Source organism: Sphaerodactylus townsendi, linkage group LG11 (assembly GCF_021028975.2).
Source record: "Sphaerodactylus townsendi isolate TG3544 linkage group LG11, MPM_Stown_v2.3, whole genome shotgun sequence".
Taxonomy (NCBI): domain Eukaryota; kingdom Metazoa; phylum Chordata; class Lepidosauria; order Squamata; family Sphaerodactylidae; genus Sphaerodactylus; species Sphaerodactylus townsendi.
The window spans coordinates 17,520,916-18,097,631 of NC_059435.1; the positions used below are offsets into that span (position 1 = coordinate 17,520,916).

The 576,716-nt window shown below is 47.1% G+C and overlaps 5 protein-coding genes, 1 long non-coding RNA gene and 1 pseudogene across 7 annotated transcripts; 2 read left to right on the forward strand and 5 right to left on the reverse strand.

Annotated features, from left to right (window-relative positions):
- Nucleotides 1-6,216: 6,216 nt before the first annotated feature.
- On the reverse strand, nucleotides 6,217-307,605 carry HECW1 (HECT, C2 and WW domain containing E3 ubiquitin protein ligase 1). The gene is given in 29 exon segments (XM_048510455.1): nucleotides 6,217-7,928; nucleotides 14,209-14,407; nucleotides 16,417-16,531; nucleotides 18,608-18,757; nucleotides 22,998-23,127; nucleotides 28,535-28,633; nucleotides 45,203-45,355; nucleotides 46,065-46,178; nucleotides 52,935-53,055; nucleotides 55,465-55,574; nucleotides 55,840-55,923; nucleotides 58,116-58,212; nucleotides 58,567-58,672; nucleotides 63,011-63,145; nucleotides 63,422-63,607; nucleotides 67,823-67,944; nucleotides 69,594-69,724; nucleotides 80,564-80,714; nucleotides 89,538-89,627; nucleotides 93,030-93,224; nucleotides 93,227-94,429; nucleotides 97,070-97,170; nucleotides 98,625-98,767; nucleotides 125,978-126,147; nucleotides 133,348-133,423; nucleotides 179,304-179,446; nucleotides 189,204-189,528; nucleotides 218,143-218,200; nucleotides 307,378-307,605. Coding segments are annotated over 28 exon segments (4,788 nt in total). The 5' UTR covers nucleotides 218,170-218,200; nucleotides 307,378-307,605; the 3' UTR covers nucleotides 6,217-7,816.
- A 75,064-nt stretch (nucleotides 307,606-382,669) lies between these two features.
- On the reverse strand, nucleotides 382,670-385,902 carry LOC125440805. Its single transcript, XR_007245751.1, has 2 exons — nucleotides 383,728-385,902; nucleotides 382,670-383,156 (listed from the first exon to the last, which is right to left on the reverse strand). It is a non-coding gene; the product is annotated as an uncharacterized LOC125440805 (long non-coding RNA).
- A 351-nt stretch (nucleotides 385,903-386,253) lies between these two features.
- Nucleotides 386,254-391,483, reverse strand: MRPL32 (mitochondrial ribosomal protein L32). The gene is made up of 3 exons (XM_048510814.1): nucleotides 391,304-391,483; nucleotides 389,967-390,148; nucleotides 386,254-386,945 (listed from the first exon to the last, which is right to left on the reverse strand). Exons 1-3 carry the CDS (start codon nucleotides 391,398-391,400, stop codon nucleotides 386,691-386,693), a joined length of 534 nt encoding a protein of 177 aa, XP_048366771.1. The 5' UTR covers nucleotides 391,401-391,483; the 3' UTR covers nucleotides 386,254-386,690.
- Nucleotides 391,484-392,095: 612 nt separating this feature from the next.
- On the forward strand, nucleotides 392,096-408,738 carry PSMA2 (proteasome 20S subunit alpha 2). The gene is made up of 8 exons (XM_048510813.1): nucleotides 392,096-392,212; nucleotides 395,502-395,578; nucleotides 396,830-396,962; nucleotides 397,595-397,717; nucleotides 399,355-399,436; nucleotides 406,889-406,962; nucleotides 408,227-408,284; nucleotides 408,369-408,738. Exons 1-8 carry the CDS (start codon nucleotides 392,172-392,174, stop codon nucleotides 408,483-408,485), a joined length of 705 nt encoding a protein of 234 aa, XP_048366770.1. The 5' UTR covers nucleotides 392,096-392,171; the 3' UTR covers nucleotides 408,486-408,738.
- Nucleotides 408,739-413,234: 4,496 nt separating this feature from the next.
- LG11H7orf25 (linkage group 11 C7orf25 homolog) lies at nucleotides 413,235-417,586 on the forward strand. 2 transcript variants are annotated; one of them, XM_048510811.1, is made up of 2 exons: nucleotides 413,235-413,324; nucleotides 415,290-417,586. In XM_048510811.1, the coding sequence occupies exons 1-2, from the start codon at nucleotides 413,254-413,256 to the stop codon at nucleotides 416,551-416,553; spliced, it is 1,335 nt and encodes a 444-aa protein (XP_048366768.1). In that variant the 5' UTR covers nucleotides 413,235-413,253; the 3' UTR covers nucleotides 416,554-417,586. The 2 variants fall into 2 exon arrangements, with proteins under 2 accessions (XP_048366768.1, XP_048366769.1); XM_048510812.1 differs by lacking the exon at nucleotides 413,235-413,324 and adding an exon at nucleotides 414,432-414,538.
- A 4,039-nt stretch (nucleotides 417,587-421,625) lies between these two features.
- Nucleotides 421,626-427,640, reverse strand: LOC125441269 (diacylglycerol kinase kappa-like). The gene is made up of 3 exons (XM_048511744.1): nucleotides 426,708-427,640; nucleotides 423,356-423,850; nucleotides 421,626-421,966 (listed from the first exon to the last, which is right to left on the reverse strand). The coding sequence occupies exons 1-3, from the start codon at nucleotides 426,760-426,762 to the stop codon at nucleotides 421,902-421,904; spliced, it is 615 nt and encodes a 204-aa protein (XP_048367701.1). The 5' UTR covers nucleotides 426,763-427,640; the 3' UTR covers nucleotides 421,626-421,901.
- Nucleotides 427,641-439,908: 12,268 nt separating this feature from the next.
- Nucleotides 439,909-442,162, reverse strand: LOC125440590 (annotated as a pseudogene).
- Between the last annotated feature and the right edge of the window lie 134,554 nt (nucleotides 442,163-576,716).

Consider the following 576,716-nt stretch of genomic DNA (forward strand, 5'->3'; position numbering starts at 1 on the left):
TCCCTAAATATATGTAGCCCCAAAGGCTTATTTTACTCAGCCGTGGTGTAAGAGGTTAAGAGCTCGTGTATCTAATCTGGAGGAACCGGGTTTGATTCCCAGCTCTGCCGCCTGAGCTGTGGAGGCTTATCTGGGGAATTCAGATTAGCCTGTACACTCCCACACACGCCAGCTGGGTGACCTTGGGCTAGTCACAGCTTCTCGGAGCTCTCTCAGCCCCACCTACCTCACAGGGTGTTTGTTGTGAGGGGGGAAGGGCAAGGAGATTGTAAGCCCCTTTGAGTCTCCTGCAGGAGAGAAAGGGGGGATAAAAATCCAAACTCCTCCTCCTCCTCCTCCTCCTTCTTCATTTGCTACTTAGGCTAATCACTTCTACACAAAAGTATTATTCTCCTCACTTGTCAACTTACCAGACTAATAATTTCCACACCAGGAACACAAATTTCTCTTACTCTCCATAGCACCTCACTCACTCTTTTCACCCACTCAACTTCCTCCGCCTTACTCACGCACAAACCCTCTGAAAAAAACAGTTAATTCCATCCCCTAGGGCAGTGATGACGAACTTTTGGACTTGACATGTCAAAAAATTCAGAAAATGCCTAACTTGACTCTGCTGGCATCTCTCTCTCTCTCCCCCTCTCTCTTCCTCTCTCACATACACACACACACCACCTTGAACAAAAAAGAGACAATTCTTGACATATTCATTTATTTTTTAAAAAATACAGTCTAATCACGTATGGGGCTGAGAATTATATAAAGAAGCATCGAATAATTACAAAAATGACTCAAACTCAAACAGAAAGAAGAGTTGTTGTTGGGTGCTGGTGAATGCTGGCATATCGCCCAAAATGTTGTAGCATGTGACCTTTGACACGCATGTCATAGACTCACCATCACTGCCCTAGGGTACAGCTACCATCCAATCATAACCACTCAGACATCCAGCCCACCTCTTTTTAAACTTAGAGACTTGCATTTTAAACCACAGCAACATCCCTAAAAAACCCACATTACATCACAGAGGTAAAACACGTACAAAAATATTCACACAACAAAACACCACAGTGAGGCTCCAGGAACTCTCCCATGTCTCTATGGCCTTTACCAGAGATTAGGGGAAATTCCTAGAGTCATGTGGATGTGCCATTACATCCTTTCTAAACACCACCCTCCTGAGGCACTGCTCTCATAATCTCCCAGTAATTGATAAGACAGTACTGGGACCCTAAGATGCCATCATACTCACCATTCATGGATGCCTGTCCCACTCTTCCACATCCTATTGTAAAAAGAATTCATCATAATATTAGGTACAAACTTTGTACACTAAACACAAAAAGTAAGATCAATGCGATTGGAAGATATAGAACAGGTCTGCTCACAAAGCAGAGTAACTGGGGAAAGAAGATACTAATAAGCACATTACAAGATGCCATAACAAAGTGATTTTATTGACATTCCTTTACAGTGATATGATTGAATAGAAAGCACAGCCTGAGTATCATGTGACATTTTCCTGTTAATATATGCAAAATCAGCCTAGTAATGAGGACCTTTCCTGCCACTGACTTGTATGAAGTCTTGAATGAAACCATTAACAGACACTTGGTTTTCGGTAAATTGGAAGCTGCAGGGAATTCAGCTAATGTTTTAATATTTACTATACCTAGTATCTACCTACCATCTACAGGCATCTGTCATCTAGATTGGGAGAACTATGATTTACTAGGGAGAAAGTAACAATACAACCTTTTGGACTTTGTGGTCATTTGGAGAAGTGATCCCAGATTTGTGGCATCTTGTTCTTAATGTTGAATTCTGAGGAACAGCAAGAAGAATATCTGTGAAAAGCACCGTCTTTAAAGTAGAAAGGTCTGTGATTGAAAGCATTGGTTCTTTGCTGGGAATCTCTTCCTGAGAGGGTCGTATTCCATTTCTGCTGAAGTTAATCAAAGTAGCCCATTTGGCTTCAATAGACCTAGAATTCTATTCAGGACAAATATATTTCATTTAAGAAAACTTAAGTCACAAAATTCTAAAGCCACGGTTGTCATCTTGAAACTGCATTACCTGAAACAGGATTAACTTTGACAATCCGATGAACATGAATCGTGTGCCCTGTGATCTCAAGTTAGGACTGTGATCCTAACAGGTTTGTTTGGAAGAGGGGTTTATTCAAACGAATAAATGGAGTTACAAATTAATGTGTTTAGGATCAAGTAGCTCCTAGTCATACCCAGGAGCAAAGGCAAACTTTTGATGTAATGAGACCACTACCCATAAGAAAGCAATTGCCCTAATTGTGAACTCAAAATCTGATCTCCTCTTCGTAAAAGTTCACTGACACCTGAATTAAGCGGAGATGGTGATTTCTTTTTTCGAGATGAGATCATGTAATATCTACAACAGTAGTATTAAAACTGGATGAGGCAATTTTGGCCTCCTGGAACATTAAAACAAAACCCTAAAAAGCAAAAAACAGAAGGAAAAAAAATCATTGAAATATGATATTATGGTCAAAATGGACAATCATATGGGGGTAGTAAAGCTACTGCTTACAACAGGTACAATCCCTTTTTGACTCTACTAAGGACGAAAGGGTTTGAGGAAGTGCAGAACCTGGTTTATTGTAAGGAGGTTGATTTGATTTAAACTCAGGTCTATATGGAGACGTGAAAAGGCACAGGACAAAGAGCATATTGAAAGCTTTCCTGTCAGGGCATGCATTTCCTCTGTCTCACGTACCCTCAGCAGCATGCAAGTCATTTTTCCATTATCATCCACTGGGGAGGAAAGGCAACCATTGGCTGGGAAAGACATCAAGACACATGAGATATATTAATTTTCCTCCTCACGTTTAACTTTGAGGCATTCCCTGCTTTATTCTCTCGTCAGAATCTGTCCAGTACTACCTTTAGCTTAACAGAAGGCTCCAATCCAAAAATACATTGATGCTAATGAAACTGGATGAATATATAATTTAAAACCCTCTGATGAACCCTGCTGATATCAGTGGGGCAGATGGGAAGATTCCCCCCCCCCCCCCCCCCCAATTTCAGGGCCATCAAAAATAAGTGGTATGAAAAAACAATTTCCAGTCTAGGTTATTTGCAGCATGGCTTTTGCATGAGATTTAAAAAAACAGTAACTTGGGTGTTCCTAAAAAGGAACAGGCAACATTCCAAGGGCCAAATTGAAAGCTGCCCGTATCCATTACCCAGTGCATGGGTGGCCTCAGAACACAATTGTAAAATTTAGGAGAGTGTCTCTCTTTCTTCGGATGCCTTCTCTACAAATACAAATCCTTCACCTCAATACAAAAAATAGTTTTAATTTTTAATAAAATATAGCTTTTAAAGACTTTAAAAATCTTAACTATACAGCGTTATAAAGAATGGGTTGTATTTAGCAGCGAGACGGCTCTTAAACGTACTGTTGTGTTTGGCCTTCCTGGAACCAGCCAGCTTCATAACCGTGCCTTGACTGGTTTGCTTTTGTTCCATTTTTTAAAGATGACACCTATCTTTTTAATAGGACGCCCATGACTTGGCAACGGTATCAGAGCTGCTACCGTTTTTAGGACAACGCAAAATAGAATACTGTAACGAGTCAAGGTTTTGCGGCCAGTCTTTTGAAAGTTCCCACAGAGAACCCATCATGTGATCCAGCAAGTATTGGTACTGTCCATCCTCCATTGAAGCTTGCAAATAAATCCTCTTGAAATCAGAAGAGGCTGTAGGCCAGCACTAGTAGACATCTGCCATAAACCTGGTAATTGTATCTATCTATAGTAACCCTGATGTTGGCTGTATGCAATGTGTTTTAAACATACCAATGCCTTCCACCTTGACAATACATTTTTGGTACAGATTCTCCAGGGCAAAATTTTTAGTTGTGATATAAACACCCAAAGCCTAATCCTGCTCCTTCAGTTCCCAAATCACCAGTTTTAATTGAAATAAACAATCCAATCTAAAACGCCAGAGCACCTAATTTAATGTAATTTGGAATTTCACCCAGGGCCAGGGGGAGTCCAATTGCAATTCAACCTGTCTGGCTTAAAAAACGTGTCTCTTTAATTATATTATATCTGCCTTTTGTTTCTGTGGAACGTGATAACGCAGGGTGGTACTGCTGACTGGGCTTTAAGAAACTGGGTGAGCTTTTGAAACATCCTCCTGGCAAATACAGACATGGTAAGGCTGGTTTATATCATCTGGAAAACATAGTATCAATCTCGCCTACCTACCCTTTAATTTAGTTCACAAACCAGGTTAAAGCATCAGGATTTCATATTCCTACTTGTTAAGCTACGGTTCAAATTTGCCTTGCAAATGACCTTTGCTTTTTCCTCTGAATAGCATTTTATACTTGGAAGATCACAGAGGTTGCTCAACAGAATGTTTGTTAAATAAAAATATGTGAAAAGCTTCCATGGGTTAATGTTAGCACTTTTCAGGCTGTAATCCTAAGAACACTTCCCCTGGAGTAAATCCACCGACTAATTAGGGATAACTTTGAAATATACTTCGTTAGATTTGCTCCCTAAGTGTCCTTTCTTTTAATGGGAAAGGGTTAAACATGGTTTTAACATTCTCCCGTTGGCTTGAATCACACAGATCTGTTTTGCTAGTGGGGGCACTTTCCTCCAATAGAAAGAGCCCTTCCTAAATTTGAGTTCTAAGTCAGGGAAACACTTCTTCCATCAGAGGAAAGAGCATCCATAAGTGGAATATCTCAGTTGCGTTCAACTCACTGAAATCAATGCAATTTAAAAGTGTGTAGATATTGCTGGGCTGTGTCCTTCAGTTTTCCACTCAGAGCTGTACATTAAATGAAAACTGACTCATAAGCAGAGGTGCACAGGGTCCAAACAGTGCCTGAAGACAAAATCTCCTCCAAGCACAATCCCCACTGCAAGGAGCACCACCCCCACACATCCCTGCTGGGAGCCTGGCTGCAGAAAGCCCAGGAGGGCGGAACACCTCCTCCTTCCCCACCTGTGGAGCGCGGGGAGTTGGGTCTCCCTCAGCCCTGCCCCCTGGTCTACATGGAGATCAGAGACATGGCCCCGTCCTCCTGCTTTTAGCAGGCCCAGTCCTGCCTTGTATTTTTTTAAGTTATGGTGAGCATTTCAACAACATACAAACTCGCGGCCCATCAGATGTTCATGAACTACAATTCCCATCAGTCCCTCCCAACATGAGCATTGGCTATACTGGCAAGGGCTGATGGGAACTGTAGTTCATAATTGGTAATTTGCATATTTAGCAAAGGGTCATGGGTATGTTGTTGAAATGATCTCCATAACTTGAAAACATAGTCCAAGGCACTGACCCACCCCCCATTTGAAAAGGCAGCCTGCCCTGGCTAGGCTGTTTTGGCTCCGTGCATTGTCAGAGTTGACTCCCTCAGGGAGGCTGACTCTATGGTCACATGGGGGGCTGATTTTGCACCCCCCCCCCATGTTACCAGATCGTGTGCACCTGGAGACATGGTTACCCCATGTCCCCAGGCAGATACGCCACTGCTCATAAGTCATGTCTATCTTAAAAGTCACTCATTGTTTTCTAAGCTGGCTGAGAGACCTACTACAAATGATTCCTGCCTGAACATAAATTTACCTCTTTAAAGAGATAGCAGATTTCAATGGACATCCAAGAAGGTATGTTTCAGGAGACACTTCCGGAGCCCAAGAATTATACAGGAAGATGGGCTGAACTGACCTTGAACATGTGAATATGCTGTTTCTTGCTGGGAAGATACTTTGATCCCAAAAGAAATTAAGTACTTGTGCCAGGTTGAAGTAAAAAGTCAAAATGAACATTTAGTCCAATTTAGGACAGCCAGCGTGTGTAGTGGTTAACAGCAAGATGGACTTTAATCTGGAGAACTAAGTTTGATTCTCCATTCTTCCGCATGAGAAGCAGACTCTAATCTGGTAGACTGGTTTTATTTTCCTGCTCCTCCACATGAAGCCTGGATGACCTTGGATTAGTTACAGTTGTCTCAGAACTCTCTCAGCCCTACCTACCTCACAAAGCGTCTGTTGTGGGGAGGGGAAGGAAAGGAGTTTGAAAGCTGCTTTGAGACTCCTTACAGGAGATAATGGTGGGGCATAAATCCAAACTCTTTCCCCTATACTTGCTCACCCAGATAAAAGTGTGCCTAGGACTGCAGCCTGGAAAAATTAGGGCAATGAAAATGAAGGAAAGAAGAAAGTTGACTTTATTGAAAAAAATATGTTTCAGCAGTGCCTGTGAAAAGACATAAATTCCAGTGGGCCTCGTTCTGATCCAAGGCAAAGGTTGTAACACAACCAGTGCAATCCAATGCAGAAGAACTGCTCTTGTTTTAAACCCATGGGTTTCAGTGGCCTTAGACAGGAGTGACTCTACAAAGGATAGCACTGTACGCGTTCCATTATTTCAAAGAGTTACGGAGGAGCTTAATCTCTCCAATACACTAAAAATGGGATCAGTGGGGCTTTAGGAACATGTTCAAATGCTGACCTGGTTGCAATACAGATAATAGCAGGGGTGTCAAACTCGCGGCCCTCCAGATATTCATGAACTACAATTCCCATCAGTCCCTCCCAACATGAGCATTGGCTATACTGGCAAGGGCTGATGAGAACTGTAGTTCATAAACATCTGGAGGGCCGTGAGCTTGACACCTGTGGATAACAGGGTCGTTCATCCTGCCTCAGTGTCATCCTCTGCAGCTTCGCATGAACTAAATTTTGGTCAAATCATTCTGTGTCGAGCCAGTGCTGTGATTATGAAGGATTAACAGCAATGAAAAACAAAACCAAACCACCACTCGAGGTCTATTGATACCATGAGCAATTAATGGCTTCCAACATACAGTGCAGGATTGTCGAGTTTTCTTTTCTGCAAGGGCGTGTTTCAACATCAGAAAACAAAGAATCAATAAACAGAACGAAAAGATATCAAGAAGGGAGTGATCAGTCTGCCAATTTCATTTTACAATGTACAATAATTGGTCAGGCGGGCCTTGTGAATTACGCTACACCATAAGACATCCTTCTTGGGTGCACAGACTTGTGTTTCTCTTGTGGCAAGTCATCACAATAAACATTACAATCCTCTCCGCGCCTCAATGGCTTTGAAGCGCAACGTCATTCCACGCTGAACTTTTTTTTTGAACCACCACTAATTTATTCTGCATTGCATCACATGTTTGCTTTGTTTCAAATGTCTGATCTGCACCGTGCATCTGGCCCAGGTCCAGCTGATGCAGTTGATTTGGGTTATGAGTTCATGTATAAAAAAATCCAGTTTTGCTCATAGGTGTCTCTTGTAGGTACAAGAAAATCAAGAGTGGATGAAAAGAATTCTTGGCCGGCTCCCGTGAGTGGACACAGCTGCTAAGACACAAGATGACCGGTGGGTAATCAAGGAGAGGTGGGCATATGAAAGCTTGGAATGCTTGAATGTTGTTTTTTAATCGGTGTAGATAGAAGTAAACATTAACATTTGGTCAAGTGTAGCATAACTTGCATTCATATTTTCGTTGTTGTTAATGGAGGTATGTGGAGATACACAGAGACCTTGAGACAGTTGGTTTTTGTTTTTTTGTTTTATATTGCATACAGGCTAGTTGTCCATTGGAAACCGAAGATGATAGCATGAAGGTTAGTTCTTAAAGGAAGGCTGTTTCTTCATGCACAGCTTTTTAAAAAATCAGTCCTGATTTCCCACCCCACAAATCAAAACACACACAAAAAAATCATATGGCAGCAGAAAAGGAAGTTGATGTCACCGACCAGGAATACACCTGACTTCCCTCATTCGAGTCCAAAGGTGCTAGTTTCCTCCACAGCCGTCAACAGCTTCTCGTATAGCATTGAATACGATGGATAGGGTGGAAGATCCAGGCGGTTGAAACAGGTATGTGCCCTGCAAAGTACAAAGACAACACGTCCATTTTAGTGAGAGTTCTCGATCTGCTCAGAAATTTTGAAGCACCTGCATAATTTGTACAGTAGTGGGTTCTAATTCGGATGAAGCTGGAATAACAAGTCTGGTCTCAACCCTGGTTCAGCTGGTATTGTGCAAAGCAGTGGAATAAGGAGGGGAATATATGCAAAAGAGAATGCGTGGTTAGTAGGGAAAAAACCTTTTCTGCTGTCACCATTTTCCATCTGCAACCTCTCCTCTTAGGCACTCTTCCCACTAAACGCTTGTTTACAGTTAAAGCAACCTAAATGATGGGAAAGGGACAGGCAGAAGCACTAGAGTTGGCAACTCTGGGAAATCCCAGGACTTGCACAGGAGGAAAGCACTGGAGTGGCAAAATACACTGAGTTACAACCATCCCTGTCCCTACTTGACCAGCAAATACATTTCCTAATCCTGAATGAGGGGGGAAAATGCCATTTCTGCCTTGCAACCTATTGAATTTACAATTTTACAATTTCTGCCTTGCAACCTATTGAAAGCTCCTTTGAGTCTAAGGGAGATGTGGAAATGCAGTGTAGAAATGCAACTGGATCATCTTCACGGTTTTGGTATTAACCTTTAAGACTGTGAGCAGTCTTGGATCTTCAGATCTGTGGGACCGCATCTCCCTATACTGCCCCTAGAGGACACTTTGTTCCTCCAGGGCCAACCTTCTGGGACTCCCTGGCCCCAAAGATATCCAGCTAGCCTCAGCCAGAGCCAGTGTGGAACTCTCTATCAGTTGACACCAGGGCCCTATGGAATCTTAATCAGTCCTGCAGGGTCTGCAAAACAGAGATGTCCCACCAGGCCTTTGATTGAGGGAGCTACGGCTCTTGTTCCATCGAGCTAACCTCCCGATCTAGTCCTCTTCCCCCCTGCCCCCCATCTGTTTAATTTGTTTCTAGTGGGTGGGAGAGGAAATTTAGGCTGTTTGTGACTTGAAAAGGGTTCCCTTTTTGTTGCCACCTTTAGAAACTGTAAGGGTGTGGAGCTTGTAATTTTATTGTTTTTACTTGCCTGCTATATTTTATATGACTTTAATACTGTATTTTCCACCTGCAATCCTGGTCTTGAAGAAACCGTCCATCATGTTCTATTACATTGCCCTTTATATGCTGTAGAGCGGGAAAGACTACTTAACCCTCTCTTAGCTGATCTAGGCAACACTACAGATGCTGTCAAAACTTTGTTCTGGTTAGACCAGGGGTCGGGAACCTTTTCCCCTCAAAGAGCCATTTGGCTCCCCCTCCCCTGCTCCCCCCCACCCCCACTCGCTCGCTCGCCCCCCCTCCGCTCCCCCGCCCCCCTCCTCGCTCGCGGCCCCCCCGCCCGCTCACACACACCACGCCTGCAGGGCAGGCATAGAGAATGAGCCCGGCAGCTTGGTCTACCTGCTCGCGCCCAGGGCGGGTGGAGAGGCCCGGCCGACTTCGGCCCCTTGCCGACACGCTGGGCGATTGATGCGCCCGCCCTGCTCAGCTGCAGGGCGGGTGGAAGAGGGCGGCATGGACTCGGCCTTGCGCGGCCCGGCTGGCGATATTGATGTCGCCTTCGCCCTGCTCTCTCCTCGCCAGGGTGGGTGAAGAGGGAGGCCCGCGGCTCGGCTCCTGGAGCCGCAGAACAGCGGCGGAAGAGCCGCATGCGGCTCGCGAGCCGCGGGTTCCCGACCCCTGGGTTAGACAGCAACACAACTGTTACCATCGAACAAACTGCTAGATTCTTGTGTGTTGTCATCACTGAACGTTCCCAAATGATTAGCAGACTCAATCCCAATTCAGTGGCTTAATATTCCAGCTCTCATGATGCTTGTTTTTTTTTTTTACTTTTTTACCAGCCATTAAAGGTTTCATCATCATCAACTACTGTATTGTCATCATGTGTGTGAGCTTTCCTGAGCCTGGCTGAGGCTGGGAAAGGGTGGGATAGCAAGTCCGTAAAATGAAATACAATCAAATTAATAAAATAGAAGGGATGACAAATCTTGGTTTGCAACTTTCTCTGTAATTTCAGACTACTTCATCAGATGTATATTTCTTACGGTTGCCAACCCTGGGTTGGGAAATTCTTGGAGATCTGGAAGTGGATCTTGGAAAGGCAGCGTATGATGCTATGGAGTCTATCCTCCAAAGCAGATGGTTTCTCCTGGGGAACTGATCTCGTTCCTTGGGAGATCAGTGGAATTCTGGGAGGTCTCCAGGCTCCACCTGGAGGTTGGAAACGTTAATAATTCTGCTTGGGAAACCAGAAAGCAAACAGTTGCTTGGGAAGCTAAACCACTGCTCCAAATGCGGGAAAGTCCCAATTATGTACGTTTTTTGGGAGATGAGCCTCTTTGGGAGAAGAGTAATTAGCAGATGAATATAAATTACATACATTCATATCTTCAGACTAGCTGAACAAATCTTATCTGGGAGACCGATAAAAGTCAGGCAAGCAGAAAGCGGCCAATTAACTTTTAAGCACTCAATATAGGCCTCAAAGCCTGGAGGATAAACTCTAAAATCTCCTCATTTTTACTACTTAGAAAGTTAATTTCAGCAGATTTCTACAGGAGTTACACGCAATTCGTAATGAGCACATTTTGTGAAAAATAAGTCCACTTCTCAAAAGATCCGGAAAGAATAGGTACTAGAAGGTACTTAAAGAGTGTACTAGAAGGACCTCCAGTTTTGCCTGTGGCAGATTTAAAGATTTTCCTTTCAGAAAGGTTGAACCAGTCCAGCAACTGGATTTGGGTAGATTCCAGATATACCAGGGCCCACTCCCTCCTGAAGGAAGACAAAGGAAAGCAATAAACTGCACCCAATCATAAATAATGGAATGTTTAAATTATGTTGTGACCCGCCCTGAGCCCTTCGGGGGGGGGGGGATGGGGCGGGACATAAATCCCAAACATTTCATAAATGCAGCTAGTCCCAACTTTAGGATTTAGGGGACACTCAGGCTTGGTCCAAACGATTCACTCATCATATTTGGGTTGGTGGGGAAGTGTGAATATTTGCCCATGTGTTAATTGTTGGAGGTGAAAAAGGACTGAAAAAAAAATGTTCCCACTATGATGCGTTCTCTCCTCTCTGAGTTTGAGAGGAATCGTTACCCTTGAATCATTGCTAACTTTGTACCAGGAGTTGTAGAAACCATTATTTTGAAGGAAAACAATAGATGCACAGAAGGCTTGACAGCATTCTTTCTTATGGGCAATTTGTAATCACAACACAATGTTCGGGTAAGTCCACGATATTGCTAAAAGTCTAGTGCAATGCTAATGCTCAAAATGCCACAGGCCAAAAAGATCATGCCAAATCAGCTTGTGGGCTCTTGAATTCCTAACATGGAAAGCTAACAACACAGCAGAAACCCTTCTAGCACAGGGAGCACTTTGCACAAATGCTACACCATGCTGCCCTGTGGAGTTTGCACAATGGTGAAAATAAAGTGGATCTCCCTTCCAAATGACTCTTTAATTACAGTGAATGCTGATTCACGTTAAAGTATTCCTGGCATGTAGCACCACTGGTCCATTCCCTCAACTGCTGGATTAAAAGCACAAGTTGTGACTGTGATGATAATAGTCAGAAGTCATATTATGGAGTTGCCTCAAGTTGTGTGCAAATTGTGCCAGAAATGAGCAAATGCAGAGGCAGCGCTGACATTAAGCAGGATCAAGCAACCCGCCTCAGAGAGCGGACTCTACAGTAGAATTAAAGGGCAACAAATGGTTAATTATTTAATTTTTTATAATATTTTTACCAACATTGGAGGGGAGGAGGTGCAATTTGTAATTTTTGCCATTGACACCCAAAAATATTAATGCTGTGCATGCCCAGATGGCCTGAACGCACTCCCGAGGAATCAACAGAGTTAGGAACTAAGAAGGCAAAAAAATACATTATATAATCATCGGGTGGTTTAAGGGCTGTAGGGCCTTCAGAATCCTCTGAAGATGCCAGCCACAGATACAGGCAAAACATTAGGAGGAAATGCTACTAGAACATGGCCATACAGCCCGGAAACCACACAGCACCCCAGTGATTCCGGCCATGAAAGCCTTTGACAATATATTATTATTATTGATACAAAACAGTTATACACAGCAAACAAGATCAATATACTGGATTTTGTATTACATCACACGTCGGACACTTCCCAAGCAGGGAGAAAGGTATTATTATTATTATTGTTGTTGTTGTTGTTGTTGTTGTTTTGTTATTATTAATGGCACAGTGCACACAATCTATAGTCATTAGTAACTGAATGAAAAAACAATCATATAGATCACATAAATGGTTACACATGGTGCATAACACAAGGACCTAATACATTTCGAGCAGAATCAATTTTCCTCAAGGCCAAACTATTGCACACACACACACACACACAATCCTAAGAGCCTTGTCAGAAAATTCTTACTCCAGCCAGGAAGGCTGTATATGAATCCTGTGAATGGTAAGAATGAAAGTATAAAAAATTAAGGTCCATGGACCAATCCACAATAGAACGTGTATTTGAGAATGTAAATGGGGATGAGTGGTTATTTACTAATATATATTGACGCTCCCAATAAATTTCTTAAATAGGTCAAGGGCCCACATCCATTCAAGGTTGGTACCACCAAACCACTGTTCTGTAAACTAAAATGAAAAATATATAAATTATGTAATAACGTGTCATCAATACCTAATTAAAAATATTTATAATCAGTGACTCAAAATATAAATAAGGATAAGTGATAACTTACTGAAATAAAGCGAAACTCCCAATATAGGTTTTAAATAGTTCCATGTATAATAAAGAGCCTATTACTGTTCCAGATGGTAATCAAAGACCATCATTCTGTAGGCAAAACTAAAAATAATAAAAATGCCACCTTGAACTATAGGGGGCTCCTTACATTATATAGAACTATGTAAGGTCTAAATTAATTCCAGAAAGTTATTACTTATCCTTATTTATATTTTGAGTCATTGATTATAAATATTTGGTTTACAGAACAATACCGGTAGTTGGATCTGGTATCTACAGAAGGGCAGAGGAGGCAGAAGGCAAGTCTCAGGGGGAAAGGTATTTCGTAATTGATATGCTGCAACCATCTCTGGCCCCCATCCTCCTCACCTCTGAAGGTGGGGGCACAGAGAGAAGGGTTTGTGACCGATATTTTATCTGGCAATCTGGGCATTATGGGAAGAAGCCAGTCAGACCAATCTGAGGGGGGGATCTGCCTCGAGGGGGAATCCGCCTCTGGAGGCGGAACAGGGCTGCATTGGCGGATTCACCCTCCCCAGGGCATTTACCCCAGGGGAGGGGCAAATCTGCCGAAGAGTGGCCACTGCAGTCCTCCATGGTGAACACTCCGGTGCCCCTGCCGCCAGCATAGTGGGAGCATTCTGGAGGCATGGCCTTTGCCTTCTGGAATGCCAGCGCCAGGGATTTGGGCTTACGCCACCCTTTTGGTATACTCAAACAAAAAAAAATGACAAAATATGTGAGTGCTTGAGTGCCATCAAGTCAGCTGACATATGGTGACCCCGTAGGATTTCCAAGGTAAGAGACATTCAGAGTTGGTTGTCATTGCCTGCCTCTGTATGGGCTGAGAGAGTTCTGAGGGAACTGTGATTGGTCCAAGATCACCCAGCAGGCTTCATGTGGATGCGCGGGGGAAGAAATCCATTTCACCAGATTAGAGTTCGCCGCTCAAGTGGAAGAGTGGGGAATCACACCTGGTTCTGCAGATTAGAGTCCACCTTGCTGTTAACCACTACACTACTATATTTATTTATTTCATTTCTATCTCACCTTTCTCCCCCTGGAGAGCCAAAGTGACATATATCATTCTCCTCCATTTTATCTTCCCAACAACCTTGCAATGCTGATTAAGCCAAGAGTACATGATAACTGAAGATAACTGAATAAACTATCACCCAAGTTAACTGAATAAACTTCCATGGCAAAGGGGGGATCTAAATCTTTGGTCTCCCAAATCCTAGTCATATACTCTAATCACCTACATACTAACCACACCGGAAGAGACAACCATTAATGCAACCCCATCAGTGTAGGGTGATATTATTGTACATTATTATTTTACATAACATGTATGCAAATTTAAGATGGCCAGCTCTTTTTCTTGGCAACAAATGTCCTTTCAGGTAAACAGGGTACCCTCCCATTCAACCTAATGAATTCATCCCAGTCTCTGCATTCATGGGTCATTAGACTGTTCAATAAAGTTGCAAACCTGGGAAGGGATGTTATTTTGCCCCATTTCTCTATGCAGAAGCGCCGTAGTCCATTGCTTCCCCGAAGGGCTGCAAAACCTTCATATGGCACGCTAGAGGTCCCTGTGACAAACTGCAGCAGCCGTAGCCGTTGTTCATTGTTGAATCTTTCTACGGCAGCCCAGAACCATCGTATTACGATATGACCGTCATGGTAACCTAAAACAGAAAGTGTGGAAAACGAGAAATGTATTAGAAACATCCCAAAATGAGCCACAGTCGGCTATGAGGATGAACTAATGCAATATGATTGGTTGCCTTCTCTTGACATGTCTTCATTTGTTTTTGTGCCGGTTCTAGCCGTTAGCGCTATTCAGTTTTACTACCTATGGAGAATACTGTCCACATTAACTGCTGAGGAACCTCTGGGGATCTTCCATGGAATTCCTGAAAATCGCAAGGTCCCCAGTTAGACTTTTATTCTTCAAGAATTGAGATTTGACTCTGTAGTGTTCGCAACACACATTTTAATCAATCAATCAATCAATCAATCAATCAATCAAGCAAGCAAGCAAGCAAGCAAGCAAGCAAGCAAGCAAGCAAGCAAGCAAGCAAGCAAGCAATTAATTAATTAATTAATTAATTAATTAATTAATTATATTTTTAGACCGCCCTCCCCAGTAGGCTCAGGGCGGTGTACATCATAATTAAAACATACAAAGGCAAGATCAGTAAAGGTGAGCAACTCACCAGAGGTGTGTGTGGGGGGGAATGGCTTCCAGGGCAACACCTCTGGGTGCCCCTACCATGCCCCTCGGGCCTGCCAGGCTGCTTCTCCGCCGGCTGAACTTCCGTCGGCCGAAGGAGCAGCCTGGCTGGGCTGAGCTGAGGTGGAGGTGTGGGCAGAGGTGGGATCCAGCAGGTTCTCACAGGTTCCCGAGAGTAGGTTACTAATTATTTGTGTATGCCGAGGTTACTAATTACCACGTGATTTTTGCCTTAGTTATGCCCCTCCTCTCAGCAGTAGTGCGCAGAACTTGAAGCAGTCTAGCAGGAGGTGCACCGGCGTGCGTGGCAGCCTGCGCCTGTGTGCATTCGTTTCCCGCCCAAGGACTGGCGCAGCAGCTGCATCCTTGCCACAGCCCCACCCAGGAATGCCCCGCCCCCAGAATGCCAGGCCACGCCCCCGTCGTGCCCCGCCCAGCCCCATTGGCGCTACGCCACAGTTTGAATCCCACCACCATGGAAACCTGTTACTAAAATTTTTGGATCCCACCACTGGGTGTGGGCGATTCTCTGCCTCCCATGTGACCAGCTGGTGTGCACTGGGGACATGTGACCGCTCTGCAACTCACTATTGGGGAAATTGTCTGCCAATATTGAAAGAGAGAGGGGTGGGGAGAGACAGAGACGGTGTGACAAGAAGCTCTGTCAGAACCTATTCCCAGTGTTCTACTTCTGCCTCTAAAAAGACTGAATTAAAAAATAATAACATCTGGAGCTTTAAAATGTTTGCGTGCAAGTTCTCACGCATGCAAGCCATTTGCTCTCAGCCACATTTCCAAGATTGTCTCTTGCAATTAAAAGGAGAAACAAATATATCTTTTTCTTAATACAATCTGAAATTTATATGCAGGACTAGAAAAACTGTCAACAGTTATCAACTCTGTTTCACTGGCTGTCCTACAGCTATCTCAAACGCGGGACCCTGAAACTCTAGGAATTCCCACGATTGCTATGGTCTTCAACAAAAAGATCGGAGGAATTCCCAGAGTACCAGAGATCATCGTGGTGCTGTCACTTCCTGGTGGTCACCTGGAAGTGATGTCACAGTGTCCACAATGCTTCTGCTTCTCAAGCTCCACCCCCAAAAGAGATTAGCAACTGTAGCCCTAGCTATCCTAAGTGTATATAATGTGAATAGGGAATATACATGGTGCACAGGATTGTGACTGCATAGATTCTTGCAGTTATTGCAGGTTCACAGATGGTTACTGGTGACCACGGAATGGAAATCATTACAGTTCTGTGCCCTGGAATAAACAGCATGCTATTTCCATAGTCCCCGGAGTGATCCTCAGCAGTTCTCACCAGTGGACTAGCGTTCTACAGGCCAAATCAGTCTCAGTCATAGCCCTGGTAAAGAACTCAGCAAGAACGGCCATCAAGAAGGTAACACAGATGTAACGAAATGGAAGATGGGAAGGAAAAGCAACTAGATAGTTTACCACCCCGATATTCTGTGTTGTTGCGCCAGTCATTGAGGTCTATTTCCGCAGTGCCAGCTATAACCAATTCTAGCTCCCTGGCATCGAAAACAGAGACGAGCCTTGAGTCTACAACCTGAAAGACAAACCATACTTTTAGTGCTTTCGGCAGCTGGCACTAAAACACCTGGACTGTGACAGAGAAGTCCGGCCTCCCTTCAAATAGCTCTTCCATTTCTGTATTATTTATTTGATATGCGTTTGCATTCATTCTAAATGTTGTCATTCTAGGTCTATGGCATTGCTTACTAGACAGCTCATGCTATTTAACTGCATTTTTTATACTATGTAATCCACCTTGAGCCTGAGTGAGAAAGGCAGACTGTAAGTACAGGAAACAGATGAACAACTATCTCCCAGCTGGCTTCTGAGCATGATAGATTTAACAAAATCTTGCGCATGTAAATCTAGGCTATGTTTTCAGCCACACAGATTATGTGTTTATTTTGACAGCTTGCATATTTCCTGACCATCAAAAATTGTTCCAATCAAAACATTAGTTTACCTATTCAGTATCTCTTGGCACAGATCGGGGGTCCCCAACGTGGTGCCCTTGGGTGCCAGGGCACCCACTGACACCTTCCGTGGCTGCCACCAAGTGTTTCTAGGAAGTGGATGGGACAGCAAGGCTTCTGATTGGCCACTGGAGATTTGATTGGCGGCACAGATTTTTTAAAAGGTTGCTTTGGAAGCAGCTGCCATCATAGCACAAGAATCTACTGCATTACTGAAACGTCAGCTGTGGCAATCATTTTGTGGATGGTGTCAGGATCATGCTGACTGTGCTTGATGTTTTCTATGAGTGAAATGCAAATGTTATTGCTATTGCAATGTCCCTCTCTTCCTTCCCCTCAGCAACCTCTGGGCGCCGGTCTACCTTTTCAAAAGAGGTGCAAAAGGTTCCCAGGTCCTTTGATGTTTTGTAGCATAGTCGCAGTGACCATTTGGTGTGGCGTGCAACGGGGGGAGGGGGGGCTAGTGAAATAAAGTAGCGAGATCTGAGCCTCCCGCTCAGATCCAACTTTAGTATGTTACTCTTCGTATCTAGAATAAACGCTGTAGAACCTTTCCACGGTCTCCGTTATTTCTATGCTCGAGAGTCTGACAGATGGCTCCCCCACCCGGGGCAGCCATTTTGTTGCTGTGCCCACAATGCCATGTCAGAATTCCAAATATGCCCAATGGCTCAAAAAGGCTGGGGACCCCTGCCAGAGATTAGCAAATGCCTCTTGCTGATTATTCCAGAGGTATCAAGTATCAACGGTTGCGCTTTTTATGACTTATCAATATTTTAAAGGACGGCTTCTGTTTTTGTTGACGTATTTTTCTGTGTGTGTGTTGCAGTGAGAGGGGAGAAAGGAATTCTGTGAAAGTTCAGTTTCCTTTTTGAACCGAGTCCCTAGCTGGCATCCATTAAGCAAAAAACCCATTTGCTCATGCAACACTAGTTACCAGCAGCTTGTGAATAAAACTGTCTCACTATTAAAAGGTGTGGTTTCTTGGGCTGTATGGTCATGGTCCTTATAACATTTGTTCTGATGAAGCCAGCCTCTTCGCAACTGTGTCTCACAATTACTGCACATGCTCAAGCTGCCTCTAAATTAAGAAGAAGAAGAAGAAGAAGAAGAGTTTGGATTTATATCCCCCCTTTCTCTCCTGCAGGAGACTCAAAGGGGCTTTCATAATCTCTAGTTCTTTCCTCACAACAAACACCCTGTGAGGTGGGTGGGCTTATAGAGCTCCAGCTAAAAGCTGTGACTACCCTAAGGTCACCCAGCTGGCATGTGGGAGGCACAGTTAACTCGACTTCCCAGATACTTCCACAGCTCAGGCGGCAGAGCTGGGAATCAAACCCGGTTCCTCCAGATTAGATATATGAGCTCTTAACCTCCTACGCCACTTCTGCTCCTAACAATATCTTTGGCCCCTTCCGCACAGTACAATGCACTTTCACAATTGTTTGCAAGTAAATTTTTCTCTTTTGCACAGTAAAATCCAGCTGAAAAGGGTATTGAAAGTGGATTGAGACTGCAATATTCTGCATGTGTGGAAGGGGCCTCTCTCTGTACAGCCTGTTACTGTCAGTGGGATGCTCTCGCTGACCCTGCCAAATGCAGATGCTCTCGCTGACTCGCCAAAAGTTGATGCTTACTTCGTAGAAGCCAATGATCTAGAGCCCTGGTTTGCCTGGAACGACACCCCTTTCCACGCGCCACTTCACCATCCTTTCAATATACTCCTTCTTGTTCTTTTCGGTCACCTGCGTATTTGCGCCTCCTGACTTCAACTCTCTTTCTGTTACCTGGCAAACAAATAGACAAATGAAGAGTACATATTGGATAGTAACTGGACGGGTTTCAACGTTCAAACACTGACCAAAGAACAAGAGGGTTTTTAAAAGCTATTAGCGCAATCCAGTTGAGGGGGAGGAGGGTTGTGGTGGCCAGAGGCGACATGGTGAAGGCAGCATTGCACCACCTCCAAAGGGGCGTTGGCCTCACAAGAAGGAGGGAAAACAAAAAATCCTCCCACTACCTGAATTGCCCCATGGGTCAAAAAGTGTGAAGTAAGTCTACAGGTCCAGGGGGACAACGTTCCTGGGCTGGAACACTAGTGGAAGCCGACTAACAGCGGCTCCACCCCTGGGAGCCCCGCCATGCCACCATCCAAGTAGATGCCAATACTAATCTGCAGCAGCCCTGATTTTTGGGTTTCATCACCATGGAGGGAAGGAATTGCTGGCTTTCTATCGTTTTTGTTCTTCCCTCCACCAGGGGAGGGGCAAACATGTCAGCGCAGCTCTCTGCTGCTCCCTATGAAAATTTCCCCCTCCCCCATCTGGATTGGGCTGTAATACTTGCATAATTGTATATGACAAGCTTTGTAGAACTTTTTCTCATCTGATACGATAATGGTTTTCCAAAGGGGATTTTTCAGTTGCCAGAGTGGTGAAATGGTCTGAAAATCAAATTTAGGCCAGGGAGGTTTAAATTAATACCTGTTCTCAGTCTCGAAGCTCACTAGCAATGCAACCCTATGCAGAATTAGTCTAAGACCATCAATTTCAGTGAGTTTAGCCTGGAATGACTTGGCATAGAATTACACTGAAATGACCTGGAGTCCGTTCCTACCACACCTCCCAGGGTTGCTGTGTGAATAAATGGGATAATCCTGCTATGCCTCATGCTGTGTGTACTGGAGGAAGAGATGGTTGCTAACGTGATAACTAAATACCGTTTGTAATCCTTGTTGTACAAATGCAAGATATAGCATTAACAACACAAGCACTGGTGTGCCAAATACATAAAACTGTATCTTTCATAAAGCTGTGGTCCTCGCACTTGTTAAACTGATAGCTGCATTATAAAAAACTTTTACTGAAAATAATGCAGCTTGATATTCATGTTTATGCATAGGCTTGGTCAATACCCCAAAAATTCGGTAAAATTTGGATTTGGATTTATTTGGGCATAAAACTATCTGTATGCCCAAATAAGACAAATAACATATTTGAGCAGCAAATTCGAAAAATTCGGCTCATCTGATTTTTTTTAAAGTATTTTTGGTCTTTTTCCTCTACGCGCTTCGACCTTCCGTAAAGTATTTCTAAAGCTAGAAGCAGTTATATTCTCACAGGAGTATCATCCATAGACTTCTCTGGAAAGATACTGGCCAAGTTTAAGCCAAGTTTGGTTTAGGGTCCAAAATGGGTAGCCTCCATCCCACATTGTTTCCAATGGGAGCCCCAACAGGAGATGGGGGGTCCTTTGAGGGTCCATAATTTTGTGACAGACCCTGAACCAAACCACCAAACTCAGGTGGTATCATTGGGACAGACTCTGTGCTGGAGACTCCTGAAATTGTGAGATTGCCACTAGCTTTGGTAATGCACCTCGACAGGGTACCCCAAGAAACTCTGCCCAAGATTCTCTGCCTGTGCAGAAGTGCCTTCGCACCATTACTGCAGCCAATGGGGAATTTCCTGTGCAGGCTGCACATTTTTTGGAAGCGATAGAGGCACGCAGACTTTCAAGGTGGCTCCAGGATGCCCTCCTGGTAATAGCATGCAGGCTTGGTGAGCTTTGCTTCTGGGGTTCAATTTTATGGGCTCCCAAAAGGCTTATTTTGTTTCCCCGCTCCTATACATAAAGCCTGCTGGCTGAGTTTTCTCAGAACTCCCAAAGAAAAAACAAAGTTCAAGCCTGGGTGCTATTACCAGGAGGGCCTCTTGGAGCCACCTTGAAAGTCTGGTGCCTCGATCTGGTGCAAGGGTACTTTTGCTCATGGAGGGGAACGGCGTGTCAGCCCAATGACCGGGCATCAATGCTGGCATAACACCGGCACTCCTCCAGCAGCAAAGCCAGTTCTCATTGGCTTCCTGAGCTTTTTTGGCCTGGAAATGTCCCCTTTTGCTGATGCAGCTTATGGAACTACATAGGGGGTTTCAGGGCGATCGAGGGAACGTTAGCATTTTGTTCGCTAGCCGTGGCACCACAATCATCTTAGGAGGTGATGCAGCTGCACCATGGCTGCACAGTCACTCCAGATCGCACCGCTAAGTTGGATTTGCACTGACAAGTAGGGCTGGTTGTCCACCCAGGTCACCCAAGCAACTGCCAGGATCGACAAGCAGAGGAGAAGGCTGTGGCTCTGCAAGAGGTCAGTCCACTCACAGTCATCAGCAGAATGAGAGGCGACGGGCATCATTGCATGGACACGTGAAGCTGCTTCATACTGAATCAGGCCAATGGTCCATCAAGATCAAGACGGTCTACTCAGACTAGCAGCAGTTGTCCAGGTTCTTAGACTTTTACACCATCTACCACCTGATCCTTTCAACTGGAGATGCTGGGAATTGAACCAGGGACCTTCTGTGTGTCAAGAAGATGCTCTGTACCATTGAGCCATGGCCCCTCCTGGGTATACCTTGCTGTGGTGATAAGACACCTTGAACTGTCCTTCCTGAGAAGATTTACCGTATAAACTCCGTATGCTTATAATTCCGACTAGTGTATGCTTCTAGGCACCCTAATTTTACTACCAAACCACCTGTGTGGGAAACGTATTTACTCAAGTGTATAAGCCGAAGATGGGAAGCCCGGGGAGGCAGAGGGAGCTTCCTTATTTGGGCAGTGACTCCCCCTGATGTCATTGCTCAGAATCAAGGCGAGCTCCCTCCACCTCCTAGCTGGGTTCGAGGAGCTCCAGGGAGAGCCCTCAGGGGTGGGAGGGAGTTTCTGCCTGTTGGGCAAATGACATCAGGGGAGGTCACTGCCTCAAAATAAGGAGCTCCCTCCCACCTCTTCCTGGCCCAGGCTGGGCTTCCTCAAGAACAAGCCTGTTTGCAGTGGAGGAGAAACTCTCTATTTGGGCAATGACATCAGGGGAGTCACTGCCCAGAATGGCAGTGAGCTCCTCTCCACCCTGGTTTCAGTAGGGCTGGGCTTCCTCAAACCCAGCTCTGGAGGTGGAGGAGGGGCTCCTTTTTTGAACCTTGGGCAATGACATCAGGGGGAGTCACTGCCCAAATAAGGAGCTCCCTCTGCCTCCCGGGGTTTGAGGAAGCCCAGCCAGCCAGGGTTCCCCTTCACCCTCCGAGGAGGGCAGCAACAAGTGGCTTGTGCAGTCGCAGGGAGGTCATCCTGACCACGCCCCCAGCCTCGGCAGAGGCCTGAAGAGCCAGCTGGTAAGCAGTGACTCATGTATAAGCTGAGGGGGCATTTTTCAGCCTTAAAACAGGGCTGAAAAACTCAGCTTATACGAGAGTATATATGGTACATTCTTTCTTGCTCATTTCTGAAGCTCAATGAATGACTGTGGGCTCTCCCTCAACCAACATACTTCATAAGGTTGTTGTGAATACACAGAGGGGCCTAATGCCCATGAACCCTCACCTGGATGACCCAGGCTAGCCCCATCTCATCAGACCTTGGAAATTAAACCAGGGCAGGTCCCAGCTGGGTAACCACCAAGGTTGTCCAGGGTTGCTATGCAGAGGCAAGCAATGGCAAACCACCTCTGTTGGCCTCTTGCTTTGAAAACCCTAAGGGGTCGGCATAAGTCAGATGCAAGTGGATGGCCCTTTCCACCCCCAACTCTGGTGCTCAGAGTTCACAGGAGAGGGCAAGATGCAAATCATCTGTCTCTTCTTGAACTAGGAAGGAATATGCTGCCTGTGAAGCAACACGCATAAGACTGAACTGTAATCATGTCTTTATAGTCAATCCACTATTACCTTATCTTTTTTATTTCCTTGAGTTTCCACAACTAGAATCTTTTTAATGGTATACAGTCAACTTTTCGGGTCTTCTACGCATCCCATCCTTTGCCTCTGCTAATTTTAATTTTTTTTCTCCGCTCAGCTCAGCCAATCTGCTTTGCTTCCTGTCTTTTTCCCTGCTTCTCACCATCTGTCATCCTCTTGCCCTCTCTCACATTCCATCGACACCTTGAGCTTATAAGAAGATTACCGGCTTTTTCTTGTTTATCTGTTTCTGCTTTGTTTTCGAACTCTCCCCGTAGCTGACCACATCTACATTTACCTGTCCGAACACTTCCTCGTTAACTGTGAACGTGAGGTCCAGGATATCGGTGATGTTGTTGTCTTTCATCCACTGTAAACTCTGATGGAACTCTTCATCCAGGTACTCCAAATCACTTAGGTCACATGGTCTGATTGCATAAAGAACACAGAATAATTTACCACCACAAGACTTGTCATTCACAGATGATGCCATTCAAAAACTAACAAGTTGATAGATGCCCTATGGCTGCTTGGAAGATTTAGGAGCCATGACATTGGAAAAGATCCTACATGTTCAGGGGACATTTACCTCAAAATGCCTGATATTGGGGATACTTTCAGCTGATAATCCTCTGTGCAGTAGTGATCACCCTTTGGAGCGCCTTCCTATCCGCCACTGTGCAACTGGAGAACCATACACAGATGCAGTAGGTTAAGACACTCTCTATAGCACAGCGGTAAAAGGACACCAGGAGTTTTCCATTCAGTTGTTGTTTCCTTAAAAGTCTCAGATAGTACAGTCTTTGCTGGGCCTTCTTAACCACCAACTTCCCAAAGGCACCTGAGTGGTCACTGTTTCAAACCAGATGCCGGACCTTTTGGTCTGAGCCCCCAAAGCACTTACAATTTAATCACAGCAACAGATGGAGCCCTGCGAATGCACACAGAATATTTCATGTCATTTTCTGACAACAGGGAAGCTCTGCTTAAGCTCATGGATCTAATCCTAGCTAACACTGTCTCCTTTTGACAGAGCAGATCTTCTTTGGTTCATTTACTTACGTGAAGAAATGGATTCCCCGCCCCCTTGAGGTATGACAGGAACATTTAAGCATTTTTGCCGCACTGGGCAAGAGGTTTCCAGCCAGAGGTGGGATCCAGCAGGTTCTCACCAGTTCCCGAGAGTGGGTTACTAATTATTTGTGTGTGCCGAGAGGGGGTTACTAATTGGGTCGGCTTTTCTGTTAGAAATTCTCTTAGGTTCAAAAATCATAATGTCCTGTTGTTTCCTATGTGGCTGGTTAGCGAAGGTAGAAAACGGGATAATTCTCCCTGTTGGGCTGTTTTAAAAACATGTTTTAGAAATATGGTAAAGTTCCTTGTTTAAGGAAAGTATCCTTCTTTGGATTTCTAGAAACAAAGTTAAGAAATCATTTGAGAAAGTATTAAGGCATTTGACATATAAGCAATTCACCGAGGAGAGAGTTATTGTTTCTGTTGGCAGTAGACGATAGGACTTGCTAGAATGAGTTTAAATTATGGACAGAAAGATACCAGCTGGAAATTAGGAACTTTTTTTTAACAGTAAGAGTTTTTTACAGTAACAGAGAAATTATTAATGCCCCTTCCCCGGAATGCCCGGCCACGCCCCCGTCGTGCCCCGCCCAGTCCCATTAGCACTACGCCACTGTTTGAATCCCACCACCATGGGAACCTGTTACTAAAATTTTTGGATCCCACCACTGCTTCCAGCCTCATTCAGCCACCTTTTTAGAAATGCTAATACAGGTAATGAGAGACAATGGGATGGAGTCCCCCCTTCTTCTCCAAGCAGGTATCAAAGATTTGGAGATCTTGAAAGGATAGAAGGGTGTCAAGAAGAGGATTCCTGGAGCTAGCAGGAAAAGATTCCTTGACGCAGACTGACCAGGTCAAGGGGGTAGGGACTGGGAACTGATAAAACTCTTGGGAGCAAGGGGGAAGTTCTCTTCTGGCTGGGACCATTGAAGGGAACAGAGTTCTTGCCAGTAGTGTGGCGGAGGCAGCCATTTTGGTTATGTGCTCACCTAAAAAGGTGAAGGATATCTTCCAAGTAATGGAGAATCTGTAGACAGCTGCAACATCCGGACCTGAAGCACTTTCCCCGTTTGAACAACTGATATGATATGCAAAATTGCATTTATCCCTCATTTCATCTGAATTCCTCTGCTCAGTCTAATGCTGTGCTAAAAGTCTGCTTGTAAACATTTTCTTCTTAATAAATACTTTTTAATGTTGGAGGCTTATAGCAGTTCTCTGTATCACACAGAATTCCACTGCCTTGGACACCCTATTTTACGATGGGGATGCCAAGAGGGGGAAGGCTGGCAGTTGGCAAACCGGGATTCTACCAAGGGTGCACCAGGCTAAAAATCATCTCTGTGGTACTTAGCAGAGGGGAAGTGGGAAACACAGAGGAAAGGCCTCAGAGTTGGAAAGGAAGCTGGGGGTCCCGATCCTCCCCAGTGGGAAATTTCTACAAAAGTTACGTGGTGGCAGCACTTACCCTAGAGAGAGAGAGAGACTAGCCCCTCCAGGAGGAGTCAGTAACCCCCTGGAGGGCTGGATAGAACCTGGAACATTAGGGTGTGAACCTTTTGCACTCAGATATTTATGGACTACACTTCCCATCAGCCCTCCCCGCCAATTGGTCATGCACAGCAGGGGCTGATGGAAATGTAGTCCATAACAGTCTGGAGGGCAAAAAGGCTCTAAGCCAATTTCACTGGAATAGGAGCCCCTGCAAGGTTAAAGCAAGCCTCCGTTCCCACCTCTACCACAATCCTCTATATACCCCTCTGCTTCCCCTGAGAAATAAAGACGAGTATTAGAGGGTTTCTTTTGCTTGAAGTGCTAAATATAAAGCATCCCCCGAAAGTAAGACGTAGCAAAGTTTTTGTTTGGAAGAGTGCCCGTCGAACAGAACACCAGAGCATGCAGCTGTGGAGCGGAAAAATAAGACATCCCCTGAAAATAAGACATAGCGCATCTTGGGGAGCAAAAATTAATATAAGACACTGTCTTATTTTCGGGGAAACATGGTAAAAATCGATAATTGATTCTAATATATTTATTCCCTGCTTCCACCCCCACAGTGCAGTACCAGACAAACTTTATTAAAAAGGGGCAAACTGAAAGTGTTTTGATGAAGCACGCACAATGCTTATACCAGAGTTCCAGCATTTAGTCAAAGATGTATGTTTTCAAAAGCTACTCTGCTACAGAGGCTACTTCAGATAGATCCTGATAAACAGTCAGTTGGATCCGACCACGTTTTCTGCAGGTGAACAAAGGAGAGCAGGTCCTCTTTGGTGGAACGGCTCTTTAGAATCAATGCAAGCACATGCTAGTGCATATGATCACCCTGCCAGGGTGGGGGGCGGGCAGGCACCATGGATCTCTGCAGCGCCTGACCCAAAAGGGCAGTTGGCATTCCAACCTACGTTGGCACCTGACTGAATGCGAGCACGGGGGGCGGGCAGGTCAGGGCATTCTCAGGGAGAAGCCGATGATAGTCAGCTCCCACCCAGGCTTTTGGGCCGTGAGCATCGCAGCCAGTGCCCTGGATTTACACCACCCGAAAGGTACGGTAAGTCCATTCAGCCATTAATCCCTACACCGGCTGAAAGCCCTCTTGGGGCAGTGCGGTGGTGCAGTAGTGGCATCGAATTCTGCTGCTTCAAACTCTGAATGGGGCTGAAAAAATGGCTACATTTTTTTACAAAAGCCACGTGAGACACAGGCTGTGGGATGAACAGGAAATGCATGAGACCGAGTGAATAAGCTATCAAAATTATAGAGGGTCACAGCAATTAAAAAAAACATTAAACCAAACAAACTGTAACAGTAATGGCTAAGATATCAAGTGTTTATACATTTGTTTATAACATTTATAAAGATAACCTCTATTGCAGACAACCCAACCGGAATAAAAAGTCAAGCGAGCAGCTTTACACAAAATGAGCTTGTAAAACAACTTCCACCCGAAGGTGTATAGAGCATACGAGTTAAAACTTGTTACCAACAAAAGCTTAGTGTTTGCTAACAGTAAGGTTTAGACAGAAGCTCAGTACAAAGGTTTTAAAAGTTTTGGCAGGAGCTCAATGCTAGTGAACTATGGAGGTTTTCTTAAACCCAAAAGTTTGTAATGCAGACACTTGAAACTTATCAACAAAAACATTGTGAAAATAACTGGCTGGATCTCTTCAGCACTTACGTTTGGCACCACCTCATTAGGTCTAATTTAATTTGTTTCACTGCAAGTTAGGGCCAAGTGAGACAAGCTGTGATCAGTGGTTTTTAAAAAACAAACAGCAGTCCTGCGTGGCTTCAAGTTTGGACTGGGGGGAGGGGAGGGGCTGCCGTGCTGAGGCTACGGATCTTGTCCCTTCCACCTCTGCACAGTTACACTAGTTTAGACCAACGCTCTGCAGAGAGGAGCACCACCTCCTCCACTTACATCAGTATTAGCCGAGTTGAACTGTCAGGGGCCCGGCTCAGCCCTAGCATGGAAAAAGTCAATGGGCAGACCTTGCTTGAGCTGACAAAACACTTTGAATTGGTTCTGGGCGTCAGATGTTGTTCCTTGTAAAAGGATCACAGTCTCGCGCCTGATATATAGGATACTTCTTACTATTTGCCTGGTGTGATGTTTGGCAACGGTATTTGCCACGATTGTGTGGTGTGCAGAGGCATATGGCCCTTCGGGGGTAGGGCAGTTTATCAAATCGAATTATTATTATTATTATTATTATTATTATTAATAATAATAATAATAATAATAATAATAATAATAATAATAATAATAAAAGGACATGGGGTCATCCATGTCCCCGGGCGCACGCCACCAAGCCCCACCCCCCGGCTTCCATGCAGGCCAGCTTTGGGGCAAAAGCTAGCCTGCACGGAGGCCAGGGGTGGGGCTCAGGGCATGGCCCTGCCCCTGCACCCCACCCTTGGCCTCCATGCAGCCTGGGGGCAGGGCTCAGGGGTGGGGCACACCCCGAGCCCCAGCCTACTGAAGGAGTTGTGGCCAGGCACCATTTCCCCCCGATATGCCTCTGGTGGTGTGCGGGATTTTTAAAAAAAGTTCATTGCAATGTTTTACTGCCCCCTCCCCGGCCTCTAGCTGTCTGATACCCCATGAGTCTAGAGGCCTTTGTAGAAGCTATTATTTTGAAGAATAACTTCCCACAGACACACACACACACACACACACACACACAGATGGCCAAAGAATCTCCGTTACTGAAGATGGTTTAGAATCTGAACTATATGGTTAACACAGAAAAGCTTCATTGCCAGGAGAATAACGCAACTACTATAATTGCTGTCAGCCAAAAACGCTTATGTGAGATAGTCACAGAAAATCTTTAGGTGGATTTAGGGTTGCCAACTCCAGGGTGGGAAATACCAGGAGTGGAGTCAGGCAGAGGCAGAGTATAGTGCCAAAAAGCCCACTGACCTCTCTAGCCTGAAGATTCGCTGTACTTCCTGAAGATCTCTAGACCCAACCTGGAGGTTGGCAACCATAGCTGAACAAATATGGCACTTGAAAACAGAAATTGCCCTGTGGTGAGTACCATATAGATCAGGCATATATCTTATGTATGTCCCAAAGTGTTCCTACTGGGTAAGCTATGCATGAGATTGCAACCATGGCTTTTACAGAATGAAGACAGCATAGCTGGAAATATTTTAAGAGGTTTTTAAAAACAATCCCTTCCCCTCCAAAGGAGAAACATTCTGTATCAAACATACAAAACCCCCTCTGTTTCATGAAATGCAAATACTCACAGCCTTAACAGTGCTTTGTAGAATGGCCTGGTAAAGAAAGCGTCAAGGAGGTACTGATGAATAAGGGCCAAGCCAAGGATGCGGCCGCTAAACCGGAACCTGGAACAGAAAGAACAGGTAAGTAGAGATGTGCAGCTCTCTCAGCAAGGACATCCCGTGCCCTTTATGATATAGTTTAGGTAAGGTTTCCCCCTTTTCTTTCTGAGCAACCTGTCAATGTTTACCAAGGGAGCAAACACTTCCTGACAAGATGCATATTAAAATGTCTTGCCTATTAAAATGGTTATGGTCTTCCTGCACTCAAATAACCTCTCCATATCGGCAGCTGCTCATCACAGATGCATTTCCGCTTAAAGAAAATTAATAGTTTCTGTTAACTTAATAATTAGATTTTGCTCTTTAAAGCACATTTTTAAAATGTGCTTTAAATGTGCTTTAAAGCACATTTTTGCTCTTTTGCACATTGGCAAGTACAGTTGAGAAAAATAAGACCTTAATTTGTTGCAAGGGCACACAATGTGTTACGAATTCCTCCGTAGATGGGTTGGAATGAGATCAACTTGTATACTTTGAAGGATTCTGGTGAGATGTTTTTGTAATGAGATAATGCAAAACAGATTACACAAATCTGCCTTTCTGAGCATAGCCTTTATTTTTAACATTGAGTTATTTTGGGAAGCCATGAGGTGGGGGAAACCCTTGGCATAACAGAATAATGGGTATAAGTATGGTTACCAGTGTTTTCTCTAAAAGGCAGGCAGAGCCTCATACATACCTGAAGGTAGAGGTGCACTGGGGTAACAGCAGGAGACAGCCTGCAGGGAGGCAGGGGGATGGGGCTCAGCGACGTGCGGCTGGAGTGCATGCTGTTTCGTCATGGGGGGGCTCCCAGTGTGCCCCCCATGTGACTGAAAGGCATGCACGTGAAAGGCATGTGACCCATGTCCCTATGGTCTGTACGCCTCTGCCTAAAGGTACAAGAGGGCTACTGTGAATTGACTGCTTCCACACTACTTACAGGTATTCAAAGGGTGCTTCATCGTGGGACTAGCAGAAAGACTGCTTCTGACTATCATTATTGGTTTAGAAACGTTGGTAGGCAAAGTAACCACATCAGCTCTGCCGATATGATTGACAGTAAGATCCTAAGCAGAGTTGTGTATGTTAAGTGCCATTAAGTTGCTTCTAACTGATGGTGACCAAGTGAATCAATGTCCTCCCAAATGTCCTCTTGTTAACAGCATTGATCAGGTCTTGCAAACTGAGAGCCAAGGTGTCCTTTCAGATCTGATCTAGAACCCACTTCAGTGGACTTAGAAATGAGAAGTTCTGCACAGGATTGTCCTGTGGGTTCTTCTAAACATCACCACTGGTGGTGGTGGGGGCTGTGTCTTTAAGGGCATGCATGCGTTGGAGTGCATGGGATGATTGCTGCATTTTCACACTGGGAAAGATGTTTCTTACAGATTTGTGTCTGCTGCTGTAAAAGGCAATGTAGCCTTGCTCAGAAAAAAAGTAGCTACGTTATTTGAGGCTCCATCTTAAAACTAGAGCCCTTGTCCTAATCCTTTCTGGAGGTTTCACTTGCTGGTTTTTATTTTTTAATCTTTTAAATAAAAAAGCTTGTCAAAGTTTTACAATAATTGTTGAAAAAGAATGTCACTGCATTCAAAATAAACGAATGTCCCAAAAGCTAGAAGGGATGTTTCCGTGAAGGACTGCTGTTATGATATTGTTTAGTAAGATGCAGCTTTCAGGAGAGCTAAAATGTATATATGAGAATAAACATCATTAAATTAAATCCTACCTTGAGGGCAAATACCTCAGTTGAATGGGACTCGTGTTTATTTTTAAAAGTAAGTGGAATGTTGGGAGGGATTCTTGGGGAGGGAAGGAAAAATTTGGGAGAGTCGCAGGGTTAAGGCTACTGTCAACGATACTGAGGGAAGGAACGGCTTGTAGAAATTAACGTAACTTATATGTGACAGTCCTGCACATGGGTGTACACAAGCTCCCAAGCGACCCGAGAAAGGAACAGAAATAAGCAAGGAAGGGAAGGCATAGCTAGTGAACACAAATGTTACCTAGGCTTCTTTTAGGCCTTTCTAACTGTTCCATTTGGATCCTGTGGATCTATTCCACTAACACAAGAAGTTCCATCCATCCATCCATCCATCCATCCATCCATCCATCCATCCATCCATCCATCCATCCATCCATCCATCCATCCATCCATCCATCCATCCATCCATCCATCCATCCATCCATCCATCCATCCATCCATCCATCCATCCATCCATCCATCCATCCATCCATCCATGTATGTATGTATGTATGTATGTATGTATGTATGTATGTATGTATTGGATTTATAACCCACTCTCTCCGCTTTAGCAGGCTCAGAGCAGCAGACAACGTAATCATATAAATACAATACAACTTAAAACACAGTAAACAGAATAAAACAGTAGAACAATCCACAATAAAACCCACAATAAAACCAGCATGGCACATAAACAACAACCAGGGTAGAACAAATGAAATAATAGGCGGGAAGGGAAGCAGGAGGGCAGGGGAAAGGAAAGTTCCTTCTGCCAGAAGAAAATACCTTCCCTAGTGGAGTGGATCTGTAGGACTCAGCCCAATATCCTAATTAATGCTTGTATACATGGAAACAACCCAACAGTGTTCAATGGGGCTTACACCCCATTTTGCTTACTCTCAGGTCCATTTGACTCCCTCACCCCTCACTGAAGCAGGGTTTCAGGTTGCTCACAGTCGTCGCTTTCCCTCACAGAGGGCTTGGCTAGTGGTTGTGCTCACTGGAGGACCGGCTCAGGCAGCTGTCTCCCAAGCGGATGCGGCAAAGATCCGAGCTCTGGCACTTCACAGCATTTCCTTGCTGTCGTGATGGAGACTCTTAATTGATCTCCCCAACCTCCAGGGCAAAGGTTCCTTTGGGTAGGGCAAAAAGCCTGGCAATCCAGAAGCCAGTGTGGTATAATGGTCAGAGCGTAGGACTAGGAGTCTGCCATGGAAGTCCCTGGGTGACCTTGGGCCAGTCACCCATTCAAAGCCTAACTGACCTCACCAGATTGACGTGAAAGCATAACATGGAGAAGTGGAGAATGATGTCAGTCAGGGGTGTCAAACTCTAGCCCTCCAGATGATCATGGACTACAATTCATAGTCCAGGACCGATGGGAATCGCAGTCCATGAACATCTGGACTGCTGGCATTTGAGTATGAGCCCTCCTCCAAGAGCTGATGGGAATCATAGTCTATGGCTGATGGGAATCGTAGTCATGGACATCTGCAAGGCCAGAGTTTGACATCCCTGATGTCAGCCATTTTGGGTTCCCATTGGTGAGAAAGGCAGGGTAGTATCGAAACAAACAAACAAAGCAAACCCAAGAGGAAGAAATAGACACAAATGAGTGCTATTTGCATATTTCTCTGGATTGCTGTGCCAGTATCCATCTTATGTTCAGGCAAAGAGCTAGGTCAGTCCTACCAACTCTGTCCATCCCCCGAACAGATGGTTGGCAGTACTGCAGACTGCTTGCAAACACCTTGACAGGGCTTTCATGACGGAAATGGGCACACAGCACTCATTTGCACGTATCCTTCCTCCGGTTGTAGTGAAGGCAAAGCCTCAGTTCAAATCTCACGTACAAATGTGATTTGTTTTAATCACGGCTATTGTGAAACTACCACACGGACAATTACTCATATCTGATCTCCTTCTGAAAAGGCTCGTCGTGCGTCCTAGGACAGTGTTGACGCAGAACAAGCCACAATCAAACAAGGATTAAGTCAAGATGTCTGTTCCTTCACATGATTCAAAACAATCATTAGATTTAATTGGGGCTAATAAACCCATTTCCAATTCTGGCGTGATGAACCCTGACTAATTAGAATTACTGGAGTGGCCCCCGTTCAGGCAAATCGCTCTCGTCAGAGTTAATTTAGTTAAAACGAATGCTTTGTGTAATATTCGAACTGAACCACAGTGTTTTTATATCAGGAAACAAATGAGCTGAAATTGTGCAAGTCAAACTGTTCATGTACATTAACAAATCGCCTGCAATTTAAATATGTGCTGTTGTTATTTCAAGGACAAAAGAGAGATACTCAAACATCAGGTTTGGACAACAGCTCTAGGCAGTCGCTATAATAAACTGTATTTAACTGGGGAAATTAAGCTTTCAGTTTTTCTCTTATCGCTTTGTTCTAACTTAAATGAGAAATTTCAACTACGAATTCGAGAAGGGGAAAAATCCACCAAGTCTCCCTTGTGTCTGAGTATTTAGCTTCTCATACACAAACATGCCCATAATACACGATTAAGGAGATAAATATGAAACACCTCACTAAGGGCCTATGTATTTTGTTCCAGCAACAAGAAAGGAACAAGAACATATTTCTTGAGACCCTGATTCTTAATGTTCCTGTAACTGAGAAACTTTTATTTTATTGCACTTTATTGAAAACATGTGGCATTTACTGAAAAGGCAACAGATTTTCTACAGTCCCTTGAAGTTAAATGTGCTTAAATGAAGCAAAAAGGGTATGGTAATACTGTTAGAGCGCACAGCTGTAAGCCACAGATACCACAGTGATGAATGGGCCAATAGAGGTGAAATAGGGGTAATAATTCTATCAAATAAAACAATGACTTTTTTTTTTGCTGCGAGGAAGATTGTTCTGGTTTTCCACACTGTTGGCATCAAATAAATGTCAAGTGTTAGCAATAAGAGCAGTAGTAAAAATATCTCAGTTGAAACCAGGTTTCAGCAGGCCAAAATGTTAGCACACTTATAATTCACAGAAATGTCTTGACTACCGCTGCATTTTTTCTGAAAAAATCTTCTCATTTAAGCAATTCCAAAGTTGGGCAGAGCTGAGATTATAGTTCCAGTGACAATCTTGATCCTCCTTGATCTGAGATTGCAAAGGCCTTAGCAGACCAGGTGCTCGGGAGCAGTAGCAGCAGAAGGAGGCCATTGCTTTCACATCCTGCATGTGAGCTCCCAAAGGCACCTGGTGGGCCACTGAGAGTAGCAGAGTGCTGGACTAGATGGACTCTGGTCTGATCCAGCAAGCTAGTTCTTATGGTGAGGGAGGGCGGCCGCCCATACGGGAGGGGGGGGGGGGATCCAGATTTTGCACCAGGCTACATTTTGCCTAGATACGCCTCTGCTGGAACTGATGAGATCCCCATCCAGAAACATCTCAACCCGTTCTCTGCATTCCCCCTAAACCTCCTATTCCTCAGCACCACAATGTTCCAGCACCTACAGAACTGCAAGAGGCTGCAGAGCTCTAATTCCATCAAGTTAATCTGCAGCTATCAGCACTGCGAGAAAATACACGTTCAAAGGATAAGACTAATGTGAGTTCAGGCAAGCGTTGAGAAATTAGGTGAAATCTTGATTCAAGCTGTTCTGTATCGGTATATTTATTTTAGAGCCGGGGTGTCCAACTCTGGTGCCCCAGATGTTCACGGACTACGATTCCCATCAGCCCCTGCCAGCATGGTCAATTGTCAGGGACTGACGGAAATTGTAGTCCATGAACATCTGGGGTGCCAGAGCTGGACACCCCTGTTTTAGAGTATTGGAACTGAAGGCCTTGAAAAGGTTTTAGCACATAAAATGAATTCTGCTGGAGCAAACCAGCAGCTGATCTAGTCGAGCAGCAGTGGCGTAGTGGCTAAGAGCAGTGGCTAAGAGCAGGTGCACTCTGATCTGGAGGAACCGGGTTTGATTCCCAGCTCTGCCGCTTGAGCTGTGGAGGCTTATCTGGGGAATTCAGATTAGCCTGTGCACTCCCACACACACCAGCTGGGTGACCTTGGGCTAGTCACAGCTTCTCGGAGCTCTCGCAGCCCCACCTACCTCACAGGGTGTTTGTTGTGAGGGGGGAAGGGCAAGGAGATTGTAAGTCCCTTTGAGTCTCCTATAGGAGAGAAAGGGGGGATATAAATCCAAACTCTTCTTCTTCATCCTGTTTCACAAAGTGGCCAACCAGTTGCCATGGAGGGCCAGCGAACAAGACATGGAGGCCAAAGCCTTTCCTGATGTTGCCTCCCAACACTCGTGGTATTCAGAGGTTTACTGCCTCTGGACGTGGACCTTCCCTTTGTCAACATGTTTTTCAAAATTATAATTATTTAATTCTGTTTAATATCACAGCTGCCAGTTCTTTAGCTAGTTGCTGTTGGCCTTTCATTACAACTCGAGCCTCACCCAGAGGCCTAGGATGTTGTAATGTATTGGCATAGTATCTGTGCGGATCCCAGCACGAATACTATAATTATTACCATCGTCATCATTATTATCATGATCATTATTATTTTATTTCATTCATAGGTCGCCCTTCCCTTCATGGGCTCAGGGTGGCTTTCAACACAGAGATAATACAATAAAAAGTAATATAATAGGATGGTAAAAGAATGCAACAAAATTAAAATATATAATGGACCAGAGGGCACTAAAACTGTTATTGTCATCTAAGTATCTCCAAAATACTGTCATTAAAACTTCAAAACACCAAAATAGCTTACATCATTCTTGTCTCCTCCACTGTATCCTCACAATAACTCAATGAGGCAGGTTAAGATGAAAGTGTGAGACTGGACCAAGGTACCAGCAAGCTTCCATGGAAGAATCTCCTAGGTTCTAGTCCAGGGGTGTGCAACCTATGGCTCTCCAGGTGTTCATGGACTACAATTCCCATCAGCCCCTGCCAGCATGCTGGCAGGGGCTGATGGGAACTGTAGTCCATGAACATCTGGAGAGCCACAGGTTGCAGACCCCTGTTTGTCAGAACATGTGTAAATGTTTAGATGAGCAAAATCTAAATGACAGCTGGACCCTCCTTCTAACAGGTGCCATGTGCAGATTAGTACCGAGTGCACAGCTTGTACCGTGTGCAAACCTGATAAGGTGAGAGCACCTGATTGGTACCACTTTTGTATATAGTTAGCACAGACAGCAGTGTGATGTGTGCCTACAAACACCTGTGGTCTGGCGAAGCACTTTGTTAGTAGATCGCAATAAACAGAACTGCACTGGTGACTGTGTGTCTATCAGTTCTTGTCTACATTGCGTCCTACAAGGTGGTCTACTCCGAGTAAATCCGCTGCTTCAACGTAGTCTAGTCTGACACGCTGTGCACTACATCCCACTAGTTGTCATGTTCCATGGACCTCCCCAATAAACAGATGCAGTGAATACCAAATCCATTGATTGACTGGAGTTCAAACTGGATACACTTCAAGTATTTTTTAGTGAGTCAGCGTGGTGTAGTAGTTAAGAGCAGGTGGTCTCTAATCTGGAGAACTGGGCTTGATTCCCCACTCCTCTGCATGAGTGGCAGGCTCTTATCTGGTGAATGAGATTTGTTTCCTCACTTCTATATTCCTGCTTGGTGACCCTGGGCTAGTCACAGTTCTTCAGAACTCTCTGAGCCCCACATACCCCACAAGATGCCTGTTGTGGGGAGAGGAAGGGAAAGAAGTGTGTAAGCCCCTTTGTGCCTCCTTACAGGAGAAAGGGGGAATAAATCCAAACTCTTCTTCTTTGCCAGAACTAAAGCTTTCGTACCCAGACTCCTCATAGCACCCCCTACTTTTGCCTCGTTGCCAGGCAATACCTCCTTTTCGCCTTCTAGTACAAGCTTGCACTTTCCCAAGGCTGTGCTTCCCAAGATAAAAGTCCAGGCGAACCTCCGCCCTGGGAAAAGCATTTCATATAGGCCCGTTTATTCCTACATAGCAAAGCGCTAACATGAACTACAAGCCCTCCGGGGGTTGGGCGGTATAAAAATCCCATAAATAAATAAATAAATAAATAAATAAATAAATAAATAAATAAATAAATAAATAAGCAAGCAAGCAAGCAAGCAAGCAAGCAGTAACTTTCAGGATGCCACAACCTCCTGCCCTCCCTCATGATCTCATCCAGAGGTGGGATCCAGCAGGTTCTCACCAGTTCCCGAGAGTGGGTTACTAATTATTTGTGTGTGCCGAGAGGGGGTTACTAATTGGGTCCGCTTTTCCGTTAGAAATTCCATTAGGTCCAAAAATCATAAAGTCCTGTTGTTTCCTATGTGGCTGGTTAGCGAAGGTAGAAAACGGGATAATTCTCCCTGTTGGGCTGTTTTAAAAACATGTTTTAGAAATATGGTAAAGTTCCTTGTTTTAAGGAAAGGTATCCTTCTTTTGATTTCTTGAATCAAAATTAAGTATTTGAAATTATTTAGTATTTGACAGGCAGACAATTAGAGGCGAAGTGGTTGTTGTTTCTGTTGGCAGCAGGCTGATAGGACTTGCTATAATGAGGTTTTAAATTATGGACAGAAAGAGCCCAGTTGGAACTTAGGACCTTTTTTTTTTTACAGTAAGAGTTTTTTACAGTAACAGAGAAATTATTAATGCCCCTGCCTTCGGAATGCGCTTGGCCCTCAGCCCATGTCGTGCCGCCCTCACCCCACATTGGTGCTCATGCCCACTGTTTGAATCCCACCACCATGGGAACCTGTTACTAAAATGTTTGGATCCCCCCACTGATCTCATCAGACCATGGAAGCTAAACAGGGTGACCCTAGTCCCGTGGTGGCGAACCTTTGGCACTCCAGATGTTATGGACTACAATTCCCATCAGCCCCTGCCAGCATGGCCAATTGGCCAGCATGGCCAATACACACATAAAACCTTTATTAGGCATAATACCAATATAACAACCAGCATTATCCAGGCAAATGTTCCATACATAAAACCATCACAGGTATTATTCCAAAGTTCCTAAAAGGAACCTAGCTACAGAATTTAAAATCACAGAAGAAGAGTTGTTTAGTAGGATTGCAACCTTCCCAGCAACAGAGTATTCCTTAAACTTAGCAGGAAGAAGAGTCAAAAGCCTGGTCCTAGCTTCTTCGTATTTGGGGCAATTAAGCATTATATGTTCCATAGATTGCACCACTATAGAACAGTGGGGGCATTTCCGCTCTTGCGGATCAATTTTAAGAAACCTCCCTTGGAGTACAGAACAAGGGAAGGAATTACAACGAGCCCTTGTGTATATCCACTGCCCTAGTCGATGGGAGACAACCCAGAAATACTGGGGCTGCTTCCCACAAGGCAGACAATAGCAGACCACTTCCAAATGTCTCTTGCCTTAGAAGAAACCTTACAGGCCCACCATAAGTTGGCAGAAACTTGGTGGCAAACAAAAATAAAAATAAACACATCACTTAAAAGTAATAACAGTTGATTAAAATCTTCAACTGTCCTAGAAACCTGATCGATTGGAGGCTGACATAACGATCTGCTTTTGATTCAGAATTCACCTCGCAAATGTTCTGTGCAACCTACGACATTATTAATAAATAATGAGCCGGCTTAGTTTGTTCACCATTGCAGAGTAATGCATCACCCTTAAATAGGAAGTGACAGCTTTTATGAGTACTCATCAAGTCATATGAGAAAGCCCATAACTGTCACACAGTAAAACATTGCCTGTGACACACTGTGGCATAACTTTGAGCAAGAAGTCATTTCATTAATAGTTTATTGTTTCATTATGAGAGATATAAGTTTGGAAGATACTTTGTGCAAATGTAGGTTATTTATAGCAAGGCATTGTCAATGTCAATAAATAACATACACCAGGTAATAAAAATGCATTTTATTATGATACTTTACACCCGGGAATTGCATTACTAGAAACGCCTGTGAAAGCCCAGTTCCAGATGGAAAACAAGACATGGAGGTTTATCACTTCCCACTGCAAGTTAGAAGTCCTGACTACCAGGAAACTCACTAGGTGATACTGAGAGGGGAAGGACTGTATTTGAACTCTTTGGAAGGAAGGGATGAATATAATAACATTAAATTCAAGCGGAGTTACAAAAGCGGCCTCCAGTGGACTCAGTGGGGGCGGGGGAGGGCTAATCGCCATCTGTATTCGGTTAAAAATTATATGTGATTTTATTGGATCTGTATCTGTTTTAATTAATAGTGAGGGTTTTAAGTTTTGTATATCATTCCTTGTTGTACGTCGCCCTGAGCCCTTCGAGGGAGGGCGTCTCATAAATCGAAAGAATAAAATCCATCCATCCATCCATCCATCCATCCATCCATCCACCCATCCATCCATCCATCCATCCATCCATCCATCCATCCATCCATCCATCCATCCATCCATCCATCCATCCATCCATCCATCCATCCATCCATCCATCCATCCATCCACCCACCCACCCACCCCTCCCTCCCTCCCTCCCTCCCTCCCTCCCAGGTTGGAATGAGCTGGATCTTAGGCAGGGGCCCTTCTCATCACCTGACCTTTAATAGGTGATACCAAGGATTGAACCTGGGAAGTTCTGCATGCAAAGCAGACCCTCTACTATTGAGTCACAGCCCCATCTCCTAGCAGGCAGAGAAAACTTTGTTTGTATCTAAAAGGATGTTGAAGACAGGCTTCTTGGCTAGGAGCAGAATCCTATGCAGAGTTACAGCGGGCTCGGAATGGAGTAACTCTTCCTAGGATTGTCCTGTTAGACTGCAGTTTTGTCCAAAGACCACAGTGTCTCCCTTGACAGAGTCGACATGATGATGCCACTTCCAGAAACTGTCCAACTGGACAGTGCAGGGGTGGGGACCCAAACCAGGTAATTCCCCCAGAGGGGGTCTGGCAACCCTACCTGGCTGCCCAATCTTGGCTGCCCCAGGTTAGCCTGATCCCATCAGATCTCAGAAGCTAAGTAGGGTCAGCCCTCTTAAGCATTTGGAGGGGAGGTCCCGGATCACTATGCAAAAGGCAGGCAAGGGCAGATCAGCTTTCTTAGACCCTTGCCTTGAAAACCCCATGAGGCGTCCCCATAAGTGAAGAAGAGGAGTTTGGATTTATACCACCCCCCTTTCTCTCCTGTAAGGAGACTCAAGATAGCTTTTAAGCTCCTTTCCCTTCCCACACAGACACCTTGTGAGATAGGTGGGGCTGAGAGTGTTCCAAAGAACTGTGACTAGCCAAAGGTCACCCAGCAGGATTGTAGGAGTGTGGAAACACATCCGGTTTACCAGATAAGCCTCTGCCACACAGGTGGAGGAGTGGGGTTCTCAAACCTGGTTCTCCAGATTAGAATGGGCTGTGACTTGACAGCACATTATACACACGCACAGAAAGAACACTAGGGGCACAACAATATCAACACTTCTGAATCTATCCAACAGGAAATTGTGAGAATGGAAGCTGGCTATGCTAGTGCAGGATGCAGAGATGTGGGGTACAGATACAATTCCCATACGTTTCCTTGCTACTATTGTTTATGAAGTGAGGGCGCTTTTTCCTGACCCCAGGTGATAGGAAAAACACCTGACCCCAGTCAGTAATGTCTAACACATGAGAGATTGCCTCACCTACGAAAAAGAATGCATTTCTTCTAGGAGGGAATTAGATTATTCTGCAATGGATACCCTTTGGGTTTAAGAGGTACCGCTTTCACATACACATGTGCATATATTACATATATCATACATATGTCATACGTATACAGGTGTGTACATTTTATCTTTCACAGCTGAACGCAATATTGTACAAGAAGGACTGAAACCTGTTTGATCCGCCCACTGGTTTCTTGTGGGAAAGGTGTTAAATCTCAGCCTCCATAAAAGTGGGATATTTTCCAGTCACCATGTCTCTGCTTTCAGTCAGCTTGAACAGACTTTTCTGTCCTTTGATCTGACCATTTTGCAACTGGAGTGAATTTTTTTTAAAACAAAGAACAAGGCATAAAGCAAGCTATTCCTGAGGTCCAGGGAGAAATCATGTGCATTTTCCAATCCCTTTGCTGAAGGCAAAGTTAATGTTTACTCAGAATTTTGTTCCAGTCTTATCAACTGTGCAAGTGTTTTCTTTGTATTACACTGATATGTTTGTCGATTGCGGCCTTTTTTGTTGAATTACCCGCTCTTGGGAGTTTTCTCTGCAACGGAGTCCTTGTAAAGCCAGATCTTCCACCTTTCTTAAGGATGTAGGTAGAAACTATATTCAGACAGGACTATAGTGATTAGGATCCCTGGAACAAAAAGCGAGCTTAGCAGCACCTGAAAGACCACCCCAACTTTTGTGAGTCAAAGCTCACTATGTCTACCACCTTTACAAGGTATACCTCTCTTGAGGCTAAGCTCTCCTTATCAGATATCGGTTAAAGTGAATTTTGACTCACTAAAGCTCATGCCTTGATAAAGTTTGAGGTTTTTTGCGGTGCTGCTGGACTCAATTTTTTGTTTTTCTATGTCAAGGCTCCCAAACTCTTTGAGCTTGCAGAAACTTTTGGAATTCTGACACAGGTCAGCAGGCACAATCACAAAATGGCTATTGCAGGAGGAGAAGAGGAAGAAGAGGAAGAAGAGGAGTAGTAGTAGTTTGGATTTATATCTCCCCTTTCTCTCCTGTAAGGAGGCTCAAAGGGGCTTACAAACTCCTTCCCCTTCCCCCCGGCCTCACAACAAACACCCTGTGAAGTGGGTGGGGCTGTGCCTAGCCCAAAGAGCTGTGCCTAGCCCAAGGTTAGCCAGATGGCATGTGTCGGAGTGCACAGGCTAATCTAGTTCCCCAGATAAGCCTCCACAGCTCAAGTGGCAGAGCAGGGAATCAAACCTGGTTCTCCAGATTAGAGTGCATCTGCTGTTAACCAATACTCAGTCACTGCACTGACAGGTGGAGTCTATCACAAAATGTCAAGGAGAAAGGTTATATATAACTGTAATAGTAAGTCTTCAACATTTCATGCAGAAACTGTGCTTATAAAAACAGCTCTCGGAGGGCAGCAGGGACTGCTATCTGGGAGCCGGGAGGGAGGCGAGACTGGGAGGGGGGCGAGCCGGGAGTGGGGTCCTCAGGCTTTCTTGGCCCCACCCATGTCAAAGACGACACGGGCGGGGTCGAGGGCACCCAAAGACGATGACAAAGCAGCAGGACTTCCTGCTGCCTTGCCGTCTTCCTGGTCACGTGAGGGGCTGATTTTGCGCCCCCCACGTGACCAGATTACTGGTGCCCGGGGACAAAGAGTACCCTCATCCCTAGGCAAATACGCCACTGGTTGGAGACCCCTGCACTAACTACAAACTACTTTGGTTACCACTTGAAAGCCAGGATCTATGGAGGAGGGTTATCTGGTTGATTTTTGGAGGCTGCTGGAAATTATTGCTGCATCCTGGCTTCATTATCTGTGCTTCAGCTCTGAATTATTATTTTAATTGGTTCACTGTTACTTTATTGTTATGACTGTATTGTTACTGTGAATCAGGCTGGCATGCGCGAGCCAAAAGGCCGGAGAGAAAATGAAAATAACAACTCTTCCCTCAGGAAAATAAGTGGCAAACACCAAGAGGTTACCCGTTCTCCCACTAGCAGTGAACACTGTGCAGATTTATGAAGCCTTTGCTTCTAATTTTTATTTTGCTCTCTTTTTTTGCTGTGTGTTCCCTTGTTTAGCATGGCAGCAGGTACCTACATATCCTTTTTGGGAAAGAAATACCACTTCTACAGCGATCCCCTGAAAGAAAACCATTCCCCCCAGCCTTGTTTCAGGAATATGGGATATCGTATTAGCAGTAGCAGCACAGAAAGGGTTTCCTTAACCTATTGGAGAAGATCTGAATCATTACCCAAACAATTCCTCTTTCCAGCATTAAGTTCTTCAATTTTATTTTGACTCTTTGGTTCCTCTCCAATAAGGTGAGGGGATAGATGAAAGTTTTGTTTAGTCATAACTTGAAAACCCTGATTTATTCCAGCAATAGTTAGCATGCAAATTGCTCAGCTTATGATTGAACTCTTGCTTCCAGACCATGAGTGCTGATTTTAACAGGATTTAACTAATGTAACTGGAACAAAGATTAGAGTTAAATGACGCACACATTTGATTTTGCTCACAAAAAGGACCCTTTGTGGAAAGACTGCTTCTGTGGAAGGTGGAGATATGGAGAGATACAAAAACAATATGCCACAATGTAGTGTTTTGATAATAACCAGGAATTCCAATGGATGCTTCGGTTCAAAAGGATCAAACAAAATCTTGAAAGAGGAACTGACTAAGCCACATCTCAAAAAGATCTCAAAAGGAAAACAGCTCCCAAGAGCCAGAAAGATAAAGACACAGAAAAGAAAAAGAAGAGACCACAAGCCAGAGCCAGAGCCACAGATGCAGGTAAAACGTTAGGAACAAGATCCACCAGACCACGGCCACACAGCCCGAAAAACCCACCACAACCGGCTGAATCCGGCTGTGAAAGCCTTCGACAATACACTTACAACTGAAATGCGCTCAATCTCATTAGCAGTGGCTACCTCTAGACTTTTTTCTACAATCCGGCACACTAATATGTCGGAAAGAGGATGTTTTCACAAACGGCCTGATAATAATGCTTCTGCAAAGGCCTCTTGGTGTGCTTGGCACAGGGGCTCTTCTTTTTCTCCTTCCTGCCTGTCAGACAGGAGGATCCAGAGAAGAACTGAAGAGGCTTTTGGTCTGTGGCCAGCCACTCGAGACCACCATGTCACGACTGAGGGTCTTTCCCCACTTACCTTAAGCCCCACGCTACTCTCTTCAAGTAGCGCGGGGTCCTTGGGCACCTTCACAGGACAATAAGGCAGACATCCTGACCAAGCCATTAACCTCTATAAAACATGAAAGAGGCGCAGAGTTGTTGGGTATAACTGATGCATCTCTGAAGTAAGTCAGCCATGTTATGGAATGTAAGGCATACACTGAATTGATATATGTGTAAATGTAACTGTTAATGTGATAAACAAAAATGTGATGTAGGTTTGCCAAGCATCTGGGAAGGGGTGTCAGGAGCTGAAGGTATAACAGCTGCATGGCAAAACCCTTGATTGCCTTAATGGACTGCTGAAGGACTAACTACAGTCACCTGTTAGCAGTCAGCCAAAGGAATGACTAAAAGCATGATTGCATCAGCTATATATATGAGTCATGTGACCTTTGACTGTACTAGCCATAGGGCTAATGTAATGTATCATAGTGTATATAAGTAAAAGCTAACTCAGTTAAGCATGTTCGCTTGCTGGGGACAGGACCCTAAGCGAGAAGGCTCTGTCCGTTTAAACTGTATATATTGTGCATCGTACCCTACCAATACATCCTTTCTTTTGAGTAGAACTCCCTGGCTCCAAAGTGGTTATTGCCGCACTCTGTGTATGCTCAGTTGCGCCTACGCTGTCAACTCGTGTCACCCACGGTGAAGTGACCCACGAAGCCCCTATGCGTGGTACAGCCTCAGTGTCGCGGCATCCCTGGCTGGGCGGCACCTGTTGATGACCCCGGCGCGGGCGTGACGGGTCCGTGAAAGGCTGCTGTTTGCGAGGCGCAGGATGCGGCTGAGAGCAGCCCAGCGGCTCATGGGGGGAGATAATGAAATGCTACCTCAGTGGGAAAGGCCTGACCTGTTCTGCTCCCCAGAAAGCTTCAGCGGTAGCCTGCGGCGCTCCCAGGCCAGTTCACTGGTTCACACTGATGCCTAAGCCAGAAAGCCATAAGTTCTGTTTCTGGGTCTTTCTGGACAGCTGCGGGATAGAGCCTTATCTGTGGGTGGAACTGATGTTATGGTGGTTATTTTGAGGGACACTTTTTCTTTCCTAAATGTGACTAGTTGGAGTTGGTCTTTTGAGGAAACAAACAGTGCATGGGGGTGGAGGACTTTTAAATCCTTTGCACCCATGCTGTTTTGCTGTGAGTCACTTTTACCACTGCTGGTGGGAAGAGTTACAAATAGTTACCCCAGCCACGATTAGAGCCTCCTCTGTGCCCCCCCCACCCCCCGCTCAGGCAGCAGCCACTTGGCCAGACGCTGGGCACCAGGCCTGCCAGCGAGTCCTCCTGCTCACAGCGGTTTCGGCACATTATTGCTCAGTGGCCCAAGCCAGCGGCTAGATGTGTGCGTGAGGGGAAGTCGGGTTTCCACCACGACAAACTCTGTGTCGTGTGCCCACAGAGGGCTCCAGTGCCACCTCTGGCACCGGTACCGCGGTTGTATGCGCCGCCACCTTAGTCTCCAGAAGATGCCATTGGCAAAGAAAGGAGTCTTTTTTTAAAGACAACGAGCTTAGGGCTGCCACTGCTCCCCAGGGAGGCACTTCCCCGGCGTGCGTTGCCAGCCCAAGGGCTTAGAGTGAACAAACCCCGTTCCTGGCCTTGAGCATGCACGGGACGCGACCATGACATCATCAGTGAGGGCCTGGTCCAGGCTTGCAAGATAGAAGCCTCAAGCCCAGGCCCTCACTTACCGGAGACTTAAGCCCACGTCGGCTTAATGAAGAATGCCTTCTCAGCCCCTTGCAAATCTTCGCTCTCATTCTGAGTTTCTCTCTCTCCCCTCCAGCTCTGCTTTCCTCTCTCACTACACCAATCAAAATCTTTCTTCACGTTGCTGTCCTATTCTGCTGCATGTGCCCCCAACGTCTTTCGGGCCACCTGCTGTCTGATGCTATCACAGAATCTCACACGCTCTCAGCTTTAACACCAAATGCAATTTATGGCTCATCTTATTTTTAAAAGCTGGCCTGAGCGATAGAAACCTCTGAAAGGATTTTTGTGAATGGTTGTTGTTATCCAATGTATCTGATTGGGGGATCTTACCATTCCAGGTGGTTTTCTACGAACGCTGACATGGGGCTGATCTGTACAGTGTAAGTGTCATTTGCTGAATATTCAAACAGGCCATAGTAGGGGTTGAAGAGCTCCTGAGACAGAAGGAAGAAAAACTCTCGGGATGGGCCGCTGTAGTCCAGGCTGAAAGAAAACACAGGAAACGCACCATTACTATTCATAGAGATTTCACAACACAGGGAATTACTATTTTAATATGCTTGGTAAAAAGATTTTGACTCTTTTCTGAGTTGAAACTAGCTTCAAATTCCCTGGATTCAAGAATTATACCTGAGTTTTAATTTCTTCTTGTAAACTACTGCAAATGGTAAATGTAGAATTAAGTGCTTCATTAAAAAAAAACCCTTGTAATTTGTTAAGAAAATCAGGAACAATGTAGAGTGAGGCTGTGTTGGGAAGGACTCTGTCTGAGGCCCTGGAGAGCTGCTGCCAATCAGAGAACACAATACTGAGCCTGATGGACCAATGACTTGTTGGTCTACACTTTCATCTGCCACCTGCCCTGACTCCAGACTGTCTTGACTACATCTCGCTTGCTGCCCACCTGGACTCTGGTCTGTCTGGCCACGCCTGAGCTATCACCTGCCAGCAGCACATGATCTGTAGTCCCAGGATCTCTCAGGGGACCCTGCAGAATCTGCCAGCCAGTTTTCCTCTGTAGCAAGCAACCCTCTGAAATTCACTGTATAAAAGCTCAGATTCAGCATCAGCTGATTGTTTTCTGCACTATATTCTATTAGAAGTTCAACTGCTTAAAACAAAGTGGTTCTGACTGTGGAGCACGGAAAGTCGGGGATGTCAGAATTCACAGTACAGTCTTATGACTACTTACCCTTCTTCTCCAACAAACGTGACGTAGAGTTTGTTCCTTTGGAGCTCCTTCCGTGAATAAGCCATCACCTGATTAAAAGTGCCTTCCAGCAGATGATCACGCCGTATTATTAACCTACACGGGGCAGAGAATCACAAGCGTGTGTCAGAAAGAAAAAACTTGGGACAATTAGCAAGTTTTAATCATTATTATTATTTCTTAGGAACTGACTGCACATCATAATTATCCCAGCTTATCATTCTCTGAAGAACGAATAAGAGAAAATCAACTTCTTACCCAAAACAAGGTTCATTTCATTTCACTGCATTACCTTTTTTTGGCATAAAATAAACAGATAAAAACATACATTCCTAAAATTCTAAAACGTTAAAATTCGGTTCCAATAGTTAAGTTTGTTAGAAATGTACATATATATATATAACAGCATGGTCAGTTCATTCTTGACTGAATAGTCAGAAATCATTAAGCAGTCTCATTTTAAGAAATAAAGCCAAGTAAGTGGAAATGGTGGATGAGATTTCGGTATTCCTGTCTTCCAGCAAGAGAATTGAAGAAGAGTTGGATTTATATCCCCCCCTTTCTCTCCTGTAAGTAGACTCAAAGGGGCTTACAAACTCCTTTCCCTCCCCCCCACAACAAACACCCTGTGAGGTGGGTGGGGCCGAGAGAGCTCCGAAGAACTGTGACTATTTTAAGGTCACCCAGCTGGCATGTGTTGGAGTGCACAAGCTAATCTGGTTCACCAGATAAGACTCCACAGCTCAAGTGGCAGAGCGGGGAATCAAACCTGGTTCTCTAGATTAGAGTGCACCTGCTCTTAACCAATACACCACGCTGGCTCTTAAGGGATGAAGGACCTTGATGTATAGTTGACAGTCAAAAAGAATGTGTGGGACTGTATCAGGACTGTCACTCCAGCAGATGCAGACTCTCTTAAGAAAAGGGACCCATCGGTATCGTTCTTCAGTAACCAAGGAAGGGAAAATGTTAAGACGTGCTAGCATGAAGACTCTACTTTTGTAAGGGTGGCATATTGGTGAGCTAGCTGGCCCCTGACCCATCGGGAACCTGGAGCTCTAAGGGTCTTGGAGAGCATACGCTCACTTTATTGACTAACAGATTGCACCAAGCCACAGTTTGTAAGCCACACTGATTATTGATTGCACCAAGCCACAGTTTACCCAGAAGTGTGGTTCTGCATCTGAGCGATATTTTCAGTTTCCACACATATATACAGCTTAGAGCTGATTTTCTGTTTTGCTTTGATTGTTTCATCTTTTTTAAGTTCTGAGAAAACTTTGGACAAACTCCCCTGTTGTACTAAAATGATGCCTAAGTATTTATTTAAAATGTTTCTATCCTGCTTTCCCCCAAAGCCCAAGGCAGCTTACAAAATGTAATCATGCACGGCAGTTATAAAGCATGGTTTAACACATACATTAAAATACATCAATATATGAATATATATTGAATTTATATATTCTTCACCTCATTATTCCAACCTCCCCTTCCTTGATGGCATTTTTTATTACTTTATTTTTTATTTTTAGTTTATTTTCATTACTTTATTACTTTATTTATTACTTTTATTACAGTGCTTGGGGCACTGGCTTGATAACGTTCCACCCTCACTGGAATGATATTTTGCAAATAAATAAGTTCATTCCCATCTTGACGGTACGGTGGCTCCGGCAGAGTTATGGCTATTACTATAGCTTATCAATTCAAACATCATTCCAAACCATGCTTAACACAAACCACAGTTTGAAATGATGTGTGAACTGAGCCTAAATGTCTCTAAGCCAGTTTGTTAGATTTATATTCTACTCCACAGCTTAGTTTTTGTTTAAGCCTCTTGACATGGCTTTCCAACAATTGGAAACAGTGTAGAAAATTCAAAAAGCCTTTTAGATTGCGTGCAGTTATGTGCAAAGAAACCAGCATGGTAGATCCTTCTGTTTTTGTCTATGATTGAGTCAATATGAAGCTCATTTAATTTCCTATTGTGGGACAATAATATGCCATTGGCTGAGAATAATATGCCATTGGCTGAGAAACAGGTGAAAACATTCCCTTGATGCAAAACAGCAGGAAATCTTATTCACATTCTGATTGGGCCATGTAGCTGGTCATGTAGCCAGTAACAGCAACAACAAAAAGCCATCTCTGCCAACAGAAGAAAATCAATGTAAAACAATGACAATGTAAACATTCTTTTGCAGATTGCTTTTGAATTTCTTGAAATTCCTTTTTTTACATCTATAGTTTGCCCGTAAAGTGTTGCCTTGGTCCTGATCTTCTCCCTCCATCTTCAAGTGTGTAATTCTGCTTAGGAGTCCACAGTTGCTCAGTTAGTTCATTTCTCTCATCCATGGTCTAGGCCAGTGGTGGCGAACCTTTGGCACTCCAGATGTTATGGACTACAATTCCCATCAGCCCCTGCCAGCATGGCCAATGGGCCATGCTGGCAGGGGCTGATGGAATAGAATTCACTGCCTCGTCTAAACCTGAAGCTTTACAGAAAGATTGCCCAAACTCATATGGGACTGAAAGTTTTTTTTGAGAGCCAGTGTGGTGTAGTTGTTAAGAGCAGGTGGATTCTAATCTGGAGAACTGGGTTTGATTCCCCACTCCTCCACTTGAGTGGCAGAGGCTTATCTGGTGAGCCAGATGTGGTTCCACACTCCTACATTCCTGCTGGGTGACCTTGGGCTAGTCACAGTTCTTTGGAACTCTCTCAGCCCCACCTACCTCAAAAGGTGTCTGTTGTGGGAAGGGAAAGGAGTTTGTAAGCCACATTGAGTCTCCTTACAGGAGAGAAAGAAGCAGCAGTGGCGTAGGAGGTTAAGAGCTCATGTATCTAATCTGGAGGAACTGGGTTTGATTCCCAGCTCTGCTGCCTGAGCTGTGGAGGCTTATCTGGGGAATTCAGATTAGCCTGTACACTCCCACACACGCCAGCTGGGTGACCTTGGGCTAGTCACAGCTTCTCAGAGCTCTCTCAGCCCCACCCACCTCACAGGGTGTTTGTTGTGAGGGGGGAAGGGCAAGGAGATTGTAAGCCCCTTTGAGTCTCCTGCAGGAGAGAAAGGGGGGATATAAATCCAAACTCCTCCTCCTCCTCCTCCGCCTCCTCCTCCTCCTCCTCCTTCTTCTTCCTCATTGTAATGCCAGAACAGGCCCAGCAAATACATGCCCTGTAGTATGCCTCAAAGTTTAAATATTCATTCAAAATTACACAAATATTAATAAAGGTCAACGAAGGTTTACAAGACTGCAAGGAAAACAGCTTATTTATGTTTCAAGCAAAACTGAAATGCGATAGATACGTAGGCCCCCCCCTCCCCCTTTCAAGTTCTTTGCTTGTAGCAGCACCGAAAGATCTGCATCGCTTCAATCCACACAGCACTTTTTTGGACTGGGCCATTAGGCTTTTTTGGAGGAGCCCCAGTGCATCTTCTTAGCAAGGTTAGACGGAGTGAGTGAGTAATCAGGAGTCAGAGCTTCTCCGGGCCCACAGCAGCATATTCTGCCGGTGACGCTCGTCTGGACTGAATTGCTTGGATTTCAGATCCATTTCCACAACAAAAGTGATTTTGGGCGGAAGCCAAACTGAACTTTGAAGTCAGCCAGACGCCCAGAAAATGCTTCAGAAGAACAGGCTGGAGCACAATGTGCTTCTTAGCCGACCCTTGGGAAAGGGTGCAGAGAGGCAAGCCGGCTGCCCAACCAGGAATGTGAACTGCGCAACCCAGAAGCAGAAAATTACAGAGTTCAGATCTCGAAATATTCAGAAAACATGAAAAGACATAGTGAGGATTTTCCCCCCCAAAAAAGCTAGACAGAGTCCCTGTTTTTCATTACTGAGTCAAGAGTATACTGCTGATTTAATTCCAGGGAGAAAGTGGCAGTTTGCAAAGGGGAAGCCATGTTCATCTGCCCTAGTAGAATAATATACAGAGGCACCTTAAAGGCAAACCACATTTATTTCAATATGAGCTTTTGAAAGTCACAGTCTTTGAAAGTCACAACTTTTGAAAGTCAAAGTCTTCTGATACTGAAACAAGTGTTGCTATCCTTTAATGCTGCTAGTGCCACCGGAATTTTAAGGGCCCAACTACATGTTACACATTAATGGTTGCATTGCAACCTGTTTTGGCTTCTCCTAGGACAAAAACCTTTGGGAAGATGCAGTTTTTGGCACAGAAACAGGAAAACATGGTGAAGAGGAGGTGCTTTATGATTTCCCCGCCCAACACTCATTTGCTGAACACCCCCAGCCCTCTAGTCATTCCCCATTCATACAAGATTCATTGAGTAAAACGTGCCTGGGATTCTGATGCATGTATGTGGAGCAGAGTAGCAGAAGATGCAACAAGAAAAAGATGGGTAGTTCGGCCCCATCTCCTCCACCCACAACCGTTTCACCATCAACAAATCAACCACTCCCTAATACATATTTCCTCAAGAGAAGTGACTATTGAGTTTTAAATATACTCGGTTCTCTCTTCTTGTGTATGATCCATTGTTTGACCTTATCAATAAAAAAATCTATAAACCGTATATATACACTTTAATCTCTCTGGCCAGTCCCACAACAGCCCCACAAAATAATATTTATTTATAATTTGATTTATAGTCTGTGCTTTCCTATAATAGGCTCAGGCAGCTTTCTACAATAGCTTAATAATTAAAATTAGCAATCAATACCTCAGTATATTGTCGAAGGCTTTCACGGCCGGAATCACTGGGGTGCTGGGTGGTTTCCGGGCTGTATGGCCGTGTTCTAGCAGCATTCTCTCCTGATGTTTCGCCTGCATCTGTGGCTGGCATCTTCAGAGGATCTGACTGATAGTAGGAATGGAAAGCAAGTGGACCTCACAGTATATATACTCCATTTGCTTTCCATTCCTACTATCAGATCCTCTGAAGATGCCAGCCACACACGCAGGCGAAACGTCAGGAGAGAATGCTGCTAGAACACGGCCATATAGCCCGGAAACCACCCAGCACCCCAATACCTCAGTAGACTGTACAATGTTGGCACCCAAAAAACCAGTCCCTAAGGGGAATGAATTAAAGGGAACAACAGGGAAAGGGCAAAGGGAAAAAGGAAGGCCAGCTATATTGGATGTTGCTGTGGCCCTTAACTACAGGCCTGGCAGAATAGTTTTGTCTTGAAGGCCCTGGAGAACTGTGATGCGTCTTGTAGTTTCTAGGCATCATTTAACAGAGCATTCCAGCAGGCCGGGGACAAAGCCAAAAAACCTCTCGCCTTGATTGAGGACAGCCAGATATTTTGGGGGCCAGGGACCACCAACGTGTTGTTATCCATAGAGCGAAGCGCTCTCTTCGGAGTGTATGAAACAAAGCACAACCGAGCAGTTCATTCACACTAACCAGTATTAAGTCAAGCTCCAAATTAGCTTCAATAGAACTGCCTTAATCGCAAGAAGGCTAGAAAAGATGCTGCAACATGAACTGTGTAGAGAAAGGAATTCCAGAATCCTGGCACCACCAATGAGAAGCTCCTGCCCTGTATAGCCTCTCTCTGAACCTCTGAAAACAGCACAGCACAAAGTAGGGTTTTTCCAGCTGAATGGATTGTAAAGAGGGGCTTATGTAATTAGAGAAGACAGCCGCAGAGTCTGTCGTAGACACTGTGAGCGGGATCTAACAAAGATGTACTACAATGAACTTAAGGTTATCAAACAACAAGGGCCAGCACTCCAGGTTTCCGAGAATGTTCCCAAGGAACTCCTACATAGAGAGTGTTATAAAAGTCCAGCCTGGAAGAAGAGGAGTTCAGATTTATAGCCCACCTTTCTCTCCTGTAAGGAGACTCAAGGCAGTTTACAAGCTCCTTTCCCTTCCTCTACTTAGAACAGACACCTTGTGAGGGACATGGGGCTGAGAGATTTCCAAAGAAATGTGACTAACCCAACGTCACCCAGCAGGAATGTGGCACTGGGGAAACAAATCCAGTTCACCAGATAAGAGTTCACCACTCATGTGGAAGAATGGAGAATCAAACCTGGTTCTCCATATTAGAGCCCACCCGCTCTTAACTACTACACCATGCTGGTTCCTGGAAGGCACCAAAGTCACCACTGTATAACTATAGTAATGTCAGACTTCTCTACGGTTAGCCTAAGCTGATAAAAGACACCTTTGGCTATAGCTTCTGTCATTCAGTACCACGGCCAGCACTAGAACTGTCCAAGCTGCACATCTGAGTCACCAGTGGGAAGGCAAACCCATCCAACACAAGGTTGTATACAACTTTTACGAATCACTACATCCCCAACCAACTATCTTATCTAAATTAAGTTTTAGTACGTTACCTTCATCCAGTCAAAATTTCATTTGTGTATTTATTGTGAGAGCAGAAGGCGTAGGAGGTTAAGAGCTCATGTATCTAATCTGGAGGAACCGGGTTTAATTCCCAGCTCTGCCGCCTGAGCTGTGGAGGCTTATCTGGGGAATTCAGATTAGCCTGTACACTCCCACACACGCCAGCTGGGTGACCCTGGGCTAGTCACAGCTTCTCGGAGCTCTCTCAGCCCCACCTACCTCACAGGATGTTTGTTGTGAGGGGGGAAGGGAAAGGAGATTGTAAGCCCCTTTGAGTCTCCTACAGGAGAGAAAGGGGGGATAGAAATCCAAACTCTTCTTCTTCTCTTCTTCTCATTTGTGTATTTATTTCCCTATTGCCCTCCCACCTTTATCTCCCTGTGCCCTTTACACAGCAAACCTTCCCAACACACATATCTGGTTTTTTTTCATGTCTACAATGCAGTTACTTGACTTAAGCATTCAGAATAAGGAAAAACGATAGACAGTAGATTGGGACGAACCATCAATACTCACTTAATTTTACCCGGACCCTGGCCAAACCCTTTGGCTTCTAGTTTTCGGTAAAAATTGCGAAGCTTAGCTTCAAAATCTCTCCTGTACGGAGAAGGTGCTCTGGCGCTGGCTCGTTGCAAGCCTGAAGAAGAGAAACAGAAGATAATATTTGAAGAAGTTTTGCTCCTTAGGCAGTGTTTTGATCCACCATTTGTTAAGAAACTTTATCTTCAGTTTTAAGACAGACCTTCACCATAGTAATTTTCAGAAGGCAATGCAGGCGTTCCCCACTTATACAGGCCTGGTTCAAATGTTCTGCAGTTCCTCTGACTTTGCTGGTAGGAGCACAGAGAACTGGGCATGATTTGACTGGGATATTGTGAAACTGCCAGTTAAACCAACTAGGGCGTCTGGGGGCTATACACATGGCTACTGTGGTTTAAACAACTGTGTTGAAGCAAAGAGCAGGATTCATGGTGACCTTCAGAGGGCTTGTGGAAGGTGTTCCCTTCCCACCATGAGTGGCATCCTGATTTCTTTCTGCCATTTGGCCAAGCTTTTCATGTTCATCTAAGGTCCTCTTGTGCCACATGCCAAAGCCTTCAGCAGCTCATTCCTCCCACAGGCCCTCAGGATGTAGATCAGCCTCAAGCAGAAGCAGTTGTGGGCTTCCCCAAGAAAAGTCTGGGAAAGGACAGGGATTGGACACTCCACGGTCAGTCAGGAAGCCCAAAAATGGCCTCCCCATATCACTTTATCCCCTCTTTCCCAATGATGTTGAGTTTCTCCTACCCAGGATGTGACACTCATACCTTGTTTCTCCAAAAATAAGACCTTCCCCCAAAATAAGCCCTAGCATGATTTTTCAGTATTTTTGGAGGACGCTTGAAATATAAGCCCTACTCCAAAAATAAGCCCCAGTGATTCCCTGGCACAGCCCCCGCCACGCTCCCGGAACGCCCCTGCCTGACCCCAGAACGCCCCCGCCTCCTGGGCACTACGTTCCCGGGGGAGGGGCAAAAAAAAGACATCCCCTGAAAATAAGCCGTAATGCATCAGATTTTGCATCAAAAATTAATGTAAGATTTTGCATCAAAAATTAATGTACGACCCTGTCTTATTTTTGGGGAAACATGGTATATAATTACTTCACAATTTTATTGGGGGAGGAAGGGCAAGAAAATACTAGGCCGTTTCCAGATGCGACCTTCAAGGGTATCCTTGAACTGCACTGCCTGCATTGAGGGGAGTGAAAGGAGTCCCCTACGGTTTCTGGTGAGGCCAGGCCAAGGTGGGAAGAAAGTGTGAGAGGGGTTACCCACCAAGTTTTCCAGCACCCCACTGTATTTCTTTGTTCAACAGGTTTCACTGCTAGTTCAGTATAAATGTCTATTTGCACATTTCTATCATTGGGAGAGAAAAAATATAGCCAGTTGAGAGAGAAGACTATGGCCATTTCCACATGGGTTATCTACATCAGGTTCAATGTCATTGGGAAGTGGGTTTTTTTCCTGCTTCCTCACAGCATTGTGGTACATTTGTACACCTCCCAGGCTTTCTGCCGGTATTTCTTAAACCTTCTTAGCTGAACATTTTTGGGAAAGACTGCAGCAGAGCCATAGCCACTACGCTTTATCAGCAGCCATTCCAACAAAGGCTTCCCAACTGCCCACTAATGGCAATCACCCACCCATTAGTTCTGCTGCCCACAACATTCAGCTGGTCAACAGGCAGAAACAAGGTGGGAAAAGAGAGAGGGAGTGATTGGCATCTCCTGAATGATGACATCACTTCTGGTTTATGTGGAAGCATTGCACTGGGGAGGGGGGAGGTCTAGGATTCTCAAAAAAAACACCCCATCCTCTATGGAAACTACAGAATATTTTTGGCAAACTGCTAGATGGCTAGAATTGCCACCCCCCCCTTCCATGGGTCCCCAATACCATCGGGGCCCATCCTTGGGATCCATGGGTCTTTAATATCATCAAGACCCCCTTCCTTCTAGGAGGACTGAGTTTAAGTGAGATGCCGATCTTGGGAAATAACTGTTGCTTTTATTATATTTATAGAAGTTGTATTATGATGATTTTATATATAAAAAATCATCATAATACAACTTCTATAAATATTATATATATATATATATAAAATCATCATAATACAACTTCTATAAATATAAATATAAGGGGATATATCCCCTTCGGGGGGTGGGGCGATATATGTCCCCTTCGATTATATATATATATATCCCCTTCGGGGGGTGGGGTGGTATATTAAATAAATAAATAAATAAATAAATAAATAAATAAATAAATAGATTGTCCCCCAGTGCAATGCTGGTGCTTCCATGTAAGATGGAAGTGATGTCACTGTGTAGAAGACACTGATCACGGCCCCCGAACCTGCCTCCCTCAACCTCCCATCAGTTTCCAGGTCAGACCTGGCAAACCTAGAAATCACACAACCCTATGAGAAAGCACCTGTGAGACAGCATTTCTCTCCCCTATTGGGTACCTTTCGCTTGGCATGGAGTGGTTGGGTCTTTTCTTACCTGGAGAATTCTGAGGTGATGAGCACGGGGAACAGCGAGGGGAGAAGCTGTAGCCAGGGTGGAAGGCTGCTTGGAGAGGGATGTAGGACATAACGTCTTCTTCAAAAAGGCTGGCGAGAGAGAGAGAGAAAGGGGGAAATATTTGGTTCAAGTATTTTTACAAGAATGCAATTCAAGGGAATTGTGAGCTACCAGTTCTCTCATTAGGTCTTTGACGGGACGCGCAGATATGATTTTTAATCCATTACAGGGTCATACACATATTTCTCTGTGTTAGGGTTGTGTTTGTTAAGTGGCACAGGACAACGTTTTTGAAAGAGACAGCTCAGAAACTGAGCAAAAAAGAGGGAGGCAAATCGCCACCAAAATTATTACCTCAATAATATTACTAAATCTGCATCACAGGATAACTTTTCAAGCCCGTGTGTACCCTCTGTCCGAATGTAGTGGATCTTCTCCCTGGACAGCAAACAGCACAAAACAAAAGAGTTTGTTGTACTAGAAAGCTAAAACAAATATCTACCTTCTGATAAGTACTTCCATTTCTCTTACAAAAGAGAATGACAAAAATCTGCCGCATAAACCACTCTCTACAAATTACATTTATCTTTTGTTCTGAGTCGTTTGTGCCGGATTGTCTTTGTGACAACGACGCCCCTGACACCAATCGGCTGAGCCAGTTTACAAACATTCATACTTCTCAAGGAAACAAAACTGTCAGAAAGCTCGCAATTCAGATTCTGAGGCAGAAGGAAAAACTATCAGTCTGCTGAGAATCAAAGCATCTCTCTAGGCTTTAGGATAGTCAGGTGACCATCTGTGAAGAAGGAAGAAGTCTACAGCAAGGCCCCGGAAAGTGATGGAGTTGATGGAATTTATTTTTTAATCTAATGGTGCTAATAATGGTGCTAATGAAATGGTGCTAATAATGGTAATGGTGCTAATGGTAATGGTGCTAATATTATTATTATTATTATTATTATTATTATTATTATTATTATTATTATTATTATTATTATTTATTATTATTTATTTGATTTAATATACTGCCCTATCCCCAAAGGGCTCAGGGCGGTGGACAATATAAAATATCAAATATAAAAACATACATACAATTTAAAACAGTTACATTCTAAAACAATGTCTTAGCCACAGAAATATACATTGTAATATGACAGCTATTTTACCCCATTCTATGTTTGTTAGTTTTGTTTTTGTTTTGTTAGCTGATTGCCATCCCAGCTGAAGCAAAAACGAATCCTCTATAGCTCAGAATTATTTTGTTGGGTCCTTAGAGCAAGATAAGATCAGTCAAGGAAGCCAACAAACCATTTTGTGGGGAGGAAAAACAGGAGGACCGTGCAGTCTCGCTAGGACCATCTGGATATTCTTTGCTAACATAATCTGCCAGGAAGGAGAATACGTTGATTGCCCAGGCCATACAAGAAAAGCTGGTAATTAATGTGCTTCAGTGTCCTGACTTCAGCCTTCTGGCTGAGAATCCAACACAGACCAGTATACCATTTGGGACATGCTGGGCCTCACACTGACCACCAGCCATGTATGGTAGCCTGGGAGGCATTTGGATGGCGAGGTCCCAAGCTGTGACTCCGGAATGGTAGACAAATCATATTTGTTTGCCAAACACAAGAAATCTTGGGCATATTAATAACTTATATTTCTTATACTGTTATAAACATCTTTCCCACTTTGCTTGTAAATGCACAAAATCTTGCTGCTATATGAAGTGACTCAAATGTTTGGATTAGTAACACTGCTGTCTGTATAGCTGATTTCCATTTATACTTAGGACAGGTTTCTTGGTCATCCTAAAACCAAGCTTATTTTTTTAACTAATGTTAAAAAATAACACTAGCTTATAGCCAATGGGACCTAAATGGAATACTGATTTTCCTTGCATGCTGCAATGAGGTGGAGGTAGGGAGTAAATTTGCCCCTCCTCTCTGCAACTGTTCATCTGCATGAGACCTGTAACACCAAAAATAAACTTTTCAGGGATGGGGGGCGAGGAAATGTGGGGAAAATCAGTGTTCCACAGAAGAAGAAGAAGAAGAAGAAGAAGAAGAAGAAGAAGAAGAAGAAGAAGAAGAAGAGGAGGAGGAGGAGGAGGAGGAGGAGGAGGAGTAGTAGTTTGGATTTATATTTCTCCTGTAAGGAGACTCAAAGGGGCTTACAATCTCCCCCCCCCCCCCGCCGCCCAAAGCAAGCACTCTGTGAGGTGGGTGGGGCTGAGAGAGCTCCAAAGAACTGTGACTAGTCCAAGGTCACCCTACTGGCATGTGTTGGGAGTGCACAAGTTAATCTGGCTCACCAGATAAGCCTTCAAAGCTCAAGTGGCAGAGCAGGGAATCAAGATTAGAGTACACCTGCTCTTTACCACTATACCACGCTGGCTCCATGAGGGATACATGCTAATACATCTATGGATAAGTTTCCCATTGTGAGGCAAACACCACCTCATGTAGACTACTTGAGATCAGGATACAGCACAGGAGAAGTCCCTCTTTCACCTGCACCTCTCTAGATCTTGCCCACCCATAGATACTTTCAGCATCTAAAAAACTTGGAGTTTCTGATTCCGGATCTCCCATCTCTCATGCAGTCCAATTGCTGGCTACAGGTCAAAGTACCTGAGTGCATGGTTTCTGGCCAAGCTTGGCTGACGCTCCTGCAGCATTTCAAAAATGTTGGGCTGGCGTAGGAATGCAACTATCTTGTCATTGTATGCTGGAACAGAGCAGAAGAAAAGCCCACAATGCAATCATAAAAGTCTCAGTTTTAATTTACCAAGAAATAATACTTAGATTCTGAGAAATAAGTTGCTAACCAAGATTCATCCAACATGATACAGCAAATAGCATCTAGTGCTTCCAGGGTATACATTTCAGCAGAATAATCCAGAGGTTGAATGACTATAATTCACCTTCAGTCCAGTCACTGATCTAGAGCTGTGCTTTTCTCTGGCTACACATGGGCATCCATTTATAAAGACCACAGAATTACAAAATGTTTTTCATCCTGTGATGAGAAATTTCTGTAACATGTTATCATATCAACTCATGGAGAGGCAATGAAACTCACCTAGAGGTAACGTCTCATGATGATGCTGACTTCGAATTGCTGCTACCAGGCTGTGGCCTGGTCGGGACAACAGAGAAACCCCTCTATTGCGAGAAACCTCTGATGCCTAGAATGAAAAAGAGGAATCGTTGCTTTAAAAACCAGTGATGTCAAGAGGCAGAAGGAAGTGAACGGGTTTTGATACTCATGAGCAGACTGAAATTAGGTCTTCAAATGTGCATCAACAAAGGGTGGGAGAGCCCCCCACCACACCACAAAGAGAAGGTCGGGGAGAGAATTGTTCTGTACATTCCATTGAATGATTCCCAACAACTTAAAAGCTTAGGCTATGGTCTCTTTCTCTGCCAATCGTTCTATAAGCTCTGTAAGACTCAGAATTCTGCACACCTAATTTAAAAACTCACGAGAAGTTAGAAAGAGCTGTTACCTGCTTTGTCAAAACAATTAATGTGTACTGAAAATGTTGATAATAAAGCTGGTTTCCTAAGTTTAAAAATACAAACACAACCCCCCCTCCCAGTGAAGTCAAATTTTGAAATATATGTTAATGTGTAATTAGAGTAGAAAAACGGTTTGATGGTTATCAATCTCATTTTTGACGCAGGATTTGAAAACTCTGACAATCACTCTTATGTCATCAGTTGAAAAATAATCATGGTCAGGGATCCTAGTCTGGGCTGCAATTATTGACATTATTGGTTACACGTGAATCCCAGCTGACTCAATCTAGTGAGGGGATAATACGTGTACATTTTTAACCAAAAGTGGAAATATGTTTGCAACAGGGTGCCCAACACGCAATTCCAGTTTCCAGGCCAGTTATGCTGGGACACAGCTTGCTTCAAAATAAGTATTCTCCTTGTATTGTCGAAGGCTTTCGTGGCCAGAATCACTAGGGTGTTGTGGGTTTTCTGGGTTGTATGGCCCTGTTCCAGTAGCATTTTCTCCTGACGTTTCACCTAAATCTGTGGCTGGCACCTTCACAGGATCCTCTGAAGATTGCCAGCCATAGATGCAGGCCAAACGTCAGGAGAAAATGCTACTGGAACATGGCCATACAACCCAAAAATCCCACAACACCCTAGTATTCTTCTTGATCAGTTGTTTGCTGAAAGCGGATGTATGGAGCTGTCAAACACTTGATCTGCAAGATTACTGCTATTCTGTCTTTGTAAGTAGCAGGCAAAGACCTCTGTTTCTGTACATAGGATCTCAGTCTTAATGACCAGTATTGTTTTTAAACATCAGTAATAGCAACATGTAATGAGTTAAAAAAAAAAGGATCCAACCTAGGAGTCAGAACAGAATCAAACTTTTTACTTGTGTGCCAGTTCAACCTGAATACCATGGCGGAGTGCCAGCTGTTTAAACTGACTTTAAATTTGAAAGCAAAGCAACTGTTAAATGTAACCTACACGTCACTTGTGAAAAGGAGAATGTATGAAGTAGCATAGAGGGACTCGCCAACATAGTCATACCTGTGATAAACAAGTCGAGCTTTGACTCTGGCAAAAGGCATTAATTAAATAGTAAGTGGAAACACAAACTAGTTATGTGTTTTTGTGCCTGCTTTTGTTAACTAGCATTTAAAAATATTGTAGGTACAATTATATCCGTCCCAGAGGAGTTATTCCTTTAAGAATTGGGAGAAATGGATTGAAAAATCTGGCTAGATCCAACCCAAAGACTGCCTCCATCACCATGCATATAGGTGGGGGTATGACTTGTGCCCAGAGGCGGAACGGGGGGTAACTCGGCCGGGGGCTCTTGCCCACCCTGTGCCCCTGCTGCAGCGGCGCTCACCCTTCCCGGCCCCGAAACACCCCATCCCTGCCCCCTCCGTGGCCTGGCCATGCCTTGGCCACGGCTCCGCCCAGGGGATTGTGCCCCACCCCGCCCCATTGGCGCTACACCTCCGCTTGTGACTTCCTGCCTCCTAAACTTAGCTTGTTCCTCCTTCACATTGCAGCAGGAGGCCATCTGCTCATGGGAGAAGTATGAATCGTTCTCCAGCGTGGAGCTTTCAAGTGTTTCACCCAAGGTCAAAACACATGGAAAAGTCTTTGCGCCTGGAGCCTATGAAAACTGGTTGGCTCCCCACTCAAAAATTAGTTCTCCTCTACATCCGCAGGTTGGGAATCTAAACAACAACTCTGCAGTCTACACAATGGCAGTGCTGATCCCGCAGGCAGCCAGTAAGACCTAAAACCCATTCACCATCTGCTGTTGACAACCTGCAGATAAATTGCCCACGAACAAACAGATATGAATCTGCATTAATCCCTTTACGAGATGAAAAAGCTACAAGATAAATCTATTTAAAAGGTATTTAAAGCTGAGCTAAAGGCTAGCATCTGCTGCCACCACTACCCCTTGTATCTTAATTTATTTTTAATGTCACACAGGCAATTTATACACGGGAAAACACCATCTTTCTTTGCCACTACGCAATGATCCCTGTAAGCCAAGTGGCCGTCTGGCAGAGGGAACGCTCTCAGGCATCTAAGTTCCATGCAGCATTTGGGAAGTTCTGTACAGCTCTGAGGGACGATCGGAAGGACCATTGCTATTACTGTATTTCTTTTCCCTTATGTCCTCGCCAAACTAGACAGTGAAAGAGCAATGTTTGGTTCTTCCTGGGATTCTGTTTTTTTTCCATAGTGGTTGCAGGGAACACAAATTTTGTCAGGTAAGTGTTGCTGTGGAAGGGGCCTTTCCCCTGCCATCATTTTGCCATTCAATTCCCCCAACCCTCTGAAAGCACTATTTGCAACATAGAAGAAAATATGTAGGTACAACATTGGGAGCCTTGACCTGTACGGCCCAGCTTGGCCAGTCTTGTCAGATCTCAGAAGTTAAGCAGGATCAGCACTGGTTGATACTTGAACCAAGGAGTTCCAATTGGCCATGCTGGCAGGGGCTGATGGGAATTGTAGTCCATAACATCTGGAGTGCCAAAGGTTCGCCACCACTGCCCTACGGGGTCGCCATAAATCAGCTGCAGCTTGACGGCACAGTCCACCACCACTATAACATCGGGATGGGGAACAAACATCCCAGATGTCTGACCTTCGCAGATATTCTGCCAAAGGACGGCTTAATTATACCTATTTTTTTAAATCACACATAAAATTACATGAAGTTTACTGCTGATCCCAAGCAGTGTAGTAGAGACACAGGAGGAGGATGGCAAGTCTGTGTTCCCCCCATACCTGTGCTTTGAGCCATATGTGATTCTTCTTTCCCCATCTTCCAGATCCACAGCCATTTCATTGGCTCTGTATATTGTCCGTTGTTAACATATATTAACATATATTGTCCACTGTTAACATATACAGGTTACCACATATGTAACAGCGACGAACATTAATGCGGGACAGCGATTCCCAAGCAGGGTTCCGTGGTACCCTGGGGTGCCGTGAGCATGTCCCAGGGGTACCACGGCAATGCTACCGCCCCCCCTCACTTTTGCAGTGTCTCCCACCGGCACCAGCAAGCATATGGAGCTGGCCCAGGGGGCAGGGCCTGCCGCAAGGTCAGCAGTCACTTCCCAACCGTCCCCAACCTCCCCCCCCCCCGTGCTTCCCTTCACCCTGGGAAGGGAAGGTGGGGGGAGGAGGGCAGGGGTACCATGAGATATGAAGAGTGAGGTCAAGGGTACTGTGACGTCGAAAAGGTTGGAAAACACTGGTGTGGGAACTACTATTCAGTATTCCTGTTGCTGGGCTGATGTTGGATTTAGCTTCAGTCTCTGCTGTTTCCTCCCCACAATGTATCCTCTCAAAAGCTCTCAATTTTCATCCTCCCAAACCAACATTCCAGTTCTTCTAACTTACCACTTGAACCTAAGAATTCCTAAGTTTGCTCTAGTGCGATGAGAGAGATCCAGTTGTTTGTGCTCCAAAGAAACCATGACAGGATAAGTCTAAATGGGACCAATGGCGTGTCGCTTACAGCTGTCCTTGCTTGTCATCGGTTTGACCACAAGTGACACAGAAACTCATGTGCAACTCCAATTTAAATAGGAGTTGAGGTAGCTAATTTATGGGAAAAGATCCCCTTATCTAAACCCTATGTTCCTCAAAACCCTGTGTCCCTCAAAACCCTGTGTCCCTCATCCCTCTTCCACCAAAACATAAGGATTGTAATATATAGCTACAAGAATATTTATTGGACATAAAGGAAATAACTGTGTTGTTAATGGGTATTTATTTGTTTAATATGTTTACACCCTGTAAATCAGGGGTGTCCAACTCTGGCCCTCCAGACCCTCCCTGGGGGCTGATGGGAATTGTAGTCCATGAACATCTGGAGGGCCAGAGTTGGACACCCCTGCTATAAATGCTTCACCTGAAAAGGTTCCCAAGGTGGATTACTAAAAACAATACATGTATTGACACACCATATATCCAGAAGCAGTAGGCCGTCATGCTGAGAAAATTACCTCGCCAGCACTGTAACTACGGAGTCGCTGGAGATGCTGCCTGTGGGTCAAATGATTAGGGAGGCGGCCATTTTGAAGGGGGATTCTAGGATCGATGAAAGTGGTGGCACGGCTGTTGTGGTCAACAAAGAAGGACTGTAACGGAAACAACAAGCCAACATTTTACCCCCCAAAAAACATCACACCGTTTGGGCAAACAGATATAATCCTGCTTACTTAACTGTACTTATGACTAATCATATGCGGCATTACATTCAATTATAACTCCCAAGGGCATACAGGTACGCGTCTGAATATAAGTGAACATTACGATTTTAATCCTCCAAATGGCTTTCTGGGTTATCTTCATGATATAAATCGAGTAAACTGATAAATGTTGTGGCACAGTTTTTCTTCCAGTTCTCTTCGTACCTTGCCTTGCTGGTCAGTCTTGATTTCCCAGCCTCGCGGAAGTTCCAGCCGTGTGTCAGCGAACATGTTGATGAAATTGACCAAGTCCCTGTTGTGCTGATACCGCTCGAAATTTCGAGCATCCCTGCGGATTTTCAGAATCATGTGTTTTAAGCAGGTGCTGTTGGTGAAGACTCGATAGGCACTCTGAAGGAAGAAAAGCAGGAGGAAAAACTGAAATCGACATGATTAAAAAATGCAAATCAAATCTAGGATCTGTTGCAAAACAAGGATACGCTTTATCTTTGTAAAAAGCATTTGTCTGAAAGAATGAAAAGTACGCTTGCAAAGCCCTTTACAGAAGGAATGATCTCTCATTTGGATAAGGCTTTCGGGCACGCATATAATTTGGGTCTTGCGGTAGACCTTGAACCTTTGGGGATGTTGGCTGAGATTCTGCAGGCACACCAGTACCCATCTCTGGCCAAAGGAGGGAACCATAAGACAAAGCATAATTTCATCCCTTCAGAGGCGTACCCGCCTATGGCGACATGGGGCCACCCATGACGCTGGGCACACGCCTGTGGGGCGCTCAGCAGGCTCCTGCCCACCCACCGCTGCCTTCACCTGCTGGCCGTCCATCCGTCCGTCTGTCCAGCTGTCGTCCCCCTCACTCACAATGGCTCTGAGGCTCGGCTTCAGGGAAGCTGCTGCTCGGGCAGCCTGTCTCTACGATTTCTTAAAAGGGCAATGCTCCAAAGATTGCTTAAAAGGAATGTGTGAGTGAGGGGGATGAGGCGCTGTGTGTGGGGGGCTCCCGGAGGGTTTTTGGTCTTTGGACGCCATTTAGACCCGGTATGCCACTGCATCCCTTTGATCCCTTTGATATGATCAGTATATGTAATGCAAGTGAGGCCTCGAAGAAAGAAGATCAATGGACGCCCTTTGAGAAAAAATGTTCAGGATAAATTTAGTATAACTCGCTAAAAATAACTGAAATAAGATCTACATTTTGACCTATTATGTATTTAAAGTTATTGTAAATAGATTAAGCTTATAGTAATATGTTAAGTCAAGAAATTTTGTTTTGGACTGTGATAGAGAAGTTCTTCAACGTAAATTGTAAACTATATTAAGATATTACTGTATATGACTGGTAGCTCCAAGGAGAAGAGCTCCTGTTGTAAAGTCATCAATAACTGTCTGCTTTTAATTGTCATAATTGCATCTGTATTAGATGTTTTACTTTGTTTATGTAATATAACTATTGTTAATAAAATTCATATTTAAAAAAAGAAAAAAACTTTTGCTGTATGAGGTCAACAGGCATTTTTGGACACTACAGATATGTTTGATTCTAAAAGGAATATCTGAAAGATCAGCCACTAATCATCTTCACACTACACATCCTTTTTGGGACAAACACTAATCCATAGATTGGTTTTTAGACCTGTATAACATCCTCGCAAGGCAGACTCGCATGACACTTTTGGCAAAACACTTTAATGTTGAATATTTGCTGGTTGTTGATTGCTTTTATTTGGAATAAAAGCCCTTCGGGGATAGGGCGGTATACTAAATTTAATAATAATAATAATAATAATAATAATAATAATAATAATAATAATAATAATAATATTTGATGGGCACCCTTTTTCTGAATGCATTTAAGGTCCATGCCGCATCAGGGTGAACCTCATTCAATGTGTTTGCTTCTCTTGGGCCAAAGGGAGCAGGTCACAATCCGTCTCCTGCAATGACTATCGCTACTTAAACACACTCCTAATAGTGACTGATACTTGAATCCACATTTTTCTGGGACCCACATTTTTCTGTATAGCACAGTCAAGAGGACGAACCATGGCTCAATAGTAGAGCATCCACTTAGCATGCAGAAGTTTCCAGGTCCTGTGTATGTAGTCATTTGCTATTTGTGGACGGCAGAAACGCAGCCTTTTGGCTCTGCACGTTAACGGTACAAATTCAGCTGCTCCGGCACCAACTAACTAACCCTTTTAGTAGCCCTCTGTAACCTTAAAAAGAAATCAAGAATTTCACATATGTTTTAAAGCCTTCAAGGAAATAAGAGACTTGTTCTCCATTTCAGCACCAGCTGCTAGTTAATATTTTCCAACTCAAATTTCACGGCCATAATTAATGCTTCTAGGTTTTAATTGGAGTTTGTGGTTCAGATATTATAACCACATTAAGCCTGAATTTATGTGGCTTATTATTTTAACACAAGTGGAATTTGTATGACTGCCCTAACAGATGTTTCAGCGGGTCAATCTGGCTTCTGTGGCAGGATCCAGATTTAGCTTTGTAAAAGAAAAGGTGTTCATGTTCATTTGATACTCTCTTTGATATAAGATCCGTTGACACAAGTTAAAAGCAACCCGGGGCTCAAAAGGTATATTCAGATGAAGCACGGATGTCTTCTGAATGGTGCTTGATTCCCCTAAATAAACAGAGGAGGTTCTCAAGGAAACAAGGTATGTCTCTATGAATCTGAGGAATCACAGAATCATAGAGTTGGAAGAGACCACAAAGACCATCAAGTCCAACCCCCTGCCATGCAGGAACACACAATCAAAGCACTCCCAACATATGTTCATCCAGCCTCTGCTCAAAAAACCTCCAAAGAAGGAGACTCCAAAGAAAAAGTTTAACATGAATTTCTCACTGTATTTCATTTCTGCCCATCCAACTAAAGGAAAAAGTACATGTCTGTCAAAACAGCGGGAGAAGAGTTAGTTACATCCCATTAATCTCTGAGTGAGTATCCCTTAGACTTTCTGCCACCCAGGAAACCCTTTCACATCAATTATTTAGACAGGAATTCCTCAGCATTTGCTAAAGAATCCCATTGTACTTCAGTTTATTCTTCAGATAGCTTATGAGCTCACACTGAGCTTATGGAAGGTACTAGCTAGGTGCTGGGCCTCATCTTAGACCAGGGGTGGTCAACCTATGGTGCTCCAGATGTTCATGGACTAAGCTAAGTGGGGTTAGCCCTGATTAGTACTTGGATGGGAGACCACCAAGGAAGTCCAGGGTTGCTACACAGAGACAGGCAATGGTGAGCCACCTCCAAAAGTCTCTATCACAGAGATGGTTGGGAGAAAGACTCCCAATAAGTATTGTCACTCCTCTCTCCCCCTCCCCCCACAAGCCTTTGCCCGTGACTGATGAAGGACCAAGAAACCTGAGGAGATCAGTTCTTTCAGGGGGACTATCTTGCCATTCCATCTCAGTCACACATGCCAGATCTACTCCGTGTGCTGCAAAATCATTTTGCAGCATTGCTATCTTAATGTTGATGCATCTGGCATTGCACAACATCAGGGCAGGAGAAGACCAGGACCATTGTAGCCCAGGTCTCCTAGCCCAGGACCATTGTATCATGGGATGGGTCAAAGGCTGGAAGGAGACCAAGCATATCCATATCTCCATCTCCTTCCCTTAAAACACCAGTTCCCACCACCATACCTCCAAAATCCCCTGATCACTGGGATTCCTGACCCAGCACTCGACTCCCCAGTGCAAACTGAGCTCAAACCCATCCTTCCCTAAATCAATACCCCACATCCAGTGGTGGGATTCAGCCGGTTCGTACCACTTCGGCAGAACCGGTTGTCAAAATGGTGCTTGTGAACAACCAGTTGTTAAATTATTTGAATCCCACCCCCAGAACCGGTTGTTAAATTATTTGAATCCCACCACTGCTCACATCCACATAACATACATTCCCAAGACATCAAAGCTTTACCCCACCTAACAGCTAACAACGACAATACACTAAGTCAATAATTATAACATCTCCCCTTTCCCTCCCATAATCATGATTAATTAGTGCTGGCCCAGAAGCAAGAGTAAGCTACTTTGGTGGTGACATGGACTAATCCAGCCAGACTTCAACAGCCCACCCCTGTGCAGCAGTCTTGGAGGTATTTTAAATGGGCTGCTTGGGACAGCAGATGTTTCACTTCACACAGGAGGTCAGTCTTGGTTCTAGTCAGCCTTGATGTAGAGATCATCAGGCTTCCAGAGACCTCTGGAGAAACCCCCAAGGTCTCCTGAGGCATTTCTGGCTTAGCTCTACGACACACAGCCCAGATGTTAAATTCATTACGAAGTGCCTACATGACTCAGCTCATCATAATAAGCCTTCCAATGGCATCTAATGAGGGCAGCCACAAAGTGGCCGACAGAGTCCAAGAGCGTTAAACAAAACCAACAGCTGAAATGCCTACGGGGTCACCGTAAGTCACAAGCAACTTGACAACAGGCGACACCGACAGTCAGCAGCCTTAGGAAGATGGCTATGCTGAATCTCCTGAGACCAAGACATGATATTGTCTCTGGGCATTTCCACCAGAGTACATCACCAACCTGCAAAACAGTGGAGGGTCAGGAACTTACATAGTTCGCATGCAGCACCGTGAAGAACTCGGGATTAGTGATGAACTTGACAGCCGGAGACTGCAGCAGCAACGTGATTTTTTGAGAGTTCACAGGCGAAAGAGACACTTCTCTTCTCACTTCTGCAAGTCAAACAGCTTACGTGCAAACACAGCAAAAAGAGCCCGTCCCACAAATGGTGCCAATACAGCCTTTGCCTCTCCTGATATCCCCCCCACCTTCTACTGCCTAGTTCCCCCCCCCCCCAATCTTCTGGGTACTGCAAAAATGATTTTTAACCCTTGCAGAATGTTTTACAACAAATCTGGCTTTTTTAAAAAAATACAAGATGTGGGAATTTGCAAGTGCATTAATGGATTAGAAAATGAAAGTTGGGTTGTTCTTTTGAAAAACATGGCTGATAGCAAAACCAGAAAATGATTAAAAAACCATATTTGATAGTTAATTAACAGTAACATGTTTCAATTCAATAATCACCTATAATGAACAAACCTATATGTTTAAGGGCTTGTGAAAGAGCATTCCTAATATTTCTTTGTTATCTTCTAGTAACTTAAAGAATGCGCCACTCACATTTTTGTTCTTGCACAATTTATCCTCAAATCCCTTTCCACACTCAATAACGCACCATCCTACGCTCAGGTATGGCAACATAGCCTTTTTAAAACAAAAAGGAAATAGCCCTGGCTACATGCGCAGCCACACTCTGGAGAAGGGATACGCCCAGGTGTCAAAGAATCACATATCTAAAGTCATATCCGAAGTCAGAGCTTAGATCCACAAAATAAATCTATTTGATGGGGCAACTTACAGAAAGAGGAGATGTTTCAACAAAATCCAAAATGAAGCAAAAATTGGATGGGAGATAAAAATCTCCAAAATGGAGAAGCAATGTCTGTCTAAGTCAGTGGTGGCGAACCTTTGGCACTCCAGATGTTATGGACTACAATTCCCATCACCCCCTGCCTCCTTCCTCTACAAGGAGGAGCAGAAGGAGAGCACTGGGTATGTTCTAAGGCAGAGGTGTCCAACTCTGGTGCTTCAGATGTTCATGGACTACAATTCCCATCAGCCCTTGCCAATTGGCCATGCTGGCAGGGGCTGATGGGAATTGTAGTCCATAACATCTGGAGTGCCAAAGGTTCGCCACCACGGGTCTAAGTGCTCATCAGGGAATAGAATGTGGCAACTCAAGGTAGAAACTGTTGTGAAATCTTAGCTGCAAGCTGGTTGGGGATGGAACAGAAAGATTGCTGGATGTGCTTTTTACTCAGAGGCCAGTGAAGGGCCTTGGAGCAAAAAGTATGTCCATATCCGTTCTCTGCACTGAGAACAACCAGGCAGAAAGGGCAACGGGACTAGTTTGTACACGTGGTTTGCCGCTGACTTTCCCATGCATGAGCAAGTATCTTTGAGCTTAATCCTGTCCACATTGATGTGGAGGAAGAGAAGTGTGAATCACAAATACATGGCTTCAGATTATTGCAGCAACAATTACACCTTTTTCTATGGAGCCACCCTGACTGTCAGAACTGCGTGTACTTAAACGACACCGTATTCATCCCAGGTCAAGTTAATGCTCATTCCACAAAACTGTGGACAAACAGAAAATCATTCTTATTTAGAAAACTCGGGTGCATGTGACAACAGTGTGCAATTCCCTGTGGATAAACTTTTAGACACTAAGCTAATTCTGCCAAAATGTTAATCTGTTGCGCTACGAGCAGAACGTCATTCGAGGATAGCTACAAGCCATGTAAAAATGGCTTACCTGAATTGGGCTGGGAAGAGTCTGCCTCAGAATCGCTGCCCCCTGTGGGAGGGAGTCTTTCCACCCTGTTACTGACCACAGTGTCTTCCTCCGTCCTCTCTGTTGCGATAGTTCGCTGAATATTTTGATACCTTGGTTTTGGAAAAGGAGAGGAAGAAACATACACAAGTGAGTGGCATATGAGTAGCTCCGAAGCATTTCTGCTGCTCTGCATTTCAAACTCAGCACGACATACAGTTTCATTTACTTACTTAACCATACAATATGCAACAGCTAAAGCATTTGCACATTAACTTAAAATTACAGTTTTATTTTCCCCATTTTTTGTGTTTAAGAGTAAAAATTTGCTTTCAGTGGGAGTGAATCCCCTTTGGGATTCTAGGGTGGTCCGTTTTGTTTTCCCTCTTTGCTTGGCCACAATTTTACCTTCTTCTCAAGAAATCCTGGACAATCGGGAAATTAATTTCATCATGACAATTCGTAGCCCATCAGATTTGGTCACTTACTGAACAAGCTCCTGTATAATAAGATTTGTGCTTCCTGGGTCACTCACATGGCTGACTGGATCACATATTTTCCTCACACTAACCCTTGCATGCCCTATCTTGGTTTCAAAACAATCAAGAAGAATTCTATAGAAAGAGAGGAATTTACAAATATTCTGAAAAGCAACCAAATTTTTCCTTAGTGTCAATGAAAACATCCCACTCTGAGCTCTACATCATCTCGTCTTATGTAAGAAAGGACCCCAGAAGGAAACCCTCTGTAGCTGATCTCAAATAACAGTAAGGTTCTGACTGGAAAAGTAGGGGTGTGCAATATGAAACTCCAAACCAAAGAAATACACAGAAATTACTGGTTTGTGTTGTTACCGTGATTTTTCAGGACGATAACACAAATCTGGGATTATTAAGAATCACAAAAAACCCATTCCCAACAATCTGAATTTTTAATCTTTGGGTGCTGCTACAACACACGAACTTGTTTTTTCTTTAATTCTACTGATTTCCCAGGCAGAGGTATTTCCCTCTTCCAATCAGATCCTTGCTTGGGAAGAAGTTCTTGCACGGGAAGAAGTTCTCCAGAGTTCATTGGCTGGAAGTGCTCTGTGTTCTTCCAAAGAATACAGAGCACTCCCAGCCAATGAACTCTGGAGACAAGCCACAGAGCTACAGTTCTCTTGTTTGTAAGACGGAGCCCTTTTGTTCTTTGCAAGTAGAATAGCTGGGGAAATAGAGAACTGGAGCAGCTTGTTCTGGGCCTGTAGAATTCAACCCCTTAGTCCAATTTTCTTGAAACATGTGGCTTCTTTAATGGACAGACAATACTCACTCTTCCGCAATAGTGTCATTTAGTAAAAAAACAGCTACTCCAGTCTCTCCCCCAAAGTCCACCAGGAGGAATAATGGCGGACAGGGTGAAGCTTTTGTAAAGGAAACTACTTTTACTTGGTGAAAGAAAACAGACCACAACAACGAAGGATGGCAAATGCAGAGCTTTCAGTGGAAAGGTACAATGTTTTCTTGGCACACATCCCTATGCTAGAGATGACTCCCAAACAAGACTGAGATGTAAAATATAAATGAAATAAATGATATAGGAATTCTTGTTCATTTTTTCATTGTGGCTGATAAAAACTTTCCTTTTTTACTTTTTAAGAATGGCAAGGTTTCCTTTAAAAACAGACATTAAAAAATAAAGATAAGTTTTGAAAGATTTATAATTGATTAAAAAAAAACATTTTCCATCAGTGTTATTCATTTCACCCTTAAAGTTGCTTTTTAATACAATTTGCTTAACAAGGAGGTGACTGACATAATAAAATTAAGCTTTAAAAAACACCCACAAGAAGTGGGGGATTTGTTATTTTGTCTTCAAATAGGAGCCCTTACAAACAAATTATTATATTAGACTTCATGATTATATTAAAATAGCTCTACTTTCCTCACTCTCTTTTTTATAGGAACCTATAAACATTTTTATTCACTTCACAGCAGGCTGACTGAACAAACTTTCCATTCCCCGCATGGCAAAAGTTTTATGACCCTCTGATGCAAAAGCAGAGCAGAAAAAGTAGTTTGTATATTCATAAGGATATATACATGAGTTTTCTACTTAATTAGATGGTAGGAAAATCCCCTGCTGGCAAATGATTCCTTAGAACTGAAGTGATAGGCCAAGAATTGCGACTTTGTAGTCTCAATTATGTAGAATAATCTTCAGTAAATTCCTAAAAATGTCAACGCAATTGAAAAAAATGTTTGAAAACACTTATAGAGATATGTTTGAAAAGAACAAGCGGGTCGTTTTCCAAAGAATAATTGCAATGAAGGCTCTAGTTACTGTATGCAGTAGAAGGTAGTAATATTTCAAACTTTCTACCCTCAGGAAAACCTTTCCGCGTCAACTGCTTTGTGAAGAAACCCCTGTGTGCCTGTCACAGAAATGTCTGCGTGTTGTAGAAGATTTTGTGATGTTTCCTGGGGCATACACTCAATTTGCCAGAGCCTGTTGGGCCTTAGTATCAAGATGAATACACCTTAGAACATGTTACGCTAGCTCAACAATAAAAGTGTTTTTAAAAGGGTAGGGCAACAAACAGGGGTGTCCAACTCTGGCGCTTTTGATGTTCATGGACTACAATTCCCATCAGACCCTGCTGGCATGGCCAATTGGCAAGGGCTGATGGGAACTGTAGTCCATGAACATCTGAAGCGCCAGAGTTGGACACCTCTGCCTTAGAACATACCCAGTGCTCTCCTTCTGCTCCTCCTTGTAGAGCAGTGGTGGCGAACCTTGCCAATTGGCCATGCTGGCAGGGGCTGGTGGGAATTGTAGTCCATAACATCTGGAGTGCCAAAGGTTCGCCACCATGGTTGTAGAGGAAGGTAAATGGAAGTCATAACTAAACTCTCATGGAAGCCGGCCTACCATTACTGAGTTTCTCATTGAAAAACCTCCAGGTTTCTTGACATTCATTTTTAAAAAAGCAATCAATCATGATAATACCCTGGTTTCCATCCATCCTTAGTTCCATCCATTACAGTTATATTCTGGTTTCAAAATATCCAAATTTATTATTGTGTCTGCAAGGAAAAGCTTCTAGCGACACAAATGCTGGAACGTTTCTACCCAAGCTTTTGGCTCAATATGGTAGCAATGTGTCCCATACGGTTCATCATAGTTAAGGGACCAACAACACCCTAAGGCCATGCTGGCAGGGGCTGATGGGAATTGTAGTCCATAACATCTGGAGTGCCAAAGGTTCGCCACCACTGCCCTAAGGTCTTTCACTTCCCCTTTCTCTTTTCGGGGAATTATGAATGTGGAATAATGAATGTACACCAAAGTTAATACTGGAGTGTTGTGGGTTTTTCGGGCTGTATGGCCGTGAAAGCCTTTGACAATACAAAGTTAATACTAATTCTGAACAACTTCAAACCAGACTCTGAAAGAATACAAACCTGGAATAAAGGAAAAGAACGGCTAGTGTTAATCTCAACAGAAACATAACACTGCACCCAGGTTTCATCTAAAAAAGGGAAGGAAGGGGAAATTTGCACTAGAAAGAGTGGAGGAACCCTGCATGCAAGCCCAGAAGGCATTCCCAATCTTCCAATCATGGTTAAAAAATTAGGAAATTACTACAACTTACAATTAAGTGGGAGGGTCAATACCAATGTTTAAAACAGCAAAACCAAGCCACTGTTTACAAGAGGGGTTGCTACATGCTTGGGACACAAAGAACACCACTTTGTAGACTAATCAGAAGTACACACATACCCTGAAAAAAATCCAGTCTGATGAGAACCAAATATTCTCCAGTAGGCAGGGAATGTTTAGTACAGTTGTGAGTAGGTTAGAAGAAGAGAAACATAGAAAGATGCAATAATTGGGGGCGGGGGGGGGGGGGGGATTTAGACAGAGAGGATATTTCCAGACTCGTTCAGGTTCTGTGATACTGATTCATAAGTTACCAAGAAGTACAGGTGTTGTTTCCTGGGCCAGCTCCCCTGTTGTTTTGGCAACATCCATTAAAAAAATAATTATCTGGGTTTCTTCTCAGGTTAGCACTAGGGGAAGGCAAGCTGCAATATGAAAAGGCACAACTTCACTCATTTAAAGCTCACAGTTCCTCTTTACAGATATTATTAGCAATTTTCAACACTTGACACCATGTGACTTTCTTTACCATGTTGGTATGCTTTCATTAGAGGATATTATGCCATAAAAGAGAAATCTGGATTTATATCCCGCCTTTCTCTCCTGTAAGGAGACTTAGAGGGGCTTACAAACTCCTTCCCCTTCCTCTCCCCACAACTGACACCTTGTGAGGTAGGTGGGGCTGAGAGAGTTCTGAGAGAACTGTGACTGGCCCAAGGTCACCCAGCAGGACTGTAGGAGGGGGAAACAAATCTGATTCACCAAATAAGACTCCGCTGTTCACATGGAAGAGTGGAGAATCAAACCCAGCTCTCCAGCTTAAAGTCTACCTATTTTTAACAACTACACCAATTAATTCTCCCATAAAAGATTGTGTGAGGAAATAGTTACTTTGAATAGTTTTTTAAAATAAGTTTCTTGCACCAGTTCTGAGGAAAAAAGTGAACCAGGAGTATTATAATTACATTAAAACCAGAAAAACAACAACTAAGAACAGCTTTAATAATATTATTGTTTGTACATACTGATTGTAGCTTGTTTCCTAATAAAGAACTTCGACATAGAGATTCACTGTATATTCTTTGAATACTGAGTATTTTAAACAGGTGGAACTTCAAGCATAGAAAGAATACAACAGTCAGAGTTTCTGTGTAGAAAATTCACATAAGTCTTAAATTTTGCTGGCCCAGAGAATAATGTTTATGGTATCAAGGTATTCCATTTCCTACTGTAGATGAAAAAAGCATTAACTGGCAAAGTAAAACATTGACTCTGGAGAAAAGTACTGAAAGATTATATTTCTTTATGTTCTGTTAGGAATACGTCCAGACATTATAAAGAAGTGATTGGTGCAGACGTTATGAAGAAGTGATTTATCTGAAAACAAGAAACAATTTGGAATGCTGAGTTGCCCCCAAATTTTGCCTAAAGCAGTATCTTGAGGCTAATTCAGTCACTTCTGTTTGAAGAAAACATCTCAGGAATTTCAAAGGAAAACTAAAAAGAGTTCCAGCAAAGCCAGCAACCTTGCTCTGGGGTCCCTACAAATCCCACAAAAATTCAGAAATACACGCTGGAGGGTAAAGGAGAATGATCAACTAAGTTAAGTTGAACTGAAGAAGGCTACAACCTATGTATTAGTTTTAGTCACTCCATGTGTACATCACAAAAGAACCTAGGAAGTTTTGGATCAGTATACTTCAGTAGCAAAGATCCAATGTAGGTTACAGATGGTGAAGACTAGAACTGACTACAACATTCTCTGAAGGCCACAACTGACTTGGCTGGACCAAGTGATTCATTCTTGGTAGTGAATCATGTACTACTGATATCACAAAATTGCTTTTTCTTGGAGGTTGGATCGCACATTACTGATAATATTTGGTTGAATGAATCATATAGGATGGAAAGACAATTTACATGTATCACCATGATAACCATGATTAAAAATGTGAAGGGATGTCATGTCGAGGAGGGAGCAAGCTTGTTTTCTGCTGCCTCAGAGACTAGGACACGAAGTAATGGATTCAAGGTGAAGGAAAAGAGATTCCACGTAACCATCAGGAAGAACTTCCAGACCGTCAGGGCTGTTTGACAGTGGAATTCACTGCCTCGGAGAGTGGTGGAGTCTCCTTCTTCGGAGGTTTTTAAACAAAGGCTGGATCAGCATATGTTGGGAGTGCTTTGATTGTGTGTTCCTGGCCGTTGTGGTCTCTTCCAACTCTATGATTCTATGTATACTGTTCACAGGATGTCGCATGGCTTGGCCAGAGGCATTTTGAGAAGGGAAAGAGGTTGGAAACTTCTTTTGTGCTATGAAGATCAAGTCATGATGCAGAAACATTCTATTATATATGATTTCTCTGTTTCTTTTTATATTTATCTGCTAAACTGCTTTGAGTCCACAGATGGGGAGAAAAGCAGGGTACAAATGTTCATATCAGTCAATCAGTATAATCATTTGGAAAAACTCTGCCGTAGTCCTGTTGGCCCTCAGAAGGCAGACATCTGGTTGCGTCAAACAGGGTGCTAGATTAGAATGACCGCTGGATTGATGCAACAGAGCTTTTCTAATGTTCTTAAGATTGCTTCCCCTGTGAATGTTTCAGATCACCTCTTTTGTAAATGTTGTATGCAATGTTTGAACAAGAGATCCACTGACTTAGAAAATCCACTCAAGACCTAATGCTACGGCTGGCATTTTTAGCTATTAACTTTTTAAAACTCTCTAGATTCCAAAGAATGTTAAAATGAATCCTGTAAGAAAATATCCCTTCACTATGTTTAGCAAAGAAGACAACATCACAGATTACTAGCTTGTAAATCATGCTGCAAAATTAATTAATTTAATTGGGAAAATTAATTAATTTAAAACAAGGATGATTTTCCTGAACCCACAAACGCTATCATGGATGAAGTAGGGAGACCAAGTTTTCTTTGCAAGTGATCCGGCAGGAGGGAAAAGCTTCTAAAAATAGCACTGCGGTGGCAGGATGAAGGAATGTCATGCATCTTTGAACAGGCTGAAACAACTCTACAGTTTCAATTATTCTGATGTTACTGATACAGCTACAGAATTTTGAGATGCTGTTCTAATTCCTCCCTTAGCTTTCTGTCCTATGACCTAGAGCTCTATTTCTAGTTTCTTATACAAATCATCTGCTATATCTCCCTCTGTTGGACAGAAAGGTGATTGATCAGAACATTCCTTTCATCTTAGCTTGAAGACTCCAAAATTCCATCTGTATTATGGGCCACATGAAAGTGATATCCATACGGGACTTCTGCCCGTATGGATATCACTATTCGTCCTGCCTGGGTAATGATCAAGGAAGAATAAATGATTCCCTGTCATGCAGCAGAGCACTCCACAAGCTGCTTTCACATATAGGTGTTGTGACGCAGACCAGTGGAGTTTAATTTAATTTTATTATAGTTATACCCCACCCTTCCTGATCAGAGTTGAGTTCAGGACTGCTTACAAAATTTAAAACATTAATATTCCAACATTATATAACTTATGCCTTTAAAAAAGTATCCAAAGTAGGAGTCCTAGAACCTCACGTTCATTTCCTCCACCCAGTCAGTGCTGTGTACCACACAGGGTTAAATCAGGCACGTAACCTCTGGCAACACAGGGTTAAATCAGGCATGTAACCTCTGGCAACACAGGGTTAAATCAGGCATGCAGCTAGTGACAAATTAACACACTGAGTGTGTGTGTGTTTTTAAATGTTAGCGTCTGCTCTTCCTGCATGCATTTCTTAGTGATGGTAGTGGCTGTTGATCCATTTGGGGGGATTCACATGTGTGCAATTTTGCCAAGGATCATGGGAATTTGTCCCCATTTTGTTTTTTTGCATCTAATTTTAAAGTAAAAATGTGCAGCGCAATAATAATCCCAATTTTTTTGGTTTAAAAGCAAGTGTACTTCGATTGTGCTGGATAAAAAAAAATCTGCCATGAGATTTCTGTCATAAAGGACAGATTGCTTTGGAGAATGCCTTCTTTTTTACTTGCAAGTTTCTACTGGGCAACCATTTGTGTCATGAGCAAGGGCTTCTCTGATTGGCTGCCTTCATGGGCTCAATCATCTGAATGCTAACCAGCACGGCTTCAAAACCAGTTTACAAGGTGTTTGCTGCCGAACTGAACAAATCTGCAGTTCAGCTCACCTTGATCGCAGCCATGGATCCAGGTACCTGTAATCTTCAAAGTAAAATTCATGACATTCCCAGTCATGACTGTACTCTGGCATTAAGATACTTCATGTTGCCCAAGGGGAAGCTGAATTACTTTTAGCTGGAGCCTCGTGTTTCTTGAAAAATTTAGTTCTGCCTTTGTACATGCGGATGGATCTACTGGGGATACATTCACAGGCAACCTTTCATGCGTAAGGTTTTTATTTTTTAATTCAGCCATTGCTAGGCACTGCTGAAAATACACGTTGGAGCTCTTCATCCCTGCGAACTGAGGCATTGAGACATCTTTCAAATTCATCTGAAATGCAGTCTTTTTCTTCCCAACTGAAAAAAAAATGTTAATCTCCGTGTTGTTGCTGAAATTAGTTTGTCTTTTTTGGTCCGTTGCGCCCAAATGTATTTGAGCTCACTGCCAATCAAGCCGAGCTGAAAGAAGCAACAGCTAAATATGTGTCCTTCTTTCTGTTTTTTTGGTCATATAATTTACATTTCACTTGACAATTTACCACAGCAAAAGCATTTTTACCACAATGTTTGTGTTTTTCTCTTCTCCCTGCTAACTATAATGATACCATTTCCCACTGAAACAACTAGGTCTGGAGCGTCTGTCCTCTAATTATATGGCTTAAAAGAGTGAGCAGACCAGGTGGGGTTTTTTTTCTCATTCGCTAAAAATGACAAATGGTTATCTTTGGTGTGCCAAGCAGGCAGAAGACAGAGGAGCTAGTGCAAAGCTTTTGCCTCCCAAGACAGCTAAACAGGATGGGAGTTCCAGATGTGGAGGCGGACACTCCAAATCTGTCAGCTCTCAGAAGATAGCCAGTAGGAATTGAAGTTTTTCCCTCAGGGCAATAACTCCCCTTCTGAAAACGCCTGTTGTACCTGAGGGATAATGCCATCGAGGCCTCTATAGAATTGTCCCAAGTGTACTAGACACAGACCTAGTTCCCAAAAGTACGGATGAAGTACTAAATCTGTGTGTGTGTGTGTGTGCATGTGTGTGTGTGTGTGTGAAATCATAAGTGGGGCCTGTTGCAAAGAAACAATTCCGGTGGGGGAGCTATGTTGGACTGCGGAAGCAAAATTAAACAGGAGTCCAGTGGCACTTTAAAGAGTAACACAATTTACAAGCTGTTGTGAGTTAGAGATCCCATCAGATGTGGCGAACTCTGATTCATGAATCAGAGTATTCTGGTATATTTTTTAAAAAAGTTTTTATGGTGCCAGCAAACTCATGTTTAGTTTTTCCACAGAAAACTAGTTTGTCAGATAGAAGGCTAAGCTGGCATCCTCTTCCCTGATATGGTAAGTTTTCAATGAAAAAGATTCATTTATTTATTTGTATGGAAGAGTATTCAGTCAGCCCACCCCCATCCCCTACAGTCCGAAACAATACAGTTCAGGTATGGGTTTACTGTAACCTATGTGGTTTGTGAAAATTAGGAGGCAGAGTCAGTATTAGGAGGGGGGAACTATACGTGGGGTTCTCCGATGTTCTTAATTGTGTCCCATGTTTCATGGCAGAGGCAATAAAACACACAATATGATGTTATTAGTCTTACATGATTGTCCCTACATGTAATGTGGAAGAAGGAGAGTTACCATAGACCACATCAAATAATTTGTAGCCCCTATGTTTCTTGCAACGTGTTTTTTTGTCCTTCGTGGGGAGAGGGGTCTTATTCATTTTTACTGAAGTCTGTAAATTACAGGCCTAATGTAAACACTGACTACCATTCTTTGCCATTTTCAGCTGCAGCCCAGTATAGTTATCTGTCTGCTAGCTAGAACAAATATTTTGGTCTATTTTGTAGTAATAGTCTACTTTTAACATGATCTAGTTAAAACTTTTTCATTTTTGTAGTCCGCTTCTAGCCTGAGAACTGTTTCATGAGACTTGTTTTAAGATGCTCAATATTTTATGCTGTTTTTATGGTCCGACTGGGTATTTACAGCTGGATCTTTAATCCAAAATTTTAATTCTGAATTTCTGTAGTGTTTGTTTTTACGTTTCACATTGCGCATGGCTCTGAGAAGGTTCTCTGGAGAGGTGGTATGGAGATTTAAATAAAACTGTGGAAGTACCGTATGAACACACTCTTTATTATGTACTTTTGCAACATGGTCACGCTTTAGTGTTGCCAACTACAGGTTGGAAAATTCCTAGACATTTGGGAGTGGAGCCTGGGGAGGGCACGGTTTGGGGAGTGGAGAGACCCTGCAGGGTATAACAGCATAGAGATCCGGGCTGTGTGGCTGTGGTCTGGTAGATCTTGTTCCTAACGTTTTGCCTGCATCTGTGGCTGGCATCTTCAGAGGTGTATCCCAGAGAGAAGTGTGTTACACACAGACTGAAACAGTGTTACACAGTCTGTGTGTAACACTGTGTGTAACACACTTCTCTCTGTGATACACCTCTGAAGATGCCAGCCACAGATGCAGGCAAAACATTAGGAACAAGATCCACCAGACCACAGCCACACAGCCTGGAAAACTCACCAGAACCAGTTGAATCCGGCTGTGAAAGCCTTCAACAATACATCATAGAGATTGCTCTCTGAAAATTCCATTTTCTCCAGGGGAAATATGGAGATCAATTGTGATTCTAAAACAGTGGTTCTCAACCTGTGGGTCGGGACCCCTTTGGGGGTCGAACGACCCTTTCACATGGGTCACCTAAGACTCTCTGCATCAGTGTTCTCCATCTGTAAAATGGATAAATGTTAGGGTTGAGGGTCACCACAACATGAGGAACTGTATTAAAGGGTTGCGGCATTAGGAAGGCTGAGAACCACTGTTCTAGAAGATCCCTGATGTACCTGGGGGTTGGCAATCCCATCAGACAGACAGACAGACAGACAGACAGACAGACAGACAGACAGACAGACAGACAGACAGACAGACAGACAGACAGACACACACACACACACACACACACACACACACACACAGAGTGCTTATCCTTTTTCCTGCCCCAAACAATAGAGCTAGTAGCTTGGTAACATCTTATTATATTGCAGTAAACATCTAAATTTAGGAATGGTATTGGAAGAGCAAACCATAAAGACTCTATCTGCTGCAAACAGGTTGAGTGTGATCACTTACCGTCGATTCAGTTGCTCCATTTGTTGGATTGAACCTGATCTGCGTATTCCATCAGGAGTCGCGGCCGCAGTTGGACGCTGCCAAGTGGTGGTTCGATTCACGTGATCCACGTAGAATACCCGTCCATGGCTGTCTATGCGAGCTTCCCAATCTTGTGTAAAACATTGTTGTTTTTTTAAATCAGAAAACAGAAAGTGAGGTCATTTGTCTCAGGATATCCAGATGCCCAGACTACTCAGGGAAATATGCTGGCACCACGAATGTCAAAACGCATAGCTAATTAACAAACGTATTTTAAAAAAACCCAAACAACTTTTGTATTGCTTGGTGACTCAACACAGATCCTACCTAAGGGCATCCTTAAGTGAAAGGCAGACTGAAAAATGGGCAGATAATTTCATATTTGGACGTGTTAGCATTAGGACCACAGCACACTTGCTGTTCAGTACTTTAGCATTAATCCAAAATTCATGGGGAACCCCCCTCCAAATGACAAAGTGGTGCCATAATCACATTTGTATCGAGTGTACAGCGGAACCTCGGTTTTTGCCAGTAATCTGTCTGGCGACACTCGGCGAAAACTGAAACTGGCAAAAACCGAAGCTACGCCGTTTGTGCATGCATTACGCAAACGGCGTAGCAAATTTATGCAAAAATTATGCCGAAAATGGAGGTGCCCAATGAAAACTGAGGCAAAAAAATGGCCGGGGGCGACCGGTGAAAACCGAAACCGGCGAAAACCAAAGGCAACGATTACCGAGGTTCCACTGTACTTTGTTTTGTACTGCATTGTGTGGTCCTGTCACCACAGTCACCAACAGAACTGATATATAGATGTCAATCACAGACTAAAATCCCAGTATGATGAGATGTCCCAGGTGATGGTGGGTGGATGCCAGTTGAGCTCTGAAAAAGAAAGTCTCCTCTGCAGGAACCGCCTAATGTCACTGCTGTGATTTTAATTCTCAAGCTGCCTAATCAGTTCCAACTCATAAAGAGATTAGCAATTTTGGGGTTGAGCTGCCCCCTCCATGGAAATTCCAGGTGAGAATTCCTGCAAGCTCACGTGGGCTGACGGGGATCTTATTGCAAACGTTGCCTTATTTATAATACACTTTAAAACTGTTACAGATATATTGTTCAGATGACTGAGAACATGCATAGCAATGGTAGTGGAAAATGCTATCAAGTCACATCCAATCTATGGTGATCCTAATGGTTTTTCAAGGCAAGAAACAAACAGAGATGGTTTGCCATTGCCTGCCTCTGGATATCGACCCTGGACTTCCTTGGTGGTCTCCCAACAAGGAACTAAACAGGGCCGACCCTGCTTCCAAGAGCTGATGAAACAGGGATAGCCTGGGCTATCCAGGTCCGGGCAAGTATAGCAATAGCTGGGGAAAAAAAGAGAGAAGATATATGTTTTGCAAGACAAATGAAGAAAGGGGCCATAGGGTGGAATGTTTACTGCCTCGAAAACCTTAAGTTGCTTTTTTAAAAAAACAGATAGAACATGCAAATTTTTAAAGACTGATTCCTATCATCATCTACTGAGGCTATAAAGCGAGGAATTTCAAATTGTTACAACTAGACAGCCTGTAACAATCATATAATTATCCAATGAGTCACGCAGAAAGCCTTTGTTGACCACGGTACGAAGGTGAATGCCAACTGGAGAGCTCAGAGCTAGAAATGGCTCAATTTCCTTCGAAAGCACCTTACTGGCATGACAAGCAGTGGGGCTGGGTTGTAAATACTCTCAAAACTTTATGGTGCATGTACCCAAGTTTGTAAGACACACTCAATATACATCAAGGATGTGTATAATACCACAGATGGAGAATGCATCACAGTAGATCTATGGACATATTTGCAACAAAAAAGTATTGGGGTGAATTTCACGTATGGCTTTTTTTCTTTACGCAAAGCTTAAGTCAGTGAAAAACTGGAAACAGGAAATACTAACTGCCAGGTAAATCCACGTATACTATGTGGAACACAATGTTCAAATGGTGGAACAACAGGGCAGAAAGTGGTTACCAGCTTGGTCCTCCACGTGTTTACTTAAAGTAACATCCCATTGATTTGCATGGATCTTACTTCCTATAGTTGTTCTTAGCCATGGGACATTGTTTTGGATCCTGACTAAATTTTCCATCAGGATCTTTCCTGACTCTCTTCTCTCTCTGCAGCAGAGGCGTGTGTGTGGGGGGGGGGAATGGCGCCCAGGGCAACAACTGCTCTGGCCACTCCCCCCTACCTTTGCCTGGCTGAGCTACCGCCGGGTGCCCCTCGGCCCTGCCCCACCAGGCTGCTCCTTCGGCCAGTGGAGGCTCTGTAGTCATCCCCGCAGGGTCGTCGCTAAGGAATAGGCGAGACGCGGAGGAGGTTTCATCTGGTGGAGAGCGTCAGCAACAGGAAGCGCGGGATTTCGTGATCCTGCGGCAGCTTCTGCCTAATGCTTTGGTCTCTGGCACCTTTTATTAAGGTTTCATTGTGGGCGTGTAAAGGAGGTGGGTAGGGAGATGAGCGGGAGACCGGGAGACCTGGAGATCATCATGTGATGCATGGTCTCACCTGGCTGCTACGTGCGGAGAGGAGCGTAAGCGTCTGAGCCTAATCCTCACCTGGGGGCAAGACCATTGTCCCTGCGCCCGGTGACTGAGCCAGACAGTTCATGACCCGTGACTCATAGGGGGATGAGGAGTGGGGGTGCGGTGCGACCAGAAGGCCGTAGGAGCGTAGGTGTTCCAGCGCTCGACCACGGTGCTGCTGGGTCAGCGGTGCATTACTACAGGCTCCACCGGCTGAAGGAGCAGCCTAGTGGGGTGGGGCCAAGGGGAGAAGTGTGGGGGGCCGTGACCAGCTGGTGTGCCCCTGGGGACATGTGACCCCACTTGTCCCCGTGAGCGCTTTGCCTCTGCTCTGCAGCCCACTAATCTCCATGAAACGCTGCTCTTCAGGAGTGGGGGACTCAGAGGAATTATATGAAGGCACTGACTCCATGGGGCGAATTGAGTCAAAACTATTTTACATGTTTTATCATATTGTTCATTTTATGTAGACATTCAGGTTATGTATTTAACTTCTATTTTGACAAACAAGCTAAATACTTCTGACACTCTCCAAGCTCCTTTCTTATTGAGTAATTGTACACCTGGCATAATTGAGGAATGTGGCAAAATGTCTGAATTCTACCATAAAATTACATCATGCAAAGTCCTAAGAGGAAATTTTATATCTCACTATTGTTATATGCCATTTTGTACTTTTTTCCTACTTTTAAATCTCCCTTTTAAAATTGGGTCAAAAAGTACAAAGTACGCACTGGCGTAGGAGGTTAAGAACTCGTGTATCTAATCTGGAAGAACCAGGTTTGATTCCCAGCTCTGCCACCTGAGCTGTGGAGGCTTATCTGGGGAGTTCAGATTAGCCTGTGCAATCCCACACACGCCAGCTGGGTGACCTTGGGCTAGTCACAGCTTATTGGAGCTCTCTCAGCCCCACCTACCTCACAGGGTGTTTGTTGTGAGGGGGGAAGGGCAAGGAGATTGTAAGCCCCTTTGTGTCTCCTGCAGGAGAGAAAGGGGGGCTATAAATCCAAACTCCTCTTCTTCTTCTTCTCTGTTTATTTAACACAGTAAAGAAGTGAGTGAGACAGAGATGTGAAGGGGGCGGGGAACTGCAGTAGGAATGGTAAATCAGTGGAAATTTCTGTCAGTGAAAAATGTAGCTTCGACTCAGCTTCATAATTAGTTGTGATGAACTTGCCCATTTGATTCAGCAGGACTTAAATCACAGCTAATCTTACCTGGATTGAATCTAGTCATGTGTTGAATAGCTCTGGCATAGTGGTTAAGAGCAGGTGTACTCTAATCTGGAGGAACTGGGTTTGACTCCCCGCTCTGCCACTTGAACTGTGGAGGCTTATCTGGGGAATTCAGATTAGCCTGTGCACTCCCAACACATGCCAGTTGGGTGACCTTGGGCGAGTCCCAGTTCTTCAGAGCTCTCTCAGCCCCACCTGCCTCACAGGGTGTTTGTTGGGAGTGAAATTTTATTGCTAAATCTGGGGAAAAAATCTTTCTGGTGGATTGATGCTTATACTGCTGAAAATTATTGTTCCTATGTAGCATGTAGACAGAGAATTAAATCATTCAATTGCTGCAGCAAATATTCAGTTGGAGTTGCATGTGAAAGGCAAACATAGTCAGGGATGCAGAATACATAGTTACTGGAAGAACAACAACACTGTGAACGTGAGTTGCATTCTCCCATTCTTAAACACCAGTACTTGAGGGATTGTATCAATTAACACCTTGTAATAAACACTTTCACCAGTTGGTGATATACTTTGATGAAAAAGAGGAAAACTAGACCTAAGTGCCCTGAGGATAAAACATTGCCACAGAATCCCTAGAAATCATCCCAGATTTAATTATCAAGGCCAAATACATTCTAGATTTGTCTAAATAACTGAACTGTGGCATACCAGCCTCTAATGTACAGTTTAATTTGCTTCCATTTGCAAAGTGGCTAGAAAAGATAGTGTGAGAGGGAACTCTTTGTCCATTTTGCAAATTACTCCTATTTCTTCATTCCCTTTTAATCTACAGCAGGCTTCTAATAAGACTTCTGGCTCTAGGCAACTGATTCCTCCCTTTGGTCTTTACTGCACCCACAAGGCGACAATCAACTCCACTGATGAGGTTAGGGACCATTGGCAGCTCTGTGGATTGATGAATTATTTATTAAGGTCACTGGAAATCAAGTATGCGCCCTCCTCCCACCCTCCTTAAAGCAAACGTTGGACATTGTTTTCAAAACTTCCCTAGTTTTTAAGACATCGGATGCTGAAATTCAACAACAATAACTAAGTGTTGATTGTTGGATCTACAACATATGTTCTTGGCATTACGATACCCACCGGATGGGTAAGGGGGAAAAATCAGCAAAAGGAGAACAATGCCAAGAAATAACCTGCTGCACAAGAGGCCCAAACGAAACAACAACAGAACACCATTGGTGATCACATAGAACTCCCAGCTCAAACCGGTTCAACACATCATTAACAACCTGCAATCTATGCTAGACAACGATACTCCCTTCTCACAGGCATTGGGAGGCAAATCTTTTCTTGCCCACAGACAGCCTCCTCACCTTAAACAGTTTCTTACCCACAATGATATCCTTCCAAACATGAACACAGGTACCAGAACTCACAACGAACCAAGATTTGTTTATTTATTGAATTTCTATCCTGTCTCTCTTGCAGCACAGGTGGCTAACAACGAAGTAGAACAACATGACTTAAAAGTTAAATACCACAGAGCAATTAATAGCAATATAGAATAACACCATGACAACTTTGTCCCCATATCCAGCACAATAACTGGGCCTTCACTTGAGTTCCTTCACTTGTTCAGCTTCTGACATTCTATGCCATCAAATGTCAACAGTGCCCAACTGCCCTCTACATCAAATAAACAGGTGGACTACAATTCCCATAAGCCCATGCCAGCATGGCCAACTGGCCATGCTGGCAGGGGATGATGGGAATTGTAGTCCATAACATCTGGAGTGCCAAAGGTTCGCCACCACGGGGTTAGTCCCTACGCCAGCCATTCTCAACCAGGGTTCCCTAGTACCCTGGGGTGCCGTGAGCATGTCCCAGGGGTACCGCGGCAACACTACCGCCCCCCCCCCTCATTTTTGTGGTGTCTCCCACCGGCGCCAGCAAGGACCTGGAGCTGGCTCATGGGGCAGGGCCAGCCACAAGGTCAGCAGCCACCACCACCCCCAGTGCTACCCTTCACCCTGGGAGGGGAAGGTGGGGTGTGTGGCAAGCAGGGGCAATGGGAGGGGAAGGTGGAGGGTGGCGGCAGGGGTACCGTGAGATATGAAGAGTGAGGTCAAGGGAACCCTAACCTAGAAAAGGTTGGGAAACACTGCCCTACGCAAAATAATAGATGGACATTAATTAGTCTTAAAAACACCAATGCTCAAAGAGTGAGAGAGAGCATTTTAATCTTTCACACAATTCTCTTGCTGACCTAAGAGTCGCAGTCCTCAAACAAAGAAATTTCCAAGGGAAATTACTGCTGGAGGTTGCCGAATGTACATGTTTGGGACAATGCCCCCCACGACTGAATAGTAACTCAGGAGTGTTTATTAACATCTACAGATGTTAAATTAACATCTACAGATGTTAATTTTCTGCCCCCAAGTATTCCCCCTCTGCTCTAATCAAGCTGATCACAATATACATTGTACCTCTGCATCCTTTATAACACCCCTCCCGCCTTCTGAGCAGGATACGGGAACACAAGTCTGCACTTCTATTCTACTGTGTCTGATGAAGGAAGCTTTGACTCTCAACAGGTTACCCCTTGAAACTCTTATTCGTCTCTTAGGTGCTACTGGGCTTAAGTGAAACTGTTCTACCGCAAACCCACCCTATGAAAGACAGTCTTGGAAAGTGATGCGAGTTAACACGTTAAAGGTCAGATTCCACCCTCTACTGGAAAACTGTTGTTACTGCAAGCAATTATGTGCCTCTCTAGGGACGAAGCCATGTATTCTCCTGAAAAAAAATCATACATACGAAACACAAAATATTCAGTTCTCGCTCCGGGGCCCTTGCCTTCGTGTCGATCTGCGCCTACATGCCATGTGCTGTCTCAAGATCACTCCTTAACTGGGCAAGAAACAGGATTTTTCTTTGGCAGACACTCCCTGGGGCAGAATTCTTTCTCTCTCGATATTAGCCTGTTCTTCCCTCTGCACTTTTAAAAACAACAACTGAAGGGTCATTAATTCACCAAGAAAGCAATCCACTGAAGCACTCCCAAATGATTAATTCAGTGGTGCATATGAAAGAAACTTTTCTGTGGGTTGTGCGCCCAAGAACGCTTCCAGTGAATACACCAGTGGTATATTAGCCAAACCTTGAACAGCTTTAGGGCTATCGGATGTGAGTTTTATAATTTGTATTTTTATGATTTTATATAGTGTTTTACCTATGTTGTTAGCTGCTCTGAGCCCACTCTTGCAGGAAAAGCGGGATATTAAATCTACTACTCCTACTCCTATTCCCCAGCACAAATACTACACTGATACATTACAACAGTGGTGGCGAACCTATGGCATGGGTGCCAGAGGTGGCACTTAGAGCCCTCTCTGTGGGCACGCATAAACAGAGTCCCCCCGCCACACACACACACCTAGGCTGGCCAGGGCTGCTGGGCTCGATTATTAGCGTTAAATCTAAGACCTGGTTTTGGGGAAGCAGTATAGGTAACCCTGTTAAGCGCTGTTAAACCCCACTGATTTTCATGCGAAGAACTAAAGCGCGATCCTTTACCTGGGAGTAAGCTCGGTTGCTGGCAATGGGGCTTGCTTCTGAGTCAGATTCACCCATTGGAAGTTAGTTTTCGTACGTGGTTGCTTCAAAGCAAAGCTAATCAATTTATCACTGCTTTTACTCCCGAGTAACTATCAACTCCCTTTTTGGAGCAAACCGTTTTTTCTAAACTAAAACCTCAGTATTCAGGTTAAATTGCCGTGTCTGCACTTTGCGATAAATAAGTGGGTTTGGGGTTGCAATTTGGCACTCGGCCTCGAAAAGGTTTGCCATCACTGCATTACAACAGTCTAGGCCACTGGGTGAGGTTCAAATTGAAATGAAAGGCCAACAACCAGCTAAAGAATTGACAGCTGTGATATTAAATGTAATAATAATAGAGACATTTAAGAGATGTTACAACGGTTATTTCACTACCAGCTTCACAGTTGGCATCAGCAGGTGCGGGACCATTCCTGCATTTCCCATTGCTCTTGCCTCTCTACCCAGGGTTCAAGCAACTGCCGTCATTTAAAGATTACTTTTAAGGTGCCCCATGCTCATTTATTTACTCCAAGGTGGCCCATTTACATTTATTTCACTTGTCACTCTTCCGGAACATTTTTAACCTCTGCTCATTCCTCCAACACAGCTATTACACACTTCTGTGAATGATGCCTGCTTTTATTTATTTGTTTGTTTGTTTGTTTGTTTTTTATACCGCTCTACCCCCAAAGGGCTCTGAGCGGTGTCAGAGCAAGCAACTTCATAAGAACATGAGAATAACTTCTGCTTCTTATAGGACACAACTTAGCGACAGAAAAAAGTGTTAACAAAATAATTTTAACTTAACCGGAGAATCTCTGGAAAGTTCGGAATCCAAGACCCCTTACTGGTGGGTAAGCACCGGTTGAGGGTCTGGACATCACTGAAGAAGGCTGAAGAGCAGCACTGCAGCTATCTAAGGCACATCTTGAATCACTGTTGTTGGTAGTGGGGCCCAGATACCTTATGCATTGCATGGCGATGGTAGTCTGCAGGTAGAGGCAACCGCTGGTCATGATTTCTGCTGCATGAATGCCACTACGTCAGGTGGATGGATGATTCTACAAGCTACCAGCCCGGCAGAAATCAGGTTACACGAGGGACCAATGGAGTCCCTTTCAGCTCTGTAAATCTGCTGTTTTAGAGCTGGCTTGTCAGTCTGAGCAACTTCCCACTCAGGTGCACCCTGAGGTGGTTGTGGATTGTCTATCCCTGCTAAAGCAACTACTTGCCTGTAGTCCACAAGTCCTGCAAAGCTATTAGCTCAGGGATCAAATGATAACAAGAGACCAATATACTTCAATCCAGGCCTATAAAGTGTGTCATCTTGGTTCTCCAAGTAAGAAACTTCTTTTGCCCAGGGTGAAATTCAAAACAAATCTGGAGGTTTATCCTCAAGGCACAACCTCAGAGGAATCTTAAGAAAAATCAAAAAGAGTTTCAGAAAGCCCAGGAAAAACATCTCAGGCAGTGTTTCCCACATCCCCCCACTGATTACTGAGGAATACCAGTGTGCACCCTTCTGATAAACAAGAATTGTTGAGGTAAAAATGTAATGATATACATATTTTAAATACTAACGCTTACTTGGAGGAAGAAATGAACAATGGTGAAAGTGATGGCGATCAGGTCTCAAGGAAGGCCATTGATCATTGAGAATTGGCGGAGCATAAGTAACTCACCTACGGATAAGACAGTTAAGATGTTCATATTCATTTATGGATGTTGTACAGCGGTTACAAATGCACTACTGTAAACACAAATGGCTGGGAAGATTGTATAGCTAAAGGTCAACAAGAATCCGGTCTGCCACTGTTTTGGTGAAGTTTCATGGTCTGAGCACTGTTTTAAAATAATGTATGTAGCAAAGAGAGATTGAAAGTCAAAAGGAAGACCTCAAAGTTCAACACACAATAAGGAATGATGGGTTTCTCTCTAACCCCCCAACTAAAGGGTTAGATGATGGGCTGGATTCGGTCGCTACCTTCTCTAGGTACACAGTGGTGTTATGGAACAGAAGAAAGGAAAGAGTGGGATAGACGAGGGTACAAGAAGGAGTGAGAAAGACAGTGAAAGAGGAAGATGGGAGCTGAGATAAAGAAGTAATCTGAGGTACAGAAGAGGTGAGTCAACAGTGCGTGGTAGGATTTCTGGAAAGCTTGCATTTGTGGCAGGTATTTTTGGCATTGGCGATCTAAGCAAATTTTACTTGCCGCTCCTGGTATCAGCAGAATCTCCTTGAGGAACTCCAACCATCTTGAGGTTGTACGTGATGCCAGAAAACTGCGAGAACTTCCAAACTACAACTTCTAGATGCGAGAACTCAATGAACATTTTCCCAAATACAATTGAGGATCCACCAATTTTACCCACTGCTTGTCATTTCTTGCCTAGGCATATAGTGTATTACAAAAAATAGATGCAAACAAAAACAGTTTTAAGAGGGGAAAATTGCTTTATGTAGTTGTGACATCACCATGAAAATGTCATTATTACCATGTTTAATCTCAGGGAAAAAAACCTTGTGGGTTTCTAACTTATTACATTCTTTGAGGAGGAACCTTTTATTTAGTCTACTGCACTGAATCTGCAGTACCGAGATCAGTAATCAAACTACTAATTGATTTCAACCAAATTACTCACACGTTGGTGAACAGAGCAAACTATTTTACACCGATTTAAAGTATCGGTCCGAATAGCAGCAAGGTCTTAGGCAGACAAAAGGTCTTTTTCAACACCTCCCTCAGATTCTAGAGATGCTCAGAACTGAACCAGAGACCTTCTTCATTTGAAACAATGCTCTGATCTTTCCTTTTGAAAAGGTTTTTAAATACAAAAAAATATCCAAAGAACTGTGATTCACTCTCTAACACAAATCAAACATTAGCTTTTAATCACCGATAAAAGTAATTTTAAATGCATTGCCAAAATATTGACCTGAATTTTTTTTTCTAATTGTATCTATGGTTCTACCATTTTTGACAATATCACAACCACAAAAAGGAATGTCTCAAGCAAATGCCATTGATGACAATATGGATATGCCACATTTTTTTACATGCTGAAAAAAGTTTAAAGTTTATTCTAAAGCGGTTTAAAGCTGAGTTCACATTCTGTCCCAAATAATACCCATTTCTTAAATTTACTAATTACACCACTAATAATCTTCTTCCCTGTTATTTATTTACCTACAATGCAATCCTATACAGAATTATGCCACTCTAAGTCAACAAAACTCAGACGGGAATAGCTCTGCCTAACACTGCACTGTTAAGTTACTTTCCCTTGTGTAAGTGAATTGGATTGGGCTCTTGTCTTACCTGGGTGGTGTAGGAGCTAGAGCATAGCTCCTTCCTGTTCCTCTAGTGTAATGTTAGACCACCCTGTCCCACATGAGAGGATCCCACGCTGTGGTCCCTCCAAATGCCAGTGTTAATTTTCAGAAAGTTGGATTAATGCTGGCATGGGGAAGGAGCCACAGATGGGTTCAGGAAGGATTTGGAAAGACATCTTCATACATGGAACGGTCTCAAATTTTCCTGGGCACATTGTAACATTAGCAAGTATTACCAGTAAACAAACTGACCACAGGCTTAGCTAGCCGCTGTTTCTGAGCTCACGAAGCATGTAAGGACACAGGAATTCCTCTGCTGGAGTAGATCAATATCTACCTAGTCTAGAAGTCCGTTTCCAACAGTAGGCAGCATTTGGGATTATCCAGTTGCTCTTCAGTTTCCTGCTGCCGCCATGAGGATGTTGCTCACATTTGTGATTGACCGTTTCATACATAACCAGTGTCCAGCCGGCACATATCCAGGAAGTTTGGGACAACATGCATGAACAATATCTGATGAGAATCAACACTTACACATTTATGGATGAAAACCTGTGGAGATAATGTTACGCTGTCTCTCTTGACTAACAAAAATGGAAACCAGTTTTTTTTGAAATCACTATTTACTCTTTCTATTTTTACCTCATATTCCAAAAAGCAGACTCAAAATCAACCAAAGAACACCTTCCCCTACAGGAAAATTAAGATAAAAAGGAGTTCCAGAAAGTTCCTTCAAGTCTCTATGCTGAGGTAATTTAGCTACTGGTGAAATTAGACTGATGGAGGAGAGGGAGAGGAGGAAGGGAAGGCCAGGAATAAGAACAGCATTCTTCTCCCTAATTAGCAGATAGTATCATTCTCCACAATGATACAGGTTAGGCTTAATGTGCCAAATGAAGCCATTAAATTGCTCAATAAATATGTCGCCACCTATTGATACACAGGCAGAGTCATGCTATCGATATTATTTTCAATAGCTAAAAAGATGAGACTTCCCATTACAAAGAAAGGAGAGTCACGATGGCACACACAAAGTCTTACTGAGAGACAACCTCACAGTGCACCAGGCGAGAAGGTAGCCCTTTACACGACCCCCTCCTGCTATCCCTCAAACACAAACACACACATTCAAGATGAAATGGAATGTGGCCGTATATGCAATCAGGAAGAAAGGCCCAGAGAAACAACAGGGGCAGTCTGGTGGATTCTCATTTTGACCTGTCAGCGAGTACATACTTTTGAATCTCCCGATCCTCTGAGGTAAGGGAGCTAAGGGCATCCACTGCTTCCACCCCTCTCTGCCTGTATTCATTTAGTGATGAACAAATTCCAGGTGCAACACATAAGTGATGAAAGGATGTGGACAACCGATATCGGGAGGGATGGGGAGGAGCTACTTTGTCTCCTACAACTTTTGGTGGCTTAAATAAAGAATAACAAGTGTCTGGTTTGGAAAGTGACAACCTACATCTGTGTCTCTGCTGATGCTTAATACCCAGTGATGTGTGGGGGAGCTCATTCTCTCCTTTTTGTATTACGCAAAAGCAGCACCAAAGTATCTTTCAGACATCACACCTCAACTCTTATACTGACCATAAATCCTTCCTAAAATAGCTTAGTGTTTAGCTGTTTTTCTTCCCTAGGGTTTTAGGTCCCCAAATGAAAGTGAACGCTCCTCCAAGAAAAAGGCTTTGATCATCTGTAATGCCTATGAGAGATAGTTAAGGTATTGCTTCTCCAAATCTAACCTTCTCTTCTGTTGCTGGGACCTGCTACGGGAGACTCTACGCTTTCTGCCGTTCTCTGCAGATTCATTCCACGAGCTACCAGTTCCTCAGGCCAGTGGGCGGAGCCGTCCACTTGTTCCCTGTCAAACTCAGGGCTTTGGACCGAGTCTGGGACTGACTCAAAAGCGCTGTTCTCCTCCTCTTCATCGTCCCAGAAGAAAAGCATTCCAAGCTTTCAGGAAATCCCTCAGACTCTGCTCCATGAGAGGAGAACCGGGTATGGCTTGAGAACCGGTTGGTACTCTCCGGACCGGAAGTGCTGTAACAGGAAGTGCTGTAGCACGAGGTGCTGTAACAGGAAGTGCTGTAGCAGGACGGGCTGTAGCAGGACGCAGTCATTGGCACATTTCAGATTTCCGCCAAGCCTGGTCAGCTCTGCCCGCTTTCACTTTCGGTCCTGGGGCCTTCTCGCCGGCCCAGAAGAGGTTCGGCCGGTGCCGTAGGGTGTTCAATGGAAGTGCTCCGAGGCACAGTCCCCCGAACAAAGTTCTCTTCAGCGTCGTCTTCCACGGGCGGTTCTGCCAGCATGGTTTCCGTTTCACTAACCACATCCTTTTCTGACACCTCCCTGACTGTCAATTCTTCATCGTTCTCGACGCTGCCCTGATCCTCCTCCCCTTCTCCATCACTGCTCATCTGGGCAGAAGGCAAACTATGCAGGAGATTGTGGATCCGGATATAGTGGGTTCGAGGAGTCTCGGGCTCTCCACAAGCGGAGGCTATCACCGTCTCAAGCTCAGACACTGGCAAGGAACATGGCCGGTTTTTCCTTTTCACCGCTGTTCTTAGCTGCAGCTTGTTCTGCTCTCCTTCTTCCTCCTCCTGCTCCTCTTGGGCTGAGGCCCCATCATCTTGGCTCTTCTCCTGATCCTTAATGGCTTGCATGTCTCCAGTCACCTCATCAATAGATAGAGTTTCTATGCAGGTTAACAAGTCACTGTCTCCCTGTGTCACGGAATTGACTTTATTGTTTTCCCTAACTTCAGATTCAGGGGGCGTGCACGCCAGCAGAGACAGTTGCTCGGTAAGTTCCACAGCACTTAGGGAAGGCATCATTTCTCCGGGGACAGATTCCTCGGGATCAACCGCGCCTCCTGGCACTGCCTCAATCTCCCCGTTTCCTGCTAGCTCTTCTTTTAAAAGGCTGTTCTGAGTGAGATCCCCAACACCAGAGCCATCAACATTGATGCAGATCACTGGGCATCCATTTAGCTTCTCTGGAGCTGAGCTTTCTGAGCTCACTGTGCTGGCTACGGGAGGCTCTTCACCAAGGGATTCCTCACCCCAGTTATGCATGGGGCTTTCCTGGAATTCAATGGACTCCGGATCGGCAGTGATCGAGACCTCTTCGTCATCTGCTGGAAGCAAGAAGGCAAGAGGTTACAGAGGTAGACACATCTGTTTGCTGAAACCTGGGTTTAGGTAACATGATAACGTGTTATCAAGAAAGATCTATAGAGATATATAAGAGCAAAATGAAAAAAGCTTCCTGATTTAGCTACGCTCCAAACTAAGGACCAGGTCATGCAGCCTCCTGAAAGAGGGCTGATAAAAAGCAATTATTTCAAAAGCCCCCAGCCCAACTTTTTAAAACATCAAATTTCATAATTTAAACCCCAAACTTCATTTGAATCAGGTCGTTTTGAAGCTTCAAAATGTCACTTCTATTAAGACTCAGTTGATAGCCTAGTTTACAATACTGCCTGATTTAATACAAAGTTCTTAAAGCCAAGCTTAAATGTATAAGTTTTTTTAAAGTGAATCTATGGCCCCCAGGGATGAAATATGTTGAGAAGGTCTGCTTGCTCTGCAAAGAACAAATGATGGGTAAAGCAGCCATTTTGGTACCAGGAGCATGGAACAGGAGATCTTGCATATATTCTATGCATATATTATGAACATACATCTTGTGATAACAGTTACATGCCTATATTGATGCTGGGTTGTAATATTGTATTTTTCAACAGTCATATCCTGCACTCTTAGAGTAGAATCTCGTTGACTGGTGTTTTGGTAATTTATGCAGGGGCATCTTGTTTTGAAATGGATGGAACTGTTCGACCTGCAGATTTTCCTCCCCTCCCTCAACAAAAATTAACTGTTCTTAGTCGTTCTCTTTTTAGTTTTCTCTCTCTCCCTTCTGTGCTATATTTCTATAGATTCGGTCTTCCAACCATAGGTTCTTTTAGAGCATCGGATTATCAGCTGATCCTTCTTCCAAAGATCTCAGGGGTGTTCTGTGTTGTGAGAATACCCTTAAGAACGTAAGAACATGAGAAAGAGCTCAGTTGACTGTGGACTAGAGTCCATCTAGGCCTCAGTACCCTGCTGTTGGCAGTGGCTCCTCAAGCTAGGCGCCCTTGGGAGCCTGGCTACGGTGGATCTCGGAAGCAGCTCCATCTTCTGCTGCGGCTGCTGCTGTTCCTGAGCACCTGGTCTGCTAAGGCATTTGCAATCTCAGATTAAAGAGGACCAAGATTGGTAGCCACAGATCGACTTCTCCTCCATAAATCTGTCCAAGCCCCTTTAAAGCTACCCTTAGAGGTAGACTGGGTGGATGAGTGTTATTTACTTTCTCAGGGCCACCAAAGGAGCTCATTACTAACCCAAGATTCAAGCAGAAATCTCCCTGGACCGACCTATACACTGTACTCAATAGGCTGTAGCTCTAAATATATTTTCCTTGGATTAACCCCCACTGAGAAACATGCAGACTTATTTCCAAGTTCACCCACTTACGATGGCTCTCTAAACAACACCCTCAGTGCTATCCTATACAGAGTTACTTCACTGATTTTCAACGACATAAGAAAGAAGAAGAAGAAGAAGAAGAAGAAGAAGAAGAAGAAGAAGAAGAAGAAGAAGAAGAAGAAGAAGAAGAATTGGATTTATATCCTCCCCTTCTCTCTTATAGGAGACTCAAACTCCTTTCCCTTCCCCTCTCACAACAAACACCCTGTGAAGTAGGTGGGGCTGAGAGAACTCAGAAGAACTGTGACTAGCCCAAGGTCACCCAGCTGGCATGTGTTGGAGTGCACAGGCTAATCTGAATTCCCCAGATAAGCCTCCACAGCTCAAGTGGAAGAAGGGAATCAAACCCAGTTCCTCCGGATTAGAATGCACCTGCTCCTAACCACTATGCCACTGCTGCTCTATATAGGTTTGCTCTGTAATTCTCAAAGGTCCGAGACCTGCTGGCATTATGAACAGAGAACCTGCTGGCATCATGAACAGAAGCTGAGTATGACTTTTAATTCACCAAGCCAAAATATTTAGTACAGTGGAACCTTGGTTTTTCGCTTAAACCATGGTAATGGGCAGCGTAAACTAAAAATAATGTAATTCGAGGTACTGCCGTTTGTACATGCTAATTTAAACGTAATAATTCGAGATATTCAAAAGTCGCCTTGGAAGCTGAGGCGAGCGCCAATCTCCGAGGCTACCAAACGGTTGGGGGCGACCAGCAAAGACTGAAACTGTCGATCTCCGAAGGCAACGAAGACCGAGGTTTGACTGTACACGAACAGTGCTTTGGAAGATAAGAAGAATTTGGATTCATACTCTGCAATCATAAGGTTGAGAAAGCAGCTTACAAACCTCCTTCTCTTCCTCTCCCCACAACCTTGTGAGGTAGGTGGGGTTGAGAGAGTTCTGAGAGAACTGTGACTAGTCCAAGATGACCCGGCAGGCTTCATGTGGAAGAGCATGGAAACAAATCCAGTTCACCAGATAAGAATCCGCTGCTCATGTGGAGGAATGGGGAATCAAACCCAGTTCCCCAGATTAGACTCTACCGTTCTCAGTCACTGCACCATGTTGGCTCTTTTAATTAAAGAAGGATGCCATTCCATGTAGCAAACAGAGAACTTGGAAACTATTCTCATTTGTAAAACACTACCAGTGAGACAAGACACTTCTTCACACAGGGGCAACTGCAAATGGAAAAGTACCCCAGGGAAGTCCATCACTTCAAGCATTCTGTGGCACAAAGTCCATACCTGGATGAATGGAAGACGTGATCTCAAATCGAAACTGCAGCTGCCCACTGACGTGATCTGTTGGCAACCTGCGCCCCAAAGTGTAGCTGACAACCCTGTCCCTGTAAAACATCAATTGGTATATTTATAATCATTTGATTTATTACAGCAGCAAATTAATTAATCATCCTATTTATCAGAATGATTCATTCTAGTAGTGTAATAGTGTTCAGCGTACTGTGATTCCCTTGGCTTTTCAGAGGTACCTCAACATGAAGATAGTAATTGTGGACGCACTTCCCTGGGGATGTCTTGGTGTATTGTAGACTGCGCATTAAGTTCACACAGGTTAACAATGAGGTGCAAGAGAATGAGCCAGTGATCTATATATATGAAATGTATACTGATGTACCAGAATTCCCTACAATGTAGTAGGCTTTCCATGGTAGATATTCAGGAATTATTTAATCAGTATGAAAAGGATTCTGTAAAAAAACCCACAGGTCTGCAGAGTTGTCTGAAAAACCATGATGCAATTCTACAGTTGACGCCAAGCAGAGGTGTTGACGCCAAGTTGACGCCAAGCAGTTGGGGGGGGGGGAGGGATGGTGCCTGGAGCCACGCCTGCCCTGGGCGCCCCCCCCGCCCGGTATCCTCTCAGGTATCATTCAAACCGTAGGCTCCATCTTAGAGATGATATCCCAGTGGTTGCTTATACTGTATTTGTGTATGTTCATGTTTGCCAACATCTAGGGCAACAAGGATGATTGAGGGACTGGAGCACCTTCCTTATGAGGAGAGGGTGCAGCGTTTGGGACTCTTTAGTTTGGAGCGGAGACGTCTGAGGGGGGATATGATTGAAGTCTATAAAATTATGCATGGGGTAGAAAATGTTGACAGAGAGACATTTTTCTCTCTTTCTCACAATACTAGAACCAGGGGGCATTCATTGAAAATGCTGGGGGGAAGAATTAGGACTAATAAAAGGAAACACTTCTTCCACGCCAACGCAGATTGAGTGTTTGGGAATATGCTGCCACAGGAGGTGGTGATGGCCACTAACCTGGATAGCTTTAAAAGGGGCTTGGACAGATTTATGGAGGAGAAGTCGATTTATGGCTACCAATCTTGATCCTCTTTGATCTGAGATTGCAAATTCCTTAACAGTCCAGGTGCTCGGGAGCAACAGCCGCAGAAGGCCATTGCTTTCACATCCTGCATGTGAGCTCCCAAAGGCACCTGGTGGGCCACTGCGAGTAGCAGAGAGCTGGACTAGATGGACTCCGGTCAGATCCAGCTGGCTTGTTCTTATGTTCTTATCTGTTCCTATCTAAATGTTTAATTTGTATTAAAATCTGTGTAACTGTGGATCGGTAGGTTCAGCACAATACGATCAAGGCAATAAAATCAACTTCAATGTAACATTCTCCCGACATTCTCCCTTGCCCATTCTCCCTCCCCACTAAAAAAACCCCTCTCCACAACAACACTGTGTCAGTTCAGTAGTGAGTGTCACTCTCCTTTTGTCATGGAAGTGACACTTAAAGAACACAAGGCCACGCCCCTACAGATTTACCCAATGGCAATTCTCTCCAGCAGCCGCTGGACCGGCATAGAAAGCTTCCCCAAGAAACGCTTAATGATTGGCCGACTCTTTGCAAACTTGTCTTTAACCTCTATTTCCAGGACGTCGGTGGGCAGGGAAACAAAGCTGAAGAGCTGTCAGAGAAAGAACACAGGAAGGAAAACTGGTTATAGCTCTGTTGGGTCAGCTTTAAGCCTACCACGGAGGGCATATGACCCAGTACCTCCACACAGCCCCTTCATATAGCCCCATGTAAATAAAAACAATAAGCCACGTAGTCTGGAGGTCAACAACCTTTTATAATGAAAGAGCCAAGCTATGTCAAATTTCCAGCAAGAGATCAACAACGGGCTGATATAAGAGACCCTATTTGCCTAGCTGAAAATGTACACGGTAACATTACTGCTAATTGACATATGGGTCAATAATCCAGTTTCTGCAGCCCAAATACTGGTGGTTGACTGCACTAACATACATGTGTACACAATTTGCACTTGGGTTAATGGCTATATCATTTCTCTTTCTGTATGGCATCGTAAGATTTTTCTTCTGCCATTCCTTTCATACATAGGCTATTTTAACTAACCCCTCCAATATACATGTAAAGATTCCGCTGTTGTTTTTTTTAAAGAGCCAGACATTGTTCCAGGTTGAGCAACATTTGGCTTTGGAGTTACAGGTTGCAATTCCCTAACTGAGGCCCCTTCCACACGTGCAGAATAGTGCACTTTCAATCCACTTTCAGTGCACTTTGCAGATGGATTTTGCTGTGCGGAATAGCATAATCCACTTGCAAACAATAGTGAAAGTGGATTGAAAGTGCACTATTCTGCATGCGTGGAAGGGACCATAGTCAGAGGTGGGATGCAGCCTATTTGCACCTATTCGGTAGAACCGGTTATTAAAATTTTCTCAGTTCGGAGAACCGGTTGTTAATGATTAACTGCACTAAAGACAAGGGGGTAATCTCTGACCCTGGGTACAACAAATCTTGTCAAGTGGGAAATGCAAAATCGCCCCCAGGGCCCCCTGCGGCCCCCCTTCCCCCCATGGCACCCCACTCCACCCCTACCCCCCACCCCTCGGCACCCACCCCCACACATTTACCTTCATTTCAGAGCGAGATGGGAATTGGCAGACAATCCCAAACTTGTCTCTTTTCTGCAGCCGATAGCTTTTGCCCTTAACAAAAATCGCTACAGTAATAGCCAAGTAAAAGGGAACAGCCCCGCCCAGGAGTGCCCCTCCCTCAGAATTGCCCGGCTACACCCCCATCGTGCCCCGCCCAATCCCATTGGCGCTACGCCACTGTTTGAATCCCACCACCATTGGAACCTGTTATGAAAATTTTTGGATCCCACCACTGGCCATAGTCCAACCAAATGCTTCAAAAAGAGAACTGATTCTAAAATCAAAGATAACCAATTTTAGCCCAACCCTTCAAGAAAAAACAGTGAGAATTGTTCAGGTTCAGATCTTTGGTATATGGAAACAATTTCAGCTGCACAAACTCAAAGTGAAGGCATTTACAGAACATCTATAGAAATGCATGAACTTGGTGCCACAGGCTTTGTTTTTTAATCAAGCTCAAAACTAAGGACCAGATTGCACAGTCTCTTGAAAGAGGGCAGACACAAACCTTTTAATTAAGGTTTTGGGGAGCGTGCGCAGAAGGAAGAGGGCTACTGCTGTGTCGATAGCCAGAAAACGATCACCTGATGGCACCACTCTTGGTATCTTGTACCTCCATGTGAATGGAAACTGCTCATATTATGGGGATAATCTCTCTGTTCATGGTAGTTACAAAAGCTGAGGTGATAATGGTCAAAAACAGGGGGGACGCAAGATTTCATTTTGTTGCATTTTATTTTAAACTCCAGGCTCTGTCTTAGAGCTCACACACAGATGGCCCCTAAAGACTGCTGCCATGGTCCATCCATCCTAAATTGTTGTAACTTCTCTCTTTAAAATGCAAAGCCCAATCCTATACATATTTATTCAGACGTAAGTCCCCATGGGACTTACTACAAGGTGAGAATATGATGATGTAGGATACTCAGTCCAAGACATAGCTAGAATTAAGGTGTAAGGTAAGGGGTTATATTCTGCTCTATAGGAAGGATTCCTGTCAGGTGTTTTAGGAACCTTCTTAATAATTAGCTTGATTTTCTTCGCTGGCACCAAAATATATTTTACTATAGCCCACACAAACTGATGAAGTGGTCACCACTCTTAAAAGGGAACACAGACACAGACAAAAATAGAGACTGGAACGGATTTAACTGAACAAAAACTTAAAACATTTATTTCTGGCTTAAAAAAGAGTTTCCTCAGGTAACTTGAGAGGATTTACGCTTTGTTGGTTTCTAGAATTTAATTTGTTTTGTGAGCTTGAAATGCCTGCAGAGATGTTAATGGCACTTCACTTAAGTTTTTTGAAAACGCACTAGACACTCAGAGGTGTCTCTTTAGTAAGACTTTTCTTCAGTGAAAGATGTTCTAGAAAAGATACTTTTGTAGAGGTTTTACACTCTCTGTTGACAGACTCTAGTCCATTAAAATTTAACCACTAAAACAAAACACTCCGTGCCCACGCTCTCTCGTGGGTTCTGGCATAACAGCCTCCCTCTCTAATAATCCCAAATTTGACCTCTCTGCTACAGGACTGGGCCTCCTCCCCTAAGACTGGGTGTTAATCTGTGGAGGGTGATAGACTTTTAGACTTGTCAGAGGTTTTCTTCTCAAAACACCTGAGTGATGGTCACTCTCCTCCAGACTCAGGGTTTCAGATGTCTTAATAGCTTCCTCAGCTATTAACAAACAACAGCAGTGAGAGATCTTGGCGGAATCTCCTCACTCTGCCACAAAACGTACCTGAAGGCACAAAAGCTCACAGACAGAGCCAAAAAGCCAAAAAGACCAAAAAGAACCCCTCAGCACTCTCGCTGACTCTATTTATAGTACCTGCATTTGTTCTCTCTGGCCAATCAGGGCTGGCCAGGGCTTAACTCTTTCAGGGCAGACTCCACCCTGTAAACTGAATGCAGGATAAGTGCATTCGTCACATAAGGCTCCCTTTCCTTTCCCTTTAATCAGTTCACTGATTAAAAATCTTGAGCAGCAGAAAATTCTTATTAATCTTTTTTTAATGTAAGGGATTAAAAGACTGAAGCAAATTTTGCTACCACCGAAGGAATCTTAGGATCGTTATCTCTAAGCAAATAAAACAAAGTTTACAAGTTATAATTGGCTTGGTATAATATTCCTTAATGTTCTTGTTTTTTTTAAAAAAAAACAGAATCCAAGCAGAACAAGGAAAGATGTATTGATCTTAAGGCACAGCAACAAATTCTATCAGTAAAAGGCCTTTCCAAAAATCTTCCTTAAAACCATGAAGAATATAATATTCAGACTCACAAATTGAAAAGCTCTGCAGTAATGGGGGATACTTAAATGATATACACAAGAGGGTAAAGATTTTGGAAGAATTAAGGCTTCATTTCCTATATGAAATTATAGTTAACCATAACATAATTATATAAAATTATATTTCAGTAGTGACAGAGATAATACAATAACAGTGAGTTGAAATCGCGGAATGTCTCCCTATGTTGAATCCTGATCCCTAATAGCTCATTTTCCATGTCTGCAGGGAATGCTGTGACACCAAACATGTGCTCCTTCCAGATCTCGTGCCATGCTCAATCACACAACAGCAGTGCCATCTCTTCTACTGAGATCTGCAGCAACACAGTGTCAGACAATACTATACACATTTTCAGAAGGATGCAGCTGCCTAGTTCAAATCTGCTCAGGCCCTCTGTGATGTCAAAGCAGCTAAGCCAATGGTGTCCTTGCACTATCAAGTTAATAACATGAGTTAGCAATCACAACTGACCCCACCCACCAGAGGCATAGCAGGGCAAAATTCCTCCCCGCCCCCCCACCCCCTGTGGTAGCTATGCACCTTTCCCCTCCTCCCCACCCCCCTTGGTAGTAACACCCCCCATCCCCACCCCCCATATCCCATGGTAGCTACGCCCCCGCACCCACTTACCAGAAGTGTGGGGGGCAATTTTCCACCCCCCCACATGACTCACCAGGGGTGCCCAGGGTGTTTGTCCCCAGATGTCCCCATTATATCTACGCAACTGCCACCCACAGTATTATGCTATGCTCAGCAGACAGATTAGGTAAAGGTCAACGAACCTTCCTAATCAAACTGGAAGTCAAAAGGCATGAATCGCTCTCCCTCTGATTGGTCCCACATTCTACGTCAGAACCCAGGGCCTTTCCCCACTCCCTTCCATCCCCCTATGCTGCTCTCCCTAGCTGCTGCATCCCAGGCTACCAGGCGCTCCGCATAACCCTGCTTCTGTGCAGGCATCGCTAAAAGGCTTGTTCAGGAAGAGCGCCTGGGATGCCGCGCGCTAAGGGGATGCGACAGCGGCAGCGTCGGGGCTGTACAAGCTGTGGCCGCCCCTGCCGTGGGGAAGGAGGAGGAACCCCGCGCTACTCTCCTCAAGTAGCGTGGGGCTTATGGTAAGTGGGGAAAGGCCCTGTCAAGGAAGACTCCACAGTCCCTTCTATAATTTGAATTGCTTATTGATTCAATACACTATAGAAACTTCTTCTTTTGTAGTTTATTACATATAACAGGCAACTTACAAGTTGTCCTCTAATCGAATTAACAGTAAGAAAAAAAAAAACCCCAGGAAAACGAACTGGGCTTCCCTTCAGTTAAAACCTCACTCCTAACTGCCCTCTTCCCTGTGTTCTGAGCCACATCCCTCCAACTGGATAATTTCTCTAGAATGTTCCTGAACTCTCTACATGCCCTTTCAGCTTCGAAATTTAGGGGCTAAAATGTCCTAAAAGCCCCCTGCTAGATCCAATCATATCACAGGCAATTATATATAATTAACCAGTACCCTGACTTAATTTTAGTGCATCAGTACACATTGTCCTTTACCCTTTACATGCCTAATCTCAAATTCATAATCTTGTAGGGCCAAGGACCATCCCAAAAATACGAGCATTGCTGCTTTCATCTTGCCCAAAAAGGTACAAAGGATTATGTATTGGGATCTTACAATAAAACTTAGACCCCATTAGGTATACGCAATTTTTTTTATCTGGCTCACAAAAAATGGCGAGGCATTCCTTCCTCGAATGCTGAGTATGCACATCTCAGGTACAGCTTCTACCAAGGAAACCATTGGATGCACTCAATTGGTCTTCTGGAACCACTGTAGCACCTAAACCTCGTCTGGCTAATCAGTATACACTTCCAAATGGTTTGTTAAAATCAGGAGCAACTAATACTGAGCATTTTATAACAGCCCTTTTTACCCCTGGCCAAAAGTAGTTTGACATCTATCGCCCAAACAACTTTAAATGGAGCCTTTACATAAGCAGCCCGATAATGGTGCAGCTTAGTTCACTTAGTTGAGGTATGAACTTTCTAAAACCAACTAATCCTAAAAGCACCGAAGATCCTTTTTTGTGGCTGGAATAGGCCAATTTTAATACTGGCAAACCTTTAGCTTCCAAGAGGCTTAATTTGGACTGCTATTTGCTACAGTGACTCAAGGTATACTACCTCCTTCCATCCAAAGTCTGACACCTCATTTAAGTCCTAAAAGTTAAACTCCCAGCCTCCCTTTTAAACCCTTCAAAACCATTCAGATATGTTTCAAAATGGGTCTCCCTCTAGGAATCAGACATGATGGCTATATCATCCTTGATAAACTAAAAAGGTACACTTAAACTTGTGTAACCTTTTAATAATCAACCTCTGGAAGGTTTTTTGGAAGTCTATGAACTCCAAAAGGCATTCTCTTAAATTGAAAGTTTTCCCAAGCCCATACAGCTGTTTTCTCTCAGAGGCTTCTTTAGAAGGTGGAATTTGCCAATACCCTTTGAACAGTCCAAGGTGCTTATAAACTTAGTACTAGCTAATCTTTCCACCAATTCCTCCAAACTGGGTGTGGGATAAGGACTGGAAGAGTTGTCATTAGATTAACCTTTCTAAAGTCTAAGCACACAGTCTGGAATTCAGGAGGGTCACCTGTATTAATTTGCTTTTCTACTAGTACTATGGGTGCTCCCTATGCACTGTTACTAGGCTCAATAATATCCCACTTCCTAAAGATTTGTTTAACTCCTCCTTTTCTCCACAAGCTTCTTTCATCACTGCATTGTTAATAGGGTATGGTGTGGTTTTTATTAGGTCGCGACACTTCCATTGTACAATGTGGTGGGAAATCAGTGTAGTCAAACTGGGCTGTCTAGTAAACAACAATTCAAAGTCCTTTAACAAATGTCTAACTTGCTTACATTGTCCTTCCTGATAAAACCATCTTGGAAATCTAACTTTACCTTACATCACACTCCTCATAAATTCCATTCCATAAACTCATCTAAGTTAGTGTACAACTTGTAATTGGAAAAGCCACAATTACAAGATCTCTCACAACATCGGTTTCAAACTCTATCTGCATGCACAGCTCCCTCTGCCCATCATCTTCTTGAATTATATAATTGCCAGCTTGGGTAAAACCTGTATTATCACATAAAGGTCCCTTCCTACTACATCCAACTTTAATAGGCTTGTATCCACTGGGATAGTACAAAGCTTTGGCTACCCACTTGCAAGCCAAGTGAGTCTAGCCTTTTAACATCAAAGTAAGGTCTTTTGGTTTTTATGGAGTCTTTTGCTTCAAATTCTCTCTTTTCTGCAGCTGTCCTTAGCTTCCTGCAAGAGTTCTTTTGCAGCCTGTATAGAAATATGCATTTACATCCTTGGGACAAGAGTTGTTGCCACAAGTAAAGCCTTCCTAATTTGCTCTTTCCCCTAGCTAAGCCTAAAGGGACTCCTCTTGATATCTCTACTACCAAACAATAACTGATTTGGACTAAATCCCTAGAGCTTTCTTGGACTGAATCACTTGAGAGCAAAGCGCCAAATATGGTAACTTTTGATCCTGCATGAATTTGAATGCTTTAGTAAATAAGACTTCAAATAATTAAACTGTCCGGAGGTTCTTGAATGGCCCTCTCCACTAAACCATTTGAGCTGAGGGTTGAAAGCACTCACTACAGGGCATGCTGAACTCCTCAGCTAACTCACATACAGAAAATTTTCTAATACCTGTGCTTTGACTTCAAATTAGGGGCTTGATCAGTCATTAGTAATTACCCAGCTCATGTTGGACAATAATTCCATTAAGGACCTTGTGCCACTTGTACACAGATGTAATGCTCTCTCTACACAAAAAGGCACAAAGGAAATCTGCTTTGCATAATCAACTATAACTACAATATACTGTTTTCCACGAAGACCACTTTTAGGTAAGGACCTAAAGATGTCCAAACTGACTCCTTTTGCAAAGGGTTCTTACAATTACTGGGTAGGGATCAGAAATTAAGCACCTAGATTCTATCAGTAAGCGTGCCCAACTCCAAGATATACATCATATGTCTTGCAAAAATCCCTTTAACTGCTTTTAGCCAACCCTGGGCCAAAACTGCCTTTGAATTCTTTCCGCGGTAGTCCTTCTTATTCCTAGGCATTGTCCAGCCAATAGATTTTAAGAGCCAGTTCTAAAATCTTCTTCCCTGTACTTTCTTGGGAATTATTTTAACTGTGCTAAGGGTTACTTTTCCCCTTCTCCTGTGAAAAGCCCTGCCTCCATTTTTTAGCAGTACAATGTTTCAGATTGCCATAAATCTCTCAGGATTTTCTTTAGATACTGCTTCTCCAGAAGCAAACTCTGCCTTTCACATAACTCTTTTAAAGTAGTACATGATCTTTTGTCTAGTTTTGAACTGCCTAGACCTTTCCTAAGTGACATACATTTTCTTTATCCTCAAAATGGAAAGTTCTTAAACTCTATAGCTGGGACTAGGAGTTAGCTTTAATGACTCCATCTTTCTTTTCCCTCCAATTGTGACTTAGTTAACTCCAGCTGTCAACTCCACCTCCACCCTAATTTTTTTCTTTTCATACCTATATTTGAGCTTAAGTTTTTTCTTCAGCTTTACGGAATCTTAGTTGGAAACTTCTTTCATGTACATCTTCTAATCTCCCTTTGAGCCTCTCTGTTTCCTCTCTTTTCTCGAGTGCTTGTTTTGAGCCTTTGACCTACAAAGAAGTAACTACTCATGCTCATTTGTCTAGGATTGAGTACGACACATCTGGGTTCCAAATTATAAAAGTATATCAGAAACATCACAGTGTACAATGGCATATATGTCCTTTTCTTTCTAATTTTGGGAGTCCTGATATGAATCAGTTACTAAAATCTAAGTTACATAGGGGTCCTTCTATATGGGGTAAACCTAGCATCCTTCCACAAATTTAACTGATGACTATTTTGCTTTAACAACTTTCTGTTGATAGAACCTGTATATCTGCCCTGCCCACAGAACTCTTCCACCCACAACTTCCCCTAAGCAATTCTGCTTATAGCCCTGAGATCTCCAACCCACTGTCTCTTGGTTCCTCAGATATCACACTATTTACACTGTAACCAGCTGTAACTCTCCCATTCTCACTCTTGGTTCTTGTTCACAGTGGATTTAATAAGTTCCCTATCACCAGCATATCTCTTAGCTATCGATAACATGCAGAGTTTCCTCTAGGACTTAGTAGAGTTCTTCTTCATCACCACGGTGACTGCCTCTTCTCCTTCACTGGAACAAAGCAGAACTACCTGGTGAATCATTACTCCTCCTCCCAATCTCTATATTTTGCACCAAAACCCGACTATTTCCAACATGTTGCACTCTTGTTTCTCTTATTTCTTTACGGTAGCCATTGTGATTTAGAAGTGACCCCTCTCCACATAAAAAAGTAGATTATATTCCCTTGTTGGTGTATAGGATCCCAAACAGTTTTACTGGAGCCTTGCAAAGAAAGTCTTTCTCTGAAGCAAACTTTTTTCTCCAGCATTACCCAAATTTAAACTCAATATTCTGTGGGTTGGTTTTTAAACGAATTCTCTCTCTCCTGATACAAAACGTGTTGGTTTTCTTTCCTTGCTTTTTATGAGATCGGCCATCTCAATTCTCGCTGTTGCTTCTCGAGATAAATGGGTAGAAGTTCTCTTGAGCTTGAAACAAGAGCTGAGATTCTCTTTTCGGAGTGGTAAAGAAAGCAAAATTGCTCTCTTGCTATCAATGCTGCAAAAGTCCTTCTATGGACTGAACCTTTGCAGCTCTATAACACAGCTATTGAACTATAGGAGTTTCCTAACCTGTTTTAGCCATAAAAGCAACAGAGCTCTCCTCCTTCCTCCTTAAGGGAAAGCTCCCTCAGTTCTTCTCTCCTTCAATTGGATCTCGTGATTTTCCAAATCCTAGCTTGGTGCCTCAGTTTTAAATTCTTTAGGTAGCCTCTTCCCCAAGTGTAGAAGTTCACCTAATAACTGAGCTTAATCTCCCAGCAACGCAATAAGCAATTTCACTTCTGCCCTCACTTGCTCTCTTCTGGGAACTCTATCTCTCAAGGCAGCTTCTGCATCAAAGGCTAAAAATTTCCACTGACTCCACCCTCTGCTGATATACCGCAGGGGACCATTCTTCTGCCACAAGCTGCAGCTGAAGCTCACTCTGTCTATCCTGTACTCAGTAAGTTCATGGAGGGTTTCTTGAAGTGCAACAGCCAGGAGTCCTCATCTCATCCCTCTCAGTGCTTCTGGTTTAGTACTGAGATGCGTCAAAGCCTGTATCTGCACATCCTAGTCTGGTTGTGCATGCACTCTATAGGTAGTCTCTCAGGGGTGTAGTTTCCAGATCCTTTCTTAGTTGGCATTCTCATCAGCCATGCCCTCAACTCCTTGCTATTCAACAGCTGTCCCTGCAGCTCCTAAATTTTGGAGCTGCCTGCCTCCCATGCTTGATTCTGGCTCTCAGCTGGAAAAAAAATGGTGCAGCAGAGCCCTGGGAGTATTCTTCCAGTGCACCTGCAGTAATTTCATTCATACTTTTAAGTATCGAGGGTTTCACCACCTGGTTCGTCCACCTGCACATTCAACTGGAAATCTGCAGTTTGTAATAAGAACAGAATTGTATACTCTTGTTTGCCCCTTATACAAAACATGCTCCACTGAGTGTATTTCAAATCCCTCTCCGTTTTTGCTACTCAAAATAAGGGAAGAGGCTCCGATAGTCCCTTCTACTTGAATTGCTTATTGCTTACACTATACTCATAGAAAAACTTCTTTTTTGGTTTATTAGCATATAACGGAGCAAACTTACAGAGTTGCTCTAACAATTAGCAACAAAAGAAACCTCAAGGAAATGAAAAAACAGGGCTGGGCTTCCCTTCTAGTTAAACCCTCCACTCCTGTCTGTCTTCCTCCTAAAAGTTCACAGGAGTCACATCCTCCCAGCAATTTAGACTTTCAGGAGATGTAACTGAAACCTTACAGGCCTCTGGCTTACTATCCAGTGCCTCAAGAGCAGCGTGGCTACTGAAACCTCCTCCTAAGAAGCCCTCACGTCTCATTTCTTTTGTCTTATTTTTTGAACCCTGTGACAGAAAGCCACAAACCACAAAGCCACAAGTTGGAACCCCAAACTTGAGCAGTCGCAGTAACGAAGGCGATGCAAAACCACTTGGAAAGAATCCTAAAACATATGCTTTCTACTATTGCCACTGTACGAGTCACATTGTCACTCGCGACCTATTTATAAGAAGAGATTTGACTGACATTAAAGCTGGGAGTAAGTCACTACTTGCATGTGTATACTTCCCAATGATTTACACCGAACAGCTAGATATCAATTCCAATTTTTTCTTCTTTCTTCAGAAAGATATATGCAGAAGCAAAGAAATTAAATTCAAACAAACGCCAACAATTTATACAATCCTCAGTTTCTTCATGTTGCTGGCAGCACGGGGATCGACTGAACTGGCTTGCCAAAGCAGACAGCATAAAGAATTCTGAGGGTTTTAAATCATTTATTCCCATTCACAGGATTAGTATAGATGAAAAAGGCTTACTATTTCTTAAGGACAACTACTACGGCGCCGGTTAACAAATGATTCATATTTCAGTTGACTGTCAAAACTTCATTAGTGTGAAAAATAAAAAATGCAAAAGTTGGAAAAGCCACCCGCAGACAGAATCCGACATACAAATAAATACCACGGAATTAGATACTTGGCTATATGATAGTCATAGAAGAGTGAAAGATGCTGTCAAAAGCTCTGCTCACGACTGAGTTCAATCCTGACGGGTTTCAGGTAGCCGGCTCAAGGTTGACTCTACCTCCCATCCTTCCGAGAATGGTAAAATGAGTACCCATCTTGCTAAGGGCAAAAGACAGACGACTGGAGAAGGCATTGGCAAACCACCCTGAAAACAAAGGCTTATTATACCCTGGTGTTCTGCCTCGCAGTGAGTGTATGGTTCCTGGAGGGCACAGATTCTTCTTCTGACCCCATTAGAGTTGCATAGCCAGAGATCATAAGAACACAAGGAAGAGCCTGCTGGATCAGACCAGAGTCCATCTAGTCCAGCACTCTGCTACTCGCAGTGGTCCACCAGATGCCTTTGGGAGCTCACATGCAGGATGTGGAAGCAATGGCCTGCTACTGCTGCTCCCGAGCACCTGGTCTACTAAGGCATTTGCAATCTCAGATCAAGGAGGATCAAGATAGATCGACTTCTCCACCTAAATCTGTCCAAGCCCCTTTTAAAGCTAACCAGATCCTGGGGGCCCCACAGTTTGCGAGAGCAGGGAAAAAAGCAAGGTTTCCCTCTCGCTGTGGGGTTTCTCTCCTTTTGGGTTGCTGCAGTCAAAAGGCAAGATGAAGGTTGCCTGTTTTGTTTCTTTCAAGCCCTCTAAAGGTAATATCAATATTGCTTACATTGATATTGTTGAAGCTGCTTTTTGTTGCTTTTGCGTTTTTAGGGAAAAACTGGTTGTGTATCCCTGAGAGGAGGGGAGGGGAGGGGGGAGGGATCCATGACTGGTTTTCCCCTAAAAATGCAAAAGCAATGAAAAGCAACCTCAACGATATGAAGCGATATCTTGCCTTTTGAGTGGGGTTATGCTGCCAAGGGTGGAACTATACATTGTACCGCTATAACAATGTAGGTAAAGGGTGCAGTTGCTATTTAATATGAATGCACTGGCTAGGAGCGGGGGCAATCTTTCCCACGCCTGCCTATTCTCTCCTGCAAAAGGCCCTCCATCCCTCAGGCTGCTTCTTTTCCCATAGAGGCAGTATTGTACAATGGTTAGAATATTGGTTAGAACCAGGTTTGAATCCCCGTTCTACCATAAAAGCTTTCTGAATGATCTTGTGCCCATCACAACGTCTCAGCCTAACTTACCTCACAGGATTGTGGTGAGGATAAAGTGGAGGAGAAGGATGTAAACTGCCTTCAGTCCCTACTGGGGAGAAAGGCAGGGTGTAAATGAAGTAAATAAAACCTTCCCAGCCTCAGAGCTGTAGTGAGGGGAAACAGTGCCCTGGCCACGCCCCCGGAACGCCCCTGTACCAGCGAGCGCCCGGTGCAAGATGCCCCACCCCGCCCCCTTGGCGCTACGCCGCTGCCCAGGCTAATTCTGTTAGACCTAAAATCCATTCCTTTCATTCTTCCCAAAGCAGCAGATGTGCCCCCAAACTCTCATTCTACTTGCTCTGAATGGCTAGTTAACTCAACACCCTGAAATAAATTACAGTTCTTTTCTGTTTGCCTATTGTTTGACAATTCCAATCAGATATGTCCAGTCTTTCTTTCCCTCTGCTACAGCTAAGACAGGCTGCCTATCTGCGAATTAAAAAAAAAAGAATGCAATTAAGAATTATATGGTACCCTTGAGTGCACGCAGAGTTATTGTAGTGAATAATTCATATCAAGAGCTCTGTGTATGTATGTCGTGTGCTTGATTATGACATAGTCTTTCTTTTTAAAAAAATAAAATAAATAGCCCTGACTTCATGAAAGAAACATCAGAATTCTTCTGTTTCATTGCCTGTGAGTCACAGATTGGTCCAGCTGCAACATCCTTTTATTTCCGTTCTCACCCGCTGTTTAAACTATATTTTAAGCAGTAGATTTTTTAACACTTTGCACGCATGAATGTTACGATATGAGCTCACGCACATTTATGCTCAGGATAAAGCTATGGAATGAGTCAGGAATGGCCAATTGTTGCATTCTCAGAGGTCAGAGTAGAAGCTGGGGTGGTGGTTAGAAAGCATTAGAGCAGTGGTGGTGAACCTTTGGCACTCCAATTGGCCATGCTGGAAGGGGCTGATGGGAATTGAAGTCCATAACATCTGGAGCGCCAAAGGTTCGCCACCACGGCATTAGAGTAAGGTAAGGATGGCCAACCTATGGTGCTTCAGATGTTCATGGACTACAATTCCCATCAGGCCATGCTGGCAGGGGCTGATGGGATTTTTAGTCCATGAACATCTGGCGCACCATAGGTTGGCCACCCCTGGACTAGGGAAAGCAGAGTTGAAATCCACACTTTGCAATGATGCTCCCTGGATGACAATGGGTCCATTGCTTTTTCTTTCTTTCTCTCAACCTAGCCTACCTCACAGGGTTCTTGTGAAGATGAAAGTGGGGATGGTGAACCCTGTGTGTCACCCTGAGCGACACGGAGGAGGAGGCGAGATAAAAAATACATTAGGCAGTCCATTTCCCAGCTTGGAGGATGACATTATCCTCACTACATAAAATCACCAGTTCTGATACCTAGAATAACCCCCCTAGGACCTGGCATATTTGAAGGTCCTTCAGAAATGAATAGAACAGAAGAAGCTGCAGCACAATAGAATCCATTTTGGATTTTGTCTGCCATTAAGTAACTATGTGTCATGAGTCAGACCCTGGGTACTTACTAGGACACAGAGATCTCTGATGCAGGATCTGACAACATGGTGTAGTCAGAGTTGGTTGCTTCTGAGGAAGACCAGGCAGCAGAGCCAGCTCCCAGCCCTTCCCTGCCTGATGACAAGCAGGTGGAGGAGCCTGCAGATCCTCCTAGGGAACCCAGTAATGAGTCAGCTGTGCACAGGAGGCAGAAGCAAAGGAGGAGTGCTCATATTGCAGCAAGATATGGGAAGATAGAAGTATCTGTGTCTGATGAGGATTAACTCCTTGCAGAATCCCAACCCCTTGGACAAGGCTCTCTATATAAGCCTTGCTGTGAGCTTGCTTCTGCCAGGGTGCAACAAGTGTGTTACCTGTCACTGCAGCATGCCTGGTTCATCACTGATCCCCAGTCTGCTTGTTGGTTCTCCTGTACCATGACCTGCAGACTGTTATCTGACTATGCCTTGCCTGCCGCCTGCCTTGACCCACTGGATTGTTATCTGACTGCGCTTTGCCTGCTGACCGTTTGGCCCCGCAAGGCCGGACCTGACCACGCCCTGCCTGCCAACAGCACACTGTGAGAGCAGTCGGCACACATTGACCTGCCCAAGCAGGACTGTCTGAAAAGCGTTAGTAATGTCCCTTCGTGTAATTAAAGGGATCCTCTGCAATATCTTTAACACAAGCCATTACCTCAACCCTTTTGGCTCCCTTTTCTTGGTTACCTCTCAGTGTAGGCATGCTTATTTGTCCAACAGTGGTGACTAGAAATTGCTTCTCCGTTCTCCTCTCCTCCAGGTATCTTTGGCAGCCCCAGGCAGAACTCAGATTTCAATACATGTTAGAATGCAGAAGAAGAAGAAGAAGAGTTTGGATTTATATCCCCTCTTTCTCTCCTGCAGGAGACTCAGAGGGGCTTACAATCTCCTTGCCCTTCCCCCCTCACAACAAACACCCTGTGAGGTAGGTGGGGCTGAGAGAGCTCCGAGAAGCTGTGACTAGCCCAAGGTCACCCAGCTGGTATGTGTGGGAGTGTACAGGCTAATCTGAATTCCCCAGATAAGCCTCCACAGCTCAGGCGGCAGAGCTGGGAATCAAACCCGGTTCCTCCAGATTAGATACGTGAGCTCTTAACCTCCTACGCCACTGCTGCTCATGACTGACAGTATTCATTTTATAGTTTAAAAAAACAACCTGGAAGCATATCCTATAAACTGGCCTATTAGCTTACTCTTAAATCATTTCCTCACTGAGGAACACAGAATCCCTTGGGGTGGGGTGGAATCAGAGGTGGGATGCAGCCTATTTGCACCTATTCGGTAGAACCCGTTATTAAAATTTTCCTCAGTTCGGAGAACCGATTGTTAATGATTAACTCCACTAGGGACAAGGGGGTAATCTCTGTCCCTGGGTACAACAAATCTCGCCAAGCGGGAAATGCAAAATTGCCCCCCAGGCCCCCCTGAGACCCCCTCCCCCATGGCACTCCACCCTACCCCTACCTCCCACCCCACAGTGCCCACCCCCACACACTTACCTTCATTTCAGAGCGAGATGGGAATTGGCAGACAATCCCAAACTTGTCTCTTCTCTGCAGCCGATAGCTTTTGCCCTTAACAAAAATGGCTACAGTAATAGCCAAGTAAAAGGGAACAGCCCCACCCAGGAATGCCCCTCCCCCAGAATGCCCGGCTACGCCCCCTTCGTGCCCTGCCCAGCCCCATTGGCGCTACGCCACTGTTTGAATCCCACCACCATGGGAACCTGTTATTAAAATTTTTCGGTGGAATCTTACTATTGGAATGAATGGCAACTCCTTTTATCACACAGGAGAAGTGAAATAAACAGGGAACAAGGTTCGCCCAGCTATAACCGTGAAGCCTCCCTCGTCCGCTATCCTTAAGGAACCTACTTGATCTGGTCCACTTTTGACATGACAGAAACAACAGTTCAGTCACGTTCTGCTTCAAAACGATGCCCAAAGCCTCAACACTCAGAGGGAAACTGACCGGAGGGAAGAGAGAAATCCTGGGACCACATCCAAAATGCCTGCATTAGGAACTAAATCCAGCTTGAGCAGTCTATTTATAGAGACAGTGCTTGCTAACAAAAGGAAGAGCTGACTCTTACACTCCGGCTGGATCTTGTTGTGATGGATGGAAATTGACCAGGGAGGGCTGTTGTGGAACGTACAGAAGTAAACACTGAAGTTCAAGGCAATTAGAAGCTGCGGGGATCCATTTTCCCCCCTTCTGCTGACTCCTCACGAATTGGAACCCAAGGCGACGATTCATTATTTTTTTTCAACCACCAAACTCTAGGTCCTTGCTGAAGAATCACTTTTGTACAATAAACTACTTCATCTTCCAACTTTCAGGGAATAGAGGTTATACTTTTCAAACTTTATGCAGAACTTCCTTAAAGTTCTGAAAATCCAGGGAGATACAAATCTGTTTGGGCTTTGCTCCAGAGCTCACTACCTGGGGCTGGACTTTCTCCCAGACTTACCAATGATGCAGCAGGTGACCATGACCTATGTAGGGGTGAGCCAGCGAACCCAGCAGAGCCTCAGAAAGAGCACAGGAATGCCTGCGCCATCTGTTGCCCTCTGGGCAAGTGAGCTCACCTGTCACAAGACCCCCATGACTCACGGTCACAAGATGCCCTGGACAAAGGGACAAAAGGTACATACCCCCAGGTATGGATTAGGCCCAGACAGGAACGTTTCCTCCCTCACGAACGCAGCCCCTATGAGTCATGTACTGTACAATATTCTCCCACTCTCCCGCCTTCCTGAAAACCCTAATAAAAGGTGCCAGGGACCAGAGCTCGGCAGATGAGCCGCTGGCTTCTCTCCACCGGATGATATCGCCGCGTCCGCCTATTCCTTGCGCCGAACGTAAAGACTTCAACCTAGGCCTCAGCTTTTGTTGGAGTTTACCGCACAGAGAAGCGGCGAACACACTGAATAAAAGGGTAAAATAAATGTTTATTGGGAATTACATTCAGGATAGGAAAGAGGGAAAGATGGCACGCTGCTGTCCCGCTAGCTAGGAAATGTCTCTGCAACTAACTTCTCAGAAGAAGATATTAGAACTGAGAGTATCAGTCTACGGACAGACAAGAGGTGACACAAAAGGACAGAGTGGTCCCTAACTTTACAGTCCTCTCTAGAAGAAGAAGAAGAGTTGGATTTAGATCCCCCTTTTCTCTTCTGTAAGGAGACAAACACTTTTCCCTTCCCCACTCACAACAAATACCCTGTGAGGTGGGTGGGGCTGAGAGAGCTCCAAACAACTGTGACTAGCCCAAGGTCACCCAGCTGGCAAGTGTTGGAGTGCACAAGCTAATCTGGTTCCCCAGATAAGCCTCCACAGCTCAAGTGGCAAAGCGGGGAATCAAACCCAGTTCTCCAGATTAGAGTGCACCTGCTCTTAACCACTACACTACGCTGGCTCTCTAGCTGATCACTTGCCTGCCCCCTGCTCGGGCTTCTTCTCAGTTCCTTTGCACACTGTACATTGCTACATCCAACAATTTCGAGGCTATCGACAGCCACCCTGAAGACTAGAGGGATGACATTGCAAGGCCAGGCAAAGCACAGCCCCACATAGCACCAAGTGGTCCCTTCAAGGAGCTTAAAACAAACACCAGGATGCTATACTTAGGTTGCAACAATATGCACCCTAGATATAGTGTCCTGGTGTTTATTGTAAGTTACTATCTCACCACTATACTCTTTTGTTTCGTTTTGCCCTTCAAGGAGTGGCCAGAGCTGCCACCAGCATTTAGGCCCAGCTGGCTGGGCTATCAGGCCAACAGGGAACAGGTATGGCAGGGAAGACGGTTAACTACGCTTATGATTAAGCCAGGTCCATATATAGGCCTTTTCTGCATATGTCACTTAAGACGCTTTCAGGCTGGAAATAAAATATTTTCCCCTGTGGAGTTGCAAATTGTTTCCCCCTACCTTTGGTTTTGGAAATGTTTCCAAAACACGTCTTGTTTTGTTGCTGATATGTTTCTGAACAGGTTCTCCTCATTTGCAATCTAGGATCTATCCACTGGTTTCTATACAAGTGCTCAGAACTGTGTCATTTCTACTCACAAAGTCTGAAGTCAGTATGATTTCAGTGAACTGGTGTGTTTGCCTCTCAGATTTCTTCTCACCTGCTACTGAATTACTAAATCAGATTCTGCAGGTATGTGTTACACCAAGTGCCTGAGGCCAATCATCTGATGCTGCACGATAGGCTGGAAACACATTAAGAAAGAGGGCGGAAGCATCAACACAACTATTTTCCTCTTTCCATTTGCATCAGGCAACCTAGGAGAGTGCAGTCCTAAACAGGGTTATATCTATGTCCATTGACTATAGTGGATTTTGAAGGGTCCTTCTGCTTACATTGGTAAGTTAAACTGATTAGCGCAGAGCAAAGAAACTTTCTGGGTCATTTACGGGGATGCGGCACAGAAATTGTGTGCATACACAGCCACCTGCACAATGGTTGAAATTCCTGGGTGCTGAAATAAGCAGAGTGATATGAATGATTAAACCTCTACAGTTGAATCACATGCAAAGACTCGTGTATGAAGCATGATCCAGTCCTCCACTGTGGCTCATGGAAAAGACTGTCATCAATCTTGAATGTGCCCTCATTTACTCCTCCATGGGCATGCAGGGATCACAATGCTGTGGCTACTGTGTGGAAGAGGCAGCTGATGTCTACATTTTCTGTAATGATCCAACCTCATCCCCTCTTGCTCAGATCCCTGGTCCTCAAGTCACTCCCGTCTGGAACAGTAAGCCCCCCTTTCCATATGTACTTCTCCCCAAGCGTTGAGTGCATGGCTGTAAACAATGAAGGGAACTCACTTGGCCTTCCTCTCCCCACAACAGACACCTTGCGAGGGAGGTGGGGCTGAGAGAGTTCTGAAACTGTGACTAGCCCAAGGTCACCCAGCAGGAATGTAGGAGTGCGGAAACACATCTGGTTCACCAGACAAGTCTCTGTCACTCAGGTGAAGGAGTGGGGAATCAAACCTGGTTCCCCAGGTTAGAATCCACCTGCTGTTGACCACTACACCGTGCTGGCACTCCTTCCATGAGCAGTGTAGTATCTAAGAGCATACCCATAATTTTATCGGCTCATATCCACAATTTTAAACTCATACAACCCATAATGCCAATTATTTTAACAAAAACATTATCCCACTATAATCCAGAAATAAGGAGTATTAGTAGCTACTAACACACAATGAAACACTTATCCTATTATATAAAAGGTTAGCCATGGTGGAGATGACTTACTTCCAACCAATCGCCACACACAGCTTGAGGGTGGGGCTTACACAGAACAACACGAACAGAACAGTAAAATGTGGGGGTTACTCACTCTCTTGCACACTCGCCCTTTTCCCTCATTGCTGAATAATTATAGTCACTGTACTGTCTACCTTCTGAAAAGGTGAATGCGTTATAGCAGAAGACTCGTAATTCCAATGTGACCAGCATAGTAGGAATATGGAATTCTAGGCTTCTGTTGCCCTTTTAAATTTTATCTCACCCAGCACACGTTTCATTTGTATATGCTCAACAGCTGCACTTGCATCTAACCTCTGAAGGGTGAAAAAATAATTTACCCTTCTGCATCAGAGGGATAATAAAATGGCTGTTAACAGAATGGGAAATGAAGACACGGGTGGGCAAACACTCCTCTACCAATTATAAGATAGTAGATACAGGCATAGTAATTTAGTGAGTACAAACAGCTTAGGGTTCAAGAAACCATAAATCGCCAAGGCCCATGTCATGCATCTCATTTGAAAGACAGCACTTTAGATTCTCTTAAGCACAATGAAAGCACCAGCCAATTTTTAATGCTCCCATGGAACCTATTCCCCCAGGGGTAGAGAATGCACTGATAAGGAAATAAATTGAACGAGCAAAAAAAGTCAACTCAGAGAATCTGATGCCGCTGCAAAGGGAAATATGACAGGCTGAAGAAGAAGCTACTCTGTCATCCAAAATGTTATTTTTGCTGTCTCACGTTTTGTTTCCTTTGCAACAGATAGTGTTCCGTTTTCTTTTTTGGTTTTTTTTTTAATGTAGGAGTCTCTGATTCATGATTGTGGATAATGGTTCTTTTGCCATCAGATAATTTAGTGTCTGACTATAAATTTAGCATTCGTATAATCTCTCAGGCCCCTTCCGCACATGTACTTTCAATCCGCTTTCAATGCACTTTTCAGCTGGATTTTACTGTGGGAAATAGCAAAAGCCACTTCCAAACAATTGTGAAAGTAGATTGAAAATGTATTATTCTGCATGTGCAGGAGGGGCCTCAGTTTTCCTTTTCAAAAACTGCAAGAGCTTCTAGTCTTTTTCAGTGGGAGGAAAGAGGCAGAAGTCAAACAGGCACTGAGAACCATTTAACTTGTCCAAGGCTGACTTTGTCAATTGTTGTCCATTCTCACAGCTTTCTTGAACAGCCCAGCAAACCCACCCCCTTCACAGTTTCCCCTACATCATTCCAATATCTTAAGAGAAACTAGATGTTGATAAGGAAGAGACCACACCAAATGAAAGAAATCTGAAAATCTATTTAATTCACTCTGTGTGCAAAAACCAAGGTCCAATTTAGAGGTAATAGTACAATCAAAAAGTTCTCACCCACACAGGATTGTTGAACAGTGTGGACCTTGTGTGACAGCCCACACAAAGTCGGATCATATAGCAACCCACTGCCCATGCAGACACAACCCTAATGTGAGGGAATTAAACTATAGGCATGAGGAGCAGGAGGGAAATGAACCTATAAACATTACCTCAAGACTATAGGTTCAACAGCTTTCTGGCAGCAGCACAAAAGGTCATAGCCTTAAATTGAAACTGGCCCTTCATTTTATTAACTGGGGTTCCAAATATTGGAAAAAAACCTGAATTAAGTACATACCACCCTGAGCACATGCTTGGTAAATACTCAGTAACATGCAGAAATATCCTTGGGGTTTTTTAAGCGGTATTTGTTGAGTAATATAGCTAATGCTATTAATAAGCCTCTATACCAGTGTTTCCCAACCTTTTCGACATCGTGGTACCCTTGACCTCGCTCTTCATATCTCAGGGTACCCCTGAGGTTCATTTGATTTTTTTTTTGCATTTTTTAGTTTTTTCCCCGTTTTTGGCCTGTAGGTGGGGGGAGTGGCAAGCAGGGGGAGGGGAGGGAAAGCAGCATTGACAGCGGCATTGTTTGTTTGCCTAAATTTGACATGGATTGGGGGGATTTAAAAGGAGAGCTCCGTTTAAATCTACCCAATCCACATCGAAATTTAGGCAAATAAAACAATGCTGTTTTTCAGTGTTGTTTAAAGGGAGCCCATGAAGCTTCCAACCCCCCCTTCAAAATCCATTTGATTCGGGTGGGGGGGGGGAGGCGGTAGCATTTTCATGGTACCCCTGGCACGTGCTCATGGTACCCCAGGGTACCACGGAACCCTGGTTGAGAATCACTGCTCTATACTAATAAGGTCTCCCCCCAATGGCTCAGTTGGATACCCCTGGATTACACACTGGAATGAGGCCATTCCAGTCAGAATTTAACAGCGGAATCCCTCCCTTTTGGAAGGTATTCTCCTTATGCTGTTGTACCACCATTGTAGCAGCCACATTTCTGTCCTCTGGGTTGACTGTTTGGACTTGACTTCACACAACCAGTTTGACTGGAGGCAGCGCAGGTATAAAAGTTATCCAGCCCAAATGATATTTGATGAAGAAAGTTGACCTATAAATCCATTTCACCCAATATGTATGATATTTAGACATGCCTGCTTCACATCAGCCAATGATGAAAATTTCACAGCAGGTTCCAAATCTACTTTCTCGTTACCCTGCTCTTACTTACCACATTACAGTATACTTCTGGCTTAGACAACAAGCTCTGGGGAAATAGCCGCCTGTCAGTTAACTGGTCTTTCAGTTTAAAAAGAAATTGGGCCATGGCCGCCTTGTAATGCTGACCTGATTTTCTTGTTTCCTACAGCCATTGCAAAGCACGGTGGGAAATGAGAATGAATTCTCAGCAGTGCGCAGAATAAGGTTGCTCACGGATGCCAGGGCCTTAAGCCATTTGCAAGTTGCCTCAAAAATGCAAGACTGTAACCTACTGAACAGCTGAACAAAACGGGAGCTGAAAACTTAAACAGGAGGTTCATGAAAAAAAAACTTCACACCCTTTGAAAAGTGTGGCCCCTCCACCACTCCATTTTGTTAGCTGTGTACAAGGTTCCAACATGGGGCAAAAATGCTCACCCATTATGAATTAAGGGTTTCATCGCTCAGGCCCCTTCCACACAGCAAAAGTACCGCGGGCTGCAGTTGGCATAAAGCAACCTGCTGCCCTGTCGACATATTTGCATGTCTCCATGCAGGCAGCGAACGGAGCCCACCAGAAGCAATGTGGGTTGCCGTTGCGCCTTCGCACGAAGGTGCGGGGTTCCCCCCCCCGCTGCATAGCTATGCAGGCATGGACTCCCACAGCCATGCTAACGCCCATTGTCCCTGCGGGCTACGCAGCTGCCAGGCAGGACCTGGGAAAATACAGAGAAGTGCAGCTGCAGAAAGTGCTTCCCAGTCGCCATTCGCTTGAGTGGGGATGCAAGGTGCATTAAAACAAAAAAATTGCAGATCATACCATTCTTGAAAAATGCGGGGGCGGGTGGGGCGGGGCGGGGGCGGGAACACGGGGTAGACTTGCATTAGGAGTGGGATCCATGCAAAGTTCCCTCCCCAAACGGGTTTTATACTGTCGTTAGCCCACGTTTATTGGCCCGTACGGAAGGAGCCTTAGATTTGACTTTCTGACCAAACTGTTTAGCCAACACTGATAGGGTCTTTGTTCAATGCTATCTAGCCACATCTAGCGTGTGGTCAGTGTTTCCTGCTCACATTCAGATTAAGTTTCAATGAGATTATCGAATCACTATATCTGATTAGACTTTCAAAGACAAGATATCATCCCATTGCCCACCAACTAGCAGAAACTCTCCCAGGTAGAACCTTTTGTTTTTTAAAGACACCAGACGTGCAACTTTAAGAAAGAAGCAACTGCAAACAGGATTTCAAGACACCCCGGTTTGTTCTTACGTTTGTTTTTTTGTTTATGAAAATCTGGCATAACCCTTAGTGTGATGGACAGTGTTGTCAAGTCAAGAATTTTAACTGTTCATAATACTCATATTTATTACAGTTCATGTTCCCTTATCCTGATACACTAACCTCCCTTATAAATATTGTGTGTGTGTGTGTGTGTGTGTGTGTGTGTGGTAAGTACCGATAAGGAGCAGCAGTGGCGTAGGAGGTTAAGAGCTCGTGTATCTAATCTGGAGGAACTGGGTTTGATTCCCCGCTCTGCCGCTTGAGCTGGGGAGGCTTATCTGGGGAATTCAGATTGGCCTGGGCACTCCCACACACGCCAGCTGGGTGACCTTGGGCTAGTCACAGCTTCTCGGAGCTCTCTCAGCCCCACCTACCTCACAGGGTGTTTGTTGTGAGGGGGGAAGGGCAAGGAGATTGTAAGCCCCTTTGAGTCTCCTGCAGGAGAGAAAGGGGGGATATAAATCCAAACTCTTCTTCTTCTTCTAAATTGCTTCCGACCTGTGGCAATCCTATGAATTAATGACCTCCACAACATCCTACTGTCAATAGCCTTGTTCAGGCCTTGCAAACTGAGAGTCTTGGCTCTCTTTATTAAATCACTCCATCTCATGTTGGGTCTGAGTCTTTTCTAGCTGCCTTCAATGTTTCCTAGCATTATTGTCTTTATTGTCTTTTCCAGCAATTTCGTGCCTTTGCAATCTTGCAGCCATTTGTGCTGGACCAGAACTTGATTATTATGAAACTTTACTTGGTCTCAATGAGAAACTGCTCTGTGCTGGATTTTTAAAATGGCATTTCAATTTGCAGAATAACGGCCTGTCTGCAATTCATCATCATCATGGAAGCTCAGGAATGCCATGTCTATCTCATATACATGGATATGTCATATCAGTGTAACTTTTACAAAAGCAAACAAATGAAGCTTGGATGGGGGCAGGGGGCTTTTTAATTATTATCTGGGGAAAATAAACTGTCTTTGACGGTAATAAATTGAATAAATTGAAACACAGAACAAAGAACAGGCATGTTCTAGCAGCCATCCGGGCGGCAGAACCATGATATGCAATATACACAGAGGGGAAAGGAACCACTGAGCTACCTAGACAGTGCGCTACTGTCTGCGCAGTCCCACAAAACAGTTCTGAACTAGCATTGTAAGAATGTCCCCAAAACAGCCAGTTTCAAAATCTCATAAAAAGCAATTAAAAAAAGGATATTGCACATAAAACTCACAATTAGTAGTGCAATGTGAGCAGAGAAGGAACTGCACACTGCACACTCTGATCTGTGCAAAGCAGCAAACAAAATATGTTGAATGGATTGTCGAAGGCTTTCACGGCCAGGTTGTGGTGGGCTTTCCGGGCTGTGTGGCCGTGGTCTGGTGGATCTTGTTCCTAACGTTCCACCTGCATCTGTGGCTGGCATCTTCAGAGGTGTATCACAGAGGGAAGTCTGTTACACACTGTGTCCAGTGAGAAGGGAATGTTTTAGTGGGGTATAAACTGTCATGTCCCCGGGTGGGGAACTAATCAGTAAGTGTTTGGTTGGAACTTGCTATGCAAAGGTGTGGTTGAGAAAATACGTTGAGAAAAATAAGGTAGAATTAGTACATGAAAAAGCTACAAGGTTTTAACAGAAAGGCCCCAAACAACAACAAGAAGAAGAGTCTGGATTTATACCCCCACCCCCTTTTCGGTCCTGTAGGAGACTCAAAGGGGCTTACAATCTTCTTTTCCTCCCCCCCCCCCAACAAACACCCTGTGAGGTGAGTGGGGCCGAGAGAGCTCCATAGACCTGTAACTAGCCCAAGGTCACCCAGCTGGCATGTGTTGGACTGCATAGGCTAATCTAGTTCCCCAGATAAACCTTCACAGCTCAAGCGGCACAGCGGGGAATCAAACCCGGTTCTCTAGATTAGAGTGCACCTGCTCTTAATCACTATGTCACTGCTGTTCCAAGAATCTCTGAACCTTCCATTAGGCTTTCCCGTGCATTGCAAGTTTGCTTTCTTCGGCAATATACAACCTATGGAGCATAAGCAAATATAAAGCAACAGGGGACTGATTACCGTTCCAATACAAACAGCATGCAAAGTCCAATGAGGCAACTTTTCCCAATATGAAAATCTGACAGGAGGGATAGGTAGATACAAAGTCTAGGTCACCTGATGCCTGGGGAAAGCAACCCACGTGACTGCAACAGTCCTCTTTACAGAGGGAACCACAATGATGAGACTACAGAGAGTGATTACATTTGTATTCGAAAGACATTTCCTGAAATTGTAGTGAATTGCACACCCAGTAACTGAGAGAAGAACCTAGGGGTGAACCTGAAAAGCTTGAAATCAGCAATGCTCTTGTTTTCCCCCACTGTAAGTTTAGGTCTGCCCATAACTTTTAATTTGAATTAAACATAATAATCTGGGGTGCGATATACAGTGGAACCTCGGTTTTCGCCAGTAATCCGTCTGGTGACACATGGCAAAAACTGAAACCGGCGAAAACCAAAGCTACGCCATTTGCGTATGCGCTATGCAAACAGAGTAGCAAATTTATGCAAAAAGCGTAAATTTACACAAATGGCGTAGCAAATTTATGCAAAAAGCGTAAATTTACACAAACAGCATAGCCGAAAACAGAGGCCCCCGGCAAAAACCGAGGCAAAAAAAACGGCCGGGGCGACCGGTGAAAACTGAAACGGACAAAAACTGAAGGCTATGATTACCAAGGTTCCACTGTAGTGCTGAATCCCACAGTAGATTTCTGCTAACAGAATTGGGGCTTGTCAGCTCTGTTGCATACCCCACAACCCCCCCTCCCCTCCTGGTGTTCCTGCCCCCCAGGAAGCATTTCAGGGTAGAGCAGGACAAGAGAGGCAAGAAATTCCCATTCTGCTGGATCAAACAGAACACCCCCAGCAGCCTGATCAATCAAGATCCGGTCATAAGGTTGCATTCTTCCTCACCTGTTGCCTTCCTGAAAACCATCTTGCCTGGCTGTACCCGTTTGCTAAGCATTTCCCCTTCCTGTTGTGGATATTGTAAGACTAGGGCGGAGGACACAGGCATGAGCTCTTCAGCAAGTGCTTGCAGTCAAGCTTTTAGGTGAGCCGGTTTTGAAGTCTGAACCAGCTCCAGAAACAGCATGCTATTTTTCTTTCTTTCTTTGTTGGTTGGTTTCATTTATCTTGCATTTTTTGTGTATTTATTTGCTGCTGCTGTGAGTTACTTCATGTCCTCTTGGTGAGAAAAGTGGGATACAAATATATAAATAACAATTAACCTTGGGGATCTGGACATCATCTGAGCCTGGGCTTCTTCGCCTTTTAGGGATCAGCTATGGAAAGTATGAAGAGTGGCTGTAAGCATGTACAGAACGCCCCTCACCACTGAGTAAGCCCGAATGGAAGGAATTCTATGGCCCTTTCCACACAAATCACTGAAACCCCCTGGTTTTGTCTGCACTCTCCCCTTTGAAACACTTCCTGGCCACCATTTTATGGTCATCCTGGGTTAATTTTACAGATCAGTAGACCAGATGCTACGAAGCTTCAAAGACTCATGTTGAGGTTCTTCGTGGGTTGTGTTTTTGCAGCATTGAAGATATCACACACACATACCCCGCACATAAAAAAACCAGATGAAAACACCCAAAATGATGGCGCACGCTCAGAAAATGGCACCGAGGAAGAAGTCCACGGACTGTACAGAGTGGCAGGAAACGTTTTAAAGACCTTTGCCCAGCAAGTGAAAATGTTTTGAAAATGTTTCAGAAAAAAAAGATGGCTAAAAACAGGATCTTAATAAAGCATTTTCAGGCAGGAAATAAAACTTTTTGGGCTAAAAACCATGCAGAATTCCATGGAGGAAACATTTTATTTCCTGCCTGAATGCCTCTTATCTGTGCTGTGCAGAAACAGTCAATGAGGAAGGGCGTCCAAATTGGAGGCTTGAGCCCTTGTGCCCCTCATTAAAACATTGCTGGAAGATGTATACCTGGAGGCTGGAAGAGGGAGAGATCAGTATGCGCCAGCAACCATAAGATTTCTCCTCTTTCCAGGACCCCCTCTCTTTCCTTCTATTGAAAATAAATGTTTTCAAAAACATTTCCAACCCTGGCAATAAGTGTATGTTTCTATCCCAGGTGTCTGCAAACAATGGGTCTCCAGATGTCCATGGACTACAATTCCCACCAGCCCCTGCCAGCATGGCCAAGTGGCAGGGATGATGGGAATTGTAGTCCATGAACATCTGGAAAGTCATAGTTTGCAGACCCCTATCCTAATGCAACTCAGAAACAAGTAGGATATAGCAACATTTTCTTAAACCAGTGGCTCACCTCTCGTTGCCAGATGGGATTGACAGTATTATACATGATCTTGGACCTCTTCTCTTGTCCATGGTGAGGAAGAGCTGGGAAGATGCTATGTTTTCCAGGCTGGATTGAGATCTTCAAATAAGGATCTGGATTGAAGAACATGCCTTTCTTCAGGCCAAAAGCTTGGAAATCTGCAGAAGATTGAGCATCCTCATTAGTATTCACTGGACTGGCAGTAATAAATTACACATATTTCTAAACCATATGAGTCACAACATCTCCCACAATGGGATTCCCTAGTATAAGAACATATGAGAAACCCTACTGGAATCACAAGTCCTTCCAGGCTATCGTTTTATTTCCAGTGTTGGCCAAATTGATGCTCCCAAAACTAGGGTCCAGGGATTTCTGGGTGTACATGCCCACATTCCAAGGAGTCATGTACCATTTTTTAGGACAGAGAGAAGGCCCCTTTCACAATGTGAACAACAGAGTTCTCCTGTTAGCTCTCTAGGAATGCAAGCAAGGGAAGGGAGTGGAGCCGTCGTGTTCTCTTCTGAAGGTCTTGAATTGCCATCATAGTCTGTGATCCCCTAGCTTCCAGATCACCTCAAAACTGCTGAGTGTGTAAAGTGCCATTAAGACACAGTTGACTAATGGTGGCCCCAGCAAGCGGCTTTCAAGGCGAAACATTAAGCAGAGGTGGTTTGCTATGATTTCCTCTGCAGAGCCTTCCTTGGTGGTCTCCCTTCCAACTACTGTCCCTGCTTAGCTTCCGCAATCTGAGGAGATCAGACTATCCCATGCTTTCTTCCCTCCCTCAACCTAGCACCTACAATCAAAAAGCTCAGCCTGAGGAACTATCATTGGCTGAGTGGCATGGAGGAGGTATAAAGGAACAGCTCAAAAAGTCCTTTCCTATAGAGGAATAGTATTGTAGTTTACTGAAGTGCTTATTGTTCATAGCATGTCCCTTGTTGACAGAATGTCTTGGACCTTGGAACCCTCTTCATCACTGTGTTAGGACATGGCTCGGACAGTTTTCTGTTTGTATTGTTTTTCCCACTTGGCAATCTAGCCCTCCTGCACTGTTTATTGAAAGTCTCAGTTTTCTGACTGAACTTTTTTCAGTATTTTGTAATCTGCCTCAATGCGAAAGGTAGGCTGTAGATGAATTTAACAAGGAGGAGGAGGAGGAGAAGGTCAGGCATAAAATTTCTGGTAAGACTCTAATTTCCAAAAGATACCAGCACACAAAGGTTGAAGGTGGGGAGATACCACTGTTCCCATAAATAGACATGCCATTTTCAACAATATACTGGAAGTTCAGGGGTGTGTCACACGGGTCTCTTTATATTTCTATAAGCACATTTCCAGGCTCCTTCCTACTTGTGTTAAAATAAACACTTGGCTAGATTGTGATTAAATTCTGTAGGTCTGCCATTGGCTCAAGAAATATTTTCTCTTTTTCGTCTGAATTTAACTGCCAATCAACTTCAATGGGTGACCACTAAGTTCTTGTGGGAAGGGGAGATCAGTCCTATTCACAAGTCCTAGTAATTTAATGAGATTTAACTGTATGTGAGGAGTAAAAAGGAGAACTGCTAAAATATATGATGGGTGATGGGAAAAGGGCCTACTATGGGAACACACCATGAACTGGAGGATCCAAAGATGGTCAGAATGTCCTGCTTATAACTAGAAACTCCTGACTTCAACATTCTGTGAGAGTTGCCTGTGCAGAGGTAGTCTGCCATTGGTTGCCTCTGCACAGTAACCCTGGACTTTCTTGGCGGTCTCCCATACAAGCACCAACCAGGGCAAGACCTCCTTAAGCTTTGGAGAACTGACAAAACTGGGTTAGCTGAAGCCATCGAGGTCAAGGCTAAGGGAAGTGTTCAAAGTTATGCTCCATCCTTGGGGAACTAAAGGCAGAGGTGGCATAGCAAATCACTGCCTAGACCCGTGGTGGCGAACCTTTGGCACTCCAGATGTTATGGACTACAATTCCCATCAGCCCCTACCAGCATGGCCAATTGGCCATGCTGGCAGGGGCTGATGGGAATTGTAGTCCATAACATCTGGAGTCCCAAAGGTTCGCCACCACTGGCCTAGACCTAGATTATGGGGGATCTGAGTGTTCCTCCCCTAGAATGTAGGAAAGAAAGCAACATTTCCAGACCAGTTTCTTCTGCTCCCTTTGTATGCAACAGCCAGTTTATGTGATTTCCACGAAAATTACAGTGGGCAGGATTTGGTGCTCTGCTAAAGTCAGCGTCCACCTCAATGGGAGATGCTCTTCTACTAGCAGAGGAATCTCTTCAATCAGGGGAAGGTTTCTTAGCCAGAGGGAAGTTCTACTGTTGACGGAAAAGATCAATCGGATCAAGCGCAGATGCTAATTTCACTCCAACTGCATATTGTTGGAGTGCTGTTTCAAGAGGGAAGCCTTATCATCGGACAAAACGTTATAGGGTCCAACAGACTGGAAAGCAGATGTTGGTGGGAATGAAAATGATGAGCTGACATCTGGTGTGTAACAACCACCCCCCCCAAAAAAACATCTTAGCTTCTGAGTGTTGATTGTGTTTCCTTTTAGGGGGGAAAAGGAGAACTGTACATCTCAGCACCCTGATTTAATTGAATCCCATGATGAATTTTAACTGTATAATGATCTAGGAGTTGATTTGGCAGAAAAGCAAGGTACAAATACATAAAGTACAGATGTAAGCAAGTAAATAAAATATGATTTCCCTTAATATCAATAGGTCTGAAAACAGGTTCCCCAGGGGTACAGAATTCTAGTAGACCTGGAAGTTTTCATCAATAATAAAAATTATGAACAAATTCAGTGCACTTTCCCAAGGCAGTTCTTGGGGAACGTGAACTGAAGGGATTCAAGAGTGCAACTATCATTCTGTGTGTATATTTTACAATCCAAACCTATTGATGAATGACATTAATATACCATATATCATTTATGCTTGGTCGTAAATCATAGCACTCTTCACAACGAGTGGCGCATATCAACCAGTGTGAAAATGTCAGGTAATTTTTCAGAAACAGATCGCTGGAGCAGGAAGAAACAGAAGGCAGAGTAAGCACATTCCTAAATATTATCTCAATCGCTCAAAAAGTGTACGAAGCACATAACAAGACGAGAGAGAAAGGTCGTTCTTGGAGGCAATTGTATTCATTCCAGTAGAATTTGGAGACAAACGTATTTGCTTGACAGATAATAAAGACTGTACCAAATTAGGCAATGGCAGCTATGGGATAATTGCAGTAAATCTCAGCTTCGGTTTGAAGGTATCCAGTATGCACAATGGTCCAATCAGGAACACAGAAGCTTACTTAGCCACTCTATACCCCATCTCACTTAAAGAACAAAATCAGCTAAGTATATAGTAGGGTACATCCTATCTCTGTCCAATTGGAGCCAGCGTGGCGTAGTGGTTAAGAGCAGGTGGATTCTAATCTGGAGAACCAGGTTTGGTTCCCCACTCCCCCACCCGAGTGGCAGAGGCTTATCTGGTGAACCAGATGTGTTTCCGCACTCCTACACTTCTGCTGGGTGACCTTGGGCTAGCCACAGATCTTTGGAACTGTCTCAGCCCCACCCACCTCACAAGGTGTCTGTTGTGGGGAGAGGAAAAGAAAGGAGTTTGTAAGCCACCTTGAGTATCCTTACAGGAGAGAAAGGTGGGATATAAAACCGAATTCCTCCTCTTCCTTCTTCCTCTTGAAGTAGAAAGTGCCCTCAATTCACAGCTGACTTAGGGTTTTCAAGGCAAGAGACAAGCAGAGGTAGTTTGCCACTGCCTGCCTCTGCACAGCAACCCTGGACTTCCTCGGTGGTCTCCCACCCAAGCACTAACCAGGGCAAGGCCTGTTTAAGCTTCTGAGAACTGACAAGATTGTGCTAGCTGGGGCTATCCAAGTCAGGGCACTCTTTCCCTCTCATTCCACTAAGTAAAATGTGAAGCCTTCCTCCGGTGTACGGAGCCTTACTCCCATTAAAGTGTCTCCTCCATTGTTTCATGTCCCCTGTGGTATAATTCTTGGAACTAGAGAGGCCGGGGATTGAACCTGGGACTTTATGTATGCCAGTGATGGTGAACCTTTTTGAGACCAAGTGCCCAAATTGCAACCCAAAACCCACTTATTTATCTCAAAGTGCCAACCGGCAATTCAACCTGAATGCTGAGGTTTTAGTTTAGAAAAAAACGGTTGGCTCCCTCTTCCTCCGCCCCACCTGCTTGAGTAGGGGCCAGCCTGCTCTAGCCTCCAGCAAGTCCCGCGCACACCGCTCTGTGCCTCTCTAGCATCTCTGCCTCCTCTGCGCCCCCCCCTCGGACAGCAGCCACCCAGAGCACAGGCACCAGGCCCATCGTGCTCAGTGTCCCAGGCCAGCCTAGATGTGTGTGTGGGGGTGTGTGTGATTTTCTGCCCCCCACATGACAAACTCTGTGTGCGCGTGCCCACAGAGAGGGCTCCAAGTGCCACCTCTGGCACCCGTGCCATAGGTTCGCCATCACTGATGTATGCCAAACAAATGAGCTACCACTGAGCCACAGCCATACTCCACGATGCAGGTTCCAGTTATCTCTGACAGGCCATCCCCCTCCTTACATTAGAAGGCACAGGAAGAAAGGGTATAATAAAAAATTGGGGGGGGGGCATAGGAAAGAAAACATGCGACTGGATCCAAAGTACAAAGCTGCTCCGCCTTTCCCTTCTGCTGAAGCCCTCTGAGCCCATCATCATCATCATCATCATCATCATCATCATCATCATCATCATCATCATCATCATCATCATCATCATCATCATCATCATCATCATCATCATCATCATCATCATCATCATCATCATCATCATCATCATCATCATCAACATCATCATCAACAACAACAACAACAACAACAACAACCTTTATTGACATTGCACATAAAAAGTTACAGAAAATTGCACCCTGAGCCACATATCCTCATAGCTATTGAAAGAAATTTGGGTACCTCCACCGTTGTGAGAGTGCTGGTCACCTCAAAGGCAGTGAACTGTTTCCTTATTGATAAACAAGGTGTCCCCTTTTAACAGTGGTCTGATAAATGTTCCTCGCTGGGGTACATAGAACTCACCATGGAGCATCATGTGCGCCACGGTTTCAGGTTGTCTCTGAGAACAGGGGCAAAGTCTTTCACTATAATGTACGCTCAAATACCTACCCTGAACGGTGGCTGTGGGGAGAATAATGTGAGCCGACATAAACGAAAGACTGCCAGAGCTGAGAGGATAAGCTGGGAGAGTTTTGTGGGCACCCCGATTCAGTTCCTGAAGGTCAACAGACCCCCACCCCCCAATAATAGAATGAGGGGGAAATGTGAGTGTACTGTGTATGTGGGAGGAAAGACAGCATGAGACAACCAATCTTATCAGATCGCAGAAGCTAACCAGGGTTGGTACGTGGTGGGAGACTAGCAAGAAAGACTAGTAGAAGACAATGGCAAACCACTCCAGCTTCTCACTGGCCTTCCAAACCCCTTGCTGGGGTTGCCATAAGTCAGTTGTGACAGACAGTTTGAGTGTGTGTGTGTGTGTGGGGGGGGGGAATCAATAGATCGTGGTCTGCCCTCCTCTTCTAATCAAAGTGATATTACTGAAATTGGATTTGACCCTTTGGATCCAACGTATGGTTGGGTATAACAAGACCAAGTGGGCACAATAACTAACAATATGTCTGAAAAGTGTAGCAAGTATGGAAGGAGAATATTGCAACACATAAATGGGGGGCGTAGCAAAATTTGGCTACCGGTTGTAGTAACATACCGCACAGATGTTGCAAAATAACTTGCAGGTAGACAGGAATATGCAGCATGATGATACCTGGTTTCACTCGAAGTGAATGCCAAATAAAACCTCTCAGACAAAGGAGAAAGAAAAACGCAATCTATTTAAAGTACAAAGGCTTTAAATTATGCTCAAAGGAAAAGAACAAGTTCACGAGGAAAAGCCAGAGGGAATCTGCAGGGAAAACTGTTAGGGCTGAGGGCATGATAAATTAACAGTGAGTGGGCGGGTGAAAAATGTGGAGGTCATAAACAGACAAGGAAAAAAATTAATTATTCACACACTGTGAACAGAGATGACTATATAATTGTCTTCAAAGGGCAGGAAATAGAAGAGAAGATTAGAAAATCAAAGTGGTCTTTATGTGCCAGAAGTCATGACAGACAATGCAGTATTTTGGAGAGAACGCTGGACAGGTTCAAATATTCACTCAACTGTGAAGCTCATTGGATTACCTCAGGCTGCTCATTCTCTCCCAAACAGTCTTCCAGAAACACTGGGGGCGACAAGTGTGAGGACCTCAATAAGAAGGCCTCTTGGGCACACACTGCCATTTATTTATTTACTTCAATTATACCCCGCTTTTCTCCCTAACAGAGGTCTAAAGAGGCTCCCCTCCATTTTAACCTCACAACATCCCCATGAGGTAACTTAGGTAGAGAGTATGTGACTGGGCCCATGTTTATTCAGCAAGTCCCTTGGCAGAGTGAGATTCAAACCTGTGTCTCCCAGATCCTAACTGGACACAAAAACTGCCATACTACAAAGGATATCAAAGAGATAGAAAAAGTGCAGAGAAGGGCAACGAGGATGATTGAGGGACTGGAGCACCTTCCTTATGAGGAGAGGCTGCAGCGTTTGGGACTCTTTAGTTTGGAGAGGAGACGTCTGAGGGGGGATATGATTGAAGTCTATAAAATTATGCATGGGGTAGAAAATGTTGACAGAGAGACATTTTTCTCTCTTTCTCACAATACTAGAACCAGGGGGCATTCATTGAAAATGCTGGGGGGAAGAATTAGGACTAATAAAAGGAAACACTTCTTCACACAACGTGTAATTGGTGTTTGGAATATGCTGCCACAGGAGGTGGTGATGGCCACTAACCTGGATAGCTTTAAAAAGGGCTTGGACAGATTTATGGAGGAGAAGTCGATCTATGGCTACCAATCTTGATCCTCCTTGATCTCAGATTGCAAATGCCTTAGCAGACCAGGTGCTCAGGAGCAGCAGCAGCAGAAGGCCATTGCTTTCACATCCTGCACGTGAGCTCCCAAAGGCACCTGGTGGGCCACTGCGAGTAGCAGAGAGCTGGACTAGATGGACTCTGGTCTGATCCAGCAGGCTAGTTCTTATGTTCTTAAAACCTACAGAATGAGCTTGGGCTGGTCATGTTTCCTCAATCTAACCCACCTCACAGGGTTGCTATGAGGGTAAAATAGAGTAGGAAGAGGAAGGTAAGTTGACTTGGAGGAAGAACTGCATAAAACTGTCCCAAATACATCAATCATGGCATTAAAAAGTGTTAGAATAAAACATACCTGATAATGAGAAACTGATCAACCTTCGGTTTCCTTGCCCCTGGACTGAATCTTCGTTGGTGATGCTTTTAAAAATCTGCCGGGAGAGGGGGAAGAAAGGGACAGAAAGCGGCCATTACTTCTTTCATTCTGAGAAAAAGACAATCAAATATGAATCAATAACAAGCAATCATTAAACAGCCAGTGATCAAAACACGGTTGCCCATAAAGGAGAAACAGAGGCCACAAGAGAGCTTCTTTGCAGAGAAAGATACGACAAAAGCAAGAAACTACAACAACGTTATCAGTGTGTTTTATTTGTGCTGATAAAACAGCATTCCCTTATCTTACTGTTTGCAAACAAAATGTATTCATCACCACAAAATAAATGCCCCCAACAGAATAGGTAATATCACCGTTTGTTATTCAGCTTACTAGTAACCATTTCCCACTAGCAAACTGATATATAGGTTCCTGTATTACTGTCAAATAAATATTTTATTTTTTCTGTGCTTCACTCCCACAGATAGAACAATCAGGTGTGCATACGTAAGCCTTTTTAAAGAGCTGGAGCCAGAAGTTTGGCTTGTGTGTGTGTGTACGCATGCATGTGCAGGTAAATTAATACAGCCTCTATTAACTCCCCCAACAGCTCTTTAAAAAGTCAGCTCTAGGCACTGATTGGAAAGGGGAATGATAGGCACAGAGGACCGCTGGCCAGTCAGATTCTGTTGGAGGGCATGAGTGCCTGGGAGACGCTCGAGTACGGTGGGCACACCCCCGGAAAAGGGTATTCCACTCTCCCCCGACTGACCTCTCCTTCCCAAGTGTGGATTCCGAGAAACCGCTGAGGTTACAAGACCTCCTGGCTCCAATGTGTACGTGCAATTGCCAAATCCCCTGCCCAAATCCCCCTGCGCCCTTTGCCCTGTTCATTGTCTTGTATCCAGGTGCTGCAAACCCCTGCCTGCCTTGTTTGTTTCTCCTCTTGTAAACTGTCAATAAAAGGGCTTGGGGAGAAACGGGACGGCAGAGTTGCTCCCTGCATCTCTCACTTGCCGAAACGACACTCTGTCTCCACTGGTGTAAGACTACAAGATTCAGAGACCTTTATTAGGCATATACAACACAGGGAGAGTAAGGAGTGAATCCAGAAGGGGCCAGTAAAAGTAATATGGTCAGCAGCCAAGGGAACCTAGTTCAAAACGCGCAACAAAAATTTGGTTACGACTTCTGTTATTTCAGCCTCTGGACTGTTGAGCAGGAAAATCATCTTTGCATTGATAGGAAGATCTGAGAATCCAACAGAGAATCCAATCGAGGTTAAGGCAGAGGAGTCCGGCCTAAAGCTGTTATACTTCGGGCAGGAGAGCAAGATGTGTTCAAGGGAGTCAGCGTAAGTAGGGCAGAAAGAACAGTGTCGATCATGAACCCTTGAAGTAAAGTTGATGGAAAGGAATTGCATCTTGCTCTTGAGAATGCCAGTCAAGCAATCTGACATCCAGATCATCATCATCATCATCATCATCATCATCATCATCATCATCATCATCTCCTCAAATTTATAAACCACACTCCCCCGGAGGGCTCAGGGCGGTGAACCACAAATGAAAATATAAGCCTCAAAACATAAAGTTAAAACACAATATAAATACCCCACATATAATCTATAAGAACAGGAACCATAAAACAACTGATGGCGTCAAGCACCCTCCCACCTTCAAGCCCATGGGAGGCCAGATGGAGAAGGCACGACATACTCAGCCAGGCTGGCCAAATGCCTGGCGGAACAGGTCCGTCTTACAGGCCCTGTGAAAACTCTGTAGGTCCCGCAGAGCCCTGATCTCCCTCGGGAGCCTGTTCCACCAGGTAGGGGCCAGGGCTGTAAAAGCCCTGGCCCTTGTTGAGGCCAGCCTGATAATGATGAAGGTGATGTCAAATCACAGCCAACTTATGGCAGCCCTTCATGGGATTTCCAAGGCAAGAGATGTTCAGTCATTGCCTGCCTCCGTGTAGCAACTCTGGTATTTGAAGAAGACTTCGTTTTTATATCCTGCCGATCTGATATTCTCTACCGAAAGGAGTCTCAAAGTGGCTTACAATCACATTCCCTCCCCTCTCACCACAGACACTTTGTGAGGTGGTTGGGCTGAAAGAGTTCTTGAGAGAACTGTGACTAGGCCAAAGTCACCCCGCAGGCTGCATGTGGAGTGGGGAGTCTAATCTGGTCTCCCATCCAAGTATTAACCAGGGCCAACCCTGCTTAACCTTCTGATATCTGAGGAGACAGGGCTAGCCTGAGTCCACCATGAAGCTGATTAACTTCTCAGTACCCACCACTGTGGTTGTGGGAGCCCCTGCCCTCTGAGATGTGATACCAGCAATCCAGAAATGGATTGGAAGAATTTAAAGCCATTCATTGCTCAACTGTGTGCTGTAAGGGAAGCTCCAGTGAACCTTGGAAACCACAGCGGTCAAGTTGAATGCATCCATCGCTCTGTCACTGCCAGAAGGTTCCACCTGCACCTCCTGCCAATATAGGGTGAGCACCTGCATGAACTTGAGGGAGAGAATCAGGTTACTCTGAGATTCCCCAATTAAAGGTGTGGGGAATTCCAGAAGCATTACCTTTTCCCCCAAAGTAAGTCCCGTATACTTAATTGAGCAGGTCAACAGCAAGAAATAATATTAATTGGGTTACCCCACAGGTCCAAAGGCGCCACCTGCCCTTTGCTTCAGGATGGAGAAATTTTTTTAAAAGGAGGAGCTTGGATTTAAACTCCCCTTTCTTTCTTTCAAGGAGACTCAAAGGGGCTTACAAACTCCTTTCTCTTCCTCTCTCCACAACCGACACCTTGTGAGGTAGGTGGGGCCGTGAGAGTTCAGAGAGAACTGTGACTAGGCCAAGGTCACCCAGCAGGCTTCATACATAGGAGCAGGGAAACAAATCCAGTTCACCAGATAAGAGTCTGCTGCTCAGGTGGAGGAGTGGGCAGTCCAACTCGGTTCTCCGGATCAGAGTCCACTTGCTCTTAATCACTACCTCATGCTGGCTTAGACTGGAGTAACTGTACACAGGAAAATACTTGTGTAGGTGTGCCACAGATGTATCATAGTGCATGCAAAAATGAAATGTAGCACCTGTGTTAATTCAGGGGTGGGGGAAACTTATGTGCTACTGGTGATTGAAAGTTTGGAAAAACATTGTTTTAAAGCCCTTTGGGTTAGATTATACATTGCTACGAATTTTTTAAAAAAGAGTTACTTCATGAGTGGGCCAAATTCCTTATGAAATGCAGCTTACCGTGTTTCCCCGAATATAAGACAGTGTCTTATATTAATTTTTGCTCCCAAAGATGTGCTATGTCTTATTTTCAGGGGATGTCTTATTTTTCCTGTGTTCTGTTTGTCGGGCATGCTGCCAAACAAAAACTTTGCTATGTCTTACTTTCGGGGGATGCCTTATATTTCGCACTTCAGCAAAACCTCTACTTTGTCTTATTTTTTGGGGATGTCATATATTAGGGGAAACAGGGTAGTAACTGTATTAAGAGTGCATCCGCTGGGTGATGCAGCATGGCATATGTTTACTCCAGCACAGGATTCTGCATGCTAGATTTGCCTGTCCCACCTTTACTTCAGCCTCGACTCACATAGTGGCCATTTCCCACCACCAACAGAGAACCTACTGCAATATGACAATTACTGATTTCAAACTACAGTAATAGGTCAATTACAAGCAGCAGCTTAAAATGGGTAATTGAACTACTGCTATAGTTCATGCTAATTCCTGGGTTTTTTTTAAAAAAGCCCTCCAATAATGCAAGGGAAAGGAAAGATGGGGGACCGAGGCAAGGAAAATGGTGCCAGTGTGGGTGGAACCCACAAAAATGCACACCTTCCCATCCACAAAGCATGCAAAGGTGCTTTTCACTGTACTGTGCAAAAGATCATACTGGCTACTGGAAAAGTTGTTGCAAAGTGGGATAAAAGAAGAGAAGAAGAAGAAGAGTTTGGATTTATATCCCTCCTTTCTCTCCTGTAGGAGACTCAAAGGGGCTTACAATCTCCTTGCCCTTCCCCCCTCACAACAAACACCCTGTGAGGTGGGTGGGGCTGAGAGAGCTCCGAGAAGCTGTGACTAGCCCAAGGTCACCCAGCTGGCATGTGTGGGAGTGCACAGGCTAATCTGAATTCCCCAGATAAGCCTCCACAGCTTAGGCAGCAGAGCTGGGAATTAAACCTGGTTCCTCCAGATTAGATACACGAGCTCTTAACCTCCTACGCCACTGCTGCTCCTACGCCACTGCTCCTCCTACGCCACTGCTGCTCAAAACGCAGAAAGGGAATGATACCATGTTGATGCTCCAAAAATACCTGACCTAGTGGTGTTTCCAGGCTGTATGGCTGTGTTCCAGTAGCATTTTCCCCTGATGTTTTACCTGTATCTGCAGCTGGCATCTTCAGAGGATCCTCAGCCACAGATGCAAGCGAAACATCAGGAGAAAATGCTACTGGAACACGGCCATACAGTCCGGAAACCCCACAACACTCCATTGATTCCAGCCGTGAAAGCCTTTGACAATACCTGTTCCAGTTTTGATGCAAAACCATGCTTTACGCTGTTAGTCCACTGGATGCAAAACGATGCTATGCACTGTTACTCCATAGCAAAACAATGTTATCTACTGTTACTTCATTGTCAGCCCACTGGATTTGAATGGACTTAGATTGAAGTAACAGTACATAGGATTGCGCTGTAAATGAAGAAAGGCTCACTTCACAAAAATGCAGTAGACTTACTGGATTATTTGAAAAAAAAAAGAAAAGAAACAGTGTGTCGGGAGGAGATCAAGAAATGATGAACTCCAGAAGACGTTCTCTTGGAATATCAACAGGCATATCTAACAACAGCAGCAAGAACAGTGATACACAGATATTGGAAAACAAAAGAATTGCCATCATATGATGAACAGCCATTAAAAATACAGGACTACAAAACAGCGGACCAATTGACAACTCTTATTCACAAAAATTGCCTCGACCCTTTTTATAAAGTATGGGATTCTTTACTGCAATATCTATACAATTCTGACCCTCAAAACAGAACCTTATTACTATCCGCATAACTTATGATTATTATTAATCTATTCACTAGTTAGTTATTAATCTATTTATTATGGCTACTAACCTGGATAGCTTTAAAAAGGGCTCGGACAGATTTATGGAGGAGAAGTCGATCTATGGCTACCAATCTTGATCCGCCTTGATCTCAGATTGCAAATGCCTTAGCAGACCAGGTGCTCAGGAGCAGCAGCAGCAGCAGGCCATTGCTTTTACCTCCTGCATGTGAGCTCCCAAAGGCACCTGGTGGGCCACTACGAGTAGCAGAGTGCTGGACTAGATGGACTCTGGTCTGATCCAGCAGGCTAGTTCTTATGTTCTTATTGTTATTTACCTATATATTTATTTATAATTATTATTGCACATTTATATCTGTATTTTCATAATGTATTTGTGTACCAAAATCTTAAAATATTGTTCCTTGTATAACTATTACTTACATATGTAGACTACCTAGGTCTTAATAGATGTGGTAGATCTTACTCTGTCATTACTAGAACCATTCTAAGTCAGAATGACTGTTAGTTTATATGTATTCCACATAATAAAATAAAAATGAATTAAAAACAAAGAAATGATGAACTCACACACGGGTACTCTCTACATCAAGAGTTGCCAAGCGCGTGATAATGTGATTCTCATATGTATTATTAAGTAAAGTGTGCCCCACAACTACAAAAGTGGTTTTCATTGTGAGTGTCAGTTTCAATATAAATCAACGAAGAGAGAGGTCCGCAACCATCCAACTAACCCTCCTGAAACCGATTTAATGGAAAGGTGCAAGGGAAAGGCGCCTTGGAGAATACATCGAGCACTTCTCATCACAATCGTCATCCTCTCAGCCTGGAGTAGACAAACAAAAAGAGACTCCTCCTGGCCTCATCAAAACTGTTCCTTAAGCAACAGGAGATGGCGCTCTCAGCCACCTGAGTTTCTCCCAGTCACATGACATTGAGATCTCTTCTGGGCAAAGCAATTCATTTAAACAGCATCCAGATTTAGCTGAACCAGCCCAGAGCCCAAAAGCCTCAGCAATTATATAGGGCATGTGTTAGAGCAGGAGTGTTCAACTCTGGTGATTCAGAGGTTCATGGACTACAATTCCCATCAGCCACAACTGGCCATACCAGCAGGGGCTGATGGGATTTATAGTCCATGAACATCTGAAATGCCAGAGTTGGACACCCCTGTGTAACAGGAAGAATGACCTTAAAAACCAAAACCAGTGAGGCGTTGTTTTAGACCATTGGACTAGGTCAGTGGTGGCGAACCTTTGGCACTCCAGATGTTATGGACTACAATTCCCATCAGCTCCTGCCAGCATGGCCAAGTGCCAAAGGTTCGCCACCACGGGACTAGGTTCATCCCTTGCTCTGCCGCTGAAACTTGCTGGGTGCCCTTGGGCCAGTCACAACTTTCAGCCTAATTCACTAGCATGCTCAGAGCTGGTGTGATGCAGTGGTTAAGAGCAGCGGACACAGTGGTTAAGAGCAGCGGCCATTGCCTACCTTGGTGTAGCAACCTGCGACTTTCTTGGTGGTCTCCCATCTAAATGCTAACCAGAACCGACCCTGTTTAGCTTCTACAATTTGACGAGATTGGGCTATACTGGGCCATCCCAGTTCAGGGGAATCAAAGTATACACTTGAAAAAAATTACAAGTGGCGGTGGGGGTGAATGAAACACCAAAGGACAATTGACCTCATCTTCAAAGTCAAGGAACACTGGAGTTGCAGAAGACAGAAAACAAAGCTTAATCAACTTTCTATACTACTCGGGGTTAGTTTGACCTCCTTTTCAGACACAGTCAAAACATTTTGCCAATGAAAAATCCTCCCCCCTTTTCAAATCTTTATCACTAAATCTGATTTTTCTTTTACACTACTAGACACAGTGTGCAACAGACTTCTCCCTGTGATACATCTCTAAAGATGCCAGCCACAGGTGCAGGCGAAACATTAGGAACAAGATCTACCACACCACGGCCACACAGCCCGGAAAACCCAAGATCTACCACACCACGGCCACACAGCCCGGAAAACCCAACCAGCCGATTTGGGGGGGGGGGGGGTTGGAGTCCCTTTACAGTGAAAGCAGAGCCATACTGAGAAGGCTGGCAAACAATGACTGGAATTATAAAAACAAGGACATTTGATGCCTGATGTACGTAATGAGACCATGAGGAGCCACTGAAGCATGGAAGGGTTACAAATGTACTTTGCAGTAGTGCATCTTTGTACAATTTGTCTGATTACGGTGTTATTATGTACAGGCGATTATTGCTTCTATTATATGGTCATAATAGGAGGCATGATTGGCACGGAGCAGGAGCCGAGGGATACAGTGTGCATCAAAACCATTAGCAAACAAATGGCCTCAGTAATGATCTTCTCTGTGCTATCAGAGTACACCCCCCTTCCCCCACGCAACACACAACAAATCAAGCCAGTTGCTTTCGAGCGTGATTTGCTGGACACTGCCATGCACGAAAACCACCCTGGAATACAAAGCTCTCTCTGCGAGCTGGCACAGATCGGCGCTAACTCCTCTTGGCTGACCCTAGCAAAATGTGGGCAGTTATTATTTCAAATGGCGATTGAGAAAATACAAGGGTTTTCACTGAGATATCCAGGGCTTATTTCACAGAAAGGATCCAAACGGCATCCTCTGCAACTGGACAAAGCAATGGAGAACTACGGCCTCTTCTGCACATGCAGAATAATGCACTTTCAATCCACTTTCACAATTGTTTGCAAGTGGATTTTGCTATTCCACACAGGAAAATCCAGTGGCAAAGTGCATTGAAAGTGGATTGAAAGTGCATTATTCTGCATGTGCGGAAGGGGCCTCCCTGGATCCCTGTAGCCAGTTTCTCCTCCTCTGTCTGCTCCTTAGAAACCTGAAGATTCTAGATCCTAGGGCCATGGTGGTGAACCTTTGGCACTCCAGATGTTATGGACTACAATTCCCATCAGCCCCTGCCAGCATGGCCAATTGGGGCTGATGGGAATTGTAGTCAATAACATCTGGAGTGCCAAAGGTTCACCACCACTGTCCTAGGGAGAGAGGGCACTGGGAATATCATGACTGGAATTCCCAGTTTTGCTTTGTTTGTTTTTTAAATAAAATACAATTATTTGAAGGGCAGGGGCCCTGATTCAGATTGGAACCATCGTAACAAAAGGGGAGGTGGTTTTTAAGGCTCCCCTTGCAACTTTGCCTAGCGTGAAATTGTCCTGTGGGATTGTCTCATCATGGAAAGGTTATCCATATCTGTAAGTTTCCCAAAAGGGCAAACATCTAGAACAGTGTTTCCCAACCTTTTCGAGGTCAGGGTACCCTTGACCTCACTCTTCATATCTCACGGTAACCCCTGCCGCCACCCTCCACCATCCCCTCCCATTGCCCCTACTTGCCACACACCCCACCTTCCCCTCCCAGAGTGAAGGGTAGCACTGGGGGTGGTGGTGGCTGCTGACCTTGTGGCAGGCCTGCCCCATGGGCCAGCTCCATGTCCTTGCTGGCGCCGGTGGGAGACACCACAAAAATGAGGGGGGGCGGTAGTGTTGCCGCGGTACCCCTGGGACATGCTCACGGCACCCCAGGGTACCAGGGAACCCTGGTTGAGAATAGCTGATCTAGAATAAACAGTTATTTCCATATGTGACATTCTCCCCAGTAGTGCCCACTTTCAGGTCCACTGGCCTGATTCATGCACCCAAAAGAAGGTGGCGCTGCTACAGTATGTCTGAACAGCTTCTAGTGTGAACGCTTCTCAAGAGCACTGGATATCAGAGAGACCCCGTTTAAATGCTGCATCCTTTCTGAGAAGGCACAGGCAGGTCACCCAAATGGCCTCTTTCTTTGAAGAAGAAGAATTTGGATTTATGTTCCTCTTTTCTTAGTCGTAACGAGACTCAAAGTGGCTTACAAGCTCCTTTCCCTTCCTATCCCCACAACTGACACCTTGTGAAGTAGGTGGGACTGACTGAGAGAGTTATGAAGAACTGTGACTAGCCCAAGGTCACCCAGCCGGAACGTAGGAGTGGGGAAACAAATCCAGTTTCCCCAGATAAGAGTCTACCGCTCATTCGGAGGAGTGTGGAATCAAACCCGGTTCTCCAGATTAGAGTCCACCACACTTAGCCACTGCACCATGCTGGCTTTGTGATTAGGCATTCCCGCAGAAGGCTCAATTCACATTGAAGGCTCTTTCAAGGTGGTGGGTGAGAGGTTGGCCTCCGTGATACTATTTCGGATGCACGCCTGGCTGAAATCATGAATCTGTAGAAGGCCCCAGGGAAAGAGGCAGAGGCAGAATGATTCATTGGTTAAGTGTTCTTCTGGCTCCTACATTGCAACACAACAGATTGCAAAGCAAATATTTACAGGAGCACAAAGAGCCCTAAGCAAATGATCACTTTCCTGCTGTCAAGAGGAAGCGAGCGATTCAATGAATGGCAATATTTTCCACAATGGCCTAACGATATGGGACAAGAATCATAGAGTCGGAAGAGACCACAACGGCCATCCAGTCCAACCTCATAACATGCAGGAACAATCAAAGAACTCCTGACAGATGGCCGTCCAGCCTCTGATAAAAACCTCCAAAGAAGGAGACTCCATCCTCCTCCTAGGCCAGTGATGGCGAACCTTTTTGAGTCTGAGTGCCCAAATTGCAACCCAAACCCACTTATTTATTGCAAAGTGCCAACCCGGCAATTTAACCTGAATGCTGAGGTTTTAGTGTAGAAAAAACCAGTTGGCTCCTTCTTCCTCCGCCCCACCCGCTCGAGCAGGGGCCAGCCTGCTGTAGCCTCCAGCAAGTCCTGCACGCACTGCTCTGTGCCTCTCTAGCATCTCTGCCTCCTCTGCGCCACCCCCCCCCTTGGGGGGGGGGGGGGGGGTTGTTGGGGGGGGGGGGCGGGGGGGGGGGGGGGGAGGGGGGGGGGGGGGTGTTTTGGGGGGGGGTCGTGGGGGGGGGGGGGGTGGGGGGGGGGGGGGGTGGGGGGGGGGGGGGGGGGGGGGGGGGGTGTGGGGGGGGGGGGGGGTTGGGGGGGGGGGGGGTGGGGGGGGGGGGGGGTTTTGGGGGGGGGGGGGGGGGGGGGGCAGGGGGGGTGGGGGGGGGGGGGGGTGGGGGGGGGGGGGGGTGGGGGGGGGGGGAGGGGGGGGGAGGGGGGGGTGGGGGGGGGGGGGGGTGGGGGGGGGGGGGGGGGGGGGGGGGGGGGGGGGGGGGGGGGGGGGGGTGGGGGGGGGGGGGGGTGGGGGGGGGGGGGGGTGGGGGGGGGGGGGGGTGGGGGGGGGGGGGGGTGGGGGGGGGGGGGGGTGGGGGGGGGGGGGGGTGGGGGGGGGGGGGGGTGGGGGGGGGGGGGGGTGGGGGGGGGGGGGGGTGGGGGGGGGGGGGGGTGGGGGGGGGGGGGGGTGGGGGGGGGGGGGGGTGGGGGGGGGGGGGGGTGGGGGGGGGGGGGGGTGGGGGGGGGGGGGGGTGGGGGGGGGGGGGGGTGGGGGGGGGGGGGGGTGGGGGGGGGGGGGGGTGGGGGGGGGGGGGGGTGGGGGGGGGGGGGGGTGGGGGGGGGGGGGGGTGGGGGGGGGGGGGGGTGGGGGGGGGGGGGGGTGGGGGGGGGGGGGGGTGGGGGGGGGGGGGGGTGGGGGGGGGGGGGGGTGGGGGGGGGGGGGGGTGGGGGGGGGGGGGGGTGGGGGGGGGGGGGGGTGGGGGGGGGGGGGGGTGGGGGGGGGGGGGGGTGGGGGGGGGGGGGGGTGGGGGGGGGGGGGGGTGGGGGGGGGGGGGGGTGGGGGGGGGGGGGGGTGGGGGGGGGGGGGGGTGGGGGGGGGGGGGGGTGGGGGGGGGGGGGGGTGGGGGGGGGGGGGGGTGGGGGGGGGGGGGGGTGGGGGGGGGGGGGGGTGGGGGGGGGGGGGGGTGGGGGGGGGGGGGGGTGGGGGGGGGGGGGGGTGGGGGGGGGGGGGGGTGGGGGGGGGGGGGGGTGGGGGGGGGGGGGGGTGGGGGGGGGGGGGGGTGGGGGGGGGGGGGGGTGGGGGGGGGGGGGGGTGGGGGGGGGGGGGGGTGGGGGGGGGGGGGGGTGGGGGGGGGGGGGGGTGGGGGGGGGGGGGGGTGGGGGGGGGGGGGGGTGGGGGGGGGGGGGGGTGGGGGGGGGGGGGGGTGGGGGGGGGGGGGGGTGGGGGGGGGGGGGGGTGGGGGGGGGGGGGGGTGGGGGGGGGGGGGGGTGGGGGGGGGGGGGGGTGGGGGGGGGGGGGGGTGGGGGGGGGGGGGGGTGGGGGGGGGGGGGGGTGGGGGGGGGGGGGGGTGGGGGGGGGGGGGGGTGGGGGGGGGGGGGGGTGGGGGGGGGGGGGGGTGGGGGGGGGGGGGGGTGGGGGGGGGGGGGGGTGGGGGGGGGGGGGGGTGGGGGGGGGGGGGGGTGGGGGGGGGGGGGGGTGGGGGGGGGGGGGGGTGGGGGGGGGGGGGGGTGGGGGGGGGGGGGGGTGGGGGGGGGGGGGGGTGGGGGGGGGGGGGGGTGGGGGGGGGGGGGGGTGGGGGGGGGGGGGGGTGGGGGGGGGGGGGGGTGGGGGGGGGGGGGGGTGGGGGGGGGGGGGGGTGGGGGGGGGGGGGGGTGGGGGGGGGGGGGGGTGGGGGGGGGGGGGGGTGGGGGGGGGGGGGGGTGGGGGGGGGGGGGGGTGGGGGGGGGGGGGGGTGGGGGGGGGGGGGGGTGGGGGGGGGGGGGGGTGGGGGGGGGGGGGGGTGGGGGGGGGGGGGGGTGGGGGGGGGGGGGGGTGGGGGGGGGGGGGGGTGGGGGGGGGGGGGGGTGGGGGGGGGGGGGGGTGGGGGGGGGGGGGGGTGGGGGGGGGGGGGGGTGGGGGGGGGGGGGGGTGGGGGGGGGGGGGGGTGGGGGGGGGGGGGGGTGGGGGGGGGGGGGGGTGGGGGGGGGGGGGGGTGGGGGGGGGGGGGGGTGGGGGGGGGGGGGGGTGGGGGGGGGGGGGGGTGGGGGGGGGGGGGGGTGGGGGGGGGGGGGGGTGGGGGGGGGGGGGGGTGGGGGGGGGGGGGGGTGGGGGGGGGGGGGGGTGGGGGGGGGGGGGGGTGGGGGGGGGGGGGGGTGGGGGGGGGGGGGGGTGGGGGGGGGGGGGGGTGGGGGGGGGGGGGGGTGGGGGGGGGGGGGGGTGGGGGGGGGGGGGGGTGGGGGGGGGGGGGGGTGGGGGGGGGGGGGGGTGGGGGGGGGGGGGGGTGGGGGGGGGGGGGGGTGGGGGGGGGGGGGGGTGGGGGGGGGGGGGGGTGGGGGGGGGGGGGGGTGGGGGGGGGGGGGGGTGGGGGGGGGGGGGGGTGGGGGGGGGGGGGGGTGGGGGGGGGGGGGGGTGGGGGGGGGGGGGGGTGGGGGGGGGGGGGGGTGGGGGGGGGGGGGGGTGGGGGGGGGGGGGGGTGGGGGGGGGGGGGGGTGGGGGGGGGGGGGGGTGGGGGGGGGGGGGGGTGGGGGGGGGGGGGGGTGGGGGGGGGGGGGGGTGGGGGGGGGGGGGGGTGGGGGGGGGGGGGGGTGGGGGGGGGGGGGGGTGGGGGGGGGGGGGGGTGGGGGGGGGGGGGGGTGGGGGGGGGGGGGGGTGGGGGGGGGGGGGGGTGGGGGGGGGGGGGGGTGGGGGGGGGGGGGGGTGGGGGGGGGGGGGGGTGGGGGGGGGGGGGGGTGGGGGGGGGGGGGGGTGGGGGGGGGGGGGGGTGGGGGGGGGGGGGGGTGGGGGGGGGGGGGGGTGGGGGGGGGGGGGGGTGGGGGGGGGGGGGGGTGGGGGGGGGGGGGGGTGGGGGGGGGGGGGGGTGGGGGGGGGGGGGGGTGGGGGGGGGGGGGGGTGGGGGGGGGGGGGGGTGGGGGGGGGGGGGGGTGGGGGGGGGGGGGGGTGGGGGGGGGGGGGGGTGGGGGGGGGGGGGGGTGGGGGGGGGGGGGGGTGGGGGGGGGGGGGGGTGGGGGGGGGGGGGGGTGGGGGGGGGGGGGGGTGGGGGGGGGGGGGGGTGGGGGGGGGGGGGGGTGGGGGGGGGGGGGGGTGGGGGGGGGGGGGGGTGGGGGGGGGGGGGGGTGGGGGGGGGGGGGGGTGGGGGGGGGGGGGGGTGGGGGGGGGGGGGGGTGGGGGGGGGGGGGGGTGGGGGGGGGGGGGGGTGGGGGGGGGGGGGGGTGGGGGGGGGGGGGGGTGGGGGGGGGGGGGGGTGGGGGGGGGGGGGGGTGGGGGGGGGGGGGGGTGGGGGGGGGGGGGGGTGGGGGGGGGGGGGGGTGGGGGGGGGGGGGGGTGGGGGGGGGGGGGGGTGGGGGGGGGGGGGGGTGGGGGGGGGGGGGGGTGGGGGGGGGGGGGGGTGGGGGGGGGGGGGGGTGGGGGGGGGGGGGGGTGGGGGGGGGGGGGGGTGGGGGGGGGGGGGGGTGGGGGGGGGGGGGGGTGGGGGGGGGGGGGGGTGGGGGGGGGGGGGGGTGGGGGGGGGGGGGGGTGGGGGGGGGGGGGGGTGGGGGGGGGGGGGGGTGGGGGGGGGGGGGGGTGGGGGGGGGGGGGGGTGGGGGGGGGGGGGGGTGGGGGGGGGGGGGGGTGGGGGGGGGGGGGGGTGGGGGGGGGGGGGGGTGGGGGGGGGGGGGGGTGGGGGGGGGGGGGGGTGGGGGGGGGGGGGGGTGGGGGGGGGGGGGGGTGGGGGGGGGGGGGGGTGGGGGGGGGGGGGGGTGGGGGGGGGGGGGGGTGGGGGGGGGGGGGGGTGGGGGGGGGGGGGGGTGGGGGGGGGGGGGGGTGGGGGGGGGGGGGGGTGGGGGGGGGGGGGGGTGGGGGGGGGGGGGGGTGGGGGGGGGGGGGGGTGGGGGGGGGGGGGGGTGGGGGGGGGGGGGGGTGGGGGGGGGGGGGGGTGGGGGGGGGGGGGGGTGGGGGGGGGGGGGGGTGGGGGGGGGGGGGGGTGGGGGGGGGGGGGGGTGGGGGGGGGGGGGGGTGGGGGGGGGGGGGGGTGGGGGGGGGGGGGGGTGGGGGGGGGGGGGGGTGGGGGGGGGGGGGGGTGGGGGGGGGGGGGGGTGGGGGGGGGGGGGGGTGGGGGGGGGGGGGGGTGGGGGGGGGGGGGGGTGGGGGGGGGGGGGGGTGGGGGGGGGGGGGGGTGGGGGGGGGGGGGGGTGGGGGGGGGGGGGGGTGGGGGGGGGGGGGGGTGGGGGGGGGGGGGGGTGGGGGGGGGGGGGGGTGGGGGGGGGGGGGGGTGGGGGGGGGGGGGGGTGGGGGGGGGGGGGGGTGGGGGGGGGGGGGGGTGGGGGGGGGGGGGGGTGGGGGGGGGGGGGGGTGGGGGGGGGGGGGGGTGGGGGGGGGGGGGGGTGGGGGGGGGGGGGGGTGGGGGGGGGGGGGGGTGGGGGGGGGGGGGGGTGGGGGGGGGGGGGGGTGGGGGGGGGGGGGGGTGGGGGGGGGGGGGGGTGGGGGGGGGGGGGGGTGGGGGGGGGGGGGGGTGGGGGGGGGGGGGGGTGGGGGGGGGGGGGGGTGGGGGGGGGGGGGGGTGGGGGGGGGGGGGGGTGGGGGGGGGGGGGGGTGGGGGGGGGGGGGGGTGGGGGGGGGGGGGGGTGGGGGGGGGGGGGGGTGGGGGGGGGGGGGGGTGGGGGGGGGGGGGGGTGGGGGGGGGGGGGGGTGGGGGGGGGGGGGGGTGGGGGGGGGGGGGGGTGGGGGGGGGGGGGGGTGGGGGGGGGGGGGGGTGGGGGGGGGGGGGGGTGGGGGGGGGGGGGGGTGGGGGGGGGGGGGGGTGGGGGGGGGGGGGGGTGGGGGGGGGGGGGGGTGGGGGGGGGGGGGGGTGGGGGGGGGGGGGGGTGGGGGGGGGGGGGGGTGGGGGGGGGGGGGGGTGGGGGGGGGGGGGGGTGGGGGGGGGGGGGGGTGGGGGGGGGGGGGGGTGGGGGGGGGGGGGGGTGGGGGGGGGGGGGGGTGGGGGGGGGGGGGGGTGGGGGGGGGGGGGGGTGGGGGGGGGGGGGGGTGGGGGGGGGGGGGGGTGGGGGGGGGGGGGGGTGGGGGGGGGGGGGGGTGGGGGGGGGGGGGGGTGGGGGGGGGGGGGGGTGGGGGGGGGGGGGGGTGGGGGGGGGGGGGGGTGGGGGGGGGGGGGGGTGGGGGGGGGGGGGGGTGGGGGGGGGGGGGGGTGGGGGGGGGGGGGGGTGGGGGGGGGGGGGGGTGGGGGGGGGGGGGGGTGGGGGGGGGGGGGGGTGGGGGGGGGGGGGGGTGGGGGGGGGGGGGGGTGGGGGGGGGGGGGGGTGGGGGGGGGGGGGGGTGGGGGGGGGGGGGGGTGGGGGGGGGGGGGGGTGGGGGGGGGGGGGGGTGGGGGGGGGGGGGGGTGGGGGGGGGGGGGGGTGGGGGGGGGGGGGGGTGGGGGGGGGGGGGGGTGGGGGGGGGGGGGGGTGGGGGGGGGGGGGGGTGGGGGGGGGGGGGGGTGGGGGGGGGGGGGGGTGGGGGGGGGGGGGGGTGGGGGGGGGGGGGGGTGGGGGGGGGGGGGGGTGGGGGGGGGGGGGGGTGGGGGGGGGGGGGGGTGGGGGGGGGGGGGGGTGGGGGGGGGGGGGGGTGGGGGGGGGGGGGGGTGGGGGGGGGGGGGGGTGGGGGGGGGGGGGGGTGGGGGGGGGGGGGGGTGGGGGGGGGGGGGGGTGGGGGGGGGGGGGGGTGGGGGGGGGGGGGGGTGGGGGGGGGGGGGGGTGGGGGGGGGGGGGGGTGGGGGGGGGGGGGGGTGGGGGGGGGGGGGGGTGGGGGGGGGGGGGGGTGGGGGGGGGGGGGGGTGGGGGGGGGGGGGGGTGGGGGGGGGGGGGGGTGGGGGGGGGGGGGGGTGGGGGGGGGGGGGGGTGGGGGGGGGGGGGGGTGGGGGGGGGGGGGGGTGGGGGGGGGGGGGGGTGGGGGGGGGGGGGGGTGGGGGGGGGGGGGGGTGGGGGGGGGGGGGGGTGGGGGGGGGGGGGGGTGGGGGGGGGGGGGGGTGGGGGGGGGGGGGGGTGGGGGGGGGGGGGGGTGGGGGGGGGGGGGGGTGGGGGGGGGGGGGGGTGGGGGGGGGGGGGGGTGGGGGGGGGGGGGGGTGGGGGGGGGGGGGGGTGGGGGGGGGGGGGGGTGGGGGGGGGGGGGGGTGGGGGGGGGGGGGGGTGGGGGGGGGGGGGGGTGGGGGGGGGGGGGGGTGGGGGGGGGGGGGGGTGGGGGGGGGGGGGGGTGGGGGGGGGGGGGGGTGGGGGGGGGGGGGGGTGGGGGGGGGGGGGGGTGGGGGGGGGGGGGGGTGGGGGGGGGGGGGGGTGGGGGGGGGGGGGGGTGGGGGGGGGGGGGGGTGGGGGGGGGGGGGGGTGGGGGGGGGGGGGGGTGGGGGGGGGGGGGGGTGGGGGGGGGGGGGGGTGGGGGGGGGGGGGGGTGGGGGGGGGGGGGGGTGGGGGGGGGGGGGGGTGGGGGGGGGGGGGGGTGGGGGGGGGGGGGGGTGGGGGGGGGGGGGGGTGGGGGGGGGGGGGGGTGGGGGGGGGGGGGGGTGGGGGGGGGGGGGGGTGGGGGGGGGGGGGGGTGGGGGGGGGGGGGGGTGGGGGGGGGGGGGGGTGGGGGGGGGGGGGGGTGGGGGGGGGGGGGGGTGGGGGGGGGGGGGGGTGGGGGGGGGGGGGGGTGGGGGGGGGGGGGGGTGGGGGGGGGGGGGGGTGGGGGGGGGGGGGGGTGGGGGGGGGGGGGGGTGGGGGGGGGGGGGGGTGGGGGGGGGGGGGGGTGGGGGGGGGGGGGGGTGGGGGGGGGGGGGGGTGGGGGGGGGGGGGGGTGGGGGGGGGGGGGGGTGGGGGGGGGGGGGGGTGGGGGGGGGGGGGGGTGGGGGGGGGGGGGGGTGGGGGGGGGGGGGGGTGGGGGGGGGGGGGGGTGGGGGGGGGGGGGGGTGGGGGGGGGGGGGGGTGGGGGGGGGGGGGGGTGGGGGGGGGGGGGGGTGGGGGGGGGGGGGGGTGGGGGGGGGGGGGGGTGGGGGGGGGGGGGGGTGGGGGGGGGGGGGGGTGGGGGGGGGGGGGGGTGGGGGGGGGGGGGGGTGGGGGGGGGGGGGGGTGGGGGGGGGGGGGGGTGGGGGGGGGGGGGGGTGGGGGGGGGGGGGGGTGGGGGGGGGGGGGGGTGGGGGGGGGGGGGGGTGGGGGGGGGGGGGGGTGGGGGGGGGGGGGGGTGGGGGGGGGGGGGGGTGGGGGGGGGGGGGGGTGGGGGGGGGGGGGGGTGGGGGGGGGGGGGGGTGGGGGGGGGGGGGGGTGGGGGGGGGGGGGGGTGGGGGGGGGGGGGGGTGGGGGGGGGGGGGGGTGGGGGGGGGGGGGGGTGGGGGGGGGGGGGGGTGGGGGGGGGGGGGGGTGGGGGGGGGGGGGGGTGGGGGGGGGGGGGGGTGGGGGGGGGGGGGGGTGGGGGGGGGGGGGGGTGGGGGGGGGGGGGGGTGGGGGGGGGGGGGGGTGGGGGGGGGGGGGGGTGGGGGGGGGGGGGGGTGGGGGGGGGGGGGGGTGGGGGGGGGGGGGGGTGGGGGGGGGGGGGGGTGGGGGGGGGGGGGGGTGGGGGGGGGGGGGGGTGGGGGGGGGGGGGGGTGGGGGGGGGGGGGGGTGGGGGGGGGGGGGGGTGGGGGGGGGGGGGGGTGGGGGGGGGGGGGGGTGGGGGGGGGGGGGGGTGGGGGGGGGGGGGGGTGGGGGGGGGGGGGGGTGGGGGGGGGGGGGGGTGGGGGGGGGGGGGGGTGGGGGGGGGGGGGGGTGGGGGGGGGGGGGGGTGGGGGGGGGGGGGGGTGGGGGGGGGGGGGGGTGGGGGGGGGGGGGGGTGGGGGGGGGGGGGGGTGGGGGGGGGGGGGGGTGGGGGGGGGGGGGGGTGGGGGGGGGGGGGGGTGGGGGGGGGGGGGGGTGGGGGGGGGGGGGGGTGGGGGGGGGGGGGGGTGGGGGGGGGGGGGGGTGGGGGGGGGGGGGGGTGGGGGGGGGGGGGGGTGGGGGGGGGGGGGGGTGGGGGGGGGGGGGGGTGGGGGGGGGGGGGGGTGGGGGGGGGGGGGGGTGGGGGGGGGGGGGGGTGGGGGGGGGGGGGGGTGGGGGGGGGGGGGGGTGGGGGGGGGGGGGGGTGGGGGGGGGGGGGGGTGGGGGGGGGGGGGGGTGGGGGGGGGGGGGGGTGGGGGGGGGGGGGGGTGGGGGGGGGGGGGGGTGGGGGGGGGGGGGGGTGGGGGGGGGGGGGGGTGGGGGGGGGGGGGGGTGGGGGGGGGGGGGGGTGGGGGGGGGGGGGGGTGGGGGGGGGGGGGGGTGGGGGGGGGGGGGGGTGGGGGGGGGGGGGGGTGGGGGGGGGGGGGGGTGGGGGGGGGGGGGGGTGGGGGGGGGGGGGGGTGGGGGGGGGGGGGGGTGGGGGGGGGGGGGGGTGGGGGGGGGGGGGGGTGGGGGGGGGGGGGGGTGGGGGGGGGGGGGGGTGGGGGGGGGGGGGGGTGGGGGGGGGGGGGGGTGGGGGGGGGGGGGGGTGGGGGGGGGGGGGGGTGGGGGGGGGGGGGGGTGGGGGGGGGGGGGGGTGGGGGGGGGGGGGGGTGGGGGGGGGGGGGGGTGGGGGGGGGGGGGGGTGGGGGGGGGGGGGGGTGGGGGGGGGGGGGGGTGGGGGGGGGGGGGGGTGGGGGGGGGGGGGGGTGGGGGGGGGGGGGGGTGGGGGGGGGGGGGGGTGGGGGGGGGGGGGGGTGGGGGGGGGGGGGGGTGGGGGGGGGGGGGGGTGGGGGGGGGGGGGGGTGGGGGGGGGGGGGGGTGGGGGGGGGGGGGGGTGGGGGGGGGGGGGGGTGGGGGGGGGGGGGGGTGGGGGGGGGGGGGGGTGGGGGGGGGGGGGGGTGGGGGGGGGGGGGGGTGGGGGGGGGGGGGGGTGGGGGGGGGGGGGGGTGGGGGGGGGGGGGGGTGGGGGGGGGGGGGGGTGGGGGGGGGGGGGGGTGGGGGGGGGGGGGGGTGGGGGGGGGGGGGGGTGGGGGGGGGGGGGGGTGGGGGGGGGGGGGGGTGGGGGGGGGGGGGGGTGGGGGGGGGGGGGGGTGGGGGGGGGGGGGGGTGGGGGGGGGGGGGGGTGGGGGGGGGGGGGGGTGGGGGGGGGGGGGGGTGGGGGGGGGGGGGGGTGGGGGGGGGGGGGGGTGGGGGGGGGGGGGGGTGGGGGGGGGGGGGGGTGGGGGGGGGGGGGGGTGGGGGGGGGGGGGGGTGGGGGGGGGGGGGGGTGGGGGGGGGGGGGGGTGGGGGGGGGGGGGGGTGGGGGGGGGGGGGGGTGGGGGGGGGGGGGGGTGGGGGGGGGGGGGGGTGGGGGGGGGGGGGGGTGGGGGGGGGGGGGGGTGGGGGGGGGGGGGGGTGGGGGGGGGGGGGGGTGGGGGGGGGGGGGGGTGGGGGGGGGGGGGGGTGGGGGGGGGGGGGGGTGGGGGGGGGGGGGGGTGGGGGGGGGGGGGGGTGGGGGGGGGGGGGGGTGGGGGGGGGGGGGGGTGGGGGGGGGGGGGGGTGGGGGGGGGGGGGGGTGGGGGGGGGGGGGGGTGGGGGGGGGGGGGGGTGGGGGGGGGGGGGGGTGGGGGGGGGGGGGGGTGGGGGGGGGGGGGGGTGGGGGGGGGGGGGGGTGGGGGGGGGGGGGGGTGGGGGGGGGGGGGGGTGGGGGGGGGGGGGGGTGGGGGGGGGGGGGGGTGGGGGGGGGGGGGGGTGGGGGGGGGGGGGGGTGGGGGGGGGGGGGGGTGGGGGGGGGGGGGGGTGGGGGGGGGGGGGGGTGGGGGGGGGGGGGGGTGGGGGGGGGGGGGGGTGGGGGGGGGGGGGGGTGGGGGGGGGGGGGGGTGGGGGGGGGGGGGGGTGGGGGGGGGGGGGGGTGGGGGGGGGGGGGGGTGGGGGGGGGGGGGGGTGGGGGGGGGGGGGGGTGGGGGGGGGGGGGGGTGGGGGGGGGGGGGGGTGGGGGGGGGGGGGGGTGGGGGGGGGGGGGGGTGGGGGGGGGGGGGGGTGGGGGGGGGGGGGGGTGGGGGGGGGGGGGGGTGGGGGGGGGGGGGGGTGGGGGGGGGGGGGGGTGGGGGGGGGGGGGGGTGGGGGGGGGGGGGGGTGGGGGGGGGGGGGGGTGGGGGGGGGGGGGGGTGGGGGGGGGGGGGGGTGGGGGGGGGGGGGGGTGGGGGGGGGGGGGGGTGGGGGGGGGGGGGGGTGGGGGGGGGGGGGGGTGGGGGGGGGGGGGGGTGGGGGGGGGGGGGGGTGGGGGGGGGGGGGGGTGGGGGGGGGGGGGGGTGGGGGGGGGGGGGGGTGGGGGGGGGGGGGGGTGGGGGGGGGGGGGGGTGGGGGGGGGGGGGGGTGGGGGGGGGGGGGGGTGGGGGGGGGGGGGGGTGGGGGGGGGGGGGGGTGGGGGGGGGGGGGGGTGGGGGGGGGGGGGGGTGGGGGGGGGGGGGGGTGGGGGGGGGGGGGGGTGGGGGGGGGGGGGGGTGGGGGGGGGGGGGGGTGGGGGGGGGGGGGGGTGGGGGGGGGGGGGGGTGGGGGGGGGGGGGGGTGGGGGGGGGGGGGGGTGGGGGGGGGGGGGGGTGGGGGGGGGGGGGGGTGGGGGGGGGGGGGGGTGGGGGGGGGGGGGGGTGGGGGGGGGGGGGGGTGGGGGGGGGGGGGGGTGGGGGGGGGGGGGGGTGGGGGGGGGGGGGGGTGGGGGGGGGGGGGGGTGGGGGGGGGGGGGGGTGGGGGGGGGGGGGGGTGGGGGGGGGGGGGGGTGGGGGGGGGGGGGGGTGGGGGGGGGGGGGGGTGGGGGGGGGGGGGGGTGGGGGGGGGGGGGGGTGGGGGGGGGGGGGGGTGGGGGGGGGGGGGGGTGGGGGGGGGGGGGGGTGGGGGGGGGGGGGGGTGGGGGGGGGGGGGGGTGGGGGGGGGGGGGGGTGGGGGGGGGGGGGGGTGGGGGGGGGGGGGGGTGGGGGGGGGGGGGGGTGGGGGGGGGGGGGGGTGGGGGGGGGGGGGGGTGGGGGGGGGGGGGGGTGGGGGGGGGGGGGGGTGGGGGGGGGGGGGGGTGGGGGGGGGGGGGGGTGGGGGGGGGGGGGGGTGGGGGGGGGGGGGGGTGGGGGGGGGGGGGGGTGGGGGGGGGGGGGGGTGGGGGGGGGGGGGGGTGGGGGGGGGGGGGGGTGGGGGGGGGGGGGGGTGGGGGGGGGGGGGGGTGGGGGGGGGGGGGGGTGGGGGGGGGGGGGGGTGGGGGGGGGGGGGGGTGGGGGGGGGGGGGGGTGGGGGGGGGGGGGGGTGGGGGGGGGGGGGGGTGGGGGGGGGGGGGGGTGGGGGGGGGGGGGGGTGGGGGGGGGGGGGGGTGGGGGGGGGGGGGGGTGGGGGGGGGGGGGGGTGGGGGGGGGGGGGGGTGGGGGGGGGGGGGGGTGGGGGGGGGGGGGGGTGGGGGGGGGGGGGGGTGGGGGGGGGGGGGGGTGGGGGGGGGGGGGGGTGGGGGGGGGGGGGGGTGGGGGGGGGGGGGGGTGGGGGGGGGGGGGGGTGGGGGGGGGGGGGGGTGGGGGGGGGGGGGGGTGGGGGGGGGGGGGGGTGGGGGGGGGGGGGGGTGGGGGGGGGGGGGGGTGGGGGGGGGGGGGGGTGGGGGGGGGGGGGGGTGGGGGGGGGGGGGGGTGGGGGGGGGGGGGGGTGGGGGGGGGGGGGGGTGGGGGGGGGGGGGGGTGGGGGGGGGGGGGGGTGGGGGGGGGGGGGGGTGGGGGGGGGGGGGGGTGGGGGGGGGGGGGGGTGGGGGGGGGGGGGGGTGGGGGGGGGGGGGGGTGGGGGGGGGGGGGGGTGGGGGGGGGGGGGGGTGGGGGGGGGGGGGGGTGGGGGGGGGGGGGGGTGGGGGGGGGGGGGGGTGGGGGGGGGGGGGGGTGGGGGGGGGGGGGGGTGGGGGGGGGGGGGGGTGGGGGGGGGGGGGGGTGGGGGGGGGGGGGGGTGGGGGGGGGGGGGGGTGGGGGGGGGGGGGGGTGGGGGGGGGGGGGGGTGGGGGGGGGGGGGGGTGGGGGGGGGGGGGGGTGGGGGGGGGGGGGGGTGGGGGGGGGGGGGGGTGGGGGGGGGGGGGGGTGGGGGGGGGGGGGGGTGGGGGGGGGGGGGGGTGGGGGGGGGGGGGGGTGGGGGGGGGGGGGGGTGGGGGGGGGGGGGGGTGGGGGGGGGGGGGGGTGGGGGGGGGGGGGGGTGGGGGGGGGGGGGGGTGGGGGGGGGGGGGGGTGGGGGGGGGGGGGGGTGGGGGGGGGGGGGGGTGGGGGGGGGGGGGGGTGGGGGGGGGGGGGGGTGGGGGGGGGGGGGGGTGGGGGGGGGGGGGGGTGGGGGGGGGGGGGGGTGGGGGGGGGGGGGGGTGGGGGGGGGGGGGGGTGGGGGGGGGGGGGGGTGGGGGGGGGGGGGGGTGGGGGGGGGGGGGGGTGGGGGGGGGGGGGGGTGGGGGGGGGGGGGGGTGGGGGGGGGGGGGGGTGGGGGGGGGGGGGGGTGGGGGGGGGGGGGGGTGGGGGGGGGGGGGGGTGGGGGGGGGGGGGGGTGGGGGGGGGGGGGGGTGGGGGGGGGGGGGGGTGGGGGGGGGGGGGGGTGGGGGGGGGGGGGGGTGGGGGGGGGGGGGGGTGGGGGGGGGGGGGGGTGGGGGGGGGGGGGGGTGGGGGGGGGGGGGGGTGGGGGGGGGGGGGGGTGGGGGGGGGGGGGGGTGGGGGGGGGGGGGGGTGGGGGGGGGGGGGGGTGGGGGGGGGGGGGGGTGGGGGGGGGGGGGGGTGGGGGGGGGGGGGGGTGGGGGGGGGGGGGGGTGGGGGGGGGGGGGGGTGGGGGGGGGGGGGGGTGGGGGGGGGGGGGGGTGGGGGGGGGGGGGGGTGGGGGGGGGGGGGGGTGGGGGGGGGGGGGGGTGGGGGGGGGGGGGGGTGGGGGGGGGGGGGGGTGGGGGGGGGGGGGGGTGGGGGGGGGGGGGGGTGGGGGGGGGGGGGGGTGGGGGGGGGGGGGGGTGGGGGGGGGGGGGGGTGGGGGGGGGGGGGGGTGGGGGGGGGGGGGGGTGGGGGGGGGGGGGGGTGGGGGGGGGGGGGGGTGGGGGGGGGGGGGGGTGGGGGGGGGGGGGGGTGGGGGGGGGGGGGGGTGGGGGGGGGGGGGGGTGGGGGGGGGGGGGGGTGGGGGGGGGGGGGGGTGGGGGGGGGGGGGGGTGGGGGGGGGGGGGGGTGGGGGGGGGGGGGGGTGGGGGGGGGGGGGGGTGGGGGGGGGGGGGGGTGGGGGGGGGGGGGGGTGGGGGGGGGGGGGGGTGGGGGGGGGGGGGGGTGGGGGGGGGGGGGGGTGGGGGGGGGGGGGGGTGGGGGGGGGGGGGGGTGGGGGGGGGGGGGGGTGGGGGGGGGGGGGGGTGGGGGGGGGGGGGGGTGGGGGGGGGGGGGGGTGGGGGGGGGGGGGGGTGGGGGGGGGGGGGGGTGGGGGGGGGGGGGGGTGGGGGGGGGGGGGGGTGGGGGGGGGGGGGGGTGGGGGGGGGGGGGGGTGGGGGGGGGGGGGGGTGGGGGGGGGGGGGGGTGGGGGGGGGGGGGGGTGGGGGGGGGGGGGGGTGGGGGGGGGGGGGGGTGGGGGGGGGGGGGGGTGGGGGGGGGGGGGGGTGGGGGGGGGGGGGGGTGGGGGGGGGGGGGGGTGGGGGGGGGGGGGGGTGGGGGGGGGGGGGGGTGGGGGGGGGGGGGGGTGGGGGGGGGGGGGGGTGGGGGGGGGGGGGGGTGGGGGGGGGGGGGGGTGGGGGGGGGGGGGGGTGGGGGGGGGGGGGGGTGGGGGGGGGGGGGGGTGGGGGGGGGGGGGGGTGGGGGGGGGGGGGGGTGGGGGGGGGGGGGGGTGGGGGGGGGGGGGGGTGGGGGGGGGGGGGGGTGGGGGGGGGGGGGGGTGGGGGGGGGGGGGGGTGGGGGGGGGGGGGGGTGGGGGGGGGGGGGGGTGGGGGGGGGGGGGGGTGGGGGGGGGGGGGGGTGGGGGGGGGGGGGGGTGGGGGGGGGGGGGGGTGGGGGGGGGGGGGGGTGGGGGGGGGGGGGGGTGGGGGGGGGGGGGGGTGGGGGGGGGGGGGGGTGGGGGGGGGGGGGGGTGGGGGGGGGGGGGGGTGGGGGGGGGGGGGGGTGGGGGGGGGGGGGGGTGGGGGGGGGGGGGGGTGGGGGGGGGGGGGGGTGGGGGGGGGGGGGGGTGGGGGGGGGGGGGGGTGGGGGGGGGGGGGGGTGGGGGGGGGGGGGGGTGGGGGGGGGGGGGGGTGGGGGGGGGGGGGGGTGGGGGGGGGGGGGGGTGGGGGGGGGGGGGGGTGGGGGGGGGGGGGGGTGGGGGGGGGGGGGGGTGGGGGGGGGGGGGGGTGGGGGGGGGGGGGGGTGGGGGGGGGGGGGGGTGGGGGGGGGGGGGGGTGGGGGGGGGGGGGGGTGGGGGGGGGGGGGGGTGGGGGGGGGGGGGGGTGGGGGGGGGGGGGGGTGGGGGGGGGGGGGGGTGGGGGGGGGGGGGGGTGGGGGGGGGGGGGGGTGGGGGGGGGGGGGGGTGGGGGGGGGGGGGGGTGGGGGGGGGGGGGGGTGGGGGGGGGGGGGGGTGGGGGGGGGGGGGGGTGGGGGGGGGGGGGGGTGGGGGGGGGGGGGGGTGGGGGGGGGGGGGGGTGGGGGGGGGGGGGGGTGGGGGGGGGGGGGGGTGGGGGGGGGGGGGGGTGGGGGGGGGGGGGGGTGGGGGGGGGGGGGGGTGGGGGGGGGGGGGGGTGGGGGGGGGGGGGGGTGGGGGGGGGGGGGGGTGGGGGGGGGGGGGGGTGGGGGGGGGGGGGGGTGGGGGGGGGGGGGGGTGGGGGGGGGGGGGGGTGGGGGGGGGGGGGGGTGGGGGGGGGGGGGGGTGGGGGGGGGGGGGGGTGGGGGGGGGGGGGGGTGGGGGGGGGGGGGGGTGGGGGGGGGGGGGGGTGGGGGGGGGGGGGGGTGGGGGGGGGGGGGGGTGGGGGGGGGGGGGGGTGGGGGGGGGGGGGGGTGGGGGGGGGGGGGGGTGGGGGGGGGGGGGGGTGGGGGGGGGGGGGGGTGGGGGGGGGGGGGGGTGGGGGGGGGGGGGGGTGGGGGGGGGGGGGGGTGGGGGGGGGGGGGGGTGGGGGGGGGGGGGGGTGGGGGGGGGGGGGGGTGGGGGGGGGGGGGGGTGGGGGGGGGGGGGGGTGGGGGGGGGGGGGGGTGGGGGGGGGGGGGGGTGGGGGGGGGGGGGGGTGGGGGGGGGGGGGGGTGGGGGGGGGGGGGGGTGGGGGGGGGGGGGGGTGGGGGGGGGGGGGGGTGGGGGGGGGGGGGGGTGGGGGGGGGGGGGGGTGGGGGGGGGGGGGGGTGGGGGGGGGGGGGGGTGGGGGGGGGGGGGGGTGGGGGGGGGGGGGGGTGGGGGGGGGGGGGGGTGGGGGGGGGGGGGGGTGGGGGGGGGGGGGGGTGGGGGGGGGGGGGGGTGGGGGGGGGGGGGGGTGGGGGGGGGGGGGGGTGGGGGGGGGGGGGGGTGGGGGGGGGGGGGGGTGGGGGGGGGGGGGGGTGGGGGGGGGGGGGGGTGGGGGGGGGGGGGGGTGGGGGGGGGGGGGGGTGGGGGGGGGGGGGGGTGGGGGGGGGGGGGGGTGGGGGGGGGGGGGGGTGGGGGGGGGGGGGGGTGGGGGGGGGGGGGGGTGGGGGGGGGGGGGGGTGGGGGGGGGGGGGGGTGGGGGGGGGGGGGGGTGGGGGGGGGGGGGGGTGGGGGGGGGGGGGGGTGGGGGGGGGGGGGGGTGGGGGGGGGGGGGGGTGGGGGGGGGGGGGGGTGGGGGGGGGGGGGGGTGGGGGGGGGGGGGGGTGGGGGGGGGGGGGGGTGGGGGGGGGGGGGGGTGGGGGGGGGGGGGGGTGGGGGGGGGGGGGGGTGGGGGGGGGGGGGGGTGGGGGGGGGGGGGGGTGGGGGGGGGGGGGGGTGGGGGGGGGGGGGGGTGGGGGGGGGGGGGGGTGGGGGGGGGGGGGGGTGGGGGGGGGGGGGGGTGGGGGGGGGGGGGGGTGGGGGGGGGGGGGGGTGGGGGGGGGGGGGGGTGGGGGGGGGGGGGGGTGGGGGGGGGGGGGGGTGGGGGGGGGGGGGGGTGGGGGGGGGGGGGGGTGGGGGGGGGGGGGGGTGGGGGGGGGGGGGGGTGGGGGGGGGGGGGGGTGGGGGGGGGGGGGGGTGGGGGGGGGGGGGGGTGGGGGGGGGGGGGGGTGGGGGGGGGGGGGGGTGGGGGGGGGGGGGGGTGGGGGGGGGGGGGGGTGGGGGGGGGGGGGGGTGGGGGGGGGGGGGGGTGGGGGGGGGGGGGGGTGGGGGGGGGGGGGGGTGGGGGGGGGGGGGGGTGGGGGGGGGGGGGGGTGGGGGGGGGGGGGGGTGGGGGGGGGGGGGGGTGGGGGGGGGGGGGGGTGGGGGGGGGGGGGGGTGGGGGGGGGGGGGGGTGGGGGGGGGGGGGGGTGGGGGGGGGGGGGGGTGGGGGGGGGGGGGGGTGGGGGGGGGGGGGGGTGGGGGGGGGGGGGGGTGGGGGGGGGGGGGGGTGGGGGGGGGGGGGGGTGGGGGGGGGGGGGGGTGGGGGGGGGGGGGGGTGGGGGGGGGGGGGGGTGGGGGGGGGGGGGGGTGGGGGGGGGGGGGGGTGGGGGGGGGGGGGGGTGGGGGGGGGGGGGGGTGGGGGGGGGGGGGGGTGGGGGGGGGGGGGGGTGGGGGGGGGGGGGGGTGGGGGGGGGGGGGGGTGGGGGGGGGGGGGGGTGGGGGGGGGGGGGGGTGGGGGGGGGGGGGGGTGGGGGGGGGGGGGGGTGGGGGGGGGGGGGGGTGGGGGGGGGGGGGGGTGGGGGGGGGGGGGGGTGGGGGGGGGGGGGGGTGGGGGGGGGGGGGGGTGGGGGGGGGGGGGGGTGGGGGGGGGGGGGGGTGGGGGGGGGGGGGGGTGGGGGGGGGGGGGGGTGGGGGGGGGGGGGGGTGGGGGGGGGGGGGGGTGGGGGGGGGGGGGGGTGGGGGGGGGGGGGGGTGGGGGGGGGGGGGGGTGGGGGGGGGGGGGGGTGGGGGGGGGGGGGGGTGGGGGGGGGGGGGGGTGGGGGGGGGGGGGGGTGGGGGGGGGGGGGGGTGGGGGGGGGGGGGGGTGGGGGGGGGGGGGGGTGGGGGGGGGGGGGGGTGGGGGGGGGGGGGGGTGGGGGGGGGGGGGGGTGGGGGGGGGGGGGGGTGGGGGGGGGGGGGGGTGGGGGGGGGGGGGGGTGGGGGGGGGGGGGGGTGGGGGGGGGGGGGGGTGGGGGGGGGGGGGGGTGGGGGGGGGGGGGGGTGGGGGGGGGGGGGGGTGGGGGGGGGGGGGGGTGGGGGGGGGGGGGGGTGGGGGGGGGGGGGGGTGGGGGGGGGGGGGGGTGGGGGGGGGGGGGGGTGGGGGGGGGGGGGGGTGGGGGGGGGGGGGGGTGGGGGGGGGGGGGGGTGGGGGGGGGGGGGGGTGGGGGGGGGGGGGGGTGGGGGGGGGGGGGGGTGGGGGGGGGGGGGGGTGGGGGGGGGGGGGGGTGGGGGGGGGGGGGGGTGGGGGGGGGGGGGGGTGGGGGGGGGGGGGGGTGGGGGGGGGGGGGGGTGGGGGGGGGGGGGGGTGGGGGGGGGGGGGGGTGGGGGGGGGGGGGGGTGGGGGGGGGGGGGGGTGGGGGGGGGGGGGGGTGGGGGGGGGGGGGGGTGGGGGGGGGGGGGGGTGGGGGGGGGGGGGGGTGGGGGGGGGGGGGGGTGGGGGGGGGGGGGGGTGGGGGGGGGGGGGGGTGGGGGGGGGGGGGGGTGGGGGGGGGGGGGGGTGGGGGGGGGGGGGGGTGGGGGGGGGGGGGGGTGGGGGGGGGGGGGGGTGGGGGGGGGGGGGGGTGGGGGGGGGGGGGGGTGGGGGGGGGGGGGGGTGGGGGGGGGGGGGGGTGGGGGGGGGGGGGGGTGGGGGGGGGGGGGGGTGGGGGGGGGGGGGGGTGGGGGGGGGGGGGGGTGGGGGGGGGGGGGGGTGGGGGGGGGGGGGGGTGGGGGGGGGGGGGGGTGGGGGGGGGGGGGGGTGGGGGGGGGGGGGGGTGGGGGGGGGGGGGGGTGGGGGGGGGGGGGGGTGGGGGGGGGGGGGGGTGGGGGGGGGGGGGGGTGGGGGGGGGGGGGGGTGGGGGGGGGGGGGGGTGGGGGGGGGGGGGGGTGGGGGGGGGGGGGGGTGGGGGGGGGGGGGGGTGGGGGGGGGGGGGGGTGGGGGGGGGGGGGGGTGGGGGGGGGGGGGGGTGGGGGGGGGGGGGGGTGGGGGGGGGGGGGGGTGGGGGGGGGGGGGGGTGGGGGGGGGGGGGGGTGGGGGGGGGGGGGGGTGGGGGGGGGGGGGGGTGGGGGGGGGGGGGGGTGGGGGGGGGGGGGGGTGGGGGGGGGGGGGGGTGGGGGGGGGGGGGGGTGGGGGGGGGGGGGGGTGGGGGGGGGGGGGGGTGGGGGGGGGGGGGGGTGGGGGGGGGGGGGGGTGGGGGGGGGGGGGGGTGGGGGGGGGGGGGGGTGGGGGGGGGGGGGGGTGGGGGGGGGGGGGGGTGGGGGGGGGGGGGGGTGGGGGGGGGGGGGGGTGGGGGGGGGGGGGGGTGGGGGGGGGGGGGGGTGGGGGGGGGGGGGGGTGGGGGGGGGGGGGGGTGGGGGGGGGGGGGGGTGGGGGGGGGGGGGGGTGGGGGGGGGGGGGGGTGGGGGGGGGGGGGGGTGGGGGGGGGGGGGGGTGGGGGGGGGGGGGGGTGGGGGGGGGGGGGGGTGGGGGGGGGGGGGGGTGGGGGGGGGGGGGGGTGGGGGGGGGGGGGGGTGGGGGGGGGGGGGGGTGGGGGGGGGGGGGGGTGGGGGGGGGGGGGGGTGGGGGGGGGGGGGGGTGGGGGGGGGGGGGGGTGGGGGGGGGGGGGGGTGGGGGGGGGGGGGGGTGGGGGGGGGGGGGGGTGGGGGGGGGGGGGGGTGGGGGGGGGGGGGGGTGGGGGGGGGGGGGGGTGGGGGGGGGGGGGGGTGGGGGGGGGGGGGGGTGGGGGGGGGGGGGGGTGGGGGGGGGGGGGGGTGGGGGGGGGGGGGGGTGGGGGGGGGGGGGGGTGGGGGGGGGGGGGGGTGGGGGGGGGGGGGGGTGGGGGGGGGGGGGGGTGGGGGGGGGGGGGGGTGGGGGGGGGGGGGGGTGGGGGGGGGGGGGGGTGGGGGGGGGGGGGGGTGGGGGGGGGGGGGGGTGGGGGGGGGGGGGGGTGGGGGGGGGGGGGGGTGGGGGGGGGGGGGGGTGGGGGGGGGGGGGGGTGGGGGGGGGGGGGGGTGGGGGGGGGGGGGGGTGGGGGGGGGGGGGGGTGGGGGGGGGGGGGGGTGGGGGGGGGGGGGGGTGGGGGGGGGGGGGGGTGGGGGGGGGGGGGGGTGGGGGGGGGGGGGGGTGGGGGGGGGGGGGGGTGGGGGGGGGGGGGGGTGGGGGGGGGGGGGGGTGGGGGGGGGGGGGGGTGGGGGGGGGGGGGGGTGGGGGGGGGGGGGGGTGGGGGGGGGGGGGGGTGGGGGGGGGGGGGGGTGGGGGGGGGGGGGGGTGGGGGGGGGGGGGGGTGGGGGGGGGGGGGGGTGGGGGGGGGGGGGGGTGGGGGGGGGGGGGGGTGGGGGGGGGGGGGGGTGGGGGGGGGGGGGGGTGGGGGGGGGGGGGGGTGGGGGGGGGGGGGGGTGGGGGGGGGGGGGGGTGGGGGGGGGGGGGGGTGGGGGGGGGGGGGGGTGGGGGGGGGGGGGGGTGGGGGGGGGGGGGGGTGGGGGGGGGGGGGGGTGGGGGGGGGGGGGGGTGGGGGGGGGGGGGGGTGGGGGGGGGGGGGGGTGGGGGGGGGGGGGGGTGGGGGGGGGGGGGGGTGGGGGGGGGGGGGGGTGGGGGGGGGGGGGGGTGGGGGGGGGGGGGGGTGGGGGGGGGGGGGGGTGGGGGGGGGGGGGGGTGGGGGGGGGGGGGGGTGGGGGGGGGGGGGGGTGGGGGGGGGGGGGGGTGGGGGGGGGGGGGGGTGGGGGGGGGGGGGGGTGGGGGGGGGGGGGGGTGGGGGGGGGGGGGGGTGGGGGGGGGGGGGGGTGGGGGGGGGGGGGGGTGGGGGGGGGGGGGGGTGGGGGGGGGGGGGGGTGGGGGGGGGGGGGGGTGGGGGGGGGGGGGGGTGGGGGGGGGGGGGGGTGGGGGGGGGGGGGGGTGGGGGGGGGGGGGGGTGGGGGGGGGGGGGGGTGGGGGGGGGGGGGGGTGGGGGGGGGGGGGGGTGGGGGGGGGGGGGGGTGGGGGGGGGGGGGGGTGGGGGGGGGGGGGGGTGGGGGGGGGGGGGGGTGGGGGGGGGGGGGGGTGGGGGGGGGGGGGGGTGGGGGGGGGGGGGGGTGGGGGGGGGGGGGGGTGGGGGGGGGGGGGGGTGGGGGGGGGGGGGGGTGGGGGGGGGGGGGGGTGGGGGGGGGGGGGGGTGGGGGGGGGGGGGGGTGGGGGGGGGGGGGGGTGGGGGGGGGGGGGGGTGGGGGGGGGGGGGGGTGGGGGGGGGGGGGGGTGGGGGGGGGGGGGGGTGGGGGGGGGGGGGGGTGGGGGGGGGGGGGGGTGGGGGGGGGGGGGGGTGGGGGGGGGGGGGGGTGGGGGGGGGGGGGGGTGGGGGGGGGGGGGGGTGGGGGGGGGGGGGGGTGGGGGGGGGGGGGGGTGGGGGGGGGGGGGGGTGGGGGGGGGGGGGGGTGGGGGGGGGGGGGGGTGGGGGGGGGGGGGGGTGGGGGGGGGGGGGGGTGGGGGGGGGGGGGGGTGGGGGGGGGGGGGGGTGGGGGGGGGGGGGGGTGGGGGGGGGGGGGGGTGGGGGGGGGGGGGGGTGGGGGGGGGGGGGGGTGGGGGGGGGGGGGGGTGGGGGGGGGGGGGGGTGGGGGGGGGGGGGGGTGGGGGGGGGGGGGGGTGGGGGGGGGGGGGGGTGGGGGGGGGGGGGGGTGGGGGGGGGGGGGGGTGGGGGGGGGGGGGGGTGGGGGGGGGGGGGGGTGGGGGGGGGGGGGGGTGGGGGGGGGGGGGGGTGGGGGGGGGGGGGGGTGGGGGGGGGGGGGGGTGGGGGGGGGGGGGGGTGGGGGGGGGGGGGGGTGGGGGGGGGGGGGGGTGGGGGGGGGGGGGGGTGGGGGGGGGGGGGGGTGGGGGGGGGGGGGGGTGGGGGGGGGGGGGGGTGGGGGGGGGGGGGGGTGGGGGGGGGGGGGGGTGGGGGGGGGGGGGGGTGGGGGGGGGGGGGGGTGGGGGGGGGGGGGGGTGGGGGGGGGGGGGGGTGGGGGGGGGGGGGGGTGGGGGGGGGGGGGGGTGGGGGGGGGGGGGGGTGGGGGGGGGGGGGGGTGGGGGGGGGGGGGGGTGGGGGGGGGGGGGGGTGGGGGGGGGGGGGGGTGGGGGGGGGGGGGGGTGGGGGGGGGGGGGGGTGGGGGGGGGGGGGGGTGGGGGGGGGGGGGGGTGGGGGGGGGGGGGGGTGGGGGGGGGGGGGGGTGGGGGGGGGGGGGGGTGGGGGGGGGGGGGGGTGGGGGGGGGGGGGGGTGGGGGGGGGGGGGGGTGGGGGGGGGGGGGGGTGGGGGGGGGGGGGGGTGGGGGGGGGGGGGGGTGGGGGGGGGGGGGGGTGGGGGGGGGGGGGGGTGGGGGGGGGGGGGGGTGGGGGGGGGGGGGGGTGGGGGGGGGGGGGGGTGGGGGGGGGGGGGGGTGGGGGGGGGGGGGGGTGGGGGGGGGGGGGGGTGGGGGGGGGGGGGGGTGGGGGGGGGGGGGGGTGGGGGGGGGGGGGGGTGGGGGGGGGGGGGGGTGGGGGGGGGGGGGGGTGGGGGGGGGGGGGGGTGGGGGGGGGGGGGGGTGGGGGGGGGGGGGGGTGGGGGGGGGGGGGGGTGGGGGGGGGGGGGGGTGGGGGGGGGGGGGGGTGGGGGGGGGGGGGGGTGGGGGGGGGGGGGGGTGGGGGGGGGGGGGGGTGGGGGGGGGGGGGGGTGGGGGGGGGGGGGGGTGGGGGGGGGGGGGGGTGGGGGGGGGGGGGGGTGGGGGGGGGGGGGGGTGGGGGGGGGGGGGGGTGGGGGGGGGGGGGGGTGGGGGGGGGGGGGGGTGGGGGGGGGGGGGGGTGGGGGGGGGGGGGGGTGGGGGGGGGGGGGGGTGGGGGGGGGGGGGGGTGGGGGGGGGGGGGGGTGGGGGGGGGGGGGGGTGGGGGGGGGGGGGGGTGGGGGGGGGGGGGGGTGGGGGGGGGGGGGGGTGGGGGGGGGGGGGGGTGGGGGGGGGGGGGGGTGGGGGGGGGGGGGGGTGGGGGGGGGGGGGGGTGGGGGGGGGGGGGGGTGGGGGGGGGGGGGGGTGGGGGGGGGGGGGGGTGGGGGGGGGGGGGGGTGGGGGGGGGGGGGGGTGGGGGGGGGGGGGGGTGGGGGGGGGGGGGGGTGGGGGGGGGGGGGGGTGGGGGGGGGGGGGGGTGGGGGGGGGGGGGGGTGGGGGGGGGGGGGGGTGGGGGGGGGGGGGGGTGGGGGGGGGGGGGGGTGGGGGGGGGGGGGGGTGGGGGGGGGGGGGGGTGGGGGGGGGGGGGGGTGGGGGGGGGGGGGGGTGGGGGGGGGGGGGGGTGGGGGGGGGGGGGGGTGGGGGGGGGGGGGGGTGGGGGGGGGGGGGGGTGGGGGGGGGGGGGGGTGGGGGGGGGGGGGGGTGGGGGGGGGGGGGGGTGGGGGGGGGGGGGGGTGGGGGGGGGGGGGGGTGGGGGGGGGGGGGGGTGGGGGGGGGGGGGGGTGGGGGGGGGGGGGGGTGGGGGGGGGGGGGGGTGGGGGGGGGGGGGGGTGGGGGGGGGGGGGGGTGGGGGGGGGGGGGGGTGGGGGGGGGGGGGGGTGGGGGGGGGGGGGGGTGGGGGGGGGGGGGGGTGGGGGGGGGGGGGGGTGGGGGGGGGGGGGGGTGGGGGGGGGGGGGGGTGGGGGGGGGGGGGGGTGGGGGGGGGGGGGGGTGGGGGGGGGGGGGGGTGGGGGGGGGGGGGGGTGGGGGGGGGGGGGGGTGGGGGGGGGGGGGGGTGGGGGGGGGGGGGGGTGGGGGGGGGGGGGGGTGGGGGGGGGGGGGGGTGGGGGGGGGGGGGGGTGGGGGGGGGGGGGGGTGGGGGGGGGGGGGGGTGGGGGGGGGGGGGGGTGGGGGGGGGGGGGGGTGGGGGGGGGGGGGGGTGGGGGGGGGGGGGGGTGGGGGGGGGGGGGGGTGGGGGGGGGGGGGGGTGGGGGGGGGGGGGGGTGGGGGGGGGGGGGGGTGGGGGGGGGGGGGGGTGGGGGGGGGGGGGGGTGGGGGGGGGGGGGGGTGGGGGGGGGGGGGGGTGGGGGGGGGGGGGGGTGGGGGGGGGGGGGGGTGGGGGGGGGGGGGGGTGGGGGGGGGGGGGGGTGGGGGGGGGGGGGGGTGGGGGGGGGGGGGGGTGGGGGGGGGGGGGGGTGGGGGGGGGGGGGGGTGGGGGGGGGGGGGGGTGGGGGGGGGGGGGGGTGGGGGGGGGGGGGGGTGGGGGGGGGGGGGGGTGGGGGGGGGGGGGGGTGGGGGGGGGGGGGGGTGGGGGGGGGGGGGGGTGGGGGGGGGGGGGGGTGGGGGGGGGGGGGGGTGGGGGGGGGGGGGGGTGGGGGGGGGGGGGGGTGGGGGGGGGGGGGGGTGGGGGGGGGGGGGGGTGGGGGGGGGGGGGGGTGGGGGGGGGGGGGGGTGGGGGGGGGGGGGGGTGGGGGGGGGGGGGGGTGGGGGGGGGGGGGGGTGGGGGGGGGGGGGGGTGGGGGGGGGGGGGGGTGGGGGGGGGGGGGGGTGGGGGGGGGGGGGGGTGGGGGGGGGGGGGGGTGGGGGGGGGGGGGGGTGGGGGGGGGGGGGGGTGGGGGGGGGGGGGGGTGGGGGGGGGGGGGGGTGGGGGGGGGGGGGGGTGGGGGGGGGGGGGGGTGGGGGGGGGGGGGGGTGGGGGGGGGGGGGGGTGGGGGGGGGGGGGGGTGGGGGGGGGGGGGGGTGGGGGGGGGGGGGGGTGGGGGGGGGGGGGGGTGGGGGGGGGGGGGGGTGGGGGGGGGGGGGGGTGGGGGGGGGGGGGGGTGGGGGGGGGGGGGGGTGGGGGGGGGGGGGGGTGGGGGGGGGGGGGGGTGGGGGGGGGGGGGGGTGGGGGGGGGGGGGGGTGGGGGGGGGGGGGGGTGGGGGGGGGGGGGGGTGGGGGGGGGGGGGGGTGGGGGGGGGGGGGGGTGGGGGGGGGGGGGGGTGGGGGGGGGGGGGGGTGGGGGGGGGGGGGGGTGGGGGGGGGGGGGGGTGGGGGGGGGGGGGGGTGGGGGGGGGGGGGGGTGGGGGGGGGGGGGGGTGGGGGGGGGGGGGGGTGGGGGGGGGGGGGGGTGGGGGGGGGGGGGGGTGGGGGGGGGGGGGGGTGGGGGGGGGGGGGGGTGGGGGGGGGGGGGGGTGGGGGGGGGGGGGGGTGGGGGGGGGGGGGGGTGGGGGGGGGGGGGGGTGGGGGGGGGGGGGGGTGGGGGGGGGGGGGGGTGGGGGGGGGGGGGGGTGGGGGGGGGGGGGGGTGGGGGGGGGGGGGGGTGGGGGGGGGGGGGGGTGGGGGGGGGGGGGGGTGGGGGGGGGGGGGGGTGGGGGGGGGGGGGGGTGGGGGGGGGGGGGGGTGGGGGGGGGGGGGGGTGGGGGGGGGGGGGGGTGGGGGGGGGGGGGGGTGGGGGGGGGGGGGGGTGGGGGGGGGGGGGGGTGGGGGGGGGGGGGGGTGGGGGGGGGGGGGGGTGGGGGGGGGGGGGGGTGGGGGGGGGGGGGGGTGGGGGGGGGGGGGGGTGGGGGGGGGGGGGGGTGGGGGGGGGGGGGGGTGGGGGGGGGGGGGGGTGGGGGGGGGGGGGGGTGGGGGGGGGGGGGGGTGGGGGGGGGGGGGGGTGGGGGGGGGGGGGGGTGGGGGGGGGGGGGGGTGGGGGGGGGGGGGGGTGGGGGGGGGGGGGGGTGGGGGGGGGGGGGGGTGGGGGGGGGGGGGGGTGGGGGGGGGGGGGGGTGGGGGGGGGGGGGGGTGGGGGGGGGGGGGGGTGGGGGGGGGGGGGGGTGGGGGGGGGGGGGGGTGGGGGGGGGGGGGGGTGGGGGGGGGGGGGGGTGGGGGGGGGGGGGGGTGGGGGGGGGGGGGGGTGGGGGGGGGGGGGGGTGGGGGGGGGGGGGGGTGGGGGGGGGGGGGGGTGGGGGGGGGGGGGGGTGGGGGGGGGGGGGGGTGGGGGGGGGGGGGGGTGGGGGGGGGGGGGGGTGGGGGGGGGGGGGGGTGGGGGGGGGGGGGGGTGGGGGGGGGGGGGGGTGGGGGGGGGGGGGGGTGGGGGGGGGGGGGGGTGGGGGGGGGGGGGGGTGGGGGGGGGGGGGGGTGGGGGGGGGGGGGGGTGGGGGGGGGGGGGGGTGGGGGGGGGGGGGGGTGGGGGGGGGGGGGGGTGGGGGGGGGGGGGGGTGGGGGGGGGGGGGGGTGGGGGGGGGGGGGGGTGGGGGGGGGGGGGGGTGGGGGGGGGGGGGGGTGGGGGGGGGGGGGGGTGGGGGGGGGGGGGGGTGGGGGGGGGGGGGGGTGGGGGGGGGGGGGGGTGGGGGGGGGGGGGGGTGGGGGGGGGGGGGGGTGGGGGGGGGGGGGGGTGGGGGGGGGGGGGGGTGGGGGGGGGGGGGGGTGGGGGGGGGGGGGGGTGGGGGGGGGGGGGGGTGGGGGGGGGGGGGGGTGGGGGGGGGGGGGGGTGGGGGGGGGGGGGGGTGGGGGGGGGGGGGGGTGGGGGGGGGGGGGGGTGGGGGGGGGGGGGGGTGGGGGGGGGGGGGGGTGGGGGGGGGGGGGGGTGGGGGGGGGGGGGGGTGGGGGGGGGGGGGGGTGGGGGGGGGGGGGGGTGGGGGGGGGGGGGGGTGGGGGGGGGGGGGGGTGGGGGGGGGGGGGGGTGGGGGGGGGGGGGGGTGGGGGGGGGGGGGGGTGGGGGGGGGGGGGGGTGGGGGGGGGGGGGGGTGGGGGGGGGGGGGGGTGGGGGGGGGGGGGGGTGGGGGGGGGGGGGGGTGGGGGGGGGGGGGGGTGGGGGGGGGGGGGGGTGGGGGGGGGGGGGGGTGGGGGGGGGGGGGGGTGGGGGGGGGGGGGGGTGGGGGGGGGGGGGGGTGGGGGGGGGGGGGGGTGGGGGGGGGGGGGGGTGGGGGGGGGGGGGGGTGGGGGGGGGGGGGGGTGGGGGGGGGGGGGGGTGGGGGGGGGGGGGGGTGGGGGGGGGGGGGGGTGGGGGGGGGGGGGGGTGGGGGGGGGGGGGGGTGGGGGGGGGGGGGGGTGGGGGGGGGGGGGGGTGGGGGGGGGGGGGGGTGGGGGGGGGGGGGGGTGGGGGGGGGGGGGGGTGGGGGGGGGGGGGGGTGGGGGGGGGGGGGGGTGGGGGGGGGGGGGGGTGGGGGGGGGGGGGGGTGGGGGGGGGGGGGGGTGGGGGGGGGGGGGGGTGGGGGGGGGGGGGGGTGGGGGGGGGGGGGGGTGGGGGGGGGGGGGGGTGGGGGGGGGGGGGGGTGGGGGGGGGGGGGGGTGGGGGGGGGGGGGGGTGGGGGGGGGGGGGGGTGGGGGGGGGGGGGGGTGGGGGGGGGGGGGGGTGGGGGGGGGGGGGGGTGGGGGGGGGGGGGGGTGGGGGGGGGGGGGGGTGGGGGGGGGGGGGGGTGGGGGGGGGGGGGGGTGGGGGGGGGGGGGGGTGGGGGGGGGGGGGGGTGGGGGGGGGGGGGGGTGGGGGGGGGGGGGGGTGGGGGGGGGGGGGGGTGGGGGGGGGGGGGGGTGGGGGGGGGGGGGGGTGGGGGGGGGGGGGGGTGGGGGGGGGGGGGGGTGGGGGGGGGGGGGGGTGGGGGGGGGGGGGGGTGGGGGGGGGGGGGGGTGGGGGGGGGGGGGGGTGGGGGGGGGGGGGGGTGGGGGGGGGGGGGGGTGGGGGGGGGGGGGGGTGGGGGGGGGGGGGGGTGGGGGGGGGGGGGGGTGGGGGGGGGGGGGGGTGGGGGGGGGGGGGGGTGGGGGGGGGGGGGGGTGGGGGGGGGGGGGGGTGGGGGGGGGGGGGGGTGGGGGGGGGGGGGGGTGGGGGGGGGGGGGGGTGGGGGGGGGGGGGGGTGGGGGGGGGGGGGGGTGGGGGGGGGGGGGGGTGGGGGGGGGGGGGGGTGGGGGGGGGGGGGGGTGGGGGGGGGGGGGGGTGGGGGGGGGGGGGGGTGGGGGGGGGGGGGGGTGGGGGGGGGGGGGGGTGGGGGGGGGGGGGGGTGGGGGGGGGGGGGGGTGGGGGGGGGGGGGGGTGGGGGGGGGGGGGGGTGGGGGGGGGGGGGGGTGGGGGGGGGGGGGGGTGGGGGGGGGGGGGGGTGGGGGGGGGGGGGGGTGGGGGGGGGGGGGGGTGGGGGGGGGGGGGGGTGGGGGGGGGGGGGGGTGGGGGGGGGGGGGGGTGGGGGGGGGGGGGGGTGGGGGGGGGGGGGGGTGGGGGGGGGGGGGGGTGGGGGGGGGGGGGGGTGGGGGGGGGGGGGGGTGGGGGGGGGGGGGGGTGGGGGGGGGGGGGGGTGGGGGGGGGGGGGGGTGGGGGGGGGGGGGGGTGGGGGGGGGGGGGGGTGGGGGGGGGGGGGGGTGGGGGGGGGGGGGGGTGGGGGGGGGGGGGGGTGGGGGGGGGGGGGGGTGGGGGGGGGGGGGGGTGGGGGGGGGGGGGGGTGGGGGGGGGGGGGGGTGGGGGGGGGGGGGGGTGGGGGGGGGGGGGGGTGGGGGGGGGGGGGGGTGGGGGGGGGGGGGGGTGGGGGGGGGGGGGGGTGGGGGGGGGGGGGGGTGGGGGGGGGGGGGGGTGGGGGGGGGGGGGGGTGGGGGGGGGGGGGGGTGGGGGGGGGGGGGGGTGGGGGGGGGGGGGGGTGGGGGGGGGGGGGGGTGGGGGGGGGGGGGGGTGGGGGGGGGGGGGGGTGGGGGGGGGGGGGGGTGGGGGGGGGGGGGGGTGGGGGGGGGGGGGGGTGGGGGGGGGGGGGGGTGGGGGGGGGGGGGGGTGGGGGGGGGGGGGGGTGGGGGGGGGGGGGGGTGGGGGGGGGGGGGGGTGGGGGGGGGGGGGGGTGGGGGGGGGGGGGGGTGGGGGGGGGGGGGGGTGGGGGGGGGGGGGGGTGGGGGGGGGGGGGGGTGGGGGGGGGGGGGGGTGGGGGGGGGGGGGGGTGGGGGGGGGGGGGGGTGGGGGGGGGGGGGGGTGGGGGGGGGGGGGGGTGGGGGGGGGGGGGGGTGGGGGGGGGGGGGGGTGGGGGGGGGGGGGGGTGGGGGGGGGGGGGGGTGGGGGGGGGGGGGGGTGGGGGGGGGGGGGGGTGGGGGGGGGGGGGGGTGGGGGGGGGGGGGGGTGGGGGGGGGGGGGGGTGGGGGGGGGGGGGGGTGGGGGGGGGGGGGGGTGGGGGGGGGGGGGGGTGGGGGGGGGGGGGGGTGGGGGGGGGGGGGGGTGGGGGGGGGGGGGGGTGGGGGGGGGGGGGGGTGGGGGGGGGGGGGGGTGGGGGGGGGGGGGGGTGGGGGGGGGGGGGGGTGGGGGGGGGGGGGGGTGGGGGGGGGGGGGGGTGGGGGGGGGGGGGGGTGGGGGGGGGGGGGGGTGGGGGGGGGGGGGGGTGGGGGGGGGGGGGGGTGGGGGGGGGGGGGGGTGGGGGGGGGGGGGGGTGGGGGGGGGGGGGGGTGGGGGGGGGGGGGGGTGGGGGGGGGGGGGGGTGGGGGGGGGGGGGGGTGGGGGGGGGGGGGGGTGGGGGGGGGGGGGGGTGGGGGGGGGGGGGGGTGGGGGGGGGGGGGGGTGGGGGGGGGGGGGGGTGGGGGGGGGGGGGGGTGGGGGGGGGGGGGGGTGGGGGGGGGGGGGGGTGGGGGGGGGGGGGGGTGGGGGGGGGGGGGGGTGGGGGGGGGGGGGGGTGGGGGGGGGGGGGGGTGGGGGGGGGGGGGGGTGGGGGGGGGGGGGGGTGGGGGGGGGGGGGGGTGGGGGGGGGGGGGGGTGGGGGGGGGGGGGGGTGGGGGGGGGGGGGGGTGGGGGGGGGGGGGGGTGGGGGGGGGGGGGGGTGGGGGGGGGGGGGGGTGGGGGGGGGGGGGGGTGGGGGGGGGGGGGGGTGGGGGGGGGGGGGGGTGGGGGGGGGGGGGGGTGGGGGGGGGGGGGGGTGGGGGGGGGGGGGGGTGGGGGGGGGGGGGGGTGGGGGGGGGGGGGGGTGGGGGGGGGGGGGGGTGGGGGGGGGGGGGGGTGGGGGGGGGGGGGGGTGGGGGGGGGGGGGGGTGGGGGGGGGGGGGGGTGGGGGGGGGGGGGGGTGGGGGGGGGGGGGGGTGGGGGGGGGGGGGGGTGGGGGGGGGGGGGGGTGGGGGGGGGGGGGGGTGGGGGGGGGGGGGGGTGGGGGGGGGGGGGGGTGGGGGGGGGGGGGGGTGGGGGGGGGGGGGGGTGGGGGGGGGGGGGGGTGGGGGGGGGGGGGGGTGGGGGGGGGGGGGGGTGGGGGGGGGGGGGGGTGGGGGGGGGGGGGGGTGGGGGGGGGGGGGGGTGGGGGGGGGGGGGGGTGGGGGGGGGGGGGGGTGGGGGGGGGGGGGGGTGGGGGGGGGGGGGGGTGGGGGGGGGGGGGGGTGGGGGGGGGGGGGGGTGGGGGGGGGGGGGGGTGGGGGGGGGGGGGGGTGGGGGGGGGGGGGGGTGGGGGGGGGGGGGGGTGGGGGGGGGGGGGGGTGGGGGGGGGGGGGGGTGGGGGGGGGGGGGGGTGGGGGGGGGGGGGGGTGGGGGGGGGGGGGGGTGGGGGGGGGGGGGGGTGGGGGGGGGGGGGGGTGGGGGGGGGGGGGGGTGGGGGGGGGGGGGGGTGGGGGGGGGGGGGGGTGGGGGGGGGGGGGGGTGGGGGGGGGGGGGGGTGGGGGGGGGGGGGGGTGGGGGGGGGGGGGGGTGGGGGGGGGGGGGGGTGGGGGGGGGGGGGGGTGGGGGGGGGGGGGGGTGGGGGGGGGGGGGGGTGGGGGGGGGGGGGGGTGGGGGGGGGGGGGGGTGGGGGGGGGGGGGGGTGGGGGGGGGGGGGGGTGGGGGGGGGGGGGGGTGGGGGGGGGGGGGGGTGGGGGGGGGGGGGGGTGGGGGGGGGGGGGGGTGGGGGGGGGGGGGGGTGGGGGGGGGGGGGGGTGGGGGGGGGGGGGGGTGGGGGGGGGGGGGGGTGGGGGGGGGGGGGGGTGGGGGGGGGGGGGGGTGGGGGGGGGGGGGGGTGGGGGGGGGGGGGGGTGGGGGGGGGGGGGGGTGGGGGGGGGGGGGGGTGGGGGGGGGGGGGGGTGGGGGGGGGGGGGGGTGGGGGGGGGGGGGGGTGGGGGGGGGGGGGGGTGGGGGGGGGGGGGGGTGGGGGGGGGGGGGGGTGGGGGGGGGGGGGGGTGGGGGGGGGGGGGGGTGGGGGGGGGGGGGGGTGGGGGGGGGGGGGGGTGGGGGGGGGGGGGGGTGGGGGGGGGGGGGGGTGGGGGGGGGGGGGGGTGGGGGGGGGGGGGGGTGGGGGGGGGGGGGGGTGGGGGGGGGGGGGGGTGGGGGGGGGGGGGGGTGGGGGGGGGGGGGGGTGGGGGGGGGGGGGGGTGGGGGGGGGGGGGGGTGGGGGGGGGGGGGGGTGGGGGGGGGGGGGGGTGGGGGGGGGGGGGGGTGGGGGGGGGGGGGGGTGGGGGGGGGGGGGGGTGGGGGGGGGGGGGGGTGGGGGGGGGGGGGGGTGGGGGGGGGGGGGGGTGGGGGGGGGGGGGGGTGGGGGGGGGGGGGGGTGGGGGGGGGGGGGGGTGGGGGGGGGGGGGGGTGGGGGGGGGGGGGGGTGGGGGGGGGGGGGGGTGGGGGGGGGGGGGGGTGGGGGGGGGGGGGGGTGGGGGGGGGGGGGGGTGGGGGGGGGGGGGGGTGGGGGGGGGGGGGGGTGGGGGGGGGGGGGGGTGGGGGGGGGGGGGGGTGGGGGGGGGGGGGGGTGGGGGGGGGGGGGGGTGGGGGGGGGGGGGGGTGGGGGGGGGGGGGGGTGGGGGGGGGGGGGGGTGGGGGGGGGGGGGGGTGGGGGGGGGGGGGGGTGGGGGGGGGGGGGGGTGGGGGGGGGGGGGGGTGGGGGGGGGGGGGGGTGGGGGGGGGGGGGGGTGGGGGGGGGGGGGGGTGGGGGGGGGGGGGGGTGGGGGGGGGGGGGGGTGGGGGGGGGGGGGGGTGGGGGGGGGGGGGGGTGGGGGGGGGGGGGGGTGGGGGGGGGGGGGGGTGGGGGGGGGGGGGGGTGGGGGGGGGGGGGGGTGGGGGGGGGGGGGGGTGGGGGGGGGGGGGGGTGGGGGGGGGGGGGGGTGGGGGGGGGGGGGGGTGGGGGGGGGGGGGGGTGGGGGGGGGGGGGGGTGGGGGGGGGGGGGGGTGGGGGGGGGGGGGGGTGGGGGGGGGGGGGGGTGGGGGGGGGGGGGGGTGGGGGGGGGGGGGGGTGGGGGGGGGGGGGGGTGGGGGGGGGGGGGGGTGGGGGGGGGGGGGGGTGGGGGGGGGGGGGGGTGGGGGGGGGGGGGGGTGGGGGGGGGGGGGGGTGGGGGGGGGGGGGGGTGGGGGGGGGGGGGGGTGGGGGGGGGGGGGGGTGGGGGGGGGGGGGGGTGGGGGGGGGGGGGGGTGGGGGGGGGGGGGGGTGGGGGGGGGGGGGGGTGGGGGGGGGGGGGGGTGGGGGGGGGGGGGGGTGGGGGGGGGGGGGGGTGGGGGGGGGGGGGGGTGGGGGGGGGGGGGGGTGGGGGGGGGGGGGGGTGGGGGGGGGGGGGGGTGGGGGGGGGGGGGGGTGGGGGGGGGGGGGGGTGGGGGGGGGGGGGGGTGGGGGGGGGGGGGGGTGGGGGGGGGGGGGGGTGGGGGGGGGGGGGGGTGGGGGGGGGGGGGGGTGGGGGGGGGGGGGGGTGGGGGGGGGGGGGGGTGGGGGGGGGGGGGGGTGGGGGGGGGGGGGGGTGGGGGGGGGGGGGGGTGGGGGGGGGGGGGGGTGGGGGGGGGGGGGGGTGGGGGGGGGGGGGGGTGGGGGGGGGGGGGGGTGGGGGGGGGGGGGGGTGGGGGGGGGGGGGGGTGGGGGGGGGGGGGGGTGGGGGGGGGGGGGGGTGGGGGGGGGGGGGGGTGGGGGGGGGGGGGGGTGGGGGGGGGGGGGGGTGGGGGGGGGGGGGGGTGGGGGGGGGGGGGGGTGGGGGGGGGGGGGGGTGGGGGGGGGGGGGGGTGGGGGGGGGGGGGGGTGGGGGGGGGGGGGGGTGGGGGGGGGGGGGGGTGGGGGGGGGGGGGGGTGGGGGGGGGGGGGGGTGGGGGGGGGGGGGGGTGGGGGGGGGGGGGGGTGGGGGGGGGGGGGGGTGGGGGGGGGGGGGGGTGGGGGGGGGGGGGGGTGGGGGGGGGGGGGGGTGGGGGGGGGGGGGGGTGGGGGGGGGGGGGGGTGGGGGGGGGGGGGGGTGGGGGGGGGGGGGGGTGGGGGGGGGGGGGGGTGGGGGGGGGGGGGGGTGGGGGGGGGGGGGGGTGGGGGGGGGGGGGGGTGGGGGGGGGGGGGGGTGGGGGGGGGGGGGGGTGGGGGGGGGGGGGGGTGGGGGGGGGGGGGGGTGGGGGGGGGGGGGGGTGGGGGGGGGGGGGGGTGGGGGGGGGGGGGGGTGGGGGGGGGGGGGGGTGGGGGGGGGGGGGGGTGGGGGGGGGGGGGGGTGGGGGGGGGGGGGGGTGGGGGGGGGGGGGGGTGGGGGGGGGGGGGGGTGGGGGGGGGGGGGGGTGGGGGGGGGGGGGGGTGGGGGGGGGGGGGGGTGGGGGGGGGGGGGGGTGGGGGGGGGGGGGGGTGGGGGGGGGGGGGGGTGGGGGGGGGGGGGGGTGGGGGGGGGGGGGGGTGGGGGGGGGGGGGGGTGGGGGGGGGGGGGGGTGGGGGGGGGGGGGGGTGGGGGGGGGGGGGGGTGGGGGGGGGGGGGGGTGGGGGGGGGGGGGGGTGGGGGGGGGGGGGGGTGGGGGGGGGGGGGGGTGGGGGGGGGGGGGGGTGGGGGGGGGGGGGGGTGGGGGGGGGGGGGGGTGGGGGGGGGGGGGGGTGGGGGGGGGGGGGGGTGGGGGGGGGGGGGGGTGGGGGGGGGGGGGGGTGGGGGGGGGGGGGGGTGGGGGGGGGGGGGGGTGGGGGGGGGGGGGGGTGGGGGGGGGGGGGGGTGGGGGGGGGGGGGGGTGGGGGGGGGGGGGGGTGGGGGGGGGGGGGGGTGGGGGGGGGGGGGGGTGGGGGGGGGGGGGGGTGGGGGGGGGGGGGGGTGGGGGGGGGGGGGGGTGGGGGGGGGGGGGGGTGGGGGGGGGGGGGGGTGGGGGGGGGGGGGGGTGGGGGGGGGGGGGGGTGGGGGGGGGGGGGGGTGGGGGGGGGGGGGGGTGGGGGGGGGGGGGGGTGGGGGGGGGGGGGGGTGGGGGGGGGGGGGGGTGGGGGGGGGGGGGGGTGGGGGGGGGGGGGGGTGGGGGGGGGGGGGGGTGGGGGGGGGGGGGGGTGGGGGGGGGGGGGGGTGGGGGGGGGGGGGGGTGGGGGGGGGGGGGGGTGGGGGGGGGGGGGGGTGGGGGGGGGGGGGGGTGGGGGGGGGGGGGGGTGGGGGGGGGGGGGGGTGGGGGGGGGGGGGGGTGGGGGGGGGGGGGGGTGGGGGGGGGGGGGGGTGGGGGGGGGGGGGGGTGGGGGGGGGGGGGGGTGGGGGGGGGGGGGGGTGGGGGGGGGGGGGGGTGGGGGGGGGGGGGGGTGGGGGGGGGGGGGGGTGGGGGGGGGGGGGGGTGGGGGGGGGGGGGGGTGGGGGGGGGGGGGGGTGGGGGGGGGGGGGGGTGGGGGGGGGGGGGGGTGGGGGGGGGGGGGGGTGGGGGGGGGGGGGGGTGGGGGGGGGGGGGGGTGGGGGGGGGGGGGGGTGGGGGGGGGGGGGGGTGGGGGGGGGGGGGGGTGGGGGGGGGGGGGGGTGGGGGGGGGGGGGGGTGGGGGGGGGGGGGGGTGGGGGGGGGGGGGGGTGGGGGGGGGGGGGGGTGGGGGGGGGGGGGGGTGGGGGGGGGGGGGGGTGGGGGGGGGGGGGGGTGGGGGGGGGGGGGGGTGGGGGGGGGGGGGGGTGGGGGGGGGGGGGGGTGGGGGGGGGGGGGGGTGGGGGGGGGGGGGGGTGGGGGGGGGGGGGGGTGGGGGGGGGGGGGGGTGGGGGGGGGGGGGGGTGGGGGGGGGGGGGGGTGGGGGGGGGGGGGGGTGGGGGGGGGGGGGGGTGGGGGGGGGGGGGGGTGGGGGGGGGGGGGGGTGGGGGGGGGGGGGGGTGGGGGGGGGGGGGGGTGGGGGGGGGGGGGGGTGGGGGGGGGGGGGGGTGGGGGGGGGGGGGGGTGGGGGGGGGGGGGGGTGGGGGGGGGGGGGGGTGGGGGGGGGGGGGGGTGGGGGGGGGGGGGGGTGGGGGGGGGGGGGGGTGGGGGGGGGGGGGGGTGGGGGGGGGGGGGGGTGGGGGGGGGGGGGGGTGGGGGGGGGGGGGGGTGGGGGGGGGGGGGGGTGGGGGGGGGGGGGGGTGGGGGGGGGGGGGGGTGGGGGGGGGGGGGGGTGGGGGGGGGGGGGGGTGGGGGGGGGGGGGGGTGGGGGGGGGGGGGGGTGGGGGGGGGGGGGGGTGGGGGGGGGGGGGGGTGGGGGGGGGGGGGGGTGGGGGGGGGGGGGGGTGGGGGGGGGGGGGGGTGGGGGGGGGGGGGGGTGGGGGGGGGGGGGGGTGGGGGGGGGGGGGGGTGGGGGGGGGGGGGGGTGGGGGGGGGGGGGGGTGGGGGGGGGGGGGGGTGGGGGGGGGGGGGGGTGGGGGGGGGGGGGGGTGGGGGGGGGGGGGGGTGGGGGGGGGGGGGGGTGGGGGGGGGGGGGGGTGGGGGGGGGGGGGGGTGGGGGGGGGGGGGGGTGGGGGGGGGGGGGGGTGGGGGGGGGGGGGGGTGGGGGGGGGGGGGGGTGGGGGGGGGGGGGGGTGGGGGGGGGGGGGGGTGGGGGGGGGGGGGGGTGGGGGGGGGGGGGGGTGGGGGGGGGGGGGGGTGGGGGGGGGGGGGGGTGGGGGGGGGGGGGGGTGGGGGGGGGGGGGGGTGGGGGGGGGGGGGGGTGGGGGGGGGGGGGGGTGGGGGGGGGGGGGGGTGGGGGGGGGGGGGGGTGGGGGGGGGGGGGGGTGGGGGGGGGGGGGGGTGGGGGGGGGGGGGGGTGGGGGGGGGGGGGGGTGGGGGGGGGGGGGGGTGGGGGGGGGGGGGGGTGGGGGGGGGGGGGGGTGGGGGGGGGGGGGGGTGGGGGGGGGGGGGGGTGGGGGGGGGGGGGGGTGGGGGGGGGGGGGGGTGGGGGGGGGGGGGGGTGGGGGGGGGGGGGGGTGGGGGGGGGGGGGGGTGGGGGGGGGGGGGGGTGGGGGGAAGATGTTATGGACTACAATTCCCATCAGCCCCAGCCAGCATGGCCAATTGGCCATGCTGGTTGGGGCTGATGGGAAATGTAGTCCATAACATCTGGAGTGCCAAAGGTTCGCCACCACGGGGCTATACCCTCAAGCCCTGCCCCCATGCTTTTAAAAGAAAAGGAGTCAAGGACTGAGCCTTTCAGTTCCTTGTGCTCTCCCCAGAGGGGAGGGCAGAAGGGACTGCCAGCTGCCAGTGGGAGCCAGGAGGGCGCAAGGCCTGGGTGTGGGGCTCAGGGGGTGGGGCCCTACTCCCCTGAACCCCACCCCCTGGCATAGAGGGGGCGCGCCCGGAGAACAGCTGTCTCCGGGCCCCATTTCCCCACCACACGCCTCTGGAACTGAAGAGGTGAAAAAGAGTCTGGATTTATACCCTGCTTTTCTCAACCATAAGGAGTCTGAAAACAGCTTATAAACTCCTTCTTCTCCCCACAATAAACACCTTGTGAGGTAGGTGGGGCTAAGAAAGTTCAGAGGAAATTGTGACTTCATGTGTACGAGTGGGGAATCAAACCCAGTTCTCCAGATTCGAGTCTGCCTCTCTGAACCACTACACCACGCTGGCTGCACACACCTGCTCAGGCAGAAGGTAATCCTTACCACTGAGGAGCAGGATGATATCTAGTCAATTTCATTATCACAATGTCAAATAAAGATAAATGAAAATGAGACTCAGGCGTCTCCGAACACAGAAGCATTCAGCACCTGTTGTGAAATCGTCTCTGTGCAGCCTTGTGAGGAGTTCATGCTTAATTACATCCACACAAAAACAATTATGAGTACAATTCCACCCACCACATTCGTGCATTAATATCTGCCATGGTTTGTGAAGCACAGTTTCATCTGAAGCATGCAATTGGTTTTTTGTTGCCTGCGTGAAACTCCCCCTAATAACTTGCAGAATAATAGTTTACCTCACTGAATCACGGTGTATGACTGCTATGAAATACTTACACTCTACAAAGTAAGAGCTGGCATCAATCTTCCAGATAATCTGTCCCCGATGAGAGCCGTTCACCCCACGGTTCTTGTAGTCCAGGAAGTTTTCAGACAGGACTTCATCTGCAAAATGTAATAAAGGAGCTCCGATGATCCGAGAGTAAAGGGCTGAAAAGCTGGCCTTTGTATAATTCACCTCTGTATGTGACAGTGACTATGGAAAAACATCAGTTCCTCTCCTTATACATTGTATTGAATTGTGTAACTTTTATATAAGGCTCAGTCTTTAACAAAGGCAAGATAAGATCTTCAAAATACCAAAAATATTTTGTAAAGTATGTTCTGTAACTCAAAGTTCAATAGCAGATGCTGTGCTGTTCCTTAGAGATAACGACTATGCGAGATTGCCACTTTCACAGAATGATCCGAGAAACAGAACGGAATAAAGTTTGCCTTAACCCAAAACTGGGCCTAACTTTGTATAATTCATTTTACCCAGTGGTGGGATCCAAAAATGTTAGTAACAGGTTCCCATGGTGGTGGGATTCAAACTGTGGCATAGCGCCAATGGGGCTGGGCAGGGCACGACAGGGGCGTGGCCAGGCATTCCGAGGGCGGGGCATTCCTGGGCGGGGCTGTGGCAAGGACGCAGCCGCTGCGCCGGTCTGTGGGTGGGAAACGAATGCACGCAGGCGCAGGCTGCCACGCACGCCGGTACACCTCCTGCTAGACTGCTTCAAGTTCTGCGCGCTACTGCTGAGAGGAGGGGCGTAACTAAGGCAAAAATCATGTGGCAAAATCACCAATTAGTAACCCACTCTCGGCACACACAAATAATTAGTAATGTACTCTCGGGAACCTGTGAGAACCTGCTGGATCCCACCTCTGATTTTACCTCCTTTGTATCTCCCATCCAATTTCTCTTTGAAGAAGAAGAGTTGGTTTTATACCTCTCTTTTCTCTACCATAAGGAGTCTCAAAGCGGCTTAGAAACTCCTTCCCTTCTCCCCACAATTATGAGGTAGGTGGGGCTGAGAGAGTTCAAAAAGAACAGTGATTGAGCCGAGGTCACCCAGCAGGCTTCATGTGAAGGAGTGGGGAAAAAACCTGGTTTTCCAAATTAGAGTTTGCCACTCATGTTGGAGCAGTGTGGAATCAAACTCAGTTCTCCAGATTAGAGTCCACAATTCTTAACCACTACCCCATGCTGGTCTGAACAAATAATTTTAGTTCCAGTGCAAAATAAGTGCCTGGGTACAGATGAGCATTTAGGCATAAGTTGATTATAGCTTTAGACACATCTTCAAGATAGCTTTTAAGTCAAGAGTAATGGTTAGGGTAGTTTGGACACTCATGGTGCCTCCGGACACGCATGGGGGCGTCCGATAATGCAGGGGGCGTCCTGACACGCATGGGACGCGTCCGGCCATGCAGAGGGGCCGTCCGGCCACGCAGGAGGGTGTCCGGACAGGCAAGGGGGCCGTCCAGACATGCAGGGGGGTGTCCGGAACCGCAGGGGGGCAGTTTGGACACTCATGGTGCGTCTGGACACGCATGGGGGCATCCGATAATGCAGGGGGCGTCCTGACACGCATGGCACGCGTCCGGACACGCGGGGGGGGGGCATCCGGACACGCAGGGGGGCTGTCCTGACATGCAGAGGACTGTCCGGACATGCAGGGGGGCGTCCGGACACGCATGGGGGCGTCCGGACACGCAGAGGGGCAGTCCAGACACTCTGTGGACGTCCAGACACGCAGGGGGGCCATCCTGACATGCATGGGGGGCGTCTGGACACGCATGGGGGCATCCGGACACGCAGAGGGGCAGTCCGGATACGCAGGGGGGCCATCCGGACACGCAAGGGGTCGTATAATAATCGGTTTCATTAACCGACTATAATCGGTTTCTGTAATCGGGAATAATCGGGAATAATCGGTTTCAGTAATTGGGAATAATCAGTTTCAGTAATTGGTAATAATCGGTTTCAGTAATCGGTTATAATCAGTAATAATCGGTTTCAGTAATCGGTAATAATCGGTTTCAGTAGTTGGTAAAAATCTGTAATAATAACCAGTTTCAGTAATTGGTAACAATCCTATTACACAGGGAATCTGTAAATTTAAAAGTCTCACCTACTATCTGTATCCAAGAAGATACAACAGAGTCAAGCTCAGTCTATTTTAAAAGATCAGGAAGAAATGTCCTGGTCTAGTAGGAACAAAATCTGAATTTTATTACAGCTTTCCATGCCAACAAGAAGATGGAACCAAGACCAGTTTCTAAATATGCTGGAATCTGAAATATTGTTAGGTGCTTGAAAGATGACACAGTGGGAATTCGGCCTCTGTTACCACTATATCTCACAGATTAAATCTGCTGATAGCTGTTAATAAATTCCATTCAATTATTTCCAGTGAGACGACCATGCCTAAACATTGCTGGATTCTGTCTTTTGTACTTCCTAGCCTTCAGCAACAATGGCAGATTTCCCACTGCAAGTGAATGGACTCTCCCCTCTACTGCTTTCAGGGTAGCCAAACTGAACCCAAGAGAAATTTCAGAGTAGATCATTTTGCTGAGAATTAACGAGGGTTACGCCCCCAGCTTTCCACCAGTATATTAAATCTAGAAGGCTGAAGCTGTCCAATTTCTTAACAGTTCCATTCTGTCCAGAAGACTCACAACTCTTGTTCTAAAAATAATGGAAGCCCAAAAGAACTTTCAAACAGCATATCAGAATGCAGGCTTTATCACACACAACGATCTGACACGATCCTCCTCTTCCATACATCAGGATGACTCTGTGTAGTTTTTCTTCCTCTCCAACACTTCACAGAAGGAAAAGGCTTCCATCAGCAGGGGTCCATAAACAAAGTACATTGTTTATTTACAGCAGTCCAAAAACAACAAAGGAAGTAAATATTAGTGATACACGTGTGGTCCTGTCCTAGCTGGCATTTCTAAATCACACCTGGATCAATGTGTCAACTTCCTCCAGCTGGGCACTCAGTCCAAAGTCAGCAAATGGAGACTGGTGGAAGTTTGTCTGTAATCCTTAGATAGCTCTATGCCAGGGTCAAAGATAGATAGCCACTCAGTGCCAAAGACAGGCACCCCTGGGTTCACTCTAGGGGCATGCTGCCATTTTGAAAAGAGTGAGTTCCCGATCAGGAACTTCTCTGCTGACAGAAGACAATGATAGAAGAGAAGAGAAGAGGGAGGGAGTTCCACAAATTCCTGGGGAGTTCCTGGGGAGTTCGTTCCACAAATTTAGGTGCCACACCTGAGAAAGCCCTTTCTCAGGTTGCTACCCATTTAGCCTCAGAAGGAGAGGGGACTTGAAGCAGAACTTCAGAAGACTACAGAGGTCAGGTAGAGTCACAGGGGAGCGAGCAGTCCTTAAAGCACAGGTGTCAAACTCGTGGCCCTCCAGATGTTATGGACTACAGATGTTATGGACTACAGCATAATGCTGGTAGGGGATTATGGGAACTGTAGTCCATAACATCTGGAGGGCCGCGAGTTTGACACCTATGCCTTAAAGTATGTTGGTCCCATTAGGACACTAGATAGTGGACAGTATTTGATCTTCTAGGTCAGGGGTCTTCAAACTATGGACCTCCAGATGTTCATGGACTACAATTCCCATCAGCCCCTGCCAGCATGGCCAAGTGGTAGGGCTCATGGGAATTGTAGTCTATGAACATCTGGAGGGCCATAGTTTGAAGACCCCTGTTCTAGGTGAACAGGGCACTGTCAGGAACACATCCCCCCTGGACACATACCGACCCAGGAATTGATTCCTTATCTGCGGATGACCAGGACGAACCAGGGACCATCCCGGGGAATGATTAGGAAGCTCTGAGGACACCAAGCATCATCAAAACCCTTCTAAACCCAAAGCTCCCAGATTCTGAGGCCTCAGTTGACGGACCTGCCCTTGAAGGCTCAACTCTAGATCAGGTTGCCAGTTTGCCAGACTCCAGGCAACCAGCCCCCTAATTTATAGGGCCAGATCTCAGACCCTCATCCAAACCCAGCAAGAGCAGCAGAGATGGCAAGGCCTTCTCTGTCTTTAGACTATTCAAGCCCCAGGCTAAGAGGAACCTAGTTTACGTGGTGTGAAAGTCAGGGTCATAGGAGGTTAAGAGCTCGTGTATCTAATCTGGAGGAACTGGGTTTGATTCCCAGCTCTGCCACCTGAGCTGTGGAGGCTTATCTGGGGAATTCAGATTAGCCTGTGCACTCCCACACACGCCAGCTGGGTGACCTTGGGCTAGCACAGCTTCTCGGCGCTCTCTCAGCCCCACCTACCTCACAGGGTGTTTGTTGTGAGGGGGGAAGGGCAAGGAGATTGTAAGCCCCTTTGAGTCTCCTGCAGGAGAGAAAGGGGGGATATAAATCCAAACTCTTCTTCTTCTTAAAAATGATATTCAAACAAAAGCAATGTAAAGTTCAACCAGTGTGGTCAATATTCCAGCCTTCCACCTGACAGGTTTAACCCAAGTGACTTCTGAATAAAATAAGTTCAGCACCCACGAGGGAAATAGAAGAAGACTAGTCATTTCTGTTTACTCACAGGGATAAGGGAACAGGATGGTTCAGAAAAGAGGATATAAACTATTTACAGTACAATACAGTCTTGCTGGGCCCATTCTTTTGAGGGTTACCGCTGATTACTTGTTCTACTGATTTCAGAAAGGCGGAGGCGAGGGGAGAAGAAGGCCCACTCTCAAGGGAAGTTGGGAGACCTTCAAAACAAAAGACACCCATCATTTTTCCCATATAGCAAGTATCTGTGCTCTAGTGAACTTTAAACTTGCAGAGTTTTATTGAAACTGGTATTGATTCTCACCTACATGGGAGAATTTCTGAGAAGCAAATCTCTCTGTGGGAAACAGAAAATACCTCCCAGCAGAGATAAAGGATAGTTATTGACATCGCTTATGGACACAGAATGCTAGGAAAATGCCTGGAGACACAGTCTCGAGACACCAAGGTGATTACGCATAGACTAAAAATCATAGAGGAAAATAACGCTTTTGAAATGTGTGTAACCTTTACAAATATGATGCTGAATATATACAGCCACATTTTCTTTCCACCTCAGAGAAATGCTGTAGGTCATTCAAGGGGAAACCAACCACAGACTCTGCAGAGAGAAACTGCCTCCTCCCAGACATACCAGCCTGTTCAGTGAGGTCATTTGGGGCAACAAGGGTTGCCAAACTCTAGACGGGGCCAGAGTTCTCCCCATTTTAGGTTTTAGGATTACAGAGATTTTGGAAGGCCCATCCAAACTCATTCATATCTTTGAGAATTTAATGCTACTGGTTTTCAGTTTATTTGTTTCAATGATTTCACAAATGTAATTATAGAAAGCCACCAAAGAGCAGCTCTTGAACTGGAAAGGTGGCATATAAATAACCTAAATACAACTACATAAACACATATTTTTACTAGGGTCATAATTGGAAACGAGTGAGGTCGGAACAGACAGCCACACTGGCTTATCCCACTGAATCATCCCTGTGCAAATCAAGGCAACCAAAGGGGGCTTTAAATCCCCTCTTCCCTCCCGTGAACAGCAAGAGAAGCTTTGGAACCATTTTTCCTTGTTGTGCACTTCTATCACTTACAGATGAAAGGTTTGCATTATTCACTACAGGCAGTGTACTATATCCATGGTGGCGAACCTATGGCACTCCAGATGTTCATGGACTACAATTCCCATCAGCCCCTGCCAGCATGGCCAATTGGTCTTGCCTCGGGCACCATTTTCTGCTAGGACACCTCTGCCCATCCCTCACTAGTAGCCAAAGGGGACCTGCCAACCCTAGATAGAAAGTTCATACGGGAATATGCATTCCTTCATACTAAAGGCATTACTGCAGAAAAAAGCATGAGGCAGAGTCCTTCCTGTTGAAATGACAGTTAAGTCCCTCACAGTTTCTAGGAATAATACAAATTTTCCAGGACAGTTTCCGAGCTAGGGCTCAGCAGCAATACAGATCGCACACTATATGTTAAGACCTCGCTTCTAAAAAAAAGCTAATGATATAGGACAGAGCTGAAACAAACAATGTAAACCTTTTTGAAATCCATCTAAGTTTTCATTTCATTCAGGAAAAGCTTCACAATTTAATCTTGCAATGAGAACACTTCAGATAGGGTATGAGGGCAGAATCGAAAGAGGTATATAAATCAAAAATACACCACCTGATGCTGAACATGGGAACTGCCTCCACTGAAAAATACTGCCGGATCTGAAGTTCTATAAAGTTCTTTCAGGTTAAGTTATGTACTCTAATTTTCATCTGAAAAATGGGTCTCCAAAAGGGTATTCTTAGGCACCATGGTGCCCCTTGGCACCTTTCTTGGCACCACTGAATGTTTTTAGAAAGCTGGCACGGCGCATGAGACACTTGCCTGGCAGGGTTTCTGGCTGGCCACTGGAGACCTGATGGGCTGTGAGGATTTTTCTTACAAAAATTGTTTGCCTGCAGTTGCCACAATAGCACAAGGATCTTTAATGGATGACTGAAGATAAGTAGTATGCAAGCAAGAACATGTTTTTAAACAATAGTCCTTTCCGCACAGCTCAAAAAAAGGTGCCTGTTGCCACACTGAACACCCAAAATAAGACGTCCAAGGAATGTCTTAAAAAGAGCTGGCTTCTGGTGTACTTTCCCGACAGCAAAGGCATCAGAGAAGAAGAAGAAGAAGAAGAAGAGTTTGGATTTATATCCCCCTTTCTCTCCTGCAGGAGACTCAAAGGGGCTTACAATCTCCTTGCCCTTCCCCCCTCACAACAAACACCCTGTGAGGTAGGTGGGGCTGAGAGAGCTCAGAAGAGCTGTGACTAGCCCAAGGTCACCCAGCTGGCGTATGTGGGAGTGTACAGGCTAATCTGAATTCCCCAGATAAGCCTCCACAGCTCAGGCGGCAGAGCTGGGAATCAAACCCGGTTCCTCCAGATTAGATACATGAGCTCTTAACCTCCTACGCCACTGCGTAGGGAAAGAGGCTGTTTCCTGCCCAACCATTTTGCTGTCTGGTCAGTTTCACCCTCAGCTTGTGTAGCCCCCATGCTCAGAATGGGTTGAACAGTAAGGGGTGGAGACTCAAAGCAGCAAGAGGCTGCAGCAGACCTCATGTAGTTTGGAGGAGACCAGGCTACCAGACTCGGACCTTGGATGTATAAGCCCTTAACACCTTGTTAAGGTAACTGCAATGTTGTTGGGAACTACTGGGAAGGTAGTTGTGTGTTTTTGCTATGTTGTAAATGTTGGAGTTTATTGTTTCAGAGTTTTTTATGTTTGTAATGAGTGAGAGTTCTCCTGGAAACCTTCACCATGTTGAATCCTGTTCACCAAGCCCTTTGAGTCTTCAGGAGCTAACCCACTTGCAAAGAAGAATTGGACTTGGCAGTATCAGTAGACTGTAACTAGAAGGACTTGAAAATGCAACCTGAACAGGATCTTGAAGTGTGATGTTAAATGTTGATGTTTGATGTTATATGTTAAGAAAGTAAACCATTTTGTTTTTAAAATGTGTTGTTGCAAACTCATTCCAAGTTCTGCCCCACAGAACCCACAGTTAGAGGTTACACTTGCACCCAACATTTTGTGTGCAACTGAAAGGATTCTCCCTGCCTCCATTTGGTGAAGGTTGCCCCAGGACGTTTGTTCTGCAGGCTCCGATCCTGGGTCCCTTTTCAGCCCCAAAAGTACGCAGTTGTACACAGCTGGTCCTGCCAATTCCAGGATTATAGCCAGTTTTCCTTTAAAAAATTTTTGGGAGGAGGTTTTTTTTGAAGATATGCAAACACGCATAAGAGAATCTTAGCCAGTCAGAGGACTCCCCTTGAAAAGCATTGGAGCCATGATTGGACAGGTCTACGGCCTATTGCAGGCTTCCAAATGGGCGGTAGACCTGTCCTCCGTGGTTCCAATGCCAATGGTCAGAGACAAAAAAAAATAAAGCTTGTGTTTTGTTCATTTGCTTTCACTCTGAATTTAAGCAGACTTGGATTCACAATTATTATTCAAGGATTAGTCAAAAACATATAGAGGAAAAACCACACACATTTTGGGAATCCCATTTCACTGAAGACAAACTTTCTTTTTAGTGGGAGATCAAACTGAAGGCAAAAAAAAACAGAAAAAGGATAGAGGCATGTGATTTTTAAAGCAAAGTTTCGGCAGCTAATTAGGTCAGAAATATTTTTGATATAGACTTGAAAGAAATGACTGAATAAAAAGAAAAGACAAATACGGCCTAGAAAATTAGGCCCTGGAGGCTTTGTGCATAATCAACTTTTATCAGTTATCTTTTTAAAATATTTTGGATTAATAAAAGGATTTTGGAGGAACTATTTCTATATGTCACTAAGCTCTGTACTGAATGACTCTTGCGTGAGATAGTGAACACATTAAAAAGTAGGCTCTGTCCTGGGCATATTATGGAATCTTTTGTTCCATAACAGCAATGTGACCAACACTAAGTGTTTATGTGTACTTCCAAATGCTCATTTTGCTTTTCCTTTGCTTTGAAACCAGCACATCCAGAGATCATTTTGTAATTGTCCACTTTCCGGATTTTCCCAAGCTTTGCTCTGATCTTTCCCAAACTTTGTTCACACGATCTGTGGGAAAAATCATAGTCCATCTGCATTTGAACTCTGCACTGCTGGGAAGGAGAGGGAGGTCCAGAGGTGGGATCCAGCAGGTTCTCACAGGTTCCCGAGAGTAGGTTACTAATTATTTGTGTATGCCGAGAGGGGGTTACTAATGGGTGATTTTGCCACGTGATTTTTGCCTTAGTTACGCCCCTCCTCTCAGCAGTAGCGTGCAGAACTTGAAGCAGTCTAGCAGGAGGTGCACCAGCGTGCGTGGCAGCCTGCGCCTGCGTGCATTCGTTTCCCGCCCAAGGACTGGCGCAGCGGCTGCGTCCTTGCCACAGCCCCGCCCCCGGAATGCCTGGCCACGCCCCCGTCGTGCCCCGCCCAGCCCCATTGGCGCTACGCCACAGTTTGAATCCCACCACCATGGGAACCTGTTACTAAAAATGTTGGATCCCACCACTGGGGAGGTCACCATTGCTGGGAAGGAGAGGGAAGGAGAGGGAGGTACAACCCAATCTTGTCAGATCTCAGAAGGTGTGTACAGTCAGTACTTGAAACAGGGACCACCAAGGAAGACTCTGCAGAGAAAAGGAACAGCAAACCATCTCTGCTTCTCATTTGCCCTTAAGGCCCTAGTTGTGGTGGCCATAGAAAGTGTGTGTTTCAGAAGATTCTGTCCACACCAGTGCCTTATTTCTTCTCTCAGCCTCTTGAGGTCACCCAGGGGCATACCACCCAGGGAGACATATGGGGTCACATGTACCCGGGCTGTGGCCATTTAGCCACACGGGGGGGGGAATTACCCCCCACACCCCTCCTCCTTCCTCCCGGGCCCATACACTGACTTCAAGACCTGGTGCAAAAACGTTGTTTGATCGTGGTGGGGGAGAGCGGCCCGCCCAGACGGGGTGGGGGGGGGGGCACTCAGATTTTGCACTGGGCTACATTTTCTCTAGATACGATTCTGCTGATGAGTACCACTGTACTCAATGACACCTAATTCCAAGTAACCATGCTGAACACTTAGCTATGCGTTTGAGAAAGGCAATCATTCACCATGCCACACGCTGCACAATAGCCATCAGGGGGTACAGCAGACTTTATTTATTTTTTTTGGAATTGCAAAGGCACTTGGGTGGTTGCACATGACTTGTGCAAAACTTGGAGATGACAAGTTGTGCGGAACTACTTATAATACTTTTTTTCTATTTGCAAAATGAATAAAATACCCCCAGGGCACAGATGACTTACCAATAAGATACATGCCAATCCAGTCCCCTGCATCCACTTCTTCTTTTATATCCCAGTAAATCACTAGGTCCTGCGAATGTCCTATGGAGTAATAGGAGCTGCTGACCATGAGTGTAGACCGGCTGTCCGAGGTGACCAAGTCTGTGTCACTGGTAGAGCGCGGAATCGTTACTGTCTCGTGGGGACCATTCCCAATGTCCATATTGTGGAACTGGTCTGGGTTGTAGCTGTACCTCAGGGGTTCTTTGCACCGGCGCCGGTTTTGAGAGTTCCTAGACGGAGACGCCATGCCCGCCAGGCCTAGGAACCTGTTCTGGTACAGATTCTGTAAAAGTCAAAGAGGAGGGAAATCACTGACACTCAAAATCTGTCTTTTGTGGAAACCAATATAGCTTCATTTTTTTAAAAAAGAAAATAAAAAGTAAATTAATACAATCTTTTTCATGCATGACAACAATATTGTAAGAAGCCCCTATCTATCAAATGTACATGATATACTCTTGATGCATTCTACAGCCAGCTGTTAACAATGAGATATAAAAAGGTAAGTATTTGTCATTATTAACTCTGCCACTGGGACCAACATACCTGAAGATTCTGCGACTGGGACTAACATACCCGAAGATTCAAGAATCGTGTAAGGAGTCGAATAAACTCAATTACAGCCAGATGGAAAACTAGAAGGGGGGAGGTCTGATGGTACTATGGGTGCCTCAAACACCCACCTGGTGGAACAGCTCTGACTTACAGGCCCTGCGGAACAGCATGAAGTCCTACACAGCCTGGCACTCGCTAGACCCGTGATGGCGAACCTTTTTGAGACTGAGTGCCCAAATTGCAATCCAAACACCACTTATTTATCTCAAAGTGCCAGCCCGGCAATTTAACCTGAATGCTGAGGTTTTCGTTCAGAAAAAAAGGTTGGCTCCCTCTTCCTCCGCCCCACCCGCTCGAGCAGGGGCCAGCCTGCTCTAGCCTGCAGCAAGTCCCACGCGCACTGCTCTGTGTCTCTCTAGCATCTCTGCCTCCTCTGCGCCACCCCCCCTCGGGCAGCAGCCACCCAGAGCACAGCCACCAGGCCTGCCCCCCAAGTCTTCCCTGCTCTGCAGTGCGCACACATTGTGCTCAGTGGCTCAGGCCAGCCTAGATGTGTGGCTGGGGGGGGGGGTCATTTTCCGCCCCCCCCACATGACGAACTCTGTGTGCGCGTGCTCCGAGTGCCACCTCTGGCACCCATGCCATAGGTTCGCCATCACTGTGCTAGACAGAGTGTTCCACCAGACGGGGACTGGGGCCCAAAAAGCCTGACCCTGGTTGAGGCTTACTGAACTCCTCCCATCTGCACCTATCCACAAACACCAGTCCTCTTCTGAGGCCCAGCTTTGGTGGCCTGTGCCACGTGAAGCTAGATTAGTGGTCACCTGAGAAAGGGTCTTCTTAGTCATGGTGCCAAAACTCTAGAACTTCTTCCCCAGGGAATTTCATCTACCGCCCTCTAACAGCGGCTACTGCTATCAGGCGAAGACTCTTTTTTTTGCTACTGGCCCTTCTTCTGGTGTTTATGTGTTTTCAATTGCGGCATAATTTTAACTGTACTTTAATTGTTTAAATATTGTAGGGATCCTGATTGGGTGAAAAGGAAGCATTAAAATGTTTATTATAATACTTATATCAGTGATTCCCAACCAGGGTTAAGTCCCAGGGGTACCATGACAATGCTACCGCCTGCCCCCCCCCACCGGAATCAAATGGATTTTGAAGGGGGGGGGGGTTGGAAGCTTCATGGGCTCCCTTTAAACAACACTGAAAAACAGCATTGTTTTATTTGCCTAAATTCGGTGTGGAGGGGGGGGGGGGTAGATTTAAATGGAGCTCTCCCTTTAAATCCCACCAATCCATGTCGAATTTAGGCAAACAAACAACGCGGCTGTCAATGCTGCTTTCCCTCCCCTGCCCCTGCTTGCCACTCCCCCCACCTACAGGCCGAAAACGGAAAAAACCCTAAAAAATGCAAAAAAAATCAAATGGACCTCAGGGGTACCCTGAGATATGAAGAGCGAGGTCAAGGGTACCACGATGTCGAAAAGGTTGGGAAACACTGACTTATATTGTTCATCTCTGTAAGGGACATAATTGGGTTTTGACCAACATGTCTCGCAGAAGTGGAATTCATTCTGCTAAAAAATGCAAGATTGCTCTAGGAGGCACAAAACTTTCATCAGCATAACGGAATCCCATTTAACTCTTCTCTTTGGCTCTTAAACAGCCTTTGGCAGCTAAGCTGCGATCTTAGTCTGTGTTCTATTGCAGTCATCTTTCTTTTAATTGTCTGGAACCACTGCACCATCTGTTCCAGAGAAAAGCAAAAGATGCAGAGTCACCTTCAGAAAAAAGGACTGATGTTTGCCAGCTGAGCTTTTTCACTGAGCTTGGTACTCCTGGGCTGCAGCTGCTGATGGTGAAGTTGCAGCTCATAATTATGCTGTGCCAGACGTCAGCATCACAGCTACCTGGATATAACTGGCTCTGCAACATCTGCTTCTGTACAGAAATTGTCTCTGAGTCACTTGTCACAGATGGGAAGCAAAAAGAGTGGTCATCATGGAAAAGGTGCTTAGGCCTTCTGCGCGTGTTTGGTCTCTTCGGATCAAGTGTACGTTACCTTTGGGTTAGATTCTCTATTGTACACGTTTCCCCCCCCCCCCCTTCTGAACTCACGGTGCTGCAGATCAGAGAAGCCCCACTTTTACAGAAGTGGGGAAAGCACAATTCCCCTCTTGCCTGTGTAGGGAAAGCAGAGCAAATGCATTTTGCTCCCTTCAGCTTTTCTGCTCCTCCTCACATTCCCACACCCACGCAGAAGAATTTTCACCAGCATTTCCAGAGGATCAAAACTGTATCTTTAAAAAAAAAATGAAGCACTTTTGATCTATCCAAGGACCGACAGATTGAAGGAACAGACTTTTGGTTTGTTTTTAAAAGATCATTTTGGGACTCTTTGGGACTCTTTAGTTTGGAGAGGAGACGTCTGAGGGGGGTTGGGTTAGAAGTCTATAAGACTTTGGCATGGGGTAGAAAGTGTTTGGGCAGAGGGACAAGTGCTGCTCTGCCTATAAATACTTCCAGGCCAGGGGGCATTCAGTTGAAAATGCTAGGGAAAGATTAAGAACTAATGAGAGGAAACACTTGTTCACACAACTGGTAGTTAGGTGTTTGGAATGTATGCCACAGGAGGTGGTGATGGCCACTGCAGACAAGCTTTAAAAGGGGCAGGACGGGTTTCATGGAGGAGAAGTAGAATAATAGAAACTACCAATCTTGATCCTCTTTGGTCAGGGATTGCAAATGCATAGCTAATTCCAGGTGCTATAGAGCAACAGCAAGCATGAGGTGTTACGCTTTCACATCCTGCATGTGAGCTCCCAATGGCACCTGGTGGGCCACTGCGAGTAGCAGAGAGCTGGACTAGATGGACTCTGGCCTGATCCAGCTGGCTTGTTCTTATGTTCTTATCATAACCAGGTGGCGCCCAACCACCAGAACCCAGAAGGATACTCCTCAGGGAGCAGGGAAAAGGCAGCTAGGCTTGGGGGAAGCAGAAGGGCACATCTTTGCGTGTAAACAAGGAACCGGGGGACACACAATTGCAAAGCACACGCACCCAAAGCAGTAGAGGCCGAACCGGGCACCAGAACTGGGGCATTCTTTGTGGTGGAGGCTACTTGGGAATGAACATTTCATTTGTGGCTCCATGGCAGGACAAACGGTTGACAGGTAACAGCTCTCTATTAAAAAGCCAGAAACTTACCCACATGTGCTGTTGCCTCAGAAGTTATTGACAGCATAGCAGCTGTGTGATTTGCTTATATGATAGAATTCGTCAAGTATTATGAACTACTGTGAATATATTATGTAAATTGGTATGTGTAGTTAGAATCTAGAATTAAGCTTGTAAGCTAAGCATACAAATGTTAAACAAGAGCCTGCAACTGCAGCCGTGAAGGAATTTGAGCAGATGTGTTGACAGTGACCAAGATTAATATATACCATGCAGTGGTGGAGAACCTTTGGCACTCCAGATGTTATGGACTACAATTCCCATCAGCCCCTGCCAGAATGGCCAATTGGCCGTGCTGGCAGGGGCTGATATGTATCCTGGGATGTAAGTCTCCCTGATGCCATGTCCACACTACCATGCTATGGATGTGGCCAATTGAACAATGAAGAAAAGTGACCGGAAGAAAGTTGCTGCATTTGAAATATGGTATTGGAGAAGACTTTTATGGATACCATGGTCTGCCAAAACAACAAAGATCAAATCAAGCCCTAATTCTCCCTAGAAGCTAAAATGACTTGAAATAGGGCTATCATATTTGGGTCACCTTATGAGAAGACAAGACTCACTGGGAAAGACAATAATGCTAGGAAAAGTTAAAGGCAGCAGGAAAAGAGGAAGAGATCCAAGCAGCAGGATGGGGAGACTTTCCAAGTAAGTACAGATGCTAATTTGGATTCTCAAGCCAAGTTGTTAAGGATAGATTTAGAAATCGAAGTGTTTAATACTGCCTGTTCAGTATAGCAGAGAGACCGTACTGATGATGTTACAATATATATGTATTACAAATGCTAAAAATATAAATACTACATATCTTATATACTCGCGTATAAGTCTACTTTTTCGACACATTTTTGTGCTGAAAACCCCCCCCCGACTTATACGCGAGTGAGGGTCCCACTTAATTCTTGTGTGACATTCCCCCTCTCCCGTCTTCGCTCTCCTCTGCCTTCTTCTCTGCCTCCCCCCTTTCAGCGGCTTTCTCAGCCTCCTCCTCTGCTTCGCTCCTCTGCCTTCTTCTATGCCTTCCCCCTTTCAGCCACTTTCTCTGCCTCTGCTTCGCTCTCCTCTGCCTTCTCCTCTGCCTTCCCCCTTTCAACCGCTTTCTCTGCCTCTGCTTCACTCTCCTCTGCCTTCTTCTCTGCCTCCCCCCTTTCAGCCGCTTTCTCAGCCTCCTTTTCTGCTTCGTTCTCTTCTGCCTTCTTCTCTGCCTTCCCCCTTTCAGCCACTTTCTCTGCCTCTGCCTTCTTATTGGTGGCGGCTGGTCCCTGGCTCGCAGCGGGTGACAGTCAGTTGACCTGGGTGAGCTGGACAAGCTGTGGGATATATATGGAGAGAGGTCGGTGGCAGAGCCCTTGGGATTGGTGAGATGGGGGGGGGGGGTCAGTGGCAGAGACCCCCAAACCCAACCACATCTATTTTTATTTTTGAAATTTACCAGTAGCTGCTGCATTTCCCACCCTAGACTTATACTCAAGTCAATAAGTTTTCCCAGTTTTTTGTGGTAAAATTAGGTGCCTCGACTTATATTCGGGTCGACTTATACACGAGTATATACGGTATACACACACTCTCTCTCTCAAAATGAGCTCCCTACAGTTTTCTTCTTTTTAAGACACAAAAGCATCTAAAAATCAAATCCAGTCTACGCCTAAATCCATTTGTGGTCATGATGATGCCACCCAAAAGGAAACTTTGCATGGCTATCTTCAGTGGAGCACAAAGATACATATAAGAATATTTTTTTCTGATATATTTTTTCAGGTCCTTCTCCCTTGTAATACATTTTAAGAAAATGATTAGATTCAGCGGGAAGGGAAATCAACATTGAAAAGATCAACATCTCAGGCTACAAGTTATGTTTCAAGTTCTACTCCAGTTTAATCAAAGGGACGACTTTTGTCTGCATTATTTAAGGAACTTAATTAAATGCCAAACCGGAGAGGGTATATTTCTAGCAAATTTGCTATTATTTATTACTTGGTTGCTATGCAGTATCATGGCAATGGCAAGCCATCTCTGATAATCTCATGCCTTGAAAACCCCACGAGCTGGTGGTGACTTGACTACATTTAATTACCGAAGGACTCAAATGTTTAGATTACATAAAAAGAAGCCTGCACAGAATGGCTAAATCAGTCCAATCAGATGGTTTAATATTTTCAGCATTACTTTTTATTGTCTTCTCATAAGAACACTTTTGACCTTAGGTTGCCTCAGTTAACCTTTAGAGGTCTCATATTATCGCATCTTTCAATTAGTGTAAGTGATCTGGATCAAGAGAGAGATGCATAAAGAAAATGAATTACTGACACTTGAAGTATCTCTGGAGGGAATACACAGCGCATCTGAATGTAATGCTGCTGCAAGACAGCATCGGAAGGAAGTTGCTCTAGATGTAAATCAAAGAATATGGTCACTTATGAAAATCGTTCCCAGTTCCTGCACTCCTCATATAGCTCTACTCATCCCATGTTCCACGACCATCCTGGGTTTTTCCAGAATTTGCACAAGAAGAAGAAGATTTGGATTTATATCCCCCCTTTCTCTCCTGCAGGAGACTCAAAGGGGCTTACAATCTCCTTGCCCTTCCCCCCTCAAAACAAACACCCCATGAGGCGGGTGGGGCTGAGAGAGCTCTGAGAAGCTGTGACTAGCCCAAGGTCATCCAGCTGGCGTGTGTGGGAGTGCACAGGCTAATCTGAATTCCCCAGATAAGCCTCCACAGCTCAGGCGGCAGAGCTGGGAATCAAACCCGGTTCCTCCAGATTAGATACACGAGCTCTTAACCTCCTACGCCACAAGCTTCCTGCGACAACTTAAACTGCGACATTCTCAACATTCAGTAGCCACTGTGAAATACTTTACCTATAATAGAATTTTTGTGGCAGACACTTTCGGCTCTCACCTGCCTTTCAAATTAAAACAATAGAATCTACAAAATTTTGATTTAGATAGCTGAGGTAAAAAAAATCCAAACAAAGGAAAAGCTTTAGAATATAATGAAACCTATACTTTACCTGCCATATGTACTGAATGCCCCTGAACTGCTGAAATCTTTTTAATATTATTAATTTACTTCATTTACACCAAAGTGGCTTACATCATTCTTCAAGTGGCCTACTTTGTTCTCCCAACAACCCTGTGAAGTAGGTCAAGCTGAAAGAGAGTGACTGGCCCACAGTCACACAGCAATCTTCCATGGTAGAGCAGGGATTTGCACCTGAGTCGCTGGTGTTCTAGCCTAATATTCTAACCATTCCACCATATTATACTCTGTCTCAGAAAAAGATGCTAGTGCAGTCGGTTGAGGTGCAGGGGTCGAGAAAATTGTATGCTTCCACATTAGAATACAGTCCCTAACACATATGCAAATTATCATTCATTTTTACATGCTGCCTTTGTCAAATCCATTACTTTCTGCATCATGCTGTATAATTAAACTGAATGCCAAAATGTATTTTTACTTTCAAATGCCGTGTGTGTGTGTGTGAGGGCTAGGTAGGCACTAAGATCCAGGTGGAGCACTGTACAACAAAAGAGGTCTGGCATGTTGAGTTCTGTGGCGGAGGAATATACAACCCTACTAATATCTTTTTCTGAGACAGATTATAGCTCTCATATTACTTATTATACAGAACATTTGAAGAAACTTGAGGAAAGTTCCCATAGAAAACAAAACAGGGCAATAGGCGGACAAGTTATTTTGACAGTGTATAACAAGTTACATTTACAGCATAAGATATTCCCACTCCACTGCGTATTACCTTACATAGGAAACTTCTGAGTGCTTTGAGGTGGTTTTTAGCTCCATCTCTGTAACTGGAGATCAAACAGAACTACAGTGGTATGCTACAGCATAGTCTTGATTCTATGCCATGGGCTATCGCATAGGTTCTCCTGCCAGGTCTTCCCCATACTTGTGTTTTAGAGGTCTTCTTCATTTAGTCCAAGATCAGACCTGGATATTCTACATCCCACCAAACTGAAAGAAGCCCAACAGATGTGTACTGTGGCTTGTCTGGTGCCTGACACCCCTCCCTTGTCCTTTTGATTGATTGATTGATTGATTGATTGATTGATTGCAATCACAGGAAAGACCCAAAGAACAATCATTGGACCCTTGGTAGGTCAACCCACACAGCTGGTGGAGTTGGTATGTGATATGTTGCGTAGGTCAGACGATTTAGGAAACTAACGGGAAGATATACTTGCCCTGGGTTACCCTCCAAACTCTTGGTCCCCGAGCTGGTAAGAGCCACAGTTTAGACACCTAGGAAACAGAGCAGTAGTTTCCAAATCATGTTCTTGGACACTTATTAAGGATCCTCAATGAGAAGATCAATAATGATGGACAAGTATTCCACCACCATCAATCTCCTCTGTACCAGTTTTGACCTACGATGTGCCACCATAGAAGAGTACTGGTTGTTCTTGACCATGCTCTGGGTCACAGCAGAACCTCAGGCCTGGCCACTTCCAATGAAGTATGTATTTGCACCCCAGAACCTGTCTCAGAATCCTTTGTCACACAATAAGGATCTGTGGCAGATGTGCAAGGGTTTCCCAGAAGTTGAGTCTACATAAAAAGTATTCCCTGGTATGGAAAGTTTGAAGCTACCCAAACAGGGAATACTGAAGATGAAGCGGAATCCCATTGGTTCATAGTTTTAAAGTGCTATCAGTGACAATCTTCCTTATTTTCATAAACTACGGGAGGGAAAGCTCATTGTGGGAGGGGGAGGGGGTGCCAGAGCAACCATGTCTTAATTGTAATTTCTCCCTGACACTTCAAAGTTCCCTAAAAAATCCTCTGAAAACTAAATTCTCTTCATGGCCACTTCCTTCATAAAGAACAAAGCTCCAATGACGGGTGTTGTACATTCCAACGCGCAAGCCCTGCAGTGAGAATAGAGATGTTAGAAGCATGCAAGATGCGCGTAGGCATCGTTTATTATTTATAATGCTCCAAATCTAAAGGGAGAAAGTCGGCCCAGATATCAAACGCTACATTTATAATTTTAATCAAAACCCTGCAGACGAAGAGCGTATCCCAGCAAACCTAGGAATTGCGTGGGTGTACATGAGAGTAAGACCTGATCTATTTGCCTCACAGTCTTCTGCGTGGCATTACTGCTTCCCACGCTCTCCCCTCTTTCACTCCCACACATTTATGCCAAGTGTAAAAGAAAAAGAAAGAAAAATGCAGGTCCACCTACAGTTGTGGCTCATTATCCAACCCAGGTGCTCAGAGTTAAAGATGTGTTTACAGGTGTCTATGTGTAAAGATCAAAGTGGAAAAACTAAACATTTTCATTAATAAAACAGTAATTACAGAAACTGAAAGGTGAGGGGGTATGAATGAGCGAGCGATGCTGTATTACCAGCAAAGAATTACAATTCAGGATTTCTAAAACTTGGTTGCTTAGACCTTTGGTAGCCAGCTTAATCAGAGGGTCCACAGAGCAGAATAAGGGCAGGTTGTGGAGCTCATTTTCTTGGCATCTCTATGGCCTCGCCCATTTTCAAAAGAGTGCCCCACATCCATGTTCAAAATGAGAAACAGATGAACTGAATAACAAAAAGCTCCTAATTTTAATCAAAACCCTGCAGATGAAGTGTGTATTAGGAGCAGCAGTAGCGTAGGAGGTTAAGAGCTCGTGTATCTAATCTGGAGGAACCGGGTTTGATTCCCCGCTCTGCCGCCTGAGCTGTGGAGGCTTATCTGGGGAATTCAGATTAGCCTGTACACTCCCACACATGCCAGCTGGGTGACCTTGGGCTAGTCACAGCTTCTCGGAGCTCTCTCAGCCCCACCTACCTCACAGGGTGTTTGTTGTGAGGGGGGAAGGGCAAGGAGATTGTAAGCCCCTTTGAGTCTCCTACAGGAGAGAAAGGGGGGATATAAATCCAAACTTTTCTTCTTCTTCTATGAGCCCAAAGAGACCGTTGAGCACTACATTTCTTTGCCTCTTCAATTAGGTTATGCATAGAGGTGAAGAGCTGGGGCCACAGCTCAGTGGCAGAGCATCCACTTGGCATGCTGAAGGTCCCAAGTTCAATCTACATCAAACCCAGGTAAAAGAATCAGGTGGTAGGAAGATGTGAAAGATCTGTACCTGAGAATCGGGAGAACTGCTACCAGTCTGAGTAGATGTTAGCCTTGATGGACCCATGGTCAGGTCCAGTAGAAGGCAGTTTCATGTGGTTATCTTGTATCAGATGTGTTTCTATCATTTGATCACTCCCAAGGCTGCATAGATGCTTGTTGTGTTCCTGCATCTCCACTCCTCCGATCATGTAGAAATATGAAGTTGGGTCCTACCATTTTCCCCACCTAATCTTGCCGCATCCTCTCCTAACTGCAGTTCCCATCCAATGTGGCTTGTTGCCAGTGGGGGTTCCATGATCACGAACAAAGCCGCTTGGAGTACTAAAGGAGACGTCTCTCCTTCCTTTTTCCATCAGCAGAAAAGCTGGTAGGATCCACCCCATCACGTTATTTCTCAAGCTTTCACACTATAAAAATAAACCTTTTGGAGCATAAGAGTGCTGCACATTTCCAATTTTAATTGAGAAAAAAATACCTTGGCTAAACAGAAGTTTGGCAAACGCAGGTTTACAGAACTGTCCTAAACTGTGTTACACTGTTCTAAGTAAGTCAGTGGGCTCAGAAAGCTGTACATGTACTCAGGACTGCATGTTACTGAGCTAACTTCCTGACAGAGTTTTGTGACTCTTTAATATTGCAAGAAGAAAGAAATTCTTTTATCTTTCTATAACAAATCCAACTCCTGTCACTAAATAAAGTAGCTTTTTACTCCTAAACTGAGCCCCCAGAAAGATTCCTCTGCTCCACTTCTGACTGCTCCATATTCATATAATCTTTTAAAAAACAACAACCCAAATTGCTACTCACAATGACAGGAAGACAAGTACATTTAACGAACTGTCTGGAGACCATGGAACAAAACAACATGTGACACTGGTACTTCAGGTTAAGGCAACACATTTATCCTTTTGTTAATGCTTTTTTGTTAACAATCCACTCATTCGTTGTTCTGGTACTTCATAATCATGTTACATTCATTTGATAATACCCATCAGATTATTTAATGCTATTTTTTTTAAATTAACGTCAAATCAGTGAATTGCTTTTGAGGACACATTCTGCAAATTACTGTTCCCCCAGAGGTGGGGGGCGGGGGCGGAATAGCGCCGGGGGAAAACCTGCTCCAGCCACTCCCCATCCCATCCCACCCCACCCTTTTATCTTAGCTGGCAGGAGTCTGCCGTGGGCTGCCCCATGGCCCAGCCCCACCAGGCTGCGGGAAGGGGTGTGGGGGTGATTCTCTGCCCCCAACATGTGACCCCATATGTCCCCGTGAGCACTCCACCTCTGCTGTACCCTTGCTGAATTCACCAAGGGCTGCTTTGGGTTTTGCAGTTGGACTGCTGATTGTTATTACTGAAAAATACAGGATACCTTGATCAATATACAACAGATAGTGGCTCAGATAGGCCATCCTTTTTCCTGGGAATGAAGCAATAAAGTCCTTGGATTTCAGCCTGAGAGGAGACAGTTTCCCTTTATGGAGACAAATCAGCAGGAGATGACCATTTGCCCACCTGCCGGGAAGAAGCAAGAACAGATGTTTCGAGCATCTTGAGTTAAGGCAATGAAAGTTGGGGATGTACACCACGGTAGAATTGGGGAAAGATGCACAATTGATTGCATGGCGATTGCAACCCGATTCCAGGACAGGTCGGGGAGAAACTTTCCCAGTTGGCAGGGTAAGAATTAAAGGTTTAGCACATGTTGTAGAAAATGTGCAAGCCAAGGACCAGGGAATAGGAAGAAATGGAGGGATATCTGCCTGGACCAGCCTCCATTTCAAAGTCCCATCTATCCTTAAAACAATCCACTGATTTGTTGTTACTTAAAAGAATTAGCATTAAGTCATCTGATAGTGTTGGTTATCAAATGAATGGTTATCAATATGACAATTGAACAGAGCCAAGGTAACTAATGGTGGGATTCAAATAATTTAACAACCGATTGTTTACAAGTACCATTTTAACAACCGGTTCTGCCAAAGTGCAGAATCCCGCCACTGAAGGTATTATAGCAGTGGTGGCCAGCCCTGGATGTGTAAGAAACTATAATCAGGATTTATATATATTTTTCTTTATTTAGATACCGGTGGTTTTCTGAAAATAAGACACAGTGTCTGGTAATTAATTTTTGCTCCCAAAGATGCGCTATGTCTTATTTTCAGGGGATGTCTTATTTTTCTGTGTTCTGTTTGTCGGGCATGCTTCCAAACAAAAACTTTGCTATGTCTTACTTTTGGGGGATGTCTTATATTTCGCACTTCAGGAAAACCTCTACTATGTCTTATTTTTAGGGGATGCCTTATATTCGGGGAAACAGGGTAGTAGATATTAATAAAGAAAGTGGTCCTTTATAGCACAGCTAAGCCAAAGAGAAAAACTAGTTCTTTCCTGTTTTCTCCTCTATGGATACCTACAGGGCATCCAGCCTACGGGTGCTTGCCTTTGACTATACCCACATTAAAAATATTGAAGTATGAATGATCCTTTCTGGCCTAAGTAATAATTCAGTAGGGAGCTTCACGTCTCCGGCACACCAAGGGTACTTGAAAAGCATAAAATATTCAGAAAGGCCATGAATTTGATTCTTCCTTCTCCAGGATAAGAGATAAAGTCATTAGACAAAACACCAGTTCATTGCAGGGGAAGAGTTTCATGTGCAACTTTGCTGGAATGTTGCCCTGGGTCTCATTAGCATGGCAAAATCTCCACCCCCTAAGACCCTCTCAGTCACCATATTCTGGTCATGGGATGTATGAAATCAGCTGAAAGAGGCTTCACCTGTTATCCTATGTAGAAAGTTGGCTATGATCAATTAATTATTTTTTTTGGTTGATATCTGTATGCATTTCTAACCGCTGAACTTTGGCTGTTACTCTGCTTCTGCTTTTGGTCAGTTGCCTATTTGTCTGCATCTTAAAATAAACATTTTCAACCTCTCACTCATGGCATCGGATGAATTGGGCTTTGCGCAGCACCAGTTCCCCAAGCCTGGACCACTGGTACGTGGTAGAATAGTGGCTTACCTGTGACTTACACCACCTTGTTTGACTGTGGTGGGTTTATTATAAATGAGGACTAACACAACAGAGCTTGGGAGGTTTTTTTTGGGGGGGGGGGGGAGAAGGTTGTCAGTGGATAGACAATGGACAGGCCCCCAACCTTTTTCTAGCCAGTAACTATTTCCTCTCGTAAATCTTCCCCTTAAGAACACACACCCTACCAAGCTCCATACATTCATTTCAGAACTTGGGAGACAAGATAAGAAAAAAGCAGATGGAAAGGGGGAAAGAGAAAGAGCAGTAGATAGGCTAAGACAGGGGTCTGCAACCTGCAGCTCTCCAGATGTTCATGGACTACAATTCCCATCAGCCCTTGCCAGCATTGCCAATTGGCAGGGGCTGATGGGATTTGTAGTCCATGAACATCTGGAGAGCTGCAGGTTGCAGACCCCTGGGCTAAGGATTTGGCACACACCCCTTCCACTTGCTGCTTCTCTGTAGAGAGGGACTTGGGCTCAGTGGTATATCATTTGCTTGACATGTAGAAAGTTCAAGGCATCTCCAATTCACAGGGTCAAGGAATAGGCAGAGTGGAAATTCTCCAGCAGGGACTATGGATGGGCTATGGGTTGGAGGTAGAGCACCTCTTTGGCATGCAGAAAGTTCCAGGTTCAATCCCCACCTTGAGTCATCTTTAAAACTTTTTTTAAAAAGGATTGAAGTGTAGGTGGTATTAAAATCCTCCATCCTTTGAGAACCACTACCTTGGAGTCCTTGGAGAACAACTACCAGTCTAAATAGACCAGGGCTGTCCAACTCTGTTCCCCCAGATGTGCATGGACTACAATTCAACTCTGTCCAACTCTGTCCCTCCAGATGTTCACGGACTACAATTCCTCCAGATGTTCATGGACTACAGCTGGCAGGGGTTGACGGGAATTGTAGTCCATGAACTCTTGGAGGTCCAGAGTTGATCACCCCTGAAGTAGACAGTGTTGATCTTGATCAACCAATGATCTTATTCAACATGAGACAGCTTCCTCTGATCCTAGAGAGCTGCTTGCAGGCAGAACAGACAATACTCAGCTTGACAGACCAATGGTCTGACTCATGGTACAGCAGCTTCATGAGAAAACACGCTGCTTTTCTGCTGTCTGTCCAGAGGCAATCAGAGCTCGAAGTTGCAAATTGGCTCCTATCACATGGAGTCCTGTCCCCAATTATCCCTCTTTTGAATCCTCTAAAGTTGGTAGATATTTGTAAAGTAGCCAGATTGCTGAGTCATACAAACCCTTTTTCCCCCCTGTCATCACATCTAATCTAGGCAATCCCATGGGGTTTTTAAGATAAGAGAGATTCAGAAGACAGAAGCAACTCTAGACTTCCTTGGTGGTCTCCCATTCAAATACTAACCCAAGCCCACCCTGCTTAGCTTCTGAGATGTCATGAGACTGAATAGTGTGGGGATTTCAGCATGGTGTTGTGGTTAAGAGCAGTGGACTCTAATCTAGAGAACAGGTTTTGTTTGCTACTCCTCCACATGAGCTGCGGAGCCTTATTTGGTGAACCAGATATGATTCCCCACTTTTACATTCCTGCTAGGTGATCCTGGGTTAGTCACAGTTCTGGGTTAGTCACAGAGAGGAACTCTCTCAGCCCCACCAACCTCACAAGGTGTCTGTTGTGGGAAGTGGAACGGAAAGGAGTCTAAGTCACCTTGAGTTTCCTTACAAACTCTTCTCTTCTTCTTCTATCCAAGTCTGGGCCTTAAGAATTCTCTTTATACATAAAAAGGGCCCTGAAGGAAGGGTTGTTTACTCCCCCAGTATAGGAATTCTCAGAACATTCTCAGAATATCAGAATTCTGTTTCTCTATCTAGGCCAGTGATGGCGAACCTTTTCGAGACATAGTGCCCAAACTGCAACTTAAAACCCACTTTTTTATCGCAACGTGCCAACGCGGCAATTTAACCTGAAGACTGAGGTTTTCGTTTAGACAAAACGGTTGGCTCCAAGGCGTGCATTACTCAGGAGTAAGCTTGGTGGTGGTTGGTGGCTTTGCTTTGAAGCAACCGTGCAACTTTTCGAATGGGTGAATCACGACCCTAGGAAGGTTTACTCAGAAGCAAGCCACATTGCCAGCAAACCAAGCTTACTCCCAGGTAAAGGATCACGCTTTAGTTCTTTGCATGAAAATCAGTGGGGTTTAACAGTGCTTACAGGGTTACCTACACTGCTTCCCCAAAACTAGGTCTTAGGTTTAATGTTAATAATCGAGCCCAGCGGCCCAGGCCAGCTCTAGATGTGTGAGGGGACTGACTCTCTGTTTCTTGCAGCGTGCCCACAGAGAGGGCTTTCCTGGAGATTGCCACCTCTCTGGCACCCATTGATACCCTATAGGTTCGCCATCACTGACCTAGGCCAATATCATCTTTGCCCACAGCATCTTACGCTTTTCCACTTTCTCCAGTGAAAAAGGACAACGAAGAAAGCAAAACAGGAGGGGGAATGTGAAATAAATCCATCTCTTCCCAAATGCATCAGCTGCACCTGACTGCTCATGCGCAACAGAAGTATCAAGTTAGCTCCAGTGTAGCATAACAACCCCACGACACATTTCTTGATGGCTGTACTGCTAACCCTAATGCTTTCTGAACTGCTATGGATTATCTTGATGGGTGGCAACCAAATTTACATCCAAATGGTTCAACACTAAAGAACACCCTTTTGACAGCTCTGCTCTGTTGTGATAAAGGAGATGTTTCCCTTTATGCTCAATAAATAGCAACGCTTTTGCATTTTGTGCCGGCAGAAGATGATTTATGATGCCCTTAGCAATTCATTCCCTTGCTTCACAGAGTTGGGTTGGGGAGTTCCTGAATTGTGTGCTAAGGAGCTACATTTTCACTTTTAACTGGTTTTCTAAATAGGAGGGTTTATTGTCTTGCCTGTAAGATACTGATAGGGCCATGCATCAAAAGCCCTGCATCCAAAGCAAGAACTGTATATTCACTCGAGTGTCGTGCCTGACCTTGAGCTGGAGACCACAATTACATTGTTGGGTCTCTTGGTTAATTTGCCAGCATTTCATTTTTGTAAGTGGGGAACAGAGATCAAATTATTCAAGCACCGTATACTGAAGCCGATTTGAAACCACTGTTTAAAAACATTGTTCTAGCTTTCCCCAAAAACTCACGGGGATGGCTGTTTTGTGAAAACGCTCAGAATTTGTCAGCCCCAGCATCATGCTTATGCTATGTACATTTAAAGTAGGTTTCAATCTAGTTTAACAATCACGGCTAATACCTGCCTTCTGCATGCAGAGAATTCATCATTGCCTAACCCAAACACTTTCATGGAAGGACAATTCTCAGGGCTCTTTGACTGAGAGCTAAACTGGTTTGAGTAATTAAAGAAACCTACATCAAGTTCAAGGGAGGAACCGGATTACCAATGTTGGTTCTGCTTTACAGGAAACATCTTGGAATTGAGATAATGAGCTAGTAGAGGAGTCTCTCTGAGTGGCTTGAATGTAAAAGAGTAGAATAACAAATGTAGAATATTTGAAAAAGAAATGTTGATTTCAGGAGATGAACTAAACATGGAGTGTTTACATGGAGTGTAAGAGTGAGGCAAATGAGCATTAATGAAAAAATGGGAAGAGATACATATCTGGAACTCAGGTCCACAGTGGATTCTGAAGCTGGGAGATTCAGGATTTAGCCTGTATCAGCTCTGGCCAAAAGAGTGGACAGATAGATGCTCAAGGAAAATTCTTAACAGGCCAAAGCAGATTACATGGCTCTCCCTGGGCCTTTCCCCACTTACCTTAAGCCCCGAGCTACTCTTCTCAAGTAGCACGGGGTCCCCAGGCACTCCCCACGACAGGGGCGGCGACAGCGCAGCCGCCCCGACACTGCCGCTGTCGTGCCCCCTCAGTGAGCGGCATCCCTGGCGCTCTTGTAAATGGTGCCTTTTGATGACCCCGCCCAGAGCGCGGGGTTGTGGGGACGCCCGGGCGCGCACCAGAGATGCCGCGCGCTGAGAGCAGCACGCGGCATAGGGGGGATCGTGGAGAGTGAGGAAATGCCCCCTGTTACCCTAAAAGGCTCTGAGCTAGGGCCACCTTAGTGGTCTGAGCTATAATCAGGGGCGTACCACCCAGGGGGATATATGGGATCAAATGTCCTTGGGCTGCGGCAATTTAGTCACCGGGGCGGAAAATCGCCCCCACACCCCTCCTCCTTCCCCCCAGGTCCATGCACCCTCCTTCCCCACAGGTCCATGCACTGACTTCAAGACCTGGTGCAAAAAAGTTGTTTGGTCATGGTGGGAGAGGGTGGTCACCCATGGGGGGGTGCCGAAAACTCAGATTTTGCACCAGGCTACATTTTCCTTAGATACGCCTCTGGATATAATGCCACTCTGCTGCTGTGTCTCTTCGGACACCCTGACACTGCTTTCTCCCAAATTAATATCACATCTCAGCAAACACACACTGGGTGACTAAATAGGAGGCCAGGGGAGGCAAACAGCATGAGGGCTAAAGACAGCCAGCAGACAGAACTCACCAGAGAATGGACCTATTTCCTATCAGAGGTTTCAATGAAAAATGAAAGACATGTATGTTGACTTGTTATAGTATATTGTGGTCATGCTGAGGTGCTGGGCAAGACATAAGATTCTCCCTTTCCTCCACACAGAACCCAGCGAGGTACTTTTACTCTTCTGTTCCCTCTCATCAAGCTCATACGCATGCCCATTAAGCTATTTTGGAAGGCAATCAATATAAAAGAAATACATTTTAATTTAAATTTTGTCACGGGGAAGCTAGTGTGGTTTTTTCACATGTCTCATTTCGGTTGTTTGTGCGCCCGCATTGCGCTGGGTTTCTTTTGCCTTTTCCGCACGTGTTTTGTTCCCTCTCGTGATTCCATCGACATTTCATCATTATATCTCTGGTTTATTTGCCTACACTTTTAAAATGCTCAGTAATAAGCCAGTGATATAGAGATGAAATATTGAAGCATCCACTAAAGGAACACTCTTAACATCAATTACGAGAAGACTAAAGTGATGGTCTTCAGGAAAAGGGCAAAAATATCATCTCGGACTATACTTGGAAACCCAGTTAAGCAATGCAGCTCTTTTAAATTTCTTGGAGTTACATTTCAGGAGGGCTTACACAGGAACGAGCATTTGGCAACAGTTAGGTCTTCTGCATTAAGGATAGTGAGATCTATTCTGCATTTTTCTATATAATTGGAAGATTCCTTACAGACCTCGTCTTAAAATTGTATAAAAGTTACGTCGTCCCTCACTTCCTATATGGAGTGAAGTGTGGGGATAGAAAGAGAACTCTTTAGCTATTTTAGAAATTATTCAAAACCCATTTGCCCTGATGAGAGCAGAAACTGACCTCCCTCCCCTTAGGGCATGTGAACATTTACCTGTTCTAAAATTATTGCGGAAAACCCCCCAAACATGCAGATTAAAATCATCTAGCAGCCAATCATTTAATCACATGCTATCTAAAGATCCAACACACCTTCATTTCCTTAAAAGTATACTATCCCAATACTCAATCCCAGATGACCTTCTAGGATTATCAGTGGACAATTCCCAATGTACAGATTGGGTGTATATATATTGACACCTTGATCACTAATCCTGAAATCGGTGACCACGCCATGGTTTAAATTATTCAGAAATGGTCATCTTAGAGCTTCCAACTTAGTCAATGTCTCAGATCAAAATCTTGGAGCAGCCTTCATATCTGTACACTTTCAAACAATGCCAACAGCTGTATCGGCTGGATGCTATTGTTAAATGCCACAAGATCTATGACTTTGTACCTGTGAATCTCTAACATTGAAGGACTTGCCCCATTATATTTTTGACTGTCCATTGTATGGGGAACCCAGAGCTAAATTCCTGAACAGGATGGTTTCTGGTTTAAATGTCTGTTCTAATGCTGAGAAACTAATATTTTTACTATCAGACTCTGTTGAGTACCTTTCTCATATGCCCCTGGCAGTGAAATAAATACGGTCCAATGTTGTTGCTAAGGGTGAAGTCTTGGGTATATTTTACCTAATATTGCTGTACATTTTCGCCAGTGCTGTATATTTTCATTTAATTTATCATGTATGCTCAGTGTTTTGACAGAATTGTTGATATGTTTGTAATGGCCCATGACTACATACAAATAAATTCATTAAATCACGAAACAAAGCACATGTGGAAAAGAAAAAAATGTGCAGAAAAATCCCTAATCATATGACTCACAAACAAATTGCACTGAGTTCAATGCGGTCAATTCTCCTAATTCACTGAAGTATTATTATTAGGATGCAGTCTTGAAATTACAAGACATCCAAATTACTTCCGCAGTTTAAAAACCCAAACAAACATTTTTAATTTGGATGGCTTTAGTTCTTAAGTAGTTTTTGCTTCTTTAAGATCCTAAGAACTTATTTTGTGATTTTCTTTGGGCCTTTAAAATGAAATTAAATGTTGTGTTTCAGATATTAATAACAACATTTGGTAACTATTTTAACTTTCTTGGGCTTTAGCCCTCTTCACCTTTTGGAAGCTCCGATGTTATCTGTCTAAAAACTGTTGTTCTCTATAGATACTCCTAAACAGCAGATAATTAATCATGACTTTTGAGCTAATGAAATAAAACTTTTGAACTGAACTTGACTAATTATATAAGACATTTCTATCATTAATTTATTAATTTATACTTATTAATTTATCATAAAGCTTTTATAACTATCTTTCTCAAAAAAGAGACTTGAAGTGGAAAGGGAGTATCTGGGAAAGAGAAACAGAAATAAAAATCAGAAGAATCTGTGCTAGAAGGATGTGTAGGAGGTATAAGAGGGAAAATATTACTTTCAGGAGATATGGGGTTGTTACAGAATGGGCAAAACATTTTGAGAAGGAAATTGCACAGAATTTATTTTTTATTGTTCAGGGGGGAAAAATGCCACCTCTCCAGCGAACCTGTCCAAAGAAGCTTATGAAATTAAACATAATAAAAACATAAGACCTTAAATGTATTGTCAAAGGCTTTCATGGCCGGAATCACTAGGGTGTTGTGGGTTTTCCGGGTTGTATGGCAGTGTTCCAATAGCATTTTCTCCTGATGTTCCTGTGAAGATGCCAGCCACAGATGCAGGCAAAACGTCAGGAGAAATGCTACTGGAACAGCACCATACAACCTGGAAAACCCACAACACCCTGTAAGACATTAAAGTTGTTCAATAAAATCTCGCAATAAAAACCCAGCCAGAAGATAAAAGATTACTGGGTAGCTTAACGGGAGAAACAGTTTTCAGACTAAAACACACTATTAAAAGAGCAACCCTGGGCAAACAGAAATGTTTGGGCCTGGTACCTAAAAGAGAACGATGAGGGTTCAGAAGCAAGACATTCTATAGGCAAGGTGCCACTACTGAAAAGGCCCTCTTTGGTTCATCAACCTCTCCTCTGAAGGTGGAGCCACAGAGAGCAGGTCTTGTGAGGAAGGCTGGACAATATGGGAAACTTCAGGTGATCAAGAGCAGGGGGTAGGGTTGCCAACCTCCAGGTTGTGGCTGGAGATCTCCTGCCATTATATCTAATCTCCAGGTGACAGAGACCAGTTCACATGGAGAAAATGGAAGCTTTGCAAACTGGACTCTGTGGCAGTATACCCCAACGAAGTCCCTCCGCTCCCCAAACACTGCCCTCCGCAGGCTACACTCCCAAAATCTCCAGGTATTTCCCAGCCCAAAGCTGACAATCCTAATAGATTTATCAGCAGTACTGGAGAAACTGAGTGTTAGTAGAAAGAACATAAGGAATGTTAAAAAGAGCTTCTGGAAGGCAGGTGAGGACACTAGTTATGGCTAAGAAGGGAAAGAGCTAAGGGTACCACTAAGGTATTTTCCACTTATGTAGTTCCTCATTGCTCCCACAGCTCCTAATCTAGTGCAGTGGAACAGGACTTCTACACAGCAAGTTTCACTGACAGTTGTTTTCTTAATTTGCAACTAAAGGAGTTAGAATTTTTTTTAAAAAAATGAAAGCTGAGCCAGCATGGTGTAGTAGTGGTTAAGGGCAGGTAGACTCTAATCTGGAGAACTGGTCTCATGTCCCACTACTCCACGTGAGCAGCTGAGTCTTATCTGGTGAACCAGATTAGTTTCTCCCCCTCCGGCATTCCTGCTGGGTGACCTTGGGCTAGTCACAGTTCTCTCTGAACTCTCTCAGTTCCGCCTACTTCACAAAGTGTCTGTTGTGGAGAGAAGAAGGCAAAGGAGTTTGTAAGCTGCTTTGAGTCTCCTTACCTATGAGAAGGGGGGGGGTATAAATCCAAACTCTTCTTCTTTTGGGAACCTGACAGGAATGTCAGTATGATGGAACACTGACGCAACACTACTCAATTGCCGATTTAAAGAAAAAAGGGGAAAAGCCCTGGTGTCAGGGAGAGGAAATGGTTGTTGTGGGGAAAATCGCTGCTGTGTGGGTGGAACGGGGAAAATCCAAACTTTCCCACCCGCACAGCAGCCAACCAGGTTTTACTGACATCTTTCCCAAATCCTTGCAGCCAAGCAAGTTTGGTAAAGATCAGAGAAAAACTAGGAAAAAACTCAGCAGATGCACAAATGCACCACGAAGCTGCAGGGAAAGCAAGAAGAAAAAACACTTCCCAACGAGCATTGAACATGAAGAAACTAAACCCATAAGGAAACACCCTGAAACAGGAGTCCTGAGAGCTCATTGGAATTTTGACACAATGTGATGGGGGAAGACACAAAATGGCGGCCAAAGGCAGCAGATCAACCACAACATGTTTGCCGCAGCTCACCTTCCTTCACACGGTGAAGATCCTTATGCTGGGCTGATAGCGACTGCCAAAGCAATGTTTTTAAACATCTGCACAGCCAATCAGCTCTCCAACAAGCAATCAAAAGGCAAATCAGCTCTCCAATAGGCAAAAGCCCCAACTAGCCCTACCCACGTTCTTAGAACACTTGGCACCAGAAAAGGTCTCAGCAGATTCCATGGTGACCATGGACACCATGCAGGGGACCTCTGCCCTAAGGGAACAGAACAGGAGACAGTCCCAGTATTGTGAACCGCAGATGATAGTGGAGGCACAAGGAATGCTATGCTAGCACTGCAGACACGGAGTCGCTGGCAGGGCAGCAGCAACCAATGTGCACGCCGGCTGTGACTTCAGCGGGCTGAACAGACATGCACATGTACATGGAACGGAAGCTGTGGGCCCCACGTTTCTGCCACTGCTTTGGAACCCTGCTAGTACAGCACGAACTCTGTCTTAACCTTGGAAGCAATCTCTGACTACAAAGGTTGCCAACCTCCAGGTGGGCCCATCATTGTGAACGTTACACTATGAAATGCTGTAATTGTTTTCGGTTTGATTATTATGTGTGAAGCTTCTACAGACAAAAGAAGCTGTAAAATATTTATGCTGAAGAACCCATGAAACTAAAATGGAGGATCTTTAATCGAAATAGAGAATCTACCAAATATGTTTCTTGTAAACTGATTATATATTGTTTGTAAGGAATTATTGTAGTGGGGTACTTGTGGAGTTTATTTATTTATTTGTTTGTTTGTGTATTTATTTATTTATTATTTCTGCCCTCTATGCTCCTTAAAGGCAGATACCAACATATAGATAAACAAAAGAGGCTATGCCCATGCAACTCAGGCCAAGTTGAGACACTGGAGCACACTCTGTTTCATTGTGCAAGATTTGCCAAGATCAGAATGACCCAACCCATCATTGCTTCACTCCTATACAATCATTTAACTGATGCTCTTAGGATTCCTTTAATCTTAGATAACCTTGATCCTTACTTCTGTGAAAGCGTAGCAAAATATCTTTTAAAGATTATAGACGCAATTCTAGATGGATACTAAGCATTAGATTGCTATCATCATAACAACAATGTTGGTTACATCAACTATTTGCTACTGGTAAACAGTGCCTACCTCTGCCAGTAACCTGTGGGTTCATGGTCATCCAAAGTCAAATAACCTATGGGTGATTTATAGAGAGATGTCGTAGTTTTGTTATCGATTGCCAGATGGTTTGACAATTGAAGGCTGTGGCAACCTATTGGAGTCAGATCAATTGTTCACCCATTTCCTTGTCCCCTATCCTTTGTTCTGTGTTTGGCGCCACCCCAACAAACTCTGTGTTTTATAGTGGAGTGTTGATACCGTATGTTGTTGTGATGCCTGGGTTCTGTTGGTGGGTCTTCAGTCTGGTCTGTGGAGAGGTGTATGGGAATGGCACTTTTGATGAGTTCATTTGGACTACACTATTGATAAGACTCTGAATGTTTGTTGTATTTATCTGTCTTTTATGGACAGTTGTTTTATTGTAATTTGGTATGCCAATAAAGGCTTGTCTATGTCTATTTATTATTTCGATTTAATATACCGCCCCATCCCCTAAGGGCTCTGGGCGGTGCACAATTTAATACCAAAAACCAAATCAAACAATCAACAAAAACAAATAAAAACATAAATTACATATTAGTTAAAACCGTTTAAACATCCAATAACTCCACAGCTTGAGAATCCAAATATCAATATCAGTGTCAGTATCAGTAGCCTGAGGAGTCATGTGGCTTGCACTGCCTCTCACACGGTCAGGAGTTCGAGCCCTCTGTGGGTCAGCTATCCTGGCAGCTGGCTCATGGTCAACTCAGCCATCCATCCATTTCTTGGTCGGTAAATGAGTACCTAGCTCACAGCTAGGGGGTAAAGAATAGCCGGGGAAAGCAATGGCAAACTACCCCACAAAAGAGGCTTGCCTATGAAATCACTGCTTGCAGTGGTACCCCAGGGTCGGACATGACTGAAGGGGAAACTTTACCTTTATCAGCAGCCCAGCTCAGCGGCGGTCGATCTCGAAGGTAATTCCAAGGATGGAATGGGATACAAGGGATAGCACCTCAACAGCGAACCTCCCCAAAAGCCCGGCTAACATAGTTCACCCGCTATGTTAGCCACAAGATACAGAGTGGCTTTTGGGATTCAACCTCCAGGTGGGGCCGGGAGATCTCCTGGGATTATAACTTATCTACAGAATACAGTGATCCATTCCTCTGGAGAAAATGGCTGGAATCTATAGCATTATAACCCACTGAGGTCTCTCCTCTCCTCATAACCCCCTTCTCTGGGCTCCAACCCAAATCTCCAAGAATTTCGCAATCCCAAATTGGCAACTCTAAGAGGAGAAGAGCAGCTGCAAAGCAGCAAGGTACAAAAGGGAACATGCCTAAATTTGCCGGGATTTCTATTTCATCCACGCAGATTATTAATTTCTTTTCAAAAACTAAACAGATTAACAATTATGAATATTGTGCCAAAGAGAGATAAAATAGAAAGGCAATTGATGCAATTAATGTAAACTGATTGCATGTATTCCTCCAGCAATTACACCACTGTTTTGTACACAAATACACAGACAACAAGCTGCAAATATCTCCCCAAGAAGAAAGGACTTAAAGAAGAAAGAAATTAAACTGGGCGGGGGAGGGGGGGGAGAGGGTGAAGACAGCATATACAGCAGAAGACAGTTCACAGTGAAATTAGAAAACACAATTATCTGTTCATATGTATTAAACAGAAAAAAACACAAGGCACTTCTTGGAAATCGGTATTTTCCTGGAAATGAAGCTGTTCTGTGGATTCAGCAACTAGGAGAATGCAATAAGTAACAAATCACGAGAATACTGTATTTCCAAGACAGAAATAGCACCGGGAAAACACAGCCACATGTTCTCAGTTTGTACAATCACATCATGATTTAGAAGTACCGTGTCTGCAAAAAGTACAAAATAACAAGAATCTCCTGCATGCCAGATTCTCATATTACACCATTCATGCCAATTGCTTAAGAAACACCACAGAGTTCATTCATTGTGCAATTTGTGACGACTGATTTATGCACTGTGATGGCTGTGAAATCAGTCTAGGTTAACAAATGTGTGAATTTTAACAAATGCCACATGGGTAAGAGTGGCAGGTGCATTCTCGGTGTTTGGCTAAGTATCAACACGAGAACTACGATATCCAACCTGCCCAGTGCTTTTTAAACAGTAAGTGTCACAGCTAGATTTAAAAACAATATGTGTGCAGGCAGACACTGAAAAAAAATTACATTGACACACATTGATCTTCAAAATGGACTTTTAGCAACGCAATTTCAAAACGAACTCTTTCTTAAACTTTCTTATAAAATGAAAGGAGGGGGAATTATTTGATTTCAGGGCAGTCTGGGAAACCACTTTTAAACTTGAATAAACTATTTTTCCCACTGCACCAATTGTGTTCTGCTTTTTCTGTGGACAAAGGACTCATTGATACAGGACTTTCTAAATTGGAAATAGTAGTTGGCATAATGCAGGAGGGGGGAAAACTAATCTGGTTCACCAGATAAGACTCAGCTGCTCACGTGGAGTAGTGGGACATGAGACCAGTAGTTGGCATAACATATTAGTCTGGGTTTTCACATTTTCTCCCAAGGAAGGATCCTTATGCAAAACATGTAGTTCAAAGGGGATCTGGCTATGGTACTTCCAGAACTTTAAAAAGTAGGCCTATATTACTTGGGGAAGAATTCATCAGTTGCTGAAGTTCATTCAGGTTAGTTGGGATTCTTCTCTGGCAAGAGGATGAAACCACTCAAAAACTGCATCCATACATCACTGGATATGGTGCTAGCGAGGCACTATAGCAATAATTCGCAACTAGATTTTCCCCTGTGGACAAGACAATCTAAGAGGAGAACAAGCACTATAACAAGACAACAGAGCAATACCCATCAATATGTGGATGCAGACTGGAAGTGATGTCTTTTACTACTAAGCAAAAGGGGCCTCAATTCAGATTGGAGCTGGAGCACAGAGAGGGGGTTAAACCTTTTTCCATGGGCCAGTTTCCCAGCCTCACTTGACTCAGTCACCTCAGCTGAGGAGTCATCTGAAGTCAGGAAAACAGTACAGGGGAGTTTTACTTATGCCTCCACATCATAGCCCTGTCCAAATTAGGGACCCTGTTGAGTGACACTCAGCAATAAAAATGTACTGGAAATTCATTCACAAATCCTCCAGTGTCTCCCTTAGATTGATTCTTGGAATGAATTGCATGTATGACAAAGTACCTTCACAATATATGGTATGCTATTACAAAGTTTTACAAACTTACTAGAGTTCTTTGAGGGTGTAAACAGACATGTGGATAAGGGGGAACCAGTGGACACTGTCTACTTGGATTTCCAAAAGGCTTTTGACAAAGTTCCTCATCAGAGACTGCTGAGAAAACTCAGCAATGAAGGAATAAGAGGGGAAGTCCTCCTATGGATTAAAAACTGGTTGAGGAACAGGAAACAAAGGGTGGGTATAAATGGGAAGTTCTCACAATGGAGAGATGTAGGGAGTGGTGTCCCCCAAGGATCCGTATTGGGACCAGTGCTCTTTAACTTATTCATAAATGACCTGGAAGTAGGGGTGGGTAGTGTGGTGGCCAAGTTTGCAGATGATACCAAATTATGTAGGGTGGTGAGAACCACAAAGGATTGCGAAGAGCTCCAAGCGGACCTTGATAAATTAGGTGAGTGGGCTAAGAAATGGCAAATGCAGTTCATTGTAGCAAAATGTAAAGTGATGCACATAGGGGCAAAAAATCCAAACTTCACATACACGCTACAGGGGTCAGTGCTATCAGTCACAGACCAGGAAAGGGATTTGGGCGTCTTAGGGACCTTCCGCACTTACTGTGTTGTACCGGTTTCTACTCAGGTTCAACTCAGTGTATCCGCACTACAACCGAGCTCGACGTTGTCTTGTCGCTGTTCCCCCCGCTCGGAACCGTGACATCCCTGTCGCAGTTATGAACTGCGACTTCGCTGAATGGAACAAAGGTCGATATCGCCCGAAGCTTGAAATGCGGGCCTTCGAAGCGACACCGCATCCATTCAACCAATCAGGAGCAGCCGTTCGCATGCGCGGAACGGAAGAGTCGTGACGGGTAGAGAGTCGCGGCTTTTAATACAGTTTCCCTCACGTTTGAGCTACGATATCGAGAAAGTTTGAAAGTGACGAGGAGAAATCACTGACTGGAAAAATTTTGGCGCCAAAGCTTCGTAGCTCCGACTACGCCGGAAGTAGTTCAGCGTGTCAATGCTACGTAGCTGCGACGTACGGAAACTGTAAAAAAAAAACAAAGAACGTTCCCGTTTCCCTCCGTAACACAAGCGCCAATCACGATTGAGGAGCGAAACAGGTACCCGCCCACTTAGCTCGGTTCCAGGGGGCCAAGGAAGTTGCTGTGCGGACAGCCAGGAATCGCCCCCCATTGAAGGGAACCAAGTCGACCTTCACTCCCTTTTGTAGTGCGGAAACACCCTTAGTTGATAGTTCCATGGGAATGTCAACTCAATGCATGGCAGCTGTGAAAAAGGCAAACTCTATGCTGGGGATAATTAGGAAAGGAGTTGATAATAAAACTGCAAGGATTGTCATGCCCTTATATAAAGCAGTGGTGCGACCGCACTTGGAGTACTGTGTTCAGTTCTGGTCGCCACATCTCAAAAAGGATATCGAAGAGATAGAAAAAGTGCAGAGAAGGGCAACGAGGATGATTGAAGGATTGGAGCACCTTCCTTATGAGGAGAGGCTGCAGCGTTTGGGACTCTTTAGTTTGGAGAGGAGACGTCTGAGGGGGGATATGATTGAAGTCTATAAAATTATGCATGGGGTAGAAAATGTTGACAGAGAGAAATTTTTCTCTCTTTCTCACAATACTAGGAACCAGGGGGCATTCATTGAAAATGCTGGGTGGAAGAATTAGGACTAATAAAAGGAAACACTTCTTCACGCAACGTGTGATTAGTGTTTGGAATATGCTGCCACAGGAGGTGGTGATGGCCACTAACCTGGATAGCTTTAAAAGGGTTTGAACAGATTTATGGAGGAGAAGTCGATCTATGGCTACCAATCTGGATCCTCCTTGATCTCAGATTGCAAATGCCTTAGCAGACCAGGTGCTCAGGAGCAGCAGCAGCAGCAGAAGGCCATTGCTTTCACATCCTGCATGTGAGCTCCCAAAGGCACCTGGTGGGCCACTGCGAGTAGCAGAATGCTGGACTAGATGGACTCTGGTCTGATCCAGCAGGCTAGTTCTTATGTTCTTATGTTCTAAAGAGAAACGCTAAACCTTGTCTAACAGAAAGGTAGGACCTCAAGGTTGAATTAATCCGCAGCCACCTTCTTCATATTGAAAGGGGGTGGTAGCCAGCTTAGGGGACCAGGAAAAAAAATGATAAAATTGGAAGGTTTGAGTTTTGAAAAACTGATGGATGGAGAAGAATCCCTAGCTGACCCCCAAGCACAATGCAGTTAAAGCACTTTGATAGCTCAAGGGATTCCAGAGGATACAGGCATTTTTACCTGCAGTGGCCATTTTGGAAAAATTGGGGGTTCAAATTTCAAAGAACCGATTAATTGGGAGAGAATCCTCAGAGGTCACTGAGCACAATGTAGCTAAAACTGCTGTGATAGCCCAAGGGATTCCCGAGGTACAGGTGGTTTTATCTGTGCCGGCCATTTTAACATCTGGACTTTTTTTTCTACAGCGGAAGTTCACTGCTTTAACTTCCTCCAAACACCACAGAATTTTTATCTTGTGGTAGGACAGAGTATAATGCTCATGAGACCCACCCAACATTTTCCCTTCTGCCTCTAAAATCAGACACAATCAGAATCCCCCTTACAGCTGGGGATGCTGTAGACACCTTGTTTCTCCAGTCTGGATGCTTGCATCAGTTGTTTGAACAGGGTGTGATTGGCGAACCTGCAACCAGATCTGGGCTATGGCACGTTCCGCTATGAACGAATGTGGATTTATAACAGAATGACATGAATGGTTTTTATAATCAGAAAAACACACTGACCTTAACACTACACAGGTGGAGCAGCATAATGACTCGTCAATTGTAAGTGCATCAATTCCTGGGGAAAAGTTCAATGAGGTTAAACTCAGTATGTATCCCAAAGCAACACAGCAACACAGAAACAATATATGTGAAAAAAAACAGAAAACATTGCTCTTCGCCCCCAATATACCTTGGCTATTGAATAAGGTGAGTTTATTCCCTTTATATTTTATACCTTGGCTTTGTAATAAGGTGAATTTATTCCCTAAATATTTCATAGGGAATATACAGGGAATTAATCTCCTAATGCTTTATTAATGCAGACTTGAATGCTGAACCAATAAACCATGCATTGAAAAGAACAAAATAAAAGCTTCGTAATTGCCTGGAAGAATATAAAAATTCTTCATTTGGCTAGGAAAGATTTATAATTAACGTACTGTTATTTGCGAGTGTTATTATACTTGCATTTATTTTGTATTGACCAAGAATACGTTGACAACACCAGAACTTGCGTCTAAATCTAAATTCCTAAAGCTTTATCAAATCATCTACAAGTAGTGGGATTCAGACGGTTCGTTAAAGTGGTGCTTGTAAACAACCAGTTTTTAAATTATTTGAATCTCACCACTGGAACCGGTTGTTAAATTATTTGAATCCCACCACTGTCTACAACCCTCTCCTCCTTCTAGATTTTATGCATCTGAGTAGGGACATAATCCAGGCACAATTAGATATTCCAAAGCCTTCCTGAACTGAACGAGACATGCCCACCTAATATTGTTAGTGAACCCTATAGTGCTAAAATATAAAACAGAAGTCTAGTAGCACCTAAAATGTTTATTTCAGCCTTCCCTTTTGTGAATCAGTGCTCATTTCTTCTTGGGGTAAAGGACTCACAAAAGATCGGGCTGGAATAAGTATTGTTAGTCTTTAAGGCCACTGGACTTCTGTTTTATTTTGCTACTTTTCTGGAATCAATAAAACACAGCCGCATTCCTAGAGTTGTGAAAGCCAAAGAGGGGGAAGATTAAAAAAATTGTAAAGAACTTTTCTCCCACCCAAGAACTCCCTTCTCCAAGTTTTCCTATGGAGAACTTGCATCCAACATGGTGTAGCAGTTAGGAACAGTGAACTCTAGTATGGAGAACCGGGTTTGATTCCCCACTCCTTCATATGAGGAGTGGACTCTAATTCGGTGGACCAGTTTGTTTCCCCACTCCTACACATGAAGCCTGCTGGGTGACCTTGGGCTAATCACAGTTTTCTTCAAACTCAGTTCCACGGTGGCGTACCTATACAAAAGGGAAACTGGGAAAAGTCCCGGATGCTGCCCCCCTCCCCGGTGCCAGGCCCTGGCTGAACTTCCGCAACCAGGTCCCCCAGACTCCCCCCACTGCACCCCCTGAAAAAAATATTTTACAAACACCAGCCGCCATGCCTCCCCCAAACTTCTGCATCCTGCCAGTATCCGCCTCTTGGGCTGCTGCCTCCAAGCCCAAGGGGGGGGGGGCTGGCCGGTGGCCCAAGAGCAGCCCGAGAGGTGGAGGCTGGCAGAGCCAGCTGTCTAGAGGAGCCACAGAGGCCACTGGTGTTGGCAGCACGGCTGAGCCGTGAACCAGTTTCTCAGAAGCCTCTTAGAATCCAGCTCTGCTGGGGAGGGTGCAGCCTGGCACCCCGATGGGGGGGGGGGGAGCACCAGTGAGGCAGGCAAACAAGCAGGCAAGGAGGGAGAAGCTGCGCGAGGCTGCCTGGAAGAGGAGGAGCTCTGGACGCCACTTCTCCTCCTCCTCCACCTCATCCAGGTGTCCTTGCACAGTGCTTTAGATCTGGATGCCGCTTTTCACGTGCCACCCAGTGGGAGGGTGACGGGGAAGGGAAGATGTGGGGGAGGGGTGCAAAATGTGACCCAGGCGAGTGGTGCCTTGGTCAAATGAGCCCCCCACCCCCCCCCAAAGATATTCCAGTGGTTTCATCTATCTCACAAGGTATCTGTAGGCAGGGAGGGCAAGAGAAGGTGATTTTAAGCCACTTTGAGGCTCCTGAAAAGGTTGAGAAAAGAACGGTATAAAAAACAACTTAAACTTTAGCCCAAATTTGACCCCTTGAGCTGCACAGCATGTTTGGGTGTTCTTTTTCCCCCTCCCTTTTCTTTTTGCCAAATATATCCACATGCGGAACAAAAAATCAAGTACCGCACACAAGCAAAAGAACCAAATACACAAGATATTACCATCAGGTTACGATAAAGAAAAAAACCCCAAACACACAACACAATAAACGGAAAATGAAAGAACAAAAAGAGAGCTGTGTGTGCTCGTGCTTCCCTCTAAGATGGCTGAGACTTTACATATTCATAAAAAAGAAAGAAAGAAAGAAAGAAAGAAAGAAAGAAAGAAAGAAAGAAAGAAAGAAAGAAAGAAAGAAAGAAAGAAATGTGTCAAACTTGCGGCCCTCCAGATGTTATGGATTACAGTTCCCATCATCCCCTGCCAGCATCATGTTGGCAGGGGATGATGGGAACTGTAGCCCATAACATCTGGAGGGCTGCAAGTTTGACACCTGTGGCATTTTCATGTAAGGCCCTCAAACCATTAAAGAAAATTCTTTAACAAACTACGCTCTTGCAATTCTGTTAAATAAATGATAAAACTATCCAAATTATCCTAAACGTATCTTTCCTTTTCCTACCCTGAATTAATCTAATACTCATTTGTTAAACTTTCAAGGGCCACTTTATTCCTATATTTATCATGCCACCTATCTAGGAAAATCCCTTTGGCATTCTTCCAACATTGGGCAATAAGCATTCTAACTGCAACTAATAAAAAGTTAATCAGGGTTTTTTGTATACAATGGGTGTCTTCATTGATAAATTGAGTAAAGCTAGTTCAATAGTAGGATTTATTGATCCCCATTTTATTTTAGCAATCTCTGCAAATATTGATCTTCCAAAGTTTGCTATAACTATGTCTTTCATGGGAAGAAGATGACAGGAGATGTGGGAATCAATACACCACAATGTCCTGAACCTCTTTTGTGGAGGAAGGCTCCGTCGGGGTCCTAATGCTTGCCCTCCCCATCTTTCTGAGGCTCCCCATCTTTCTGAATATGCAGAATAATGCATATTCAATCCACTTTCACAGTTGTTTGAAAGTGGATTTTGCTATTCCACACAGTAAAATCCAGTTTCAAAATGCATTGGAAGTGGATTGAAAGTGCATTATTTTGCATGTGAAGAAGGAGAAGGAGAAGGAGGAGAAGAAGAAGAAGAAGAAGAAGAGGAGGAGGAGGAGGAGGAGGAGGAGGAGGAGTTTGGATTTATATCCCCCTTTCTCTCCTGCAGGAGACTCAAAGGGGCTTACAATCTCCTTGCCCTTCCCCCCTCACAACAAACACCCTGTGAGGTAGGTGGGGCTAAGAGAGCTCCGAGAAGCTGTGACTAGCCCAAAATCACCCAGCTGGCGTGTGTGGGAGTGTACAGGCTAATCTGAATTCCCCAGATAAGCCTCCACAGCTCAGGCGGCAGAATCAAACCCGGTTCCTCCAGATTAGATACACGAGCTCTTAACCTCCTATGCCACTGCTGCTCCATAAGGGGCCTTAAGGACAATTCTCGCACCCTAAAAGAGAATCGGGTCCTCTCTGAAATGAAGAAGCTTGCACACCTGGCTTCTGCTGGAGGACACACAACCGCAATGTCTCCTTTTCCCCAAAAAAGGTATAGATACGACTGGATGTTCTGACTCCTGGTTGTGCCTGTAATAATTCTAAACGCGACGCAGAAAACAAGTCTTTCTGGAATACAGTTGGGATGGAAATTATATAATGACGGAATGACTTGGGAGATGGAAAGACAGAAATGCATTCATAAGAAAAAGGAGGAGGTAGGAAGATGGAGGATGACACAAGAGCAAAAGGGAAGCAAAGAGAAGCAGCAAAATAAATGGTTCGTGAAACTAAGGGGAAGAGAAGGAAGTAGAAAAATGAAATCTGGTCTAATTTCAAAGGCATAACAGTACACTGTAATATCTATGGTGGTCGACGGTGCCTTCAAGTCACAGCCAATGTGGCAATCTCTGGGGTAGGGATGCCAACCTCCAGATAGTAGCTGGAGATTCTAGGACAGGGGTCTACAACCTGTGACTCTCCAGATTCACAGACTACAATTCCCATCAGCCCCTGCCAGCAATTGGCCATGCTGGCAGGGGCTGATGGGAATTGTAGTCCATTAACATCTGGAGATCCACAGGTTCCAGACCCCTGTTCTAGGATTAGAACTGCAGCAATAATCAATCCCCCTGGAATAAACGGCCACTTTGGAAAGTGGACCGTATGAATTTTGCCCGTTCACACACTTCCCTCCCCAAACTCTGCCTTCTTCAGGCTCCATCCCCCAAATCTCCAGGTAATTCACAGGGTCTTCAAGGCAATCACAGGGTCTTCAAGACAAGACATGAAATGAGATGGTTTTTACCATGACATGCCTCCATCCTTGGTAACCTCCAATTCAAGTACTAATCTGGACTGACCCTGGTTTTCTGCAAAGATCTATTATCAGGCTAGCTGGGGCCATCCAAGTTAGAGCATAACACCAATCCAATTCAACAGTCCAAAGACTTTCCTGCATGACCAGGCCTGTTGGACTTCTGCACAGCACAGTACCTCGTCTATATACACATTATATAAACCTAACGGTATATAAACCTAACCAATAAATAAATAAATAAACATAGATCAGTGGTTCTCAACCTTCCTAATGCCGTGACCCTTCAATACAGTTCCTCATGTTGTGGTGACCCCCAACCCTAACATTTATCCATTTTACAGATGGAGAACACTGATGCAGAGAGTCTTAGGCGACCCCGGTGAAAGGGTCATTCGACCTCCAAAGGGGTCCCGACCCCCAGGTTGAGAACCACTGTTATAGATGCTAGTCTTCCAAAGCGCTAAGAAGCCACTGCTTTAACTATGCAAGTTATTTGAACAAATAAGATCGGAGACAAATATCGTTGCCTGTGCTCTCAGTTAAAAGAAAGCAAGTGAGCGAGTGATGTGCCTGGAGGAGGCGGGGCTTGGCCTTATATGGGCAGGCCTCTTCTCACCCGAGCTTCTCCTGCCCTCCCTTCCTCGTGGGTCTGAGTTTTTTGTTGTTGGCATTCTGGTTACGGTGATTATTGTTGTTATTTGCATTTCATCTGTTACAGCCTGGCGGATTGTGCAAGGGGACTGATCCATTCAGGGGAGGAGAAGGGAGGCCTATGTGCTGGGCCTCCCCATTTGGCCAGGGCCTCCATAAGAGCCCTGGAGGATGGAGTGAGCCTGTGAACCACATGCCCAGGAAGGGGCTGCTGGTGGCTTGCGCCCCCTGGCAGCAAGGGGAGTTCAGGCAGAGGCCAGCGCCTAGATGGCTCCCATTATCTTGTTGCTTCGGGCGTTGGTGTTTTTCCACCATTCATCGGGCTGGGGGAAAGTTATTACTGGGGGACAGATGTGCTGTCCAGTCCCGGATCCGTCCCTTATGCTGCATCTCTGCTTCCTTTTGCCAGCACACCAATAAAACAGTTGTGGTCAAATTTTACCCACACAATGGGGTTTTCTGTGTCTCCTGTACCCTCAGACTGCTTCCTTTCCTCCCTTTCCCTATACACATCTTAGCTACCATACAAGAACCATCTGCTTTGGACCATCTAGAAATCCTTCTTCCCCAAGCATCTTCTTCAGTGATCCTGCTCTCTTCTTTGTAAGCCCCTAGACCAGAGGTGGGATTTAGCAGGTTCTCACCAGTTTCCGAGAGTGGGTTACTAATTATTTGTGTGTGCTGAGAGGGGGTTACTAATTGGGTCCACTTTTCCACCTCCATGCCCTCGCCTCCCCGAGAGGCATACTGCCTTTGAACGTGAAGGTTCCATATAGCAATTGCAACTAATAATGTAACTCCCTGAACTGGGTTAATCCCTTTCAGGTACTGCAATTCATTGATTCTCAACCTTTTGTACCTTTTATCTCACCAGTCTCTATCAAAGAACCTGCGTGTTTCACCATTGCTGTGTTCAGATTTGTGAGTTGGGGCATTTTCTATAATGTGATGATGATTTAGAAATGACCTGGTGCAAAAAAATTTTTTGGGGTCGTGGTGGGGTGGCTGCCCATGGGGGGGCATCCAACTCAGGTTTTGCCCAGGGCTCAGGTTTGCCTAGGTACACCTCTGCCCCCTTTGCTGAGGGGGGGATGGCGAGGGAACCTGTTACTAAAATTTTTGGATCCCAACACCGCCCTAGACCCATTGTAGTTACAGAAGTGCCGGCAGCCAATCCCAGATTACTGGGGGGCTGGGGAGGAGGTATCAGACTCTTGTTCCTTTCCAACACCGTGTTTTTAATCAACTGATTAAGATGCTCTAAAATCTGGGACAGAGCCTTGAGGAAATTTTTTTTATGCCCCATGAGTACTGGAACACATACAGAAATCAATCATTGTTTTAAAAAAATACACAGACAACTCATTAATAAATACAATGGAAAGTATACAAAATTATATGATAATGTAAGCAGCTCATTACAAGCCATAAGCAAAACAATAACAGATTAGTTTAAAAAAACACAACCCACAGTATAAATAAACCTTTGTCAAAACAAGACGTGATTTTGAAGACTGGCAGTTTGGAAAAACCATCACTGTTGGGAAGGCTGCACCTTTGATCTACAAAGTGACTTGCCAAATGAAGGTAACACAGTGAAAATGAATCACCGCATTTAAAACTGAAAAAGATCTCCTGAGCTGGTCTAGAGTGCTGCAAAAGTACTGAAAAAGGCAGTATCAGATAGTCACTGCTATTTAACGTTGCAACAATTCAAAGGTCGGTACCAAAGTTACACATTATATATGGCATTTGAAATTACTAGTACCAAGCAAGATAACTACCACACTTCTATTTCGTGAACTTTTAAGTAGTTTTCAAAAATCATTCTTAACAACGGCCAATCTGTGAAACTTTACAAAAGAGCCCAATTCACTCTCCCCAGGAGCAAGAGGGCAAACCCTAACACTGCCAAAAAAAACCTCCTTTGTTTGGGAGTGAGGGAAGAACTCTACTTGCCTGCACTACAAGGCATATGATCCAGTAGCCTAATTCATCCTTCCCATAAGAAAACTCACCTGTATGAGCAAGCAAATATCTGTACCCTCCCCTCTGCTGCTAGGGAAGCACACGTATCTCGTGTGCTTGTTTCAGGGACTTCTCTTGGACACACACCTTAATATGGTGAGGAGGTTTGTGTGTGTCAGCAAAGCTGCAAGCAATACTATAAGGCAGTGGTGGCGAACCTATGGCATGGGTGCCAGAGGTGGCACTCAGAGCCCTCTCTGTGGGCACGCGCAAACAGAGTGTCCCCCACACACATCTAGGCTGGCCTAGGTCGCTGGGCTCAATTATTAGCATTAAACCTAAGACCTAGTTTTGGGGAAGCAGTGTAGGTAACCCTGTTAAGCACTGTTAAACCCCACTGATTTTCATGCAAAGGACTAAAGCGTGATCCTTTACCTGGGAGTAAGCTCGGTTGCTGGCAATGGGGCTTGCTTCTGAGTAAACCCTCCTAGGGTCGTGATTCACCAGTTGGAAGAGTTGCACGGTTGCTTCAAAGCCAAGCCACCGACCAACACCAAGCTTACTCCCAAGTAATGCACACGTCGGAGCCAACCGTTTTTTCTAAACTAAAACCTCAGCATTCAGGTTAAATTGCCATGTTGGCACTTTGCGATAAATAAGCGGGTTTGGGGTTGCAATGTGGGCACTCGGTCTCAAAAAGGTTCGCCATCACTGCTATAAGGGGTCTATACACTGTTAAGAGGCTAAACTCCTAGCAGAGTCGTTCAAGGCAAAATGGTCACTGCTGAGACATCACACTACGATACGTCCACCCACTTCAGCAAACAATAGCCACATCAGCAGAAGGGGAAAACCCACCAATCGGTAACTGTTTGTTCATCAAGTGGTTCTCTGTGCAGGCAAGCATGGGACTATGCAGGCCCCAACCCTAATCACGGGTCTCTGAGTGGGAAAAACCATGGCTCAAGTATGTGACTTGGGGAGGGAGGATTCACTAGTCACCTAATGCTCTATAAAAAAGCTGAAGAAAAATCTCCGCGGTTGAAACTGCACAGAGATCTTGAAGATGAACAAACACTTCCAATGGGGATGGGATGGAGGAATCCTTGAAGACTGGGCAGCAGTGGTAGTGGAAAGGTGATACAAATGGAGGATCTATCGTAGACAATGGCAAGTGACACTTCAGCTAGCCCTGGTTATACTACACTGAACAAAGCAACGGAAAACCATTTCTGATCATCTCATACCTTGACAATTGTATGATGATGAGTGACTCAATAAAAGCAAGCCATGGCCTTCATTTTGCAAGACTTGACCAAAGATGTACTTTTTTTTTTGGTGTGAATTCACACCTGACCTACAGTGACCCCTAGTGGGATTTTCAAGGCAAGAGATGTTCAGAGGTGGTTTGCCATTGACTGCCTATGTGTCGTGACCCTGGTACTTCTTGGAGGTCTCCCATCCAAATACTCGCCATGATACCCTTATCATGCTAACATTTCATTCTTGTTCTTTAAATTAATGGGAGTATCAGCTTGTCTTAAAACTGGGACATAATTTACCTTGACTGATTTCATTTCAAATCTAGATTTTTTTTTGGCAAACTTACTACAAATAGAATACAGTCAGAGAAGTTTTACTTATTATTGATTTTGATGTCTATCTGTCAAATACATCCCTTCTCTTTAGATAATGTTGTGTAACTTTCAAACAAAGAAAAGAGGAGGAGCAACATTCTGCTTACCTCTCAAATGTGCTCTTTAAAAGTAGTGCACACACAAGCAAGCCTACCCTTAATTCTACAGGAATGATTCACCATTTTAAGCAGTTATTTTTTTAGAAGAAGGAGGAGGAGGAGGAGGGGTTTGGATTTATATCCCCCCTTTCTTTCCTGTAGGAGACTCAAAGGGACTTACGATCTCCTTGCCTTTCCCCCCTCACAACAAACACCCTGTGAGGTAGGTGGGGCTGAGAGAGCTCTGAAAAGCTGTGACTAGCCCAAGGTCACCCAGCTGGCGTGTGTGGGAGTGCACAGGCTAATCTGAATTCCCCAGATAAGCCTCCACAGCTCAGGCAGCAGAGCAGGGAATCAAACCCGGTTCCTCCAGATTAGAGTACATCTGCTCTTAACCTACTATGCCACTGCTGCTACCCACCACCCGCCACCCGCCCCCGCCTTGTGGTGGTGGTAGAAGGTCAAGTCACAGTTGACTTTTAGTGACCACATTAAGTTTTCAAGGCAAGGAACATTCTGAGGTGGTTTGCCATGGCCTGCTTCTGGGTGGACTGAGAAGAGTTCTGAGAGAACTGCGACTGGCCCAGGATCACTGAGCAGGTTTCATGTGGAAGAGTGGGGTATCAAACCAGGTTCTCCAGGTTCCACCACTTTTAATCACTTTTCATTTTAAAACACAGACAGCTTGACTATCCTTCAAAGCATAGTTACCACCACGCTAGACACACCATGTGGTCAGGATATCATATTACCAGTGCAGGATATGGGCTACGATGAATGTAGCACTGCCATTGTGTTTCATTCCAAGACTATTTCAAAAAGACTTTCTTCCCTTGCATTTCCTCTCTTTTTCACAGAGAAAACAGAATGAGGGGATCTCTCCTTGACTGTTCGCTGCTGTAAAAGCATCCCTGTCTGTCACTTTTATGGACATTTGATCCCAACTGGGGATGGACGCTGCTCAGGGCCGATATCTTCCATACAGATAAGACAGCAGGAAAGGAACGGTTAAAATAGCCCGTCTCCCCATCACTCCCTTTCATGGCTCCACTCAGAAGAAAGCAGCCTCATCCCCCCATTTGAATTTTTTAAAAGCTCTTTTAATACGATCACAAAAAGAAAATGTTAACAGATAGTCTGCGTCTCGATTTATGATCACCCAAGCCCCTTTCAGACTTCACTTATTTATTATTACCCAAGTCCCTTTCAGACTTGACTTTTCACATGCATGTAGCAGGAACCTTCCTCTATGCATATCAGGAGCATGCATTACCTATACCAGTGGTGGTGAACCTATGGCATGGGTGCCAGAGGTGGCATTTAGAGCCCTCTCTGTGGGCACGTGCAAACAGAGCCCCCCCCCCCCCCCCGCATCTAGGCTGGCCTGGGCCGTGGGCTCGATTACTAGCATTAAACCTAAGACCTAGTTTTGGGGAAGCAGTGCAGGTAACCCTGTTAAGCGCTGTTAAACCCCACTGATTTTCATGCGAAGAACTAAAGCGCGATCCTTTACCTGGGAGTAAGCTCGGTTGCTGGCCATGGGGCTTGCTTCTGAGTTGTGATTCACCCATTGGAAGAGTTGCATGGTTGCTTCAAAGCAAAGCCACTGACTACCACCAAGCTTACTCCCGAGTAACACACGCCTCGGAGCCAACTGTTTTTCTAAACTAAAATCTCAGTATTCAGGTTAAATTGCCATGTTGGCACTTTGCGATAAATAAGTGGGTTTGGGGTTGCAGTTTGGGCACTCGGTCTCGAAAAGGTTCGCTTTCACTGACCTATACTGTGTGACCAGGGGCAATGCATGCATTTACCATGCCCGCACAGCCTTAGTATGTGTGCATACTGAAAAATCCAGCCCAGGGGCCAGTTCAAACATACCAGAGCCGTACACATATAGTATGTATGTATGTATGTATGTATGTATGTATGTATGTATGTATGTATGTATGTATGTATGTATGTATGTATGTGTGTGTGTATGTGTGTATGTGTGTATGTATGTATGTATTTAGGCAGGCTTTTATACCACCCCATCCCCGAAGGGCTCTGGGCGGTGTACAGCATATAAAATAACAATGTAAAGCAGTTAAACACAGTAAATGTGTGTGTGGCCTCTGTTCGCACAACTCCAGAAATATATTAACAAACATCTTTAAATCCTTGTTGCAATTCAAGGATTCAAGTGAAGGGGGGAAACGCACAGCTTTCACCTCTAATATAATGAATAACTTGTTTGTCAGCTTTTTCTGTCTGCTCCATTAACGTCGCCCCTGGACTTGCGTGCAACTGCCAGACTGAAAAACTGTATTTCCAACTGAAGAATTACAAGCAGTATCAGCTTAGCAGCCTTGTTTTCATCTAGAGATCCTCGGATCAGGCAAGACATCGACTTCCAACTGCATACGGAGACCTGACATGTCTGATCGCTTACAGCATCGAACCATTTATTCAGCTACGACCAGGCTGTTTAGTGGTTATGCATCAGGGCAATTTAGAAAGAAAACAGCAGTAATCAAACAAGGCTGGTTTCTTAAGGATTCTGAGTTGATCCTGCAGTCAAAGCTTCTGTCAGCAGGCGACAAAGAGAGTTTGGCAGTGGTGGACCTATAAGCAGGGAGGGTACACCGTGCACCGGGCATGCGCTGGTGCGGGTGCCCCTTCCCCCCACCCCCATCCCACTCACCTTAGTTCAGTGATGGCGAACCTTTTTGAGACCGAGTGCCCAAATTGCAACCCAAACCCCACTTATTTATCGCAAAGTGCCAGCCCAGCAATTTAACCTGAATGCTGAGGTTTTAGTTTAGAAAAAAAGGTTGGCTCCCTCTTCCTCCGCCCCACCCGCTCGAGCAGGGGCCAGCCTGCTCTAGCCTCCAGCAAGTCCTGCACGCACTGCTCTGTACCTCTCTAGCATCTCTGCCTCCTCTGCGCCCCCCCCCCCCTTGGGCAGCAGCCACCTGGAGTACAGGCACCAGGCCTGCCAGCCAAATCTTCCCTGCTCTCCACAGTGCGCGCACGTTGTGCTCAGTGGCCCAGGCCAGCCTAGATGTGTGTCTGGGGGGGTCATTTTCCACCCCCCACATGACGAACTCTGTGTGTGCATGCCCACAGAGAGGGCTCCGAGTGCTACCTCTGGCACCTGTGCCATAGGTTCACCATCACTGCCTTAGTTCCTCCCTCCTGCCCCTTTGTTCTTCTCTCTTCCCCCTCAGTTCCTCTCTCCAGCATCCTGGTGGGAACTACATTTCCCAGAAGACCTTGCTCCTGGGAAGTGTAGTTCCCACCAGGCTGCAGGACAGAGGGACTAACGGGCAGGAGGGAGGAACTGAGGTAAGCAGGGGGGCTGCGGCGGTGGGGCACCACGAGGGGGGGGCAGGGCCCATTTTGCCTTGGGTGCCATTTTGTCCCCCTACGCCTCTGGAGTTTTGGCTCTCAAAAGCTTATTCCCTGCTAAATCCTGCTAGTTTTTAAGGCGCTGCTAGACTCGAACCTTGCTCTTCTTCTGCTAACCAACCCAGCTACCCTCCTGAAAATATCCTGATAATGAAATTAACAACACAACTTCGCCTGACAGCGAAACCGACAACACAACTCTGACAGGTTTTACAGAACTGGATTCCACTCATTAGGGGAGAGAGATCATATGGAAGAGAAGACTACGGGCAGCCAAATGTGGTGCTGGCTACAATCCCCGTCATATGCCACAAGCCAGCTTGCAGCCAAATTAATTTGAAAGCTGCACACCACATGCTGAACATGTTGCTTTTTGTCAGATCTGCAACAAAAGCTGAGCAAAACATATCCATCAGATCAGCCTATTCAAAAATTAGGAGTCGACTCCACTTATAATTGCAACTATATTTTTGCAAACTACGTAGGAGGGCATTTTTCATAAAGAAGGCAATGCATTTTCCTGGACCAATGTGGTCCTGTGCTTTCTCTGATGTAAGAGCATGTTCTGCATTGTGGACTACATCACAATTAATACAGATGCTTCATGCAGAGGACAGCTCTGTTTTAAATTTCTGTAGTTCCTGGTCCTATTATATTGCTTGCTCGATGAAGCCTCCTATTGATAGCATTGATTTACATTGTGTAATCCACCTTGAGCCACAGTGAGAAGGGTGAACTATAAATAACACAAATAGAACAAATATGTTTGTATGGACCCTCTCTATGCTACTCAGTACAGTTCAGCCAACAGAAGTCCTTAAACAAAAAATCACTGGCACTCATCCACCAAACATTTAATGACACTTTTGAATACCAAGGAAAGTTACAAACATTACAAGACCATTCGCCTTCAGCTGTACCACATCCTTTTATGATGTAGCAACCGGACTGGTGTACGATACTGCAAATGGGGTTGCATATCTAATTGGATGTGCATTCCTCAATGTCAAAAGTGGCGAGTGGTCTTAAGAAGAATACATGTCCAATGCCTCTGGGCCCATAACTGACAAACAGTACTAAATGCCGCAGGAATAGAAGAAGAAGAAGAAGAAGAAGAAGAAGAAGAAGAAGAAGAAGAAGAAGAAGAAGAAGAAGAAGAAGAAGAAGAAGAAGAAGAAGAAGAAGAAGAAGAAGAAGAAGAAGAACAAGAACAAGAACAAGAACAAGAAGAAGAAGAAGAAGAAGAAGAAGAAGAAGAAGAACAAGAACAAGAACAAGAACAAGAACAACAAGAACAACAAGGAGGAGGAGGTGGAGGAGGAGGAGGAGGAGGAGGAGTTTGGATTTATAGCCCACCTTTCTCTCCTGTAAGGTGGCTTGCAAGCTCCTCTCCCTTCCTCTCCCCACAACAGTCACCTTGTGAGGCAGATGGGGGCTGAGAAAGTATAGAGAGAGCTGTGAGTACCCCAAGGTCACGCAGCAGGAACGTAGGAGTGCAGAAACACATCTGGCTCACCAGATAAGCCTCTGCTACTCAAGTGGAGGAGTAAGGAATCGAATCTGGTTCTCCAGATTAGAATCCACCTGCTCTTAACCACTACAGCATGCTGGCTCTCATTAAGAATAATTAGGAATGGTTTCTCACAGTACTGGCTAGCCCGTAGTGTAGAATCTTCTGCGTGTACATTGGAAAGTTTATACCCTGATGTCAGTTTCCACAGACTGCTCTTCCGATGTGACAGAACCATTTTCCAGCCAGCACTGTCTTGATGGGGCCGCTGAGTTTGTAAGTCTTTGACCTGACAGCTGAGTCTATCAAAAAAGCCTGCCAACTGGCACTAATTCTTCCTTCTCTGTTCAGCGCAGAGCCATCCCCTGAAATCTAGGACACAGCAATAAGCAAATGAAAATAATTTCCAATGTGCACGGTTGTACCTTTCTCGCAATAAAAGACCAACTAATTTGGCAAGGAGGATTCAAAGAGTAGATGTGACAAAGCAGAACTAGGTCTCTGATTTACTCCACTCGCTGCAATCCCAGACCGCCAACATTTAAGGTTATCCTATTTTTTCAAAACCACCTAATATTGACAATACTGAAAAAGTTACATAATGCAGAGAAGGGACCATTTGTTCTGATCCTGTAAAAGAAGAGGCTGCCGCTGAATCAGGGACGACAACTGGGCTGGCACAATGCCAATAATTGCGGGGACTGTGCCAGCTCCTGGACTCAACCCCAGAACCAGCACTGGCTCAGCAGCAGATGACAACTCTTTGCTGGGCCAGCAAGGAACCCAGCGGCGTAGACACCATGGGGACATGTGGGGACAAATGCCCCGGGCACCCACCATTTGATCATGTGGGGGCGCAGAAAAATTTGGGTTCATTTGTATTTTTAAAAAATATTTTTAGTGTTTTTGCTTTGTCAGTTAGCAGGGGGTGCAGTTTTTAGGCTAGTGGCACCAAAATTTCAGGCTATCATCAGGTGACACTCCTGATGATACCAGCCAGGTTTGGTGAAGTTTGGTTTAGGGGGTCCAAAGTTATGGACCCCCAAAGGGAGTGCCCCATTCCCATTGTTTCCAAAGGGGGCTAATAGTAGATGGGGCTACCCTTTTGAGGGTTCATAACTTTAGACCCCCTGAAACAACTTCACCAAACCTGGGTGGTATAAGAAGGAGAGTCTCCTGAAGACAGCCTGAAATGTTGGTACTGCTACTTTAAACATTGCTCCCCTGATAGGCACCCTCAAATTTTCCCCAGTTTCTCCCTTTAAATCCACCCCCTTCAGAGTGGATTTAAAGGGAGAATCCGGGTTCCCTAGATTAAATAACATTGAAAGTATTAACAAAGACTTTCACAGCCGGATTCAACTGGTTGTTGTGGGTTTTCCGAGCTGTGTGGTCGTGGTCTGGTAGATCTTGTTCCTAATGTTTCGCCTGCATCTGTGGCTGGCATCTTCAGAGGTGTATCACAGAGAGAAGTCTGTTATAAGAGAAGTCTGGACACATTATATAACAGACTTCTCTCTGTGATACGTTAGGAACAAGATCTACCAGACCACAGCCATGCAGCCCAGAAAGCCCACAACAATCAACATTGAAAGTGATGCTGTTTGGGGGGTGGGAGGGGAATCTACCCTGAAACAGCATCATTTTCAATGTTTAAACTAGGGACCCCAGATTTTCCCTTTCAGGTGAATTTAAAAGGAGAATCTGGGCTTTCTTGTCTAAACAATATTGTAAGTTATGCTGTTTGGGGGATGGGGTGGGGGGAATCCACCCTGAAACAGCATCAGTTTTAATGTTGTTTAAACTAGAAGGCCCAGATTCTCCCTTTAAGGTGGATTTAAAAGGAGAATCTGGGTTCTCTAGGAAAATCTGGGCTCTCTAATGCCTGCGATCCGAAGTTATTTGAAATAAATGTACGTTTTCCATTTTTGCATATATTTGTCTGGAATAACTTCTTTTACTGCACTCACACACAGGGCTGGACTGATCCATATTCAACTAACTCCAACACCAAGTCCTAACTAGGTCCAACCATACTTAGCTTCTGAGGTTTGGTGAAATCAGAACAGCTGGGGTCATCCAGGTCAGGGAACTAGACAATATAGAACGGCTCGAACTAAAGGGTCTGAAACCTGCTTACTACCTTTAGTTTACTTTGATTCAACTTTTATCCTGCCACACTCCAGCCAGAGACTGAGCTCAGGGCGGTTCACAACATACATATCAACACACAAATACATAATAATACAAATCAATTAAAAACAGCAATAATACACAGCCTATTGGCAACTGTCATAACACAAAATTACAATTATTTGGTGCCATATTATTTGATTTCTTATGTTTCCCAACGGGTCTAATCTGGTATAACCAACCACATATCTGGCTCTCATCCTTCAGCATACCCAATAAAGAAGGGATGGGGACGGATAAGATGGGAATAAGGGAAAAGGAGAAAGAAATGGAAGGAAAAGAAAAGAGAAAGGGGAAGGGGGAAAGGGGAAAGGGAAGGGAGGAAGAGGGAAAGGGGAAAGGGAGGGGAGAAGAGGGGAGGAAGGGGGAAGAGGAAAAGGGTAGGGAAGGGGAGGGGAGGGGAGGAAGAGGGAAAGGGGAAAGGGGAAAGGGGAAAGGGGAAAGGGAGGGATGGGGAGGGGAGGGGAGGAAGAGGAAAGGGGAAGGGGGAAGGGGAAGGGAGGAAAAGGGAAAGTGGGGAGGGCAGGAAGTGTGTAAGACTGTACTGCCTCAGCCATAGGCCTGGTGGAACATCTCAGACTTGAAGGACCTGTGGAATCTTGTCATATCCCGCAGGTCCCTGATTGCAGATGGCAGAAAGTCCCACTAGGCAGGGGCCAGGGAGATAACTGGAGTCCTTCCTAAAGCTATCTGAATGTCCTAAGGAAGAGTTTAATGAGCAGTTCAGTTTGAAAAGCAGTATAAAAATACTGTAAATCAAGAAAAATAAAACCACCACCACTGACTAATCAGGGTAATGAGAAAACAGGCTTTGCCCCTAAAGAGCCATTACATCAGGTACAGGAAATCTACTCTAAATTGGCTTTGGAGGAACAAGGTTGGGAGCTTAAGCAATCTCTCCCAATGAACTCACTTCTGAAGATTTTCAATTAAAGCTAATGTGCTGTATCTCGAGAGCAGAACATGCGCCAAATTGACTGCTTTCTACCTATCTGTTTTTATTGTCGAGGCACAGTTGAACTGTGACTAGGTATACATGAGACTTGGGAACAGAATTCAAATCAATACAGACTAGGAAGGAGAAGAGTTTGGATTTATACCCCGCATTTCTCTTTTGCAAGGAGAGTCTCAAAGTAGCATACAAACTTCTGCTCTTTCTTTCCCCACAACAGTCACCTTGTGAAGCAGATGGGGGCTGAAAAAGTATAAAGAAAGCTGTGACTAGGCCAAGGTCACCCAGCAGGAATTTAGGAGTGGGGAAACAAATCCAGTTTATCAGATAAGAGTCTGCCGCTCATGTGGAGGAGTGGGGAATCAAACTTGGTTCCCCAAAATTAGAGTCTGCTGACCTTAACCACTACATTACGCTGGAAAAGGTGGCTGCAAAAGAAGGTGAGAGAACCAAATCTGCAGCTAAGCATGCTTTGGTGTGCACAATTTCCACACGACTGTGCAGTGAGTACATGTTTTCAATACAAAAATAAAGTCATGGATGAAACGGCAAGATTTATTTATTTACTTCATTCACACCCCACATTCCTCCCCAGTACAAGGAGACCCAAAATTGTTTACTGCTCTCCTTTCCTCCATTCTAACTTCACAACAACTCTGTTGAAGGTCACCCAGCAAGATCACTCAGCAAGTTTCCAGGGCAGAAGGGGGATTTGAACCTTGGTCTCCTTGATCCCAGTCTGACACAGAAACCAACAATCGGCACATAAAATAGGTCCAGTTGAAATTACAGCTAGGGAGTCAACAAAACTTCTGTGCCTATATTTGCAGCGGAATGGGTGCATAAACAGATCCCACGTGTGTAGTTTTTTTCTAGTCCAACAGCCAAGGTTATATACTAGGAAACCTTTCAAAACTACTTGAATCTCATCAATCAGCTATCTGAGAGGATGAATTTAGATTCCCACGTTCCCCCTTTTCTGGTAACCCTTGCTCAGCAGGATTTCAGTTATTTTTATTGGAAAAGAAAAGCAATACTGCTTAGCAGAGGAAAGGAGATATAGACCATTTTCTGACATTCTGCCACACTGTGGGGCTACCAAGAAAAGGATGAAAAGAGTGGGCTCTGCAGACAGAGTTGCAGTACATGGGGTCATCAAGGGATGGGGAAAAAGTTTAGATCTTCATCCCAGTGGCATTCAATAGCAGTGGTTCATGGGGGTTTCATAATAATCATAACATATAATTCGCTAAGGAATGGAACAAATCGACGACTCACTTTCCACCAATTGGCTCGCAGGACTCAATTCTAGCTGTGGAAGAAGAAGAAGAAGAAGAAGAAGAAGAAGAAGAAGAAGAAGAAGAAGAAGAAGAAGAAGAAGAAGAAGAAGAAGAAGAAGAAGAAGAAGAAGAAGAAGAAGAAGAAGGAGAAGAAGAAGAAGAGGAAGAGGAAGAGGAAGAGGAAGAAGAAGAGGAAGAGGAAGAGCAGCAGGAGGAGGAGGAGGAGGAGGAGGAGGAGGAGGAGGAGGAGGAGTTTGGATTTATATCCCTCCTTTCTCTTCTATAGGAGACTCAAAGGGGCTTACAATCTCCTTGCCCTTTCCCCCTCACAACAAACACAACAAACACCCTGCACACTGATTGGTTGGAAGCCAGGCCAGCGGGGCAGTGGTGGCTTGCCGCCTGCTGCCCTGCCAGCCCTGGCACCACCCTCCCCATTCCGCCGCCTGCCTTCACTCACCCTCTCAAAAAACGAGCCAGGTCTGGCAGGGCATGGGTAACAAACTGCCCAGCCACCTGGCTTGGCAACAGCTTCCCCAGTCCTCACCTGCCCCCACCACCTTCCAAAGACCAAGTTGGGCCTGGCGGGGCAGCAACAACAAAGCAGCCTACCCAGTCCCCCTTTCCCCCATCAACAAACCTTGCTCCGGAGGAGTCTCTGCAAGCACAGAGCCAACTGAGGCCACCAGTGACTGTGGGAGAACACAACCCCCATCTCCCTTCCCCAAGCGCTGGAAAGGTTTGTTTATTTTTACTTGGGAGGGAGGGTGGGGTAGAGGTGGCACACAGCAAGCAAAAGGGTTGGTGGGCAAGTAAGCGGCCTGGTGGGGGAGGGGGGTGGGTGAAGCAGCAGTAAACTCACTGTGGGGGAAAACGCTTGCTCACCCCCTTTTCTAGAGCGTACTGCATTTCTCCCCACAATGGGCTTTATTGCTAGTTACTAATAATTTTGCTCACCTTCAATTCCCGTGTCCACTTGCAATGAAAAAGATAACAACAGACTGCCTATAAACATAAAAATGTTCTTCTGGGGGAAAGGAAGCATTCTGTTGCTACTATGGTGGATTCCAGATTTTTTGATAAGAGTGTTTGGTGAGACACATTACACTTCTACATGACCCTTCTTGCTGTATAAATGAATAGCAGCCGCTAATTCCTGGGGGGAATCAAAATGCTCCGCCTGGGAGCCCTGTTGTTCTGAGGGCAACATGGACCCATTCATACATGAAGGGCGAATATAGAAGACCCACTTTCTAGAGAAGGTAGTCCTCAGTGACAGGGTCCATCTTTGAGCTTTGCCATGCATAACCCCCACCCCTCCTTGCACAGCCACACACATTCACCGCATGTTATGTCAAAGGGCATACAACTAACATATAGTTAAGATAGAAAAGAGTTCTCCTCATCTGATACACATTAATATTGCCATAACATCAAATGACTGAAGAAATAAGGAACTGGAAGATGGACATTCTACTTCCTTCATAGCATGTTCAACACTTCTGCAATTTACGCAGTTCCCATTTCTTTACCAAATTAATAGTGTGATCCGTAGAAAGTCTACACAGAATTCTTCTCAGCTCTGTTCATTGGGGCTTACAATTACACCCAGGAAAGGGTGCTTAGAAGAAGAAGAGTTTGGATTTATACCCCACCTTTCTCTCCTGTAAAGAGACTCAAGGTGGCTTACAAGCTCTTTTCCCTTCCTCTTTCCACAACAGACACCTTGTGAGGTAGGTGGGGCTAAGAGAGTTCTGAGAGAATTGTAACTAGCCCAAGGTCACCCAGCAGGAATGTAGGAGTGTGGAAACACATCTGGTTCACCAGGTGGAGGAGTGCGGAACCAAACCCAGTTCTCCAGATTAGAATCCACCTGCTTTTTACCACCATACCATGCTGGCAGAGTTAGATACTGCTTTCTCCATAACTCCAGGTTATGGTTGGCAATGGATACATTTTTAATAGTAGGAATAACATTGCAATTTTGGATAAAGTAGCCATTAATTTTACCTATAATATATGAGGGGGGAGACAGAGAAATTATACAAAGCAAAAACAGAGCTTAAGACATTCCGGTTCAATTCCTGTTTCTGCCCATATTCCATTTTCACATCATTATTTTAGATAATTAATTCACCACTATAGAAGTTTTAGTTACCACAATTGGGAAGGGCAAGCTGATGATGGCAATTAATTGCCGTTAACATCTTGTTAAAAACCACACAAGAGTGCAAGTCAAATAATTTGTTGGTAAAATGAACACCAACAAAGGAAGCAGCCATGGAGCTTTCACCACCAGTCGAGCTGAAATGAGCAGTATTCATGACTTTTCCCACACGCTGGAGTTATTCCTGATTTTCTGGGGAATTGATCTACAAGCATTCAAATTGGGCAGGATTCTTCCACCCATCTGCCCTGTGAATTTTTACAGTTGTGTAAACATTTTACAGTTTACTTTTTTTCGCACAAGGGAGGTGGTTGTCATCATCAGTGTAATTGTGTATTTTTTAAAGTAGGTCTGTAGTGCCTTACTTCATAGAGATGGGCCTTTTCCCTTACATTTCCATGACGGAAAGGGATGGGAACAAAATGAAAGCTAGGAACCCTGATAGAAACATTACACACTTGGAAAAAGCCATTTCAAAATCATCTTCCAGAAAAAGACTGCAGTAAAAGTAGTATCAAAATGACTGGGAAAGTCTTAGGAGAAATAAAAACCAAAGTGAAAACTAAAGGCACAAAAGCATGTGCAGAAACCAGTGGATAAACTGAAGCAGTACAGAACCCACAAAAAAAACCCTATGTGGAAAAGCCTCTTATGAACATGCCTTAAACTGAAATACCACATCGGGCTGTTGTGGGTTTTCCATTCTGTGTGGCCATGGTCTGGTAGTTGTGGCTGGCAGTCCCAACCATAGATGCGGGTAAAACATTAGGAGCAAAAACTACAAGGCCACGGCCACAGAGTCCAGAAAACCCCCATCAACCAGTTGATTCAAAATGTGAAAGCCTTCAACAATACATTCAAAAGGTACACCCTGTATTGATTGAGTACTGTTTTCTGCAACGATGGATGGATGGATGGATGGATGGATGGATGGATGGATGGATGGATGGATGGATGGATGGATGGATGGATGGATGGATGGATGGATGGATGGATGGATGGATGGATGGATGGATGGATGGATGGATGGATGGATGGATGGGTGGGTGGGTGGATGGGTGGGTGGGTGGGTGGGTGGGGGGAGGGAGGGAGGGAGGGAGGGAGGGAGGGATAAATGATAGGAAAAGTTCTCTGACAATTGATAATTTAGGTGGAACCTTGTTGAGTAGAGGACTACTTTCTCTTTTTGAACGGGAAGATAAAGTTTGTTTGATTTTTTAAGCAGGAAGTGGGAAGTCACAGCTTTGGCCCTTGAAGTTTGCTGGTTGGCACCATTCCCTGAAGACTGGTACAGCCTACAATGAAAAGCTTAGCTCTCTGCACATGCGCAGGGTACACTGGTGAGCCTTCTCAAAGAACCACATTACTCTAAAACAGCCTCCCTAGGCTTTTAACTGACAGCCCATTCTACCTTCTATTATTGCTGTAGTAATGCTGTTTGGGTTTTACATGTTACTGGACTGAAGTTTTACATGTTTCCTGGAAGCCACCTCAGAAACATTTGATTGAAAGGCAAAGTAGGAATAGTTGAATCAGCCTGTTAATTAAATACATGCCTCTTGAAGCTGCTCTGTGGAAGAATGGGATACAACTGTAACAAATAAATGTTTGGAAGTTATCGAAGGAAACAGCAAAAAAGAGAGACAGAACCCACTCAAGAATGACAGTGAATATTATGACAATGACAATACCTGCATCATTGAATCGTTCTTAAAGTACAGAGCTTCCTAATGGGTGTGTGTGTGTGTGTCTGTGTGTGTGTATACAAAGTGTTATTAAGGTGTGTATATATATATGCAAAGTGTTATTAAGGTGTATATATATATATGCAAAGTGTTATTAAGTTGTAGCCAACTTATGGCAATTTATAGCTCTGTTTATATTTCCACCAATGAGAATCTCCCTGACAGATGCCCAGCACCCTCAGAGGTAAAAGGTCAGTACTGGATATTCAGACTGACAGTAGATCTCTAGAGCGTCAAGTAGACGTCTTTCACTCCACCTATTGTCCAGAGATGCCGGGAATTGAACCTGGGACCTTTTGAATGTAAAGCAAAGGTTCCTCCACTGAGTCACAGCCCCTCCCTGATTTGATAACAAAGAGAGGGTAAGAACAAGAAGCAGCCCCTACCAATAAACAGAATTGTCAACAACTGCAGAAAAAACGCTTCATTCCTGTAGCAGAAGCTTCAAGTGTAGAAATAGGTAGTCGAAGCTTTTGATGACATGGAAATAAATCAGATCATCTGGTAAATAATGTTCTTTCCCGCACAATTTTTCCAGCCTGCTAATGCCTTGATTTTTCTGTGGAATTTCACACTTTCCCCCTCTCGCTTGGTTCTGGAAATGTTTCCAACAAGCTTTTGCTTAATTTTTTTCTGAAAACACTTTTACCACAGTGTTTTTCCCTGAAATGTTTTCAAGCTAGCTTCCCTCACAGTGCGATCATAGTGAAGCAATTTTTCCCCCCGGCCAAAACACCTGGCAGTTATCCACACCAACTGTGCAGGCCCCCAATCTCCCCTTCGGTGCTTGGTCTGCCATTGTTTCTGTACCTCACCTCACTGCTTCACTCCTCTCCTCTTATTTTTACCACTTCTTGCATTCTCCTTTTTTTACCTCAGTTTTTTTTAATCACTGAGTCAATGACGCCATGAATAATCTCTACAGGGCATGTATGGGGGCAAAAATTTCAGTGGTCCAGAAATAAACTTTTAAGGAGGGGAGCGCAAACTTTGCAGAAACAATGGGATCAAAAACACCTTATAAAGCACAGGTGTCAAACTTGCGACCCTCCAGATGTTCATGAACTACAATTCCCATCAACCCTTGTCAGTATAGCCAATGCTCATGTTGTGAGGGACTGATGGGAACTGTAGTTCATGAACATCTGGAGGGCCATGAGTTTGACACCCCTGTTCTAAAGAGCCAGCGTGGTTAAGAGCAGGTGCACTCTAAGAGCAGCCAGTGTGGTTAAGAGCAGGTGCACTCTAATCTGGAGAACCAGGTTTGATTTCCCGCTCTGCCACTTGAGCTGTGTAGGCTTATCTGGGGAATTCAGATTAGCTTGTGCACTCCAACACATGCCAGGTGGGTGACCTTGGGCTAGTCACAGTTCTTTGGAGCTCTCTCAGCCCCACCTACCTCACATGGTGTTTGCTGTGAGGGGAGAAGGGAAAGGAGTTTGTAAGCCCTTTTGAGTCTCCTTACAGGGGAGAAAGGTGGGATATAAATCCAACTCTTCTTAAATGGGGTACTTGCAGTATGGAGAAAAGGCCAACATCCAATTAAGATGCCACTAAAGGGACAGGATTTTTTTCCCCCTTCAGGTTATTCACAGCCCTACCAATAACCAGATAGGGAGTCAACAACACTATCAAAGCCGAAAGTGATATGTAGATCTATTTCCATGCACAGATTGTACTTGCTGAGTTAGCATGTAAATCTGAGGGATAATTTTCCATTTTAACGAAACTGTGCTGGCTGCTACAGATTTTGCAGTCTTCTCTTCAATTCCCATGGCTAAAAATTACATAAACTCTCTTCTGTGTCAAATATTTGTTATGAGCAAAGGCCACGCAAGTTCAGCTTCCTTTTCATGCTCAGCTATCTAAAAAGATCATCAATATGCTTCCACTACATTAAAAAAAAGACGAGGCAAATAGCTTAAAATTATACCACAATGATCCAAGTCTGTCAGAGTGGAAATGGAGATGAAATAAATCAAAGTACAAGATATTTGTTCTACAGACAGCCTTTCACTCTTATCCTTCACTAAGAAAGCCTTTCAAAAAGAGGAAGAAAAAGCTTTCAGTGGTAAAAAAAAGAACCAAGCCAGATAACAGGATCTGGCCTATAGAGCACATTGAAGATTGCAATCCTAAGAACATCTGTCCTGGGAGAAAGCCCTACTGAACAAAATGACCAGCTTAAAATTGTTCCCTAACACAGTTTTATCAGAGAAGAAAGGGGTTTTTTTGTCTGTGCCATTTTTGTTTTTCCCCACTAGTTTCAATTCAATCAGTTTCACACACCCTATGCAATCAGCAACCATTCTTCTGGGTAAGAAGCAATGGAGTATTGACATGAATGGATACAAATGAAAAAAAATGTTTAAAACAGTCATGTTTAATCTGCTTTTCTGTGATCACAATCCTGGTGGCTACTGCTTTTGTAATAAACGACAGGAGTCTGGTTTGCACCCAGGGGCATAGCTACAAAAAATGGCTCCCAGGGTAAGCTCTCAAACTGTGCCCCCGACACTTACATAAGAACATAAGAACAAGCCAGCTGGATCAGACCAGAGTCCATCTAGTCCAGCTCTCTGCTACTCGCAGTGGCCCACCAGGTGCCTTTGGGAGCTCATGTGCAGGATGTGAAAGCAATGGCCTTCTGTTGCTGCTGCTCCTGAGCACCTGGTCTGCTAAGGCATTTGCAATCTGAGATCAAGGAGGATCAAGATTGGTAGCCATAGATCGACTTCTCCTCCATAAATCTGTCCAAGCCCTTTTTAAAGCTATCCAGGTTAGTGGCCATCACCACCTCCTGTGGCAGCATATTCCAAACACCAATCCCACGTTGTGTGAAGAAGTGTTTCCTTTTATTAGTCCTAATTCTCCCCCCCAGCATTTTCAATGAATGCCCCCTGGTTCTAGTGACAGGGATGTTATGCCCCTATTGATACACCCCAAGACTGCATTAACCTTTTTTGCCACTGCATCACACCGACTGCTCATATTTAACTTACTGTCCATTTGTACCCCAAGATCTTGTTCTCACATGCTACTACTTAATAGTGTATCCTGCATCCAGAGAGAAAGGGGGGGGAGAGAGAAAGGGGGGGAAGAGAAAGGAAGAGGGAAAGAGAAAGGAAGAGCGGGTGAGAGAAAGAAGAGGAGAAAGGAAGAGAAAAGAGGGGGAGAAAAGGAGGGAGAAAATGAGTGAAAGGGAAGAAGGGAAAGAGGATGAAGAGAGAGAAAGGAGGGGAAGGGAGAAAAAGGGGGAAGAGAGAGAAAGGAAGGAAGGAAAAGGAGAGAAAGGGGGAAAGGAGAGAAAGTGGGGAAGAGAGAGAGAAAAGTACCAATTAATGCTTGGAGATGTGAATACCAATAGAGAACAATCCTTAATTATAGAGACCAATCCTTAATATGTGCTCTTGCCCACATAACTCCTTCTTCTAGGGTTGCCTGGTCCCCTTTGACTGGAGATTTGAGGATGGAGCCCGGGGGGCGGGGGCGGGGGCGGGGGGGGGGGGGACAGGGACCTCAGGGCAGTATAATGTCATAAAGTCTGCCCTCCAAAGTATATGTTTTCTCCAAGGGAACTGATCTCTGTAGTTTGAAGATGAGCTGTAATTACGGGAGATCCCCAGGTCCCACTTGGAGGTTGGCATCCCGACTTTCCTCATATATCTTTGATGCCATATAATGCCTCAGGGTCCGAATAGGATTCTTATTTCACGACAGTGGCTAATTTTCTGCCACTATTCATTTCCCCGCATTTTAGCCAAACTGGTAACTTTTTGCTTTGTGCCTTTGCATCCTGGCTCCTTCCTTTGCCACACCCCTTCCCCCTTCTGTCTGGGATATGAGGACTCAGAGATCGCCTGCTTGTATCTGACAAAGAAAGCGTTGACGCTCAGGAGCAGCAGTGGTGTAGTGGTTAAGAGCAGGTGTACTCTAATCTGGAAGAATCGAATTTGATTCCCCACTCTGCTGCCTAAGCTGTGGAGGCTTATCGGGAGAATCCAGCTTAGCCTGTACACCCCAACACACGCCAGATGGGTGACCTTGGGCTAGTCACAGGCCTTCTGAGCTCTCTCAGCCCCACCTACCTCACAGAATGTTTGTTGTGAGGGGGGAAGGGAAAAGAGTTTGTAAGCCCCTTTAAGTCTCCTTGCAGGAGAGAAAGGGGGGATATAAATCCAAACTCTTCTTCTTCTTGACTCCTGGCCTGATTGACATCTCTCTGGACTCTCCCATGGACTTGGTATCTTGGACTTAATTCTTTGTTAAGAGCTTGTGTATCTAATCTGGAGGAACCGGGTTCGATTCCCAGCTCTGCCACCTGAGCTGTGGAGGCTTATCTGGGGAATTCAGATTAGCCTGTACACTCCCACACACGCCAGCTGGGTGACCTTGGGCGAGTCACAGCTTCTCGGAGCTCTCTCAGCCCCACCTACCTCACAGGGTGTTTATTGTGAGGGGGGAAAGGCAAGGAGATTGTAAGCCCCTTTGAGTCTCCTAGAGGAGAGAAAGGGAGGATAAAAATCCAAAATAATAATAATAATAATAATAATAATAATAATAATAATAATAATAATAATAATAATAATAATACTTCTTCATCTTCTTGTTGAACTGCTAGCAACCCAGCCCTGCACCTCCTCAGTACTGCGTGTGATGTGGCAGCACATCAGTCCCAGCCCCCCAGCCTGCACACCAGAGTTGCTTTGGGCGAGCTCAGAACCCATCTTCCCACAGGCCAGACTGAGTGAGCCCCCACCCAATAGGCCTGATTGAGGAGGCCTGAGCAGCTGCTGACACCCCGTCTGTCTGGAGCCACTGCTTCTAAGCAAGTGGTGTCAGAGGGAGCTGCAAAAAGCAAGTGTGTCCTCTGGGCATGCATGCACAGAGAATACTTTCTTTAGCTTTGGTAGAATTTAAACCTCCATTTGTTTGTTTTTATTTTTGAGATTTTTCTGCAGACCCAGGAGATCCCCCAAGCCTGCAGAAAAACTTGTTGGGGGGTCAGTGTGCCCTCTATTTGTGGATTTAGGAATCTGTAGGTAGGGGGTAGACTTGGGAATTAGATATAGAGAGAGTTGGTTTTCCAGCCAGGGTTCAAGGAACCCCAGGGTTTTTTGCCAGTTCGCATGGGATTCCTCAATGAGAAGATCAGCAATGGAAAACAAGTCTTCATGAAAGACCGCTTTCCCATCAGTATCCATCTTTGTCTACAAAGTGCAGCTACAGGAATTGACCTCAGTTGATGTGAGATAATACTGAGGCTCAACAAACCTTCTCAATGAATCCTGTGTCCAGATCACATACCCTAGAGTAGACTAGTGGTCTTCAACTCATGGGTTGGGACCATTGGTTGGGTCAGAGAGTTCTATCGAATGACGAGTCCCTATCAAGCATCTTTGTTGTGTATGCAGTGATGTGTGTGCATCTTTGTTGTGAATACAAAGAACAATGATGCCACATCTCCTGCCTCTCTTTGCATGCAGGGTGGGATGCAAGATCATTCAGTGTCGGTACAGAATATTACAGGGCTCTGATATTTGGGTTATTCATCACTACAGTACAGCTTCTGTTGCCCAGTTTATTTCCCTTGTTCCCACTTCCCTTGGTCTGCTGTTCACGGTCACTGCCTTGATCCTGGTGAGGCCACAGTTCTGTGCCTCCTTTTCCTGTCACTTGGTTCTGTTGTCATATGACTCCTCCTATGACTCCAAAATCCAAAAAGGTTGAAAAATGCCCAGAATCATGTACAACAAACTGGGTTTGATGTATCCCTAATCATGAGAAATTTGAAAACCACTCCAAGATGCAGGGCAATTCTTGGTCAAGATGGAGAATTGTGTACATATTGTACCTTTCCCCCGGACTTGTACTTAAAGAGCATGTAATAGAGTTGGAACAGGCATATTTCTTTTCCTCTCCCTTAGAAAGCATGAATTCATTTCACCGAATGACAGGGCTGAGACCTATTCTGATGGCAGCTTTAATTTATGCAGAAACCTTTCACTGTTGTTCACATTTCCATTCCAACAGCATCTGTTCCTTTCGAAAGTCCCGCCGTCCTTTGCTGACAGCACTTCTCATAATGAATAGCTGCAAAACTGGTGTTACGCTGGTCTTGTACTATATATGTTGCGGTGGTGATAACCTTGCATATTGATTGTCACCTTCTGAGGGTTATAGTTCTCTTTTTGTAGGGAACCAGCAACGAATCAATAGCCAAACACTAACTAGTATGCATCATTTTATCTTCCGATGTCCTGTTGGGCCCACGTACCAACAATATGCGTATTCTTCCCTGACCTCTAAGATATGGAGTTATTAGTCAGTTCAGTGTAGAATCCTTCATGAAGGGAAGATTAATACAGACACAGATGAGTTTTTCTGCGGGAACACCCACTTTATAAAAATGCACATCCCATGAATATCTGCCAAGAAATATCTTACTCTCCATCTGCTCACAGATGATACGCTTTCCTCACCAAGCTTTCTCCCTCCCCTCAACACACGCTCCACCATTTGGCACATTTTAATTGCTGCTGCTCCCTTAATTATTATTTTTTCTTTGTTTGCTGTACTTTTATATACTTCTGTGTGAATCTTCTTGAGTACTGGTTTTTTTCCATGAAAAAGAGACCAACAAAATGAAAAAGTAGTAACGTTGTATGTTTCAGGCTAACAAATTCCAGTGTTAGGTGAAAGGAAGTTTGCTCCTTGAACACCCAACACCAAAACAAGTTTCCCTGTAAGTATGTATGAGTAGGATTACAATCTTGAACTACAGAAATTTGCAGTAAATTTACAGTGTAATCCTCTGTGGTCGCCTTTGTAAGCCTGGTGATTCAAATATACACCGAAAGGTGAATGTCTCTGTTATTTTGTCACGTTTACAACAGTTCAGAAGTGTTCTGGACTGACAGTGACGATTAAAGAAATAAAAATCAAAGAGATCCTGACTGACATGACATTCTTGTATTTGTGCCTCTATCACAGTGGTTCTCAACCTGGGGGTCAGGATCCCTTTGGGGGTCGAATGACCCTTTCACAGGGGTCGCCTAAGACTCTCTGCATCAGTGTTCTCCATCTGTAAAATGGATAAATGTTAGGGTTGGGGGTCACCACAACATGAGGAACTGTATTAAAGGGTTGCGGCATTAGGAAGGTTGAGAACCACTGCTCTATCACAACATTGCATCTATATGCGACAGCGAGAGCTCAAGACTCGCTTAAAATTATGTCACTGTCTTAAATGCTTTAGAAACTTTGGAGAAACCTAGTGCCGCCCAGTCTTCATTCCCCGTCTATAAAGCCTCTGCCCATTATTTTTTCTTTGTTCTCTGTACTTTTATACAGCTGCAGCTACTAGGCTAAATCCAAACCAAGAGGTTGGTTCCAAACCCGCCTTTCCACTCACAATTTATTATTTGATTCCATGATGGGAGATGCAGCCATACAATGGCCCCAAGTTGTACATTCTTTTTGAAACAAAGAATCCAGGACAAGAAGGCACCTTAGTTGCGCTTTTTGTTTGGCCAAAGGCATAGAGAAGTAGTTTAACAACTTAGTGCTCTCAGGACATTAGTGCACAATGTCCTTGAAGTACGGCCATGTACAGTTTCTATAAACAAAAGATCACCTGGGGAATCAAGGAGGCCCACAAATGTTATGCCACAGAGGTGCCTTTTTTTTTGTCCAAGCCAACATAACAAATTAAGGAGGGGATCAGTTTCCCTGGATCATTTCCCTGATTTTCCTCCTCAAAAACTCAAGGAGACAAGTTCCTTGAGCTTCTGAGAAGGAAAACTAACCCAAGAAGCACTAGAATTGAAGCATTACAACCTCTGTACAGAACTGCATAGCAACTGACCATTCATTTATCCCGTTACATTATTTATAGTCTACTTCCGTGGTGGCGAACCTTTGGCACTCCAGATGTTATGGACTACAATTCCCATCAGCCCTGCCAGCATGGCCAATTGGCACCTTAATTGCACTTTTTGTTTGGCCAAAGGCATAGAGAAGTAGTTTAACAACTTAGTGCTCTCAGGACATTAGTGCACAATGTCCTCAGCAGGGGCTGATGGGAATTGTAGTCCATAACATCTAGAGTGCCAAAGGTTCGCCACCACTGACCTGTAAGCTCCAAGCACGGAGTGGTAAGCTGCAGTACTGCAGTCAAAAGGTCCACTCACTACCTGAGTTCAATAAAAAAGGAACTCCGTTATAGGTAGTCGGCTCAAGGTTGACCCCGCCTTCCATCTTTCCAAGGTTGGTAAAATGAGTACCTAGTTTGCTGGGGATTAAGTGCAGATGGCTGGGGAAGGGAATGGCAAACTACCCCACGTACATAGTATGCCTAGTAAACATCAGGATGTCATGTCACCCCATGGTCAGTAACAGTGCTTGCACACCTGTACCTTTTTCTCAGCAACTCAAGCTAGATTATACATAGTGAGTCAGTCAGTGGTGGGATCCAAACATTTTAGTAACAAGTTCCCATGGTGGTGGGATTCAAACTGTGGCGTAGCGCCAATGGGGCTGGGTGGGGCACGACGGGGGCATGGCTGGGCATTCTGGGGGCGGGGCATTGCTGGGCGGGGCTGTGGCCAGGACGCAGCCGCTGCGCCGGTCCTTGGGTGGGAAACGAATGCACGCAGGCGCAGGCTGCCACGCACGCCAGTGCACCTCCTGCTAGACTGCTTCAAGTTCTGCGCGCTACTGCTGAGAGGAGGGGCGTAACTAAGGCAAAAATCACGTGGCAAAATCACCCATTAGTAACCCCCTCTCGGCACACACAAATAATTAGTAACCTACTCTACTAAGATCGGTTTTCTGAGCTTTGCGGCTGTGGTCTGGTAGTTTCAGCTCCTCACATTTCACCCCCCTCTATGGCTGGCATCTTAAAGGGCATGTCACAATAAGATGAGTTTATCTCATCTGTCTAGATAGTCAGAATCCAGTGGCACCTTCAAGACTAACAGAATTCATTTAACAGAACTTATTCATTTAGTCTGTAGCAGCCAAGACAGGAAACCAGTAGCCCCACAGAGACTATCATGAATTCCTATCTATACTAAGACAGGCATTTATTTTCACATTTTATTGGGCCCTTTCCAAAATCCTGTGTTTGAAACATAAGGTTTTTTCGTTTCAAGTTTAAAATTAAAGCAATCGCTTTTAACAGGAGCTTAACTGGAGTGAGTTACTCATACACAAAAAGGTGAATGTGTTCCCACCTACACACAAAATCTACTCAAAAGAAGTCTACTCAATTGAAAGGTTATTTAATATCTAGATGTTTGAAACAGGCTCTATATGTTGTGGCGCATTCTGACTTTGGCAATCACAAAAATTCTATTTTTGGGGTGATACGCTGCATCCCTAAGATACATTACAATTTGGCCCAGGGTAGTGAATATGTCTCAGCTATAACTTATACTACATATTATCACTCTTGTCTCAAAAAATTTTGATAAAACACTGCAGTCACGACTTAAGACAGCCGTATTTGCAAACAGATCCCATTTTTGCAGAGGGCAAAACATAAAACATGTATCCAAGTGCAAAAGGTTCCCAGTTTTTCAAAACCAGTTGCAGTTTTAATTACTCAAGACTTCATTATGAATCACCCACAAGCAAAAGGCTTCCAAAAAGTTCATCTGGCGCACAGACATCAAAAGGAGAGCTCCTGGCAAAATAAGAAACGCGCAGAGCTTGTTTATTAGGCTACTTCTATTCTCTTCACTACTCGCTTCCCTTCCTACGCTCATTATTATCAATATCAGTAGATGTGTAAGAAGCATTTTTCAAGCACAATCCAGAATTATGGTAAACAAGACTTCTATTGAGAACCCTTGCGATTCCGAACATCTGAAAGATGCTTCAAGAGTAACTAATTCCAAGAAGAGGCTGCAGGAAATATTTCTACCCAGCGTTTCCAGTCTACAGCCATGTAGTTCAAAAGCTTCTTTCTATATGAACTGCCCCAACTGCATAAGGGCCAAATACCGCACATTCATAGCGACAACATGGAGGCTGTTGAAAGAATCCAACAGTACTATGGCCTCTACATTGCTCTACCAATTTCTTCAAATCAAGAATAACTGAGGGCAACCGCGTGTCATGGGTCTAATTACATGAGCATTTCTCCATGGCCATTTCTGCACAGTTTGAGGGGAGAGCCTTTGCACAGGCGGAGGCACCAAATTAATGCAGCATTGCTCCCCCCCCCCCAAAATGTGTTTTTAAACCTCGCTCCCTGAGTGAGGTTTTGGAAAATGCCGGCTTCCATCCAGTGCAGAGCAAATAGTACTGGGTGGAAGCTGGCGTATTTCCCTGGATGCCTCCTACCATCACTCTGTTGAGGCCAGGGGACACGCCTCCCGGCCTCCAACCCCAGAGGTGTCACTCTGGCCACGAGGGCGTGTCCCCTGGCCTCCACAGAGTGACAGAAGGTTGCAGGAGGTAGGAGGCGTTCAGGAGCGGTGTACCCCATGTGAAGGCTGCGCCTCTGGCTGCGGAGCCAGCAGGGCATGTTCATGCTCAGCTGCCAGAGCGGAAACGGCCTGTGGAGGTTTCACAGTATTTCTAGAGCAGTGGTTCAAAACCTTTTTTCACTCACATACCGCCTTGGCAACCCATTTCCCTAAATTTGTACCCCCATATTACCCTGTTTCCCCTAATATAAGACATCCCCGAAAAATAAGACATAGTAGAGGTTTTGCTGAAGTGCGAAATATAAGGCATCCCCCGAAAGTAAGACATAGCAAAGTTTTTGTTTGGAAGCACGCCTGACGAACAGAACACAGAAAAATAAGACATCTCCTGAAAATAAGACATAGCGCATCTTTGGGAGCAAAAATTAATATAAGACACTGTCTTATATTCGGGGAAACACGGTAGCAAGCCCACTATGTCATTTTTTTCATGTACCCTCAAGCTTTCTGGAATGTACCATTGAGGGTATGTGTACCCTAAGTTGGGAACCACAGTTCTAGAGGATCTCAAAGCAGGTACAGCAGCTTAGCTCACGATTTGATCCAAAAACACACAGGGTCTCCAGTTCAACTACATGCATTTCTGGCAATAACTGAGATTCTTCGCACAAGCAGAGGAACCTACATGGTGAGTGTTGGTGGTCACATTATGGCCCTTCGCAAAGCTGCTGTCACAAGAAGCATTTCCAGTCGTTTTCATGATTAAGTTATAATGCATTAAAAAAGCTCTTGGGATCCTCACATCTGTTCAGCGCACCTGGTAGGGAATCTTAAATCCCTTACATGGCTATTTTGTACTGATATTGGATTTTAATGCACAGCTGGAATTTAAGGAGCAAATTTTTGCCTGAAAAGATGGACAGAAATATAAAGAGATAAGCTACCCACTAACAGCCCCATCCATGAGCCAGGCGCCCAACCAATCCCTGAGCCAGGCCACCCCCAATCCATGAGCCGGGCACCTGACCATACATGATCCGGGCCACCGCCAAAGAGGCTTCTCTGAGGCGTGGGGAGGTCAAAAAGCCTCCCCACAACTGAGAAACCCCAATGGGACGCACTGCACTTACACCAAAGGCTGGCTTAAATGTGGACTGGTGCTTGCTGGCACTACGTCAGCAAAGGCTCAGCCAATTAACGTCAGTTCCTTCCCCGGGCCCACTCCTGATATACCAGCGGTGGCACAGGGGAGCTGCTGCAGTGTCCTTCACCATGTCTCACCACCAGGGTGTTTCGCCCCTCCACCAGAGTAAGTAACTGGAGAGGGCAAATCCACTGGCACAGTCACCCCGCCGCTCCCACGGGCAAATCGTCCCCCCTATTTTGGATGGGGCTGTAAGGCTGTAAACTACACAGGAGTTTTAGCCTATTTATCAATTTTCATTTTAAACTGATTAACTATGAACTAACAAGTTAAAATGGTACTAGACCTCACCCTTGTCTTGGTGACATCCAGATCAAATAAATGCAACTAATATACCATTGAGAGATGGGGAACATTTTAAAAACTAAATACATTATTATTATTATTATTATTATTATTATTCATTCATTCATTCATTCATTCATTCATTCATTCATTCATTCATTCATTCATTCATTCATTCATTCATTCATTCATTTATTAGATTTATAGGCTATCTCACCCCCAAAGGTGAAGTATGGGGCTGCTTTTAGAAACAAAACTGGACATTTCAATTGATCTCAAGTGGGGCTATTAAAATTCTACCTTAAATCTGCCACGCAGACTATATTGTTGTTCTATTCTGTCAATCACGCTGGGCTGCAAATTTGGTTCCAAACCCATTCAGAGTGCTTGTCCTGACTTCAAAATTCTAGGCAGCTCAAGATCAGGTTACCTGATGGACCATTCCAAGCAAACGAACGATCCAAAATTAGCTATTTGTGCTGTTCTTTGCACACCTGCATTAGAAAAGTTAAGGCTTGTGGGTAGTCAAGGAGAGGGCTGTTTCCAAGGGCAGTGGGATTCCTTTTTCCTTTTGCTCCCCCTGGAAATTTTAAGACAAAATCCATTCCACAGGAGTTGAGGTGATTTAATCCTTGAAGCTGTTTAATTCAGTGTTTTGCAGGGGCATAATGCCCATTGGGCAAGGCGGGCAGCTGCCCAGGGCACCACTTTGTGGGGGGCATCAAAATGAAGGGTTCGTTTTTGGGTATTTTTTTCCATTTTTGGCCTGCAGGGGGCGCAGTTTTTAGCAAAGAATGGGGGATGCGGCACCCCCTTTGAGGGTCCAAAGTAGACCAAACTGCACCAAACTTGGGAGGTCCCATCAGGACAGTTTCCAGATGATACCCTGAAATTTTGGTGTCGATACATCCAAAAATGCACCCCTGCAGGAACATCCCAGAAATTTGCCCAAGAATCTCTGTTCTGCATTGAGTTTTCTGCATTGCTGTCAATGGGGGTTGCAGGCTGGGGGGGGGGGCATTTCTGAAAGCACAGTCTCAAAACTTTCAGTGTCTCATCAGGAGACTGCCCTGATGATACCCCCCAGGTTTGGTGCAGTTTGGTTCAGGGGGGCCAAAGTTATGGACCCTCAAAACTGTAGCCCCCATCTCCTATTAGCTCCCATTGGAAAATGGGGGGTAGCATAAGGACAGTCTTCTGATGATACGCCGAAATTTTGGTGCTGATATGTCTAACATGCACCCCCTGCAGGCACCAATGTCCTGGTGCAAAAATTTTTTGGGTTGTGGTGGAGTGGCCGCCCATTGTGGGGGGGCGGGGGCATCCAACTCAGGTTTTGGCCATGGCTCCAGTTTGCCTTGTTACGCCTCTGGTGTTTTGCTGGTGATTGGTTTTTATGATGATCTGCTGCTTTTAAAAAAACACTGCTGGTTTTTAGAGGAGTTTTATGGTTTCACTTTTTATTAGGATTTTTATTCTGCCATTGACTGTTGTTTTAGAATCGTTTAAATGATAAAAGAGATCTTTTTTTAAAAAGCTATGTTTAAACTGGGATCATTCCAAGGAGCCTTCTTATGTGCTTTTTGTATAATGGAAAAAGTGAATGTAAATCTTCTAAAAAATAAACAGTCAGTTAAATCCCTGGCTTGAGATTCCTGCAAATGGCAGGACCTGAAATATGTAAGCCAGCTCCTACACATTTGTTTGTTTGTTTACTTTATTTAAAACATTTATTAGCCACCTTGTGGAACTCCAGGCAGCTTACAATACAATTATAAAATGCACATTAAAAATAACATATATAAAACAATTTTTAAAAAACACACAAAAGATGGCGCTTTAGATTTAAAAATTCCAATTAGAACTGCCAATTAATAGAAACTAAATCAGTCAAATACAGTTCTCAATAAAACCTTCATTTGTCTCCTCAAATGCAACAGACAGGGGGGGCCAAGAACAGCTCCCTGGAGAGGTTGTTCTATTGACACAGAGCAGTGATAGGTCATGAAATCAAGAGATTTACATAAACAAACTGTAAGGGTCTGTTATTCCAGTCAGCAAACAACACTCAGGAAAGTTTCAAGAGCTTTATTGGAACTGCTGTCAGCCCAAGATTTAGGAAGCCAAAGCTGGTACTTTGTCCCCTGAACCCCAGTATATACTTGAACATGGCCCCATGGCACATCCTGTATTCCCCCCACCCTCACATTCCCAAAACATCAGCATAAGAAAAGATGGTGAGAAAGAAGCCTTGTTTTGTGAAAGCTGCAGATGCTTCCCTCTTCCAGGAAGTTGGAGATAAGGAAGCGGCCCGCCCCTTCAGCTAAGTTTGTTTGTTTGTTTGTTTATACCGCCCTATCCCCAAGGGGCTCAGGGCGGTTTACAACATAAAATCTAATACACTACTAACGAGGAGCAAACAATAAAAACAATTTACATAGGCTCCAATAATTTAAATTACTAAGATAAGTGATAAAATCCCATTTAAAACAGCGGTAATATAGTAAAAGTAGAAGGCGCCCAATAAACCTAATATCAAACCCTCCCCTCAGAACAGAAAAAGGGGGAGGACGGCGGGTCCCAATGATGTAGGGTACCCTGATGTAAAAACAGAGCAGAGGTTATAAACAAGTTATAAGCAAGCAATGAAAAACCTTCCCAGCCTGGGACAATGATAATGCAAACCCAGCTGTGGCCTTGATGTGGATGTATGAGACACAAACACACAACACTTCCATCCATACTGAACACCTCTATAAAAAGGCTGCTCCAAGACTGTAAGACTACACAGGAGTCCCACGGCACACAGTGGTAAGCTGCACCACTGCAGTCAAAGCTCTGCTTCCAACCTGAGTTCGATGCCAACGGAAGTCAGTTTCATGTAACCAGATCCAGGTTGAATCAGCCTTCCATTCTTCCAAGACAGGTAAAATGAGCACCCAGCTTGCTGCAGGCAAAGACCAGACAACTGGGGGAGACAATGGCAAACCACCCAGTAAATATAGGCCCTTTCCGCACAAACCTTTCAAGGTAGGAAATAAAACGTTTCCTCCTTGGAGTTCCGCATTGTTTCTGAAAACATTTCTATTTCCAGCCTCAAAACGTTTTCAGTGAATCCCCTTTAAAAAAGACTTTTTAGACTGAAACATTTCCAAAACGGGCTTCACTGCTGCGTGATCTCTCTAAATATGTTTCTCATAGCTCTGTCCTCGGTGCCATTTTCTGAGCTCACTCGCCCGTTGCCACTCGCCTGTTTATTTGATCATGTCTGTCAGGTTTTTTTTAAGGGGGGGGGGTAATCTTTGAGCTTGTTTGGAGGTTCTAGCAGGGGAGCGCAGCTATTGTATACCCTTGACCGAAGAACGGTACACTCCTTCTATCTGGGATGGTCGTCCTCTTCCACCGAGTGCCCAGCTTCGGGAGGGACGCACATGGAGCGGTGAGGGAAGTAGGGGACACCCGCCTAGCCAGCCAGATCAGCCAAATCAACCCTGGTGATCAATGGGGTGACAGATGTCACAGCCAGATCGCCCTCACATCCAGGGTAATCTTTGAGACTTAGGGGCTTTCCCCACTTACCATTTGCTGCGCACTACTGCGGGAAAGTAGCGCGGGGTCCAGCGGCGCTCCCCACTTGCAAGGGCGGCAACCACGCAGCCGCCCCGAGGCTGCCACTCTCCCGCCCCTTCAGCACGCGTCATTTTGGGCGCTGAAGGAACGGCACCTTCTGACAGGCAGTGGGAAACGCAACCCCGCGGCAGAAACCACTCGTGCCGGGAGCGCGCTGGGAGTAGTGCACCGCAAATGGTAAGTGGGGAAAGCCCCATAGATTATATGAGGTATGGAGAATCACAGCACAGAGTAGTGCAGAATTGAAGCATCGATTCATCCATTAACTAAAAGGGGGGGGGGGCATGTAATGCGGAGGCCATGAATCATTTCGAGGCTGTGAGTGTGGACATATATCATGGTATGAGGAAAGGGCCCTAGTTGCCTAGTGGACATCATTATGTAATGTCATTCCATGGATCAGTAATGACCTGGTCTTTGCACAGGGGAATTTACTGTGTGATTAATAGAGCAATCCTAAGCATGTCTATTTAGAATCCAACTTAGATCTATTAAGTGGGCTTACTGCCTGGAGAATGCTTAGGATTCAACTGGAATCCTGTGCATTTTTACTTAAGACCAAGTTTTATTGTCAACTAACTACTTGGCTACTGCTCAACTCTTCAGCTATCAAGACAGCACACCTTGAACATTTTGGAGGTACTGTACAATTTTGTAAAACTACATCCTTTATAGATTTTGTGCTACTTTTATTTCATTTCTGGATGAATCTCTTGCTGGCTCTTATGTTTCCTTCTCAGATGCCAAGTTCTTATGTATCTCAAGCACTATTTTTTTCTTTTTTAGAAAACAGCTCCAGGACAGCAGATGTCCTTAAATTGTCCTTCAGCATGACTCTGCCTCTTACTGGCAAGCAACCCAAATTTTCTGAAGAAGCTGTTTATGCCAAAAAATAATTTTCCAATTCAAATGGTCCTTCTGTAGACAACACCACATAAATGACCCAGGTCCAAAGTATTCCAGGGAAACCTCATCTTTCCTAGGAGAACTCCATCAAATGGGACTGTGAGTGCCAACATTATCTGTGGACCACCATATACGCACAATGCTATCTACAAGCCATCAGATAAGACTTTGAGAACAGAGGCGTTCCTCCCATTGGGCTAAGTGGACAGCTGCCCAGGGCGCCACCTTGTGGTGGGTGACAAAATTGCAGGTTCGTTTGTGGGGGATTTTGTATTTTCAGTGTTTTTTCCGTTTTTGGCCTGCAGGGGGTACAGATTTTAGGCTAGCAGCACCAAAATTTCAGGGATTTTTCCAGAGACTCTCCTGATGATATGACCCGGGTTTGGTGAGGTTTGGTTTAGGGAGTCCAAAGGGGGTGTCCCCATCCCGCATTGTTTCCAATGGGAGCTAATAGGAGATGGGGGCTACACCTTTGAGGGTCCATAACTTTGGACCCCCTGAACCAAACTTCACCAAACCTGGGCGGTATCATCAGTAGGGTCTCACGAAGATACTCTGAAATTTTGGTACTTCTATCTTAATAATTGCACCCCTGACAACAGGCACCCCCTAAATTTCCCCAGATTCTCTTTTTAAACCCACTCCTTCCCCGCCAATGCTTGTTTTCTTTCTTTCTTTTATTCTCTCAATGCCTAATAAAGGTTGCTGTTGTTGTTGTTGTTGTTGTTGTTGTTGTTGTTGTTGTTGTTGTTGTTGTTGTTAAATCCACCCATGGATTTAAAGGAAGAATCTGGCATGGATTTAAAGGGAGAATCTGAGGTCCCCAGTTTTAACATTGAAAGGGATGCTGTTTCAGGGTGGGGAAGAATCCACCCCAAAATAGCATCACTTTCAATATTGTTTAAACTGGGGACCCCAGATTCTATTTTATTTATTTATTTATTTATTTATTAAACTTATAGGCCGCCTCATCCCCGAAGGGCTCGCTTTAAGGTGGATTTAAAAGCAGAATCTGGGCTCCCTAGTTTAAACACCACTGAAAATGATGCTGTTTGGTGGTGGATTCCAGCATCATTTGTTTAAACTAGGGAGCCCAGATTCTTCCTTTAAATCCACCTTAAAGGGAGAATCTGGGGTCCCCAGTTTAAATAACATTGAAAGTGATGCTGTTTCCCCCAATTGGGGGGGACTGGTTACAACACCATAAAATGTTTTCATAGCAGTAATAAAACATTTTGAAAGCATTTTGAAAATGTTTTCCAAAAATTATTTGTGCTGTGTGGCATGGCCCATTGCTGTGTTCAGATTTGTGAGTTGGGAGATGTTCTATAACGTGATGGTGACTTTGAAATGACCTGGTGGAAAAAATCATTGTTTGGTCACGGTGGGGGAGGGTGGCCGCCCATGGGGGGGGCATCAAACTCAGGTTTTGCCCAGGGCTCCAGTTTGCCTAGATACGCCTCTGCCCTCCTGGCACCAGGTACTCACGGATACAGATAATGTAGCAGAGCAGGAAGGGCTATGGGAAATCAACAGCTAGGAAAGTTCTGGCTGAAGCTCCCTTTAAAATATTTGCAAAGCAAAATCAGAGTAAAAGAGTAAAAGAAACAAAATTAAGAACTGTTCAGCCAGCATCCAAGTTGCAAAAAACTACAGATGCTTATGTACACACTTGGTAAACATGAATGATGTTCCTATACACACAATAAATGGTGATCAAGCATATCAAAAAGACAATGGATAGTGAACACTCGCATTATATATAATTGACAACAGGCTCCCAGTATGTGCAAATGCAACCTCTGAAAAGGACTATTTCAGTCTATTAAATGGCAAATCCAGTTCTATCTATCTATCTATCTATCTATCTATCTATCTATCTATCTATCTATCTATCTATCTATCTATCTATCTATCTATCTATCTATCTATCTATCTATCTATCTATCTATCTATCTATCTACCTACCTACCTACCTACCTACCTACCTACCTACCTACCTACCTACCTACCTACCTACCTACCTACCTACCTACCTACCTACCTACCTACCTACCTACCTACCTACCTACCTACCTACCTACCTACCTCTTGCATTTATACTGTGCCAATTCTCCCGAAGGACTCAGGTCGTCTTACAAATAACAGCAAAGGGCCAAATTATTTTTTCTTAATAGTGCGGCCTGGAGCATCAATAATCTCATCGCCAACAATATTTGCAGACTTAGTAGACAGAGCAAAGCTTACAGTTCAGAACGTCTGTTTCCCAAAGGTATTTAGAAAAAACAAGAACACGTGATAAGACAGGAGATGATGCTGAAGACATTCTGTCTGCCATTCATTCTGATAAATGCATCTGAAATCCAAGTGAGCCATCAAACACAAATCTGGAAAGCGTAATTTCACTCTGCATTTTAAACCATCTACAACTCTTGCAGTCTTTCTGAAGACAACAACCAGTTTTCAGCTCCTAGGATCATTATGAGCTCTCTGAGGATTTGTTCTTTTCATTTTCAAAAGTACATTTTTCTCTCAAGAAAACACTGGGAACAGTTTGTGCAGGGATTTGTGCACTATAAAGTACTGCATAGTCATCCCACCTTGCTAAAATCAAATTAGCAACCTATTTGGCCAGATTATATGGCCTAAATCAGTTTCCCCTCAATTTATGGAGACTGAAACATACTCCCCATTCCCAACTTCACTCTTATATGATTATGCATGAGTAGCCATTCTGGGTGGAAGGAAACAAACCCAGACCAGCAGAAAAAAGTGTCCAATGGCCACTTCAAGACCAACAAAGTTTCATACTTGGTATAAGCATGTCTCAAAACTTGTTGTTGCTTCAGAACAACGCAGTTACCCACCTGAAGTCCAGAGCAGTAATGTATATCAAGATATTCTCTACGGGTGGGCGCTTTGGACTACATCATTCATTGCTGGATTTCTTGCTGTACCCACTGGTATTTAAATATTAAAATATTTTTTTATGTATTTTTATGTATTTTATGTATTTAAATATTATGTAATTTTTATGTATTTAAATATTAAAATATTTATACCCTGCCTTTCTTCTTGGCTCAAGTTGGCTTACGAGCTAACAATTAAAACATCAAAAATTAAAACAAACAAACAAAACAGAAACCAAATGCCTTCCCTCACCAACTTCTCAAAAGAGATCCCTGCTATTCATAGACTGCTATTCATAGCCCATCAAAAGCCCTGGCAAACATAACGGCCTTGAAGTACCTCCTAAAGTTCTCCAGGGGGCTTCCTTCACTTCTTCAGAGAGCCCATTCCATAAGATGGGGGCCACAACAGAAAAGGTCCAGTTTCTGACCCTCTAAGTGAGGAAAGGTCAGCAGGTGACAGGCCATGACTGACAACCAGGAACATAAAAGAGATGGTCTTTCAAACTTGTGGGCCCCAGGCATAACATGCGGACGGACTGTGACAGATTCCAAAACTTTGCTGAGTGTCGCCAGAGCAAAGGTTCCACCAAATAATGTGTTAATCTCAGCAGTTTCTGACTGGCTGCCAGCTGGAGAGCCATATTTTCAGGTCTGAGGGTCAGTGTGAGGAAGAAAAAGCGGAGAGATCGTAATGGAGTGAAATTCTCTGTTCTCTGGGTAAAAGCTTTCTCTTTGTGAGGGACAAATCAGGCAACACGGTGGTCTGTTCCAAGTTCCCAGTATAACACTGTATAACACGGTATAACACGGAAAAACACATTGGTTACTGTTTTATTTCTACAGAAATAAACGGAAGGAAAATAAGTAAGGAGGCTTACTGGTTAGAGGTATAAGTGTGTGAAGGGACATATCTGAGGGCAGATTGCCCTAAATCGGTGTAATCTGCTAAACTATGTTTTGCCTGAGGGTAAATAGAGAACTTGCTTCAGAGAGAAAAAGAAAAAAGTGTTCTGTGAAACAACAACTGAAATTCTGTAAAACCTGACTGATATTTTAAAGGATTAAGAAAGTAAAACATCTATTGGAATCAACCGAAAGTAACAAGAAACTTGAAATCTCTTCTAAAAAGCCTGCACAACTGAACTAATTTAAAGCAGTGTGAAAGATACCAACACCTCAATTGTCTTATAAACTTACCTGATTTAGTTATGGTATTTACTTCATCAAACATTTTTATTATTTTTAAATAAATTTCCTCTAGTTCATCTTTTATCTTTTAAAAAGCCTCGTGTGCTTAATTTATTTCTGACCAGGAAAAGGGGTTTAACCAAGTGACATTCTCCTGCTTTTTATATACCCTGTTTCCCAGAATATAAGACAGTGTCTTATATTAATTTTTGCACCCAAAGATGCACTATGTCTTATTTTCAGGGGATGTCTTATTTTCTGTGTTCTGTTCGTCGGGCAAGCTTCCAAACAAAAACTTTGATATGTCTTACTTTCGGGGGATGCCTTATATTTCACACTTCAGCAAAACCTCTACTATGTCTTATTTTTAGGGGATGTCTTATATTCGGGGAAACAGGGTATATATGTTTTTAGTTAAGAAGGTGGGAAAGCCAAATTATAATAATCATGAATTGTTCATACACTATGCTTTATTAAAGTAACAGCTTTCCACTCGCTGCCACCGCCATTTTGAGTGGAGGGTGGTGCGGCGCGGCCTCATCCATCCGCGGCCATCCGACTGCAGCTTTGCTCCCTTTGCTTGGGGACTGAGCCGGGAGGGATTAGCCCGAGATGAGAGCCAAGTGGCGAAAGAAGTGTATGCGCAGGCTGAAGCGCAAAAGGAGAAAGATGAGGCAGCGGTCCAAGTAGACATCGCCGGCAGTGCTACTGAAGCTGCAGAACAGAGCATGGAATGGTGGAGCTTGGGAAGGCGACTTCCAGAGCCAGGCCTGCTATTTGCATCGCCACTGTCATCCAGAAAGACTCCTTGCCTGTCTTCAGGAGTTTCCATCTTGAAGCCTAGGAGCTGGGATCTGTAAAGGGTGTTGCCCTTGAGCTTAACTATTCTGGACTGGTTCTCTTCTTTGCAGCTTGATGTAGTATTAAAGTAACATACATATAAGGCTGCTCAGAGCCTGGCGGGACAGGCAGTTATAATTTCGGAGGGAAAAATCTCCTCAGGGAGCTTGAAGGAAGAGAGTACATTGCACAGACCATTTTTAAGACTGTCTGCAATGGGTTGGATGGATCTCATACATCCATTCTGCTAATGGGGGTACTAATGGAGGTGCTTTCCTCTGACAGAAGACTGCATCCAAGCTACTGTGCCACTAAAAAAAGTAAAAGTGTACACAAGCCTAAAGCAGAACATACCAAATCTTCAGTGTCACCTACAGACTGAAGTCAATCCAGACATGTCACTAGGCATACCAGGCTGATTTTTGGCAATGACATCAAAATATTAAAATTTATAGTTTAGGGCTCTTTAATGGAAAGACGCAAGCCCAGACCAGTGAACCTGAAATGATGTAATGCAAAGGTTTCGTGCAGGGTTACCATGGGCAGCCTCTCTCCCACACAAGAATTCTGCCATCTCTCCAGCAAGAATGAGTGACTAGTCCAATCACATACAGAGACATAGTTATCTTTACTGGAAGCGGGTAAAGGACACTGACAAGATAAGAACAGAACGTAAACTCATAATGAGATGCAATAGGCAGCCTCATCTATGGGTGTATTTAGCTGATTGTATTTCTTGGACTTTGAACAAGAAAGAAAGAAAGAAAGAAAGAAAGAAAGAAAGAAAGAAAGAAAGAAAGAAAGAAAGAAAGAAAGAAAGAAAGAAAGAAAGAAAGAAAGAAAGAAAGAAAGAAAGAAAGACATGCAAGAAAGAAAGACATGCAAGAAAGAAAGACATGCAAGAAAGAAAGAAAGACATGCAAGAAAGACATGCAAGAAAGACAGACAGACAGACAGACAGACAGACAGACAGACAGACAGACAGACAGACAGACAGACAGACAGAAAGAAAGAAAGAAAGAAAGAAAGAAAGAAAGAAAGAAGTAATTGCTATTCCAACAACCCTCACGGAAGCAGCAAAAACAAATCTCCCAATAATACAGAACCATTGTAACTTCTCTCACACCTGTTTCCAATAGCGCATTCAATTGCTTTGCCTGTCTTTTCAACATTTGCTGTGGTTCACAGTGCTTTAAAATATTGTTGCCATCTTATATTGATGTGCCTGTTAGCGTGGCTGGCGAGGCGTACAACTATGAACCTCTGATTGCACAAACACAAATGAATAAGATAATTAAAATCTGGCTCTGGGGAAGGTAAATGACAGTATTTGCAGTCCCCAGTTCAATTTGGTTCCCAAGGCAGTTGGTGTCATATTGGGAGAAAGGAAAGGAAAGCAGCAGCAATAAGCTGTGCAGATGACTCTTTCCTTTTAATTATTCCTTTTATGTCATTTCTCATCTTGTAAAATCCCTCATTTCCTTGAATCTTAATTTCTGCATTTAGAGAGAAAAGAGTAGCAAAATTAGACCAGTCACGGATTTTAACAATATTATTGTGACTTCCTCTCAGACAGCAGTCGAAGCAAATGAGCTTATTAAGCAGAGTTTTCTTTGTTTTCTCAGTCCGGGAACCATTATTGGATCCACTTCAGCACACTAGAGAGCTTCTCAATTTGTCTAGCAAGCACAACTGTTTATCAACAACCTTCACATCAGGTTGCTCTGCCTGTTAAGGACTCGTCTTCTTGACCTGAATTCAAAAAGGAGCACTGTACATTGATTGTATTAAATCTACACCTCTGAGGGCTACAACTAGAAGCAGCGTCTGACTGCAGATGGAAAAGGGAATCATTTAAGAGTCTAATTCCAAGGCCACTTATCAATCCCTTTAGTTCCTTTTTAAGACCTATTAGTTCTACTAGATCCATGGTGGCGAACCTTTGGCACTCCAGATGTTATGGACTACAATTCCCATCAGCCCTTGCCAGCCTGGCCAATTGGCCAGGCTGGCAGGGGCTGATGGGAATTGTAGTCCATAACATCTGGAGTGCCAAAGGTTCGCCACCACTGTACTAGGTCATGTTTAAGATCATATTTACTGTGCTTTTGCCTTACCCATTTTCTGTGCTTTTGCCTTACCCATTTTCTGCAGGCCTTACATTGAGTCAAACCAATGGTTTTTAAGGGGGTTCTGATCTTTACTTGTTTTAATCAACTTAAATTTATTTTTTTTAAAGCCTCTCTAACATATTCAAATGCCTACCAACAAGGGGCTACCCAATTGGAGAGGGGCTCACCAACAACAGGGGAGTCCAGTTTCAAATTCCATACTGTCAAAGAAGCCAACAGAAAGTTGTTAACATGCGTCTCGACACCAGGACATCTACAGTGCAAATTATTTGGTTCTCGCAATGATCAGTTTGCACTTGATGTACACAGACATTCCTGATCTGTATACCACAGTAATTTGGGGCCCAACAATAAACAGGAGATTTAGGTGAACATAATACAGTCTCTACAGGCAGCAACATCCATTCTCAGCTCTTTCCTAAAAAGTACATGACATTCACTTCCACCTATTCACCTAATGCTCTCCTAAATGGGTGAAAATCACGCCTGTATGCCCACCAATTTCTGAAGTCTCTCTCCATCTGTCCCCTCCCCATGCCACAGCTGATTGGGCAAGGGCTTGAGTAGCTCAGTTGCTCCCATTGTATGATCATTCCCATTCTACCTAACATTGCCACAAGATAGAAGGCAGCAATGTTGTTGGCTGACAAGGAGAAATGGGAAGTTATTTAACAAGAGAAGTGGAAATGTACCCTTTTCCTTGGGCCTTACTCCCAGGGAAGTGGTTTAGGATTCCACTTTTCCACAGCAGTACGAATATGTATATTTTCAAACCAATCAATTTCTTTTTCACAGATTACAAAAGACTGAGGAATCTGATGCAGACCAGAAGATAGGAGAGTTGTATATCTCCACAACACAGAGGAACTAGAGTTATGTAGCAATGTAGGTCTTCTGACACAGTTATTAGAAAGCATTCCAAGGGGGCAAAAAGCAGTTTGAACAACTCGTTGAAACGTTGCCTTAAAACTGTTTCATTCTTTCATCTTTCTAAGAAAGAAAATGTTTCATGAAACGGCTTTTTCAGTTCCCCTCACCCCAAATCTCCTATTTCCTCATCAGAACCTCCCTCCCAGAAAAAAAGGACCTCAGGCAGGTGAGGGCTCCTGCATTTTCTAACCCTTCACATTACTGATTCAGATGGTTATTACATTCCTATGTGCTTAACTGTGATACAAAAAGGATGCTCAGACCTACCACTGAAATTCTGCCTAAGGTGAAGTTCACAGAACGCTCCGAGTCAAGTGAAACACATCAAGAATTCCGAGTGAAGCCAAAATAATTTTGTCAACTCAACAAAACTTCAGAAAAAAAGTTTCCCAAAGGAAACATATCCCTAAGGACAGGCAAACATCAAAGAAAATGTCACAAGTTAGAAAAGATCACACAGGAGGTGTGAGTAGTCGTACTGGAGGCATGTCTGAAATGTGTACAGCATATCAAATTCTACTTCCTATCTCCAACAAAATTCCCTGTGGACAATGTTTCAGGACACTGGCCTGGACTACTTCCCTGTTAACATAATATCAGGAAAATATCAGGATTCGACAAAGTTGCCAACTCCAACTGGGGCCAGAGATCTCTTGGAATTACAACTGATCCCCAGACTACATAGATCAGTTCCTGTGGTGGAAATGGCAACTCCAGAGGGTGGATTCTATAGCAATACACCCTGCTGAGGTCCCTCCCGTCCCCAAACCCAGGTGCCACTCCCAGATCTCCAAGACCTTCCCAACCCATAGATGGAAACCCTAAGACTAGCCCAGGCTTAGAGGCTTCATGGTTGTTTTCTACTTGCACTGATGCAGGACATTCTATATTCCAACACTTCCAAGAGTTTACTAGCATGCCTGACAAGGAGTACCTAAGAGACAGCATCTATAGCTTTAATTGCCTTCTTACACCAGTAGCCTAACGTTTGTTCTTAACCAGCAAAGCTGCGATATGAAGAGATCTTCAGATTCTTTCTTCACAATTATCTTGGCTCCTGGGCTGCGATGGGCCACCAGGTGGATAAGATACGAGAGCTGGTGTCCATGATATTGAATAGGTATGAGGTGAGCCCACCTGAATTTTAAAAAAAGTTTCACAAGTTGCAATGTTTAATTTCAGGTTCCTCATAGGAGGCGTAGGAGGTTAAGAGCTCATGTATCTAATCTGGAGGAACCGGGTTTGACTCCCCGCTCTGCCGCCTGAGCTGTGGAGGCTTATCTGGGGAATTCAGATTAGCCTGTACACTCCCACACACGCCAGCTGGGTGACCTTGAGCTAGTCACAGCTTCTCGGAGCTCTCTCAGCCCCACCTACCTCACAGGGTGTTTGCTGTGAGGAGGGAAGGGCAAGGAGATTGTAAGCCCCTTTGAATCTCCTGCAGGAGAGAAAGGGGGGATATAAATCCAAACTCCTCTTCCTCTTCTTCCTCTTCTTCCTCTTCTTCTTCCTCTTCTTCCTCTTCTTCTTCTTCTTCTTCATCATCGTTGCATTTTTATCTGGTCCTTCCTACAAAGAGCTCCAAACGGCAAACATGGTTCCCACCCTCCTGTGCAGGCATTTCCACACATTTTCCATTCACTTTCAATGCACTTTTAGCATATTACTGTGAGAAATGGCAAAACCCACTGGCAGACCACCTCTAAAGTGCATTGAAGGTGGATTGCAAGTGCATTATCCAAAGTGTGAAAGTGCCTGTACAATTGGTCTAAAAGCACTCAGTGAAATTCATGGTGGAATCTGAATCCAAGTCTCCCACGTCCCAGCACAGTGGCAGATACACCAAACTGGCTTTCTAACCAGCGGCCGCTTTCAAAATGGAAGTCACCAACAACATTCTCCTGACAACCTCTTCCATTTTTATGGAATCAGGGTCCATTACCATCTGTTGGACCCACCCTTTCTTTTCTCCTCCCGGGAGGGTTTAAGAGGGATATTGCGGGCATTGTTATGTTATGTATTAATTGCTGCATTTTAATTTATATTATTTAGAGATTAACTTACATTTGATTTTATGTTTATCTGTATTTGAATGTTATGTTGTTCACCGCCCAGAGCCCTTCGGGGGTTGGGCTGTATATAAGTTGAATGAATGAATGAATGAATGAATGAATGAATGAATGAATGAATGAATGAATGAATCTTGTGGATCCATTCTGCTAGCAGAGGTGCTTTCCTCCAGCATCCTACAATAAAACAAGCCTCTGAGCCAGGCAATGGAGTTGGGTCTTCTTATACCCCTGCCTACACGTTCCACTGGAGGAAAATGCCCCCAACGATCGAATGGATTCATCCCCTCAATTAAAATCACCTGCCATTTTTGTTTATAGCAGAGGGGAAGTATTTGTTGCCATCACAGTGGAAATTAGATTCACACAGCAAGGCAATGGGAAGTCAGTATTTCAACTTACGTACAACTTACTTACAGCAAGGAACAAATGCAGTGCCCTTAATTAGTCGATATAAAAGAGGGGGCAGAACTGAGGGAAAAAGAGAACTTCCTGCTTAAAGTTTTCCTGAATAATAGGAAGCAACACGGCTCCTTTTCCACACAGCCCCTGAAATGAAAAAGCTACACTGCAGCACGACAGATTTCTAGGGGCGGCAGATAATTAAAGCAGCAGTTCTGTGGCCGCCTGCCAATTACAAGCCAGCGGCTGCATCACTTTCTCTCCATTTTTAAAAATCTTCCAGACAACTAATTTGGAGACACCTGAAGTGCTGCTTATTTTTGAATTTATTTACTTATTTTTACATTAATAACCTGTCACGGGGCCTTACAACAGCCCACAAGATATTTATTTAATCAACAGCAAACGTTAAGGAAACCAGAAAAGATGCAGTATCTTTTCTAACCTGTCATCAAGTTCCAAGCCTGCACATTAAAGCTGGCCTGCTGTTTGCATCCAAGTCCACCAATCAGAGTTATGTACTATTTGGCTCACCATAACATTCAGGAATCAAATAATACTAAGCAAGACCACAGCTTTACATTTCATGCATTTAAACAATACACTTGTTCGGGTGGTCATCTTGAGGTTGTTCAGGTGGTCATCATTTATACCTGAATTTTCTACCAAACCAAGATTCAAAACAAGGCTGTTCATTTTATCCTCACAGCCCTGTAAGGTAGATTAGACTGAGAGAAGGTAGCAGCCCGCGGTCACCCAAAGACCTTCCCTAGCAGAGTGGGGATTCAACTCTGGCTCTCCCAGATCGTATTCCAACACTCTAACCCAGCGGTGGCCAACCTATGGTGCTCCAGATGTTCATGGACTACAATCCCCACCAGCCCCTGCCAGCATGGCCATTGGTACAAATACCTTTATTAGGCATATTTATGCTACATAAAATTACAACAAGAAAAGGTATAACGTTTACTATTAATTCCCTCTTAGCGACATGACCTGCAACAAGTAGTGAGCTGTTTTCCCTAAAATCAGAGGATCATTACTATTAAATAGTTTTACCATGCAAACTTTCGGAGACACTTTACCCATGATTGATGATAATAGAGCTTCCCTCTGGGAATTATATTTTGGACAGTAACATACAATATGCTCCAGTGGTTTCCACTGCAGTAGGACAATGTGGGCATACTCTGTCCGATAGGGGGAGCTTCTCAATCCGAATGTGTAAAAGGGCAGGGGAGAAGACATTGCATCTGGCTCTAGTCAGAACCCAGAGTTGTTTGGGATGTGAAATTTATGATAGATAATTGATGGCCATTGGTTTTAGGCAATAGCTATGGGTCAACTACAGAAGCCATGAGCAAAAGACACACATGCACCATAGTAAATATAGTTAATTCTTCCCAGTCTTCGAGCCAGTACCTGTCAAGTCTAGAAGTGGAGAAACAGACATGTAGTCCCCTTAGTTCTGCTTGCAAGCAATCCTATGGGGGAATGCATGTGAGACACTATTCTTGCTGGGATGACATCCAAGAAAATATAATTTGGAGGACAATGGATAGTAGCAGCTTAGGGGAATGGGGATGGTCACCAGGGAGCAACCAAAGTAGGTAGCGGGCAACTTTTCCCCCAAATAAGTTATTACTGGGCGAGACAATCCTCTTTGATTTCAAACACACATTGCGTTACCTGAGATCGACTGTGATAAGTATGTCAAACCATGGCTCAGTGTTAGAGCAGTAGTTTGGCAAACAGAAGGTCCCTGATTCAACTCTCAGCATCTCCAGTTGAAGGGATCAGGTTATAAGTTATGGGAAAGACCCCTACTTGAGACTGGCCAATACAGACCTTGGTGGGCCAGTGTTGTGGTTCAGTATAAGGAAACTTCATGTCTATCAGCAGTCTCCCTTCTGTACAGTATTTAAAACAGTCAAGCTCTAAGTTCACACAACGCCTTCAGAATTTCAAGAAGCTCATATATAAATTCATGAACCAATTAACCCATTAAAAGAGGCAGATGAGTAACCAATTGAGCATTATTTAATAGGTTGGCTACCCTGCTGCTAACATGAACTGAAGCTGGTCAGGGCCTTCGGGTGCTCTTCCAAGATGTTTCCCACTTCTTCCCTTCTCCTCCTGCTCAAGTTCAGTCCTTCTCAAAACATGATGCAGGTCACCTGAGGGGGTGCCATCCATTCGTGCCTAGGGAGGTCCTGGGATCTCTGCATCAGGGCTGTCACAAAGAGTCAAGAATCAGAGTGCTGACCCTTGGATGAAAGCCAGGAGTCAACTGCAGAGACTTCAGCTTTTTGTCAAGGTCTTTTGCTCTTTTCATGGAGGAACTGTGACTCGCTGGTTGAGAATCTGCTTTGCAGGCAGAAGGTCCCAACTCCAAAGCCCCAGCAAGTCCGGTTAAAAGGACCAGGTAGCTGGTGAGGAAAGACAGGCACTGCTAGTCAGACTAGACAGCACAGACCAATGGACTGGTTCATTATAGGCAACTATGTGTAATTGTTCAATAGTGATTCCTGTAACTCTATTCTAGTTTTTTTTTTTAATTTACGTTATTGGTCTGCCTTTTGCATAACAACCCAACATGGGTTATACATATTGAGGAAGAAAAGGAGGAGGAGGAAAAGGAGGAGGAGGAGGAGGAGAAGGAGAAGGAGAAGGAGGAGTTTGAATTTATTCTCTCCTGTAAGGAGACTCAAGGTGGCTTACAAGCTCCTTTTCCTTCCTCTCCCCACAACAGACACTTTGGGCGATTCCGCACATGAGTACAAAAGGTTCGACCCAGTTCCCTAAGAAGGGTACTGACCTAGGTAGAAGCCATTGTTGTTCCCCACTGCAACCAGCTTGATCCCAGCTCGGAGGGTGGAATCATCCTGTGCCTCTTTGCCGCTCCGTTCCGATTGGCTACTGTTCTATGGCCATGTTCCGTCTATCCCCACACATGTTATTAAAAAAACTGCCACAGGAATGGAGGGACGAAGGTGGCGTTTTTTGATTGGCCAGCTGTACGCATGCCTGAAACACTCAGCTGTGATTGGCTGAATGGGGGATTCCTGGCACCAGAGATTCCGCACTTTACTGGAATCGAGCGGAGTTCGAGCGTGGTTCCCTGAAAAAGTAGTAGTTCCCAACTGGAGTCGGAAATTTGACCGTTACACGGGGCGAAGCTGGTACAAAACCACCTCGATCCCAGTGGTTGTGCGGAGCACTTAGGTCGAATGCAGCTCAAACTTAGGTCGATAACGCAAGTGCGGAATCGACCCTTGTGAGGTAGATGGGGCTGAGAGAGTTCCGAAGAACTGTGACTAGCCCAAGGTCACCCAGCAGGAATGTAGGAGTGCAGAAACACATCTGGTTCACCAGGTAAGCATCAGCCATTCAGGTGGAGGGGTGGGGAATCAAACCCGGTTCTCCAGATTAGAATCTACCTGCTCTTAACCACTACACCACGCTGGCTCTGAATAAGTACAATCAACAAAATGGGACATTCAGTAACCAGTGCATTAAGATTTCAGAAGTCTGAAACCAGCAGACTTAAATCAGTTCTTTTGTTTTAAAACTGGCTTGCCTGTATGAGTCAAAAAGGGAGCCCTGCCCAATGGGCCATCCACCTGGTATACAGAAAGGTTTGTATCTCTCTTGTCCTGTTCTAATGAGACCTTGTAAATAAAGATGGAGAATTGCTGCTCTAGTTTTGCCTCTTGTACTGCTGATACACAGCTTATTGCTCTCCAGGGAATGTTATCATCTTATAAACTGGCAGCCTCCCAGAAACTACACCAATGATTTCTCTCTCTCACACACACACACTCTCTCTGAAGTACTATTCGCCTGTGGGGGAGGCAGCAATTCCACATAGCCAAAGAACTGTTTTGACAATGTCATCAAAATGTTAAAAACTAGAAAAGTTTCTCTGGTTGCTGAATGGCAGAACACCATGGATACGCTGGTTAAAGGATAATGGTCTGGGGTCTGAAGTAGGGTTGCCAACTCTTGGCTGCGAAAGTCCTGGAGATCTTTGGGGTGGAGGCTGGAGAGGGCAGGGTTTGGGGAGGGGAGGGTATATTGTCAGAGTCCAATCTTCAAAACAGCCATTCCCTCCAGGAGAACTGAGCTCTGTTATCTGGGGATCTGTTGTAACTCTGGGGGTCTGAAGGCCCAACCTGGGGATTGGCAACCATATTCTACCCTTCACTGCAGTGCTACACTGCATCAACACTGCGTTAGCCAGGATTAATTCCGGGGGGGGGGGATTCCACCTTGAGAAAAAGGTATTCCCTTAAACAGAGTATGAATCTACCACTTTACCAAAATCCAGAACAATACTGTGTGGCACAAGCACAAAAAATCCTGCACAGCCTCTAAATTTAATTAAGTATTTAACCTAAAACAAGTAAAAAAAAATTTAAGTTCCAAAAATGTGCACAAAAATAATACTTTTGATTAAAACTGCAAAAAAACCCCACAATTTAATTTTCAAGTATTTAACCTAACACAAGTAAAAAGTTACGTTCTGAGAAACTAACAGGAACAAGACTAAATGCAATCCCAATGTAAGTCTGGGCTAACACAGGCCTAACCTGAATTCCACCTTTGGTTGACACTCATCAGTATTCCTCTCCTTATCAGGATGCAAAACTAAGATTTGAAGTTAGTTAGATAACCCTGGTTAATTTATCATGGTTAACGGAAATGTTAATATCATTTTTAACAACCAAAACTGGTGGAGTGGGAGAAATTGTGCTTGTTAGGGAACAGAAGGTGTCCAGAGTTGTTGGGGTTTTTTTGAGGGGAGGGGGCGCCTTTCATCTCATCCTGCTTGTTAGGGGGAAGGGAGGTTGGCCACTGCTTGAAACAGATGGGTGGATTAGATGAGCCGTGGGCTTGATCCAGAACAGGCAGAACTACCCAGCTGATATTGTCTCTCATATCAAGATACTTCTTCCATTTATTTGAAATGACAAAGGTCGTATCCATGATTGTATTCTGTAACACTGAGTGGCTTCTTATGGAGAAAAGAAATTAAAATTTGAAATGCAAGATCCACATTAGAGATGTCCACTGTGGTCTATTACAGCTACTTAAAATACTGACAGTAGCTATCCATGGAGTCTAGATTAAGAAAGTGCATGAAAGCTCTAAGAAGCGTCTGCTTCTATTATTGAATTTTTTTTTTTTTTGGAACAGGTTATGTTAAATTATAAATGATAGCGGCACAGCTGAGCTCAATACGAAAGCATCTTCTTGCAGAAATCCTGACAGTTCCTTGCCAAGAACTGAATAGCTCCTTAGCTTTAGTGTATGGATTCAAACTGACTACGCCACACTCACCAGATTAGTCAGGAATTTCACTTGTAGAACAGGAAAACAGAGCAGCAGTGGCGTAAGAGCAGGTGCATTCTAATCTGGAGGAACCGGGTTTTATTCCCCGCTCTGCCGCCTGAGCTGTGGAGGCTTATCTGGGGAATTGTCAGTCTCTCCCACACACGCCAGCTGGGTGACCTTGGGCTAGTCCAGGGGTCTGAACCTGCGGCTCTCCAAATGTTCCTGGACTACAAATCCCATCAGCCCCTGCCAGCATGGCCATGATGGGATTTGTAGTCCATGAACATCTGGAGAGCCGCAGGTTGCAGACCCCTGGGCTAGCCACAGCTTTTCGGAGCTCTCTCAGCCCCACCTACCTCACAGGGTGTTTGTTGTATGGGGGGAAGGACAAGGAGATTGTAAGCCCCTTTGAGTCTCCAACAGGAGAGAAAGGGGGGAATTAAATCCAAACTCTTCTTCTTCTTCTTCCCATCTGAATAATCTTGCCGTTAAAAACTAGGTTCCCGTTAACGCTGCACAAACATGGGAATGGCAGATTCGCAAACGCAGAAGGAACACCGGGGACTAGATTGGCCTTCAAAGGGTTCAATGCGGCTGCAAAATTCTTGGCCTCCTGAACCTCCGGCATCAAGAGAAATGCTGAATAACCCAGTTCATCCCAATTATCTCCCAAATAGCTCAGAGAGGCTTACTGCTGCCCTCCTTTCAAAACGCTAAGAGGTAGGCTAGCTGATCCAGTGTGACTGGACCAAAGTCACTCACTAAGCTACACGTCTGAACAGGGGAGGAGTCCACTTAAGCCTGGGATGACACAGTCAAGGCAAAGATCACATAATTCCTTCCATCCATAAATGCCGCTTTAGGGAAAAGAAGCAGCTTCCGTTTAGTTTTTTAAAACCTGCTGCTACTAGCATTTTAAAGGAGAAAATAAATATTTTTTAAAAAGCACATAATCTTATCCTTTCAAATACTAATAGCAAAGCAAGGAAACCCATTTGGAATAGTGAAATTGAGTCAGGGCTGAAGAATTAAACCTCTTATTTCTTCCTCACACAGCTCTAAAGCAAACTGCACACAGCTGAAAGTCACATTTTTCAGACCAAATGTGTGTTTGAGCCCTTCAACGTATATACTATTAAGAAGGATAAATATGCTTTTAGAATTACGCAGGCTTAGGTGGGAGGATAAGATGCCCCAAACTACATTCCAGGATGAAGGTGGAGACTTTATGGCAGGGGTGTCCAACTCTGGCACTTCAGATGTTCATAGACTACAATTCCCATCAGCCCCTGCTGGCATGGCCAGTTGGGAATTGTAGTCCATGAACATCTGAAGCGCCAGAGTTGGACACTTTATGATGATGGATGAGCTGGGAAGCAGCACAGTTATCAGACCAGATTTTGCCATTTGGACCAGGTCATCAATTGCCCTCATCAAAATTACTGGCTTCTCACCCCTCGGCAAGCAGTTTATTGCGGGTGGCATACAAAACTCAATCTATTATTTTTGAACTGATTAGACAAGAGATGTCATGGAGGCAAAACAGACTCTGCACATCAAGTTCTGACTGGCTCGGAAAGAGAACTCCCAAACTTGGAGGAAAGTTAATAAATTGGACACTGGAGAGAGAGAAGAAAGCTTGGTATCAAGATTCTGGCCTAGGGAGACAGACTCCAGCAACTCCACGGCAGGAGACAGAAGGCAAAGTGTCAGATGTATGGTTTCTTGAACCAGTTCCTAAGGAAAGGGATGTGTAATCGTTTGTAAGATTTGTCAACAACTAGCTTTCTGTTCTCATTAGTTTTCTGCCTTGATTGTACCTGCTAATAGACTGTTTCAAAATACCTGTGTTTTCTTCAATATATGTACAGATACCAAACCTGTTTTAAATCTGTGCTCTCTAGGTTTATTGGACTTGCGTGCTTGGACACGACTTGCCAGAAAGAGTCAGTGCTGAAAGGACAGCTCCGAGAGAGGTGGGAGGACACTAAAGGATCCTTTTCAGCACTACACACAGATCTCTGGTTGATCAGAAATGGTCATAAGGAAAAAGCGGAACAGTTCAGAATAAGGGCCAGCCAATCAGCACTATATAGGAACTTTTAAACTGGGGTGAAGGCCATAGATCCATAGAAGAGTACATGCTTTGCATATGGAAGGTCTCACATTCATTTCCTTGTCATTTCCACCTTAAGGACCTCAAGCAGCAAGTGTTTGGAAAGAGTAGCTGCCCCTGAAAGCAGACAGTAGATAATACTAAGCTAGATGGAACAATGGTCTATTTTGGCATAAAGCAGCTTCATGTGTCGGTTTTCTCCAGCAAAGGAGGTTGGGTTGAAACCCAATGAGTCAACATTAAAATTATGTTCCCCTGGAACATGCTTGGGGTGACCCACTTTTAGAGTGCAATAATGCTGCTTCTTTTTGCAAGAGCTCTGAAGTATTTCGGCAGGTACAATGTTCTCTATTGCTTCAATGTGTGCGCAGTCAAGTCACAGCTGACTTATGGTGACCTCATAGGGTTTTCAAGGAAAGAGACGTTGTTCCAGTGGTGGCGAACCTTTGGCACTCCAGATGTTATGGACTACAATGCCCATCAGCCCCTGCCGTAGGGGCTGAAGCCGGGAAGTGCTTAGTCCAGATCCTGCGCTCGGAGTCTCAAATCCTCCCTGCAGAACCTCAGTCTGTCTCAGAAAAAGATGTTAGTAGAGCTGTATATTCCTATGTCACAGAACTTAACTAGCAGCCTGCCTACCCCTGCTCCCCCCTGTCTGGCCTGTTGCCCAGGGGCCCCATGATCTCTAAAATGTTGGAGTTTACTGCACATAAAAGCAGCTAACACACTGATTAAAAGGGTAAAAGGTAAATGTTCATTAGGAACTACATTCAGGATAGGAAAGAGGGAAAGATAGCACACTGCTACTAGCTAGGAAGAGTCTCTGCAACTAACTCCCAAGAAGCAGGATATTAGACCTGAGAGTATCAGTCGAAGGACAGACAAGAGGTGACACAAAAGGACAGAGGGGTCACTAACTTGCAGCCCTCTCTAGCTGACCACTTGCCCATCCCCTGCTGGGTGTTCATCTCATTTCCTTTGCACATTAGGCATTGCTACATCCAACACCCTGCTTTGGTGGGGAGGAGAGTCTGCGGAGCATTTAAAAGCCATCCATTCTCTCTTCTCCTCTCCATTTGGTTTCGTATTATTGAACTTCCTGTGTTGAGTCACTTTGGGGCCCCATCTGGAAAGAAAGCCAGGATATAAATGAATAAGTTGAATGACATTTTAAAACTGAAATATAGTCAGCGGCTGCTCTGGATGTCCAGGTAGGGCTGATCTCCAGACAACAGAGATCATTTTCCCTGGCGTATTGGGGGGAAATGGCGCCCGGGGACAACCCAATCTCTGGGTGCTTCCCCCCCTGCTTGGGGCAAGGCTCAGGGGTGGCACACATCTGAGCCCCCCCCAATCCACCCCCCCCAGCCTTTCTGAAGGCCCCCTCCTGCCCTCCCCAGGCCTTGGGGAGGGCAGAAGCCAGCCTGCAGGGAGGCGGAAGGGAAAGGTGCTGCGGCAGGCGGGCCAGGAGCCGGCCTGCCGCAGCAGACCTCATTTGAGCCACCCCTGTCCCCAAGGGCCTGGGAAGGAAAGGAGGCAGCTCAGACAGGTGCTGTCCGACAAGGGAAGGGAGTTGGCTCTGTCTTTAGGTGCCTCCCCTGCGCTGACCCAGAGGAGGAGGGAGTGATTTTGCGCCCCCCCTTCCTCCTCACCCCCCGCCATTGTGCCTGGGATCATTTGACCCCCCCCCCCATTCCTCTGGGCAGCATGCCCCGGCCTGGGGAAGGGGAAATAATAGCTGTCCAATGGAGATTACATGGCATCAAAAATAGTCTGCTGAGAGCCTTCTTTTCCTCAAACTCTGCCCCCAAACGTCTAGGAATTTAAGCCAGGCAACCCAGGCACAGAAGCAGGGAGAAAATGTGACGAGCACCACAGCAACTAGAAGTGAATTAATGAACTGCTAAAAGTCTCGATGAGCAATCTTGCTTCACTCTGTCCTTGAAGATTTTGCTGTCTCACAACACATGGAAACACTGAATCACAGCTTTCATTCCGACAGATCTATTGACAACTTCTTGGTCTGTAACACTCAACCCACATACAACTTCAACACAAAGAAAAGCAGCATTTTTTTTAAAAAAAAGAGACAATACTTGAAATGGGGAGTTCATCATTTCCCTTCTAGCCCACAATAAATCTAACAGCGTGACACACAGCATGAATATTCATGCAACATAATCCATATAAAATATTTTTGTATGTTATTTGCAAGTATGGATTACTTTGAATTTCTCACCTCAGACGTCTTGACCGATTTTTTAAAAATTTCGCATCACCCTTGTAAAAACCGACTCAGTGATTCTTTATTTTCTACCACCTTTCTATTTCCTCAAATCAAATCTTTCTCGTAAAAATACATGTTTTTCAAGACTATTTGTGCATCAATAAATACGCATGATGTACGTGTCTACACTGCATATATAAATGTTTTATAATGTACATATAAATGTCATATAATGTGCCCACACTGCGCATCTGCACAAAACCAGAACAGCAAAGAGCACAGAACCCAAGTCGTTTGCTCAAAATATTCATGACTACAAAAAGGAATGACATCCACTCATTCCGACTTGCAAGCCAAAACTAGGCACAGACTGGCTGGGTTACGAACCTGCAAAGCGCCTTTAACATCAACAGCTATCTTGCACTGAATAATGTTGCCCACGCATCTAATCTGTACTGTCTGCTGTTACAGACAACTGATGCCACCTGACATGGAACTTGGTCAACAACAACAAAGAACCTTTACTGGCATAGCAATATTATATACACAAGTCCACTTAACCAAGTAAAGGGAAACAAAAATAAATATACAGGAAAAGAAGCCTGATGTTCAGGATTTGCTCCTAGAGCGCTGTTTCTGTCACTACTGGGGCTGTCCAACAGAAAGGTAATCTTTTGCAAGTCAAATGCATACTCTTTTTTTGAGTAGCAAGGATGACAAGTATTTGTGGAACTTGGTCACAGTTGGCTAGAGGGACTGATTGCACAACCAACGCACCTGAAGATGAGAGGCATAAAAAGACCAGTAGGTAGATGGGGAGGCGAGTAGGAAGATGCAGAAGACTTGAGTTCAAATCCCTCCTTAGCTAGGAAGCAAACTGGTAAGCCACTATTGTTCAGGGTAACCTATCCAGCTGGTCTAAAGAAAGGGTAACATGGGTTAGCAATCCCCCCCCTTCCTATCTACCCCTGCTGCTTCAGTTTCGTTTGCTGTTAACAGATGCTCTCCTCCTCTCGTTGTCATGCTTTCCACCATATGGCTGCTTGCGTTTGCATCAGCCCAGTCCACATTCTCTTCCAAGCCATTGATCCTCCTTCCTCATAAACCACTTCTTTCACCAAGGCTTTCCCTAAGCCTGCCACTGCCTTATCCCTCCTTTACTGCACTGCCTGATACCAGTTAACCGTTCCCACAATATTCTATTATCAGTCTAGATTGAATGCCCTGACTGCTGCAGCACCGAGCCACTTCTGTGCTCCCTACTATACAGTCAGAGAAAAATAAACAAGCTGAGCAGGTGGGAGGTTGTATGCCTCGGATTCATAGATGCACAAGAAAAATATACAACAGGTAGAAAATTGCTGAGAACCCCACAGAGGTGTAGGTAGGGAAAATGGAGCCCGGTGCAAAATATGAGTTTTGCTGCCCTCCCCCACCCCCCCATGTTTGTTTGTGTTTTTTGTATTTTTTAGTGTTTTTCATTTTTTGGTATGCAGGGGGCGCAGTTTTTAGGCTAGCAGCATCAAAGTTTCAGGGTGTCTTTAGGAGACTCTCATGATGATACCAGCCAGGTTTGGTGAAGTTTGGTTCAGGGGGTCCAAAGTTATGGATTCTCAAAGGTGTAGCCCCCATCTCCTATTAGCTCCCATTGGAAACAATGGGGGATGGCGGCACCCCCTTTGGGAGTCCATAACTTTGGACCCCCTGAACCAAACCTCACCTAACTTGGGTGGTATCATCAGGAGAGTCCCCTGAAAGCTCCCCGAAAATTTGGTGCCGCTAGCCTAAAAACTGCTCCCCTGCAGGCCAAAAACTGAAAAACAAAAATACAAAAACAAACCTGAGATTTTTGCTGCCCCCAGGTGCGTGCCTGGTACAACGCGCACCCCCTACCCTCTTGTAGCTTTGCCTCTAGAACCCCAGCTTTGTTCTTTTCCTTTTTAAAAAATGTTTCTAGTCCTGAAGTCAGCAAATCAAGAGCCAAAGTTGGTCAAAATTCAAAGCAGAAGATCAATGGATAGCCAGTATATGTATGAGAAAGGTCATCCGTATAACTAAAACTGTAGGTTTTACCAATAATTGACATGATTAAAAAATATACAGAAGTTTAATAGAATTAACACCGGTTGTTGCCAGTCCTTTATTAGGGAGTGGCACACGTGATATCTCTTAAGGGTAAAGGTAAAGTTTCCCCTTCAGTCGTATCCAACCCTGGGGTACCACTGCGAGCAGTGGTTTTATAGGCAAGCCGCTAGTGGGGTAGTTTGCCATTGCTTTCCCCCCTAGCTAGGTGCTACCCTGTTTCCCCTAAAATAGGACATCCCCTGAAAATAAGACATAGTAGAGTGCTAAATATAAAGCATCCCCTGAAAATAAGACGTAGCAAAGTTTTTGTTTGGAAGTATATCTGTTGGACAGAACACCAGAGGATGCAGCTGTGGAGCGGAAAAATAAGACATCCCCTGAAAATAAGACATAGTGCATCTTTGGGAGCAAAAATTAATATAAGACACTGTCTTATTTTCGGGGAAACACGGTATGTACTCATTTACCAACCAAGAAATGGATGGATGGCTGAGTTGACCCTGACCCAGCTGCCAGGATATCTGACCCACAGGGGGACCGAACTCCTGGCCATGTGAGTGGCAGTGCAAGCACTTAACCACTATGCCACGTGGCTCCTGATATCTCTTGGGGAGAGAGAAAGATACAGAGGAGCACCCTGTACAATTGTTTTGGTTCACCCCTGATTCACCTCCATTATTCTCCTCTCTGCTGAGCATCTCTAAGAAGCCGTTCAGTTCCACGACAATCTTCCTGTCACTGCCTTCACATACCAGTTATTCTAGCACTTCACCTGCCTCTCCAATATCTCTTAAAGGTATTATTTTCTTTTTCTAAGGAGCTATATTTCCCTTCAGAAACACAGATTGCAGACCCTTGCCATAGACCTCATTTCTAAAACAACATGAGCCAACATCTCAGAAGCAAAGGTCTGGCTGGATAAGACTTCCAGTTCCAGTACTACTGAGCCTTAGACTGTTCCTTGTCCTTCCTCATTATTAAATTATGCAGAATAAATTATACAAAGTAAAAAAACTGTACATTTGTTCCATGTGTGATGTACATAGGTCACAGAATTCAGCCTTTCTTAGCACAGAACTGTAATTTTTCTTTTCAATCACAAAGTACTGACAGCATGGAACAGAGCTTCTAATGGAAATTTCAACTGGTTTAATTCCTAACAGGAATTATTTTTCCAGCAGAACTTCCGCACATACCTCCACAAATCCTACTTATGTTTTCACGAAAGCACAGAAGTGTGCCTTGATTAAACATCCTTTAAGCTGTTCGAAAACATCCACAAGAGACAAAGCGCGACAGCTCTCTAGCAAAGCAGCTTCGTAACAATGGCTTTCAAAAAGGGATTTGAACGTCAACACAATCTTTTAAAAGGGGAATTAAACAGGGAAAGCAAATTCCTTAATTAATCTTTTCCCATCAGCTCGGCGACTGCACGTGGCTGAGACTTTGCTCCCTCAACCCATTGTTTGACGAGGTAGCGTAAAGTTGTAATCTCTTGGTTGTGAAAAAAAAATCTTATGTTGCCATAACGACTGACAGGGGTTGCCATGGAAATTACTATGACCAATCCAGCGCTGCATCTTCACCACACGCTCAAGCCAGCAAGTTAACAGCTCCTTGGAGAAACATAAACATTTGCAGTGACAGATTCACAAATTGGCCGTGGTTTGTCTCACATGTTACCTACATGGGTGCAAGGAAAATACAGGTGTTGGTGCGCACTGTCCTATAGTACAGCAGATAATCCAAAGACATACAGTACAGCAACATTCTTGGAGTTAAACAAGTCCAAACCACGTCTATATGGGAGACTGCTTGGGACCCTGTGTATGCCACTAAGAAAGAAAAGGAAAGAAAACTGTGACTTAATAAATGTATGAATATACGGCATTCATTTATTCAAGAAAGACAGACTCAATCCCACTGTTCTTTCAAGAACTTTAGTGTGCCCCCCCCCCCCCCGGACCCTTTTACCATCACAATAAACCCACAAAGTACAGTTAGGCTGTTCAGCCTTGAAAAAGGCGAGTAAGGGGGCCCATGATAAAAGTCTATAACATTATGCGTGGCGTGGATAGAACCGTTTCCCTCACTCCCATAATACTACAACCACTGGAATTGAAGGGTGGGAGTCAAAAGGAAATTTTTCACATCACACATAGATTCAGATTTATTTGCGGTTCCTGACTAATAAAATTCCAGATTTAAAATTGCACAGATACAGATACAATACAGATAGAATATACAACAAATTCAGTATAAATAATACTAAGTAAGCGAAATAATGTCCACCATCGCACACAGTGAAACTGTGAAACTTGATGCCACAGGATGTGGTGATGGCTGCCAACTGGAAAGGCTTTAAAAGAGGAATTGACAAATTTATGGAGGGCAGAGCTATCAATGGCTGATCGCTATAATGGATATCTACTCCCTCCAGTACCAGAGGCATTATGTCTCTGCATATGTTGCTAGAGAGCACAGGAAGGAGGCTACTATCGCAATCATCCAGCCTGCAGTCATCCATTGCGACCATAAAGATGGACTTGATGGGTGGCAGTTGCCTGTACTAATTTTCAGAGCCATCAGCCTTGCATGATCTGCAAACCAGTAACAGAAAATATGCAAACAATTCAATTATTCCAATTACATGAAAAGCGTGTGAGTACACATGCACACAAAACCCATAGGCATCAAGCAATAAGAACCTCCTGATTCTTGTATCTAATTTTAAACCAGGATTTAAAACTGTTGAATCTACATTCTGGGACCAAGTAGAGAATAGGGGGATATTATACAAACCTGGGTCAGACCCCAAATTTGAACAAAAATCCAAAAAAGAAAAGATTAAATTGAGGGCAGAGAAAAGATCTCACCTGCCAAAGGAGAAGAAGCTGCCAGCTGAACCATGTACTGTATATACTCATGTATAAGCCGAATTTTTCAGCACATTTTTAATGCTGAAAAAGCTCCCCTCGACTTATATGCGGGTCATTAAAATTTTTGTGTGTTTTTACTTTGCCGGCCAGCAGGGGGTACCCTCAGGGTACCCTCAGAAGACACTCCTGATGATACCAGCCAAGTTTGGTAAAGTTTGGTTCAGGGGGTCCAAAGTTACGGACCCCCAAAGGAGGTGCCCCCATTCCCCATTGTTTTCAATGGGAGCTATTAGTAGATGGGGCTACCCCTTTGAGAGTCCATAACTTTGGACCCTCTGAACCAAACTTCACCAAACCTGGCTGGTCTCATCAGGAGAGACTCTTTATGATACCAGCCAGGTTTGGTGAAGTTTGGGTCAGAGGATACAAAGTTATTGACCCCCAAAGGGGATGCCCCATCCCCCATTGTTTACAATGGAAGCTAATTGTAGATTTTCCATTTCTGATAATATCCCTCTTACAATCTAAGTTGGGTTACATTTGGACATACAGATGATGATGAGGAACCCAGTTTTGGAGGATTTAAACTCTTGTGTTTTAGCTTGGTTGCTGGTTGAGCTAAGGTTTTTGTACTTTTAAAGTTATTGTTGATACCATATTGTTCTTGTTGACCCTCTTTTCCACTTACAGAGCCAGTTTACTGTTTTTCTTTGAAATAAATATTCAAAAACATTTAACCGATTGATGCCTCAATTGATGTAATTTTATTGGTATCTATTTTTATTTTTGAAATTTACCAGCAGCTGCTGCATTTCCCACCCTCGACTTATACGCGAGTCAATAAGTTTTCCCAGTTTTTTGTGGTAAAATTAGGTGCCTCGACTTATATGCGGGTCGACTTATACGCGAGTATATAAGGTATGTAGCACCAATATTGATGGTGGATATGAGAGATATGTCACTGCATAAGCTGTTCAGGTAGAGAAGGTACTATTGCAGGTAGAGGAAACTAGATAGGCAGCAGTGTTGTGCGTGAGTTGGCAAATGGGTGGCCAAGAGATTTGGGGGAGGATGGGATTCCCCGCCCCAAAAGTTCATTCTTTTCATCTCCAAGGACTCAAGCACCTGCCAGAAGAACAATTGAACAATTACAAAGAGGTAACAGTTAGGTTTCCTCCTTCCTAGTTGGTTGCGTGGGTGGTGAATGAGAAAACCAGCTTATATTTTATTGTTGTGGTTTTAATGTATATTAATTTCTGATTGTTTCAATACTTGTTATTAGCTGCCCTGAGCCCAACCTTAGTTGGGGGGTGGGGTTAGGGATGTATTGGCCATGCTGGCAGGGGCTGATGGGAACTGTAGGCCATGAACAACTGGAGCACCAGAGGTTGGCCACTCCTGGCTTAAGGGTTGCCATACAATGCCCAGAGCCCTTCGGGGGGTGGGCGGTTCCTAAATCTAATAAATCTAATAAATCTCTGGGCTATATGGCTGTGTTCTAGTAGCATTCTCTCCTGACGTTTCACCTGCATCTGATGGTGACGTTTCGCCTGCATCTGCATCAAGCATTGCTTGATGGTGGATTAATATGAGGGACTCAGTCTGTGAAGGACTTGGAAAGTAAGACTCAGCTGTCTCAACTGGCAAAGCAAAGCAGATGTGTCTAGGCATAATCATTCTGATTACTGTATTCATTCGAGAAATGTTTTAGAACGGATAACTGGACAGAACAACAGTAGTTACTATTTTCCCATTTCAATATCTAATTGTGGTAGTAGTTGTTATTGCATGTCTAATTCTCTGGGCAAAACTGGCTGCCCTCAACATTGATGCCAGACTCCTGTTCTTAATTAGGCAACTGCACACAAATACCAATTGCCGGATCAAGTGTTCCCATGAAGGCCTTTTGACAGTATTTCAATTTCCAAAGGGGTCAAACAGGGCTGCGTCCTGGCCCCCTCACTCTTTTCAATCTTTTCTTCAGTGACCTCCCCTCTGCTCTCTCAGCAGTGAACAGCCATACCCCAAAACTGGGTACATCCCATGTATCAATTCTGCTCTATGCAGATGATGCTGTCCTTCTTTCTCGATCCAGAGTTGGCCTCAGACGCTTAATGAAGCGCTGTGTGGATTACCGTGAATCCAACAGACTGACAATTAATTATGAAAAAAAACAAGGTATTGGTCTTCTCTAGGCGCTTTAAGAAGCTCACATGGGCAATGAAAAGTACCCAAATTGAACAGGTTAAGTGCTATAAGTACCTTGGCCTCTCATTCTCCTTTAACCTTTCATGGGCAACCCAGAGGAAGGCCGCTCTCCTAGCTACATCTAACAGCATGTTAGCATTACTATGTTTCTTTTACAGTAGTGGCCACTCCTTTATCCCTCCTGCCCTCAAATTTTTCAATGCCAAAGTTGCCTCGAGATTGCTTTACGGAGTCCCAATCTGGATTCAAGCTATTAACCACTCCTTGAATTCTCTTCAATCCAATTTTTTTCATAAGATAACTGGACTCCCAAATTGCGTGCCCTATGCAGCCCTTTGTCTGGAGTTAGGTCAAAACTCCTTGGAATCAGCCGCTTGGCTGAGGGCTTTTAGATTCTGGTTGCGAATTCATTTTCTCTTGGACTGTAATTTCCTGGTCCACCGTCTGTTCCCTGACACCCATTCCAACCCCTGGTTTTCCATAATCGAACAAAAAATGGCCTCTATTGGACTGTCAGTGGATTCACTTTGCCCTTTGTCCTATTCAGAAGCTTATAGAAAATTAAAAGGTCAACTATTGGATAGAGAGTTCTCTACCCTAATCACCGCAGCCAAGAAAACGTGCTCCCCCCTGTATTTTTCTCTCCCATTTGAACGGGGCCACTTGGCACACTACCTGTATTGCTTAATAAACCCTGCTCAAAGGAAAGCCAAAATGCTCGCCTGATTTAATGTTATGCCTTCTGCCTTGTTACATGGCAGATTTAATAAGCAAGAAAAGGCTAAAAGATTGTGCCCGTGTAACGATGGCTCAGTTGAATCTCTGGCCCACCAGTTACTACACTGTCTCAGATTCAAGGAAATCAGATCCAAGTATGTGAATCTTACTCCTTTACATTTACCCGATCTCCCCGATTCAATTAGATTATACTACTTGTTTGACTAACCTGATCCTTCTCTCTGTATGACAGTGACAGACTTTCTCCTGGAAATTACTAAATGCCAGGAGATTTCCTTCGACTTAACATTTATTTCCTGTATTGTATGTGCTTTTTAATCCGTTTTTTATTATTGTTGTACTGTTGTCTATGCTAATAAAGGCTTGCTGCTGCTGATGTCTAATTCATAAAGAATTGATACTTCTCTGAGAACAATTATGAGGGCGGTGCCCAGACTAGAGTTGATTGATCTATAGGGCTGAGAGGTCTCCGGCTAGGGTGAGAGGAATCCTATCAGCAGCTTGTTGCCACCCATCACTGCTCCGAGCCAAAAAGCAAGATGGCATCAGGCGCCATTACATTACTTCCAGGGAAATCCTGGAAGTAATGTAGGGTAGCTCTAAGAATTGCCAGAAACTTTGCACAATGCTGCTCCCCCACCCCATGTCCTCATCCCCAAAGCTTCCATTTAGCATGAACACCCCAGACTGAATATTTTATCAGGTGGCCTTCAACAACTCATCAGGTGGGATAGGAGTCCCTACAGAGCTATTTTGTGGGCTGCTTTTTGTAAAGACCTGCCTCTAGCCTGTCTACACAGACCATAATTGTTTTCTTCCCTTCCAATTTACTCTTTTCTTCTGCTTGCTCCAAGGCTCTGACCCTTGACTTGTCCCACATAGCAGCATATTTGTTTGCTAGTAGCTTCTGTATCCTGTCCACAGCTCTCTTGAGATTAACCCCGCCCGTCCCTGCCCATTGTATGAATGAAGTTACATCTCACATATCCATATGACTCTGATATCATGTGCTTGCACCTCAGTGAGTCCCATCCTGTCATCTGAGCAGGTCCCAGGTTGAACATCGTTGCTCTACGATCTCATCAGATCTTGGAAGCTAACCAGGGTTGGCCTTGGTTAGTATTTGAATGGGAGACCACTAAGGAAGTCCTCAGTCCCTAGGCAATGACAAACCACCTTCGTTCACCTCTTGCCTTGAAAACCCCAGTGAGCTGTCATAAGTCAGCTGCAATTTGATAGCAATGTACTGTCGAAGGCTTTCACGGCCAGAATCACTGGGGTGCTGTGTGGTTTCCGGGCTGTATGGCCGTGTTCTAGCAGCATTCTCTCCTGACGTTTCACCTGCATCTGTGGCTGGCATCTTCAGAGGATCTGATAGTAGGAATGGAAAGCAAGTGGAGTATATATACTGTGAGGTCAAAAGGTGAGGCCCTCTGAATAGAGTAGCCTGGTATGTGAGTCACAAAGAAGTCTGTAGCCTGGGAGTAACAATGAAGATAGCACTTTACACATGTTAAGAGGATTATGTGACATTTACTAGCAACAGTACCACACATGAAAGCTAATAATTGTCAGAAATTCCTGGAAAAACAGGAAATATAAAAATAGTCACAGTTCCACGGGGCCTACAAGAAAGAACTACCGGTACTCCCTAAGGCCTATCTATGGTTGAGGGTAGCAATGGTAATTTCAATTGTCCCTTTCCTCCTTCCTCCCCCCTTAATCAGACTGTATTTTAATTTTACGTACCAACCTAACATACTAAAACAACCAATTTCTGGTGTATCTCTGTATGCCGCCCTGAGTCTCTAAGGGGAGTCTATAAATTGAAAAATAAATCTAAAAAAAAATTAATATTAAGCATTGGTTGGATCAGATTTAACATATCGTTGCTTCCATTGGTTAACGTGAAGAAAGGAGACCGATCAGTGAATTAAACTGATGATTGAAGCAAAGAGGGACGCGTTGCTCAAGAAAAGGAAGGTCACCAGTGAAAATTTCACACAAGAGAAATAAATTTCTTTTTAAAAAATGGGGCACCTAGATGAATGTGAAGACTTAAAACTATCCTGAACACAAAAGCTAAACAGAAAAGAAGAGGAGTGGCAGAGGGTAATCAAGAGTGCTTTTATCTGTTGAACGCTCATGTGGAATAACAGCAGTCCTGCGCCTCTTTGTCTTTGCTTATCCCCTTGAACGGTCTCCAGATCCAGTATTATCAGGACAAAGGCAGCACTTCGATGTATCAATTCAACTGAATTTGAACTTCAGGCTTTGAAGCAAAATCCCGCACCTTCCCAACCAAGCAAGCCTTCCAGATGAAACAGAATGAAGAGACAAAAATCTAATTATGGAAAGACTTTTTTAGAAATCACATTGTAGAAAAACACTAATGTTTGTTAAGAAATAAGCAGGAGGAAAACCAGGTTTGGGGAGCCATTTTCCAGGTTATCTAATTATGCAAGGCACTTATTTTTTTCTCGTTAAAAATGGGTATATACAAGGTAAGAGGAGAAAGAAGTTCTTTCGGTGGCTTTTCTACAGTGAAGAGCTTCATTCCGCCTCTCAGTATAATGAAATGTGGCTTGTACATCTCAGGGAAATGAGAACCCCAAATAGAACATTTCTTATTTGATTAAGTTCACTTCTGAGCACTCCCTTATATACAGCTTCCTGTTCTGCGCTACATCAGCACAGCCAGGGGTTTTTTAATGCACAGAAAAAGTGTGCATATGAAAACCATTTGAAGCAAAACAAAACACAGTGTGGCACACACCAAACTGATAGCTAAGACAGCAAGCATATAATAGCACATCATGTCGTAGTCTTCCCGCCACACACAGAGGCTCATTCTGCACATGCAGAATAATGCACTTTCAAACTGCTTTCAGTGCTCTTTGAAGCTGTGCGGAATAGCAAAATCTACTTGCAAACAGTTGTGAAAGTGGTTTGAAAACGCATTATTTTGCATGTGCGGAAGGGGCCAGAGAGACACAAAAGTATATCCATGGATCAGAATTCTAACTAAGAAATTAGTTCTTGATATCAAATGAAGTTTCAGTAGTTGTGAAATATTTGACACCAAAGTGTTGATTTTAAAAAAAAATAGTAATACAAGGGGGGGAAGAGTGTTGACTTTTCAAACATATTTTCTAAGTTTTGTTCTTATTGCAACCATGAAACAGTTCTAGCAATTTCTGGGGACAAAGGATCACATTGCCTTCCATTTTCCAGCCCACCTCCCCCATTGGCTGAAACAATTCACTATAACTTTGTTTCTTCCTACCCCATAACTGCCAAATCGCATTTCCCCGCTTCTCTCCATCAGCTGCTGGACAGGAAATAGTTCTCATCTTCAAAACAGATGTCTATTCAAAATTTCTACTCGTGTACCCAGTTTTCTCCCCCATTCTAACGTTCAGCATTTATCTAATGAAAACAAGTAATACTTCTCTTCCATTATTCACAGAGTAGATCTTCTTTCACAATATCAGATAAAATACTGCCCAAATCCTGTTCCCAGTGGAGACCGGTCTTGCATCCTAAGTGGTCATTGGTTAGTTTTGAAAAGTGAAGGGAGGGGTCTTACAGGAGAGATTTTAGGCACAGGATAGGATATTATCAAGAATCCTAAAAGATCCAGAAGAACTGACCTATTTTATGTCTAACGGGCCTAGCAAAAGCAATTCCCATTTCTTTCCTGGTGTAGGTCATCAACCACGGCTACAAAATCTGTTTTAAAACCAAGCCTGGAAACCAAATGAAAGGGATCTAGATAAACATTTCAAATTAAATGAATGGTGGACTGAGCACATCAAAGCTAGGTTATGTTTACAATAGAACTGTTCAATGGTTGCTTTACCTCAGGCACAACATAAAATACAATGCACATCTGCCATATATTGCAAACCTGCTCAAACTTCCCAAGATGCTATGTCAATCTAATTTTAACTTTAAAAGCCAGAATTCGCTTGTCATAAAGATTTCACATTTCCCCTTAAGTGAAATTTTATTGGGGGGATGGGATGGAGAAAAGTAATAGCTCTCAAAATGAAACTCTCAAATTAAGTTAGTGCAGTTGCCTGAAAGCAAACTTTTTACAGCAAACGGTCCGGATTTGGGCTTTGCAAGAACGCATTCACTCAAAGGTAAGATCAGACAGCTTCAAATCAAAGGCCAAATTCTCTCAAGTCAGAGGCAACAAACGTTTCAACACGGATAATAAACAGAAAAAGCTTTCATTAGATGAAGTCAACAAATCTCTTTTTTTAAAGTCCACACTAATCTGTCTCACCAGATTTCAAAGGAACTGAGGCTTTTAGCCACAATATTTCATAGATGTTAATAAATGATTAAGTACACTTCTCAGTGCATTACACAAAGTACTCCTGGTTATTTAAAACATTATGTTTCACAGCATCATTAAATTCCTTATCTCTAAATCAAGACAGTTCATACAAAAACATCTGACAGATATCTGACCAACTCAGTCATTCTTAACCTGTGTACTAGATAGGAAGGCAGGAAATTTCACCACAAACATATTTGACTGTCAATCTTGTGATGTTGAACTATGACGCACGGACGTGAGCTGATCACTTGGTCTGCTGGGTTTATACCAAGCGACTCGAATGCCTGACAAACCAGTTGCCATCAGGGGTTTCAAAACGTTGCTGAGTCAATCAAGTCAGCAGCCAGTAATGTTACCACGGGCTACTTAGATGAACACCGAATCGCAGGAGCTTTTAAAAAGCAGCTTTTTATTTATGACTGACGTATATGATTTGTGACTGATTTAATTGCCTGTTTAAACAACTGTCCACCCAGTGGAGCAGGAGGACAGCAAGGAATGGGAAAGCAGAACTCTATCGGGCTATGTGAGAACAAACATGCAAAAAGACAGTTGCATTGCACTGAACTGCATTGCATTGCAAGAAAGAAATATGGTGAAGCTGGCTGGTGAACAGCAATGAGTTAATGACAAATGAACAGTCTGTTGAAAAATTGGCTTCCTGGTCGTGACTGGTGAACAGGGTATGAGATGAGCCAGCAGGTGTCTGAGTATCCCCAGGAACACAGAACCTCAGTGTCCCCTTAATAAGATCTTCAGTAATGGTGGACAAACCTTCCTGATAAACAACCTGCCAACATCACTTCTGATCACCCCAAGCAACTGACTGCTCTGGTATTAGTGCTGGATGCATTCTGGGGCTCAATCCACAGGGCAACATCTATGTCTAACAGGCCTAGCCAAAAAAAACCCCTAAATATACAGCAAATCTAGCCTCTGCAACATACAAATAGTCTCAGGGAGATGCACAGAGTTTCTCAGCAGGACAATCAACCTGGCAAGAGCTCCCAAGGAGCAGGAAGTTTGACATCTCTGGACAGGAACCAGGGAACCTGGGTATCTGAAAGTCTGTGTAGTTCCTCATGTTTTTCTGATGGTAGCTAGTTTCAATATGTGTGCTGCCAGCAAGCAGGAGCATGGCCGGGTCTGACCCCACAGGGCCAAGCGGGCGGCAAACACAAGCATGGTCAGGTTACAGTCCAATGGATCAAGGCAGGCAATAGGCACGACGTAGTCAGGTCACAGTCCAATAGGTCAAGGCAGGTGGCAGACAAGGCATAGTCAGGTAACAGTCCAATAGCTCAAGGCACGAGGAGCAGGCTGGGAATCAACAAAGAACCAGGCAAATGACGGTGACAGGTAACACACTTGTTGCACCCATGCAGAAGCAATGTCACATCAAGGCTTATATGTTCAAGGGGCTGGGATTCTGCAAGGAGTTAATCCTCATCAGATGCAGAGACTTCTAAACTCCCATTTCTTACTGCCCAACGAACACTCCTTCTTTGCTTCTGCAGTAGAAGCCTCTGTTTCTGCCTCCTATACACAGCTGGCTCATCACTGGGTTCCCTAGATCTGCAGAATCCTCTACCTGTACGTCACTATAGGCAGGGAAGGGCTGGGTGTTGGCTTTGCTGCCTGGTCTTCCCCAGGAGCAGCCAACTCTGGCTTTACCGTGTCCTCAGGTTCTGCCTCAGAGTCCTCTGTGTCCTGGTAAGTACCCAGGGGCTGGCTCATGACAATAAGCTTATGGGATGCCACCAGTTTCAAAAGTTGTCAGGCGATGAGGGACAGTGCTGCCATTGTTAGATATCCTTTACAAGTTCTGTTGCATGAGAAGGAGCGCTCCACAAAAGGAAATGGATTTTATATCTAACCATGGAATCTACAGCCACCCATACAATCTGTCCTTTTGCTCTGCTGAACATATCTGCAGCTAAGCTGCCTCTTGATATCTTGCTTTTAAAATTTCTAGGCTATTATTAAGGAGCTTCAGAAAGAAAAAGAAGAAGAGATCATTCAACAAAAAGAGAGTGATCTGAACCTCTTATTGTGATACTATTAACCCACCCCGGAACTTTGCAATAGAATTTATTTCAGAGTTTTTTTCCGCATGAAAGGATACCAACCCTTGTAAGCCCATTATGAACGCGAGATGAGGGCAAGCAGAGGCTTCCTGGAAATTTGGTTCACCCAGGTGACTGATAAGCTCTATAGAACAGCATAAAGTCTATCACAGTACCTATAGTTAAGAAAGTCTCTTGTTTCTGTCATGTATGTTTCTGGTTCTGTAAAGAGCCAAGGCATAGAGAAGAAATTATTCCAGACCAACCAAGGGATGAGGAAGAAATGATTCCTTGGGAAAAAACACTGACATACTAAAGTCAAGTCAATTCCCATCCTGGCTGCTTTTCTACAAGGGAGGGAGGAAAATTAGTTGGCTAGCTGAAAGGGAGGCAAACACAGTGGCATAGCACCAATGGGGCCGTGTGGGGCGCAACGCCCCAGGTGAAGCAGTGGAGGGTGTGTGGCTGGGCTGCAGAGGGGACAGGGGAGGGTGTTCCAGGGGCGGGGTGGACGGCGCCAAAGCAGGGGCACAGGGCATGTGCACGCCTCGGGTGCAGTTCCCCCTCGCTCCGCCTCTGGGCAAACAGGAATGGAATGGAAAGGAGAAAAACTACTCTCTGGTGTACCTGGGCAGTGAGTTCCCATACTTTACAGCTGCTTACATCAATACAGTGGCTCTGACTAGTAACAGATTTGGGGATACCAGGCATTCTTTGGAGGCAGAGCCGATGGCCACTGCTGGAGGCAAAGCCACACACACACACACACAAACACACACACAGAGGAAACCCAAGTGTAGGGAGCTTTATTGCAAAGAAGCCCCATCCACCCCCCACTTTTAAAAAACACTCAGGAAAGGTGTCAGCAGGGTCGTCTGGGGATTCCCACAGCATAACCGCTATGGTATCAAGCAGCTATCCCCTCGTTCCAACTTCTGGAACTGGCTAGTAAGATAGGAAAGGAATGAAAGCCGCCCGATAACTCTAGCAACCATTCCCAACAACTGCTCAAAAAGAATAGAATATGATCAAGAGATCCAACATGACAACATCTCTTAAGAACATAAGAACAAGCCAGCTGGATCAGACCAGAGTCCATCTAGTCCAGCTCTCTGCTACTCGCAGTGGCCCACCAGGTGCCTTTGGGAGCTCACATGCAGGATGTGAAAGCAATGGCCTTCTGCGGCTGTTGCTCCCAAGCACCTGGACTGTTAAGGCATTTGCAATCTCAAATCAAAGAGGATCAAGATTGGTAGCCATAGATCGACTTCTCCTCCATAAATCTGTCCAAGCCCCTTTTAAAGCTATCCAGGTTAGTGGCCATCACCACCTCCTGTGGCAGAATATTCCAAACACCAATCACACGTTGCATGAAGAAGTGTTTCCTTTTATTAGTCCTAATTCTTCCCCCCAGCATTTTCAATGAATGCCCCCTGGTTCTAGTATTGTGAGAAAGACAGAAAAATTTCTCTCTGTCAACATTTTTTACCCCATGCATAATTTTATAGACTTCAATCATATCCCCCCTCAGCCGCCTCCTCTCCAAACTAAAGAGTCCCAAACGCTGCAGCCTCTCCTCATAGGGAAGGTGCTCCAGTAGAATAAATGAAGAAACTTACCGGTATATATTTTTTCTTAATAGGAACTCTCTCTAAGATCTGAACTGCTAGAGTTTCTTTTCTCATACACGTAGAGGGCGTAAACAAAGAAGTGCCCGCAAAAAAATAGGAGAAAAAAGAAGCAGCTCTTTAAAAATAGCAACTTTTAACTCAGCAAACCTGTTCCCTTGTGATATATTTAGAATCTGCATGCTGGGTTTGGCTACAAAAGATTTTTTTCCCCCCAACCTTTTATTATTGTTAGCCCCATAAGAACAGACAGAATCTTTTTTTCCTAATTCACTCATTATCTGCCTGTCCAGAGTGAGGTAAGTACTGTTTCCACTGAAAATCCTAACCATTTTGAAGTTATTCCAGCTGTTTTTAGCCTCTGCCACCGAAGAGAAAGTACTTTAAAAATAAAAAGAATATTTAGAATTAAAACTGGGTCATTTTTTTCTTTCAGAACCTCCCTATCCTTTGGAGGTAAAGATCTATACCCCCTGGCGTACAACAGCCTCTAGCTTCTCCTCTGTGTGTTTTTCAACTAGATTTCCTCTTATTTCCTTACAGTCAATAGAACTCATATTAACCCCAACAGCACACGTACCAAGTCACCTGTAGCAGGTCAATATTCACACACACTGCAAAGGCATCTCTGCCTTGTTACCTGGAAAAACATTTGTATTCATCACAGGCGATCAGGCAAGCCAGAGGCAAAACAATAGCCCAAATTTTGGAGTATCACCACCCAGCTCTATCAGATCTGTTGTCACCGCTTCTTCTGCTATATCCACCCACAAATTTACACACAGAGAGCTGAATTCAAAGCAAATGTTTGCACTCACAAAACATGAACCTTTAACTCTGAACCACCTGGGAAATGATTTAAAGCATAGAAACCACAGGTAGAACTGGAAAGGTTAACCACACAGAGACTGCTGCCTCTTAGCTCTATATTCCTCTTTTTCCAAATGTTTTTTCATGCATTTTTTAAAAAAAACACATCAACGTTTGTTTACATACACTAGTAATGCCCTTATTTATTTATTTATTTATTTATTATATTTGTATACCGCCCTCCCCGAAGGCTCCCCGAAGCCCTTGAACTCCAAGGGCTCATTCACATAAGCATGCACACCTTTATACAATGTATAACTCCAAGATTTGCAGCTGAGAGCATCATCTCTATGCTTCCATTGAAAAATATGGTGTCTGCGGTGATGTGGCATAACCACAGCGATTCTAGTTCAGTGATTTTTTTCAAGCCTGAGGGACTGCCTCTCCCCGTATTGCCCCGTTAGGCCCCTCCGCTTCTCGTGGTGCACTCTAATCTGGGGAACCGGGTTTCATTCCCCGCTCTGCCACTTGAGCTGTGGAGGCTTATCTGGGGAACTAAGATTAGCTTGTCCACTCCAAGACATCTCAGCTGGGTGACCTTGGGCTAGTCACAGCTTTTCAGAGGTCTCTCAGCCCCACCCACCTCACAGGGTGGGAGGGGGGAAGGGCAAGGAGATTGTAAGCCCCTTTGAGTCTCCTTACAGGAGAGAAAGGGGGGATATAAATTCAAACTCTTCTTCTACTTTTTTCCACAATTATACACACAGGCCAGCCAGAAGTGTTTTAGCATTCAGTTAACTCTGCTGAAGCAGGATCTTTTTTGGACCAAAAAAAGGCCCAGAACTGTCCTGGGTATAGTATGTCCAACTATGAGCATCATGTTTTTTGTCTACATCATATTACTTGGCAGGAAAAGTGTACATTTATTCTAAAGAAAACTATATCAATCTACATTCTAATTGTGTGGGACACAAAGACGAATTCGCGACCCAGAAATTACCACATTTATCAAGAACAGTGCTGCAGATAACTGTGACGTTCAACAATTACCCACTTATTTTTCCCCTTTAGCAAAGTTATTAGCGGAGTAGAGGCCGATATGCAAGCTTGGGGAGAATCTCAAAGGTGCGAAAGGAGACATGCTGCCATGGAAACGGAAATCAGAAAATCAAAGAATACTGAAAATGTCGAAATAGTGACGGCAATACTCAGGATCTCAACAAAGGAAATTGGCTGGCAAAGGAAGCAGACAATATAGATGGATTTGGCGCTGGAATCCAGCGGTAGGGACATGGTTGGGGCGAGAAACATGAAGATTCAAAGACTAACCTGACTAGATGGCGCAAAATGGTAGCAGATATCTTAATATCGAGATTAGCAATTCGACAGCTCAAGATCTAGAAATCCATCCTTGCTGATCCTGCTTCCTGCAGCTAGCTTATACTAGCTGGCTGAAGCAGAAAGTTCTAGGTTAGCAATGCTAGTACAGGGAAGGAAACCATGACCAGAGGGACACTGGTAGTGATTGAAAATTAAGCAGTCATGCTCAAGCTATGTACCCCATGCTACCCCATGACAGGGGTCAGAGGAGACCAAGCAACCAATGAATCAACTGGTCTTTGAGGGCAGGGAGAATTCATTTCATTTGAACCACACGAGGTACAGTTTTGGACAAGAAACCCAAAGACTCAATCACAATTTAAGGAATGATCGTGCGTCAGTCGCCTTCCAAGAACGCATGCGGCACGCAGGAAGTACTAGGCTGAATTACGGCAATCATGGAAACCAGATCGGGTGATGATGATGCTGATATAGAGCCTGAAGACCCCATGGATCTAGAACTGACTCCTTGTGATGAGATGCAGGCAACAGAGCCAGCTCCAAGCCCTTCCCTCCCAGCCGAGGCAGAGTCTGATGCCATGCAGCTGGGAGAGCGTCAGGAATCTCTGCCAGCAGCACACCCCACAATCTTCAGTTAAAATACCAAGTAGCGAATGATGGGAAGGTACCTCACGCAAAGGCACGTGAAATGGGTTTGGCTAGCTTTAAAACAGGGGTGAAGAGAACATAAGGAACCAGATGTTCAGGAACTACAATTCCCATCAGCCCCTACCAGCATGGCCAATTGGCCATACTGACAGAGGCTGATGGGAATTGTAGTTCCTGAACATCTGGAGAGCCGCAGGTTCCCTACCCCTGGGCTAGCTAGATGGACCAATTGTCTGACTCCACAAACTAACTTCACAGGATTCTCTCTCAGTCTAACCTTCTTGCAGAGCCCTTTTGAGGATCAAAAAAAGATACCCTGGATTGTGTCATGCTGAGAGACACAAGTAAGATAAATACTGTTTCCTTACCTAGTAAACTATCTTTTCACATGCTTTTGAATCTGAGGTTCTAAACATTGAAAACACCCTGTTGCTCCGAAAGAATGCTGCTCTACTGCCGATCCTGTTTTGTTCAAAGTATTTCCGGTTGGTAAGCTTTGCTGCGCTTTCTTTTGTTCTCCCGCTTAGAAGAAACACCCAAACACATCTTAGAAATACACCTCCCTTGCACTAATGTGCTTCTGCGGAATAGTACAGGGGTCTGCAGCACAAACTTCGCCAGTGTTGTTGTTCCATGAGGACTGCAATTTCCAGCCCCTTTCCAACGGCGATACGGCCATGCTGGAAAGGACCGAGCAGGTTTGTAATCACTGACCATCTGGAGAGCTTGAGGTTCTAGACCCCTGGGGTAATCAACAGAAATAAAAACTTCGAAAGGGGACATAGCTTGACAACAAAGGGTAGGATCCACGAGCATTATACCCCCTTTCCAGGACAATGTTTTCAAGAGGGTGTTGTGGGTTTTACGGGTTGTATGGCCATGTTCCAGTAGCATCCTCTCCTGACGTTTCACCTGCATCTATGGCTGGCATCTTCAGAGGATCCTCTGAAGATGTCAGTCACAGATTCAGGCAAAATGTCAGGAGAGAATGCTACTGGAACACGGCCATACAACCTGGAAAACCCACAACACTCTAGTGATTCCAGCCGTGAAAGCCTTCGACAATACAATGTTTTCAAGCTTGACAATACTCTCCTGGAATAAAGCCCCTACTGAATAAAACAGGACTTGCTTCCGGGAAGATCTGCTTAGTTCTGCATCCGATGTCACATATATACAGGCCTGATAAAATTCTATAAAAACACTAACTGTAAGCTTAAAATGAATGCCCACAGTTTGACGTTTAGGGCGTAATTAGGCAAGTGAATGGGCAGATGAGGAGTTGTAGAGTGCAGCTGCAGCTGGGCCATATATAGCATCAAGCACCAGAGTAGTTCTTTTAAAAGCTGGCAAGAAGCGCGCAGCTCCATTTGCAACACACTTGAAACATTACAGAAGCTGAGGACAAAGCTAATGAAACAGAAAGAAAACTGGAGGAAGCAAGAGATCAGGATGCCGCTGGCACGCAAACAGCAGGCCGTGGCAATTACACCCTGCATCGTGCAATTTCATTATGCTCCACTTGCAAGCTTTTCCAAACAGGTGGCTGTAGGTTCACCAACCTTCAGGTGAGACTTGGCGTTCTCCTTTTCAGCTCATCTGCAGAGATTAGTTCCCCTGAAGAAAATGGCAGCCTCAGAGCTGCGCAGCTATGACATTCCATAGAGCAGGGGTCTGCAACCTGCGGCTCTCCAGATGTTCATGGACTACAAATCCTATCAGTCCCTGCCAGCTGGCAGGGGCTGATGGGAATTGTACTCCATGAACATCTGGAGAGCCGCAGGTTGCAGACCCCTGCCATAGAGTCTAGGATAAATGGAAGTCCTAGAGAAGTGGTGGCGAGCCTATGGCACTCCAGATGTTCATGGACTACAATTCCCATCAGCCAATTGGCCATGCTGGCAGGGGCTGATGGGAATTGTAGTCCGTGAACATCTGGAGTGTCATAGGTTCGCCACCACGGTCCTAGAGTGATGATGAACCCTGCTAAGCCCTCTTCTTTCCACAAACATCCCAGGTACAGCCCTCAACTCTCCAGTAATTTCCCAAGCTGGAATTGGCAACCGGGGCGTACCGCACAGAGAGACATATGGGGTCAAATGTCCCTGGAGTAAAGCCATTTAGTCACGTGGGAAGGCGGACAATTGCCCCCTCCATACCCCTCCTCCTTCCCCCCAGTTCCATACACTGATTTCAAGACCTAGTGCAAAAAAAGTTGTTTGGTAATAGTTGGGGGAAGGCAGCCGCTCATCCGGGTGGGGGGGGGGGTGGACAGGTGTGTGTGGAAAATGCAGATTTTGCACCGGGCAACATTTTCCCTAGATGCGCCTCTGTTGGTAACCCTATGTGGCTGGCTATTGTTGAAGAATGTTGAATATGGAGGCTTGGTATAATCTACCAAGCAGTGCTTCGGTTTTTAAGGGTCAGTGAGGGCAGATCATTAGACCTGTCATGCTAGTAAAAGTCTATAATTTGTTCTCCATGTACTAGGGTGGACCCAACCATTCTCCAATTACCCCCCGCCCCAGCATAAGCAGCCATCCTCCAATTTGAGTGGCTCTTCTTCCCATCAATGGGCCACTTAATTTGGAGGAAGACTTCAAATTTGAGCCAAAAGGGAAGGTGGGGTATAATTTTTTTAATTAGTAAGTACACTTTGTTTAGTGGAACAGTCAGGCAGAGATAGGATCCACCCGGCTGAGTGCAAAATAGCCACGGGGATACCCTCCTTGCTACCTGCATAATAAATAACACCACCATCCTCGAGAAGAGATTTGTTCCCTTTCCAACCAGAGGATTTGATTAAAGGACTTATTTGCTATCTTGGCTTCAGGTCATCATCATGACTTAGTATACCAGTGCATTCTTGCTGAGTCATGGTTCTGACCCTACACTGTAGGAGGAACATTCCACTTGCCTGATTAAATTTTCAGAAAGATCTAACCACAAACAATATGACATCTGTAGTCCCCAAACCCAGGCAGCCCATGCTCTAACCAATGTCAAAGCTATTGACTCTGACAAGACTTCAGCAGACCAATGAAGCAGATATAGGCTTGCTCCTGTAACCCTCTGGCAGCTGTTTTACCTTCAAGCAAGGTTCCTACCGTATTTCCCAGGCACCCCACTGAAATGTCACATCCCTGTAAACGCTTCTGCTGAAAACTACCGTTTCAGACTCGAGTCCCTGGGAAGGCACCTCGCCAGCTGCAACTGTAGGTTGGTGACACGTTCCTTCTGCTCAGCTTCAAGTGCTGCATTCCTCTCCCTAGATTAAAAAGGGCAATTCTGCACAAATTTGTCTGATCTGCCCTCATCTGCTTCTGCAATGGCCATGCCCCGAAGAGCAGTGATGGCGAACCTTTTTGAGGCCGAGTGCCCAAATTGCAACCCAAAACCCACTTATTTATCGCAAAGTGCAAAAGTGGCAATTTAACCTGAATACTGAGGTTTTAGTTTAGAAAAAACGGTTGGCTCCGAGGCACGCGTTACTCGGAAGTAAGCTTGGTGGTAGTCTGTGGCTTTGCTTTGAAGCAACTGTTCAACTATTCCAACGGGTTTACTCAGAAGCAAGCCCCATTGCCAGCAACTGAGCTTACTCCCAGGTAAAGGATCGCGCTTTAGTTCTTCACATGAAAATCAGTGGGGTTTAACAGCGCTTAACAGGGTTACCTACACTGCTTCCCCAAAACTAGGTCTTAGGTTTAATGCTAATAATCAATTAGCTAATGCTAATAATAATGCTAATAATCAAGCTCAGTTGCCCAAGCCAGCCTAGATGTGTGTGTGTGGGGGGGGGCACTCTGTTTGCGTGTGCCCACAGAGAGAGCTCTGAGTGCCACCTCTGGCACCCATGCCATAGGTTTGCCACCACTGCCGTAGAGGCTTCAGCTGGTACAAAATGCAGCAGCTAGACTTCTACCTGGAGCTCACTGCTTTAGACATACAAGTCCAGTGCTTCAACGTTTGTACTGGTTACCTATTAGTTTCCAGCCCCAGTTCAAAGTGCTGCTTACACCAGCATGGCGTAGTGGTTAAGAGTAGTGAGCTCTAATCTGGAGAACTGGGTTTGAGTTCCCACTCTTCTACATGGAGCCTCCTGGGTGACCTTGAATTAGTCACAGTTCTCTCAAAACTCTGTCAGCCCCCTCCTACCTCACAAGGCGCCTGTTGTGCGTGTGGGGGAGGAGGGAGTGATTGTAAGCCGCTTTGAGACTTAAAACCATAAAAACCAACTGTTTCTCTTACTACCTTTAAAGCCCTTTTTCATCCTGACACCTTTATACCTATTGCACTACATTTCCTGATTTGCTCCCATGCATTAATTATCTTCCTCAGATGATCTCCTCACTGTATTTCCTTTTATTTTGTACTTCCTCAAGTTCCATAAGCTCTCCATGTGCCTCCCTTCTCAGCATGATAGCCCTGACCAGTTTTCAAAACTGAGACAATCTGGTAGAGCCAGGCCTACTTTGCCAGAGAAGACGATGGAAGCAAAAGGAAACCGAACTCTCGGCTCACGGCAGTATCTCTTGCCAGCTGCTGATTTGCCTTTATAACAGATTGGCAAAACTGGACACCTCTCTTGGGAACAGATCCGTTTGTCCAAGTGCATCATGTCCTAACCACAGGAAGGCTGAAAAACTCTACAAATGACTCACAAAACCATTACTTAGGCACTTGGATACCATTTGTTCAATGCAAGGGAGAGGTTCTCTAGGCTCATAAGAAGAAAAGCGGCCAAGGTTCCATTTTAATTTATACAGAACTCCCTTCTTGGTGTGCTTCGATGGGAAATCTGATTGCACAGTACTTCGAGAACTCTTTTCTTCTCCACTGACTGATAAACCAAGAGTTTGTATTTTGCTACTGAATTCCATCAGTTTAGGATTCATCCGTAAACCAAACAGATAATCCAAAACACGCATATTTCAAAGACTCACTAATCCCATGTTTTCATGTTATAGGAGGGGCCAGCAAGTACATTCAACAAAGAGAAGTTTCCACTCACTGTTAGAAAGAGAGACTAATTTCAAATTCTTTCTCTCTCGAGCTGTACTGTAGCAACAAATCAGACTCAAAATGGGCTCCAAAAATGAATGACTATGCCCTTTAAGCTATAGCCATGCTGATTAAAACTTCCAGCTGATTAATCAGCCAAATCTTTGATCCAATTAAAGCTCACCGCCCTAAGAACTAAATCCTAATAATCTGAAATCATAGTAAAATGCGAAGAATCAACCTTATTTCTATAACAGCAGTGGCATTGCAGTAGCTTCTCCAAAATAATGCTAGCGTCCAGTACACAGGTGAGACTAACGAAGGCTTTAAAATGTTCTACGCTAGGTGTACGTATACTTATTTTGTGGCACATTGTGGTCAATTAGTGTCTGCACTCATGTTATGCAAAGCAGCTGTTTCCAAAATATGTGCTGTGAAAAATCCAATAACGAACATCCTAGGATCTCAGAATACTCACCCTAACACATAGGTGTTAAAATTCACAGCCCTCTAGATGTAATAATCTGAACTACTGGAGTTTCCCTTATCATCTTACCACCGGCATGATGCTGGCAAGGGATCATGCGCAACTGTAATCTATAACATGTGTGCCCTAACAGAAGGAATTTCCGAGTCCATGTGTAGTCCATAACCTGTGCCCTCACAGAAGGAATTTCCGAGTCCATGTGTAGTCCATAACCTGTGCCCTAACAGAAGGAATTTCCGAGCATCCTAACTGAAGGAATTTCTAAGCAGGAGACATACCAAATATAGTTATACTAAAAGAAAATCTTTTCAGTGTCCCTCAGTTACCTCAAATTTGGGTAACACTCTGCTAAGGAATCAAGCAATAGTGCCCTCTCTGAAGATGCTCACTTGTTATCTGGAAAATCAGCTCGGGGAATGCAACATTCTTGATAGTATTTATTTCTTTCATATAGTTTTCTGAAGATGATTCGTCTCTCCCTGCAAGTGTAGCAGACAGACACTGGCTCACATGGGGATGTCAAAAGCATTATTATAAAAAAGATACTGCTTAAAGTGCACTCCCCAGTAGCAGAATATTTTATGTTAATGCTGAAGAAAAAAAATATTGTAACTAGCTATTTGAAAGATTTCTGTGTTCCCTCACTGCTTTGACAAACTATGCAAAGCACAGAGAGGGGAATGGAAATATTAATGGTTGCAGAGGCTGATCTTGAAAAGGCCACGAGAAATGTATGTTGTAAGAAAACAAATCGGTAGCAAGAGAATATTTGCAGTGTCAGATTAAAAACCTGTTAAGATTAATCAGACATGCTGTGAAATCCGTACACTTGTGCCAGGAAGGGAGATCTTTGTTGTGCTGTGGGGAAAATCTGTCATATGGGCTAAAAGCTTGAGTTTTAGGTGTTGCTTCCCTTGTTTAAAAAGTGGGGGTGTTGTTAGCTTAGACAAAAGCATGGAATCTTGCTGGCTCACAGACTCAGCCATTATTCTGAGCCCAAAAGTCATACATGTTTACTCAAAAGGCAGTAGGTTTAGGATTGCCCCTGCAGTGCTATTTGCAATAGACACAGACTGGGATTCTGGACACCCCAGGCATCCCCCAAGGGTTCCCGTGGAATTGCCCAGCTCCACAATCCGTCCTTACCATGGGACTGCTCTATCGGTCATTATCGCAAACATCCTTCTCTTTCATCTCTTCCCCCGCACTGTGAACCCCAACAGAGTTCTTTTGAACATAAGAACATAAGAACAAGCCAGCTGGATCAGACCAGAGTCCATCTAGTCCAGCTCTCTGCTACTCGCAGTGGCCCACCAGGTGCCTTTGGGAGCTCACATGCAGGAGGTGAAAGCAATGGCCTTCTGCAGCTGTTGCTCCTGATCACCTGGACTGTTAAGGCATTTGCAATCTCAGATCAAAGAGGATCAAGATTGGTAGCCATAAATCGACTTCATAAATCTGTCCAAGCCCCTTTTGAAGCTATCCAGGTTAGTGGCCATCACCACCTCCTGTGGCAGCGTATTCCAAACACCAATCACACGTTGCGTGAAGCAGTGTTTCCTTTTATTAGTCCTAATTCTTCCCCCCAGCATTTTCAATGAGTGCCCCCTGGTTCTAGTATTGTGAGAATTTTGAAAGAATTTTGAAAGAATTATCCCATTATGCATCTCAGATGCTGCGTGATCACACATTCTCAGTATAACCTACCTGACAGGGTTGTTGTGAGGATGAAACAGGAGACAGCAATAAGATGTAAGCCCCTCTGGGTCCCCATCGGGGAGAAAGGTAGTGAATGAAATAAGTAATTTTTTTTTTTAAAAAAAAAATGATGATTCCTTTAACGGGTGTGAGCAGCAAATGCAAGCAAATGGACGTGAGCAGACTTCTAATAAAAATATCCACAGCTATTGACCACAGACACACAGAAGAGGAGTACAGGGCCATTTTTGTGCCTTGGCAGAAGTAACAAATGCTGCCAATTTTGGTAGGAGCCACGTGGCATTGTGGTTAAGTGCTCTCACATGGTCAGGAGTTCGAACCCCCTGTGGGTCAGATATCCTGGCAGCTGGCTCATGGTCAACGCAGCAATCCATCCATTCCTTGGTCGGCAAATGAGTACCTAGCACATAGCTAGGGGGTAAAGAATAGCCGGGGAAAGAAATGGCAAACTACCCCACAAAAACGGCTTGCCTATGAAATCACTGCTTGCAGTGGTATGCCAGGGTCGAACATGACTGAAGGGGAAACTTTACCTTTTTACATTCAAATTATAGCTCCCATTTAAAAATAGGTTGCCAGCAAGCAATGTAGGAACCACCCTGTTTCCCCTAATATAAGACATCCCCGAAAAATAAGACATAGTAGAGGTTTTGCTGATGGAAATATAAGAATATACGAAAGTAGGCGTAGTTTTGTTGGAAGCATGCCTGGCGAACAGAACACAGAAATATAGACATCCTGAAAGCCAGACATAAGCGCATCTTCGGGGCAAAATTAATGAACACTGTCTTATATTCGGAACGCTGGAATTAGGGTGGCATCAAGTATCCTCCTCTAAAACGCCTTTGGGAAAGTGCTTTGCCTTAAAGTTAGTTGATAGTAGCTATCAAGCTTTGAATGCAATGAAAAGGTATGGTCCGGAGGCACATTATACAGCAACCTTGCGGAGCAAAGCAGGTTTGAGTCTGGTCAGTACCTGGGCTGCCCAGGAACCCCATGAGCGCTACCTTGAGTTCCACAGGTAGACAATGAAAGAAATAGATAAAGGACACGAAAAGAGAAAAAGACACATAAGGTGGTTGCACAGATAATGATCCCCAACATGATGCCCATGGGGAAAAACCAGAGCTTCATGTCACTCCGTACCTGGTGGCTGATTTGCAAGCACCGAGCTCATTTCAGACACAGCCAAGGACCTTTGTCCTGGCTACAGACATTCTTGCACTTCTGGGCTTGACAAAATCTCCATGCAACTGAGCAATACACAAAGAAGAAGAAGAGTTTGGATTTATACCCTTCCTTCTCCCTTTTTCAACTATGAGGAGTCTCAAAGAGGCTTGCAGATTCCTTCCCTTCCTCTCCCCACAGAAGACACCTTGTAAGGTAGGTGGGGCTGAGAAAACTGGGACTAGCCCAAGGTCACTCAGCAGGCTTCATAAGTAGGAGGGGTGAAACAAACCTTGTTCACCAGATTACAGTCAACCGCTTATGTGGCAGAGTGGGGAATCAAACCTGGTTCTCCAGATTAGAGCCCACCACTCTTAACCACTACACCGCACTGGCTCTGGTGATATAGCACTCCCCTCCTCTGTCTTTGGAAGGTGAAGCCGAACAGCAACTTTCCCACAACAAAGCAGCCATTCCCAGCTTTCCTCCCCTTCCCTACACCAGGAAATGCTCCAAAACAGGCCAGAAGGCATAACTGTGGTTTCTGCAGGGAATGCCCATTTGGAAGCAGCTGCCTTTGTTGTAGAAGGATGTCTGGCTTGGAACCTTCCAGCACTTTGCCAGAAGCACGCCTCTCCCCGTGAAAGCCATTTTTTTGGTGTGTGTGATGCTAGCCACCCCTTCTCAAAATTCCAGAATTGACCACTGGGTGAATAATACTTGGGACCCCTGACTTTTTAATTTAAAACAGAAGTTTCCAAACTCTCTATTCTCAGGAATTTGCCTTTCATGTCAACTTGTCATCTCTTGGGACCTAAATGAAATGGTCCCCTGGGCTTAGCCTAACTACCTTTAGCACAAAAAGACTGATCATGAGAAGACTAGATTACTACCCATCTTCTTACCAAGGACCATCCCCACAAACTCCAAAGGCATTCCAGAGCTCCCTGTAATCATCTGAAAACCAGATCTGAAACTTATATATATATATATATATAAGTATATATATATATATATATAAGTATCTCTCTCTCTCTCTCTCTCTCTCTCTCTCTCTCTCTCTCTCTCTCAGTACACTCTGGCAAGATTTTAAATAGCCATGAATATAATACACAGAAGAGTTGACAAAAAGAGATCTACCAGCTGTTGGGAAGCCCAAAGGAACACAGGTTGGACTGTGTAAGCTAAAGGAACATCTAATCTGGTACCTTGCATGAACAGCTGCAATATTCGAACGTGACGTTACACATGTGCAATGAAAACCCATGACAGGCAGCACTTAGAAGAATTAAATATAAGCATTCACTGGAGAAGAAAACATGGTCTTTTGCAATGCATGTGTGAAGATTGCTAGTGAGAGACTGGCAAACCAAGGCAGGTACATATACATAAAGGATGAACAAGTCCAGCCTTCATTCGCCAAAGTTTCCAAATCTTAATTAGCACCAGTCATCATACAAATAGCTTCCGAATCAAACAGGCATTCGTAATGAAATATTCATTTTCCAAAGCAAAACAAAAACAGAACGTATAGTAACTAATGGCTCTCTTTGGGAATTAAAATGAAGCATACCCATATTTTTTTCATGTCTTCTCAAACCACCCATTGGATTTTTACTAAAACGCGCCACTCACTGGGTACGACCGCACTCAGAACAGGAATAAAAATAACAGTGCGCTTTTCAAAAATAACTGAACAAGCGTTTCAGAGTCAACGGCAAAGGCAAGTATAGACAGCAGCCAAGACACACACTGTACTGTACATTTCTTTACAAAATACACAGAGAGAGGGGGGAAATGATAATCCCTTCTTAGTGGAAAATCCAAATTTTCAAATGAATCCCCAAGCTGAAATGAATTACTGTAATAACCAGAATCCTTGTATGTGCACCACTCAACAAAGGCATCGCTGACCACCTGCTACGCTACATCTTCCAGGCAGAAGTAATTTTTACCCCTTTTCTTTAACTGCTGTTCTCTTTCGACCGGGGATGCGCCCTGCTGAATCAGATGGCAGATTATTAAAAACACAGGCAAAAGGGAGACGGGGCAGGATTCTCCTTCGAGCCCTGCGTACGCACTTCCGCGCTTCTGCTGAGTGCAGCATAAACAGGGGGTCCTTCTGCAGTTCTCCAAAGGAAGAATGTAAACAGCCAGGCCGGGGCCAAATAAATAATGGTTTTCGTTTGAAGAAATGCCATACACGGTCAAAACAGACTGAGTGAAAAGGAACACGCTGCTAATGTGCGTTTGTGTGTGGGAGCTATGCAGCTAGGAAGGGATTTTTTAAACAGCTGCATTATTCATGGCTCTTTTAAGTTGCAGCCCATCCACTGCCGACCCAAAGAAGAGGCGTTTGTCCTTTATGAGAGGGGTACGCTGGTCATTGAAACAATGTCACAGGGGAGGGCAGGGAAGCAAATTAAAAAACCCTTCGCTATTAAGAATTTGCTGCATTGACCCAAAGTCGGAGACGATTTAAAGAAACCCCCAGCATCCAAAGTCCAATAGCAAATCCTTCACAGCACAGCCTATATAATACTGCCAAACTAGCGTCAGCTACAGATAGCCCGGGGCTCCCTAGCACCGATGCTTTTATTTCGCTGGCTCTGGCAGCCCAAGAGCCACAAGCACCAAATCCAACCCAGATGCTGAATATGAAGAAAGCCCACCTTCCACTTGCCCCCCCCCCTCCCCGCCATCCTCCCATCAACAGAAAATGCCTGCTGAGTGCAACAAAACTGGGGGGGGGGGGGGGTGTTTGCCGGGTATCCAAAGATGCTCTGGAAAAAAACAACCCGGTAGCATTCTCAAAACAAGCCCACCCCTGCTTCTCATCCGTCCCCAGTGTCAGGGGAGGAGTGGGGAACTGCACCTTCGCTGCCAAGGTATTTCTCCCCTCTCCATCCTACAAATAAACAACCAACAGTCCCCATGAAGTAGAGGGGAAAGGGAAGGAGGAAACTGACATCCCGGGTGATGTTATGACATGACAAAGCCTGGCGCCCTTCCACATCCCCCCTGAACAGAAACTCACTCAAGGGAAGGCCCATTTTTGGGAACGGGCGAGCCAAGCCTTTCCCTCCAGCTTGCAAAAACAGCACAGGCTCTCGACTACCCACCCCCCCGCCCCCACCTCCAAGGTAGGTGGGCAGGTAGATAGATAGATAGACCTGCACTGGGCTCCTCGGATGTTAAAAACCAGGGAAGGTTTCATAACACCCAGAGCCCAGAAAGGGAGGGGGGGTTGCTGCAGAGGAGCAGCGATCAGCCCCAACCACTTGGACCAAGTGCCCATTGCAGCTCCCTGCTGGGGCGGGGGAAGCACGGCAGCCCCCACCCTTTTGGTTTTCTCCGGAGAGGACAGCAGAGATTAGGAGGAGGGGGGGGGGGTGTTGTTGTTGCTGGCCGGCGTGCGCGCGCCTTACCTGGGAAAAGCCGGGCTGCGAACAGAGCATGCTCCTCCGCCACCAGCAGCAGCAGCAGCAGCAGCAGCAGCAAAGGCAGGCTTTAGATCCCACACGTGCGGCTCATGGCTGCAGTCCCGGCCTTTGGCGGGCTCGCGCAGGCCCACCCCGAGCGCCTCCGGCCCAACAAGGCGCCCGCCAGGCTCCTCCTCAGCAGCAGCGCCCGGGAAGGATGAGCAGCGCCGCCGCGGCTCCTCCGCTGCTGCTACCGCCGCCGCCGCCGCGGCTCCTCCGCTCCGCCCCTCGCTGGGTACCAACCACAAGGCGCTGCCTTCGCCGCTCCGCCTTCGCCACCGCCGGGCCCGGCAGCCCCGCGGTCCTTTGCCAGGCTCGGCTCGTGCAAATGCCACATCGCTGTGGAACATCATCATCATCATCATCATCATCATCATCATCATCATCATCATCATCATCATCATCATAATTCCTATAATAACAATAATATAATAGAATTTATTAATAATAATAATAATAATAAATTATATTATATTATTATTATAGGAATTATTATTATTATTATTATTATTATTATTATTATTATTATTATTATTATTATTATTATTATTATTGGTAATAAAACGCTGCTCGGACTTTTCTGCGCGCTTCGTGAGGGCAACAGTGCTGTGTTATAAAGTAGTCCTCTGTATTCCAGACACGGGATAATAAGCAGAGGCCTCAGCAATAATACAACAAATCACAGTCATTAACACGGTAATCTTCCACAGCACGGATACGTGCCGAAGGTGCTGCCAATGGGACTCGGAACCTGGCGGTTAGGAAGGGTGGACTAGTTTGTTTCCCCGCTCTTGCACGTGAAGCCTGCTGGGTGACCTTGGGCCCGTCACAGTTCTCTCAGAACTCTCTCAGCCTCACCCACATCAGAAGGTGCTGTTGTGGGGAGAGGAGCGGGGGAGTTTGTAAGCCGCCTTCAGTGGAAGGTGGGTATAAATCCAAACTACTCCTCCTCCTCCTCTTCATCACCTCCTCTTCTTCATATAAATCCAAACTACTATTCCTCCTCCTCTTCTTCATTGAAACCCTAGCAAGTCTGTTAATGGGAGGACTTGATAGAGGTCATTCATTCATAGGGTCCCCATAAGTCAGAAGACAAAGAAGAGCAGAAGACAGGGACAGCGGAGCTTAGAAACTCCTTCCCTTCCTCTCCCCACAATAGACACCTTGTGAGGTAGGTGGGGCTGGGGAGAGTGGTGAGAGCACTGACTAACCCAAGATCACCCTGCAGGCATCATGTGTAAGAGAAGGGAAACAAATCCAGCTCACCGGATAAGAGTCCACCACTCAGTTGGAGCAGTGGGGACAGTGGCCTACCATAATAAAACCACCACCACACCACCCCTGCCAAAAAAAATCAACAAACTTTTCCTCCATTCTTCTGAGCGGCGCTGGAGCTGGCAACACACTGAGAGCACTTTCCCTTGCCTTCTCTCCCCCCCCCCCCCATGTTTACCGGCTGGCAACAGCTGTGATGCAGTTCAGATGGATGGAGGAAAGGTGTGTTGATTTTTTGGGCAGGTTAAGGGTGTGGCTCCACTCCAAGCAATGCCGTGGCTGGCAACATGGGGGGGGAACAAGTCAAGGGAAGGGAAGGAATGTGGCTTTGTCCCCACCTCCATGTTTGCCAGTTGCCAGCCACGGCATCACACAAAGGGATGGAGGAATTGGTTATTGTGGGCTTTCCGGACTGCGTGGCCGTGGTCTGGTAAACCTTGTTCCTAATGTTTTGCCTGCATCTGTGGCTGGCATCTTCAGAGGTGGAGGAATGTTCGGCGCGTTTCCTAACTGTCTTCCATCCCTCTGAGCAGCACCATAGCTGGCGAGACACTGGAATCTGAGACTTGGTGCCACTCAGGGGATGGTGTTCCTCTGTCCCTCCAAGTGGTGCCACAACGCAGCCTCCAGTGTCTTGCCAGTGGTGGCTGGCAGCTGGCCGTGGGGGGGTGGGAAGGGACAGGTGACCAAAATATATGGACCTTCAAGAGTCAGCATGGTTTAGTGGTTAAAAGCGGTGAACTCTAATCTGGAGAACCAGGTTTGATTCCCCACTCAATGGCGTATCAAGGGGGGCAGAGAGGACTAAACCCCCCATGACCCAGGTGAATGGCTCCTGGGTTGTATGTCCTCTCTGCCCCCCTAGATACGCCATTGAGTGGGGAATCAAACCTGGTAAGTAAAGTTAAATTAGAGCGCTGTGTTTTAAATGCTAAAATGTATTGAACTTATTGAACTTATTTATTTATTTATTTATTTAACTGTTTTGTGTATTTGTGTTACGTGAACACGCCCTGGAGCTTCCTTTGGGGAGAGGCGGTATACAAGCTAACCAGTAGCAATAGTAATAAATAGTAAATAAAATAAAATAAAATAAATATAAATAAATAATAATAACCGGCGAAATAATAATAATAATAATAATAATAATAATAATAATAATAATAATAATAATAATAATAATAATAATAATACAACCACGCTGACTCTTGAAGGTCCAGATAAATCAATCAATCTTTATTCATTCATAGACCAGCACAAGGTAAATAAGATACAATTAAATGGATAAAATATATTAAAACTGTGAATATATATCTCAAAGAATCTAGTAGCAGAAGAAAACTGGGAACATAAAAAGGTATGCGAACATAAAGGGGGTTGGATAAGAGCATAAATATTAAAAGGAACAAGGCATAAGGGAACAGTAAAATTGGCAGATAAAAGAAGGCACATAAAACACACACCTACACAATCTTGTGATTCTTGACAAGGCACTGTACAGAGCTTGGTGAGCATTCAGAAATTTGGGAGGCACACCAAGGAGCTATTTCAGCCAGCTCCTTCTCCATATATATTTACTTCATTTATATTCCACCTCCTCCCACACCCATGAGGTCCAATAGAAGCTTATATCATTCTCTTCTCCTCCGTTTTATTTTCACAGGCCCTCTGTGAGGTAGGTGAGACTGAGATCCCTTCTGCACATGCGGAATAATGCACTTTCAATCCACTTTCAATGCAGCTGTGCGGAATAGCAAAAACCACTTGCAAACAATTGTGAAAGTGGATTAAAAGTGCATTATTCTGCATGTGTGAAAGTGTTCCATTGACCCAAAACTACCCAGCAAGCTTCCACGGCTGAGTGAGTATTCAAACCTAATCTGCCCAGACCCTACTCTAAAATGTTAACCACTATGGCATGCTGCCTCTCTGCTTGCCAGCTTCTGAAAGCAACAGAAGGAGTGTAGTGTAAGAATGAGATTGTCAGACTAGCTTTGGGGGCCCCTGGTTAAAAAATCCTACTCTGTCATGAAGTTCTCCGCACCAATTACTCTACCTCAGCCCTGTCTCCTCACAAGATTGTTGTGAGGTTGAAAACGGGGAAGGTATTACCAGTGGTAATGGCCCACCTTTTTACCTCTGCCAGAGATTCCAGTTTGCAATCCCCCCTTCTATTTGGACCTCAGAGCCTGGTGAGGCTGACAGTTAACGTTAACCATTATGGTAAGCAAACCAGACTTCCACATAAGATCCCACTTCCTGTGAAAAATCTAGTCTCTATCAAAACAGGGCTTTCTCCATGACAGCCTCAGAGCCGAGAAACTCACTCCTTCAAAAGCGCCAAATCATTTGTTATTTTTAAGACAACTTAAAATGCGTTTTCTTGCTGTTTTTAATTGATCTGCTAGTGCTGCGTGCATCGAAATGTTTAAATTGCTGTTTTTATAGCTTTTACTGCTGTCGGTTTTTAGATACGTAGGTTTCAGCATTTAAGCTTTACATTGTTTTCAAAATTGGACGTAATGTCTTTTGTGAGCATTTCAGTCAATCAGTCAATAATTTATTACAGTCATGGATAAGTAGAGTAAAATATACACTAACAGAGTGGTTATAAGACTGTATATATACATACTTACACAGTCTTCCGTAAATATATATATCCCAGGTTTCAGATCCAAGGTCTTCCAGAAGAAAGGAGGTATATCATTCCTCCAATCTTTCCATTATTTTTTGGAGGATGGGTGTAATAAATACATATCTAAGGTCAGTTTCCTTAGTAGTGCAAGGGCATAAAAGCTTACTAAAACAAGTGGTCAGCTTGCTCCTGCATATATTTATTAGTTATTGTGACACGTCACATGTGCCCCTTTCTAATAAAGGACTCACAACACCCAATATTTGGACTATGGAAAATGGATCGATTATTACTCATGTCAGATTTCAGTAACGTTGAATTGTACATTTTCTGTAATGTATATAGGCCTTCTTATCCTGGCTCTTTTGTTGATCTCTAGCTCTGAATTTTGATGTAGTTTTTCTGTTTAACGGTCAAAGGTTACAGACCCCTAACATATAGAATCTCCATCTGTTTCAGTTTCCATAACAATGGAAGTCAGCACACATAAAAAATCCAACAAACGCCCCAGAAATTCTTTTTATATTCCATAATTTGTGTTGACTCTGAGCTGTTCAATGGGTGGTGATCTAAACAAGGAATATAATTACAGGAATCACTCGTCTTTTCTTTGTGTATAAATTAAATGGCTGGTACATGTTACAGATGTAATTAAACAAGATGCCCTTGATTCCAGTTCCCTAGAAATGCCCTAGAACCATATGCAATGTTCAGATTGCCGGGAGGGAGTCTCCCCCCCCCCCCAGCCTTTTATCCCCATGGCCTTATCATTAATTTTCTTCTCCCACACAAAGACACTTCTCTGAAACGCGAGTCCCAAAAGGTCCCGCCACAATGTTTGCAGCTGTACTTTGTTCTCTGGGGAGAATGCAGACCATTCAGCCTCCTTCCTACCTAATTGGGAACGTCATTCCTCTTTACGCCTACCCTTGCTTTGCCGGCAAAGAGGCAGTTTTCAGATATTGCACTACAAAGAAAAAGGAGTGGATAATCTCATGCTGGAAAGCACAGGGGGGGGGGGGTTTGCTGCTTGTTGCAAACTGCGGCTAATAACTGGCAGAAAGGTTACTGTGCTGTAGATTTAACATTTAGATTTCCTAGATTTTCCCCCTCTTTTCATTCAGTCCCTAATGCAAACGACGCGGTTGTACCCAAAATAGTTTGAAGAGGTGCATTAACCAGCAACCCACGCCCTGCCATAGTTTTTATTGGTTCTCTCTCTCTCCAATCTCCCTGCTGTTACCCAAAATGGTGGGACACAACGACCCTCTTTGGTTGGAGAAATTAGCTGTAGAGCACAAGGTCGTTTAGCGTCGCTTAAGGAGCGTTGGGTAATTTGATCGATATATTCAGCTCATCACAAGAAACCAGCAGAGAAAATAATTTTCTTTTTAAAAGGATTTTATTAGGAAAATAAGAAAGGAAATAAAAATAAATTCCCACTCACAATTACTCATTTACTGGGGTAAAAACACACACACACACACACATACAAGGTTTCCTAGGATGTAATTTATAGGTGAAAGACAGTTTTTGGGTATATGTAGAGAGAAGGGATGTGGCATCAAAGATTATATTTACCAGTCTTGTAGTGGATGTCCAGGAAACAGAGACCTAACGGCTAGGCTCTGAATGATCAGTGCTGTTGGAACAATATTATTGAGCCCCATGGTGGTGTGATAATATCCTCCCACAATACTGCCCCCAGCATTGTTGTACTATTGTGAGTCACCACTGAGTTCCAGTAAGGCCATCAGACCAGCACATCAGATAGAAGTCATCATCCAGGCCTACCTTGACCACAATATTTTATTTAATTTTAAGCTGGCACCGCATTAGCCCACAAAACCGGCATCTTGTATTCCTGAGCAACCTATAGCTATTCCCAGAGCAACTGTACAGAATTCAGCGCACTTCCTTGCCTTCAAGGTGTGTTAATCTCTCATGTCTGTGTGGGAGAAATTTGTTTCTTCCCAACAGCTCCAGTTATGGACTGCAAACCAAAGTCACTCAGAGAGAAGAGCTCTTGGCATGGATTTGCTCTTTCTTCTTTTGTGCCCTTCACTGTCCAGGATATTGCCTGCATTCATCCAAAATCCCCACGGGTAGACAACTTAGGACCACTGAACTTTGCATTTTGAACTCTGACCGGTCTCCTGCACCCCAACCATATTCATCGGGTTCAGTGGACCCTTTACTTTGTTTCAGCCACCAAGCTCTACCTGTTGAATTAGGAACTGTCTTGTTTGGGTTTCTGTACCCATCCTCACTCTCGAGACCTATAGCTATCCTTGAGCACCACATGTTGAATAATACTATTATGGACTCCTTATTCTCCTTATTACAGATTAAAACATTAAAAGATTAAAATCCTCCAGTATACCATAAATACAAAGATGGTGATGTAACCAGACCATACCAACAAGAATCCCACTCTCACCACATATCTGGCACTTTGGGGTGAGAGAGGTTTAAATTCAAGGGCCAAGATGTCAAAATGTAGGACTCTCTCTCTCTCTCTCTCTCTCTCTCTTTATCTATCTATCTATCTATCTATCTATCTATCTATCTATCTATCTATCTATCTATCTATCTATCTATCTATCTATCTATCTATCTATAGAGATAGAGAGAGAGAGAGAGAGAGAGACAGAGATAGAGACAGAGAGAGAGCAGGGGTCCCTGGGGAAGTGGTGGAGCGAGGTCTTTGTGAATGTACTGCATATGCAGAGGGTTGGACTAGATGGTCCTTGAGGTCCCTTGCAGCTCCACGTTTCCTTTTAAGGAAACCTAGACTCATGAACCATAATGGCTAGCATCATTGGACTTTATGGCATCAGGTATAAAGTTTTGCACATCATCTTCTTTATAGCTGGGTGTTTTTTTTTTTGAGAACTAATGCATTTCATTAGGGAGTGAAATGGGGTGTGTGTGTGAATGTATATAGGGCAGACTTCCTTTGTCCCTCCCTCCACCACAGGGAGCAAAAAAGGACAAGAAAAATCATCCTGTTGCCTTCCTCACAACAGCCCCGGGCCTAATCCTTTATGCAGAATTGTTTCCACTTCTGGTCTGGGAAATTCCTGGAGGTCTGTGGCCAGTGAATGTGAAGAGCGAGAAGAATTTGAGGAAGTATTTCTCCTAGAACATATGGTATACCATAGAGTTTGCCCTCCAAAGCTGTGGTTTTCTCCAGGAGAACTGAGTAGTCTGGAGAGTAGCTGTAATTCTGAGAACTCCATAGAGTTTGCCCTCCAAAGCTGTGGTTTTCTCCAGGAGAACTGAGTAGTCTGGAGAGTAGCTGTAATTCTGAGAACTCCAAAGACCACCTGGAGAATGACAACTTTCACGTAGGTCCTGCAACTGGGCAAATGAAGCAGGAATCAGAGGGAGCTTCCTGAACTGAAAAAAATACAGAAAAACCAGTGGTGTACCCAGTGCCCACAACCTCCCCCCGCAACAAACCTTTTCCAAGCTGTGCCAGCTGGCAACACTTCTTCCCTGGTCTTAAACCCCACCCCCCCTCCAGTGTGTTGCTAACTAGTGCCACTTGAAGGAGGAAAAAGTTTGTTGGGTTTTTTTGTGGGGGCAGCAGTGCGGTGGTAGTAGTGCATAGGTGTCAAACTCATGGCTCTCCAGATGTAATGGACTACAGTTCCCATTATCCCCTGCCAGCAATCATGCTGGCAGGGGATGATGGGAACTGTAGGCCATAACATCTGGAGGGCCACGAGTTTCACACCTGTGTAGTAGTGGGTTTCAGTGGCAGGAGGAATTTGGTGGTGGTGAGGGGGAGTTCACAGGGGGTGGGGGCCCAAAATGCACCCCCCCCCCGTGAACCAGGCAAACGGTACCTTGCTAGATACCCCAGTGGGGAAAACTACATGTTCCATGCGCAGATGGCTGAATACAGGTCAGTGTCTGATCTCAGAAAGGTGAAAATATGATCCCAATTTAAGGGGGAATCTCATATGGCTGAGCAACATAATTAATGTAGTACATACGATGTGAACTTCATGAACTGCTATGCAGCCCTTTTCAACTCCACTATTTTATGCCTAAAAGCATATTTCAGTAGTCCTCATTTTGTAGGGAGTACAAATTGAGAAAGACAAGAGACCTCTTTCTGTAGGCGAAAAGATTAAGCCTCTCCACCAAATAGCTGCTGCTAGAAGTGATGTTGTCACTGTTGGTCATCTGGGCAGCGGCATGAAACATATGCACTGATAAGATTACTATTTAGAGATGAATGAAACATCACCAGTGGTCACCTGATCTAAAAAAGCTCTTAAATGGCTCTGGAAACAGCAAAGCTAGACAGGGAGAGAAACAAGACCCTAAAGTTCTTTTGACAGCAGGGAAAGAATCGCTGTATGAGTAGTGGGTATGTATGAAATGCTAATCTTCTGCAGGCTATTTTGTTTATACCCCACCCACTCCTAGCTGAAACTGGGCTCGTGGTTGCTAACATACAGAATCAAAACCACTATTTCAATAATCTAAATTAGCTCCAAAACCTAAAACCTAACATCTGTGATGACAGAGTATTTGAGAAAAATTCCAGCCTAAAATTTATTTCACCCCTGCCCCCATCCCTACATCATTTCTTCTCTATTTATTGAAGGAGGACGACGACAACAAGTTGGAAATGCACAAGGTGGAATTTAACAAGATTGCAAATACACTGCAATGAATTAAAAAATGGGAGGCTGGCTTTTCAGATGGAACAAATCGGACTCAGGGATGGCCTCAACCAAAGGCCCAGCGGAGCATCTCTGTCTTGCAGGCCCTACAGAACTGGTTAAGGATCCTGTGCTGGCCAGGCAGGGTCAGTGTGTTGCCACAGCAACACACAACACTGAGGAGGCTCTAGCTGAGACTGTGCTGACAATAGTTTAGCAGGGAATAATTCAACAGATACCAAGTCCATGGGAGAGTCCAGAACAATGTCCATCAAACCAGGAGTCACAAGGTGCACAGCAACAAGGAGAAGCTAAGAATCAGGATCAAGAAGCCAGTCTGTAGTCAGTCAAGGTCTGGAAACAACAGTGGCATGCAGGCACAGACAGGAAGAATACCCTTTGCAACCACAACTGCAGTTACTGCCAAAGGGCTTTTATTCCTCAGAGCTACTTGCCTGGAATTGCTCCTACAAAGACTCTGGATAATGCCCTAGCCTGTAAGCTTGCTGAGCGGCACCTCTCCTTTAAGGCCCGTCTCAACCTCCGTCTGCAATGCTGGCTTACAACTGGAGATCCAGAACTACTGGCATCTTCCTTAGTCCTGTTAATTAGCCCTGAACTGGCTCAGGCTCTATTGATTCAGCTGGCATTTCTCTGTGATGCTCAGTTATCTCTTCCTCGGATGAGCTGTCAGCTGCAGAGGAGGGGCCATGACAGTTCCATAGGTATCAGCTGATAGAGTTCCACCAGGTTGGAGCCAGGGCCAAAAAGGTCTTGGCTCTGGTCGTGATCAACCGGAGGTTCTTGGGACCAGGGACCACCAGAAAGCTATTACTAGAGGACCAAAGCATCCAACATGGGCAATATGGGGAGATGCAGTTTTGAAGTTACAAGGGCCCCAGACCACTCAAGGCCTTAGAAGTCAGAACCAAAACCTCGAACATTATCCAGAATACTACTGGCAACCAGTGCAGCTGGTGTAATATAAATGTAATATGCTCTCTCACTGTTGTTCCAGTGAGCAGTCTCACCACCACGTTCTGGACCAATTTTAATTTCCAGATCAATCTCAGGGCAGGCCTGGGTAGAGTGACAGTAATCCAACCTGAAGGTAACTGTAGCATGGATGACCTTTTAAAACTTATGGCGACCCAATGAGGTGTTCCAGGCAAGATACATTCAGAGATGGTTTGCCGTTGCCTGCCTCGGAGTGATGACACCGAACTTCCTTGGTGGTCTTTCATTCTAGTACTACCCCAGGCTTATCCTACTTAGCTTCTGAGATCTGACAAGATTGTGCTAGCCTGAGTTATCCAGACCAGGTCTTGCACTCTTAGGTCGATTCCCCACTTGTGGAATCGACCTAGGTTCAACCTGGTCCATGAAAGTACTGACCTAGGTTGATTCCACAGTCACTCCCCACAGCAGCCAAGGTCGTTGTGCTGGAGCCGTGCTCAGAGGCCGGGATCATCTCGGCACCTCTTCTCTTTGTTCCCGATTGACTGTTGTCTGCTCTACTCAGCTATCACATCAAAATGGCATCTATCCCTCGGAATGACAAACGTTTTTAACATGCCACCAGAAAGGAGGGAGGGAGGGTAATTGATTGGCTGTTACATTGCTAGGCGGGAAAAATGTTGCAACTTTGTTGCTATCTGTAGTGTGTAAACATGCGCCGTTCATATGTATGGCCATTGCTTCATATACAAGAAGGATTTTTTTAAAAAAAGACGTGCTTTTCCCCGCCGTGAGTCTCCCATTCTGCGCATGCCCAAAACACTTATCTGTGATTGGCTGAATGAGAGAATCACAGCAAGGAAGATTCCCCACTTTACCAGCTTCAACCTGAGTTTGACCTAGGTTGGCAAAAAAAACTGTACCTCCCTGGTGGCGTCAGAAATTTAATGGTAAGAAGAGCTGGAACAGACCTGGGTTGAACTCAGCGCATGTGGGGAGTTCCTAGGTCAAACTTAGGTTGATCCTAGGACAATTCCGCAAGTGGGGAATCGACCATAGACTTCCCAGTACTGTGGACTATAATACTTCATTTTCCTCTCACTTACATTTAGAGATAACTGACTACAATTGCACTGTTATGAAGCCCTGATTATTTTCAAGTAGGAAGGCAGACTCCTTTGTTAAAGGAAAAATACACAGAATTTGAAGTGCGTAAGGAAGAAAAGTTTTACATGTATTTATATATGATAAAGGTGTGGGTGGATTAAATGAAGTGCTCTGAGAAGCTGGAACAAATTTGTCTCCTGTGTAGGCAACTGAACGTGAATAAATTTGAGAGCCTCAAACCCAAATTAGAATCTGTGCTTCTCATCTGTCTGTGGTAGCCAATCAAAGCTGAGTTTCATGTGAAGCACTGTAAGACATGGTCACAATGGTCTCCATAGATTACAATTTAGGACAGAGGTCCCCAACCTTTTCAAGCCTGTGGGGACCTTTTGACTTCTGACTAGTATGGTGGGCACAGCCTCAAAATGGCTGCCACAATTGGTTACCACAGGAGGCAGAGTCACCCACAAAATGGCTGCTGTACCTTAGTTTCAGTCATACAGTCCTTGTGCTTTGGTGGCAACTGCTGCCAAAGCAACATTTTTAAAAATCTGCTGGGCCAATCAAATCTCTAATGCCCAATCAAAAGACTTGCTGGGCAAAAGCTCCACTTTCTAAAAACATTTGGTCGGTGCGAAGAAAGGTGTTGATGGGTAGCATGATACCCCCAGATCCCTGGTTTAGGATAATAAACCCATTTATTGTCCCAGAATCTAACAACACAAGCCTTTATTGGCATATAAAACAGGACAAAATTTTAAAACAAAACAAGGTTAAGAACTACAGTTAAAATTATAAAATTACTAATTTCCAGTATAAAATTTGCAACAGTTTCACAAAAGAGCACATCAGAACTGTTCAGGAGATTGGGTATCTTATAACACTCATGCCACTGAGAACATTGCAAGAAAATGGAATTCATGTATTTCATGCGTATCTTATTGTATTTAGGGCATAGAAACAAAGAATGGTCAAGTGTTTCGACCGTAGTCATATCACATGAACAAACTCTTTTAGAACGTTCCATATTCTTAAATCTTCCCTCCAGCAGAGCTGATGGCAGCACATTACATCTTGCGTCCCAGAATCTATGATTCTTTACTAACCCTCCCCCCCGCACACCTCTAATTTTGTAACAAAAATAAAGGGTACAAAGCAAAAAGAATGTTATTAATTTGACACTGTTTGAATACTCTGATGTAAACGTTTGGCTTTGTTTTGCTGAATTTTGATTTTTTAAAATATCAAGGCTGAAATAGTGCGAATTGCAAAAATATGATCCATTATGAGAACACGGTTTGTCCCTATCAGAACTTTTATTCCTTAGCTAATCACTATGGGCACTGAGTATTTTGATGCCACGGCATTAAATCTACTGAGTCCACAGATATTTATGAAAGCTATCTTGGCGGCAGCAGTAAGCTCTATTTCCCACACTCAATAAAACACTGCTTCCCACATTTCTCATGATGCCACATCGCATCAAAAATTTATGGCAACGGGAGGCTAAAATTTTTGGTTCCCCTTGGGGACGACAGTAAATTTCTTACTGCCGAGGAACAAATGAGTGCTTGCGCGTTGCATTTATCAAGTTACAACATAAAAATAATTGCAGCTTATTTACAGTTTGGGAAAACTAAAACACTATTGGATTCTGGATACCGTCTATCAGTATATTCTACTGGCCTGGTGTAAAATGGCATGCCCGAGGCAAACTGGAATCCACAACAAAAGCAACAGTCCTAATGAATGTGGATAGTACCTCAGTGACTCTTAATTGTTAGGAAATGGCTTGGGCTAAGTACCCATCAGGGCCTGGTAGAGGCGAGCCCCTTCCAGGCTGGAGTGGTGAGGGGGGGGAGAGGGCTGAAGACCCCTTAGTGTTTGAAGGGGTAACTGTGATTGTCATCGCAAAATAAAGTAGAAATCTTAGTGGCCCCTTAACGACTGATGATGCCTATTTCCATGTGAGCTTTCGAAAGTCGCAGTCAGATAAACGTATCAGATAAACAGATAAACCAGAGGTGGGATCCAGCAGGTTCTCACAAGTTCCTGAGAGTAGGTTACTAATTATCTGTGTGTGCCGAGAGAGGGTTACTAATTGGTGATTTTGCCACGTGATTTTTGCCTTAGTTACGCCCCTCCTCTCAGCAGTAGCGCGCAGAACTTGAAGCAGTCTAGCAGGAGGTGCACTGGCGTGCGTGGCAACCTGCGCCTGCGTGCATTTGTTTCCCGCCCAAGGACCTGCGCAGCGGCTGCGTCCTTGCCACAGCCCCGCCCAGGAATGCTCCACCCCCGAAATGTCCAGCCACGCCCCCGTCGTGCCCCCGCCCAGCCCCATTGGCACTACGCCACAGTTTGAATCCCACCAGCATGGGAACCTGTTACTAAAATTTTTGGATCCCACCACTGAGATAAACATATGATGGAAGCTCACATTGAAATGCATATTCTTAGCCTTTATGGTGCCACTAGAGTCTTGTGTTGGGAGAAACTGGAAGTTTCTGGAAGAGTCAAAGAGACAAGCTGACTGACTGCTGTGAAATGACCGAAGTCTTGACACCCTGGAATTTCTCACTGTTCAGAGAACTAAGGGACTATACTCTGTTCCACATAAAGATGATAGTAGATTGTATATTCCTCCACGACCAAACAAAGCATGCTGGACCTTCTTTGTTGTAGAATGCCCTGCCTGGGTCCTAATGCTTACCTAGCCTGGCTCCCTGCATCCATTTGGAAGTAAAAATACATTTTGGCATAAATGTTCTTGAATCAAAGCACCATGTTCACTAATGCACAAAATAATGGTTTTGACCAAGGCTGAAAGTAAAAATGTATTATTATTCTCATATTCGTTTGGGACTATATTCTCATGTGGAAGCATACAACTTTTTAAACTGCTGCACCTCAACTCACCGAACTCATGTGAAACGCAGTATAGCAATAATATATACAGTTGGGACCACTGATTGTCCCCAGAAGAGCTCATAGCTGTGATCTTCCCTGCATTTCCATTCCTTCAGCAATCTCTTCTTACCCCAGGAAAGTTGATTCCCCAGGAATGCAGAACCTACGTGGACTAATAGCCACATGGTTCAGTGGGCTGTCGTGAGGAATGGGAAGCAGTCAGGATTCCCTTTCCTGCCTCTGCGTTTGAAAAGGCTCTCTTTTGTCAATGGAGCTTCTCTTAAGGGAGGGAGCGATTTTGCCCCCTCCTCATTGCAGTCCACTAGGGTTGCCAACAGGGTCATATTATCTGTAAGGTTGACTAGATTGAAGCCTAGGGGTCCCACAGGAACTAGGGATCTTCCTCTTCCTCCCTCCCTCCCTCCCTCCCTCCCTCCCTCCCTCCCTTTCTTTCTTTCTTTCTTTCTTTCTTTCTTTCTTTCTTTCTTTCTTTCTTTCTTTCTTTCTTTCTTTCTTTCTTTCTTTCTTTCTTTCTTTCTTTCTTTCTTTCTTTCCCTTTCTCCCTTTCTTTCCTTTCTTTTCTTCCTCTTTCCTTCCTTCCTTCCTTCCTTCCTTCCTTCCTTCCTTTCTCCCTTCCTTCCTTCCTTCCTTCCTTCCTTCCTTCCTTCCTTCCTTCCTTCCTTCCTTCCTTCCCTTCCTTCCTTCCTTCCTTCCTTCCTTCCTTCCTTCCTTCCTTCCTTCCTTCCTTCCTTCCTTCCTTCCTGCCTGCCTGCCTGCCTGCCTGCCTGCCTGCCTGCCTGCCTGCCTGCCTGCCTGCCTGCCTGCCTCCCTCCCTCCCTCCCTCCCTTAAGAACATAAGAACATAAGAACAAGCCAGCTGGATCAGACCAGAGTCCATCTAGTCCTGCACTCTGCTACTCGCAGTGGCCCCCCAGGTGCCTTTGGGAGCTCACGTGCAGGATGTGAAAGCAATGGCCTTCTGTGGCTGTTGCTCCCGAGCACCTGGACTGTTAAGGCATTTGCAATCTCAGATCAAAGAGGATCAAGATTGGTAGCCATACATCGACTTCTCCTCCATAAATCTGTCCAAGCCCCTTTTAAAGCCTTCTTGCTGAGGCACTGTTACCAGGGCCTTAGGACTTAAATGCCCTAAGCACTTTGCACTCTGTGCTGCAACAATACATGTACAATAGTGGGCCAGTAGGGCACTAGAGTCAGGGTTGTGATGTCATGTCATTATTACACCTCCATGAGCAATACAGATCGCGTGTGACCTTGACCTAGTTGTGACCTTGATCAAATGTTCTCATGAGCTGTTGGGACCGGCCAAAACAGTTATTACTCATAATTTTTTTTTAAAAAAAGAATAAGTGGCAGCCAACATGTACAAGTACAAGTCAGGATTTCCAAAGAGAAAAGAAAAGGAAGAACTATTGCGCCATAAGAAAAAAAAGTCATCAAACTTTATTTCAACTGGGTATCAGTGTCTGTGTGGTTACTGAAAGTGTAAATGGTGGCATAGGTGCCTGAAAGCCTAGGGACCCAGCCATGGATCAATACGGCCCTGGTTACCAATCATTCAGGTGGGGCCTGCAGATCATCTAGAACAGGGGTCAGCAACCTTTAGCACCCAAAGAGCCATTTGGCCCTGCCTCCCCAAGCCCCGCCCCAGCCCCCGGCTTTCCCAAGTCCTGCCTTCCGCCAAGCGGGTGGGATAGACAGCAGCGGCGATGCCAACAACGGCAAGTTGCACTTGGGACACGGCGAGCGCGCCTCCTTCCCCATCCCCTCCTTCCTTCCTCCCTCTGGCATCCTTTCCTCTCCTTCCCAGGTGCCAGACGAGGGGAGGAGGGGAAAGGATGCCAGAGGGAAGAAGGAAAGAAGGAAGGAAGGAGGGGGCGGGGAAGGAGGTGTGCTCATCACGTCCCAAGTGCAACTTGCCCTCGTTGGTGTCGCCGCTGCGGAGCTGCAATACAAGGACAAAAGAGCCACATGCGGCTCCAGAGCTGCAGGTTGCTGACCCCTGATCTAGAATTACAACTGATCTCCAGGTTGCAGAGAGCAGTTTGCCTGGAGAAAATCGCTGCTTCCAAAAGTGGACGCTAAGGCATTATACATTTCTGAGGGCCTTCCCATCCCAAAACGCCACCCTCCCTAAGCTCCACTACAAATATCCAGGAATTTCCTCCTGACCAGGAAGTGGCAAACCTACCACTGACCCACGTAGCTATTACACCGTGTGGGTCCCACTCCCACAGACCTGGGGACATTGGCTTTAAAGGGATTGCTAAAAGAAAGGGAAAACAAGATCTGCCACCTTTGCACAAATCTCTTTCAAGCAAATGGTTGAATCGTATTCTCAATACTTTCTGGGAAACATTTAATATTTTTTTCTTTCCTTCTCCATAGTGACTACACAAGCGTGCTACCAAAATGCCAAATTATTAGAGCCTTTACCCTCATCTTGATCAAAACGATTCCAGGGCTGCAATGATTAGCTCATCCGAGTTTATGCACTGTTTCCGACTGCTTTCAATGTGGAAGTGCACTCATTTCCCATTTCTCTCTCTCCTCCTCCAAGTTCCCTTTGTTCTCCAGCTGCCACCTATGTGCTGAAGAACAGACAGAGGTTAGCAATTATTATACTTGGCAGCAAACACATTCCATTTGCATAAAATACTAGTTCACATGGGTAAACATATCACCAGATTTCTGAAAAGTGCTATAAATAGCACAACTGGTTTTTTCTAAACAAGGTTCAGTGTACAGGAGGAGGCGGGGAATCCCAGCAGATCTATAAACATCATAATTTGCACCTCTACCCAATGCTTGGCCCATATGCATTTCAATCTACACACAGTGTTCCCAAAAGAACAGGCTTTTCTACATATACTTCAAAAGCTGATGCAATTCTTGATGTCTTTTAGGCACATAAATTGCTACTTCCGTGGAAGTGTAAAGGACTAAATACATGTTATGAACAAATGTGGATCACTTAACTCTGATGTCATTTTTTAAAAATGAAAAATACGAGAAGAGAATTTTAATCAGAGAAGTGAAGGGAATATGTGCCTACAGCTTTCCCTTAGCAAGACCTTAAACACCTAGGCACCTCTGCTCTTTTCCACTATACATTCCACTCTCCACAAACTGTGACCCCTTCCGCACACGCAGAATAATGCATTTTCAAACCACTTTCACAACTGTTTGCAAGCGGATTTTGCTATTCCGCACAGCTTCAAAGAGCATTGAAAGCAGCTTGAAAGTGCATTATTCTGCATGTGTGGAAGGAGCCTCTGTTTCATTTTTAGAAATGGTGTTGGGGTTCAGTTATTAATATTTCTATGTGATACATAGCTAGCCATTAATTCAAAAGTGCCACCCCATTAGTCCAATCAATTTGTGTCTAATAGCTCTAATAAATTGCTTCATACTAATGCAGACCATTCGTCTATATGATCAATATTATCTTTTCTGACTAGTGGAATCCAGAATAGTCTTTAGAAGAAGAAGAGTTGGTTTTTGTACCCCTCTTTTCTCTACCTTTAAGGAGTCTCAAAGCAGCTTACAACCACCTTCCCTTCCCCTCCCCACAACAGACGCCTTGTGAGGTAGGTGTGGCTGAAAGAGTTCTGGCAGAACTATGACTAGCTCAAGGTCACCCAGCAGGCTTCTTGTGGTGGAGCGGGGAAAACAAATCTGGTACACCAGATTAGAGTCTGTCACTCTTAACACTAGGCCAGCCAGGCTAGAAGGGGAAGGAGAAATGGGGGCCCTCCCAGAAGGTGCTGAGAAGCAGCAACATCACTGAACAGAGCCGTGGATACTGAGAAGGCATCAGGAAGTAGCAGTGCCACTCAAAGGAAAATGGAGGTGGTTCCTGACCAAAAAGACCTCATTTTTTCCTTTTCCTTTTAGTGGTGCTCACTGCAATCCTACTACCAACTTGTCTTTTAAGCAAACACTGTTTATGACAGTGTGTAAACACAACACTACAAATGTAAACCCCCACGAAAATAATTTTTCCCGGACAGAATTCTACTCATTCCAAAATGTGAGGTGTTGCATAGGTTAATTGGAATGGATTAGCTGTAAAAGCTATCCTTTACACATATCGCTAGTGCAGGGTTGTAGCATCATCACCCTTACACACACACACACACACACACACACACACACACACACACACACACACACACACACACACACACACACACACACACACACACACACACACACACACACACACACACACACCCATATAAAATGTTAGCACTTCCATTACTTCCATGCAGAGTCACTTCCTTCTAAGCCCACTGATTTCAACAGATTTTGCTTAGGTGTGGGTTTGCACAGCGGAAACAGAGAGCTGAAATGGCCTCCAGGTGCTATCCTGGCACTTTACCTTACATCTTAAACCAGGGGTCTTCAAACTATGGCCCTCCAGATGTTCAGGAACTATAATTCCCATTCAGCCCTGCTACTTGGCCATGCTGGCAGAGGCTGATGTGAATTGTAGTTCCTGAACATCTGGAGGGCCATAGTTTGAAGACCTCTGTCTTAAACCAACAATCTTAAAAAAAAAACAATTACACAGTGATATCTTGATTACATCTCATAAATCATAAGGAGATGATGTGAAAGGCACCGGTGTAAGTGAATCCAAAAGAGGCAGGTATTTTTCAGTTTAAAGGACAGTGGTTGTGCTGTTTTTCAATATCATACATCACCTGGTCCTAGAGCTACAAAGTTTTGTACTGTTCAAAAAGCCTTGTCTTCTCGAGTATAAAAAGAGCAATAACTGGATTTTTAAACGTTGCTAGTCATCCTCTCTGCCCGGTGCCTCTGATATTTTAGGCAACTTTATGAATAATAAATGAATACGATTACAAAAAGCTGAACAATGGGGAGTCATGGGGCACGAAGATGAAAAAAAAAGACAATTAATGAAAAGTTATTTTCAGATTTGCAAACCTTTTCTCCTTCAGGGCTGATTCATACATTGGCCTGCTAATTTAGAAATAGGGGTAATCAAGCATTCACTTGTACTGACCCCTGGAAGTATGAGCAGTGACCAGTACAGGTGGCACCGAGAAGAGGCAGAAATCTGCCTGCTCAGACTGACGAAACTGCACAAGGGACACAGCCACTGCAGCAAAATACTGTGACAAATAGAGGTCAAAGGTGATGATGGGGGAGGAGGTCTAGCAAGCGTGGTCTCTTTGTCAGAATCATGAGAGAAGATTAGAGGGAGTTCCAGTCACTGCTCGTACCGGCCATCAATGGGAAAGAACCCCATCCCTTCCTTTGGAGATCATTACAGGATCTCAGCATCTGTGGCTTTGCTCTTGCTATAAGAGATAAATGTGTGGATCAGCCCTTCATCAAACTCAAGCAAGTTTTTCAGCCTAAAGAACTGTGGAAGTACAAAAAAGTATCTACTTGACAGGGTGGTGGAGAGATTAATGAAGAATGGGTTGCAGACCTCTTCAGATACTGTGAGTTGCATCCATCTGGAACAGAAGAAGGAGGGACGGTGTTGCAGATGAAACCTATAGGAAATAGGTAAAAGTGATGTAGCACGCTTTATTCTCGCAAGGGCCCTGTAACACTGAATTAGCATGATGCTGTTTTTGATCTGAAAGAACCAGAATCAATGCAATTCATCTGGCCCTTGCTAGTGTGATTCAATGTCCGCCTGAAAATCTCAGTTTTAAAAATTCAACTCAGACACCTCCTTAGTCATTGTCACACACACACACACACACACACACACACACACACACACACACACACACACACACACACACACACACACACACACACACACACACACACACACACACACACACACACACACACACACACACACACCCGCCCTTTTGCTTCTGCAAATCGAGAACTGGTCATGAATCATATCTTTTAGCAGTGGTATGATGGGGCAACTGTCCATTGTGCTGAAACAAAAAACCGATAGTTGAAAAGAGCCTTGGTATATTGCTTGCTAGAGGGCAGAATAAGTAGCTAAAATGTTGAGGAGTAACAATGCCCAATGAGCAAGAGTCTACAATATCTACAAGTACATGATGTTTACAAAAGAGAAGGACCCTTAAGAGAGCTTCTTCCATTGGAAAAAGAGCTCACTGAACTGGAGGAAGCTATTATGCTTTGCTTAGCGAATTGCTAAAATATGGGCCATTGTCACTAACTTTGCAATCCAAAGAGGGAAGGCAAAGCCACACTGAAAGCATGTAATCCCTGCACCACCAACACCAAACCAAGTGGCCCAAATACTGGCATAGAAGCATGGTGTGGCTCTGCTCAATTCGATGGTGCCCGAATCCAGACGTTTTCCTCCACACTGTTACTTCTGTGCAGCTGGGGTTTGCATTGGTGTTCCAAGGGCATTCCTGGGGCAGAGCTGGCTTCAATCAGCTTCCAGTGTAGTTTCAGCCCAGTGGAGTTTGTGGTTTAGGCTTACATCCCTCAAAAGGGTGACATAAGTCATTTCTGAAAATGGACTTTCCTGAAAGGAAAAAGGATTTTCTCCTTCTCTGCCAGTGTCCGTGCTGCCAATTGCCTCTTTGAAGGGGGCACTGCGTGCCATCCCTGGCTATGACTTTACCACCACCGCCCATTTGGATTGGGCTGCCTTCCTATGTTTTTGAATGACACAGGTGTATACGAAAGGACACACATTTCCTAGCAAAGCAATTCCGGTAAGACCCAACATATTACCCTGTGTTTAGAATGTACTGGTTTGTCAATATTTGCTGGTATACTGGAGAGCAGAGAATGTCTGATATCTCTCAAGGAACTTATACCTGGGATAGGTACAAAATTCCATTGAGCCTTTCAGCCACCTGCTTATGATGCCTTTTGCAGAGAAGTAAAAGAGGGTGAAGAATAAGCCATTAATGCCAAGAAAAATGGATTGCGCCTGCTGTTTAGATGTGATTTTTTTTAAGCTGGTTGCTTACTGAAAGTGGATACGTTACCTCTGAATAGCTCTATATGTCAATGCAATCTGTGCAGTTCAGAAAGGAAGATCATTACACCTTTGGGGTTTCAGTGATCCTTAGAGTAAGACTGCAAATTGTGTACATGATACCCATAAGCTGCATTGATTTCTAGCTGCCTTTTGTGCTCTTTTTCCATCTCCTCCAGAAAACTGTTGTCCTACCATATTTTCTGTGGGTCACAAACACAGTAATAAAATAATAAAATTGCACTATTACTAGTGTAGCAGTAGCAATTATAAAACTTTTAATGGTGAAGCAGATATTCGAACTTTGGAAAACAGAACTCTGTCCTCAGTTCTAGTGACACAATTTAGAATTTGGAGAGACTTCCTTAAATTTCATCAATTTGTGTCCTCTAATAGCTCTAATTTCCCAAAGTTTTAGTCAGAGATCTTTCCAATTCCAGCGCTTCCTGTTTAATAGGAGATGCTAAGATTCAAACCTGATACTTTCTGTGCACAAAGCATGTACATGACTGCTAGATTGTAACCATTGTTCAGGTGTAGAGCTACAATGGTGTATCTAGGGGGTACAGAGGGAGCATATGTCTGAGGCACCACTTTCATGTATCATGTAGGGGAGGGGGCACATTCAGCTGGTCTCCCTCCCTCTCCCTGCAGCAACTAGGGCTCACTACTCGCCTGCCCACTGCTCGCCCAGTTGCTGTTTGCCACCTATCCATTCCTCTACTGGCCACCCCAGGCAGCTGGAACATAAAGGCAACCTGGCCAGGGCAGGTGGTCTGACGAGACACCTCTGGCCAGGCTCAACACTGGCTTGCAGTGCCCAGGTGTGGAGGGGCCTCCACCTAGCAAAGCTGAAAAGGTCAGGACTAGTGGGGAAAGTGCTGCATGTGTGATCCTGGGGTCAGCCAAGGCTCAGGGTGGCAGCTGCCATGGTTGCAGGACACCCCTGTGCTTGTGAAGACTGGAGCACTGTTTTGAGGCAGATTCATTGACTCAGATTGTGGTTTTAATCAAAGGAAATGACCTGTATTGACAATTCAATGCTTTAACTATTATTCCCCATCTTTACATTTATGAAATTACATTTTATGAGGGTCTAACTTCTCTTCAGTCTAGCGGGGTTATAACTTCAGTCATTTTTATCACATGTATGCATGAACTATCAAGAGGTTATTCTTTTCTTCTACTTTATGATTATATGGAGATGATTCTTATTCTTTATTCAGTCTGAAGATATCAGAAGGATATCAAAATGGGGTTGTACCCTGTAGGTTTCATTGTACATGTCTATATGAATTGTGGATATGTGTTATTCTATTGCAAACAGATTTGGAAAATTACACCTTAGTTTGGGTTCATCATTCCAGATATTTTTTGCTTAATAATTCCTGCTTTTTGGATGTTCCGGCTTTGCCCTAGACTTTTTGGTTTTCTGGAGGACTTTTCTTTTATTGGTAACTAGAGTCATGCTGAGTCTCATTACTTTGTTTACTGCAGAGGCTACTTCTTCTGAATAATAACAGAAATTTCATGGGCTGATTTCACAGATCTGTTTCTTTAGTACACACATTTTCTTCCAGTAGAAAGAGCTTTCCCATGATGCCAGATTCTCAGAAGGATATATTTCATTGGGAAAGAATCCTCATGCTAGAGTGAAATCCCTTTACCTAATGGAAAAAACTAATGGGGTCCAATCCCATTAGTAAGAGCAGTCCTTCAAAGAACATGTGCTTGCTGTTGGGTAGACCTCTTTCTTCTGATAGTGTTCAATTACCTTCTGTTGGATCTTCATGGAGGACAGTTTCTGAGATCTTCAAAAAGGGCCATGTTCTTTTGCAGGTTTGGGTCTCGGAGTCTATGACGACTGAGGCTGAGATTAAGCTTGGGAGAGCCACTCTTATCCCACCTCCGTCTCGGGTCCTTTTCCCTCCTATTGACTCCAAACCAGCTGATTGTTCAAGGATTTATTGTAAAAGTTCAAAACAAAGAAATAAAACATAAATGCAGTAAGAGATTGCTCAACTGGTTACATTCCTTTTGGTTCTTTGTCCCCATTCCAGGAACCCATGGCCCAGAGATGCTTCCCTGACCACGTCTCAAGATGGAATTCCAAAACCTTTGTTTTCCCCTTCTCAGGAAAACTCTGTTCAGGCCATGAGGTAACTTAGGCCTTTGAAGTTTCATCCTAGCACCTCTGCATACTTTCCTGTCCTCCCTCCAGGAGATCAAAAGGCAAAGATGCATTTCACAGTCATATGTGACTTCCCTTTACTGTAGCGATAGCATCATTCCATGACATGCCCCTTTTTGAGATGAAGTCTGTAAACTCCATGTTCACATACTTCAGCTTCCTAATAATACTGGTTGCATAATATCAAATGTTTCTACCTAATACAGGGGTAAGAAAAAAAAACATAAGAACAAGCCAGCTGGATCAGACCAGAGTCCATCTAGTCCAGCTCTCTGCTACTCACAGTGGCCCACCAGGTGCCTTTGGGAACTCACAGGCAGGAGGTGAAAGCAATGGCCTTCTGCTGCTGCTGCTGCTCCCGAGCACCTGGTCTGCTAAGGCATTTGCAATCTCAGATCAAAGAGGATCAAGATTGGTAGCCATAGATCGACTTCTCCTCCATAAATCTGTCCAAGCCCCTTTCAAAGCTATCCAGGTTAGTGGTAGGGAACCTTTAACACTCAAAGAGCCATTTGGACCCGTTTTCCATGGGAAAAGAAAACACTTGGAGCTGCAAATAATTTTTGACATTTAAAATAAAGATAACACTATATATATTGGGTTTTTTTTACCTTTTACTCTGCTCATTCTGAGAAGCGCATGGATGCGCCCACCCTGCTGCCTGCAGGGCGGGCAAGGATGGGGCTGGTGGCTCGGCTCATGGAGCCACAGTGCAAGGGCAGAAGAGCCGCATGCGGCTCTCGAGCCGCAGGTTCCCTACCCCTGACCTAATACATCGGTCAGCTAACTATTTTCCATCACAGAGTCTGACAGAAGATTTCACATAGGCACTTAGACAACTTGATTTTGGAGCAGCAATTCCAACCGTGCTTCATGCAAGGAAAAAAAATTATTCTGACATCTGCTGAGGTGAAGAGTGGTTTTTTAAAGGTAGTAGGCATTTGGAAATTCTATTGTGGAGAGAAATTGGCCTTTTCACAGGAAGGAAAGGACAGCTTTTGGTATTTATTGGTTTCTGCAGGGTGGCAATGAATTTTATCCCCAAGGTAAGTAGTGGGCTACACTGGGTGGAGAGTAACCTTTTTTAAGCTACCAAGGGAACTTCAAAGATGAAAAGGAACATAAATCTTATTTTCTCATATCCAAATCTAATACACCTTGGTAAATTAGTGGTCATCCCTAAATAAGAAAACTATCAGAGTGGAAACTTTCTGAAAACATGCCTGCTCTTGGGTGAGATTTAAGAAGGCAATTTCTTCCTCCCTTAACAGTAAGCAGATCTCAGAGTGAGAAAATGCCAAAATGATATTGAGAAGTACCACTCAAATGCACTCTTTCAGGTTTTAGTACAGGGTGACAAAATTCACAGCAAATTCACAGGATTCCAATTCTTGTTCTTGGAGACTTCTACAATGAAACTGCAGCAAATTTTAACAGTATGTGTTGGGTATGTATGTTTTGAATATACATAACTTTTAATAAACCGGGGAAGAACCATGTGGCAAAGAGAATGAGCCCCCTCTCCATTCCTCACTCCAGCCCCCCACCAAGATACAACAAAAGATAACCCTACATATATTATATATATTAGACACATAAATTTATATTAGACACATTGCTGAGAAAACCTGTTATTTTAATCAGGGTCTTGCCAAATGGTGCTTCCTTTCTGTGGGCCATATCCAGGATTGATAATTATAGAATGTTTCCCCACTTACCTTTGGCCCTTTCCCCACTTACCTTAAGCCCTGCGCTACTGTCCTCAAGTAGCACGGGGGTCCCCCGGCACTCCCCACTACAGGGGCGGCGACAACGCAGCTGCCCCGACTCTGACGTTCTCACGCCCTCTCAGCGCGCGGCATCGTGGCGCTCCTCAAAACGGCGCCTTTTGATGACCCCACGCGGGGTCGTGGGGACGCCCGGGCGTGCGCCAGAGATGCCGCGCGCTGAGAGTAGCGCGCAGCAAAGGGCAGCAAAGGTAAGTGGGGAAACACTGTGCGCGGAGTCATCAAAAGGCGCCATTTCGCGAGAGCAGCAGTGTTGGGGCGGCTGTGTTGTCGCCGCCCCTGTAGTGGGGAGTGCCTGGGGGACCCCGCGCTACTTGAGGAGAGTAGCGCAGGGCTTAAGGTAAGTGGGGAAAGGGCCATAGGTAAGGACACACAGAATATGAAGGATCTTTGCTTTTAAGCTTTAGGAACAATCGGCCCTAGCACCGGCTGAACTCGCTTTTCATGGTGAAGTGCTTCAACTCTTATTTCTCGCACCCTTCCAAATTTTCTGGATGCATTGAATCGCTTTTTTTTTTCATTTATGGCTTGCTCCTGTGGCCAATAATTCATCCCCATCCCCCACTCTCCTGAGGTAAAAACCTTCCTCAGCCGGAGCACTGGTGACCATTTAATTTTCTGTGCCCCCTCCCCCACCTTCTCCAGGGTCATGATTTAAGATCCCTTTGATGGGACTTCAACAATATGCTTTGAATGGGTTTTTTTTTTCTGTGTAATATCCTGTCAGCGCTGCTGCCCAAGGTGAACTTAATGATACAAGGGTGCTGTTCCTTTTGAAACTGCGGGGGACTCTAATCTCCTCAGCCCCGTCTTCATGTATTATGAAAATTGTGGCCATTTCCCCTTTTTTTGTCATTAGATAAGCAAGTGCATTTGTGTACTACACGGTACAGTGTTGTAGCCATTGCAACAGACTGGTACATGTGATAAAAAGGGCCTAAGAAAATTGTCCTGTTTCATCTTTCTATATGTGTTTCCTTCCATCTGTGTATCTTCTGAAAAAAAGACAGGAATTCTTAATCCTTGCCTGAGGGGAAACCGATGTGTTGCGCATAATTACCAGCCTGCAGTCGGGGATAGATGGAGCTCATGCTGTTCAAAAACTCAGTTTGCAACAATCAGATGGAAATCTGCCGGTTCACACCTTTGCACAGATTTTGGGGGCCAGCTCTCAATATGGTTGCTTTGACCAGTACCGAACCTTAGCTATGGTGCCATCAAAGGAGGTGGGCAGGTCAAAGGCAACAGAATGGGAGGAATGGATCATGTGTCCATGATCTTTACCAAATTCCTAAAAATGTTTCCTATCACTCGTCACGCTACTGCAGTGCTTCCCAACCTTTTTGAGGTCAGGGTACCCTTTTTGAGGTCAGGGTACCCTCCCATTGCCCCTGCTTGCCACACTCCCCACCTTCCCCTCCCAGGGTGAAGGGAAGCACTGGGGGTGGCGGCGGCTGCTGACCTTGCGCTGTGTCTCTTGACTTGTAGACTTTGCAATCTGAAATAGACTTCATTAAAATCAGTATTGGAAATATCCCAAGTAAAGAACTAGGGCAGTGGTGGCGAACCTTTGGCACTCCAGATGTTATGGACTACAATTCCCATTGGCCATGCTGGCAGGGGCTGATGGGAATTGTAGTCCATAACATCTGGAGTGCCAAAGGTTCGCCACCACGGAACTAGGGAATATACCAGCCATAATGGCTGAATTATTAAAGCTGTTTAAAAAGTTGTACAGCTGGAAGAAGATTTAAAAACAACAAAGAAAGAGGTTAAAGATTTGAAAAAAAACCTACAAACTGCACAAATGGAACGGCAGCTTCATGACCAAGCCATACTTCACCTCAAATATCAGATAAAAGACAAAGTTTTAAGGCTAAGGTGAGTACCAGAAGAATAGGATCCTTCAAAATAGAATCTTAAAAAGAAAATTGCCTCAGCTTTGGCCAATTTTTTAAAGATAGAAGATGAAAAATGTGACGGGGAAAATTGAGAAAGTCTACAAAGTTAACTCAAAGAATCCAAAATCCTGGGGACTTCACAGAGTTATTATTATCTTTTCCACAAAAGAAATGCTGATCAAATCCTAGTGATTAATTGAAAATCACCCAGCAGGATGGAAGAAAAGGATATTGTTGTAATGAAGGAGATATTGTTGAGAGTCTTGCAAAAGAGAAAGGGCTATGCTTTTTTAGCTAACATTCTTAAGGAAAAAAGATGAAGAAAAAGAAGAAGAGTTTGGATTTATATCCCCCCTTTCTCTCCTGCAGGAGACTCAAAGGGACGGGCTTACAATCTAGCACCCTTTCCCCCCTCACAACAACACCCTGTGAGGTAGATGGGACTGAGAGAACTCCGAGAAGCTGTGACTAGCCCAAGGCCAACCATCTGGTGTGTGTGGGAGTGTACAGGTTAATCTGAATTCCCCAGATAAGCCTCCACAGCTCAGGCGGCAGAGCTGGGAATCAAACCCGGTTCCTCCAGATTAGATACACGAGCTCTTAACCTCCTACGCCACTACTAAGATCTATTTGGTTTAAATGGGAGGGACTGCTTTTTTCATACAATGGTCAGTGACAGAGAATCACCTCTGCACCAATGGCTGATGAATTTTTTAAAGAAGAACAATAAGGACCTTACTGAAAAATGTCTAGCCATCGTAATACTAACGTTTTTGTTGAAAGTTGATAAAGTAGATTAAAAAGTTAGAAGTTAATGTAACAGAAACATTAGAGGTCAGGTTTAATTATGTAAAATGGTAGGAGACAGGTTTAAAGAGGAATGAAGATTTTTTTTATACATCAGATTTCAATTCTGGAAATAAATTAGGGAGACAAGATATAAGTAGATTTGCTTACATCTGTTTAGGTTCTTTTTTCTTTTAGAAATGGAATTTCATAAAGATTTTAAAGCTTTCCGGTTTTTGATATTAATGAAATGTTACTATAATGTGGATAACTTCTGCAGTGGGGGATGAGTGGGAAGTTTCTGTATGTAGTATGTAGTGTGTGGGGTGACTGGATCACTTTGTTGGCAGATTTTTGTTTGTAAGGCCCCTTCCGCACATGCAAAATAATGCGTTTTCAAGCCACTTTCACAACTGTTTGCAAGTGGATTTTGCCATTCCGCACAGCTTCAAAGAGCACTGAAAGCAGTTTGAAAGTGCATTATTCTGCATGTGCGGAATGAGCCTTAGTTTTGTGGTCGTTATGATAAACTTAATAAAAATTCATTTTCAAAAAATCGTATCTATTTCCGTGTTCCCATCTGTAAACCTCCGGCCAGTTTTAGTACTGGGCTGGCAACCACAGTGACCTACAAGTTTCTAAGATCAACAAACAAAACATCTAATGTATAAATTAATTTGTGTAAATTAATTTGAATATAGGTAATTGCTGCATGTGCAGAATCATCCCATTCTTCAGAAATAAAGGGATACTTCTAAGGAATAATTAAATGGCATCAGAAATATTACGAGGGGGCCAAAATGGCCTTCCAGCTTGGCAAATGGTCATGAAAATGTGCCCTCAGCATCATTATATATTCACAAAGATTTGGTCCCATTGCCCCCTTTGCCACCTAATGGCAGACAAAGAAAATTGTCTGCATTTTTGAGGAGCCCCTGTATGTTGGCAGTATAACCACACCTTTTCATGAGCAGAATTATTTTGGAAATTTTCATGGGCCAGCTTACAAGGACCCTCTTCTGTTTCTTCAGTTCTACATCTTCTTCAGCTAAATCCTATGCTAAGAGTGCTTTTTAGAAGCATGCTGTGTAGTTGGGGAGTTGTCTGTACTGAGCAAACGTGCATATATCTATATATCTATATCTATCGATCTATCGGTAGAGAGAGAGATAGATAGATAGACAGACAGACAGACAGACAGACAGACAGACAGACAGACAGACAGAGAGAGGGGGGGATGGATGGATGGATGGATGGATGGATGGATGGATGGATGGATGGATGGATGGATGGATGGATGGATGGATGGATGGATGGATGGTTGGATGGATTGAAGGGTCAGTGCTTTCCAGGCTTTAGAAACAGTCATTTCCATAAGATCAATATGTTTAAAAGGTTGATGTCAAATGACCCAGGCTAGCCCAATCTCATCAGTTCTCAGAAGCTAAGCAAGGTCAACCCTGGTTAACATTTGTATGGGAGACCACCAAGGAAATGGGGGGTTGCAACTCAGAGGCAGGCAATGGCACACCACCTCTGTTCACCTCCTGCCTCAAAAACCCTAAGGGGACAATTTTAGTCAGCTGTGACTGGACTGCATTTTCCAATACCATCTATGCACAAGAAGGAAGCCCCATGTGAACATTGCACCTCGCAGGCCTTTCTGAGTCATGAAGAGAGTCTCCACTAACCTTCTTCTTGGGAAGCCCCAGATAAGCTTTGAAGAAAATCTAATGTTCCCTGGAACACATTTTGTAACCCCCATTATGGGCAGAGGGGGCACTTTCACACAGGCAGAATAATGCACTTTCAATCCACTTTCACAATTGTTTGCAAGTGGATTTTGCTATTTTGCACAGTAAAACCCAGCTGCAAAGTGCATTGAAAGTGCACTATTCTGCACGTGCAAAAGTGCCCTATGTCCTGTCATCGCACAGGTAGGAGTTCCTCTTACAGGCTGTAAAAATTAAATTTTCACATTCTCGAAGTAAATCTTTTCCACTTGAAGATTAAAGTATGGTTGTATATTCATCTGCCACATGCTGGACCTTCTTTGTCATAGAATGCTATGCTTGGGTCCTAGTCAGAGGTGGGATCCAACCAGTTCTCACCACTTCTCTAGAAGTGGTTACTGATTTTTTCTGAGTGCCGAGAAGGGGTTACTAAAGCAACCTCCCTGCCCAATAGGGACTGGAGCTGCGTGTGTGCGGCTGCGCCACTGTTTGAATCCCACCACCATTGGAAACTGTTATTAAAATTTTTGGATCCCACCACTGGTCCTAGTGCCTCGTTCTGCTGCCCTCCCCCCATTCACCTTTTGCCATCCCTCCTTCCCCTTTAAGAGGCTCAATGTGGGCATTGCCCAGCTCTGCCACAGCCTGGGACTGGCTGGGGGCAAAGGCTGGGGGCAAATTGGACTCTCTTGTCCTCCTGCCCCCCCCCCCCACCAGCCAAGCCACACTGCCACAGCCACCTCTCACCTCATCAGTGAGGTGACCTGGAGATTCCTCCCCCCCCCCCGGTGGGTTTCTGCTCCCGCCCCCTCTCACAAAGCCTCCCTGCTGCCACTACCTCCCACCTCATCAGAAAGGTGGCCTGAAGATTCCCCCCCCCCCAACAAGTTTCTGTCCCCCCCCCCCCACCAAGCCACGTTTAAATATGCACAGAATAATGATTTTGACAAAGGCAGCACTTAAAAATAAATGATAATTCTCATATTCATTCAGGGCTATTTTCTAAAGTGGAAGCATACTATTTCCTCTTGTGCTGAACCACAACTGATTGCACTTTAATCTTTAAGTGGAAAAGAGTATGGTCGTAGGGAGCGTGCCTTCCATTTTATCTCAGAAAGAAAGTGCGTCTCAGTGTTTTCCCTCCAAGATTTCCAGCACCCTTCTGAGCCGAGTTTCACCCCTTCTAAATCTATCAAATGGCCTTAAAAAATGTGACTCTGCTTAGGATGGCACAGTGAGGCTTTAGTGCTATTATCTATGGAGCAATTGGATATCACGCATGTGCTCATTTTCCAGATTAAATGAGAACCCAGAAATACACTAGGTTCTCTCTGGCCCTTTCCACACAATTTTTTAAAAACATTGTAAGGCAGGAAAAAAAGGTTTCCATGGAGTTCTGCATTGTTTTTCCCCTCTGTAGTTCCAAAAAATGTTTCATTTCCAGCCTCAAAATGTTTTAAATGAATCCCCTTTTAATACTATTCTTTAGCCTGAAACTTTTCAAAACATTTTCATTTGCTGTGCGATCTATTTACAACGTTTTCCATGCCTCTACCCCATCTACTAAACTTTCTCCCTCGGTGCCATTTTGTATCATGTTGCTGAGTTCAACCCCTCACCTTGCTTCTATTTTTTATTTTTTTATCGTTACTGCAATTCGTTTTAATTGTTTTTTTTTTAAAATCACCCAGAAACATTGATTATATTATAGACGGTGGTAGGATCCAAAATTTTAAGTAACAGAGTTCCCATGGTGGTGGGATTCAAACTGTAATGGCGTTAAGCATGCCAATGGGGCTGGAGTGGGGGCGACGGGGGGTGAGGCGGGCATCTCCATGCATGGGCATTGCTGGGCGGGGCTGTGGCAAGGACGCAGCCGCTGCATGCCGGTCATGGTAAGCGCGAGAGCGAGATGCACACAGGCGCCAGGCTGCCCACTGCCCAGCGACCTCCTGCTAGACTGCTTCAGGATTCTGGGGCTACTGCTGAGAGGAGGGCGTAACTTCAAAGCAAAAAATCATTATGCAAAGAATCACCAGTGGCTAGTAACCCTCCCGGCACACACAGATAATTAGTAACCTGTTCTCGGGAACCTGTGAGAACCTGCTGGATCCCACCTCTGGCTATAGAGAATCACAGCAAAAAGCACTGAAGCATGGATTCAATGAATAGCTAAAAATGTAGGTGAGCCTCTCACAGCAGCCATCAAGGGTATGAATGAAGAGAAACATCATGGCAAAGTGGAGGGGGAGGGCCTTTGAAAACATTTTATAAATGTTTCAGGTGATTTGTGCAGAAAAGGCCTCTGTAATATTCTCTTAAATATCTCTCTTGGTTCTTTCCAAAGTTTTCTCACAGTCTATGAATTGTGCACATATTAAGCTCCATCAGCAAAAACAGGACATTCCTTGGCCGCAGTCTTGGGATCAAACTTTGCTCATAGGTGCCATGTGGATTTTTTTTTTTGGCTTCATTCCACTCTTTGCCCCAAACAACCCTAGAAGTACATCTGGCAGTGCTTGAAGGAGGAGGAGGGGGCAGAGAAAGAGAGAGAGAGAGGCTGGCTATAAAAATAGCATTTAAATCTCTATGCAATTTGGTGTTAAGCAGATTTGAATTCTATTTTAAAGGCTGGTTGAGTGCATCTCTTACATGTATGTCACTGATTTCACAGGCAGCTGCTTTTCTTTTGGCTGAGCTTTAAAATAAAGGACTCATTATCGACTGTTTCGGGCAATCAGCTATCCCCATTGTATTTCTGCAAATAAAATGTGAGTTCTGTTTGCCTAAATGACCAGCTATGAAGCAAAATGGGTTAGAGGAATAGTGTAGCCAAGGCCGTTGGTGAGAACCTTTTGGCACTTCCAGATGTTATGGTTCTACAATTCCCATCCAGCCCCTGCCAGCACGACCAAATTGGCCACACTGCTGGCAGCCAGGGCTGATAGGGAGTAATAGTCCATAACATACAGTAGTGCCAAAGGTTATACACCACAGAAATAACAAGCAATGACAAGCCTGAGACAGGACTGAAGGAATGGCACCTGCAAGAACTCCCACCTATTCCAAATTAAAAGCCTATCACTGCAAGTTTACCTATTAGAATAATTTTATAACAACCCATATATATGAAAAGTATTCCAACTGCTGCTGATATTATTGCATCATTGTATGAAGTGAGCTAATTTCTTCTCCACCCCACACACCTTTGTATTATGTTTCTCAATGAAACTGCAAGATCAGGATTATTTGATTCTTCCATTCAACCTGTGACTGTTATAAGAGAAAATTGCTTGCAATTTCTCAGTTTTGAACTGGCCAATTTATTATTAAGGAGAACGCACCGTTGATTTTCAAGGAAGTTGAGGTTGTCAGCTCTCACCCCCAGCTCCCGTTGCCCATCACCACTCAGGTAGGCAGTGGCAGTAAATGTATGAATGAAATGGATGTGTGCGTGTGGCTAGCATCCCTGACATTATGACATCGCTTTTGGTGCAAATTGAATGTGACATCATGCCAGGTGACATTCTGGAGCAATGATGGTAAACGTATGACATGCGGGTCAAAAAATGACACACCACGATGTTTTGGGTGACATGCCAACATTAAGCAGTATTTGACAACGACGATTCTCCCTGTTTGAATCTGAGTCATTGTTGTCCTTATTTGACATTTCTTTATATAACACATAGCACCACACAACTGGACTGTATTTTTTAAAAATAAATGAAGATGCAAAGAATGGTTTCACTTTTGTTTGTGGGGAGGGGCAACACACCAGCGGAGTCAAGTTAGGCATTTTCCAAATTGTTGACATGCTGAGTCCAAAAGGTTTGCCATCATCACTGCTTTAGAGGTATGCTAGAACATCCCCAAGTGTGATGATTTCACTGGAAGTGATGTCATCATACCAGAGACGCCAATCACACACCCTCACTGGAAGTTCCCACCTCCCCTGTGGAACTAAGGAGGAAGATTTTGTTTTGATGTTGTGAGGGTTGAACTATATATCACAGAAGGCACAGAACTTCTACCCATGCCGGCATCATAAGAACATAAGAACAAGTCAGCTGGATCAGACCAGAGTCCATCTAGTCCAGCTTTCTGCTACTCGCAGTGGCCCACCAGGTGCCTTTGGGAGCTCACATGCAGGATGTGAAAGCAATGGCCTTCTGCGGCTGTTGCTCCCGATCACCTGGTCTGTTAAAGCATTTGCAATCTCAGATCAAAGAGGATCAAGATTGGTAGCCATACATTGACTTCTCCTCCATAAATCTGTCCAATGCCTTTTTAAAGCTATCCAGGTTAGTGGCCATCACCACCTCCTGTGGCAGCATATTCCAAACACCAATCACACGTGTGAAGAAGTGTTTCCTTTTATTAGTCCTAATTCTTCCCCAGCATTTTCAATGTATGCCCCCTGGTTCTAGTATTGTGAGAAAGAGAAAATTTTTTCTCTCTGTCAACATTTTCTATCCCATGCATAATTTTATAGACTTCAATCATATCCCCCCTCAGACACCTCCTCTCCAAACTAAAGAGTCCCAAACGCTGCAGCCTCTCCTCATAAGGAAGGTGCTCCAGTCCCTCAATCACCCTTGTTGTCCTTCTCTGCACTTTTTCTATCTCTTCAATATCCTTTTTTGAGATGCGGCGACCAGAACTGGACACAGTACTCCAAGTGTAATAGATGCGCTGCAATGTGCTATATAAGGGCATGACAATCCTTGCAGTTTTATTATCAATTCCTTTTCTAATGATCCCCAGCATAGAGTTTGCCTATGTTATGTTCTCTTCCCTATGTTATGTTCTCTTCCGCTATGTCTTATTTTATTTTTATTTATAGTATTTATCTAATAATTTATACTTTTCCATTCCTCCTGACTCAAGGTAACCTACAAATTAAAACACTACAATTTATTACAAACAAATAATACCGCTGATAACTCCCCTTCCCCCAAAAGATGCACACCTTGGCAAATAAAATGGCTTTTTACTTCCTCCTGAAAGTTTCTAAAATTTTTAAACTTTGCACTTCCCTCACCTTAGCATACGGTGACTTTTTCATAGCAGTACTGCCAGAATTAGGCCTCCCATTTACTCCCTCCCAGTTTTTAATTTCCCATCCCAAAGAAATTGAGGAGTGTAAGAAAAAAGGGCCTTTACCTAGTGATGGGGTAGGACTTTCCCCTAATCTCTAGGATAAATATCATAATGGGGAGAGGAAACAGTGTACAGCATAGGTGTCAAACTCGCGGCCCTCCAGATGTTATGGACTACAGTTCCCATCATCCCCTGCCATGCTGGCAGGGGATGATGGGAACTGTAGTCCATAACATCTGGAGGGCCGCAAGTTTGACGCCTGTGGTGTACAGCATCAACTGGTAGTGACATCACATCCTCCCCAAACTATGCCCTTCCCAGCAGCGAAATAAAAGCAATGGATCCAGGGATCACAGTTCAAACGCTAGAGAGTGTTCTCATCTCAGATTCAACACTTTTTATTCAGCGAGAATTGTTTACATATTTCGCTGAGAGGCTCATCAAGAGACAAGACAAGAAGTCATCAGCTGGGATGCTACTGAATAGTGCACATGCAAGCATGAATTTCGTCGAATAAAATCCCTCCACAGAATTATACTTCTGTTAAGAGTGGATTCACAGCATCTGTTCATTCATAATCGTTCCATTCAAAGGGAATCATTTTCTGCATTGAGCTTGCAGCATACTGTATTTGTAACTTCATTTCAGATTAATATCCTTTTTGCTCAAAGTATAGTGCATTTTACCTACTAAATAGAGCAGAAAACTGAATCTGCTGCCACTAAAGACATTGGGGGAAAGAAAATAGAACTCCAGGTTTGTTTGAATGATAGCTATCGGCCAGAAATGGTGTGGCTACTCGATCTTTTCCACTCAAGCAGTACATTAAGCCATCAACAATGCATAGTATGTTATATATTTAGATATTTATACACCAATTTTCTCCTTGTTGGGGACTCAACATGGCTTCCAACATCACTCTCCTTTCACAACATTTTGTCCGTGTAACAACATCCTTGTAGGTAGACTAGGCTGAAAGGAAGTGACTAACTCAGGGTCACAAAGTGAACTTCTATGACAGAGTGGAGCTTTAAACATGGGTTGCCCAGCCGATCCTAATCTAGTCCTCTAACCATTATATAACAGTGTATCTCTGATATGAAGATAACAAAGCTGTTATTAATTTCCTACTTCAATGGTCATATTAATTTCTCCCCAATACTTTGTGGAACATTCTAAGGGATTCTGAACATTTTCAGTCTTATTTTGAAAGGCTAATAGAGGACACAGTGGTACATTTTCTCCCTTGGTGGGGACTTCTTCCCCTTTTAGCACGATTATCACTTCCCTATTTCTCAATGCAGTGTGCAGGCAGAAGCCCATAGCTGAATAAAGGCAGCAGTGGGGTAGTGGCTAATAGCAGGTGCACTCTAACCTGGAGAACCAGATTTCATTCCCTGCTCTGCCACTTGAGCTGTAGGGGCTTATCTGGAGAACTAGATTAGCCTGTGCACTCCAACACATGCCAGCTGATTGACTTTGGGCAAGTCACAACTCTTCGGAGCTCTCTCATCCTCACCCACCTCACAGGGTGTTTGTTGGGAGGGCGGGGGAAGGGAAAGGAGTTTGTAAGCCCCTTTGAATCTCCTTACAGGAGAGAAAGAAGGGTATAAATCCAAACTCCTCCTCCTCCTCCTCCTCCTCCTCCTCCTCCTCCTCCTCCTCTTCTTCTTCTTCTTCTTCTTCTTCTTCTTCTTCTTCTTCTTCTTCTTCTTCTTCTTCTTCTTCTTCTTCTTCTTCTTCTTCTTCTTCTTCTTCTTCTTCTAAATCTCTTCAGGATGGGACCCAAGAGGAAGACTGGGAATTGGCCTCATGCCCTTAGGGTTCTATCCTCCAAGCCTAGTTCTCTTACACTAGGAACTGTTAATCTATGACATTTGATTGGAAGATGGGTGAAGGAAATTTTGGACTCACAGAGGTTGAACCAACATGGTCATACTGAGTCCTCTTTCCATCTGGCTCTGTGGAATCATTAGAAACCATGCCATCGGGTTAGCTGGGCTGCTGTTTATTTGATTGGTTGCAGTGAGTTTTCTGGGCTGTGTGGCCGTGGTCTGGTGGATCTTGTTCCTAACGTTTCGCCTGCATCTGTGGCTGGCATCTTCAGAGGTGTATCACAAAGGAAAGTCTGTTTCTTTGATTGTTTGCAAAGACACGCCCAGGTTGTTAAAAAAATATCAAAATGGGCAATTGACAATGGGTGTGATTCCATTCAAACATACAACCGGACATTACTGTCCATGCCATTTGGTGGCTATACTAGGGTGCCAGAAATAGTTATTGTAAAGGAGCTAAGTTGCATGTTTGCCCTGACCTGGATTGGCCAGACTATCTGGAGCTCATCAGATCTTGCAAAGTAAGCAGGGGTAGCCCTTGTTAGTACCTGGATGGGATATTGCCAAGGAAATCCAGGGTTGCTGTGCAAAGGCAGACAGCGGCAAACCACCTCTGTTTGTCTCTTGCCTTGAGAACCCTGCAGGGTCACCATGGATTAGCTGTAACTTGGGGCCTTTCCCCACTTACCTTAAGCCCCGCGCTACTCAAGTAGCGTGGGGTCCCCCGGCACTCCCCACGACAGGGGCAGCGACAGCGCAGCCGCTCCGACGCTGCCCCTGTCGCGCCCCCTCAGCACATGGCATCCCTGGCGCTCTTGTAAACTGCACCTTTTGATGACCCCGCGCAGAGCTCGGGGTTGTGGGGACACCCGGGCACGCCAGGGATGAGAGCAGCGCACAGCATAGGGGGGATCCTGGTGTGTGGGGAAACGCCCTTGATGTCCCTTTCATCCCCAAGACGTATGCTTGAAACTGCCAGGTATCCTGGGATTCCACCATATTCGAAATGTTATTTATATTACATTATAAAGATTTGAAAACGTGGGAAGAGTTCAGGATGATAGCAAAGGTGTCCAGACCAACCTGTCTCTTTCATGCAACAAACAGAAATATTTATGGATCAAGGAAACATGAGTTTACATTAGGATAAGGTAATGTCTGGTTAGGCCTGAGATGGCAACTTTTCCTAAGTAGAGTTATTTGTAGGTAACTCATTAGTGGGTAATTTTCTCAGAAAATTCAGGATTGCAGGCTTATTTTGTAATTATTTTAAATTAGTACTTGCCGCTAAAGCGACAACCCTTAAATTAATGCATCTAGACATTCATGGAATAACCATGGGCTTTGAGAAAAACACCATGAATGATTCATTGCTTTAGTTAAAAACTATTTAGAGTTAGCAAGGAGGAAAACAGAGGCAACAGTTACTTCCATGAGGAACATAAAAGGAAACGTAGAAGGAAAAGCCGCATTTGGTCTCTAGGGTTGTGGTGAATATCTTCACTCCACTGTTTCACTCCTTTAAAATTCTAATGCTTAATTTAGCATTCCCTTTAAAAGCCATGCTTTGATTTTACTGAAATGAAGAGGATTTATTTTTAAGCAGCATAGGGTTAAAATCAGGGGATCCAAACAAAAAGGCCTTTATGGAATTCCCAGTCACTCCGTCCACACCTGGGACTGAATTGTCTCCGAGAAATCTGAATAATTGCCCTGTCAAAGAAAATATCGACTTGAATGTTAGGGTGGATTGAGACTGAAAAAGCAGCTCAGGAGAAAGAATTAATGCCGATCCCCCCTCCCATATCATGAAACCATTCCAAACCAAAACCTGTTTTCTTTGTTTGAACAGGCATGACACCACCACCAACACGACCATGAGCACGAGACAGCAGATAGGTACCAAGATGTAACCAAACATACAGTAATGTAGATGTGTCACAGGAAAGGAAGGATTTCTTATTTTATCTCCGTGTAACCCTCCCTTTATAGTTTGTAAACTCATATATAAAAAGCAACTGAGAATCTGTGTCTTCTACTCTGCTAATATATATATATATATATATACCCAACAAGAAAGCACTGACAAAACTAAAGGAACACACTAATGGTTCCAAATTTGATGTCTAACTGGGGTGAAAGTGGTAGTTTGAGTTACATTTTTCAGCACAAAAATATCAGTTGCAATTGGGAAATACAGACTGTTGGAACCTGACACAGTTAACAAAGCTGCAAGGAGAAAAGTTGTCATGGGGCGATTCCGCACATGAGTAAAATAGGTTCGACCCAGTTCTCTGAGAAGGGTACTGACGTAGGTCGAAGCCACTGTTGTTCCCCACTGCAACCAGCTTGATCCCAGCTTGGAGGGCGGAATCATCCTGTGCCTCTTCACCACTCTGTTCCGATTGGCTACTGTTCTACGGCCATGTTCTGTCTATCTCCACACACATTATAAAAAAAAAACTGCTACAGGAATGGAGGGACGAAGGTGGTGTTTTTTGATTGGCCAGCTGTACGCATGCCCGAAACACTCAGCTGTGATTGGCTGAATGGGGGACTCCTGGCACCAGAGATTCCGCACTTTACTGGAATCGAGCTGAGTTCGAGCGTGGTTCCCTGAAAAAGTAGTAGTTCCCAACTGGAGTCGGAAATTTGACCGTTACACGGGGCGAAGCTGGTACAAAACCACCTCGATCCCAGTGGTTGTGCGGAGCACTTAGGTCGAACGCAGCTTGAACTTATGTCGATAACTCAAGTGCGGAATCGACCATGGTGAAGCAGCCAGGCGGCCGGACACAGTGCTGGAGCTGCACCAGCCCACCATTTCCAAGGAGGTTTTCTAGCAGCATGGAGAGGTTAAAAACGCAAAAAAAAAAGCCTTCCCACTGCCAGAAAGCCCCTGTTGGGCTTAATGAACTGCCCCAAGCCTCAGCTGCCAGCTACAACAAGGGCAGTGGTCAGGTGGAAGCTGACTAGCATGAGATTCTCCCCTGATCACACCCCCAGACCACCTCTGTAACAGGGGCAGTGGCAGGGGCACAAGGATGCCGATGCAGCTTTCAGGATCACATCCCACCACCATGGAGGGCTATAGTGGACTGCCCTCAGGCAGATCCCACCTCTCCTTTGGTTAAAAATACGGCCCTCCCTTGCCAGGCCAAGTTTAACCGTCACTTATCTGCAGTGGGGGCATATAGATAGCTGGGTAAAGTCAGCTTGATTCTTTGTGAGGACACACTGGAAAGAAGTGTCAGCCCAAATTATACAACCTGTTAAGCACTTGCCTATCTAATTACCTTTTGAAAAAGCAGCTTACAGGTATGGGATATCCTAGGTCTGGTCACACATGTATGTTTATTAGCTGATGCTGTAGCAATCAAGTGATGACTTATGTGTGTAAGCCAGTCCATAGCTTTAGGCCCAGAGGCTGGGCTATATATTTCAATGGTTCCTCTCTGATGGGGTTTTGTTGTGTGCTGGAAAAAAAAAGTGACAATGGAGATCCATGATCTTACCTGCTACTTTTTTAAAAAATTGAAACTGTGTGATTGAAAAAGCTGTTCTTGGTAAGACAATATTAGCCCTTTCCCTCCATGATGTTTCCTCAGTCCGGTTCCTCTGCTTGTTACTGAAAAATAAAAGAGACAAAAGAAGGGAAGAGAGAAGAATGAAAAAGAAAGAAAGACAAACGAGGAGAGAACCAAAAAAGGGAGGGAAGGCTATTTCCAAGAGTTCAATGGATCACTCGCACTGCTGATTCTGGATTTTTTCAAAACTGGTGGGCCTAAAATCCAGACCCTTCCGGTCCACCTGTCAGACTTAAGGCCCTCAATATCTGTGGAGGTGAGAGCTAAGAAAAACTTGCTGGCAAGATAGCCTCTATCGGCAACATGTAGTCTGGGAGGACTCAGAGGCTCAACCCAAGTGAAACATTATTCCATCGGAAGTCATCTCAGTCCAGTTGCAATTACTTCCAAACAGGAAACAATCACATAAACAAACAAGATAATCATACAAACAAACAAGATAATTATTGTTTGCTGGCATTTTCCCACCCATGCAGCTTTTGGACAGAGCTTCTGGTTAAAAATGGTGGAACTTGCTACCACAGGTTGAGGTGATAGCAGCCATCTTGGTTTTAAATGGGGAATGGGCAGATTCATGGAGGACAGGGTTATCAATGGCTATTAGTCACAGTGGCTACTACCCATGATGCATATGTACTCCCCCTAGTTCCAGAGGCAGTCTACCTCTATATATCAGTTGCTGATGAGCATGGGTAGGAGGACTCTCTGGCAGTCATCCTACTTGTGGGCTTCCTAGAGGCAGCTGGTTGGCCAATGTGTGAACAGAAAGCTGGCCTGTGGTCTGAATCAGCGTGGCTCTTACACAGTTTTCCCTGTATGATTTGTTTTACATTACAAAAAGATGGCAAGAGATCGAACACAAGTCTCCCGTGTTTCATTTGTCTGGCTATGCTGCAACCACAGGTAAGTTCAAATGCTAACACACCTTCACGTTTTTTTTTAAAAAAAACCTTACAGTTTGTACTTTATTGCTTTATCAAAGTGTCAAACTTGCTAAAAGGTACTACCATTTGCAGACAACCAGTGACTGTCCCCGCTAGATATAATCTTTATCATCTCAGACTGTCAGACAGCATCAGTTCATGTGTCCTTCCCTGCAAATGCTACAAAAGTCAACCTTGTTGACTTCTTAAAACACACAAGAAATGTTCCGTTATATAAACAGGAGTGTAATGACCCTGCTTTCGTGTCTCTTTCCCACATAACTGAAAGGAAAAAACAAATTGCCTCAACGTATATCCGTCTGATTTTGAAGACAGAACAGTCTACGAATCCAAACATCTTTGACAATTTGATCCATTTTGGTTAGTTATAAATTGTCACGGAGGATTGGTGACCTAGATCCAGAGGATAATTAATGCCTCACTGCAGGGGAGTATCATGTTCAATAAAAGGCGCCCATGGGGGTTAGGAGGTGGCCAGGAACCCTTGAGGTATTTTCACTGCTGTCTTTCAGCAGATGGTGTTGGGCTATGATTGTTCGGCTCCCACGAAGGATCTCTTCCATTTCCTTTTCTATTTAACATCTATATCAATCTGCTGGGAGATTGCATCTGACAACTGATGTGTTATTAATATGCTGATGGTGCTTATGATGGTGTGATTCTCTTTTACATCAGATTCATGGACAGCAGTTAGCATGGGCATACACTTCAGCAAACCAAAAGCTGCATCCTGAAGAACAATATATTTCACAAAGAGCAGTACAGAGTACGGGATGTGTCTCTAGCTGGGGAGTACTACGAGAAACAAGACAGCTGTTACAAATGTATTGAATTAAACCACCAGGTAAAAGTGAGGAAACTTTCAAGATAGATATTCCTCTTCACTCCCACTCTTCTTGGATTGTAAAACAACATAAACATTTGCAGACTCTGACCGAATCATGAACTTCATTCTTTGATATGGCACTTTCAAACTGCTTTTAGTGCTCTTTGAACCTGTGAGGAATGGCAAAATCCACTTGCAAACAGTTGTGAAAGTGGTTTGAAAACGCATTATTTTGCGTGTGCGGAAGGGGCCATAGAGTCTCTTGTCTTCTTCTCTATTAAAAAAAATCTGCTGTTGACAGTGTGTTACGTTGCCTTTTGTGGCAAGCAGAGATTCCAGAATAGATAGTGAAGGCTATATGTACCTTCAATAGAATACATAATTTAGAATGGCACATATGGAATGCTACTGCAGCCGTGGATTTCTCTCCTCAACGAGAGTTGCCCATCAGTAATAGTTAGCTTTTACCATTTGAAAGCTGACTTTGCTGTCAAAATATTGCATACACAATCAGAAATGGGATGTGCCAAGCCAAGGTGGAAATGTCTTCTGCTACAGCATTGGGAAGAAAAAAAAATGTTTTTGGCTTTAACAAAATAACACTAACTATTTTTACTTCATTGATATTTCATTAAGTTTATCACTAGGTAGGCAATTTTGAGGCGCTGCAAACTATACTGCTGTTTTGGCAACCACCCAGCTAAGTAGATGACCTTGCTCAATGTCAAACCATCCTGGGGAAAACGATTTTACTGGACGCCAGGCAACTGTAGGGCTTGTCGTCATGCTATAGAAGACAGCTAATGAAACAGAGCCTGCACTGAAAGTGAATATTGACGCTTAATTTGATGCTTATTACCCTGTATTTCAGCATGCACTTGCTGAGACATAATGAGCAGCATATGGGGTCTAGCCATAACAGTTTTATAATATATCACCTATACTCTGTCTCAGAAAAAGATATTAGTGTGGTCAGTTGAGGTACGATGGTCAAAACCATTATTTTGTGCATTACTGAACATTGTACTTTGACACAAGGGCGTTCTTAGTTCATTGAACGACTATCATCAATACTTGCCTTTTGCAAAGTGCGGCATACTTTTTTTTTGCATTAGGTAGGCACTAGGACCCAGGAGGAGCATTCTACAACAAAGAAGGTCCAATATGTTGAGTTCTGCGGTGGAGAAAGTTACAACCCAATTAACATCTTTTTCTGAGACAGACCATAGACATAAAATAGCTAGTTTCTGGCATTCTAAGAAACAGAAGGGCTAATCTTTTCATTTTGGGAAGGAAGGGTGATACATGGGCCCATACTAGGAGCAAATTAGACTACCATCTTAAATAACACTATTACTAAATACCACTGTCCCTTTAAATCCCCAACCATGCACATTATACAGTGCACAACATACAATGCATAATATAGTGCAGTCTCCACAGATTAGTGCAGCCCCTTGTAGCAGTTCCTAAGAAATATATGCCAATGGCATTGCATGCTTCACAGCTAGACAACAGACTGCTGTCCCATTGGGAAGAGCTGATTCACGGAGCAGATTAGAGTAGAGCTGGGAATACTAGAAATCCTTGAATGCTTAAGGACCTCCCTGAAGCAAAGTTGTCATAAGAGATAAAGAACAAGCCATCAATGGTTCTATGGAAGTGCCGGTGGTAAGATGCGCAAAAGAGGCACTTACATCTGGATAATTCATACACAGAAGACACTGGACACATTAAGAATATATTTATTATACATTGTATGCTGTACATTGTATAGTGTGCATTGTTAGAGATTTAAAGGGACAGTGGTATTTAGTATAATATTAAAGCACTTTTTGTAATAGTGATAAGATAGCAGCCTGATTATAGCATTTACAGTATTTGCCCCCCCTGATTTCATCAGTACCATCTTTGGCCTTCTTCCAGGTCCCCTCCCGAATGTGGGGCCAGGCGCCGCAAACTAATTCTGTGTTTTACTGCTACTGTGTTTTAAATAATTTTTATGTTTATATGTTTATATTTTATTATTGTATTTTGTATGATGCCTTTTTGGCCTATTGTTCAGCACTCAGAGCCCTTCGGGGGTTGGGCGGTATAGGAAAATTTAATAATAATAAAACAGCAACAACAACAATCATCATCATCATCATCATCATCTTGCGATCTGTAATCCCCTTTTCTTTGGTGTCACCAAATCAACAGCTGACACTGACTGATGGAGGCCTGATGCTGAGAAAATAATGGCTTGACTAAGACCGAAAACAACGGGGAAAAAAGGAAGGGGGGTGTAGTGAAGCAAACGAATAAAACCAAAGAATACCGACTGCACCCAAGCCACTGGCTTATGGAAAAACCAACTATAGCAAGATGCAAAGTGCTCAATTTAATAACAAAGGTGTAACAGTCAGATAACACAAGAACATCACTTGAACAAGAAGTCAGACAATTATAGATACATGCAAATATATTTGCTAACCAACTCGTAAGCAATATGAAAGCCCCTTTATTATTACACTGAGCACTTCGCATCTTACAATGGTTTTTCCATAGCTTGGGTATAGTAAATGTTCTTTAGTTTGATTGACTGAGGGCACTTTTGCACATGCATAATAATGCTCTTTCAATCCACTTTCACAATTGTTTGCAAGTGGATTTTGCTATTTTGCATAGTAAAATCCAGCTGCAAAGTGGATTGAAAGTGGATTGAAAATGCATTATTCTGCATGTGTGAAAGTGCCCTGAGATGCAAGCATACTGCCTGGTGGAACGCTCTTCCTCCAGCTTTCTGGGCCCTGCGGGAACTTGGTGAGTTCCGCAGGGCCTGTAAGACGGAGCTGTTCCACCGGGCCTTTGGCGAGACTGGCCGCGGATTTACTGCCCCCCAATGAGGCTGCCATTTCCATTCTGGCAGGGCCATGATTCTGTTTTGGGTCCTGCCTTTCCCCTCCCGGCCTTTTTTTGATCAGGCGCTGTTTTTTTGTTTGATGTTCTGCTGTTTTATTTCTGTTTTATTAATTTTAATGTATTTGCTGATGCATCCTTGTTTTAATGGGATTATTCTATGTTTATATGCTGCGGCACTGGTTATTGCCGAACCTGTGAACTGCCTCTCGAGGAGCCCGCCGGGGCTGGTGATTCTGACCTGACAAGCAAACAAACAAACAAATAGTGGCCGCTTCTGTCTGCCGGCACAGTCTGGTGTGGTGGACTCTGCTGTGTGATCATACTCGTGCATATAGAATTTTAGATGTACATTGTCATTTACACCAGTAGTAATGATCCAGGATCCAGCCAGCTTTTCTGCTGATGAAAAGAGGAGGAGAGGTCTCCTTTGACCATACAAAAGGTTAAGCTGAGTATCATTGGACCTGCAAGGAAAAGACATGTCGAAATTGCGGTGTAGTGACTATTTATTTGCATTACTTATTGTCTGACTTTCTCACAAGGCAAATTATGCATAGTGAGCCAGTACAATCACAACAATGGGACATGCAATAACCAATGCATTCGGATTTTAGAAGTCTGGAACCACCAGAAGGAACTGAAGCATAGCAAAAATAATATTCACACATTGAGCAGTGCAGAACCCTACTTACAATCAGCTAAACACAGAAGTATAGAGCACAGTACTTAATAATTAATCCCAGAAAATTTGTAAAACCATGCTGTGCAGTGCAATCCTATTACCTGGACTGAAAAGCCCTCTTGAATATTCAGTTTTGCCTAGTTTGTAGAAAGCCAGGTGAGTGGGAGTTTTATTTATTTATTTTTATGTATTTATTTATTTTGGATTTATTTCCCGCCCTATCCCCAAAGGGTTTTCCTGACCTTCTTGTATATTGGGTTGTGGGTTTTATGTATTGTTGAAGGTTTTCATGGCCGGATTCAACTGGTTCTGGTGGGTTTTCTGGGCTGTGTCGCCATGGTCTGGTGGATCTTGTTCCTAAAGTTTCACCTGCATCTGTGGCTGGCATCTTCAGAGGTGTATCACAGAGGGAAGTCTGTGTGTGTGACAGTGTGTAACAGTGTGTAACAGACTTCCCTCTGTGATACACTTCTGAAGATGCCAGCCACTGATGCAGGCGAGATCTTAGGAACAAGATCCACCAGACCCCGCCCACTGCCCGGAAAACCCACCGGAACCTGTGGGTTTTATGTTTGAATGTTTTGGCTGTTAGTTTTAAATGTACAAAAATAAACATTATTTTTTTAAAAGAAACTAGTTCTACAGTGTTCAATGGGATTTACTCTCAGGAACAGGTGTAAAGGGTTCCAACCTTAGCCACCCCCATGTACCCTGGTCACATAGTCAAGACAACTCACCACAACAGTTGACCTTCTTGTGTGAAATACCTCCCATGTCACTCAAATATTATACAAAGGGCAGTGGATTCACCCAGCGGTGTGCATCGTTTGATGACAGTGATTGATAATTTGCATGTGTGAGAGATACAACAGCAACACAGAACTTTCTTAACTCCTTACTTCTAAACAGTTTGTTATACTCACATGATATGATGGAAATGAGATCTAGAGTATCAGGAGCTATATCTATGGAGAGTACAGTCAATGAGTTTGAGCCCCTTACCCAAACAACTGGGAACTTACTCCAAGAGGGAACACAGAAATAATTCAAGTGTCCACTAGATTCGTCTGACCTTGGGTTTTGTGGAAACTGCAGAACTATAAAATGATCTCTTCGTGAGATATATTATAAATATAGAGATTCCAATTGGGACAGCCTTCCCCCAATATACTTTTTATTGAAAGAGCAATTGTCCCACCAGCTCCAAATCAATAGAATGGAATCCGTTATTCACGGCTGGAACTCACTTATACAAGCAACCAGCAATAACAATCACAGGAAATTTTGGAAAATCATTTTGGGAGATCTGAGACCTAACAAGGCAAATCCTGCTTGCATTTTGAGGTCTTCCTGGTGCAATTATTTCTCTGCAATCTTCAACTCCTTACTTTGCTTTTAATAACAATATTTTTCTCAGTGGTGGCCACTCAAACATATGTATTCTATCAATAACCGCTCAGTAAAGATGCACTGAGAAATCAAGTGAAGTCCACACATGTGAATTAGGTTCAAGGTATCTTCATCCCATGTGACAAGACTAGTGATTAATTTCTACAGAGAGAAGCGCTGAGGCTCAAGTTTGCCTTGGATTAATACCAGAGGCCTTCTCTGAAAGGCCACGCTATGAGTTGCCCTGGAGAAAAAGCAACCAGTGGGAGAAGAGCTCTGAATCTAAACAGGGTTGTACTGGGTGAGTTAGGAGCTGACAGGGAGAAGTTAAGTAGAGAAGATGGAATTAGCTTTTGAGGGTCAGTTAACAGAAGTGTTAACACATATTTCAAGCAAATGTTTATCTCAAATAAACATTGTGCTTGTTCATTTTTTAAAAGAATCCATCTTTTGCTTGGGATTTTTACCTCAGTGATCGTTCTAAGCTTGTGTGCATTTACACTCAGGCCCAATTCTATCCCCTCAAAACCAGTTTATATTCTTCTATTTATAAACCCAACAGTACATGGAACCCAACCAGCTCATTCAGCAGGTTCAAATGAACCTCATCAAACAGTTCCCCACTCGAAGCAGATTATAAAAGTAATGTTAACCCCTTAATTAAGATCCTGAGTAAGAAGAATTTACAGTCTATAATATATTTGTGTATTTAAAAGTGAGCCTTCACTTATATAAAACCATGCATCCGCCCCAAATTACTACCAATGATATTCCACTGCAGTGTGGTAATTATTTGATACTCCAGAAACCACATCCTCGCACAGAGCCATCTGGGTACTTCCCTTGATGTCCATGTTACACATAAATTAAACTGCCTGTTGATCTGGCGCATAACAGCTGGTTTCTAACACCAGATGTTTATGTTGCCCACTAGAAAGTGCTTGATTTGGCAAAAGTGGAGTCAGTGAGAAGATCTGGGCCACTGTTTTTCAGATGGACATGTGCCAGTTGGGCGTGCGAAAAACAGATGTGCTTGATAATAGCAACAATTGTTCCAGTTTTCCAAAAGCAAACAAAGCCTGAGGTGAAAAGAGTCTGAAATCTGAGTTCATGATTGATTGGAGCATTTTGGTACACAGCTGATGAACAAAATTGGTACACTGTCACACACAGCAGTTCACAGTTCTCACTTAAAGTAAATTATCTGTCAATTTTAGATTCCAATTTAAGGGGAAAGCCAAGTGTATATTTCAAATCTGGCTGGGGCGGGGGGGGGGGGGGAGAAAAATAATAATCCAGTAGCATAATAAAGACTATCAACATTTATTTCCATGTGAGCTTTTGTGAATTCCAACTCACTTCTTTAGACGTGTGGAATTCTAACCGGGAATCTTACTTAAGAGGGGAATTATTTTTTTTCAGGGGGGGGGGGGGAATTAGAGCAGAAAGTGAATGCTGTTGTGATACTTACAAGCATAAATCTAGGGGGGAGGGTTAGAAAGGTTGGTTGTGAATCCAATCATAAAACTTCAAAGTGTGAACTCTCTATGTGAAACAGAATATCAGATACAAATAATGGTTGATGAGAGAGGTCAGAAGTTTGAACAAATAAGCAATTAAGTCAGAATTTACAGATAAGTGATAAAAAATTATCATCTGGGAAGACATGTTAAAAATCGTCCATTAAAATGTCTAGAAGAAAAGTTCAGATTTGTACCATCTCACTTTCTTTCCTGTAAGGAGACTCAGAGGGGCTTAAAAACTCATTCTTTTCCACTCCCCACAAGAGATACCTTGTGAGGTACGTGGAGCTGAGAGAGATCTGAATGAACTGTCCAAGGTCACCCAGCAGGAATGTAGGAGTGAGGAAGCAAATCTAGTTTACCAAATTAGAGTCTACCACTCATGTGGAGGAGTGAGGAATCAAACCTGGTACTCCAGATTAGAGTCTACCACAACCACTACAACACACTGGTGTACTGGTTAAGGGTGGGTCCTGTGGAGTTATTTCAGATGGTGGTTTATAAGGAAATCCAAGTCACTTTTAAAGCCAGGATTAAATGTAGTATTTAATTTCTTGATTTCTGACATTTTCTCATTTTATATTCCCTTTGAAGTTTGTGTGTGGGTGTGTGTAGAACAGTGACTTTCAGATTTCTAATAGCATGTCTGGGGAAATTAAAATATTCTCTCTCTGCTTTATGGATGTAGTGCAATAGTTCCCAACCGTTTTTCACTCGTCTACTCCCCAGCAACCCATTTTCCTGAAATTGTACCCCAATATTAGCAAAATGTTTGTAATTAATAGTTGCTGTTATTTCAACTTGATATGTTGTAACTGCAAATAAATGGCTCAATAATGGGATTAAAAGCAATGGAATAATAAGATAAACAAACAGTGCATATTTATTCACGCTCAAAACTCAAAAGATAAAATGAACTCAAGTTAATATTCAGTTAACATAAACATTAGATTGCACACACACACACACACAGACACACACACACACACATATAAAAGATATAATTTATTAACACTTGAAATCCATAATATGTTATGGTATTTATAAAAAATCAGTAAATGTTCAATGCCGCCTTGAAACTTGTTTTAAGGCACTTCGTTTTTTGAAATCAGGTTCAATTGAAGCAAGATGCAATATAAAATCTGGAACTCAGGGCAATGATTCTCCCTCCATTTTGTCCACACACCACCACCACAAAGTAGGTTACCAGGTTATAAGCTACAAGGTACACAGTGGAGACTGGACTCCTAACTTAACAACTACCTCTCAAAATTGCCTCCCGCAGCCACTTTAAGACATAATTAGTATCATTATATCATGATCTCCAAGCCAAGATTCAAATCATGACATATAAATTATGTTGTTTTTATTTCCTACCTAGTACTACAAAAGCACATTGGTGATCCTTTACTTAGAATCATCTGCATGACATGAATGGCTGGTTGTTGCCACCACCAGCGGCTTTTTTAATGCAGCAGCATGCCCACCTCTATTTACGAGAGGTTGCATTAAAGACAGCCATTCATTTTTGAATGTTCAGAAAAGGTTCGTCACCACAGGGCAAAGGCAAAGGAGTCTTCTACCAGTGGCCACAAGCACCCAGAGTCTACCAGTGCCTTCAGGAATCCGGCCAACTCGGCTTCGCAAACCGGATGGGAGGGGGAACACTTGTGGGTACTGGGAGAAGCTCCCAGTGCCCACAAGAACCCCCCTGGCTCCTGTTTGGTTTGCAAAGGTGACTCAGGAATGTTTCCCGGTGTCCACAAGCATCCCCCTCCCCCATCTGATTTGCAAAGGCAAGTCGCCCTGGAATACGCAAACTTGCTCCCATCCAGTTTGCAAAGCCCCTCCTCCACACAGAGGAACTGAGTCCACAATGTGTTCTTTCGGTGGACTGATCTCATACCTTCTCACATCTTTGTTTCTTCCACTCAGGGCTGCTTTAGCAACAAGCCCTGCCCAAGGGGTTGCCTTTTGCAGGGCACACAGGCCTTTTCCCACCATTACCATTTTCCCCCACATACCCCCTAATGCTGTGCCGTGTATCCCTGGGGGTACATGTACCCTAGGTTGGGAACCAATGATGCAGTGGTTTCTTATGTCCAGTTTGTGTCCAATGATTCTATCACGCAGAGACTGACATGTTAATCCAATGAAAACAGTAGACAGAAGGTCATCGTTGACGTGTGATGGCATTTATTAAACTGGATGGTGTATAAGCAAAACTCTTAGGCCCGAGACTCTTTGTTAGCTGTTAGTCCCTCCTCCATTTCACTGATTCCAGTAATTTGGAGAGGTTTATAACCTGGAAGTAAAGTTTAGTCAATTAGCCCTAGTGATTGCTTGACTGACGCTTGCAGCTTCATCACCTACATATACATGATTTCCAAAACTCTGGAATCCCTGTATCCCTCTGCACATTATTGTAATGATTCAAATAATTTCTCTTGTCATTTGAGTGATATCTCAATGAAGCCTTTTTGCATAGAGCCATACAAAAATATTAATTCAAAAAGAAATGCCATAGGGAATCTCTCTGTTAGCGCTTATTTTTAGCTCACATGCAAATGAGTCACAGTTGTGAGCAACATGAATGTTAACAAGCTCCCTCATTATTTGTGGAATCTTAATAGTATCTCCTGAGGGTACACAGGATCCCTTCAGGGCGCCCTAGCTGCTGCCTGGCTGCGGATCCCCTCAGAACCAGTCTGAATGGTTGGCTGGCTTTCTTGGGACTTGAAAGCAGCAGATTTTTTATCCGACTCCACACATACCAGAGCAAGTTTCTGAGTTCAATTTCGGGTGCTAGTTTACTTCAAAGTCCTTAAAGGCCTTGGACACAGCTATCAAGGATTTCCTCTTCCTATTGGCCAGTGAAGTTCCTCTGGTTGTACTTTCTAGCTGTTTCCCTGCTTAAGATGGCCCACTTGACATCTCTATCAGGCCATTCCTAACCTTCAGTGAGTCACACCTTCTGGAACAGACTCCCTGAGAAACTGAGCAGGAGATTGTGAGAAGATTTTAGGAGATACTTGAAGTTTATTTTGAGAGGGCTTTTACTCGAATTTAAACAGTACATGTTTCCTTTAAGGAGGATGGGATTTTACTATATTTTGCATGTTTTCAGTTTTTGGAATTGTACGCTGTCTTGAATCACAAGGGAAAGGTGACATTTTAATTAAAAAGTAAACAAGTGAAAGAAGGCAAAGGAGGGGTTTATATGATAGAAGGCGCTGCTTGTCCTAGAGAATATAAACAAATTAATAACACTTAGGCATTTCAGTTTTCAACTAATGTTCCACAGATTGTGTCAACAATCCTTGCAACAACCCTGTAAGGTAGACCAATATTGTTAGATCTCTATTACTGGTGATACTGAAGGTAAGCAACAGGGGGATTCTGTATGGTCACATAACTGGGTTCACAGCTGATTTGATCCAATGATTTCAGACTACACCAGCATAGTGTAAGAACATAAGAACATAAGAACAAGCCAGCTGGATCAGACCAAAGTCCATCTAGTCCAGCTCTCTGCTACTCGCAGTGGCCCACCAGGTGCCTTGGGGAGCTCACATGTAGGATGTGAACGCAATGGCCTTCTGCGGCTGTTGCTCCCGATTACCTGGTCTGTTGAGGCATTTGCAATCTCAGATCAAGGAGGATCAAGATTGGTAGCCATAAATCGACTTCTCTTCCATAAATCTGTCCAAGCCCCTTTTAAAGCTATCCAGGTTAGTGGCCATCACCACCTCCTGGCATGTAGTGGTTAAGAGTGGTAGATTCTAATCTTGAAAAACTGGATTTGATTCCTCACTCTTTCACATGGGCAGTGGACTCTTATCTAGTGAACTGGATTTGTTTTCCCATTCCTACACATGAAGCCTGCTAGGTGACCTTGGGCAAGTCACAGTTCTTCAGGACTCTCTCAGCTACACCCACCTCACAAGGTGTCTGTTGTGGGGGGAGGAAGGGAAAGGAACTTGTAAGCTGCCTTGAGTCTCCTTACAAGAGAGAAAGGCAGGTACAAATCCCAACCCTTACTATGCAAACACTTATTGCACAGAAAAAACTTAGTTGGCTTACAAAGGGCAGGTTAGCCCAAAACTTTTCAATTGGTGCCAGACCCCCCCCCCTCCTCCTCCTCCTCCTCCTTCTTCTTGTTCTTCTTCTTGTTCTTCTTCTTGTTCTTCTTTGTCTTCTTGTTCTTGTTCTTGTTCTTGTTCTTGTTCTTGTTCTTGTTCTTCTTGTTCTTCTTCTTCTTCTTCTTCTTCTATTGAATGGTAGCAGTCCATGGCTCCAATCTCCAGTTTTAAATATCCACATATTTGGCCACATTGAGAATTAGTATAAATTTAAAAAAAACTTTTTTTATTTATTTCCAACAAAGTAATAATAACAAGAATCACAACAGTCAAATTATTACACAACTGTAATTATTTAACAATTTGTCAACCTACCACCTATTGACCAATATATTACAAAGTTCAAACACTGAAAATTTTTGTTTATCAAACAAATACCTTCAAAGAGTATTCAGCTTATAATTGCCATTACTACTACTTCTCTATGTCAGTTTGGAAAATATCTGTAATTAATATTAAGGCAACTTCTGTTAAATCCAAATTTCAATATACCATGTCACATTAGTTTCCTTAACATACATAAACCAAGGTTCCCATTTATCTTTGTAAGTTTCATAAGATATCTTCCTAATCACATGTACCATCCGATCCATATTGCAGAAATAATGAACCTTTTCCTTTCAGTCTTCCAATGTAGGTATCTTAGCTGTTTTCCATACTCTTGCTAACACAATTCTTGCTGCTGCTGCTGCTGCTAGGTGAAAGAATAAATGGCAAAAAGAAAGAATAAATGGCACATTCTACATGTGTCTGTATAGCTACAAAAATAGCTCCTCAAAAAAATAAAAAATAAAATGGCAGGACCAGCTGAATACAACTATGTACTTTTTGGACTGAAAAGATGCCCACGATAAGAGCCTGCAGAGCAAACATCTTGTAGCTACCGTCAGCAAAAAGCAGCAAGGAGAATCCCTTCAGCAGCACACAAAATGTTGAGCACAAGTTGAGGGTGAAACTGACCAGAGAGCAAAACAGTCGGGTGGGAAACAGCCTCTTTTCCTCTCTGACGTGTTTGCTGTCTGGAAAACACCCGGAAGTCGCCTTTTTCTAAGACGCTCCCCAGACATCTTATTTTGGGTATGCAGTCGCCTCTTTTTAAGACATCCTGCAGATGTCCTTTCTGTTCTGTGCGGAATGGACCCTTATTTCCCATCTGCTGCCTTGACGAAATCTTGCAGCTATTGCCAATAGCTGGAGCTATTTCACACTTTGTAATTTTTCTAGATCAGAGGTAGGTTCCCTACCCCTGTTCTAGATGCTTCGACAGATGTTTCAAAAACTGAAAAGATATCTCTGTAGGAAGATCATGAAATATGAAATAGCCCTTCTGCACCAGAATTGTTTAAAAATTTTAAGTGAGTCGGACCGGGCCTAGCTATGTACTGTCTACTAGGATTGGTAGCAGCTTCTGAAACCAACTTGACATGATAGTGGCAATTCTATGGAACTATCCCTTCACATATGGGGACAGTGTTTAGGGAAGTCAAACTTGAAAAGGAAAAAAGCACTTGACGACACCCATGGAAACTTCCCCACATGCCACTTACCTGCCCATCTCTCAAGATGTCTTACCCAACCTAAAATCACCATTCTAAGCCCTGTCACCGCACCGTGGTGTAATGGTTAGAATGTCTAACTGGGAACTGGAAGGCCCTGGTTTGAAGTCCTAATCCGCCATGAAAGTTTGCTGAGTGACCGTGAGCTTGTCAATCAACCTAACTTGCCTCACAAAGTTGTTGTGAAGATAAAATGAAGAGAATAATGTTGTAATCTGTTTTGGGTCCACACTGAGGAGAAAAGCAGTGTATAAATAGCCAAATATCTTGAATTATTAACTGAACCCCAACAGAGATGGATTATCACAAGGGCCAGATCCAATACCTTCCCATCGGCCATTACAAAGGGTCACTACTTATCCATACCTCTCCAGGATCGGGTTTGTCCACACTGTAAAAATCAAGTGGAGACTCTTGCTCACATTATTCTTGACTGTCCGAGATATGTGGGCATTAGGAATTTATCTCCTAGGCTGGCCCTAGACAAATCTGAACGTGACTCTGACTGTTCTGTTGTGGAGCTTCTGTTAAACAACACAGATGTCATGCTCTTGGAAAAAGTAGCAAAATTTCTTTTACAAGTGACAGAACTTTCTAAGTAATGTATACTGCTATATAGTCTTCCTGTCTGCGCTTTGAATGTACTCTTGATTTGTATTTCAAAAATGTCTGGCAATGCTCTAGAACCTATTTTTAAATGACAAATAAAGGTGGTGGTGGTGGTTTGTTTGTTTGTTTGTTTGAATACATTTATTTCCTGCCCATCACCAGAGTTCCTGGGCAGGGTACAACCATAAAAACACAATTCAAAAATACAACTATATAAAACCAACCTTAAACGGCCCTGGCCCCAGCCTGGTGGAACACTCTTCCTCCAGCAGAGAGGCAAAGCGAATCAGGAACCCTGCTGTCGAATTTAAGTGACAAAAGGGGGCTAGGTAGAATGAAGGGGGGGGGGGGGGGCACCTTCCAGAACTGTTTCATAATGCTACCTGTTGGCATTTACAATAACCAAGCATCTTATCTAAGATCAGTGAAGTTAATCCTTGGTTTAGGTGCCTGGTTGGAGGAGAACAAATATAATTTAAATGGCTCGAAGTCATACTTGCTGCTAACAGTAGGTGGGTGGTGTATGAAAGAATGGATTTTCTCTTATCTGTTGAGTTAGTGCCTGCAAGCCAATGGGCGTTAACTCAGTATTACTTCTCCCTTTAACAATTACAGCTGTGAATGTTAATTAGCTGCTAACACTGGTTGGTGTGGTCCTTGCTGGGCAGTACACTGGGCTTTGTAAAACAGCAGGAGGAAGGGAGGTTGTGTTACTCTGAAGTTGGGTTTTTCCCAGCTCCTTTCACTTCTCTTTTCCCAAAACCTTGCTGGATTTTGTAATTAGTTTTGTTTGATTTGTTTTTAATTGTTGTCTCTATCAAATGAAGAAGTTTGTCAGATTTCCTCAAATAAATGTTGACTGCTCTATGGAAGCGGCGTTTGGACTCAGCGCTTGTGAGGGCAACATTCCAGAAATGGTCCCAAGTGGGAGACCCTCACGTGGCAAGGTGAGCTCATGCCCTCCTAGCTAGCTGAGCTGCCCTCCATCTGCTTTGAGGCCCTTGGAGGCTCAGTATCAATAGGGAAGACTAAAGTGAGGAGCAGCTAGTTCACACAGGTGGTTATGAAGGTTAAGAAAAAGGAAGGAAGTGTGGGAGGGTCCCTGGCTCAGTGGTAGAGCATCTGCTGAGCATGCAAGAGGTTCAAGGTCAGTCTGTAGCATCTCTGGTTGAAGGGATTGGGTTGTAGGCAATGTGAAAGACCTGGACTTAAAAGCCACTACCAGTCTAAGGAGGCAAAACTGACTTTGAGGGACCAAGTATCTGTTCCATATAAAACAATTTCATATGTTCCAATACGCTGTTGCACAGATTCCTCTCTGGAGGTGGATCCCACCTTCCCATATATTTGCCTACTGATGTAAACAGTAGGTTACAATATGCTTTTCTTGGGCTGTGTCCTTCTAACCTGTGATGCCTTGAAAATTTTCCTGGCACCTGCCTAAGAACACAATTACAATTCTGCCTCACAACATTAAGTCTAGGTGAGTGGCATTGCAGGAATGCAGTACATATGATGGAATACAGCCGTGTCTCATGTACAGAGAAGAAGATGATCCTGCTGGGGACAGCAAGCACAAGCCAGACAAGGACTTTAGGGGTAGTACCTTCTTTCCTGGTGTGTGTGCTGCATGCTATTATAGGTTTTTCTTCTATAATAGTCCAGAACTCTCATTCAGCCACTGAGGCACCAAGATTTTTCTCTTTACTATCCCATTTGTAAATCTCTACATAAAACATTCTTTACCCTTAATCAGTTCAATAGACACTCTGCCAAAAACTTGACATTTTCTTCACCTTCCAGTTCTTCCTCTGTAATTCCTTCCCTACATGCTTCTTGCCCCCTCACAGTTTTAAAGGATTTACACCTCCTGATCGTTTATTGTCTTCTCTGTTACACAGTGGACCCCAGGAAAGTTCACAGTGACAACATAGTCAAGTATTGTCAGAAAACTGAAGATCGGTTATTCAGCAGGAGTCACCACACAAAATGAACGTTTATTGAAAAAAAAGTCTGCTTTATGTGTTCTTGCATTCCAATTATTCAACACCAGGTGGCACCACAGGCTGGTTATGAGCTAAGAGCCACACTGCTCCTTTGCAAACCAGAGTGAACTTACAGGAGTCCCCCTCTTTCTCAGCTACAGACCAAAATCAAGGATTATGCCTGAATTTTCTTTTTTTCACCTTCTATGCACTGAAAAATGAATTTATGTTGTTCTGCTGATATAATCCACTTTGGGGCCCACTGGCAAGAAAGCCTGGGTATAAATGAAATGTTCATAGAATTCAGGGATAGTACCCTGTTGAACATCATTATTAGAATATAATCATTAGGTTAATTTAATGCCCTGACCTGGATAGCCCAGACTAGGCTGAGTTGTTTCTGCACAGCATAACAATAACAGGTTATATCTTTTAATCTGGGTCTATTTTATTCAATTTTTGTTTTTCGCATGGGTGCCCGTTTTCTGTGAAGAAAATAATTCTTTTTTTCCTGCCCCTTCACATGAACTTTTTTTTACAATGCAAATGCGCAGGCGCAAACATCCCATTTTCCTGCGTTATGATTGGCTGTTCCACCACCACAGTCCTTCTGCCCACTCCCGCCCAAAGGTGTTGTAACGAACATGCCTACTGTATGCTGGAATAAAGTCCTGGCTGGGAAGCTCAATATTTTCCTTGTGACATCGGAAATTATGGAGATCAGACAACTAATTATGACCACTGACTCCCTTTCTGTTCATGTAGCTATATTTGAGAATTTACTAAGAGCAATGGTCGGCTTTATGGCGGGGGCCAAAGGGATGCAATGCTCTCCACCACAAGGGCCCGGAGATGGCAATCTTTGATGAGGTATGTCAAAGAATAAAGGAACAAATGAGGTCCATATATGCTGAGTACATTCCAACTGACCAGCTTAAACTTCCCCAGGACTATTACAGCTTAAAATCTGCCTTAGCACAACATTTCCACCTAAATCGCTCAAAGAAGGTGCAGTCGGATTGGGACGCCTTAATATGTGCTGTGAGGGAAAAGAATGGCAAGAAATTCTGGCAAATTGTATCCAGTAGAACATGCACCCACCCTCCATCTTGCAATAGAGTTGAACCCCAAATATGGATTGATTATTTTAGTCAGTATCTAAACAATCCATCTGCTATCAGCCTGCCCCCTGATACCAGTTGTCTTGTAAGTGATCCCCCCTGGCCACCATGTATTGAGGCCAACATCAAAATCTTGATTGACCATCTGAAGCCATATAAGGCCTCTGGTCCAGACCAGGTTCCCCCTGAAATGTTCAAGGAGTTTGCAGATTGGTGGGCCCCCTTATTAGCTAAAGTTTTACCCAGATTAATAGTTTGGGAATAATACCAAGGTCATGGACCAATGCCATTATTGTCCTCATCTATAAAAAGGGCAACCCTGAGCAACCATCCAATTACAGACCAATAAGCTTGTCAGTAGCAGGTAAGCTATGTGCAAAATCCTTGCTCATCCGGTTGCAGAACTGGATTGACCAGAACAAAATCCTGGGGAACGAACATATTGGTTTTAGAAAGGTCCACTCTACGCTACATCACTGTTTAATTCTCGAGCTAATATTCCATAAGTACATCAGGAAAGGACGTTCTATACTCTATAGTGCCTTCCTTGACCTGAAGGGGGCATTTGATACAGTTGATAGGAATTGCCTCTGGCAAAAACTTGAAAGACTGAGCATGGAACGTAGACTTCTTACGCTGATAAGGGTTCTGCATTACAATACATCCTGCCAAGTGAGGTGTAGCCAGACCCGGGGGAGGGGGGGGGGCTCACTACAAAAATTACACTTACATCTGGGGTGAAACAAGGTAATATATTGGCCCCAACTCTTTTCAATCTGTTCCTAAATGATTTGGCCCCCACGCTAAAAGCAATTAATTCACACTGCCCTGCAGTAGGAAACAATCTAATCCCTATTTTACTTTACGCCAATGATGCGATCCTGCTCTCTAGAACTAGAGCAGGGCTCAATCGTCTCATAGCGCCGTGTGCCAACTACTGTGCAAAAAATCTAATGACAATAAATACCTCAAAAACTAAAATTATGGTTTTTTCCAATAAGTTTAATCTACATAGATGGACCCTTCAAGGAGTCAGTATCGATCAAGTAAAATTCTTCAAATATCTGGGGATTCATGTTCAATCCAATACCAACTGGGTGCATCATAGAAACGCTGCTATAAAGGGCAGCTCAATTGCTTTATCTGTGGTCACCAATTTCTTCTATGCATATTCCATCAGCTTTAAGAGTATACCGAGCCAAAGTACTGCAACCTCTTCTGTACTGGAGTACCAATATGGATTGGTGCCTGGTGTAAAACAGTAGAAAGGGTCCAGTCAGTGTTCCTGTATAGAATCATGGGTGTTCCTCATTGCGTGCCATACGCGGTACTATGTTTGGAGACGGGTTTACATTTGTTAACAAGGACATGGCTCTCACTTTCAAATCTTGGTTAAGAGAATGCTTCCACAACGACTCCCAACAGTTTGTTGTTTAGGGCTCTCCCGGATGTATGCGGTTCCGAATGGTGGAACATAATTATAGGAAAAATTGCTTCATTGGGTTTGGCCCCAGAGCCGTGGTGGCGAACCTTTGGCACTCCAGATGTTATGGAGCATTTTATAACATCTGGAGTGCCAAAGGTTCACCACCACTGCCCTAGAGGGAACCAAAAGAAATATTTTGGACAGTTGTTTACTACTACAGGGGTTTCCTCAGAAAACAAGGTACGAATGGTATTTGCAACACTATCCAAGTTGAAAGGAACTGTATTCTCAACTGGGTAAGAGATACTATTCTCAAGTAGCGTCAAGTTGTCTATCCCGGTTATTGTGACCAGAACCATAGCTCAAGGACGTCAGAAGAGATTAACCACTGCCAGGGCACGCCAGGATAGGTCTTCCTCAATAGAGAAGCCCATGGATAATGCAGCCAGGTCTGGAATTTGTTCTCCAGGTATCGACCAGCTTCCCTGATGGAAAATGACTGACTCAGGAGATCGTCATACATGAAATTCACTTCAGCTGGTCTCTGGCTCTGATTCCTCTTCTGTCGTTTTGGGTCATGGCTTAGTGGGGAGGCAGGACTTATAGGAGTGTGTATTGTGTGTCATTGTAGAAGTTGGGAGGGCGAGTATCTGACTGGGGGATATTTGTTCCTTTGTGTGCGCTTGGTGCTACTGGACTGACACAAAATAAAATAAATGGAGATTTAGCCAGGGAGTTAAAGGGGTTTTGCTTCCCACAGGCTTTTTCCAACAGCCCCCCCCCCCCCCCAAGCGGCAACAACCTTTGGGGCTGGAAAAGCCCAAACTCTGCACATTCCACTAGTGGGAGGCGGGAAAAACATTTTGAATGTTCACTGCTAGCCCCTGCTAACAAAACAGCTCTCTAGCCAAAGTGTCTGATTCCAAGACGCTGCCCAAGCCACAAACAGCTCCACATTCAAACACAGGGAACCTTCAATTGGCATAGCCCAAATCAGTTCAGTTCCAAAGGAAAGCGGGGGCTCTCTGCTGGGGGTGGGAGCGACCGGTTAGCTGGCTATTAGCCAGTAGGAACTACCAGAGTGCCCAAGCAGAGGAAAGCTTTATATTATTTTATTTTGTGCCAATCCAGTAGCACCAAACGAATGCACAGAAAGGAATATCCCCTGATCAGACACTCGCCCTCCCAACTTCTACAAGGACTCCAAATACTCCTATGACTGCTGCCTCCCCACTAAGCCACACCCCCAAAACTGTACAACTTGACCTGCTGGCTCTTCGATGGTCAGATGTAAGGATGTAGGTAAGGGGGGGGGGTTTCCCCGGGTTCAACTCCTCCATTACATGTCCGAAGCTCCGCCCCCATTTGTGGGTTTTTTGTAATTTTTAGTGTTTTTTCAGTTTGTGGCCTGCAGGGGGTGCAGAGTTTAGGCTAGCAGCACCAGAATTTCAGGAATTTTTTGGGAAACCCTTCTGATGATACCACCCAGGTTTTGTGAGGTTTGGTTCAGGGGGTCCAAAGTTATGGACTCCCAAAGGGGGTGCCCCTATTGTTTCCAATGGGAGCTCATAGAAGATGGGGCTACACTTTTGAGGGTCCATAACTTTGGACTCCCTGAACCAAACTTCACCAAACCTGGGTGGTATCATCAGGAGAGTCTCCTAAAGATACCCTGAAAGTTTGGTGCTGCCAGCTTAACAATTACACCCCAAACCCACTTCATAAAAATATATATACGTACATCACTGGTCAGATGGGAGGAAATTTCGTTGGCAGGTCTTGCTTAACCACGTACCTGCAAGCATAAGAGAAAAGACGTAAGCTGCTTAAAATAAAAATTTAAGCTCAAGGTTGTCACTAAAAAAAGCGGTTATGATGTGCTTTGAACCCATATCACTGTAGATCACTGTCCACTCAAAACTGTGAGAGTGCCCCTGTTACCAGGCTGCCTGGGTAACTTTTATTTCCCCAGATCCGCAGCGCAGAGGAACAGAAACAGGACCCAACACCGTGAGAATATTGAAAATAACAATGAGTTTATTGAGATGCTGACCTACGTGTCAGCACCTCCACACCACGGCAACTGCGCTGCCTAGCAGCTTTACAGCAACTTTTATACACAGTCTCCCGCTCGGGAAATCCGGGAGGGTACAGGACAACCTACAATCATTCATTCACAAATACATGGCAACCAATCATTCATCTACAAATACATAGGAACCAATTAGAGTCCAGAGGGCAGTCCCTTCTCGAATTTCGCGGCAGAAGCCAGGCGAGGCGATGACGTAGGCACAGGCGGGAAAAACACAAAAGAGTCCTTTGGGTGCTTGGGACCAGGAAACGAAACCTAACGACGACAGCACCCTTATCTGCCTGCTGGTGGGATTAAGGTAGCTGGAGGCGCTTCTTCCTGAATCCCTTTTGTCAATGTCCATCCAGGGTTTTTACAAATGAAAGGGACATGCCCAGGTGGAGCAGGGGTGGATTCCTGCCTTGAGCAAAGGAGGTTCCATGCAGACACAAATACAAAACATAACAGTAATTCCTACATTCTACCTAATACAACTTATTCCTATCTAAGGGTATAAAGAAATCAAACATAATTTCACCTTTATTTAAAAACAAGATCAGAAATGGAATAAATCATTTCTGACTCTGCTATCACCCCTCCATGTCCTCACCCCCATCTCCTGCTGGGTGCCAGCTGCCATTCAGCTACCCTAAGGTGATACCCCCAGTTCTCCAAGAAATATGGCTGATCTCCAGTCTACGGGAATCTGGAGGAACCATAGAGTCTATGAGAAATACAAGTCCTAGAGTGGCAACAGAAGGAGGAGGATGTGGGACTTCTGCTTGTCCTCTATACCCTGAACGCTCTTATAGTATACTACAGATACTAGGAAAAACTGATATAATTTCTGTAAAGTCATTAAATGCCAGAGGCTAGCTGGGAATTGAGACAAGGACACGACTGGTGTTGGTTGGCATCGTCCTTTGGGTTTTCAGAGTAGATTTTTCTCCTTAACACTGAAAATGAGCACAGATACTAGATATTTAGGATCATGTATACAAATGTGTATAATTGAGGTAAGGTGTGAGAAAAAAGAAGTGATATCAGGTGACCTAGAAGGAAGGGAAGGAATTGGAAAAGCTGACCTGTAACCTGGGTGATACATAACACTCCTTTGAGCTCCTTTCCCACACTCCGTACTCTGCAGACTCCGCCCCCAAATCCCCAGGAATTTTTCTTAGTCCCACATTTCCTTCTGAAACTCATCATTATTATATGGCTGGGTATTTGTACGTATATGAGAGAGAAGGGCTGGATTAATACATGGTAAGGCCCCAAACTATGTCAAATTTAAGAGGCCTCATAGCATTATTTTAAAAATGTGTATCATTCTAGCATTATTTACTTATTTATTTACATTTGTAGCCTGCCCTCCCCCGCAGGACTCAGGGCAGCAAACAACCAAACAATAATAAACAGTCATACATAATGTAAAATATACTCAGAGAACTATAATAAAAAACAGATGGCGACGAAACTACCCACCTCCACCGTACCCACGAGAGGCCAAGATAGTAATATGGGAATGGTGCGATCAACCCGGCTGACCAGATGGAAATGCCTGGTGGAATACTATGGTTTTGCATGCGCCTCACACTTATCCACGCAGTCCTGAAGCTGTGGGTGGCAATGCTGGAAAGACATTGGAATTCGCTGGTTGGGAGGCTGACCAATGAATATTGCCGGTGAATCCAGGGCTGTTGTTACAGCCGAGCGAAGACGTTAAAGGGAGACGTGGAACTGGTTAAATGAGCACAAGGTTGAAATAATGACTTCCCAGATGGCTGACCAGATGGAAATGCCTGGTGGAATACTACGGTTTTGCACGCCCTGAAGAAACCTTGTAAGTCCCGCAGGGCCCTAGGGAGCCTATTTCACCAGGTAGGAGCCAAGACTGTAAAGGCCTTGGCCCGCATGGAGTCCAGCCAGATGTCTTTAGGGCCAGGGACCTCTAAAAGGTTATCCTCCAAAGAATGGAGGGACCTTTCTTTCTTTCTTTCTTTCTTTCTTTCTTTCTTTCTTTCTTTCTTTCTTTCTTTCTTTCTTTCTTTCTTTCTTTCTTTCTTTCTTTCTTTCTTTCTTTCTTTCTTTCTTTCTTTCTTTCTTTCTTTCTTTCTTTCTTTCTTTCTTTCTTTCTTTCTTTCTTTCTTTCTTTCTTTCTTTCTTTCTTTCTTTCTTTCTTTCTTTCTTTCTTTCTCCTTATAATCTGAGACTCCAATTTGTGCATAAATTTGGAGAGATATTTTCACTGGAGGTATCCAGTCGGTTAGCCATATCTGTCCATAAAACAGAAATGTTGTGGCTCCAATTTGCTGAAAGTCGTGCCTATAATCTGCAAAAATCTATGCAGTGCGGTAGTTGTGCCTAACATCCTATTGACACCAACAGGATGTAATTCTCTCCAGAGCATGACCTCTGTGTTTTAGAACCGTGCATGATTTTTTTCAAAAAAGATGCACAAATTGATAAAGGAAAGTATAAAGGAAATCTTTAAAACAGGTTCGTATACCAAAGAATCTCAAAAGCTTCATGGTGGGATTTGACTCTTGGTTTTTCTCCACGCTCAAGCCCCAAAATGCCATGCTTATTATGTAATTGTTCTTTAATGACCATAATAACCATAATTAAGATTTTCCTCTGAATGTATCTCAGCAAATTAAGCAAGGCGCCTCACACTTATCCATGCCGTCCTGGAGTTATAGATGGCAATGCTTCTGTGTTGTTAGCTGATTCGGTGGGCGACCATTGAATCCTGTCTCCAGGGATGTGGTTACAGCTGAGGGAAGAAGTTAAAGGGAGAATCAGAGCTGATTAAATGGGCACAAGGTTGAAATAATGACTTTCCAATAGCAGGGATGCCAGTCTCCAGGTGGGGCCTGGGGATCCGCTGGAATTACAGCTCATCCACACCTTACAGAGATCACTTTCCTTGGACAAAATGGGTGCTTTGGACAGTGGGCCAGGTGACCCTGTACCCCACTGAGATCCCTGCCCTCCCCAGGATCCATACACAGATCTCCGTGAGTTTCCCAACCTGGATCTGGTAACCCTATCGCCCACCCCCTACTAGTTGCCAGGGAGAATCCGGCCACCCTAAATAAGAGCCCTGGAGAGCTGTTAGAAGGGAATCCAGGCGTGGAAGGAAAGTCTGAGAACCACTTGCTTTTGCATCTGGAAGTCAAAACTCAGAACAAGAAGTGCCTCTTGTCATGCCCCCACAGAGCCTTTGTTTATTTCCCCTTTAAGATTTAGTTTCCCCACAGTTAGAATGGGTTTAGCTATGTTTTGTATAGTATTCAATGGGAGGGAACCTAATTTAGTTCTGTCCCTTTAAGAAGCCCTAGGGCTGGTGTCCTACGGCAGTTATTACCCAGCAACCTGTCTGGTTTTGGCAGTTAGGTGCCAACGGAAGCTGGGTGACAGCAACAAGTTAGTCAAAGATGTTATAGGCTCACAGCATTTACAGTCAAAGATGTTATAGGCTCACAGCATTTAAGTTAGACAGTCAAAGATGTTATAGGCTCACAGTATTTAAGTTAGACAGTCAAAGATGTTATAGACTCACAATATTTAAGTTAGACAGTCAAAGATGTTATAGGCTCACAGTATTTAAGTTAGACAGTCAAAGATGTTATAGACTCACAGTATTTAAGTTAGACAGTCAAAGATGTTATAGACTCACAGTATTTAAGTTAGACAGTCAAAGATGTTATAGACTCACAGTATTTAAGTTAGACAGTCAAAGATGTTATAGGCTCACAGTATTTAAGTTAGACAGTCAAAGATGTTATAGGCTCACAGTATTTAAGTTAGACAGTCAAAGATGTTATAGGCTCACAGTATTTAAGTTAGACAGTCAAAGATGTTATAGGCTCACAGTATTTAAGTTAGACAGTCAAAGATGTTATAGACTCACAGTATTTAAGTTAGACAGTCAAAGATGTTATAGACTCACAGTATTTAAGTCTTACAGTGTACAGCTCTGTTACAGTGTCTTCTATACACCTACACCGCTAAGTCGGTCTTTCTGCTGCGTAGGTCTGGTGGGGATGACGGTCTCCACGCTCTTTAAATTTGACCTTTGTTGTTCAGGTGAAAGTTGAATGGTGGGACGCCTAGCACTGAGTTGCTCCGCTGTTTCTTGAAAAGGCACGGTTATTTTGAATTATTTCCAATATCAGGTATTACGATCTCTGGCTGTTTTCCAATCCTATCAACAAGTCAATCAAAGCAGAGATCTTTAAGACAAAATCAACTTTTATAGTAATATATCCAGCGATATTGGAAATTAAGGCACGCAGCACGTTCTCTTGGATGAGGGTCCTGTGCAGAAGTGCTTTGTATTGCTGCTGGAGTCCTGAGCTACCCCAGCAGCAAGCTGATCCCTGAAGGAGGGGGCTAATATTTAGAGGAGGCCACAGCCCCATTGTTTGGAGCCTGAGTTCTGTGGAACATTTCCCCCGGTTGAAAGGGAAAGGGCCTTCTTGCCAGTCGTCTTTCCCTCTGTGGATCCCCGAATCCCCCCTCATTCTGTTCTGCCCCTTAGGAAGAACATTTCAGTAATCATTTTGGGCTGCAGCTGGAGGAAATGAGCAAATCCTGTTCTGCTGATGTAAGTCCCAGGGAAGCTGGCCAGGTGGTTCCGAAGACAGGGACACCTTGGGCTACATCAGGGTCTCAGTTGTGGGAAAAAGCGGGGTATCAGTATCTAACAGAAGCACCAACATGATGTAGAGGTTAAGGTGACACACTAGGCTCTGGGAAACCCAGGTTCGAATCCTCACTTTGCCATAGAAACTTGCTGAGTGACCTTGGGCCAGTTGCACTATTTCAGATCTGACGCTGGCTAGTATTTGAATGAGAGAACACCTAGGACCGTGGTGGCGAACCTTTGGCACTCCAGATGTTATGAACTACAATTCCCATCAGCCTCTGCCAACATGGCCAATTGGCAATGCTGGCAGGGGCTGATGGGAATTGTAGTCCATAACATCTGGAGTGCCAAAGGTTCGCCACCACTGACCTAGGAAGTCCAGGGCAATGGCAGACCACCTCCCTATGCCCTGTGCCTTGAAAACCCTCCTGTGACTTGACGGCAAAAATAAAATAAAATAAAAAAGGTATCTAATGATAACAGTCAGTGAAATGTGTTCTACAAGAGCACGTGCCAGACAGCGGGGATTGGCAGCTGCTCCCAGCCAAGTTTGTACTCAGTAGGAAATGTACACAGGCATTGTGTGTGGTGTCTTATCCAAAAAGCAAAGGAATGTGCAATCCATGGTCAGAAGTGAACTGATGACACTCAATACACAAAAACACACGTCTGGTGTCCCTTTGGGAGTTGGTAGATGCGCACAGAGGCAGCTTCATGGGTTCACGTGTTCAGCATGGCGAGAAGTTGTTACGAAAGCATGAGGACAGAGGACTCGTAAACTGGAGAACCAGGTTTGATTCTCCTCTGCTGCACACAAGTGGCAGACTCTTAACTGGTGAACTAAGCTTGTTTCCTCACTCCTACACATGAAGCCTGCTGGGTGACCTTGGGCCAATCACAGTTCTCTCAGAACTCTCTCAGCCCCACCTACCTCACAAGGCATTGCTTGCGGGGAGAGGAAGGGAAGGCGTTTGTGATCCACATTGAAATGCCTTCTGGTTGAGAAAAGTGGGGTATAAATCCCAGCTCTTCTTCTGTTCCCCCGACTCAGTCTCTTTTGGGCAGAAAGCGTATGTATGCTCTGTCGTTCTGACCTTTTCCACAGCTCTGCAGCACAACTCACCATCCTGCACAAAAAGGTCTCTGATCTGATCTCTGGCTGAATCAGTTTCAGCTGGAACTGACAGAGCTGCCAACTCCAGGCTGGGAGATTCCTGGAGATGTGGGGGAGGGAGGCTGTGGAGGGCAGGGTTCAGGGAAGGACAGTTTGAGAAAGCTCTGAAGAACTGTGACTGGCCCCAGGTCACCCAGCTGGCATGAAGGTCTTTTCTCACCCATTTCTCTGTTTACAGCCGCCAGGAAGGGGAGGCAGAGCTGTTCTTGAGGTCTAAAAGGAATTCAACAAGAATAAGAGTTTACAAAAGAGCCTCAAGGAAAGTAGAAGTTAACTTACTGAACAGAAACGCTCCATGGCATAGAATAAAAAGTGCCAGAGAGAGAGCTGATAGAATCCACAGGGCAACCTTGTTTAACCCTAAATTAAAATGAACAGGAACAAAGGATGCATACCTCATTAGAACATGTAGAAATTAGTGGAACCATTAATAATAATAATAATAATAATAATAATAATAATAATAATAATAATAATAATAATAATAATAATAATAATAATAATAATAATAATAATAATATACACCTACCCCGCTTAGTTTCTCTTTACGCTCTGTCGGTTCGGAGGGGACGCCGGAAACAATGGTTATCAATAGGGGGACTTTCTCTGCACTCTTCAAATTGGTGGGATGGCTGGTGAGTTTCTCCGCAGTTTCCTAAAAAGGCATGGTGATTTTGAATTATTTCCAATATCAGGTATTACAATCTCTGGCTGTTTTCCAATCCTGTCAACAAGTCAATCAAAGCAGAGACCATTCAAAGTTCAAAGTCAAAAAATTTGAACGTGATTCTAAGGATTACACGAAGGGATTGTCTCAGTTGTGGGGAAAAGCGGGGTATCAGTATCTAACAGAAGCACCAACATGATGTAGTGGTTAAGGTGACACACTAGGCTTTGGGAAACCCAGATTCGAATCCTCACTTTGCCATAGAAACTTGCTGAGTGACTTTGGGCCAGTTGCACTATTTCAGATCTGATCCTGGCTAGTATTTGAATAAGAGAACACCAAGGAAGTCCAGGGCAATGGCAGACCACCTCCCTATGCCCTGTGCCTTGAAAACCCTACTGTGACTTGACAGCAAAAAGAATCTAGTTTCTTGACAAGCTCCACTAAAAAAGCCTGTTGTGTGAACTTCAAATGGAAAACAGAGCCTTGTTTTTTTCTGCTTAACAAAATATAGCAATAAGTTAGACTCACAAATTAACTGGCCTGCGAAGTGCTTCGAAGGAATACTTTGTTTGTCATCTGTCCTGAAGGCCTCCAACACCCTAGAATAGCAATCATAATGGTTTGGTTGGATGTGAGACAATTGCCATTGTTGCTAATGTTGTTAACCCGTTCCACAATACTCTTCAGTCCACAAAAGTACTTTGCAATTCACAGATCATTGAGTGCAGTCCTAGGTAATGTTGCTACAGGGTAATGACTTAAATAATACAAAGCTTAAAGAAGCTCAAGTCGAAATAAAATAAAGTTCTGAAAAACTTTATTAGCCAACTCTGGGCAGAGACAGGATCAGGGGAGCACTCAAAATGGCAGTGTGTTCTCACTTTTATAGTATTAATGACAGGTTACATCAAAATGGCAGCAAAGAATACACCCCAAAATGCCCACATCATCAATCAATCATACAAAAGGTGAAGATTTGCCCTGTTCCCACAGTATTTTGGGGTTGTCCAAAATCCCCATTGGAAGATGTCAGATTTCACCCTTTGACGTAAAGTGAACTAGAAACCCTTGTTTTCTCTTATCATTAATGTTTCTTGTTGTCCTGTTCCTTAAACAAGGAGTTTGAACATTCCCATAGGCCTTTTCTATTGTTTTAGGAAGAAGGCAACTTTAAAGTATCTGCTGGGTACAACAGGATCTCAAAAACAGTTTAGTTTGCACATTTTGTATAACAGTGAACAAAGGGGCATCTTTGGAGCTTATTTAGCTGAGTTAGCATTATTAGTGAAATAATAGGTTTGAGGCCTGCATGATTTCTGGTTTGCAGCTTTTTATGGTTGCCATCTCTCCATTATAAGGAGAAATAATGGAGGGAAAGAAAAGTTTATCTTTCCTTTATGAATCCAAAATCCTTTTCTCTTTCTCTCATATATTTTCTCTCTTGCTTATGTAACCCCCATGCTCAGAATGGGTTGACCCAGTAAGGGGTGGAGACTCAAAGCAGCAAGAGGCTGCAGACCTCATGTAGTTTGGAGGAGACAAGGCTGCCAGACTCGGACCTTGGTTGCTTATAAGCAAGCCCTTAACACCTTGTTTTCTTTTTGTGGTTGTAATGGGTGAGACTTCTCCTGGAAACCTTCATCATTTTGAAGCCTGTTCATCAAGCCCTTGGAGTCTTCAGGAGCCAACCCACTTGCAAAGAAGAATTGGACTTGGCAGTATCAGTAGACTATAAATATAAGGACTTGAAAATGCAACCTGAACAGGACCTTTAAATGTGATGTTAAATGTTGATGTTTAATGTTATGTGTTAAGAAAATAAACCAATTGTTTTTAAAAATTTGTTGTTGCAAACTCATTCCAAGTTCTGCCCCACAGAACCCACAAGCTGAGGTTACACTTACACTTTCTTTCACTTGCTGTTTCTTTCTTCTTCTGCGCTTACAGAATGGTTGCCAACTCCAGGTTGGGAAATTCCTCTATGGAGGGGCGGAGAGGGGTGGGGAAGGCCTGCAGCCCAGCTGGGCCATCCGTGGTACACCTCCCCCGACCAGCGGGGGAGGGATGAAGGTGGTTAGCCCAGCTGGGTTGCCGCAAGGCCATGCGCCCCACATGGAGGTTGGCAACCTAGTCCTAGGCGGAAACCCAGGTGGCTTTTTGAACCTCTGGTAGATTGCTGGACACAGTGTTGGGAACTGAAAGAATGAAGTAAATGAAGGTAAGCTGAAAGAATGAAGAAAAGAAACAGGATAATTTGAAGAGCAAAGTGAAGAAACAAGGTAACTGAAAGAAGGGGACAAGGCTGTCAGGTAAGGAAACAGTCTCAGGGCTGCTTAGTGATCATGGGACTTGAGCAGTGAACACTCAATTGAACCACCCACCCGTTTCTCCACCCACTTCCTCAGGGTGTTTCCTGGATGGACACCCAGGAAAGCAGAATCACTGTGATAGTTTTTGCCAACAGACAGGAAAGGGCAACTGAGAAGACCATGGCAAAAAAGGTTTGTTGGGGGAGACATGACAGCAAATGGGAATGGCCAATGAATAGGAGGAGGCAGATCAGGAGGGCATAGGTATGGTTCCTGTTGTTGCCTTTGACAATGGGTGTGTGTGTGAAGAGATTGCATGCTGGGAGAAATTTTCAGGAGGGAACATTTGATCTGCATCAGTTTGGCATTTGGGGAGAAATTTTCAAGAGTGAACGTTCCATCAGCGGCAGTTGGGGCAGTTAAGCTGAGGCTTCACACTGAGGGGATGGGAAAAAGCTCTCTCCACATACGTGCGTGTAGTTATGTCTCTAGACATTGGTTCTGGTGTGTTTTCTGGGCTGTGTGGCCGTGGTCTGGTGGATTAGGAACAAAATCTACCAGACCATGGCCACACAGCCCGGAAAACACACCAGAACCAGTTGAATCCGGCCGTGAAAGCCTTCGACAATACTCTGTAGACATTGTTTACCGTTCTGCTTGAACTTGAAATCTGAAACAAATGAACTGTCACTACATACAAAAAGAGTTACTTAGTTCAGTGTGTATGGTCACAAATTCAAGCTTCAGATACATTATTTTGCTTTTGCTTGTTTCTTAAGGAATACGCTAACCATTTGTGGGCCGTTAATTTATAGCCAGCTGTGTGACCTTAGATAGAATTGATTTTATATCAGCAGGCTATATGTTATATTTATAAATGCTGTTTAAATCGTTGAGAAATATTTACCTCTCAATAAATGAAAGATTTTTTTAAAGTTGGCTCTGAGCGCTTTGTGTCAACCAAATCAGAATCCACACAGTAGCAGAGAGTTCCTCCTGCTCTACAGGGTCTTTCGGCTCGTCATAAAAATCCCCACCACCAAAAGTGTGATAAAAGACAAGCAAAGGACAGAAGTCACTCAAGCGATCCCCAGTGGCTCTTCATAAGACATGAAAGCGACATCTTTGGGAATACACTGATCTCATCCCATGTTTGGATAGTGATCTTCTCTGCAAGGGATACATTCATCCAAGTCTGTGCTGGAGGGTGGGGAGAGAAGGAGGGACAATGTCAGTGTTCTCCATATCCCATAAGTGTCCCCATATCTTATACTTCAAGAGGAACTTTTGTTGGGATTGTTAGCACAGACCCTGATTCCACACAGTCTCAATGGAAGACAATGAAATCTTCCCTTTTATTCAAACTTGCTTTCAGATCCCAATCAGTCTTAACGAGAGACAGGACCTAGGTTCCAATTAGCCTCTATGGAAGACAGGAATTTGGTAAATCCAAGATATCAAGTTGTAGACAATAAGCAAAAATCAAAACCAATTAAAATTAAAGAATTACTTTTATTCAGATCCAAAGGGTCTGATCAGCACCACGAGAAAATCACACTGAATAACTAGTATCAGAGCTCCTTAAAGCATTTTTCAGGATGCGAGCCAAAAATAAAATGCGTACTAAGCAAGAACATTTATGGATCCTTTCAACATGTCAGGATCTTCATTATTCTCACACTGTTGGTATAGTGAACAAAGAGAACACACTTCTGACAGGCTCCTATCTTGCAAACTAATGTTGCCAAAGAAGCTGGTTAGAGAAAGACCTTTGTTATGTGACTTAATACAATGGAGTTCTCTTTTCTGTTCTGCTGAGTGTTAGTTACATGCTGACAACTTACAGCTTTATGGCAGACATGAGTTATTTTCAGGAAATGGTCCTGTCACCTGCTCTGTGACCAAAATACCAGGATAGGGGCTGGTGGTTACAGGATCACAGCAACAACCAGTCTCTACCTACTTCAGTTTGTGGATGCTAGACTGGACCATTCTGTAAGCAGCCAAGGCCTAATTTCACTATCTGTAGTCTATTTTTGCACATGTGTGTAATTTGCTGCATCCACATTCATGAGCATGCACATGCTGTGTAGACGACAGGCAGCTCAATAATAGTTGCTGCTATCAAAGGCAGGCTTCTTTTGCAGTATAAATGAACAACGAGCCTTTTAGAAAGTGGAGTGAAGAACAATTGATCTATTCCCAATCTGTTTCCCCTGCATCGTTTTATACACAGGCCTAGTCTGATCTCTGAATAGAGCCCGTAGAGTAAGCTACATGCAAGCACATCATCATCCTGGAAGGCAGCGAGGGAGGCCCGAGTTGTCATTTCCTAATGAAAAGCAGTGATTTAATTAGCTCCTGATGGCGCCGTCCCTGCTGTGTGTGGCCATGTAACTGAGTGCGATGCCCCCAGACAATAGGCCCATACAGATGATTCACAATCGTTCTGTGCTTGAGTTGGTGATCTGTCTCCTCAGCACCTGCTGCAGCTGATGGACCCATCTGTGCTCCTTCGAGAGTGTGCGACGTGGCAGCCCTGCACACGTCTGGTGCCATTTCACTTTCTGAACTCTTGTGTTGTTGCTGTTGTTTAGCTATATCAATGAGAGCTCTGAGATGGAGTCGCAAGGGAGGGGACAGGGAGGCCAGACGCACACATGCACAAAAACACAATGAATCCTAACTGGAAAGCAGAAGAGAGTTTCTCTAAGCAACCGTTATACGTGACACAGGTGGATTCAGAGAGGCCCAAATCCATTTAGGATAGAAGATATTCTCTCTCATGCATCGTACTACAATATGGGGCAAAAGCCGCATCTGAACACTGTTGAGAAAGCTTAATTTTCACAATCTTAAATGCCTGTTCTGGAACGTCTACCTTGACCCTAAGTCAGTGTCAGCTGGATCCTATAATTTGGGTGAGGCAGGGTTGTCCTAATAAAAGAGTCCTGCTGGATCAAATCAACATGGCTAAAGGGTCATGGAAGCCACAGATATGTTTCCCAGTGTCCACTGGCTTCTTCACCTCTGCAAACAACACTCAAAGGATTTTCATTAATGAAAATGAAGGGGAAAAACAGAACAGGAAAATAACAAGTCCGGAAATGGTTATTATTCCATTAACTGAACTGGGCAAATTGTGTACTCTACAACATAGGCCTTTCAGGTCACCTGTAGTTAACCAATCATATTCTAGCCCACCAAAAATGTATGAAGAAGTTTGTCACAAAAGTGCCTTTCCCAGTGCTAATATATGTAATGCGAAAACTCCAGTAGGGACCCTTAAGCTATCTGTTCTTGGAACTGTACACATTTTTGGTTTAAGGGGTCTCTGGTTTGGGTGTTTTTGTTTCCAGGCTCAGCATGTAGGGACTCTAAAAGAAATTTTCTGGACCAGGTCACGTCCCAACTGACAAGCAAAGTGCTGAGCTTATCCTGACCTAGTGAGTCACAATTGTGCAGTTGCATTTATTTATTCATTTATATACTGTTTTTTCTCCTCACAGTTGGTACTCAGAGCGACTTTAGAATATTGTTCTTCCCTTTTCTGCTCTCATAACAACCCTGGGAGCCAGGCAAAGGATGTGAGACTGGTCCAAGGTCACCCAGGGAACTTCCATGGTAGAAGCAGGGATGCAAACCCCGATCACTAAGGGTGCTAGTTTGCCATTCTACTCAGCACAATTCTATTTATCACATTCTATTCCATTCTATTTACCACAATAATTCTGTGAAGCCTCTGTTTGACCAAAGACTTAGCCTTACATACATCTCAGGGCTTGGCAGTTTCTCCCTGTGGCTGATGCAAAATGCAATTCCTCCCCTTGCATTGGAAACTGTAACCAAACAGCATCTCTTCCACAGAATGCAGAGAGCTGATTTCTCCTGGTCATTTATGAAGGAAGTTCTTTGGAAAAGTCAAGGACCTTTGTGTTTGCTGAAAATGCCCCTCTGAGGATTTCATCCTAGGAGGGCCCTTGTTTTGAACCTCCCGCCATTTTGAACTTCCCAATACTGTCAGCCATGTCAGTTATTCTAGGGTTGCCAGCTGTGGTGGGATTCAAATAATTTTACAACCGGTTCCGGTGGTGGGATTCAAATAATTTAACAACTGGTTATTTATAAGCACCATTTTAACAACTGATTCTGCCGAAGTGGTGCGAACCTACTGAATCCCACCACTGGTTGCCAGTTTCAGCTTGAGATATTTCTGGACATCTGAGGGCACCGGGTAGAGTTTGGGGAGGGACAGGAACTCAGCAGAGATGTGATGCCATAGATGTGATGCCATCTAAAGGTGCTGTTTCCTTCTAGGGGCCCTATCTAGTGAGCACACTCCTAGCCAGGAGTCTCTTCTTAGCTCAACAGAGCTCAAGGGTCGTTCACGTGCTCAACCTCTCCTCCTGGCAAAAATGTATTCAGGCTGAAACTGCTGACCGTCAAGACTTTCTGGCTCCTGCAGGTATGTGCTTTTGCTGACCACGGTGAAGCAACCCTTGCCTGAAGATCCTGCCCTTCCACTGTCTTACTTCCCTGCAAATCCCTTGAATCCCTCAGGAGCTCCGACACACAGAGGCTCACAGAGCCATTCTGCAGAGCTCTCCCCCACCAAACGGCATCTTCGTCTCTGTTCATCTCGCAAAAGGGGTGGAGCCAACATTAGTTGGCTTCCACTTGGCCCTTGTCTGCTGGAATGCCAGTCCTGGGGGTTTGGGCTTATGCCACCCATAGAACCCAAAGGAAGGCTTTTGGGCAGCAGGGAGGCTTTTCTTTTTGTTTTCATCCTCCCCAACCTGCTGAGAGGCAGAGGGGCATCATATTGGGATCCCCGTCTTAAATATATATATATATTTTCAATTCCAAATGCTCCTGAGCGTACTTATCTCTATTCAAGTGCTTTGAAAAGCTGGGTGGTCCTTGTTTCTCTGTGATTAGTTTGGCTTTTCTCTTAGTAAAGTTGCCAACCCCTGGCAATGGGCAACCCTGGAGGATGAACTCTATGGCATCCAATCCCTGCTGAGTTCCCTTTGCTCCTCAAACTCCTCAAACTCTGCCCTTCCCAGGTTCCACACTTAAATCTCCAGGCATTTCCCAATCTAACACCACAAGTGGAAGACTGCTGGAGCAAAGCCTTTGGGAGAGGATAATTAGAAAGCTGGTAAGGCCTTGTCATTATAATCAAATCCATTAAGGCATCAATAAAGTGGGCTGAATTAAATTACTGGCAGAAGAGGCCAGTCTACTCAAATCAGTTGCCAACTGACTCCAACAAGTAGTGAGACAGCAAATTTGACAAGTGCGAGGACCCTAGCATTTGTCAAATCAACAGAGAAAGCTGTGAACTATTTTCAGGCTTCCATAGAACCTCTGGTAGTGGAAAAGGAGTTTGGATTTACCCCTCCCCCTTCTGTTAGGAGACTCAAAGGGGCTTACAATCTCCTTTCCCTTCCCCCCCTCACAACACATACCCTGTGAGGTAGGTGGGGCTGAGAGAGCTCGGAAGAACTGTGACTCGCCCAAGGTCACCCAGCTGATGTGTGTTGGAGTGCACAGGCTAATCTAGTTCCCCAGATAAGCCTCCACGGCTCAAGTGGCGGAGTGGGGAATCAAACCTGATTCTCCAGATTAGAGTGTACCTGCTCTTAACTACTATGCCACTGCTGCTCCTAGTAGACCGAAGGGCTTTCAACCCCAAACCAAAGGATCTAGCATCTATCTATGTACAGGTGCTATCTCAGGGACTGTACTTCAGGAGGAATTGGGAAAGGGACTGAAATAGAGGGATGATTTGATCTTTATTGAACATGTATAAGCAGGAAAAAAGGCAAGAGAGCAGAAAGTCAATGCAAAATCAATGTCATAAAATTCACTAAATCTGGAGATTAAGTAGATTTATCAGTGATGACGATGATGTTATCCATTCAGTCGTTCTCAACCCTTGGCGACCCGATATGCAAGCTCTTTCCACATTTTTCGATTAAGTACTGCTTCCTTCAGCTGGTTGATGTTCATGCTTGTATCAGCTTTTATGGTATTTAGCCATCATATTCTTTGACGTCCAGATCTTCTCCCGCCACTGAGAAGTCCGAGCATCATAGATTTTTCTAGCGAATTTGATCGCATCACATGACCAAACATTCTGATAATCCTCCTGAGAATCCTTTTTTGGAACTTATTATAACATGGTACTTCACAGCTGATATTGTTTTGTTATGGCAAGGCAGTCAGGACCAAATGCTGCCATTCTTCAGCCGGTTTGACACCTAGGATGAGAATATCAGGTTTGAATTGCATTCAAATGATAGACAGATTGATTTCTTGGATGTTATGGTTGTCCAGAGGGCTATAAAGATTGACAGGTTTATACAAAAAGACCCACTGATAAAAATTCATTTCTCAGGTATAATAGCCATCATATACATTATTTGAAGAACCATTTACCATAATAGCTAATTCTTAAGAATCAGGAGGAATTGTTCGAATACAGTGGATTTCTACAGTGAGGCTACTATTTTAGAGCAGAATTTAGTAACTTGGAGATGTTGGGTTTTACAATTTGTTTATTCTAAGGCCCCTGTTTGTAATAAGAAGGATTTGTTATAAAGTAAGACAAACAAACCTGACCTTGGGAGATTCATCAGCCTAATCCTCAGTCATATAAGTGCTGGATTTAGAAGAGCATAAATGGAAATTGGGACATATTGTATGACAATCTTATTTGTGACAAGAAACTGATCATCTTGTTTAAAAAAACACTAGTTTGAAAGACGCATGGTGCACAGTAGTACTTGCAAACTGTTAACTCAAAACAAATCCTGCTGGGATGTACTTTACCTTAGAACACTGTCCTTGTGGAAACTATTCATTCTGCAAGTTTACAAGCTGCATGAAAAAAAAATTATTAATCCGAATAATTAGAAACAATGCACTGTCCGTAATTTTGAACAAACCAATCAATGTATGATCAGGTAAGAAGTTCGGTGTTGGTAATATTTAGAGAAAACTGAAAATGCACATAGCACAATACAAAATTAATATCCATCTTTAAAAAACAGGTGCCCCTTTGCATACCCGTGGTCCAACAGACTTGACATTTTGGGCTATTATTAGATCTGAACACCTTAGTGATAAAATGTTATTGAAAAAAAGGCAGAATGGACTAGCGGCTCTAGCCCTTTGGGGATTATATGAAAGCATCGAATTGCTGCCTCTTACATGAGGTACAAACTGAATCAGACTATCACACTTCTTTCTGCAACTCCGTTCTCTGTCGTCTACACCATTTTATGGGTTAGCTGTATGTACTTTTTTCACTCGTGAAAGTTTTAAAGTGACATATTTTAAGATTTACATTGTTATCCATGTGTAGTTTATGTAATGCTCCTTCATTGCACCTGTATTATATCTGAAACTTGCTTGTGGATTTGTGGTTCTGCATACCAATCTTTGCTACCAAGCATATGATCACACAACATTTTAAAACAAATGTGTAAGCTTGGGACTCCCTTTTAAGATATTGAGTGTCTTGCGGCTTTAGAAGATTCAAGTCCAGTAGAACCTAAAGACCCACAAAATTTTCAGGGTATAAGTTTTCGAGAGTTAAAACTCCTTCATCAGATTCAAGGGAGCTTTGACCCTTGCAAGTTTATACCCTGAATTTTTTTTTTGGACTCTTAAGGCTACTAGACTCAAATCTTGCTCTTCTACTGCAGACCAACACTACTATCTACCTTGCTTTGAAAAACAAATATTTGCTAGTAAAGCTGAAGACAAATTTGCTGCTGAATCTTAATTTAACTTTATGGTTATCAGGAGTAAGGGGACAGTGCCTCTGAGCTCAGATCTGCTGTGAGGCCTTCAGTGAGCCAACCCGATTCTACTCATCCTAATATATCTCAGTCTTAAAGGAGCTAGGAGTGGGTATGTACAACTGAAGTTGTCATATGCCAACATTTCTTGGCATGGTCTTCCAACTGCGCAATCCAGAAGAGCTCGGTGGGTGAGGGCGGCACCCTCCGGCCTCTCCAAAGGGCTTTTCCGCAGTGCAGGAAGCCCAAGAAAGTTTAAAAGACCCCCAAAGCCCTGAGAATTCTCCATAGGGGAAAATAGGAGTAAGCCACAAGTAACGTGACGTATCTCCACCAGTGCACAGGGTTCAGCCAGGTGGTAGAGATCGACTAAGGTCAGCCCTGTCCCCAGTGCAGCGCTTTGCAACTGCGGGCCTGGGTGATGGCTTCAGGGTTGGGTGGTGACCAGCCACCTGGGTAAGTTGCCCCTCTGCCAGCGCTTGTGCCCCTTGCACTGGCAGAATGGGCACCCAGGCCAGCACAGGGCTCCAGATGGGGATTCAGGGCCACCCTCTGGATTGGGCTGCCCATCTGTTAATGAATTAAATACAATCAATAACCATTCCTCCCCCTTCTTCATTATTCATTTGGTTGGATCCTGCCAGCGTGTTTTCTTTTCTGATAAAAAGGCTATGCTGGAGATCATGGGACCTTCGTGGACAAGAGATGTAAAACAGGGGACTGCAGCGAGGCAGGAAATGGAAAAGGTGGTGGGATTCAATCTGTTGTAGTTTAGTTACATACGTCTCTGTGGCAGTGCTAACCTATTCTGGAGCTCCAGTTTAGAAAACCAGAGACCCACTGCCACCTACTGGCCTGAAAGATGCATTTCATTTTAGCTATACTTTTGGAAACCCATTTGTATAAATAAACTGAGGAACCCTGAAGTATTTTCTTTCATAAAGAGGGGGCGTGTGCCTCTCTCTGAAACACCCAATTATTTTGGCCATGCTTAACCCATTGTTTGAATGTATTCTCATGAGTCAGTTCCCTAATGTCATATTCCTAACAATGTTTTCTTAAAAACCTCACATAACGTTGCTGGACCTGGGATAGTCTGTCTCAGAAAAAGATGTTGGTAGGGCTGTATATTGCTCTGCCACAGAACTCAACATGCCAGACCTTCTTTGTAGTAGAATGCTCTGCTGGGTCCTAGTGCCTACCTAGCCCTGCTCTCCCCCAAATGATTTGAAAGTAAAAATACAATTAACTATAAATGCTCTTCTGTCAAAGCACCATGTTCACTAATGCACAAAATAATGGTTTTGACAAAGGCAGCTCATAAAAATGAATAATTCTCATATTCGTTTGGAACTATATTCTAGTGCGGAAGCATACAATTTTCTTGACGTCAGTCCAGTTCTCTCACCTATATGACTCTGCCTCAGTGACAGGACCATGTCAGCTCAGTCTATTTGCCCTGAAACGCTACATATTCACTTAAATCATTGACTTCAGTAGTTATCATAGTTCCTGACTGAATAAAACATCAAACCTAAAACAACTCACAATCCTCATTACAAAGCTGAAATGCTTTATTGTACTTTCAAATGCTTTTTACTTATGCACCCCTGCGAGGGGCTATTTAGAATGTACAGTGAAGCAGGAAAGCAAAATGCAAGAATCTAACTTTGCAAAACAATGACTTGCATTACCCAGTTTAGAACTGTGACACGTCATCAGAATAGCTATTTTGGCACACTTACATTTCTCCAACTATCATACCATGAATGTTAAAAATAAGATTGTAATGGGAGAAACAAAACGAAAGCACTATTGTACTGCAATACCAGATTTCTTTCAAAAAAACCCTTTAAAGATAGTCCTTATTTCAGAATCAGTACATTTTAAGGATATGTTCCTTTCAATTCTTTTCATCCTGAAGGACCAAGTAATTTGTTACCCGGGAATCCAATCCAATTTGTTACCCGGGAATCCAGTGCTAAATCGTCAGTCCAGAGTGAACCAAGACGGGCGTTTCCGGTTTCGTTCGATGATCCGCTTCCCTTCGTCTTGCTCTGTGGGTTTCTCTCCTTCGTACAGAACAACAGACTCAGTGTAAGGAGCCCTGTGAGGTCCTCCTTCCTGGGCCCGCATTTCGAACCTTATGGCATGCGTCTCCAGTTTCACCTTCTCGTAGCAACGGCTACAAAGAACGTGCTTCTGTTTTACACTGCCGCACTGGGGACAGAGATCGATGTTTCTCTAAAGACAGGAACAAACACAGGCTTAAAATGCATGACTGGAAGGAAAAAGAAAAAGTTTCACAAATGCTAAGGAATTGGGAGGCGGGTGGAACAGGGGCCATTAGTACCTTCTTTCTATTTTCAGGAAACACACTGGTTGCACAAAGCAGCTTTATTGAACTATAGGTAAGTAAGACTGTAGCTCTGGCTCTTAGCCCAATCTCCTCCCATCTTGGAAAGCAAGCAGGGTCAGTCTTGATGGGAGGCCACCAAGGAAGTCTAAAATTGTGGTCCGGAGGCAGACAATAGCAGACCGCCTCTGAATGTCTCATGCCTCAAAAATCCTATGGGATCAGATGTGACTTGTATTTTCCAACACTGAATGAGAATATACACACAAAAGACTTTGAAAGCTATAACTCTGCTGAAGGTGGAACTGTCAGTGCTTATGAATGGAAAGCAATGGGCATTTTGACAGCATTCCCGCAGCCCTGCCTGGTATAAAGTTTGCAGTTATTACGTGCTGTCTAGCAGGTCGTGTCGGAGAGGAATTATACAAAAAACTATTAAGCTGAAAACAGCTGGCAGCGCAAACAGCTGCGTATCTCGAAACACTTGATAAGAATACAACTTCTTAAAGAACTGGACAAAGTCAGTGTAGCAACACAGACCCATGGTGGCGAACCTTTGGCACTCCAGATGTTATGGACTACAATTCCCATCAGCCTCTGCCAGCATGGCCAATTGTAGTCCATAACATCTGGAGTGCCAAAGGTTCGCCACCACTGACATAGACAATCCAATCTTGCATTATTTTCAAATAATTATGGAAACCAAACAATTATGGAAATCATAGGTAAATCATTTAATATACAGTGAATGCATTCATTAATCCTTCATATATGGTCTTACAGGCATGCATTCACTGTGGTGTATCCCTATATTCATTCATTCATTGTACCTTTATTGGCATATTTTTAAAAAATGACGGAAGAGTGTAAGCATATGAAAAGCAATAAAAGAAAAGGTAAAAGGTCCAAATACAGAGTTTACAAGTTTAAATTTTTTTCTAGGTAGAAGGCTACCGCTGAGGCAATATGTGAATTACAATCACTTAGTAAAAAGCGAATAATCTAGAAATTTAATTGGGTGGTCCTTGCTATTGGCAAAGGTTGAATCGAGGACACACATAGGTCATAATATAGTATGTGAGATATAGTATCTGGAGATTTGCAGCCACAGCGGCATAGTCTTTGTTGTTTGGGTATATGGAGATATCTTCCAGCGGTGATGGCTGATGGAACTATATACTTATATAGTTCCGGATTGTCTATGTTACAACACTGACTTTGTTCTTTAAGATGTTCTTTAAGATGTTGTATTCTTATCAAGTGTTTCCAGATACGCAGCTGTTTGCTTCCAGCTGTTTTCAGCATAATCGTTTTCTGTATAATTCCTCTCCGACACTACCTGCTAGACAGCACGTAAATGTTTCCATCATTACTTGAAAATAATACAAGACCAGAGAGTTTTGTATAGTTCTTGGTACAGTGACCCCTCAATTGATTGCTGATACACTGCTGCAGAGGAGGCAAGGTGGGGAAAAACTCAATATAATTTAAAATATGCAGGAGAAAATCAGAATGGATTTGTCAGCCTACATATTCACCCCTACATTCTGTGATGCAAAATTTTAAGATTTATGAGGGGACATTTTTAAACATGCTGCATCATCCAATTTCTTAAAATAATTTGTTGTGACTGTTGCTTTTTCGATAATACTGGACTGTGCATTAAACTGTGGTATGAAATCACTCCATGAGTCTTTTACTAAACTAGTACTTTATTGGCCTTTGACAACTCAACGCCTTACTAAGTTGCAGTTATTGTTATAATACTGTGCTATCAGTGTGCGTGCTGCACAATAGAAGAACAAGACAGACCCCTCCCTATCTTGGGATATATACCATCTAAATGTGACACGCTGGAGGGTGGGGGAGACAAAAATGAAAACATGGAGATAGCATTTGTATTCAATACATCAACAACACAAGCCTTTATTGGCATATAAAACAGGACAAAGTTTTAAAACAAAACAAGGTTAAGAAATACAGTTAAAATTGCTAAAATTACTAATTTCCAGTATAAAATTTGCAACAGTTTCACAAAAGAGCACATCAGAGCTGTTCAGGAGATTGGGTATCTTATAACACTCATGCCACTGAGAACATTTCAAGAAAATGGAATTCATGTATTTCATGCGAATCTTATTGTATTTAGGGCATAGAAACAAAGAATGGTCAAGTGTTTCAACCGTAGTCCTATCACATGAACAAACTCTTTTAGAACGTTCCATATTCTTAAATCTTCCCTCCAGCAGAGCTGAAGGCAGCACATTACATCTTGCAGTAGCCAAGGCTCTCCTCTGGGTGGGATTTATCAGCAGACGAAGATATGCTGCCATAATTCCACGAATTGAACTAAAGTAATTGGGGCAGAATTCAGATGTTTTACTTGACTGTGATCAAGATTTCAAAAATCTATGTTTTTCTGATTTTTTTCTACCCCAAACTTGTTTAAATAGCTTGCTACAGAATACTGCTAGTTCAGAACACATATCTTTTCTCATATACAAAGCATTAAAAGCATCACATCCAGCATTTGCTCTGAGCAATCCTAATAGCGCTTCCGCTATACTTGAAGGCTGTTGTGACTCATTTACACAAGTCACCTAAATGACTTATTCCAGAAGTGAAAGCTTTTAGAGCCAGGCTGCAAAAACAGGAACAACTTATGAAGAGTTCTGTGCAGTCTTACAGTCTAGCCTCACAGTGCCAAAGGTAGTCCCTTAAAATATTTTTTGTAAATGCATTCATGAACAAGCCTTTTTACAACTACTGCTTCTAAATACATCTTCATGCTTATTTATTGCAGTGAGCCAACAATCATGTCAGTACCCATTGCATGCTTGTATTTTCTGTAAACTACAACTGACAAAGAAACTTAGAAACTGAAATAAAACAAAACCCTAATGGTTTACCTTAATTTTTATAAGGTTTCTAGGATTCCTTCTCCTGCAGCGATTCACCTCGATGGTCCGCCTTGACTTTGGAACTGCCATCCAAAATACATTGTCTAAAAAGCTTGGCGTCTCATTGCTTTCAGATTTCTCTCCCATAGGATCAAGCAAGGAAGCTGGACCCTGTACAGCCAATGCAGGAGCTTAGAAACAACAGAGCAATGCATTAAAATTGGCTTGCTTTGCTCTTCAACTCGAGATCAATGTCGTTCTTTTATGTTTTACTTACAGAGCTGCCACAGACATACCTTTCACACAATATTTATAGAATAAAATCATAACATGAATTAAAATTAACCTTGCCATCTTAAATCTAAAAAGATATGGGGGATGGCAAAATGATCAAATAATCTTACAGATCGTGAACCATACATCAACACCCTATAAAAGGTCTTCCTGACCTCTGCACAGTCCCTTTGTTTGGGACTGTCTGAGTATGGGGGAGAAGGTTAAGAGGAGGGAATAACACAAGATGTAATATGTGTGTTGGCGGTAAGTGGTTGGGGAGGCCAGCAGTAAGAAGTGGACAAATTATGGCCTCAACCAAAAGTCCACAGGAACACCGGTCTTACAGACCCTGAAGAACTATGTAAGATCCTGCAGGGCCATGGTGTCAGCTGATAGAGTTCCATTAGGCTGTAATCAGGGCAGAAAAAGCCTGGGCTGGTTAAGGCCAATGTAATGTCCTTGGGGCCACAGACCACCAGAAGATTTCTATCCGAGGACCGGAGTGTCTTCCATGGGCGATATGGAGCGATGTCGTTCTGCAGACCTCGGACTGCTCAGGACTTTAGCGGTTAGCATCAAACACTTTGAATCTATATCACTATGATATCAGATTTTCCATAGCCACCTAAACTTTTATTTTATTTGGCGACCCGGCTTTAGAGGAATTTCGAGCTCTGTTGGATGCTTTTCTGTGCAGAAAACAAACCTATATTTTCCTACTGAGGTTTGAGTTTTTATTCCCACCTGGACAAAGGGACCTAAAGACCTCCTAAGCCCTCAGATTCTGTGATGGAGAGAGGATCTGAACACGGGTTTTGCACAGTCTGGTCCAGCACTCTAGACACTACACACCACTGTCTCCAAAGACTCCTGATTCTCTGTTCCAAAGTCAGCCTGCAAACTCTTTACCATGAGACCCACCAGCCAGAGGAGGCCTCTGACAGTGTTCCTCCTACCACCTCATTTACAACACCCCTTGCTGGAGGGTAGGGCTCTGACCAGGACCCTAGATCTTCCATGGTCCAGAGACAATTGCACCGAGGAGCTGTGAAAGAGAATAGCACACCTACCCCAAGCAGGGCTCTGACTCCCGAGAAACCCCAACCAGCTCCGAAGGAAGCCACGGATCTTAACCAGCGGTGAAGAGACCACCAGCACCGCCGCCATCTTGTCTTTCCTCGCCCCTATTCAGGCCTCTTCAAGAAACCAACGTGGAAACACCGGCGGCCGTTTCTGCCGCGTAGGATGCTGGGAACCAGAGTTCTCGTGGAATCCTGGCACGCCTCTGTTGCAAAGCGACCTGGAGTTGAAGGACTACAATTTCCAGTAGCCTCGCTGATGCACAGCCGGTATGGAATGTAATTCCCGGCAGGCGTAGCGGCACTCCATCAATCTGTCCAGCTAGACTGGGGTGTGGGGGCATTCAGGGCGTAGAGGTAGAAAATGACGCAGTAAAACACTCCCGGTATAAAATTGAACTTTGTGTTTAGTTCAGCTTTCAATTGAAAATCAGATTTTTTTTAAAAAAAAATGTGCAACATAGATGCATATTGAAGTCCCATCACTCCTTGCATCTGACAAAATGGGCTGTAGGGTACAAAAAAGCGTCTGCTGAATAAAATCGTGTTAATCTTTAAGCCGCCACACAAGACTCCTGTTTGATTTTGATGTAAGAGACGGACACAGTTTCCTCCTCCCCGCCCCCCGGAATATTTTAACTTCTGGAACATTTTCCCTATTTTATTACACCTGTCAAAGGGAGGGATTTCAAAGACACCTGAGCACACACAAGAGTCGTCAAGTGTTACCCGAATCTTTAAGATGTTCCGACTTTTACCTTTCCTCTAGGGAAGGAGCGTTGCTCAGCGGCCGGCTCTGCGCAGGCGCAGAAGCCAGAGCCGGCTGAGAGGGGCGGAGTTTGGGCTCGTGCGGACCAAGATGGCGGAGCGCGGCTACAGCTTCTCCCTCACCACCTTCAGGTAAAACGGCGCTCGCGTCGAGTGTGGGGGGAGCGCTCGGGTGGCGCTCATAAGCGGCTGGGGCCGAGGCGGGCCGGAGCTGCGGCCGGGGGTCTGAGTGGCGGCCCCGGAAGCCGGCCGACCTGCTTGCCGAAGGCCAGCCGTGATTTTGTGGAGTCACCCCCCGCGGCCCTGCCTCGGCCCTTCGCCGGGGAGGCTCGAAGGGGGTTGGGGGTGTGTGTGTGTGTGACATAAGCTGGAGTCAGACTGCCCCTCATTGCCCTGGCTGAGCTCACATACATACACATTCATACATACATATGTGTGTGCCGTACACACACATGCATTCATATACAGAAACAGAACTGCAAAAGTAGACTACTTCAGTTAGTGTGGGACTTGCATATCACTCCTTCAATACATGCAAACAGTTAATATTTTTGAATCAAGCCTTTTGTTGGCATAATTAATTAAAAATACAACAAAAATAGATACACAAAGCAGAGAATAAAATGTTAAGCAAAAAATTGCTGCTGGCTTGTGATCATTTCCAAGAGGAAATCTGCCCCCATCACAATTAATTGGCTAAATTAATTGGTGTATTTATTGTTGAGGGTACCCCATTAGTGGCCTGTTTCCGTTTCCTTGTTTAACTATTATTAGTGAGACATCTCCTATATTGTTAATGGTTAAATATGAAAGTTGGAAATAGATTACTAATGGGGCACTCCAGCAATAAGTATTTAATTTGACCAAGGTGACGAGCAAGGGGTTGTGACATTTGCTTGAAAGATGGGGAGAAGCCACTTCATAATCTCTTTAGATATGTTGCAAGAAAGAAGATGATCTTTCAGTTGAACAAGTGAAAGGTGTGCTGACTCAGGGCTGGCTGGTCAATGGATTCCTAATCAAGAGAAAAATCCTATCAGTGCACTTAAGAGAACTTGGAACTTTTGGCTCCTATATTTAGGTTCATTATTTGAGGGAATAAGAAATGTTATAAGTTTTTACACTGGTTTGGGAAACAACACATTCTTTAGGGTTTTTCTGAGTTCTAGTGTGAATATTCTAGTGCTCTGAGACTTCAGATCTGTTGGCCAATTTCAGATTTATTCACAGTTCTTTAGGCTGACTACCATCTACATGAATAAAAAGGTAGTTAAGCTATTATACACCATGATTAGGCAAAACAGAAACTGAAAGTGTTTATTTATTTATTTATTTATTTTTCAGTTTTATAGACAGCCCCATCCCCTGAGGGCTCTGGGCGGTGTACAACATAATAGCCATCATATACAAATAAAAACAGATAAAACCTTTAAAAGCAGCGGTAAAATGAGAGACTAAATATAATAGTTAAAATTAATTTGTAAAATGGCATCCGACAATTTCGTTTTTAAATCCTCTTTCAAGGAGGGAAGGACAGTTTAGATCTTCACTTAGTGGCTCAAAAACAGTATGGTGACATTTGTATAACACAGGACACTGCCAGTCACACCCTCACCCCCATTATTACTTTTGGTTGTTTCTGTTAACTGCGCTGTACTTTGGACTATAACAATTGTTTATAATGTTAGTTGGGTTGTCGCAGTAGCCTTTTGTGATAATGCAGCTTACAAAAAAAATGTGTTTTAAATACACTTCTCTTGGAAGTCTGCTCTTTTCCAATTTTATAAAGTGGCTAACTGTTACGAAGAGAGCTAGGTTAGAATCCAGTAGCATCTTAGAGAGCAACAAGATTTTTACAGTATAAGTTTTCAAGAGTCATAACTCCATTCATCAGACAAAGCCATGTAGGCCTTCATAGATGTTTTGTGATGCAATGGAAATTTAGTGCAGTCATCCCTCCCATATAGTGAGGGTTAGGGGTGTGGCGTCTTCCACGATATGGAAAACTGTGTAAGTTTTTTTGCTCTCCCAAATCCTTCCCACCAAGCCTCCAACCCAGGCCCCACCCCTGGAGCCAGACTCTTCCTCACTCTGACCCTTTGAGGCCATTCTCCTGCCCCAGCCGTCTGGCGGCCATAACTGCACCAGGCTCTCAGCCCACACTGTTGCTCTTGCCTGCTTCCCCGGCTCCCACTGGTCGCTTGAGGCTGGCTTTCTACTTGCTGCCAGCTCAGCTGCCTCCTCAACCTCTCCCCTGCTCTCCAGGTAAACCTGGGCTAAGAGCCTGGGACGTGGTGCAGCAGCCATGAAGCCACAGCCGCTGGGAGAGGGAGAGGAATCACAGTTGGGCAAACTGCAGGGTTATGTTGGGAGGCAACATTTCACCCACGAACTGTCAAAACCACCATGTGGAAAGTCGCAGTGTGAGAAGGATGACTGTATTTTAGCAAGAGCCTATGGGTGCTGCTTTGATGGCAAGTCTCTTTATGTTCATTTGGGTTTACTTCAGAGTAGGTGTAAAACTGCAGGCATACAGACTATAAAGTTTTACTTCGTAACACATTCTACTGAGTTCAGTGGACTTTCTTGCTTGGTAGATGTTGTTTGTGTCCTTAGTTGTCAAAAATGTTCCTCCAGAAATCTGGAATGTGAATTCAAAAAGTAAAAGTTTATTTGATATCTTTACTTTGGGATTAACTGGGCTCATGGTCACATGAAATGTGAAGCAGAATCTTAGACTTATACCAAAATAAATCTCAGTTACATTAACTCCCAAAAAACTGTGTCTAGAGCTGTAGCCATAGTTAATATTTTGTTAAGAGTCAGCTTTTACTCTGTTCTTCTTGTTGTGTATGTGTCACTGTATTATCTAAGGCAGTGATTCCCAAAGTGGGCAGTACTCCCCGCCTTGGGAGGGGGGAAGATTACCTAGGAGGGACATTAAGAGGCAAGAGAGGCAGCAGGGGATTTCTGGAGGTGGGTCCCTTAAATTATGTCCTTCACTTATTTACAGTAGGTTATGCTGTGGAACCATGCTGACTAATCTGATGGAAAATATCAGATTTTATTTTTCTGACTTTGAAAAGATGGTATCAAGTTTATCCATTTTGTTGAATAATTTAAACTGAAAAGTTTTAATTGGATTTTGAGTAGATGTGCAATTAATTACTACTGTTTTTAATTAAACTGTTATTATCTTCCTTAGGGAATCATTCAGACCACTATTTTGAATAAGGTTTTTTCAGGGATGAGTTTATTGGGGTGGTGGTGGTGGCCCAAAAAAGTTTGCAGAACTAAGGTGTATCCCAAATCCTCTCCTTGAAAAGCAGCCAAGCAAGTCTCTTGCTGTGACCTGTTCAGTTTGAGAATGTTTCCATGCCAAACTGTTTCATGAATGAATGAACCGTGTCTTCTCTTTCAGCCCTTCTGGAAAGCTCGTTCAGATTGAATATGCTTTGGCGGCTGTTGCAGCAGGAGCCCCATCCGTCGGCATTAAAGGTAGAAGGCATATGTCCATGGCCTGTATTCTGTTGGCTGTGTAGCACTTGGTAGAGAAGCTGTAAAAACACCTACACACCTCTGTTAGCAACTTAGCACCTAGAAAGGAAAACAGCAGTCAGCTTTTGTGGAACTGTCATGTTCTGTTGATGGAGGCAGTTCTTTGTTTCCATGGAAGACTACTTATATAAGGCTAGCATGATGCATTGCCAGAAAATGATCTGGAACTGCTGTTTCTCGAGCCCAAAAGTAGGCATAACGTGACTCAATCTGGGCCATGCTGAATCTCTTACCAGACAGGGAGTTTTTAAAGTGCCCCATTGAATGAGCATGGTCGATGGGACTCCGAATCCTTCCATCACTCATGCTTTTCCCCTCTAGACCAGTTTTTAAAAGGTGGTCTCCCACCCCCACCGCCCAGTCAAGGGTTTTTGTGTAGTTATGGAGGACGCAGGGAGAAAAATAGCTAAAAGTTTCAGGGAGAAAAGCATGAAAAGTCAGGAAGAGATCTGCTTCCTCCTCCCCCCATCCATGCCATGCTGTAAATTCTCTGCCAATTTATAGGCACTTTGCAGCAGCCGAGTCCTAATACATGTATTTGTCACTTGGTATCTCTCTTGGTCCTGAAGCTGAGTATGTCTAAGCGGAAGGGTGCTTGTGTAAAAACAAATGCTGAATGGTACATGTGAGGTTCAGAGTGGGAATAGGACACCTCTCAAAGTAGCAGAGACTGAATATACTTCTGTAAAAATAAATAGTGTTAAAACATACTCCCTTGTTATTTTTTTTCCAGTATACGTTATGAGATGTAAACGTTAACACAATTTTCCTTACAAGTTCCCCCATGCATCTCTTGTATTCCGTCATAGCAGAGTTTTGTGTGTGCACAGAATGTGGACCCTTCCATGCATGTGGCTCTGTGAAATGGGAAAATGGAAATAGCTCTTCGTTTAGGGCTTCAACTCACGGTGGGTCTAAGAAGTTAGAAGTCCATAAATCTATTCCTTCTCTTAGTAATAGTAAAACACAGTATTACTCCTATTCTAAAGTCTGCAGTAGGCCCTGAATAAATTTCAGGTGGTACTTGGGATTAAGATGGATGGTCAGTACAGAATAACAGTGAACTATTGTTACCATCTGCTGGGGATGATGCTGGACTGTGAGCTGTGTACGCTTGAGAGAAGAGTGCAAAGGGTAGAGGAGGAACGCCTTTTGGTGGATGTACCTGAGACACTTGCTTTCTTCTTGCAGCTGCAAACGGTGTGGTGCTGGCGACAGAGAAAAAGCAGAAGTCCATTCTGTACGACGAACGAAGTGTACACAAAGTAGAGCCCATCACCAAACACATTGGTTTGGTATACAGTGGCATGGGCCCTGATTACAGGTATTTTTTAAAAAAACTCTGCTAGATAAATTGTTACTGTTTCTATTTGTTTGAGGTCCATAGTAAGGAAATGGGATTGGGGGACCGGGGGACCCCTCCCCCACCCCCCCACCCCCCATATACCCAGTTCCAGCAGAGTAAGCCCCAGAGCCAAGCTTATTTTGCTCGTGCTGGGACAAGTGAACAGAAGGGCTGGAGAAAATCTTTCTCCACACATTGTTCACTTACTGGATCCTATCTTTTCCTTATTTAAATTAATAGCTGCCATTTCTTAGTTGTGGCTGTGTCCCTCTGGAGTGATCTCGTGGAAGAGATGAGGCAGACACCTATGTTGTGACTGAAAAGGACAATAAAATGCTTATCACAATCACAATAACCTTTATTGGCATTAGGTATTAGACAGTGGTTATACACTATTATTAAATTATTAAATTTGCTAATGGGGGAGAGAGAGGGGGAATGATCACACTTGTTGGTTGTTGGGTTGAGGTTGGTTTTTCTTTTCACTAGTTCAGCGGGTGATGTCAGTTTACACATTTTATGAAGAATCTTTCAGTTTATTCATTGTTTCGTTCTTAAATGTAATGCATACTGTGACTTTTTGCTCACAACTGTTTTGTTTGTCTATCAAGGGTACTTGTCCACCGAGCACGCAAATTGGCCCAACAGTACTACCTGGTTTATAATGAGCCAATTCCAACAGCTCAACTCGTTCAGAGGATTGCTTCTGTGATGCAAGAATACACACAGTCTGGGTATGCTATTCCCCCACACCCTCATCCTAACTTGTTTCAAATGTCTCTTTGCCTGATCTGTTCTTTCTGCCTTAGGTGGTGGCAGCCAACCTTCTGGATGAGTGTGCCACACATTAAGCACAGAGCACCATATAGTGCTGCTCTTTGCTGCTGTTTTCCATTCTCCTTTGTCTCCTAGAACAGTTGTTGCCCTGCTAATTGTCTGCAAGTCCAGCAAATGGTGTAGTGGTTAAGTGCAGGTGGACTCCAATCTGGAGAACTGGGTTTGATTCCCATTCCTCCACATGAGCGGCAGACTCTTACCTAGTGATCCAGATTTGTTTCCCCACTCCTGCATCCCTGCTGGGTGACCTTGCACTAGTTCTTCAGAACTGTCTCAGCACCACCTACCTCACAAGGTGTCTGTGGGGAGAGGAAGGGGAGGAGTTTGTAAGCCGCTTTGAGTCTCCTTACAGGAGAGAAAGGGGGGGGGGTATAAATCCAAATTATTATTCTTCTTCACTAGACAATGTCTGTTAACTCTGAGCTGTGGCCAGGAACCAAAATGCTTTTGTTCTTTCTACACTAATTTTTAAAAAATAATTTGTGTAATGTATTGAACAGTGTAGTGCTTGTATCTTCTGCGTGGGGTAGGTGAGAAACTTGGACTGGCTGTTCTGTTTATAGGACATGAACCTTAAGCTGGTCACTCACACTGTAGGGCAACATCTGCACATATGATAATGAAAAGTAGGAAGGTTTGTGTGTGTCGTACTTTAGAACAGAGGTGCCCAACTCTGGCATTTCAAATGTTCATGGACTACAATTCTCAGCAGGGGCTGATGGGAATTGTAGTCCATGAACATCTGAAGCGCCAGAGTTGGACATCCCTGCTTTGGAAGGTGAATTTTTGTAGTTCCTGCATTTGCTGTGATGTTAATGTTGGAGCCCCGTGGCACAGGTTGGTGAGCTGCAGTATTTCAGTCAAAGCTCTGCTCACAATCTGAGTTTGATTCTGGTGGAAGTTGGTTGCAGCTAGATGACTCATGGTTAACTCAGCCTTCCATCCTTCCGAGGTCAGTAAAATGAGTACCCAGCTTGCTGGGGATAAAGTGTAGATGACTGGAGAAGGCAGTGGCAAACCACCCCATGAACATAGTCTGCCTAGTAAAAGGTCATAATGTGACATCATCCCATAGATCAGTAATGACATGGGGCTTGCACAGGGAACTACCGTTACCATTTTAGTGATGGAGAGGGATTTCTTTCTATCCTGTCATTCTTCACAGTATTTTTTGCCAGTCCTTTGAATGGCAAAACTTTTGCCAACTTTTTTTGTGGCTCTGCTAATGTGCCATTTTACTTGCTGAAATTAAAACAAATCTCTTCCCATGAAGTATGCTTTGCAGCAAACTCACCTATTTAATTGCAGCGTCAGGCAGATGTCAGAGGCATGGGAACTGAGCCAGCGTTCAGTTGAAAGCCTTGATCTGGAAAGAGAGCTGCATTGCCTGCAGAGTCACTGTTGCAGGTTACAAAGAGAAGACGCATTGTACCTTAAGTAGATGAGTCAGCAGCATTTTAATGCTATGCTTAGGGGCTTTTCAGAGTAATTCCTGGTATCACTACTAACCCCTTTAAAATGTTTTGCCTGACAGGGGCGTACGACCGTTTGGAGTATCTTTGCTAATATGTGGATGGAATGAGGGCAGGCCATATTTATTCCAGTCTGATCCTTCTGTAAGTATTAACAGGATATCTTGGTAGCAGCAGATGAAAAACTGGGCCAGACGTCTGGTGAATTCTTGTGTACATGCATGTGCCTGTGCATGCGTGCATCTTTTTCTCTCTAACAACTGGTTTTCAACAGGTGAAACTCTACAAACGAGGTTGCTGAAGTATAACTTTTTGGACAGCAGAAGCCATGGAATGCCTTTGTTTAAGAACAAAGTTACACAAAAGAATGTGCAATCTTCCAGATTCTCCAGGCTAGATGCATAAGAAAGGGAAGGGGGTACACATTTTTTCTCTCCCCTTAAACATCCAGCTTAATGAAGTGCTCTAGAAAAGTTGGAAGTTTGCATACTTTTATATGGGAGGGGGGCAGTTCTTAATAGAAGGTATTACGCACTGGGTTTTACTTTGGATCAGCATGGGTGCCTGTTTTCTCCAGCTAGTTACAATGTTTCAGTAAGTTTTGATAGTGTTTATTAAGCACTTATTGAGCCCAAGGATTTTTCAGCCACTACAGGTGTTACATTAGCTTAGCAAAACTAGGAAGACTTTATTATTGCCAATTATTTAGCTGTTGTGAATGGTTGCCCTGATAATCCTGTGAACATTTAAGCTTTACACAGAACTCCATAAGATTCAACATCTTACTGTATTGTAGTAATAGATTCCTTCTGTTTTCTTTCCCTATCTGTGTTTCTGTGTTGTCTAAATATGTATTCCTTCCATCTAATGATGTGTGTTTTACTCCATGCTTACTACTGCCTCAATAAATCCATCCATTATTTAGAATGCCCAAAATGTAAGGAATTCCATAGACGCAGAAATAAAAGGCTTTGGTAGTAAAAGTCCATTTATTAAGACATCTTAGAAAGCTCAAGTACACGCAGTGGCAGGAATGACACTTCCCGCCAGAAGCACAGGTTATAGTACCAGTCACCCCATCCCCCCTTCCTGCTTCCCATGGGAACAGAGGCTTCATCTCCCGCGCAGAGATAAAGTCTCCGCCGATGCATCTGGCCCATCGCCCGGGCTGTGGAATGCACTCAAGGTTACTTCACCATCAACACTATTGAATCCTTTACACTCTGCCTCCCCTAAAGAAGACCCCTTCCCCCCAGGTTTGTGCGGAAAGGCGCGGTGGAAAGCCGCAATAAGGGTGGGGGCTTCAATGTTTTCGGAATAGACCCATTGATTATACCCAGAGGAATATCCCACCCAAGACACTAAATATTGCAAGCGTTTGCGATTAAAGCGAGAGTCCAGGATAGCGTCAATTTCGTAGTGCTTGTGGCCATCAATAATAGTCGGTGGGGGCCTCTCCGGCGGGTCGTGCCAGGCATCGGAAGCGGGAGCCTCCTTGAGCAAGCTGGAATGGAAGACAGGATGGATGTTACTAAGAGAGTTAGGCAAATCTAAGCGGGCAGTGACATCATTAATCACTTTAGTAATTTGAAAGGGTCCCACAAATCTCTTGCCAAGTTTGGAAAATTTATGCACGTCCCTGAGATTTTTTGTAGATAAATACACCCAGGAGCCCACACGCAGAGGGAAATCCGAGCGGTGGTTATCCGCTTCGAGTTGTTGGGGGTCCTTTGCTTGTTGTGGGCGGTCTGGACCGACTTCCATCCCTCGACTAGAGATGAAATCCATTGTTGAAATTCTGGGGTCCAAGGCATCTGCGGGTAGTTGTGGCAACGGCGGGAAGGAGCGACCAGACACAATTTCAAAGGGGGTTTTCTTTGTACTACTATGAACGGAACTGTTGTAGGCGCACTCAGAGAACGGAATAAGCTCGCACCAATTGTCTTGGTGGTAGTTGGTGTAACAACGTAAATACTGCTCTAGGGTTCTGTTAGTTCTCTCCGTCTCGCCGTCACTTTGAACGTGGTAGGGGGCGGCGACGGCCGGGGCGGCCCCCAACAACCCCAAAACGCTTTCCAGAACTTTGAGATGAATTGGGGGCCGCGGTCTGAGACCACCTTAACGGGGGCGGAATGGAGACGGTAAACATGTTGAATAAACAGCCGGGCCAACTTAGGAGCGGAGGGGGGGGAAGCACATGGAATAAAATGGGCTTGCTTAGAGAATAAGTCTACCACCACCCATAAAACCGTGTTGCCATGACTTTCGGGCAAATCTGTAATGCAAACCATGGAGATGACTTCCCAAGGCCGAAGCTACCGGGAGAGGTTGCAATAGTCCATGGGGCTTTCCGGGATGGTTTTGGCTTCTGCACAAACCGAGCAGCCTTTAATGTATGCCTCAATGTCTTTGCATTGCGCGCCACCAGAACTGCCGGCGGGCCAAGTGTAGAGTTTTCAAAAGCCAAAATGCCCAGCCGAACGGGCATCGTGGCAAGTTTCAAGAACCTGCTTGCGGAGGGGGGGAGGCACGTACCAACATTCCCCTCCGCCAAACTCCATTCTCCAAACGCAATTGGGAGTCCCTTCCCGGCCGCTGGAGGCTCGTGCAGCCCGCCTCCTCCAATTCCGCGCAGGAAAGGAGAGACGAGACTGGGAACGGGCGGAGGAGAAGTGGAAGTTTGAGATCGAAAGTGACAGCCAACCCCAACTGGGAGGGGGAAAGAACAGTCGCGTGGAATGTCTCGTAAGGCAGCTCCACCCTCCTCGGTAGGCTGAGCCGCCAGCCAGTTTGTTGGTTTTCCCAGGGAAAAAATGGACTGTAAAAGAGAAACGAGAAAAGAAGTCGGCCCAACGAAGTTGTTTTGCGGACATCTTGAGGGGGGTGGAAAGAGCTGCCAGGTTTTTATGATCCGACCAAACTTGAAAGGGATGTTTAGCCCCCTCCAGCCAGTGGCCAAGTGGAGAGTGCTGCTTTGATGGCCGCAGTCTCTTTGTCACCTACAGTCCAGTTGAGCTCGGCACCAGAGAATTTTTTTGACAAATAAGCACACGGAACCAGTCTACCATCTTTATTTTTCTGCAACAGGGCTGCCCCAAGTGCTTTGTCCGAGGCGTCCACGTGAACCACAAACGGGAGATCCGGGTCAGGGTGCTTTAGGATAGGTTCGGTGGTAAACGCAGATTTTAATAGTTCAAAGGCTGTTTGACATTTTTCAGACCAGAAAAGGGGGGCCCCGGGCTTGGCGGACAGTGGATCCTTACCCTTAGTGTGTAAGAGGTCTGTGAGAGGGAGAGTCAGTTCAGCAAATTGGGGTATAAAATCACGATAGAAATTAGCAAAACCAAGAAACGACTGGAGTTCTTTGCGGTTGGTGGGGGCAGGCCATTGGAGGACTGCGTCAATTTTAGCAGGATCCATTTTCAAGCCCTCAGGCGAGATCCGGTAACCCAAATAGTTAATGGAGGTCTGATGAAAACAGCATTTGGAGAGTTTGGCAAAGAGAGAGTTGTCAAGCAAGCGTTTTAGCACCTCTCGAACCAATATTTCATGCTCTTCTATCGCTTATGCAAGTAAATTAAAACGTCATCTAAGTATACAACAACTCCCTTGTACAGTAAATCATGGAGAACTTCATTGATAAGGGCCATGAAAGCCCCGGGGGCCCCACTTAACCCGAATGGCATTATTAAGTATTCAAACTGTCCAAACTTTGTGTTAAACGCAGTCAGGTGTTCATATCCTTCAGCAATTCTTGACTCTGTAGTAAGCTTCTCTCAAGTCCACCTTAGTAACAATGCGTCCTTTGCCGAAAGTGCATCTAAAAGGTCCTTGATCAAAGGCAAAGGATATTTATTGGACAGGGAGACCGCGATTGAGACCTCGATAATCTGTGCAAAGCCTTAAAGATCCATCTTTCTTTTTGACAAACAAAACGGGAGCAGCGTGTGTGTGTTTGGTAGCCCGCCGTATGAAACCGCGAGCAAGGTTCTTGTCTAAGAAGGCACGAAGTTCCTTCTCCTCATTGGGACTCATGCGGTAGATTCTACCCTTGGGTAGTTGCTCCCCTGGTTGTATGACAATTTTACAGTCAGTGTCTCTGTGGGGTGGCAACTGATTACATTCCTGCTCCTGAAAAACTCTGGCTAGATCTTGATATGCAGGTGGGATGCCAATAGAATCGGGAGCAATCACTGAGGAAGCCAGAGAGGGGTGTGTGTCAGGAGACGTTGGGTTTTCTTCCCAATTCATGTGTTCACCGCAGGGAGGGTCAGTGAATTCTAGGATCCTTTCTTTCCAAATGAATTTTGGTTCATGTAACAACAACTTCAAGGCATGCCCCCAAAACTATGGAGTGTTCCTGGCCACTGGCGCCAAAATGAAACTAATTTTCTCCCAATGGTCGGGCAAGAACGGAGGAGAACCGGCTGTGTTTTGAACTGGGCCGGTCCTTCGCTTCCGAGGGGCTGCCAGCCCATTTGGGTGAATGGTATGGGCTTAGCCAGTGGAATTCGGTCCAGACCCAGCTCCTCTGCCACCTGGGGCCGCATTAAGCAGTGGGAGCAGCCGGAATCCACAAGGGCCGAGGCTATACGCGAAAGTGTGTTTAGCGGGGTTGGCCAGAAATGCTTGAACAGTAATGGGAGCGCTGCCTTCACTCACCGCGTCAGGAGTCGGGCCCATGTCCATGGGGGCTGAAGAAAGGCAAACAGCTGCTTCCCCCTCCTCTGGGTGGCCGTGGGTGACCGCGTTGGACGGGCCAGTGGGAGGCGGCCCTGACCTGCGTGGTGGTTTGGCAGACGGAGTGCGCGGAGCTGGGGTCGTTGGTTTTGCTTCTTGGGACAGTTGGCGGCTAGATGACCTGGCCCTCCGCAGTAAAGACACAACCCAAGTCGGCGACGGCGGTCGGAGGTGGTTTCGGTAGGAGCGGCTGGGCTTGACTTGGTGGACACAGTAGTGGTTTTAGGGCGTGGGCGGCCTCCTTGACGAAGCCGTGATTCCAAACGAGACGCCACTTGAGACCCCAACTGGATCCAATCCGCAATGGTACGAGGGAACCCGAATTAAAAACACCGCTTTCACGTAGCTTGCTGTCCACAGCAACCGAGAAGTATTCGCATTTGATGCGTTCGGGCCACTGAGGAGGAAGTCGGCAGCCGCCGCATCTAAATTCACGGACAAATTCTGCCAAAACAGGCGGTTGCCTTGCTGGATGGTTTTGATGGTGCGTGATAGCTTCATTCTCGGCGCCTGGATCTTGAAAGCGGCTCTTAAAGCTTGGAGGAATGCGGGCACTGTGCGAGAGTCCTCATCCTGTAAATCCAAAACAGTCACGAACCAGTCGGCTGCTGCCCCATCCAGGACTGAGCCGATGTCCCGTATTTTTTCGCGTTCAGACCGGTATAGATCATCATAGTCTTCCAAGTGGGCATTGAGTTGCAAGATGAAGTAGGGAAGTTTGGAAGCCGTCCCATCAAAACGGGCTGGTATCGGGGCGATAGTAGCCCCGTCTCGACGGCTCTTGGTGCCTGCTGGGGAGGTGGTTGCGCTGGTTGAGCGGGTTGGGCAGGCAGCTGTTGTACGGGGAGCCGGAATCGGGCGCTGGCGGTGCAGCTGGCGCTTGGGTGGCAGGACTCCAGGTACGTGGCCCCCCTGGCGCCGGCATGATCAGTAACAGCATAGACTCCAACTTGGGGCTTCCCGGTCTGCTGCCTCCTTAGTTCCCCTCTCCAACGCAGCCAGATCCCTCTCCTTGCGCAGCCAATGCATCCTGGTGCGCATGCAAAGCAGCCTTTTCACGCTCCAATTTAGCCAGTTCGTCCAGTGTAAGGGCTTCGGTGAGCACACTTTGCGGGCGCAGAGCCTGAACGCTTTGGCGTTGCCGTTGTAAAGCCAGTCTGGAGTGTTCCGGGACTTTATCTTGGACTGATCGATTCTGGGCATATTGTCGTTGGAGCTGCCTTTGGCACGGGTCCAACTCGAGCTGGACTTCTTTGCGTTGCTGTTCCCGGTCCCTCTGCAGGTTTTCGCGCTCTTGCTGCAACTGTGCCCGCTCCTCCTCCCATAGCTGGCGTTCACGGTTCCATGCCGCTTGGGCTTCTCGCAGTCGCCCACTTTCCACATCCCAGTCCTCCCTCGATGGGAGAGGAAACCGGTCTGGCTGGGAACGCAGGCTTTCTTCGGACTCTTCGCCGCCTGGAAGCGGCAGGCATCGGAGACACCGTGAAGCCGCTGCGCAGCCACCGGTGGCTCTCCGAGGCACCTCAGGTGCGGTCGCTGGCCCGGGATTAGGGGTCCGATTGGGAAGCGATACGGATACCCTCCCAATTCCCGGTTTAGTCCCGGTGTCCTTTGGACCGGGCCCCAGTGCTGTGCCACGGTGGTTCTTTGGGAGCATCACCAAAATACGAGTCTAGGAATCGTTCAATGGACTCCTGGGTTGCCGCATGAAAGGTGGTCAAGCCCGTCTCCTCCATGACAGGTTGCATCTGAGGTTTGTAATCCACATGAAAACGGGTAGAGATCCGGATCCACAGGCGCTCGATCCATAGACAGGCCCCAAACGACTCATGGTCGTTGCCACGTCCCTCGTTCCAACGGAGTAAAGGAAGACTCGTGCTGATACGAGGACGGGAAAGAGCCACCAGCGAGGCCCGTTCTCCTGCTGGTTCCTCCAGATCCAGAAGGGAAAGGTCGGAGCCCTCTTTGGGGGCGACCGCACCTTCCGCAGTAAAATTCAACCTCTCCATCGCAAGACAAGAGGTCCACTGCACAGGAATATAGATGAATTAGGATTCCTGCCACAATGTAAGGAATTCCATAGACGCAGAAATAAAAGGCTTTGGTAGTAAAAGTCCATTTATTAAGACATCTTAGAAAGCTCAAGTACACGCAGTGGCAGGAATGACACTTCCCGCCAGAAGCACAGGTTATAGTACCAGTCACCCCATCCCCCCTTCCTGCTTCCCATGGGAACAGAGGCTTCATCTCCCGCGCAGAGATAAAGTCTCCGCCGATGCATCTGGCCCATCGCCCGGGCTGTGGAATGCACTCAAGGTTACTTCACCATCAACACTATTGAATCCTTTACACAAAGACTGTTCTTTTGGGTGCAGCAGGCTTAAACAGCTCCCCTTCTGGGATTTAAATAAATTGGCAGTGATACATGTGCGTTAAAATATTTCCTGTTTGATTTCAAAATGTCTTCCAACTTGTGTGGGCCGTGACTCAGTGGTAGAAAATCTGTTCGGTACATAGAAGGTACCAGATTCAATTCTAGCATCTTCATATAAAAGGTTCATGCAGTATGAAAGACCTCTTCTTAAGACCCAAGAGAACCACTTTAGTCAAAGTTGACTACTGGTATATTGGCCCTGATGAACCAAGGAATCTCAGTATAAGGCAGGTTCATGTGTGTTCAAGGATACCTTGGTGTTTAGGTGGGCCATAGTTGTCATTGCTCCACTTCTCTCCCAGTTTGGTGTTAAGAATGAATATATTTCAAAGAAAATACACTCTTACATTTCACTGTATCAGTATCCAGAAGGTGGTTTTGAAGCAGTTATATTTAGTTTAATGTATTTCTCACTTCTGCAGGGAGCTTACTTTGCATGGAAAGCAACTGCGATGGGAAAGAATTATGTGAATGGGAAAACGTTTCTGGAAAAGAGGTAGTGTTATCTGTAACATTCTTCAATATTTTATATATGCTGCAATTTGAGATTTGTGAAAATTACCATGTGTGTAGTGAAGGTGGCCTCATTAGTAATTTTCCATTTCTCACTTGAACCTTTCCAAGTTCAGGGTGTGTGTTTAGAAATGACTAGCAAAGAAGTTAGAAAGCAAGCAGAATGAGCAAAAATGTGATGTAACATGTGAAGACGAGATCCTGTCTTCTGCCAGATATGCCTTTAATTAATGGAGACTTATTCTGTGTCCAAGCCAAGGGTTGGGTGGGTGTGTTTGGTGTAGTGCAAAGTCTTAGCTGTCATGATCCCGTAGGATAAGAAACATAAAAGCGAATATAGTTATAATCTTTATTGGACTAGCTGTTGTTCACTGCGAATTCAAGTTACATAGGTTTTTTCTTAAAGTGTGTTATGTTCAAAACAAAAATAACAGTTCATGAACAGACTGGTAGCAGTTTGGTGAGTTTGTGCAGTTAAGAAGTTAGCATTATTGAAAAATCAGTGTACAAGATCACAAAAAATTTTCATGGGGAAATACAAAGAGATGAGGTAGAATACATTTTTCCATCTTTGATGCTATTTTAGGACCTCTCTAGGTAGATAATATTTAACAGTCCTCTGCAGCTGTTACGTTGGTATTGGCATCAGTTGCTCATTTCCTGAGTAGGACTTGCATAATCGCCATATCATGTGGATGGGGGAATACATGGATTTTCCATGTGGGTACAGCTTTTATTCATGCGTGATTGGCAAGCTGTCACTGTGCATGAACAAAATGCCAGTGGATAGGGCCAATGTGAATTTCATCTAATCAAACATTCCAGGTCCAATTTGATGGTGTTATCTGGCACCTACATGACTACACAACTGATTTGTCTGTAGTCTTAAAACAAAGCTCTTTCAAGCTCATGTCTGATACAGAACTCTGTTTCAGAATTGGAAGTATGTACAACAATCAGGTTTGTAGAAGGTCCATGTTCTTTAATCAACTGGCACAACTTCAAGTGTAAATTGCATTCTTGTCCTTAAATATTGGCTGAACACAAAGAAATATTGTGTTCTCAGTGGTTTTTACAGACCTCTCTGTTTCAAGGGGATTGTCCTACAGCCGAGGGGGCAGTTTGTGAAGCCCAATTCTTGGGTGTGTGGAACTGGTTGTGGTGATTGTGTTTTGACTACTGTAGTTACAAAGGTTTTTGAAGCAATCTTTATAGTTTTTGAAAACGGAATTGTATTCCTTTTGCAGGTATAACGAAGATTTGGAGCTGGAAGATGCCATCCATACAGCTATCTTGACATTAAAGGTTAGAAACTTTCTAAATCATTTTTTGAATTGTTCTGTGGAAATCCTATTTTGTTTGCTGAAAGAAACTTTTTTTTCCTCCTAGGAAAGTTTTGAAGGACAAATGACAGAAGATAACATAGAGGTCGGCATCTGTAACGAGGCAGGATTTAGAAGACTCACTCCCACTGAGGTTAAGGATTACCTGGCTGCGATTGCCTAGTGAGGGTCGAGAAAAACTGAACGGATCCTTTTTTTAAAAATGAAATTCAGCCACTTAATTACTTGGCTTCTGCACTCTTATTTCTACTCGGTTTATCTGATAGATTTTTTTAAAAGAAATATTATGGATCGAACGCTACTGTCCTAATGTGGAATTCTTGTTCTTGAAATAGTAACCATTGTACGAAAGTATGGTGGGAGTTTACATGATCTGCAAAAAATAAAATCATAACAAAGGGTGGTATAAGTTTAAATCTTTATGACCCATCTTCTTACCTAAAGCCAAGTTTTCTGCTGGTATGAACAACTAGGATGGGGGAATAAGGCACAGCAGAGGACTTGCTGTGGAGCTAAATGTGGAGCTAGCAGACCAATTTAAAGTACGGCAGAGCCATTTCTGTATTAGTGTTACCCAGAATAGACTGTTCACCATCCAGCTGATTAGTGTGTACTCTACTAACACAAAGTTCTTGGCATTGCACTATATTTATGCTGCAAGACCATAGATAAATGAGAACTACCTGTATCCTACCACTCCCAGTAAGCAATGATTGGAGCCTTCTCCAACTTCAGTGCCGACTTCAGTGGCTCTTCTTCCAGTGGAAGGTGTCCTTCCACTAATGGGAGAGTTACTTAAAGTGAAAAAGGGCCTCTTTGGATGAAGGAAGTTCCTCCAGCTTGAGGTAGGGTACTCACCAGTTCTTTAGACTTTGTGGAATTGCCAAGATATTTTCTGTGGATAGAATCTTGGCTCCACATGAAAGTACTTTATCTCTGTGTATCTGTGTATCTTTCAATTTTAAATCGCCTGTATGCTTCAAAATCAAGTTAAACTGAGGACGAAGAAAATCTAGAACACTTAATTAGCTTATTGTTTTATGCCGGTACTCAAAAAACGATGATAGAACTGCCTTTGCTGTTGGTGAAGTTTGATGGAACCATTTGCTTGATGAGGTAATATTGCAAACAACAGTTACAGCCTTGTTCGCTCGTAAAGCTGTGTCTTGATTGTATTGGTGAAATCATGTTCATGGATTCTTTCACATATAGCATTTTTGAAAAACCAACTCCGGCAGCATTTTAATCATCATCAGCTCGCAAGCCAGGCCACCTCCGCTGTGTCTTATGGGCAGGTAAAATGAGAAGGGTCCCAGCTTCAAAACCACTAAGTGCAACACCCAGAGCCTAAAGAAGAAGAAGAAGAAGAGTTTGGATTTATATCCCCCCTTTCTCTCCTGCAGGAGACTCAAAGGGGCTTACAATCTCCTTGTCCTTCCCCCCTCACAACAAACACCCTGTGAGGTAGGTGGGGCTGAGAGAGCTCCGAGAAGCTGTGACTAGCCCAAGGTCACCCAGCTGGCGTGTGTGGGAGTGTACAGGCTAATCTGAATTCCCCAGATAAGCCTCCACAGCTCAGGCGACAGAGCTGGGAATCAAACCTGGTTCCTCCAGATTAGATACACGAGCTCTTAACCTCCTACGCCACTGCTGCTTTTGTTCATGGATTCTTTCACATATAGCATTTTTTAAAACCAAGAGCCCCAATTGTGGAAGCATTTTAGTCATCTTAGATTTGCAAACCAGGCCACCTCCCCAGTGTCTTATGGGGGTGGGGTAAAGTGATAAGAGACCCAACTTCAAAACTGTCCCAAGTTCAATACACGTTTGCTTAACTTAAAAGTGATCAGATTCAACCACTTAAAAAAAAATCTGTGACTAACAGTTATATGTTCCACCTGTCTTTAATTCGTTTTTAGTATTTTAGGCTGTGCAAAATGAATTTGCTGGCTGTCTCTACAGAATGGCCTCAGCACTGGGGAGGTTATTCCAGAGCTTTGTCACAATTACTCTCTGGCCCCTTCCGCACACGCAAAATAATGCGTTTTCAAACCACTTTCACAACTGTTTGCAAGTGGATTTTGCTATTCCGCACAGCTTCAAAGAGCACTGAAAGCAGTTTGAAAGTGCATTATTCTGCATGTGCTGAATGAGCCTCTGCAATTGTGGTACCAACTGGAAGCTTCCCCTCCTGTGGGAAGTTATGGAACAGTTTTTGATCTGAGGATAGCAATCAGCAGGCCAGTTTGAGGCTATGAACACCATTAGTGGGGGAACCAGGCTTTTCTATACGTATGAAATGCGTCACGCGTTTACTTTGCTCAAGGGCAAGTTTGTGGCACCTTATTAAAGATGCAGTCTGGATTTGCATGTTTCTGCATCTTGGTTTCCATATGCTACATTACATCATTAATCTCTTATTGAGTGCTTCTATAGAAGAAATCCCCCAAATTTTCTGACTGGGTTAATTTGTTGATGTTCATGATGAGTTGGATTCTACTGCTGCGTCTTTTGAGCTACAGTACCTTGTGACTGCTGTTCATCTCTTCATCAGTTGCTGTTAAAATCTTGGGTAGGCCCACCTATGTACAGGTAAGGTGGGTAAGAGGTTGTGGGATGAGGCTATCAAACCCTGCCTTCTCCCCCAGACCCCACACTAACACATTCTGACAAAGAGAACAGAGTTTACGTCCTATAGACTCAAATTGGCAGGTGATGGTTATTTGAAGAGGAGGCTGGTGCTTGCTCAGTTTTGCTTCTGTCCAGGTAGAACCACCTGTGATTGGTCTGCTGGGTGCAGAACAGGGACGAGTAAATGAGGAATCTTTAACCATGCGTAAGCCACATTTTCGTCTATGACACAGGGTTTTATGATGCTGTACATAATAACTGAGGAAACACTGGAGAGCATCCCTTCTTTATTCATTTGAACGTTAATATCCTGCTTGTCTCCCCAGTAGGGACCTAAAGCTTCTTGCATCCTTGTTATTCCCTCTTCCATTTTATCCTCCTAATAACCAGACTGTGAGATAGGTTAGGCTGAGGTCACACAGTGAGCTTCCATGGCAGAGTGGGGTTTTGAACCTAATGCAGCGCTCAACCACTGCCCCATGCAGTCATCACTGAACCAGAATCTTATTCTCAAGACTGATACATTGAAAGTAATAAAAGGCTTTGCTACCAAAGTGTAATTACCCCCAACATAGAATCATAGAGTTGGAAGAGTCCAACCCCCTGCCATGCAGGAACACACAATCAAAGCACTCCTGACATTTGTTCATCCAGCCTCTGTTTAAAAACCTCCAAGGAAAGAGACTCCACCACTCTCCGAGGCAGTGAATTCCACTGTCAAGCAGCCCTGTCAAACTCCTGTGTAACCTGTAGAGACTGCTTAGCAGAGTACTAAATAGTTGATTGTGTGCTGTTTACTTAGGAACACGCGGCTTAATTTGTTTAGCAGAATTGCATGTGATATTGCAGCCATATGATCTCATGTGTGTTTGGGATACGGTCCCCTTGAGTTAAATAAGGTTTTTTAATACGTGCCTATATGACTGCGGATGAATTGTGGGGAGAACAGGTGTTGTGCCTGAGGCCAGTTGGCTTTTGTACATTAAATGCATAGCAAGGTTACAGCATAACCTTGTGGCCATTCCGGACAAACACTGTCTTGACGGGAACAAGCATGAAGGGCCTTGGGCCGACCTCTCTTTCACCTGCTGTTGTGAAAATATAACTGAATAACCTCTGGGGAAAGGGTGGGCTATACATGAAGCTATTTCCACACAGTTTGCTGTTAACGGAGAAGCACCATGGGTTTTCTCCTATGTTTGAATGAACCCCTGAGAGCTGTTACCTCCTTTTTGGCCACTGTCAACTAGGACAGAAATGGCCTTACCACACAGATTCAGGTGACAGTCTTTGAAGCAGTGCATAAGGCCCTGCCTGAACGTACATCCTGCTCTAGCAGAAAATGCTGTTACTATGTTTTTAAAAACTGGGGAATGTGAATTGGGGGAGGATTGGCTGTGAAGACAATTTTAGAAAGAACTTTCTTTGCCTTGTGGTCCTGAGAGGTGAGCAGGTGGCTGCGTGGGGACGCTGTGGCGAGTCAGACAGAAGTCCCCTTTATACTGTTTTAAATCACTTTATTCTCTGTTCTCCAAAAACACAAGTGCTCACATGGGAAACGAGGCAGTTGGGTCCCCCAAGCTTTAACAGGGTGGTAGGTAGACATTCAAGAAGCACACACCCACTGTGGAGACAGCGGGGTAAGAATCTTGACCAGTTCCCCAGTCTTTGGAAGGCACAAGGCACTGTGGTTGGATGTTTTGGACCCAATAATACCCGTGAGTTGTGTTGTGTGTCCTTAATTTCACAGGGAGTTGCAGTTGAATGGGAGTGGAGACAGTATGCTTTTGCCTCACAAAGGGCTTGCTTTCCATTTTGCCATTGGGGTTATAAATAACACCAGTTCTGGGTTAAGAAATTTCTGAAGATTTGCGGGTATAGGGAGGGCTTTGGAAAGGGAAGGCATTTGAGCAACCTATAATGCCCTAAAGCAGGGGTGTCCAACTCTGGCTGCCCAGCTATTCATGGACTACAGTTTCCATCAGCCCCTGCAGCATGGCCACTGTTCATAGACTACAATTCCCATCACCATGGCCAATGGGTATCTGTGTCCAGGTGTTCATGGACTACAATTCCCAGCAGCCCCTGCCAGCATGTCCATGACCACCTGGACGGCCAGAGTTGGACACCCCTGCCCTGGAATCAATCCTCCAAAGCAGTCACGTCTCCTTCTTACCATCAATTACTTTAATTCTGATCAAGCTCATCCAGAATTCACTCTTGCCCCGCACTTGAAGGAACCGGAAGTATGGGCTAAGTAACACCCCCAGATTTTTTTAAAACATATCTCTTTTCCGCTGATGCAATTCAGGAAGTTAGTGAAATTACCTGTCATGGCATGTCATGGGAGAAATAAAGAGCCGGTGCCATCGTAAGTATCGTTGAGTTTCAGGGGAGGGAGAGCTCAACGGTCCAGGTGCGGCATTTTCAAAGGGAGGGAGGAGGTTGCTGTTGCCCATAAATGTCAGTGGAAAGAAAGACTTCTTGTCAGTGGAAAGTAGGGTAAAAGAAGCCGGGGTTGGGTCTACAGATCCTGGTGATCTGTAGAAGTAGTCCAACAAAGCCGTGTTTTTATTTGCACTTGAAGCCGGGCAGCACAGTGTCGCCAACGTCCTTGCAGCGGGCGCACAAGCAGCAGTTTTTGTGCTGCGCCCGGGAAAATGCTCAGCATCGCAGAACCTGAAATGACCAGCAAAATGGATCTTCCCGGGCCAGCTTCAAAACGTATATGTGGTCCTGTCCCCCCCCCCCCCCGCCCCCCGGCTTAACAGTGGCTGGGATCCAGCTGGGCTTTATGCAATTCGCAAGGCATTGCTAGGCGTTTACTCAGGTGTAAACCCCGCTGTGGGGCTTAAATTTGAAGCCTGGGTTTGGTTGGAAGCAAAGATGATTCAGGCTGAAATCCTAAATGCATTTACTAGAGAGTAAGCCTCATTACGCTCAATAAAACTTACTTCGAAGCAAATGCCCTGTTGGAACGCGGCATCGGAATAGAGGTTGCTGCCATCACTTAACATGGCGGACTGAGCCTCAGTTTGGTCAGTGCCGGCTTCCATCTTCCTGCCTTTACCACAAGGCCTATATTATAAGCGCCCACCAAAATCAACTGTTGTGGGGAAGAGACAGAACTCTTTCTAAAACAGGAAGAAAAGTGAGCTACGTTTTCCTGCATTTTTAGCCTCTTGGTCTGATTAATTTTCATCCTCCTGACCTCCAGTAATAATTATTTCAGCAGTCCTGGGCAAAATTTACTGTCATGGGGTTGAAGTAGTATAGCAGCTATAGGAAGGACCTGGGCAGACCTTAGAGGCGTTGGTCAGCCCTTAAACTCTCCTCTGGCAAAGTGTGTCTTTATTTACACTTTGCTTTCCTCCCTAATGGGGATCCAAAGCAACTAACAACAGCTCACTCTGTTTCCCCACAACAACCTTGTGAGGGAGGTTAGTCCTGAGAGAGAGCAGGTAACCAAAGGGCAGAGTGGGGGTTTGTGGTCTCTTTGCATGCAGCTTATTTGCCCCTTCTAAGCCAATACAGTGCCCATAAGAATCATGGACCCCGCCAACACCTTGCCTGGTGCCCACCAAGGTGAGTCTTTTGACTGACAAGGCTTCTGATTGGCCACTAAAGATTTGGTTTGCTGTGCAGATTTTTTTAAAATGTTGCTTGGGCAACAGCTGCAACTACAGCACAGGGATCTTCATTATGTGACTGAAGCTAAACCAAGACAGTTTACTGTATAAGAAAGTATCTGAGAGTAACCTCCTCGTGAGAGTTTATTTGTCTCTAAAAAAAAAACCCCTCCAATATTCAATGAGGAAACTTTTGTTTTTGGTATTGTTTACATTAAAAGCAGAGGCTAAAACCACAGAAATAAGAAGAAGCTGGGCTTTAAGTATGTTTTTTTTCCTAGAAACACCCTGCTGAATTCAGTGTCGACGGGCTGAGACTTGTGGCGTGAACGTCTTACTTTCTGGAATCATGTTTGCGGGTTGAGATTTGGCTGAAGTTATGTCTGTTATTAAAATGTTCTTGCATTTCTTAGCTTTCTTGGTTGGGGTCCTCTCCATCCAGACAGGTGAACTTAGCAAAGAGAATTCTGCGAAGTAATCCACCTCATGGGATTTTCCAGCACATTGTTCTACAGAATTTGTAGAACAAAGTTCTACATTGTTCTACAAATCCTATTTGACTGCCCCCCCCCCCCCCCCTCAAAGCAGTCTGTGCTAAGCATACCTATGAGCTGTGGCATTTTTAGTGACTTCTATAGTATGTATCAGGATGTAGAGAGGTCTTTGCACCTAAAACAGTAATCGTACTTCCCCCCTTCCTTTTTCAGGAATAATGCATCCGACATGTCTACGCATTCCCTGTTGTGTGAGAGAATTGCCATTGCTAAGGAGCTAATTAAAAGAGCAGAAGTTCTCTCCAGGTCCCAGAAAAGTGGCATCGAAGGCGGAGCGAAGCTGTGCAGCAAATTAAAAGCAGAATTAAAATTCTTGCTCAGGGTGGAGGCCGGGAAGGTGTCTGTTAAAGAGTCTCACCTATTGAGTACAAATCTCACTCACCTGCAAGCCGTCCTTGAATCAGCGGAGAACCTGGAGGCCGTTGTGGGCATCCTCCATGTCTTTGCCTACGAGGACAGCTTTGGTGAAAAACAAAGCTTGGTGGTGGATGTAGTGGCAAACAACGGCCACACGTGGGTGAAGGCGGTGGGCCGAAAAGCTGAAGCCTTGCACAACATCTGGTTGGGTAGAGGCCAGTATGGAGACAAGAGTATAATTGAGCAAGCAGAAGACTTTCTGCAAGCGAGTCGCCAGCAACCTGTACAGTACAGCAACCCGCACATTATCTTTGCTTTCTACAATGGGGTATCCTACCCCCTGGCAGAGAGGCTTAAAGAGATGGGTGTGTCCGTGCGAGGGGATATAGTTGCTATGAACGTATTAATGGAGCCTGCTGACAGAGACCTCCAGTTAAGCTCGGGCGAGTCTGATGAAGAAAACGGCAAACACTTGCACGTGGCTAAAGTGAATCGGGGCCATCTGATTGCTAGTGTGGCTTTCCCTACCGAAATCAGGGTAGACTTGTGCAGGAGGGTTAACTTGGACATTACTACTTTGATTACGTATGTCTCTGCCCTTAGCTATGGAGGCTGTTACTTCACCTTCAAGGAGAAAGTCTTAACGGAGCAGGCCCTGCAAGAGCGACAGGAGAGCGTCCTCCCATCCCTGGAAGAATTCATGAAGGGCAAGGAGCTGTTTGCTTGTGAATCTGCAGTCAAAGACTTCCAAGTCATTTTGGAAACTTTAGGAGGGCCTGGAGAGAAAAACAGGGCCGCAGCACTCCTGGAAAGAGTCACCGTAATACCGGATCAACCATCCGAGCATGCCTTACGGCTAGTCCTCAGTTCCAAAATCAATACCCGCTCACTGACCATTTTCGGGACAGGTGACACTTTGAAGGCTGTCACCATGACTGCAAACAGTGGCTTTGTTCGGGCAGCTGCGAACCAAGGAGTCAAATTCAGCGTGTTCATTCATCAGCCGAGGGCCCTGACGGAAAGCAAAGAGTCTTCTGCCACGCCTGTGCTCAAACCCTGACTGAATCCTAGTCGTGAAGTCTGATGATCTGTGGCCTTTAAAACTATGGAATCCAGCGGAATAGGTCTTCCAGAACAATACCTCATTCATGCCACATCCCCAAGAAACTATTTTAGAAATAAAAATTAACAAAAATGGTACGCCTACAGCGCAGGCAAAAGATGGGACAACATGATGTAAGGTATGCAGGGCCTCTGCCACAAGATGGGAAGGCTGTGTTGAGTTCCCCACCCTCCCACTTCCTGACATGTGCAGCTCACCCTGTGGCCATCGCCAAGGAATGGCAGGAAGCACTGATGTCTAGTACAGTTTGCACCACATCCTGGATACAAGATGACTCCTTGTAGTGTCAGCCTCCCATCCCTCAAAAACTCTTTTCCATCCAAAGATAAGCACAAATGAAGCCCCCCCCCCCCAATTCAGTTCAGTAGAGCAAAGGGCTTAAGGTTGAAATGCTTAAGTTGGATTCTGCCTCAGTGCACGGAATGCAGCCCAGACCGGTGACTTCCTGGATCTCCATTGAGCTGAAAGCTACAGGTAAAGATGAGGCTCTATGCCTGAGTCCAAACAGTGGCAGAGAGCTCTGTAGGCAAGATCAAGCCAGAGTTAAGCACTTTAAAATTCGGTTGATTTTTAAAATGGGAGAAGCTTTCAGTACAATCCCGAATGTAACAGCTTTCTAAGGCTATTGGCCTTCGAATGGAGGAACTCTAAGAGTGACACTTTAAGGCACAGGTGTCAAACTCACGGCCCTTCAGATGTTATGGACTACAGTTCCCATCATCCCCTGCCAGCATCATGCTGGCAGGGGATGATGGGAACTGTAGTCCATAACATCTGGAGGGACGTGAGTTTGACACCTATGCTTTAAGGCACTTGCTTAGATCTATGAAAATTGCTGGGTTGGTCAGATTGTACTGTTTGTGTGATCTTTTCAGTTTGGTGACTGTACTGTAATTTGATTTATTTGTGGGGTAATTTTGTTGTCAACAGTACAGCATATAATTAAAATGTCTCCGTTCCTAAAAAAAAAGAAGAGCCCGTCTTTTGTCCTGCTGTTTGTCATTAAACCTTTTGAAGAGAGCTGCTGAAATCTCTGTGTGGATTGGCACTGGAGCGGGAGGAGAGAATTTGCTCACTAGTTAGTGCAGGAATTGATAAGATGGCAACAGAAAGTTGCCAAGAAGCAAATGGCAATGTTGATCTCATGTTTTTAAAAAAGGATATACAACACAGCTTGTCGGAGTTGTTAAAATCTGATCTCTTCATGCATTCAAATGGGCATCTTTTTGTATTCCTATGAAAGTGGAACAGAACTGTCTGTTTAAAGCCCTACCAGCACCTCAGCATTTTCATAATATGTAGTGGCGGGTTCATACTGCTAAGTTAAAGAATTTCAAATGTTATGATGCAAATGCTTTCTTCTGTTTTCCATCAAAAATAGTTGTAATATCTATCATGCTAACCAGGGCTAGATTTACCCAGTAGGCATTAGTTCTGCATCTGCAAAACAAGAGATGTTGCAAGAAAAAAAAAGGAGAAGGGAAAATGCAGAATTCAGAAAGTGATTTGCATACAGTATGTTTTCAGATAATTTTATTGGCTTTGTTTACACGACTGTTGCATTATCATGTTACAAATATGAACTGTAGAGCTGGAGGAGAGGGATCAAGGTTCCAAATTTCCTAATGAGTTCATAGTGGTTTGACTTTCTCTTGGAGAACACCCACTCTTGACTATGATAGAATAGGATATTTTATGGAAATTGAGATACTTTGCCTACTTGTTTGAAATATCATCTCTGGGACATCTTACAATGAGGCGACTGCTCTTTTCACTCTGCCTGCCCAAAATAAGATGTCTGGGGAACATCTAAAAAATAGGCAGCTTCTGGTGTAGTCCGTATGTAGCAATTTATATTTGTAATCTTTGTAACTGGATTGTTTTTAAATTGTTTTTAGGCATTAATTTTAAAAATTAAGTGGCCATAACACTAATACCAAACATCATTTCAACCCCAAGTGACTCCAGCCACTTATATATGTTCTGGATATTTATGGTGACAATGGTGACCATAACAGTATTTAGTTTTCACCAATTGTGGGGGTATTTACCAAACTGGCAGGCCTGCTGGTTTGAAGGAGAGCCATACACATTTTGTCAATAAATGAAACTGTTTTGATCCCAGGTCTAATTCTGTGCAGGATTGCAGTGCGACTTGGTGATTTAATTGGATTTAAATTCTAAATTTTGTAAGAATCTGCCCTGTAGCATAGAAAGACCGAATTCCCAGTTTCTTTCTGCAGGCACTCGGAGTTGGGTATCTGATTTTTTCTGAGCACTCTTGCCCCTGACAAAGTGTGAGGGCTGGTCTCCACTCCAGTCAAAAGCCCTTTAACCAGACATCTCCCAAGTTTCTCCTGTAGAAAATTGACTTTGCATTCACTTGGTAGCATACTCTCACTCTTTGTTATTGTTCATCCCATAGTCTGAAGTGGTGGGTTAGTGAAGAAGGGGGAGACAGTTTGGTAACCCTCACTTCAAGAATTGACTTGCTGGCTACATCTAAAGATAGCACAATAACTATTAGCTAGGTGTGACGGTGAAAGCCGATCTGAATTCTTAAGGTTGTTTGTGTCATTCTCCCCGCCCCCCCCCCCCAATATCTTACCTTGTTAATCAAAATTATGCATTTGAAAGTATACCTTTAAAATTTGGCTCTGCAGACATGATTAAATGATCTTTGGTTTTCCTGGCCATGATATAACTGTTTTTTCTACATTCAGGAGCCTGTCCTGGAATTTTTCCCTCCTTTTTTTTGAGGCAGAGCTTCCATTTCTTGAAAAACTCTCAAGAACCTGAACAGGTGCAGCTTTTCACTTGATAATGGCAGAAAAATGGGGGTGAGAGGGAGCTTCACGTGATAAATAATCACCCTGCTTCAGAATGTATAAAGAAAGAAAAGCCCTATTTTGAGTGGAATTGGGCAGCCGTAACTAATCCGGAGAGTACTGAAGCAATTGTTTTTGTGAGGGGGAATGTGTTATTTATTTATTTAAAGCATTTGTTAGCCACCTTTCTTCCTTATGGAGCTCGAGGTGGCTTACCACACAGATAAAATACATAGTTGAAAATAGATTAAACATAAAAACTAAAAATTCCAAATCACTGCTCAGCATTGCTTAGTGAACTTAACCAAATGCCGTCTTAAATGAAACTGTCTTCAACTGCCTTCTACAGATGGAAAGAAAGGGCGGGGGGGGGGGGGGGCAGACAAGTGGTTCTGTAATCATGGGGCTGAGGGAAGCATATAAATGGGCATGCAAGTGACACACATCGGGAGAATTGAATCTGGCAAATAATACATCAGTTCGCTACATTTCTGTTGCTTTGTGAGATTGTAATTGTTCTCTGATCCTAGAAGTACGTCCCTTCTCAATGGAAATCCCACAGCACCACTGTGTCTCTCTGCCGGAAGGCTGACTCCTTTTAAGAGGTGAAATTCATACTGCAAGTTTTTAACTGTTAGACGCAAAGAAATGGCATTTTGAGCATTTTAAACATATTTTTTCCCACTAATTATCGTCTTGAATGTTCTTCATTGTATTATTATGTTAGCCAAATTTCAGGTTGCCGTGTGGCCTGAAAGTACCTGAAAACTGAGAAAATGTACAGGTGACCCCTTTTCATGTTTTTCTAGTAATTGGGCTGGCATCTGTATCCAGTTTCAGGGCTTTAGTGCTTCATGAAGTCCTCTTAACAGATTTGCCACCTCTGTGAATGACTCTGTCTGCGTGTGTTTCGACTGCAAAATGTACCTTTAAAGCTGTAACCTGAAGCATAGTTTGTGCAAGAATTAGTTGGTTTGAGGGAAGAGACATAAAGGGTTGGATCAGACAGCTTTTTCACTAATTTTAATCCAGCACTTTCCCTTAAGAGCCAGTGTGGAATAGTAGTTACTTGTCGGAATAAGGGCTGAGAGACTCAGGTTTGAATTCCCATGGAAGTTTGCTGGGGATCCCTCGGCCAGTCACTCCCTTTCAGCCTCACCTCCCTCACAGGGTTCTTGAGGGGGGGGAATGAAACAGACGAGAATGTTGTGAGCCATTCACCCAATGGGGAGAAGAGCAGAGTATAAATGAAATTAATAAAGCCCTTGTTCCACATGGCTTTTGCCAGCATAGTGTAGTAGTTAGGGAACGGTGGACTCTAGTTTTGGAGAACTGGGTTTGATTCCCCATTCCTCCACATGAGCAGTGGACTCTTATCTGGTGAACCAGATTTGTTTCCCCACCTGCTGGGTGACCTTGGGCTAGTCCAGGGGTAGGGAACCTGCGGCTCTCCAGATGTTCAGGAACTACAATTCCCATCAGCCTCTGTCAGCATGGCCAATTGGCCATGCTGGTAGGGGCTGATGGGAATTGTAGTTCCTGAACATCTGGAGAGCCGCAGGTTCCCTACCCCTGGGCTAGTCAGTTCTTCAGAACTCTCTCAGCCCTACCTATCTCACAAGGTGTCTGTTGTGAGGCGAGGAAGGGAAAGGAACTTGTAAACTGCCTTGAATCTATTGTCGAAGGCTTTGCCACCTCTATGGCAAAGCCTTTTATTTTATTTTACTTCTATTCAGATGCATTCACCTATTGACCTTGCTATCTTCATTGTCACTCCCAGGCTACAGACTTCTTTGTGACTCACATACCAGGCTACTCTATTCAGAGGGCCTCACCTTTTGACCTCACAGTATATATACTCCACTTGCTTTCCATTCCTACTATCAGATCCTCTGAAGATGCCAGCCACAGATGCAGGCGAAACGTCAGGAGAGAATGCTGCTAGAACACGCCCATGCAGCCCGGAAACCACACAGCACCCCTGCCTTGAATCTCCTTACAGGAGAGAAAGATGAGGTGTAAATCCAAGTTCTTCTTCATACAGTCCCCACAATTCTGAACATAGCTTTTGGGGGTTATCCAAGGATATTCCTCCTCCCTTTTTCACCTGTGGAAAAGCTAGTTGGATCCAACCCATTGCCTGGAATCAGTAACAAAAAAAACTCCAACAAAATCAGCAAAAATTGATAATGTTCTTCCTTTTTATTTTAAGCTCAGAAAGAAATAAACATTGTATTTACATTTACACTCTGCACTCGGAGATCCTTGCTGACACAAAGTGGGAATGAGAAGCGACAGTAGAATTAACACAGCATCATGCTTCAAAGGCCCGACGTGTTGCAGTTTATTATGAAGTTAAAAAAGAAGCCCCAGGAATCAACTGAGCTTTAAGAGAAGCCCAACAAATTAGTGTTAAGGCTCTTGGCGTTAAAGCTGCACATGATTCTGACATTTTATCTATAGGAGATCGCCCAGGTCCAGGAAGCCAAGGTTCAGGATATCCAGGAGTCTGCTTTTTGCTTCTAAAAACAAAACATGAGACAGAAGTTAGAGGTCATTTTGCGCAGGTTCTTGCTACAGTGGAAATGAAACTTTGCATATATTTCACATGCGGTTAATCATGTATATTTGTACATTCCTCTCACAAAATGTGGTTGAACAGTCAGTATCCCACCAGGTCCTCTACTAATCCTCTCAGCACACTTGTTTAAGCCAGGAGAAGGGGGGATTTTGTGTCAGCTTATGTCATGGGAAGAATATGTTCCACTGGAAAACAACATTTGACCGTAGACCATGTAAGTAGCAGTGATGTGCTTCCCGGTGACATTGACTAATGGGCACTTCTGTTCTATTGGACCAGGTGTCAAAGGCATTGTTTTCTGTGATAGACATGCTAAAGTAAGTGACATCCCATGATTCTGTAGAATCTGCACAAACTATCTTGCAAGTCAGGGAAGCTTGTGTGCAGAGGAGCAAACTGGGTGTTAGAGTGTCCTCAGGTCCACCCCATGGACCTGATGCCATTTTACAGAAGAACTCAGCCTTTTTGAAATGCTGCAAAAGCGTAACCCTGATCAGGCCTGCACTGTGGAGAGACCATGTGTGTGTCCTGGGCATATTTTCAAGTGCTGAAACAGCCTGAGGGAGCAAGTTTGCCTGGTCCTGCTTTGGACTCAGAGCATTTTTAATGGCTGAAATCTTCTCTAAAATGAGTTGGACCAATGGATACTGTAACATCTAGCCTGGTCCTCAGTTTCCCTACCCTGTTGCCAAATGCCACTAGTGTGGCCCATGGGTAGCACAGCTCACTGTGTGATAGCCCACAAGTCATACAGTTAGTTGTACTAAATGATATACTAGATGGTGGGAAAAACTTTCCATAGGAATATTAATCTCCATCTGACATGTGAAGTATAGACCAGTGATGCCTGCCCAGTGGTTCTGGAGCCACATTTGAGCATCATTCCCCACTTTGGCACCTGTGACATTTCAGAAGAGTGGGAAAGGCCCTTGCCAGGTGGGTCATTTGGGTGGCAGTTTGTTCCCACCTTGAAATAGCTGCAACAAAAGAATGGCTAAGCTGCATTTTACTTGCTGCATTTTAACTATGTTATTAGTGATGAATTGATATTCGATTTTATGTTTATTTGTATCTGAATTTTATGTTGTCCACCGCCCAGAGCCCTTTGGAGATTGGGCGGTATATAAGTTTGAAAAATAAATAAATTAAATACATAAATAAGCTGCGAGCTCCCTCAGGTGCTGGCCTTATGCCAAGGATGGAAGTAAACATGGCATTTTAAGTTGATAGTAATTGTGAATGCGGCTTCCTTTGAGCTATTCAGTGAACGCCACTGGTATAGACCATCTTAGAGAAAGCAATGGAGGCAGGGGAATCAGAATGAACTTACTGGAAGGCTCAGTTGGAGTTTCACTCGATGCTGGTTCTAGGACTGGCTCCCCGCTTGCACCTTCATGTGCTTCTCCGCTTGGCAGTATACATGGAATGTCAGCAGATTCTTTGTTGGGATCTCCACTGGGCTGTGGGCTTGGTTCCACGGTTTTGGCTCCTTCACTTACTTCCTCGTTTGGCTCATCTGTTGCCTGTACAGTTTGTTTTTCACTTGAGTCAGAGCTTGGTTCCAGAGTTGGTTCTCCTTTCCCACTGAATTCTTCAGCCAGATGAACACTGGGCTCCCCACTGGGCTCTAGACTTGGTTCAGTATGTGCTTCTCCACTGAATTCCCCGCTTGTCACTTCAGTGGGGCGAACAGTGGGCTCCTCGCTTGACTGTAAGCTTGGTACAGTAGTTGTTTCTTCTCTGCCTTGCTCCCCACTTGACTCTTCATTGAGCAGGCCACATGACAGCTTGCTGGGCTCCTGGATAACTGGAGTAACAGATGCCTCTGGAAAATTAAGAAAAATACGAGCATTAATAACCAGCTGGGATTTGTCAGTCAGCATTAAGTACCTGCCAAGAGAATAGAAATTTAAGCAATTTCTTGCTTGAACCACTGAGGTTTAAAAAGATGGAAGTCTCTTTTAACTCTTTTTTGAAATTCAGAAAACTGTTGGTGAGTTCAAAGACTACTGAGGGAAATAGGAGGAGGAAGCCAGGTGCAGGTATATCGGCTTCAAGAATGTAGAAACGGCCAGGATATATTCCTCATCATGAACACCTTAGATCAGTGATGGCGAACCTTTTTGAGATCGAGTGCCCAAACTGCAACCCAAAACCCACTTATTTATCGCAAAGTGCCAACAAGGCAATTTAACCTGAATACTGAGGTTTTAGTTAAGAAAAAATGGTTGGCTCTGAGGTGTGTGTTACTCGGGAGTAAGCTTGGTGGTAGTTATTGGCTTTGCTTTGAAGCAACCATGCAACTCTTCGAACTGGTGAATCACAACCCTAGGAGGGTTTACTCACAATGGAGAGATGTCGGGAGTGGTGTCCCCCAAGGATCCGTTTTGGGACCAGTGCTCTTTAACCTATTCATAAATGACCTGGGAGTAGGGGTGGGTAGCGTGGTGGCCAAGTTTGCAGATGATACCAAATTATGTAGGGTGGTGAGAACCACAAAGGATTGCGAAGAGCTCCAAGCGGACCTTGATAAATTAAGTGAGTGGGCTCAGAAATGGCAAATGCAGTTCAATGTAGCAAAATGCAAAGTGATGCACATAGGGGCAAAAAATTTAAACTTCACATACACGCTACAGGGGTCAGTGCTATCAGTCACAGACCAGGAAAGGGATTTAGGCGTCTTAGTTGATAGTTCCATGGGAATGTCAACTCAATGCATGGCAGCTGTGAAAAAGGCAAACTCTATGCTGGGGATAATTAGGAAAGGAATTGAGAATAAAACTGCAAAGATTGTCATGCCCTTATATAAAGCAGTGGTGCGACCGCACTTGGAGTAATTGTGTCCAGTTCTGGTCACCGCATCTCAAAAAAGATATTGAGGAGATAGAAAAAGTGCAGAGAAGGGCAACAAGGATGATTGAGGGACTGGAGCACCTTCCCTATGAGGAGAGGCTGCAGCGTTTGGGACTCTTTAGTTTGGAGAGGAGGCGGCTGAGGGGGGATATGATTGAAGTCTACAAAATTATGCACGGGGTAGAAAATGTTGACAGAGAGAAATTTTTCTCTCTTTCTCACAATACTAGAACCAGGGGGCATTCATTGAAATGCTGGGGGGAAGAATTAGGACTAATAAAAGGAAACACTTCTTCACGCAACGTGTGATTGGTGTTTGGAATATGCTGCCACAGGAGGTGGTGATGGCCACTAACCTGGATAGCTTTAAAAGGGGCTTGGACAGATTTATGGAGGAGAAGTCGATTTATGGTTACCAATCTTGATCCTCCTTGATCTGAGATTGCAAATGCCTTAACAGACCAGGTGATTGGGAGCAACAGCCGCAGAAGGCCATTGCGTTCACATCCTACATGTGAGCTCCCAAAGGCACCTGGTGGGCCACTGCGAGTAGCAGAGAGCTGGACTAGATGGACTTCAGTCTGATCCAGCTGGCTTGTTCTTATGTTCCCCAAAACTAGGTCTTAGGTTTAATGCTAATAATCGAGCCCAGCGGCCCAGGCCAGCCTAGATGTGTGGAGGGGGCACTCTGTTTGCGCGTACCCAGAGACGGGATGCAGCCTATTCGCACCTATTCGGTAGAACCGGTTGCTAAAATTTTCTCAATTTGGAGAACCGGTTATTAATGATTAACTCAACTAGGGACAAGGGGATAATCTCTGTCCCTGGGTACAACAAATCTCATCAAGTGGGGGATGCAAAATCGCCCCCAGGCCGCCCCGTGGGCCCCCTGCCCTCCATAGCACCCCCACGTGTATATGAACTGTATGAAATACAATATATAGTAATTCTATTTTTTTTGTTCATTGGTGTAAAGGTTGGGAAAGTATTATAGGTAAAGATTTTTCATGTTCTTTTTTCCCCTTGAAATGTATATTGGAAAGAGAGGAGTTTAAACTACTCTTTTAGATTAAGGATTTCAGATCTCTCCCTCTGTTAATTTTCTTTCAAGTGGAATAGATAAAGTAGTTACAGGAATCTGAAGGGGAAGTAGAAAGTAGGGAGGGAGGGAAATATGGGAAGGAGGGAGGAAATATAAGATGTTTTAGTTGGGGGGGTTGAGAGAAATAGACAATTAGATATGTTTGTAATATGTTAACAATTGTAAACAGTTTTTGGTTTCTCTCATGTTATTATTTAAAATCAATCAATATAATTATATAAAAAAGAAATAATACGCTACCTTTCGTTATATTGCTTTTTTAATACTTTAAACAGTCACTATTTGAATTTAGAGGCGGGGTGAAGGGGAACTGCGTCCTTGCCACAGCCCCGCCCAGGAATGCCCCGCCCCTGGAATGCCTGGCAATGCCCCCGTCATGCCCCGCCCAGCCCCATTGGCGCTACACCACTGTTTGAATCCCACCACCATCGGAACCTGTTACTAAAATTTTTGAATCCCACCACTGCGCGTACCTACAGAGAGGGCTCTGCCACCTCTGGCACCCGTGCCATAGGTTCGCCACCACTGCCTTAGATCAAAGAAAACCGTCTCAAGAAAGGAGAGAAAACATCACGGGACATAAACCGCCCTGAATTCATTGTTTTCAGATAAACAAGCTTTGCATGTTTTTTTTCCTCGATAGCACTGGCAAACTGGAAAACTCACATAATGATCGCGACACTCACGTGCTCCTGTAAATTGTGTTTTGAAAAAATAATTGGCTCACCTTGTATAATCAGAATCAGCACTAAAGCCGAAAGGGCCGAGACAGATTTCAACATGGTTGAGTTGTTATCTCTTGTGGAGCAATAGAGAAGCGATGTCCGCAATCCCGAGGAAAGGGAGTTTGGGCAGTATATATAAAAGCAACCCCCTGACCTCTACCCACTCGAAAACCTAGCTCCGCCCTCAAAGGAAGTCGCAAGGTAAATGTTAAATGTCAGAGTAGGACATGGAAGCACCATTCCCATTGGTAGAATTCTATTTCATTAACTCAAAAGAAGAAAACCTTTTCACATTGAGTTTGAAGGAAAATTACAGGTGTCAGTTTGAGGGGCAGTGATGGAAAAGATGACAATAGAGCCGAGCCAATGACAGATTGCTTTCGGCAACGCTGGTTTCTCAACGCAGATGCCCTTCACCTGCCAGGATCAGAGAATTTGAAACTGCTGCTCTAGCTCTTGATGAACGGAAAGTGCCTCTAGGTACTTGGTAACAGGGAAAGGGTCAGCTCAGACCACTGTAGATGTTTATGCCACTCTAATAGAAGGTTGGCTAGTGATAGAATTTGAAAGCAGGGTGGGCACTTTGAAAAGTTCTTTTGGGGTCCTTTTCAATGACGCATCTTCATGTAAATTTGTGGGTGGGCTTTGTTGGATACCCAACGGATGTGAGCCTGCAATCCTATGTGTGCTTACAGGAAGTAGGACTCAACAGACAGAACAAAATTCACTTCTGAATAAACAAGTATAGGATTGCATAGTAGGGCATTACAGACCATTTCCCACATTTTCAAGTCAAAAGGTCCTATGTTGGTAGGAGAGGAAATTTCTCCTGAAAAACATTTAGGCTGTAAATAGTTTAAAATCCCCCTTTTAGGATCCTGTTCGCTGCCATTGTTTCTATAGCTGCTGCCGCTGTCTTCTTGCCGCTTCTTCCTTCTTCCTAGATTTCTTTTACCAGTGATCTCTAGAACATAAGAACAAGCCAGCTGGATCAGACCAGAGCCCATCTAGTCCAGCTCTCTGCTACTTGCAGTGGCCCACCAGGTACCTTTGGGAGCTCATATGCAGGATGTGAAAGCAATGGCCTTCTGCGGCTGTTGCTCCCAAGCACCTGGACTGTTAAGGCATTTGCAATCTCAGATCAAAGAGGATCAAGATTGGTAGCCATACATCGACTTCTCCTCCATAAATCTGTCCAAGCCCCTTTTAAAGCTATCCAGGTTAGTGGCTATCACCACCTCCTGTGGCAGCATATTCCAAACACCAATCACATGTTGCGTGAAGAAGTGTTTCCTTTTATTAGTCCTAATTCTTCCCCCCAGCATTTTCAATGTATGCCCCCTGGTTCTAGTATTGTGAGAAAGAGAGAAAAATTTCTCTCTGTCAACATTTTCTACCCCATGCATAATTTTATAGTTTTCTCATAATTTTCTCTGTTGTGAACTGGATGATGCCACATGGCAGGCTGCATCGTGTTTTGCTGCATGAGGGCCATGTGAGTTAATAAAGTGAGCAATTTTTATTTCACACTATCACAGATTAGTAATAAATGTGTGCTGTCCTTTACGGCCCTGGCCCCTGCCTGGTGGAACACTCTTCCTCCAACTGTCCAGGCCCTGCGGGATCTTGGTGAGTTCTGCAGGGCCTGTAAGACTGCGTTGTCCCACCGGGCTTTTGGGGAGGCTGGCCACTGATGTGCGTCCCCTCCCTTTGTTCTCCTCCTTCAATCTGGGATCCCTTTGACATCAGTGGGACCCACCGTTCCCCCCTCCCCTCCCCTTTTTGGGAAGGTTTTTAATGGTTTAAAGCTACACACTGATAGTTATTGTATATTGGGATGCTGCATTTTAATGGGTTTTTAGTAAATTGGGGTTAATGGAGCTTCCATTATATTTATATTTTATATTTTGTTCAGGTGTTTTAAGAGTTATATTTTGTTGAAATTATGCTGTACACCGCCCAGAGCCCTCTGGGGGAGGGTGGTATATAAACCTAATAAATAATAAAAATAATAATAATAACCAACTCATGGAGATTCCAAGACCATGATTTTTCAAGACAAGAGGCAAGAAGAGGTGGTTTACCATTGCCTTCCTCTGTATTGCATCCTTGGGCTTCCTTGGTGGTCTCCCAGAACAAATACTAATCACAGCCAACCCTGCATAGCTTCCAAGTTCTTACAAGCACAGGCTAGTCACAGCTACTCCTTGTTAGGTTGATTCTGGGTGTTCAGTGCTGGGGTCTGGTTACCTGCAAGGGGCCTCTGTGCTCTATGCTATTTTCCTTTCTCTCCTGTCTGCTTGGTACTTAGATAACAGAGGCATCTCTGGTCTCGGCCAGATGGCTTGCTATCACCTGTCCGGGCTTCGGGATTACTTTCACTTTCCCACGCTTTTCCTGTTTTCGTATGACAAGGGAAGGGTAAGGTTGGGGGTTGGGTTCTGAGGGGTTTTTGAATGTTGGATCAGAACTGGCTTTTTCAAAGCCAGGCACTTGTCAGCCAATTCAATAGAGAAGAAGAAGAAGAGTTTGGATTTCTATCCCCCCTTTCTCTCTTGCAGGAGACTCAAAGGGGCTTACAATCTCCTTGCCCTTCCCCCCTCACAACAAACACCCTGTGAGGTAGGTGGGGCTGAGAGAGCTCCGAGAAGCTGTGACTAGCCCAAGGTCACCCAGCTGGCGTGTGTGGGAGTGCACAGGCTAATCTGAATTCCCCAGATAAGCCTCCACAGCTCAGGTGGCAGAGCTGGGAATCAAACCCGGTTCCTCCAGATTAGATACACATGCTCTTAACCTCCTACGCCACTGCTGCTCCTACGCCACTGTAGAGGATTCTGATTCCAGAAATCCAGGGCTGGTCATTGAGTGGATTCATAGGTCTGACACTCCTACTGTGTGATGAGTAATAATAATCTTATAACAGTGTGATCCACGTATAATAGTTTTTATCCCATCCTCCAATTCCAGCCAGTTCTTATGTACTCAGCATGGCCTTTTTTTTAGTTCAAAGAAGACTTCTGCTTCCTTTTGCAACAGAAGAAGCTCTGGTTGGATTCAGCCTTAAGGCTGCCACTTTGTATATAGTTATGAATGCATATGTGGCTATTCAAACAGCCTATGCCAGGGGTCTGCAACCTGCGGCTTTGGAGCCGCATGTGGCTCTTTCAGCCTTATACTGTGGCTCCGCGTGGCCTGGAGGTCAGAGGGTAGCATGGGCGTGTCCCTCTAGAGCAGGGGTAGGGAACCTGCGGCTCTCCAGATGTTCAGGAACTACAATTCCCATCAGCCTCTGTCAGCATGGTCAATTGGCCATGCTGGTAGGGGCTGATGGGAATTGTAGTTCCTGAACATCTGGAGAGCCGCAGGTTCCCTACCCCTGCTCTAGAGCAGCGCTGGAAGGAAAGGTGAGTGGACGGGGCGAACCAGAGGCGGCTCTGTGCCTGAGGGCACTGCTTTTTGCGTCGCCTCCACTCACCTCTTTTTCCATCACTGCTCTGGAGGGCTGGAGAGACATGCCCACGCTGCCCTCGTACCCCTGGAGGTCAGAGGGTAGCGTAGGCGTGTCCCTCCAGAACAGCTGCCATCCCTCCTCTGCCATCCCTGCAGCCTCCATCCCCCCCTCTGCCCTACGGAGATGCCTGCTCCGTTGGGCAGCGGGGGTTTCCCTGTTGGATGGCTCCGCCTCCCAGAGCTGGAAGGAAAGATGAGTGGAGGAGCCGAACTGGAGGCTCTCCAGCTCGGTAGATCTTCGGGGCCGTGGAAAACGGGTCCAAATGGCTCTTTGGGTTGTAAAGGTTGCCAACCCCTGGCCTACGCAAATAAATGAGTCTAACCTTTGCATGACTGTACTCTCAGTGCATCAATGGACCATTTGTATGGGGTCACTCTGCTTATGAAGCCTGTTAGTTTGCCGAATGTGATTAAGTCAAGCCACAGCAATTTCAACAGAATTGCTAAAAGCTCATCAACATGGCACTGTTAGTAATATTCCACATCTGCAGGTTCTGTGGCACCTTCAGCTACATGGGTTAAGCTACACAAGACCTGTGAATTTCAGTGCAATTTGTGCGTGTTAAATGCTGCCAAGTTGCTTCCATTTCATGGGCACGCTATGAATCAAGGTCCTCCAAAATGTGAACAGGCTTCCCAGACTGAGGCTGTGACGTTCTTCATTGAGTCAACCCATCTCATGTTGGGTCGTCTTGTTCTGCTGCCTGATAACTTTTCCAAGCATTTCTGTCTTTTCCAGTGAGTCTTCTTGTCTCATAATGTGACCAAAATACAATAGCCTCCATTTGTCATGTTTGCTGCTAGGGACAGTTCAGGCTTAATTTGATGTTGAACCCAATGATGTTGAACCCATCTCAGACTGCAAATGTCTTAGCAGACTAGGTGCGCGGCGGTGGCGGCGGCGGCGGCGGCAGCAGCAGCAGCAGGCCATTGCTTTCACATCCTGCACGTGAGCTCCCAAAGGCACCTGGTGGGCCACTGCGTGTAGCAGAGTGCTGGACTAGATGGACTCTGGTCTGATCCAGCAGGCTAGTTTTTATGTTCTTATGTTCATTTAATGTGTCTTTCTGGCAGTTCACAATATCCACAAAACTCTCCTCCAGCGCCCCATTTCAAAAGGAACCTATTTTCTTCCTGTCAGCCTTCTTTGTTGCCCGACTTTCACTTCATACATGGGAATTCTACGGTATGATCTTGGTCGCCGGTGACCCATCTTTACACTTATGAATCTTTTCTAGCTCTTTCATGACTGTCCTTCCCAATCTCAATCTTCTTCTGACTTCTTGCTGACAAGTCCAGTGTAAGAAAGGTGTAAATAACAAAAGCTGGTCTACAGGCTGCGGAAATATATACAAAAGACACCTGTGATTTCGAAGAATGAGTGCAAGGCTTAATTTGATAGTGAAGCTCACCAGGACTGTTTTTCGGTCCCAGCTGACTTATGGAACCGTAGGGTTTTCAAGGGAAGAGACGTTCGGAGGTGGTTTGTCATCGCCTGCCTCCACATCAAGATCCTGACATTCCTCAGAGGTCTCCCATCCAAACAGCAGCCAAGGTTCGGGGCTGAGAGTGTGTGACTGGCTGTTCTGAACTGGGGGTAATGACCATCTCACTGGAGGGGAAGGTGACTCTCCTTTTCAATGGACCTGTTTGCCCTCAAGGATGGCTGACCTTCCCTAGCCCACCCTTGATACCTTCAATACAAATGGCTGCCACCACCCTGTTTTTGTTTCCCCAGAAGGGGGCCTGCACTCTTCTGAATAAAAAAGAGGGAGCGGAAAACTCCGCTCTCCTTTTTATATCTGCACGGTCAGCGCTCCCTCTAAGTCAGGGGTGTCCAACTCTGGCGTCCCAGATGTTCATGGACTATGATTCCCATCAGCCCAATTGGCCATGCTGGCAGGGGCTTATGGGACTCGTAGTCCATGAACATCTGGGGCGCCAGAGTTGGACACCCCTACTCTAAAGTATTCCCTGAAGCTACGCAGCAGCCCGAAAATGCTGTGCAGAACTGAGAAGCTCAGGAGAGCTCCCCCTGCCGGGCGCCCCTTATTTGACCAGCACCCATACAGTGGCCGCGTCGCCGTGACGTGCACAGCTCACAGGTAACATTGCGCATGGTCAAGATTGTGGATGGCTTGAGAAAGTTAAGGGACTACTTTTCTCACAAAGTTAACTTTTTTTTACAGGTAACCAAAACAGGTTGGTTTTATTGAGACAGATAGTTCAATTTAGAAGTTTTGTAACATATTCCTCCCTCAGGCAGAATCTATATAAATTTAACCAAAATACAAGAGAAACAACCAGACCAGCGTGTTCTTCGCTAACCCTACTACCCTAAAATCCCTGATCCGTTCCGCCAGATTTTCCTCAGCCACAGCAACTGCCAGCAACTGTTAATGGTCTGAACTAACTGATGCCAGCCTCCCCCTGACGGTGAAAAGCTGTCAGTGGAAGAATGCCAAGTGGATACTATCACACTCTCTTGCCCAAGACCACTTCCACTAGAACAGTGCACTTCTATGCAGAATTATATTCTTTGAAGTCCACTGTAGTCAACAGGCTAAGAATGGTACAACTATTTTAGGATTGCATTGGAAGCAGAAGTTTGGATTCATACCCTACTTTTCTCAACTATAAGGAGCCTCAAAGTGACTTACAAGTTCCTTCCTTTCCTCCCCCACAAAAGACACCTTATGAGTAGGTGGGGCTGAGTTTGAAGAGAACTGTGACTAACCCAAGGTCACCCAGCAGGCTTCATGTGTAGGAGTGGGGAAACAAACCCGGTGTTCCAGATCAGAATCTGTCGTTCTTAACCACTGCACCACTAATCTTAAGATAAAGGCAAGAAAAATGCATGCATAAATACAAGAGAATATAATGTGACAGCATTTTTCATTACGAAATATCAACTTCAATCATACTTTGGTCTACACCAGTGTTTCCCAACCTTTTCGAGGTCAGGGTACCCTTGACCTCACTCTTCATATCTAACGGTACCCCATGCCGCCACCCTCCAACTTCCCCTCCCATTGCCCCTGCTTGCCACACCCCCACCTTCCCCTCCCAGGGAGAAGGGAAGCACTGGGGGTGGTGGTGGCTGCTGACCTTGTGGCAGGCCCTGCCCCATGGGCCAGCTCCATGTCCTTGCTGGCGCCGGTGGGAGACACCACAAAAATGAAGGGGGAGGGGCGGTAGTGTTGCCGCGGTACCCCTGGGACATGCTCACGGCACCCCAGGGTACCCTGGTAGAGAATGGCTGGTCTACACAATAATAAAAAGCAACAGTTGACCATATCTGCACTCTAATGAACAGCAAATCACCAACTTAGAGAATCACCAACTTAGAGAAAGCCCCCCTCCCTTGCATGCCACCCTCCCTCCCCTCCCCTTGCATGCCACCCCTCCCTCCCCCTCTGTTAGGGTGGGTGGGCCATGTCCAGATGCCGGGCCCCCTCCCTTGTTTGCCATCCCTCACTCCAGCCATCCAGAGCTGTGCAGGGAGAAGTAGGTGAACAGGACGACCCGCGGGCGGCTCCATGCAGAGCTGCTTCTGCAGGTCACAGCAGCCTCGGTGCTGCCCATATGAGACCGTGCGAACGGTCTCGTGCGTCCACTGGCACGAATTATGCTGGTGGAGAGCCATTTCCTGCCTCTGTGCAGAAATGGCCATAGTTAAGCTAAAAGACTGGGAAACAGTTTGGAAGGAGGGACTAAAATTTACTAGCAGTATAAATCTGAGGGATAATTATTATAAGATGCTATAAAGGTGGCTTTCAGGTAGCCCAGTCAGATTTCCAGGGCAGAAATTGGTGGTCGCTCATTGAAAGAATGTTTTATGGTTGCTTGGAGTACACAACAAAGCAGGACGTGATAGGTTACGAGGTGCAGCAGCCCCAGCCAGCTTTTCTGGAAAGGTGAGAGAATAATGACAGCCTCACATTCCTCTCTTATCCGATAAGGACATCTGTCCTTCCCAAACAACCGCTGCAGGGGTAAGTTGTTCAGTCAGAAGGAATTAGGTTACCTTTCTCAAACAGGTCGTAAACTAGTTTTAGATTTCAGTTAGCTAGAGAGGGGGCGCGGGGGGGGGGGGGGCCCTGTACTAAAATCCAAATCCTGCACATTTATCCCTATGCTAAATCCTCTTGATTACCACAAGACCAGTGCAAGCGAGGACCTTTTAAAATTGCAAAATTGCATGTTAACATTACATTTTTATTGCAATTTGTAACAGCTGGAAAATCTCATGTGCTATGGATAGACTGAGATACCAAGAGCAGTGGTGTAGCAGTGTAGAGCAGTGGTGGCGAACCTATGGCACAGGTGCCAGAGGTGGCACTCAGAGCCCTCTCTGTGGGCACGCACAAACAGAGCCCCCCCCCACATCTAGGCTGGCCTGCGCCGCTGGGCTTGATTATTAGCATTAAACCTAAGACCTAGTTTTGGGGAAGCAGTGTAGGTAACCCTGTTAAGCGCTGTTAAACCCCACTGATTTTCATGTGAAGAACTAAAGCATGATCCTTTATCTGGGAGTAAGCTCGGTTCCTGGCAATGGGACTTGCTTCTGAGTAAACCCTTCTAGGGTCGTGATTCACCCGTTGGAAGAGTTGCATGGTTGCTTCAAAGCAAAGCTACCGACGACCACCAAGCTTACTCCCGAGTAACGCACGCCTTGGTGCCAACTGTTTTTTCTAAACTACAACCTCAATATTCAGGTTAAATTGCCTTGTTGGCACTTTGTGATAAATAAGTCGGTTTTGGGTTGCAATTTGGGTACTCGGTCTTGAGAAGGTTTGCTATCACTGCTGTAGAGAGACCTATATTTATATACACCGCCCATGAACATTTAAATTCTGGGCCAAAGGGATGCTAATTGCCTGTCAAAAGAAAAGCTATGGTTTTCCGTTTTTTATTTCGAAGCTTGGCAAATAATATACTTATTCATTGTAAAAAAAAAAATCCATCACATCTATCTCTGGTGCGGTTAAACTGGATTAATCATTCTGTACTTAAGGCTATCTATTCTGCACCTAAGGTCCATTGTGATTATTGAGGCAAAAGAAACTCCTGTGAGGAGGCACAAGGAAATGAATATGCCATTTCATTTAGAGGAGCTGTGCTTGAAAAAGGAGGAGCAGAGATTTTATTTCCTTGTCCCCCAGCCCCTCCTCCCGTCTTGGGTGGCTATTGGTTAAGAGCAGCAGTGGCGTAGTGGTTAACGGCAGGTGCACTCTAATCTGGAGGAACCGGGTTTCATTCCTTGCTCTGCTGCCTGAGCTGTGGAGGCTTATCTGGGGGATTCAGATTAGCCTCTACACTCCCACACACGCCAGCTGGGTGACCTTGGGCTAGTCACAGCTTCTCGGAGCTCTCTCAGCCCCACCTACCTCCCAGGGTGTTTGTTGTGAGGGGGGAAAGGGTAAGGAGATTGTAAGCCCCTTTGAGTCTCCTGCAGGAGAGAAAGGGGGGATATAAATCCAACTCTTCTTCTTCTATTACTCTGTGAAGATTCTCTCACAATGGCCATGATCTTTCCAGGGACCAGATGGTGTACGGAGAACAATGGAAGAAGCCCCAATATTCCCTGGACCACACAAATGGTCAGGCTAAGTTTGCTAGCTATGGTTTGGGAAATATCTGGAGATTTTGCAAGTAGAACTTGAGGAGGCCAGGGTTTGGGGAAGGAAGCTGACCTCGGCTGGCTATAATGCCCATCTACCTTCCAAAGCGGCCATTTTCTTCAGGTGAAATGATCTTTGCACTCTGGAGGTCAGTTGTAGCAGAAGATCTCAAATCCTCTGTTAAAAGCACATGAACAGCAGGTGACAAAGACAGAAAGTACATATCTATGCAATCCCAGGCAGAATTACACACTTCTAAGCCCATTAATTTTGAGGGTATTTTAAGAGTGTAACTCTGCTTAGGTTTGCTCTATAACAGTGATGGCGAACCTTTTTGAGACCGAGTGCCCAAATTGCAACCCAAACCCCACTTATTTATCGCAAAAACCCGGCAATTAAACCTGAATGCTGAGGTTTTAGTTTAGAAAAAAATGTTTGCCTCCCTCTTCCTCTGCCCCACCCGCTCGAGCAGGGGCCAGCCTGCTGTAGCCTCCAGCAAGTCCTGTGCGCATCGCTCTGTGCCTCTCTAGCATCTCTGCCTCCTCTGCACACCCCCCCCCCCCCAGGCAGCAGCAACCCGGAGCACAGGCACCAGGCCCGCCAGCCGAGTCCTCCCTGCTCACCCTGGTGCGCGCACATCATGTTCAGTGGCCCAGGCCAGCCTAGATGTGTTGGGGGGGGGATTTTCCACCCCCCACATGACCAACTCTGTGTGCGCGTGCCCACAGAGAGGGCTCCGAGTGCCACCTCTGGCACCCGTGCCATAGGTTCGCCATCACTGCTCTATAACAATGTAAGTTTGAGGAGGTTGATTGGGTGAGGAAAGGCAGCTGAAGGAAAATGTGCGTACTGCAGCCAAAGTTAAGTTCTGAAGTCCATCTGACTTCAAATAAAGCATGTGCTTAATTTTCTGGCACTGAAATGAGAAGATTGTTTTTCACCTTTCTCTGCATTGCTCATTTCACCTTTCTTTGCATTGCTCATTCCTTAGGGCATAACAACATATAGCGTTTATATCACACTTTAGATTGTTCACAGCCTTTTGGCTCTCTTGGCTACCTTGGGGAGTTCCGCAGGGCCTGTAAAACTGAGCTGTTCCACCGGGCTTTTGGGGGGACTGGCCGCTGATTCCACCCCTCTCATTGCCCTGTTCACTGGTTGTGCACCTGACCATTTGCCAGCCCCCTCCCAAAATTTGACCACTCCCAGGTTTTGACCACTGGGGTGTGATGCCAGATGCCCCTATTATTAATTATTAACTATTTATTGTAGGATGCTGCTGCTATAGTTTTTGTATTTTTGTATAAGGTTTTGTATTTTTAACTGGGATTATTCGATTTGTTTTATTATGGTTGTTGTTTTGTTGTACACCGCCCTGAGCCCTTCGGGGGTAGGGCGGTTTATCAAATCGAAAAAATAATAATAACAACAACAACAATAATATTACCAATCCTTACAAGATTTTACACTGCAGATGGCAGGCAGACAATGTCTAGTATGGAAAGGATCTGAGAAGAAGACCCAGCAGAAGGTGGGGAAGTGGTCAGCTGTTAAGGTTAGAGGCTCTTCTGTCCTTTTGTGTCACCTCTTGTCTGTCCTTAGATTGATATCTTGGGTCTAATTTCCTCCTCTTCCTTGGGACTTTACTTCTCCGTCCTTCCCTAGCTAGCAAGGTGGCTGGCAGGCTATCCATATCTGTCAGCTTTCCAGTCTGAAATGCGATTCCCTGATAAACATTTATCTTTTATCTGTAATCAATGAATCTGCCACTTCTCTGCACAATTAGCCCTTCTGCCACCATGGATTATGGGTCCAGACTCAACTACACAGGTTAAAAGAAAACTTTGCCCCAGGCTCAGGACAGCATGCAGATAAAGGCACAGGAGTTAAGATGGCCACCTCCCACAGAGATAATTATGTCATGTGGTGAATACACACAAAAGCTTTATTACAACAAGAAAAATTATAGAGCATTCTTTCAACAGACAGACCAATAGAAGAAGCATGACAAGTGCCATGGAATGAGAAAAATGACCAGGTAAGGAACTATATAATTTTGTCTGTTTCTGATGGCTAGCTTATGGAAAGACCAAATCTAGAAACAGCTAAGAAAGTTTGAGAGGAGGTGGAAAAAGCCTTGGGGAAAAAGTCTGCACAAACCTGCATGTTTCTTCAAAGGCAATTTATTACTTGATTGCCTGAGGGCAGGGATTTAAAACAGTATTTACAGAAAATGCTTAGCTTGGCAGATTCTTTTTGCAGTACATTGATTTACGACAACCTTGTCATGTAGACCAGTACTCTTGTCCTGTAATCGACCTGGGCCTAGGGACCCTCAGTGTCTTCATGAACGAGGAGAGGCTGGAGGAATTATCACAGCATAAATAAAGTAACAAAAACAGAGGCCAAAATTACCCCCAAATAGATCAGAAATAGTTAGAAAAGGCCTGTTTCGTATCCTTTCCCCACCTCTGTTCCCCATGTTAAAAAATTAGCAAAATAAAAAGAGGTGTGTGAATGTGGTTGGGAAGCAGTGTGACATCTCAGTCTGTTTTCTCTCCTTCCTCATTTTGTTCGGCTGTCCCAGTGTTTGACCATAGGAGCAGTTGGATTTGGAGCATTTCAAAGACTTCATACCTGCACATTATGGCCCGGTTTTGTCTTGCTGTCTTTGCCCCACCCCCCCAATTCATCTATTCAATAAACTTGTGTGTGTGGAAAATACTAACTTGTAAAATAGGTGCTTTCCTTTTCCCATTTACCCAGAACTGTTACTATTTCATGGGCAGGAGGGGGAGAATAGATCCCAAAAACACAACTTAAAAAAAAAGTGGATCATTGTGATGTAACAGCAGGATCATAAGAACAGTGTTCAAAATGGTCCCTAGCCACCTGTACTATTAGCTCAAATTAACTATGACTGGAACATACTTTTTCCTTCGTGACATGTTGTTTAAGGGTCAAATTCCTCGATTTCCAGAAGCAATGGAATCCATTACATGCTCTGCTGTTACAAAGGGAACCTGTCCCCCAGTGTGGGAAAGGAAGAAACAGTGTGTTTATATAGGGGTAAGAAGGTAGGTTTTACAATTTAGTAATAAAACAGACCAATTGTAGGTATATTTTGATGCCTTCAATGGTAATAATAGTTCAGCATCTTGGATTCATTATTGCACAGTGGAATGATATAAGAGCTGTAGCCAAGTTGGTAAAGGTTAAAGAGAACTAAACTGTGTTTGCAGTGCTACACAATTCTCATGAGCAGGATCCACTGATCACAATTTCTTTGGAATTCTTTTGGGGCTAACTTTTATTTAAAGAAAGTCTTCACTTTACTTTTGACTTTTTAAAAATTTCTACCCATGCCTTACTGTAGCTAAAGGCTGAGCTCAGGACAGTTTACAATCTGTCAACACAGTATTCACAAGTCAAACTTCCAACACAGTTAATATAATACAAATAAAACAGTTACAGTGACTGAAGTTAATCAATAAACTGTTAAAATTGATACTCCATCCTTCCCCATTCTATTTCCCAAATGGGATATAATAATTTCAGCTACATCCAATGCAGCTCATCTTCCCCCTAAACTCAATTTATTTGATAAGAGGGTGTGGAGATTGAGGAAGTACTGAAAGTGAAGGAGAAGAACAAGGGAAGGGAAGGAGAGGGATAGAAGGAGAGAGAAACATAAGGAAGGGAGGGGTGGCTGGGAAGATTTTTCTGAGACAAATCAGTTTCTCCACTACTTCAGCCAGGGGTCTCCAACCTTGCTTGGGACACAGACAGTCCCATACTGGTCACTTATTTATTTATGATATTTATGCCCTCCCTTTCCAAAGATCATTCAGCTGTCTTTTCCAAGTGCTGATGGGAACTTGGCCAAACTCACCGCGAGCACCCCTGAGGGATGTTGGTCAGTCCTTCCGTCAAAGGTTCACTTCCTGCTTCTATGGACTGGTGGTATTAATGCAACTGATAGGAGAGATGGAACAGAAAGTATGCATTGGTGAATAGAACCCAAATTGCCTTAGGAGAAAGAAAATGATTGTGAGGCCATTTTTGTGGCAGCAGCATCTGTGAATGGCAAAAAAACAAACAAGCTATGTGCAGGTAACCAGAAATTCTCTACCCCCCCTTTTTTTTTCATCTGTGTGGACCAATTTACCATGAAGGGATGGAACAAAATTGGGGTCATGGGCTCAGCCTTTCCAATTGGGGATACTGAATCGTTCTTACAGTCCTCGCTTATTTATTGATTGATTGATTTGATAGACCACCCTACCCCCGAAGGGCTCGTTGTCTGAGTAGGTTCAGCGTAGAAGAGCCAGACATTTTTGACCCTGACGGCAGTGAAGCATTGCCAGTACCTGTGATCTGACTCCAAACACCTGGGTCCCCCAGTCCACTCCCAGCCCCAGCTCTGTGGGAGGTAGTGTGATTCGCCAACGCTCCTATGCCAGCATCCCACCTTCAGCTTCTTGGCCTGGGGCTACGAGTCCTCCTGCATGAAGTCTGCATGCATGGCTTTGGGCAAGGACTTTGCAGGGGCCCAAGCAGAGTTTTCCAGCAGCCACCTGACCTGTCCTTGCTCCAGCATCCTTCATCTCCTGCTTGTCCTCCTCCACTAGCAGCCACTTCTGCTCCTCCTCGTCATCCTTGCCCTGCTGCAGCATGGATTGAAAATCCACGCAGGTTCTCCGGAACCCCCATCTGCAGCTTGGATTCTTTGGTCCTTTTCTCCAAAACCTTCATAGGCTTGCGGAGCTCGTCCTTCTGCAACCGCTTCTTCTCCTGGAAGTTGCGCGGGGCCCCGCGCCCCCTGGCACAGCCGGTCTTCTTGGGGTCTGCCCTGGAGGTGGCATTTGATATAAAGCCGGAAGATAGGTAAGCCCCAGGTAAGAGTCATGCTGCACCATCTCCTGAAGGGCACTAAACTTATTGCCCTTGTCGATGTACTCGGCGCCCGCACATGGAACGGCGTCATCAGCCGCATCACAGGGTTCGTGACGGCCCTGCGGATCTTCTAAGGAGCAAAGAACAGAGGACATCATTTGTTTAACACTTTCCTCTCCGGCATCTCGTCCCCGCACAGCCGCTCAGATTCTCCCTCCCTCGCGCGCTCAACGCTTCCGAGAGTCCCAGAGACTCCCGCCTCTCAAGCTGCTATTGGCTACTGCAACCCAGACGCGTCATCGCCCCTGCGCCCGCGTTTGGCCGGAGGGGGGCGTTTGGCTTTCTGCAGGCCACTTGGCTGGGTGGCGCGTGAATAGCGCGTCAGTGGCCATCACCCTGAGATGGAGTGAAGGGGGCAGGCGGGTACAGATGGTGAGGCAAACCTGGGAGCGGGCAGGAGCAGAGGAGGAAGAGATGGAGCCCGGCTGCGGGCTGCTTCAGGGGCGGCGAGCAGCCTATCCCTTTGGGCGCTCCCCTCCTGCCTCCTTGTTCCTAGCCCTCCCCAGCCTCATCAGGCTAAAGGAAAACGTGGAGGAAGGAAGTTATTCCATCACCCTGGCTTTCTTCTCGTGTCCTTTGCCCCAACGCTTCTGCCCTGAGAGAAAGGCTTTAGAAAAACTCTTTTTTTAAAAAATAAATAAATAAATTATTGTATAGTTTGAAATAATCGTTCTATTTACATCTTTCTGATATAATTTCCAAACAATACATTTTCCTTTTTTTCCCTCCCACCCTCCCCTAATATTATGTTTTACTTTCCTTTAACCAAACAGCAGTAAGTTCATTCGTTGTTGTCTTCTTATCCATTCGTCTTCTTTGACTCCCGTCTCCTTCATCCAATTCTCATAACTTGTCCATATCTTCATTATTTCATTCTGTTTTTCTTGCCATGTTTTATTCTTTGATGATATTTCAAAAATGTCCAATGTCACTTGTTCCCATATATATTCCAACCATTTCTGAATCGTCCACTTTTTCTTATCTTTCCATCCAAGTTTTAGAAAAACTCTTCCTGCATCTAAATTGGCAGAGAGGCTTCGTGTTCCTTTCCCCACTTCTTCAGAGTCAGGAAAAGCAGCCCCTTGTCGCTTCCCACCCAAGAACCGGTGTGGTGGTTAAGAACAGGTGGACTCAAAGGTGGAGAACTGGGCTTGCTTCCTTACTTCTCTACATGAGTGGTGGGCTCTAATCTGGTGAACTGGATTTGTTTTCCCACTCCTCCACAGGAAGCCTCGGGCTAGTCACAGTTCTCAGAATTCTCTCAGCCCCATCTACCTCACAAGGTGTTTGTTGTGGAGAGAGGAACAGAAAAGGAATTTGTAAGATGCTTTGAGACTCCTCACAGGCAGGCTGTTCTTTTTAGGCATATTGGCGTAAGCTGAGTTTGGAGATGGTCACAATAATGATGATGGGTGCTAATTGCACTTGGTTGGGTTGGGTTGATTTCTGTTTTTGCTAGTCCATGCAGGAGTCATTGGGAGTGATGTTGGTTTGCATGTTTTATGAGGAGTCCTTCGATTTTTTTCATTGTTTGATTCTTAAGTATAATGGATGCTCTGATTTTCCCCCCTCACATTGCTTTGTTTGTCTGACAAGGGTACTTGTCCACAGAGCATGCAAATGGTCCCAACAATACTTCCTGGTTTATAATGAGCCTATTCCAATAGCTCTGCTTGTCCAGAGGACTGCTCCCATGAGGCAAAAATACACACAATTATTTCCCCACCCCTATCCTATCAAAATGTCCTTTGTTCTGTCTATTTTTTTTTAATCAAAATGTCCTTTGTTCTGTCTATTTTTCCTACAATCTTTCTGTCTTGGAGAAGTGGTAGCCAATCTTTTCAACAAGTGTGCCGCTAGTCAAGCACCGAGCACCATGTAGTGCTGCTCCTTTCTACTGTTTTCCATTTTTTGTCTACTGAAACAGTTGTTGCCTTGCCAATTGTCTGCAAGCCCAGTACTTGACAGTATCCACTTAACTCTGAATTTGCCCAGGAAGCTAAATTATTTTGTTTTTTGTTCTTCCTGCACTCATTTTAATGCCTAACTCATGCAATGTATTGTACAGCATAGTTGTTGTATCTTCTGCAAAGGGTGAGTGACAAATGTGCTGGATATTTATTTATTTTTCATTAGATTTATAAGACATCCTCCCCCAGGGGGCTTAGAGTGTCATACAATGTTCAGTATACTGAGTGTTCAGTATAAACATGATAAAAATATATTTCCAACAAATCTGGCACTATAAAATCAATTTGAGGGAGGATAGCTAAAACTAAGCCCCTACATCTATTCATACTGCAGGGTAAAAGGGAAGAGGTGAAAGGGAAAGGGGGAATGAAAAAGAAAGGGAGAAAGGGGAAGGGGAGGCCAGAATGGGCATTACTCTTACGAGCAATCTTAATTGGGCAGTACACAGGACACTAGCACTTGATGCAGCCAATAACAGCGCTTCAGCAATCCTGTGCTTCTTCCACAAATCGGGCCATCAATATATACCATCAGCGTTGAAAGTTTTCAATGCCAAATGTGGAACCAAGCTCCTTTATGGAGCACCTATCTGGATTGAAGCGGCGAACAAAATCTTAAATAGATCTCAATCCCGTTTTTTTTATAAAATCATGGGACTACCCAACTGTGCTCCATACGCAGCCCTATGCTTAGAACTTGGGCAAATATCCCATGTCACAATGGCTTGGCTGAGGACCATCAAATATTGGCTGCACATCCATTTTTTCACAAGATCATTCTAGCTTAATCCACTCGATGCTCTCCGACTCGGTAGTTCCCAGATGGACGACGTTGGTGGAAGAAAAAATTAGCTCTATCGGCCTCCCACTAGAGTCACTTTACTCTTTCACTCTACCAGAGGCCTATAATTGCCTGAAAATCAGGCTGCTGGAACATGAGTACTGCAACATGATAGCTGAAGCAAGGAAAACATGCTCTCCTCTAAATTTGCTTATCCCTTTTGAACAAGGACATACAGCCAACTACCTTTTCTGGCTTACCAATCCAAGGCACAGAAGAGCAATATCCTTGGCCCGTTTCAATTTAATGCCCTCTATGCTCCTTAAAGGCAGATACCAACGCATAGATAAACAAAAGAGGCTATGCCCATGCAACTCAGGCCAAGTAGAGACACTGGAGCACACTCTGTTTCATTGTGCAAGATTTGCCAAGATCAGAATGACCCAGCCCATCATTGCTTCACTTCTATTCAATCATTTAACTGATGCTCTTAGGATTCCGTTAATCTTAGATAATCTTGATCCTTACTTCTGCGAAAGCGTAGCAAAATATCTTTTAAAGATTATAGATGCAACGCTAGATGGACACTAAGCACTAGATTGCTATCATCATAACAACAACAATGCTGCTCACATTAACTATTTGCTATTGGCACACAGTGCCTACATCTGCCAGCAACCTTTGGGTTCACGGTCACGGTCACCCAAAGTCAAACGTGGGTGATTCATTGAGGGATGTCGTAGTTTTGTTATTGATTGCTAGATGGAGTGAGTGACAACTGAAGGCTGTGGCAACCTATGGAGCCAAATCAATTGTTTGCCCATTTCCTCGCCCCCTATCCCTTGTTCTGTGTTAGGATTAGGTGCCACTCTAACAAACTCTGTGTTTTATAGTGGAGTGTTGTCACTGTATGCTGTTGTGATGCCTGGGCTCTGTTGGTGGGTTTTTAGTCAGATCTGTGGAGAGGTGTATAGGAATGGCACTTTTGATGAGTCCATTTGGACTAAACTTTTGATGAGACTCTGAATGGCTGCTGTAACTATCTGTCTTTCATGGACAATTGTTTTATTGTTTTATTGTTTTATTGTATTTATTGTTTTATTGTATTTATTGTATTTTGGAATGCCAATAAAGGCTATCAAAACAAAAAAAAATCCATTTGAGGGAGGATAGCTAAAACTAAGCCCCTACATCTATTCATACTGCAGGGTAAAAGGGAAGAGGTGAAAGGGGGAATGAAAAAGAAAGGGAGAAAGGGGAATGGATGGAATACTAAGGTAAGGGAATAGGTACAGCAGATTACTTGCACATGTAAAAGTGGAGCTAGCATACATATCTAAAATATTGCAGATCAAGTTCTGTGTTACTGTTTCCCAGAACAGACAATACTGAGTTGATGTTCTAAACTCCTTACATCCTGTAACTCATTAGAGCTTTGCTAGATTTTTCTGTACTTGTAATAACCAGCTTCAGAAATCTGCAAACTGTTTGCTATGCAGCTGGTTGGTGTGTATTTTACTAACATAAAGTTCTTGACATTTTGCTAAAATGGGATATTAATGTTGCACGATCACAGCTAAATTAAAACTGCCTCTATCCTCCCATTCCAGTAAATAAAAACTGGAGCCTCTTCCAACTTGAGTAGCTCTGCCTCCAGTGGAAGGTGTCCTCCAGTTCTCTTTCCCAAGATCTTTTCTGAAGGCTGTCAGTTGCACGATGGCTTAGCTGCCATGCCTCTGACATTGGCCTGACACTGCGATTAAGCAGGTGAGGTTTGCTGCATAGTTTACATCATGTGATGCTGGGAAAGGTGTGTTTTAGTTTCAGCAAGTAAAATGGCACAGAAGCAGAGCCAGGAAAAAAGCTGGCAAAAGTTTTGCCGTATCAAAAAGAGCGGCAAACAAATTGTGAAGAATGACAGGATAGAAAGAAAACACATTAAAACCTTCTCCATTGCTAACACCACTGCAAATGTAGTTGCTTGTGGGAGGCAAAGAAAGAGCATCTCCTGAGGTATCATGCACACATAAAAACCTTCCTGTATTTTATTACCTTTTACACAAATTTATCCCTGGACTGCAAGAGACCAGCTTGAGGTTCATGTCCTATAAACAGCATATTGATGCTGTTTATAATGTTGCCCACCTGTTGTTTTACCACCTGCACCAGGCAAAGCTACTGGCTCCCTATCTGTCTCAACCGGACCTAGCCACGGTGATCCATGCAACAATCATGATCACCTCCAGACTAGATTACTGCAACTCGTTCTCTACTGGGCTGCCCTGGAGGCTTATTCAGAATCTCCAACTGATACAGAATGTGGTGGTGTGGGTACTCATTGGAACACCATGGCAGGTGTACATCCACCCAACGCTCTGCCAGCTATTGATAAATGGGTGAAGTACCGAATCAGATTCAAGGTTCTGGTGTTGACCTTTAAAACCCTAAATGGTCTGGGGCCTTCGTATCTGCAGGACTGCCTCTCCAAAAATGCACCCCAAACGTTCAACAAATAAAAACTTACCGGTGATCCCTGGCTCAAAAGTAGTCAGCTGTCCTCGACCAGGGCCAAAACCTTTTCAACCCTGGTCCCAGCCTGGTGGAATGCTCTGTCCAGGGTCCTGCAGGACCTAGGACAGTTCCTCAGGGCCTGCAAGACAGAACTATTCTGCCAGGCTTATGATTGAGAACAGTAATGGTATTCCCACTAATGAGAGAGCCAGTTAAGTTGAAAAGGGGCTTCTTTGGCTGGAGGAAGTTCCCTTAGAATGATAAAGGTTTCTCACCAGTTAGTTAGACCTTGAGGAATTGGAAAATATTTTTTGTAAATAGAATGTTGGTTCCGCATGTAAGTACTGTATTCCTGTATGTCTTTCTTTTCCTTTTAAATCACCCATATTCTTCAAAATCAAGTTAAAATGACAAGAAAGAAAATTTAAGAAGTTTAATTAGCTTATAGTTTTACACCGATTCTAAAAACAATGATAAAATTGTTTTGGCTGTTGGGGGAGTTTGATAGAACCATTTGCTTGATGAAATAATATTGCAAACAAAAGTTACAACCTTATATGCTCGTAAAGGTGTGGCTTGGTTGTCTTGGTGAAATTATGTTCATGGATTCTTTCACATATAGCATTTTTTAAAACCAAGGGCCCCAACTGTGGCAGCATTTTAAGTCATCTTAGGCCCCTTCCGCACACGCAAAATAATGCATTTTCAAACCACTTTCACAACTGTTTGCAAGTGGATTTTGCCATTCTGCACAGCTTCAAAGAGCACTGAAAGCAGTTTCAAAGTGCATTATTCTGCATGTGCGGAATGAGCCATAGATTTGCAGGCCAGGCCACCTCCCCAGTGTCTTGGGGGGGGGGGGGGGGTTGTATAGGGATAAGGGACCCAGCTTCAAAACTGTCCCAAGTGCAATACACTTTTGCTTAACTTAAAAGTGATCTGATTCAACCAGTTAAAAAAATATCTGTGCCTCACAGCTGTATGTTCCACCTGTCTTTAGTTTGTTTTTGATGCAAAATAGACTGTGCTAAATGGATTTGCTGGCTGTCTCTCTAGAATGGCCTCAGCACCGAGGAAGTTATTCCAGAGCTTTGGTACAATTGCTGTGTCTGCAATTGTGGCCCCAGCTGACAGCTTCCCTTTTTGTGGGAATTATGGAACAATTTTTGATCTGAGGATAGAAATCATCAGGCCAGTTTGAGGCTATGATCCCCTACCCTTAGTGGGGAAACCAGCCTTTTCTATACGTATGAAATGCATCTAGATCAGGGGTAGGGAACCTGCGGCTCTCCAGATGTTCAGGAACTACAATTCCCATCAGCCTCTGTCAGCATGGCCAATTGGCCATGCTGGTAGGGGCTGATGGGAATTGTAGTTCCTGAACATCTGGAGAGCCGCAGGTTCCCTACCTCTGATCTAGATAAACAAATGTACTAGATAAACTGGTGGTGACAGTAGCCAGGGGTACCTTTTGTCAGTTTTGCTGAAGCCCTTCGTGGGGTGGGGTGGGGGGGTGGGGGGGCGGTGTGGTGGTAGTAGGAGATCATGTCACAGTGGTGCATGCCCTGGTAACATCTAGGTTAGATTTGCTGAAACATGCTCTACATGGAGCTGCTTTTGAAGACTTTCTGAAAGCTACAGTTGGTACAGAATGGTGTAGCCAAAATGTTGACCACAGTGGGCCATAGGGTCTGCATCGCTCCATTCTAGTTCTGTCTGCATGGGCTCCTAGGGCGTTTTCCCACTCACCATGCGAACTCAAGTTCGACCTATGTTCAACCCAAGTGCTCCCCACATCTGCTGAGTTCGACATAGGTTCGTCCTGCTCTGCTCCGTTCTGCCATTAAATTTTCGAATCCATCATGATGGTGAGGTGAACCGACGAAGCTAGGTTGAACTCAAGAAAAACCGACGGAGTGGGAAACGTTCGTCGGGTCGATTCGCCGAGTCAAATAATCACAGGCGAAGTGTTTTGGCATGCGAGAAACGGAAGACTCGCCGGGTAACAGTGTAACACCACGCATCATGCCAGTGACGAAGGGTAGATTGACGCCATAGCAAACGTAAAATGGCAACGTAATTTTTTTAAAAGGGACGACGTCAGCATTCCCGAACGCAGCAGCCAATCAGATATGACGAGTGAATGATGAGTCGAGGTGATCCCGCCCTTTGAACTCGGCTCCGGCAGGACCACCTCGGCTGCTGTGGGAAGCAACGAAGGGATTAACACAGGTCGACTCTTTCAGCCTCATGAGTCGACACTATTCTACTCTCGAGTGGAAAAACGCCCTTTGTTTGTTTCTGGGCCAAATTCAAATTGCTGGTCAGCCAGTGAAGACTTGTTCAGCATACACCCAATTATTGCTACTGGTGATAAAGAGAAGGAATTATATCAGTTAGATGGTTTATGATATATGCTATATAAATGTAAGCGTATTTTTGGAATTTTTTAACAATGTTTGATAGATGAACATATATGTATATGGTATTATAAATAAAATATTTGAAAATGTTTAAAAAAAACTATTGCTACTGGCCTCCTCCCTGTTTTTCTGTGTTTTGCGTATGTATGCATTTTATTGAATTATTGTATATGTACTTTAAACATTTTAAACAGTGTTGTTTGTCACCTTGAAAGGTGGCATAGAAGAGTTTTAAACTGGTTATTTTTACGTACGAGGGGCAGCAAAACTTCAATGGAAAAATTTAGCATAACTGAATACAGTGTTGAATTTGTCATCAGGAGTGAGGAACTGAAAAATCAGAAAGACATTAAGAATCATTCAGAGGGGCTGGGTATAGGAGAATGGAAAAGTGAGTGTATGCGATGCATGTATTCCTGCTTAGATATTTTGGGAAATTCATAGATAAAGCCTGTGTGTCAGCAACCTGTTTTGGGCACCCACAGTGGCTAAAAACGTGAAGGAAGTCCAGACTTAGCAGGGAACATTTTGTGGTTATGATCATAACACTAATGCCAAACATAATTTCAACCCCTCAGTGACTCCTGTCATTCATGTTATATCTGCTTTGGCCCTTTAGGGTGACAGTGGCAGCCATAAACAGTATTTCGTTTTCATCAACTGTGAGGTAATTCATCAAACTGGAAGTCCTGCATGTTTGAAGAGGAGATATGCAAATTTTCATAATAAATGAAACTCGAGAGTATTTCAATCCCATGGCCTAACTCTGTGCAGGATTGTAGTACAACATAGTGGCTTAACTGGATTTAAATTCCAAATTTTGTGAGAACCTTCCCAGCAGCGTAGAAAGACCTAATTCCCAGTTTCTTTCTACAGGCACTCTAAGATGGGTATCTGATTTATTCTGAGCACTCTCGCCCCTGACAAAGAAGATGCAAATCTTATCTTCAGCTCAACTGGATTTTTGACATTTCTTTTGTGTGGCGGCCAGTCTCCACTCCACTCAAGAGCCCTTCAACCAAACCCTTCCAAGTTCCTCCTGTAGAAACTTGACTTTGCATTCACTGGGTAGCACACTCCACTCTTTGTTGTCGTCACATAGTCTGAAGTGGTGTGTTAGTGAAGAAGGAGGAGAGATTTTGGTACCTCTTCCTTCAACACTTGACCTGCTGGCTACATCTGAAGATGGCGCAATAACCATTAGCAAGGTGTGACAGTGAAAGCTGATGTAAACCTTCAAGGTCGCTTGAGTCATTCCTCCCTCGAGCATCTTGCATTCTTAATCAAAATTATACATTTGAAAGTGTATTTTTAAAAATTGATTCTGCAGACACGATTAAATTAAGCTTTGGTTTTCCTGGCTATAATATAATATAGCCGGTTTTTTTTCCATATTTTAAAGTCTGAGGTAGAATTTTTCCCTCCTTTTTTTGAGAGACAGGGCTCCTGATTCGTTAGAAGTCCTCAAGAATCTGAACAGGTGCAGCCTTTCACTTGATGATGTTACAAAGATGGGGATGAGAGAAAGCTTCACTTAATAAATCACAGGTGTCAAACTCACAGCCCTCCAGATGTTATGGACCACAGTTCCCATCATCCCCTGCCAGCATCATGCTGGCAGGGGATGATGGGAACTGTAGTCCATAGCACCTGGAGGGCCGCGAGTTTGACATCTGTGTAATAAATAATCACCCTGCTTCAGAATGGGTACAGAAAAAAGACCTCTTCTGAGTGGAATTGGGCAGCTGTAACTGACCCTGTGAGTATTGAAGCCATTGTTTTTGTGAGGGTGAATGTATTATTTATTTATTCAAAGCATTTGTGAGCCACCTATGGAGCTCAAAGTGACTTACCACATGGATAAAACCCATAGAATAAAATCAGTGAAAACATAAAACCAAAAATTGTAGATCACTGTTTTCGACATATTGAAAATGAGAGGGCCAGGCAAGTTGTTCTATAATCACGGAGCTGAAGGAGGCATATAAATGGACGTGCAAGAAACACGAATCAGGGGAAAGGGCATTTTACAAATAAAACTCACATCAGATCTCTGTTACTCTGTAATTGTAATTGTTTTATGATCTTGTAATTGTTTTCTGATCCTAGAAGTACATCCCTCCCCAGTGGAAATCCCACAGCACCTCCGTGTCTCTCTGCTGGAAGGCTAGCTTTTTTTATGAGGTAAAATTCATACGGCAAACTTTTAACTGTTAGATGCAAAAAAAGGCATTTAAAGCATATTTTTTCATGAATTATTGTTTGCTTGTTCCTCATCATTGTATTATTATGTTTGCCAAATTTCAGATTGCTGTGTGACCTGCACTTAACTATTTGTTTGAGAAAGTGTACAGGTGACCCCTTTTAATATTTTTCTAGTAATTTGGCTGGCATCTGTATCCAATCTCAGGGCTATAGTGCCTCATGAAGCAACTCTTAAAAGTATTGTCGAAGGCTCTCACGGCCGGAATCACACACAACACCCCAACTCTTAACAGGTTCGCCACCTCTGTGAATGACTCTGTGTGTGTAACCACTGAAAAATGTAACTTTATAAGCTGTCATCTGAAGCATAGTTTGTACAAGAATTAGAGAGTTTGAGGGAAAATACATAACGGGTTGGATCCAGACAACTTTGTTATTCATTTTAATCCAGTACTTCTCCTTAAGAGCGGGTGAGGTGTAGCGGTTACTTTCAGAGTAAGGGTTGGGAGACTCAGATTTGAATCCCCATGGAGATGGGCAAGTCACTCCTTTCAGCTTCACCTATCTGACAAGGTTGTTGTGAAGATAAAATGAAGAAGAGGAAAAAGAGGAGAGTCTCCCAATGGGGAGAAAAACAGGCCTCAAGTGAAGTTAATAAATTAATACAGTCCATATTCCACAAGGCTTTTGCTCATGCAATTCCCATAATTCTCAGTATATCTTTTGGGGGTATCAAAGAAGATTCCTCCTCCCTTTTTCACCTGTGGATTCCTGGTTAGATTCCTGGTTGATCCGTTAACTTATAGATTGGAACTCAAAATGCAACAAAAAAAACTCAAGCGAAAATTGATAATGTTTTTTCATTTTTATTTTAAGTTCAAGAATTGAAATATAGCATTGTGCTTACAATCTGCACTCTGGAGACCCTTATTGACGGAAAGTAGGAATGAAAGTGCTTACAGTAGAATTAACACAGTGTCATGCTTCAAATGCCTGACTTGCTGCAGTTTGTTATGAAGTTTGCAAAAAAGAAGCTCCCAGGAATTGACTGATCGTTACATAGAAACCCAACAAGTTGGTTTCAAGGCTCTTTTGCTTTTCAAAGCTGCATACATGATTCTGTCGCTTTTGTCTATAGGGATGAGCACGATGTCCAGGAGTCTGCTTTTAACTTCTGGAAAACAAAAACATGAGACAGAAGTGAGAGGTAATTTTGCACAGGCGATTGTTACATGAAATGAAACTTTGCATATATTTCACATTCAGTTAATCGTGGTATTATTTGTGCACTCCAACTCACAACATTTGGTTGAACGTAAGGTGTATCTATCTACATGTAATAATAGTGCATCTACTCTATTTGTATGAAAAACATCAGCAAATGTGTTCTTGGAGCCTATCAGCAAGGGGCATAACATTCAGATCACAAGAAGTGGGTTAATGCCTTTTATTTACCGACTGAGGCTCTATGGTGTAGAGCTCTTACCCTTGCTAGATGTAATATCTTACCTTCTTCCCTTCATCAAGGATGACATCTAGGATTCCACATAAAGGTGCAGGGAAATGTTTATGTGATCTGGATTGTGTAGGAATCTGTATCCCATGATGTTCTACTGTCCCTTTAATGTTTTATCTGGGTAAAAGCATATATCCCCTTTGTGGTAGTTCTGAAGGGACAACTGGTGAACAGAAGGTACTTTTTCTTGAAACAGTGTTTGCTATGAGATGTTGGACAGCTGTGGCAAAATGTTTTACTGGTGTCATTTCTATAAGCTAATTCGAGACGGTGTAATGTTTTATACATGCCATTAAAGGTGTTGGAATGGGAATGGAAGAGGTGGGATGGGGTGTAGTTTGAGAGTTTGCCATGGGCACCATTTTCGTAGATACACCCCTGAATCTGGGGCTCCAGAGACACCTTCCATCTGTGCAATGTCCTCGCTGCGCAGTGCCCCTCCCATCTTCACCCCTACTCTTTCAGAGATTTCCAGTGTCAAATTAAATGTAAAAAAATGTGATGTATGTGCAATATAGTGTTTATGTTAACTAAGCATTAACTTTGAGCTCATTTTATCTTTTGAGTTCTGAGTGTAAATAAATATGCACCGCTTTGCTCACATTATATTTCATTGCTTTTAATCCCATTATTTGGTCATTTATTTGCAGATACAATATATAATTTTGAAATAACAGCAACTGTATTAATTACAAACATTTTGCTAATAGGGGTACAATCTCAGGGAAATAGGTTGCTACATGAGTGAAAACCGTTGGGAACCACTGGTCTATAGGATGTGCCTCAAGATCTCCAGGAGTCTGCTTTCACTTCTAAAACAAAACATGAGACAGAAGTGAGGCATTCTGTACAGGTGATTAAACAGAAATGAAACTTTGCATATATTTCACATTTGATTAATCAGGGTATATTTGTACATTCTTCCCACAAACTTGGTTGACTAGGTAGGTAGAATAATGGTGTGTCGAGCATATTTGTATGAAAATATGAGCTGGCTGATTTTCTGCTCATATAAACCACTTTTTTTTGGCAGTACAGTGAGTTAAATAATAGGATTGACCTTTCCCCTTTCTACAGCTCTCGATTTCCTGGTATGCAACCTTTTCAGACCATAGTTGCTACATTGTGTGTGTGTATATACCAGACCACATGGTTAGGCAGTAGTGTCCATCTATTGATAGGAATTTAATGGTATAGATCATGACTGTGAACTTAATGTAAAAGGTCCATTCTGGCACACATCCAGCGTGCTGGCATTTTATTTATTTACGTTATTTATAGTTCGCCCTTTCATAGGGACCCAAGGTGGATTATACATACCAGAAGCTCTCAATATAAGACAGTGTCTTTATATTAATTTTTGCTCCCAAAGATGTGCTTATGTCTTATTTTCAGGGATGTCTTATATTTCTGTATTCTCTGTCTCGTCAGGCATGCTTCCAAACAAAAACTTTGCTACGCTCTTACTTTTGGGATGCCTTATATTTCACACTTCAGCAAAACCTCTACTACGCTCCTTTATTCGGGATGTCTTTATAATTGGGAAACAGGTAGTTGCACAAAGTGTCCTCTGGAGTGGGATGTATCTTGCCAGGTCCTTCCCAGCAGATTCTATAAACTGGGAGGGGAGATTTTGTGTCATCTAATGCCATGGGAAACAACATTTGATTGTAGACCATGTAACTAGCAGTGATGTTCTTCCCGTGACATTTGATTAATGGGCACTTCTGTTCCATTGAACCATGTGTTTAAAGCGTTGTTTTCTGTGTTAGACATGCTAAAGCAAGTGACATCCCATGATCCTATATAATTTACAGAAACTGTCTTGCAAGTCAGGATTTCTGTGTGTTAGGGTGTCCACAGGTCCACTCCATGGGCGCTGATGGCATTTTGCAGAAGAATTCAGCCATTTTGAAATGCTGCAAAGCCGTAATCCCTGATCAGGCCTGCATTGTGGAGAGACCATCTTGAGTGGTGTCCTGGCATATTTTCAAGTGCTGAAACAGCCTGAGGGAGCAAGTTTGCCTGGTCCTGCTTTGACCAGAGCATTTTTAATGGCTGAAATCTTCTAAAATGAGTTGGGTCAATGGATACCGTAACGCCTAGCCTGGCCCTCAGTTTCCTACCCTGTTGTCAAATGCCACTGTGCCACTGTGTGTGGATGGGCTCCACAAGTTACATAGTTAGCTATACTAAAATGATATACTAAAGAATAAGAAAACTTTCCAGAGGAATACTGATCTCCATCTGAGGTGTAAAGTGCGAGACCAGCCATACCTAATCAGCAGTTCAGGAGCCACATGTGGCTCATTTGAGCACCATTCCCCACTCTTTGGCACCTGTGACATTTCAGAAGAGTGGGAAAGGCCCTGCCAGGTGGGTCTTTGGGTGGCAGTTGGTTCCCAGTTGCTACAGGAGAATGGCTAAACCAAGTAGCCCTCACAGGTGCTGGCCTTATGCCAAGGGATGGAAGTAAACATGGCATTTTAAGTTGATGGTAATTCAGAATGCGGCTTCCTGGAGCCTCTACAAGGAATGCCACCTGTTATAGGCAATCTTAGAGAAGGCAATGGAGGCAGGGGGATCAGAATTGAATCTACTTTGAAGACACCTGCTTGGAGTCTTCACTTCGGGTTGGTCTTAGGATTGGGTCTTCCCACTTGTATCTTCTTGTGGTTCTCCTTGCAGCTTACATGGAATGGCACCAGATCCTTTGCTGGGATCTCCACTGAGCTGTGGGCTTGGTTGCACAGTTTTAGCCTCTTCACACTGCTTGGCCTATCTGTTGCCTGTATAGTTTGCTGTTCACTTGGGCCAGAGCTTGGTTCCAGAGTTGGTTTTTTCTTCCCACTGAATTTCAACCAGCTGAACACTGGGCTTCCCACTGGTTCCAGACTTGGTTCAGTATTTCTCTGCTTCTCCACTGAATTCCCCACTATTTCCCCATAATTGCTGCTGAGATGGTTGAGCACTGGGCTCCCACTGGGCCTCTAGACTTGGTTCAGTATTTGCTTCTCCGCTGAATTTTAATTTGTCACTTCAGTGGGGCTTAACAGTGGGTCTTCACTCTGACTGTAAGGTTGGTACAGTAGTTGTTTCTTCTCTGCCTTGCTCCCCACTTCTGAGTCTTTGTCGAACTGCCCGCGATGGCAGCTTGTTTGGCTTCTGGATAACTGGAGTAAATAGATGCCTCTGGAAAAATTAAAAAAATACAAGCATTAATAACCATCATTGGGGTAGCCATCATCCATCAGCAATAAGTACCTGCCAAGAAAACAGTCCTTACGCAATTTCTTGCTTAAACAATTATCCAAGCTGAGGTTTAAAGAGACGGAAGTCTCTTTAACTGTTTAACTGAAATTCAGAAAACTGTTTGCAACTTCAGAGACAGCTAAGGGAGATAGGAGGAGGAAGCTAGGTGGTAGGCTTGTCAGCTTCAAGGATGTAGAAGCTGGGAGGGCACATTCCTCCTTGTGAATTACTGGGTGAGAGAGGCCTTGGCTTAGTGGACCTGGCAGCTTCAGAACACCTGGTCTAATTGGCAGATTCCTCAGGTCACCTTGATCAGCAACTGTTTCACTGGTCAAGTGACCTCACTGGGCCAACATCTGATTAGTTAACTTGGGTCAGGCTGATCTTTCATTTTTGCTTTGAGCTTCCAAGTTTCATTCTTTCTGTTAAGCTTGTCTTGTGTCTTGTCTATGGATGGTTCTCACTGACTGAACCTTGTCTTTGGGCTCAGCTGTCTGTCGGTAATATGTAGAAAGGAACCACAGCTTGTAAAAGTGCTTAGTAAGATGCTTTAGCTACATTATTTTATCCTAACTGTTTGCTGCTTTCTTGGGAATATAATTGCATAGTTTAAATAAATCTGTTTAATGTTGTGGTGTCTTTGAATTTCAATCCAAATGCAGAACTTTGACCTCCACTGGCTACAGCTACCAGATTATTAGTCTGTGAAACTTGCCTTGTGAGCTATCCCATCTTGCAAGAGCAGTTTTCTTTTGCCTTAGTCCCAGTAGTCCTAGAGACTAGTCCCTTGGTCTCTGGCTGGTTGGATAGTGAAAGGGACAGATGGTAGGCTACCTATTGAGGTGTGAAACCTCACGCCAGTGCTTCTCATGGCTGCTACTCTGCACCATCCCAAAGATTTCTGTAGGCACTACTCCTGTGCCCCACTTAGCTTAGCCAGCGTAAGGTCCTGGGCAGCCTGGATGGGGCCAGGCTAAGCGGGTGCCTGGTGGGCTGGGAGCCTGCCATGAGCTGGGCCAGCTCCATGTGATCTAATGGGGTGCCCAGGGACAATTGATCCCCATGTCCTCTGGCAGATACCACTGTCTGTAGGGACTTTTGACAGTAATGTGAATATGGACTTGGAGCAGCCATCAGCTCAGTTCAGAATTTTGTGATCTCTTTCCTTCAATCCCTCTTGGTTGTATCCGTATAATTAAATTTATAAAACAGCAGTGCACACGCAGGTTAGCTTAACAGTCAAAAGTACTTGTGTTAAGGGTTCATGAATATGGGGCTCTGTTGTTTTAAACACACTGATGTCTTGTTGGATTAGACCAAATGACATGATCTAGAATTCTTTACAAGAATCCCAGCAATAAGCACCCATTTGATGGTACCCTAGAAAATAGCTAGTGGCCCACTAGTGGACTAGGTTCTATCCCTAGTAGTATTATTTTCTTATACAATAAAATTCAGAATTTATTTTTGCTTCTACTCTATCTTTCTCTTCAGATGGGACTCAAGATAGATTACAAACGACAACCAACAAGTTGAAAAAAAAATCAGGATAAAACCCAGTGCAAATGATTTGAAACCTTAACATCTTCAGACCCCTGACAAAAACTTCTAGGAGTTTTTAAATCTCCTAGGTTATTTGGATCCTCTTTGATCTGAGATTGCAATGCTCCTAACAGTCCAGGTGCCTCGAGCAACAGCTGCAGAAGGCCATTGCTTTCACATCCTGCATGTGAGCTCCAAAGGCACCTGGTGGCCATCAAGCAGTAGCAGAGAGCTGGATTAGATGGACTCTGGTCTGATCCAGCTGGCTTGTTCTTATGTTCTTATTTTTTTAATAATAGCAAATAGGCTTGAGGCACCCCAATTTGGATCGGGCAAGAGGGGTTGCACTTCTTCTACTTCATTTAATTGATTTAGAATCAACCTCTATTAATGAATCTTGACTCAAGATGATGAATCTTGATTCAAGAAGTTTAGAGAAAAACAGTCTCAACAACCTACCTGAATTGTTTTCAGATAAACAAGCTTTGCTTGGTTTTCTTCTCAACAACACTGGCAAACTGAAAACTCACATAATGCCCACAACACTTAACTTGCTCCTGTAAATTGTGTTTTGAAAAAAATAATCGGCTCACCTTGTATAATCAGAACCAGCACTAACTAAAGGGGCTCTAGATAGACTTCAGCTATGGTTGAGTTGTTATCTCTTATGAAGTACAAGCAAGAGAGAAGCTTATGTCCAGGAATACTGAGGAAAGGGAGTTTGGGCTGTATATATGGAACCAAGTCCCTGGCCTCTTCCCACTTGAAAACCTATCTCCACCAAAGGAAGTTGTAAGAAAAATCCCTCCATCCTCTATGTCAAATGTCACAGTAGGATTTAAAGCACCATTCCCATTGGTAGGATTCCATTTCAGTAACTCAAAGGAAGATAACCTTTTCACACTGAGCTTCAAGGAAAATTATAGGTGTCAGTTTGAGTGGCAGCTATAGAGCCAAGCAAATGACAGTTTGCTTTGGGTAATGCTGGTTTCTCAATGCAGATGCTCGGAAACTGCTGCTCTAGCACTTGATGGATGCAAAGTGCCTCTAGGTCCTTGGTAGCAGGGGAAGGGTCAGTACAGACCACTGAAAATGTTTGTTAATTCTCATAAATGGTTGGCTAGAATTGCAACTTTATGGATAAGGCCAGATGGGCACTTTGCCAAGTCCTTTGTGGGTGTTTGTGTTCCTTTTCAATGACACACCTGTATGTGTGCTTTGTTTGATACCCAAGGGATGTCAGCCTGAGATCCTAGATGTGCTTACAGGACATGTGTAGGATTGCACAGTAGGGCAGTACAGACTATTCGGCCACATTTTCAAGTCAAAAGGCCTTTGTTTTGTTAGGAATGGAAACATATTTAGGCTGTAAATAGTTTTAAATCCCCCCTTTAGGTCCTCTGTTCATGCCATTGGTTCCATGGCAGCTGTTACTTTCCTGATAATCACGCCCCTTGCAGCTTCTTTCTCCTTCCTAGATTTCTTTCACTAGCCATCTCCATTGTGAACTGGACGATGCCACATGGCGAGGTAGCCAGACAGATGTTTTGCTGCATGAGGGTCACTTGAGTTAATAATGTGAGCTGCATTTTGATTTTACACTGTAACAGATTAGTAATAAATGTGTTCTTGTCCGTTGCAACCGACTCCGGAGATTCCAAGACCATGATTTTTTCAAGACAAGAGGCAAGAGGAGGTGGTTTACCTGCCTCTGTATTGCAACCTTGGGCTTCCTTGGTGGTCTCCCAGAACAAATACTAATCACAGCCAACCCTGCATAGCTTCCAAGCTCTAGTCACAGCTACACTCTACTGTGTGGTGCTAATAATCTGATAACAGTGTATTCCACACATATTTAAACCAGCCATCCGTCTTTGTCTTATCCTTCGGTACCAGCCAATTCTTGTCTACTCAGCAAAATGCCTGTTTCTGAGTTCAAGGAAGACTCCTGCTTCCTCTTGCAACAGCAGAAGCTCTGGTTGATCCTGCCCTACGGCTGCCACTTTGTGCATAGTTACTTAATGCATACGTGACTAATCAAACAGTCTATGCAAATAAATGAGTCCAAGCTTTGCATGATTGCCCTCTCAATGAATCAATGGACTGTTTGTATGGGGTTATTCTGCTTATGCAGCCTGTTAGTTTGCCAAATGTGATTATTAAGTCAAGCTACGGCAGTTTCAACAGAAATTGCTAAAAGCACACCAGCATAGCATTATTAGTAATATTCTACATCTGCAGCTTCTGTGGCACCTCCAGCTGCATTGGTTATGCTACACAAGACCTGTGAATTTCAGTGCAATTTGTGCATTTTAAGTGCTGCCAAGTTGTTTCCATTTCATGGGAACCCTATGAATCAAGGTCCTTCAAAATGTGAAGGTCTTCCAGGCTGAGGGCTGTGACTTTCTTCATTGAGTCAACCCATCTCTGGTTGAGTCTTCCTCTTCTCCTGCTGCCCTTAACTTTTCTAAGCATTTCTGTCTTTCCAGTGAGTCTTGTTGTCTCATAGTGTGATCAAAATACAATAGCCTCCGTTTATTTATTTATTTATTAGGATTTTAAACATCCCATCCTCAAAGGGCTCTATGTACAGCAGGCCTGCAACAACAATACATAATAACATTAAACACAGCAGGCTAAAACAACATTTTACACATAAAAAACTAAGGTAATTTAAACAATTTACAAATCCATAACCATAAAACACAGCAGCATAATAATATATGGCCACCATCCCAAGGCCGAGGGGACAGTACTGATTCGATAGAATATCAGGCGCGTACAATGATGGCACGCCATCACAAGGGCATCCTAGAGGGGAACTGCGCTGGCCTCACCAAAGGCCCAGTGGAACAGAGTTGCTTTACAGGCCCTGCAGAATTCACCAAGATCCCAAGAGGGCCCGCACCTCTGATGGAGGTTTAGACATGTTTGCTGCTAGGGACAGTTCAGGCTTGATCCTGATATTCCTCGGAAGTCTCCCATCCAAATAGTAGCCAAGGTCGGGGACTGAGAGTGTGTGACTTGCCCGAGGTCACTTCCACTAGAAAAATTCTATGCAGAATTATACTCTTTGAAGTCCACTGAAGTTAATAGGCTTTAGAATGATATAACTGTTTTAGGACTGAACTGGACATAGAAGAAGAGTTTGACTTTATAATTCACTTTTTTTCTCAACCATAAGGAGTCTCAAAGAGGCTTAATAATTTATTCTCTTCCTGTCCCCACAACAGACACCTTGTGAGGTTAATAGGGTTGAGAGAGTTCTGAGAGAACTGTGACTTTCCCAAGTCACCCAGCAGGCTTCATGTGAAGGAGGGAGAAACAATCCAGTTCACCATATTAGACTCTGCTGCTCATGTGGGAGGAGTGGGGAATTAACCCTGGCTCTCAGATTATATTCCACCACTCTTAACCCTACACCCAGAGGTGGGATCCAGCAGGTTCTCACAGGTTCCCGAGAGTAGGTTACTAATTATTTGTGCAAGTGCTGAAAGGAGGTTACTAATTGGGTCCGCTTTTTTTTTCCATCTCCACGCCTCGGCCTCCCTGAGAGGCAGACTGCCTTTGAACATGAAGGTTCCATATAGCAATTAAGTACTAATAATGTCACTCCCTGAACTGGGTGAATCCCTTTCAGGTCCTGCAATTCATTGATTCTCAGCCTTTCGTACCTTTTATCTCACCAGTCTCTATCAAAGAACCTGTGTTTCACCATTGCTGTGTTCAGATTTGTGAGTTGGGGCATTTTCTATAATGTGATGATGATTTAGAAATGACCTGGTGCAAAAATTTTGGGGGGTCAGGGGTGGCTGCCCATGGGGCATCCAACTCAGGTTTTGTCCAGGGCTCAGGCTCTGCCTAGGTATGCCTCTGCCCCCCTTTGCTGAGGGTGGGTGGGCTGGCTTAGGGAACCTGTTACTAAAATTTTTAGATCCCATCACTGACTACACCACTAATCTTAAAATATATAAATGTACCAATTAATCTTAAAATATATAAATACAAGAGAATATCATGTGACAGCATTTTTCATGACAAAATATAGAATTCAATTAGACTTCTGTCTATACACTGCTAATGAGAAACAGTTGACCGCTCTAATGAACTTTATAGATACTTAGTAGATACCTATTTAGAAAAAACCCAGACATATCACCCATTTAGATATCCAGGGCAGAAATTGGTGGTCACCAAAGAATGTTTAATATTTGTTCCCTTAAAAGCAGGAAAAGGGATAGGGTTAAAAGGTTCAGCAGACCCAGCCAGCTTTTCTGGAAAGGTAAGAGAATTCATGACAGCCTCTACATTCTTTCTTATCCGATAAGGACACTTTTCCCCAAACATCCGCTGCAGGGTTAAATTGTTCAGTCAGAAGGAATTAGGTTACCTTTCTCAAACAGGTTGTGAACTAATTTCAGTTAGCTAGCATGAGAGAGAGAGAGATGACTGTACTAAGATCCAAATTCTGCAAATTTCTCCTGAAACTGTTGTGGTACTCTATTTCCTCCGGTCATCTTCTTTGATTACCACCGACCAATGTAAACGAGGAAGTTTTAAAATTGTGAACAAGCATTACTAACATTACATTTGTATTACAATTTGTAATAGAAAACCTCGGTGCTATGAATAGATTTATATACCGAGGCTGTAAAGCAGCCTGTATTTATACATGCTTCCTGTGAACATTTAAATTCTGGGTCAAAGGGATACTAATTACCCCTCAAAAGAATAGCTATGATTTTCCATGTTTTATTTCAAAGCTTAGCAAACAATATACTTTATTTTGTTGTAAAAGAAAAATCTATCACTCTACCTCTGGCATGGTTGAACTGGACTAATCATTCTGTATCTAAGGCCCTTTTCCCCACTCTTACCTTAAGCCGCCAAGACTACTCTCCTCAAGTAGCTGGGTCCCCGCACTCCCCACTACAAGGGTGGCGCACAACGAGCTCTCGACGCTGCCACTCTTTGCACCCTCAAGGCAGCATCCCTGGCGCCTCGAAATCCGCCATGCTTTGATGACCCCACAAGAGAGCTGACGCCTGGCTGCTGGAGAGTAGAGCGCAGCAAGGGCAGCAAAGGTAAGTGGGGAAACGCCTCTAAGATCCCTTTGTGACTACTGAGGCAAAATAAACTCTTCTGTGTATATGCTAATAAAGGTTTGTGTTGTTGTTGAAGATTTACAAAACTGGATCCTGTATCAAATATTATGCAGTCCAGCTACACTATAAATTAATATTATTTTTAATTTAACTCTTCTGTGAGGAGGCAGAAAGAGATGAATTTGCCATCCTCACTCCTAGGAGGAGCTGTGCTTGGAAAAAAAGTGGGAGCAGAGATTTTATTTTGTCTTTCCTCACTAGAGCCCTCCTCCCAACTTGTGTGTGGCTATTACTCTGTGGAGATTCACCACAACTGCCATGATCTTCCAGGGCCAGAGGGGGCTGCAGGAATGGAGAATAATGGGAGAAATCTCAGTGTTCCCTGGACCTCACAAATGGTCAGGCTAAGGTTGCCAGCCACAATTTGGGAAATATCTGGAGATTTTGTAGGTGGAGCCCTGAGGAGGGCAGGATTTGGGAAAGGGAGCTGACATCAGTGGGGCATAATTTTATTTATTTATTCCTGTAATTTATACCCCGCCCTATATCATAGTCTCAGAGTGGCTAACAAATGGGGATAAAACCCCGTTAAAACAGATAAAGTTAAAATCAGAATAAAAACATAGTTAAAGCAATACATAAAATCCACTAAAACCCCATTAAAAATCCCTCCCCCCCCCCCAGTGACTAAGTCTGCCTTCCAAAGTGACCATTTTCTCCAGGTGAACTCATTTTTGTCAGTTGGAGGTCAGTTGTAATAGCAGAAAATCTCCAGCTACCACCTGAAGGTTGGCAACCTGCAGGGCACATCAGACACGGCCTAGAAGGCCATTTGGCCTGGGCCTCAAATTTGGATTTTTTTTGGAATTTGGTATATTTCACAGCTTGTTTTCCTATGCATCATGTGCTGCCATCTTTTATTTTTATTACAACTATGGGCAAGGGATGCTGATTTGTGACATCACTTCTAGCAAACAACTGGAAGCGGCATCATGATGCCTAAAGAATGCTCTAGGTTTCACTAGAACTCTATGGTCAAACCATAGGGTTTTGGGCAAATCCTCCACCAGTTTTCTTCCTGCTGTCCTTTGAGGTGCCAGTGGACAATAAATGGGATTGCCAGGAGATCTCCCACTACGGTGTGAAACATGGCATTCCTGTTGACAGCCTCTTTATATTCCTCCATTTGGTTCTAGAGATCTCAAAATTATATTTGTGTGGGTTAGGGGGCAGCAGGAATGAAATGGAAAGTGAGAGAATTCCATGTGCCTTCTGTGCTTGCAAGTCAATGTGACTTCACATGCTTGCTTGGAGGCAAATTCCTCTGAAATTGATGGGATTTACTTCTCAGGAGAACATGTTAGGCTCAACTGGTACATTTCATGTCCTGTTTTGGCATTAAAGTGTGTTGTGTGCTTCTGTTGTGATCCAGCTCTCACGGATTATTATCTTTCTTGATAAGTATCTAGACTTATGAAGTTTCTGGCCTTTGAATCCACAGGATGTAGAAGGCAAACCTCCTGGAGACCGCTTCCTGGAGGAAGACAAGGGCTTACTCAACCTTGGACGTGAGAGTGACGTCTTGAGGAAGTAGTTTCAAGAGCCTACCTGCAACCCAAAGAGCTGGCAAAAAGGTCATTCTGAGGTCACTTGCAGTGCCTTGGTGAATGATGCCTCATAAATTCCTTGTACCTTTACTTGAATGGGTATGTGCATTCCTAGTGGTTGCTAGGCCCTGGTTGATGACACAAGTTCCTCCTCATCCTAGAAGCTTTTCCTTGCACTTATCTGACAAGCTATCTGTAATTGACTCTTGGTTATCTCTTTCTTGCTCCTCACTGCCAACCCCTTTTCCTAAGTCAGCATCGAATTTTCGCACCCGTTCACACATTACAGAGTGAACTTGTTTCTGGGGTCTCCCCCCCTGTGTCAGAAATGCAACCAAATGCAAGTCACAGGTTCTCAGATCCTGTATATGGGATGATCAAGTATGGTGTGATGTGTGTGGAGAAGGGACCTCTACGTGCTCCCCTGCACCAAATTTCCAGCCTGAAACAACCTGGCAGAAGTATGCGGGGCAGAACCCTGCTGGGGAAACCCCAACAGCACTTTCTGGGATCATTTCAGGTTGAGGAAATGGTTGGTTCTCCCCAGACCTTACTGAGTCTCCAGTTTCCATGTAACAGGTTATGTCCTGAGATGTGGAAGAGTAACAGTGTCTTTCTAAGCATAATTACACATTTTAAGCCTATTAAAGGCCCCTTCTGCACATGCAGAATAATGCACTTTCAGTCCACTTTCAATGCACTTTGTAGTTTGATTTCACTGTGCGGAACAGCAAAATCCATTTGCAAACAACTGTGAAAGTGGAATGAAAGTGCATTATTCTTCTTGTGCAGAAGGGGCCAAAGTCAGCAAGCTTAGAAGAGTGTAACTCTGCTCAGAACAGCATTCTTTGTGCTGTTAGTATTACATCCTAAATGTTCCTCAAGTCTTCTTCGAAGACGTCTTCCTGTATTACTAAAGCAAACATAAACAGTGAGGATAATTTTTGCATCAGACTTTTAGGCTTAATGAATCCTTACTACCTGTGGTGCTTCAAGTAACCTGCTCTCTCCCCCTCCAAACCCGTACAGATCTGCCTCTGTGCTAGAAGAAGAAAAATCCTCCTGTAAATCTGGTTCCTCCAACCCTTCCTGAACTGTTCAGTCACTGGCTATTGTGGGGTTTTTTGGGCCATGTGGCCCCCCAGCCTGAAGTTTTTGCTCCTAGCACCGTGGTGGCGAACCTTTGGCACTCCAGATGTTATGGACTACAATTCCCATCAGCCCCTTCCAGCATGGCCAATTGCCAAAGGTTCGCCACCACTGTCCTAACATTTCACCTGCATCTATGGCTGCCATTTTCAGAAGCCTTTGGCAATACATTGCTCAGTCACTGTTGTTAAGCAGTTTCCCGTTTCAAGGTACTCCTCCAAACCAAATGGAGAATGGCTGCCTCCCTTCCCTCCCCCTGGGGCATCTGACTTGTTTCTTGTTCTGCTCATCCTTCCAGTCTATTTTCCTCGAATTGATATTTCTGCCATTGCAAGCCAGGGCAATACTTTTGTGTATGAACCAGCTGCAGTATTCTATTCTCAAGCTCCCAGAAGAACATCTTTAGTTGATTGCAGACTGGGGTTATAGAGATCACAAAGACATGTTAGAATTATTTATTTATTTATTTATTTATTTATTTTGAGTTTTTTTATACCGCCCTACCCCCGAAGGGCTCTGGGCGGTGAACAACAGTTTAAAACATACAATCAAGTCGATTTAAAATAGATACAGCGTTTAAACATATAAAACATATAAAACAGGGTCAGCAACAAAACCCAATTTTAAAAACCTCCACAAAGGAGGGGGGAGGGGTCCCATAGATGGTGGAGGGACCCTAGAACAAGAACTAGAGTAGAAGGGGGGAGGGAGGGGGGCACACATCAGCAGCCGGACACTCCAAAAGCCCGGTGGAACAACTCCGTCTTACAGGCCCTGCGGAACTCACCAAGATCCCACAGGAGCTCCTTTCCTACATTATGATAATGGAGCTCCTTTCCTACATTATCATAGGGTTGCCAACTGGCCTGGGAAATTCATAGAGATTTGGGGTGGGGCCGTTAGATTAAAATTATACATGTGAGTTTTCAAGAAACAACAGTTAAACAATTTCCTTTATTGATTAGTGAACTTTGGAAAAAGACAAATACGCACGTTTCATGTCATCTCCAGCTGTTTGGAAACTAGAACATAGTTCAGAAGTTGGGAAACAACTTTCATGACATCTTTCAATCCTATCACTGGCAATTTCTAACGTCACTGGACAGAAACCATCCAGTTTCTCAACCAGCGATTTTACCGCTGATTTACAGGACTTCCTGGAATAATCTATTTTAAGACAGTTTTGACTGTAACAGACATGGCTCCACCTCACAACTGAATCACCGTTTTTTCATGATGAGAACGAGGCTGGAAATTAGTTTTTCTAAGCTGAAAAGGGATTCCGGAGACCTCCCAGAATTACAGTTGGTTTCCATATAGGCTACTTTGGAGGGTGGACTCTGACACTAAACCCCGATGAGAACCCCACCTCCCCAAACCCTGCCCTCCATCAAAACTCCAAAAATTTCCCAACTTGGAGTTAGCCATCATACTGAAAATCCAGGGGCTTATCTGTCCCCTCTTCCCTTTTCACGGACCAAATTAAACTTGCAGATTTCCTGGTCTAGAACTAACTGCAATCTTTTGTGAAACCATAATCAGGCATTTTAACACACTGTGATTTGTAGGCAAGAACCAAGCTTTGATTTATCCAGGTAGCCAATTTGGGCATTGTAAAAATTGTTACTAGTTCTAAACCTGGAAGTCTTCAATCAACTTATGGGCAACATGGAAAGATTGAATCAATACAGCAAAACAACCATGTGAAAGCTGATAAATGCAATATCATTGTTTTGCCCCCCAAGTGACTTTATTTTTGGCGCCCTGTCCTTGGCTAGGACATAGTGGGGGAGACACAAGCCGGGTTCAACAGTTCAACAATAGGTTTATTACTGGAGAGAATCAAGACCCTAACTCCTCCTCCCTTGGGCCTATCTAAACCAGAGTACTTGCTTGTCTTGAGCAGGTTTGCAGCTGTAGACTGTGTCTTCTCTTGGTTGCTTTCAAGAAAATCCACTGTGTCTTGCTTCCTTTTAGTTCTTTCAGTCTTTGCCTAGTTCTAACTGCTGTTAAACTTAACTTGTGCTCTATAGACCACCATATACTGATATGTACGTCACGAATATTCCAGTCTCCAACTACCCTTAGCACCTCACTCTGACTGACTGGCTAGAACTAAAACGGGATTGCTGGGTAAAGAAAGGAAACTGCCTATTGGGAAATGTCTTAAAGGGACAGGAGCTAACTAAAATACCCTCCCTTAGAAGACTTAACAATGCACTAAAACCATGCTAACTATGGGGAAACTGAAGCTTAATGGGGAAATAACAAAAGCCTCTGTGGGGGCATGACAATCAAGAATATAAATATGCTCATCCGAGTTTATTGTTGTATGCTAGCATATTTATATTCTTCACATTGTGATACTGCATTTATCAGCCTTCACACAGCTGTTTTACTATATTGACAGAAAATTTCTTCATTCAGTGGGTCTTTTTCAGAACTTCCTTATCTGTATTAAACAGAAGATAAAAGATCATTCTTGATGTTCATATGAAATATCATATAGAAACATGCAAAAAAATAATCTGGATCCACACTCTATATTAGATAATACAGAGGATATTACAGAGGAAGTCCATATTTATTAAGGTGACCAGATTTTCACCTTTTTCAACTGGGGCGCCAGCGCACGTGGGTGGCTGCATGAGCGCACTGCCTTTTGGAGCGCTCCCTGGTTTCCTGCCCTGTCACCGGGAGCGCCCCAGAAGGCAGCGCGGCAGCGCGGGAGGCTGCCACACTGCCTTCTGGGGCGCTCCCCTGTTTCCCGCCCTGTGACAGGGCAGGAAAAGGGGAGCGCCCCAGAAAGCAGTGTGGCAGCCTTCCAAAAATCGGGAGATTTGAAAAAACCCGTGGGACGCGGGACAAATTGCTTAAAAGCGGGACTGTCCTGCCAAAAGCTGGACGTCTGGTCACTATGATATTTATTCATTTATACTTTGAGAAAAGCAATTGGTCTGAAGATGATTTCACTATGACCAGTTCAAAAATATGCATCCAGTATAAGGTTATGAATTTCAGATTTGAAAATTCCTGGTAGTATGGGTGGTGGAACATGGGAAGGGTGCAATTTGGGAGTGGAACAGAACTTCAGTGAGGTGTACTGCAATAACTTCTCCAGGGGAACTAAATCTCTGGTGGATTCCACACAGCACAAACGTAACGTCTTTAGAATGTTATAAAAAGCATTTTGAGGAAGAACTTCGCATAGCTCTCTTCCCCAAAACGAGTTCAGCCCGTTACATTCCTCTCAATCTGGGGTTTTCAAAAATTGCTAAACCAGAGATCCCGCGGCAACCTAGGTTGAAGATGTTTCCTGCCTGCTAAGTGAACACCAGCAGGCAGGAAATGCTTTATTTCTCCTGCCCAAACCTCTTACTTTCATTTCTGCTGCTTGCGCCTACCATTTTATGTGTTGCAGCAGACTCTCTGTGAAGATTCCCCATGGGGGTTTCCTCTGCTTGCAGCTCATCTGCACACGGTTTCACTGTAAAAAGTAGATGAATAAAGTTAGCAATCCTGTGCAGGTGTCGTTTTTCCGTTTTGTTTTGAGGGGATGTCTGCGAAGTCACAGTGATATTGTTAGAGAAATTGCAATATGCACATATTTGTGTCTCTGTAGCTTCGCAGACATCCCCCTCAAAATAAAAAACCCAGGAAAAATTACTCGTGCATGGGATTGCTAGACAAAACAAACTCTATCTACTTTTTACAGTGAAATCACATGCAGATGAGTTGCAAACCTCCAGGGGAATATTCACAGAGAATCTGCAGCAGTATACAAAATGGTGGGCAGAACTGTGAAATTGGCAAGAACTATGTGCAGCAGGTGAGAAAAAACATCAGTTTTGGCTTGCAACATTTGTGTTTTCCTGACCTGTGGGAGCACAAAATGCCAGAACAGATATTTTTATAACATGTTAAAGATGTTAAATTGGTGCTGAGAAGAATCCACCTCTGTTTTCTGGACACTGCAGTTCCAGGAGATTTCTAGGCCACATCTGCTTGGTAACCCTAATTCAGTAATCTGAAAAGAATGGTTCAGCGAATGTTAATTATTTTAACGACTTTGCACATATTTTTAATGATTTTGCTGATTTTGTTTTGCATTTTGACTGATGGGACCTTCTGATGTCACCAAGAAACCACTCTCTCAGTCACAGAATATTTTTTGCACTTAGAAAACACATTTGCTTCCTTAAAAATTAAAAAGATGGCGAATGAATGGCTAAACCTATTACTGTTCTTTTGAAATAAGTTGCACAGCCCTGCAGGATTGAGGCTGACGGCTAAGCCGTGGGTTGTCAAGCATTAGGACAGGGAAGGAGCAGGGATAGGAGAATGATGTCATGCCAAGGGCACAACATCACTTCCAGCAAACAGCTGGAATTGATGTCATATTGCTGACATAATGTTGATGTGGTGTTCTAGGCTTCAGACAAAACTCTTCAGTAAATGTATTGTCAAAGGCTTTCACGGCCGGAGTCACTGGAGTGTTGTGGGGTTTCCGGGCTGTATGTCTGTGTTCCAGTAGCATTTTCTCCTGACGTCTGCATCTGTGGCTGGCATCTTCAGATCCTCAGGAACATGGACATACAGCCCGGAAACCTCACAGCACTCTTCAGTAAAGTTGTTTCAAAACATATTTCCCCTTACTGGCCCAACAGACTGGAGGGCAAAGAGAGGCAGGGAGGTTTCCCTGTTAGGCACACCTGTCATGTCAGTTGTGAAGAAAGGGAGAAAATTAGGACCATATTACCCCTTGAAAATTAGCTCTGAGAATTCGCTGCATATTGCAGCTCACCCCTTAGTTTGCCATTTGAGTGGGAAAACCAAGCTTGTCCTTTTGAAGACATTTGGTGAAGAGAAGCTGCAATCTTTGACAAAAACGGCACATATCTACCCCGTAACGGAAGGGTAGTCAGTATGGTTGTGCTCGCATCAAACAACCATGTGTAATCTCACGGTAACTGCATTAAACAAATAATGCATTTACTAGTAATACATTTACACAGTAACTGCATTAAATAAATAATACATTTACTAGCACCGTGTCATCTGTATTTTTATGATTACAGCAAATCTAGGAATCCAGGAAAAGGGTTTAATGCCAAGACAAACAAAATACATATCTGTGAGGTCCGCTGTGTGTCCAGAGAGCCTCACAGTTTCAAAGTCACAACCTAGTGTGAGAATTTATACAGCTGTACGTTTATACAGCTCTCTTCTTTGGGGAGGAATTGTGGTTCTGTGGATGAACATCTACTTGGCATGCAGACGTTTCCAGATTCAGTCACTGACATGTACATTTAGTGAATATGGCAGTAGGTGGTATGAAAGTTCCTTTCCCAGGGCCCCGGGCTGAAAGCCGCTCAGAGTCTGAGTGGACAGTAAACTAGCTGTGATAGACCAATGATCTGATTCACTGGAAGGCAGTTTCTTGTGTGCTATAATTAGTACTATAATTAGCCCATTAGTGCTTTCAACTGAAAGCAAAACTCAAAATGCAGGCCGCTGATAGGCTACAATAACCAATGAAATACAACTAAAACCAGCTAAAATGAAAAAGCTCGACATTTTCCATTAAAATTTGCTGCTTGCAGCTAGCAAACTGGTCCTAATGGAATTCCTCTGGTGATTTTTGAAAACAAATAATGAATATGTATCTTCCTTCTTTCTTGGATTTTGCTTTCTGGCCTCCAGCAGTTAAAACTAGAACAACTGGGTAGTTGTATATGGAAAATACCCACCCACCCCCTCCAATTCAAAGAGCTAAAATAATTACTAGGAACGTTGTGTGGAAAATGTGATACTTTGTTCTGTCAACATGAACTTTGCCTATTTGACTTTAATATGTTGAAAACAGAGACATGAAAGAGTATTTCCTGCATTATGCTCCTATCATTTGAAAAGGCGAAATTTTAGCACTGTCATGCTGCTGAATTTCAAGGAAAAATGAAGCACGTGCTTCAATAAAATTAACAAGATTTACAAGTTTCTGCATTCGACTGATTTCCTTCCCCCACTCCCCTACACCAAGAACATCTGGAAATGGCAAACACACGTACAAAAACTGCACATTGGCCGGGGTGGGGGGGGGGGGGGAGCCTGTCACGGATTCACCTGATATCTTCTTCAGAAAGTTTGGCCATTTTTTTTTCAGCAAATGAAATTGAAATCCAGAAGAGGGAGCTCTCTGTCAGAACAAGACTTGGCATTGTCAGGAATTCATGATATTTTATTATCGCCCCATACACAGGGTATAACCAACCATGTTGAGTTTTGAACTTTCCTTTCTGATCTCTGTAGCCCAGAAACCTAGCATTTGATGTCTTCAAAGAACAGTATCAGAGACATGCCACAGAATTTTTAATTTTAGCGGATGTGGGCAGGTAGAAATAGATCTCCTCCTTACCAACTTTTCTGCTGGTGGAAAAAAAACCCAGACGGGTACTGTCCTAACATCAGCAAAGACTAGGCTGACAGCCATGGGAATTGGATGCACAGGTGGGATTAAGAAGCATTGGGAAAGAGTGAAAGAATTGGCTGGATCCAGAGGTGGGATCCAGCAGGTTCTCACAGGTTCCTGAGAGTAGGTTACTAATTATTTGTGTGTGCCGAGAGGGGGTTACTAATTGGTGATTTTGCCACGTGATTTTTGCCCCTCCTCTCAGCAGTAGTGCGCAGAACTTGAAGCAGTCTAGCAGGAGGTGCACCGGCGTGCGTGGCAGCCTGCGCCTGCGTGCATTTGTTTCCCACCCAAGGACCGGCGCAGCAGCTGCACCCTTGCCACAGCCCCGCCCAGGAATGCCTGGCCACGCTCCCGTTGTGCCCCGCCCAGCACCATTGGTGCTTCGCCACAGTTTGAATCCCACCACCATGGGAACCTGTTACTAAAATTTTTGGATCCCACCACTGGCTGGATCCAACCTACCTTTAATGTATTGGAACAATCTTCTCCATAACTATATAAAGCAGTCTTGTATTACAGTAAAAGCTTGTGAAAGGACTGCTTTGGTTTATGCCTAATAAAGATTGAACTTGAACTTGACTGCTTCAGGGGATGTCTCTGGAATATTAAAGTTTATTAATGCACAATATACTTATTCCTTTCAATACCTTCCTTATTTAATGAAGTGAAATCATACACAAGTAAGGTTACCAACTGACTGTAAAAAAAAAGCTGTTTGCCATTTTCCTGAGTCATTAATAACAGGTTGCTCTTCAACAATGTTTATTACCTGCTCAGGTTTGCTGAACAGTCCTCTGTGGAAAGCACAGGAGCAGCAGGTGGCAAAGAAAGAAAGTAAATGCCTATGCATTCCTAAACCGGAATTACACACTTCTAAGTCCATTAACTTTGATGGTATTATAAGGGTGTAACTGGGCTTAGGTTTGCACTGTAACAATGTAAGTTTGAGAAGGCTGAGTAAATAATGGTCGATTACACATAAGGCATCTGCTGCATGATGGGGGCAAATGTGCATCATTTCAAGATTGCTTGTACGGACATATTCCTTCAAGCTTCACTTTCACTTTCTATTCTCCCCATGGCAAGGTAGACCACTTTTAGCATGAATTAAATTTTTGCTTTGCAGCCAGAGTGGGCACATTGGCCAATGAGCACAGTTTTGCCCAGGACCTACTGCCCACCTGCATAAGCCAGCCTGCATAGTCTCACTCCCCCAATCCCTCACAATGCTTTGCACACTTCCCCCTCACCCTCCCTGTTGCCAACTCCTTCCTGCTTCTCTAAATGCTTGTATCAATACATTGATGTAGTAATAATAGAGAGTTGGCTTTTGCAAAAGAACAGCATGAGCATCTCTTTCTGGTTCCACAGCAGCAACCCCCCCTGCTTTTGTGCTCTCTGGGGATCAGGAGGGCATTTTAAAAACTTTCAGACAAGCTTCTATTTTAAAAGCAAGCCTCTCTCTCTTGCTGCAGCAGCGTGTGTGTGTGTAGGAGTATTTGTGTGTGCCTATGTGTGTGTGTAGGGGAAGGGGGGAAAGAGAATATCAGTGAGATCTGTGCCTTTTAGGCTGTTGATGGGCAGAGTTTTTATATAATTGATGGACACCGCCCTGAGCCCTTCGGGGAAGGGCGGTATAGAAGTTTAATAAAATAAATAAATAAATAAACAGCAAAAGGAAAGACCGGTTGAGGCTTCTGCAGGGCAGGCACTGGGTTGCCTCCTTGTGTGTAAACAGAAAAAACATGAGTAGAGTCCTCTGCAAACCCACTGTACAGAGAAGAGTCCCAAGGTAAGCGTTCCCTGAGTAATTGGCCAATGACTGAGTAAGGAAAGTTAGATGAAGAAATATGTACGCACTGCAGTCACAGTTAAATTCTGAAGTCCTTCTGACTTCAAATGAAGCACATGTTTAATTTTCTTGCACTTAAATGGGAAGATTGTTTTTCACCTTTCTCTGCTTTGCTGATTCCTATGGGCATAACAGCATATAGTACTTGTATCACACTTTAGATTGTTCACAGCCTTTTGGTTGTCGTAGCAATCCTTACAAGATTTTAGACTGTAGATGGGAGACAAACAATGTCTAGAATGCAAAGGAACTGAGAAGAAGACCCAGCAGAGGGTGGACAAGTGGTCAGCTAGCTAGGGCTGTAAGGTTAGAGACCCTTCCGTCCTTTTGTGTCATCTCTTGTCTGTCCTTAGAGTGATATATTGGGTCTAATTTCCTCCTTTTTGAAAGTTTATTTCTCTATCCTTCCTTTGCTAGTGAGGTAGCTGCAGGCTATCCATATATGTCAGCTTTCCTGTCTGAAATCTAATTCCCTAATAAATATTTATCTTTTACTTTGAATCAGTGAGTCTGCCATCAAATAAAAATCTTTAAAAGAGTCAGGCAGGGGTGTGTATTAGCCCCTACCTTGTTTAATTACGAAACCAATGGTATAGTAAAACATTTGAGGGCTGTTGAATGCCACCCCTCAAAACTTGCTACATGTCATCTTCCAATCTTATTATATCCAGATGATGCTGTGCTCTTATCCAGAACTCTGCTTGGGCTTTGAAAAGCGCTAAACCATTTTACAGTTTGTTGTGAAATGGAACATCTTGAAATCAACTTTAATAAAACAAAAGTGATGGCCTTTGGTAGGTGCCCCAAAAAGCGAAGCTAGATGTTGATAGGGAATAAAATTGAGCAAGTTAACAAATTTAAATACTTGGGAGCGGTGGTACAGGCTTCAGGGCTGAACATAGAGCACTGTAATATGGTGATCGAATGAGCTGAAAAAACAGTGCACTCCATATTAAAATTATTTCACTTGAAAGGTGGTTATTAGGTACCAGCAGCTTTAAAACTGTACCAATCTAAAGTCTTGGCACAGATACTATATGACACTTATTCTGGACTTCCAACCCCCAGCCCAACCCTGTTGGACAGGATTCAATCTAAATTCCTGCAGGCTATTTTACACATCCTGCCAGGAGTGTCTAATGCCTTGTTTGGCTTGAAACTGGTACAATGAGAACTGAGGCTAGAATTTTTTTTATTATCAGTCTACTAGTGGCTTAAGGTACGTTCCAATCTCAAAGGCCTTTCTCCTTTAATGCACAAGATGTTTTTCAGGTTAGATGGCTGCGAGCAGTTAGGGATGATCTAGTGTGAGCGGGCCTATCCTCCAGTGCCCTGCTTAGATAGCAGTGAGAGTCCTCTAGAAAGATTCTCAGTTACATAAATGCAAAGCAAAAAACATTAGGGAGCAAAAACGCCACCATGCTGTTGAACCTGGCTATTATAAAAAGATTTTCAGGACCCAGTCTGCTCCTGATGTTTCACTTGAATCTATGGCTGACATCTTCAGAGGAATGTCATGGTAAGATGTGGAGAGAAACACAGTCAGTGGATTCCAGCTGTGAAAGCCTTTGACAATACAAAGAATTATGAAACTCAAAGAAGAGCAATTCCAACTGCAGAAAACCACACAGGGACCACAGATAAACAGGATCTATTTTTATTTATTTATTTTATTTATTATTAAATTTGATAAACCGCCCTACTCTCGAAGGGCTCAGGGCAGTATACAATAAAACTAACAACAAGTAATAATAAAACATAATACAACAATATAAATAAAAAGTGCATTAAATATGCATTAAGTGGCTGAACTTTAATGGAATGACTGTCTAGTTCGACCACCATAAATAGTGTTTTGTTATGTCCATTTCAATTTATACCTAGATATTTGACACTTTTTGAAGGAACATTACAGTTCACATATTTTCATTGCTTCTTGTTGTGTTTGGGTGTTTAAGATAATCTTTGTTTCAGTTAGATATTATTGGCTCATGGATTCACAATGTCTTTGGGTTCTGACAGGCTAGTCACCTTTCACACAGTACACATACAACCTTGACACTGTTAAGCTACCCACTTCACATAAATCTCCCTCCTGAGGTAACTTTAGCAGAATACTGATACGCCAGACTGGGAATCCACCTGTGTGTATAATTCCCATACTAACTGAAGTAGGATATTTTCTTCATCCAGAAGATATATTCCTTTCCTTTTTATTTATGGTCACCTGTGGAAAGTCTCACTACTATGAAAGGGCATTACTTGGCTTAATGCATGTTATAATATAATATTGCTAAAAGTAGCAGTATTATGCTTTTAAGTGGGTACTGGAAAATATTCAATATACTGTCCCTCCTCTTTAGAGTGAGTCTGTTTGGGGCAAAACTGGCTATTCTAAAGCCCCAACATTCCACATTTTTACAGTACCTATTTGTTCCTGCAGCACATGAGAATAAAATAAACCAAGTGGGACAGTTAATATTGATGTGGAAATATTTGATGTGCTGTGAGGGATGACTCTACTACGGTTTTCTATTCCATGGTTTTCTGTGCAAAGTTTAATAGCGTGGCTGATGAGACAAAATAACAAGGCTAGCTCCAGCCAATGAGAGCCCCTCGCTACAAAACCATAAAGGCTACTTGGGGATTTGTGGCTATTTCTCTTGTACCTCTGCCAATATGCGAGATCTGGCAAGCAATTTGCCTGTTGCTTGGAGCCCAGTGCTGAAGGCTGAGATTAGATTTTTAAATTAACCTCCTGCTGGATGGGCAGAGAAAGCAAAGGAAAGCAACTATCTGGAAGGACTGTTTGAACAGGGGATGCTGGAAACATGATTATCTGGCATTGGGCTATAGAGAAAGAGATGAAGTCAGTGGTGGTGTTCACTGGACAGTGCTTGCCATTCCACACTGCAGCAATATTATGCAGTCAACAGGTTGGATCCAGCGCAGCATTTTTGCAGGGATAAAAACTTCCACCCATTGAGAGTGATTTTTTTCAGCTTCCATCTCTTTTGGCAAGATGAAAATGCCCCCTGATGTCCTATATTTGAGGGAGAGGGGATTCCCTCAAGGACAGGGTTGTGGGGGGCCATAGGAGGGAGAAGCGGAGAAAGTTCTACTCTGTGGGTGGAGGACCGTGAGCTCCCAGAAATGCAGCCCTTAGGGTGGCTAACATCTAAATAGGACATAGAGATCTCTCAGAATTACCAATGGCTCATTCCACACATGCAGAATAATGCACTTTCAAACTGCTTTCAGTGCTCTTTGAAACTGTGCGGAATAGCAAAATCCACTTGCAAACAGTTGTGAAAGTGGTTTGAAAACGCATTATTTTGCGTGTACGGAAGGGGCCAATGATTTCGAGACTATAGAGATCAGTTTCCCTGGAGAAAATGGCAGCTTCAGGCAGCTTCACCGAGCTTTCCCTCCCACCCATTCTACCCTTCCCAGCAGAAGCATATCAAGGGGAAATGGCACCTGGGGGCAACACCTCCTTTGAGCCCCACCCCCCACATCCCTGCAGGCAGGCTCTTGCTCTCCCCAGGGCTTGGGGAGGGCAAAAGCCGGCCTACATAGAGGCTGGGGATGGGGCTCAGGGGCGTGCTCAGTGGTGACCAAAAGGCACGCACCTGGGGTCATGGGTGACCCCATGTCTTTATAGGCTGTACGCCCCTGCTTCCCAGGTACTGCCCTCAAATTTCCAGGAACATCCCCAGCTGGAAGTGGCAACCCTGACTGTGCTGATTACAACTCATTGCTTTTGTGGTAATAGTTATATTTTTGCAAAAAAAATGCAGCTAAGGTTTTTTTTAAAAAAATCCCAAATGAAACCAGTGCCATGTTTTAGTTCTAACAGCACTCATGAGATTGCCCTTTAAAAAAAAATATGCAATATTTGAAAACGCCTCCCATTGCCCAAAGACAACTGATTCACTTCCTCGTATAAAATGTGTTGGTCTTTTACGAGGTTACAAAACAGTTTCAAACAAATGAAAACCACATGCCTTTTAAAAATGCCTTTTTCTTTTCTTTCCTTCTTTTCATTTTTTTTAAAAAAGAAAACCTCTCCTTCCACAACAGATCAAGACCTAAACACTAAGACAGACGTCAATCACCAAGCTCCCAGTGCCTGGCTGGCTCTTTTCAAAGTGAATGCAGGGTGCATCTATTGAGAAGAGCCATGCACTGTTCCATTAGAGGCCAAATCTATACAGTAACAGTGCTAGAGAGATTAAGGAAGCTGATTGTATGGAACTATTCAAAATAATGAATCCGTCGATACCGCAAACATTATGCATCTTAGTTTGGCAGCGTGTGTTGTATTCCTTGGTTGAAAATAGTCACTATTGTTGAAACAGCCTCTCTTTAATATTTACATGCAAAAGCATTCACGGCCATGGCTTCAACTCGGTGTTGCCTGTTCTAGTTCTCAAAAGGCAATGGCTCCACCGGGGCTGCAATATAAATCAGTTCACAGCTGAAAAGCATCAGCTGGAATCTCATCCAATTACATCAAAGTCTGCGTTAGATTTATCATCAGCAAACAATTCTAGCATGCAAATGTGATGTATAGGATCCCACTTTTCAGGTAGTCATTGGTATAAAACCAGTCTGCTGATTTGTGTACTGCCATTTATATCACAAATGTGCTGGCTTTTGGACTCATGTATGTATGTGTGCGTGTCTAAATCCCCTTCGGGGATGAGGCGGCCTATAAATCCAACCAATAAATAACTAAATAACTAAATAAATGGACTGTCTATCACATCATCTCTCAGGAGTGACCTACTTGCTTTCGGGCTGCCATCTAATGCTAGGGTTTTTGGTTTGTTGCTGCTGTATTTAATTAATTTGGTTTTAATTGTCAGATTGTGATTATCGTTTTATTGGATTTACCTTCTGTAATTTGCTCAGAGCCCTTTGGGGGTGGGCAGTGTAACAAGTGTAATGAATGAATGAATGAATGAATGAATGAATGAATGAATGAATGAATGAATGAATGAATGATTTCCAGTGAGATGCACACTGCCAGTTCCTTCCTCCCCTTTCCCAGGCTTAATAGAGAACCAGCAGCCCCATTCGGAGCTCCAGCAGCAGGAGACGGCACCACAGTGGTGCTGCCCTGCTGCTTCCAAGAGGGCTTTCCAAAGGTGTAGGGAGACAAAAAACAAAGCCCCCCCCCACACACCGCCTTTGAAGACCCCTCCATTGGGCTCAATGGACTTATGCCAGCCAAAAGGGTCATAATAATGATAAGAGAAAATTTCTACCCACCAGGCTGAAGATTAAAAAGTCACAAAGTATTTTATAATCCTTTATGCTTAATCCTGGACTTTGATGGAGGTGAGCTTGGCAGTAGTTATTCATTGGTGAGTTTCTGCACAAGCTCAGAGGCATTTGTTCTTTTGCACAATTATTGCGAAGGTGACTTGCAATTAATGATTAAAACTAGATACTAGGCTGTCTGAAACAGCCCACTTGGTCCCACTTACTCCTGAGGTAGATTTCCCATTGCAATGACTTTAACTCACTATGTTTCTCCAGTTTCCAATTTTTCAGGTGTATACTTTCAATAGTCTATTCATATTATGCAATATTCTACAGATCATTATGCAAGCTGCTTACATTGTTCTCCTTCACTCCATAGCAACCCCACAACAATAACCCTGTGAGACATGAGGGCCAAAATAAACATGGCATTGTCCTTGAGCCTGCAGTACAGAGCAATTGTTCTCCCCCACACCATTTCAAGTGCTGAACCAGCTACGGGACCCCACTACAGGGCCCCTTGTTTTGACATGTGAGGAGGGGGGATGGCAACAAGAGTATGGCAGTGCAGGCCCTGATCAGACCCTCATGACATTTTAAAATGTCTTCAAAATGGCAGCTGGGTCTTCGCAGTGACCATCAGGACACTGTCATGTTTAATTTGGCCCTGACCAGCCCATGGTCACCTAGCAAGCTTCCGTGACCAAGTGGGGATTCAGACAGACATGTGTATCCAACATCCTAGTCTGATATTCTAACCACTATTCAACACTGTCTCTTTTAATGTGGTAAGGTATGAGGTCAAGAACATCCTGCTCTGCCACATTTTAAAGACTGAAATGCTGTGCAACTAGTTCTGTGAACCCCCAAAATATTTAGACTTAATTTTCTGAGGCAGCTTCCTGCCACATACATAGTAAATTGTTTTGGAAATTGCAGGGACTTTCAAAGTTGGTGATGAGGGTGAGAGGAATGTGCTATTCAAAGGGGGGAAAAACCAAACAATCCCCTTGGATGCACCTAAAGTAGTTTTTTGGATCCCAGCCATTGATTTTTTATCATTTGTTCAGATTGATACTGTCTGGGAAGAAATTTAATTGCAATAGGAAACATACAATTTCATAGAATCATAGAGTTGGAAGAGACCACAAGGGCCATCAAGTCCAACCCCCTGCCATGCAGGAACACACAATCAAAGCACTCCCAATGTTCATCCAGCCTCTGTTTAAAAGCCTCCAAAGAAGGAGATTCTACCACTCTCCGAGGCAGTGAATTCCACTGTCAAACAGCCCTGACAGAAAGTTCTTCCTAATGTTTAGGTGAAATCTCTTTTCCTGCACCTTGAGTCCATTACTCCGTGTCCTAGTCTCTGAGGCATCCCTTCAAATATTTAAACATAACTATCACTTCTCCAGACTAAATATCCCCAGCCCCCTAAAGCTCTCTTCGTAGGGCATGGATTCCAGACCTTTTACCATTTTGGTTGCCCTCCTCTGGACATGTTCCAGCTTAATATAAAGAATTTTGTCAATTTGTCAGGAACCCTCATAAAAGAAAAAGTATATCGCTTAGATAAGAAAATTTCCTATTGTGAAATGAGTCATAATGATGGTTTGATAATTGCCCCCTTCAAAAAAAACCCCAGTAAAATGGGATTTGATAAATTTAATTCTTTAGACCATAGACTGGTCTTTCATGGGATTAGAAGCAATGCCAATAAATCGAGACCTTGTTTCTTATTATTTATTTAGATATTTATACCCTGCTTTTCTCTTTAGCATTGGGGAAACGATTGAAGCAATAATATATAAAAGGAAATAAAATTGAGATCATAGAGATGTAAAATGTCAGGCAATATATACATGAGAATGCATTCGGACTAATATAGGTAAGGTTGCCACCAGGTGGAGGCTGACAACCTTCTAGAATTACAACTGAACTACAGATGACAGAGCTTAGTTGCCCTGGAGAAAATGATTGCTTTAGGCATAGGTGTCAAACTTGTGGCCCTCCAGATGTTATGGACGACAGTTCCCATCATCCTCTGCCATCATCAAGCTGGCAGGGGATGATGGGAACTGTCGTCCATAACATCTGGAGGGCCACGAGTTTGACACCTGTGCTCTAGAGGGTAAGTTGTATTGCATCATACTCCCCTGAGATCCCTTCCCAACATGCTCTCTAGGAATTTTCCAATCTGGAGTTGGCAATTTTTAACAACAGGTCCTAGTTGTTATTTTTTGCAATCAAAGAGGAACAAAAGCTCTTCCCTGTATATAGAAAAACAGCATATTAGAGAGAAGGCTTTCAAAGCAGGGAAGTCTTATCCTGCTCCCTTAGTCCATGTTTTCTTATGTGTAAATTGGACCAAGATATCCCGTGGATTCTTAAATGCAAAATTGAAATTTATTCTAAATGTCTGATGAATATTAGGAAAGTTTCCTTAGATCTGCAAGTGGTCTTGTAGCAACTTACAAAAGTAATCTTCCAAACTTGTCTTTCCTAAATCTTCCAGAATTCCTCTGAATTGTAGATTGTTTCACACTTTACTTCCAAGGTTTCAATCCTTTTTTCTGCCTTTTCCATCCACAGATCTTATCCGTCTGGGTGCAGTTCAATTCCTTTCTGTTTTTCTTTAATTATCATTATTTCTTGTGTGTTTTCTTATATCCTTTTTTAAATTTTGAGTAATCCTGTTGATATCTCCTGCCTCACACTTTTCACTTCTTTGTGTGTTTTCTTTTGCTTGCTTAATTCTCTTTTGAGTACTCTTTTCAGCTTGTCTATTTTTCTTGCATTCTTTCATCTGATTGCTTAATTTGGTTTGTCACTTGTCTGTGTTTGCTGTTAGACTCCAACTATCAAATTCAGTCTCCAATTCTTGGGAGAGGTGAGAAGATAAATAATCTTTCTCAACTGGTGTTTCTTTCTTCAAAAATGCCCCACAGAGAGAGAAGCCTGAAGCTCTTGACCAGTGCTCAATTCAGCCTGACATCTTTCCCCTTTCAAGCAAAAAAATAAATAAATTAAAAAAGCAAAGTACAGATATACTGTGTATTTAAGAAACTCAAATAAAGAAAATACCATAATTTTAAGCGATAAGAAATTGGGCAAAGTTTCTTTGGCATTAAGGAATTTTTAAAAAGAAAGGATTTACAGTTTATATAAATAAATTACATATAAATATTGTAGAAGAATGAAAAGACCCAGAAGAAAGATATCCCATCCTGAAGATTAAGCTCCCACAAGGCAAAATTTACACATTAGTTATAATTTATTATAGTTATGATTTATGACATACACTATGATTTATTAGCTATAAATAATGAAAGAGAAAAGTTTTATGGAAAAAAATTCCAGTCTGTAACAGCTTTTCAAGAAAGAGAGATAATGATTTTTGGTGACATGAATGAGGTAATGGACCCCCAAAAAAGACAGATCTTAAAAAAATCAAAGGAGGCAGACTTCACAAAAATGTGTTCATTGATATGGAAATATTACAGCTAGAAGATGCATGGCAGATTGAAAATCCAAATATTAGAGATTATAACTTTTTCTCTAACCAACATCAATCATATTTAAGGATAGATAAATATTGATATCTAAAACCTTAATCATCAACCTAGAGAGAGTGAATATACAAGGTTTTTGCAGATCCCAATCCAGCAGAAATCACTTGGCAACAAAACAGAGGCAGAAGGGGGAAAATGCAGATTAAATGATAATCTTTTACAACAAGAGGAATTAGTAAACAAATGTAGAAAGGAAAGAAATTTTTTAAAAAATCAACAATACATCTCATATCCCTATTGCATCTTATAAGAGAAGGAACTGAAGAGCTATCACTGCAAAACAGAAGAAAGATAAATTCGAGTAAATCAATAAAATGTTGGATTGATTTGAAGGACAACACAAAATATGCCTTGATAAACAACCTTAATTGAGATCAAGAATTTAAGGAGCCAATTAGACATGTTGGAAACTGAAGAAATACAGAAGAAATTAAGATTTCTAAAACAGAGATAGATTGAACATGCCAATAAACACTGTCTATGGAAAGAAACTGAAAGAAGAACCACCACAGCAGTGAAGAAGGGAAATCAAATCACGCACATAGAAAGGAGATACAGGAACTCTCTTTTTTCAGACTTACACAGAAAAGATCTATCACAGAATTTGGAATAGAGGAGTATATAAAAGGAATACATACTGAGAAGTTCACATCTGAACATAGGGGAATACTGAATCAAACCACTGCAATTCAAAAAATATTGCAAGCCATAAAGGAACCAAAAAAATATAAAGTGCTAGGCCCAGTTGGACTTCTAACAATGCACTTTAAATACTTGGAAAAGAATTTAGTATTACTTCTGTGAAAAGTCATGAATGAAAGAAGAGGAAGTATTGCCATCATCATGGCAAGAAGCTCACGTAACGTTGATTCATGAAGAAGATAAAGATCCAATGCTGCCACAATCTTATAATCCACAATGTGAGAATTATAATTTTATAATCCACAATGTGGATTATAAACCTTTTACTTCAATAATGGTAAAATGATTAAGGGAATATATAACAAAAATGATTAAGGAAATATATAACAAATATATAACAAAATGATTCATTAAGAAGATAAAGATCCAATGCTGCCACAATCTTATAATCCACAATGTGGATTATAAACCTTTTACTTCAATAATGGTAAAATGATTAAGGGAATATATAACAAAAGTATCCATGAAGATCAGACAGGCATATAACCAAAAAGATATATGAAGGGCAACATTCATTTTGTTAATGTAATAGAATTTGTGGAAAAAAGAGTAGCGTGTTTTTTTAGATGCAGAAAAAGCATTTGATAATATAGCTTGGTCTTGTTTTTACTGAAGATGCTCAGGAATTTAAATTGGGATTCATGATTTATGAACTGGATACAAAATATTTATACAAAGCAACATTTAAAGATCTTAATAAATGAAGTTTTAACTGATTTTTCAAACTGGAAAAGAAACAAGAATGTCCATTATCTCCACTTTTATTCATTCTTGTGCTAGATGTTCTGGCTACTGGGATCGGACAAGAGTATAGAATTAAAGGACTGAAAGTGGATGGAGAAGAATTCAAAATATAAAGTTATGCTGATGATGTGATACTGACAAGTAACAATTCATATACAAGATAAAACCCTAAAAGAATGGGAGAAATAAACAAGTTCATCTGGGACTGCAAAACGTCAAGAATCAGATTAAAAGTTTTCAAGATGAGAAAAGGAGAGGTTGACAAGCAGAAAGTAATAATAAATTGTATTATTAAGCTGCTGGACTTATTTGGTTTGCAAGTTGGGTTAGAAACCCTAACCAAAGAGTAATAAAAGTAGAAATGGCAGACTTAGAAGGATTACGCAGTTGTTCATGGACAGAAAAATCAATGAGGAGAAAAAGTTCAAAATGGAACCCATGTAATTAAGATGGAATGTTTAAAGCTGCATGAAAAAGAATTAGTCCTCCAATGTAGATCCTCAAGCTCATAAACATTCAATACCCAGAGAGGATATCACATCTCTTCATTGGTGGAGCTCTCAAGAAAATTTGCTTGGTAGTGTTGAGCACCTCTGCTCATGACCTCATCATTTGGGGGCCACCTGCAATTCATTGTGAGATTGAAGACATTGGTCAGAATGCATATAAATCTCTTTCAGCCAGTCATGGGAAAACATCTGCTCATAGCAATGGACAGTTTGACACCAAAGTTTTACATCAACTTGCAAGAGAGTATGGTTTCCATGTCCTTTTGTGCCAAGATTTCTCAGTTGTGGCAATAGTCCATACAATGCAACATTTCCTTATTGGCCATCCGTATGGCAGGAGGAGACAATACCACTATAGGTTTTGTCCAATCACGAGTGGTCCATCAACTCACATTATTTACTTCCCATTTTTATGAAATGGGGATTCCCTCATATTGAGCTGTTGGACATCAGGGCCAACTCTCTCTGTTCTGCTCCAGGGCAGGGATGGACAAATTGTTGTTGCAGGATGCTTTCCAACTGTGTTGGTCTGGTTGCCTCCACTATGCCTCCATTCCTTCCCTCTGATCCACAAGACCATAGCAAAATGGCCTTAAATCAGTCAACAGAAATTCTAATTGTCCCCTATTGGCTGAAGAGATTTTGGTTTCTTGACTTGTCTGAGGTTATCTCAGGGGAATGTTAGGGTCCTTCCAATTGAAGATGACTTTCTCATGACAGGGTCCCTACTCCATCACAATGTTCTTTTCCATACGTACCTGCTTGGTTAAACCAGTCTTATCTATTAGCAAACCTTCTATGTGTAGGTCTTATACTGCCAAGTGGATGCATTTTATTCACTGGGCTCAGTCTGAGGGTCTGTGTCCTGACACATGTGGATTCTGGGAGATTCAACGTGGATTCTGGGAGAGCAGCTTTACAGTCATGGTGTCATGGTGTCATTGACAAGCCTAAACTTGCATCAATGGTAAGTGAGCTTGCTGTTCTCCCATGAAGAATTGCACTGAAGATGCAATGAAAACAAAGTTGCATTTAGCTATAACTGTAGTTCATTCAGTGATGACACACATCCCTTCTTCTTTGCCCCACTGTGGGCTGCTTCTTTTCTCTCATAAGTATTTTATTATGGTGGTGAAGGGGGAACTGAGGGAGAAGCACTCTCCCTGCCTCTGTCATGTGACCATTTGGGCAGAATACCAGCTCCTCAGGGAGAGGGGAGTGCTCCAAGTGGCTCTGAAGCTTCTAGAAGCCTACTAGTCAGTTCTCCACAGCTGGCTTGTGCCTGTGTAGTCCTGTGCATGTCTACACAGAACAGGAAAGTAACAAGTAAGTGCAACTTCATTTTAAACACATTAAGCATTTTACGCACACAGCCCAGTAGTGTTATGTTTAAATCAAGTCCTGTTGTGTTTTCAGAATATCACTCTGCTATTTGCTTGGGTAAAGTAATTTATAAATGGCCTCTGTCAGCATTTATTCTGTAAACACCAAAAACTCAAAAAGCCCCACTCTGCCCAGTTTCTAAAAACACGTGGGGGTGCCCATAAAGTGGTGGTGAGTTCCATGGCACCCTCTGGCACCATGTTGGAGACACTTATGGTAGAGTGAGGAGGAGGGTGGGGTGCTTGACCCTTTCTCTGCCTGCCATTTCCCTGTTTCAAATTGCCTTGAGAAATTTTTTTTTCTGCAGCATGGCATTTGAAGTATACATTTGCAGTTAATCCTGAAAGTTAGGCTCATTCCGCACATGCAGAATAATGCACTTTCAAACTGCTTTCAGTGCTCTTTAAAGCTGTGCGGAATAGCAAAATCTACTTGCAAACAGTTGTGAAAGTGGTTTGAAAATGCATTATTTTGCGTGTGCGGAAGGGGCCTCAGTGTGGTGCAGTGCTTAGAGAATTGGGCTAGGATCTTTGAGATCTGGGTTTGCATTCCCACTCTGTCATGGAAGCTTGCTGGGTGACCTTGGGCCAATCACACACTTCCAGCCTAACCTACATCACAGGATTGTTGTGAGGATAAAGTGCAGGAGAGGACAATTTTGTAAGCCATCCTGGCTTTCCACTGGGGAGAAATTTGGGGTATAAATGAAGAAAGTAAATAGATACAACAATTAACTCTCACATTGTAACACATAGGAGTGATTTTCTAGAGCATTCCTGCCTATTTGAATGCAGGTCTAAGGAAATCAGACAAGCTGGACAGTGAATTAAACCAATAAATATAATATTGTATTACACAAAGCTTACCTTACAAAATAAAAGTTAGATCAAAAGATAAATGTACATTAAATATAAAATATAAAAGGACTATATATGTGAGAAGTTTATTGCATGTGTGTTTGTGTGTGAGAGAGAGTCTATGTTTATATTTCCTTTCTGTCTTTAAGTCTACACTATATTTGCAAACATACATTGAAGGAAAAAATTTTGCCTTATGAAATATTCTCCATTTTTATCAGAAATGATAAAGTTATCAGATCTATCGCCAAGGATTTTTTTTTTTGTTATCAGAAAACTGAACTCTTGCTACCCCAGAAATTTAAACCTAGGGAGTTCAGTGCGCAGTGCATGACTACTCTAGGGGAACAAAAGGTACCTTTCCAATTAAAGTTAATAGAGGGATAACTTCAGACATACAAAGAGAAAAAAAGACACTTATAAGTCCTGGTGAGTTCAAAGGAAAGAATTAAGCTAGACACACAAAGCATCATGGGAAGTGCTATTCAAGCTACCATGTCAGAAGGGCTGATTAAGAGCAGTTCCAAGTCTACCTGATCACCAGGGAGTCTCACTGATAAAAATTATTTCCTTCACTAGAGAGAATCTTCCTGAACTGAACAAATGTTTCACTTTTGAATAAGGATTCATAAAGGGGGGAGGGGGGGAGAAGGAGAAGAAAGGTCCATATTTTCCAAAAGATCTGAAATTTTTATAACTTGAGAGCTTTTTATCGACTTTCAATTTCTGAATGAAATTGCAATCTGTTGGCAGTTGACTACATTGGTGTCATTAGTGATTGCGTTCCTAAGCACCTCTTTCTGTGTTCAAATTTGTTGAGATTGTGTGGTGAAAAGTTTCTAGAAGCAACTGTTGAAATCTTTAAAATCTAGGAAGATGTGGCTACTTACCTGTAGAATGGACAAACATGGATATGTATGGTTGCCAAATCCACATGGGAAAGCATAGCCTGGGAAGCTGTTTGGCAAGGATGTGATATAAAGTTCACCATCTGAAGTTGCCATTTTCTCCAGGGAAACTGGAGTCTGTCATCTGGGGATCAGCTATAATAATTCTGGGAGATCTTCAGGCCCTAGCTGGAGATTGGCAACCATACAGCTATGGCTGTTTTTAACCCATGGGTATCTATTAAACTTGAGCAAAAACATATCAAAATGTAGGGTTGAGGGCTGAAGAACAATAGGCTATGCAAAATCTTAGTGACTTTCATTCTGTCATCTTGACTTAACTCCTTTCTGTCTCATTTGGCTGTACTGAAACTCCTGTTTCTTAATTGACATACTTCTAAAACTAATAAAAGGTTACAACATTAAATCATCTCTGTTGCAAGTACTATTAAAACAGAGACCTACTACACCACATTGTCCCTTTCCCCACTTACCCTTGTTGGAGGGTTGCTGCGCGCAATTCACGGCGCGCGCAATTCCTGGTGCGCGCCCCGGCTTCCCCATGACCCTGGACTCTGCACGGGGTCATCAAAAGGCAACATTTGAAAAGGCGCCAGAAATTACGTGTGCCGAGGGGGCGCGAGAGAGGCAGCGTCGGGGCGGCTGCGTTCTCGCCGCCCCTGAAGTGGGGAGTGCAGCTGGACCCCGCGCTACTTTAGGAGAGTAGCGCGGGGCTTAAGGTAAGTGGGGAAAGGGCCATTGTTCTTCTTAAAGTGATACATTTGGTCTTGTGATTTCTTGTGGCTGGAGGTCTGGAATAATGCTGATATCCAGTGGCAGAGATCAATTTACCTGGAAAAAATGGCCGCTTTGGAAGGCAGACCCTATAGTAATTACATCTAATTGAAGTCCATCCCCTCCCCAAACACTACCCATCTCAGGCTCCGCCCCCAAAATTCCAGGTATTTTCCAGTCTGGAGCTGGCAACCCTATCCCATAGTGCAGTTAAAAGGAGTTACCCCAAGGGAGTCCACTCTGCAAAATCTGGAGAAGCCAATCTTATTAAGTTTGGCCCTGAGAGAGACAGTAACTGGCCCAAGATCACCCAGTGAGTGGGTAACTTCTATTGCTGTCAATATACTAGCGCAACCTGGGCAGAAACACCTGGGTAAAACATTGTTCTCTAAACCAGAATTGTCCCAGTGCCTATAATCCCTTATAAGGAGGTGGAATAACATATGCAGACAGGCTATGAGCTGTGTACTAGGAAGACTCTGGTTCAAGTCTCATATCAGCTTATGAACTCTCTGATCTTAGATGAGGCTTCACAATCTCAGTTCCTCATAAGAAAATATTATTGAGGGAGCTGGCAGGGCTATTTTACAGATTGCAATGATGATGTATGTAAAATGCCACGAGCTGAATTAGCATTCCCAACTCTGAGTTGGAAAATTCTTGGAGATTTGGCCAGAAGGGGAGGGGTTACTTGGGGAGGGTAAATTTGGGGAGAGAGTGATATAATAATCGACATATGATATTCTAGGATTTCTGTTTCTCCCAGACTCTATGGTACACTATAGAATCCACCCTCCAAAGCAGTAATTTATCCTCAGTTTGAGGTTGGAAACCCTTATTTGAAGACTGAAGGTGCTATACAAATGCCAAGTATAACTACTATTCCTCAACCAAGAGAAAACTGCAAATCTGGGGGTATAGCAGAGAGGAACAATCCCATTTTACTCCTTTTCCACTGAAGTAGTTTTTCAGACAGTACAGAGATTAAGTATTTTGCTGCCCAAATTTATATAAGGTGTGAAGGAATGGCTTCCCCCCCCCCCCACCTTTGAGGTTCATTTTTTCTTTTGTCTTAACAGAATGCCAGCCCAGTCACCCTTTAGAGATGCTAATGCAGGTAGTGAGATGCAATGGTATTGGGTTTAGCTCCTACCCTCCTTCTCCAAGCAGGTATTGCTGATTTGGAGGACTTAAAATTATAGAAGGACATCAAGGAGAGGATTCCTGGGTACAGCAGGAAAAGATTCCTTGACCAGACTGACCAACTCAAGGGGGTGGGGACTGGGAACTGATAAAACTCTTGGGAGCAGGTAGGAAGTGGCTCTTCTGGCTGGACCATTGAAGGAGGTAGAATTCATGTCTGAGCTGTGTAGACAGCAGACATTTTGGACCATGTGCTTGTTCAGGGAGCTGGCACAGTCTTCCAGGTAGTGGGAACTCTGTGAGATCTGCTGCAGTTACCCTAGAGAAGGAAAGAAAGCCCTCTTCAAGAGAAGGTGGGAAACTCTGGTAGAGGGCTGAGTGGAATAGGGCCTGCAGGCCAAACTAGGCCTGTTCCACCACATGAGGATATATGGCTTCTATCTGAAGCATCCATGATGATGTGCCCATGGTAATGGTAACCAGCCTTCAGTTAGCAGGAGGGTTGGCACATCTGTTCAGACAGGGCAATTCAAGAGGCAAGATGTAGTGCTTCTGGTATAGCAGCAGGCTGCACCCCAAGTGGTCCCTAGAATGCTCTTTATAGAGCATCATCTGGTAATTGGAGTCCTATTAGAAACCTGCAAAGACTTGACTGCCACTCGTAAAGCCTTATAAAGACAGCTAATGATCCTAGAGACAACAGCATAACAGAAAAATGTGTTTCTTAGAGACCAGCTGCCTTCCCACTTAAGAAGCTTTGATCTCAAAACCCAAACTGGAAAAGAAACAGGGCAAGCTGTCTCCTGAGCTAACGTTCCACAGAAGTTGACGAACGCCTGGAAAAGCAGCACAACCCACACACCGTTTTCATTTGTTAAAATTGTTTGACAAGGGCCTATTTCCATTTTAAGAGGTTCCCTTTTCTGTTCTTCAAAAATTATGAGCAACTAAACTGGGCATTTCTTAGCTCAGCTTCCAGGCCAATCAAAATGGTATGTGTTGAAGGTGAGGGCGGCGGGGGGGGGGGGGGGCATCCTGAAACGTTTTCTGCATTATATTTTTAAAGGACAAGTGTATAGACATTATAGCCTTGGATTTGTGATTTTTGGCACCCTTGCCATTTTCATTAAAAAGCTTCAATTTCCACTTACTTTGCCAAAGAAAATTCTTTTTGGCACCAAGGTTATTGCAATATGTTGTATGTTTTAGGGATTTCAGCACTGATACAGACACCATCAGAACCACTCTAAATCTTCGGAGTATATAAAGACACTCTCCCAGTTGCCCTGATTGTGAAAGGTAGGGCTAATATTTTCCCATTGCTTAAAAAAAAAAAAGAGATTCCATTTGGAATCTGGATTAAAATGGACAGGCAGCAAAAGAGGCTTGTTTTGCAGTAATCCAGGCCTCATCGGAGGAAAGGAGCACAGGAAAATGTTCTCCCAGGTTTTTAATTTGCAAGAACACACTTTTGCAACACCATGTCGTATAAACATAACAGACTGCCGAGGTTTTTTAGAATCCAGCGATCAGTTGTCTGAAAAGACATTTCATCCACTGTTGGGCCTGTTGATGCTCTACTGCAGGGGTCTTCAAACTATGGCCCTCCAGATGTTCATAGACTACAATTCCCATGAGCCCTACCACTTGGCCATGCTGGCAGGTGCTGATGGGAATTGTAGTCCATGAACATCTGGAGGGCCACAGTCTGAAGACCCCTGCTCTCCTGGGAAAACATGGGGTTCGATCCAGCCAGCTTTCTCACTCACTTTTGCATGATTCCTCTCCCTGCTACAGCCCCCAAGCATGCGATTTTTGCATATGCAGGTCCCATGATTCTCAACACTACCCGTTGTTTTAAAAAGGCAACCCCTACTTCCTTTTTCACCAGTGGAAAAAGCTGGTTGGTTCCAGCCAATGGTACAATAAACTCCCTTCTATTCATTTTTCGCCGTTTCTGCTTCCCCTGAGATCCCTCCTGCTCTGCTGTGTATACTTGTGTGGATCGGCCTGGCTTCAGGCACAACTGGTCTGGGGCATATGAGAACAGGATGTTCTCAATCAGAGAATCCTGTTCCCAGCAACACCACCAGATATCCAAGCAGTGCTTCTCTTCAAGATTTTTTTAAACAATGTAATGGCTCAATTCAGACATAATGTCAAATCTTTATTTCATAATGGACTACATCTTGTGAATGACAACTGAGATCAGTTCCCTGGAGAAATTGTTACTTACTTACTTACTTACTTACTTATGTACTTACGTACTTACGTACTTACGTACTTATTAATTAGATTTAGGAACCGCCCACCCCCGAAGGGCTCTGGGCGGTGTATATCAACCCATAGGTCAACAATGATACACAATAAATAATTAAAAAACATATTAAGGACTCTATAAAAACATAAAAACATAGCAGCATTACACATACAGTCCAATAATGGTGGCGCCCTGTCCCAAGACGTTTATACCCCGCTGAGGTCCCTTCCCAAACCCCATGCTCTCCAAGCACTGCCCACAAATATCCAGTAATTTTCCAACCCAGAGTTCGCAGTACCAACAGTCCCGAACTCTGATGTAAGAAACAGCCAGTGTCATGTGTGCCCCTATATCACTTCCGGAAATACCTGGAAGTGACACCATGCCGCTTTGGGAATAACTGGATACTCTGTGCAGGGCTGAATCAACATTTGTTTGAAGGGTGGCAAAAGTACAACATGACGTCACCGGCAACAACCACTGATTCTGATGTAAGAAACTGCCATTTTTTTCCCAAAAGGAGAAGGGAGAGAAAAGGAAACCAGATATTTGTATAAGGTTGCCAAGTTACATCTGGCAGCTGGAGAGGTTAGAGGGCGCGGATGGCAAGGGCAGGGACATAATGCCCAGGGGGCCATATGGGGTCAAATGTCCTCGGGCTCCAGCCATTTAGTCACAGGGGGTGGGGGTGGAAAACTGCCTTGATTTTAACGTATAACTTAAAGCAGAGATTTTTGAACTTGATTGCTAGGGAAAATAAGGTTTCTTGGAAACTTATCCGCAGTTCCCCAGCTTAGATGGTCACTAATGTCCAACAAGTTTCCCTGAAATACACTGTCCTGTCCCCACGCTTACTTACGTCTGGGGAACCTGCAAGCCTGCCACCTTCCTGCAGCCACCACTGCTGACTGGCCCCACCTGGGTGGTAGGAGCCTTGGACAACCATTCTTGGCTGTCAGAGAATGAGTAGAGGAGGGAAAGGAAAGCAAAGCAAGGCCAGTAGGGAGCAGTTGAACAATAATAGGACTCTCTGGAACAAGCAGAAGACCCAAAACCAGCCTGGGGAAATACAGGATACATCCTAGCCCTGAGGAGGGAAGGTAGGCAAAGCTTTAAAGACATGGAGGGTGGAGATAAAAGAGTCCATTTGACCAGGACAGTAACTCAGTATTTGGGATTCATTAGTGGGAACATTACTAGGAGCCCAGGTAAGGCCCAATCCAATATCCCTTTATAGAGCTTGCCTAGAAGTAGCCAAGGAGGAAGGAGACCAGGTGGTACTCTCAGGGCGATTCCGCACATGAGTAAAATAGGTTCGACCCAGTTCCCTGAGAAGGGTACTGACCTAGGTCCGTGGTGGCGAACCTTTGGCACTCCAGATGGTATGGACTACAATTCCCATCAGCCCCTTCCAACATGGCCAATTGGCCATGCTGGCAGGGGCTGATGGGAATTGTAGTCCATGACATCTGGAGTGCCAAAGGTTCGCCACCACTGACCTAGGTCAAAGCCATTGTTGTTCCCCACTGCAACCAGCTTGATCCCAGCTCGGAGGGCGGAGTCATTCTGTGCCTCTTCACCGCTCCGTTCCGACTGGCTACTGTTCTACAGCCATGTTCCGTCTATCCCCACACACATTATTAAAAAACTGCCACAGGAATGGAGGGATGAAGGTGGCGTTTTTTGATTGGCCAGCTGTACGCATGCCCGAAACACTCAGCTGTGATTGGCTGAATGGGGGACTCCTGGCACCAAAGATTCCGCACTTTACTGGAATCGAGCTGAGTTCGAGCGTGGTTCCCTGAAAAAGTAGTAGTTCCCAACTGGAGTCGGAAATTTGACCATTACACGGGGTGAAGCTGGTACAAAACCACGTTGATCCCAGTGGTTGTGTGGAGCACTTAGGTCGAACGCAGCTCGAACTTAGGTCGATAATGCAAGTGCGGAATCGACCACAGTGTCAGAGAATGGGGAATCAGAGTGAAGGAATACTCCCTTCCTCCTCCTCATTGCTCACAGGCATGCTGGAAAGAGAGAAGCTGGAAAGCAAGCACCTCCCCACCCCCCCACCCCCCGCAGTTCTGGCCCCTGACTGGCAGAGTCTAACAGACACCTTGTCTGTCCCTACTTCCAATTTCCTCCAGCAACGTATACCCACAGGTGAACCCTACGCACATTCTTATGTATGTTAATGGTGAGGTAATGGTAAGTCCTGGCAATCAGGATCAACATCTTGGAACGCTCTCTGAAGTTCTTCCCAATGTGCAGAACCTTCATGTCAGATAGAGAAAAGTTCTTTGGTGGTCAAGTTCACATGAAAGGGATTCCCAGAAGTCAGAAAGCTGAATAATCACTGGTGTAAAATAGAGACAGTTGGTACATGGAAGATTTGCGCCACTACATCAGAATTGTTGGGAGCATCCAAGAAGAAGAAGAGTTTGGTTTTGTATCCCACTTTTCTAAACTGTGAGGAGTCTCTCACTTTTACCCTTTATTGGCATACCAATAAGGAAACAATACAATCAGTAAGACTTCAGTGGGACATCAGTAAAAACATACTTGAAGTGGCTTACAAACTCCTTTCCCTTGCTCTCCTCCTTTCCCTTGCTCTCCCCTTGTGAGGTAGGTGGGGCTGAGAGAGTTCTGAGAGAACTGTGACTAACCCGAGGTCATCCAGCAGTCTTTATATGTAGGACTGGAGAAACAAATTTGGTTCACCAAACTAGAGTCAGTCCCTCAGATGCAGGTTCCCATGGTGGTGGGATTCAAACTGTGGCATAGTGCCAATCGGGCTGGGTGGGGCATGATGGGGCGTGGCTGGGCATTCTGGGGGTGGGGCATTCCTGGGCGGGGCTGTGGCAAGGATGCAGCCATTGCGCTGGTCCTTGGGTGAGAAACAAATGCACGCAGGCACAGGCTGCCACGCACACCGGTGCATCTCCTGCTAGACTGCTTCAAGTTCTGCGCGCTACTGCTGAGAGGAGGGGTGTAACTAAGGCAAAAATCATGTGGCAAAATCACCAATTAGTAACCCCCTCTCGGCACACACAAATAATTAGTAACCTACTCTCGGGAACCTGTGAGAACCTGCTGGATCCCACCTCTGCCTGAGGGTCAGACGAGACGTGACGACCTCCATGGGTTCAACCAGTTGCCACCACCATTTTAAAGTTATTTTAAAATGTCACAAGGGCCCAATCCTGATTGGGTGTGCACCACAATGGGCTGAGGTGCTCTTGTGCCATTTCAAGGGCAAAACAGCTGCCCTCCCCTGCAGCTGTCAAAGCGTGTGTGGGAGGACAGGAGCGCCTGAGCCCACCTCGGGCCCTTGTAGCATTTTTAAATCGCTTTAAAATGGTGGCAGCATCCACTGGTCAGGCAAGTGGGCACCGTCAGGTCTAGCTGGGCCCTAACCTTGGATGTATAACTTACAGACCAGAGAAGACAGGTTTATTTCATAACTTATCAGTGGGGCCTTGTCAACCCTGCACAGCTGTCTTCTAGAGCAAAATTCATTACCTTTGTGCTTTACACCAACTGGACGCTATTAATACTCTTGCAATTTGCCTTTTGGCTTCATCCACATCCAGTCTTTTAATATCAAAAAAGACTGCCAAAACATAAGCTTTTTAATGCAGTGTTTCTGGCGCCTGTTTTCACTGGAAACTTGGTCTCGTTTTGGTGGGAACAATTGGCATGCTTTTGCAAGGTATTTTCCCCTCTTCAGATGTAAACCTATTAAGTATAAAATGAAATGACTCGCTCTTTAAGAAGATGAAGGTTTGGCTTGCGAAGTTTTGGCACCTCAGGTCCAATTGCATATTAGGAGGATTTGTCTCAACGTTATCAATCAGACCTTTTCCTTTTCCACCGTGGCAGTCTCAGCCTTCTAAGATGCCTGAACTTAACCATTTCAATTTCTCCCATGATTAGAATACCAAAACCCATCCATCAGGAAACATGCACTAATATTCTTAATTTCCTCTCAAGATTTGGCCTGACACTATTTGTTTTCTTTTTTTAAAAAAAAAAAGCTGAGAGAAATTATGTACGATGTGATGAATTTTCTCACTTTAAGAAAGTAAGTGGATGAAGGCTTTCTCGAAAATCACTTTAAGTGGTAACTTGCCAGAGCTAGTAAATGAGCTCAAATCCTGCCATATTAAAGCCAAGGGACTTAACTCTATCAAAAAGTCAATTTCACTTCAAAGTTCTTCTCCCATGGTTTCCTTCCAGTAGGAAGCGTTTTATGACTCCTTCAGTGTTTTGGCAATGTGGCTTTTAATGGATCACGATGCAAGCTCTCATGAAACCGTCCTTAAGTCACGTGGAAGACAATAAAGGCTTTCTCAGGACTGCTTTGTGAACTTTCATAGTGCTGGATCACAGGTGCTGTGCTATTTTAGAGCGTAATCCATTGGGAAGTTTCCCCTTACAAACCACACTGAGAGCTGCACATGTAGGAGATGCACGAGAGATCCTATTGGATAAATTAATTCTGTATACACAAAATCCTCATTACTGCTGAATGCTGTCATTTCAGACCCAGGTATCAGACGTTTGCTGCTTTCTTATGCCAACTACAGCAAGCAGGAAGTGTTCTATTTCCACCCCCTTTCATCCACCATTATGGTGGATTCTCCAGGCAGCCACCATTAGAGTGGATTCTCTAATAGCTGGCCACCATCCTGTGTCGGTAAGTGGATGGGTGGGGATTTTAGGGTGCATGGCTCACAAGGAAATAAAGTATTTCCCATGTGAGCCAAGCTGCCTCCTGCCACTGGGATCCCAGCGATCCTGGCTGGCTCCTGCACCCGCCATGCAAATAGCAACACAGGTTCATTTAACCCTTTAATGTTGCCTGTGCAGAATCAGCCAATCATGTCCAGACCACTTCCTGGAGAACAGAGAAGCCTGGAAGGTGTTCATAAATTAGTGGTCCTTCTATTCAATTGTTTTTATTTCACCGTCTTGAACTAAATCTGTGTATACAAATTGAAAAATAAATAAGAGACCCTTGGTCTAACCTGATGCTTCCTGAGCATTGCATTTTTCTCTTCTCTTCCTAAGTATGCTGCTTAGTTATCTTCATAAATTGTCCTTTAATGTAAGAATGGCTACGTTATTCTCCAGACGGCGGTCCAGGAGACAAATTTCATTCCACAGCATGTAATTTTATTTCACGGGAGTGGGGTGGTCTGTCTCTAATCAGAAAGGCAGCAGCTGCTAGCAATAAGGAGCTTCTTAGTTATGGAGCTTGTGAACTTTGGAGGGCAAAGAAGTTAAATACAAAACCCAAAGAGCTAAAATGTTAGTGAAATCTCTCTCTCTCTCTCTCTCTCTCTCTCTCTCTCTCTCTCTCTCTCTTTTCCCCTAGGATCCAACTACAAGTGACAGAAATTCCCTCACATCTTTTTCAGCTGAATTACAGTCAGGTGAGGGTCCCAGTTCAAACCTGCACCACAAGGGATGGAGGGTGTTTTAACCCACTCCATACATTGGTTTTGCAAATGGAACTCCTCTTTAGTGAGAAACAAAATTGAATCTATCTCTTGCTTATCATTTTCTTTGCTAAAAGAATGGAGAGAAAATGGTTTCAAGCACAGACACAGAAGAGTTAGAGCGTTTTCTGCCCCGCGCTACTCTCCCCAAGTAGCGCGGGGTCTCCCGGCACTCCCTATTACAGGGGCGGCAACAATGCAGCCGCCTCGACGCTGCCGCTGTCGCGCCCCCTCAGCACGCGACATTCCTGGTGCCTTTTGAAACGGCGCCTTTTGATGACCCTGCGCAGAGCGCGGGGTCGTGGGGAAGCCCGGGCGCATGTCAGAAATGACGCGCACTGGGAGTAGCGCGCAGCAACCACTCACCCAGGTAAGTAGGGAAACGACCTTAGTTCCCCAGCTCCAAATCAGGGTCCTGCATTGCTGTATTTCAGCTGGAAAAGATGATGAGATCATCCAACATCTTATCTGTTTTGCCCCACCCACTCCTCCCCATATGTAGAACTTAACGCTATTTTTTCGCTTGCTCACACTTGTCCTTCACGTTTCTCTCATGATAACACTTCTAATAACAATTCCAAGCTAGGATGATGTAAGCAGGAGGTCTCGCTGCTGTTGAATTTGCCTTGAGTGGGCAGCCGGAATCAGTTGTCCAGTGTTTCAAGATCATTAGCTGTCCTTGAGGTTTTCACTGAAGAAGGTAAAGAAACCATAACAATGAGTCATTCACCATGTGCAGTTTCAAGCCAGAGTGATAGGCCTTTAAATCCCTTTCCACTTCAGGGGTGGGGCTCTGTCAATCAACAGACCATTCCTGGAGATAAAAGGACTTAGTTGAGTTTTGTGGTTCCTTGATTTAAGGTCAGGAGGAGTTCCCCAAGGTTGCTTAGACCAGCTGCTTTTGCCAGACTCTTGCTTTCTTCCCACTGCTACACCCTGCTGTGTATAACTCTTCTCCAGGTCAGTCTGCCTCAGGCCTCGCTGGGTTCTCACTCTGTCTCCAATAGACCATTTCCTTATCTTCGGAACTATGAGCAGAAATTGGCCATCATTTGACAACGCTGGTGTGGAGGAGGAGGGCCCAAAAATGTTTTTCAGAAGCCAGATCTATGCTCAGGTTACTAACTGCCTCTTCCTATTGTAAAAGTGAAAGGTAGCACAACTCTGTTGGAGTTGCATTACATACAGAAAATGAAAAAGCAAGCATCCCTGGTGGTGTGATGGAAATACATGAAGTCAGTGTGTCCCTGCTGGGTCTGCTTTAGCAGTGCTGTGATATCAAGTGCATTCATCTTAACTACTCTGCAGTATCTGTGCCCCCTCTTCATCTTTTATGAGCCCATTCTAGCTAACCAGTTGTGAAGAATGAAAAAAACAGAACCCAGTTGAAATGATTGTTTTTTTTACAGAAGACCCAGTGAAGTGTTGGTGCCAAGTTACAGTAAACTTGAAATGGATAGGGTTGTTTTTTAAAAAATTGTTATTATTGTTCGCTGTTTGATTGCAGAAACTAAGCACCCGGCTCATTATTTGTGTCTCTCTTTCTGCCAGAGGAATATTTGTCATAGGAATTAATGCTTAGTTTTTAGCCTGTCCATAATTTATGGAAGTGTGTTGTTTTTTAAAATGTATGTTTCAAATGTTGTTTTTTGCTGCTTGAGGTAAGTAGCTAAAATCATCCTAGCTTTACTAAATAAAAAGAAGAGTAGAAGAAGAGTTTGGATTTATATCCCCCCTTTCTCTCCTGCAGGAGACTCAAAGGGGTTTACAATCTCCTTGCCCTTCCCCCCTCACAACAAACACCCTGTGAGGTAGGTGGGGCTGAGAGAGCTCCGAGAAGCTGTGACTAGCCCAAGGTCACCCAGCTGGCCTGTGTGGGAGTGTACAGGCTAATCTGCATTCCCCAGATAAGCCTCCACAGCTCAGGCGGCAGAGCTGGGAATCAAACCCAGTTCCTCCAGATTAGATACACGAGCTCTTAACCTCCTACGCCACTGCTGCGTAGAGTACAACATACTTTTATTGTGTGGAAAAAAGTTGGCCATAGCCATTTTATTTTACAAAATTGGTTCAAGGAAAACAAAGTGTAAGGAGCAGCATGGGGGTCTGATCTGTGTGCTGGGCGGCCTGAGTGCTGTCCCCCAGGCACCTACATTTTTCTACAGCACGCCTGCTGATGAAAAATGAACGCACGCTGGAGCAGCTGTGAGATTCCAGATGGGCGGCGGCCACTTCCTGAAGACTCCACTGCTGCCAGGGGCGCAAGCCATAGAAGCCCACCTCTGGGCAGATTACCCCTTGGCTTGCTCCACCCCAAACCTTATAAGGAGGTTCCAATAAAACGGGTATTTGATTTTTGATTCTGAAGGAAACCTATTTCTGGCTATGACTTTTTGGCAGGATTCTACCTCTTGTTCAGAATATATATTTTTTTGCCAAATTTCAAGCAGATAGGAGAGAAAAAAAATTCAGTTTTATATGTGATTAAAAATCTGACCTGATATTATGTGTTGGCAATCTGTGTTGGGAAATTCCTGTAGATTTGGGGATTGAGCCCGGGGGTGGTGGGGTTTGGGGAGGGACCCCAGTGGGATATAACGCCAGATAACCCACCAGACAAAACAGTAATTGGGAACTGATCTTTGTCATCTGGAGATCACTTGTAATTCTGGAAGATCTCTAGGCTCTACCTGATCTAGCAACAACAGACATGTTTGCTTATCTCTTGTTTATTTTGCATGCTAGATACTAACAGTGCAACACTCAGTGGCGTAACTAGGCAAATTGGAGCCCTGGGCACAACCTAAGTAGGATGCCCCCCAGGCACGTGCCTGGTGCAATGCGCACCCCCAACACTCTTGTAGCTATACCCAGTGGTGTATCTAGGCAAACTGGAGTTTGGCACCCCCCCATGGGCAGCCGCCCTCCCCCACTGTGACCAAGCAATGTTTTACACCAGGTCCTTTCAAAGTCACCATCACATTATAGAACATGCCCCAACTCACAAATCTGAACACAACAATAGGCCATGCCACACAGCAGAAATAATTTTTTTTGAAAACATTTTCAAAATGCTTTCAAAATGTTTTATTACTGCTATGAAAACATTTTATGGTGTTGTATCCAGTCCCCCCAATTGGGGGAAACAGTATCACTTTCAATGTTGTTTAAACTGGGAACCCCAGATTCTCCCTTTAAAGTGGATTTAAAAGGAGAATCTGGGCTCCCTAGTTTAAACAAGTGATGCTGAAATCCACCCCCAAAGAGCATCATTTACAAAGGTGTTTAAACTAGGGAGCCCAGATTCTCCTTTTAAATCCACCCTAAAGGGAGAATCTGGGGTTCCCAGTTTAAACAACATTGAAAGTGATGCTATTTTGGAGTTGATTCTCCCCCACCTGAAACAGCATCACTTTCAATATTTAAACTGGGGACCTCAGATTCTCCCTTTAAATCCATGCCAAAGGGGGGGATTTAAAAGGAAAATCTGGGGAAATTTGGGGGGTGCCTGCTGTCAGGGGTGCAATTGTTAAGTTAGCAGCACCAAACTTTCAGGGTATCTTTAAGAGACTCTACTAATGATACCTCCCAGGTTTGGTGAAGTTTGGTTCAGGGGGTCCAAGGTTATCGACTCTCAAAGGTGTAGCCCCCATCTCCTATTATTTCCCATTGGAAACAATGGGGGATGGGGCACCCCCTTTGGGAATCCATAACTTTGGACTCCCTGAACCAAACATCACCAAACCTAGGTGATAGCATCAGGAGAGTCTCTCGAAGCATCCCTGAAATTTTGGTGCTGCTAGCCTAAAAACTGCATCCCCTGCAGGCCAAAAACAGAAAACCCACTAAAATACCCCCCAAAAACACAAACGAAAAACATAAACAAAAAACATTTTTGGCACCCACCACAAGGGGGCACCCTGGGCAACTGCCCACTTTGCCCAATGGGCATTGCACTCTGGCAACACGAAGCAGAGTTTCATGCTTCTGAACCTACTGATTTCAACAGTTCTGTTTAAGACTACACTGTAAATGTCAGTACTGGTGTGGTTGCTATTATTGTTCTATGTTATGGTGTTCATTTGAATTCTAGTTTTATTGCTGCAAGTGAGTTGCTGGTTTTTTTTTGTGTGTGCCATGTATGTGTAACTGTTTTCTGTTATTTTATGAAGGACACTTGATTGTCGTGACTATTCCAGGTATGCTGCTAACCACATTTCCTATCAAACAACCCAGGAATGGTCAAGTGGGGAAAAGTCATTCGACATAACACTGAGTGTTTCCAAATCACCATCCTGAACCTCAGTGAAGATACAGTTCTAAGAGAAGCAGTGGCTTGAGGTCTGTACTCCTGGAGCTACTATAAATAAGACATTTTAATAATGATCCAGCATCTTCACAGCTAATGTCTGCAGGAATTATCAGGATGTATTTGCCCGTGTTTTTCCACCACTCTTCCCTGCACGGGGGTCACAGCCCTACCCCTTATCTGAATTACAATGAGACGTGCTCTGTCAAAATGTCACTGTTAACCTGAGCATAACTTTACTGTGTCAAGAAAAGAGCAAGGGAAAGGTGCAAGACGTTCTAATAAAAGAAGCAGAACAAGGAGGGGATCTTAAGGAATTCTTTTTTCCCCACTCTGTATTGTCATTGATTCTCTACCTGCTGTGTCTCACTTCTCTTACTTTCAATATGCATTGCATCCTCTGTCTCCTCCTTTGTTCACTTTAGCAGGATGGTTCTTTCAAGGAGGAGGAATAGACACCTTCTGGTGGCCTAGATATCAAATAGTTTTGCACATGATGAATAGCAGAGGAGGCAGTCTAAGTCCTTCAACCTTTTCTCTTAATCCTGCCTCATTCTTGGGGGTATGCATGGGATTGTTCCCTCCCCCTTCTTTTAGTTTGTTATTTGACCAGAAAACCAGTCAAGAAATCCTTAGGTTTCTTAGCCCTGGTTCAGGAATTGTGGCCAAAGCTATATGCTGTCCCTTGCTGCTGATGCCCACCAACTCTTCCTCTTCCTCGTTGGTTGGGAAAAAGGGTGTCTGAGGCCCCTTCCACACATGCAGAATAACGCACTTTCAATCCACTTTCACAATGGTTTGCAAGTGGATTTTGCTATACTGCATAGCTGTGAAGTGCATTGAAAGTGGATTGAAAGTGCATTATTTTGTATGTGCGGAAGGGGCAGATGGTGTCCTTGGCAGTTTTTAGGAGGTACTATAAGAACATCTTATTTGCAAGAGCTTTTACTGGAGGTTTAAGCTGCAGGGATTTGCTTGGGAAGAGGATTAATTGTTGTTGTTTTTACTGTATTCTGTGTATTTTTTCTCATTTTTGCAACTGTGGCTCAGCCCATGCAGAGACAGGCAATGGCAAACCCCCTCCAAAAATCTTTTGCCTTGACAACCCCATGGGGTTAACATAAATCAGCTGTCACTTGATGGCCTTTTCCACTATCACCGAGCTGCCTTAAGCAATAAAGGGAAAGGGTGTGTGTATAAATAAATATCTTCCCCTCCTTCTACTAAGAGATTTCTGCTTGGAGAGATTCGCTATGGTGTTGAATAGAAATGCAATGAAGTACTCTCGCTAAAAAACAAAACCATTCCAATCTCGCATAGTGATTGGGGTGTCAAATTAGGATCTGGGAGATCCTGGTTGGGATCCTCGCTTTGCCATTGGCCCGTCACTTAGTTTGAGCTTCTCTTGCCTCCCAGGGTGGTTGTTAGATTAAAGTGGAAGAGAAAAGAACAATGTTATGACTGACTTTAGGTCTTCATTCAAGAGAAAAGTATGAGGTGTATACAGTGGTGGGATCCAAAAAAAATTTAGTAACAGGTTCCCATGGTGGTGGGATTCAAACTGTGGCATAGTGCCAATGGAGCTGGGTGGGGCATGATGGGGCCGTGGCCAGGCATTCCGGGGGTGGGGCTGTGGCAAGGACGCAGCCGCTGTGCCGATCCTTGGCCGGGAAACGAATGCACGCAGGTGCAGACTGCCACGCACGCCGGTGTACCTCCTGCTGGACTGCTTCAAGTTCTGCGCGCTACTGCTGAAGGAGGGGCGTAACTAAGGCAAAAATCACGTGGCAAAACCACCAATTAGTAACCCCCTCTCGGCACACACAAATAATTAGTAACCTACTCTCGGGAACCTGTGAGAACCTGCTGGATCCCACCTCTGGGTGTATAGCTTAAGTAAAAGCTAGCCCATTAACAACACAGTGTCAATAGTACAGATAATTGACCTAAGCAAGACAAATCCCCAGCCTTGAGAAACTTGCAATCTAAATGTTGAGAGACAGAAATACATGGGGGTGGGGAGAGGGAGAAGTTGGGTAAACTGGGAAAATATGCCTGATTAAAGTTACATGTATTTGAATTTACTTTCTGTAAGGGGTGAAGAGATACAAGATATTAAGCCCAAGGCTTGATGGGAAAAGTACATTTTGGGTAGAGATTTGAAGAGGAGAGAGAACATTCTGTAAGTTATTGAGGGAATGTCCCAGACATCTGAGGCAGCAGCAAGGGTGTATGAGTGGAATCATTGAGCGGAGGAGCAAGATTTCAAGGAGATGAAGGTTGTACAAAATAAACTTGTTTGGATAGACGTTCTCAGCAGAAGCAACAGAAGAATGAAAAGCTCACTCTAGTGGCGTCCAACACATGAGTTCACACCACGTAAAGATATGTCCCCACTGGAGAGAAATTGGTGCCTCAATATCCAAGAAGAAAAAAAAGATATCCAAGCAGGAACATTATTATGATTATTAGCATAAAATGTGCAATTTACACACAGCAGTTGCATTATGTTATTATACTGGTTTTTATTGGCCCTATTTTTAGTATGTACTTTGCGCATGGCCACAGGCAAAATGGCTGAGTACCAAAATGGCTGATCTGGCACAGAATTTAAGTGAAATGTATAGATAAAGCACTGTGGTTTTTAACCGATTCACGGAGCATGCAAGGAAGTTTGTCTCTACAACCTTAATCCAGAGGAAACTAGTTGTGCTGAAGGCTTGATTAACGTAACAGTAATGACTAAGCTAGATGTGGTAGTATCCATGCATCTGATTTGGGCATCCCACTGCCATTTTTGAAGTGATTTAAAATTGTATAAGAGCCTGATCAGCCCACAGCACAGTAGACTGAGACAATGTTGTGTGTCCCCCCCCCCACCCATAATGCCTTTTCAAGCACCACCACAGCTGTGGGGCACATGTGGCCATTTCAGCTCTTGAAAAGTTGTGAGGGAGGTCAGGAAAGAGAAGAGCTCCTCAGCCTGCCGCAGGTGCAGGCCAGATACTAACTACACTTGCATAGGAAGCTAAGTAAGAATGGCCCCGGTTAGTATTTTGGATGGGAGAACCACTAAGGAGGTCCAGAGTCATGATATAGAGGCAGGCAGTGGCAAACCACCCTCTGAATATTTCCTGCCTTGAAAACCCCATAGAGTAGTCACATGTGAGCTTGGACTTGACAGCAAAAAAAATAATTAAAAAGTGTCCCACAGATCTCAGTAGGTCTTAACAGTAATTCTTCTGGATTGGTGCCCATTTGCACAAGACTCTAGCACACAGGTGTCAGAGTCGCGGCCCTCAGATGTTATGGACTACAGTTCCCATCATCCCCTGCCAGCATGATGCTGGCAGGGGATGATGGGAACTGTAGTCCATAGCATCTGGAGGGCCGCGAATTTGACACCTATGCAATTTGCCATCAGAAATTCTAACTACAGAGACTTGGGTTGTGTACAGGCTAGCCACAAAGCCTTTCAATTGGATGTCCTACAAGTTTCCTAGTAACTCAATTTCAGTGGGGGTAGGGGGTGGGGGGGTGGGCCAGGCTTATGGGGATAGAGTACCCCCACCCCATCCTGACTTGAAATGGCCCAGGGAGTCCACATATACAGGGTAGCTCATCAGCAGCCTTCCCCCAAGGGCCAAAGTAGTTCTTCAGGACTATGTCTGGTCAGGAAAAAGTGGGGAGGATTTAAGTACATTGTGGGTTTACTGGGCTGTGTGGCCATGGTCTGGTAGCTTTTTGCTCCTGATGTTTCCCCTGCATCTATGGCTGGCATCTTCAGAGGTATGTCATGGCAAAACGTTAGATGTGGGCAAAACGTTAGGAGTAAAAACTACCAGACCATAGCTGCACAACCTAGAAAACTCCCAACAGCCATTTGAGAAAACCTTTGACAATACTTTTAAGTACATTCTCCCCAGTACTCGGAAACTGAGTTACCAGCAGTGAACTTGCTTCTGATGGCCTCATGGTAGATCCGGATGTAATCTGAGGACTGTGATAGTCTTTGACATTTCAATAGATCAGGGCATGATTACTTTTGTTTTTGATCTGTATAACCTTGAACTGAAAGCAAGTATGGTATAATGCACGGAACACAACACTTGACCCAGGAGGAGCTAAGATCAAATCCCCACTCGGTCATAAAACTTGCTGAGTAGCTGTGGGTCACTGCGAGGCCAGCTTTGCCTACCTTGCAAGGTGGTTAGGAATAAAATAAGTAAACCACAGTTACGCTGTCCGGAGCTCCCTGGAGAAAGGGTAGGGTTTGGTAAATAGATCCATATTAATAGCCACGCTTTCCCCTTACACCTTGACCCCACAAGCCGTTCTGAAACTAACTCAATTTTAAAACCAGATGCTGGCTTTAGTTTGAAGTTGGCTGCCTGCAAACCCCAGGGGCCCTAATTAACTATAATGGAAGTCGCAACCCCTAAACAAACGTTGAGGATTTGACAGGGCGCGTTTGTAGTCTAGCCACATCCATCAGGCATTTAAAAGTCTGTTTTATTTCATGCCACTTTTGGACTGGTGTAAATTTATTGATTTCAATGAACTTATTGCCAATTTCCTCTAGTATGTTTGAAAGATTTGGGCAAGACCCATATGGAGCGTGTTTCATGAGCTTGCTTCGGTCACCATGTTGTTCTGGTCATAAAACCTGGCCATGGACCTACTTAAGTGGACATACCTGGTCTGTTTCTGGTTTGTGTCTACAAGGCCCCTATCATACATGGTGTCTGAAGTTGGATGCGCTGGTCATCAGTCTCCATGCAAAACAAATCAGTGCTTGATAAAGGCACTTAAAATGGGTCCTTAATGTTTTTATTAAGGTGGTTGTTTGGCTAGGGACAACCTTATCACTAAGCAATCCAAAGCAGCTGTTCGCTCACAAGCTGTATTGTGGATGCTTTTCCTGCTTGGGAAAGGATGTGGATGGGGAAATATGCCATAGAGTGACAATGACAGACCAGGTCACGGAAAGAGGCTTGCAGAAATTCCAGTGGGCTTTATAAGGGTACAGAGGTTACATAACATGTTTGGGCTCTGGGTGTAACTCGAGGTGCACAGGTTTTGCAAACATGTTAGTCCTTTTAGTGTTCTTTAAAAACTGTTTTTGCATTGCTTAATTTTTTCCCTCCATGTTTCTTCAGTGTGGATTGGATTATTCCAATCCAGTTGTTGGGCTGGAATAAGATATAGCTAGGATGCACTCAGTCAAGAAGTGAACCAGGGTTGTTGGGCTGGAATGAGATATAGCTAGGGTGCACTCAGTCAAGAAGTGATCCAGGGTGGTTGGGCTGGAATAAGATATAGCTAGGGTGCACTCAGTCAAGAAGTGACCCAGGGTTGTTGGGCTGGAATAAGATATAGCTAGGGTGAACTCAGTCAAGAAGTGATCCAGGGTTGTTGGACTGGAATAAGATATAGCTAGGGTGCACTCAGTCAAGAAGTGATCCAGGGTTGTTGGACTGGAATAAGATATAGCTAGGGTGAACTCAGTCAAGAAGAGATCCAGGGTTGTTGGGCTGGAATAAGATATAGCTAGGGTGCACTCAGTCAAGAAGTGATCCAGGGTTGTTGGGCTGGAATAAGATATAGCTAGGGTGCACTCAGTCAAGAAGTGATCCAGGGTTGTTGGGCTGGAATAAGATATAGCTAGGGTGCACTCAGTCAAGAGGTGATCCAGGGTGGTTGGGCTGGAATAAGATATAGCTAGGGTGCACTCAGTCAAGAAGTGATCCAGGGTTGTTGGGCTGGAATAAGATATAGCTAGGGTGCACTCAGTCAAGAAGTGATCCAGGGTTGTTGGACTGGAATAAGATATAGCTAGAGTGCACTCAGTCAAGAAGTGATCCAGGGTTGTTGCAGCTGGAACAAGATATAGCTAGGAGGTGCACTCAGTCCAAAGAAAGTAGTCAAGTTCATTGAACAGGGCAGAACCATAGCTAGGGTGCACTCAGTCAAGAGGTGATCCAGGGTTGTTGGACTGGAATAAGATATAGCTAGGGTGCACTCAGTCAAGAAGTGATCCAGGGTTGTTGGACTGGAATAAGATATAGCTAGGGTGCACTCAGTCAAGAAGTGATCCAGGGTTGTTGGGCTGGAATAAGATATAGCTAGGGTGCACTCAGTCAAGAAGTGATCCAGGGTTGTTGGGCTGGAATAAGATATAGTACCAGGTGCACTCAGTCAGAGAAGTGATTCAGGGTTGTTGGAAGCTGGAATAAGATATAAGCTAGGAGTGCACTCAGTCAAGAGAGTGATCCAGGGTTGTTTGGGCTGGAATAAGCTATAGCTAGGGTGCACTCAGTCAAAAGAGAGTGATCAGGGTTGTTGGGCTGGAGTAAGACTATAGCTAGAATGCACTCAGTCAAGAAGTGATCCAGGAGTATTGTGAAACACTCAGAAAGGCAATAAGCATGGTGTGATGGTTAGGGAGTTGGAAAAGGATCCTGAGAGACCCAAGTTCTTTAGTACTTAAATTTGGAGTATGATTACAGACCACAATTTACCCATTTTTTATTTTATTATTTTTCCTATTTAAGGGATGTGGACATTTAATGTGGTGAGGATTGTAAGAAGTTTAGACTCCATCAAGAGGCTGGAACTTCTAGCAGAGACATTCGAGATACAAGTGCATAAATGATTGATGCATGACTTGACTGAGGGCTTTCGTCATAGTTGTTTTCCTATCCTTCATTTTATCCTTGTAACAGCCACAGGTGTGGTAGGTTGGGCTGAGAGAAGGTGGCTGGCCCATTTAAGGTCACCCAGTGAGTTTCCATGGGGGGGGGGATGGGAGATTTTTTAATCTGGGGCCATTTATTCCCTTGTATATTCTGCCTTGCGGCCAGTAGCTTTTCTTCACTGTAGATTTTTTTCCTTTATGCATTGTTTTTTGCCCTTTCTGCAAGCCACCGTGGGACGGCTGAGGAGCTGCACAGTTTCCCAAATGCCTACTTAAATACCACCTTTCCAGTTGCTTTGCTTTCCCCCACAATACAAAACAGCAACTAAACAGGAAGTGTGATTATTTATCCATGTTCGTTTCTCCTTCCTGCCTTCCCCAGCTCACCCAACAGCAGGGTTTCACTGCTCTCCTGCATAACTCCATTGCTGAACAATCTGCAGAAGGGGCTTTGTGTATGTGCGTGTTTTAATGTTGCTGGTCGGATGATGAAGCAAAGGACCAGTCTAATGCTAGAAGTAAGGGATGGTGGTGGGGGCTGGGGAGTTTGCAGCAAAAAAAGAACAAAGCATGCCAGGATTTAAACTTTTGCCTAATAGGATTAGCTTAGGAGATACTTTGATAATGAATAATAGACTCTTTAGAAAAACAAATAGGGGCATTGCTATGGAGATACATTTATTACATAGGTATGTATAGAAGATACTGCTCCACCCTGTTATCTGTATGATTTAGTCTGGTCCACCACAGGGTGGAGCTCTTGGTTTCAGTTTCCAGTTCTTGTGGCTAATGCTGATGGTTGTAAAAAGTGCCTTCCTTGCAAAATAAAACAGTTGTTTTTTGGACCAGCTTGTCTCTGCTGAATGAACTTGAGAACTGTGTGAATGCTCTGGCCCAATCTCTTGTATAATAAACAGAAAACCTCTTGCGGAAAACGCATTCTGAGAGTACAAACAGCCTCGAGGCAAGCAAGTAAGTGCACAAAGACATGGCTGTAAGATCCCACTCTAACAGCTACACCGTACTGTCATTCTAGTGGAAATGAGATTACGGGCCCCGTTCTGTTTCTTAGTAGACACACAGGAAACTAATAAAAATCACGAGCATCTTTTTTTTCAACACTGCTGAACCAGCGTGGGCTTTTATGGAGGGAAGCATGATAACTCCACAGAGGCCCTGTAGGACACTCCTGAAGCTCCAATAAGCATCTGTTGAGAATGTAAAAGGAAGAAGCTAAGGAATTCTTATGAAGACCTCAGAAGCCCACAGTTTCACAAAATTGCCCTGGGCGTTTTCCCATGTAACAAAGTCTTGCCTGTGGCACTAGGAGTAACAGATGGAAATTCCATCTTCAGTTAAAGGCTCACTCTTTTTTAAAAGAAAAATATATAATAGCAAATGGGAGTTACAACCATCTGCAGTCCTAATGAGAAGGAGAAATGTTCAGAAATTAGTCAAGGTGAGTTTATTCATACCTGGTGGTACTTTAAGCTTTCGTCGGTGACCAGACAGACTGTGGCCTTTCTTAATGGTCAGCACTGGGAATGAGTTCCTGGATTCCACGAAAATCTTTTGGGGATGGGCAGCAGTGGCTTTGTAGCATGCCAAATGCTCGAGGAGTCTCACGTGAGCCAGAATGCTCATTTGCATGCATAGGCACAAGAAACTGCCTTACAGAGTGAATGAGACCACCTGTCCATTAAGGTCAGTACTGTCTGCTTAAACTGGGAGGAGGGGCTTGTAGGCTGAGAGGGCTTTACCTACACCCACTTTTAAAATGTTGATGCAGAGGGATTGTATCTGGAACCTTCTACTAAGCTAAACCAGCGATTCCCAACCAGGGTTCCGTGGTACCCTGGGGTGCCCGTGAAAACATGTCCCAGGATACGCAGCAATGCTACCAGCCCCCCCCTCACTTTGCGATTGTCTCCACCGGCACCAGCAAAAAATATGGAACTGGCCAGGGGCAGGACCTGCTGCAAGGTCAGCAACCACTTCCCCCCCGTGCTTCCCTTCACCCTGGGAGGGAAGGTGGGGGGAGTGGCTTGGCTGGGAACACTAGGAGGGAAGGTGGGGAGAGGAACTGGGCAGGGATACTGTGAGATATGAAGAGTGAGGTCAAGGAGTACTGTGATGTCGAAAGGTTGGAAAACACTGAGGGGCTCCTTCCGCACATGCAAGAATAATGCACTTTCAAACTGCTTTCCAGTGCTCTTTGTAGCTGTGTTGAATAGCAAAAAATCCCACTTGCAAAACAGTTGTGAAAGTGGTTTGAAAGCATACATTATTTTGCGTGTGTTGGGAAGGAGCCTGAGCTAAAAGCAGAATCTCTAACTCTGGCATTCCCTTCAGCACTGAAAACTTTCAGGGTAAAGTGGTGAGAGAATCTTTTGACTTTCTCTCCCAAAATACTGGCAGCTCAGGAGCACTCAATGAAATTGATGGGCAGTAGATTCAAAGGCGAGGATAAAAGGAAATGCTTCTTCACACAGCAGGTGATGGAAATGTGCAGTTTGCTGCCAGAGGATGTAATGATAGCCACAGGGGTGACAGCTTTAAAGGGTATTGAGCAGATTTCATGGAGGATAGGTCTATTAAGTGGCTTCCAGCCGTGGTGATTAAAGGGACCCTCCAAATACAGAAGCCATAAATCCACTTTTGGATCGCGTTTAAGTAACAGTCATAGGCCTTTTAGGCATGCAGTGTTTGCCCTGTGGCCGTCAGCTTTGCAATGGAACACGCTTTTGTTTGAACAGGATTCTCTTATACAAAATGTCCCCAGCTGAGCTGATCTGCCATTTCACCCACACCTGTTCTTCATGCAGTCTCCATCTGGGAAGGTTGCTTTTTTTGGGTGTGCCATCTTGGGTCTGAGTGTCCATTTTGCCAGGCCATGTAAATGGCATGTCGATTTCACTGGTCTATTGCTCAACAATGAATGGCAGTGTTAAAAGGGGTAGCCTCTTCCAATCACTCAAAATTGCTGCCCTAAATTGTGGGAGGAACTGCTGTTGAAGGTGGTGAGGAGATGGGAAGGAGAACAGAAAACCCTGTGCAAGCCAAGTACATGCTGTCTCCTCTGGCTTTCCCTGCAAGTGAGAGGAAAGTTAGCAGCTCAGAGATTTCCAGAAACTGTGGAGGTCTCTGATCACGAAGTGCAGTGATTTCAGGAGGAAATGTCTGCATTTATAGATAATTCAACCCAAAGAGAATGTAAACTCAATGCAAAGCAGATCACACAAGCATAATGGCTATAATGTCTATAAGCGTGGGAGGGATCAAAAGGTGTAATTTTATGAATGAGTAGGGCCCAGTCTTCTGCTGTATGAGAGCTTATTTGAACAAATAGGGTTTCTTTATTAGACAAAATGTTTTGGTCCAAGGATGTTGAAGGAATGCACTGAAGGACAATTTCATCACCTCATGAAAGAAATGTCAAAGACTCCTGCTGTTATAATATCAAGCATTACACAAGAAGCATTATGGCGTGCTGTATCTATTTATTTGTCTAAATATCTGCTTATTTGAGAGTTTGACTATCCCTGGGCCTTATTAGCCGAAATAGATACTGAAATGAAAACACTCAGAAGAAGTGGAAGAAACTGGAGCAGTGGGAATTCAAACCTTGGTGTTTTCTTCCATCTTTTCTGTTCTTCTTAACGAGTCTTAACAGGGTTTAACTCTCTTAGGATTGCTTAATTTTTTTTTTAACCGATCCATTTCATATAGCAAAAGCATACAAATTCAGTCAGGTTATGGAGTTGGTTGTATGTTGCAAATCTAAAAATTACTAAAGGGTGAGAACTCGTATCTCAGCTATAGTAATACCATCAAACCAACTCTGTAATGCTTAACACTTTGGCAAACTTAGAAACAAGCCATTTGAGCGATTGCTGAAAGACTGTTTCAGCCACACTTTCAATAGCCTGTTCATTAATATCAGGGTAGAAAAAACAAATTAGGTCATTGCAAAATTATGCTGGCTATATCACTGCTTTCAGTCTAACATTTGCCAGACACCTTCTGGGTATTACCTTGCCAGTAAAACTCATGAACAAAGCGCCTGCCTGCTGAGGTTAGCAGCGGGGTGTATTTTCCCTTGCAGCATAGCCTTACTTGGGATACCAGTTTATGAAATGTGTTTGTAAAGATCATAGGACAGTGGTGAAGAACCTATGGCACTTGGTGCCAGAGGTGGCACTCAAACCCTCTCTGTGGGCCTTGCAGCCCGTAAACAAGTCCCCCCACCCCACATACATATCTAGAGGCTGGCCTGGGCGTTAGAACGATTATTAGCATTAAACCCAAGACCTAGCTTTGGGAAGCAGTATAGGTAACCCTGTTAAGCTGTTAAACCTCACTGATTTTCATCGCGAAGAACTAAAAGCGTGATCCTTTACCTGGAATTGTAAGCTTCGATTGCGGCAATGGGGCTTGCTTCTGAAGTAAATGCACACCTCAGAGCCAACCGCTTTTCTAAACTAAAACCTCAGTATTCAGGTTAAATTGCCCGTGTTGGCGCCGTGATAAATAAGTGGGTTTTGGGTTGCAGTTCCAGGCACTTTCGGTCTTGAAAAGGTTCATACCACTGTCATAGGATGATAGAGCTTGAATTTGAATGAGACCAACTGATTCTAATCGCCAGGGGTGAAAAGTAATTTAAAACTTCTTGCTGAGTATTGTCTCTGTCAGAGGCAGGACTTCGCAGCAGAAATGGAAGGAGCCTCTTTTTTTTTTAAACCAGTTATTCCATACAAGTTTGCTTTTGACAATGGTCTAACCCCAGTCATTTCTCTCCCCTCGACACCACAAAGGGATCCATCCACAACAATGATACTATGGGGTCACAAAAGTTAGGAAGAACAGTCCTAGTCAAATTATATCATGAACAAATGAAAACAAAACCTTGGCTATTTAGGGCACCCATAGATTTTTGCCAGAACCATTTCCATTTTTTTTGTCAGGAGGTAAGGATAGATGGTGTTCTACTCTTGGCTGTTCAGCCTTTTTTCTTGCTGGGGAGAAACACAACTGGGAAATGGTAATCTTTCAAAAGCAGCCATTGAGACTAGATCAAGAGGCCCCAGTATGGTGTCGAGTCATGGCATCGTGTACCCTTCCTGGAGCCCACCAAGTGTATTTAGAAACTGGGTGTGGCCAGGTGGAGCTCCCTGTCAGTAAGGCTTCTGATTGCCCCACTGGAGATCTGATTAGTTGTGCAGATTGAAATAACGTTTCAGCAAAGCTGCCACTACCCTGTCGGTTTTCTCTCTTCCTGATTTCTTTTCCCCAGTATTTTTTGAAATTTACTCCCTTGTCTCCTGCATTTTGGACTTCTTGTGTATGTGGTTGACTCAGCCTCCATAGTGACCATTCTGTTGCCTTAACCTCTACACCATGCCTCTATTACATTTATTTATTTATTTGTTCGTTAGTTAAGTTACGTTCGTTACCGTTAAGTTACGTTAGTTTGACTTCTATACCGTCCACGAATCTGGGCGATTATTACAACGAATGATATAATCTAAAATAACAAGAAGAGCACATTTGATAAATACGTACAATATAAATTAGGGCTCTAAATTTCACATTAAAACCATTTAAAACAGGTGCATCTGTCAATCTCAAAGTCCCTCTGAAGAGGGGGGGGAACGAAAAGGCCAAGATGTAAAAGGCCACAGATGATAAAAGGGAAGGTGGAGAGCCATCAGCGGTGAAGCTGCTCAAAGGCCACAGTGGAACAGCTCAGTCTTACAGGGGCCCCACGGAACTCTCCAAGGTCCTGCAGGGCCTGGACAGTTAGACAAGAGCGTTCCACCAGGCAGGGGCCAGGGCTGTAAGGCCCACAGCCTAGTGAAGGCCAACCCATCATTGAAGGGCCAGCAGGGACCAATGGCGGTGGTACTTAAACTTTCTTAAACTTAACATGATACTTAAACTTTCCCCACATTTGTACCTATTGTACATTGCATTCATTTATTTATTTCCCTCCTTTCCATGCATTCACTTTAAGTTCTGGCTGCCTACTGTCAGGGAGAATCCATCTGTCTACTATTCTGCACAGGTCACCCAGCAAATTGGGGACAGATTCTCTCGTGCCACGACATGGTGCAGAGTCCCCAGGCATGTTTCTCCCTTGGCAGCTAGTATGACCGATCTACAGCAACATGTTCATTATTACCCGCTATTGCAGGGAGGTCCCTTTTTCTTTTCTTTTTCTTCTGTGTGTTGCACATGCACAGCTATGTGGAGTTCAGCTGATCATATTGTGGAATGGCTGCAGGGGTTCATTTCTATCGCCTGCACAGCTATGCATGTGTTGCAAATTTTTTTTTAAAATGAAGCATCTCTATGTGAAGAGCAGCCCACATTGTTTCCATGAAGCTCCAACCTGCCTGAATGGGTGAAGGGGTGAATAGGGGAAAGGAAAAGGTGCTTTATAATGACTGCAGCTGTTACACAAATGCTAGCAGAATCCCACCTCTGTGTGGCCAGTTCCGCATTTAGTTGTTTAGTTGAGTTTTTCTTACAATTGTATCTAATGAAGTAAACTCTGGCTGCATAGAATAATAGAATCATAGAATGGAAAGAGACCACAAGGACAGTAAATCCCAGCCCCTGGCTTGCAGGAACAGACAATGCAGAAGCATGCTCTGACAGGCGGCCATCCAGCCTCTGTTGCAGAGCCTCAGAAAGGAGACTCTGCACTCTCCAAGCACGGTGGCACTCTGCGTAACAAAACGTATGGGCACAGGATAACAAATGTTTTGCTGCTTAAATCGTTACTCCTTGTCCTAGTCTCCTGGAGCAGCGGAAAACAAGCACTCCTTCTTCAAAATGACATTCCTTCAAAATAGAAACAAAATATTTATATCATCACCCCTTAGCCTTCTCGCCTCAGACCTTTATGCCATCTCCCTAAGCCTCCTCATAGGGCATGGAATCCATCTTACCATTTTGGTTTGCCCATTCCAGCTTATAGAAATATCTTTCTACGATTGTAGTTTTAGAAATGGACACAGTATCCAAGTTGGTCTGACTAATACTGAATACGAGAGGTACTATTACTTCCCTTGATCTAGAGCAGGGTAGGAACCTCACGGCTCTCAGATGTTCGGGGCACGATTCCCCATCAGCCCCTACCGGCCAGTTGGCCATGCTATTGAAACTGATTGTAGTTCCTAATTTACAGCGGAAGCCTGAATTCTGATCTAAACACTACTCTCCTATTAATGAATCCCAAATTGCATTGGTTTTCTTGGCTGCCGCATCTGCCTGCTGACTCCTGTATAGAATACTGGAATAAAAGTGATAAAGTCTTCACAGTGCTTTCACTGGTTACCTGCTTTAGTTGGCAGTTGATTTTGACATTTTAAAATGTTTGACATTTAAATATTACAGACTGTCCTTAAGATTGTGTTGCTTGAAAGAAGATCTGACTTATAGTATGTTTTTTCTACATAAAATGCAATTACAGTGTGCCTGAGTGTCCCTATGTGAACAAAGGTATTACTAGGCTTCCCTGGAGCTGCTGTCCTTTACAAATATTTTATTTTCTTTCCATTGTGATTGCTTTTTCTGTGGCGCTCAGAATATAGCACTACCGGTATATTATGTGCTATATGGAACCCATATTTCCTTTCCACTTGCAGCTGAATGCAGAAAGTGGAAGGGTTTAATAACTCAGTGGCAGAACATCTACTTAACATTCGACGTCCCAAAGTTCAATCCCGACCAGCAGTTAAGGACCAGTCGCCTTCTCTGCCTGGGATGCAGGAAAGCCACCACCAATCTGAGTAGCCATAGCCAATACTTTCCTTGATGACTAATTCAGTTTAAAAGGCAGCTTTCTGTGTGTTCAGAAAGGGTGCAGTATAGAACAACCCAAATCAGTTTTGAAAGATGGTTTAATAAAACATCTAGTGAGCAATCCTAGAGTCCTTTCCACACAAACCTTAAAATGTTCCTACCGGGCGTTTGGAAACCAATGTGTCTGCACTTTCGCCCCTTCAGCGATTCTTGCCTGCCATTCGCGCCGGTTTCCCTTTTTAAAAAGTTCTGTGTTGAATTGATTAGCCCGATGCTTCATAGTCTCATCACTGCATTCAATACTCCTTGTATATATTGATGCTTGAAGATTTGCCCCCATTAAAAAAACCCCAGAGAAATGCTGCAAATAAGAAGCTGGCCGAGGGATTTGAGTGACCTCAGACGGTAGCGCCAAAGGGTAAGTTCAGGGAAAACAGAAACGTAGAAATGTAGTCAATAGGAATCCACTGATTATTCGAAGACATTTGAAAACATTTCAGCCAGAGAATCATTTTAAAGGGGATTCATTTAAAACAGTTTGAAGCTGGAAATAAGAAAGCACTTTGGGGTGATTAAAACAATCTGCGAAACTCCATGGAGGAAGACATTTTGTCTTTGCCCCGAACATTCGAAAGGTTTGTCTGCGGAAAGTTACTAAACACATCTGCTCAAAGAAGTAAGTACTATTATTTTTTTAAATCGAAAAGTGAGGAAACTTACTCCTTAGGAAAGTGCTCTTAAAGGTTCAAACTAATTAAGCAATGCTGCTTACCAGTGTAGCCAAGGTGAGTCAGCCAAGGAAACCAGCAAGGAGCATCAGACAAGGCACAGGAGCGCCTCGCCATCTGTTGCCTTCTGGGCTTACACGTTCACCTGTCCACAAGACCCCCGTGACTCCGCGGGTCACAAGATATCCTGGACAAAAGGGACAAAAGGTGCACACCCCCAGGTATGGATTGAGGACCCCAGACAGGAGCGTTTCACCTCCAGCGTTACACAGCCCCTATGATTCCAGCCATTGTATTACAGCATTCTCGGCTCTCCGCCCTTCCCAAAAAGCCCTAATAAAGGTGCCAGGGACCGTAGCTCACGGCCAGATTGCCAAGGGAATCCATCAATCCCGCAGCTACGCTCGCCACTGGCTTCTCTCTCCACCGAGGACGACATCATTTCGACTTGTTCAGCCTGTTCTTGCGTAGTAGCCCATGCTTGACTTCACACCAGCTCTCAAATAACATCGCCTGCACACCACAGAAACATAAAAGCGGTCGTTCTTTGTCACGCAACTGTTTTGATGTGACGCTGCTGAATCAGCAAGTTCACGCTTTACATCACTGCACAAAGGCAGCCTTCAAGTTGCCACCTGCTTTACTGTCTCCATATGCTTGTGTTTAGCTTGAAGGCAAAGCCTCCTCGAATGCGGCAGAGGGGCTATATGAAAGCTGCCCCTAAACAAGTGGCAGGAAAAAGCTACACCATCTTGAAATGGTTGTTCTCAACTGCTACCTGCATAGCTTATTACAGGGGTGGTAGGTTTTGCAATCCCACATTTAAGAGCCGTCGTTGGCTTTAAACGCTCAGCAGATTCAGTAGCTCCTTTCTTCTCTTCGTTCCTTTTGAGTGCTTTGCGCACAAATCTGAACTTTCTCTACCTTTCTATCTTCTTGCCTTTCTTTCTGCGGGTATTGTATTTGCCTTTTCCCAAGATTTGCACTCCTTTTTCTTTTACGAAATCTGCGAAGTTTGATTATAGCCTTGACCAATGAAGTTTCTATTCCAATGAACTGGGGGCCAAGAGACCCGGTGCCCTCTCCGTTTCCAGAAGTGTCAGTTTTCCCCACTATTTAAAGCTGCTTTCAAACGTTCTTTTTTTTAAAGCACAAGTCCAGTCAAAGTAAGGTTGAAATCCCTCAGCTCCTTTGCCAAACACTTTCGTTGGGGTTGTTGTGTGTGTTGCTGCCTTAGCTTCTCTATCTCCGGAAACCTTCTGTGAGCATTTATTGCGCTAGCTTAAACTTTCACCACTGGGCGAAATTTATGAAGTGATAAGTGGTACACCCTTTAGAAAGAAGACATCAGTTTATAGTGGTCACTGATGGGACTCAAATCCATGTTACGGCTGTCCAAAACAACTTCTGTTCTGTGGTTCACAAGCAGTGGATGTATCTTGGAGGAAAATAACCCCATTGCTAAAATCTCTCTTTCCTTTCTTCCAAAGGAGGCGGTTTGCAGCTTCTTGGCCTCAATGCCCATTGTACTTTAATGATTCGCAAATGAGCTGGCATACCTGCAGGCTCAGGTGATTGAGTCATCGAAATTATCTTTCTGCCACCACCGCCTTCTGTTGGCCCATTTGAGGAAAAAAGAACAACAGCATAGTCCTAAAGGAGGTTATTTGAGGAAGAGCCAAGTCCTGGGATATGAGGCATATCTAGGGCCCCTTCCGCTGCGCAAAATGAATGCGTTTCAAACCCTTTTCACAACTGTTTGCAAGTGGATTTTAGCCATTCGCACAGCGCTTCAAAGAGCATTGAAAGCAGTTTCAAAGTGCATTCATTCTGTATGTCATGCGAGATGAGCCCTAGAAAGGAAAAAAAAGTAGGCCTGGTGCAAGATCCTGAGGTGCCCCCCCCACTCCCGAGATCACCCGTGTATGGGTGGTGTATGAGGTAGAGATGTCAACTCTGGCACTTCAGATAGTTCATGGACTACAATTCCCGGCGGCTTCTCATCACACCCAGCAGATGCTGATGGGAATTGTAGTCCACAAACATCTTGGGTGCCAGAATTGGACATCTCTAGATTGTATGGACACTTCGAGGGGGGGTTTCCCTACCCCCCATTGACTGGGAAATGCCAAGGGATATTTGACCTTGTGTGTCCCCTGGGGCGAAATGCACGCCCTACGACCAAGAATTCCTTCCTCCTGTCACAGGTTCTGGTGGCTACTTCATCCCTGAATCAGTGGGCTGCCACTTGGCTTACAGGACAAAAGGAGGGGTATACCAAGCATAGAGCAACTCACAAAAGACAACTGGTGTGAGTAGCTTGCAGAATTCATCTCCATGCATTCTGAGACCCTGATCGCAGTTTAGATATTAGCTTCATCCAGAGAGGGGATCTATAAAAAAAAAAATTCTATCGATTCTGGATGATGTTTTGCAGATCACTGTGATGAAGCAAATGCACCACTTATCTTCTTTCTGCATCTCCTCTTTGCTGTATAATGAAAACACAACAAGCCTTGTCAGGTAGACCAGTGCTCTTGTCCTGTATTACACAGCAAGGTCACCTGAATGAGTGGGAGGATGGAGGAATCCCCGGCCTACAGCTCCTGCTGCCTTACCATTAAATAATACTAAAATCTCACCAGCATTTTAAGACAGCTTTGCAAACACACAGTGCTTGCTCACTCACTAGCTCAAAGTACCTCCAAGGTGACAAAGTAGGGGAGTATTCTTTAAATTACTATAACTAATTTCTCCCCCCCACCCCTTCCTAAGCTGTTCAGACAAACATGAAAGTTCACACTGAATTGTGTATAACCAGGCAGGTTGGCTGGGTTAAAAAATTGCACGACACTACTCTTGTGGACTTCATTTCCAGTCGCGAGAGCCCATTGGACATGTTATAAGTTATCTTGTTCTGCATGTCTCAAGTGACTTTCAAAAAAGAATTATTCATCTACAAATTGTTTTGCATAAATCTGTTGGGTTTACCTGAAATATCTTTCCATAAGTGAAATTTGGTATTTTGTTCCTCCTGGAGGCGACCCAAGAAATACATCTCCAAAAGATTACAAAAGCCCTCAGAGATGGCAGATCTGCTCATTGAGCGTTATTATTTTTTACCTGTATTGCGTTCGGATATGCTTTTCCATAGCACTTGCTTCTCTGCTGTACCAGAATGAAAGAGGCTACCCAGGTGATTCAGGGGCTTAGGCTTCACCATCCCAGCATTCCAATTCTTAAGCCATTCTTTTAGCTAGAATATTTGGCTCAATGGCTGTATTCATTCGTCAGGAACTTGACTATAAAAGCACATGGGAGGGAACTGAGAGGAAGGGAGAAACTGCCTTTGTTGAATTCAAAGGACTGAGGGTGGAGGTTCATTGACTTCATTCAGCAATAAATCAAGTTTAGAAAGTAAGCAAATGAGGCAGAGGGATATCAGGTGTGCGACCAGAGTGTTTCAATGAAAATACATTTAAAGGAAAGAAGCCACATTTTGAAAGTGCAAGTTGCTCAAGCTGCATCATTGCTATCATGCACTGAAAGCACAATATCCAATCATTTACAATTGGACTGTTCTATGCTGCAGACAAGCCAACCCAGTTGCAAACAATTGTAATGGCGGAGTGCAATATCCAGTGATGTGTGGATGTTTTGTTTCTATAATGTCCTACTGGATAGGTAACTAAACAGGGTTAGCCTCTGATTATGGATGGGAGACCACCAAAAAGGTCCATAGGATTGCTACATAGCAGCATGCAATGGCAAACCACTCTCTCTGAAGTGTCTTCTACCTTAAAACCCACTGGGATCCCTATAAGTCAATAGCCATAGGCTTTGACTGCCAAAAAAAAAAAATCTGAGAGCTGTATTTCTGTAGAATTATTACTTCCCAAAGAGTAAGCTTTGGGTAAAGAGTAGAGATGGGACCTTCTAATGAAGAAGAAGAAAGAAGAAGAAGAAGAGGGAGGAGGAGGGAGGGGCGGAGGAGGGAGGGAGGGAGGAGGGACCGGCGGAGGAGGGAGGAAGAGAAGAGGAAAGAGGAGTTTGGATTTATATCCCCTTTCTCTCCTGTGCAGGAAACTCAAAGGGAACTTACAAGCGTCTCCTTGCCCTTCACTCCTCACAACAAACACCCTATGAGGTGGGTGGGGACTGAGAAGAGTCTCCGTGAAGCTGTGGCCTGATCAGCCCAAGGTCCACCCAGCTGGCGTGGTGTGGGAGGTGTACAGGCTAAATCTGAATTCCCTAGATAGGCCTCCACCTACAACTCGAAAGCAGCAGAGCTGGGAATCAAACCCCGGGTTCCTCCAGATCAGAACACCTGCTCTTAGCCACTGCGCTTAGCCACTATGTGCCACTGCTGCTAAGCAATGATAGCACCCTAATTATAGAGTAAATCTTTCCATTTGTTGTTTGCCCAGCTTCTAGCTTATTTACATTTTGTTTTGACGTTGACACATTTTCCATTATTGTCTCCCCAAGCTTTCCAAGCGTGCAGTGAGTTTATAGTTGTAGCTGTTAAGTACTATTTTTTGTACTACTTCATTATGCCTTTTGTATATTTATTTGCTAATTTCTTTTAGCTGATTTTTTAGTGTATTAATGTCATCACGGAAGCTTCCTTGTGAGAGCTATAGTCGGTAAAAAACTAAATTACAAAGATGTGTTGATTTCATCTTGCAATCGATGAATCCCAGTTGGATGTATGGAACTGCCACTCCTGGAAAGCTTATTCTAGTCGAATTGACAGTTGATGATAAGTTTCTTTGTGGCCTGTGATGAAGTCATTCACACTACGCGAATCGCCCTTACCCACTTGGCAGTTGATCATGAACTTATGTGTGAACCAGCCCCCAGGTTATTCTTGATAAGGATGTTGGGCCTGGGAAGGTTGACTGAAAGGGTCACAAGGCTAGAGCCATCGATCTTCAAATTAGGCAGCGTGCCTTTCTCTAATGAGAAATGTACTATTATTAAGGGAAGCTAAGCTTCGATTCCGATTCATTTCATCTTTTATCACGGGATGTGATTTGGTAGAATTGGTACAGATTCCACGTGAATAAATCAGATCATACTTGTAGATGTGAATATTGCAACCTGGAAAGAAAATAGTCACTGAAGATAAAATAAGTAAATTCTAGGATCAGAAGAGTGTTAGAGATGCAGAGATCCCACTCACATAGAAACTTCACCCAGCTTCTGCTGGACCAGTCTCTCCCTCTAATCATGGACAGATTTATGGAGGAGAAGTCAGATCTATGGCTAACTTCAATCTTGTTCCTCCTTTGATCTCCAGATTGCAAAGGCCTTAGCAGACCAGGTGCTCGGAAGCTTAGCAGCAGCAGGTAGAAGGAGGAGCCATTGCTTTCCACATCCTGCATGTGAGCTCCCAAAAGGCACCTAGGTGGGCCACTGCCTTGCCCGGTAGCAGAGAGCTGGACTAGATGGACTCTGGTCTGATGCAAGTCCAGCAGGCTAGTTCTTATGTTCTTATGTTGTTCAAGTGATTAGACCTCTTTGTGTGTGCTGCTTATTCTGTTCCATAATTCTGTTCTCATGGCTTCTTTCTGTGACGAGCTGTTCCATAATTGGCCCTCCTGAATCCATTTGCTGTGATTAAATCGCGAGAGATTCTTTGAGGATACTTTCCTTGCTTTTCTTGGAGAGCCTGTTTTATCCATTTTTGACCAGCTGCTGAGAACAATCACTGGGAGAGGAGAAGCTGTAGTCAAAAGGCAGAGCTGTATGAAGAATATCCCCAGATTCAATCCCTTGCATTTCTGGCTAAATAATGCTTTGGACTATAATTAGTATTGTCACTTCTTTTGTTGGGAAATTCCTGGAGATTTAGGAGACCTTAAGGTAGGATTTTGCTTAAAAAACCTGATCATGTTGTCAGAAGTGTTAGCCCAGGTAGCTCACAAGGAATTGCCAGGAAACTTTATGGTCTTACCATAGAGAGTTTCAGCAATTCCTAGAGCATTTTATGCCAGTACAAAGCGAGCTCATGAAAGAGAAATTCACTAAATGGCGGTCACTTCTAGTTTTGCCTTCAAAGGCACTCTTCATGGAGTGCCACAGACATGCCCTCCCTCATAACATCCCGCAGAATACTTCCCCCTAGCTAGGATGTGGATTAATCTTTCCTATTTACAGAGGATCCTCTTATTATTATGGGTCTCTAAACTATATTTTATCTCTAAATCTGGCTCTGGATCTAAGTTCTGTAAAGGGCCCAAATGATATTTCTTGTCGCTTAGAAGAATTTCAGAAACTCGAATTCCCTCACTTCAATTCATAGGGGCTCTCAATGAAGTTTCGGACCATCAGATGGAATGTCCAGTTAATTGTCTGGTTTAGTTATCCTGGACTGTTAATCTAACTGTGGCAATATATTTTCTTATTCTTTTTTCTTCTTTTTCCCCTTACCCATACGCCTTATGACCCGGTGTGTAGTTATGCCCTGAGGCATAAACATATACTTCAACAACTAGATATGTTCAATTCATAGAACTAGTTTACATAAACCCACTTGTTTACCCAAGTAGTATGTTATTTTGTGGAAGTACGATAGGGAGCCAGTGTCAGATTAAGCGTTGGTCTACAGGAAATAGGAGTCTCTTGGTCCAAATCCACACTTTGCTGTGGACACTTGAACTGGATGATTCTGGAGCTAGTCTTTTTGCACATACAAAGATGGCACTTAGAATAAGTGCCGCCATACTAACTATATAACACAAAATGCGTTATTAGGTTGTCATTGGTTATTAGGTCATTGCAGGTTGGATCCCCTGCCACTATAAGTAGGTGTTGAAATAATAAGAAGGTTGGTAGAAAGAAATTGCCATGGGTAGATCCAGTAACAGCTGACTTGCATGGCTTGCCCATAGGGTTTTCTAAGCAAGAGACATTTCCAGAAATCACATGCCATTGCTCTGCCTCCATGTCACAACCTAGGTATTCCTTTGCAAGGTCTCCCCATCCAAATGCGGCTTCAGAGCTGGACCCTGTTTACCAAGGAGGCTGATGGGATAGGGCTAGTCTGGGCTACCAAGGTGAGAGCCAGAAGGGTCCCCACTCAATTTAAGTGCCTTTCAACATATTACCAGAGTGGTAAGGGAAACACTGTGCTGAGATGATGTGTGTTTTGTGTAGCGTAAAAGGATAAAGCCTAATAAATTCACCAGAGAGGAGCTATATATTTTGCCATCTGTCTGGAGTTCCTTTCAAAAAGTGTTTATTAGACATTTAACTTTTGGGCACAAGTTTTCGATGTGATCTTTTAAAGGATGTTTCTAAATGGTTTCTAGCTTGCTATAAAGGCTCTTTTGGTTCCCCCAGAGGGTGCTATCATCACAACATAAAGAGACAGTCCCTTAGAAGCAAAAGTTACCATCGTAAGCAACTTTTTTCTAGAATTACATTGTCTCCGAAAAAAAACTGTCTCCACCTGACTTGTTTACACTGTGGAAACAAAACATGCTGAGACTGTTTATTGACTCGAGGGACCCAATCTTACTTGGCCATGCCATCTGTAGTGAAAGAGTTGCTGGAGGGTAAATGGAAGAAAAAGAACCACAGGGCTCTATAGCAGTCTCTCTGCTTAGGAGAAGATGAACTCAAAAGATTTCTGAGGGAAACTCAGATCAGCTTAGATCCAGACTTAGACTCCAAACAGGCCTGTGGAGAAGAGGCATTACATCCAGTTTCAAAAAATAAATACTTACTTATGGATATTTTTTTAGGCCAGAGGTTACCATCATGCCCCCCTCTGTTTCCCAGACTTCGGTTTGATGGCAATAATTGCAACAAACACTCAGTGCCCTTCCGCTTTGCACACAAAATAATGCTTTCAAAACCACTTTAACAACTGTTTGCAGAGTGGATATTGCTATCCCACTTCAAGACTTCAAAGAGCACTGAAAGCAGTTTGAGAAAGTGCATTATTCTGAGTCGATGTGGAATGAGCCCTCAGTATGGAGTAGAAGTTACTTGTGCCAGTGTTGGGACTTCTTTGGTGGGCTCCATTTTCAAATTCAAGCCACTCTGCTCACGCGGAATCATGGTGGGTGGATTCTCTCTGGCCCATCAGGGGTCTCCTGTCAGGCCTCAAACTTACTACTCCCACAAGGTTGTTGTACGGAGACAAGAATGGGGGGGAGAGGAGAAGGATGTAAGCCACTTTGGGGTTTTTTTTTGGGGAGAAAGGCAGGGTATCAATAAAGTAACAGATGCCACAACATGCGTCTCCTCACGCCACAAATAGGTGGAAATGCCAGTTTGCAAAAGGCCTGTTTGGTATCCCTTCCCACCTCTGTTCAAGAGATTAAAAGATTGCAAAAAAAGGAAGAGGTGTATGAATGTGCATGGGAAGTGGTGTGATCTCTGGCCCCATCTCTCTCTGTTTTCTCCCTCCCCATCTTGTAGCTGCCTCAGTGCTTAACATCCATAGGAGCAGTTGGGTCTGGATCATTTCAAAGACTTCATGCCTGCAGATTTTTTTGCCCTCTGTTATGTCTTGCTGCCCCAAAATCCATCCTATTCACAATAGATATGTGTGTGTAGTGAAATACTAACTTGTAAAGTTAGGTACTTTCCCTCGATGGCTATGATTGTGGCTGGAGTTAGAGGGGCAAGATGTGAGAGGGTTAAGATCTCTCTCAAATTCCATCCCGTGGCATTGTTCTGCCTGCCCGACAATTCAACCATAGTTTGATCCAGTAAATGTTGAGCATATGTTACCCACAGTGAATATTACAAACTGGGAAGTTCAAAAAGTAGAAGAAAAGGAAAAAAGGAATTAAAATAAGAAAAGAAAACAGCACATGTAACCTTAAACGTGGATTTGAGACTTTTAAATGATGTCAGCCTTGAGCTGTACTTGATGATCTTGGAATGTCTTGGCAATGTATTATGTACTCCAAACAAGCCAGTCAGTGATAAGTACACACCAACACTATCTGACCATCTCTCATGATTACCTCCACGCAGCTGAAAGCTGTTCAGAAATATGCTCCTTTGTTTTTTGAATGGTAAGAAATCATCCATTTCAATATGCTGCAGGGGCTTCAGCTGTACCCGACAGTGAAGTGGAGGGAAAACTCTTGGAGTGCAGGAACACAGTGGCTCCAGCAAACACATTGGGGGGCTAGATGAGATACCCCATGAACCCGTGGCTGTGGTGCAGAGCAGGAAGGCTCCCACCACCACCCTTGGGAGACTAGCTTTTCCAAGAAGGATCAGTGTTTGTGGGTGTAGCTATTGTGTGATTTTTTGCTGTCATGTCACAGCAGTTGGCTTTTGGCAACCCAGCAGGGTTTTTCAAGGCAAGAGAAGCGTTCAAGAGAGTAGTTTGCCATTTCTTGCTTCTGTGTGGGCTGAGTTAGTTCTGAACTGCTTGACTGGCCAAAGATCACCCAACAGGCTTCTGCATGTGTGGAGGAGAGGGGAATCAATGAAGCCCAGTTCTCCAGATTGAAGTCTGCCCTCCCTCCCCTCCTTGCAGGCCCTCATTCCCTCCCCATCCCTCCCTCCTCCCCTCCCCTCCCTCCACCATGTCCTGATGCGGCCCCTCTCCCTCCCTTCCATTGCATGCCATCTCTCCCTCCTCCCTCCCTCACTCCCCTTCCCTTGATTGCATCCCCTCTCTCCCTCCCATTATGCCCTCTTTAACCAACTAAAAGGTTATGTTGAGAACCATGGGATCTGTGTCTAGAAAAGCTGCATGTACGGGATCAGTGGAACAGTTGGTTGAATCCAGCCCAGGACATAATTACTAAAGCACAGATTGGGTGTTTGAGTAAGTTCCAGTTCTATATCCCCAAGAAACCCAATGGATAGAGCTTAAGGAGACCTCTGCTCATCTGGGAGGTTTACTGACTGTGGCCATATCACACACCGCATCCCTCAGTCCACACAATTTCTCAATAAAACAGTGGGATAGCTCCACATGGGCTATTGCTGATGAGTTCCACGGAATCATGGTAGGGTAGAAATGCAATACATAAGACATGTCCTGATGGAGGTAGTGGCTTACGATATGTGGGAGGAAAAGCAATTTCTGCTGTGCCCAAACCTTTCTCTGTATGTGTATTTTTATCATCTGCCACAGAAGTCCATTCTGGGTATCGGTTGAATAATACCCTACATAGTAATTTCCACTTCCAGGACAGTTTCCTGAAATAAATATGGTTCACATATCTGGACTGTGACCCATCTTAGCAATACTTGTTAAAAAAGATGAAGAAACCCCCACAGTTTTTGAAGAAGTGTTCCAGTGGCTGAATGTTGATTTTCAACCCAATGCAGATGGGGGGGTGGGTGGGAGAGCTGAACCCTCACAGGAAGTGGGAAAACAGCTGTGCTGATGCATTGACCCCCCCCCTCTGTTGGTGTAAGGGGCACTTCCTCTCTGGCAGAGGAGGCAGAGGTGCCAGTAGCTGGCCCACCCTCCATCAACCACTGTAGGATCAGACAATGAAGGGGAAAATTAGTTGGAGCTTGGCCGTCCACAGAGCAACACCGGTGTCTGTTCAGATGTTCATGGGGGTGGAGCCAATATTAGTCAGTTTCCATCATTATTCCAGCCAGTGGTGGGATCCAAACATTTTTAGTAACAAGGTTCCCATGGTGGTGGGATTCAAACTGTGGCTTAGCCAATGGGGCTGGGGCTTGATGGGGGGCATGGTCGGGCATTCCAGTGAGGGCATTGCTGGGGCCCGAGGGCTGTGGCAAGGCACGCAGCCAGCTGCGCAGGCGAGAAAGCGAATGCACACAGTAGGCTGCCCGCCTTGATTGCACCTCCTGTAGACTGCTTCAAGTTCTGCGGCGCTACTGCTGAGGTGGAGGGCTGGCGTAATGAAGGCAAAAGAAAAGTCCGTGGCAAAATCACCAATTAGTAACCCCCCTCTTGGCACACACAAATAATTAGGTAACCTACTCGGGAACCTGTGAGAACCTGCTGGATCCCACCTCTGCTCCTGGCCCTTTGGACTGGTGCCACGTAGTGTGGCATAAGCAATGGCCTATGGTTTTGGCCAGTGGGAAGAAGCTCAGTGTTGTCTTTGCCACACAGTCTCCAGCTGCTGGCTCTTCCCTGAAGGGATGGCACTCTTACTCTGTCAGTCTGCAGGCTTAGGGCCGCGACAAAGTTGTGTGGAGTATGGTTCTGTCTAGCTTGCCACTCCTACCTAAGCCTCAATGCAAGCTTTTACCTGGCTTTTCATTTATCATTTTTTTAAAAGTCTGATCCTTTTTGGGTGGAAAAATAATGCATTAACATTAATACCTGTAAAGCAGTGGTGGCAAACCTTTGGCACTCCAGATGTTATGGACTACAATATCTGTAAAGCAGTGGTGGCGAACTGGCACTCCAGATGTTATGGACTACAATTCCCATCAGCCCCTGCCGGCATGGCCAATTGGCCATGCTGGCAGGGACCGATGGGAATTGTAGTCCTGTATCTGAAGTCCAAAGGTTCGCCCTACGGCTGTATTACGTTACCTTTTACCAACTAACTTTCCCCTTCATTGTCTGATCCTACTATTGTTGATGAAAATGTATGCCACAATAAGTGCACCATTCTGTGTGGGGTACGTGAAGTTTCCCTTCCGTTCTTGCCGCTGTGCATTGGTGGCGTGTTCAGCATTCCCCCTCCCAAATGGAGAAAATGGACTTGAGCAAACGGACAGCTTACAAATACTGCACGTTTCTAAAACACGCCATCTGGTTTTCTGAATCTGCCTGAGAGAGTGTGAAATAGCCCTCTTAGTAGAGGAGGAGTGAGCAGAACTTTGAAGCAGTTTATCAGTTAGTCTGATTTGGGCTTCGGGGAGGCCTCTTTGGGGGAGCTCAGCCAAACTCAGGGACAGCCTTTCTCCCCCCCACCCCCATCTCCTCGGTTGTTTATGGGGGTGGTGGCAGGCACGAGTGGGGACAGCAGCAAAGAATATGGGCAAACGAGCATTAATCCCTTCCTGACAGTCCACGGCAGCATGTGCTAGAAAACCTTCCTGTTACTGATAGACTTCCTCCTGCAGACTGCTTTGATGCATTGATTCTATTACAGCCTGGCTGGCTAGGAGGGCAGGTACATAAAGTATATAGTTCCCCAAAGAGGCAGATCTCTTGCACTGAGGAAGGTTGTCTTGGCCAAAAAAAAACAAAGACAGTGTGAGCCATCGTATGCTAAATAAAAGCAGATACCAATCATAAACAATTACACAGATGCTTAGAAAACATCACCCTAGGATGTCTTTACGTTTGCCAAGAGAAGTCACCTTGGTAGATGAATTATTCTCTTAGAATGAGGGAGTTGGTGGCGGGGTGTGTGTGTGTGTGTGTGTGTGTGTGTGTGTGTGGAATTGACACTTTGCTGTTTGATTTAACCTTGGCAAATTGAAATAGGGTGGGGAGCAGAGAATGTGGTTCTTAAAACCGTCAGGGTTGCCCTGGGTGGCTGCACAGAAGCCTTTATCCGCAAGAAGGGAGCTATCTAAATAAAAAACGGTACCCGGCAAACTTGGGTTGACTTCTAGCCGGTATATAAATCATGCCGCAAGCTATGCCTGTCAGATTTACATCGGAGCACAAACCTGGCTGTCTTAATTTTTCTGGAGGTGTTTGTACAACCAAAGTGAAACCATCCTGCTAAGAATTAATTTTTCATGTTCAGGTTGGTACAGCAGATATATATTTTGTCATTTGAAAAGCCAAGTGTTTCCTTGATCTGCCGAGCACATCAAAGACTCACCCGATGTGCTCACTAGATCACCTGACTTTGGGAACTAGTTTCCAAATCTTCCTACTGTGGCTTCTGCTGCAGGCTTGCTTACTCCTTTACCCGTGTGAACTGAGTCACAGCTTGGAGGAGAGGTCCCCCAGTTTCTGCCCTTTTTCCCTCTTTTTTTTAGGGTTTTGTAACATGTCGTCTGATCGAGTGTTCTGAGGAACTCAAAAGCTCGCATGGTGTTTTGTGTCATTCCAGTTGGCCCTGATAAAAGGTATTACATGGATTTTATTTCTTGAAATGAACTCAGTTGGGAGAAGGAAAAAAGGTGTTTTTGAGTGGGAAAGAGAAGGCTGGGGGGAATTGGGGTCTCCCTTCCTGCCAACCATGTAACACTGAAAATCTTTTTTCACTCACGCAGGGCTGAGTCATGCTACCGTTAACATCTAATTGCCCCCTCATCCTTTATCATGACTAATCGCCCACTGTAAATCAATTGATGCTCGCAGCCCCAGTGACTCTCTGAATATTTGCAGTACTAAAGCGAAAGGCATTCCTCTGTGCCTATTTCATTCACAAAATATATAGAAGACAGCAAGGCCTTGTTTTTTTCCCATTTACCCAGCGTAACTGCTGCTATTTCGTGGCGAGGGGAAAAAAACCCAAAAACACAACTGTAGGAAAAAAACATTGATCATTGTGATGTTACAGTAGGGTCATAAGAACAATGTTCAAAGTGGTCCCTAGCCACCTGTACTGTTAGCTCAACTTAACTGTGATCGGAACATATTTTTTACTTAGTGATATGTTGTTTAAGGGTCAAATTCCTTGGTTCCCAGGAGCAATGAAATCCATTACATGCTTTGCAGCTACAAAGGGAACCTTTCCCCCAGTGTGGGAAAGGAGGAGAGGGTGTATTTATATGAAGGGAAGGAAGGAGGTTCTACATTTTAGTAATAAAACAGACGGCTGCATCCCATTCCTGGAAGCATTCAATGTTTTCAGTGGTAGTCATAGTTTAGCGTTTTGGATTAATTGTTGTACACTGAAGTGATGTCAGAGGTGTAGTCAAGCTGGTACAAGTCAAAAAGAACTAAATTCTGTTTGAAGTTTTACATATAAATTCTCATGAGTTGGCTCCGCTGATTGTAATGTAATTTCTTTATAATTGTTTGGGTCTTAACTTATTTAAAGGAAGTCAGTAACAATGCGGCAGTTCAGACTGGTGTCCATGGAAAATGTATCTACATTTTAACAAAATACCTTATGGCTCTTTCTGCACAAACACACACACACACACACCCAATTTCTAAAACCTTTTCAGCCCCCCCCCCTCCCGCCTTTACCATGATGAATGTCCACATTCATCCCCTTGAAATGAATCCTGGCTTCCATTTTGTGATTTCTCTTTTTTTGAGTACATTATTGAATTGATGCTTCAAATGCCTTGTGCTGCCCTTGTATACTCAATTCATCAAAAATTATCACCACCACCACCCATTAAAAAAAACCTCACATCAATGCTCAAAAAACAGGCAAGGAGATACAGAGAGTGAGCTCAGAGTTCGGGAAAGGCAGAGAGGTGTGAGAAAGGTTTTTAAGAGATTGTACAGACAAATGAAACTCTCTTCAAAACATTTCAGCTAAAGAAGCATTTTAAAAAGGCGTTCATTTAAAACGTTTTGAAAACAACGTGTTTTGGGAATCAAAGAGGGTAAAAACAATGCAGGACTCCATGGAGGAAACACTTTATTTCCTGCCTCAAAACATTTTAAAAGGTTTGTGCAGAAACGGCCTATGAATGACTCCTGACTTCTTTCTTTCTTTCTTTCTTTCTTTCTTTCTTTCTTTCTTTCTTTCTGTCTGTCTGTCTGTCTGTCTGTCTGTCTGTCTGTCTGTCTGTCTGTCTTTATTTATTTGATTTCTATACCCCCCAATCCCCAAAGGGCTCTGTACTTTTATAGGAAGTATAAATAGTTGTTTGTAAGTTGGAAGTGTGAGAGATCTATCTATTACAGGTTATGAGCTACTAAAGCTACTAAAAGGAGCAGCAGTGGCGTAGGAGATTAAGAGCTCGTGTATCTAATCTGGAGGAACCGGGTTTGATTCCCAGCTCTGCCGCCTGAGCTGTGGAGGCTTATCTGGGGAATTCAGATTAGCCTGTACACTCCCACACACGCCAGCTGGGTGACCTTGGGCTAGTCACAGCTTCTCGAAGCTCTCTCAGCCCCACCTACCTCACAGGGTGTTTGTTGTGAGGGGGGAAGGGCAAGGAGATTGTAAGTCCCTTTGAGTCTCCTGCAGGAGAGAAAGGGGGGATATAAATCCAAACTCTTCTTCTTCTTCTTCTAAAGTCATTAAACAGTGATAGGGTTGCTACTCACCGAATGGGGACTTGATATCTCTTAAGATTACAACTAAGCTGCAGTCTGTAGAGGTCGGTTCCCCACGTTTGGAGGGTGGACAGTGCGGCATTATTCCCCACTGTAGTCCCTTCCCTTCCCTCCCCAAACTCCGCCCTCCTCAGAAACTACCCCCAACCCCCCCCCCAAACTTTCCCAACCTAGTGCTGCCAACCATGGTCCATTCTGCACAGCACAAAAAAGACATCTGGGGGACGTCTTAAAAAGAGATGACTGCCTCTTTTCACTGCACACACCCAAAATAAGATGTCTGAGGACATCTTAAAAAGAAACGGCTTCTGGTGTGCTTTCCAGACAGCAAAGGCTTCTCAATGGCCGCCAGGTAGACCTGTCCTCCATGGTCCCAATGATTTTCAATGGGAGTCCTTCAAGTGGCTGAGATTCTCTTAGGCGTATCTGCGTATCTTCAAAGATAGCTCCTCCAAAATAAAAAAAAAAACTATATATTGCAGGAATACAACTATGTACTTTTGGGGCTGAAAGGGCACCCAGGATTGGAGCCTGCAGAGCAAGCATTTTAGGGCAACCTTCAGAAAATGGGGGCAGGGAAAATCCCTTCAGCTGTACACAAAATGTCAGGTGCAAGGGGAGGGTGAAACTGACCAGTGAGCAAAACAGTCGGGCTGGAAAAATAAGACACTTCCGAGCTCTGCGTTCTGCACAGCCAGGCAGGAGATGTCTTGCAGGTGGCTTCGGGGGGAAAGGTGCACTTTGAAGCGTTCTCCAAAAAAGATGCCTTGAGCTAAAATAAAACGTCTTGAAAACATCTTGGGAAGAAAGCTGTGTGGAGTGCCTTCGCAGAATGCCTCTTCTAGCATCCCCAGGATGTTGTATTTAGGCTGTGTGAAGCGGACCCATGTTGGCCCATTAGAAAAATTCCCAGAACAAGAGCAATGAACTATCCTGGCAAAATAACAATCAAGTTTTAAGTTTCACAGATGTCTTTATGAGGTAGTATGTTCAGGACAAAGGGAAGGAACTCGAGAAAAAAAGGATATTCCAAGGCATTATGGAAAAGCCCCCAGGCCTGTAACTTGTAGAAGTCTTAAAATTTTATTTAAAACAGTTGATCCTGCCTTTCTTTACAATTAGGGCCTTCAAGGTAGCAAAATGTTAAAAAGACATTTAAATTTTTTAAAATTAAAAAATAGACATACACATAGATATAAACAACAATTAAAACATCAGCGTGAAGGAGGGTCAGCAAGGGAATGAAATGAAACAGAAGTCTTTACCTGCTGGTGGGACATAATCATAGAGAGGGCCCGAATATTCTTCTGGGGCAGGGAATTCCAGTTCCGGAGCCATGACTGAAAAGCCTCTTCTTTGAGTTGACATCTGTTTCAGCTGAGGTGATAGGGCTCTCCCCCGAAGCAGGGTCTCTGAAGATGACCAAAATGGACACTCAAAAGTTTTGCAGACTGACTGTACAATCCTATGCCGAGTTATTCCAGCCCAACTGGAATGACTGTTTGAGATTACACTGACAATTAAATTACACGGTTCTAGATGAAAAACAGACTTCAAGCTAGTGGAACAAAGAAGTGAAAAAGGTGATGTGCCTTGGCAACTTTTTCAATTTTCAGTCATAATTCAGTCATATGTATAATTCATATCCCAGTGTTTGTATATATAAATTATGTGCGCATTGCATACATCCATGTTTTTGCTAACTGAGCTAGTTTAAATAAGTCCATAATATGAGATCACCTACACCAGTGGTGGCGAACCTATGGCACGGGTGCCAGAGGTGGCACTCAAAGCCCTCTCTGTGGGCACGCACAAACAGTGTCCCCCCACACACACATCTAGGCTGGCCTGGACTGCTGGGCTCGATTATTAGCATTAAACCTAAGACCTAGTTTTGGGGAAGCAGTGTAGGTAACCCTGTTAAGCGCTGTTAAACCCCACTGATTTTCATGTGAAGAACTAAAGCACAATCCTTTACCTGGGAGGAAGCTTGGTTGCTGGCAATGGGGCTTGCTTCTGAGTAAACCCTCTTAGGGTCGTGATTCACCCGTTGGAAGAGTTGCACGGTTGCTCCAAAGCAAAGCCACCAACTACCACCAAGCATACTCCTGAGTAACACAAGCCTCGGAGCCAACCGTTTTTTCTAAACTAAAACCTCAGTATTCAGGTTAAATTGCCATGTTGGCACTTTGTGATAAATACCTGGGTTTTGGGTTGCAATTTGGGCACTTGGTCTCGAAAAGGTTCACCATCACTGACCTACGCTGATGTTTTCTGAGACAGCCTTCAATTTGGGTGATTGCACCAGGGGGCAATTCTAGCAACTGATCCCATGCTTTCAAATGACACCTAGCTGGACAACAGTCAGTGATACTTATTGCAAATCATACTGGGAGTTTACCTTTCTCTCATTTTAATGTTCTCTCTTTTTTCCCACCCGTTCTACATTGCTAGCTTTTAGCCATTTTTATCATTGAAGTATGAAAACATATGCTAGCAGTACTGTAATAATAGAAACATTTAATGAAAGAAAAGTGTGGAATTTAGTGCGTAGTATCATGAACAGCTAAATTCTGGCAAGTGTACAGGCCTGGGCAATAGAACATTAACTTTATCTGACTCTCAGTATTCCTACCCCTTTTTCATTAAGTTGTGACCCACAACCTTACTTGTACGAAAAACAAAATGCATTTCAAAAGTTGTGAAAAGCTTTTGCACATTCATGTGGAGCCTATATAGCCCACCAGGAGCATTGCTTGTAGAAGTGAACTTTTAAATCTTAACCTGCTGTTCCACTTGAAGGGTTCAGTGGACCTCCAGCAGAGGCGTATGGGGTGGAAATGGCACCGGGGGATAAAATGTCCTCCAGGTGCCCCCCACAGGTTGTGGAGCCCTGCCCCTGTGGGTCATGGAGCCTTGCCCTCTGTGGGTTGCATAGGCCTGCCCCCAAGGAACCCTGCCGCACAGAGCCCCAACATCAATATGGGCGGGGCTAAGGGAGGCTGAAGATGATGTCATCTTCAGACTCCCTTGGCAACATTGTCTTCGAAATCCCTCGGCCCCGCCCACATCATCATCGACATGGGCAGGGCCGAGGGAGTCTGAAGACCATCTGGTCATGTGGGGGACCGATTTTGCGCCCCTCACATGACCAGATTAGTTACCCCATGTCCCCAGGCAGATACACCCCTGACCCCCAGGAACAGCGTGGGAAGCTAATTGTACTCTTCAGTGGGAAGACTAATTTCCTTTTATCCTCTCCTTTAGATCTATGCAATTACTACTGTGTTTCTCTTTGATTTTGTATGCAATGTTATACAGCTTTGGACACCTGTTACATAGCTTTGGACACCTTAAATGTGATCGGTTCTCCACCAGCTCTTTCCCTTCCCCACTGCTTCCTCTTCTTCCACCAGACACAACAGGTGCAGGGCATCAACAGCTCCATGTTGGCAAATACCTGTAGATTTTGGGGGTGGAGACAGAAGAGAGCAGGGTTGAGAGAGGAGAGGGACTTTATTGGGGTATAATGCCACAGAGTACCACCATACAAAGTGGGCATTTTCTCCTGGTAATCTGATCTCTATTGCAAACGAGCACCAAGAGCTGAGGCAAAGTTTAGTCTTTGAATATTATCAGACTTTGAGAAAGTTCTGTTTCAGACGTAAAAGATTTGGGATTCAAGCAAAAATCTTTGTAAAAATATAAGAAAGCCTAAACCAATAAGCTTTTTTTTTTTAAAGAAGAGTGAAGGAAGAGAACTAGTAAAGCAATATGTACTTGCTTCTTAAAAGGACAAATATACAGCTGGTATAACAAACACATAACTGGTATGGCAATTAAAATGTTAAACAATTAAGATTGATAAAATTGTTTCTGAAACTATGGTAGAAGAATTTTGGTTGTAAATATTAAAAATGCCACCATATATTAGGCATAAGCAGAAAGCGTGGCTGAGAATTACCTCGGCTGCCATTGCTGCCTGGGATTGGGCAGGAAGAGGGACGGGCTCGGCACTGGCATCTAGCCCAGCAGGCAGGACCTTCTGCTGCCGACGCAAGCACGTGATTGGTGGAGGGGGTGGGACCACAGCCTTATAAGGGCAAGCTCTGCCTTCCCGTGCCTCTCTTCCACTCAAGCTACAATGGCCTTTCCTACCCACCCACCCACCCTCATTTTTCGACCTTGTAGTGTTGCCATATTGTTTGCTGGGCTTTGTTGTTATTTACATTCATCCGTCACAGCCTGGCGGGTTATGCATGGGGACTGATCCGTTCAAGGAAGGAAGAGCCTGTGTGCCGGGCCTCCCCTTTTGGCGGGGGCCTCCATAAGAGGCCTGGGGGTTGTAGTGAGCGTGTGTACTGATGCGGGCAGTGGTGGGATTCAGCCGGTTCGCACCACTTCGGCAGAACCGGTTGTTAAAATGGTGCTTGTAAACAACCAGTTGTTAAATTACTTGAATCCCACCACTGGCTGCGGGTTGCTCGTGCCCCCTGGCAGAAAGGGGAGTTCATCCAGAGGCCAGCACCCAAATGGCTCCCACTATCTTGCTGCTCCGGGTGGTGGTTTTTTCCCCATGCATCAGGCTGAGGGAACATTATTACTTGGGGACAGCAGGCATGCTGCCCAGTGCCGGATCCATCCCCTATGCTGCGCCTCTGCTTCCTTCAGCCAGCATATCAATAAACAGGCTGTGGCCAAATTTTATTCCACACAAGGTGGCTGTTTGTGTTGTCTTCCCGCACCCCCGAGCTCATTTTCCCCTCCTCAGGCACCAAATGAACTTCTTTTTTTAAAAAAAAAATTTTTTAATTGTATCATTTGAATATTACATTTTATATTAATACTTTTCTTCATTTGTTTTCAAACAATACTTTCCCCCTTTTCCCCCTCCCCCCTATATTTTTCATCATTTTGTCAAACAAACAGCAGTAAGTTCATTCTTTGTAGTCTTCTCTCCCATTTCTCCTCATTGACTCCGGCTTCTTTCATCCAGTCCTCGTATATGGTCCATATCTTCATGATTTCGCTCTGTTTATCTTGCCACAGTTTATTCTTTGTTATTATGTCGAAAATGTCCAGTGTCACTTGTTCCCAGATGTATTCCAACCATTTCTGGATTGTCCATTTTTTCTTTTCTTTCCAGCCTAAAGCTATTGTTGCATGTGCTGCTTTGATCATTATTTTATACATATAGCTATATTTTTTGTCTACCCTTCTATCCTCCATTACACCCATGAACATTAAGTCGTTACTTATCCCAATACCAAATGAACTTCTTATGTAACGCATAAATGTTACGTTACTTTGCAGAAGTTGTAAGTGTAGAAACTCCCAATGCAAAATAAGTGGAGACGGACAGTATTGAAATCAGTCACTCGTCTGTGTGGACTTTCATAGCGTAACAGATTCTAACATGTTTGTTACTTCTCATATTGGGATGTGCATTGATCAATGCACAAAGTTGGGTCTGCCACTAGTTTCAAAATTTCTAGTTAACAAAATGCTGGCGGATTTTGTGCTGCTTTGTGAAAGGATGCATCTCACAGTATATACAGTATATTAGGGCATTCAGAATAATAGGTTGGCACAAAAAAAATACTGTGTGTGTCAGGGAATCAAAAATAGGACTTCAGCTATGCTCAGACCTGCTTTCTCCTAGACTCTCATTAGTTTACAATAAAAAAAAAACCCTGCTTGCAATAAAAATCAGGTTAACACCCCATCCCATCTAATAGCTAATGGATTTTCCTTGCCATTAACCACTGCATTTAATCAAGTCATTACATAAGACACCTGTGAAGACAAGTCTGAGGGTTTCTTTCGGAGAGTTCTGAGCAGGCGGCGAAATCGTGCTCGGGAAGATTACAATAACAATTGTAGCAATCTGCGGCTTGCTTCGGATCTAATTCCTGAGCTATGGGAAGCGGCTCCAAAGAGCTCCCTGTGTCTCTGAAGTGGCACCGTAGGGGCACCGGGGAACTAGAATAGGCCGTGATCACTTTGGGCAACTAGGGAGCGAAGCTGATGGGGGAATTTTTAAAAGAACAGGCATGGGGAGAGACTCTGACTCTCAAGACCTTCATAAGTGATGAACCAAATGTTCCAGCAAGGAGTCTTTGCAGATTGGGTTAGACCAGATGTGAAAGCACGTACGTCTGCCTTTCTCGTTGTTGTTCTTTGCAAAGCCACATTTCTGGTACTTCTGTGGCAAGAGAGTTTTAAGCACTGAGAGGGGGGAAAGCAAAAGTTGCTAATCTGAAATGTCAGATAAGGACCTCGTGAAAACTGTAGTCTAGTAATCAATGGAGTGGACGTTACTTATGCAACAAAACCCAATTCCAGGCATGTGTTTTCTCATACATAAGTTTTCCCTTTGATCAGTGGGTCGTGCAGGCTATGAATATTCTCTCAAAAAAATAAATCCTAACGAGTTCAATGGAGTTTGCTCTCCAGGTACATAATCGTATTATATGACACAGCCCTGGGGTTTAATTCCTAAGGGAAATCGTCTTCAACAGCACCATTTAGCAGTGATGACCAATAAATCCTGAGGCACTCGAATTCCTATGGAGGATTATTCTCTTGGCTTCGTAATCCACCCTGATGCATTCCTTCAAAATCTCTTAACGGCAGAAGTCATAATCACCTGTCTTAAGATGTGGTACCTTTTTCTTTCTTTTGTTCTTTTGCTCTTTCAGTGAAAGCTTCCTCAGACTGAAAGGCAGAGAAAGGCTTCTGTCCTTTTCAGATCAAGGAAGGGATTCAAATTCACTGCCTCAGGACATGTTGTTACCTTCTTATATTGCTGACTTTTCAGATTTCACAGGGATAGTGCTTTCTTTCTCCCCTTGTATGTGCAAGTTCAAATTGTTAGCAGCAGAACTTAAAGGAGTTGTCATAAAGCTGACCAGGCCTTTCCTGCTTATCTCTGTGGTATAGTGGTGATAGCGCTTGAAAAAGCAAGACTTACAGCAATTAAATATTTGCCTCGTTCTTAAATATGACACATTTTCCTGGGCAACATTATGAGAATGTAGACTTTCTCTGAATCCTTTTGGCTAATGTTCTGACCACCTTCAACTATGACTGCTATATCCTTAAGTTCTGGGCTTCCATTTTGCCACCTCACCAGTGGTGGGATTCAAATAATTTTAACAACCGGTTACGGTGGTGGGATTCAAATAATTTAACAACTGGTTGTTTACAAGCACCATTTTAACAACCGGTTCTGCCAAAGTGGTGTGAACCTGCTGAATCCCACCACTACGTCACCTCACTTCTTTTACTGGTAGCCAAATCTTTCCTTCCAAAGCCATTCACCTCTGTCAGTAATAGTATACAGACCATTTAACATTGCAGCCTAAATTCCTGCATGAGTTGTCTCTTCACTCCCATAACTAACTCAAGCTCTGTGTCCTTACTTTCAGACTCTCTGGCTGCTTTATTACGGTCCCCAAGTCATACACAACTGCCCTTTCTACTTATTATTGTTTTTAAAAGCATTTTTGTTGGTCTGATGGGATTAATTTGTATTAACGTTTCTTTGTTCGTTGGTTTTGTTTTGTTTGTTGAGAACTGCCTTGCTGTATTCATAATGGAGGGAGGTGAAACATTTTAAATTAGTAAACAGGGAAAACTATAATGCTACAGTTGAAATCAATATAATAGGGAGGGCAGAATTGGCCCCCTCCCTGACAGAAGGTCAGCCAGCCATTAGTCATAGGAACCCTGCAAAGAATTGCATTTGCACACACACAAACGCACACTCTAGGAGTCCTCGCGACATACAGTCCCTCTCTCCAAACATGCCTCATCTATCATCACATGACAGATATTTTCTAAAAATGTAAATAATTGACAAATGTTCTATTATCCAATTGCACCCCATGTTTGCTGCCTGACCGAGCCAACGGCCCACAATAGGCCTGTCTCAAGACTGGGCTTGTCCTGGGCTCTCTGTGTTAAAAAATACTGTGGGAAGCTACTCCCCTGTCACTAGGGTCCTGCCGCCGCATGCTGTTCGGCTGTAACTTGCTAGGAAATGCACCGGAGTGAGTTAAGATAAAACAAGGGGCTTGAAAAGGAAGCGGAAGATTTGGCAGTCAGTTTCAGGATGCTTATTAGTCATAAACAATAAGGCTGCCCTTCTTGGCGGGGGCCGGGGGGGGGGCGGCGGCAAGGTTTGCTCTTCATTTCTGAATGGAACTAAGCATTCGTTACTTCAATGGCTTGGAGAGGAGGAGGCAGAGAGGGGAACATGTCTGAACAGCCCTCAGTGGTGCACAAAGATAAAAAGGAGTGGAAGAGGGGGATTAAAGAGGCACATCGCAACATGGTGGAGCGCCAGCTAAGAGCTTAAACAAGATACCACAGGAAATACGTGCTGCAGGAAATCCTAAGAAAACTGTTTATTTCAGAGCTTGGTGTCAGGCTTCAATGAATGAAACACTGGAAGAGGCCGCTAATAAGTTCCAGTGCAAGATGGAGAGACTACTGCATGAACTACCACCTGACCAAAAAAAAAGCCCTACCCTGGTGATATGGAGAATGCATAAAAGCAGAACATGCTGCTCTCGGAGGTACATGACAATGTCCCTTGATTTATTAGATTTCAAAAGCTAAGAAGAGTAAAGCACGTAAGGGGAAAAAAAATCAGAGATCTGTACAAGCAATACATAATCTAGTGTGAACATTAGGAGAGATCAAAGGATATTAACCTAATGGGTGTAGGCTAGGAAAACCCCAGTTATTTCCCTGGGAATATTAAAATGCTTGGAAGAATTGACAAGAAAGGGAAACTACACTTTTAGTTTCTAGAACACATACAGTGCTTTCTTTCCATCTCGTGTTGAGACAATCTGTATTAAAATGCAGCATGCAGTTTGCAGCTATTGGCTGAACTGCCCCTGATGTCACAGAGATGGGTCAGGCAAAAGGGCCTCTGTCTACCATTGGTGAAACAGCTCAGGTCCAAGAGGAAGAGTAGTTGAAGAACATGGATTTAGGAAAGTATGAGTCTGAAGGTCAGGCCAGTCCAGTATAGTAGTTAGAGGGCCTGTCACCGAGATCCACTGCCATGGGAACTTAATGTTTCCTGATGAACATTTCCTATGAAGCTGCTATTTGCACCAATGGAAAAAAATTGGGGAGGGGGAGTCTTATTCTCCCCCTTTCTCCCATTAGACATGTTCCTCAACATCCTCGTTGCTGCTTTTTTCTCTTGTCAGTTGCTCCTTATTTTATTTTTTTAATGACTCAGGTACAGGATTGCTAGGCAGCCCTCTAGTTCTGACATTTTCAGCATTTAAGCTGTGATGTGTATGCTTGAGCACACATCACTTCAATCCTCAAATCTGTTTTGTTTTGGAGTGATTGCATATGGTTTTGCAAAAAACATATCCCCTTTCCTTATCTGGCCCCACTGTTCCAGTTTTCTTGATCTGTACTCACGACAAACCCATATTGAGGACTATTATGAAAAACCTGAAGAGTTATAAAGTCAGAATTGCTACTGATCCCTCCATCCCCGTATTATATCATAACCTTTTCAAATGGTACTGTTTGATATGCTTGTAATGATAGCGTGCAGCAAGTCTATTAAAAGGGAAGGAATGTTGTATGTAGATATGTCCTTAGGAACAGGTTGAGAATTTTTAAAAAATATGTGCAGTTCTGGAATTGTTAATGATACCCTCTGATCAGGCAGGGCTTATGGAGAAATGAATAAGCACCAGTGCTGTATAGGAATTCCACAGGAAACGTGACGTATGTTTTCAGTTTTCTTACCCACCCTTGGATGCAAGTTTACCAAAGTTGGTCACAGTGGTGGATGGATCCATTTATGTCTCGGGAATCTCCAGAGAGCAATTAAAGTGGTTTTCTGTGGAAAATCCAGCTCCTAACAGAAATTATGTATATGTGTCATCAACAACTTCAAGTCTTTTGGACACAGTCCAGAAAAATATTAGAAAAAGGAATGACCAGAAACTATAGAAAATTTCCACAGCCACAGCAAAATTAAAAACAAAAAAGACCCGAAACCCGAACTATTGGAAAGGTTGTTCAAAACTTGGATCTAGCCAGGGTTTTTTTTCTGTTGTTGAACAAGAAAGGAGGGGTTTTCTCAAGCCACCTGAAGTCGTGCCCGCAGGGTCGCAAGGAACAGGCGAGACACGGAGATATCATCCGGTGGAGAGAGCCAGCAGCAGGAAGCGCTGTCCGTGAACCTGGCAACTCTGCCGTGTGCTAGTCCCTGGCACCTTTTATTAGGGTTTCTCTGGGGGCGTGTAAAGGGGTTGGATAGGCGGGAGAGCAGGAGAGCGGGAGATCATCATGTGATGCATGATCTCATCGGGCTGCTACGTGCAGGAGGAAGCGTCCGCGTCTGGGTCTAATCCATACCTGGGGGCAAGAGCCCTTTTGTCCCTTTGTCTGGGACACCTGGTGACTGTGAGTCAGGTAGTTCATGACCTGTGACTCACCGGGGAACGGGGGGTGGGGGAGCGTGTGCGCCCAGAAGGCCGTAGCTGGCACCGGCATTCCAAGCGCTCTATCTACGGTTCTGCTGGGTTCGCGGGCTCACCCCTTTACCACCCAAAAAGGCCATGTTGACAACTGCAGGAGCTGTGTGTATGAAAATAATACCAGATGGCAACAGTAGTGTGGAGGGGGATTGAGTGACATTGAATGAAAAAGCTGGCTGGATCCAACCCTTTGAAATGTTGTGCAATACAAAAATAATGTTGTGCAATACAAAAATACCCACTTACCTCAGAATGGGGTATTTTACTGGCATAGCTTGGTTTAATTCACACATTGAAAGAACTTGTGGAGGAAATCCTCCTCCAGACATGTAGGTTTCTGAAGAAGAAAGATGGCTTCCCACAGCCATAGCAAGGGAAGGTGGTTACTTCCCTCAGCCAGCATTCTTAGAAAAGGGAATACTGCAGGAAGAACACTGGTGTCCCACAGCAAACTACCCTCAGAGTAGCCATTTTATCCCAAGAAGCTGATCTTCCATTTGGAGATCAGCTTATTTCCAGCAGATCTTAGACCCCACCTGGAATTTGGCAGCCCTGTTCACTGTACCTATTCCTAACTCCCTCATACATGAATAAAAGCAAACTGTTTTCTTAGAACTATGTGCATTGCTGTTTGAAGCCAAGGAACATTTAGGAACACTTAAATAAAGTGCATGATAGCTCCAAAAAGATAAAAATTAGGATGGCTTCTAAGGTAATCCTGGCCCAGACTAGCTTCAGTTATGGACCTTGGCTATAAACCAAGTCCATGTGTTTTGCAGAGAGGGTGGAGTCGTAAACTCCGAAAGGTCACCTAAGAATGGTCAGAGCAGTGGCGTAGCGCCAAGGGGGCGTTCTGGGGCTTTCTACGGGTGTGGTGGGGTGGGACGGGGCGGATGGGCGCGTGTGGGTGCACGCATGCACTGGGCGCAGTTCCCCCTCACTCTGTCCCTGGGTCAGAGTAGCTTTGATGTGACTGCAAGGAGGAGGGTGGACTTCTAAAGGGATCCCTTTAGAAAACATGTGCTGCAAAGGGTGTATGAATATTTGGGTATGGAAGGAGTGGGCTGTTTCAGACCATTGATTTTGCTGGCTTCCCATAGTTTCCTCCGTTTTTTCTTTTAAATGTATTATCTTGGGTTGTTCCCATTGAACCCATTGAACTCTGCACCCCTGCTTTCCTTCCGGCCATCAACGGATATCTTTAAATATCTCATTAAAAACTCACCTTTTCATTTTGGTGTGTTAAAGACCTCTTCCATCTGCCTCCTCTATCTTTTCACCTCTGCCTTGACGCCAAGAGGTGTTATGTCAGGAGATTGTAACACAGACCACACTGGGTATGTGAGCTGAGGGGAACTCACAGAATGGGTAGATTGGATTGTAGCACTGAATCCTTACCTTGCTTTCAGATTTCTTCATGAAATCACTTCACTGCAGCTGTTTTTTTATTGCAGTGGGGTGGTGCCTCTGGGCAAGAAGCCTGACAGATCCAGCTTGATCAATAAGAACATTTTTCCTCGTTCTGATGTCCATGGCCCCACCTGCAGAGGTGAGGAAGATGGTGATCAGAAACAGTGCTTTTTCAGTGCTGGCACTTCACCTGTGGAGTGCTCTTCCACTTGAGGCTCACAGGCAGCTCCGTCAACGGGCCGGGTACCTGGCTACGGCACTGCAGCCATACTGGCTGGCCGCTCTCAAGGTGACTTCCTGGTGGTGCGGGGAGGCTTAAAATGCAAAAAATCCTCCCAGCCGCCAGGAAGCTCACATTGAGCTCAGTGGACTTATGCCACCTTTTGGGGGGTGTAAGTCCAAAGCCCTGGCAGCCACGGCAACAGAGGCAATGACTGGGAGGAAGCTAACTAATATCAGCTCCTCCCCCAGACTTCCCCTGCTATGCCACTAGTGGGGGCTCAGGGACACTGACACAGTGTCCAGCTCCACATCTCACCGCCAGGAAGGGTTGTGGTGGCCACCTACCAGTGAATTTGCCCCTCTGCCAAGGAAAGTGCCCTGGGGAAGGCAAGTCTGCCAGTGTGGCTCTGTGCTGCTCCATCAGTGGATTTGCCCCCGTGGATCTAAATGGCACTGTAAGCCACCTATCTTACTCTCCTTCAGTCACCAAGTCAGAGCTGGTTTATAAGTGGCTCGAGTTCCATCTTTTTCAAAACAGATTTATAGCCTGAACAGTATTTCGTGAAGGTTGTTTAGGCCAGGGGGTTGTGGTTGGTTTGGATGTCCTGGCTGAGATGGTGCAGCTTTGTGCATTTTTGATGTTGCTTTGTATTTCATAGTGAACCTCCTCAAGCACCATCTTACTTTGTGAACGACCTTGAGCAGGTTCTATCAAGGCAACAGATGGATTTTCAAAGAAATAACGATCTGTAAGAAGCTGTAAGGGGGCAGGGAAAATGTAGGCAGGGGAAAGAGCCCAGTTCCTTCCACCTGCAGGGTTGCTAGCATCCAGGTGGTGACTGGAGATCTACTGGAATGACAACTGATCTCCAGGCTTCAGAGATAAGGAGAAAAATCACTTTGGAGGGTGGGCTCTATTGCTCTGACATCTCTCCTCTCCTCCAGCTCTGCTCTCCTTGAGCTCCAGCCCCCAAAATCTGTGAATTCTCCAACCTGGAGTTGGAAGCCCTACTTTGCAGTGATTTGGCAGTGATGGAATCCAGACACAAGTTTGCCACTCTCGCATCTAGTTTCTGCCGTGAAGGGTAAGCACAAGAGCACAGTCTTTGTGTTTGATTTTGTTTCAGCCTAGTGACCGAAGGTGCTCTAGAAACCTCTGGCCCTTTCCCCACTTACTTTAAGCCCCGCGCTGCTCTCCACAAGTAGCGCGGGGTCCCACTGAACTCCCCATGTACCAGGGAGGCTGACAACAGCACAACCGTCGACCCTGCCGCCTCTTCGCGCCATGCTCAGCGCTGCTATGCATCCCTGGTAAGCTGGCAAAAAAGCGGCGCAACTTTGGATTAGACCCCAGCTCTCTCGCGGGTGGGGACGCCCAGACACACGCCAGGGATGCCGCACGCTCAGAGCAGGACGCAGCCATGGCGGCAGCAGGAGAAGTGGGGAAAGGCCCATAGTCTTCATAATAAATAGTAACAGAATAAACTGGAGGCTTTCAGAAGAGGGTTGCCTCCTTCCTCCCTGTCTTGGTTAGTCACTGATTTTCCTACACAGTCCCATAGCAGCCTGGCTTTCATTACTCTCATTAGCACTATGTCAGTGTTTCCATCATTAACCTTCCTTTTTTTAGAAGTTTATGTAACTAAGTCATAAAAATTAGCTCCAAGATAGATTTGGCAGGCGCAAGTTAATCTGGGAGCTCTCTCTCTCTCTCTCTGTATACATAATTGTGTGTGCGTGTATGTGTGTGTGTTGCTGTAGTTGGTAATATCCTGGAAGCATCCCGCCATCTGCCTAATTCTCCATTTCCCTGGCATTAACCTCTTAATTTCCTTGGAATTTTAGTTGGTGACCAGGTGAAGGGGGCACAGTGGGAAGAAGTTTATGGTTGTGTGTGCAGAGAAAAGGACTTCGGCAGTGGTATAGCACCAAGGGGAAGGGTGTGTGCGATGCACCGGGTGCGCTCTGATGCTGGGGTGTGGTGGGGGTGTGGTGTGGCACAGGGTGCACGCTTGCCCCAGGTGCAGTTACCCCTTGCTCCAGCCCTGGAATGGAATGGATGTTTAATTTCTATACCGCCCTTTCCCGAAGGGCTCAGGGCGGTGCACAACAATATAATAATACAATACATATAACAATAGCAATGATAATAATCACAACAGCAGCAATGAACAGCAGATCAATTTTTACAATACAAATACTTTAAAACATCAATAAAATAGAACAAATTAAACAAAATGCAAATTCCAAAAATATAGTACTGTACCGATGGCAACCATAAAACACATCCTCACATTAACAATAAGTCAGTTGCAATAAGGAAGGAAACAGGGAACAAAACCCAGGACTAATCTAACTGCTAATGGTTCTGGTACAAACAAGGATCCAAACTAGCCTAACCACTAACATCAATTAATTTACTACCTAAGCGAAGCTAGACAATAACCATACCTAATTTTACCCAAACTATCTAATAGTAATGCTATTACACTAGTGCAACAATGCCCACTAAAACTCTCACTCAGCTAAGCTACCAGGAGGAAACTATGAACTTAACACTTAACACTGGCCCTTTCCCCACTCACCGTTTGCTGCGTGCTACTCTTGCCAAGTAGTAGCGGGTCCCAAGCCGGCACTCCTTCACTAATTGGCAGGAGGCCCGGGCGTGACAGTGCAGCCGCCGACGCTGACGCTATCACAAGGCTTCCCCTCAGTGCTGGCGCTGCCCATTCCTGGTGCTCCCTCAAAATGGCGCCTTTTTGAATGAGGCCCAGCGCCGCAAGAGGGGTCGATTGGTAGGAAGCTTTCCGGGAGCGCGCCAGAAATGACGCACGCTGAGAGTAGCGCGCAGCAAGGGTGGTCAACGGTGAGTGGGGAAAGGGCCACTACTAACTAACTAAACTTACTAAACCTATTTTCACTAGTTAAGAGCCAAGACAAAACTTTCAGCAACAGAATGCCTCTGGACTTTGACAATGATCCAAACCATGAAGAACTTGCCTTGATTTTTTTAAAAAAGTTTTGTATGTGCCTAGAGCCTGGGAGAAGTAAAACACACCTCAATAAATACATGTCATGGATATATTTGTAAAATATTCCTTAAAATATTCCAGATTTCTCTTTCCAGTTAGATACTATCAGCATTTCTCTTTTGGGATGGAACACAAATAAGCAATTTGGAGAATTTTGGCCTATTTCCCTAGCTTGAGATATCTAGGTGAGATTACTAAATTTGGTTTTCAAGCATCCCAATTCCAAATGGGAATGCCAAGTGGCATCCTAGCATCCCTGGGAGCTTCAAAGGCAGATAGGAAAGACCAAACTGAGCATGGCACAGGTGAGCTGTGATAAGGATAATCAGTGGTTCTCTGAGGACAGGGATCAGTTGGTATACACAGATCTGCCTTACAACTCTAGAAGGAGGGTTCCCTGGATTGAAAATCAGCAACCTTCAGAATTAACAGATGATGTTTCTAACATTACAAGCCTGTATTCTTCCAGTCCCCCTTCTGACTTAGGAGCCAGAAAGCACTCCCATCCCCCACCCCCTATGCACACACTTAGAGGAGAATGGACTGAAAGTTTCAGATCAGCTGTCAACAGGCAATATCTGGGAGTACATCGCTCACCAAAGTTTTGATCAAAGAATCCTTTTCTCTGAGCTGTTCCTCCCACCGCTCAAGTTTGTGCTTCCATTCTCCCACCTCCTCACGCAATTTGCTTATTTCTCCTGCCTGAACCCCATTCATTTGAATCACATAATTGCAGGGACTACGGTGCTGATTGTCTTTTCCTGTTAGCCGTATCCCTGCTGTCCCTCCTGCTGCAGCATTATGTGGCTTTTATCTCCTGATCTAGATGGTTGAGTAGCTGAAAAATCAAGCCACACGCTCATGTTACTAAAAGGGACGTTACCATGATACCCACTTTACTGAACTTTTTTCATAGCGAATTGCTTATTTTGAAAGTAGTAGAAGTAGTTGGTTGCAAAAGGGTCAGCGGAATTTCTTGCCTGGGTCCGCTGTCACACAGTGGTAGCTGTGGCAGGGCGGCTGCTTTTCCATGGAGCCAATATGAAATCCTGGCAGCTTCTAGATTTCTGTGTACAAAGGGCTTCAAAACAGGAGACCAGACCGATCTGGAATCTGAGCCGGGGTTTAAATGAATGGTGTAATTATTTTGCTTTTACTGTCCATGGTGGCTTTAAAAGGATCGCTCTGGTTAAAAGTCTGAAGAGCCTGTCTCGGGACTCTACAGTTGCTGAAGAATGCGCAGGAATTGCAGGCTTCAAGTGGGTCCGGAAGAAGAATGCAAAAATGAAAAGCGTAGGAGGTTAAGAGCTCATGTATCTAATCTGGAGGAACCGGGTTTGATTCCCAGCTCTGCCGCCTGAACTGTGGAGGCTTAGCTGGGGAATTCAGATTAGCCTGTACACTCCCACACACGCCAGCTGGGTGCCCTTGGGTGAGTCACAGCTTCTCAGAGCTCTCTCAGCCCCACCTACCTCACAGGGTGTTTGTTGTGAGGGGGGAAGGGCAAGGAGATTGTAAGCCCCTTTGAGTCTCCTGCAGGAGAGAAAGGGGAGATATAAATCCAAACTTTTCTTCTCCTTCTCCTTCTCCTCCTTCTCCTTCTCCTTCTCCTTCTCCTTCTCCTTCTCCTCCTCCTCCTCCTCCTCCTCCTCCTCCTCCTCCTCCTCCTTCTTGACACTAATCAAAGCAAGACAAAAGAGCATGCAAACTTCTGAGTTCTCCAGCGCACTTCATCAAACTGGTTGTTTAAAAAAGAAAAGACAGGGCAGCAACACTGGGCAATACATCCTAGCAGCTGGGAAACAAGAAACCCCCATAGCTACAGTCCTGTCTGAGATCACTATCCTTCTGTTGAAGGAAGATGTCTCTTGAATAATATGGATTAATAAACATGTGAAGAATATACCTTGAAGGAAGTAGAGATTTATCCTGGGCAGGTGTCCAGGTGAGACTGTTCACTCAACACTCCTACTCTGCCAAGATGTTCAGTGTTGCCTCCCTGTCTTCAATGAAGCAGCTTTGTTGCCTGTGGCTTCCTGGGGCACTCATTCCCTTCCTCTTTTTGAAAGCTACAAAAGCCTGCTGTACCTCTCCTTCAGTGCTACCATCAGCACCTCCCTCTTGGGAGCTTTTGCTTTGAGAAAATAACAGCTGAAAAAAAAAGAGAAACTGGACTGTGGTACTCGTGATGAACGAGAGGCAGCCGGGACTGACAGTAATGGCAACTGACCAGCCCGAAGGCGTTGCACAGGCTGGAAAGAAACCACATGCTGCTGTATAGGCTTGTTTTTACAATCAGGAGTGAAACAGCATCTCTGATGTGCTAGTGGTGGCGAACCTTTGGCACTCCAGATGTCACGGACTACAATTCCCATCAGCCCCTGCCAGCATGGCCAATTGACCATGCTGGCAGGGGCTGATGGGAATTGTAGTCCGTAACATCTGGAGTGCCAAAGGTTCGCCACCACGGCGCTAGGATCTCTATTGGGCAAGCCCGGCTTGGTGGACATTTGAGCTCTAGAACCTCAGGTCCAGATTGGTTAATCCCTCTTTTGACATGCACAGGGGGAGACCTAAAAGAGCTGTCCCTTCTCTGTGTTTGGGTGTATTATGAGGAACGAGGGGCCTTTCCCCACTTTCTTGGATCCCCCTATGCCGCGCACTGCTCTCAGCGCGCGGCATCCCAGGCGTGCGCCCGGGCGTCCCCATGCCCTTAAGAAGAGCGCCTGGGATGCCGTGCGCTGAGGGGGCGCGACAGTGGCAGCATCGGGGCGGCTGCGCTGTCACCGCCCCTGTTGTAGGGAGTGCCGGGGGACCCCATGCTACTCTCCTCAAGTAGCGCGGGGCTTAAGGTAAGTGGGGAAAGGCTCAGTGTTTGTGTGTGACAGCCTGTAGAACTGCAGGAAAGTCTATACTGAAGTACCAGCAAACCACTCCAGGCATATACCCACCTGCAACCCTCTGGCAGGGAGGGTAGCTGGTGGCAAGGAATTATAAGTCTTAATAGCTGGGCAACCTTTCGATGTTTCTTTTCTAAAACTGCATCCCTAGATCTGGAACTGTATTTTACTATATAGTTGTGTAACATAGAAATTAAGCTGGTTTTCAGTGAACACACGTCGACTCAATTTCTTCCCACACCTACAACTGCCTGCAATAGTACAAACAACTCCTGGGGTACTACACCCCCGGGGAAATAATGGGGACAAATCCAGAAGTAGTGGCAGTCATACATGAAGAAGTCTAAATCCCACCAGACTTGGAAAGAACAAATTCAGGGTTGCATTTAATTGTCTATTTGACAACTATCTGCCAGAGAGGGAAGTGAGAAAAGTCCAGTTTACCAGATAAGAGTCTATCACTCATGTGTAGGAGTGGGGGTCCAACTCCGGTTCTCCAGATTATTCACCTGCTCTTAACCACTACACCATGCTGGCTCTCTGTTAGGGGCATTCTTTGAACCAGTGGAAGGTACTGAAGTAGAAAAGGAATTAGAACTTATTCTTCTGCCTGAGAGATTCTCAGGTATCAAAATCTGAGAGAAGCAGCAGTTGCAATTCAAGGCAAAAGGCTCCATGGGCATGGAGCTGGGCAGGATGGAGGGGTACTTGGCTGCCTCCCCCTTCTATCTCTTCCTTTCCCATACTCCATACCTCATTTAGATCTCCAGGATCTGATAAGTTGTAGCCAGGACATTCTTTTGTGGGGAGTGGAACTATTGAGTAGCAGCATCTTTGGGCCTTTCCCCACTTACCTTAAGCCCCGCGCTACTCTGCTCAAGTAGCGTGGGGTCCCACTGCACTCCCCATGACAGGGGCAGTGACAGCGCAGCCGCCCCGACGCCAGAGCTGTCAGCTCCCTCAACCGCATCGCTGGCATCCCTGGCGGCTTGGCTTAAAAACGGCATGCCTTTTGATGACTCCTCTCTGCAGAGAGCGGGGTCGGGTAAAGAACGCCTCGAACGCACTCAGGGATGCCGCCGTGACGCTTGAGAGCAGCTGGCATGATGACGGTGGCAGCAGGAAAAGTGGGGAAAGGCCTTTTGAGGGAAGCTCTTGATTGAAATAAGTCCAGTCTTATACATAGGTACCGGCAAAACCTTTTCCACAAAATAATACTAATGAAACCCCAATGTTTCTATAGCTGTAGCGACTATGCATTGCTGGGGGGCTTGCAGACTTTTCAGGAGCCAGGTGTGGGGTTTTTTTTCCCCTTCAAAAGTATCTTCAGAATCCCCAATATAACTTTTGAGGAACTCACAGAAATGGACAAGGAGCAAGGCAGGCCCTGTCAAGAATTGCTGAAGGCCTGTTGTAGAAGAAAGACCCTTTCCCCGTTCCCTCAACGCTGGGGATGGTCTTGTTTTCACGAGAATTGGCAATTTGTTTATAAGGGTACATTTTACTGCCTAAGAGAACATTATTTTGCGATTGTGATTTTGATGTGTGGGTGGGTGGGAATTGAGACAAGATCCTTCTTGCCAGTTTCCCATCCATTCTGTTGTCGAAGGTGACAACTGTATTATTGCCACTAAAGTGATCGATTGTACTGTTTATTTATTTTTCTGCTTCTCTGTTTTCAATGGCTTGTGGGTGTGGTTGGTTTTCCAGATGGTTTTGCCTGCATCCTTCCACACACTCAGTGTTGGGACATTAGAGGTGCCATTTACTGGGTTAAAATTTTACTGGGTTAAAAATCTATCCCCCCCCCCCCACTTTGCTGGAGTCTGAATCTTTCCTACCTGCCCCCACTGGTGCCATTTCTCTTGCCTTAGTTCCTCATAGTGGCCATCTCCCCTGTCATGAGAGGACTTTCTTGTTTTAAACTGATAACTGATGTACTTTTGGAGTGACATTTTGTTAACAATTTGTTCAGTGCTGTGAATGCCCAGCTTATTTTTTTGAAATGGAAGTTGGGGATTCAGAGAACCTGCTCATTATAATGTCATAATGCATTAGATCAATTGCCAACTAAAAACAAAAAGCCCTCCTTCACACAGCAGTGAATGCAGCCGTGGGGCCCCGGGGCAGGGAAAAATGTGCGTAAACCTGCCTTGCAGAAACCCTGTTGTCACTGGGCTGTATTGGCAGCCGCAGCCGCAGAAGCAAGGGAGAAACCGCAGATACCTTTCCCCTCTAGAGGCGACTTGACGGCTGCCTGCTGGAAGCGTGCTTTTAGAGCTGTGTTTTTAAAATGTATTTTAGATAATTTTTTTTACTCTTATCTAGAAAGATTGAATGCACAGCCCTCAAGTGTGTTTTCATGATGGTTGGAGGTGGAAAATACTATCATTTGTTCTATTTATTTAAAATATATTCAGGGTTTGGTTACTCTTTCTGTCAGGATGGAGCTCTGCATTCAAAGGAGACCACGGAAATAATATGCCTTGCTGTACTTCCTGCTATAATTTGCTGCAGTATTTATTTATTTATTTATAATTGATTTTTATATACCGCCCCTCCCCTGAAGGGCTCTGGGCGGTGAACAACACAATAAAACAACAATCACATCAAAACCCCATTAATACAGCAAATTAACAAAATTACATTGGTGTCCAGCATAAAAACTTCATAAACCCACCCTGGAAAGAAACAAGAAAAGAGAGCGGAGGGTCCCCATAAGTATTAAGGGCCCAGAGTGTAAAGGGGAGAGGAAAGGGGGGAAAGGGGCGCTCATCAGCAGCCGGCCCCCCCAAAAGCCCAGTGGAACAATTCGGTCTTACAGGCCCTGCGGAACTCTCCAAGATCCCGCAAGGCCCGGATAGTTGGTGGTAAGGTGTTCCACCAGGCAGGGGCCAGAGCTGTAAGGGCCCTGGCCCAGGTAGAGGTATCCCTTCTTTTGAGGCCAGGTTGCGGTGGGAGCAAATCTGTTGGATCCTCTGTTAGTTCAAGGGCCTTGTGAGATGCCCCACCAGACACTTCCATCAGAATATACAGTCCAGTAACAATAAGTCCAGGTTCTTTTGTATGAAAAAAGCATTAACAACAACAGCAGCAACAATAGTTACAATAATAGTAATAAAGCAGTAAAACACTAACAGTAATAATACTAGTAAAATGGTCATAACAATAGTAAAAACGACTTCCTAGGCCTCTGGGTGAGACTCAAATTGTAATGAAAGGCTAACAACCAGCTAAAGAACTGGCAGCTGTGATATCAAACATAATAATAGTAAAACGGTAACAATAAAAGTAACAATAAGAATAGCAATAATAGTATTAGTAATAATTAACAGAATCTTTAATACTTGTAACACTCATAATATGTTTCCATTAAAAAAAAACCCACCTGGTTGAGTATGAGGGAAAAGACAGAAAGATGCAAACAAGGTCGAGAATTTATTTAGCTTTTCTAAATTCCTTTGCATTTCGCAATTTGCTTTGTCAGGGAATCTAACACAAAATGCAGTTCAATTAACGTGGATAGCAGATTAATAATTATATTGCTCCTTAAGATGCAGGTTGAAATCTCATTTTGATTCTTCAGTTATACTATATGTTTTATTGACAGAAATCATTTTTAAATTTGTCTTTTGATGAATTTCCTGAAATTTCCTGATTGCATTTTTTTAACTGATTTATGAACACAGTAAACAAATTAGAGAGCGGGAGGGAGGGAGGGAGGAAACAAAGAAAAGCTGAAGACTGTATGGGAGCTGATATTCTGAGGTGGCATGAGCTGTAAACTTCTCCAGTATCTCAGTGCAAGAGTCCCTACCTGCAAGCAGGTGAAACAGAGGCTGCGAATCAGATTATCCTTTCTTTTGCTCTGAGGGTGGTCTTAAACAAGTCCGATTCACCACCTCACTTGCAATCATGTCAGTTTTGGCCTATAGATGGCTTTAGACTGCTTAGAATGAGAAAGACTGTAGTTCAGCAGCATAGCATGTAGACAAGGGCTGTTTTAGCACGGTCAAAATATTCCTGTTCAGCTGAGAATTCCGCACGGTTCCTGAAGCTGCCCAGGGTCTGCCTCGGTGTTGCCCCGTGATATTTACCTTAGGCAGGGATTTTTTTTAATTGCCAGTTTGGAGGTCCTTTTTTAAAATTCAGGTGTGATCCTGCTTGTGCTTGTACTGTGCGAAAACCGATCAGGAGCAGGACTGGTTTATTTTTGCCACCCAGCCACCTGATCTCCCTGCCTGACATTCATTCAAGCTGCCACTCAAAAGCAATAGCCAATCAGAACAATCAGTCTATTTTCCTCAGTACAAGCTTTATTTTAAATCAATTAGCAGACCTATTCACTAGTTTTCTCCCTCTGACAGCAGAATCTTACTGTAAACCATTAAAAACACAGATCATTAAGGTCCCTTACTCAGTTTCCAGGATCTCTGGTGAAAAGCATTTCAGTTATTGGGAAGGACTTTTCTCTGCAAGAGATCCAGCAAAGCCATTAGAAAATAATGGCCTTCTTTCAGTTACATCTGGCTTACACAGTACTGGCTTTCGGCATTCTGAGCAGCTGCCCCAAGACTGGAGATTTGCTGCCATATTTTGCACCAAAAGAAACTTCTGAGATGCCTCCAAAGGCAGCCCCAAATAGAGCATGCTACAGTAGTCCAGCCTGGAGCATGGCTAAAGCAGAAAAATTATGCTCTGTTAAGCTGCTGGCCAGTGGAGACCAAAGGACTTACCTCCTAAGTTCCTGAAGTACCACTCTCAAACACAGAATGATTTAGTTCATTTTCCCCAGGGCACGGGGAAAATGAACATCAGCAACAAATTGATGTCATTTCTGGCTAAAACCTGTATGTGCGGTCACTGATGCTCTAAGATTTTACTGACTCTATGGAAAAAACCATAGCATTTGGCTATACCCTGAAGCATTGGTGACATCACTTCCTGGTTTTAGCCAAAACGACATTAACAGAGTCTACATTAGCGTCATAAAAGAATGGGACTCATGAGGAGGAGGACTTCCTGCCTCCACATGTTACATGCAAAGAGATGTCAAGCAGTGCTCCATGTGGCTACTTAGTCCACTGCTCCATAGAAGGATTGAGCATCCGTCTGCTTAGAACTCCCATTTTAACTACTCTTCCCCCCCCCCCGCAACTCCTGATTCCATTTCCATTCATTAAAATGTGGATACGATCCCTGTTCTATTTGTATAAATAGCGAAGTGGGAGGAGAGTCATAGGACTATTAGGGATGATTACTGTTAATTGAAATGTGTGGTCATAACAGAGCATCAATAATTGAAACAGAAATCTGAATAAGAACTATTCTTATGCTACTTAAATTCAAAACACACTTGATTTTCCCCATCCAGTGTTGCAATAGTCCTTTGAACACGCCAGAAGATCTTTTATGCTTAATACGTCATGAATGTTCTTTGGCAGCATATCCAGCTGGTCTTTGTGTTAGCTCAAACCCAGCTACTTCAGAGCTACATAGGCTTACCAACTCCTTCTTAGAAAATGTATGAAGATTTGGAGGTGGAGCTGGAATGGGAGGTGTTTGGAGAGGGGATAGACCTCTGAAATGTCATAGAATCTACTCTCCAAAGCAGCCATGCGAACTGATCTCTGTAAACCTAGGAGATTTCTAGTCCCCAGGTGGGCGCTGGCAACCCTAGGCCTGTATACCGAAATATTTGCCTTCTAGCCATCCAAAGTGGTCAAGAATGCTGTAAAGCTGGTCTGGGCAACATGTTACCCATCAAGTGAATACAGTTCACCAGCCACCGTAATCAGTTTCTGCATTTGGTGCTTGTATAGAACAGGATGAATTGAGGGGTTGTTCAAACTCTGACTAGTTTCGGTAAGGGCAATACTTGCCTTGATGTGTCACAAGTTGTACAGGTTTACTGTAGATCCTTCTTGCTTTTCAAAACACTGATGTGTTGCAAGCAAGTTCCTTTAACCTTTAACCCAGCAGTGGTTACAATTCAGGAAAGCAGTCCATGGCAGATTCTGTTCAGCACAAATAAGATGCTCCGGGGACAGGAAAAAGGGTGTCTTGAGGAGGAACTCAGCACAGTTTGTTCCCCAAGATGTCCTCAGGGCACCTTATTTCTGCTTGAACCATTCTATTTTGAGGATGCAAAAGTACTGACATTTCCCCCCCAAGTAATCTGCAAGTCATCTCCTCTTGCTGTGTGGAGCTCAGCAGATGCCTTATTTTTCCTACCTGACTTAAAGCTCTCTTGTCAGTTTCATCTGCTGCGCGCACCCAAGTTTCAGCTACAACCAGTGGAGTATCGGGGGGGAAATGGCGCCCAGAGAAAACTCCTTCTCTGGGCACCCCCGTGCCCCCATGCTTGGGGATGTGGCCCCACCCCTGAGCCACACCTCTCCATGCATGATGAGAGGGTGGGGCCATGCCCTGAGCCCCGCCCTTGGCCTCCGGCAGGCCTGCCCAAAAGCCACCCTGCATGGAGGTGGGGGTGGCGCTCGGTGGCATGTGTCTAGGGCGCACACCGTTTGGTTACGTGGGGGGTGCCCAGCACCCCTCCCCCAGTGACCAAAAGGTGTGCGCCTGGGGACATGGGTGTCCCCATGTCCCTAGGGTGGTACGCCCTTGGCTACAACCACGTTTCCCAGGTTTCTTAAACTCTGCACTTAAATTCAAACACTTAAAGGCACACATCACCACATTCTGTTACTGGCGAGTGTAGGAGTCCCTCAGTCTAGAACAGTGATAGCGAACCTTTTCGAGACCGAGTGCCCAAATTGCAACCCAAAACCCACTTATTTATCGCAAAGTGCCAACACAGCAATTTAACCTGGATACTGAGGTTTTAGTTTAGAAAAAATGGTTGGCTCTGAGCTGTGCGTTACTCGGGAGTAAGCTTGGTGGTAGTCGGTAGCTTTGCTTTGAAGCAACTGTGCAACGCTTCGAATGAGTGAATCACGACCCTAGGAGGGTTTACTCAGAAGCAAGCCCCGTTGGCAGCAACCGAGCTTACTCCCAGGTAAAGGATCGCTCTTTAGTTATTCGCACGAAAATCAGTGGGGTTTAACAGTGCTTAGCAGGGTTACCTACACTGCTTCCCCAAAACTAGGTCTTAGGTTTAATGCTAATAATACAGCCTAGAGGCCCAGACCACCTAGATGTGGGGGGGGGGGGGCACTCTGTTTGCACGTGCCCACAGAGAGGGCTCTGAGTGCCACCTCTGGCACCCATGCCATAGGTTCGCCATCACTGGTCTAGAATTGACTAGTTAACATCACAGAAAGTGAGTAGCAGGATCCAACCCACTATGGGAAACAATTATATTATAGCAAAACCGGCCAAGGGTACTGCAGATCCCAGCTCTTAACAGCCGATGTTCCTCTTATGAGGAAGGACATGTGTGCTGCCCACATTGGCTGAGCTTCCCGGAGGGAAGTCTTTCTTGTGGGGCAGGAACACCACAAGACTCAGCTAGTGAAGCCACCGGCAGGAGTGAAAGCAGAGAGTGAACATCTGGGATGTCTTCACCATCCCAACTGACAGTCCCAGTTTCTCAGTGTTCTGCCAGCCCCAACAGATGTTGTGGTATTTTCAAAGCTTTTTTCTTCATCTTGTAAAACACCCAAAAATGGAACTGTGCATTACAGCAACTGGTTTTAATTTTTTAAAAAATGTAACAGGTTTGATTCCAGCTGGAAAGGGGCATATAAATAAACAACAGTGATCAGGGATGAGGATTGCTCGTTCCCAGTGGTTTAGGGGAATCTTGAAAATGAATAAACATGAAGTAGCTGGCCATTTTTGGCTGCCATTGTTGAATATTTAGATTAGAGTCCAGTAGCATCAGAGAGGCCAACAAGATTTTTAGGGTATAACTTCAAAAATATCTTTGGACTCTAAGGTGTTATGGGACTCAGATCTGGGCTGCAGCAGAACAGACTACTGCACTGTGCTGAATTTATTTTTCTTGAAATGTGTATACTGTACACATTTAAGAACATAAGAACATAAGAAGCAGCCTGCTGGATCAGACCAGAGTCCATCTAGTCCAGCTCTCTGCTACTCGCAGTGGCCCACCAGGTGCCTTTGGGAGCTCACCTGCAGGATGTGAAAGCAATGGCCTTCTGCGGCTGCTGCTCCCGAGCACCTGGACTGTTAAGGCATTTGCAATCTCAGATCAAAGAGGATCAAGATTGGTAGCTATAAATCGACTTCTCCTCCATAAATCTGTCCAAGCCCCTTTTAAAGCTATCCAGGTTAGTGGCCATCACCACTCCTGTGGCAGCATATTCCAAACACCAATCACACGTTGCATGAAGAAATGTTTCCTTTAATTCTTCCCCTCAGCATTTTCAGTGAATGCCCCCTGGTTCTAGTATTGTGAGAAAGAGAGAAAAATTTCTCTCTGTCAACATTTTCTACCCCATGCATGATTTTATAGACTTCAATCATATCCCCCCTCAGACGTCTTCTCTCCAAACTAAAGAGTCCCAAACGCTGCAGCCTCTCCTCATAAGGAAGGTGCTCCAGTCCCTCAATCCTCGTTGCCCTTCTCTGCACTTTTTCTATCTCTTCAATTTCTGTTTCTGTATACTGTTCTCAAGTGGTTTCAAGTCCACAGCACAGAAATTAACAGGGAAATCATGCATTATCAGAAACAAGACTAACAGTAAAGCAAAAAAATTAGATATAACACACCTCTTGTGTCTTTTAAAATACTAATGTAAGATATGGGGCGGGGAGGGGGGGAAAGAAGGTCAAAATCCAGTTAAGACTATGATGCTAGAGAAGAGTTAACAGAATTTCCTTGGTGTTGCCTTCTTGATTTAAGTGATTCCATTTCCCTGAAACTACTATTTCCCCTGGATGAGTTAATCTAAAGGTATTGGTGTCGTACATATATTTTTCCCCTGTGGGAAAATAGTACTTGGAAGGGGCAACTTAAATAAAAAAAATAGTACAAAGAGTTAAAAACAACAACACTTTTTTCTCTGGGGCCAGTACCCCAACCCAATTGGTGTTCCAATTTGACTGCTGTTACAATTTTGTGTAAAATTGTTGGTAATCTAATCATGGATCTTCCATAATCTCATCTGGCTGCATTTCCACACTACGGACTAAAATTTGCTATCAAGTCTCTTTGATGCTATTTATGTTAACCTCTGATTGTTCTCTATGAGAAAAGAAAAGTGGAAAGGAGGCATTTGTAATGGGAATGAACTTTTATAGTAAAAACTCCACTGAAACAAGAGCCAATTCTTAGCACTTGACCCATATTGTTGTTGTTGTTGTTATTATTATTATTATTATTATTATTATTATTATTATTATTATTATTGTTGTTGTTGTTGTTGTTGTTGTTGTTGTTGTTGTTGTTGTTGTTGATTTCACAGCTGCCAGATTGGTGCATTGTCATAAGCATGTCTTGATTCTAGAGTTTTTCAGCACATGAAATTCACAAGCACATGGACAATTTCAACAGGAAGGAAGAAACCATGAAAATGAACAGAATTTGGCTGCCAGTGCTGAAAAACTCTAGAATCAAGACAGTGACTGATCAGCTCCACACAAACACAGGACAACTATAGACTATAGCAAACAAAGGGAACAAAGACCAGGATACTTCTATTCAGATCCATTCACCTATTGACCTTGCTATCTTCATTGTTACTCCCATGCTACAGACTTCTCTGTGACTCACATGCCAGGCTACTCTATTCAGATGGCCTCACCTTTTGACCTCACAGTATATATACTCCACTTCCTTTCCATTCCTACCATCAGATCCTCTGAAGATGCCAGCCACAGATGCAGGCGAAACGTCAGGAGAGAATGCTGCTAGAACACGGCCATACAGCCCGGAAACCACACAGCACCCCAATCTTTCTCCCTAGGGTCTCCATAAGGATAATAAAATAGCCCTTTGCCAAGGCAAATAGTTTCCAGAATTGGGGAGACCCATGGGAAGGACTACAACTCCAGGTGGCTGAAATCAAGGACAAAAGCAAGGAGAAAGCAGAAAAAAGTAGCTGGTGCAATTTCCCAAAGGAGATCTGGGAAAGAAGCTGCCGAGTTTCATTATAAACACCGGGACTAGGATTTTTTTTAGGAAGGACTGATGATAATTCTAACAATCAGATGGCATTATTTTAAGTCAGGCAAAGTCCCCTGCTTTTCTCTACAGAATAAAGAAGAATTCTTCTTATGATGTTATATACATCTTAAACATCTGAATTATGGAATGGTGTTACCCAAAGAGGTAAAAGGTGGAGCTAGAATGCCCAGAAAGTCCGTCCAGACATATGTTTCTATGGTGATTCTATGGTTTAGAATTGATACGAGTAGTGTATAACCTGGGACCCTTTTGGGGGCAGTACTCCAAAAGAAAGAGAGGAAATAGCTAAGTAAGGTAAAACTTTACTCACCTAATGAGATACAGAATGGGAAAACTGAATGGCAAGAATAATAACATGAGATAGCAAAGTTACCTAATGAAATTAACAAATGCAAAAAAACCCTTCACATAAAGGTATCTGTCCACGAGCTATATGGTCTTTGGGGAAGGAGGCTGTGTGTGGGGAGTGGGGGTGGGGGGGACCAGTTAGCAGTAAGTCAAGATGGGGATGTTTTAAAGAAAGGAGGAGGAGAAGGAAAATGTACAACCCTGATCTTGAAGAGATAAGAGGGCAAAAGGTTTAGTAAGTGTTAGCAACCGTTTCATGATGGTAACAAGGCTGAGCCAGCAACATATGGCTGCTGATTGGCCATCAGTATCCTGACGTCATTAGCTCATGCTGCCAGGGCAGTGCTGGCCATACCTGCCTCAATAATGCATGATACTGAGCCTGACACTCTGTGCTGCTACGATGCATAGCTCACTAGTAAGAACGAAAGCCCCCTTTGCCCTCAGTTTTCAGCAGCGACAATCAACCGCTACTCACTGTTGTTTGTAAAAAGCTCACAAAAGCCAGAGAATTTAATAGGTTACAAAGCAATCTTGCCACGATAGGGGGCATTTGGAGATCATTTAATCGAGAAAAAAAAGCAAAAGGTAAGTCTAATAACGTAAACAAACAAACAAACAGATAAACAAAGGGGGGAAAGCTATCTGTTTCCCTATCTGCTATGTCCAGCTACTGGTAAGGGGCTGAGGAATGATGTGAAGAGACAGAACTCAAGTCTGGATTTCAGGTAGTCTAAAGTGAGGATCAAAAGCCGGAGGCCTGAGGCCAGTTCTAATCTCCTGAGGAATGCTAACTCTTTTTTTAAAAAAAGTCTCCAGTTTAGAGGCAAGGGAGGCATGGAGAAAGGGGTGCGTGCGGGAACAGAACATGCAGACAAGCCCTTTAGGTACGGTGATCCATACCTACCCCCACCCTTTGCTTGCTGCTTAAAGTGGGTTTTGATGATCTTTCTGATCAGGGAAGGTTGGTTCTATCCTCTTCCATGATACTTTGGATCTTGTTATAGCTTAAACCTTCAGTAAAAGATACCCTTGAAGCAATGGTGGGATTCAAACAATTTAACAACCGGTTCCGGTGATGGGATTTAAATAATTTAACAACTGTTTATTTACAAGCACCATTTTAACCGGTTCTGCCGACGTGGTGCGAACCTGCTGAATCCCACCATTGCCTTGAAGACAGGTCTTAAATCCAGGTGTATATTTGTCAAAAAGATAAAATAGCTAGGCATTTGTCGTTTTCAGTTAGGATTGAAGTGTGTTCTGGTTTGTTTATTTTTCAGCTATAGTTCTCTCTTCTGGTTAGGCATGGGTAAATCTTAAGTACTTCAGTAGGTAGCCCCTGAGCTAGGTTGGATGAGAGCATTGCAGTGGCCATAGCTTGTTTGAAGTCCCTCAATTTACGGGCGAGGCGAATTTGTGATGGTATCACCTGAACGTTCCCTGGTGAAAGGTGTCTGAGGTATAGCACTGTAACAGCCTTGAACTTTTGCACAGCAGCTGATTGGTCACTGCTGTCTTTGCCCAGTCTGAGAACAAAACGATTTTATTTATTTAGTAGGATTTTAACGGTAGTTTTAAAATTTATTTTTATATTATTCTATGTATTTTTCCTGCATTGCTTTGTGAGTCGCCCTGAGCAGATTCTTTGGAGAGGTGGGATACAATATTTTTCAATAAATAAAAATAATCATGCCCTGGGGTCATGGTTACAAAACTGACCAACATGTTTAAAACATGGAATTGTTATAGTGTGTCCCTATATTGCACATGCCTACACCATCAGATTCAACTTTTAAATTACCAACATGGAATTGAGTAAGTTGCTTGATTTTTGTACCTGTGAGAGGCAGCAGCATCTGTCGAAGAGGTCATCACGAGAACTGGTTGCAAGATGAACTGTGGGCAAACAAGGAAGGCACACAGTGACACCTATGTAGAAAATCTCACCTCCAAAATTGCATTTCCTCCCTCAGTACCTCTCTGTTAGGAAATACCTGGATATTTTGGAGGCTGAGCCTGAGGAAAAGAGGGACCTCAGGAGGATATAATGCCATAGAGCTAGGGGTGGGATTCAAATAATTTAACTGGTTGTTTGCAAGCACCATTTTAACAACCGGTTCTGCCGAAGTGGTGCGAACCTGCTGAATCCCACCACTGCATAGAGCCCATCCTCAAAAGCAGCCATTTTCTCCAGGTGAACTGATCTTGGTCATCTGAAGAGCAAATGTAATATTGGGAAAGTTCCAGGTACCACTTGGAGATTGGCAGTCCTATTTCCCAGGCATGTGTTCAGGGCTTCTACAGAAAAAACGAAGATGGGATATGTGGCTTTAAAGTAGGGTTGCTGGGTCCCCCTGGCAGTTGATGGGGGATGGGGTTAAGGTTTCCAGATCCAGATTGGGAAGCTGCTGGAGATTTGGGGATGGAGCCTGGGAAGGAGAGGTACCTCAGTGGGGTGTGGTGAGGCCATAGAGTCCACCCGCTAAAATATCCATTCTCTCAAAGAGAACTGTTCTCTGTAGTCTGGTGATGAGCTATAATTCGAGGGATCCCCAAGTGCCACTGTAACCTCCGCTTGTGGGTTCTGTGGGGCAGACATATAACATCAACATTTAACATCACACTTCAAGGACCTGTTCAGGTTTCATTTTCAAGTCCTCCTAGTTACAGTCTACTGATACTGCCAAGTCCAATTCTTCTTTGCAAGTGGGTTGGTGCCTGAAGACTCCAAGGGCTTGATGAACAGGATTCAACATGATGAAGGTTTCCAGGAGAACTCTCACCCATTACAACCACAAAAAGAAACCCTGAAACAATACTCCAACATTTACAACATAGCAAAAATAAACTACCACCTTCCCAGTAGTTCCCAACAACACTGCCGTTACCTTAACAAGGTGTTAAGGGCTTATAGAAATCAAGGTCCGAGTCTGGTAGCCTTGTCTCCTCCAAAGAGCTCTGCTGCAGCCTCTTGCTGCTTTGAGTCTCCACCCCTTACTGGGTCAACCCATTCTGAGCATGGGGGCTACACCACCTGGCGGCTGGGATCCCTACATCTAAGCAGTTAGTTGTGATGGCTGATATATTCAGATGGAGGAAGCAAAAAGCTCCTTGAGCTTGGGCTAGTCTTCCTAATGCAGTTTCCATGATGTTCTTTTCATGAAGTTTCCAGCTTGACTGTAACCCTTGAAAGCTGAGCAAATGGTTTGTGTTGGTAGTTAGCTAATTCCCTCTCCCCGCATTCTTCCCTCACTCTCTCCGTCACTGATGGATTCCAGAAGATTTATAACATACCTTTGCTTGGGGACTGAAGTTCAAATAGCTAAGGAAATGCAAGTCTGCCGAGCTGCGGAATTCATAGCCTAACCCCAACAAAGCATTTTATTTGTAAATAGGAAGAGAATTTCCTAACAATAAGCTGCATATGTGGAACATCTTGATTCACTTCAAATGTTCTCTGCCTCACTCACAGAATGGGAAGTCCGGATAGAGTGGACAAAGCTGTTTCATTTCTATACTCAAGGGTCATATTAACATAAATTTGAATATGCAGGGGTGAAAGGGGGATGTTCCTTATAGCTTGGGCTGATAGCAACACTTTTGGAAGCAAATTTGAAAATTAATGCTCCGAAATGTGTATTTGGCCAATTATACAAGCAGTGCTTTCCCCGGTGGCTCTTTCCCTCGCAGTGGGTTTTTCCTGCGGTTGTCTATTTAAAATGGGGATTCTCCCCAGCTGAGCCACTTCCTAATTTGCTTGCTGACTGCTTCCTGTGTTGCCTGCAGCCTTTTAAAAAACATCTTGATCAGAATTTTTTTTTTTAAAAGAAAGAAACCCTTTGGGCCGGTCTGCTGGCCCACAAGTGGTAGGAACTGCTATCGTGTGGGCGGGAGAAGGTGGAAGGCAGGGATGGGTGAGAAAACCCGAAGCAAGCAAAATGCATGCTCCTTCCCTTCATTTTCTCTGGGGAGGGGGCAGTTGTACTTTATCCGCTTTTGGAAGCCATGAAGAAACTCTGATCTGAGCTATGGTGAGTTCTGAAGAGACTAAAATTAGACTTCTGGCAACCCCAGCAATGAGCTTTTAAGGCAAATGAGAAGCAGAGGTGGTTTGCTATTGCTTCTTCTGCAGAATGTTCCTTGGAGATCTTCCTTCCTCACCCTGACTCAGCTTAGCTTCTGAGATCTGATGAGACAGGACTATACCATTCCACATCCCTCATTTGGCTTATAGGAAGGAAAATACACTTCGTGTTTTCATAGGAGAGAAAATCGAGATATAAATACACGTATAAATTAGTTCATCCTGAGGTGTGCAGACCTGTAGGTTATCTGGCACATGGAGTCTGTAGGACTAGGTTTATCACTTGCTGGTATCATGCAATGATGTATGGAGTAGTATGTATATTCAAAACATTAATTGTGGCACTGTATCAGACTGTGGGAGAACTATTAACAGATCATCCACAGTTTTAAGAGCAGCCACAGAGGCAGAGAGGGTCAGGGGGCACTCTGACTTCTGGCACAGTATCACTGTAAATTTTTCTCTGCATTATCACAGAGGATCTGTGAACTCTGCCTGAAAGACTCACACTTTTCTATTGAAAACGTTTTGATTATCCATACCTAGGCTCTGTAGTTTCTGTTTTCATCTTTGTGCCGTTTTGCCCTACCACAGCATTGGATGCAGTCAGAGGTGGGATCCAACCAGTTCTCACCACTTCTCTAGAAGTGGTTACTAATTTTTTCTGAGTGCCGAGAAGGGGTTACTAAAGCAACCTCCCTGCCCAATAGGGACTGGAGGTGTGTGTGTGCGGCGGCACCACTGTTTGAATCCCACCACCATCGGAACCTGTTATTAAAATTTTTGGATCCCACCACTGGATGCAGTGATGCTCTTCTCTGAGTGTACAAGTGGCAGTTGTTCTACAGCCAAATAGGGGAAGTGAAGGACGTTACCAGCATTTGTATCCCTTATAACTAATTTCAGAAAATAGATGTAATAATACTGAAGAAGAATTACGGAAAAAGTGACATACTGCGGAACACGTTCTGTTAGATGTTAACTGAATGGGAGATTCCATCTGCTGCCAATTGACTGGAAGAAGTCCACTTGGAATAATATCAAACAGCAGATTGTTTTCTACCCTCCCGGAGAATCCTTGAATGAATGAATATTTACTATAAGAGTCCTCTCACTGTGCAATATGTTTTGGGTAAGGGTTGCAATTAATAGTTGGGTCATTGGAGTTTTTCCACAGACATACTGACTTTCATAGGAATCTCTGGACTCTGAAATGAGAAGATATGTGAAGTTGTATGTTTGTTCCTGTGATGCTTGTGCGTTTTACACTCTGCACTTTATTGCACCACTACACACTGTGCTTTGAATGTATTTATCTATGGATTGTAGCCTGATGGGTAGGGTGGCTTTTTGATTTTGCTCTTCTCCGAGAGTGCAACATTTATTAGTGTTTCCAGCATTGAATCAATAGGGAGCCCTAGAGTGAGGCTATGAACCAAATTCTTGGTGGTCTTTTCATCCCAAGGGCCACATTACAGCTTTTAACAGATCCTGCCTTTTCAGAACTGGATCATTCAGCAAATAGCCTGCCTAAGTTCTGCTTTTTAATTTTTTTTTTTACATGAGACCTTGTTTCAAGGCACAATTCTTCCAGAGAATCTGATCACCACTGCACAAAGGATTATCGGCTGCCCTCTCCCCTCCTTGGAAGAAATCTATAATGCCCGAAGCCTAAATAAAGCCCAAAATATTCTGAGGGACCCGTTTCATCCAGCACACTCTCTTTTTAAACTGCTACCATCTGGCAGACGATACAGGGCCCTCAGAACTAGGACAAAGAGGTTTAGAGACAGCTTCTACTCTAGAGCTGTGGCTATGCTAAACTCCGCTGCTTCATATTGATGTATTTGGGGCTGTGTAGAGATGGGTGGAGGATGATGATGTATGAGTCTGAAATTGTGTGCATCGAGGAATGCTGCTGTAAATTTCGTTGTGCGTGCACAATGACAATAAAATGCTTATGCTTATGCTTATGCTTATGCTTTGGGTTTCATCGCAAAATTCATGTGCAGTTGCCTCATTTGTAAGCAGGTATCTTTCCCATTCAAGGTGAAACAGCCTTTCTCGGTGTACATGACACATTTTGTTCCTGCAGGGTTGGAGTGAATGTCAAATGCCACACATTCCTCTGCAATTAGTCTCTGATCCAACTGTGGTCTTAATGAAACAGAGCATTGCTAAACAAAAGTCTGCTGCAAAGTCTTCCTTGTGGAAACCCTGACAGCAAATCACAGATGTCTCTGCTTTTAGTAAAATCAGAGTATGTAAAAAGCAATTAAGTGCATACATTGAAATATAATTATATATATATTTGAAATATATATATGAAATATACCAAGTATATTAAACATATAACATCCAAGCAGTGTAAATTGTGTAAAACAGGGTTCCCCAACTTTAATGAGACTGTGGCCCTTTCCGCACAGGCGAAATACAGCGACACAGGGACGGCAAAAATGCCGTCCCTGGGCTGCTGTTCGCACAGGTGGTGCAGCAGTGCCGTTCTGGCCACCCGGGAGCGCAGCAGTGACATCCTGGCTGCCCGGGAGCGGCATGAAGCCGCCGCTGTAAACCTCACTCATTGAGCGACGTTTTTGCAAAGCGGCGTCTTCCCGTTGGCGTGGTGCAAACCACACAGCTGGGAAGATGCCGCTTTCCCCATTGCCTCCACTGACCTCATCTTCCAGCGTTGTTCTGGAGGTCTGCAGAGACCCACCCACACTGCCCCCCCCCACCCCTGGAGGTCGGAGGGCAGCGTGGGTGGGCCCCTGCAGCCCTCCAGAGCGACACTGGAAGACGAGGTCAGTGGAGGGGACCGACCGAGAGGCGGCTCCATGCAGAGCTGCTTCTCCGGCTGGGGGGGAAAGTCTGGGCCGATTGCACGCTAGTGTGCCAACAGCCTCCGAGCCTCCACCGGCACAATTCATGCCGGTGGAGGTTCGTTTCCGCACGTGTGCAGAAAGGGCCTGTGAGTACCTTTGAAATTTTGACATGGGGTGATGGTCGCAATCATAAAATGGCTGTCAAAAGTGGTGGAGTAAACCATAGCATAGCAGGAAGTGAAGATATATATATATATATAAAATAATCTTTCCAACATTTCGGACAGAAACTCTGGCCTATTATCCATGGAGCACTTTCCACAATGCTCCTAGCCTTGCAGTGCCTTCGGGGGGGGGGGGGGGGTCTCCTCACATTTCCTTGTTTAAGTGCTTGTTCACTGCTTGTGCGCTTGCCTGCCCCCACTTCCGGATTGCTCCTCCATCAAAAGCCAAAAGCGAAGGATGCCCTTTAAGTTTTTTCCAACCCTTTAAATGTGATATAAGCTGTTAAGGAGCAAATAAAGCATTTTGTATGTATCTTTCTTTACAGTTATATTCAAGCAAACATCAAGTTCCCCAGTTAAATTCATTTTGTGGGTACATTTCATCCTGTCTTGTGGGGGGAGGAAGGGAAAGGTGTTTATAAGCCACCTTACATGAGAGAAAGGCAGGGTATTTTTATTTATTTATTTATTTTATTGGATTTATATCCCGCCCTATCCCCTTATAAATCCAAACTGCGCTTATTCTTCTGTCTATACATTTTAGTGCTCCAACATTGATAGGAAGCCAAAAATACTTCCATTGTCCAAAAGGCTGAATTAAGTAGTTCTAACCCCCATTTGATTTATGAGGCAGGGAAGGCCAAAAACAGATGCAACGACGATCAAAAATCTCCATGTAATTGTAAAAGGCAAATAGTAAGCGTGTAAGGGTCCAGTTCAGATTAGGAACCACGGGGATGGGAGAGGGGGCTTGAACTACTATTCGGCTCTGGTAACTGCGCCTGCCTCCACCCCAGAAGACAAGTCTTTTTAAAAATGTTTTTTGTCAATTTATGGCAACCCTGTAGGTTTTCCAGGCAAGAAACAAACACAGGTGATTTGATAGTGTTTCCCTTTGCATAGCACCCCAGGACTTTTTGGATGGTCTCCCATCCTATTCGCACATAATCTCTCCAGGTTCTTCTAAAGGTCTCTTCCATATATTTTGGTGGGGTGCTTTCTTCCACATGCGGCTGACTTAATACTGAATGAGACTATTGGTCTATCAGGTTCATCATTGTCTGCTCTGACTGGCAACAACTCTCTGGGGTCTCAGGCAGAGGTCTTTCACATTACCAGTTGCCTGTTTCCCGGAGATGATGTTGTTGTTGTTGTTATTGTTATTATTGTTATTAATAATAATTCGATTTAGTAGACCATCCTACCCCCAAAGGGCATAGGGCAGTTCACAGGCCAACCAAGGACAATATATTACAACTCGCCAATGAACGTGGCAATTCCATTTGTGCAGGGAAACCCAGCCTACTATATTGCAGCGCTTACCAACCCTATATATAGGAGAGCCTACATGCTGCCTAGATTTAATATTATGCCATCCCCGCTCCATAGAGGAAGACTCAAGGGTCTACCAAACGATAAGAGGCTTTGCCCCTGCAGCCCAGGGCAGTTGGATTCCATTGCGCACATTCTCCTCCACTGCCCACTTTACCAGAAACCAAGATCCAGCTTATTATTACAAATCATTGACTCTATGAAAACCCTGACAGAGCTTGATAAAGTAAATATGCTCTTAAACTGTAATGACCTTGACTGTTGTCTCGCAGTGGCAAAGTTTCTGGCTGAGGTTTGCGAACTGAACTTATGATCCAGTGTGAAGTTTTATCTAGTAAATTTAACTGTATTTATATTGTATGTTCTGTATGCCAATAAAGGCTTATTGAATTGAATTGATATTACAACTAAAAACAAATTGAATAATCCCAATTAAAACAATAAATACAGTAGAAACAGTAGCAGCAATAACCCATCCATAATTAATTAAATGGATAACGTCCGGTACTAAACCCCGGGAGGGGATTGGCAGATGTTCAGGTAAGCAGATGACACATATGACAGCAGAGAGGGTTTTGAACCTGACATCTCTTGCATACAGAGCAGATATGAAGTCTGTATTTTTATCATATTGTTCTGCAGGAAACCTTGGAGTGGTTTGAAGTGACAAATCAAATCTGAGTAGCCAATACAACTGTAAACTCTGACTTTTTCTCAGACTCTTCCATTTCAATGAATTTATTTGGATGCAAATTTACTTTGAATGTGAAAGAGAAACAATGATCGATTCTCCACAGCAAATGTATAACAAGTAGCAATTGTTAGAAAGGAACCCATTATCCTTTTATTTCCGTTCACATGTGTGCCATGCAGGTAGCTATTGGATCCTATGGAAACAATCCAGGTTGCTTTTGCACCTTCGCACAGAGACACTTCTCTTTTTTTATTTCCTGCAACACATACGTAGCTACGCAGGTATGCAGAATGAACCCCAACAGCCATGCTGATCGTCCCACAATACGATCGGCTGCACCTGTGTAGCTGCGCAAGTGCAACACACAAAGAAGGGGGAGCCTTCCCACAACAACAGGGCAATGGCTCTCCCTGACAGTGGATGGCACAGTGGAAGGGAGGGAAATAAGGTGCCTCCTGCCTGGCCATTTACGCGGGAGCGTCTCCAACCTGGAATTTTGCAAAAAAATTCTGACTTAGCAGTTTTCTAAAATCTGGATTCGAGGGAAATAAAATGGGGCAGACTCATTGTGGAGACGGGACATGTGCGAAGTCCCCCCTCAAACGGTTTATATAGCATCCTACACGCATTACAGTTGCCCTGTGCGGAATCCATCATTCTTTCCAGTGGCTGGTGGTGCCCTAACATAGCCCTGATTCATATTGTATTCATAAGCCCTGATTCATACCATAATCACATTGTAAAGGCACACTCCTCTTAAGTCAACGGCAGAATTAGAATGTTCAGATACAAAACTATGAGTTTGAAAGGGTAAAATTCTGAGCAAATGTGCAAACTTAAACAATGGTCAAATTTAAGAAGTAGGAAATGCAGTGCTAGAAAGGATTGTATGACATTTCTTTTACAACCTGATACTTCCCATTGTGCTTCCATAATGATATTCTGCAGCCTTGCAAAATTATATTAATGTAGCAGTTCCAACTGGTAGGTCAGGGCTAGTGGGATGGGAACATCCAGCGAATTCCTCTGCTGGTCTCAACATAAAGGTAAACTGCATGTGTGTAATAATTGGATAGTACTTGAATAACCTGATTGGCTTGAGGGTATGTCCTAGCAGCAGGTGTGCCATCTTCAATCTCTGGAGCCTTTTAAACATATTGCTTGTTCCTTTCTCACAGGCCGCTATCAATAGATTGCCTAATAGCAGCAAAACTCAACAGGGCATGCCTTGTTGAACCTTAATCACACTTATCAAGTAGCAAATTGCACTTGGCCTGTAGATCACTGTCTACCAATATACCCAAGGTTAGGCAGTTATTAAAATGCAACAAGTACTCTGATGTGTCTGATTGAGTGTTGTGTATATGTGCATGCCGAGCTGGGAAACAGCCTGGCAGATAATTAGCAAGCCTCCCCTTCGTCTCTCCTTGCTCTTTTTTTCATGCTAGCTCATATACTGCCCCCAAAGTCTTCTCTCTCTGTACAACTTTCCATTTTCGGTGAGCTTAGTGTTCATAGTGAGCCTGCTCTACTGGAGTATTGGACTACGATCAGCAATCCCTTTCCTAACGTCACCTTATCGTTTCCCCCAGTTCTAGTCACAGATTTATCTCGGGGGCTCTGCTTTTTACACGTGCATGGGATTGATTTGAGTTAGGACTGTAATGCAGGAAAAGAGGCAGTGTAGGTCTTCCATGCACCACTTTGCAAGCTAGAAATGCCTTTGGGGAAATGTGCTCTGTTGGGTAAACTGGCATGTAGATGCATCAGTTCTTGTGGAACCCACAACTGACGGCATAGTGGACCCCCAAGGACATGGCGTGCTGTCGGGGACGGCACCTATTTGATTGAGGTGCATTTCTAACCTGAGACCATGGGTGTATAAACTATAGACGGTGATTGCATCTCGGTGATTGAGATGCATCCCTGTCAGTGTAACTGCCTTTAGATATATGTGCTCGGCCTGTTCAATGTAACCACTGTGTTAATGGAACATTCTTTCCTTGTTCTTCCTCGAACTTCCTTCTTTCAAGAGCACTATGACTTATCCTGCTCTTGCTTTTTTTTCCGGTTTCATCTCCACTAAATATTACAGGCAGCCTAAACAGCTTTGACTAGCCTGATTTCATCAGAGCTTGGAAGCTAAGCAGGGTGGGCCATTTGGATGGGAGAACACCAAGAAAGACAAGGGGTGCTGGGCAGAGGAAAGCAGTAGCATAGCACCCAGGGGACATGGGGGGCGTGGGCGTTCTGGGCATGGCGGGGCATGGCAGGAGCGCAGGGCACACACGTGCCCCGGGCGAAGTTCCCCCTCACTACGGCTCGGGAGGAAGGAAGTGGCAAACCACTTCGTCTCACCTGTTCCCTTGAACGCCATGGTCCTTGGATAGCCCTGAGTCAGTTGCAACTTCATGGTGCACAATTATTATTAAATATCATTGATGTGTTTCCTTCTGTTTCTGATCTACAGAAAATATGTTTCTTGTGGCTCAATCATTATGTCTTAACTTTAGCTGTAGTATGATAGATGCACTCCTTTGAAGAAGTCCCCAGCCCGTTTTCTTATTCACTGGCCAATATGGCCACCGCTAAGTATTGCCAGTTTGCGAAATCACCAGGTTGGAATGAATGGTATGACCGGCATGGCGTTTGGTAGAGTTCATCTACTGTGGATCTGCTTTAATTGTAGATGTTGCTAAGATGTCTCTGGAGGGCTGTGTTAAAACTCTGTTAGAACTCAAATCCAAAAAGATGAGGACTCCTAGCAACTCAGTAAACACACCATAACCTGTAGTCATTGCTCTAAGGATGTTGATAACTTAAAATTGCTCTCACTTGTAGATGGGAGTTCCAATTCAAGCATTTTTCAACACTCCTGTCATCCGTGTCAACGAGGATGTGCTTGAATGATGCTAGCTGTAATCAACATTTTGTGGGGCTGAATCCTCTTCTCACCCTCCACATATCATTTGTTTGGAAGCGGGAATTTCTGCTTGGATTTAGGCGCTTGAATTACAAGTATTTGGAAATGTCTTTCAAGTTGGCCCGAGATTCTCTTTTTCATCACAATGTTCTGTCTTGGAAACATTTAAAGATTTTGGCATTTCTCATCATAGCAAAAAATAATCATTAGCATATGAATTTTTAAAATGATTGTTGACTTGCACAGAGTTCTTTTCTCTCCCCTCCCCCATAAATTCCATTCCAATCCTCTTAGAATTATCCCTCAATGAGAGATAGATTGATCAATGATGCATCTGGAACTTTTCTCCGCATTTTTCATAACATACCCTTCATTTTGTTTGTCTAGAAAAAAAATCACCCTTTTCTCCAAAACCTGCATTATTGATAGACATACAGTTATTTTTCAGAGGATATGTCAACATTAGAAAAAAATCACATTTGTTAAGCTGCTACAAAACTAAGCAATAACAGATGCAAGTCATGTAATAATAGTTTTAATATGAAATGTTGACTGCCTGCGAGCTTCTTTGCCACTGGCTGAGTTGCTGTGGTGTTGTGGAATGTTTACAAACACTATAACTGTTAACAGAAGTGGGGAAGATTCTCACACAATTATCCTCTCTGCACAGCCCAATAAGATGTCCTGAGGACGCAAGAAAAGAAGAAGAGGGCATCTTGGGAGGAAGTCAGCACAGCTTTTTCCCCCAAGCTGTCCTCGGGATGCCTTATTTCAGCTCAAGGCTTTGTTTTAAAAAATGCTAAAATGTGGACTTTTTTCCTCATGAGTCGTATTTAAGACATCTCCTGCTTGGCTGTGCGATCACAAAACACAGATGTTTTATTTTTCCCCCCTTCCTCCCCCCTTCCATTGTTAGAGCACTTTAGTTCATTTTCACAGCAACTTACACCTGCCATGTTCTGACGCTTGAGATTCTTCCGGTTGCCGCCATTTGCTGCATATTCGTGTCCCTTGGAGGTTTCCTCTGCTTGCAGCTCAGCCGTTTGCTATTTCCTTGTAAACATTCATAAATAAAGTTTGTTTTCTCTGGCGATCCTGTGCAGGTCATTTTTTTCTTTCCTTTTTTTTGTTCAAAGGGAGCTGTATTCTTAGCTCTTTCTAGACAAAAAAAGGAAAAAGCAACGCATGGGCGGGATCACCAGGCAAAACAAACTTTATTCATGAACGTTTTACAAGGAAATAACAATTGGCTGAGCTGCAAGCAGAGGAAACGTCTGTGGGACACAAACATGCAGCAAATGGCAGCAGAAGGCAGCAAGTGGCAGAAAATGGCGGGAGCAAGCTGTGGTGAAAATGCAAGTAAATGCTCTAACACAGTGGTTCTCAACCTTCCTAATGTCGCGACCCTTTAATACAGTTCCTCATGTTGTGGTGACCTCCAACCCTAACATTTATCCATTTTACAGATGGAGAACACTGATGCAGAGAGTCTTAGGCGACCCCTGTGGAAGGGTCGTTCGACCCCCAAAGGGGTCCCGACCCCCAGGTTGAGAACCACTGCTCTAACGGGAGAAAGGCAGTGGAAGGTGGGAAAAATAAAAGAGTCTGCTGCATAGATAACAAAGGGCGTTTCCCCACTCACCACGATCCCCCCTATGCCGCGTGCTGCTCTCAGTGCGCGTCATTTCTGGCGTGCGCCCGGGCGTCCCTACAATCCCGGCTCTGCGCGGGGTCATCAAAAGGCGCCGTTTACAAGAGCGCCAGGAATGACGCGCGCTGAGGGGGCGTGACATAAGAACATAAGAACATAAGAACAAGCCAGCTGGATCAGACCAAAGTCCATCTAGTCCAGCTCTCTGCTACTCGCAGTGGCCCACCAGGTGCCTTTGGGAGCTCACATGTAGGATGTGAACGCAATGGCCTTCTGCGGCTGTTGCTCCCGATCACCTGGTCTGTTAAGGCATTTGCAATCTCAGATCAAAGAGGATCAAGATTGGTAGCCATAAATCGACTTCTCCTCCATAAATCTGTCCAAGCCCCTTTTAAAGCTATCCAGGTTAGTGGCCATCACCACTCCCTGTGGCAGCATTATCTAAACACCAATCACACGCTATGAAGAAGTGTTTCCTTTTATTAGTCCTAATTCTTCCCCCCAGCATTTTCAATGAATGCCCCCTGGTTCTAGTATTGTGAGAAAGAGAGAAAAATTTCTCTCTGTCAACATTTTCTACCCCATGCATAATTTTGTAGACTTCAATCATATCCCCCCTCAGCCGCCTCCTTTCCAAACTAAAGAGTCCCAAACGCTGCAGCCTCTCCTCATAGGGCTGCGTTGTCGCCGCCCCTGTAGTGGGGAGTGCCGGGGGACCCCGCACTACTTGAGGAGAGTAGCGCGGGGCTTATGGTAAGTGGGGAAAGGCCCATAGTCAAGAGGGGTTCTTTCTTAAATGTCCTAAGAGCATTTTATTTGTGTTGTGCAGCAGGAAAAAAACAGGATGGTTCTTTTGAAGACGTCCTCAGGACATCTTATTTGTGCTGTGCAGAATGGACCAATGTTGACAAATAATGCGGCTGCAGTGAAAATATTCACTTAAGGGGCTGGATGTAGGAAACGGAGAAAGGGAAGGTAAGCTACAGAAATAAAAGGGAAGTTGCTTCAGATTTAATACATGGAGGGGGGCCACTGAGTATTGACAACAGATCTATATTTAAATATTTCTCCCATAAAAGTACATATTTCTCAGTGTTATTCACTATCAATAAATCATATTTTCTGCATAAATCTTACATGCTTAAGATAAGTATCACAGCAAATGCAGAGATAAGCTATATAACGTGTGAGTACAGTATAACAAACCAGAAAAAAGCAGAAAACAGAATCTAGCCAACAGAAACAAAATTATAAACAGATGTAAGAAGAAAAGAAATATCAGCAATAGGGACACTTAAGATTGATCTAGTTACAAAACTCTATGGAACTCTAGAGTTACAAAACTCTATGGAAAGATCCAGTACAAGAAGGCTACCGCAGTCGAACCCATCTGCAGACTGGTGGTGACCACCTCTGTACTGAATACTTACCTCAAAGAGACAATCATGCTGCTGAATGTAAACTACATAGGATTTGGAGAATGCAACACCAAGTTAGCAAAAACGTTAATCTCCCACCTCCCAAAGTCACACATAGAACTCACAAGGATTGGGGATAATGTTCTTCATTCTCAGTGAGCTTTCGTGGGAGGTGGTAGTACCATGGTTTCTCCTTCTTTGATGAAAGAAAGGTGAGTTAGTTCATCCTCTCTTCCCACTGGGCTTTAATAGAAGGATACAGGAGTCAGGTGCTTTCTGTGCTGTATCCAAAAACTCCGGGTGAGGGCTAAGAAAACAAATAGTCCCTTGCATGAGTTCTTTGAACTTGTTGTTCATTGGGAGTTAAGGACTTTGCACTGTCTCTTAACCTCAGACTTCAGAGGAGGACTTGACTAGAGAGACAGAAGGGTCAAGACATTGGGCATCCTTTCTCTGCTGTTCTTGACACTCTCCCTTTGATGTGTAGACTGGGACTCTCAGGCAAACTTCCCTCTTTGCTCCTTTTCATACTTTCGCACGCACATTTCTCCCTCTTGCAATCGGGAGGGCAGGACTCAGGTCTTGTATCTCCCTCCATCCTAAGACTAGCTTAGGAAACGATGTTTAATCTATCCTATCAAGAAATTGAATTCATATAACAAATCAAGCATGTTAGAATAGATAAAAGGCCACAAGTAATTTTGTTTCTAGCACTCACAGGAACTAGATCAGTGGTGGCGAACCTTTGGCACTCCAGATGTTGTGAACTACAATGCCCATCAGCCCCTGCCATGCTGATTGGCCATGCTGGCAGGGGCTGATGGGAATTGTAGTCCATAACATCTGGAGTGCCAAAGGTTCACCACCACGGAACTAGATGGACTTTGCTGCACACTGTAGCCTTTGAGCACTCTGCTAAATTACCAGGTTTGTATATCTGAAAATAAATCTAACAGATGTAATAGATTTAAACAGCATGCAGAAGCAGAAAAACCTGACTGGAAAGAGTTAATTCCTCACAGAACCTGAGTGTGTGGGTGTCAGTGGGTTGAGTTAGGATGGCAGTCAGAGCTTCCGACAAGAACGTAAGGGGTTGAACTCTGATATCCGGAGTGTTCAACCATGTACAACGTCCGTGAATAGACCTGTGACATTGGCAGGGAAGGAATACTGGGGGGAAAGGACCATACTGTAGCCATAGAGGGGAATTATTTTCTAGGGAAAGAAGAATTCTTAGTCCATGTTCTAATAACAGAGCTAGTTCATCTTCTGGACAGAGTGGGTAGAACTGGGGGAACCAAGTGAGAGTTTTATCAAGGAGGGACCATTCTCAAGACAGGAGTGGAAATCAGACCAGGTGCTCAGGAGCAGCAGCAGCAGCAGCAGGCCATTGCTTTCACCTCCTGCAAGTGAGCTCCCAAAGGCACCTGGTGGGCCACTGCGAGTAGCAGAGTGCTGGACTAGATGGACTCTGGTCTGATCCAGCAGGCTCTTTCTTATGCTCTTACATTAGTTCTAAGGAGGAGGAGGAAGAAGAGG

What these genes read in the sequence shown, in the direction of transcription:
- PSMA2 (XM_048510813.1), top strand. Translation starts at nt 392,172, where the DNA reads ATGGCGGAGCGCGGCTACAGCTTCTCCCTCACCACCTTCAG. An exon ending in TTCTCCCTCACCACCTTCAG is followed by an intron (nt 392,213 to 395,501) that starts GTAAAACGGCGC and finishes CTTCTCTTTCAG; the next exon opens with CCCTTCTGGAAAGCTCGTTC. An exon ending in AAAACGTTTCTGGAAAAGAG is followed by an intron (nt 406,963 to 408,226) that starts GTAGTGTTATCT and finishes TTCCTTTTGCAG; the next exon opens with GTATAACGAAGATTTGGAGC.
- LG11H7orf25 (XM_048510811.1), top strand. Translation starts at nt 413,254, where the DNA reads ATGCAATTCAGGAAGTTAGTGAAATTACCTGTCATGGCATGTCATGGG. An exon ending in AATAAAGAGCCGGTGCCATC is followed by an intron (nt 413,325 to 415,289) that starts GTAAGTATCGTT and finishes TTCCTTTTTCAG; the next exon opens with GAATAATGCATCCGACATGT.
- LOC125441269 (XM_048511744.1), bottom strand. Translation starts at nt 426,762, where the DNA reads ATGTTGAAATCTGTCTCGGCCCTTTCGGCTTTAGTGCTGATTCTGATT. An exon ending in GCTGATTCTGATTATACAAG is followed by an intron (nt 423,851 to 426,707) that starts GTGAGCCAATTA and finishes TTAATTTTCCAG; the next exon opens with AGGCATCTGTTACTCCAGTT. An exon ending in AACTCCAACTGAGCCTTCCA is followed by an intron (nt 421,967 to 423,355) that starts GTAAGTTCATTC and finishes TTTTGTTTTTAG; the next exon opens with AAGCAAAAAGCAGACTCCTG.
- MRPL32 (XM_048510814.1), bottom strand. Translation starts at nt 391,400, where the DNA reads ATGGCGGCGGTGCTGGTGGTCTCTTCACCGCTGGTTAAGATCCGTGGC. An exon ending in GAGTCAGAGCCCTGCTTGGG is followed by an intron (nt 390,149 to 391,303) that starts GTAGGTGTGCTA and finishes GTTGTTTCTAAG; the next exon opens with CTCCTGCATTGGCTGTACAG. An exon ending in GAAACCTTATAAAAATTAAG is followed by an intron (nt 386,946 to 389,966) that starts GTAAACCATTAG and finishes TCCTGTCTTTAG; the next exon opens with AGAAACATCGATCTCTGTCC.